Here is a 523,418-nt window from a genome sequence, read left to right as displayed (position 1 = left end):
TGATGACAATTTTTTAGGGTATGTATTGCATCCTATGTATATATTGCACCCTATGTGCTGTTCCATCAGGACCTTAATGGAGCATCAGGTGAAAGCTGTTCCCTTTAAGTTAGGATTTAAAAATTTTAACACCTTGAAGCTATGTTTTCTTTGTTTGTTTATACTTTTATTTAACCGAGTTGGAAACTTTTTATAGAAAAAGTAAAAGGTTATATTAACAGTCCAACATGATGGAACCTTTTGGCAGGACCAAGTAGAGCACAGACAGCAGCAGTGACTTAGGGTCATTATTTCCATTTGAAATGTGCTTTCATCTATTGAAGGTGGTATTTCATATGGGAAGTTTCTTTTCAGGAATTTCATAAAATGGAGTGCCATCCTAGAAGAGACAAGCAGCAGCTAATAGGAGACTGATACTCATGGTCCCAATCAACAATTTTTGAAATAGGGATTTAAATCTGGATCACTTAATCAGAATGCTTAGGAGTAAAGGTGCACTTTCATCTTCATCACAAAGAATCATTTAAGCTATAGACGGGGAAAAAAAAAGACTCTATATAGGAAAATGGGTTTCATTGTCTGAGTGTATTCCAGTGAGAAGGGCAGAGATCCAAGATTTATATCTTTCCTTAAGGTATTCAGGGAACTACATGTATTCCAAGCATAATCAAGCCAACAACTCAAATTGCTATTGCTCTTTGCTTTGTGGTCACTTCTACTCTCAGTCTCAGGTACCCATTGCTTTTAGAAGTTTATGGGTGAAACCTATGAGTGGTATGGTCTAGATGCCAGATTTCAAAATACAGCTCTTGTCATCTAATAGGAAAGGTAATGCTTTTTCCCACTTTGCAATGCAAGGAAAATTGTTTTAAAGAGAGCTCTAAAACTAAGCACATAAAAGCAGCCCTTGCAGACAATAAAGCCTACATGATGAATGTTTATTCCCAGTGCTACTAATGATAAAGGTTCTTGGCTTGAATGATAAGTGGGTTTGGTATCTATCACTAGAATGTCAGCACCTTAGAGGGCAGATTTTAGCTGTAAGAACATGAGTTTCTGAAAGACCTTCACTTATTAGTTACTGCTTGTTCACAAGGTTAAATCCCATTATGGACAGTCATTCCCTGTTCAGAGTTAATCAAAATGATAGTCAACGTCAATACTAGAAATAAAGCTTACGTGCAACTGCGACAAGCACTTAACAGAATGAGGAGGGCATAAAGGGCTGATGCTATTGGAACAATCACTAGGAGAATGTAAATTTCATACCCAGTGGCTGACTCTTGAGAAACACCATGATTTGTGAAGTAGTTTTAGTTTTTCTGTAGAAAAAAGATATACAGGTCACTTTAAATTTAGAGGAATACAAGCAAACTTATCTGATTGGGATTCTAGAGCCGATGCCAGCAATGGTGCATATCTTCACTGCTGCTCCTTTGAGATAGGGAGAATTTCCAGAATCCAAGAATTTGGTTCACCAAATCTGAGGTATTAGTAAATTGAAGGACACAATGGAGGTTAAGGAAAAGCAGTAATAAGAGAAAAGTGTACTGTATGATCTCACCATGCTGCACTGCAAATGAAAGTTCTGACTCATCATTTTGTAATGACTGCTGTAACATCATGCTAAATTAATTGGTTTTAGAAATCAGCTGGGGAAGAGTCAACAGGAGTTCAAGCAACTGGCATAAGTAATGATGAGAGGTTTTGTATGGAAGCAAAACAGTATTCTAAGAAGAAAGGTCTACTATTGGTAAGAGATGACAGAGAATACAAACATCATACTACTTTACATTTAGGAATTTGGCTTTAGAGGCATTTAGTGATATGTTATACAGTTGCCTTTTTTTGATTAATATTCAAAAAATGGCCTAGGTACCAAGTTTTCAGCTGATATAAATTAGTATAACACTAAACTTTAGTAGATTGATATGAGTTCTTACTGGCTCTTTCCAGCATATAAAAATTGGTCTATAAAGGCAAGAATATAATCCCAATCACAAGGCTGGAGATATCCTACATTTTCATTATTACCATCGAGGAGAATGGGCCTCACTGTGATTTCTAGAAATATTTTCTTGTTTTAGTTTTATCTTTCATGGATAGCAATAATACTTGAATTCTAGTTTTGTTACATTTTGACACCAGACAACCAGTTCATATATACAGAACGAACAAAATGAGCTTCACCTCTGTTTCATGGCAGGAAGGAGGGGAATGTTAAACAAAAGAATTTTATACATGGCTTTTACAACTGTAGAGACAATTTACAAGATGGCTTTTACACTTTCTTTGTCGTGTGGCCTCTACCAAAGTAAAATCTACAGTTTCCTTGGAAACAAAATTTCATGCCATTCAAGACTTGGAAGATAAAATGGATTCTTACTCCTTAGTCATGCAGCATTTTGGTTCTGGAGTCAAACATTATCTCTTTGATATGACATGAAAAATCCAAATGGAACAGAAAATTGGATAACGAAAATGAAATCTGACATCTGTGAGAATCTGAATTAAGTGAAGCTTCGTGAAAGTGCAAAATTTTTTTGTGATATGCCACATTTAATTTATTTTTTTAAGTTATCTTCCACATATTTTCTTCCTTCAATTCAGAAATCATGGACAAGAGATATGGACTAGAGCACAGAAACACATGCTTCATATCTATTCATACTTATATTCATGTGTCTACTAGAAGTTTTATTTGTTATTTGAGCAAATTACCTTACTTCTCATAAAAGATTTTGAATCCTTTTAACCAAAAGTTTCATTTGGAGGAGGTTGAATGGTTTAAAATTTTTGGAAACATCAAAATAGCTTGTGCTGGCAACCCTGAAAACTTTTTTATGGCAATAAGAAAAAGTAAAGTCTACATTCTCTAATCCATTAGTATGCAAACCCCATCAGTTATTTAATACAAAATTTTCTGGAAATTAATAGAACCTCTCTGAATTCTCGCCTCATCCTGGAGGATTTTGAACACTTTTTTTATCCTTTAAAGGTATTGCATAACATCTTGATGTAGATTGCTTTCACTGCTTTCCACCGAAGTCATTCCATCTTACATGGAATACTTATATATGCATTGAAAAAGAGAGATAACAACTCCAATAATGACCAGAAACAGCAGATTTTTATGTCTTAGATATTTGTATAAAATAGAATTTAAGTCAACATGAAAAAATGAAAATTTTCTCATTTCATTCTCCCTTACTAGAGGGAGGGAGTATTCCACAGGCTACTGTGATTAGGAACTTGATTTGTAAGACAGAGCTAAGATAAAAGATAAAATTCCTTCTAGGAGAACTCTATAACTAAGATGAAGTGTAGAAAGGAGCAAGACATATTCCTTAGAAATGGAGAGACATCCTTTAAATTTAGTGTTTCTTTCCATGGTTTTCCTCAAAAAAAAAATTTTTTTTGTGTTGAACAAAACATACTTTTCAACACAAAATAAAAACTTTTAAATTTTTGATGAAAAAGAAGTTTGTTTTAAGTCCATGCAGCTGTGGGGTTTTTTTTCTTCAGTCCTTCCTCAGAAAATATTATTCACACTTTTCCTGACTCTGTGCCTCAGCTGCTCATCTTTAATAAGTACTTAACAATACTTCTTTCTTCTGCTGTTTTCCCATCTATTCTATTTATATGATAACCTTCCAAGAGCAGAAGCTATTCCTCATTTAATTAGAAGCATTTATAGCATTCTAGTCTCAGACATGGCAACTAGACACTATTGTAGCAAATAATGAAAGTTTATCTATGAATAGTGGATTCACACAGAAATTTCACTGGAACAATTGATAACACACAGCAGTACATCAAAATTGCACTGAGTAAGTTGAAATGAGGAGACCATTGGTAGGCAGTGTAATTCCTGTATGGCTGCATCAGGCTTTAGATGCTCTTCCAAATTATTAAAACTTTTAGGGAACGGAAGGACGGGTGTTGAAAGATAATGCTGTAGCAACTATTCCAAGGTGTTTTCTTGGGAGGAGACTATTACAGCCAGGACGATAGTTTTCTGATTATTAATAACAAGCCAAGAATCTAAAACTAATTATTTATTAATTATCTGTTTTCCTATTAAATTCATGAGAATGCTCAATCATAGGGACTCCTTTTTGCATATTTTTCAGATTTACGGTTGGCTGTTGTTTCTGTCAGTTGTTTGTTACCTTTAATAAAGATTTGCTTAATCATTATGACTATTACTCATGGTGTATTCCAGGAGAGACACAAACAGCAAAACCTTAAAATATGACTCCTCTCACACCTGTGAGGACTTGCAGAGACAATAGGAAGCTTAATTCAGTTTTCTGAGCTTCTTAAAGGTTGTTCTATACTCTGAGAGTTCTTAGGCCTCTTGAAAAGAAGCATATATTCAGAAGCATTAATAAAATGTACGTAATTTTTTGCTTGAAATTGATGAATTAAGTACATCAAAGAGGAAATGGAAATGTAACGATTCATATTTTAACCTATTCTAAATTAAACCTAGAGCATGAACTCTTAAGTTTATGAATTGTTTTGTAGCAATGAATCTGGATACATATGATCAGTATTGAAGAACTCAGCACATCAAGTTCTAAAGTTACAGTTCCTGTGATATTAGTGGGTACAGTATTTAATCAAGGCAGTAAGCACATGCATCCATCCATACATGGGTGAACATGTCCAGAGTCACTCTCTGTGGGATGATACATGGATCTGCAGTCCTTTATTCTTAAACACAAACTTAAGAAACTGGGCCTGCTCATGTCATAAATGAACAAAGAGAAAGCTTCTAACAGAATTTAGGAAAAAAGTAAATGAAAAATTAAATGGAACTCGATTAACGATATGAGATAAACTTATTAACATGTTTCTTTAAAGGCTAAGCAGAAATATATATAATCATGACAAAATAATTACAATGTAGGTTGATATCTGGCCTGCTTTAATATCCAGCTTTTAGCATTAAAAAGAGACATCCCAGCAATTCCAGAATTACAAATGGATGAAAATGAACATTCAAAATAAGAAACTTCAATTTCTGCGTGGGCTATGCATGAAAGAGTAAAATGGTGGAAAGAATTTACTAGCCAAACACCTAGCATATATCTTGAAATACTTCAAACATTAAGATTGCATTCAAGTCTGCAGTCAACCACTATCTTTATAAAAGCCTTCAACCACAGAAGCTCAGCTAAAAAGCATCAGGATCAAACAGGGAACTCAATCCTTCAGACAGGCCCAAACTTTATTTCCATTATAATGAGAAAAGCTGTCACAAACATACTCAGCACATTTGAAATTCAGTGTTTCTGCCTTAATGCCATGATGTAAGGTATATAGACCAAACATGGTTTTAGAAGGCTGTACAAGACACATGCTTCTTGAACCCCAGCGCAGAACCACCTGAGATGTTAGGAAGAGCTCACTTTTTTTTTTTTTGCTCCTGTGCCTCAAGACACACCCTATGATTTTAAGGTTAGGCCTTCAGGACCTAGCCTGATTCTTCTTCCTCCTGCTTCGGCCAACCTGTCTTGCTTTACAAACAGTTTTTAACACCTTGGTATTTCAGTCATGTCCACCAAAAGCCTGGTGTACTTTCTCTCTAAACCTTCTTAGTTGTTGCTTGGGAGAAAGGTGAAGACATAAATAAGGTTCTGATTGATCAAAGTAGTTGTTCACAAAAAAAGCCCTACCAGGCAGAAAACAAAAGCTTCGAGGGAGAAATCTAGTTTAAAACATATTTAATTACCACCAGTTAGATGAAGAACAAACTAATATATCCCTAATTTGAAAGGCTGCCAAGAAATGAGAAATCAAAATGGAGTGTAATTGAAACAGCACAAAGGGAAATTTAATATTTGCTGATCAGACTTTCTCAGTGGATGGGGAAAAAAATGTGTTATTGCAACCACAGCCTTTTATAATAATCTCACAAATCATGTTGTTTATATCTAATAGAGATTATTAAATAATGAATCTGGGTTTGTATCATATCAGAGACCTTTTGTTGAAGAACACACTCAGAGCTGGTAGCTCGGTGAGCAGCTGCGGTGCCACCTCCAGGCTGAGCTCTGGGTGGTGAGAGCCCCAGACAAGAGGCCATGAACTGGAACCAACCCTTGCACAGCAAAGGGCACGGGGGCCTGTGGTGCCAGCCAGGGACCGGACACTCAGAGACACGGCAGGAGCTGAGGACTCAGCTCAAAGACCCCAGACTTCTCTGCACTTTGACTGTGAGGGTATAAAAGCCCAGGGGTTCCTTTGCTCAGGGTTCCTCCCCAGAGGCACCAGCTTGAGCTGTTATTCTATTGTTGCACCAGGATTAAATTATTGAAAGTTACACCAGGATTAAATTATTGAAAGGATCCAGAGGTCTGAGACTCTGCTATGGAAAGCCTGGGGTTGAGCTGGTAAGGAAACCTGGTGTGACTGTGTGAGTGAGGGGTGTGTAGGGAGCCAAGTGGGGCACCCATAGGGTCACTGGAGCCACCTGATGTGAAGGGGCCTCAGTCCCAGCTCAGGTGTTGCACATGTGACTCCCAGAGTGTGACTGCCTGAGTGGCTCATGGATGGTCAGACAGGAAGCTTTCCGTAACACTTTCCTGGTTGCCACTAGGAGGTACCTCTTAGTGTCCTGTTCTTTTCAGTGCTGGTTATAAAAGGTGCTTGCAGATATTTTCTAGATGTTATTGCTATGTAATATGCACATGAGAAAAAAAAAGAGTGATTTCCCATCTGATATATCAAGATTTGCCAATACCATACAGTTGTTTTTATCCTTTTCCTACAGAAGCATGTTGCATTTCATAAATATTTAGTTGTATGTAGGCCTCCAAGGCTTTTATGTAGATTAAACACTTTTTCCCTTCTACATCCCTAAAACCAGTATTTCGCTTGCCATCATCATTCATGTTCCTATTCAGTTTATTTTATATCTTTCTGTGCACTGATTGATTTACCTCATACAAAAATCTAAGGAGAATATGTTTATGCAGTTCATTACTTCACTGAGATCAGAACAAAGTGAGCAAAAATTTTGGATGGGAATGGTTTTAGATTAGACCTCCAAAATTTATATTCTTTAAAACAAACTGGAGAGGATCAAAAAGCAAAAATTAGTGTTTTGATTTTTGCAAGAAGTAGGCCATGAAATAAGCAGAAAAGGGCAGTTTTTGTAACTTTGTTAGATGAGAGCGACCTGTAGAGTTGACTGTAGAGTTGACAGTTCAGGTGTGTCTTAGGCATGTTTGGTGTGACCTCATCTATGAAGACAGGAGTGCATATGGATTGTTTGCCACATTTGCCTTTATCCTTAGGCAAGTACAGAACTTGAGGTGATAGACCAATTTCTGTATCAGCCTAAAAACAGCACCAACAATATTTGGATTGTTTTAGACTGTGAAATCACAGTGGGTCAGAGAGTCACATAAACAAACTCTAGAGTACCAGCAATAATAGATCTGAATTTCAATGAGACATTTGACAAGGCATGAAGTGCTTAAATCCCACATTTGAATAGGAAAAGGCTTGTATGAACTTTGTGCAGTAGTTGAAGCAGGCTGCCAACACGGCAATTCTCAATTTGTGTACTAGACACTTGAAATACTGCATGCCCAGCGCAAGACATGGCAAGGAGTAATGCTTTTTACTTCAGTGCAACATTAGTCATTAATGTTAACAGCCCATCCCAAATCTAGAAAGTATCTACCAAAACCGGAAAGAAAGCAGATATTCTGACTGCTGAATGGGGCAAATGTATGTCCATTTGGGACAGGAGAATTCCAAGGGCTGACAGTGGGCACCACCACAGATACACAGAATCAGCTGGTCCAAGATCGCCAGCTCAAGAATACTATGTCAATACCAGGAACGTGCCAGTCAGAACCTATCCAAATGTATCTGTGCAAGGAGGCTAGAAATCAAGAAATCACTGACAATCTTTCTTGCCATGACTGTACATCACTTTACAAGAGCATTATTTCAGATCAGGTTCTTGTTAAAGATAGTTATATTTAATATTGCTGAATAAAGCAAGGTCAGAGAACAAGCCAAACCATGGAAGCACTGGCTATTCTCTCTTTTTAGTTGTTAACGTACTTCCTGACTTCAAGACAATAATTTCCAAAAGAAATTATGGTCAAGGCAGAGGAAGGTTTATTTCCTGTTAGAGAATCTTCTGTGCTATCCCAGAAGACCCTGCAGCCTCAAGTCTCCCACATAACCTCCCACTGTACTCCACAAAATTGATGGGATAGGTAAACATCACTCTGTCGTGCTGCAACCCAGCTGTCACATTTATATCAGGCACTCTGGACTGAAAATATCCACCCCAGACTCAACAGATGGTAATTCTCCTTTAGGAGCATATGAGCATCACACAGAGCCTTTGGAAGGACAGGCAAAATATACCATAAATTCAATATACCATTAATTCAGCCATTCAAGACCACTTGCACACAAGACCTGAAGACCTGACAACAGTCCATGGTCCTCTTTTATTTAAAAGGGCAATTTTATCTTAAAATTTTCAAGATTAACTCCAGCAATGTGCCACAGTGAAACAAAATAGGAAACAGCAATAAGGAAGTATAGCCTCAAAACAAAATAGAAACCAAACTCCCAATCAAAAAACAGCAAAACATACAAATATGTAGAATGGGATCAAGGTAGTTCTAATGAATATATAAGCAGGTGAAAAATCAACAGATATTAAAAATAAAAACAGGAGGCATGTAAAGTTTTAAATAATATGAACTTAGATTAATTTAATTGTCCTTTAAATAAAATAGAACAAACTAAGAATTTGCTCTAAATGCAAATGTGAGTGAAGTAGAAGTCATTAGCTTAATGCTTGGAATTATTTTATTGGAGTAGTAATCTTTCTTTTAACATATGCTTCTTCTTCTGCACATACAGGAAGAACAAATTCTTTGGTTAAGTTTCCAGCTAATTCAGTTCAATAACAACTTCATTCAAAGCTGGAAAATCAAATAAGATCAAGAAAAGCTTTTTTTTTTTCTCAGTTTCAGTCTGAGACTAAAATAAGTTATGTGGTACTGTGATTTCAGACACTTCTGAAACCTTGAAGGAACTCAGTGACATTTGCCTTAAATGGTTTGAATCAATTTTTTGTGTGTGAGAGTGTGTGGTCAAAATATAATTTGACATGGTGTTGGGAACCTATTCCTGTCAGATATTATCCTTCTTGTGATTTTTCACTGGATGAATCGATGGTTTTTCTGAAGTTCTTCGGGGCCTCTTGAACTCATGCTCACTGAGTAATTGAGAATTTTTGGGTCTGATTTTACATCTGGATGGAAAATTTTGGAAGCATGTGCAATGTAAAACATATAGGGAGCAGCAACAGGGCTTTCCTGACCAAAAGGACTGCTGGATTCTCTCTTTCTTTGCTTCCAAACAACACTGGCAGACTGTTGAGTTCTATTTCATCAGGTAACAATACTCGCTGATATCACCTCAAACTCATGATGCCTTTTTCCATTTCCTTTGTCTTCTCCACAAGATGGAAAAGTGGAGATGAGTAGCAGTAGCTGCCCCAAGTTTAAAAAAGAAATATGTCCAGGACCACCACGGCAGCTTCTGAGAGCTCTTGGTTCATCTAAGACACAAAAGTAAAAGGAGAATGAGTAGCGTTATTATTGTGAAATACTTTAAAGTAGCAAAAATCTGAAAAAAAAAAACAACCTCCTTGAGATCTATGAAACCAGAAAGATTATCAGGAAGTTTTGCAGCTTGAGTTCTGGTAGCAAAAGGAAAGGAAGGATCATGATTGATTTTGTGTGAGGCACTCAATTTCTTTGATGACAAATTATAAATACATTTTACCACTTCACGCAGAGAAGCTGTTAATAATAATGGTGAGATGGGAATGAGAGCTCCTCCGTGTAGTACAATACTATTACTCTTCTGGAGCTATGACAGCATTGTGTATACAAAAGTGTGAATTCTCAGGCTGTACTCATCTTTCTCCATACTGGCAAGGATGTTACTGTGTGCTCATGTGAGCAGGATGTGGCAAAAGATTTCTCCTAAACTAGACATAGCACAGGTGACAAAAAGAGGCTGTGTCTCATCCTCACTGACCAACTTCATAGTTCTATTTCATAAAATGGTCAGGTTATTAAGGAAACTTTCCTGTTTGTCCCTCGAGGAGCCACTCCATCAGTCACTCACACCACCTGAGCTGGGACTGAGGCAATGGGAGGCTCTGCCACTGAAATCATTGGGAAGAAATGAAACCCTCCAACACCATCTTTTAAGTGTTAGTGAGCCAGGCATTACTTTATTCAGAACAGGGTACGTAGTGAATCATTCCAGTTCACACACACCTTTTAAGACTTTTCACTCATTAATACACTTTTAGCAAACAAAGAAATTAATATTCATTGGTTCTAAGTTATATAATTCTCTTCATTAATTTGTATTCTATCCCCTATTGGTTATTGACTTCTTGCACTTCATGCTAATTTGGTCCACATTCTTTAGTGCTCTTATTGTCCTTTCTCAGACAGGGAGTCTTCAACTGTCATGCTGTATTGTCTTTATTAATGTCCTCTGTATCTTCTTGTTACTCCAACATCTCCTTGAAGGGCAATAAATTTAAGATCCCAGACACCCAAACTTCAGCTCCTTCAGGCTTTGTTTATTGCAGTTTATCAGGTCTAGTCCAGTGAAACTCAAAGCCTCGATGATTTAAAGATCAAATCAATGACAAAAGTCTATGAAAAGAAACCCAGCCACTTGCTGGCAAAGTGGACACTGTCTATGACCAACAATCAGTTAAAAAGTTACTAAAAAACATTAATTAGAAAAAACATTTAGGAAAGCTATATCATTTCCAATAGCTCCAGTGACCCTATGGGTGCCCCACTTGGCTCCCTACACACCCCTCACTCACACAGTCACACCAGGTTTCCTTACCAGCTCAACCCCAGGCTTTCCATAGCAGAGTCTCAGACCTCTGGATCCTTTCAATAATTTAATCCTGGTGTAACTTTCAATAATTTAATCCTGGTGCAACAATAGAATAACAGCTCAAGCTGGTGCCTCTGGGGAGGAACCTTGAGCAAAGGAACCTCTGGGCTTTTATACCCTCACAGTCAAAGTGCAGAGAAGTCTGGGGTCTTTGAGCTGAGTCCTCAGCTCCTGCCGTGTCTCTGAGTGTCCGGTCCCTGGCTGGCACCACAGGCCCCCGTGCCCTTTGCTGTGCAAGGGTTGGTTCCAGTTCATGGCCTCTTGTCTGGGGCTCTCACCACCCAGAGCTCAGCCTGGAGGTGGCACCGCAGCTGCTCACCGAGCTACCAGCTCTGAGTGTATTCCTCGATGGGATTCTCCATATACTTTCCCAGTATCTGCTCTGTCTGTACCTATCTGTGCCTGTGTGGACACACTGATGTAAAATGCCTGTTGTCACCATTTGTACAGAAGACATGTCACATAAAAAATGTAATTATGCCTGATTCTTTAATTCTGAGGTTGTTTGTCCTGCAGGTTTGTAATGCACTGGAGCTGGAATGACCAGTCCTTTGTCAGCATTTGTTGTATCTCTGCAGCACGGCTCCTCCTGATGAGTAATTCTTTTTATAGAGTTATTTTACAGCACCTTCTGATATCTTTAATAGTAATAAGGTGCCTAGATACCAGCTGTCTAAAAATACCTAAGATGGTCTGATAGACTGAATAGGCACAAAGAGTGAAGTCACGAAGACAGAACTGAAAAACAAAGTAAAAGATTTGGAAAGTGCTAAAGCAAATCAAGTATTCCAGAAACTGCAGTTTGATATAAAATCTTGAGGAAAAAAATCTAGAAACTACATGGAAAAATGAAGAAAACTTATTGAAATAAGAAACTATGTTAAATAATGAAGAGTTCAGAATGTAAATAGAGATGTGGGAAAGTGTTAAAATATGAAGCATTGGATGTACATTATAAATGCAGTATGGAGACACTAGAAACATAACAACTGTAATCTTTTATTTCCGTCTTCTTTAGCAATGTTTAACTCTTTACTGAAATAGAGGCCCAGAACTGGTTGTTTTCTGGAATTTTTGCATTCCTGCATTTGATATGCTGATGCCTGTGGTTCTTATATTCATCAAAGATTGACTATCATGTTCTTTTTGATCAATAATAAAGTAATAGCAAGAAACAGAACAGAACTGCATACAGTTTATTTTCAGTCTTCTTTAAAGAGTTGCCATTAGTAGATTAATTGTCATTTGTCATAACATCTACTGTACCTTGTTGTTCTTTATAATAAATGTTTCCACTAGAATGTAGAATATACAGTTTACATATATGTATATTTGTTCTTTTGATCTGTATTCAAATCTTGTTCTCTAAGACTCCGTAGCTTGATCCTAACATGCCGTATGCTATCCACACTCTTGGCAGATTGAAATGTATGACTTAATCATATTCATTTTTAAAATGCTCAGGGGCTTGCCACTGAGCAGACTGCCTGTGATCTCTACAGCTGGTAGAACATCTCTTTGGTCAGTAGCTGACTGCTTCTTATCTGCTTGTGGTAAAACTGGCAGCCCCACCTCCATTAGCAGGCAAATCTCTAAATGCTGCTTTGCTCATTCGTTAGTTTTACATTGTAATCTTTGACCACATTTATAACCTTTCTTCTTAACTGTATCTGAATATTTTCATTGTACTGATCCTGCTTGCAAACTCCAGAAAAAAAGTCCCATTCCCTTCCCTTCTTTTCCTTTGGGTTGTACAAAATCAAAAAACTGGTGTGTAAAGGACATGAGCCATCATTTGACAGTTTAGCTAAGGGGAAAGAGAATGAGGAAATTAAGTATACCAGTTTGTGTTCTACCCAGAGTCTTTCAAGGATACTATGAAAAGAAACTAAGTAGTTCCTTGATGGAAGAAAATATTGTGCAAAAGCACTGAAAATTGAGATTATCATGTGATGATAAGAAACCTTCTGACAATTTTGCATCAGTCAGATAGAATTCCAGTGTTACAGCATTTAACCAGAAATCTTTTCCTTTCTTGATATTTTTGCAGATAAGAGAAGACCTCAGAATGTGATCAAATATAAAAAAATTTGCTTGTAGAAGATAAATAAAATAGGCAAGTGTAATTGCACCTATTTACATGCAGAAGCCTGTAGGATAACTTTAAATGCCTTTATGTAATCCCATTATATAACTTCATATAATAAACTTCTTAGGGGTCTTGGAAGGTTATAAATCATTCAGGGACAAATTGCAAGCAATGTTTCTCTAAATCAGGGTGCATTTGTCAGCTAATATGGGAAGCTTCACTCTGTTGGCAGCTCTTTAAAGTGAGTCTTTGTTTACTGTACACCTAGAGATCTTCTAAGAAAAGTGAAAACCTGTAGGTGCAATTTACCATCTACAAGGAACTACATATTCCAGGATTCCCCACAGAAACTCAATTTCAGAATGTGCTGTAAAGGTTTCTCCTAGTGAGACATTGGTATCCCACTGAACTTTAATGATTGCTTGTGGGTTAAAACTAGAGGGGTATATCAACTCTCAAAAAAAAAATTTGAATCAACTTATCAAGACTCCTGCAGATAAAAGGCCTCCTACTTATCTCTGATAGACATGATTGTGCCTTATTGTTTCACAGCTTTAAATATTCCCCTCGTTAATGGTAAGATAATTATCATTCCACCAACTCTGACAAAGCCACCATTTTTCAAAGTAACATTCCATACAAGATGTGGAGAAAAAAAGAAAACATTTAGACAAGACTATTAATAAGATGAACTTGCACGTGAATTTTGAGAGCACGAGTCTTACTCACTTTCAGTTCTAGTTTAATTTAGCACCACTACACTTCAACAGAAGTTTAATGCATCTTAATCAGACCAGAAAAATGCACAATTATTTTTTAAATACTATGTACAGGTATGCCTGATAGACTGGTGGGTAAACTATAACTTGAGTAAGTATAAATATATTTATGTATGTATACATCTACACACAAATATAAGCACATTGGGAGGTATTTAAAAGACCTGTAGATGTGGCAGCTGGGGACATGGTTTAGTGGTGGACTTGGCAGCATTAAATTTCTATTTAGACTTGATGATCGTAAAGGTCTTTTCCACCTTAAACTATTTTATGATTCTAAGACATGCAGATGACACCATGCTGGGGACACCAGCTAGTATGCTCATGTGCAGGACTGCCATCCAGAGGGACCCAGACAGGCTGGAGGAATGGGCCAATGGGACCCTTAAAAAATTCAGTGAAGGCAAAGTCCTGAAGTCCTGCACCTGTAAAGAAACCAACCCCTCCAACAACACAGCCTGGGGACTGCCAGGCTGGAGCAGCTCTCTGGAAGAGGTTCTGGAGATGCTGGTGGGCAGTACCCAAGCAGCAAAGAGGGCCACCACCCCCCTCATGTGCATTAGCAGGGGCACAGTCAGTCAGTTAAAGGAAAGCATTATCTCCCTCTGTAGAGCACTGGGATCACCTTCAGGACATTTTTCCCAGCTTTGGGCCACCCTGTACAATAAAAGTGCAAATCTAGAGGAGATTGACCAAGCTGGGAGGGACAGGATCACGAAGCCTCTAAGCAGAGGCTGCATGACCAGAGCTTGCTCAGCCTGGAGAATTTTTTCCTATGTGGGACTTAAGAGTAGTCCCCAGGACATTCAGGGATGTCGTTGAGAAGATGGAGCCAGGGTCTTTGTGGTGGTGCATGGATGGGAGACAATGGGTATAAACTGAAACACCATGAGATGTTCAGACTGGATGTAAAGAGGACTGTTTTCCCCATGAGAAAAGTCTGTCAGGTCACCCAGAGAGGTGTGGAGTGTTTCAAGACCAGACTAGGTAAACCACTGAGCAACCTGGACTGATCTCCCATCTGAGTTATGCCATGATACTATAATGTACTATATATTTAAGCTCTATATTAGTATCTGTATTATTACTAAATATGTTAGAGAAACTAATTGACTAGACTAGATGGGCTATACTAGTAGAATACAATAAGTTATATAGAGAATTTGATTGCAAAGGCAATGTAGGAAAAGTTCTTAAACCAGATGCTTCCCCTAGATCACGGTTTCTACAGGGTTGGGACTGAGAAGAATTCTATATATCCATATCATTTACTGAAATCAATAGGGCTACTCAAAAAGTGAAACTAGGCACTTGAGGGCATATTGCTGGGACTGTTTTTGCGCTCAATTCCACAGAAACTCTTTCTGAGCAGCAGGATGGAGTTTAAAGTTTGCCTACTAAAAATTGAGCAAAAAATACTAACAAATGCTGTGAAGAGGACTCACTTCATCAAATGGAGATATTTTAAGTATACAGAAACAGAATTTTTCTACTTGGACTTTTTCATAAACTGATAAAACACATATGAAGAGTATTGTATTTGAAATTTTACATGTGGTGTTTTAAAACATCTCTGATAGAAAATGAAAACTGATTTGCTTTGTCTGCATAAGCAAGAGATAATTTCCATTTTCTTCCAAAAACAATGTCAATATATAGTCAGACAAGCTATATTTAGTAGGAAATGGCATAACTTTTTAAATATCCATGCAGATAGAATAGAATAGAATAAATTATGTATTCTCTCAGCTTTCACTAAAACATTATGAACAAGTCTAATAAATAAAAAATTTACTTCAGTACAAAAAAACCCCCAAAAAACCTCCAGGTAATTTTATAAGGCAGAATGCTGTTCTGTTCACCTCTGTATTGTCCTTTTCTTTACTTTTCTGTGATCGAGTTTATATTCCTTACAGTTTATGCCCAATGGCTGAGATAATGAAGCTAGCCAGAAGGCAATTGGAAAAAGTGTTTAAATTAACATATATGGGTATGTGTATAAAATCAGTGGCAAAAATTATTGTCAGAAGGTATTTTAAAGCAACCAAAAACAGAGTATATAGAGTAAATCCAGATTTGGGGGGAAAAACACCCCAATTTGTAAAACATATTTATATAACTATGGATATAGTCTTATGACAACAGGACAAAGTCTTGCTCATAGAGTGTTGCATCATTTAATTGGGGTCGCTGAGAACCAATATGAGCAAGAAGCTGGTGGATTATGCTTTTGGTCTACAAAAAGAAAAATGTTTCTTATACATCATATAGATTTTTGTTATGAAAATAAAGAGAACATTTGTTCAGAAATTCAATGACGTTTTATGTTCTATCTTATACCAATCTTATTGATTTAAAAATAGTCTAATTTACTCATCGCTAAATGGAAACAAAACTTCCTAGATGAATAGACGATATTAGATTGTGCCTCATGAAGGCACTGCCACCTTTGCCACAGGAATCTCTTATGACATTAATGTAAATACTAAAACCACAGTTGGTCAGAAATCATTCTTAGAAGTCTGGTCCTATTCTGTTATCTCTGGTTCAGAGAATATATTTAATCTTGAAAATATGAACATAGGCATCACTTTCAGAAATTATCATCTTTTTTAAAGACTTCTTCCTTCAAGCTTTTAGGTATAGGTTGGCATACTTCTCTTTTTCAAAAGGGAATAGACAATCCATTTACTTGAAACAAGAATTTAATCAAAGTTAGATTTGGAATGTCACCTAGACATCTGTGTGTTATCCCTTCTAAACTGTACTAAACAGTACATACTTTAAAGATTCCTGTGCTTGGGTTTTTTCATGTTAGCTTGTCCCTTGGGATATTGCACTTGGGTTCAGTTCCACAGAACACTTAAATTGTTGATTTAACTGATCTTCAACTGAAGAGTAGACTCAGTGTAGATAATGTTTTTTCAGTCCCACAACACTTTGAAAAATCTGAACATTTTAAAACTCAAATTTAAATTAATCTTTATTTTTTTTTTTTAAGGAATCTGTCAGAGACCACATGTAAAAGAAATGAAAAGGCAGGATCCAGCAAAGCTAGTAGTTTCATGACTGAAGAAGACACCAAGGACAGAAAGAATCAATCCCCCTAACTGGGATGGGAAGCATGGATAGTCTGCCTTAGCATAATCAGTAATTTGATTTCCCATGGCAGGAGTGAAATCTGAACATCCCCTGCCCTTTGAGCAAAGCGCAGAGGAGGGGAGCAGAGCTGCTCCAACTGAGCCAGTAATCAATTCATAACACCAGGAAATTCAGTTCTATACTACGAACTTGTCAAAGCTGACAAAAATTGACATCCTGAACAAACATTTTTTGATAGTTTTGCATAAGTATGTGCTTTCTGCTGGAAAATGATAATTAAAGGATTTTTTTTCTGCTATGTTGCAGCACTAATTGTGCTGCTGGGAAAACAGACGTCCATGAGGCATCATCATGACAACGTGTGTTCTTAGGACTTCCTTGCACTTACAGGGTTTTTGGATGTCCAATATCCTTTACTCTGGTGTGCTTACTTTGTCTGTAGATGATGTCAGAGAGATATCACATTTGTGGGGACCACTGGCTGTGCTGCAGCTGCAACATGCAACTACAGCCAAATGTAACTGATATATAAGCATCATGCTGTAGCACTACTGATTTTCATCAGTGGTAGTCTTAATCTCCAATAGTCTCAACACATCCACTGAGTATGTACAATGTGACTTCTCAGTCAGCAGCAATGTTCCACTCATGCTCTCTATTCCTCTATTGAGAACGGTTAGGAAAAGGGAATGTTAGTGTTTAAGGAGTTTCTCATGTAAAGCTTTTGTTTCAGGTTCCAGTGATGTAGAGGTCCCATCCATTTCTCCACCACTCTTACTACAAAGTATTTTTTAGGTTGTCTACCTTTGAATTTTTACCTGACACGCATGATGAAACCCAGCTGCCAGGGGAATTTTAGAGTGTGTGTAAAATAATGGATATAGGCACCTCCAAAATTCCTGTTTATTTGAAATAATATTTCTTTTTCCAGACTCACCTAAGTGTACTGCTAAGTGCTTGAACACTACAAAGTAATCATCTGTCACCTATCTGACATGCTCTAGTACACAGTGTAAGACAAGAAGCCACTCTCTCTCAAGAGTTGTAAAAGAGCTGCTTGTACTCTGATTGGTTAGCTAATATTTAAAATCTGTTTCAAATCAGAGGTGAAATTGATTTATACATTCAATAATATATTTTGGGTATTTTTTTTTCCAAGATATTTCCTCTGTCCCTGGATAGAGATGGAATAAACAACAAAAGACAGATTTCATTCTTCAGAAGTTCATGCAGCGTTTTTAGCTAAATATTTGTCAAAAAGAGTCTTTCTCATTGTTTTCTCCTTCAGCTAAACTCACTTTGCCTGTCTTTTCAATCCTTTACCCCTGAGACATTCCATACAGCTTGGAAATTCCTTTGCCATAGCATTTGTTATCTGTTCCAGAAACAGCTTTGCTTTTCCAGAATCTTGTTTCAGCCTCTTTATGAAAGGACTGACTCTAGCAGAAGCTTCTATTCTCTCAGCTAACTCCAAATAGGAAGATTTAATTATTCCTTCATTTAACCTGAAAGAGAGTTGATCTAGCATGCTATCATCTTCAGTGAAATGTGATTGTTGATAGATTAAATATGTTATTATCAACAAACAATACCCCTAAATGCAGTGAGTGAAGAGTATGAAGGGCTCCAATTTTTTGAATTATAAAGCAGAATAAAATGCTTGGGGCTTTATTATTATTATTTTTATTCTTTTATCGTCTTCTCGTAACAGAAACTGTGTAGGTAAGATACTGGCCTTTTGGTACATTTGGTTAAATGGGTACTTATTTTATATTATAATAATATCAATAAATAACACTATGCAATCCCTATGTGGATCATAAAATATCACTTTAATTAAAGAACTCATTAAATAACTACAAGATTGATTACATTATCCAAGTGTGTTTTCACCAGCAATTTTACCAGGAAGACAAAGGAGGAGAAGACAGATAAAAATATAAATAATCACATTATCCCAGAAGGAGTGTTTTCTCTTCCTGTTCGGGTCACAGAGCAAGATATATCTGCTTCTCAATGTATGTGCGAGGATCTACTCATTTGACAAGGTTATTACTGGTAGACAAGGTTAGATGTTCCCTGTGTGTCAGGGAGCTAGTTCACAGCAATTTCTTTGTGCTTAATAGTAGGTGTCTGTTCTTGAGAAATTATTTTTCTTTGTCTTTCATGTGACTGATGACCACATATTTATTCATAGTTTAATACCACGAGTTTAAAACTCAGACCAGATAGCTCCACTGGCCACATACTACTGATTCAATCAGGAGAGCATCATTGTTCTGGCTATCACTGTTAGCATGTAAAATAAACTTCTGGGAAAAATTTTCTCAAAAACCTGTGTAAATGTGCACCAAAGAATAGCAGGATACAAACACCGTGGTTTCTCATGTGTGTAAACCTCCTGTACATACAATCCACAAAATTTGATTGTCAGGGCCTGTGTCAACACAATGTATCATTTACTTGTCTCTCCACAATGACTGTAAGGTATTTGGACTGGTTATGTCTTTCACAGAATACAACAATTATCTTGGATTTTTTCAAAGTACAGATAAATGTCTACAGTTATTCTGGATTTTTTTATCCTCATAATGTTTTTTCTGACAAAATATTTGATTTCCTTTCCTTTCTTTTTTAATGCTGAGAATGTTTGAGAATTTTTACTTTTCAGCTAAAAAATTTGATATTTTATGTGAAAATTTACAAGATGGCATTCTGAAATGTAAACACAGTGACATTTTAAAAATGTTTTATTGGAATCAATTTTTAGAAACAAAGCATTTCACTATCTTCAATGCACTCCTAGCATAATTTTTTGGCATGTCAAAATTATTATATTTCAAGATAAATCAAGTATTTCCAAAGAACGCTTTATGGAGCATGAACCCTGTTTTTCACACGGCTCTATCTTTTCTCTTTAGACATCTTTGTGACAAGTTATCCCTCCTGAAAGTTTTCCATCTTTTTCTTCCCTATCTCAGTGTTTCTCCATTGAGCAGCAGTTTGCTAAGTTATGGCCAGAATTGCTGCTTTAGTTTCTGACCATAAAACCTCTAACCTCTGTGAAAGTCTGAAAAATCATTCTCTTACAGGGGTAAGAAGACTGAACATCCTCAAATATACTTTTTTATATAGGCAGGTAATTTCATGCTCTCAGTGAGTTCCATCATAGTAGAGTGGTTTACTTATCTCAGTAAAGTTGTATGTTATGTATATTTCCAAGATTTTAGTTGTTGCACAGTTAAAAAGTCCACCTTGTAGCTGAGAAATGTGAAGAACACAAGCTGTTTCAATGGTGTCTATAAAGTTTGAAATTCACCACTGTATTGTATTATCTTTGTTTATATATTTTACATATTTTTATGTATATATATGTTCTGTATTTTTATATACTTTAATTGCATTTGCATAACAGTCTGCTAGCAAATGCTTCATGAAGACAGAAATAACCCAAACCAGCACCACCTCCACCAAAAATCTCACTACCAATAGAAAAACACCTGGCCTTTTCAGGACTTACTCCCACATGAGTTTAACAAGTCTTCACCACTTATCAGAGTGAAAAGTATTATTTAGTCACTTCAGAGTAAGTGAGGTTGTTATTTGAGCTAATATGCTATATAACACACCTCTAAACTAGAAATAGTGACTGTTTAGGCTGTAAGTTTGTCCTAGTCAGGATGTAATATTATTTGGAATAGAAGGAGGATGATATTTTAAGAACTAGCAAGGTTCAATGAACACTAAGATATATAATTTTTAAATTGGTATGTAAACAAAACCTTCTATTGAAACAACAGGAGATAGAAATTTTTCAATTATATTATGTGAACCATATTTTTAAACACAGATTTTCCTTTAGCTCAAGATATTATTAAGCACCAAAATATTGTTTATATCAAAATAAGGGTTATAAGACATAAAACATTTTTATTAGTAGATCCTATGGGCATATTATTAGCATAAGGCATATTATCAAAGTAAAGGAGCATTTGAAAGAAAAAGTGTGACCAAAAAATTATATTTGCCACATATTTAGATCTCTTCAGTGTTGACTGTGATGCTTAGGATGAATTACTGCACGTAATGTATTAATGTCTGGCTTGAATATGGTTTAAAGTCGTGGGTTTTGTCGTTTTTCTTTCCTTATCTCTGATTTTTTAAAGGAATTTATATTATCATGTCATTGTGGTTTAGTTGTTTAAAAGAAGCAAAAGCTCAGGAGCAATCTTAAGTTTTAAACTTAGTGGACTCTAAGCTGTGCAATTAAAATTCAAACAGCCAAAGAAACCCCCAAAAACAAAAATCAAAGTTTATTTCAATTCCTCTTCTGAAAAATATTGGGGTATTTTCTATTCTGTAGAAACAGAGGAAGTTAGAGTTTCTTAGAAATACTGATTATTTACATATGTAGTGATCCACATCTTTGAACCCTTGTGATCACAAATGGCAGAGAGGCTTAAGTATCCTCAATTCTAGACCAAAGTCACCTCCATAAAACCATGTTGCCTGTCACTCTAATTAGAAAAGGCAAGACAGAAAGGAGTATTTTGCTGTTCACAGTAATTTGCCTAATAACATTCACTTCACTGAAGCAAGCAAAAAGACAAGGGTCTTAAAGTAATAAACATTAATATCATGCTAAGATAAATTCTTCAGAGGCCTCTCCTAGCATTTAATGTCTTTCTTAAAAAAAAAAAAAATTGAATAACAGTGAACTTTGAGCATATTCTGTATATTCAAGCCCACATAATTTACTTGAGTTCTCTGTAATACAGTGATTTCCTTAGAGAGGAGTCATACACGACTTTACTGATAGAGCACTACTTCAGTACATGCTGTCACCTGCCTCTTTTGAATCCAATCCTCTTGTCAAAAGATAAATGAATAAAGCAAATGATAGTAAAAGAAACAAAACCCCAAACCAAACCAAAATAAAATCCCATCTGCTCTTACCGTGGAAGAAAACAGCTGCTTCCAAACTTCTGCAAGTTTTCCCACCTGGGCTGGCTTGGAACTGTGAGCAGATGTATCTTTCATGGGTATCCTAGGTGATGCTGACATGAGTAGGGCTGTGAGAAAATTAAATAGATTTAAAAAGCATGCTTGTTTATTCTGTGCTTTCTCATTGTTTGAATTAATTCAACATTCTTGAAAATGCTTTGTATCTTTCAATATAAAGCAGATTCTATTTTCATGCCTTGCACTGCAACCTCTTTGACACATGCTAGGTATCTGTGTCCAGAATGGGCAAAGTCAGTGACCCATACTCCTTAGTAACTGATGTTCAAGCTTTCTATTACATTCTTAAAAATGAATGTATTTCAGTCCTGACTTTCATCACTTGTTCTGATCCCAGCTCTGAACCTTTTCTAACCAGAGACTGGCAGTCATAAATAATGTGCTACATTTTGTAATAGTTTTTCACTGTGAAAAGAACATCACATAGAAGTTGAATGAGATCACTGGCTGTATTTCTACTTGTGCTGACAGAAACATGGCTTTCAAATTTGAAAGTGCTTTACATGCTTTACACCTAGCCCACCCATGTCAAGCACTAACACAGCTGTTACAAATAAAGATTCTGCACATGTAAAGAAAATGAGTAATGGAAAAGTTAAATATAACAACCTTTGTTAGGATAATTCATAAAGAAAAGTTCAAAAGAAAGTACCTGGGTAAGCCCTATGTATGATGATTCTTCTCTACAGTGAGTAGTCTTAAAGAGACTTGTATTATCTTTATGACGATTCTTAAGAAACTAGAATAACATTCTCTGTTTCCTATGACAACACAAGATGGTGTTACATGTTTGTGATCTTATAATCAATCAGAATGTTCTAGAGCATACTGTTGTATGAATCATTTAACCTTGATCCAGTAATTACATAAGTAAGTACATAAAGTAATATCTGTATTCTTATACCTGTACACATACATAAGCATGTGCAGAAATGTGAGCGTGTTCATGCATGCACATGCATTTCACAAAGGTGAAATACTGAGTTAATAAAAAACATAGAGATGTTCAACAAATGAGTTTGTATATATTTCCCCAGTATCTACATCTACTTCAAATTCAGATATACTCAGATAACTTTAAAAAAGTTTAATAACTGTACCTTTATTCTTAATGAGTTCAAGACCTTTGTCGTTCTTTAACATCAGACTAATTAGAAGCCTAGGAAATACACTCTTCAGATAACATTCTGACTTTTGAATTGAGATTAAGGAAAAAAAAGCTTGGAATTTTTTATAGCTATGGAAATTATGGAATGTATTGTAATCAAGTGGTTTTATCTTATATGAATCAATGGTGTTGGATGCTCTAAGGATGAAGAGGTATATTAAAACTGACTGGCTTCCACAAACTAACTGTACAGTTGAAGTATTAGAAAACCATATAATTCAGAAGGTCCAGATCAGAGTTTGCATAAATTAGAGCTAGAGAAGTTTCATTACTGCTGATTTATTGTGGCCTCAGGTAGGCCTTATGTGAAACACAGGCAAGACAATGGCTTTACAATAGCTCCATTCATGGAGCTGAGCTCTGCTCAAGAGAGAGATGCTGTAAATCAGCAGCTTTTGAAGTACTTAACCCGTTACAAAAACACATGAATAAATCTAAAAATTTTCTAGATTCATAGAATTATAGAATCATAGGGTTGTTTGGGCTGGAAGGGACCTTAAAAATTGTCTAGTTTCAACTCCCCTTCCATGGGACAGCAGGGACACCTTTCACTAGACCATTCATAATATATAAAAATATTGAAGTTTATAAACTGCTATTGATAACTTTCTCTATTTTAAGCTAGATTTATCTTCCTGGCAAATCTTACTTTCTGGCCCAATATTACACCGAGCCCAAGAAGAACATCTTCTTTGATGTCACAAGCTCCAGTTTATGAACACTTCAATACCTGAGAACTACAGGCATCTCTACAGCCAAGTTTTTTCCTAATTTTTTGTAAAATCAGCATGATTATCTTTCAAGAAACACAAATTAAATAGATTTTGAGGGTACAAACCTGCTGAGTAAAGAGGAGTTTATTATTTAGGACTTTGATTTAAATAGAAAAGAAAGACCCAGCTTTGTTGCATTAAGTTTAATCTGAAAATGCAGCTGATAGGGATTCCTTACTTTGCAGCCAGTAACTACTCCTTCAGATCATCTAGGTACTGCTGGTAACACAAGGTTGTACCCTGTAAAAGGTTCTCAATGCTCTCCTCTAATTATTTGCAAAGACTTGCCATTTTTCACAGAACTTCTCTGTAACAATCCATAAAAGCTAGTCACTCCTCACGTTCTGTCCTTTTTTTCAGGTTCTCCCTTTGTTATTTGTTATATCCAACAATTTCTGTTCTGTAGTTTCTCATTTTCTGCTCAGTAAACCTCAGGCCAGGATCCCCTGCCTGCATACTTTAACAATGTTCCCCCATGAAGAGGAAAAATTATTAAGCCAAAGCACTGCCTGTGGTTATCTAAGCTCCCTTAGAAATTTTCCAAAGAGCAATTAAGTCCAGTCTTCTTCTAAACTTAGCTTTAGGTGACAACATTTCACTTAGGTAATAACATTTTGTATATGCTTTTTATTCTCCCTCAAAAGAAGGAAAAAACCCTAGCCTCTTATCCCCTCAGTTCCTAACATATCGAATCTACTGGTAGAAAATCTGACCTCAAGAAACTCTCCAGCCCCTTCATGTTTTCCTCTGTCTGATGCAAAATATCTTTATTAGCAAGTGAGCAGAGGGAATTGATTGGAGGCTCCTTCACTACAGCATTTATTTTATCTTTCACACCTTATATTTAACTTTGTGTGAAGGCACTCTGTGCTATGGCTTTCTTCAGCTGTGACTCAAGATGAGGGTATATGCTCAAGACATGCAAGAATTCATGGTTTCCAGGGGTAGAAGGGGAGCAAGGTCAGGTCCCCAGTTCCAGCTGATCAGGGACAGGCCCTTCTTCCACTGTCTATTCATCATCATTAAGTAGAATTGATTCAACTAACCTTAAATACAACTCTCTACTATTTCTACACTCATGACACATCACCTAATGGTAAATCACAAGAGGTCACAATTCCCCAAGATAAAACCAAATTATAACAAGTAGGCACAGCTTCAGAGAATGAGGGGGAAGATTAATATGGGAAAAAAGTAAATATATGAAAATATATGAAAAGAAAAGGAATGGAGAAGTAAATCCAATAAGATATTAAAAATGTGTGAAATAAAAAATTCAGAAGCCTAGAGTAAAGGAGAAAGACACCAGAAACCTTTCCAGTGAGAAAAGAGGAAGAGAAAGCTCATAATATGGGAAATGAAAAGGAAAATCTTACCAAAATATGACAAAAATATACAGAGTGATAGTTGATCAGTAAAGAAGGAAACATCTTGAGAGAAATTATTTTCAGTGAAAAAACAAGCAGAAAGGCCTATTTCCATGGAGAAGAGATTATAGTTTTCCTCCTAGTAATAAGGATTTCAATAACGTCTCTTAAAATCTTAACAGAAAATATAGCAGGAAATTAAGCCCTAATTAAGGGAGGGAGGTTTGCTTTAATTTACCAGGAAAAATTTTACAAAGCTTTCTTCTGAACTGAGAGTGTGCTCAGCAATTTTTAAATCCAGATTATAAATGTTGCTGTTTAAGAAGAATTTTGAAACTGAACATTCATTATCCAATTTTCAGAAATCCTTTAAGACCTTTTAGTTCACTGAATCTTGAAAATGTTTTTTTCTATCAACTTGTTTCAAACTTTCCAGTCAAGTCAGGTGTCATGATGAAGAGCACAGCAGTCAGTCATGCTTAAACAGTTCTGCTTCTCATAGGCAAAATGAAAATTTGTCAGACCATATAGTTCTAAAATAAAATAAAATAATAAGGTAGATTAGGCCTGAGGGACTTAAAATATTAATTTTTTTAAAGGACCTGTTGATTAATTCTATAAAAAAATGTAACAGCAAAACTTATTTATCTTGCTTTCGTGTGAACTTTTTTTTTGCAAGACAGGTTTTTTTGTTGTTTTTTTAATGAGAAAATCATAAATGTATAAATGTTTTTAATTTCTGTCTTAGGTCAAATAACCTCTTTTTAGCCTTGAAAAGTATCTTCTTCACTGCTACATTTGCTGACCATTTATGGACAAAATACCCAAAAGCACCATCCAATTTGAACAGTTAGTTCCTGCAATAGATTTATCTACTGCAGCCAGAAGAAGGGAAGTGTGGGAGATGGTACTATTTGCTCTTATACGAGTCAGAGCTCAAACCTAGAGACTTAGGTGTGCTTTAATCCTGCAAGTTGTGTAGCTCCACAATAGTTTTGAAAGGCCTTGTGTACCTTGGTGTGTGTGCTGGAGGCAGGAATGTGTGGGTGGACCAGGCTGACCAAGCCTGTGGCACTTGATCCTGGAGTGGCACTCAATGCACAGGTGCCTGCCCCAGACTGCAACTCAGACAGGACCTAGGGCAAAATAGTAGCCTACAGTTGTGCATCAAAATTAATTTCTACCTTCCTTTCCATCAGCACCTTACATGTGAAAAGGGAGATAAGCCAGAGACGGACTTTTTTTATGCTGTGCCACTTAAAAGGCTTACCTGAAGAGGTGTACAGACCTCAGAGGGATTTTGACCAAATCACTGCCCAGCTCATCTGAGCTACCTTCCAGTGTGCTTGTCTGGAGGCATCTGCACTTTCCCATGTAAACTATTTGTTGACTATAGAGCTAAATAATTAACATTATAGGTTTAAAATCTTACTTTAAAGCTAAGAATCAATGTGGCTCCAGTCCATGATTTGAATTATAAACTGCTCTTGGAACTCAGTAATATTTACTAAGTAAATATATTCTTTAAAAAGCACGTTAGAGTAGTGTATAAACAACCTTATACCATCAGAACAGAGAGTGCATTTAATTTTCAAAATATCAGAGAAAATAGGAAGAGATTTTTTCATAGATGTGACCCACTACTTTCAATATCTCTAGAAAGCTGAGGAAATATTTTTTATTGGACTGTCTGTCATCATCCTAGGAAACACTACGAATTTTTTCATAATATTAGGTAGCCAGAGGTTTCATATTGAAATCTGAATGTCCAAAAACACAACTGAGCTTTAGCTCTCACTAAAGTTGATTGAATTTGCAAATGACTAAGTAAACAAAAATATAGCACAGTTTATAAAATATTACCTTTTTATATATCCCATGAATATAATTTATGATAATAAATAAATAGTTCCATTTTAAAATTAAGAAAGTGGAGGTATTAAAAATTCCAGCTGTGTTTGTGTTTCATGATTAAAGGTAATAAGGCAAGGTGGACATGGTTTACTGAGAAGGGAAGCCATATTTTATTTATATTAATTCTGTTTCTTTAATAAATCATGATTTAAAAACACACGTACAAACACAACTTTATTTATATTTAGGCCTCGCTTCCAGTCTAATTTCTCTGACAGTGGTGGCAAATTAATCTGAAAGCCATTCTGAAGAGTTGAAACACTGTAGGTAGAGACTCTTTCAGGTTAACTTGACTCCTCCAGGTGGCAGTGAACCTCAGGCATCACGCCTCCTCGGGGCATCATTGAAAACCTAGTCACAAATGTAGGGGTCGTGTGACAGTGCGCAAAAAACAACATTTTTTTTCCCTTGGCACACAGCCTGGCTGCCTACTGAGCAAAGAAAGTTTAACATTCAAGGAGGACAAGTCTTTAAGGCTGGGACTCTGCAAGGAGATTATGATGACCTGTCAGTGACCCCATTTTTATTGCCCCAACTGAAAAAATCGTCTAATGGCTTCTTGAAACCTCTTGCACTGAAACAGAGACAAGTGTGCAAAGTCTTCTGCTGAAGAATTAGACAGGTATCGGAGGCTGCCGCCACGGCAGCAGCCTGCATCAGCATTGCTGCCGCATCGTGGCCCCAGTGGTGCTGGCAGCCCCGGCACTGCAGCTGCCTGCCGAGCCTGCCAAGGAGCCAGCAGCTGCTGCTGCTGCTGCTGCTGGAGAAAATGTTTTCTACAGCTGAGCAGCTGGGGCCCGCCACTGCCATGCAAAGGTTTGAAATAATAGTTTGAAATGGCGAGGGATGTGGCACTGGGAATTGAGCATTAAAAATTTCTGTTACAAAACACAACAAAAGTGTTTAAACAAAGACAAATGGCCCTGAAAACACTAAGTGCTGATTTGTTTGAAATAATCGAAGTTATAAAAAATTGAGTACATTAAGCAGTTTCCTTAGCTACTTGCAGCAGTAAAGGGTGGGGGGAGAGGTTTGCTCAGTTCAATCCTAATTATTTTGGCTGTAATCTGCCAATAAAAAAAAGGCATCTGAAACAGATACTAAATCTTAACTAGTCTTACCTAGTGATAAACTGAAGCAACTTCCATGATGCACTTATAAATCACCCCAAAACATCTAAACAAATTCATAGCTAAACAAAAGTTCTGAGGAAGGACGCTCACGCCCAAATTTGGATGCCTGAAGGATTATTCTGAGTTACAAAAGTATAATATTTCCACCAACTCAAAGTTTCAAACTACCCCCCCAAGTGGCTCATTATTAGGGTCTAAAATGTGAATTTAAGAACGGAACTCTAGATTTAGTTTTACAGGTTTCCTGCTTTTGGCTTGGAGGTGCAGCTGCACTCAGGAAATGAAGATGTAAAAATAGCATTGTCTTAGTCAAGGATTTGGCCCATATAAGTAGATATCTCTTCCAGCTCATAATGATGTATTTAATTGATTAAAAAAAAAATCACACAAAAAGCTTCCCATTTATTCCCATCAAACATGTTCCAGGAAAAATGTGCTATAAGGACATGCATTTGTTTCTATTCTGCATGAGCATGTACTAACTCAGAGCTGTCTGAGGTACTACCTCCAGACATGCTAGTAAGGACAGTTTTATTTGTCTTACTGGTTTTGGGGCTATTGGTATTTTTTGCAACAAAGCTATGCCCTGACAGCTACTTTCCTTAGGACCGATGAAGTTGTCAATCATGAGAGTGAAGTCTGTAGGAGCTGAGGGTGCCTCACTCAGCAGCAGCACCCAAGCTTGGCAACTCATTACCAAGGGTGATTAGGGTGAACACAAACCTCCCTGGCTTCAGAGCAAAGCAAAACATTCACTTCCTTAGCTTATTTCTCCTGTCACTTCTTCAAATGAAGGTGAGAAAAAGGAAGAGGAGAATAAGGAAACAAAGGGAGTAACGAAAACAAAGAGAATGAAGAGATGGGGGGAAGGTAGTGAATGCTCCACTTCTCCTTAAAACTATCCTCACTGAGAAATTAAAACCATGAAATACTACACACAAACCATTATCAGCTAGGACATTCCATACTTGTTAGAAGTTGTCCAGAAATCATAATTTTAGGCAAACTAGGGTATGAAAAGAGACAGATTCCCACACTTTTGTTTTCAACTGTGACATGACAAATGATTCATGGGTTTCAGGACCAGAAGTGACCATTATAACCATTTCATTTATCTGCAGTTTAAAACAGACTCATATCACTTGAAAGTCCACCCTGATCAGGTCCATGACTTTGGTTTGATTGGCAGAGCGACCATCAGAAAGACCATGAGGAATGTATCACACACTGCAACTAGAAGCGTGAGATCTGATGCGCTCTCATCTTCTGAGCACCTGTGGTTTGGACCATTTTTTGTGGTCTAGAGGGTGTACTTTTATTTGCGTGATTTAATTTTGTTTCCCATTGGTTTTCATCAGTTATGCGCAGTTCAACATCTCTTACCTTCTAAGCAGTTTCACAGACTTCAGCCAAGCACTGCATCTTATTAAGAGAGAAGTATTTTCATTTTTTTGAAACATTCAAGATATTTCAAATTCTCTCTTACCTCAGGTGCATGGAGTAATTATCAGATTGGTGCATAAGCAGAAAACCACTTATATTTTCCAGCTGTTGGATATTACACTTTACTCCATTAGTTGATAGAGGGTTTTTCTGGATGTAAAATATAATACAGTAATTAACTAGGTCTCTATCACTTGGACTTCCCTGGCGTTGAACAAATGAAATGGCAGTGTTTTCTGTCTTCTCTCCTTTACATGTCCCAATTGTTATAATAATAAAATAGCTGATGAAAATATTACTGCCTTGTTACATAATTATTTTAACCGGCATTTAATTTAGAGGATGTTGAAGGGGATGGTCAGGGAGGCTTCAGCTACAAGAAAAATCAGTATTTCTGATTTAGAGGGCATCCGTAACTTCACTGAACTCTACACATTCATTCAGAATAATTTGATCAGTCACTCTTTTCTTGTCATGATCTAAAAAAGGGGTTTTCCTTGAAAATGCTAAATTCAGTTGAAAGTCTCACATTTTCAGTTGTTTACTTCATTGGACAAAGTGACAGTATGTCTCTCACTGACTTTTATGAAGATTAAATGTTTAATAATTTAATACGTGCAACCATATATTACAAGCAAATGTAGATACATATGTATAAATACCTACTTTTAAGGCTGGAACTGAAGACTCAGACAGGATAAAAGCTTTTACCTAAGAGATGGCAGTGCTGAGAATGATTCTGCATGTCAGAAAGCAATCCCAGAAGTGACTCTTTTATTCTGTCAAGTAGACTGTAGCAAGGAAGTTTACAGTATGCTGGCTTGGTCAGCCATGGAGACTACATACAAGCTGGATGTCGATAACATCAGTTAATGTCAATTTACTTTTGGAAAGCAAGGCATCAAACAGGAAGAGTTCCTGCCATTCCTACTTCAGCTGGATTATCCTTTTCAAGGCAGACTGATCTGATCCTCCTCCTCTTGCAGGACTATAAGTAGAATGGTTTGATACAATATTTTAATTATTAATACTCATTACTCTCACCCACTTACCGCAGTTGTATGACTATGCAAGTAATATTTGACCCAGTGCTATGAAATGCACAGTGATTAGATGTTACAATTGCTGTATCAGAACTTCATTATTCCTATCACCATAAAGATGCAAGAGCAGTCTGGATGAAATATTGATTCATCAATTAATCATCAGTTAAATGTAAGCAATAACTCTGTACTGCAGAGAGTAAACAGCAAAAGAACTTTTATACCTATGTCTGTGATTTTTCAATCTATTTTTCACTGATCTGACTGTAATTAAATCAAAAAGCCATTCTGAATGGTAGTATTTTCTTAATGCAGAAAGATGATGTGAATCAAGTTTTTACTTTTTTCCATCAGTGAAAAGAAACATTTCTTGGGTGCTGGGAGCTTACACAACAGCGCGTAAGTTTAGCAGATTGACGTGTGTATCTGCCCTATTTCTTATCCATCATATTTTTTTTTTCCAATTTCCTCTTTATGATTATCTATAACCTCTATTAAATGACTTATTCTGCATATTTTATTTCAGTATTTTTCACTGAGACAGGTCAGGGCAAGTAAGTTCCATGATGAAGACAATGGTCTGAGAAATTATTATCTCCTTAAAAGCACAATATAGAGATGATTCTCCCACTGTATTCATCACTGGTGCAGCCTTACCTTGAGTGCTGTGTGCAGCTCTGGGCCCCACAACTTAAGAAGGATGGGATGGTCCAGAGGAGGTCTGTGGGGTATGCCCAGCCCCTGCCCTGGAGGGATCTCTGCTGAGATAAGAGATTTTGAAATCGCCCAGCAGGACTCCCTGGAAAGGCAACTACTTTGGTCACAGCGAGAAAAGACAGACCCACAATCCTTTAGGAGAAGCTATGCAGATCCTTCGTAACCCATTGGCCTGTACCCATCCCAGATCCTCTGTAACCCATTGGTCCTTTACCAATCCCCTGTATCCCTATAAAAGCAAGCCCTATGGGGCCCTGTGGCTCAGAGAGCGTTCTCGTCCCTGGCTTTCCCCTTCCCCGGAGGGGGCCAACAATAAAGCTACCTCTGTGTGGAACCAGCCACACGAGTCTCTCGTCTCTCTCTGGTCTGGTTTGGCCTGGAGGCTGCCCTGCAGAGCTGAGCTGGAATCATGAGCTGATATCACTAAAGAGCTGACAGCTTCTGCAAGGGCCCTCCTGCCAGCAGCTGAGAGGAAGACACCGGACCTCGGGAAGGCGATTCCTTTCGGGACCATCTCCCCAGACCGGTCACCTCTTCCTCTGACCCCAATCTCCAGCTGTAATAGAGGGCAACAAAGTTGGTGCAATGGCTGAAAGGCCTATGATGTGAGGAAAGGCTGAGGACTTTGAGTATGTTTAGTTCAGAGAAAAGGAGGCTGAGGGGTGATCTCATTGCTCTCTTACAGCTTCCTAAGGAAGGGATGTGGTTGAGAGGAAAGGACTGAGCTCTTCTCTCTGGTATCCACTGATATCCAATATGGGAATTGTTCAAAGTTGCACCAGTGGAGGTTGAGACTGGACATAAGGAAGTATTTCTTTACCAAGAAGGTGTTCGAACACTGGAACAGGCTTCCTAGAGAGGTGATCTATCTCTCAAGGATGTCAGTGTTTAAGAGGCACTTGGACAGCACACTTAACAATATGCTTTAGCTTCTGGTCAGCCCTGATGGTCAGGCTGTTGGACTAGATGATATTTGTAGATCCCTTTCAACTGAAACAGTCCATCCTGTTCTGTTCTGTTCTGTTCTGTTCTGTTCTGTTCTACTCTATTCTATTCAATGAAATCACAAAGTATTCTATTCTGGCGTGAAGAAAGGTCTTACTCATATTTTATATTTTGCCTCTCCTAATTATGTTTTACATTTAGAAAGGGATACTCCAGATTCCAAAGAAGAGAAAATTTGAAAAAAATCCAAACTATTCTGCTGCATCGGAAATTAAATACTATCTCTGCACATTCCTGAAAATAATCTATATTATAGTCTTATGTAAATGCTTCTTATGATCACCCCAAGACCATTGCAACAACCTTAATACTGGTTTGTCTTTTATTGTATTTAATAACTATCTCAATCTTAAGAGACATTTTTGGAGATATTAATTCTGTTATTGTTTATCTGAAACAAAGAGAGCTCAAACAATACAAAACAGTATGCACATGAAAGTCCAAGAGCATGACAGTTTCAGTTTCTGCTGGAACAGAAAGTGTTCAGAAGTTAACACACACTCTGAAGTAAAATTGATACTATAAAACCAGACAATTCTCTTAGAAAGGAATGGGTACTCAGATCACAGCCTCATTTGAAGTACACTAAGCATTACCTTATAGACTTGTGTGCACGTGCGTGGATGTCTCCAGTAAAATAAGTTCTCGGTTCTTCACTGTGACACTAAACAATTTCAGGTCATGTGCAGTGAGGTGCCTGCCAACTTCTCAGGCTACAGCTGCACTATGTAGTACAGCCCAGCAGCAGGAGGTGGGAACAGTGCTGAGGACTGATGTGCACAGTACATGCTTTTCAGAATTTTATTTCAGGCTAGCTATAGCCTGGCCCTGAAGGACTGAATGCCCATCAGTAATTGGAGGGAAGAAAGGTACTCTTGGAATATATTTTCTAGCTTCTCACCACCCAAAGGGGCAAGAGAAAAAACACATCAGGACTTTCAAAGGAGCCAACTGGAATGACAGTGTTGTTACCATTGTCCACAGGGCACTATATGGAGACACAAGGAAAGGTTCTTCAAAAGCACACCCCCAATCCAAAATGAAAAAGTAATGAAGAAGCACCTGTAGAAGTGTTATTAGGTGCAAACTTTAATCCCTCCTGACAGTTGAAGGGAACGAATTGTGGTCTTCACAGCTTGGGTTAGTGATGTAATTAGATAAAACAGTGGTAGTATCAGTGGTGCTCTGTCTGGCTGCCATTTCCTGAGAGAAAACCCGCTGTGCACCTTAATGAAGTCTTCTGTACAACCACTTTGTGTGTTATTTGGTGCCTGCTGTACTTACACGTCAGAATACCTGCCAAATCTGGCTGTTCGCAGAATTTAGGCATGTGTTTTGTGATCAGATCCTGAGAATCAGGCCCTGCAAATTTCCTGTGAAATTGGTTTGAGAGGTTTTCCAGTTGGTGGGAAGGTTCTTCCTGTGGCCTTTAGCAAACCACTGCCCCATGCAGACAGAAGGTGTTGTGCCACCTCCTAACCTATGGTTAAACAGCCTTTATGTGGTGCATATACTCCCAATAAAGAATGGGAATGGGGAATTTGTGGGGTTTTTTCCTGAAAAGATAATTTTCTTGAACCATTGCAATGGGAGTTGGAATTAGGTCACTTCAACTGCACCAGGAACGCGCATTGAATCTGTCATATACCTTCATCAAAACTTTGAAATGAGATAGGTGAGTGTGTAACAGGAACTTTTAAAGCATTTGAGGCTAAGCTTTACTGACTGTGAATAAAAAGAGACAAGGAGGAAGAAAAATGAATAAAAGTAGCATTGAAAAGGAAGCAAATCTTCCATTATCTTTAAGCCTGGATCTACTGGAGGTAAGCAGGGGCATGCTTGTGTGACTAATATTTCAAAAATGAAACATATAATTTCTTTATTTTTTTCCTAATAATCTGAAACCCATTGGATCATCACTGAGAAAAATCACAGTGTATCCAGGCAACCCAGAAATCTCATCTTTTGTACTTAACATTGGATAAATATTCAATGGGTTATCAACATACAAAATGCAAATATTTCCTTACTTTAGCTATATTGAAACACAATAGCTTCAGCCAGCTTCTTACTTTTTCACTGCTTGCTGACATTGTAATTGTATTTAAAAGTGCTTCGTAATGTTTTCTTTTTATATATATATATTTAACAATGAATTGAGAGTGGTAATCCAAGCATTATCATTGTTGTTATTATTCTTATTATTTACATTTATGTCAAATCTGTCATGGAAATATCCACAAAGAACCACAAAGGCATCACCTTCACTGGTTCAATTACTCAGGGAAAGCCTCAGAATCAGTTCTGGCAACTGCATGACACAAAGGGTCTGTCTAACTATTTTCATATGCTTGTAGCTTTAAAGTTATGCTAGCAAACATTGAAGATCTCAGAATGAGATCTTGGTTTGTTCTTAGAACTTAAAATTTTTTTGGAAATATATTCAACATAATGAGTAAAATAAGATTAATTTCTAGGTATGGAAAGTCTTTTAGGCTTCTGATGTGTTATGTATTCCAGAATTTCATTTTAATTAGTAAGAGCCATGGAGTGGGCACAGGGGAATAAATGAGAACAGAGCAGCTATTAGGCAGATATAGATCAGCATATAGACCTCAGCTGCTAGTAGATCATCTTTTCCAGAGACCTAAAAAGCAATAACATAAGCGAGAGTCTGACTCAGCATTGCTGCCTTAGTGGAGAGCAGCAAGCAAAAATGCACATGATTTTGGTAAATAACATCTAGTAATACAAACTGGAGATCACATGTTTTACCTTTTTTTTCAACTCTTCCTTTTTATCAAACCAAGAAGGTAGTTCATTTAGTACCAGTCGAGCTTGTGACGGTGAACATATACGTAAAAATGATAATGAACAGATATTTTCCTGCACTACAGATGATTATCCTATGAATCTCTTTATTGTCCATTTTACCTAGCTCGGCAGAATGAGCTCTACTCAGAGCTTCAGCAAATAAAGTCTCAAACACACTGATCAGGTACACCTTAAGTAGCTATGATTTATGATATTCAGTAGCTAAATTCAGACATTGTACATTATGTTGTCATTTTGGAGACTCGGGGATCTAAAGTGATACCAATAACTTAAGGAGTTCATTTTTTCACACAATTGGAGATTTCATATCTGGAAGCTTTCATTATCCAAAGGCAATGAGGAGATGAGGCTGGTTTAGAAGACTGCATTCAAATTGGTTGAATTGCTAGTTTTGTTCCAGATTAAATTGAAATCTTCACAGGTAAGGTAAGAAAAATGGTTTGAAGAGCAGCTGAACTCAAGAAAAAAGCAAAATAAAGGAAACATGGTTATGTGATACTGCTGGGATAGTCACAGCATGCATTTCTGAATCAACATCTGTCACTGATGGGACTCCCTCAGAGGAAAGTTTACAGCAGAGTATTTACTTCATCAATATCATTGAGTTTTAGTGATGGCTGATGCTGAGAAGACAAAATACATAGACATGTAAGGCAGTGCAATAGCAAAAAAAAAGGAAACTAGGAAAAATTCATGCTCTCATGCTATCAAATTAATAAATAATTTTTAATAGCATAAATTTACTTTTTCAATATTCATATTCCCAGAGATATATGTATTTATATTTCAGTAATATTTTATTATTTCATAGCATGATAAAAACAATCTAAAAAATAAATACGTATCATAAAAACAAAAGGAGATAATGTATTTTTAAAATTCTGTATAAATACCCATGTCAGCCTAACCTGTTTAGAACGGTTCTATGAATATTATCTCTATAAATTATGAAATATATATAAATATATGTAAAGTATGAATTTACCTAAAGAAACAATTATTCCTGCCCATAATTTGTTTCTGGCTGAGACTGCACAGTTCTACATCATCCAGTCTCAATAATTATCTCCACAAAGATTAAAAAATGTGAACCTTTGTTTACCATTAAAGATGTTACTAAAATATACTGTGAATGTTTCCAATAAATGTTACAGTAGCATAGAAGTCTCTCTAGTCTGGAAACTCTCCTATTTCTATATCAAAAATCACATCGACATTTGTAGGGAGTGTAAGCATGAACGGTTACTTCATATGTAAGAAAATGTAAGAAATATTATCTCCCCCTCCTTCTTGCTATATTCCAAAACTTTTTCTTTTCCTGCTTACTAGGTTACAGTCACTGCTCTGCAAAGAACTATTGTGCTCCTCTGTCTCTGATATGCAACAACATGCTTGATGGAATTAACATACATTTTGTTTGCTTGTATCCTGAGAGCAAACAATCAAGTTACTTTCTGCAATTTCTTGTCATCATCAATGAAACTTATTGCTCCCCAATTTTCATGTGAGACCTTTAAGTTGCACTTGCTATATTTTTATGTTTCCTTGAAATTATTGACAATTTAAACATGGAGATAACAAGAACTGATTTCATAAGAACCTCCCTCTCTTCCAATGTGCAGACATACATCTGTGCTTTGGAAGGCGTAATCCAACTCAAAAACTCCCTTCTCATCACTTAAATAAAGCTATTTCTAAGGCAGATTGTTACAGCTGTTTAGTTACTCAATTTAATACCAGTCAAAAGATCTGGGGAAAGAAAATCCCAAACATATACAAAAAATTTTTCCTCTCATTAATGTGGACGTTGCTTTCTAACCTCTAATATTTATTTTTTTTAAGTGAATGGAATCTTACCTGGTTAGTTAAATTCATATTATTTCAATATATTCTTATTTATTTAGTAAGTTCAATAGGACAAATACAGGATGTGCTTTTTCAATGGCTTATTTCTCCCCATACTTAGAACAAGACTCAGTGAGGAATAGGATAGGCTTTTGATAATGTGATCAGTAAATAATCTATCAAAACAGATTCTATTTCAGATGCTTCATAAAAACCTTACTTAAAGGAATTACAAAGATTTCTGTCTTAAATATTTATTTTAAAAAAATCGTAGTCCGAAGTGGATGCTTTGTACAGTAGGAAAACTTGCAACTCAGAGTCTCCTGACTAGTTCTAGAAAAGACACTGGTGATTCTTAAATTTTAAGGCAGAGAGAAGCTTTGGGGTTAATTACCACAGGCCTTTTGAAATTTCCTGTCTATTGACACATCTTCAATATGATGATTTATTTACAGGAGTGAACTCACCAAAGAGGTAAGGTTTGGACAAAGGTCAGTAAAAGAGAATGCAAATTGCCAGCAAGAATCTCTCTTGTATGAAAGCCAGCAAACCTCACCAGGTCTCAGAAGTGATGTACAGTGGATGATTCAAGTGAAAGGTTAAAAGGAGTGTAAGTACAAAAAAGTTGCACCTCTCTTGGTACAGTTACTGAGTTGTTGGTAACCAGCAGGTAAGGACTTTTTGGTCTTGAGATTGTTCTCCGGACACTTCCTTTTACTGATGTTTGATTAGCCTATCATACATTAATTTCCCGATTCTTCTAGCCCTTATATTAAACTCTATCATTCCATGAAAACTGTGACTATATTGTATTTATTAATAATAAGACCTTCTCTTTAATTTCTTTTAAGTGTGTTCCGTAACAATTTTGCTGTGAGGTAAACTTCACTTGGTTATAGTATTTGCACTGTTCGAGATTTTACATAATCCTGTTATACACTCCTCCTATCAGCCATCTCGTTTCTAAAGTGAAGAGTATTTTTGATCTCCATATTTCTGATCTGATTTATCTTCTACCTCTAAAACTGCCCTACTTCTGCTGCTTTTTTTTAACAGGGATGATCAGAATTACATCCACAAGACGTAGACTCACCAGACATATATGGTGTCATAACAACAATTTCTATTCTTTATTACTTTCATAATATTTCCTAAATTCTATTTACCACTCTAACTGCCTCTGAACATTCAGCTGATGCTTTCAAAAATCTACTTATAATGACTACAAGATCTTTTAGAGCTCATTATTGTGCATCTGTAGTAGGGTTATTGTGTTTCTCCCACCAAATGCATTTTTTTGCATTCATTGGCACTGAATTTTATCTGCCATTTCATTCCCATTTGCAGAGTTAATATCACAAGATATTCCTGCAGGTCTTCACAGTCAGCTGTAGATTTTAGCTCACTATTCTAAATGTATCTTTTACCCACACCACTGACTGTCAAAGGACTCCAGCAGATTTGAGAAGCAAAAATTATGTTGCAAATCACATTCCCTTTACATAAAGCATATTGACCTTTTTCAATGCATTATAGTTACTTCACTATCTAATAAGCCTATCTTTCTCATAGCATTTATTTACAAGTCTCAGTTTTGAAATCAAGCACCTAGAAATATCCAGATACCTCCTGCTGCCCTTCAGAGAGGCTAATTTGACTGACAGATTGGTTACCATAGTCAGTATTTCAGCAATTTGATATTTGAATTTCCTTAGTTCTCCTAGTTAAGAAATTGTATTGATATCTTGCTACAAGGTATTCTATTGAACTTTTCTGACATCCGACACTTTAATATGAGACAGTTGCTCCCTCCTCCTCCTCCTTCTTTGTGTATTAGTGAAAAGAATGAATTTAAATTTTATGCTATGGCCTTGTCTTTGTCAACATCAGTCAATATATTTCAGTTGTCTATTAAACTTTATTTCTGGTTGGATTCCTGCTTCTGATATGTTTGAATGAAACCAGGGATTTTCATTTTTATGCAACTAACAACTTGTTCCTTGAAATCTCTTTTTGCTTTTATTGCTCGGGGTTTATACTTAGAAAAATAAATTCATACTAATGGTTTAAAGTTTCTATGTTATTTCATATTTTTCTTCTTCTAGGCTTTAATTTCTGTGAAAATTCCTTTTTTTGTCTAAGAGTTTCTTTTACTTTGATGTTTTAGTAAAATAAGTGCCTTACTTGATTGCTTACTTCAATTTTTAAGGGGAATTTTGATAAGCAAAGTGCAGGAGAGTATGTAGTGCTAAGTAGTCTTCACTCTGTCGTTAGCATTTTACTCTTCTAGCTGTTCCTTCTCATACCTCTAGTTTCCAAACTGCTGCAGATACTAATGCTTCATACATGGAGAAAAACCCCAAAAGAACAGGGGCAACATGTAGTGATACCTCCCTGGACTCCAACTATTGTGGGTCTTGGATTTCCTGAACAAAGGTCTTGGTATTTATCTTTCGATTTTCTCCACATATTTGTCAAGTACATTTTTAACTCATGTATTGCCTCCTTTTCTATGCTTCAGACCCTCAGGTACTAGCTTCTACTTACAACGCATTTCACTAACAAGTATACAGATGTCTACACAGTTCTATCTTTTATGAACAGCAATTTTTTCAAAAACCAGTGAGAGAAATGTTCTGAAGTTTCTGCTAAGGCAATAAGGCTGGGTGATTTGGTAGGATTAAATTTCTATTTGTTTATTTATTTGCATAATCCTGGGTAAATGATCGGTATTAAATGAAAGATGTTTGATCTAATGATTGTGGCATATTCAGTTGAGACTGTAATTTACCCCGTACATGTAGATGAATGGAGTTTAAGACCATGTAAAATTAAGATAGTTTAATAGGATTGCTGAAAGACCTCTTAACACATCTTTTATTAACTTCAAAATATGTGATTATTTTGACCATTGCAATTTTGGGTCCATTAGGAATGTCCTAGAAAGATTATGCAAATGAGGACTGCTTTTTAAGCTCTTGCCTTCTCTCTGAGTGAGCTCATCAGGTTTTTGAGGCTAGTGACATTCAATCTTTTGGTCACAGTACATTTTATTTTTTTGAGGAACTGAAGAAGGGAAAATGTTTCCAAATTCAGAAGTTTATGAAATTTGCTTTCCTCACCGCAATGACGAATGGGTTAAAAGACACGAATTTTTCAGCTTTGAAAATTAGTTTTTTTATATCTGCGCCCTGGCACCACTAGGCAGTGTGGGCAGCAGCCAACAGGTGTGGCTCCCAGGGTTACACTGGAGAGAGGGACTCTTCAGAGGTTTTGTGCACCCCTTTTCTGGGAAGAGGAGGCCAGAAGGAAAACCAGAAGGAATTCTGGAAATATGTGTTATTCCTGCTTTGCATTTGGGTCGTTGGAATTGTTTTGATCTGATTTACTTCTCAGCTTGCAGCATTTGGTTTGCAAGCTGCCAAAGCAGAGTAATTAGTAGAGCATTAGAAACTCAGACTTCTTCACCTTTGGGTTTAAAATCATACATTCTGCTGCTGGGATTCAACTTGCATCAGGAAACAATGGTGTAGAGTTTCATCACTAAAAGACAGTAAAAACAGTTTTGTGGAGTCTTACCAGAATGTTTGAAATGTCTAAAGAACTTCTGTGGGGATCCACAGGCAGAATTAGAGATCCTCTGAGAGCCAGGTTTAAATATTTTATCATCAGAACTATCATTTTATGTAAAGATGATGTGCTCAAAAACTACACAGACGTTGTTTTAATGGCATCTTAAGTGAAAGATTGTTTCCATTCTTTCCATACTGTGACTGATCCCACATCTGGGATAAATCCAATGCTTTTTCCAAGAGAAATCCTCACAGTTGTTTCCTAATTCCAGCAAATGCAGTGTAAGAAGGCAGGCACTGCTACTAGGAGGCATCAGAAAGCACCAGACAGGGGAAGCACGGAGAGAAGAGAGGCTGAATTTCCACCTGTAAACTTGAAGTGGCTGACTGAGCTTGATTATAATTTATCTGAGAAGGGGGGGAATATTTATCTTTCTGCAAAGCTCCTGGGTTTATTCTATTTTGTGTTGACTTTGCATGCTTTAAAAGACTTTCTTTGGACTTCTGGGGCTGTCACCTAAACTGTGGGAAAAACAAAAACTTTCCAACAACACTTTTAATGTTAGAGGATTAAGGCATTACTTTATTCTGGCCAGGATGTTGTTGACTAAAGTTATATAAAAAAATTTTAAACTTATTATTTTTTCTAACAGGGCCTTGATGGTTTTGTTTTGTATTGGTTGATTTGGGTCTCTTTTTGCAGATGAAAATGCTTCCTTCAATCTGTTAGACCACTGCCAAGGGCCTCTGGTTTATTTATTCTCCATTGCAGCGGCTTCTGTTTAGCACACTGAATGGCAGCCTGATTCCTGGCAGCTGCTTTAAATCTGCATGACCAGAAAGGTTGGGAGGATAAGAGGGAGTGAAGAGCCCCATGTGCTCTTTCAGAGGTAAAATCTATTCAAATTTTATAGATGTTTTAGGCATGAATGCATTTGGAATATAACTAATTAATCTATTAATATACTTCTGCAACGAACCAAGAAGTGCTTATTTTCTACAAGCTATCAGAGCAGTTACTACTTGTGGTCTATTTTGCATATTACAGGAAAAAGATTATACTAAAAGTTTTTACAATTCTGCATTTAACACCTTTTACATTTTTCTTTTCATATTTTAAATGAAAAAAAAGGGTATTTAAATGAAAAAAGGGTATTTAAATAACTTCCACACAGCATTTTATAGTTTAAATGAAAGAAAAAAAATCTAGTTTTAAAGTACAGAGCCTATACTCAGAGAAGCTTGTGACACTTTGTGATAGATTCACTTGCTCCTTGCATCAGGTCCTTTCATACAAGCACCAAGTCTGTGACGCTGCACAAACTCCTAGAGCTCTGCTTTGAAGAGAAAAACCCCTTCAGAGGAAGTGCAAAAGAAATCCTCTGTGCTTTTGCCCAGAACAATGAATTTGAAGCCCTAATACAGCGCATCCTGATGTCTGTTAGGCCTCCTCATCGTGACAATTCCTCTGGTTGTCCTGGGAAAAGAGCCTGATAATTTTGCTCTTTTGAACCGGTAAGCATAATAGGTGCCTAAATATCTATTAAGTACCTATTATGTACCCATTAGGCAGAATAATAGCCTATCTGAATGTGGCCTTAATTGCTTCTGTGTAAATGTTCCAGAAATTTGTGTGCTAACAACAGTAAAGACTTCCACTGCTGAAAGAAAACCCATAGCAAAGTCACAGCTTCTTGATAATGGGCCATTATCCATTAACTGTACTCACATAAAAAGACATCTCTTTCGTAAAATGCCCTTACAATGGGACTGCAGCTGAGAGATGATATTTCCTCTAACAAGTGTTGTCTAATCAAACAGAGGCAGCAATTTGCAAAGGCCAGAAGGGCAGCACAGAAATTATTCTGAAGGCCCAAAAGGTGAGTTGGGTGCTGGGAGGATGCCTGTAAAATAATGTAGGAAAAGCTGATGGATTCTTTGGGCAGGGAAACCTGCAGGAATTGGCCAAGGCAACATAAGAGTCTCCTAGGAAAACACAGTCTGAAAAAAGCCTGAAGAAGAAATTGAGAAAAGAGTAGCTGTAACATAGGGGAGTGTCCATCTTCAGGCCTTTTCTTGCAATAGGGACTACGTATAGTCTGTGTTTTCTCATTATTTTCCTGCTTAATGAGAGCAAAGTGGAGCCTTTTTACTGGATATGAAGGAAATGCATTTTGTTTTTATGTGACCAGCATTTTTCAAGTCCAAGTCCATCGAGCCTTTTCTTTACAGTATCCAAATTCTCTTGTAATATTTTGCATGCAGAAGTTGAACTCTTAACTTCTGTACCAACAGAGGAATGGCAGTCAGAAGACTCCAAGCAGGAGCTGAAGGCAAAAGCCAAGGAAACAGAGCCCAAATTTTGCACGTGCTTTCCTACACAGAGATGCTGCAGCATTTCTGTATGAGTTTGACACGTACTGTAGGTAAAAGAGGTTTCCCTTCTTCTCTCAGAGATATGGGGGACCAAAGAAAAAGTGCTACTATACTTGAGGAACAGAGGAGTTATCACAAGACCTGTGATCTAGTATTCCATGGAGTCTTCATGCATTTCTATTGTTTGGCGTGAACAGAAAGCCATAAGAACATTTGAATGAGATAAAGAGCATTCTGAAATTTCTTGTGTTCAGGTGATAAGGAGTTCTCTGTATCATCACACACGTATCCTCAAGTAGTTTACTTATCATGGCAAATCCCAGTATTGTATCTTGGCTAGGAAAGTGATTATTCTCATTTTTCATCTAGGGACTCCAAACAACAAGAACTAATTAAGCATAAGAGTGATGTGAGACTGACAAGAACAATTTCTTTTTTGTTTCTGACAATTATCTAATGTGATTTTTTTCTCTTTCTGAAAAAATAGAATGATCTTTAATTAAAAATGCCACCATTTGAATGTCTCTTGATGACAGTGAGGTAAAAGAAAATAATTTCTGGCACCTTTAATCAGAAAGCCATGAGACCATTTTACATGAATAATACAGTCAAAATAACAGACTATGTGCTAGTAAGGATGATTTAATGTTTGACACTTGTTTGCTTAATTTTGTTTGCATTTATGCAGAAAGAACTACTACATCTTTTGCTAACGGCATAAATAAGTACATCAGCTTCCAGCTCTCATTCACATGGTATCTGCAATATAATGGAGCCCTCAATGCATTACACTGCTGCTGCCCAACTCCTGGCATGCAGGTTGAATCTATTCCCCAGGTGATTCATCATGCCATAAAGTTTGTTTGTTCTCTGGTCCATGAGCAGCACACTGTAATAAAATCTGGCTATAGTTGTCAAAGAAGTTGAAGAGTCCTGTTTTATAACACCCTTAGGCAAGCTAAGTTACAGAGAGCATCACTAAGAATGCAGAGTTACCTAGTCATCACAGGGATTGAGAAAAAAATTCCTAAAGTAGTCAAATGGTTTTCTGAGATTTTTGATTCAAACATTATTACATAAAAAGCTAAAACTGAAATTAAAAAAATTCCTTTCCGTATGTAAAGAAATTTTTCTGTTTTGGTAATTTAGGACGCTGACTTGCACAGCAGTGCATAAGGAACATGCATGGGAGCTTTTTCTTGACAACATTCCTCTAAGAGGTGAGGAATAACCAGCCAGGGTAGGTAAAGGATGTATTCTATTGAGCCATCACTTCTGGCTTTTTTTTTACTAGGGAAATAAAATCCAGAAAAATACCAAGATATTAATGCACATATTTTCATCATCAGGATCTCTTTTAAATTAATTTATTCCAGCTGAGGAAAGTTTGCATTAATTTTTTTAAAGTTTCCATTTTTATTTAAAAAAATTCATAATTGAATACCTGCTTGTAGTCTAACACATCTTACTCCTGACTAAAAATAAAGGGGTGCAAACCAGAATTATTTTCTTTATTCAATAGCTCGTCTAATGAAATGCTGTACTGAAAATTAATTATACAGAACTGAATGCAACAAAGATACAAAATAATCTATGTATTTACAAAGCTTGTTATCTTTAAGAAATTTTTATCAAAGTTATGAGAAACCAGACTTACATCTGATTATTGTCTTGTTGTCTTTCTATAAATGTTCTACTCTATTTTGAGATAAAAACTGGTATAGATTTTATACAGAACAGATTTTATAGGTTCTTTTTTTCTCATATGGACTGTTATAGCTCAGACTGAATAAATGATGGGTGAAGCTAGTGAGTAAAGTAGTTGCAGGGAGTTCAAGACAAATTTTAAAAACAGTTAAAGTCAAATTTCTATCAGGCATTTCAAACCCAGATCTTAGTTTGGGTAATGCTGTGAAAGACTGCTCGGAGACAGAGTAATGGAAGTGAAAACTGAGGGAAGATCTTGAACATAGCAGCAGTGAATACAGTTTGCATCAATAGGCAAAATCCTTTCAGAATATCACAAACTGAGAGAGGAGACAGTGCCCTTTGGAAAGGAGACTTAGGAACTCTAAGCAGACAAACTGTCCTAAGCTCCCTGTGTTCAGAAAAACAAATCATATCTATCAGTTGATGGTAATGACAATAATGGGTAAAAATATCTTAAACCCAAGCAATTCCATCATCTTATTTCTTTGATATCAGCAGATATTTTTTCATTATTTCGGGAAAAGACCCTAAGGCTTTGTAACTCAGAAACAGAGATTATCTCAGGGAATTGGCTTTTTTCCCACATCCAAAACTTTATCAGAACAAACAACTTTGAGTCCTGGAAGCCACTTTGCCTCCTAGCAAGACCAAGGTGGCCAGTATTTCCCATTTCCAAGAACCACACTGCTTCTGCTCACTCTGCCTGGTTTCCATTGCTCTGGGCAATGCTGCAGGACAGTGAGGATACATTCAGCACATGCTGCCACTGCCACTGCTGCCAGGGGTTCCCAGGCCAGGGAATGTCCTCTGCTGCCAACTGTTTTGGGAGCTGGAAGCATATGAATAGGGAACATCACCTACAGGTGAAGGAAGTGGCAGCTTTAATTGCACAATGGGTGCAGTAGGGAGTGTTTGCCACACTGCCCAGCACTAAGCTGGAGCTGCAGGTCGGGGAGAGCACAGCAGCTCTTGGCACAGATCCAGCCAGTCCTGGTTGTGTGAGGAGGAGACGAAGCCTGGGAGATATTTTTATTGAATAAAAGGGAAAGTTTCCATAGAAACTTCTTTTTTATTTTAAATTATTTTAAATTTAAAAGAGAAATTTAGCAAACTATAAAATCAAGCTTCCAGAGCCCAATTTCAGCTATTCCTTATTGATTGCAATACAAATGAACATAAAAGCCTGCAGCCTGGAACTGACAGCGAGAGACAGGCTTCTGCCAGCTCCCTTCTTCCTTCCATCAGTGCATAACCTCTATTAGTTGATAGTGGCAGTGACACACACTTTCTAGCACCCTCCATTTTATAAAAGGAGCTTTCTTTAGAGCATCTCATCTAAAGGCTCTTTGTTCATTAATGAAAACACATTTCTTGGACTTAACATGCAATGCAGGCCTCTCCTTTATTCTGAACATCTCTTACTTTAAATTCAGTTATTTACAAACAAGCAGAGCAGATGCAAAGTGGCCATTTCAGTGCTACACTACATTTCCTGGAATACCAAAATGCAGCACTGAGGGTCCACACCCCTCTACCAGCTGGAGGTACGGGAGATGGTATCCCTCTTAGCAAGTATCTGCTGCAGTGGAGAAGGTATCCAGAGGAAGCTATTAAATAAGCATCTTGGACTCAGCCACACATATGGCTTATTGAAACAAAAGCATGCTAAGGTATGCTTTGACAATCATTAAGTTTTGCACATACCATTTTAAAGCCAGACCCAATTGCCCTCCCCCTCACAGTTCTTTCAGCAAATTCTTTAATCAACATACACTACTAATGGAGCCCTTTGAAATATCCTTATTTTCTTAACACTTAATATTTACTTAATTCTTAATTGTCAGGCTTTTAATCAATGTTTACTGCAATGATAATGATACAAGTTTGTTGGTGAGGTGTAACTACAAAACCTTCCATGTTGTTTTAGAGAAGTCTTATACACTGGCAGTGCACTGTGTACTCCAGTAAATGCAATGCTATCATTCCACGCCACCCCATTCAAGTCCATCATGAATGAGTGGTTTGGCTGCTTAAGGAAACATTGTCAAAAGTACTGGCAGAAACAGGGTTTAATACTAATTTGGGAAAATGTGACTTTACCGAGTTTGATGGCAAGGTTCACTCCATTACGTACTACACAGATCAAGGCATACAAAGGATGATCAAATTAGAAGCAGTTTGGAATGATTTGCATGGAACCTGGAAATGCAAAAGGGGATAACTGTGAAAAAAATATAGATGTAACGATAAGGGTGCAAAAGGGCTTAGCGGCTCTTAATCATTTAGAAAGCAATTTGATAGGGTTCACCACAATTATAACAATGACTTAACTACAGATTTGAGATAGTAACTTTCAAATCATAATCAAATCACATTCATACAATTAAAGCAATATGTCCACCTATTTTTTTTTTTGGTGTAAAGGTACCTATAATATATTCCCCCTCAGGTTCAATGAAATACTCACATCCTTTGCATTTCCCAACAGGCAATGGGTTGCAGCTCAAGGAGCATGCAGATGTGGCATGCAGATGTGGCAAACTTAATCAGTAAGTTTCCATCCTGGTGACAACCCAAGGTGGTAACTACTGCACTTTTTTTTTCCCCAAAGTGCAGTGACAATGGTACAGTTCCTCTCAAACTGCAATTCCCAATAGTGCTGCTCCATTCAGGCCATGATTCAGGAAAATGGTTTACCAAAGCTACAAATGATAATTACTTATCCTTTGTTTCCCACCTAGGTTGGGGAGCTGATATTTCTGATTGTTCCCACCTTTAGCATGCGAGAGCTCCTGGTACATCAGGGAATGCCTCTCAGACCAACTAGTATGGCCAAGGGATGATGTGCTGCTCAGCTGGTTTGGCCAGGGCTTATCAGGGAGCTTCTCAGATCATAGAGGAGGCTTGAGGATGAGGAGGGATTCAGATGCAGCACCACAAAGGCACTGCTCTCTTTACTGGCTTCATATAAAAATGGTTAAGTTTTCATTAAACACATGATGGACATTTGGCATGACAGTCATGGTCACACAATCCTCCAGTGACCTAGCAAAAAGGTTGTTCTGCATTTTAGTTTCTCAGAGAAAATTAAAAAAAAACACATGCTCCATAAAAGACAGGCTGCTTTTGATCCTGGAATGACCCAAATATTGGAGGTTAGCACATTTTCCCCTATAGCAGATTTTCTCCTGTATATAGGAGCTGCTTTACATCTGCTCTGACAAAAGAGGAGTCCAAATTTGCGTCTTCATGAGTGACACAGCGCTGAGTAGGCTGAAAGGGCAGATGGCACAACCTCTCAGTTGCAGAGAGGGAATGAAGGATGGGATCACCTGTACAGCCAGTTCTTTGTAATTTGGCACTGCTATGCTTCTGCTGCTCTTGTCCCTTCATCTTGTGAAAGGATCCTGAAAATTGGAAATATTCCTGCTTTTTGCAAGGATAAAACAAGATACTAGTCGGAACATTTCTTTTTATTTCACTTAATTTTAAAGCTGGACTTCTACCCTGAAGTCTGCTGCCAGGTTTCTGATGTGAGAATAGCTAGAAATAATGAAAGATGGGGTAGCAACAGTGTAAAGGGTGTTCTGGTGGTACATGCTACTTGTGTTAAGGAGGAATCATCTTACCTGTGTATCATGAAAACAGCCAAATAGATTTAACATCTCAGAAAAGAGAAGTGCAGTTCAGTCTGCTGTTATTCCACTTTTTGTCCTGCGTGAGCTTAAATCTTAATTCCAAGTTATAAAAGATAGAACAGGTTGGAAATCACATATGCTGACTCACTGTGAATTGTTATGAGTAACTTAATAGCTTAGTCATCAAACATAGAGATATATTTGCAAAAATATTGAAATCTGGGAAGAGGAATGAAGTGTAACAGAGCATAAATAAAATGCTCTTGTGTTTTTCTGAGATGAAGGTTTTGATTCTCATCTGTTACATGACAATTGTAAGAAAAGTACTGCCTCAAATATTGAAAAATAGTAGTTTTACAAAATAATATTTTCTATTTTATTTCCACCTAGAAATGAAAAAAGATACCCTGGAAAAGAAATGTTCTCCAACATTTCAGTTACATCTCACATAATAACAATTTAAACCTATTGAAAGAGATAATATTTTTGCAAAAAGTTAAAATTAAATTAATCAGAATTTCAATATTTTTAGCCATTTGTTTTAAAGTTAAGAATCAATAGAATGGGGGCATACAGTTATGAGCAAAGATCATGTTTTCACTATCAATTTGTGCCCAGGCTATGTGTGAGATCATGTGTTCATAGGCATTGCTTCAGAAGACATACGCGTATTACACATAAAAATAACTTCTTTCTACATTTTTGCTCCATCTGTAGTTACATGAAAAAAACATAAGCAAATGGTCTTCATATGGGTTATCTTTAGATGATTAACATTTATTTTCAACTGGACTTACCAAATAGCATGTTCTACTGGTGCAAACAGGAAAAGCCACACATTAGGCCACTCAGGCACTGCTGGCTGGACACTGGGTGGGGGGCAGATAAAGGCTGGATGCTGCTCTCACAGCCACCTAAGAAGGCCAGTGTTTCAGAGCAAACCAGCTACAACCACTGACCACCATGACAGAAACACTCAAAGTGGTTCCATTTAGCGTTTCAGATGGAGGAACTCCTGAAGGTGCTACGTATTTGTGGTATATAAATATCAAAGAGGATAATTTCATCTTTGTTCATAACACATTTCAGTATGTAGATTTGCATGAAGTCAGAGAGTACTTCAGAACACTTATGTATTACTATTATTATTATTATGAGTTTAGTTCTTCTTAAAAAATGGGAAAGTATATTCCTTGGATTTAGAGCACTAAATTTAAATAAGATGCAATGAAAAGAAGTAGCAAAAAAAGAGGAAAGAGTAGAGAAGGATGTAAAAAATTTCTAAACAGGTCATTAAAATACATAGTTTAGACAAATGCACATCTTGCATTGGATTTTCTTTGGTGGTTGGTTTTTTTTAAGTTTTGTTCCTTAGCACAAAATTTTACTTTGAAAATGTCTCACAGCTTTGTTCCCTGCAACTCCTAACTCTTGCCAATATTCCTCATACAAGGCAGGATTAATCCCTTGGAAAAGAAGTGAGAAAAAAATAGGCTAGGATTATGGAAAAATATTAGCAGTAGTATAGAAGTTAGTAGCACAGTTAATACTCTGTCATTTCCGGATTTAACTTTTCGGATCAAGCTTTGTGCTGTTTTCTTTTAAAAATGGATGACTACTACGATCAATCTTTGCTGTCAGAGATAACCCCATGCACACTATATATTAGGATCTGAATGAATGACTCATAAAAATCAGATAAAAGAACAGATGCTAATAATTTATTTAAATATAGCCTTCTTGAAAAGGTTAACTTGTCACATTTCATCTTCAGTCATAAACTCCCTATTTTTATAATCAGCAATATTGACTATCTGCTCTCCTTTTATTGGATGGGAAAGAACACATAATAAGTATTAAAAATAGCCTAAAAATTGAGCCTTTCTCCATTTGTGGAAAATGGTGTCCCGGCAACTATGGTAAAGGTTCTTAACATGTACAAAGGTGCTGTAGTTAAGCTCTTTCTGCCACCTAAAATTCCTTTATTTCTACCTCTTAGTTCAACCCATTCAAACACTGTCCCTCTAAAATTACTGTGTGCTATGAAAAAATTTCATACTGTTATTAGAGCTGCTACACATGAAGTGCTCTTGAACTGTCCTGGCATCTTATTTACTTTTAGTTTATCTCTAAGAAAGATCTTTTCATCATTAGATTTTATATCATTTAAGTAAAAAAGGGGGAAAGTCTGAAATAAACTCTTCTACTCAATCCTAACTTACATATGTTGCTTTGCTGGCAGAGCATCCTCTCCCATGCAGTTAGATGTTTGGTACTAGTAGGTGGTAATGTTCAGTTTTGCAGCTGCTATGTGCTTATTAGCCCAGAGGTATGCGCCACATACCTCTCTCAGCAGTCATCAATAGTCATTTATTAGGACTGGGTTTGAAACAGAGCCCACAGTGAACTATAAAAACCCCTTAGAACAACCCATACTATAAAAAACAACCTTAGAACATTTTTTATTGCAGGTTTACTAAACATTAGGTAGCAATGGAGATGGGTATGGCAGCCTTCATCTGTCTTAAGGAGTTCAAGAAATTCTCAGTGTGTGGATGAGCTTGGGAGGAATGGTGAGACTGCAGAGCATTTCCTCATGAAACTGAAGAGTAATGCCTCACAGAGATTAAGCAAAATGGCTTCTTTCCAGACTTCATTTCTTAGAACAAAAAGTATCTCCCTCCAGGACTAAGACCTGATTATGCCGTCAGATAGGCACAGCACTGAAAAGAGGAATAATTTATGCATTGGAAGGGCTAGCTGCAACCCCCATGATGAGCTGCTGTTTGTTAGAGATACTGTCTTCCAAGAAGCCATGCATTGTGCCAGTTACGCATGGTTGCTTCTGCACTTAAATATTTCCCCAAATGCAGGATAAGTTTGACTAGATGTAATGTTGTGTTTCTACATTTAATTTTTTTTAATGCTGTCTTAGATGAATAGAACACTTTTTTGTTGTTGTTGTGCACCTTATTTTGCTCTTAAAGAGGTAAAAAATACCCACGATTACTGGATGTAGTTCTCTGACTGCACCATTTCAGCAAACTCAAAATTCAAGCACTAAGTTTCATCAGTATGCTGGAATACACATCCAATGCTAACTTAGACCAATAGCTTAATATATTGAAAAGATAAATGATATGTATACTTTTTATATTGCCTTGAAGGACATATATGGAAACTCCAGACGGTGTTTGCCCTCTGACAGGACTACAGGATATGGCCAGCTGCATTCAGTCCAGCACTAGAGATGACTTTTTTTTTTTTGTAATAAGAAACAGAACCAGATTCATATATTCCCTAATACAATTAACATGCTATTGTTTACATGCTGTATTGTTGGTTGAAAATAGATGTAATAGCACATATGTGCATAAAGATTATATAACAAGAATGTAACAGATAAATGTAGTAATTATAGCAATATAATATCAAAATTGTGTAGCAAGAAGTTATCTGACTACTGCACCTAACAAAGCCTGTTTTCCATTGGATTTGTCTTATGGTTGACAGACATTTTAACTGAATTAATCAAAGGTTGCAAGATGATCTCACCCTTAACTAGACAGCAAAGGATCCAATGAGGAGATAAAGGTAACTGCAAAAAAGAAGGTTTTTGTCACATTGTTCCTTGTTACATAGAGAGGATCAATAAGGGGCTCTAAGCTTGGTGTCTGATAGCTGCATGTTTATGCATAGAGCTCCTTACTGTTTTCCTGCAGATTTCTGGATACCTACTAAAGTACACTGACTTTACCCTGCAGTTGTCCTTTTTTTTAGTGAAGGTATCAGCACAGTCTTTGTTCTCTCCCGTTTCAAGTTGTTTGTTTTTACGAATAGGTGGGAGGATCTACTTCAGACTTCATAATGCAGTTTGAAGCTGGTCATTACGTTCAAAAGTTGCTAATGGGCTCAGAGAGGTGTCCATGCACACGTATAAACATGCAGTACCTCAAACCACACAAATCCCTTACCCTCCAAAATCTGACTTACAAATATGTGCAGATTACCAACACACAGCACCCGGGTCTTTCTCGGTATTACTTTGAGATAGCTCTAGTTTACATCGTAACACTGTTATGTTTACATTCAGAGCTGTAAAGTAACATGGTTTTCTGAAAGTATGCTCCTCACTCAGAAATATTATTAATATTTGTGTATTAAATATTAATGTATACATGTATCTTTGCATGGCACTTTCCAGATATTAAAAAGAAAAGGTCTCTGTCCTCAAGAGCTTACAGTATAAATACCATTGTTGTAAAAAGCACTTGCCTCCTGATGAAACTGAACCTACTCTGAAACTATTTTTTTCCTATGGAAATGTCCAGCTTCTCTAAGCAGTGCTCTGGAATATAAATGTTTTTTGCTACTTGAAGTGGGAATTTTTTTCCTGATTCATAACATTTATTTTCATTATAGCTACAGGTTTATAGATTTTTCAATCTGATTATATATTTGAGTATTTACTCATTAAAGTGCTCACTTTGCTTGCTAGAGGTCAGCGAATAATTTTGCTAAGAAGTTTTGCTTTTCAGGAATCTGTATGGTTAAAAATATGCATATGGATTATACATTATTGGAATACCTTAAATTATTTGAGATGCAGAAATATTGTGCTTTGTTGTTCTGGAAGTGTGAACAGTGTTTCTTTTTTGAATACCCAAACTGTTGGGCTGCAATTTGGATTACTATGTGATAATACTTTGCAGACTCTTTAATTCATAAACTTACACAGATGGTTAAATATAAATTCCTTCATCTTACAATTGTGGAAATGGATGCAGAAAGGAACATGAGTTATTGAATTACATAAGGTCACAAAGCAGGTCATTTGCAGAGCAAAAGCAGTCTCCCTAACTATGTCATCCCTTGGTTGGATCATTCTATGCATAAATTTGATCTCTTGGAGCAATTTGGTAGAAAATGCACTTTTTCATGAAAAAGATTACCTCATTTTTGTCCCTAGTAAAAAATAATTCTTAATGTCATCGTCTTACATTTTTTCTGAACATCATATTGCTTATTTTAATAAAATAATTTAATTTAATTGGCAAACTAGGCATTATAATGAATCGTTCCAACAAGTACTATCTTTCCTGTACAATTTCTAACACATCAGGGAACTGTAAGTTTGATAGGTAGTATTGGAATCTCAGCTCCTAAGAGGGAACATAATCTAAAATAGTTGTATTAAAAAGTTAAGTTCCTCTGTATCAGCTTTTAAACAGGCCTTGTACTGGAATCTTCACATGTAACTTTTTTTAACATGTGAAGTTAGTGGTGGAGACTTTGGAAAATGAGAAAGAAACAGCACAGGGATGGAGAAAAAGGAGAAGAGTTGTTTGGATTGGGTGGAATGATGAGAAAGGCAAGCACAAAAGTTTTGGGAAGGAAACACCTGATCTTTCCCAGCCTAATACAAGTCAAACTACTTCATTTCCCAAGGCTTTCTTACTATTAATGCGATCCAAATATTGCCTTTACTTCTCCATCTTTCCTATTTGCCTTCAGATTTCATTCATACTTTTCAAAGATCTGTAAAGTATTCTAGGATGATGAAGGGTGGTCTTGAAAAAGTTACATAACCCTCAAGTTAGAGAGCAACATACGGTATAGTGCTGCCACTATATTTGTTTGGATCCAAGGTCATAATAAATCCAAATCAATGCAAACTCAGACCATCAATAACAATATATCTTTAAACATACCATTTTTTGCTCATTTTAAAAGTACTTCTGCATTTAAGGGAAGAATGGGATGAGTGTTAGACCTTTTTGTTACCAACACATTTATTTTCTCACACAATAATCCTAAACATAACAGCTAATGGGAAACATGTATTTGCTCTCTGCTCTGTTTTACTTATTCTAGTGTTAGGGTTCTTCTTCATTCTTATCTCTCTTAAGCCCCAGGGCATAGCAATGGTTTACAGGCCCCTCTGCAGCCTTTGCTAAGCCAAGGATAGTTATTTCTTCTGGCTTGAGATGAGTTCTGAAGCATGGAAGACAGTTTGGTACCTTCAGCCCAATTGTTTTATGTTACTCCAAATACTCTTCCTGAGAGGGAACTACAATGTGCCATATATGTACCTGTGTTAGCCTGACATTTGCTATTAAAAAAAAAAAAAAAAGAAAAGTTATATGTTGTGGAGCAGCATAAAAAAGCATTTTCAGGTATACAGACTTCCCTTACAACTTGGGAAAAATTAAGTCATTATGTTTAAGAACTATATTATTATTCATCTGTTCTCATATTTTATGCTGAATCTGTATCCCTAGCCTGAAATACTGGGTTTGTGGGTTTAGGAGTTTTGGTGGGTTGGGGTTTCTTTAGAATGGAAAATACCTATGAAATTTATCAAAAGAGTTGTATTAGGTTTTGAATTAATCTTCCATTCTTACTAATAGTACATTAGGAAAATTTTCCTCTACTTTGAAAGGATGAGAAATGAGAAAGAGCAACACCTGTGTCTTCACTCTGATATATTCCATATTTTTCCATGGTTTCATAATGATTTACAACCTTTTTTTCAGATGCATATGTGTAACTCTGGCTTGAGTTCAGTCGTGTCTGTATTAAGCTATTGAGTATGCAGTCCCAGATTCAGTCATCTAAGGAACTCCATGCAGTCAGAAGGAAACAGTCACTCCCAAGATGATCCACACCTTTGTGAAAGAAGTGGTGTTTATCTTCCTGCATGGGCTATCTGAGAGCTTAAAGGAACTCAGTAAGATATTTGTACCTAGAAAAGACAAACCCACACAAGATGATCTTCTAGGTGACCCTGTCTTGGAAAATCCTCTGAGAAAAAGTGTCTTCCAACAATGAGACAGACGTGCTGATGAGAAGACAAAGCACTCTGTGCCATGTTGTTTGGGACATCATGGGGCTCATCTCTCCATGTCTGGAAAGAGAAAGAAATCATTATAGCTATCTAGCACTGAAACTACTGTGCCTATTTAAAAAAGCATGAGTCCTTTCTAAAAAGCTGTACCTTCTCACTGCTCCCTGCACAGATTCAAACTGCACTTGCTCAGTATTTGGATGTATCATAGGGAGAGTTGGCTGCAATTTCTACATTAGCTTGCTAATATCTTATGATTATAAAAATGTTTTTGCAGACTTTATTTAGGAAAATATGCTACCCTGTTGTTTGCATGCAGTCTTAAATGACTGCAGAATTTAATTCTTTTAAGTTCAGGAGGTAACTTTTCCTTATTGGGTAAAATGCTGCTCTGATCTGACCACTGTGAAGCACTGCATATGTTCTCTATCCTGCTCTTGTATTTCAGAATCCGCTCTGCTAAAAAATGTACAACATAGATCAGGAGAAAGCAAGTCTTTCTAGCCCAATAAAAAGAAAAAAATACCAGTCTAGATGACTAATACCAAAAAATAATCTACACTTTACCTTAACCTAAGTCTAGTACTTCAAAGTTAAGAACTCAGTTTTCAAGGATGCTTATTCTTCAAGGATTCTCCTGCCATACAGCCCTTAATTATATCCAGACAACACAATCTTTAATTATATTGGATTTATAATACTTAATTATGCTTCCCATGAATGCCTTCCTTACCAGGAAGACTGGGGGACAGAAAAGACATAGGACTAGGCAGTGACCGACATTTTCACAGTGGCTTATTAGTGGGAAAAAAAAAAACAACTGAAAAAATTACCAGATGAATGCAGGAATATAAGTGAAATAGTACCTAAAGTAGCTGAATTTACACAAACTAACATAATTCCTTCATTGGTCTACCACATGTTGACCTGTTGAATCAAGGGCCTAGGTCAAAGTCATTGCTAGGTGAGTTTGCAGACTGTTGCTTTCTTCGAGTTTTTTATTTCCAGACACTCATCTGCACCAGGTTCAGGCATCATTTTCAGAGCTCAAGCTCTAATTTGCTTAAAGATTTGCTGGTTCTTTTTGGCTCTAGCCTTTTGGCTTGGTTTCAGTTTCTCCCTATATTAAGTTTGCAAAATTTTGTGTTGACACTTATGCAGAACACAGTTGTTAACAGTGTTGAATGAAACAGAAAGCAATCTTTAATGAAAATAATAATTCCACACCATGTGCAACAACTAAGACATAGGACCATACTTGAATAATGAGGATGAAAATGCCAGCCCTGTCTTGTGAATTAGAGCTCTGCCACGAGAAAAGAGATGCCTTACAGATTATACACAAGATAAAAACTAAGATATCTGAAGCAACTAGAAGTTTGGTATTAATCAAGTTCGGCATGCCTTCCTCAGCAACAATAAACCCCCCACTTTCAAAGTCACTTGTTAGGCTGTATTAACTATGAGGAGTGAAACATATTTTAAAGTATTATTCAAGGGACTGTCAAAATCAATTTCTTTTGTCTTGTTTACTAAGGAAGTTAGGCTTATATGAGTGTCCTGTCAATTTTCCTTGTCTCTTCCCTGAGCTCCTGACCAACATCAGCCAAATTCAGCAGAGGATTCTCAAATGCATCACATTGCCACAGATTTTGTGCTAATATGAAAACAAATTGAGGAGTGCCAAATCCAAGAAATTCTGTAGTGTAGTAGCAACAAGTCAGCAGAAGATCAGGCTGCTGCATGTCTTTGGTCTTCTGTTTTTATGAAGTTGCATTTTGGGCAGCTACTTGTTGATCTATTAAGCACCATGCAAACAGGCATGGATTTAGGGAGAGGCTCAGGAGTCTTCTGGTTACCCAGTGGCACCAGCCAGGGCACCACGGTGCTCTCATGCTGTGTCCCCTGGTTGGTTTCACACACTGGGGCAGTCCTTTCCTCTACCCGTCCTGCTTATTGACACATTTTGGGAGACTTTGGAGTGCCTTCTGAGAGATGTCTTTCTCTAGCATGGTCTCTTACAGAGGCCTCTCTCCAGCTTTCTTATTTGGGGAGGTGGGTGGGGTAGGGTGGTATTTTTATTTTAGGTGAAAACACTCTCTTAAATTTATATAGGTCCTACAGTGGCTTTAGTGTCCTCTCTGGCAGTCTTTTATTTGTACATGAGCATTTAGGTTTACATGGGAACGCCAGACCAAGAGTTCAATCCTTACAAACTGCAGTTCTAGATTAACGATAATAACATTTACAATGCATTCACAATGAACCTGGAAGTCATGCACCATTTGTGCAAACAGGAGAAATGTCATTCGCCTGCGTCTGCCTCGCATCTGTGGTTGTCCAGAAGATGAGGGCTATATCCAGTCTTCAGAAATAGCTATCACTGGCCATCTTTCAGGGCTTAAGCTTCTACTAACCTTGAAGTGGTGGAAGCTGCAAACAAATCTATACTGAACTGGGAATAGAGTGTATACTTTGAGCTATGAGGTCTGTCTACTTAAGTCAAATTATCAGGAGTATCAACCCTGTTAAAACCAGTGCATAAGACAGGTGATAGTACTTGAAAGTGGTAATCCTGAATTTGCCGTTGATGGAGTTCATAAATAAGGTCCCCAAAAAGCCAATATCAGGAAGCCAAAAATCACAAAAATCTTCTCCAAAACTGCAAGTGACAGATTTATGAAAAAAACTGGTAAAATCTTGGTGGGGAGGAATATGAATTTTTAAATCTAATTTTGGTTCTCTTTGGAGTGATCTGAGAACTAGAACACAGTGGATCCTTTGAAAAAGGGGATTAGTAAAAGTAACACCCTGAGAGAGTCTCAGACTTAATCCACATGCCATCAGAAACACTGCCCCATCACAGCTGCAGCCCATCAATGATACACTCAACAGCTGCACAAAACTGTGCACTACAAGCCAAAGACTGAGAAGTTCCACATCACCTTATTAATTTAGACACACCTGAAGATATAAATACATATATTCATTTTTATACAGAAATATACATGAGTATCATACAAAGCAGTTACAAAACAGATGAAAAGCAGTACCGGCTTTTAAACTGGCCACTGTGCCTGCTATTCAAACCCCTTGGGACCGGCGAGAGGAGCCCTCGGGATCGTGTGGCAGGGGCCGGGGGAGGCGGAGGGGTCGCGGGGAGCTGGGAGGGCGGCGCTGGGAGCCGGGGCTGCTCGGGGAGGAAACGCTGCTGTTTGAGAGCTGGAGAAATCCCCCCGCGCGAGCCGAGAGGAGGGAAGTCAGTCACCTGGCGGTGAAGGACAGTAAAACACGGACGGAGAGGGAAATCTCTGCCTCTCTCTCCCTTCTCCTCTGCAAGAGATCCAGCTCCTGTTTTCCTCCCAACTCTTTCAGCATAACCTTCAAAGAAGACTATACCTTACAGACTTTATTTTATTATATATATATATGTGTGTATATATACAGTACTATTATTATTATTACTGAAAGACTATCTTTAGCTGCAAAACAATTTTTGAGCCTATGCAGGACTTGGGGGATTTTTTTGTCTTGCCAGCGAAATTGTTCATCGCTAATGTCTTGCGCTCACAGGGTGCTAAATTAGCTACCAGACTACTCTGGTAGCATGACGGAGAAAGGCTTTTATCACAGACTGTTCTCTTCAGTTTGAACACATTTGCTTGAAATTTGCTGCATGATGCTGTCCAGGGAAGCAGAATTTTTTTTTCTCGGGATACAGCGATTCGCCGCTTTCTGAGCTTATTGCAGAAGAAAAAAAAAATCTTTAAACTGAGTGGATTTGGGTTTGTTTTCTTTTTTTTTTTTTTCTCTGCTGTCTTCTCCTTTCACTGCCAGAGGATGCGAATCTATTTCACCAGGGAAGGATCACCTGTCGCTTTAATCCTTAAGGGAGTTATTTAAAAAAAAAAAAAAGTGAAATATTTTATTTATTTATTTATTTATTTATTTTAACCGGTGGAGGCGTGATCGCGGAGAATGAGACTGAGGGGAGCTGCCAGGGTTTGGAGGACAAGGCTGAGTTTAGGCTGGAAACTGAGAGACTAGATTCCCCCCCTCCCTTTTTTTATTTTCTCCCCCCCTCTTGTTCTTTTTTATTTTTTGGCACAACTTCCGTAGTTTCCAGTCCGCTCCGTTCAGTTTCGCTCTATGGACAGATCAGCAAACCTGGACACGGAGGAGCTCAAGGTAGGCGACCCGCCGGGCGCAGTCGCTGTGGTTGGGGTTGGCTCCCCTCCTGCCCTGTCCGCCGCTCGGCCGCGGGGGCCGCACGGGCGCTGCGCGGGGCTCCCGCAGCCCGGGCTGGGGGCGCGGAGCCGGGCGCAGCCGCCCCGCGGCGGGGGGAGCGCGGGAGGGCGGCTGCCCCAGCCGAGCGCGGCTTCCCTTCTGCCTGCGCGGCCCACAGCATCGTCATGACAGTATTAATAATAATAGTGGAGGTGATGATGGTAGTGGTGATGGCACTGCCCGTGTGCTCTCGACGTTGCATGAGCACTGGGGGCAGCGCCGGGGACAGCTGGGAGGAAGCGGCAACTGACCCCCGGCGTTCCCGGCAGAAGTTGCCTCTGAAGCCATTCTCGCCTGGGCATCTCCTCTTCTTCCTCTTTCTCCTCCCCTTGCCGCCGGGAGCGACGGGGAAACCCTTCTCCACCCCTCCACCCCCCCCTCGGCTCGCCCCCAGCGCGGCGTCCGGTTCCCCCAGCCGAGGGAAACTGATGGGTAGCCGGCCCGCTGGGCCCCGGTTCGGGGGCCGCTGGAACAATCAAACTTTGCATTAGGACGATGCGAGCTGGGAGGATTCTGCTCCCCCCCGCCCCCCGGCCCAGCTCTGGCTCCCTCCCCGCTGAAGGAGCATGCCTGAGAGCGCTGAGCATGCTCCTTTGCGGAGATAGCCTTCCTACACCTGCTGCCAACTCCCCTCGGCCCTGAGCGGAATTGGGCTCAAGTCATCATCATCATCATCATCATCATCATCATCATCATCATCATCATATAAATCTCTCTATCAATCTATACGCGGTAAAGAGGGTGGCTGGTTCAGGGAGGCAGCGGAGAGGGAGCGGGCGCACAGGGCGAGCTCCGCGGAGCCGCCGGGCCGGAGTGAAACGACGGCCAAGCCGGAGGGGCGGGACACACGTACACCTCGCCGCGGTGGCGGCGAAGGTAGCGCTAAAGAAGCGATGAGAGAGGCAGGGGAAGACAGCCTTCCTTCATCCACAGCCATCCGCGGGACACCCTCTCAGGGCGCCGGCTTCCCCGCGGCCGTGGAGAAGGGCTCGCCTCTGGGAAGGTAAATTGGCGAGCGCTGAAGTGCTGCTGGGGGCTCCTTTCCTTTTCCTATAAACCAGATGTGAAAGTACTGAATAAATATATTCACCCCCCAGTCTTGCTCGGAACTCTTACTAATCTCCCCAGGGAAAGGCACCCCAGGACTGTAGCGCTGTTTGAGTATTTGAGGTGACGGAAGCGCAGGAGAGGAAAGACGATAAAACGATTTGCTTGAGATCCACGGATCCTCACAGCGCTTCCAGGGCTTCCCCGCCGCAAGCGCTGCTTGCCTGAGCTTCCGGGGAGCCCTCTCCCTCCTGCCTCTGCCTTCACAGGATTCACAGGAGACAGCTGGTGCGGGAAAGGCAAAAGACGAGTCTTCCCATTAAGGGGGGAAAAAGTTTTATTGTACCGGATTATTTTTAAAGGGTCTTTAAAGGAGATATGTTTATGCTACAAGAGGGCAGCATTTAGCGTGAATTGTCCGTAAAGCCTGAGGCACGTCCCGCTATGAGCAAGGCATCGAGCCTAGGCTGAAGAGCAGGGGCTTTCTAGTAATCCCGTAGTTATTTGCGCTGCAATTAGAACTCGTGCTGCAGCGTGTAGAGGCTGAGCGACCTCGAGCAAAGAAGCAGCTGAGAAGTAAGCATTGGCACTTTCACCGTCTCCTCCCTACCCCTTCCGCTCGTAAGGATAAGAAGAGCTTCCAAAGGAGGCATTTCTGCAGATGCTGATAGGGTCTGGGCAGCTCTCTGGGACCATCCGCTTTGGCACGATGCACTTTCTGGCTTTCCCGGGTGTTTTATTGATGTGCGGCTGCTGGGAGAGATCCCAGGTGCCGTCAGGACGCCGCCGGAGCGGGAGCCGGCCCCTCCGGCCGGCAGGGGGTGGTGCGGGCCCGGCCGCCAGCCCCGCGCCAGCCGGGAGCGGCTTCCCCGCCTGCAGCGCTGGGTGCGCCGGGCCGCGCGGAGAAGCGGCTCCGCACCTCGCTCCATCCAGCACGGTGGGGTTTCCTCGCAGTGCGAGCCGTCCAGACACTCTCCCACCAGCAGAAATACAAGGTGGGGGCAAAGCTCTTGGGGGTCTCGGAAGTTCCCAGCTGATGACCTTGCCGTAATTGGGCACAGTAAAGAGCATCTCCCGTATTGCTCCAAGTCGTGAAAGCTTTCATTAGTTTCTGGGTAGTTTCAGGAGAGGTGAAGTGCGCCACTCCTTTTCCCCTGGGCCGACACAGCTCCTTACCAGACCAAAGAGACAGGGCACACCGATAGCAGGCAGCCAGAGGTCCTGAGGTGTTGAGTGGACTCTACCACACCAGACTGCATGGAGGGCTCATGTCAAGAATGTCAAATATGGTTGTGCCTTACCGCAGCAGAGCTTGCCAAGAATTTTGGAAACATGCTGGACACTTTCTTGATACTGGGTTTCCTCCATTATGACACATATATGCCAGTAAACATCAGAAAGAATAGTGACAGCTTCCCTACTAATAAAAATCAAATGTGTTGTCTCTAAAGATGATAGTAATAATGACACTGAAAACGTATACTATGTTATATATAAAACTTCTATACACCTCAAATCAGGCATTATATACAAATTCAAAATCTCTATATTATTTATTGCATTGATTGTAATGAATTCTGAATTATTTATCTTGATAATAGACATTTTGAAAGGTGATTTTGTGAAAAGCTCAACAGGTATCATGTGTGCAACACCTGCTAATGAAGGTAGGTGTGCTTCCCCTTACTAGTCCATGCATGAAACCCCGAGGAAAATAATCAGTATGGAAAACAGAGACTGCTCGTCCAGAGGTTTTGAGCTGTTCTGGTTTCCCTTTGATCTCTCTCATCTCTCTCCTCTGACTTTTTAATTCACAAGCCTATGGGGTTTTTGTTTTAAAGGAATAGTACTGAAAACACAAGCTAAATAATTCTGTCATAGTTGCACTGTCGTCTTGGGTTTAAGTGTTGTGAAGGGCTTTCTGTTACCTAAAGCATATGCAAGTCTATACCTACATTTTGAACCTACATGAAACTGGTTGGTTTGTATGAGTATTATGCATTTTACAGGGCTCTGTAGTTTGTATATGTATATAAAAGATGAGAAATTAACTTATTTTGCATTTAGTGTATTTAAGAACTATGTGGAGGCGTGTAATTGCTTGAAATTGTCTGAGCGTCATTTGCAAAGAAGAGTTGGGAGGCATTTGTGTTTGCTGGACATTGTTGTCTTGTTATTTGCACTGACAGTGGATAGATTATTACAGATTTTTTCCTTCACATTTGCGCATTCATTTGACAATATAATTCCTCTAATGTGTATCATGACCATTTCTCTTACATGCGTTTAGCAACCACAATTTGTGTACAGTCTTAGAGGAAGATAGTATTCCTTGTAGTGTGTAAACCACTGATACTTCTCTGGTGGAAAGTTGGTTTGTAATTGAATGTATGATAACAGTAAAATTATTAATATGATGGATTAAAAAACATCCTGGAAGCTATTTATTACTTGAAGGCACTGGTTCAGTGAGAATTCTTCATTACAATCCCAAGATGTTTGATTAATAGTGTGCTTAAGTGTCTTGAAATTACCACTTTTAATATGCAAAAGAATTAAACACTTTATTTCTGAATCATCTTGTAAATATTAGCTGATTTTTTTTTATTCAGCTTGTGAGAGAATATATATAGTGTGTTTATAGTTTTATATTTCCTGGTGATATAAAACTAGTGACTTAACAGAGCATGAAACTGGTCACAAAAGAGGTTTTTGTGACAATTCCAGTGCAATTTATGTAATTTGTAAAATATCTGATAAAGAAATTTAAACAAGGAAACCACAAAAGTTTAAACAAGGGTAGTTTTGTGGTCTTAAACATGTAAATCACTTCAGTATTTAAAAACAGGAGGACTAATACCCTGAGGAATTCTGTAATTTTTTATTTGTTTGTTTTAAAAGAAGGAGCCAGGGAAATTCATGTGCTTTGTGTGGTGTGGGAGGACCTTTTGATGAGATTAAGTAGGTGTTTTTATCTCTATTTAAAGTCAGTCACTCCATAATGGAAAGTGTAGTACTCTATAACACTCAACATACTCTTATGAAAGTCTGTTTCATTTATTCAAGTCTTCTGCTTGGGACATGGACATCTTTGTGTGGATATTAAAGGATTTGTCTTTTTAGTGCAAAACCTTCTCTCTCTCCTGTCTTTCTTTAGTATGTCCCTCCAAGAAACCTTCGTGGTTTACTAGGGTTCTTTCAGCAATATTCAATCAAGACAATTAACCTTTGCATTCACAGTCAAAGCATTCATCTTTTAAAGCATTCTTCATGGAAGGTCAAGCTGAAATGGTTTTAAAGTAATATGCATGCAAATTTCTTTTCTCTGTGTTCCTATTGTGGGATTTCTTCTCCATCTCTCAATATGTGTAAAGACTAGACAGAGTCCAGGCGGCTGGAGAGAATTCTATGCGTAAGATACAGTTGTTCAGCAGACACAGAAAAAAGGTCAAGACAATGGCAGTGCTCTCACTTTAGAGTATTCCTGTACTATCACTGCAGAGAATCTGTATAACCTGTGGCTGAGCTTTTTGACATTGTACATTACAGCTTTGCTAAGCTCAACACTCTTTAAATGGAAAATGCATCAAAATCTGAAGGCTTGGTTAAAGGGAAAAAACCACTTCGTCTTCCTGTTCTTCACGGTTTTGGGAAAAATACTGTTTTCCTCTGCTACTTATTTTGCACTTAAAAAAAAAAGATGAACGAGATTAGCAAGGCATTTCTTTCTTTCTGAAAGAAAGTGTGTGATGCTACTGTAATTTGGGTTGTTTCTATAAGTCTGAATGTAAGATTTGGAGACAATGTAAAACTCATGCTAGAACCTTTCAAAGATAAATCTCTAATGTGAAGACATATTTGTGAGTCCCAGTCATGCTTTCCTACTACATTCCTTAACCTTTTGGAGGTTGATACTGTTTTCCCATCTTCCTGATAAGGCCAGGAATAAGATTGCTTGTAAATCAATCTTTACTTAAAGTGTTATGGTAAAAATGTCACAAGAGACGTTTCCTATGAAATCAACCTTGTGGTATTTAATATAAATTTTGTAAATCAGTATCTAGCATAGTTGTTTCTATGTCCTCATACAGCATTCCAAAGGACAAGGATAAGGATTACAAATAACAGTAATAAAAAAGGCTCTCTGAGTTACGAGTAGACGCTTTTTTTACTTTGACATGGAAGTTCCCCACAGGGAAAGTACTGTCATTTTCTTTCCTCCTTCAAAAGAAACCTGGAGAACATGGCTTAGAAATGGTACCATTTCCTTTATTTTGAAACACTTTGTACATTCAAAGAGCTTACAGAAATGTTCTTAATGCACTGTAGTACTTTTGACTGCAGCCATGTGTAATGCCCTGTAAAGCCAGAATTACTTAACAGTCCAAGAAAGAAGACACATTTATCTACTAAGCCATCTGATCCTTTGCTAATTCTTAGATACGACATATTAACTCTTTGATCCACAACAAACCCCTTCTTTGTGAAAAAAGATGTTGTGAGGTTGCTATCCACAAGCACTGGGTTTTGTTCCTTGTCACAGGAAGGAATGACTGTTGGCTAAGCCACAACAGTGAGAGACACAAAATGTGAGGCTTTATTCTCAGCAGTATTACTGCAGCTAATGACACAAGGCCAGATTTACAGAGGTACTGAGTAAGTCAAAGCAAGCTTCTGGTGTTCAGCAACTTTATTAAAAAAAGTGTTCTTTCTGTACCTACCTTCTTATACCTCTAGCTAACACATTAAGGAGGATTGTGTGATATAAACCCTGTGTATTTGCACTGCTTGAAAAGTAATAAATGAGGACAGAGTATCTTTCTGCAATTTAAAATTAGCAGTACTTTGTTGAATCACTGCAGTTACATCAGCAAAAGCACATCAGTGATATGCCTATAAATCGGTGCCATAAGCAGTAGAAAGCCTCAGGCATAAAAATCTGGCCTTCAGCCATATTTCTCTGTTGTAGCAGTTCTCTTCAGTTCATGTGGGCAGCATGGTCTGGAATTTATAGGTTCTGCCTTCCTGCTCCTACAACTCTTGAACAAATTATGTTAGTAAACAGAGGCTGCCACTTCTGAAAAATCACATCCTTTCCAGTTTGTATTAAGGTAATTGTGTACATTTAATGGTAGCACATAAAGTGAAAACAGAATTAATTTTAATTTGTGCTTTTTTAAATGCACTGTTCTTTGTACCATGATCAGGGTGGAGAGTACAGATTGTTGGATCAGGTCGGCAAAAGCATTTTTGTTATTTTTGCTCTTCAAGATCGGGGTTGATGATACTTCTGCTTCTCAGTTATGGAGGTCTTCTTCTACACAAAATTGTTCATAAGTTATTTTGAGTGGGATTCAAGAAAGGGGAAGAACTTATGTTCATATTGAACACAAGCAGCGCAATTGCCCGGATATGCTGGGACCTCTAGTTGAGCAAATAATGCTGTAAGCCACTGTAATTACAGAAAGCATTCTTTCCAAATGAAGTTAATTATTAATACTAAATTTTATTAATTCTAGGTAAATATAGTCCACATGCACAAAGCACTCTGTAAAGAGCTCTGCCCTTTAACTGATTGAAGACAAGTGTATGAACTTTGATAGAGGAAGGTTTCATCTTTGCTTAACTTAGACTTGCATTTAACGAATTTCCAATGTGTGAAACAAAACCAAAAGTAAAAAATCAATAGAGCCTTTGCTACTTTATGAGCTAGTAAGTTTCTGAACATAGATCAACAAATACAACAAAGGTTGAAAGGCAATATAAAACTTCATGAGCTACCTATAATAAAGGGGAAGAGAGTTAGTTGAATTAAGCCTCAGAATCTGGGTTTTACATTGCCTTCAATTTAAAGCCTAATGTCGGGAAAGGTGTTAAATCTGAACTCAGAAAGGTGCTTGGCTGCCACACATCCAGCCTACCTGCTCTGTGCTGAGGGGGGTCAGGGCTGGGCAGCCCCACTCTCCACTTTGTCTTTCCTGATTGCACTTGAGGCTTGGGCAAAAACATGATTTGCTTGTAAGTAGCTTTGGAAGTAGTCAAGCCATTACCTAGTTCACTTTGAGAGTTCCAAGTTCTGTTTTGCAGGAACATTCATTGTTTCCCTTAGGAACTGCTACAGGGAAGGTGCCTACAATGCAGCAGAGACTTTGTCCTGTAAAGGAATCCACAAAGACCCCACTTCACCCACAAGGCACAAAGTGCTTCAGTTTTCCCTGCTCATGCTCCTTAGGCGCATGAAACTAATTACACATTCGTTTCCATATTTCCCATCTGGACTAAGAGGAGTACCTTATGATTTATCCTGCTTTAGGGCCGTTGATATCCATCCCCCAGATATACTGAATTCTCCTGGGCATCCCAATGAGGGTGCTCAAAGATGATTTATTTGCAAACATGAGTTTAGCACATAATAGTGACCCCAATGGCTTTCACTGGGTAAGTGGCCAAATGAGGTAAAAAATGCCTGGGTCTTCCTTTTAATGTGATTTTTTTTTTTACTGTTAGCTTAAACCACATATATTTTAAACAATGAAAGAAGACTGTAACTCAACTTGGAGGGTTTGTTTCTATTTAGAAAAAAAGATTGAGCCAGTTTTATGTATTCAAAGTGATTGCTTGGTCATCACAGTCCTGTAGAACTTCTAAAGATGTGAATTGCAGTCTGTACAGAAAATTCTTCTGTTGTAAGGCTTCAGGAGATAAGTAAGAATTCAGTCTGTGCTTTTTTTTTAATTTTTTTTTTTTTTTTTTTTTTGTAATTTGTCTTTGCTAATTCAGGAGTCTCCCTGCTGAGCAGGCCGGCCGTTGTAAACCCCATTCACCACATAATAGATGTGTGATGAAGGAAGTTGAATGATCTATGCCTCAATAAATGGCAGAGAGAATTTCAGCATGCATTACAAAAAGTCTGGAAGTTTTTCCAAGAAGATTACTTAGCCTTAAAGCTGAAACTCATGGCATCATTTATTACTTGAAATAGTTTGAAAATTAGCTCTGAATAAGTACAAACTAGGAGACATTCACTATAAAAATCCATTCCTCCAAAATGACACAAAATCTTGATCCTCTCAGAAGTTTAGAACAGTTCAGGCAAAAAGAAGAAGACAAAAATTGTGATCAAGATCCATCTGTAATTTTTTTTGGCTTGAGTCATCACCAACAGATGGTAAATACTCCATAGAAATCACTCAGCTGAATTACTCCAGTTTATGGGGTTCATAAGGCATCTACCCTTAGTCCTAGCCTCTAATACTTTTTGTCAGAACCTCAGTTCCTTCTGAAAGTTCTGACAGGTACCAGCACACAGGCTTGTGTGTAATTATGCATTTAGGTACAGTGCTTGATACGTAAATATTGGTAGTAATTGTCTTCCCTTTTATTTCTTCTGAAACAATAGGACTTAGTCCTAGCACAAAACTGCCTAGCTGTGTCAAGCTTTATAGGTTGTTGCAGAAATAGCTAGCAACAAGCTGGTATTGACTGTCACTTCCTGTAGGACTTGAGTTGACATCTACTATTTCAGATACACATCAGCTTAGAAATACTGTGTGTGACATTTCCCAATGATTCCTGCAGTTGAGCAGACATGAGATGAATGCAAAAACTGCCCATTGTATAGACTCATGTTCCCACTTAATCTTCATGCAGAGAAACTTATTCTTCCATTTCATCAATGTTTTATTAGATTTTCCTGAAAAAGCTGGCAGAAGAATATAATTCTTCAGAGGACTAACAGGTTACTTAGTGTGTGCTGTTTCCCCAAGACTGGCATTGACATTGTCATTTCTGTAAGTATATCTTGTTTTCAAGGGAGTGAGCTACCATTTTTAGAATTGATTTCATACCTTTCTTTGTTTCTACCCTAACTCACTAGGTGCGAGTATGTGATTTGAAAATGATCTTTGTTCAGAAGAGACCTCTCTCTAGTTAAGCTCCCTGTTTTGTTCAGTGCTACTTTAGATGAGGTAAATAACATTCACTGTTCATGCAAAGATGTCTACTCAGTCTAGTGAGACCACCTGCACTATTGCTTAGTAAAATTATGAGATTGTGAGTAGTGTCTCTGTGTCTCATGATAAAATTTCCATCATACTGCTGACAGGCATAAAACAGAAGTCATCCTTTGCTGAGGTGCTGTCTATCCTACTGAACTCGGACTTTGCAAGCCTTGATCAATGAATGAATATACCTAGTAGGCAGAAAATTGCAGCATGATGAGCAGGGCAAAAAGGGAGCACTAGGAGAGCTGTGCTGAAGCCTAGCACCTGATATGTCAAGAATTATAGATTATATTGAGTAAAAGTTATTTTGGTTTTGGGCATATGCTGCTGCATCAGATGACAATACTTTATTTTGTAATATTAATGCAGAGCTTGCCAAAGCAGTTTTATAATAGCCAAGTGGAATGTGAAGATTTGGAGCTGAAAGGGAAGCCTGAGGGGTGCAATAACAAATGACAGCACAGTGATGGTGTGCTGAGGTGGTGACAAACTGAATCAAAAGGTCTGTATGGCTCTCTGCACTGTTGCTGGTGCCTCGTGGATGTATCTTAATTATTCACAGGTTTTTACTATACTTTGCAATTTTTAAGACATAGCATAACCCTGTGTTTTGTGCTAGTATTACTATTTAGTAAGTAATGTATCTGTGGCATATGCAACATTTAAAGCATATGGAAAAAAAAAGAGTGAAATTTATTTGTTGAGGTGATAGAAAACTTAATGACTTACTCAGAAAATTTGTAGGAAGCCCATGTCTAGGGGACATGGGCCTGCAAGGAGGTGACTGGGCCAGAAAATCTCAGAACCTATGAAAGCAGATGAAATTACTGTCCCAATGGAATATTACCACTGAACTGGTATGCAATGTGTTTTATAGTTTACTTGCAGTTGACAAGGCATCTTTGTGTATGGACTCTTTTACATTTTAAATTACAGATTTCTTTAATAATTGATAAAATGCCAAAATATCCTTTAGCATTGATAGGCACTTCACGCCTCTTGTGACTCCTCCCAAATAAAGCCAGTAGCATGAAGAAGGGAAAAGGAGAGATAACAAGATGCAAATCTACTGGAAGAAGCCAATAGCAGAGTGTGAGCCAAATGAGGGTGCCTTCCACTGTCTTACCCAAGCCAGTTCAACACAGTACTGTGCTCTTCTCTCACCCTCATTTGACCTGCTAGCCAGTTGCACAGATTGACTGGACAATTCTTCTAGCAGCGGCAAATTTTAATTTTAGGGGACCCAAGCACTTTCAAACGAGATCCAAAGTACAATGCAGCTGACTCAGCAGTGGTGCAGAGGTTGTAAGCTCTGTTGGAGGGGCTGGCAGTGGCAGCTGGCAGCTGTAGCATCTTAAGCTGGATCATCCCTCACAAAACAGAATGTTTGTAACAGTGCTAAGTGCCCATTCTGCATATGATATTTTCCGGATATGTGTATGCTGAGTTGCCACTATTGATATTATTCCAGAATTTGGCCCAAGAATCATGGTGTAAGGTCAGATGTTTGGATCACAATACATAAATTGCCTGCTTGCTGTAGACAGTTATGATGGCAGTTCTATTTCTTGCTTTTTTTTATTATTTACCTTAATTTTTTTCTTCTAATCTTGTAAATGGAAAAAAAAAATGTGAAATTTTTACTATGAAAATACTGTTTTCTACACGAGGAAGTTAAATACTTATTTCCAGTTTAAATAAACCCTACTTTATCTTATCTTGCAATGATTTAGTGTTTACTCATATGTATTTTTACCCCACTAACAAAAAAAAATTGTTTTTTATGAAATGAATTATCTGAAACAGATTTAAATGTAACCTTAAAGCACAAAACGAGAAACAGGAAAACAGAGTTAAACTTTTAAACCAATCAATTTTATTCTGAACACAGCAATTGCTTATGCTGTCAGCAGGAATAAAGTTTACTGCTGTTGGAAACTTGTAAAAAGTCAGATGTGTTCCTGTAAAATGCCTTGTCAACTGCAAGTAAACAAGACCACACATTTCAAGAACCAAACATCTCCTAATTTTAGTGTCTATAAGGTTTGTGTTCTAAACACCTGCTCATAAATAGTTACAAGAATGTGAATTGAACAAAGAGAAGGAAATGCTATATTGCTAAATGGCAAAGAAATCCTGCTTATTGACCTTCTGAACTGCCTCAGCCAGAATACACAGGATTCAGCTGTTTATCTAAGGGGTAGCCAAGACATGCCTATATTCAATGCTGAACTAAGATTAGTATGGATGTCTTTGTAATTATTACGTCCAAATAAAACTAATCCTTATATCAGTACAAGTTGTATCACAATTAAATCTTAATGACGGATACAATCCCAGCTTTTTATTGAAAAAATACCTTCTGTGTACCTTTCAAGGGAAGAGAAGACAGGAGGAGGAATAATTATTTGTCTGCTCAGTTTAGTCTATTTTAATCTAGAGCCAATTAAAATAACTAATTAAAAAAAATCTACCTTTAAAAAACATACCTTTGAAAGGAGAGATAAAATTGTAATGCATCCCTCACGTAACTGTCTGTATCAGTATCAGTTTGATGGGTAGTTTGCTTCTATTGGCACCTTCTGAAAAAACAATACAAATTAAAACCTCAAAGCTGTAAGCTTTAACAATCCAGGGCTAAGAATGAGATGGTAGTGCTGTTTACTGGGATAAATCAGGTGCTACTAAACAAAATTTCAATACCAAAATGTAATAATATCATCATCAGTTGCTCTTGAAAGAGACCTGGCTGCCTAAAGGCAACTTAATTTTAAACACTGAGACAAGTCAATCAGTATACACCTAAAAATATACATTGAGGGATGCAGTTTGCATTCATTAGAGGCTAGTTTTTTCTTTCTAACCTGTGAGATCTTGAATTCTTTTGTTTGCTTATTCAGGAACATAGGCACAGGTGCATTACTTTGCAGGGTATGGGTCTGCTTGCTGCTGGTTACTGGGTGGAGAAAGAGAGTTTCTATGGGAAGTACAGGACACAGAGAAATAGCCTTCTACTCAAAATTCTGTGCTTTCTGTCCTAGTATTAAAACATCTTTCTCACAAGACTGTTTATCTGGAGGTAGGGGTATGTCGATGATCTGGAAATGTAAGTGTTAGCTCAGCCAATGTCCATTGACTATGGCCCAAGAGGTTAGAAGGTGGGCCCATTTCCTGTTTTTACATTTTTCAGTATCAGAACAGATAGCCTGTAGCATTTTAAGTGGCTAAGGGCACAGTGGAAAGCAAAATACTGAGATGTCAGTAAAGCTATCTCAGTGCTTTTGAGAACAGTATCCTGGATCATGACTAAATGGTTGTTTCTGATTCTGACCAAATGCCAACAATTTTGGCAAGGCTGTATGAAGGATAAAAAAAATCTATGGAATTTAACTTTTTATTTTTTAATTAAAATGTCTTTTATGAGCTCCAAGTGTATTTTTGTGTTTCATGGTGCAGGGAGGAACCCATTTTCACCTGACAATCTGTTACACCTTGTGCTTTGAATATGCTCTGATTAGATTTGTTATGTAAATATCCACATAGGCTGGTAGAGAAGGTATATCCGCTCATGATCACAGGGTAAATTATGAAAAGTATTATATCCTAGACATCTATTTTGACTGTCAACCTCAGAAAGAAAATAACTCTTGTCCTTTTAAGTCACATGGAAGTATATGATTTATGGATGATAGTATAGTTACCTGTTGACTCCTGGAAAGAAATACAGCAAAACTTGATTTTAGATGTATTTAAGAACATAATGAATACAGGAAAGTTACAGTTTTATCAAGGGCATTGGTCTCAAAACTTTTCAGAGCAGTTGTTTTGAAATGTTGTCACTAGCTAGGCCAAATAATTAATACTGCAGCAAAGTATCAGTGAAAAAGAATAGCTGGTGACAAAATACCATATCACAGCATCATAGAGTAGTTTGGATTGGAAGGGCTCTTTAAAAGTCATCCAGTCCAACCCCTCTGCAAAGAACAAGAACATCTTCAACTGGACTAGGCTGCTCCGGGCCCCATTGAACCTGACCTTGACTATTTCCAGGGATGGGGCAACTACCACCTCTCTGGGCAACCTGTTCCCTTGTTTCACCATCCTCTTTGTAAAAGACTTTTTCCTCATATATTGCATCACATTTTTAAGAGATTTAAAATTTGCTTCTGGGAAAGACTTTTGTATCCTCTCTTCTCTAGAAAGGCAAGATCTGCTTGAGACATTTGCTTTATCTGTGCAGTTAAAGAGAATAGCATGTTCTGTTTTCCAAATACATAACCAGGAAAATACTTATCTTCAATAGCTTGCAGTTGATATGGATAAAGAGGACAAAACATAATTAGTATACTACAGGTTTTTGATTCTGGTTTTTTTATTTTTCCATTGCTTTTTTGTACCTTGCCTCTTCTGATTTAGCTTTGTGGCCCTTCAGCAGTTTTCTGAAAAACTTCTCTATATAAAAGACTTTTGCTGGGCAATCTGCTGATTTAAGGTACTATATTAGCTGAACCAAAGCCATCTTTCTCTCTGAACTCTGCTTTCCTCTAAGTATAATCATTCAGTCCTCTTCTAAGTAGTAAAAGTATTAAAAAGTGTCAATATGTACGTATAGGGCCATATGTGTGTACAGCTTTTATAGGACTGTATTTTTCACTTCTCATTTCAAGTTTTTAAACTTCTTTTTGACAACAGTGCTATAAGAGATGTGCTATTCTTGGTTGGCATCTGATTCATAAGTGTTCATCAGAACACTCTCATTAACTTCAGTAAAAAGAGGGAATATTTGCTGAGATTTTCAAGACTTAAAAAGATGTGGCCTGTATTGTGATATGTTTTTAATAGAAGAAATAGTCAGAGAAACAGGTGGGAAAATTTTTCCTATGTCATGATCAGTGAGATCAGTACCAGATTTATGCTCATGGACCTTGTTGCTGTCTAGAGGCTTTCTTATGTACTCCTTCATTGATGGCAGCAGAAGTTCAATCAACACACAGAACCAGGCCAGTGTGTGGGTCTAATTCCTGCAGCACTGTGTGTGTATGTGACAGTGGGCATTTTGTAGCCAAGAGGAAAACAACAAAGATAGTAGGCATCTAAATTCAAAGGTCTCAAAAATAATGGGCAAGGACCACCTCAGTTTTTAGTAGCTGCCATAGCCAATAATCACAGTGAGCATATTTTGATTTAATCTTTTCTCTGCCATTATCTTCCTGAACAGGCAGGGGCTGTGCTACCTACCCACCTCCTGTTCTGCAGCAGGGACAGACCAACCCATGCTCCAGCGTGGTGTTGGAGCACAGTCCCGGCTCTGCTGCAGCCATCTCTCCCAGTGCTGCAGTGCCAGAGTTTCTTCAGCTGGGTCTGCTGGGAGGGCAGTTCCTTTCTCCATTGTAAAAGTAGCCATGCTGAAAAGACAGTGAGGTCTCAGGCCATATTAGTTTCCCTTATGATATCTGTAAAGAAAGGCAGTCCCTGTTGCTGTGTTACATTTGGCTTGAGCCCCATGAACATTTTCCTTCTCAAAAGACTAAGCTTCAGCTCAGCTTCAGCTCAGAAAATCAAGCCCAGGCATATATTTTACAGCTCATAAGTAGTTATAGTGATGGAAGAACATGTAGACTAGTCATCAAAATAAGGGGCAATGTTACAGCTTTTGCAGCCATGTAATAAAAAATATTCTTTCCTTTTTTGCACTGAGCCACTTGCAGTCTGTAATATACTGAAAAGAGATTTTATGTTTCCTTTTTCCCCCTCAGTTTCCAGCATGGAAAACAAATGCTCTGCTTCAGCAAGTGAATCCACCCATGCTTGTGATAACATACTGGCTGTGTGTGAGAATTATACCAATAATTACTGTTTAGAAGTGCTCTGCATGCAGATGCCACAATAGGGCATTGAGAATATATCAATCACACAGTTATGGGAAACACAATAGGAATCTTTCTATGAGTGAAATAATTATATTTTAGCCACGTTGGAACCAAATAATCTAGCTAGCTCTAAGTCTTTATTGATGTGTAAAATGATTATTTATGCATTGTAATGCACCCTTGTTCAAATAATTGTGCTGGAATATTCTATGAAAGTTTTTGAACAGCTCTGGAATAGCTATACTGTTGGGTGACAGCAGTATCATTAGTAACCTGCATGAGTATTTCTAACCATGTGCAAATTCATCTTTTATTTCACTGTAATTTTTCCCAGTGTTTTCACCTTCTATATATTTCAAGATAAATTATCTTTCTTGAAATGCTTCCCCAGTGCAAGTAGCTCCAGTGCATAGGTTAGATGATCCTGTGTTGGTGTAGGAGAGAAGTGGCACCCTGTGCTGTTCAAGGCCCACCTCTGCAGGAAGACAGAGGGGTTCAGAGGAGAGCCACAACACAGGGAGGATTGCTCTTTAAGGTCTGTCTGTCTGGAGAGGCACAGTAACGGGGTAAGGCAACCGGAGGCAGCTCTCAAAGATCTCTTGTGCCCATTCAAAATATTTTTAATGAAGTCCTTTAGCAAAGGTTCTTAAAACCTTTAAGCATAAAGATCCTCTCATAAACAGTAACTGAACAAAAGAGAGGACATATATTCTCCAGGAATGGAAATTGATGGAAATATCCCTGAATACTTATCCTGTCTTTATAGGGTGTCTCCAAGTATTCTCCTACAATGACCCATTATATGTCTGATATGCTGCAGCTGTTTTTGCGGTCATAAATAAACAAACAACATTGCTTCTAGTGCCTGCGTGTCTTGAAACAGGAACATCATCAAAAATACCCCCCAGTGAAAATCTCAATAAGCTTGGCCTGTTTAATTTAACAAACAAACAAACAAAAAAGAGACCTGATAGAATGCAGGGCAACTTCAGCATATTAAAGGACTTCATTGTAGTGGAGAAGGGCATAATAATAGGTGCACAGGACATGTACATATCCCCATCAGGCAAACAAAGTTATAAAAGGGAGCATGATTAGCTGCTGGAGTAAACTTACCAGGAAAGAGATGAATTGGCAGTCCCTTGATGTTTACGGGTTGAGACTGAGTGCCTTTCAAGATGATATGCCTAAGGCAATCATAAATTATGCTTTAGTCTAATTTATGTTACCAGCTTAATGTGAGTAAATAAGGTAAATGAGTGAAATAAACCTGTGACATTGAGAATAATCCAATTGTTCCGTAAGACATTAAATATCTGGAAAAATGGAGTAATCTCAAAGTCTCTGACTAAATCTTTAACAAAATGAAGCAATGTTTGCAAGTGCCATGAGCGCATTTTCAAATGAGCTGCAGAGTTTTTAGCATGTACATGCAGAGATTAATTTTATCACTTTTTATTTTGACCCAGGGTTTGTGGAAAAGATGTACTGCATTTCTGAAGGTAGTGTAACCGTGCCAAAATGAGTTGCATGTATGTGCTATAGCACCTTTGAGAGGTGCATATGTATAGTATCCAAATGGCAGTCATGGCTTGAATTTGATTGCATTTGTTGTGAGGATCAACTTCTTCCTGACTGTTTCAGAAAAATTTAGTTGCACTAAGATTTAAAAAATAGATTTGTAGGATATATTCCTTAGTTGAAAAGGCCTAGCATCTTTTGTTTGGAAAATCAACCCTCCTGTCCTTCTAGAAGCTAATAGAAAGTATTTTCAAATGGTAATAGTATTCTAGGCAGAAATCCAGAGCCTTATATTTGCTGCCTGAGACTATAATGTAGGAGTTGTAATATATTCCCTAATTAAAAATATCATGCACAGTAGTGATTTTATTATTCATTTATTATCTGGACCATTGAACTAAACTGAAGAAAAGCAGCATTCTCAGGGACACAAGTGAAGAGGTTCTTTTCTATTTTTCCGGCAAAAGGGACAATATTTTTTGTTTGAAAAATAAGGACTTTCCATAACTTTCTACACTATTATTGTTAGACTTTAGCTAAATAAAGGTTTTCTTGTCTGAAGGAACATTCAGGATTACTTTTGTGACCTTTATGTTTTGTGGTATATGGATAATACTTCATAAATATAAATAAATAGGAGACTGAGAAGTAATAAAAAATAGGAGATTGGAAAATAATGTAAAAAATCTTACAGTCCTTAACTGTGAGACTAAAGCTAATTTTCAATCATTTGAAGGAAATTGGAAGACATAAAGCTTAAAAATCAGAAGCAGTTTCTCTCGAGTTATTTTCTTGTTGCACCAAGCTTACAAGTATAGGCTTTTAGCTCACATATATTGCAAGTTTCTGTCCATGTCAGTGACAAATGGAGTCAAGCTGTTACAGATTCTGGCTGCAGAGATTTGGCTGTGAAGCAGTAGACCCAGATGAAGTCTGCAGGTCCCCAATTCAGTCCCAAAGTCATAAATTGACACAATCTCCTAATGACAGAATACACTTCTGAATACTATACTGTATAGAATATATAGTGTTTAAAATCCACTATATACTTTATACAATTTGTCCTCCTTTTCATTGTATTGTGGGGTTTGATGCATGATGCTGGTCAGTTCTTTCCTTAGGCATCTTTGCCTACCAATGCTACTGCTTTTGCTCTTCTGAACTTTCAGATGCTATCTTTAATTCAATAACACTAAACTATAAAGAACAAAGCTTTATTTCTTCTAAATTTTTTTAGACCCACTTTACCTTTTTCAGCCTTCAACCAGATCATGGGTTTTGAATTTTTGTGGCTTTTTGACTACATATCTTTTAAACCTTTCCTACCTTTGCTCTCCAAAACCTTGAAATCAAGAAGTCAAAAATCTGTTTACATAGTAAAACATGCAATCCATTTTTAGTTTCTTAGTAAACTTGTAAAGAGTAATACTGGACATTCAGGGCAAATAGTTTGGAAAACTGAAGCCTGAACCCTACAACTGAGCAATGCTACAGTGACAACCTAGTGGTCACCTTTTCTTCTTTAGATTTCCAGATGCTGAACCTCCTTTACTGGAATTAAAATAAAACATCAAGCATGTATATGTTCTCAGACCTTTTTCTTTTGGAAAATCACATTATTTGTATTGCAAAAATTTCTGCTCAGTTCATTTTACTGAATGTTTTTGTTGTACCACGGGTAATGTTCTTTACGTTATACTACTACTTCATTGGTCTATGCTACAAAAATAAATATAATTATTTAATAATAACCAGATTAATAACAATGTGTATGTAGCTGAGTTCTAATTTTGATTTTGTCTATCTGAAACAAATTCATGCTCCAGACTAATTCTTCCAGACTGTTTAACTCATGGCATGGTGTTTTATTTGACAAATGCAGCATTAAATGTAAGGATTATGTAGACAAAGCTCAAAGGTCAACTCAGTGTTCCACTCTGATGACAAAACTTACTTATTTATCTTAAAATTCTGAGCTGTTATATTTCAATAATTCTCTTTTACACCACAGAATATATCTAGAGTATTACACAGCATTTCTAAATTTTCTATGGAACACAACACAGAAATTGCATTTCCTTTTTATTTGCTGAGTGCTGTCTCACCAAGAAGTAATATGATACAGAGAGAAGATAGCCTGAAGCCCAGTGTATGGTTATGGCCTATAAGCACTTTGGTTTTTCTCAGCATGAGTTTGTTAATTCACATATTGATTGGTGTTCACATATCATCACTCTGCCATTAGGAATCCAGTTACTTTATTCAAGCACAATTTTAGGAAGATTATCTCACCATACTTTTGGTTGGCACAGGGTACTTTTCCTTTCCTTGAAGGAAGTAAGCCCATGCAATACTGGAATAGAAATGCTCGTTGTAAAAGGTTACACAGATACATGTGTACCAAAACTTTTTAGTTTGTGTGCTAATAAATTTAAGTAAGAAACTTATGTACATATCCCTTAAATCCATTACTACGTACAGCTTTACCTTCAGAGAAAACCAGATTAAGCCATTTATTGTTTAACGCTAGGTCATAAACAGCAATTTTTCCCTTCATGATAAAGCAGCTTAATCCATTGATCCTTATGAAAAATGTAAATGTTTATATTAGTCAATTAGAACAAGGCTTTGTTGTGCTCTTGTTCTCTTTCTCTTTCAATATATACCTGATCTATTATTCAATAAATTTTGTCTTTTACAGTTTTTCTTTCTACACCGTGACTTCACTTCTTGAAAATCCAGATGTATTTTCTAAATGTTGCTAGGGAAAATCAAGTTTTATTTTGGCTGTAAATTTTAAGCAAGTGTTATTACTTTCAAATCTGAATTTATGTCTATTTTTTATTTTTCTAATGGAATAGCTAATAGTTATTGATCGAAGGTTTGATGTTGTTCCTTACCCCAGCAGCCAAAATACACAAGCAATTGCAATGTCACCTGCATTAAGCTCCCTAAAATGCAAAACTGTGGTGGAAACTAATACCTTGGTGTGGTGAAGTGAAAAATTCTTGCATAATTCTTATTAAACCAAGGGAAGCCAGGAAGAATCATCTCAAAATGGTTTAAGATGATGTATTCTTTTATATCAAGTGAAAATGGAGGGAGGCATATCTGCAACTACTTTGGAGGAGAGGTTTAAGATCTAAAACAATCTTGTTAATTGGTGATTTGGTCTAAAAAGCAGGATGCAGTTCAAGCAGGACAAATGGAAATTATTGCACTTCAGTAAGAATACTCAGCTGAGCAATGAAAGATAGAAACTGCCTAGCTAGCCAAAAGTTGCAGAAAAAAAAATTGAGATGGCAATACCAGTTGTCAAATTCGTATTGTTGTAAGGGGAAAAAACCCCAACCAAACCCAGCAGCTGATATCCTGGTTTGGTTATTGCACTTGAAATAAAACATTGGCCAGCTGAAGAGATTGCAGAGAAAAGTATGGAGAATGATCAGAGATCCAGAAAACATGACCTGAGGAGGAGGGAAATAATTGGCTTCCTTCATCCAGCGACATGAAGGAATGAGCTAATGTTGGAACAAGGGGCATACAGACATTAAGACATATTTTCAAAGATCTGGGGCAGAGTGAAGAGAGCTGTTGTAGAGTATTCAACAATAGATGTTTTTATTGAATGGTCTACACAAAAGCCTGTAGGTGTGGGTGATTTTGGCGCTGTTGATTCTGACTTAGGAGGAAGAAACAGACAAGATCTTATGAGATACTTCCAGTTCAATTTTGTGTGGTTAGTAAATGTGGGTATTCCAGCATGGAATTACATAAAAGAAAGAGTAATATTTAAAAAAAAAAAAAAGGGAGCAAAGAAAACCTGCTACTTTTAATTATTTACATGTTTTTTAGTTTAGGAAGTTTTAATTTTTCTTTTTTTTAATTATGACCCTCCTTGAATAGCTTCACCTTTCATACACTTTAATTCAGCCTGTGCTTTGCCAGTTAAACTGACATAAAAAGTTGCTGCAAGTTTTTCCTACACATCCCCTTCTGCATGATAGGAACTAACCAAAGAAATCTATAAAGGACTTACTTGATCTTTCCCTGCATCTTTGCTTAAAACTTATCCAGGCTCTGAAACTTACCCAGTCTTCAGTAAGTTACATCCTTGAATTTTGTTAGAAAAATTGTTATTTTGTTGTTTCCATGGAGAGAACCCTTCCCCCCACCCTTTCTGCATTTATTACTTGCAGCTCAACAATATGTCTTTAGATGCATCAAGAATCTGAAAAATCTTTCAAAATACTCTCTCAGGCCAAATGCCAATGTTCTGGCAGGAATGCCCACTAGCTTTTATCAATATTGCTATAAAATCCAAGTCTCAGCTCACTTGAGTTTGTTTCTGTCAGCTGATTTATGTCTCTAGTCAAAATGTATTGAAAGCATAAAATGGAGCTGAATGGCCTTCAAAAAAAGAGGCGTAAAACTGCAGTGCTGAACATAGGAAAACATTTCTAATCTTACAGTCTTTTTCAGACTGCATTATTTCTACATTTTATTCTTCACTGGCCATGTTTTTATCTTCCTTAGGTCTTCTTGCCACTTTAGAAAAATAACTGTTTCCTTTGCAAGATTACCTTGGGAAATTAAATTTTCATGTACTTTACTACAATTGACTCAAATAGTGCTTAGATTTTAGATTACCTATAATTTTCTATTGGGAAAATTCTAGAGAAATGAAACAAATGAAGGGAATTTCCATTTGTCAACCTCTCTGATTCAGTACTGGCATCTAAATAACCCTCTCTGGTTCTTTACCTTACTCTGTTCTCCCAAGGTCATTTTAGTTCTTTCCTTAACTGTACCCCAGCATCTTTGGAACTGGAATTGCAGCCCAGTTCTGGGTCTGTCATTCAAAGCCACACCCACTTCACATTTTCCCTATTTTGTACATCATCTGTGTCCCCATGTTCTCAGACAGGAAAGGAGGTCCTAGAACTAAGTCCAAAAACTGTCTCTCATGCATCTCAGCATCTTCCATGCTTGCTCTTCACTTATTTTGTCTCTGGTACAACTCCTACTCGGCTGTGATAAATCTCTAGGCAGAGGAAATATACTTGTCCAGTGAGCCCATGTAGAACATGAGTTTTAGAAACACATTTCTGGAAGAAAAGGGGGAGAGGAGTAATGAAAAAAATGGGTCACAGCACTGCTGATGCAGAGTAGGACTTCTGTATTATATCACACATGCTTAATGACTTTAGCTGGAAGCCAGAAACATTTTGCTTCCCAAGACAGTGGGAGTAAGATATCAAGGAAAGAAAGGGAGAGGACACTTTCTATAACACAGTTCCGTTTTTATGGACGTCATGAATAAAAATATTCCAGAAGACTGAATTTCTCATTCATGGCCTCTGTTTTCCAGATGGATGAAAAGTGGATAATTATAAGTGAGGAAGACAGAAGGCCTGGTGCTGTAAGAACCATTGCTGTGAGTCATGAGCCTGGAGCACATTCCTTTATGACAACTTTGTATATCTTACCCTATCCATGAGGTTATTCATTCCACAGCAGTAATCACCAGCACATTGGGTCAGTGGTGTTCTGAATATATTCTTTCCTAGTACAGAAGAAGATGATGTCATCATGGACATGCCTTTCTTTGACTTTGGAGACTGCTTTAACTGATGATAAATATTGGACTTCTGTTTCAGACGTACAGAAAGAATGAGAGATTGGAGAATGTTTCTGATAGAGCATCAACCTGTACTTACTAAGTTCTTTCTGGAAAAGGGAACTAATCAGCAGGCCCGTTATCACAAGCACCCTTTCCCCTTTTGCTACCTAAGTGTAATTTGCCAGCTGGTTGAAAACTTGATCGTCTGCTCGAAATCTATTTTTTTTTATGTTGCTGGGCTTTTAAAATTTTCTTTTAAACAGACTGACATATTTCTTTCCACAGTCACAGATATTGAACTAGATTTTTGGGGCATGTACCCAAGTTAAAAAAATACCCAATTGCCAGCCCATGAAAAATATTTTTCTCTACTGGAAAAGGTCCTGCTGCTCTCAGTTTATGATCTCTTTATAATTTTATCTCCAAGCTTGTCTGAGTCAAAAGCATCACCCTGGCTTCTGGCCCCATGTATTGGCTTTGTGTGGCAAGGTTTTAGTAGCAGGGGATATAGAGGTGTGGCTTCTGCGAGAAGCTGGTAGAAACTTCCTCTGTGTCTGGTGGAGCCAATTGCAGCTGGCTCCAAGATGGACCCACTGCTGGCCAAGGCCAAGCCCAGCAGTCACAGCAGCAGCACCTCTGGGATAACGCATTTAAGAAGAGGGAGAAAAGCTGTGTAACAGCAGGCAGAGAGAGGAGTGAGGATATGTGACAGCAACAGCTCTGCAGACAGCAAGGTCAGTACAGAAAGAGAGAGAGAGAAGGTGCTCCAGGAACTGAGGTTCCCCTGCAGCCCATGGTGAGGCAGCTGTGCTTCTGCAGCCCATGGAGGGGCACAGTGGAGCAGAGACCCATGTCCAGCCCATGGAGGACCCCATGATGGAGCATGTGATTGCCTGAAGGAGGCTATGAGCTCTTGGAATATCTGTGCCGGAGCACGTTTCCTGTCAGGACTTGTGACCTCACGGAGGACCCACATTAGAGTAGTCAGTGCCTGAAGGATTGAAGCCTGTGGAGAAGTTTGTGGAGGTCTGTATCCTATGGGAGAGACGTTTGGAGAAGGGGGGGTGTGAGGAGCCCTCCCTGTGAGGGGGAAGGAGCAACAGGGGTGTGTGATGAACTAACTCTAGCTCCCATTTCCCACCCCTCTGCCCTGCTGGGGAGAAAAAGATTGAAAATTTGGGAGTGAAGTTAAGCCCAGGAAGAAGGAAGGGGTGGGGGAAGGTGTTTTAAAATTTAGTTTTTATTTCTCATTACCCTACTCTTGTTTTGGTTGGTGATAAATTAAACTAATTTCCCTAAGTCAAGTTTGTTTTGCCCATGATGGTAGCTGCTGAGTGAACTCTCCCTGCCCTTATCTTGACCCATGAGCCTTTCATTATATTTTCTCTCCACTGCCCAGCTGAGGAGGGGAGTGATAGAACAGCTTTGATGGGCACCTGGCATGCAGGTGACCCACCACACCCCAAACACCCATGAACTTGTTGAGTTTGATTGAGGCATCAGTAGTGACTCTGGAATACTAATCAATAGAACAACTCTCTTAAAGAAATAATGAGCTTTTGTTTCACTCTGTTCAATCTATATTATTCAGTTGTGGATTCAAAAATAACTTGCAAGATACAATTTTGCTAAATATAATATTTGTAAAATCTTTATTGAAACAATTTAAAAATCAGAATGTTTGATAATGTTGCTGTTTCTGCTGAGATTTTGGAACAAGATGAATCAAAAGAAAGCAAACTCTAGAGTCCACTGCATTCTTCCACCAAGGATTTTTAAAACCCAAGTATAATTCCTTGCATGCAACACACCCATTTCTCACAATGAACCTATGTCAAAGTTTTTGAAATTATTCTCACAGTTTACCGTGTTTTTATGTTTTTTCTTGAGTATTTTCATGTAATTCAGTAACACTAGACAAAAGACAGTGACAAAGATTATTTCACAAATAGTGCACCTTGCTTCTCTTGCTATTTTTTGTTTTGCTATTTTCCCCATATTTAGACCCTAGACTTGTCATTGAGAAAGACACATTGGAAGAGCTCCACTTTTGAAGTTCTTTTTCTCTGTGGAAGAATATATACATCTTTTTGCTAAGGCAGATCTTGACTGGCATTCACTCTTGGCTTATTGGTCTATATGGAGCAGCAGAATCTCCACACGACCAGGCAGCTGCAGGGCAGGCACACTTGAGCAACAGTGAACAGTCTGACTTTAGTGTCAAACAGTTCATTGACTCTATAACTCAAGAAAGTGAGTGGAATATATGCCTGAATAACCACGGAGTCAAAACTTTGCAAAAATGTAAAATTCACATTTATTGGGATAAATGGGAAAAGACAGCAAATTTTAGAGTTAAAATAACTTCCAGAAATAACTTCTAGAGATTACACATTGCACTTGAAGAAATTTATTTTCCCTAATTTAGGAAAAAAAGCACTTTTTTTAAAGTTGTGTAGTCAAATATGATTTAACTTAATGTATAATTTACAGGAAAAAGAAGAAAAGAGGTAAAATTAAATAGGTTGAAATAAATACATAATATGCTTCTTGTGGAAAGAAATGAAAAAGGCTGTTTTCCCCACTATTGGGGGGTAGAATAAGATTATCTTATCCAGGAAGAAAAATTTAGTCGATGATATTTGCATTAAAATTAGCAAAGAAAGATTTGCAACAAATAAAATGGTTCAACCAGCTTGCTCTGCATTAGATTCTTCAATGATAAAATAAAATTAGGAAGCTGCAGAATAGTGTGAATTCCTTTGTATCCATCTTTTCATGCTTAGCGTTTATTAAATGGCCAGTTAATCAAAATTGTCTACTCTCCTGTTCTTTAAAGGAGGTGCTTTTAGTTCATCAGCTTATTTTAAGCCTGCAAGTGTACTTGGAAAAATGACAAGACACATTTTAGCTAGACTACTTGCATGTTTTACATTACTGTTGATTTGGCAATTGACTTCAATTATTATTCTTGTTACAATTTTCAGTGTAGAATGTAATCTGTTAATGTTGCCTGCCTAATGTTACTGAAAGCTCAACTGTATTTTTTTCAGTTTGTTCAGTCACTGGTGAGACATTTCATTATGGTGTCTTTTGTTAGATTCAGAACTGAAAATGACTGACATAAAATGGCAGAATTTTTTTATAAAAGATGTTAAGAGCTTGTACTTCTGTTTTTGAAAATGAGTCAAAAAAGTATCAAAACACTGGGTGTTCACTTAGAACTAAAAAGTCTATGACTGCAATACCCCAAGTCCTAAGGAGCTCAATATTTAAGGTTTAACTTGTTCTCAGTGAACTTCTTTCTATGGGAACAATACTGATAAATCGGTTGACTCCTTTGAACTATAGTATGTGTGGTGAAACTTATGTTTTATTTTACCAAGTTCTAGTTCTTCTGTCACAGGGAGGAAAAAAGGACATTCCTCCTCCCTGTCCCTTTTATCCTAGCTGGCAATTCGTTTTATATAATCAGTTGTTACATTTTAATCTGAAGAGAAGCAGCAGGAAGTGTGATCAAAACTTCCCATAAAGTTGTTTCTTTTCAGATTACAAAAGAGCTCTTCAAAATGCTTCAATAGGAGAAGAATGTACAAATGTACTTGTTAATTGGTTGTGGTAGAAGTGAGTGCCTAATTTCTAATTTTAATATGTGTCACTTTAGCTTCTAATCTTTGCTTCTTGTTTCATTTTCTCAGATAGATTAAAGAGCTCTGTACTACCTATCTTTTTCTCTCTGTGAAGATACTTTCATAGAATAATCAAGTTATTCCTCATACTTTTTGTTAAAAGAAGCAGCTTGAGCTCTTTAAATCTTTGACTCTGAAATAGGTTCTTAGGTATTTAAATTTTATTTGTGTTTTTCTTTCAACATACTTCCTAATCCTTCAGAATCTATTTTGAGAAAGGAGCACTAGACTATTGAGATCGCTCTGATGAGCTGAAAAGATACACTGCAAGGTCTATCTCAGAGTATATATTAATATGAAAATATATTTTATATATGTGTGTGTGTGTGTTTGTGTGTATAGGTGTGTTTATGTGTCTAGTCAAAGGTTTTATTAGTCCTTTTTGTGCTGGCATTTTACGGATGACTTGACTTCTTGAGCATATTTTCATTATTGGCCAGAGCACTAGTCCATTTTTTTTCTCTGTTTAGTCTGTATTTAATTCGTATCTCTTGTTCCTAGGTATGTATGTGAATTCTGTATTAGTTAAACTCACACAGTCCACAGAGGCTCTGTCCCAGGATGGCAGCTCTGGAGGTGACACACCACAGCTGTGTGGTACAATGTACACCATTTATCGCTGGGCACCATTTGTTTTCTTGGTCGTGTAGACCAGAAGGTTCACATGGCATCTTCTAGTGGGATACCAAGTCTTGATGACAAGGAAGATGGAAAGTATCAATGACTTGACTTCTCTAATAATTATTGTAAACCTATGGTTTTTTTCAGTTTTTACTTCCACGGGGAGCTTCTGAATCCATAATTTTAGTGAATTGTCTCTTTTTGGATTGTTACTAGCAGATGGTACAAAAGACCTTTGAGAATCCAAACTTTTATGAGTGCTTCAGTAAAATGACAAAAGCGTGAACCTCAGCAGCAAGAAAACTGGATTGCTACTATTTTGGAATCTGGCCCTCAGCAAAGTAATGCACAAAAGCACATGGAAACGCACAGTAAATATGAGTTTCAACTACTCAGTGATGCACATATCATTGATCTGATTTTTGAAGTGCCTCTATATTTTTCGTAGTATACCTAAAATTATGAATAAATTATGAAAAACTGTCACTGTGCATAATGTATTCACATAATGACTGTAAATCCTTAAACCATAACACCACAGTTATCATCTACCTTGTCACATTTACTGTAATATATTCAACTTGGGTTGTGATTATATGTAGGTTCTAGCTATGGAGACCTTTTGGATTTATGAAGAGAAAATGTAGCTACTGAAATACTGTATAATATTTAAAGTTCAAATATTGAGTATTCTCTGTTTTCTTGCCTTGTACACATTTCACCAATAATATGACATATTTAATAATAGCATTTAATAACTGTACAGTATGCTCTCTGCAGTACTGTGTAGCTCTTTATGAGCCAATATGTAAGGCTCATGGGCGAATCTTTCCTAACTGAATACCATTGCTATAGGGCTAACATATTAAAACACACTAAACACATTGAAATTAATGAAATACTGTCTTTCTGTGTCCAGTGGGTGCTGTATTAAGATTTTGGTTTGGGGCATATACAGGTAGATTTACAGAAACTGTGAAAGAACAATCAGTTTAGATTAGTTAGGATTAAGTACCAGATTGATAGCCACAGGAATAATTCCTGTCCTTTTTACCATGCCAGAAAAACTCTATGTTCCTGCTAGTTTAACTTCAATATTACAGTCTGCCTCCTGATTTTTGGCATAAAGCAGATAAACAGATTTCCTCCAAAGAAATTGGTCTAATTTTGTGAGGACAACACAGGAACTGTAGAATACGTTGCATACTCTAGTATCTGTGCTGATGATACCTTTGGCTGAACTGTAAGCAGTGTTTCCCTTCACTCCTAAGAGGGCTGAAAAAAAGATAAACAAACTTTATATTGAAGATTTGGTGGAAATGCAACAAGTAGAGAAGATCCTCAAAAGAAAAGCAGTATTTTCATCCTTTTTTTTTTTCCTTTGGCTACACTTTTTTTACATAGAGTATAGGGCAAAAGAGGTTGGAAAGGACCTCAGGAGTTGTGCAGCCCAAATTTATGAAAGGAGGTTAGACAAGGTTAGTCAGGTCTTTACTCTGAGTCAGGTTGTGCTCAATCTCCTTGGGAAACCAGCTCTACTTCTAGACTGTCCTCGCAGTGCAAAAGTTTTTTTAATATCCAATTAGATAGGCTTTGGGTGTTGTTTTGTTGTTTCTTAGTGTGTTTTACTCAGTCCATATACTTAAAACTTTTTTTTTTCACGCATTTTTTTTCAGGAAAAGGTAGGTAAGAATACAGTTAATGTCAGAGTTCAGAGTCCTAGGGCTTCAATATATAGGACACTCTTCTGCAAATCTTTGTGTTTAAATTTCACAAGTTTGCTGAGTAATCAGGTTTCCCCATGGCAGAAATAGCAGAAGTAAAGCTCTTAGTGTGTTGCAAATAACTATTTTTAGACTTTGCCAGGATTTGGAAGTGGTTTTTGACACAAATGGGTACATTTAAAGAATTTCTTCTTTTATGTCGCATGTAGAAAAGGTTCAGACAAAAACCCCCGGATCTTCTGTAAGGAGATTGCCCAACTGCGCTGGAGATAGAGTTGTGTGTTTGTTGTGAAAGAGCAATTGCATAGGTGAGCTTTGTTGATCATTGAACTTAAAAACTATTCCTGAAGCAAGGAAGCACACAAAAGAAACTGGAACACGGAACTAAAATGAACCATCGCTAAGGATATAAAAAGACAATTCACTACAACAAACACTCAGGACATTCAAAACATTAATACATAGTAGACCATATGCACTATCTGGCTGTGTTTTAGTGAACTTGGGCTATCTATTTTCTATTTTATTCAAAAGGCTACTGGCCTGGTCACTGTGCTATGCTATCTTTGCAGTGCACTGCTACAGTACATGGAACATGGCAGGTGATATTCTTAAGTCAGTGTAGGAGCTAAGTAAGTGTGGTTCCCTACAAAATGCCTGAAACTGTGTGTATGAGCTGCAATTCACCTATGGACCTCTGAAACCATGTACAAACAACTTAGTGAGTAGGTGCAGTGCCCATCTGATTTTAACATTGACTGATTTAATGGTTCTGCTTGTTTCAGCTTTCATAGGCCTAATTATGGGCATTATGCATAGTTGCATTTTCATCCTAATTATATGCTGGCTCAGTGATTTCTGATGCTTTAACTGCCAATTGCTAACCAGTGGCATAGGACTGCTCATTAAAGAAAGTATTCTCAAATGGCTTGTTCTTTTAATTTTTCACTCGAAGTTTAGAAATTCCAGAATCAAATAATATCATCCCTGTTTTTCTCTCTATTATCTGATATCTGGATCTTTTTAAAATAAAAAATAAAGCTAAAGAAAATTTCCTTAGTGTGGTGTACTGGTGTGAAATAGTGCAATTTTCAATGTTAAGCTTGGTGACAGAACCTGTTTTTCTAGAAATTTTCTGACTCAACCTAATTTCAATTAGTATTTAACATGTGGTTGTATGTCTGTGATACAGTGCAATTACTACACATTAGAATTCACGACCTACAGAATTTGTCAGGATATCTGAGTGATTGAAGTAAAATCTCCTATGTACACACAACCAGAATTCATGAATTTAAGGTCCTACCTTCACTTATGAATGGATGAATATTTAATGGACCTTTCTTAGCTTTAATTTCATATCAAACCACAAAGTTTTGGGCTTTGTTCTTTTAGGCTTCCTAGGCTTCTTCTTAGAAGACATAACATCACATGGCTTTTTTGACTTTAGCACTCCTTCTTTGTGTACTCTGACTTTCCAAGGATCTGACTGCAAGAGTTTAGTTTTACCAGCTTAAAAAGTGCACTTGAACTTGAATATTTCTACCAGACATCTGGACCTGAACTTCTACTATATTTAGTACTTAGAACTAAAAATAGTTTAATGAGTTGAAATATGTATAGACCCCAGTAAAAGTGAATAAAACTGTTTGCAATAGAGAACACCGTATCAGCCAACAATCTGCAGGATTGGGTGCTGACACAGAGTTTACTGTTTTCCACTTCTAATGACTTCAGATGGAAACAGATAGGAGAAAAGAGTTTGAACAGTGATTTTGTACTCTGTAGTTCCAGCAGTCAAAAGCCACTGGTACTGAAGAGGATTCAACCTAATATCTATAAGCAAAAATACTTTCTAAGAGATTGACCATCACAGATAAGAAGTCAAAAGTTTACCATCAAATATTTAACCCTTTAATAGAGCATTGTTGTTTTCTTGTTTGGTTGGCTTTAACAGAAGAACCAAAAGAGAATACCCTTGGCAAGAGGTGAGTGTTGGGAGAATTTCCATAGTACTGGGCCACCATCTGCCTTTCTGTGGTTAGAACTGCAGGGCTGCTCTTTGGTTTTAGCTAGCTGTCCTCTTCAGTTACACCTTTTGTAGGTGGTACTTTCATATTATCACTGTAGACATAGATGCATGTTGAAGACTGCAGTATACAGTGCACAACAGAAAACAGTAAAGGACATATTTGTGACCTGAAAAATTGGGATATATTGATGACTTTGACAAAATTTGATTGATTGTGATTATTTACCCCAGATAAGAGACCAGAATTTTTATGTGAATATAATTTTTCTATTTTGCTCTTCACTAGGTTGGCAGTTGTTATTCCTTTGAAAAAGCTTCTTTCTGAGAAAGCACTGCAGTTCAATATCACAAGTATATGCACTGATTTTCTTTCTTTTGAAAGAGAAACCTCTCCAGCTTCGGTTACTTCACAGTCCTTAACATGATGCTCCTAAAAGTCAGGAATAGCTGTGACTGACTTTTTTTTAGGTGTATAGTCATGTCAGGGTATACTCATTCCTGCAATCCTTCCAGGTTATTTTGTGAAAAATGCTTTGGGAGATGGGATGTTTTCTGTCAGTTTTTATGCCTTGTAGTAAGTAAATTCTGACATTTAATTTTGAAGTACTGTGTATTATCTTAATTAACATGCTGCCCGATAAGCATGTGTTTGCTTTATTAATAATTGCATTTTCATACTTGTAACAAAAGAACAGAATTTCTCAGCATAAAAGGTAAAGGAAATTACAACATAAGAAGACCCAGCTGAGTCACAGCAATTGACCATCCAGCTTAGTGCTCTCCAGCTGAGAATAAGGAGAAGTGCTATTTGGGGAATAGCATTCTTCCTTTTTTTTTTTTTTTTTTTTTTTTTTGGTGTGTCCCAGAACAGATTTTTCAGGGACATTGGCAAGTAAGATCTTTCTTGTCTTTTAACTTCTCTTCATGTGCCCTGTGATGGTTGGTCTTTTTTTGTTTTAATATGTGTTATTTTGGGGTTGGTTTGTTTTATTTTGGTGGTTTTTTTGGTTTTTTTTTTTTTTTGTAGTGTATTTTTTAATTTACTGTTACACAAGTAAACAGTTATACAAGTTTACAAGTTATAAAGAGTACTATTGTCTCTTTATGGTATTTTTTTTACCTGCTTTAATGTAGTCTCTCGCTACCTTTACTAAGTGGCTACCTTTGCTAAGTGGTTCTTAATTCTAGTGTTATTCATTTAGTGAGTAATAGTTTTGCAGTCATTCACTGCATTCAGAAAATTTTGAAGTATAATGATGTTCTTTTCGTGTTGTTCTCTCCAAATTAAGGAGTCTCATCCCTCTTAATCTTTCATTGTAGGGCAGCTGCTGAAAGCCTTTAATCTTTGTAGTTGCTGTTATTTGTACATCATTGAGGCCCCTGTACTTTGGAGTCTAACTCAATTGATATGTGGAGTAGCATGGGCTGCTCTGGATAAGATGTTGTTAAGGTAGTGGGGTTTTTCTTGTGGGGTGGGGTGACTTGTTCTTGATACCTTTCCTGAGGGATAGCCAGTGCTGAAGTTTTTTCACTTTGAGTCCAGCTGTATGTGGAGCTGGTGACATCAGAGAAATATCAGTGATGACTCTAGGAAGTGTTCGTTATGTTGTCACTTTCAGTTCTGGGTTTTTGATAGAGGTTTTAGATTATTGTTTCTATGCATTTAGGCACTTGAAAATTTATCTGTTGTCTTTTAGCATGCTCAGTTTCACAGAATTCCTTAGCTTGTTTTTGACTGCAAGTTTTAGGTCTTTTGATGTAGTCTTTTGTTTGAAATCTTATATCTGTGAATACAGGTGACTGCTTTTATGTGATACTGATTTTCCTGGCCGAAAACCTTATTGAGTGTGAGAAATGCTTCTAGGCTGATGATGACGCATATATTGAGGCTCTATGTCTGTGTATAAATAAAATGCACATAGGCAGCATACAGCTTGCTTTCCAGTTTTTTAATACTTCAATGTGTGTGCAGCCAAGACATGTCTGTCAGTTTTTAAGTTAAATATTTTGGCAGATCATTGGTGGATGATTGTGAAGTGCTAATGTTATGAACTGATTTATAAGTGAACTGATTCTGATAGAGCACATAAAATGGTCTAACTTACTGCTCTTGTCATTATTAGTGCTTACTTTGGTAGCTCCCAGAATACTCCTGGTGCTGCTTGTAAAGATGGGAATTCTTGTTCATTGCTCCAAAGAGATCACAAGAACAGATGAAATATAACAGATGAAAGTTGGGGGTATACTCCAAACAGCTTAAAATTAAAATCAGCAGAGTGTTAAATTGTGATCATAAGGAAAGCAAAACATGGAGAAAAAGAATTTAATAAAAAGATAAGAAAAAGGAATTTGGAAATGTAAATAGATAAAATTTATATTCCATCAATCTAATGGTAATTACTCATGTATAAGCTTCTCTCAAGAGAAAAAGGTCTTTAATAAAAATGTGCATTCAAAGAGGTAATTTTCTTTTAATAGTTTAAAATTATCACTAAATTCAAGCTAAATTTCTAAATCTAAACTGGCCTCAAAGGACTGGAGGAAACTTCTAGAATTAGACCCGACTTTTATTCAAGGTAGTTTGTACTATTTCAGTACTTTGAAGCATGTTGTCAATGGGTAGTTCTCAATCTTCTTTTAAGCACCCTAAAAACAGACTTCCATCCAACAATACCCTACACTTTATGCAAGTCTCCACAGACCTTCACGTTGAAAATTACATTCCCACTATTTCTGCATTTGTTTTCAAACTTGTGTTAAATTCCTCTTCTGTTATGCTTATATGAAGTAAAATACATGGAATTAAATTACTTTCACTTGTCTGTAGCCATCTAAAGCAAAGGCATCTAGTTTGATCTCGCCCTGCTTTATCTTTATGTATCTTTTGTTACATAAAGGTCTATTTATGTATCTTTTGATACATAAAGGTCTATTGCCATTCTAATGTCCTGGAGCTCCTAGAGTGGCTCCATACAGGAGAATGAAGACTTTTGTGGTGTCCCCTGTCTTATGTGACAGCTTTTAACAAAGAGCTGAAAAAGCAGGTGTTTGGATACCTGTCATAATTCCCTTCCCCAGACAGCTAAGAATTAATTGCATTTGAACATAAAGTTAACCAAATAAAACTATTTCGAAAATAAGTCTCGTAGTTTCAGGCTTTTTCTTCTTTTTGCTATATACAGGAAACAAAATATATTTGTGCTTTTTGTCTTGTGTAGTTACAATACATATCATCAGTGAATATTTTTGTATGGATGTGTTTTAAATCCTACAGTTAGTAGCATTTTAGGAATTACTAGATGATGATTATAATCCATAAAAAGATACACTGATACCTGTTCTTTTTGACATTATGTGTGCTGGATACCTATATATATAAAAGACATACCTTTTTCCTGAGTTCTGCTTTTCAAAGGCATATTTACTACAAGTTTGCTTGCATATTATCTGATGAATCAGTTCTATGGTGTCAGGAACTTAATATTATTCCCTGAAAGCTCATAAATAAAATTAGACCTAGATATAATTAATTTTTACTTAAGGAAGTACATGTTCTTTGTTGCACAAAAATTGCTTTTCCCACATACCAAAAATTTAATTTCTCTGACCAATTCCAAAATAATAAATAATGTAATCTTGATATCAAAGTATTGGTCATCTATTTAATGATTATTATATAGTTAAATAAAAGCAATATATCTTTCCTCAGATATTCAATTAAGATTTCTTAAAAGATTTATAAAATATCTCTAGTTAATCAGAAAATTTTTTGGAAGTATTGGTAGCCTTTGTTTTAAAAAATGGACCAGACAAAAGCCTTGTCTCAGAATTGTGCCGGATGATTTGTTCTGGGTATCAGTGGATTTTAAAATGATATTTAAGCACCCATATATAAATCCGGTATTTTTTTGGTTATTTCTGTAGAAAGGAAGGAAATGTGTTACAATTCCTATTAACTGCAGCACAAAAACAGTGGGGGAAAAAAAAAAGCAGAAATGAAAGGGCTTAACACATTCCAGTGTAAGTAAAGGCTATTGCCTTTTTGTCTAAGGAAGGTTGTAGAAAGAAAGCAAATCAGAACTGATAAAAATTATTGTGGGGATGGGACAGGAAGGTTGGAAGGAAAAGCACAGATTGGCTATTCTGAGCATATGCATCCCAGGGTCTAAAGGATGGTGACCACACCACTTGTAATGATTTATGAAAGGCTTGGAGAACTGAGAAGCTGCCACTGAGATGGGATAAATATATTGCTGATAGAAGGCATGATCCTGAAAATTACAGCACTGTGCAAGATTCCTAACTTTAAGTTGTGGGGAAACATAAAAGATGGAAAAGCTCTTAGGTATGAGAAAAAAGCAGGTTTAAGAAATAAAGCAAAAAGAATTTAGGAATCAGCTTTAGCTGCGAAAACCTGAAGGAAGAAGAAGATACTATTAATAGCAAGCAAGGACATTAAAACAATGTTGGAGTTTCTAGGTTTGGCTGAAATAGGTTTTGAAGTTGCAAAAAATATGCTTAGCAGGATCTATAAGTTTAAGCTTAATAATGGAATATTGTGCATTGTTCTAGAAAGGTGTAACAAGCGAGTGTTGTGTACAACAGAAGTACGTGCGCTGTTGAGGACTGGTTAAAACAGTTGTGTGTAAATTTTAGAAGCATGCTAATTGGCTAAGAAGCTTTTAAGAATGGTCTGTAACCAGGAAGTCTCTGGATGCCTGTGCCAGAGTGAGCTTTGTACCGTCTCTGTCTCAACTCAGTATGTGAGACTGATAATGGAATAAAATAATAAAAGGCTCCTGGAACACCTTTCCAGGCTTCCCGTCCCATTTGTCGCTGAAAATGCCAACATAAGTCTTGATAGTATATGGAAACATGTTGCTTTTCATGCTCTCAAATCTTACTGAGTGATAGAATAGGGAAAGAATGAAGAATATCAGGCAGATGTAACTTCTAAATCATCTAATAACAGACAAAGGGAAAGTAAGAATACAGGAAGCTTAATGTATGCAAAATCTAATGAAGTATTTTGATAGTAAAAATTAATAATATAGTCGTTTGAAAAATCTCATTGAAAAATTAATGGGAATTGACTTGAATAACACAGAATCTGAAAACTTTCCAAAAGACTGAACGTAAATAAAAGATAGTGATAAGCAGCAGTATATTGAGCTGGAATGTGAAGGGCAAGAAGTGTGTAGTGAGATGTTACAGAGATCAATTTTATGTCTGATCTAATTTAACATATTCATTAGTGATTAGCAAATGATATAGCCAGCATGTGAATGAGTTTCTTCAGATAAAGATGTACTAAAAAGCAGCAGAGACCAATAAAGTTAGTTCAGAGATCTAGAGAGGTTAAAAAATATGAGGAAGCTATTTAATCCAAGAGGCCACAAACTTGAATACATTGTGAAAAATCTTTAAGACATAGATAATTGAGGACTTTTTTTGCATTATAAGCGCACCTATTGTTGGGATAACAAGAAAATAACTGTGTGCAGATCCTGATCAATAGATGCCTTGCATCTGCAAATAGAACTTTGTGCCAGGCAAGAGGAAGATGGCAAATGCCTTCATTTCCTCTCTTTAGTGTTTGCACAAGATGGAGGTTGGCATTTCCACAGTTGCTACCATTTCCACAATGGTTAGTTCTTCTTTGCTTTCTGGCATCATCTATACTTCATATTTTCCAGTCACCTACAGACAGCAACATAAACTGGTATAACCAATATGAGCAGAGGAAAATAAAATAAAAGAATAATCTATTATTTTTACCCATTTAAGTGGACTTTCAGGCTCAGACAGGAAATACTTATCCGAAGACTGAATTAGAAATTCACATTTATCAGCAATTTTTCATAGGGAAAAAGAAAATTGTAATGTGTACCTGGGATGTAGAGTTTGAATGCTGCTTTGAAATTTTTGCTTTAATATTTAGTTCCTTTGCTGGTTATCTGATTAATTTTGATTAATATTCCAAGTCCAGCCTGCAACAAATGACCAGGCTTTCATGTGACTTCTGTTGCAACTTCTGTTTGCTTTTTGCATGGCATGACTGCTTAATGCCATGTTTTGTACTGGGGGCCAGGATTTTCTAGAACAATTTTCAGTACAAACTGAACGTTACCTTTTGGGTGACTGAATCTTTCCTTTTCTCCTGACTTAGTTTCCCACCTATGAACCCATAGTGACTTGGATTGACAGTGGATCTGAGAGCTACAGAAGGTGCTATGAAGAAAGTGAGGAAATAAAATTTAGTTGGATGTATTAAAAAATAGATATATTTTTACTTAGGACTTTAAGTGCTTATCTTACTGTGCAATGGAGTTTCAACATTTGAAATCTCAAGGCAGTGAAGTATGAGCTCAAGCACTGTTGAGCTGGGTGGCTTCCTTACATCGCTCAGTGGTCATGATGGAAAGAACTTTTTTGTTCGTACATTGATTTCCAGACTCACCTTGAAGAATGACATGATGATATTAGCTGAGAAGAAAAATTGCAAAACAATTGATGACAATAACCCCACTTGTCTGGAGTGCTCAAAAATTCAACATTTGATTTCCACTCTTCTTTTTGACTCTGAATATTCCATTCTTAAACTGAGACGGTTAAAGTTCGCCTTTATTCTATATGTTGGAAACATGATAGGTCTTTCTAACATGAATGGATCTCAGAAGGGTTGCTGCACTGTATGTGCTGGATCTCAGTAATATGTACTTATGCTGCACAAAATATAGTACAGAATTACTGGGTCTCATGACCTGTTTTCCCCCATATCCTTTAGACACAAGTCAGATGGAGTATGAGAGGTAACTTGGACACAGCTTACATGATCCTCCTGGTTGTTCTTATATGTCAAAATTATAACTTTCTTAGAGAGCTGAAGTGAAATACAATAAATCCTTTAATTAAAACTTTCTCAATTTGGTTCAATTTTGTGCATAACTTTCCAGATGCTGCTGGTTATAGAATAAACCTGTGTCTACAGTGTTCCTTTCAGTAGCTGTGTAATCATTTAATGTGTAAATTGTGTTGTCATGCACAACATTCATTTTAATCTTTAATGTATGTGAATGTATATGCCTGGATTGTCAAATGCAGATACCTAAACCTATAGGAAATATATTAAATCTCTGTTTAGGCACATACTGATTTACAGATGTGGTTTGGTGCATTTCAGAACTGTGAACGCTCCCAGCACAGATGGGAATTAAGAAACTTTATCTACCTCATTGATGATTGGTAGGTAGGTATAAGATACACTAATGTTTGGGTTTTGACATTTTAATGTTTTCCTTCATATAAAGATTATCTTTATTGATATTATAAGACAAAAAAATTGAATAAAAAGTCAGACTTGGAGGAAAAAGAAGGAAGAGCATTCTTAATCTAAATAATCCATGAAAATTATAGGATTAAAGATCCATTTTCTGTACTCAGTTAAGAAACATATTCACAGAGACATTGCCCATAAACGATGGGAAAATAATCTTTCCAAAATTACACAGCTAGGTACTTTGTTATTAAGCTATTTTGCTGATTCTCTTTAGTCTGTGCAGCTTGCGCTAAAAAGTTTACAATTCAAGAAATATTTTCATTTTCAGACAAGGGGTATAGAATGCAGAACACTTCACCAGAGAGTGTTTGAGACACCTGGTCACGAATCAATCCTCAGCGCTGTTCCACGGATAAATTGGAGTAGCATCGGATATCCAGAAGAGGGCACTTGTGGCTCTCCAGTCTGTCTGCTCAACCCAAAGAGTGTCTGCACTACAAACTTCTTGTGATTGGGGGGGAAAGGCTTGAGAGACTCTTATCTGAAATGATCCGAAGTGCTAATAAGCAATTATGGGTTACGAATGGCATCAGTTGGAAGATTTGCTTGCAGGTTTCTGCTATCAATGCGCGTGTTTATCACACAAGCTGCTCTCAGAAAAGAACGACACCTTTCAAATGCTTTCAGAACTGCAGCTGGTAGCTGCAGAAAGGCACCCTTGTACCACAAGAACTAAAGGAATTTTCTGCTAAAAGTTCAGTCCAACCTATTAGACTTGATAAGTATTTAGACAGTGACACTGGGCATAAAGGGGCAAGAAAAGTTCTATTTCTGTATTTGTTGTAGAGGAAAGAAAAAGAAATAAAGGTTGATGGAATGGTGTACTTGATGCAATATAATTCAGTATTTGAGGTCTCACATGGAAAATAAGCCACAAAAATTTTATTTGACTGTTAAGGTTTTTAAACTCCAGGTAATTATGCCTTTGAAACCAAAGTAGGTGTTTGATAGATTGTTGATAATGTAGCATTGAAACCATGACACCTAAGTTCTAGTATATGAACAGAGCAGTCAAATTTGCTTTTGAAGAGCCGAGTTAGGAAGACTGAGACACTTTAACTTCTGTGCCTAATAGATGAAACATAAAATATAACTTCTGAGGGAGGTTATCAATGTCTATGAAGTTAGAGAAATAAAACCTAATCTGAGCTTTTTCATCATAGAAGCACATTTGGTAGCAGAACAAATATTTTGAAAGTGCTTATGTTGCAAAAAATGATAGTATTAAATTGTTTTAAAAGTTATTTCCAGTTAAATAGATTTGGGTTTTTTTGAGAAAATCTCCATGAAAACTTACAACTGAACTGACTGAAACCCTGTGTTATTGTGCAAAAACCTGACCTCCGGTAAACTCCTCTTCCAAATGAAGCTTTCTAACCATATTTTCCTCCACTGTTTTGCTGAAACTAATAGGACTGACTTCTGAGATACATAAACTTATGTCATGTGGCACATTCTGAAGGCTAGAGTTTAATGGTCTCCTGGGCTCGAGAAAAGCATTTTTTAAAACTTAATTGCAATGCCAAAAATGTGTTTGTTTTAAATACTGTGTTAAACTTTAATGGAGTAGATGTAGTGACAAATATTGAGAGGTAGAAAACAATCATTCCAACATCTACTGACACCATTTAGTTTCCAAGAAATGAATGTCTTTTACAACTACATCAGTTAAAACTTCTCTATTTTGCTTGTTGAAGAGTGCTGGGTGTGTGTGTGTGTGTGAGCTCTCTCTGTTGGGAGGATGTGGAGGGGTGTGAGGCAGTGGCATCTTTGCTTTTTTTTCTATTAGCTACTTTTTGCAAATTAGTCTTGCTGAATGATTGAATTGTATACATTTTTAGCAGCTCTCCCTCCAGTTGCTATAGCAATGCTGTGGCTATCGTGATGTGTGAGTAAAGCATTGGCTTTTGGGAAAAGATTGCTAGAACAGCTGATGTGGTTTGAAGGAAAGGGAGAAGCTATCTGACATAATTCTTTTGACCTGAAAGTTTGTTTTTTTGTATTGAGCAGTATTAGTTGACAGAAGTCTCTTTTTCCTATAAATCTTGCCTTGTTTGGTTTTTCCTCTGAGATTTCAACACATCATACTAATTGAATAATACAAGATACAATTTGTAAAGCAGTATCATCAAATTCATTCCAGTTATCCCTCTATACTATATTTCTCACCAGTGTCCTCTTGAGTTCTTATTAAGTAAAATTTGATAAGCTATGATGATTGCAGTGTCACCTTCCTGATTTACAAAGAAGCTGCTGAGCAACAATATTCTACAAAGGATTACGGAACTAATCCCCTAATTTCTTGTCCCTCCAAAGACTGTGTTGCTTATCTGTTCAGGGTGGCACGAATAAAAAAAGAAAAATGGCTTTTTTTATTAATGTATCTGTACAGTACCTGTGGCGGAGATGATCCTAAATTTAGAGTGTCATGTTCTTACCTCTGACTGAAAAATAGGTAATGAAAAGAAAATATCTGCGTGCATCATCAGGAAATGAGAAACCTGGAAGGTACAAGACTGATGTAAATGTCTACTCCATTTAAGGGAGCAGAACTGTCCTGTACTACATCAGATGAGGTTTGTCATTCCAAAATTCATATTTGTGTATTGAAGAGTACACACCAAAATGGCAGAAAAAAAGGCTGTATGGAAAATCTTGAGTGCACCTCTTCTGTGAGATGGTAAGGATGAGGAATCAAGGAGTGTGAGGGGCAGGGGAGGATGTCCATGCATATCAGTAATGTCTTACAGTTGTGAAAACCCATGAAGGCCCAGACTTGTACCTTCCTTAAAAAAAAATCTCATGCATTTACAAGTGCCAGGTAGATGCCCATTATCATGAATGTAGTTAATTTTCTTGTGTTAAAACCAACAGGATTGCTCATGTTTAGTGTCTATAGATCTGGTAACACTTTATAAAGAACAGTCACAGGACTATTGCAATACTGGTTATGCATTCTTTCTTGATATAGGCAGAAAGGTATCAAATGGTTTCACTACATGTCAAATACAACGACTGTGGTTGTAACTGGTATAAATGTTTCAAATTCTTCTGTCATTACAAGGAAGAAAACAAGAAAAATAGAAAGTGTTAGCATACTTTTGGATAGGAAGTATGGTTCTAAGCAAAGCATCATTTATTTTTTTCCATTTTTTCAGAGACATTCATTATTGGTGGACTCCTGACTGAATCTGGAATAAGCATGAATCTGTCCTTGGTCTACAATGTATATGATGAACAGAGGTGGTACTAATTAATATGTCCCACAGCTATGAATTCTTTGGCTTGCTAGAACTGTTTTTTCTGCTGGAATGTTGTCTGAATTTTTTTCAGCACAGACACTTGTAATGGTTGTTGCTAAAGATAGCAAAATGAAGTATTTGGATTTTTTTGAGAGCTTTGCATTTTTAAGAGAGACAACAGAAAAATAATGAAGGGTCCAATGTGCAACACATGACATTCCTTTGAAGTCACATGTAGTGCTAAGGAACTCAGAACACTACTTCAGGCTATAGGAGCCTGATGAAAGAACAGATAATTTCACTAATTAAACCCTATTATTGGTAGGAGTGAATAAGGAATGTTGAGGAAGTATACCTCATGATTATAAGGAGACTAGACAGAGGCTGCCATAAGCACTGATACCACGCATCTGACTTCTGTTACCCAAAACATGCACACACAACATATCACCTAGATCATTGTCAATTGCTCAAAAATTTCAATTATCATTTTTGGTATAATGACCTGCCTCATTCTCTAAAACTTTTTCCAATTCTTCTGTCAACTAATAGGCATTTAATTCTACTTGAGAGTTCTGGAAGATATAGGATGGCTTGAAGAATTTTTGTAGCCAGCTGGGTCCTTATCTCTAAAGTATGCAGAAAATGCTTCATTTGCAAAACAAGTATCAAGGCACTCTGAAATGCAGAGAAACAATTTTATCATACAGCAATAATAACATACTATAACCTATCCAGTTAAGTAAATGTTTTCTTAACTGGTGCAAACCGTATCCTCTCAACTCTAACAGATTTTATTTATTCTTTAGTATCCCTTTGGCGTATTGATTCAATGAATATGATCTACTTAACAGCAAAACTGATGCGCATAAGGAGGTCTTTGTTGGTTTTACCTCTTTTGCAGTCTGTCCCTGTTCACTGCCATATACAATAAATTTATTCTTCCATCACATATGCACCCCAGGCACTCACTGTAGGTTTCCTTCTTCCACCAGTACCATCCTGCTTCCTGTCTTAATTTGACTTCAGTCTCTTTCCACTAGGTTTGTTCTCTCTGCTTGTCTCTCTTAATACAAAACACATCATGATTTCCTATAATCTGAGAACTTTGAATCTTAATTACTCCATATGTCTCTCCCTGTATTTATTCCCTTTCAATGCTTCCTGCTTTGCTTCTGTGAATTTCATTATTTGCCTTTCAATCTGGCTTTAGACTTAATTCTAACAAGAGCATGGTAGTAAGTGCTCACTAGAAATACTACTGAATAAACAGCCCAATTTACCGTCAGTGCTTCTTATCTGGTGGTTCTGGTTCTGATAATAATTCAGCAATTACCTCTGAGCAACCAGTTCACACCTCCTGTGCTTCTCTTCTCAATTCTTCAATTATTTTGTCTATCTTCTATTAATAGAGTGATTTGGAGAAAATTACTTGCATAGAGTTAGTGAGAATAGAATCATACAAGTGCAGAATGTTAGGAGTTGCAAGGGGCTTCTGAAGCTCTCTTATGCCCATGCACTGCTTAAAGCTGGTCCAATCATCTCAGTTTGTTCAGCTGAGTTTTATATGTATCTAAGGACACAAATTGTACAGCCTCTCTGGGCAATCAGTCTCACTGTTTCACTGTTTCTCTAAGTGTTTTTACCTCTGAGGATTTGGTATTGTTGCTGGCAGTTTGTGCTGTTCTATTGTCCAGGAGTCTTCTCTTTGGAATCTAATATTCTTCATTGCTAGAAAGAAACTTAATACTTTAACTGAAGTTTGGCACTCAAAAAAAATTATTTTTGTCCGAGAAATTAAATAAAAATTATTCTTAAGTTTATAAAGAAGTTTCCATACGGAAAATTTCTAAGGCCATCATTAATAAATTAAAAGAAAAATAATATAAAACTCTCCTGATTGTTTTGTCCACTGGATAATAATTCAATGTGTTTTTTCACAAACACACGAGGAAAGCTGAACCACATTATTGCTATTGTATCAAGTATGTGTGTTGTTTTGGGCATTCAGCAATTGTTTTTCTTGATACCAAAGTGAATAAAATGACAGCTGCATTTTCATATGTTGAATCACAAATTCTCTGATTTCTAAAGGCATATTACAGGTAACTCTCGAAATCAATACTGATTTAAGTGCAAGTGCCTCTCAGTATAAAATCAAGACCCCAAAACAATATGGGAGAATACTGTATGCTTGAATATGACAGCATTTTATCATAGCTGGTAAAATTACCTGTAAATTAACCAGTCATAACTAAATCAATATATGCAATCTATAACTGCAACCATTCACAATGGGATTGCTCAGTCCAAGTGCTGTTGTAACTACTACTGTACAACTCCCAGTTCTTTAACCCTGGGGAAATAGAGGGGTACTGCCATTGCATTATTATTGTTGTATGACTAAGATTCTGTTTCCTACCTGTGCCTGTTTAAATACACCCTTCAGAACTGAAAACTGAGTTCTAATCAAGAGTTTCTTAGGGCTGATTAGTATACCTATGCAGTTTCGAAATATTAAGGAGCAAAGATAATCTGCTTGAATAGTCAAATTATATAGGCCAGGATATCTCCATATCTCCTCCTTTCAGTCTGAAATGGTATTAGTTTCCTTTGCTTTTAAACTCAAAATAAAGCTAGAAATTTCCTTTCAATTAATTATTTTCTTTCCAATATCTCTTAATCCTACTTAGTCTTTCTCTTTGATCAAGTTTTAAAGATTGAGTGATTAATCCTACCTGTCCCAAGAACAGAGCTAAGTAGTGAAACTTTATTTTTCATAGTTGCCACACTTCCCAGAGTAGGTAAACCTGTGACAGAAGCAAGACAATTTTGAAGCAATTTGTGAAGCGGTAGTGGTTTTCTCCACTTCAAGTTTTTTTTGTTTTATTTATGTCTTGAGACAAATCTGAGCATTAACAGAGTTACTTCCATGCCTTCATTTGTCTGTTCTGTGCTTCTCTTTTTGATTTGAGTGATGATCTTTGTAAATGTTCAGAGCATTCAGCTGTATGTCTGCCATCTGCTTCTTGCCAGAGTTGCTTCTCTGTGCCTGCCACACAGGAAAGGCTTTTCCTCAAAACCTGTCACTTGATGCTGACATTTGAAGTTTAAAAGAGGCTTACCCCAATATCTTGGTCTTTCAAATCTGTCTCAGGTTCATGTACACACAGTTTAATGAAATTTACAAAGTTATAAAAAAAAATTCCTCTCTATTGTTATCAGTTAGCTTTTTCTGGAGTCACTTTTAAGATTAGGCAAAATTAATGTTACAGCTCAACAAGTTTCTAACAAAATAAAAGAAATCTTTGATTACAGAGGTGGCAGGTGGAAAATATTGTCAACAAAAGTAATCATAAAGAGCATAACAACTCCAAATTATATTTAATAGTGGTTCATTTTCATCTTAGCACTTCTCGAAGAATCTCAAGGAAGGTTTTTGCCTTGAAAGCTACAGAAAATAACATTCCCATTGCTCTTAGACTGTCTGACACTGTTATATCAAAGTAGTCTGAATGTCTAGCATGTTACCTCTGTTTCACAGTTCTGAGTATCTTTTATCCCTTTTTGCTCCAGATAAAATGTGCTCTGCCTTTTCTTCTGAAGCTTAAGAAACGTAATTGACTTATTCTTACAAAAGTTCTTAATTTATATACCTTTATTAAAATTTTTTTGGCAGCTCCTGTTTTCACCAGTTTTCTTCTGACTTACTTCTGTTACCAATAAAGGCCCTTTGCCTTTAGGAAATAGCTGTGGAATAACTGAAGACCACTGACGTTTTTATAAAGAATGAAGATAGCACCTCAGTCAGTATTTAAATTTGGTTTTGGGTTTCCCCAGAGGAAATAATAAATTTTAATAAATCCCCTTCAGGCCAAATAAATATGCTTAATAAATTACTTCCAGGCCATACCCTGGGCTTTGGAGATCTTCCAAAGGAGATCTTCTGGTCTCCCTTGACTCTCCCCATTTGATGTGCCTGAGCTGTTGAGGCACCATGTTCATATAGCTGCAGGCAGCTCCTGCAGGAGTGGAGTAAAACTTGTCCATAGATAAATGCTTTGGATGTGCTTATAGTAGTGTTCATACTAATAAATACATGGTAATATGTTATGCCGTGTCTTCAGCTTTACTGTATATTTCGTACTGTGATCTTCTGTATTCTTGCTCCTTTGGAAAACAAAGGAGACCATGCTGCTGATTAAATCAATACCAAAGCTGAAAAATCTTAAACTGTCAGTAGAGCATTTTGGTTTTAATAGCCCATGCCTCTTTTTCTGTATACAGTTTATAGGCATAAATATTCAGAATTTCTAACCTGATTGTGTCAAAGATACTTTAACTAACATAAAAACGGGAAAAAGATGAGATGCAGTTGAGTCAGGAGAAAACTTAAACCCATAAAAAACCACTCCACCAGCTCCATTAAAATGACACCTGCCTCCTTAAAACGGTCTTCTAAAATAATAACAGAAACCCTTCTACATTCACTTGCACATCAGATGGAATGGAAGGAAGGGCAGCTTTAGGCAGGGTTAGGACCCCAAATCTTGCAGATTTCTCATTCTGAACAAGTGCTGCAATATGCAGTTGACAGCCTGGCTTACCACTGCAGAACAAAGAAGCAAAATATAATTAATTTTTCTTATGCTCATCCTTGTCCAAGAAACAGAACTGGGAAAAAAGGATCCCAAAAGAACATATTCCTATAGATGTGAGCTGTGTATATAATAAATTTGAAGTAGCATTTTTATGCCTTGCCTAATTACTTACTTGAGTTATGCTTCAGTAAGTTTAGAACAGCTATTTAACTGTTTTTAGTTTAATTGCTGAGAGTAGCATTTAAGTCTCACTCACTTCAGTACCAGCATTCATCACAGTCAATTTATACAGAACTATTATTTGTGAAAGAACAAGAATCTTTTTTTTTCTCTCTTTTTTCCCCATGTAGTTCATTTAGGTACCTTGGATAGCACTGATCTGGAGTTCCTTGGTAAACTGTTAATTATCTCAGTTTTATTATCCTATTACCTATCTTAATTTTAATGTAATAAGATTTAAAAACGAAGTACATTTACAAATAGTTAACTATTCCTTTGACTCTAAAGTACTGGAAGGTATAAGTTCTATTGTATCTGTATGGGACTACAAAGAGCAATGCTGAGATAGTCACGACTATGAACCTAAAAGTTTAGCCTTTGCTTTGCTCTGCCTCCTGACTCTTGAATGTGAAGTTATATTTAAGTACTTCTCAGTGGTTGGTTGTTTTAAGTGTATGGGAGAAGTGTGGGAATGAAGGTGTGAGTGTGTGTATGTGTATATGTGAGTATATATATGTATATGTAGAAAGTACAAAGTAACTGAGCAGCAGTGAAGCATCCTCTTTCAAAACCTTCTGGAGGTCTGAGTGATATGTTTTATCACCAAAATTTAGAGAAAAATGTGGGGTTTGTACCCTGGTAGGCTCTCATCCAACATTTTTCTCACCTTTCCACAGCAATCTGCAATGGAAGAATGGGCTGAGCAACGCTTTGATAGCTGCATCTAGTTTTGACCTTTTTTTTTCGTTTGGTTGGGTTTTTTTCAGGTGGTGGAGTTTGTTTGTTTGTTTTTTCCCATTTGAACTCATTTTACTTGGTTCTCAAAAAATTCGTTGAATTGACAAGTAGTCCAAATGTCAAAATAGGAAATGGATATTTTTCTTTTTATTATTCTCTGAAAAATATAGAAATAAATGTTCTAGCCTTTACAAAATGTGCAAATAAAGCATGTTCCTAATTTTCCATGAAAATTAGCAGAATCATTAGCTGAAAATTATATTTCTACAGCACAGGATGAAAGGGCCTCTTCTTCTTTATAGGTGTTGCAAGTTGACATAAACATCTCTTCCCAACTTCTAGCTTCCTGGGAGTCCATAGTGTGTATGTAATGCATTATTTGTTTAATTACACAGATATAAAAAAAAAAGTAGGAAAAGGCCACATGTATTGGAGAAAATCAGTACAATTTTCAGATTTTCTTCTTGAAAACACAAGTATTTTGGATCAATGTGACATAGGCATATAACCACTGTATGTCTTAAGATATGATGGACAGATCATTCAGGTATGTAAGTCCATTCATGTACTTCTGGAGAATTGTTGATTTTCAGGAGAAAAATGTGTATTTAGTAAATAAAATACAGCATCGATCTTATTTCACTCTTATTAGTCTTGGAATCCAAACATTTTGAACAATCACTGCTGTTATTTGGAATATAAAATGCAAAGCCTTACAGATATCTGAGCATATCAGGCTTCAAATTATACACATATCGTATGGTATATGAAAATTACAATCCAGGCTTTCTCAAAACTTTACCTGTGAACATCTCCCATGATGTAGGGAGGGAAGGATGTGAGATTTGTGTTTTCTTTATTATAAATTTGCTTAAACATAACAGTCAGAGAGAACTGTGGTAACCTCCTTTATCTATAATGTGTTTATTTTCCTTCATAATCTTTTATTGAGGAACTTGCATAGGAAAGGAAAGAACAGTGTTGCTGTGGAGTTATGAAGGCTACTGGAGAGTGAGCAAGGGGATTGCAGTAGACAGGGAGGAAAAACTGACTGAAGAGTGGGAAAAGAGGTTTTGTTGTTGTTGTTGTTGGTTGGTTGGTTGGTTTTTGTGGGTTTTATTTCTATAAGGCTGAAATGGGAAAGGTCTGACAGGGACACAAAAGGAGACACATTACCAGTGACAAATATTTAAGAATGAAATTGAGCTGGAATCATAAGCTAATACTGACCTACTTTTTTATGTATATAAATATCCTATGAGCAAATACAATGGAATTTTCTCTGTATGTCACTTTAAAAAACATTTACTGTTTTTTATTTAAATAATTCGTTACCTTAGACCTGTTTCCCACATAAAAAGTCTCATGAAGTCACAACTGGTATCTTTCTCAGGCAGTTCTCAACTTTGGGAGTAGCAAACATCTTACTGTGCTTCTGAGAAATAAAAAAACCCCATAGAACAAATAGTAAAATGCATTTCAAAAAAGAATGCAATAGGACATAATTTCAGTGTAACTTGCTGGTGGTATGCTCTCTAGTCAAAACCACTTCAAGGTAAATTATTGCTTTACATTATAGAAAACCCAAGTGAAGAGAAGATTACAGATTTCACCTCAGGAGATACCTGACTTAATTTGGAATCACATACTTGCTTCAGCAGTGAAATTAGATATGAAATGTGCAAAAAACATGGACTTTCAGGTCTGAGTCTGCTTTCCCATGCAGACATAACTTCAAGGAACTGAGGCAGTCAAGGGCAAAGAAAAGCCTTGTGAGACAAATTTGGATGATGGTAAGAAGAAATAATATGACAGAACTAGAGACAGAGATGAGCTGAGGTAGAGAAATGGTGGCAGTCTTGCTTAGAAAAGCTGAAGCACATTGAGAGAACTGTGAGGAGGTCTTGTAAACACTGAGAGAGCTGTGAGATCTTGAGCTGAGCCTGGGAAAAAATTAGGATGAAATGGGGAGACTGATTCTGACTGCTCTGGGGAGGACTACCAATAGAAATTTGAAAGCTAATATTTTTCTGTTCTTTGGAGGCTATCTTTGAAGGCTGTCAATGAATGTTTCTTGTTCTACCTCCTGTGCTAGTCTGTAATGATATCTTGCCGTTTCTAGAGAATCCTCTCTATACTCATGCAACAGCTTTCAAATAGATTTTAATGCTTCAGTTTTGGTGCCAAGCTCTGCAGGCATCTCAAAAAATCCTATAGATGGAATGTTATTTTAATTTCTGAATTGCAAACTGGGCAAATTTTGCTCTGATGATTTTATTTATGGCATCTTTCACATCTTAAGCAGCTGGTGTTGCAGGCTTACTCTTTGTCCAAGGTTTTGTGCGTTAGCCTAAGTCAGTATGAATGTGTGAAACTCCTGCTTGGTTGAAGTTAATGATAGTTTGCTGGAATTTCATTTGGATTCTCATGCTGCTCCAAATGTGCTGTGCCTTTTAAAAATAAATACATTTTTAAAAAAATCCAAGGCTTCATATCTACCCAGTAAGTAGCTTCATGTTTTTGGGTTTGTTCACTGCCATAGCCTCTCACCAAAGTGACAAGTTATATGAAAATTTTAATCTAGTAGCTCAGGAAACTTCCAAATGAGGCCTCTGGCACTTTAAGAACACACCTGAGCATGAATCTGGCCAGCATGTGTCTACATTGCACATTAAAACCTATTTAAATGGCAAACAGAGACACTTAATAGGGTTTTAGATAATCTCCACCTGTTACAGTGGAATCATTCTGCAACCATTGAAACTTTTTAGCCATCAAAAAAGGAATATGTGTAATTTTCTTCTCTCTGGGGTCTTCTCTGTGACAGCAATTAAAGACTTTCTATTAACTACATGTTAAGTATATCTGCTTTTCTATCTAACTGATATGGATGTTAGCCAGACTGTTACACTAATAGCTCTGCAGAAGTATTCAGGTTCAGGTCTTGAGTTTTCAGGTTAAACTTTCTGCAGTTGTACTTTTTAACTACCTTTGCCTTGCTTTTTGATACAAATATTAATTGCATATTAGTTACATATTTCCAAATTTATTTAGCTCTGGAAACAGAGCAAGCAAACATTGACTTCCACCCCCAAGACTGAAAATCTAACCTAAGACTAAGATGCTTAAAGCAAGTCCAGAATCATGAAAACTTATTCTGCATAATGTTTCTTCTAGCAGTTTATCATGGCTTTAGCATGACTTTAACTGCAGAAAAAAAATACACCTGTATGTTGTATTTTCCATCTTAAATGTCAATATTTTAGTTTACATTCAAATGTATTTTCTCTGAATATATACATGTATAAATGGATTTATAGACTCCATCATTACAGCATCTTCTATTATATTAAATTAAAAGTAAAAGATTTTTCTTTAGCTTTTAATTGCATAGCGGCTGGTTTTTGAGATCAGTTAGGAGAGAGTCACCTGGCAGCAGAATAAATAATATTCTCCTGGGACATTATGAGACTGTTCATTCCTATTTTCAGGTTCAAGTTTTCAGACCCAGAGACTGGAAGTTCAGTTTACTCTGTGGCTGGAAAGAAGCCCTACTCTGTCCTGTGAGTAGACAAGTGTTTCATCTTTCTGTGGGACACTTTCATTATAAGAGAGAGCTTGTATCTTTTTAAAGAGCTGTAGCAGTTATGAGGTCACTTGATTTGTAAAGGTCATGCTCTCTCCTTTGTGTTGCACCTGGGAGAAGTGGAGAAGGGGAAAAAAAAAAGGAAATTTTGCAGAGACTTAAGCTCTTATCAGCTCAGGTAGTTTTTTTTATGTGGATCATCCCATGTTTCCCCTGCTTCCTTTTTAGTCTTCTCAGTGTATGTGTTACCATCTTTTTTGTTGAGGAAAGAGAAAGATGAGACCATAAAGATAACACTTAAAAGTAACATCAATCAATTAAAGAGAGAAACTTCATTACAGTCCTTTTTAAGAAGAGAAGTGAATATATTCTGTTTGAATTCATTATTCTTTTGTAATGCTTTCTAAGCTATACTGTTTATATAGGCAGAATCTGGACACAGTAGAAACCTGAAAATATTTCCTCCAATGGCTGTCCATGATATCTTCATATTTTGACATAATTGTGTGCAGGCTTATACATGCAGGTTGAATAAATGTGACAGTTTCTGCTTCTTGAAATAAATAATCTATCAGCTTTGTATAATTGCATTTTTCACAGTTCTGTCAACTGGGAAAAGTCTTTGACTAATAAGTAGTGCTCAGATTTAACTCAAGATGCATACACCACTAAAACTAGCAACTCTTATCTGAAGAAGGAAAATAAACAGATTAAGCAAGAAGACACTGTGGTTCTTTAATTCATTAATGAGTTATAAGAAAGCTGTCCTGGTTTTGGCTGGGATGGAGTTAATTTCTTCATAGTAGCTGCTACAGTGCTGCATTTTGGATTCATTATGAGAATAATGTTGACAACACACGGATGTTTTGGTTGTAGCTAAGTAGTATTTGCCCTAAACCAAGGACTGTACTTTGTTTTTCAGTCTCATGCTCTGCCATTGAGGACATGCACAAAAAAGCTGGGGGGGAAGCATAGCAAGGGAGTAGCAAGGACCTGAACTGGCCAAAGGGAAATTCCATAACATACGACATCATGCCCAGTATTTAAACAGGGGAGTTACCTGAAAGATGGGATGGGCTCTGGCATTGGTCAGTGAGTGATTAGCAATTGTATTGTGCATCACTTTTTTTCTTGGGTTTTTATTCATTATAATTGTTATTACTATTACTGTTATGTAATATTATTATTATATTTTACTTTGTTGCAGTTATTAAACTTTTCCTAACGTACAGGTTTTTACTTCTGGTTCTCCTCCCCATTCCACTTGATGGGGAGGCCAGTGAGGGCTGCATGCTTAGTTGACAGTTGGGCTTAAATCATGACATAAACAAAGAAACATGGTCCTTGCATTTGCAGTGACCAGTCTGACAGCGTTGCAACAACTTTAAATTTTTGGCTTCTGCTTATTCCATTGTTATTGCTGGAAGACAGATTTATAGCTTGCATTTTGCTGGAATAATATTCCTTTCTTTGCAGAAGAGAAAAATGAAAATACAAATTCCATCTATAAATTGACTATGAAAACTGGAAAATCTTCTCTCCAATGTATGCCTGTGGGAGAACGAAAGATTATTCTTTCAAGAAATCACCATTATATATACCAAAAGAGTAAATGTCTGATTATCATTTCTATATGGCTGCAACAGCATATTAAAGTTTTTTCTCTAATTAAACTTGAACAATAGATGCTTCCTGGAGGTTAAAGATGAAAATTAGTTTTTATGCAACAAATACTGATACTTGCATCTGACTGAAGTCAGAGGCAAGTTCCTAGGAGTGTAAGGTCTCAAGTTTGCTTTCCCTGTGTTACTTTTTTTTAACCTGAGGGTCATAATCCAAACTTCTTAAGGAGAAATTCCCTATACACTTTTAGGTCACATACCAGTGTGCATGATGCTCTCTAAATGACTGTTGCTATGACTTCTGGTCAGAGGCAATATAATTGCTGGTGATGTAGATGCCAGTTATAGCCCTCCTCAGAGAGATGCTTAGACTTATTTACTGAGAAAAAGATAACATGGATGTTTCTGAATACACTGGGCTCAGTTACCTAATACATAGAAATATACCATATAGCTCACAATTAAAACTATTCCATTAAATTGCCACTGAAATGCACTTGATTATGATTCTCAGAAGTCTAGAAATGGACCATGCCTTTAAACATATGCCATTATAAGCAATTTTCTATTTTATTTCATTTATGAAATATGTTGGAGTTTGTTTATTAAAATCATAGAATGGTTTGGGTTGGAAGGCACCTTTAAAGGTCATCAAGTCCAATCCCCCTGCAATGAGCAGGGACATCTTGAGCTAGATCATGTAGCTAAGAACCCCGTCCAACCTGAGCTTGAATGTTTCCACAGATCAGGCACCTACTACCTCTCTGGGCAACCTGCTCCAGTGTCTCACCGCCCTGACAGTAAACAATTTCTTCCTTACAGTCTGATTCTACCTTCTTTTAGTTTAAAGCCATTACCCCTAGTCGTACTGCAACAAGGCGTCTTGAAAAGTCTCTTTCCATGTTTTATATAAGCCCCTTTTAAGTCCTGAAAAGCCTCAGTAAGGTCTCCCTAGAGCCTTCTCTTCTCCAGACTGGACAAACCCAAGTCAATCAGGCTTTCTCATAGCAGAGGTGCTCCATCCCTCTGATCGTCTTTGTGGCCTCCTCTGGAATTGTTTCAACAGGTCAGTGTCCTTCCTTGGGTTGGGGTCTCAGAGCTGGATGCAACACTCCAAGTGGCACCTCAGGAGAGCAAAGGGGTAGAATCCCCTCCCTCACCCTGCTGGCCACAGGGCTTTTTGGATGCAGCCCGGGACACGTTTGGCTTTCTAGGCTGCGAGTGCACATGGCTGGGTCATGTCCAGCCTCTCATCCACCAACATTCCCAAGTCCTTCTTGACAGGGTTGCTCTGGATCTATTCATTTCCAGCCTGTGTTGATACCAAGGTTTGCCCTAACTCAGGTGCAGCAGCTTGTACTTGGTCTTGTTAAATATTATGAGTTCCCATGGACCCATTTCTCGAGCTTGTCCACATCCCTCTGGATGGTATCCTGTCTCTCAGCTCAGAAATACAGAGATGAAAATGGAATTTGATTATTTTATAAATATCTTAAGGTTCAAATATCTTCTGTGAAATAGAACAGAAAACATTTCCTGTATTTATCTCCTTTGGAATGACTTTTTCGCTATTTCTGAATTTCACAGAGAAACTTTATATGTAAAATGGTTATTCCACAGCTCCCATAGACCTTACTGAATACTGAAATACCAGCATTAAGAACTCTTTAAAATTATAATTATCTTGTCATGTTAAAGTGCATGAAATTCATATCCTTTTCCAGGGTACAGAAAAATAATCCTGTTCAAAATAGTGCATGATTTTACATTTCTCCAAGTATGTATTTATACTGAATTGTATAAGCAATAAGTGTTTATACACTTGGAAACTTAAATGTCAATGTTGCTTGAAAATAGTTTCAAGCTGTTAAATTAGGATATGCTAAAGATACTGTACTTTTCCTGACTTTATTTCATGTCCAGAGACTTTTTTCATCTAAGTGCTCTATCCTCCATTGAGGGCAGAAACTCCTTTCTGTCTGATAATGCAGTGCATATGCAAAAGGGATTCCAGCATTTTTCAAAACTGCTGGGTATTAAGAACAATACAACTATTAAAAATAAACTTTTGAAAATATTTGCTGCTTGATTTTCTCAGAATTACTTTTTCTTATGAAGCTGAGAGGTTATGTTGAAAGCAGAGCTTTGGAGTAGATAAAGGGGACATTCATTTGTTTTTTTAATATTATCCAAACTGGAATTACATATTTCTGCACTTGTAACATTCTGAACCTATCTTTTGATGTGAAGTTGGTCTAAGAAAACTTTTTCTATAACAAAATGTTTTTATTTTAAACTGTGTAATACATAAAAGTCAGAGCATGTAATAAATTAATGATAACATATAATATCTCCTGAAACTTCGTCCTACTTTTTATAGGTAGTATTTCTACTACAATGTTTTGTCACTGCTATAGTCCAACATGCAACTAATAGATGTAAGTGGTGATCAAGAAGAATTTACCAACTTTTTGCATTTATGTGTATGTCCTTTGGAACTTGCAACTCTGAGAAGCAATAAGAATATGCACCCAAGAAAGAATAAAAAAAATCTTTAACAAGCCAGAGGTAGTCTCTGTATGCCAGTTATAAACCAGAGATTGCCATAAATTACAATTTCAATATCACTTTCACAAATGTAGCCACCATAATTGTGCTGCCTGACTGAATTATTTCTAAAGCACATTACTGCTTAAATGGCAGATAGATGCAACTTTTCCCTGTTAAACTAGTGAATGTCAGGAAGTCATTTCTTCAAGTGTTTTCACTTGAAAAAGCCACAGATTCATTAGGGAAGACTGAGAAAAAACATTGTTCTTTTCCGTACAGCTCTCTCCCTGTGTGAGATGGTTTTGGTTTCTTGCTGAGCCCAAATGATGGTTGAAAAAGGCACAGGAGCAAAGTAACTAAAAATAGTAGGAAAGAACAGTGCAGCAAGAAATAAGAGAAAAGACTGAGGGAAGAAAGAGGTAACTAAAGAAAGACAAAAAGACAGAAGGACGATACTGAAAACATAAATGTCAAGAGGAAAAGAGAAAACAAACTAATACAGGAAAGAGTAAAAGCAAATGATGCTTTATTTGCTTTCTTTAATTGCTGTTACATTTTGTTTGAAATATTTTCTCGTAACATTACTTCTCTTATAGGTCTTAATTTTGTGTAACACACAACACAAATAAATGTAAAACACTAAACAATTAGAAAAATATTATTAAATACATACAGCATTTATAAAAACTGTTCCACTTTTCAGGTAAAGTAATTTATTTAAACATGATGTTATTGTATCACTGGGAATGGTTTAGATATGTATGATGGTTATGTGTCCACAGAAAACCAAAGATTGAAATAATGTTGTTTTATCAGTTAAATTATATTTCAAGTTAAATGAAAAATTCCACCTTTTAAAAGGAAGAGGATATGTCTAATCTGGCTACATATATTTCCATTATGCATCAGGTGGCTGGGACTGTCTTTTTTCCCAGACCCTGATAAATTTATGTCTGCAAAATTATACTGATGAGCTACTTCTGTTTTTCACAAAATGGTATGGGCTCAGGACCTTGTTCTTTTTGTTGGACTGAAAGTCACTTTCTGATTTGTGGCTGCTCTGTTTACCTTGTATGTGTGCTGTTAAATACTCACTCTACAAATATTTGCTCTGCAAATCTTTTCCTTCATTGTGAATTTATTTGTGATGTCCTGGTTTAACCCCAGCCTGCAACTGAGCCCCACAGAGCCACTTGCTCAATCCCCTGATGGGATACGGGTGAAGAACTAGAAGGGAAACATGAGAAAACTCATAGGTTGAGATAAAAACAGTCTAATAGGGAAAGCAAAAGCTGAGTACACAAGCAAAGCAGAACAAGGAATTCAATCAGCCCTTCCAATGGGCAGTCAGGTGTTCAGCCATCCCCATGGAAGCAGGGCTCCGTCACACGTAACAGTGACTTGGGAAGACAAATGACATGGCTCCAAATGCCCTCCCCCCCTTCCTTCTTCTTCCCTCCCCATTATATACTCAGCATGATATCATATGGTCTAGAATATCCCTTGGATCAGCTACGGTCAGCTGTCCTGGATGTTTCCCCTCCCAACTCGTTGTGCACCCCCAGGCCCCTCGGAGGTGGGGTGGGGTGAGGAACAGAAAAGGCATTGACTCTGTGTAAGCACTGCTCAGAAATAACAGAAATATCCCAGAAATATCAACACTGTTTTAGTCACAAAACCAAAAATATCACTGCATACCAGCTACTGTAAAAAAAAATTAACTACGCTCGCCAAAACTAGCAGAGATGTAGAACATAAAATCAAGAAAATCAATTCAGCAGCTTTCCCTGACTGTACTCCCTGCTACAGACTGACTATGTACTGAGGGTAAACAAAATGGAAGGTCATCAGCTGATATGAAAATACACAAATGTATTTTTTAATTTTTAATTTATGAAGATGCAATCTATGCTATAAATTCTGAAATATCTAGTAAAACTGACAGGCTTATCAGTTGGCAAGGAAATCAGTCTGGTTGTCATTGGCTCCAGCACACTTTCTTGTGAGCTGAGACACTGATGAGATTTTCTCCAAGGACATGAAAGGCAAGTTCAAAAGTGGGAAAGTAGAGCATTATAGTTAAAATATGTAGAGTTATAGATAAGTATTTAAAGGGTGAAAAGAAAGCCACCAGTATGACATATTTCTACAACTCAACCTATTATTTTTCTTCTTTTCTTTTTCTTTCTTCATTTCCAGAAAGGGAAACTTATTGGTTAAGAGCAGTAGTTTCTAAAAGGCTGATTAAACAACTTTCTTTGGATTGTGTAAACTAACAATTTTTCTCAAACTAACTGATTTTTCTCACAAAAGTTTTCCATTTGCTAAGTAAGTAGAGTGGGAGAGGAGGATACTCTATGTACTGATATATTGCATTGACTCCACTTACATCATACCATGTTTTAACATGAAATCTGACTGCACCTGCCCTTTTGGAATATTGTTTTGGTGTGCCTAGTTATAGGAATATGATTCAAATTGACAAGCTGTGCAGTGAAGATACCAGCTGTTCCATCCATTCATGCTGCACCAAGTGGGTAAAAGGTAAAATCTTTTCTGCATGAGAAGTTGTGAGATGGCTCCTGGGGCACAGCTGAACTGGCTGCTGATTCTTTTACAAGTTGGCTCCAAGACACTCCAGTAACTGCTTCTGAAGGAACTGCTTTGGTCACAGCTCAACTTGGCCCACAACCACCTTTCCTCCCTCTTTGATTGAACAGAAGAGGAAATGCAACTCAAAAGCATTATGCAATTTATCCTGCAGGTATTACTGAAATGCAAGGTTGTCTTTATGAGGACATGAGAAATGGAGGCTACAGAAGGAAGGGGAATTTTCAAAAGTATTAGAAGTCCTACATAGAGATCCCATCTTTTTTGGGCATTGAGGCTCAGGAGAACTGCGGGAAGCCTGCTTGAAGGAAGGAAAAGTGAGAGAGGCAAATGCAGCCTTTTACTCCAGCAGCTCTAAGAGCTGTACTGCACAGAGAGCAGAACTGTGGGCTTGCTATAAACAGCTGTAAGTCTTACTTAAAAACTAAAATGCTTCCCATTTGCTTCCATTTTTGGGGTATTTTTTTCTTCTCTGTTTTGTACCTGCCTGTTTACTACCAAGAGGGCTTCTTGCTCCTCTTCTAACTGTGCTAAAACTGTGTGAATCAAATAAGAAGCTGACAGAGAAGACCTGGCACAAGTGTACCCAGCATTGTGGCCTTTGCATGTATTGGAACAGCTTAACACTTAGATGCATAATTGGAAAATGCTTATGCAACGATTTTGGCAGAGATGCTTAAGAGAAACAAAGATTGCTAGAACTGCACAATTTGCAGAAAATAACTTTATGCCGTTGTTACTGCCTGGAAACATGCATTTTCAAAGCAAAAGCTACCAGGATGAAAGAGAATAGAAAATGAAAGGAGCATGCATTCCTCTAGCAGAAAACATCCCTTAAATTTCTGTAGTGATTATTTACACACTTTGGCGTTTGAAAACTTGAATATTTTTTACTCATGTTTTCCAAAAATTGATTTTGCATTTAAATTAGGATAGAAGGCAATGATAATGTTATAAGATGAAAGCAATAAAACAAAGAAAACCATCAAAGGTCAGCTATGCTTGGCATGAAATAATTGTCTCTAGTGGCAAGAGAAATAACATGTACAGCTAGTAGAAGCCATAAAATCTCTAGAGTATTATTGAAAAGACAGGAATTATATATTAATCAAGTCATGCCTTCTAAAAATAAAAAAGTACCATGCTAATGCTTAAGTGCTAAGTACATTACTTAGTGGTAGCTGTACAACTTTATTTAAGATAAATAACAAATATTATGCCTTCATGATTCCATATTTTTGATGAAAAATAAAAGTAATCAATTCTCTAAAAAGCAGAACAGTCAGTTTTATAAGGAAGGTAACCTTAACTTAAATCTTGTGTGATTTTACTACTTTTCAGAAAGTACAAATGTTATAATTGCCTTTCAAGACTTTAAAGTAAGTACAATAGCCCTGTCAGAGAATACTTTGAAATAATTTATAGAAAAGAGTCCTCACTGGTGTATTTGAATATAAAATAAGAATTACTTCTGGAAATTTTTCGCTTGATCTCACAATAAGGAACCATAAGTAAGGTGAAAAATCTGCGTTTTTGCAAAAATGTAGTGATCAAGAAACATTTTTAGAAGCAGGCTTTCTTCCTTTACTCCATTTATTTCAAGTCTTGAAATAAAGCTTATGAAATAATGAAAGAACCAAACAATTATGAGCTTAAATAATTAAACTAGAATTCTGTCAATTTCATTTTCTTATATTGCCAAAAGAAAGAGATCATGGTGGTTTTTTTTAAAGAAGTGTTAAGAAAATGTATTATAAAAAGTTGCTTTTTTAGGAAAGTCACATAATATAGAATCAAATTCTTCCTTAGCATCTTTTATCTTTAATCAATCTGGATCTATGTGCTTAAATTAATCTGGATCATAGCAGTGTAAATTAGACCAAAAGCTAAACCACTTTTACTTTCAATTGTCTACAAATACTATGAAAAATGTGGATATATGTAGATTTTGGAGATTACTTTATATTGCATTATATTGCAATTAAGAATATGGATGTGACAGTTTATTTTTAACTGTCAATTGATGCACGTTACAATCACTTCTTTTCAGAATTCAAATTTATTATTGTCATGAATTAGTTTACAGTTATGATCTTCCTGCATTTCATTCAGTAGCATGAGGTGTGCTTATTTGAAAATATTGCATAGAGAGTACTTGGTACATAATTAATGTTGGCCTCAAAAATTAATACTGATCCTTTAAAATAGGCAAGTTTCTGATCAGATCAGGCTGTAAGGAGTTGATTTAATTCTGATGAGCTAATGTCTGAAACTGCAAGCCCTAGGAGAAACACTGACTTGCTCTCAAACTGGATCCTTAACCCTTTTAGGCTTTTGCATCTAAGTGTGGTTTCAGTGAACAAATAAGGAAAGAAGTTGTACTTGCTGAATTCTGTCATCTGACAAGTTACACTGAGCAAATTTTCTGTGTGGGGTTGAGGACAGCTGGTAACCAGAGAATATTTTCTTTCAATTTTGGGGACATATAATTTTGATAACACTGAATGCTTATGCCTCTGGGCATATATGATGTACCCTCCACATGTACCTTCTGCTCCAATCCAATGCCTGCTACTGGCACTCATTCAGAGTTTAGGAGTTTGTGTCTGAGTAGTTATAACAAACATTCCACTTTTCCTGACTTTGTGCTGAAAAAACCACAGTGGAATAAATGGATGAGTAGTAACATCCTTGCATGCCTCAAGAGGCTGTCACTGCAGTAAGCCTTTAGGTGCTTGCAGAGCAGGGCCGCCGTCTCTTTGGGCTGGGCACATCTCCACTCGCTGCAGAGAAACAAAGAAAAGGTATCTGGCTGATGTGGAGATTATGTTTTTTCTCATTTGCCATTTCAAACTAATAATGAGTCACAGTTCTGTCTCCTAAAACCTAGGCTGAATGAGTCCAACTTCTTTTCTATTGTGCCATGTTTTCAAGACAATCATAGGAACAATGTTGAAAGTTTATGAAGGTTCAAGTTAACAGTATAAGCCTTTTTATAAAGAAATTGATTCCATCAAAGCAAAAATAGGGTTTCAAAGTATGGCAGAAAATTTCTAAAAATTGTGTACTGAAATTCATTGATTTTGTGTATAAAGACACTCAAAGGATTTGAGTTATTTGAATTGTAACAGAAAGAGGTCTATGGAATAGGTAAAGGTATCACCAATTTGTAATAAAATCTTGGCGGTTACGGAGGTTATGGAGCAAATGCACACAACCGCAAGAAAAGAATAACAATATCTCCTATGTTTATATAGGAAATGTTCACCAAGGGAAAGCAGCTTTTGACTCCATTACTCTTGTTCCACTCTCTGGAGCTATCCCTCTAGCTTGTGTGCCTCTCATGCAGAAGAATAGGAATTCCTACCTTGAAGGACCCTGTAAACCTCTCTGCTCCTCACCCTGCCTCCTTATTTCCTCCCCATTTAACAAGAATAGTGTGGTTGTTAACAGCAAACAACAGGTCTTATCTACAGCCCATTATTTAGAAGAAAATCTCTAGAAATATACTCTGGGCTGCAGAAATGTCTAAAGACACCTTCCATACTTGACTATTATGTTGTATTGATATGAAACAGGAGTTAATTGAAAAAGGAAATTATTTTTGCTATGGTATTTTCTTCAAAGATGCCATGTCCATCTTTTAGGACTTTCTATAAAAAGGCAGTGAGACTGGTATATTTACTTCTGTTGCTGTTTTCACAACAACAATAATAACAAAATAATGTGACCACTTGTCACATCAAGTAATCGATTTCTATAGAGAATTAAATAGAGTAATGACATATATTATGACATATTAGCATTTCCACCAATCCATGTGGCTTTGGAGAAATAATGTGCAGTTTTATTAATGACTTTTGAGCGTATAAATTTATTCAATTAATTTCAAAGGTTGTCCTCAAAGCAAAGAACCAGGCTGAGGGAAGAAGAATAATGAAATATAGTTTTCAGTAATGGTTCTGTTTCTTGTGAATTTTTTTTGCAATACTTCTAAGAGAAAAGATTAGGATAAATGTAATGCTGTTCTCACTTTGCTGGTTTTTGAAACTGGTCTGTGTGTTAGTTGTTGCTCACAGATAAAAAGTAATCAAAAATAATTCAGGATGAGTTGCCAAATTAATAAAGGCATTAGGTCTACATTCACTTAAATTTTTGGAAGGAATGCAATATTCTTTTCCTTACTGCTTCAAATAAAACTGTAGAGCAGATAATTAGTGATACAAATTCTTATGTTCAATGGAACTAACAAGCAGAAACATATTTGCACAACAATGACAATAATTTTTTTGCAAAAGGAATATTTATTAACACAAAATATTTATCAAATTTGTGTTTGTTTCAGTAAGTTGTTTGGTTTCATATAGACTCTTCCAGAACTTTGGAAACAAAATATTTTGCCTTCTAGATGTCTTGAAAATTTCCTTTGTTTGGAAAGTCTGCTTTTCATACAAGCAGTTTAAAGGGGTGAAATGAAACTAAGTAGTTCAGATTTAAAAAATGTTTTTGACCCAACTTAGTGAATCTTTCTTTTCAAACTTTGTTTTCAATATGCAATGACCATATTCTTGGTTCTTTCAGTCACCAATTGTTTAAAATCTTTTCTAAATGCCCCCCAAGCCATTAAGGGAGCATAATGCATTCCTGCATATCTCTGTGAAATTAATTAAATTTCTAATGCTTTATCAGATAGTAAATAAAGGGATTTTGGGCATTTTAATTTAACAGAAAATCTTTGACATTTCAATATGCTGATAAATTGTTGAGAATGAAGCTAAATTTCATAAGTTACAAGGAATGTAATAACAATAACAAAAAAATAGTTTTGAAAGCTTGAATAAAATCTTTTGCCTTTCAATTCTCTGACAGTTTCTTGCACGAGCTTCATTCTGTCATAAGCAAAACAAAAGTTGCTAAAAGGAGGAATGAAATAAAGAGGTCAGGGGGGAAAGGAAAGAAATTAAGACTTGGAAAATCATACCATGATGTATTTTCATAGCAATCTAAAGATTTAAAACAGATATATGAACATCGTGAAGAAGATTGTCTTAAAATTTAGCTTGAATTTTCTAACTTCAGGACTTAAAAAAATGCAAAATAAGGTAGCTAGAAAAAAACCCCCACCTTCTTCACAGTTCAGTTTTTGCACTAACAGATATAATTACTACATCTATTTAATGCTAATGCATGCTAATCTTATAAACATTCCTGTTAGAATTCTGGTCTAGTGCTGTCTTCTACCAGGTATAAATGATGCTTACGAACACGTCAAATATAAACTGCAGTAAACATAAATCAACTATTTTCTATTAAATTGTCTCTTACTCTTGTTCAGTACATCTACCCAAAGCAAATAACCAATTGTTCATTAAGTAAGTTTCACAGAACCTTAAGATATTTTAAAAACTGGAATTTAAAAAGTGTAACAGGCCTCAAATTATCTTTTTTTTTTATATGGAACATGCAAATTTGGAAGTAACTGACCTTTAAGTGGTAAGACAATTTCTGCTTTAGATGATATTGTTAATGAGATTCCATTGTAATGAGGATAACATAACAACTATAGTAATTGCATTGCAAGAAGGAAATTTTAGCCTTGAAAGATTTAAAAGCTAATTACCAAGTGCCATAGTGAAACAAATGAAACTTTTTATTTCTATTGTGGTAATATCTGAATTGCTACTAAGCATTTCCTCAGCAAAGATACTTTCTAAGTGATGATAGGCTTAAATATTCCTATTTAAGCTCCAAAATAGTTTTTGCTCAGCAGCCACATTTAATCATACTGGCACAGTTGCTGGTGCCCATCTGTAGAGAAACTGCCCTGAAGAAAAGGTGAAGTGTTTCTTGGTCAGGATGGCTGATGAAGAGCTCACCCTCTTTTACACTGCTGATAGGAGTTAGCTGGAGACCTGCCCTGACTGATGTCTGCCTTGCACAGGTACAACCTTCTGGTTGAGCCTGCAACATCATCACAGATCTCTTGTAGGGGTCTCTCTTGATTGTGGTCATCCCTTTTCCCCCCCACTTAAATACCTTTTAGAAAGCTTTCAAGAGTAAAACCTTCATAGAATAATACTTCCAAGAAGTGCACGAGTAATTTTGATGCTGATGTGATATATAACACAGGAAAGAACCTGATGTACATGTGCAGTTTTAAAATTTTTTGATTGACCCTCCATATTTGAACCCTACATAAGAGAAAAAAAAAAGGAAACAAATAGCAGAGTCTTGGATTTTGTTTATCCCTTAGTAATTTAAATTTTAAAATAAACTCAAATTATCTTCAGGGATATTAACTCACTACTTGAAATTCTATGTTTTCTCAAATCAAACAAGCAAACAGTTTATGCCCTCCTTTAAATTGTAGGTATAAGTATTTACCGGAGTACTTTCAGAAGCTGGTATGTGTAGGCTTTCATTGGCATTTCCACATAGACTGATGTGGAAAGCAGTATAAAACTCTACAGCACGTCTGCTTCTGTTGTAAATGCCTTATAGCAGTTTATGATGCTGGCATTGTATCAGGCTCCTAGATTTTCTGAAGCTGTTGGGCTAATGGCACTAGAAGGAAGCATTTTATCCTCCTGCATAGGACCAAAAATCAGAAATGTTAGTGGGACACAGGCTTCACAGCTTTCCAAAAGAACAAACTGCACTGCCTCAGCCTCGGTAACTGTAAAACCAGGATTGCAATTAGTTGAGCCACTGTCTGCTTTCTCACCATGCACAGCAATGTTTTTGGGAGAGTGGCTGTAGGAAGGTAATGCACACAACATCATGGCAACAGGGTTACTGTGAAGCATGAATTAGATTAGAGGCCAAATGCAAGCTATTTATTAGGATATGGCTAATTTCTTTTGAAAAGGGAAAGAAGAAAGACATCAGACACCTCAAAATATTTGAATCTTGGATTGTGTGCCTGTGAAGTATTGTTCAGGCTTTGAAGAAGACTGGCTTCCATGGAAAAGGGACAGTGAACAGCACAGGGTTCCAGAGAGAAAGAACACCAAAGCGTCTCGCTGTGTGTTCTTGATGCAACTCCTTTGGTCTTTTTGCACAGTGATCCACATTGCTTTATTGTTATGAATCACTCTCATCCTCAGAGACCCACAGTGACAGTCCCTCCCTTCACTGAAGGTAATGGGAAATTTGCCAGTAACCTCAACAGAGACAGGAATAAGTCATTTATCCTCTGCTGCTGAAACACATGAAAGCCTGACAAGTCTATGAATAGGTAGTTTCATCCTCTTCTTATTTTAGAGTTTATTTTCAAATGTTCAGACTGTATCTTCAATGAGAAAAATTAACTAGCCTCTGCTACTTAGAGTCTTGGACACTATGGATTGCTCTCTCCTGAAGTAAACTATTTTTTCAGACATCAATATTCAACAGCAGTAGTAGTACAGGGGGATTATTTATATATTTCTGAAAAGACACAGCTTCCCAAGATGGTTCTACATTTAATGGATATCATGAAGTGAAAACCAGAATAACTTCAATCACATCTCATAATCTTACAATCTAGCTGTAGCATTTAACATGTTTGTTTCTTCAAGTCTTTTCTTTTTCTCTGGTTAAACATGAGACTGGCTGTTATTTTACCTTCTGTATTTAATAGAGTTGGGTTATACAGGATATAGGACACAGGAGAGAGTGGAACCCAACCACAGAAATACCTTGAGAGAGCCTTTCAGAGGAATATTTAAGAATATTTGCATTGCAAGTTTAAATGCATTTTCACACTGAATAATCCTTGCAGAGTGGAATTTTATGAAAGAGTGAACTTGGTTTGCAACACTCAAAGAAGATTATTTGTTACACAGCTTTTTTCATTATATGACTGCAAATTTAATATTCCCTTACAAGCTTGAAAATAGACATTTTTCTGTCATTTCCTTTAAAATCATGCTTGTTTGACTTCTCTACCTTAAAAGGTACAAAAATACTTCAAAGAGCAGTTCTCTGTATGCAGAAACATTTTTTTTCTGGAAACTATAAAGATTTGTTATATTTGGAATATTTCGCCTTTATTATGTTTTTGCAGAAGGAGTTTTTTCAAAGTTACCATACCACATTACAGAGTTATCACAAAACAGGGGAGGTCAGCCAGGACCTCATGATATCATCTAGTTTATCTTCTCCTGCTCAAAGCAGGGTCAGCTAGAGTAGGTTAGGAGCCATGCCTAGTTAGGGTTTGAATATCTGTGAGGTTGGAGACTCCACTAGTTCTCGGGGTAACCTGTGCTGGTATTTGACCACCCTAACAAGAAAAATATTTTATTATATTTAAAATAAACTTTCTGCATTTTAATTTGTGCCTATTACCTCTTGCCCTGTCACTGGGGAATGCTAAAAAGAGTGCAGCTTTATCTTTTTTTACCTTTCCTTATCAGATTTTCATATACATGATGAGATCCCCCCGAGCCTTCTCTTCTCCAGGCTGAGCACTCCAAGCTCCCTCAACCTGAGCCTCATATGAGAGATCCTTCAATCCCTTAATCATCTTCATGGCCCTTTGTTGGATTTTTCTCCAGTATGTCCAATTACTTCTTGCATCAGGGAGTCCAGCACTAGACCCAGCACTCCAGATGTGTCTTTCCAGGGCTGAGTAGAGGGGAAGGATCCCCATTTTGACCTGTTAGCAATATTCAGCAGCCCAGGAGGCTGTTGGCCACATTTGCCAGAGGGGTATGTTGCTGGCTCATGGCCAACCTGTTGTTCAGCAGGACCATTTTTTTCCAAGCTTTTTTATTTTCAAGCTTTCCATGCTTTAGTTATATATGGGTAGAGGAAACATTAGAGATACTGATCAGGCCAAATTTTCTTTACAAATATGACCTCACTCTTACATTGCTGTGATGGCAGAAACAAGCCCAAAGAGGAAATTTTAGCATCTAATTAACCTCCTCGAGTCTAATTAATTTCACCAGTTTCAAATGAAAGTGAAATTGTGAGTTGGTGTGTTATTTAGAAGCTGTTTAGGGGAGAGAACTTCCTGGAAAGTGTAAGAGAGCAAAGTAAGGAGCTAATTTAATAGGAAAGATGAAGTTACTGCATTAAAAAGAACTAAGGTTTTTGTGGTTTGGAGTTTTGTTTATTAGTTTTTTTTAATGAGAGGTAGTTCAAGGACTAACTGTCAACAGTTTCACAAGCTATGAAATTCAAGGTTCTGGTAAGTAAGTTAAAGTACTCTTAATTTGTGGATGAGGTCTAAATATGTTAAGTGATACGAGGACTGCTAGTAACCTGTCCTCTTTCTTAACCTAAATCTATGTTATAGCTATGTCCCTGAAATTAGTGTTCATTTACCAACATAATCCTGGACTTTTTTGTACCTGAGATAGTTTTCTTCTCAGTATTACACGTGTATGTTCCCCCTTCCCCCAGCCAGCTCTGTGGCACTCAGCCACTGTGAAGCTAAGCAGCACTTGTGAAGCCTGCTGTCTGTACAGCTCGTGTATAATTGAGCTATGCAGATGCAGCAGCTGAGTCTTTCTTAGAATTGTTGCCTGTGTGATTGAGCTGAAATACTGGACTTGTAGTGATTATGCAGATGAATTATGCTTGTTGATGCAGGACTCTCCAGTACAAGTGAGGTTGTAAATACCCAAAAATCTCTTTACATCCCCATTGCAAGAAACATGTCGGCTTTAGACTCCTGCCCAAAGCAGCTGCAGTGATAGTTACGTCTTTCTCTCTAGTGATCTTCAGAGTATCTGACTGTACCTTACAGCTGCCGTCAGCCTTTTGAAGATTAAACACCTGGGTAAGATATGGGCATCAGACTTCTACTGAGAGCTGTGAAAGACTTAGTGTTTGTAACTTCTGGTATTTTAGCAGTGTTTGAATCTGCTTGAAGGTAAAGCTTTAGTGTATGGGGAGAATACTAGGTTGTTTGCTGTCAATACTAAAACGCAAAGCTTCTGTTAGAGCATCTGCTATGTACAGGCTATATTTGGTAAGCTGTCAGCTACTGGTCTTTAAGCAAGCCAAAGTTCCCTATTAAGCCTCAGTTGGTGCTTTTGATTTTTCCATAATTGTGTCAGTACTTGATAGTGAAGAAAATGCCAATTTTTACTAATAGTGGAGAAGGTTTGTGTTTTCTCACTTGTTTTACTTTCTCTCTCTGAGGACGACTTTTCTGGGTCACTCTGAATAATTTTGTGGATTTAGGTCTACTACTGGATTTAGGTCTTAATTTTTAGGGGAAAGGTCAGTATATCAAAGAGCCTTGAACAACACAAAGAAAATGCACAGTCCTCTCTGTTGGCTTCCTTATGTAAATGCTTGTATTTAAAGAAAGGCATGACCCGGCTTAATCAGCAAAACTCACAAAGAGGTGAGTAACATCCCTAACTTGAAGTTCTTGTCTGCTGGAATGATTTCTTTGACGCCCAGGTGGTCTAGAGTGGCTGCTCAATGCTATTGATGGGGGCATTTGTTCTCTGTTGTAAGATTATTCAGGTAGCTGTTATACAAACAGTGCTCTCCTTTTTGTTTTGCCTCCTCTCTGTGACCTTATGGTGTACTAGGAAATTGGGGTGGGGGGGGGGGGGGGGGGGGGGAGGAATTCATTAACATGATAAACTGCTCTTTTTTTAAGCTTAGGTGCTGACAAAACAGTGTCAGTTTTCTCTGATGTGTCTTACTTCTGCTTTTATTCAGTGTCTTTAGAAAAAAAAAAAGCAGTAGCTAGATAAGGTTATATGGGAATTGCAGCAGTCAGTGGAATCCAAACTCTACCTATCTGGGTGGGTTTTCTTCCTGTTGTTTCTGGGTTAAGGAGTGTGTGTGAGAGGTGGTTTTTTGTTGTTTAAGATTTTACTTCAGTAGCTTTAGATGCAAGCAGTCGTTCAGGAGAAATCTTTTATCTTCAGAGTGTTTTAGCAGTTCTGTGAAAAACAGACATAACTGTCAAACCAGATTTTATTTTTATTGTACTACTCAAGAGTAAGTATCTTCACCCATGAACATCCCCTCTAATTCACTGTGACCACGGGTGTTTCACTGTTATCTTGATTTGATAAGGGCTGTCTGCACTCTTGTGTGGCACTTATTACAGCAGTTTCTGAAAAGCTGATGTTTATTTTTTAAGTGTTGGATCAGAGGGTGTCAGCATACTTAAAGCAAGGAAGCACTTTACTCTCACTTTCTTTGCTCCCAGGACTGCCATGGCTCTGTCGAACTGGGCACTCCCGGAGGAGTAGCAACAGGAGGGGAGAGCAGTGGGGAGGAGGTGTGTTAAGAAAGAGAAGCAGGAAAAAGCACAAATGGCCCCTTAGTGGTCAAAATAAAATAGCTCTAATCCTAAAGTGCTGCGGGCACTTTCCATTCATTCAGCAATGTGTGACAGAAAAAAGTGGATTCTTATTTGATGTTCATGTAAGACTTGACATGTACGCTTTACAGGGTGTTTAGTAAATTGTAGCTAAATGTGTGATCTTGAAAGAAAAAATATGGGATTTTTGTGTGAAATAGTAACAAGGGCTATTAAAGAAAAAAAAAAAAAAAGGAAGTGGCTATTTGGCAAACTTTCTTCCCTAGAATAGTAATTTCCAGCATAAAGGGCTGGTGACATGACAGGAGGCACTAAATGAATTCTAAGTGCTATATTTAGAGACTGTTTTCTGGATCTAGCTAGCAGCAGTACTTGACTCCTGGCCTTCTGACTTTATGCTTTTTAGACACCCTTATCTGAAATAATTATAGTTAGACATTGGAAACTCAGTCTGAAATACTAATTCAAACAGTGTCTTTGTAAGTAAGGTTCTTTTTCTTACTTAGTGTAAGATTGCAACTTTCTGAGCTGTGGAGTACTTGTTTTTGAAATAACAAAATACTTAACTGCTTATTGCCAAATGGTAGGGATAAGGAAGTCACCAAGACATGCATTAGAATGCAGGATGGTTAGGATGATATTTCAGTTAAACTTTGTAATTTTTGATATAACCATTATGAGCTGTGTGGTGTTATTAATTTCAACCATCTAAGAGGAAAAAAATGTTTTGACTAGTCACTTTTTAAAGAGCTGTTCATGAACTGTTATATTTTTAAAAAATCAGTGTAATCTTATAAGAATGAGATTTCACAACATGCTGGTAATTGTAACATGGATTATTAGAGCGATTTAACTGTTCTTTTCACAATGAAAGCTTGAATCAAATGTGCTAAAATCTGTGGTTTCCCTGGTAAACCCAGAATCAAATAAAGGTGACAAAATCTAGGGCACCAGGGCAAACCTACCTGTAATGGCAAGGTAACAAGGGAGTCTTAAGGAACAGCTTTTCTTGATACTTGCCTGGTATATTTCTCCCCCTGGTAGGCACAGGAAGAAAATTTCTGGCAAGCGTTTGAGTCATAAAAATAGCTACTTGTTTAGTTTGTCACAGTGATGATATTAGACCTTCATATAAGGACAAACAGATTAGCTGCTCTTTACTGAAATCTGAAAGAAAATAAAGGTTTGCAAAAAGGATTAACTTGGGGAAATCCTCTGTGACATAGGACACCGGGATAGCAGCAGATGCTGATGATCTGTGCAGCAGGCCATACTGGTGCCCAGGCAGCTTTGGTGCCCAGGCTCATCAGCTTCTTGGAAGAAAATAAAAATGACACCTTATACCATATTTGAATAGTAACAAACTATAATGACAGTGCTTTATGCCAAACACAATGACAAGTTAGAGCACTCCAGCAAGTTTTGCATGATCAGTGTGCTGCAACGTGACAATTAAAGATCATTTGGATCAAGTGGTAACTGTCATATCCAGCCAGTAGGGAGTGTTTGACTACCAATTTGGCATATGAGCACATGGCTGGAGTCCATAATGGCTGATGCAGTGGTAGATCCCCCTGAATTTGCAGCTGTACCTCGTCTGATGATAAAGCAATTCGAGAACCATGAGCTAAAAATGTCAAAACATTTCAGGTTGCCACAACAAACTGTTTAAGCATGCAAAAGTGCTGTATTTCTTTCAACTTGTATTGACAATCCATTCAGCAGAATTAGATAGACTGCTTTTTATTTCTGTAGGATCTGTACTCCTCTAAAATGAATCCCAGACCATTTGAAGGCTGCTTTTTGATTATCTACAAGAAATTTTTTCTACACGTACATTACTCTTCTTGGCAGTGGTATCAATATGTCTAATATAGGCACTAATTCAGTAATGTATGTAATCACTTCTAGATGCTATTGGGGTTTTTTTAGGAGAACTGCAGATAAGCTTCTTTTATGGTAGGAATATTGTCTTGAAGAAAGTGGACTAATATAGCATAAAGGCTTCTCTGCACAAATATTCCAAACAATTTAATTTGAGAACTATATCCTAGAGTAAAATTTTTTTGGCAGAGAGTCCAAACTTGGTAAAATTATTTGGTGCATAAAGAGAACGTGTTCCAGGAAAACAAGACAATACTGATCCAGAATTTAGAGGCTGACTAAATCACACAGGTTGTACTACTTTAACTTACACTCTGTTTCCAGAGTAGGAGGGAAGGGACAGGTGGATGTTTTAGTCCAGATGCAAAATGTCTATGTAAAACATGTTTACCAAAATGTGCAAATGGTACCTTTACAAAGAAAAAGAAACGGTGAGATACTTTCACTGAAGTAATGTCTTCTCTGCTGAATTAAATCAACAATTACCACCAATGCTAAACACAGCTGAGTGAAGATAACATATGCAGCTCATTCTGCTGAGAATTTTACTTAGACACCTACTATCCGAGATATTTAATTAACTCATTCAGTTTCTGAGACAATAGACATGATTCTAAATGTTCTTGAGTTTTCCCTTCTTAAGAAAGACTTCATAAGAAGGAACCTTGTTTTATTTCATAAATGTTATGCTTGTCTTTTAAAAAAAGTTTAGTCCACTGCTGAATTTCAAAAGATGCCACTTTGCTGAATTGCCTGCCTTGGTTTGACATTACCTTGTGTCTTTTGGAGCTAAGTTATCAAGGGCCTTTCTGGTTTAACTGGTATTTGGGCTTGTGTTGCAATTAATTCTCTTTCATTAAGTTTTGCCACCCCTTTTAAGAGTTCAGGTATCTCCATTTCAGTTCTGACAGGTTTTCTTACAGCCTGTTCACAAGCCAAAGGTTTGTTTAATGAAACATATACCAGCAACCAATACTATGATTATCCAAATAATTGCACTACATATAGCCAGCATCTGTGATCAGATGGCCAGTGTGTGCTTGGATAATCAAGGCTCCCTTTTCGCAGGCTCCTCCTTGCTGTAGTTAATTTTGTCTTCCTTGGAGGCCAGTGGGTGGTTTCTATACTTGAATTGTACCTATTCAATTGCTGTTCTGTTAATACTATTGTAAAATTTATTCTTAATCTTACAATCTTATTTAAAACCCAGCTATCTCATTGCAAAACTCAAGTGTAATTACTATGCAGTGTTAGTTTACATTTTAATGGAAAAAGTTACACCTATTCTACTTCCTTATTTTATGGATGAAGGTATCTTATAGCAGTAGCTTCCCCTTCCCCCCCCCAGTCGTTAAAGCAGCATCTTTTTGCTAATGGGATGAAAGTCCTTTATCCTACAGCTACTAGTTTCATTGCCCACTTGAGCAAATAAACCATTCACTTCAGGGAAGAAATTTATCAGCAGAATTTTAAGAAGGTACTTGAAAAGTACTACCAAACTGCTGTTTTTTAAAATCGTTGGCAAATCAACATTTTGAACAAAAGATGCAGATTATCTAATCATGAAATACCTTCATATCAGGATCATCAAAGAAAGAGTGAGCACAAAATTCTCTCATAAATATTTTGTATCAAAGTATAAGCTTCAAGGTGCTTTTATATATATGCATACTACACAGCACACATGCTCTGCATACCAAGTATTTTAAATTAATACGGCTGTCTTAGACTCTGGTTATCTACAGTGAGGGAAATCTTAGTTCTTCTAGCTGTCAGTATAACCTTAAATCTGCCTCCAGTTGTGCATTCTCTACACATTTACTACACACTGTACGTAGAAGGAAATACTGCTGTTATGGATACTACTGTGATGTCTACTCCAGACCTGATTTGTGTAATGATATATACATGAAGGTTATGATGAAGCCAGCTCTTTTGTTCTAGCTGGTTTGTTTACTTAGGTATATTCTAGGCTATAAACCACTGTGATGCAGTTTGGCCAGTGATTTCGCTGTATTTCTTCTCAGATAAAACATCTTATGCCGTTAGTGAAATGTGACTTAATATGTGGAATACAGCTGGTATTGAGCCAATTGAGTTCTTGCCTGTGCAGTGAACCAACAATCATCGTGTGCGTGATGTGCAAAATGCCTGATGCAGGGTAATTTTTGTTTTAACCAAATGTAAGGCCTCCAGGTGTGGCAGTGCATATAGGTCAGAACATCCACCTGGCACCCAGCACTAGGTCTATAATGCAAACTGCTCTTGGAACCTGAAAGGAAGAATTTCATCCCAGCAACCACCTGGATTTGTTTGTACTTTTACCTGTTACACGCAATAATTCTATAGTAATATTAGTAACTTCCCAGATTTCATAATGATTGCTTTGATGCCCTGGGGCCTTGTCAGAAAGAGTCCTGTAGTTGCATGTAGTAGAGTATCATGGGGGGTCATTAAAATGGATGGTTCATTGTCTCAGGCTGCTGGGACTTGAGCTAACAAAACCAGCCTATGCAACTGACAGGCAACACTTCTCATTTGAAAATACCTTATTTGGTGGTACAACCATGTACAAAAACTGTGAACTGACACTTCATACAAGCACTTGAGAGTGTTACCGAGAAGAAAGCTTTATGATTATCCTCTGAAAAGTATTTGGAAAGGCTTTCAAAACTGCAGTTTTGTTAAAAATCATGTGATAATGGATCTATTAATATGATATTGGAAGCATTACTAAATTTTTCTTCTAGGAACAGATGGAGAAATAGAGAACTCATATGCACTTTGGCTTAGAATGGGTTCTTTATCAATCACCTATTTCTCATTTGAAAATAAACATTGAATGCAACAAAGCCAGCACTTTCTACAGGAGCTATCATTATTGGGAAAAAAACTCCCAAAAACCTAGCAACAACAAACAACCCTCCCCCTTCCCCCCCCACCAAAAAAAACCCACCAAAAACAAACAAACAAAAAAAAAACCAACCAAAAACTGAGCCAAACAAAACACAAACCAAAATGTGTTGAGAGTTTCATTACATCTGCCAAACAAAATTTGCCCAATTTCATCGTCTGTTGTGGAGATAAGGAGCCAGCTAACTGGAGCATGCTAGTGAGCTTGCATTGACTCTGAGTGAGTGCACAAAATATTTTTGTTATTGATTCCTAAGATGGGCCTTTCTTGAATGTCACCATGCAAATAGTGCAATATAACTAAAACTCTTAAGTTAGAGAATGCAAAAACTTTTAACCCTCTAAAATGAAAGGAGAAGTTCTCTTTGCTCAGTGTACATAAATATGCATATGTGTATGCATAAATATGTATATACATAGATATTTATGTATGTATTTATGTCTCTACATATGTGCATCTGGAATGGATGTATGGAAATATACCACTAGTGATTAAAAGAGAAGGGGGATTTTTTTGATGAAGGTCTCACCTGTTGTTTTATCCTGAGGATGTAATTTACAGTGGGTTAATGGAACAGATGCTAGTTTCTGTCAGACTGGATGCCACAGTGTCTTCACAATCAAGTGTATCCTCATGTTAATTGCCATAATTAACTTATATCATAATTAAATGAGTTCTAAGACTTCTGCTTTTTTAGGTGTAGAAAGAGGAGTAAAGGAGACTCATAAAGCTGACAGTCAGCAAATGATAGGTGGGACTGATGGCGCTGTGCTTCTCTCAGATGAGTGATTTACAGATTTTTAACAATGCTTTGATGTTAAACATTGAGGTTCAGAAAACACAAAATGCCACACCTGAACAAAGAAATACTGAAAATCTATATGTTGTATCTACTACTGATGCTCAATCCATGTTCATTATTGATCCTCTCCAATAAGCTGCATGTATTCAAGTGCATAATGGGAAATGAGTTAATTTTAGGGCTGGTTGTCTGCTCCTCTTTCTGTATACTCTTCCTTCTGTCTCCCTCATTCAGAAAGAAAATTTACACTGAATTTTGAAATGTACATCTTGTAATTTCATTCAAAGCCATTTAATTTTCATTCATTCAAAGTTGGTTTATATTTTAACTTGAAACTTTATTTTTCTTTACTCTTTATTTCTTTGTTCATCTTTTAATTTCTTTTCCTTATGATATTTTCTGTCATTATTTAGTTGTCTTATAAGGAAGATGGGGACAAATATTTCTCTGAGTGTGGTACACAATAATATCTTCCCTTTAATTACTAAAAAAATTAGCTGTTGTTTGATACTGAACAATAATTGGATTCACATCAAACTGAAGCTCTGGGGTAATTTCCAAGGAAATATTCTCTCCCCCAGTCATTTTCCTCCCACCCCTGTGATCTCCCACATATCCCAGGAGATTAGTTTGTCAGGAGCTTTGAATCCTTTTAGACATTAAGGAAGTATAGATGTTTGCCATAACAATCACACTCATTGGATAGTTCATAATTTAAAAAAAGTGATTAAACCAAAGACATATTCAACATGATTTGAAGAAAACACTTTCAAACTTGTTTCCTCGGTGTTTTTTCCCACTAAGTGAAACTTTAGCTTTGTGTAACTAGGTCAAAGAATAGGGAAAGGTGTCCTTTCAGATAAGGTATCTTTTCCAAAAGGTGTTCATTGAAAGCAAATGCAAACACTTCTTTAAAATACTATTGCAATATCTACTCTGGCTTCTTCTTTTTTTTTTCCACTTATCAAGTTACTTTCTATGCCACACAATCTACGTACAGGACCATGTGCATTCAGATGTCATGCTTGTCATTAAATGTTCCTTTGCTACTGACTTTCTTCTGACTGATACAGTCTATGGCATCACAGAATAATTAGCAAGAGAAAAAAGGAAATGCTTTTTCTTTCTCAAGTTGTAAACCAAAAATGAAACCTTGTAACTCTTAAAAAGCAAGCAGTAAGGAAGAGTAAAGAAGAGTGCTTTAAAAGTCCTTGTTTAAGTCCTTATAATACAAGTAGTGTTTTCTGAACACCTGGCTCATGAATGCTTTTTTCAGGGATGTAACTCATTAACAACCTCTGTCATGCACTGTAGATGCTATTCCATCTCTAACCAGTAATTGGCTGTTAAGTCATCTTGAGTCAACTCATCTATCAGCAGTTCATCTATCTAGAATTAATAAAAGAATATTCTCTTTTCTAAGTACAATCAAGCTTTCAATAAAGAACAAGGAATTTTTCTTTGAGTCGTACTTCTTTAAGGAATACCTTTTGCACATTCAAGCAATGTGAAGGTGAAAAAGGATAAGGACCACCTTGTCTTGACATCTGCACCTTTAATTACATAATGCCATTTGGGTGAATCCTTCTGGCTGGAAAACCTTTCTGCAGCAGTGCTTGAATGACAGGGCCTGCTAAGATACACATTTATTTCAACATTTTTTATTTTTTTTTTTAATGTCAGTAGCTTTGCCTCAAACCTGAGGGTACCAAATAATGGCATATTTTTTATGAAAATTTTTTTACCTGACATTCTTACCCTTCTCTGAGCATCTGGAGAGCCTTACTGTTGTGTGTACTGTTTCAGGATACCAGCCTCACTGCCATTCATACTGAAAATCTACTGACCTTTCACATGCTGCCTGTACTGTCCAGAGCAGGGTTTCTGTGACTGTAACTCCATGGGAATGCCAAAACCAGCTTAAAAGCCTTCTAATGAAACACAAATGATTTGAGTGTCTCAGCATGTGTAGACTGGTTGGAGCCTCACTCTGCCAAACTGCATTTACTTAATAGCTGTGTTTTATACCACAGGGAAGTGTGCAGCAGCTGGTCACCTGTAAAGAGGGGCATTTTCAACTGAACACTGAACTGAGACTCTGTGGTTTTGGGAGGCTTTTCACTTCCTTACAGTTATGAGTTTCATACCTTGCTGTTTTCCTCTATTTCAACTTATTTCTCAGTGTGATGGCAGGAACATGGCTCAACTGTTTTGTATCAGTAACACTTAATATGACAACCCAGATGAAATGTTTTCCTGCCCACACAGCTGGTGATATTCTGGGGGTTCCAATGTGCTGCTTGAGGAGGGTTATGCACTTTCTTAAACTCTTTTCACAGTCTTATGGGTACTAGCTATAGAGGAGATCAAATTTAGTAATCAAGTACCTCTGCCCCTTTGAGTAGGTCCCTATTCTACTATAGCTTCGCATCAGGTCAAAGAGGAAGCAAATTTAAACTAATCTGCATTATCATTAAAACTTGATATTGTACTTTAGTCATAAAGTATTAGTCAGAAAAACAAAAGCTGAAATAACTAAAGAAATTAGATGAAGTAATTGAGACTTCCCTGGCCTTTCTTTAATTTTACTGGACACAACATGTCCACTCTACACATTTCTTTTTGTTTTTCCGAAGCAGCAATGGACATTCAAGGACAATCTCTTTAAAATTTGCTGAGGAAAGTGAATGCTATCTAGTTGCTTATTATAGTTGCTATAGATGTTTGTCTCTCTAATGAATGACCACTTTGGCTGCTCCATGTAAAAGGCCCCAGTTATGGATCTCTGTTGTCACATTTTTACCTACAGATGATATGCTAGCAAAAGCTTTTATACAGCAGTACATATTAGTAGACTTAAACTAAAAGCAATTCTACCAAAACAAAAACTCTGAATAATGTTGTCATTCAGACTTGTGCACTGTTTTAGGAAAACAATTACTTGGGAATGTTGAAAGAAACAAAGGAGGAAGAAGGCTTCCAGTTAGAAGTGTCTGTAGGAACAGACTCATGTATCTGAAATTTGTCTGTGTTGTATGCTATGGTGCAATTTGTCAAACAGCAGTAAAATGTATGTGACAGGTTCAGGAATGGGGAAAAAACACAGCTGAAAGAACATCTTGTTGCATTTGTTCAAATGAGTTCCTCTGCTGCTCATACCTGAGGACTGCTGTGAAAATTAATTTTTGTTAAAAGAAAGTGCTTTTTTGTAATAGGCTTTAGTTTTTATTGGAAAGATGAAGGTAACATAAAAAACCCCTCATCTATGGAAGACAGGATACTAAGTCCCCCATCATTATTTTGCTCAGGAGCTAGAAAACTTTTCAAGCAGCATAAATTAGTTGTATGCCACTATAATGTATATGTTTGACTTTCTCCTGATGCTGTATGTTGTACTGCTGTGGTAGTTCACCAGTTTGGCAATGGCCTGTATCCTGAAACTACAGTTTTAAGTTGATCTAGCAAAAAAAATTATACAAAAGTAAATTTAAAAAATATATTTGAAATATATTAGTGTGACCATTCTTGTGCTGAGTATCTCATAGCTGAGAAAATAATATAGACCTGATTTTGTTGACTAGAAGTTCTCTATTAATGATACAAGTAATTTTAACTGGAAACCTTTCAACTGGCTTCTGTAATCTTTGTATAAACGTCTGCATTGTACAACACCTCTAGCATCTTAATGTACTCTTTACTCTGTCAGCAGTAGCACATTGGCCGAGATGCATGCTCACTTTCTATAATATTCTGATAATATAATGCAAGCAATGTTAACAGATGTTTTAACAGTAAAATAGCTGGAGGTCAGGTCTGTAATATTTTGAGGCTAAAGGTTCATATAGACCAATGAAATGTTCAAAATACCTGCAGTAGAATGGGCTTTGTCTTTTTTTTAATCTGACATTGAATCTAAATTTTCTGAAAACAAGACTGAAAAATCTAGTATTCTGTATAGTTTCATTACATAGCACCCTCAGCTAAATGACCCATCACATTCTGCCTCTTATTTAGCAGTCTCTTGCTGTAAAACACTAATTTTAGCAGAACAACTCGGCTATTTAGGAGTTATGCTGCAGATTTAGGAAACAGTATTGATTGTGTATGATTTGTTTCCCATTCCTTGGCACATAAGAGCCATAAACAGTCTTGGTTTTTGATATTTTTGTAATTTTTGTAGTGTGTTCTGAAGATGTTTCTGCCAGATAATGTGTCTTATGAAATAACTGGGACACTGTACAAGTGAATGTGCTCACTGAGTGCTTGTGAGCTGTAGTTGTAATAGAAATTGTTACAGATAGAACTGCTAGCACAGTGTATAGCAAACCAATCTTTCAAACTCCACCCTGAAACTTCTTGGTATGTTAAAAATAGTGGGTTTGGAATTGGATCTCATTTGTCTTGATGGAAGTAATTCCTTTTTTTTTTTTTTAATAATTTCAATTTGGATTTTTTCTCAATCTTTTAGGGATAAAATGAAAAACCTTATGTTGGCAAGAATAGAACTGTGTTGTTGATGGAATATTTTAGGATGTTTTTTTCATTCTTGTGATTTTTAAATTTTTTTCTCCTAAGGTTTTAAAGATGGTCAAATCAATCATTGCAACATAGTACCATTTTACTATAGAAACATGGCATTTGAGTTCTTATAGGGAGCATTTTAAAGATAAAGAAAAGCATAGAATAGATTATGAAATTTTCAAAAAGTAAGAATTAGAAAGGGTATGTGGGGGAGGAAAGGTCACCCTCCAGAGATTTTTCTGAGGAAAAAATGACAGGAAAAAATATACAATCTATCTCAGACTCTAAACTAATAAAACTATAACCTTTTATCTGTGCAGTAGATGAAAAAGTCAACATGTTTCTTCCCCTACCTGCCACAACATGTAGGTCAGGATTCAGTTGCTACTCAGGCAGCCATTGCTACTCTTGTGTAGAGTAACTCAAATACAGTTTCATGCATTTTTTTGCTTTGTTACTTAACAGATTTGTCTGAGGTTAGGTGGGTACTGGGATTATTGTGTTCTTAATGTACATTAGAATTAGTTTTGCTGTTTATAGCTATACCAAGGAATCACCCTTCCTGGAGCAGAGGGAACCCTAAATTTGTTGTCTTAACTGGTACCAAGTTCACTCGCAATAGACTGCTTGATGACAGTAGTGTTTGCCAGGCTCATCTATAAGTCCTGTCTCTAGTACTGGAAGTTTGTGGAAGTCCAAATGGCATAAACATGGAGCTGTTGGTTTGTACAGGCAGTGCCCAGAATATGTAGGAGAATGGCAGGAGTGCAGTCGTGACCTACACTTGCAGGCAAGACATGGTTAGTTGGTTAGAAGGAGCCCTAGTGGGGAACTGCAGGGCTCCGTCTTAGAACTTGTGCTCTTCAATATCTCCATTAATGATTTGGACACAGGAGTGAAATGCATACAGAGCAAGTTTGCAGATGATATAAAACTGGGTAGAGTTGCTGATTCCTTTGAAGGCAGAGAGATGGAGACAAATTAGACATATAGGCAGTCACCACCCATATGAAGTTCAACATGGGAAAGTGCCAGATTCTGCACCTGGGATGGGGCAATCCTGGATGTACAGACAAACTGGGGAAGGAGAGGCTGGAAAGCAGAGCTGCAGAAAGGGACCTGGTCAATGGCAAGTTGAACATGAGTCAGCAGTGCCCTGGCAGAGCCAAGAGGGCCTGTGTGTCCTGGGGTGCATCAGGCACAGCATCACCAGCTGGGCAAAGGAGGGGGTTGACCCGCTTTGCTCCGCACTGGGGAAGCTTCACCTCAAATGCTGGGGGCAGTTTTGGGTGCCATAATATAAAAAAGACATTAAGCTATTGGAGAGTGTCCAAAGGAGGGCCACCAGGATGGTGAAGGGCCTTGAGGGGAAGCCATATGAAGAGTGGCTGAGGTAATTTGATTTGTTCAGCCTGGAGAAGAGGAGACTGAGGGGTGACCTCACTGCATCCTCATAAGGAGAAGTGAGAGGGCCAGGTACCGATCTCTTCACCCTGACCAGTGACAGGACTCATGGAAATGCCATGAAGATGAGTCAGGGGAGGTTTAGGGTAGATATCTGGAAAAGGTTTCCACCTAGGGGGTGGCTGAGCCCTGGAACAGGCTCCCCAGGGAAGTGGTCACAGCACAAGCCTGACAGAGTTCAAGAAGCATTTGGACAATGGTCTCAGGCACATGGTGTCATTCTTTGGGTGTCCTGTGCAGAGTCAGGACTTGACCTCAATGATCCATATGGGTCCCTTTCAACTTAGCATATTCTATCAAATTAATTTTTGAAAACCCATATTAAGACATTTGCATTCCTGAAATTCTTAACTAATGTATGATAACTATGTAATAATAATGGATATAACTGTAGTAATTTTTCAATTGCACTCTCTTTATCAACTGTAAAATGTCCTTGAGATGTAGCTGATTTTTAACAAGGCTCTTATAAAGACAAACAAGGCAAAGTACTCCAGCACTATTCCAATTTTATCAGTGTTAATTCATGCTCTATATTTAATTTATTTTACCTGATAACTCTATACTTTAATAGTACATTTAATTTAATTAGAGATTCTATGTGAGTAAGGTAATTCTATTCTCAATACGAAAAAAATAATTAGAATCAAAATTAATGTTTGCTTTCATAATTATTGATGAACATAGGCTCTTTGACAAAATAATCCATGAGTATTCTGTGTTCATTGATATCTTAATTCATTTCAACACCTTCCCTTCATTATGTTTCATTTGGAAATTTCAATGGACAAGCATAAGAAGTTGGGGCATCAGGAGATACATTTAGGTAGGCTCAAAAAGAGCACTGTGATAACATTCATCTTTGAGCAAACATTGGGACTATAAACATTGTATGAGCAGTTAGACTTGCCTGCCTACAGCTGTGTAACCACTAGTGGATAACACCAGGAATTTTGTGTGTAACTGAGCAGAGGAAAACTCTCAAGATCAGAGTAAAGGTACAAACTATAAAACAGTGTAGGGGGTTGTTTATGTAAACCTGCATACTCCGTTTTTACTATTTCTGTGTTAGATTTCTCTCCTGCTATTGGGTGGGATAGTTAAATCTCTTCCTAAGAGACAATGTAGTGCTGTGTTTTAGATTTAGGATAAGAATAATGTTGATAATATGGTGGGTTTAGAATCATAAAATCATTAAGGTTGGAAAAGACCTCCAATGTCATTGAGTCCAACATTTGACCTTTTGGCTATTGCTCAGCAGTGCTTATACTAAGTCATGGACTTTGCTGGTGCTCACCCCACTTGTGTGGAGGCTGGGTGTACACAAGGAGTTGGGAGGGGACACAGCCAGGACCCCAACTGGCCCAAGAGATATTCCACACCATGTGACATATGCTCAGTGTATAGGAGGAAAACTGACTGGGGGCCGCTGCTCAGGAACTGAATGGGCATCCACTGGGGGGTAATGAGCAATTGCATTGTGCATCACTGTTTTTTTATATTCTAATTCTTTTATCTTTATTATTATTTTCTCTTCAGTTTCTATCTTATTAAACTGTCTTTATCTCAACCCATACATTTGAATTCATTTTTTTCCAATTTCCTCCGACATCCTGATGGCGGTGGAGTGAGCAAAGGGCTATTTGGTTTTTATCTACCTGCTGGGTTAAACCATGACATTTTCACAGGCATATTAATTACTCTGAGAGTAGCTAGGTAGGCTTTTTTTTTTTTTATGGTTTCTGTGTGCCACATAAAACATTAGCATATAGTAATTTGACATATTTAGATAAAGAAAAATATTAAACAGATAGTATTGTTCAATAATATATTTGATATAAATTTCTATTAACTATTTTTCAAGTTTGAAGAAAGGCCCGAAGGACTTAAAATATGTGCTACTTTCAAGATTTTTCAAATAATGTTTCTGATTTTGCATTATTCTGTACTGATCACTGCAGCAAATATTTAGGCAGTTTTTTTCTGGACTTGTTAGCAGACTTCAGATTAAATGATCAGCTTACATTAATGAAACTGCTGATTTTGTCAGTAAAGTGGTTTCTTAACTGGAATATTTTTATGGAGACATGACTGAGTTTGATTTACTAAACAAACTAAAAGGATTCATTATGCTCTTCTCCCCATATAATGAGTTTCTGTAAAATAGGTTATTTATGCTGATTGGTACTCTTACTGAAAAATTTGTTTCCTGTGGCTTTGCATAAAAGTGTGACAAAGGGGAACTCGAGTTTTGCTAATGCTCAAAAATGTAATAAAAATCGTACTCTAGTCATCCTAAATTAAAGAAAAAAATCATTAATTCGGTCATTATAAGCACCAATAATATCAAGAACTTTTGTTTTATACATAAACTGCTGTTATGTTATTAATATCCATATTCTTAATACATATTTATTTGATTTTTTGCCTAATTTATTTCTCAAAATTGTCTTGCAGTAATCTCAAAACCATTTTGAAGGCTTGAAAAATATCAAACTAGCTGAAGTACTTACTGCAAATAATGGAAGGACTGATCATTTTTGTTAGTAGCTGTCACAATACTTCATCTGGGATTGTTTTAGACTGTGAGTTGTACACATCAAGTAGCATGCTCTAATTTAATCAATGGGCACATTGAACTCTATCTCAATGCTCATAAGTCTTGTGCAAATTGAAGAGTAAAAATGTTTTCGGTCCTTATAATTGAAAGAGAACTAATGTACACAAAGGAGAGATAGCAGGTGCCACTTTTTAAAATGGAAGTGCTAGAGAATCAATTTACTGCAGACATTTGCACATACAGTCTGAACTTGTTGCTTTAATTTCATAAATATTATAAATAACAAATGCAGTTTCTACATCTCCCGGTGGAATGTAAATAGCAACTGTTGTTTACATGCTTACTGCCTGGAGACTCAACATGGAGCTAGAGAAAGAAAAATCACTGCTGAATAATATCCATCCTATGGTGAGAGTTCTCCTTTCTAATGTAAGTTTTATGCACAGACTATTTATGTCTCCCAGGTTCAGAATGAATGAAAAATCTTACTATTACAGAAAGGTTGAACCGCTTGCTTTCTGGAATAATCATTCAACCAAACAAATCTAGAAGTGTGTAGATCTGCTTATCAATGGAAATGGCAACATGTTTGCTGGCTTTTGAACTGCATGAATATTTGAATCCTGTTGCACAAAACTAAATGCTGATTTCCACCATCGCCTACACACACACACACACATATACACTCACTCTCTCTCTCCCCTCTCTCTGATTTTATATGGTGCTGTACTATGAATACTGTGTGTACAAACAAAGCTTACTTTGATTTATTTAAAAAAAATATTATCCATGAGTCCTTTCCACGGGACTCCTGGTTTGATATATGCGTGTTGCAGGATCCCCACTGCAACACATGAGGGTGCTATATTATCTGTGCTGTCCAAGTTTACACAATTGTATCAGGTTGGTAGATGTCTGTAGAAGAAGAGAGACTGGAGGTAGAGAACCTGGGGAATTCATGCCCTAAATATTGCTTTTTTATCTGAGTAAACAACAAAAAGAATTTGGGGTTGGAGGCAGCAAATTGGAATTCGATTCTGGGACAAACTTTGAGTATGACCCTCCTGTTTATTACCAAAAATGTTTTAAAATTTGGTTTTAACGGAAGGAATTCCACCTATAATATAAAAATCCTGACCCCCCCCCCAAAACTATAACAAAAAACCTCACACCAAAAGCAACCAAACAAAAAACCCAAGCTTTTAAAATAAGCAAACGAAAATTTTTTAGTCTATTCATGAGGTTAACTATGTTATGTACTCAGTGTTCTAAGCTTGAAATATATTGTGCATAAAGTCTTAGTGTAAGACCTTTCTCTTAAGTTGACACATTTGTAGTTTTTAAAAAACAAAAATATAACAATCCCCAAGTAATTTTTCCAATTAATTTTCAAGGATTGTTTGTAAATATCAAGAAGATGGATTTATGTGAATGAACTCATGAATATTCCAAGTATGAAACATTCTATCCTCTACAGCATTTGAACTTGTTTGACTTGTGGATATCAATGTAGTCTGTTGGGAAGCCACTCTTCTGTGACATGTTTTCATAACTAGCTTTCACTGGGGCTGCTTTTCATACTTTTTCTTGTCTGACTATTTAAACATAGTTATACAGAGACAGCCAATAAAGCTTTAAAACAAAAATGCATAAATCTTTGTTCTCATTCATTAACATTTTAGAGAATGCAAAATACTTAAACTCAAAGGAAGTCAGATCTTTATCTAAATCCTCCTTGCAATCAGTAGCAAAGACCCCACAGCATTTCCAGTAGGCCTATTAATCTTGGGTAGATGGACTTCAGTGTTTGGTCTCCTAAGTGCGTTGTATCCAATGCTTTAGCACAGCATGAGTTTTGTTTAGGCTTTCAGTTCTAAGCAGGTATCTCTGTGCATACTTCTGCAATCCTCCAAAAACATCTTGTCCATAAACACCCTTACCCTAAAAATTGTGTATCCTAAGGAATGTATTTCCTGCTTGTAATTAAAAAGGAATGTCTCAGTTCTGGGTGTGACTGGTATAATTGAAACAGACTTTCCCTTTTTATGCTCTTAACTCAGTAGTGGAAAAAAATATTGGTAGATATGCGTAGTACACTTGCCATATGCAAGTAAACTTCTTTAAGAATGGATGCTTTAAGATTGATTGGAAACTGACCATCCTTATCAATAAGCATCTCCTGCTGTGAGGAGATTAGTAGAAAAAGAAATCAACAGTAGTGGGGAAGCCAGCAAGCCAAACCTTAGTATAAAGAAACTGTGAAGGTGAAGGAGTTGCACTCTGCAACGTTGTCTGAATGAGAGGCATGTACTGAAAACTGATGAAAAGCAGAGCATAGCATCTAAACAAGGTTTAGGAAAAACTTAGAATATGAAGATTAATAATGTTTATTTAAGATGTAGTCTTTAGGAGCTGATGGTCAGACGGAACAACTGTCACTTGAAGCTATTGATATACAGATTGATGTACAAAATAAGTATTTCTTTCATGTTGTCATCTAGTGGTTATTGGAATGGAAAGAGACAAATGCTGTGATCAAGCAATTGAAATAGTAGAGATTTTTCATTTAAGTTTGATTTTGACTCCTACTAGGATTGAACTGTTTATTTTCTATTGCAATACTAGACCACATAGTTCCCGTTGTATCAAAGTGAAAAATAATACTGGGAGGGGATGGGAAAGGAAACTGAAAAAATGGTGAATTTATGTATTATGTATATATATGTATTTGTGTGTTACTCATAATTATTTAAAATAAATAAAGCAAAGCAGAGCAGTAGGAAGAGTGAAGGGTAGGGGGAACATAATATAAAACACAGTAGGCACAGATATCTATACAATTATATTGCAGGTGTCAGTGAGAACACTAGTCAGATAAAAGATCTTTCTCGGTTTTGTTGTGCTAAACATGAAATAGAATTTTTTATTGCTGATGCTGTGTATCCATCAATTCTACATTCCATCTGCTGTGTACTTCCACTAAAAAGGAGCTTGTTTATTGCTTGTGTATTTACTTTCATATCTGTTTGGTGGTAAGTGGAAATAAAAGCTTTGACATGTTTCGTATAGAACACTGAATAGAAAGCTTCAAAATGCAGATCCAATCATAGCTCATTTAAAAAAAAAAAATCAAGCACACAAAAACCATCCAAGGAAACAAAAAAACCAACCAAAAACTAAAGAAACTGAAGGATGTTTGAGAGGCTTGGGTGAAATGTGACTGGTGAAAGCTTGTCAAAAGATGAAAGAAAGGGCATTCTGGGTGCTTGAGCTATAGAAATTGAAAACAGGAGCTAGATGCAAAGGTTTTTTCTAAACATCAATGGCCTTACTTGCACTGGATTCCATTGGTAAAAAACAGTAACTTCTCCTCAGAGCAGAAGATGTGCAGAGGGAGCTTTACCTCCTATAGTAGAACTAGACAAGTAGCAGCTTCCCCATCCCTTCTTTTCTTTTTTTTTTTTTTCAGCTTTGTAAAACTTGTTTCTTTCTGATATGAAGCCTTTTGAATTTATTTGCACATAAGACACCTTAGATTACATTTTGTTAAATATCTTGGTGACAGTCAACACACATTCAAGACTGAGGAGAAAAAAGAAAAAAATAATTGCTATTTTATTGAAATAAAGGACATGGATTCAGTCTCCCCTATCCTGTGAAACATAAGAGCAGTCTTTTCGGAATGTCTGCTCATGATTTTGTGAAATTTGGTCATTATAGAAGAGCAAAGCCCAGTGTGTTCCACATTACTTGAACATTAACAAGGGATGGAGGTGGTGTGGGATAGTTTAGGCACAAATACGACTTTTCTATGATTCCCACAGTCTAGACAAAATGGCTACAGAGGGATATGAATATGATCGGAAATCTACTATGCAAAGAAGCAAACTTGTCCAGTAGGATCTTCACTGGACATGGTGCCTTTTGTTGGAAAATCTTTAGTGATGAATGGCTATTCTTTAATTTTGATAATGAACATCACAGAATGTGACACTCATGTCCATGTCTGTCTGTAAATCCAGTGGAGGATGGATGTAATGAACCTGAGACATTATTTTTCCTTGGCTCTAATCATTACTTTTTATTTCATTAAATGTCGTTACTTGAGAGGTCAGCGAGATAGTAAAGATATATGAATAGATTCTAAAGAGCAGCCAATTAATCAAATGAATATTTGGTAAAAGGGGTAAAATATGTGAAATGATCAAACTACTGAAAGATAAATAGCTCTGTTAGGAGTACACCTGAAATTTCCTACTTTCTGAATGAAGCTGAGGAAAAGTTACTTTAGGTGAAGCTATCAAGGTGACTCAATAGGGATGTTCAACAAAACTTTTTCTTGGTTAAAGACTTATTTGAGCTTTGTGATCACATATGTTAATAATTGTAAGTCTGGTTTTCCTCTTAGGTCCCGAAAGCAGTATGAATAAATTATTTTATAATTGAAAATTGCATATTTAAAAATATTATTTATGTGTTTTCTGAACCTGCTGTGATCTTGTCCAAAATCATCTGGAAAGTGACTTAGAAACTGGAGCTCACTGTGCTGGATTACTACCTTCATGTTACCCCAAGCAACCATAGGAAGGATCTGAAAACACTGTTCAAGTACTGCAAACAACTATGTAATGATGCATACCCAGGAACATGATGTCAGTGTGTGGAACACCATGTTAACTAAATAATTTGTGCAATTATCGTTTCAAAAGCACTTTAGCATAGCAAAAAGTTTACTGATGGGTTTTCTGTGGGACAGGAGTGTTCTCCTTACAGTCCTTGTTTAGCACTCTTACTGCCACATTGATGAAGTGTTTTGAAACAAAAATCAGAAACCAGATTTCTGATAATCAAGACTTTTTGTCATGTACCCCAGCTGGGAGGTGTTGAAATCATTAAATCAATGGCAAATCAATATGAAAAATTGTTGATTTTTAAATAACTTTATCATAAAAACAAACCAACCCTACTCTACATTTCTATATCACAATATGACAAAAAAGTATGTCAGATGAGTCACACTGGGAAGACTCCTCACTATCACTTTGGTCACCATATAATGTTTCTGTCCAACTCCATGTAGTGGCTGTAATTGGCTTGTGGTTCATGGTCAAGTTAGTCTTCAATTTTGCCTTCCACAACAGCAGAGACAAGTCTGTTCACCAGTAGTTTATAAACATGACTATGAAAGGAAGGACTTGTCCAATTTATACTTGATGAACTCAATACGTAATGACTTTTTTAACGAAAGCCAAAGCACACAGTCACTGAGTTTGATACTCACTGGTCATTGTGATGGTACCTCATGAAATTTTTTAGTTAGAATGTAGTAGTTCACAGGGGACAATTTTTTCTTGTCTCTGTCTCTTGCAAGGATTTAATATATTGAAGATAAATAAGGCCAAAATAAGATAATGTAGTGTGCAAAGACTATTGTAAAATAATACCATTCATTATAAAACAGTCTTTCTTCCACTATGTTCAGTATTTTTCAACAGTGGTTAAATAGTTGCTAAATGAGATAAATATGGAAGAAATACATTTAGATTCTGCAAGGAGGTAAGAAGCTGATGGAACTTATGAAGCTTTTTTTTTTTTTCCCTTCTTGAAGTAGCATATTTTCCTCTGGTCAGAATATAAAACAAATCACTCCATTTTGCTTGTAATTCCACACTGAATGACCTTTGAATTGATGACTCAGAGCCTCATTTCTTCTAGCCTATACAACAAAATAGTATTCCTATGAAGCCCTCCAAGAAAATGTTTTAGTAACAGGCTCCAGACTCTTTCCACAGTTATGAGACTTTGGTTTGGTGGCTCAGAATGACACATTGGTGTGTTTCAGTATATTAATTCAAGCTTCTATGAAATGCTGGTGCTAATGAGAACTTAAATGAGCCAGTAGCTTTTTCCCCACTATGCCTAGAATGGTAGCGATATATTTCTGCCTAGCCAGTCGAACTGCAAGTATGCTGTAGCATTCATTTCAGGGCAGTTTGTTAGCTCAATAGCATACCCTGTTTACATATTTCTATATCACTTGAAGCCTTATTCCTGCACAGCAGGGGAACATGCCATTCAAGGCACCCTAAATTGGGAGAAACTGCCACATAAACACCCAGTGTCACATCAGGCTGGCTACTGGTGGGTACAGGCTGGCTAGTGGGGCTCTGCAGGGCTCCATATTCAGCCCAGTTCTCCTCAACACCTTCCTAAATGGATGCAGGACTCTAAGTTATACTAAGTAACTTTGTTGATGATTCCCTCAAGGGCAGAGAGGCCCTGCAGAGACTTAGACAAATTAGGGTCTTGGGTAGCCACCAACCATGAGATGTTTAACAGGGTTAAGTGCTGCATTCTGCACCTGGGACAGAGCGACCCTGGTTGTGCGTATAGATCAGGGAATGAGAGGCTGCAGAGCAGAGCTGTGGAAAGGGATCTGGGGGTCCTGCTCAACAGCAAGCTGGACATGAGTCAGCAGTGCCCTGGCAAGCAGGAGGGTCAGTGTGTCCTGGGGTGCATCAGGCACAGCATCACCAGTCAGGCAAGAGAGGGGATTGTCTTGCTCTGCTCTGCCCTGGGGCAGCCTCACCTGGAGTCCTGTGTACAGTTTTGGTCACCATAATACCAGAAAGATATTAAGGTATTGGAGAGTGTCCCAAGGAGGGCCACAAAGATGGTGAAGGGTTTGGAGTGGAAGCCATATGATGAGTGGCTGAGGTTGCTTGTTCTTTTCAAACTGGGGAAAAGGAGAGTGAGGGGAGACCTCGTTGCAGTCTGCAACTTCCTCGTGAAGGGAGGAGGAGAGGCAGGCATTGATCTCTTCACTCTTGTGACCAGTGACAGACTCATGGAAATGGCCTGAAGCTGTCAGGGGAGGTTTAGGGTAGATATCCAGGAAAGATTCTTCACCCAGAGGGTGGTTGGATACTGAACGGGCTCCCCAGGAAAGTGGTCACAGCACCAAGCCTGTCTGAGTTCAAGAAGCATTGGGACAATGGTCTCAGGCAGATGGTGTGATTCTAGGGCTGTCCTGCTCAGGGCCAGTATTGTACTCAATGATCCATATGGGTCCCTTTCAACTCAACTTATTTTCTATGATTTTATTATGACTGAAATCACAGATGCATGTAGGTAATCCAAACCAGAGCTCCATAACCCAAGTCATTCAGGGCACGAGTAATCAGCACGTTACTCTTATCAACTACTCAAATTTAATAGTTGACTACTTCTAATGCACAGGCATTATCATCCAGAAATCTTGCAGGTGGGTATCTTTGGATCTGAATCAGCATATCTAAGCAAATTTATTTTAACCTTGATTGTTGCTTAGCTAATCTTGCCTTTTATTTTTTTTTTTTTTTTTTTTTTGGTACTTCTCCAACAGAAAAAATAGAATATATTTTTCTCAGAAAGCCTTGGTTCCTCCCCAAAATACCAGATAATGAGTATAATTATATTACCCTATTTATAGGAGCAAAATAAAAGTCATTCTGGTAGCAAGAACATCAAATCACTTGAGGAAATATTAATGGAACTTGCTGTAGGGGAAGCAACACGTGAGTGTAATTGAATCCTTTAGTGTGAGCACAGACACTAGCTTTATAGTAAAAAAGTATACAGAACATCATATTTCTGTGTCAGCTTCCTGAAAATACTGATAAATCATCCTCTTAAGATTCATGGTTTCTTATATTGAATAGTACACTTTCACACATGAGATGCACTTAATATTAGCCAGCGCCTTGGAAGACAGAGAACTCTGACCCACCAGCATTTTTCACTGTTCTTGTCTGATCTGGTTATGGATCTGTATGTCAGCTGTGTTAGCCAAATATTCACTGGTCTTTCTGTTGAGGTTAAAAGTCTGTGCACTCTGTTACCAATACCAGTGATCTGATGTGGGTAACAGAGTAAATCTTAGCAGCAAAAAGACTCTGCTTTGTGCTCCCCTCCAGATAACACATGGAAACTAACAGCAGTGTGCTACTACATTATAGAGGGGCTTTGGAGAAATCTTAAGAGTGTTACACAGCTGCTGAGCACCACTACTCTTGACACTAAGTGAAAGTAGAGGTTTATTTGCAGCCAGGGTAAACTGATGTAGATGTGCTGTCAGAGCTGCAAATGAAAGCAAGGTGCAGTGAAAACCCTTAAGATTTTTTTTTCCAAGCACTGAAGCACAACATATGATGTGTTGTTCTCAGAGTGGCAAATCCAAAAAGCTGTCTTGGCTGCACTCATACTCATCCTGTCTGAGTAGACTCCCTATTGTGGCTCCTTGATATTTGTTCCTGTAGTTTTGCATATAAAGAGGCAGTATAGACATGGGAAACAAGAAAAGAGGGGAACCACTCAACCACTAAAGAGCAACTTTTATTTCTCAAGGCAGAATATGGATAGGAGTTCTGATGAAAAAAAGAATTCTTTAATTAAAACAATTTTTTAAATAGCTTATCGGCATATAAGAAAATAGTTTTCAAAAAATGCTGAAACAGTTGTGTGCTAATCAGAGTGTTTATTAATTTAATGCATAGAACTATAATGTATCTCTAGCAGAGACTACTGCAGGGTCCAGACATGAGTAATATCATATTAAGAAGCTTCAGACAAGTTCAGAAATATTTTACAACCTGGTAGCAAACTCAGTTGTTTGCTGCATGCTTTGTTGAGCTTGTAGGTCTGATATTTGAACTGAGGCTAAGGCATTCAAGCTGCAATGTGTCTGTGATGAAGTACCACTTTTTGTAAATGACATGGAAATATACAAACACTGACAACAAACATTTAAGCCAAAAACTACTTTGGACTTCTACCTTTCTGTGTCCAGACTTGAAGGAATTTGACATGTCTTTTTTGAGAAAGGCCAATTTTGAAACTTCTTGTCAGGACATTTTTCTGGTGCATCTCTCCATCTTTGGCTTGGAGACAAGTTTGGTTTTCAGTAATCAGTGCAGAACAAAGACAGCACCTGGGATCAGTCAGACATTCTCAGTGGTTGTCTAAACATGTTTGACCAGAGACAAGAGATCTAGTGAACTAGATCTCTAAGAAACTTGTAAATGTTGGCTTGGAGTAAGTTACTTGTATATTGATGCATGAAGCTGCTGAAGGAAGCTGATCCCAGGTGGACTCTTTTGCTCCAAGAAGTAGTAAAATAATCAGGATTTGCCACTGTGCTGGACAATCTTGGGAGGGGGCAGAGAAAAGTAGGCTGTAAATAGAGGACTTTTCTTCAACATATCTGAGGCCAGAATGACAATGAGCCATACTAATAGATATAACTTACATTCTGCTTGATCTAATCATATGCTCATCTCTTGGGTCTTCAGCAGCTGCTCAATAGATATTTGCAGGGACTTTGAATAGTATGAGTTTTTTCAATTTCTTCACGCTGTAATCCACCACTAACTTGTAACCTCTGGATAAGACAGTTTCACAATTCAAGGTAAGTATTAATTTTCTGAATAGACAACAAGTAATCGAACACATTTGTATTTGAAAAGTAGTCTAGAGTCTGTTGTAGAAGAAAACTTTTCAGAAGCCTGAAGACTTGCTTACAGTTTCTACATAGTGGGATTTAAGGGCTTGCAAAGCTGTAATTTTTGATCTTTGTAACAAAAATTAAAACTGTTGCATTTGACAACTAATAAATTAAATTAATCAAATTAGTGACATGAGTTCTATACTTTCCAGTCTGGGTTGTTTCACGGCTACAATTTTGTTAATCAGTTGGTTATAGGCAATGTCTCCTTGAAGGAATATGGGGCAATCAATTGCTGTCCTGCTATGAGCTCCATTTTTTCCTGTCTATAACCATTCTATTATGGAATTGTGTGCCATTCTATTATAGAATAACAGTGCTGTGACAGATGAAAACTTCAAAGTCCTGCTGCTAGTGGAAGGGGGTAGAAGGGAACAAAGGGAGAGTTGTGTTTTATGACTGTGAAATGACAGCCTGTGTCTGAGGTGAGAATGATGAGGAGCAGTGGGTGTGTATGGAGTCCTCCTGGTATGAGTCAGAGTGCCCTCATGGGTATGTGGTTGGGAACTCTGTGTGATATTTCAGAAATTTCTGCATATCTAGACTTTAAAAAATAATATCTTTTAACAGCTCCAGAAATTCTATTAAAGAAATGAGGTATCCTCTAAAACACTACTGCATGTGTCTAATTTTGATGCTACTGCATTTGAATATCTACTTTATCATTGTCCAGACCTTGTGCATAAGTATTCAAAATAATCAAAGTTGGGTGTTAAACACAATTCATATTTCATCATACTCTGTTTGGTATTTGTTTTAAATTGATATAAATAACCTCAGAAAATGGCAGAAATTACAAACTAGGCTTTGAATTCTCGTGTTTCCTAAAAGGTAGTGCTCAAAATTTGGTTGTCCTCTATCAGTGAAAACACTCTATAGCCATTTTCTCCTATGGGAAAATAGGCAATGTATTCATTCTTACTTATTAGTAAGTTTTTGATAAAGTGTTAATGGTGATCATCACACCCCAAAAAACCACTACCCAACTCAAAAAAACCAAAAAAACAAAAAAAAACAAAAAAAAAAAAAAAACCCAAAAAAAAAAAATCAGATGACATGACCATTAAACCAAGGAAATAAAAACGGTGCACTGACCTAAAAAAGAGACATATAAAGTCACTATTTTTCTTTTCAAAATATAGCTTCTTATTTCATGGAGGAGGTAGTGAAGAACAAATAAAGATCCTCACAGCTTGTCAACTCCACAGCTTAGACTTAAAACCAGGATAATACAAATGAGTAAGAAATGTCTTTTGTTGTTGATCCAGGCAGGGGAGAAAAAACTTCCCAAGAAACTATAGGCCTTGTAGCTGTACTCAGTTTAGATGTAAATAGTGTCTCTAATGAGCATTCTAATCATTAGAGATTTTTTTTCTTTTCATGGATGTGCTTTTACTTCTAGGACAAAACATTTACATCGCTGTATTTGAGTTTCTACAGACTGTTTTTAGTACAGATAAGATGAAATTATTTATCATGGGAAATATTGGCAATTTTTTTGTTTTTCTTATCAAATCATTCTCACAAGTCCCTGTTTCTATAAGCACTCTGGTACTATGATGTATTTAGGTGGTATCTCTGTCTTCTTGAGAAAGTCCCTGATAGCTGGGACAGGTCAGCCCTCTGGCAATTCTAGGTTGCAGTTCTGAGTTCAGGTATGACATATCACGTACCTATACCCTTCTGAAGTGGGAAGTGGGCACTGGGTGATATTTAAAATGTCAGGTACCTGCTTTACATCATCTGGGATCTTGGAACAGGGTACTCAAGACCTCCTAAGGAAGATGAGGCACAGCTCAAACTGCCTTCCCTCCCTGGAGGAGTGTACTTGCTGGAGAAATCCAGCTCCCAACTGGAAAGGTTACTGTTCATCTCACTTGCATTTTCTTGCCATTTATAAGGAAGTGGAGTATGTTGGAATGGATAACAGTTTAATGTGTGCATTTTTTAACTCAAGTACTTCTTGAAGTTTAGTTCATATATGAAAAGGAATTAACTACCATCGGCAAATTTAATTTTTCTCTAGGCATTTGAAAAATCACCATCTGCAATATTTGATACAGTCAAAACTGGCCACACTTGGTAGCGTGTGATGGTCTATGGAATCCCTACTGCATCAACTGCAAAAAAAAAAAAGGAAAGTAAAATTGCTTATCAAACTATGCAGAGTATAAAAATGATGCCTACTTATACTGCGAGAAGGAAAAGATGTTTTTAAGGAAACTGCAGTTCTAAGCAGAAAAAAGGGACATACACAAATTGTTAATCCATCTTGCAGCTTGGCAGACTTACAAGACAGTTTTCTTCTCAACGGAAAATATAGCAAAAAAGCAAATAAGGTTTAAATTATTCAAAATCAAGTACAAAACTGGACATTAATCTCTTAAATGTAGAAGTTTCAAACACATTTGCCATTCTAAGGAACCACGATGCCTTTTTACATCTATTAAAATTTATTTCAAAATAGGCAATGATTTTGACAGAAGTTGAAGAAACTGTATGTAATTTTTTCTTATGAAGTTTGAGCAGACTCTTTAACTAGATGGATTCCTATTAGAAGATGGATGCTTAAAGTTTAAGATTCTTACAGTCTTCATTTCCTAACAGGAATTACATAAAATGGCATTCATGTATTTTACCTGAAATTACTTGAAGATCAAAGAGGTATGTAAAAGATTTTCCCATTAAGGACAAGAAACTCATTAAAGAGCTATAAGTAGATCTGGAATGGAATATATATTATCTTGTGAGAAGGCTAATAAATACTTCTCAAGGCCACTCAACAGAATACTATTTTTTTCTTGACATTTATCAGCTTAATAAAGGCTTCTTGATCAGAAGTTTTATACCTTTTTTAAGGTTTTTGAGGATCCTCACATGGAGATCTGACAGTAAATATATTTGCAGAGTAGAATCATGTACCTTTTTCTGCATTTTATTATTGCTTGGAAGAGCAGCAGTGCTTGAGCAGATAAGAGGAGATAATTAGTTGCTCAGGCAGTATTTAATTTCCAAAGTTTAGAAGCGCTCTTTTTTTTTCTTATGAAAGATGATTTTTCAAAATAATTTTCTCTGAGTATAATCAGTAGAAACTCCATCACATATACCAGAATACCCCTAGAAAATCTTACAGCCCTATTGACTGTGCCAGATGTATTCTAAGTGTGAATTCAGGAATTGCTTTTTGGATCAAAATGTGAGCTGGGGATATGTCCCCAGTATGCAAATTCTTACTGCAGTTTTGGGGGATGATTACCTGCCTTAGCAAGCTCTGTGTGTTTCTGTGCTGGAAGGACAAGAAATTTGGCAAACGGAATGGCACACATATCCACACCCCACCTCCACTCTTGGCTAAGGTTCAAGTTGTGTTTTTTTCTGTTTTGGTTTGATTTTGGTTGGTTGCTTTGGGGGGTTTTAGTCTTGGATTTTTTTGTGTTTTTTCAGAGACACCAGTGAACCAGCTAATTCTGTCATATGGTGCAGGCTAATCTATTGCAGGTGAAGGACTTTCTGTCTTTGAACTCAATAAAGTTCATGTTTTTTCCACTCTCTTCCTTGTTGCCCATCCTCGATTGCATCAGTCAATAAGTTAGATAAGGCAAAAAGAGGGAGGAGACATTAGTGACAGCCCTGATGTTTCCCCCTCTCTCTGTCAAGAGTATGAAAACCAGTAATGAAAGCTGACAAAAACTTAAACCCTTTCTCTTTATCCTTTCAGAAGCTTTTCATCTATTCCTTAAGGTATATCCTACTATCCAAATTCCTTTCTCTTGTCCCTTCAATGAAATGTTGCCTCCCAATTTCTACCACAAAGCACCCTGTGTCTCTTATGAGGCAGAGTCAGTCATTGGTAGATATAAAACTCATTTGAGAACGTCAGTGTTGTTTATTTCAAAGATAATTTGCTGTATTTGCAAAGTCAAATGAGTCTAGAACTTGGATTTTTCAGTAACAACTGATATTGGAAGGAAATCTAATTCAGATTCTGAAAAAAGAGAGGTAAAACTCTTGAATTTGCACACCAGCTTAATCTCTAATTCCAGTCTAAGAATATCACATGATGCCTTATTTCTCTTAAAAGGTGTTGTCTTTCATGCTTATCTTTCTGTTTGTCAATAAATATTTTTCCTTTCAATTGCCACTACATATATTTTCACACTACACATTTTTACACACTACATATTTTCTCTTTGCCACTATTCCTTATGCTATTACACTGAGGAACGAGCTTAGTCTTTTTTTTGGTTGAGGGTTCTAAGCTTTTCTTTTGCCTCATATCTCAGAGGACTATATATTTTGGCAGCAGAAAGCAACACAGAAAGCACATGCTACAGGAAGCATAAATTCAGATTCTCTGCAAACTTCTTACCTTTAATCTCTGCCACATCAACGTATGTTCCCAGTCTTTTTTTCCTTAATGAAAACCAGTCTCTTGATTTCTCTGATTGGAAACATAATCAAGAAGAGGATCTGGCCACTATACACATTATACTCAGTTTGATTTCATATTCAATTACAACCACTGAGTTTCTGCCACCAGCCAATATCTCTACTCTTATTATAAGCAAATGAATTTAATCAATAATTATTTTTCTGTTAAAGATAAACCAAATGCTGCTATTTGCTTTACACCTCTGTCAAAATCTTTGGATGATGCCTCACTGCTTCAGTTTATTGTCCTGTGTTACTTCCAGAGGTAGTACTTTTCTTGTTTCTAGCAATAATGCAGTGTGTTATTCCCGCTGCACACTTAAAAATTTCTTCTCCTCATGTGATCCTTCCATGTAATATGATGCAAATATTCAATAATTTTTCAAATCACTATAAAAATCTGATAGCAGGCTCTTCACGGGCCTTCACGGGTTTGCTTCTTTAGGAATGCATTATTTTACATCTTGTCTCTTTTCTGTAACTGAGGTAGTTTCACATATAGTAAAATCACAAAACTATTTTCTTTGAGAACATGGCATTCTATTACTGATTTATTCTCTTGCTACTTTAAGGTAAAATGTAAAACACTGGCTTGATTTATTTTGGAGCGCATATTAGAGATTTTTGAAGAAAATGCAACAGGTTTTATTACCTGTCGTCTTTTAATTTCCAGTTATTTCTTTCTTATGTCACTTTCAACTATAATCTTAGATGTTGTTTCTGTGAAGAAGAGATCAAATTTTATATTCACAGAGTCTTTTCAATTATTGTTTTATCCCTACTTCATACCCCTTTGTTCAATATTGTCCTTTTTACGTTTGCAAAGAAGTAGCTCTTAATTATATTTTTTGAACACATTTCTTTTGTCATATTTCTCAAGTCATAGGAAATATAGATATGTAGGTGTTTGATGTCTTTAATTTGTTTCCAAATGATTGCTATTATTGTAATCAGCTGAATGACTAATCATCATTCCACTTGAAGACAAATCCAGACAATTCACCTAATTGCTCCAATTCTAACTGATTTCTAAGCAAGGTAAGATGGATACATATTTTGTAGACAAACACTTATCGGGTAAATCAATTCAAATCATAACAACTAAACAACTTATGAAGTTTACTACAATATCAGAACTGTTATTATTAATATTATCATCTTCTTGCATTTTCATGTTTCTTACTAAATGGAATGATGAAAAACAAGAATTAAAAAACATTCATGGAACTTTTAATGGTCCATTTTTTGTAGATTGAGAGAAATATTTGTGATCATGCCTACTTAATGCAAGTAGCTATCATGTTATTCTTCAAAACAATGTAAAGGAATTCTCAGTGGAAAGATTTTCCAGTGGATGGAAAAGTATCCAGGTCATTACCTAGTATTAGTTGCAAGTGCATAGCTCCCTGGTTTTTTGTTCATTCTGGGAAACTGAGCTTACTGAGCAAAATATCCACAGCTGCACATATGCCCTGTAACTGAAAATGTGTAAATGTAGTGATTTTGCTGCAGATGGAATTCATCAAAAATATGTGTTGGGTCAACTTGATAATTATCTTGGAACTATTCTGAGATGCGGTGAATGAGCTAGCAAATTATACTAATTAAAAAAAAAAGTGAACATGAATACCTTTACCAAGAAGGATTAATTGAATCCATAAGGAAACTATCATTCCACAATCTCTTCTCCCTTAATTTTTATATATATATATATCATATCTATATATCATGTTCCATATGATATGAAATGAGCAACTGTACAGACAGGATGGCAGTAATTGCTGGTTATTACTGCAGTATTACCTAATTATGAAGTGAGTCAATCTGTGCTTTAATAAAATCCTAACTTCTCTGTTAAGAGGGATCCATGAAAGAATAATACTATTCTGAGAACTTGTAAAGTTATCACTTTGCCTGCATATGCTTAATGATAGATGTTTTAAAGTCTTCCAAGAATACTCTGGGGGACATGAAACTTCATATTCTTTGTTTTATGGCAGAAGAAACCAAATACAAACTTTCTGATTCTGCTAGAAAATGTGTCATTTGAAAGATGTCATCTTGAGTCAAAGCTGTCATGAGATTTGCTGGTATTGTAGAGTATTCATTTTATTTCCTTTTTTTTGGCTTTTTTTGAGATTTTTTTTTTTTTAATTAAGTCAAGCAGTGTTTCAATAATAATTTCCATTAAATATTTCAAAAAGATTTTAAAGTGTAGCAATGGTACATAGTGGCAGGACTTGTAACAAATGGTGCATATTGACAGGCACTATATGTTACTGTCATAGGCAGGAGTGTGTAAATAATTCCACTTTTGATACTAATGGAAGGTGAGGGAAGGAGATTTATTAGTTTTTCGTGTTGGATACAAAATGTTTTTACTAAGGAAAACAAAACAAAAGTCTATTTAACATCTCCAAACAATATGGGACAGCCTTAATTAGATGGAAAATATGTCCTGAGATATAAAGCTTGATTCAGTCTTTTTCACACTTCAAAAACTACCCACACAACAAATACCTGTCACTAAAAATTATTGTTATTATTGTCATATATTATTACTGCTGCTCAAAAATGCCTAAGTCAAAAGTCTTAATTTTAACATTCCCTTCCCTTAGTCTTGATTGACAAGTTTTGCCAAACTAGTGATCCTGAAATTCCTAACCTTTCGCACTAATTTCTCCGTCCAAACCAAATAATTATTACTACCAGGTAGTCCAAGGAAGGGGCTCCATGCGTTCATCCATTCTTCTTTTTCCTGATTTGTTTTTGGAGGGCTAATGGAAAGAATTTATCATAAGTGGACACCAGGTCCTGGTTCTTGAAAATTCCAGAACAAATGAAACTGGGTGGCGCATGGAAAGAGCAAGCAGTTAATTTAGTGTGGCAGTGGCATCAGCTGAGGAGAAAGCCGGGAATGTCTTTCATGTGGAAGGGTTTGCTCAAGGAAGAATGTAGGTAAACCTGGCCACCCCTTTTTACAGGTACTGACTGGAATAATTTCCTGGTTTCCTCAACATCCTTCTCCCCCCACCTCACCTGTGTGCAGTGCAGTTCTCCCTCCTCTAGTCTGTTTTGTGACTGGGAAAACAATTACTGTACATCTGAGACAAGCTAAGCTTTATCCTGACTCTCTTGTGGTAAAGAGATTATGGGTGGTAATAAGCCTCATGGTATTTTAGTTTTCTTGGAGTACTTAATTTTATAAATTTATGATACTGCTGTTAATGAATGCATGTCATTCTGGTGAACTGGTTATCACTCAGGAATAGCAATCACAAATTTGAAGGTGTCTCTTTATTTAATGTTGTATGCCTGCTCCGTCTCTCTTCTGGGAGGGTGACTGTCCTGTCTGGGGGGTAGCTGGAAAGGGAGAAGCTGGAAGTGGAGGTACTTGGCATCCCTGGGGACCTGTAGCCATCAAAAATGGGGGTCCCAGGTGACAGGTGTGCCACAAACTCCACTTTCCGGATGGTTTTCTAAATAGGAAATTTTCTATTTAGGGCAGGGGCTCAGGAAGGCAATTTTTTCCCCCTACTTTACATTAAAGAGAGTGAAGGTCTTAAAGCTTGATTCTCTGCACCTAAACTACTTTTAAAACCTCCAGGTCCTTCTCCAAGTGAGGTATTAGAATATACCTCAATTTAAAAACTGGTCTTAAAAGCCATTTCAGTTATAACATATGTATGTATATATTTATGAATGAATTTGAATGTATTAATCCATAGTTTAGACTAATATTTATTCATATTAGAAATGTAACTGAATTTAAATATATCTTCAGGTTAATATCTAAATGTCTTGGCACCGTACCCGGATTAGTCTCAAGTAGTCAATTAACTTTTTTTTTCCTGTGGAAAAACTAAATAAAAGCAAAAAGCTCATCTATTTTTAGAAATAATCACTGTAAATTAATTAGAGGATGGAAGAATATAAACACTAGTTTAAAACCTCAGAGGGATGTCCTGATTTTCTCTGCCATTAAAAAAGTTCTTTTTTTGTGAATGCTTGTGAGGATCTATAATGTATTTTCATACCAAGCAGCGTTATAGCTAAAATACTCTAATTTCTAATTCTGCCCTGACATTCCCTTCTACTTCAGGAGTAGGTCAATGCAGTGATCACAGAGATTATTATAGAATGATTTGATAACAGAGAAAGTTTCTCAATACACGGTATTTTAAGATTTTCTCATTCCCCCTAGGTTTTTGGAACTTCTGTAGCCAATATCCTCAGTTATTTAGTTTTTGTGTGCTTGCTTTTTTTAATCTCTTAAAGTATTGGCGGTCTGATAGATTTCTTTCTTGTAAAACTTGCATTTAACAGCTTAAATATTACTGTTAAGCCAGCTACAGTATACTACATATTCTGAACTCCACCCTAAACTCTCCTGTTGAAACCTACGCAAAAGTTGTTTTATCATTTTTTAAGTCCTGGTCTATGACATTACGGTATTTTTTTTGTGGTAGCTGATATTTGTGATTCCCAGTCTTGAAGCCCAGCTCGTGATGAGAACTGGGAGGGGTTTATCTCTTTGCAATTTTTTAAAATGACAAATGGAAATTTAATGAGAAAAGTCCCATACCTCATTCACATATATCTGTCTTCATTGATAAACTGGAATTGGCAAAAAATCCAAGCCCAAGGATTGTAGTAATGCTAGCAGTGGAATGGAGGGTAGGAAGCAAGTTTTCCCTTTTGGAGAGAATATAGGCAATGTATATGTAAATGTAATCACTTACATTTTCATTTGCAGCTCTTACTTCATACACTTTAGTTGCATACTGGTGTGCAAAAATCGTAGTTGGTTTAAGTGGATACTGATTTATTCCTAGAAACTTTCTTCAGATAAGTTCCAAGTTGCATTTGTTGTTTCTAAAAATATCATACAAAATATACAGATCTGTATTAGAAGTTGGTTTTGATTTACTCAGTTTCTCTTTCTTTGTTCAGGAGAGCATGGTCAAGATCATTATATAAGTAATTTCTTGCTGTTTTCTGGAAAGCTCTGTTCTCCATTACCTCATGCTTAATAACTCTGACCTCAGCATGAAAGACAAGAGGAAGATCTTAAGATGAGTGAACAACAATAGCTAGTCAAGCACAATAATGATGCAGAGCTTATTTTCTTCTTTATGTAATCTGTCTGTGCCAAACCAGAGCCTGATTCAACCTCTCTAACTTAGTGGCTGGCAGTTTAATGCAGTATCCAACTCAAAATTTTCTTACACAATTAAGCTGAGGAATTACTTAGCCTTTACCAATAACTTAGAGACAGAATTATTTAGTTCACAACATTTTGCTCTGTTCCATTTTCATGTCTGTGGTAGAATATTTTGATCCTTTTAATCAAACAGCCTCCCCTCAAATAATTAGTCCTTACCAGATCTATCAGATAAATATCTGCATACATTTGATAGGCATTAATGAGAAAATTGTGTCCTTTTCTGTTAGATAGTGTTATATGCTTGTAATAAATCCAGCTAAAATATGCATTGATATGATGTAAAAATGGTTTATTTCTATAGCTGTAAGATATAAAAGTTAAAAATATCATTAGGGAAGTAATAGAATTCATGACAACAGTTAGAAATATTAAATTTTTATCTAAGAGCTTAATTGTTTCCTCTGGCAGAACATTGCTTTAAAAAGTGGAAGTTTAGAGAGAGCTTTTCCCCCATTCCACTTTGTTGTGTTGGAATCAAGTCCCTGCAGGGGTACTCAGGTTTGGAGTTTTGATGGATTTTTCGGTACTGCATTGTGCACCCCTCACTCACCACTCATCTCTTTGGCACCCCATCTTGATTTCAAGAGCTTTCATTGCTCTCGCCTTATGCTAGTCTGTACCTTTCCTGACAAAGTCTCTGGCACTGCCTGTGGAACTTATTAATCTGCTATTGCCTTCTGTGTCTGTTTCCTATAACCATTATCAGAATTATCTACTCTAACTGTAAACTTGTAGAGATAAGTGCTGTTTTTCCTCAGGGCACTATCGCAGTCTTGGTTTGGTCCACAGCACTGCTGCAGGGCTGTGTGATAATGATGATTAATGACTCCACAAAAATCCCATTACTACAGCAGGCTTGAAATGTTCTGGTGAACATTTCATCTGTAGATGCTGATTCATAGAGCTCAAAATGTGCCACCAGAACCATCTTCAAAATGGAACCGCTGAGCTGCTGTCTGGACTCTGAGAGTCTGCCCCATCTCTTTCCCTGCCAGCTTCCCAAACCTCAGTTTCCTTTCACCACCAGTGTGATGCTGCCATGCACTCAGCTATTCAGTTCTTACAGTGGCATATGTCACCTCAGATACTTCCCAGATGCAACCACTGAACCCTTGCAGTTTTCCTCCAGAGGTAATGCAATTTTTTCTATCTGCAGTATTGAGTAGAGGGTACATCTTTCAGTGTAAAATATCTTCTCTGATGCTTTCTGCTTTGTATCAGCCTGTATACAATAAACATACTTGGTTCAAACTTCTGCCTGGGATAAATATGTAATGTTTGCTTCCGAAGGGACAAGTGAGTTTGTGCTGATTCCAGCGTGCTACAAATCTGCTGTTGAATCATTCATCGACATTCATAGAAACAGGTCAAGAACTAGCTTAGGACAGACTCCAGAGCATTCCCAGGAGCCTGGGCTGGAGGCTGAATTAATCCAGACTCAAGTTCCCAGAAATTTAGTTGGGCCAAATGGGGTGGGGAAGGTAAAGAATTTCGTAGTGTGATGCAGTGGTCCATAAATGTTAGTGTATATTGAACTCTTACCTACAGGCAGTGTGAACACTTTGATCCTAAGCAAAAAACTGTGGTACAGATGAAAGACATGGAAGTCCCAGGGCTCTTGGGTGAAAATTTGCTTTTGGACATTCTCTTCACCACAAAAGATAGTTAACATAGCCTGAGGAGGTCTGGCAGACCTGAAGTGACATGCTTTGAAACCCATGGCAGAAGCTCTGAACTTGTAGGTGATACATATATAAAAAACATGAGAAGAATTTCTGTGACTTCCCCATGACTTTTATTCTAGAATGAAAGTTTTGAATTATTCCAGGACTAACCTTTCGTTTTCTTGGAAAGGCAGTATTTCCAGATTACAGGACATTCTGAGTTGAAAGGCACCCACAAGGATGATGGAGGTAATGCAATTAAGAGTCCAACTCTTAAGTTGGATGGGCCTATCCAGGGGTTGAACCAATGACCTTGGTGTTACCAGCTCCATGTTCCAACCAACTGAGCCAATCTCAGTGTCCACAAGGATGATTTTCGGATGACATTTTGTGTTGTACCTGACATCTGAGTGCTGAAATATGCTCCACAGTCACTTGTCTTCAAAGTTAAATTTATGCATGAAATATCTGCTATGAGTAGTGAGTTCAGCATGGAGTTTCTATTGGTAAAAGTGTTTTGAGAGGTGAAACACATTATTTATGCCTGGTACTTAAAACTCTCTCTGAGTTAAGGTTAGGAATCAGATTTCAAAGCTAACTTCTGCTGTGAATACTTGTGCAATTAAATTTTAAATATATGTTTGCTCATATGGATTCGTTCATTCATTCAGTTACAAAGGAGAAATATTATCAAAGCTTTCAGCTGAATAAAATATTCCTCTAAAATCTCCTGTAGGGAATCACTAGAAGAGAAATACTGCCTGCTGTATCACAAATCATTTCTGAAATACAAAAGCTAATAACATATTGAATAATTTCAGATTTATATGTTAAACAAAACATCTTTGATATTTAAAGAGTAGGAGAAACTCTGAATATGACAAGTTTTTCTTATAATCTTTCCTTTGTAAATATGCTTTAACATAGATTCATTCAGAAATCAGTTCCTCTTTGTTCCGAAGGATTAAATTTATGTGGACAGAATTATGTCAGAATTTAAAAAGAAACTTATGAAGACACACGAATTACACTAAGAATGGCAGTACTGTACCCAGTTTACGTTCTGATTGATCTCTGGTCAGGAAGGCATCAATATATTAAGATATTTATTATATGTATAATTCATAACGTGATGTTTGCTGGTTAGTTAAAGATATCTACAACTTAGATGCTGAAGGAAACCTATAGGAGAGACCTTCTTAGAGAGTGATCTGCTTGATGACTCTTTGGGTTCCACTTGATATGAAAGTGTCCTCTGTGATAAATAAACCTCTTCCAGAGTAATGGAATAGATTTTCAAGGAGAGTTTAGATCCATGGGAAACTTATATCAATACTAAGATCAATGAGGCCCTGCAAAACTTTTTAGAAAAATCTTGTTCAAGCTCTTCCTTAAGGAATAGTAAATCAGATAAAAGGTGTTAAATGCACCTGAGAGGGGACAAGATATTTTTTCAGGTAAGATACTGTTGTGTTTTAACCTGGCAGGCAGTTGAACAGCACACAGCCATTCACTCACTCCCTCCCCAGTGGGATGGGTGAAAGACTTGGACTGAGATAAAGACAATTTAAAAGGACAGAAAAGGAAGACAAAATAATAATAATGATAATGATAGAAGAGTATTCAAAGCAAGTGATGCACATTGCAATTGGTCACTATCTGCTGACCAGTCCCTAGCCTGTCCTTGAGCAGCAGGCTAACATCCCTTGGCCAGCTCCTCCCAGTTGTATTGTTCAGCACAATGACATAGGGTATGGAATTTTCCTTGGGTCTGTGAGGGCCAGCTGTCCCAGCTGTGTGCCCTTCCAACTTCTTGTGCACACCCAGCCTCCTCACCAGTGGGGTGGGGTTGGTTGAGGAGCTGAAATGTCCTTGACTTAGCAGTAACTAAAACATCAGTGTGTTATCGACACTGTTCTCATCCTAAATCCAAAACACAGTAACAGCTAGTATGAAGAATATTAACTCTACCACAGACAAAAGCAGGAAAGACATCTAAGAAGGTAGTTTTGTTCTCAGCACTTCTGAATTTAATATTTAAAGAATGAAAATCAAAGTAATATTTTGCAGTTCAGCAGTAATTCAGACTTTTTCCTCATCTGAAATGCTAGTGAATATGTGATCTCTTACTAGTACTGTTTCCCTCAGACATGTATGATATATTCAGAAGCAGTAGCAAAAGATATCAGAACTTCCTGGATAAAAAAGGAGCTTTTTATTATTATGGTTTAGGTATTGTATTTTTAAATTAATGCAGAGTTTTAGTCCAATTCCTCACATGTTTTCTACAACAACTATTTCTTTAATTTTTATTCTTTATAACAATGCTGATTTGACATTGGTTTTGTTTTCTTTGATATAAAGCAATCCTGTAGGAAAGAGTTTCTGCTGTTGAAGTGCAAAAATTGCAACATGGCCATTGCCCAATTTAAAAGAATCTCAATCCTTAATGATTTTAAAGTCTGGTTATACTAGGAAAAGAAGATTAAAATGACATTTTAAATTAAAAATTTGTTTACTTAAGCAAGGACCATAACATTTTCTAGACCATATATCATTAATTAATGTGAAGTGGGTCCAATTTTCTGAAAACAGTCACATTTCTTTTAAAAGATGCTACACAAAAATCATGCACATACGCAAGTATGGATTAGAAATAGTTTTAATGGAGTAGGCATATCTTATTGCTATTTTCCATATGACTAAATTTGTTCCTTATTTACAGATTACCGTGATAACCTTTGGCACACATAGTTTTAATGTATCAACAAAACCTAGATATATTTGGCATATAATTGCATTTCTATTTTTGCACAAATCCCTATCACAGTTGCCTCTTTTGGTTTCAATGCAAATGTCTTTGAGAAGTTACAGCTTATTATTCAGGAAGCATCCTTAACTGTACCAAAAGGCAAAACAGATAACTACAGTATATAGGAACAAGGTGGCCTTTATTTGCAGCAATTAGCTAGAAGGCCTTTATGAATTAAGAATTGTGCATCAATACTGAATAAAGAATTCAGAGTTAAGAATCATTGCAGGCCCAAAGACTCTGTCCTCAGTAGTTGCTTAAGGTAGCTTAAATTGAATAATTGGGAAAATCTACTTTTTAAAATAAAAATAAAACAAAAGTTTATTTTCTTGTTACTATTTACTGCAGTGCTATTATAATTTTTTGTGTAAAATGTTTAATTAAAGACTAATGTAAGCATCTAAGAAACATGCATGTAAGAAACATTATACCAGGCCATAAGAAGCTGAACAGTTTTCTTCTGTTACATCAAATCTGTTTTGTGTGGTGCATGCATGCACAGGCACACCTAAAAGAAATAGTTCAGACGACAGATAAAGGAGAGGAGCTTTGGGGGATTGGAAGTGACACTTAGGGATTAGCTGCAATATGAGTTAGATGAAGTGACTATACACTATAACACTTGAAAAGTAAGAATAAATCGGGACTGATTAAATGAAAATTTCTTTAAGGAGAAAAATATCCCTTATCTTCCTATAGGTTCTACTATGACATGCAGTTAAGGAGCTTGTCCTTTTTCAAATTTTTACTATGTTTAATTTAGTATTCTTTGTTGTGCTCTACTTCTGACAATGTATTTTAAACATACTTCTTAGGAATATGGGAGACAGGTCTAAAGTGAAAGAATTATTAACCTGCTAATTAATGGACTTGACAGCTGAAAGTTGCAAAGGTTATGAGATATTTGCATAGAAAACATAAATGTAGTACTGGTGAAAAGTACAGAGGGAAGAGAGGGAGACATCTTTTCACTATCCACAATACTATTATGAAAAGAGTTGTTCCCCTGTTTCTCTGGAATTATTAATTCTGATTGGACTAAAATGTAGCTATGCACATTTTATTACTAGCTATTACCAGCAAAAGAACACTCCTGGGAAAAGGTTTGGATCAATTTACCCATATTAAATGCTTCAAATTATGAACAAGAAGTACATTAGCTTTCTCTTGTACAAATTATCACCGTATTTTCTCCTGCCTTAAGGGACAGGATATAGCAGTTCCTCTTGATTGTTGCAAGTAGCCTGGTACTATGTGGTCTTCTTTCTATTACACTCTTCCTGATGTTCTATATTGTTTCTTTGGGGTCTATCTAGTTCTGCTGTTTATGAGAGTTGGCCTGAAACAGAAAATTTCTTCTCTATGACTGAGCCTGTACAATACCAACTTTACTGTGAAGTATTGATACAAACTGAACTTTTCTTCTTTTTGCAAGACATGCAGAAGGCTGTAGGTAATGATGGTCTTGTCATTTTGCTGCCCAACTGTGACAGCCACGGTTTAGCTATAAGCTAAATCAGAGCCTAGAGAAACACAAGTTCTTTGTCTTCAGAAATTCTCTAATCTTGCTGTGTCTGTTATTGATAACTTGGTTGTTTCAGCAATTTCTGGTTTCTGTCAAATCCCCAACAAGTTATTGAACTTTTGAATGTGTCATATCCTTGATAAAAGGGGCAAAGTTCTTCTGCAGCATGTGTTGCCTTCTGGGATGTCATGGAACGGTTTTGGTCAAACTAATTGTCGAAGCCTGTGAGGCTTTGCCTGCAGAATCGAAGTACCAAAAGAAAAATAGAAAGGAAAAAAGAAAGAAGGGAAAAACAACCTTCTGCTCAAAACTTTTCCCTTTGTTCTGTTTTTGGAAGTGTGGAGGATTTAACAGAACATTTAAATAGCCCATATTGCTTTCCGCTATGATCCGTGTCACATAGTTTTCACAATTAATAAATTGTCCACATTACAACAGTAAAGTCTGCTGGAAAAAAAGCATCTGAATCAGAGCATAAAATTTAAACTTTTTGAAGTTGAATATGTAGCTAGACTAGTTAATGGATTGTTTGATGATCTAGCCATGGTTCCTAAGAAAGGTTAAAAGATATTAGAAAAATTGCAGGCCTGTGTAAGTGTTTAACATCTGTATGACTAAGATTTAAAGAAAAAAGGGATGAAAAGCCTCTGGGAATAGCCTGGTTCATATTTGTTTCTGTGATTAAGGCATACTGAAGGAAATACAAAAACTGGTCCTAAAGTTGGACATATCCATAGCTCAAAGAAGATGATATGATACATCTGAAGCTTTGATCAGGCTCCACTTTCTCGAAGTGTTGTCCTTAATTTGAAAGGTGTATGTTGGTTTCAGAAAAGGAATCACATATCTACTGCAAACCTCTTGGGAATATTGGTAGCCAAATAAGTTGTAAACTGACTTTCTCTCAGGTCTAAATCTACAGACTGAATGCTAACTAGTTACTTATTACTCTAAGTACATACATATCTTTTGAGGACTTAATCATATATATCATAGTTTTAGTGATGGACATGAATCCTAAGAATAGGCAGGTATTAAAGAATGCCAAATTTATTACCTTTTTTTTTTCAGTAGGTGAAACTGTAACCCGTCATTATCAGTCTTACATTTTAGTGCTGGACAACAAAAGATCTCTTTGAAAACTCCATAGGAATTACCTGTATGACTAAAAGTGTTCTTTTGAGAAATTATATAGTAGTCTACATTTCTTTAGAATACATAGGGAACGTCTTCATTCCAACAGATTTGTCTAGCCAAAGATATACATTATAAAGCTATACAATTAAGATTTGTGAATGCTCCACAGATCTTGTCTCTTTTTGCATTTTTCATGGTGAATTTCAAGTACAGCATATCTTCTGATTTTGTAAACATTTAATAATTGCACTTGAATAACATCATTAAGCAAATTCATGGTAGGAAGAGAATGAGTAGCGTTCAGTGCAAGATGTATAAATTGGCATGGACCTGTTAGACTAGTTTCTGTTGCTGAATTTACAAAAGACTGGATTGCTCACACTGTTCTGTCTGCTAATGTTCATCCACCTGTATTTCATATAGGAATCATTACAGAAATGCCCTGCAAATTAAATTTTTATATTTGTTCATTCTCAATAAGCCATCTATTTTGGTTGGCTTTTATTTTCAGTTGAAAATGTCAATTAGGATCTAAAGCACAATTTTGCTTTACAATTTTAAAATATGAAAATAACTGTTTTAATGGTAATAGTACATGGAATCAGTGGATGTTCTATGAGCTACATATACAAAACTAATAGTCTTGGTTTATTCTGCTAAAGGGGAATATGTTGAAGGAATACCAGCCCTTTAATTCCATTGGTGTTCTCTAGTGAGGATCTGCTTATTTATAGCTTAGCCAGTTCCCAAAAGATTGAAGACAAGCAGAGTTCTATTTGAATGAAAGCTGGGAAAAGAGAGATTAAGAAGACTGAAGTATTTTTCTTTTTAGCTTAGTTTCATGTTGTAATGACGAGCTCATTGGTAAAAGGAGCCAGATAAAAACCAAGCCTATAGATACAAACACCAGTTTAGTAAATACAAATGTAAATATTAGAAAGTCACATCAAACTGATAGCTTTAAACAAAATGTATGTTTCTGGGATGTTACTGGGTAGATTTATGTGCTGTAGCACGCAAACACTGTAGGGATGTTTATACATTTTTATGAAGAGTGCTGTAAACGTCCTTTACTTGGGAGGAAATTATCTAATTAGACCTTGCAGGACATGGAGAAGTCAGATGGACAAACATAGTTTTGGAGAAGCAAGCAGATTCAATGAAGGGAGAGTCAACACAAGGTTCAACACAAGGATTTGGAATTCTTCTGCTTTTACCTCTGATTCATCTTTCACATCTTCTAAGACCTCTATATCCAGGATACACACAATTCTCTCATGAAATGTGCACCCTTCCACTGACACAGAGCTAATGCATCTCTGCAGATCAAGTTTTTGTGCTTTGGGAGAGCACAGAAAATGGTACTTGGCAAGAAAATGAAAAATCTGGAGAAAAGCTAACTTTGTGAGATACCAATCTTTAATTTTACAATTGTTTCTCTAGAGGAAAAAAGAAAAGATAAAACCAGTGTACTGTAAAAATAGACTATATCTTTCACACTATTTCCCTGTTGTTTAATCCTGACCATGAATACAGAGAACCAGAAGTGTAAAATATTGCTCATCAGTTTTTGGAAATTGGATGACCCCATTTTGTATGCTAAAACACAGACCCTTTCTAATTTACTACTAGGAAAAACTCACTGAAATCCAAATAGTTCTAATCACATTGACTACAAAGACAAGGGTGTGATGGGTTATAATGTAGCATAGATGATATATTCAAGAGAAATTGCTTTTGATAGGAAATTTTATTATATTTTGGGTTAGTTCTAGGCTTTAATCCAAACACTCTGTGGTCTACTACAAGCTACCAGATGTTTTTATGCTCTCCCCTTTCTGTGCATTCTTAAGGTCCTTGCGTGTGTTAACTTTGCTTCTGAACTACCCAGATCTCCTAACTCTAATTGTCACCTATTGATGATGAAGGAAATTGATAACCTAATAGTGGCCACTTGTAAAGGGACTGACAGAGTGAAGGAAGTTAACCTAATACAAAAAGCATTTGTTTTTTCTTGAATATCTCAGTGAATCACACCTGTCAGCAAGAATTGCACCCCAAAGATAAAACCCTCTGCTGTGGGCTGGCTGCTTGTTTCTTGGCTGTTGCACTTGCTGTAATTCTAAGATGATAGCTAGAAAATGAAGCAAGCAAGTTCTACTTTCTGCCTAATCTGAGAGACAGCTGATCTCTAAGATGGTGTTTTAGAAATCAGAAAAATATGGTATGTTCCCGTTAAACTGTTACATAATTGCTAATTTGCATTTCATGTCTTTTGTCTCTTCGCTGGCTGTAGTAGATGCTGTTGGTTTTTTTACCTGAGTATGAGGATGTGCACCATGGTGAGGAAACACAAACGCTGCTCTTTGACTATTCCTTTTCCTTTTGATGTCCTTTGATTTCAAGAAACAAACTAAGAAGCTGTCGAGTTTTTCTTTGATTTTCTGTAGTTTCTCCAGCTGGCTTGCTGTTTTTCAGGGTATATTTCAAGACAGATGGGTTTGGAAAAATACTGGTGTGGAGAGAAAGTTGTCAGAGATGTCTATGTTTTAAATTATAGTGATTTTTTTCTTTTTTTTTTTTAATTTCTAGGGATGGGATTTGCATCACATGACTAGATTATGGCAGCTGAAGTATCTAGTTGTTTTTTGTGGTTGTTACCCAAGCCTATACAGCACATATAGAAAGAATTGTATGTAGTGATGAAGGTTCCTTAAAGTCAACGATTCAGTCAGGGTCCCTCTGCTGTTTTTTTAGTGACAGGGTGTAGTGCCTGGCCAGCACACCAAGAACACCTGGGCAGATCTGTAGCCTACTGGCTGTTGCTTAAGCAACTTATTCCTGTTGCTTAACCTTGAGAACCCATATGCATATTGTGTTTAAGTATTTCTGTCTTGGAAATCAGATGGATACTTCTGCTTGTTTTTAAGTTAAAATATGAGGACCTAAATCTTCTTATAAGATGAACCAAACAAAACCAGGTATATTTAGAAAGCAAAACAATATGTTAAATATATAATAATTTTTTTTTTTTCTGGAAAAGCATCTTGATGTCCAACCAAAATCAAACTTTGTATTTTAATTTCTTAATAATAATAATAATCTAGTCATGCACTGAGGAATCTTGGATAAAAGACTACTTGTTCTCCTAACACTATATTAATATAAGATGTTCAGAATGAGAAAATATTGAAGAGTATTCCTAGTGAAATGTGCTAACCTCATCTTTAGTGGCTCATATCAGCACTAAAGAAATTTTAACTGGTGTCATTGACTCACTTTCAGACTGGAAAAGGAAAAAAGCAGCAGTGATTCTGTGGAGACACTGCTGACACAGAAGAACTATATTTTTTATTTATTTCTTTGCTTTCCCAAAGAGAATTTCTTTGTATATTTCTTCTTATATACTCCTTTCATTTTTCATCTTTCATTTCTTGCCCTGAGATAATATCTGTTAGTTACAAGCAATCATACTGACACAGTTGCAACTGATTTTATTAGATCACTTATTTCACTGACACCGGTTGTCACTTTTTATGGTAAATCTGTCTGTCATTAAAGGTAAAAAAAAATGGTTCCAGTACTCTTAGTGATAAATAGTTTCAGAGGAAAAAATAGAAAAACCCATGCAGTGGTTAGCTCTCAAATTTTTGTCTTGAGATAGAAAAGTTTAATTAATCCTTATCAGCTGCACATTGTGTCAGCAAATACATTTTGTCTTGTGGTGATGTGGAAAAATGTGCTATCCTAAGTAGTCTCAGAGCTAAGTCTCATAAATCAAAATAGAGAATATCTTTTGGGATAACAACACAATGATCAAAATTGAGTGTTGGCACACAGCAACATTGCTGTTGCATCGTAGTTGTAGCCACATAGGTCTACAACATGTGGCCAGACCTTGGTACTTCTCTGATTCTCTGCAACAAAGAATCACAAGACACAGTGGGGGCAGGGAGCAAGCTAAATAAGATTCTAGTGAGAATAACCAAGCCACAGCAGAGAAAATCAAATTGGGCAAGTCCATAGGTCGTGTGAGTGGATGATAACCGTACCTCCAAACAGTAACATTGCAGACAATTTCTAAGTAATCTTGTTTTGTAGTTTGCCTATACATCTTTTTGCTTTTCCCATGAAGCTGATGAATGACAGTTTGGAAGAAGTGACATTTGCTTGGTAGCATTCTTGATTGGCCAATTTTTTCTGCTGTCACTCTGGAATAAACCAGCACATCTCTTAACTAATGGATCTGATAGACATTCTGATAGTCCAGTCAAGGAAGATCAACTGCTAAGATGAATTCACAATACAACTCAATAACTACTGGTTCAAATACAAAACTTATCAGAGAATGTTTTTTTTTTTTATTGGAACTAACAGCTAGTTAATAATTGTGAACTTCTGTATGAAATAATAATACAGAAACTTGGAAATTCACATATTTAAGTGACATATCGTTCATTCCTTAAACTGTTCCAATTTGCCCGAGTTGGAGTTACTCAACCACCAGCTTGTATCTGCAGATAATCTTGCACCAATCTAAACTTCCATGGTCTTCAGACCCCGAAACTTCATTATACTATAGAAATAGTCTATTTTCAGAATATAGGCTAATGAGATGTTGCATGTTTGTAGCACTCCTTCCAGATGATGGCAGCTCAGAATTGGAAGCTTGTAGCAGTCAGGAAGCCCATGCAGTCTTGGATGCCTTCAGTGTTTCTTACGTATTTTACCTCTAATGCTTTTGTCTTTCTCATCCTTGTTTCAACAGCTCTAGCTGCCTTTCTCTTCTCCTTTTCAACCTGGTCATTTTTGTTGTCTAACTTGCATCAGTCTTCTTTCTGATCTGTTCCTTCTCTCTAACTGAGCTCAGTACACCAGCATTACTACTTTTGAGGATAGAAACAGATATTCTTCTAAGGGCTGTAACACCTACAAGTCTGACTTTTCAAAAATCCGTATTATGTTCTGTTTCTTGCCTCTTCACACCCGTGCTGAAAAATTCAAGAGTTGCTTTCTTTCTGTATGCTCTCTGTGGCAAGTACAACAGTGCAGAAAAATTGAATGATAGCTGTGTATAGGTCTGTAAGTGGTTTATTTGTTTATAAAACCAAAAGTGCAATATATGTATATACTTTGAACAATATATTATTTACCTATGTGCAAACTTTTTTTACACTTGTATGTGTTACCATTTCATCTGATAAATATACATTTGCTGTGGGATTTGCAGTGGTAGAAAAAAAAAGCTAAATTACAATATATTGTGAACTGCTTGCATGTAATGTGTTATACAGAATATGTTTGTCTGACACTGCAGCAAAGATGACTGAAAAGAAGAATAGAGAAGTTGTGTACACATGTTCACATAAAGATTTTGCTTTCATTTAAAGCTTTTGGCTGATTTTTTTCTTTTTCACTTAGAAATGCTTTCTAAGTACTCGGTTCAGGCCTTTTCTAGTGCAATATAATACCTCATTCAGTGACTGTGCCTGCAAAAGCTTGTAAGGACTTGAAAATTTAGTAATATATCTCCATAGATAAACCTTCTATTGTGAGCATTTTTGTAAAGCTTTTCCTTTATGTACTTCTCTCTTGGACTACTTCATAGCAGAAACTGATTAAGATTTTTATCATTCTATACCTAGAGATAGATGTTAGTATGTTTCAATAAATACTTTTAGGGTTTTTCTTGGGTATGAAACTGTGCATCTTTAAAAGTATGTGTACTTGTGGTTCCCTATTATCCTTCATAAATGGCTGTGGAAAAGTGCAGTGACAAATATGGAAAAGTATCAACATTTTCCTAGTTTACTGAAGATAAATATCTCATTAGTGAAGAACAATACTTTTAGCTGTCATGTTCTTGGCTGGTGTAATTTGCGTACAGTTTCAGTCTCCAGTTTTCTCTCTGGAGTTTATTAATTTCATTTTAAGTCACTTATAGTTTTATTTTTTTTACGTTGTAGCCAGGGAAATTTGTGTTTCAGTCCCATGCCACTTGGATCCCCTTCTGTAGGGATTTAAATACCTCCAAGCAACAGGATGATGTTGGTTCTTGAAATCTCAGTTACGCTGTCAGAACAGCGTAACTTTTCAGCCTTTGCTCAAAATATATTTAATAGGTTAGTAGAAACTAAGCCTAGTAGTACAATTTTAAACAAGAAGGTTTTTTTTTCCTTCCTAACTTATCCTAGTTCAGAAAAATAATGCCTTTTTGCATATAGACTTCATTTACCACCTCCAGCCCAACTTTTCTCACAATGTATATCATTTTTCTAGATTTTTTTTCTTAGCTTTTGCTCACAGCTCATAGTAGACCTTTTCTTGTTTTCTTTTCGTTCCTGCTGGAAACTTGATCTTGCAGCTGACACAGTTTATAGTGAGTCAAAATGCTATGTGCAAACTTGTGAATCCTGAATTCAGATTGTGATCACTGTACTCTAGTTTATATAATTGTAAGTGCCTGAGGAGCCAAGGTGTCCCACCACGATTTGCATATGTTCTGACATCCCTGTGGTGGATGTTGCTGTTTAGATTTATAGGTAGTGAAGCTGGCTTTATCTGCTTTTATTCTGAGGTCAAGATAAATAAATATAAAAAAACACCAATTAATTTTGATTAAGAACTGGATGCATGGTACAAGTTTTCCCCTAGTTCTTATCTCAGTAATGATGATGATAAACAGCTTTCACATTGCAAAATATTTACAAACAGAAAAGAAATTTGAGTAAAACACTATTTAAAAAAAAAAAAGGAAAAAAAGACGAAAAAAGAGGCCTGCCATGTAATCCAAACAACAAAAACTCCCCCACTCTAAACAAATTTTTGCAATAATAAAATAAAGCTGTATGGAAAGGGCCACTCTGAAGTCCTTGCCCCTTACTGCTTTTTTTGTGGTCACAAGTTTTAAAACTAATTTCCATTATCATCTGTTTTTGAAAAGCTCATAGCGGGTAAATTTGTCCCATGAGTTAAAAGGCAAATGTAGAGGAAGTGAACAGGTTCTTATCTAGAGTGAAAACCATGACAGTGTTTCCTGGGGTTTTTTATAGAGACAACTTACTCAGTTCTTCTCTGACTTTTATTTTCAGTTTCTCACAACCTACTGTGTCAAGTATTCATGGAGATATCAGCTAAAACAATATTAGTTTAAAAATGGCTAAAGTTAAGACCATAAACTTTAGAATTGTGTGTGCAATTTTGGTTAAACTACCATGATAAAAGCTTCTGCCATGGTCCTAGTTTCTGAGGAGGCTAACAAAAAGTGAGAGTAGGTTTATCTATTTTTTTACTCTTTTTTGCTCTCTATGTAAGATGAAAGTATTAAAATAACAGAAACATGGGGGAGCACGTTTTTAATGTAAAAATAGTTTGCTCTTTCATTTTACATGTTATTCTTAAAAAGGTTACAAATGGAGTTTTGACTGTTTCTAAACATATTTCTATTAGTTAAAAGTAATTTTACTCTTTCAATACAGAAAGATATATTCAGATCCCTTAGGATCCTAAATAACTTATTTCATCATAGTAAATTCTAACACCATGTGCAGAATTTTTACACAGGAATTATAAATATTCTTTTTTTCCCCTGCCACTGCATTCACTTGTTTGTCTAGTTCAAGTTTCCTTTTTAATGTTATATTGATGCTTGATTTCATCTTGCAGAGATTTCAGTAAATTAAAGAATTTGAAAAAAAAGTGCCTTAGACATCACTGAAGTACTTTCATTGTAATTTCCATGGCAAATCTGCTGAATGATTTTCAGCAAGTATGAGTTTACTCCACAGCTAGACAGTAAGTACTGGAATCTGAATAAGAAACAATAGCATTTAAAACAGTGATGTATTAAATTAATTTCACTTACTGAAGCTGCTACCCAACATGGTAACAGGATTTTAAAAAATTATGAATTGAATTACTGAAAGAAAGAGCATGCTGACTCTAACTTTTTTTATTTCTTCTGACTCTCAGCATGGTCTTGGTATCTGTTTGGAAAGATGCAGTCTGAAACTCCCTGTGAAACAGAACTGTCTGCCTGAGATATCTTAAATCCATTAAAAATATTCAAGCAGACAACTGGTTTTGCTCAGCAGGATTTAAAGGACATCACCAAGAAAATAGAAATTTCTAAATTTATCCAATTTTCTGTTGAAGTGAAGCCATATCTCACAAAGAGGATAACATGCCACAGTTGCCAATGTGAGAGCTTTTCCTTTTGCCCTGAGTTAGCTTAATACAGGGAATTTAATCAATGAATCTGCAGAGATGATAATTCACCTGTTATCCTTTATTTAAATTTGGAGCAGGATGATCTCCATAGGTACAAAATATCCACTGATCCTAATAAAGTCAGCACAAGTTTTAGGTGTTTCCTAGTGCTGAAAATGGAGCCACAACAGTTTAGGGAAAAATATATAGCAAGCCTGTTTAAAAAAAATACAGCATAAGGCAGTGTTGTCAGATTCTGTCAAAGACAGCTAGACAAAAGTCTTATGTAGGCTAGCAGCACAATGAAAGTTATTTCCATCTATCATAATTCTGAGGTCCAGAAAAATTGCTACATAAATTACTTTGGTTTGGTTGCTTTGCATCTTTGCAAAAAGTATTTTAAAAATCAAGGAAAAAGTATATTCCACAGCTAAGAATTTAGAAACAAATAGCTTAAGAAATTATTCTGGCTGCTTGCCAAGAAAAATCTTTAAACCTTCCTATTCCATGTCTGTTGTTAGCAGATGAGGTTCAGTTCTTGTTTGAATTGTGTTCTCTGCTCTGAAATTCTTGGCACCTCCAAAAATAGTACTTCCTAGTCTTTTCTGAGCTGTAAATCCTCTGTTGCCTGCAATTCTGATGATGTACTTCACTCTTGGATATTTCTGTGACTGTGGAAAGCTGACAATCCCTTTCAAAGTGAGATCATCTCTGGTTACGTACAAAGTACAAACCATTGCCAGGGGTGGGAAAAACCAAAGTTAGATTACATTTATCTTCTATCTCTGTATTCAGTTGAAGGCAGTAATTCTGTTCTTTGTAAGATGTGTCAGAAAGAAGGAAACAGAGCTTCATATTGGGGCCTTTTCCAAAGAGATTAATACCATTTCATAGAGTTGCACAATACCGTGTGTGTCGAGAGGAATAATCAATACCATTAAACAGTGACAAATATTTTTACAGTACCTTTTATAGTTAGAATTTTTAGTTCTAAAAATTTAATGAAGCACTGCTAAGCTCTTGCTATGAGCTTGCTCTCTTGCTGTAACTATATATTTCGAATATTCAGCATTGATATAGTAACTGCATAGGTGGATTTAGAGATGTAAGTTCAGCATTTGAAAATCAGACAAGGAAGTTAATAATATTTTTAGTTGAACACCTGCCCAAGTAAGGACCAGCTTTGTATTTTTCTGAGATAGCTACCCTTTATTTAAGAAACAAAACACCAAAAAACAACTAAAGACAAACCCTGCAGAGATTCCACAATCCATCTGTGCAATCTATTCTCTTAGTTCTTTATCTCTTCTTTAAATATTTCCCTAATGCCTAACCTAAGATCAAGTATGATCCCTTTTACTGTCTGATCTGAGCATTGACAAGAACTGGTTTCTCCTTGTAGGTTTCTCTGTATTTGAGGACTCTTGTGTGATCCCTTGTTGGATTTCCCTTCAAGCTGTCCTTTCCATTCCAAGCTGTCCAGACAAGGTCTCTCATCATAGCCCAGTCCTCATAGCCCAGTCAGTTCTTGATTCCTGTGAGCTGTAACAAGGTACAAAAGGAACACTCAATATACTGTTGTTCCATCCTCCTGGATTTCTAATGCCCTACTAGGTAGAATCTGAGCTAAATATGTTAGTGCTGCTGTTAATAATAAAGAGCAGTGGAGTGAAAATTGAAGATGAGAATCTTGCTTTTTCTCATAAATATCACCTTCTTTTATTCCATGTATTTATTGAACCATAAGGTTTGCACAGAAGTTCTGAGTTAGTTACAAGCTGACAGCAAGCTGTTATGCTGCATTTCTTCTACAGCCTGATTCTCAGATTGTTACCTAGAGACATTTTGAAAATCCTCCGTGGTCGTGCCTTAAGACAGGACAAAAATATCTTCAATTTCCTGGTATAAACCAATCTGATGGGAATGTTATTGCAAATAACGGTATCATAACAGAACATGTGCTGATGTTTCTGCAGAAGCCGTACCTTTCCATCAAGCACAACCTCCTTACTTTGTTTGCAAGATAAAAGTTATATTAACAGACTTATGTATGCTGGTCAGAGTCTGGCAATAATACTATTTGTGAATTTGCGCTTGGAGGGAATTTAACAATTTCATGGAAATATATACTTATCATGGTGGAAAGAGTTCCTTTTAGTGGGAAGGGAAAAAGGAAAAAATACTTTGGAATTTTCTGTGATATTATATTAACAGGTTTTTCTCTGATTTTTATTTGTAGTTATTATTTTGCAGTGCTTGAGTATAAATTTAAGGCTCCTTCATCTTCTTATATGGGTAGAAACTTAATATTCTTGACACTTCTCTGGAAATCTATTTCTGTGTGCATTTGTAATTTGACTCAGTACTTATTTGAAAAGGCCCTTACGTCAATTGGATATCTGTGGATGGTTACTAAAAAAATGCACACCCAAACAAGAGACAAAGATCAGCTTGTGTTTGACCAGGTTATTTTGTTCCTCGCTAGCTATCTCTAAGTGCACTGATAACTGCTGCACAACTGTCTAGCAGATGCAACAACCATTTGGTTAATTAGCTGAAAGTAAACAAAGAAGGAAAGCTGTTACTTGCCTTTTTCCAGAATGGACAATATACCTCTTCCTATATCTGTCTGACTTAACAGCAGTTCTCTAAATGTATGTTTGTAGTAAAAAGAAGGGGCTTGCCTCAGGAAGATACAATTTCCCTAGTGGCTTCTTCTCCTACGTTTTCATTGTGCTCTTTGGTATGATTTTAGTCTTCAGGGTTCTGGTTGCTTCTATCTTCTGATTTACTTATTTTTAAATAAAAATAAAAGTGCACTGCTACCACAGTAATTGAAAGCAAAGTGACCTGACTAGTGTGTGGTATGAAAGGGAAATGCTGGAAATACCACTTGCACTCTCTCATTTTCTGTTTCCTGAATCACATTTTCTGTGCTGCATCCTCTCAGATCTGCCATGATAAACTGTTGCGGTGCTGAGAAAAGCCATATATTAGCAAAACAATGATCAGAAAAAGAGGAAAGTGCTGCTTTGATGGAGTACTCTCTGAAAGTTGGCTTGTGCCCTGTTATCTCACTGTGGTAGGTTGACCCTGGCTGGATGCCAGGTGCCCACCAAAGCCACTGTAAGACTCCACTCCTCAGCTGGACAGGGAGAGAATATAGAACAAAAGAAAGATGGGAGTGGGGATTGCAGTTAGTTGTCTTTGTTACTGCTTCTTCCTCAGGGGAAGTCTTGCTCCTCTCTCCTCTTGCTGCTGCTGTGCAGGCTGGATGTTCTTTTTTTTTCCCCTGATTAAATATGTTGTCCCAGAAGTGCTACCACCATTGCTGATGGACTTGGCGTGTCCAGAGCAGGTCCATCTTGAAGCTGGCTGGCATTGACTGTTGGACATGGAGGAAGCTTGTCACAGAAGCCACCCTTGTAGTTTCTGTTCCACCCTTACCCCTTTAAAAACCTTGCCACACAAGCCAGTACCATATACCTGTGCCTGGGTTTTCCATGGTCTTTGCAGCTGTGAGGCTGGAGGAGGTTTAGCAGGCTGCCTAGGGTGGCAGCTGTGCTAATGCCAAACAGAATCAAATGCTGTTATCTCCTTCTGCGTTGTTACCAGGGGCACTGGTACAGCCCCAAATCTCTTTCAAATGAAATTGAGTGGAGGCTTCTTGTTTAGGAGCTATGATATTTCTTCCATTTCCATGTAACAAATTTCCCTTTTGACTGGAACAAATTATGTAGTTCTCACAGCAAAGAGAAATGAAAGATATGTCAGGGCTATCATCCAAGGTGGAATCCAATTCTTACCTATTTCTATTACAGAAATGTGAGGCAGAACTATTGTCTCTTCTATGGAGGCTCTGCTTACTGAACATAAAGTAATACAGTCCAAGTGAAATTGCTAATGATTTTATATGGAAAGACTGGTAGGGAAAATAACGTTTTTGGGAAAATATGACTTACTAAGAGATGATTCTTCTTTAGTCAGAAGTAGTTACTCTTATTCCATACTAAAATAAATACATTTATATCCTTTTTCCTCAGAGCATTCAGTGTTAAACTCAATTGTTCACATTATCTAGGAGATCTGCATCTGTCCTGTAGACTATTTCTTGAAAAGCTGAAGCTGCATATATGTATGAATGGTTTGCTCTAACACAAGGACTTTTTAGAGGGAAGTCACAGGTAGTTAAATATATTTCCTATTGTTTTTATTATTATTTGGATTTTCCGTGCTCCTAACTGTAGCAATGTAACTTATGCACTTTAAAACATTCACTATATGTACCGAAATATTCACAAGCAGAAAAAAATCCCAGACTAAATCTGTACCAAATCTACTCATTTGTATTTGTCAGGAATAAAATGTTAAATTTAAAAAATGTCTTAATCAATTTTGAATGCTCACACCATTTTTCTTATTAGGGGAGTGGGTGTGGAATGAAGAGGTATTTTCTAATACTTAACTCTATTCCAATATTTCCCCTGTATTCTGACATAATCTTAGCACTGAGCAAGCAGGGTGAGTCTGTTCTGAACTTGACTGGCAGGTTATTCTGTTTAATCAACTGTCACAAGTTAGGCATTTCATTTTCTGTAAACCTGAGAGGTTTTTTTATATCAAGCTCTTGTTATCTTTTTCGTATCTATCTAACTAGCTATATATATATATCTCTATATATATGTATCTTGCTCTGAGAAGGTTAAGAAACATACTAGTACAAACAGCAATGGGCATCAATTGATCCTGGAAAGGGATGGAATTAGTTTATTTGGGACAGACCCTTGTGATGGAAAGCAACTAAAAAGAAATTTATATACCCCTCCCAACAGTACCTCTTCTGTTGACTACATTGCTTTGTAAATTCTGGTTTTTCATTAATCTACCCATTTGCATGAATAATTAAGAAAATACGCATTTTGTCCACAGCCTAAACCACATTAACAATAAATATGTCAGTGCACAAATAGCATGGAAGGTTAGATAACACTGATGTATCTCAGATCTTCTGCTTTATCCTTCTCCAAATCTACTCATTGATTCATTCACATCCACATATGGTTCTCCAGTCTGACCTGAAGGTAAGGCTCTGGGTGAGTGCACCTTCACAAATCACTACCCATTTTATTCTGACACTAACTAGAAGGACAAAATTTGTTGTTGTGGGTTTTTTTTCTTTTCTGTGTAATGAAAAATGAGACCCTGATTCTTCCTTTGAGGCAATAACATTGACAGTCAATATTTTCTTTTCAGAATAGGAATTAATTTTAAGAAAATGAAAGCATTTATTTAAATACGTGCTTCAAAAGATGTCTAATGAAAGTGATGAGAGGAATTAACTTCACTGTAGTGGTCAATACTTTTTTAATGAATAAACTCCTGCAGTTATTTCCCTTTGAAACTAAAGTCTATCTGAACTTTTTGAGGAGTGGAGGAAGAAGGTTGAAACAAAATCATGGATATGTGTTGAACAGTGTGAATTTCTCACATCTCATTTTTATAGGCATGAATGACTCCTTTCTTCAAATAACTTTGATTCTATTCATTTAGGAAATTTTCACTACCTCAAAGCGAACTTCATTCCTTTTCAAATTACTTCTCTTTAAAAAAACCCCAACCCAACAAACTCGTATGTCCCTAATTTTGTTAGTTTCCCTTTGGAAATATTTATTTTTCTAAAATGTTATATACATAATAACCCCCAAATTTATTTGATTTTTACCTCATGCACAGAGATCCACACCTATCCAAGGTATGCTATTGCTCCCTGGTTTATTTGAAGCTATGCATGATACTGTCTTCACAAGTACAGCACCTTAGAGATACAGAACTAAAATAAAAGACATAGCCTGTAGTCACAGACAGATAAGCCCACACTGGGTGCCAAAAAGCACAGTGCAGGGTTGACCTTGGTGGAATGCCAGGTGCCCACCAAGCTGCTCTATTGCTCCCCTTCCCAGCTAGACAGGGGTCAGAAAATAATATGGAAAATGACAATTTACTAGAGCAAAACTTGCATGTGCACAAGCAAATAGAAAAAAAATAGGTTTTTTCTCACTTCCCATCAGTGAGTGACATTCAGCCACCTCCCAAGAAGCAGGGCTTCAGCATGCATGGTGGTTGCTCCAGAAGGCATTGAGAATAACAAGTGCTCACATTTTCTACCCCTGAAGTTAGGTCCTGCCTCAATGCAGCAGCATAGATGGTTTACTCCTGTGTTGCCAATTGCTGTTTTTCCATTGCTGTAGCCACCCCCTTAGGGCATTAGCCACCATCCAGGAGCTACTTTTCTCCTTCAGCAATCTCTAGGGCCAGTTAGATGGCTTTCTGTTCTGCAGATTGGCTTGACTCACCTTCTGCTTTAGCAGTCTCGGTGACTTGTCTTGTGGGACTCCACACAGCAGCTTTCCACCTCCAATGGCTTCCTACCACAGCAGGATCCATCAGTAAATAGAGCATAGCCTCTTTCATCTTCTGATCATTCAGTATATGGTGGTGCATTTTGGGCACGAATCACATTCTCAGGCAATGCTCCAAGATCCCTGCCTTCTGGCCAGTCCATAATCTCTTCTAGGTTTCCTGGACAATTGAGTTTCCCTAGTCAGGCTCTTTGTGTAATCAAGGTTACCCACTTTCTCCATGTAGCACTGGTTGTGTGATGTGTTGAGGGGGTGTTTCCTTTGAACATCCAGTGTAGCACAGGCAATTGCAGTGCCAGGTTCCCTCCCTCGCCCCTGTGAATCATATATTTAAGAATTATCATTGAAATATACATTCATGACACAGATATTGCAGTATAACACGATTTATTAATAAACATACTAATGATAGAAAAATTGTGACAGGTTAAATTTTGAAGATTGCTGATGATAGTAACTGACTGCAAAAGCAAATCTGAGGCAGTATACAGGCAAACTCTAATCACCGATGAAAACCAGCTTGAGTTAATCATTTAGTGCTCACAGAGGAAGGTTCTTACCCAATAGATATCATTATGGAAGAGAAGAGAGGTTCAGCCAGCCAACTGATCCCAGAAGCTACTATGGAGTCTTTCCTAACTTCTCCCCATCCTTAATTCACTTTCATACTATTTCTTTATATTTAGGTGGAGCCTGAGTGACTCTAGTCATATACACCTTTGTAGGTGATTGGTGTAAAATTCTCTTGCTTTGCTCTTAAAAGATATAGCTGATAAAATATAGAGTGGTGAGATATAGAGTTGGTGAGAGGAGGTCATACTGGGGGGGCAGGCAACTTTGGGATGGAGGTGTGAGTTAGTATTACAATTAGATAATAATGAGCTGAGTTCATCTGAAGAGAGTGATACTCCCACAGTCGCTGGTTCAGCAGCAAGACATCCCCTTGGCTGACAGCTGCTGTGTGGTCTATCAGATACATGGCACCATCACGGTCCCATCCCTGCAAGGACTACAACAGAGCCTGGCTCCAGCGTTTCCACTCTGCTGCACCCTCTGTTTCATCCCTCAGCGTGTGCTGAAGGTTGCAAGCTGTGGGAAATGTATGTGAGGAATCATCATGGAATAGATTTTGTGCATCCCATTCAGGAAGTAGCAGCTGTATTTCACCTTATAATTTCCATACTATTATAACTTCTGTTAGAATGGGAATATAATTTCCCAATTTTCTGGTTTTACCTGCAGTCATCTTCCCACAGACACAGTGTATGCACTCAAAAAAGGCTCTGTAACAATATCCTTATACTGTAGCATTACATAGGACCTTTTAAAGTCTGTGTGCACTAAAGTATGTGATTGTTTATTTGGTAATATGGAAGAGAGTATGAAAAATACTGGACCTGGAGGAAAAAAATGAATGAGATTAAGGGAATTTACTTAAGTGAAAACTAAATATATTCAGATGTTTTTACTCTTGTTCTGGGAATATAATGTCTGGTTTATCTAACCCACTTCTAATGCATGTGATCTACTGAAAAATTTACTGATGGAAAGAATGCATGAGCATCAGATGGTCAGTTCATCTATGTGTACCATTTTAACAGTGATTTGGGAACTGCTAGTGGAGAGAAAAGGATTACAGAAACATGAGAACAAATATAGACAGAATCACTGAAAAACTCCTGATCAGTATTTCTGCTCAAACTTGTTCTTCTTTTATTCAGTAATTACTTATTCAAGGTAAACTCATGCCTGTTTGGAATAGAATATATGAAGATGAATTGTTGTCATCCTAATTTATCCTTTGCTTTAATCTTGAGTGGCAAAACCATGTGCTCCCATTTGCCTGCAGCACTGTAACATTTTAGTGTTCCATATCTCTGTGGTGCATGTAATAGAAAAACTTAATTAAACTGCATCTGGCTTTAGGTGGTCACACAGACTACAGCTAAGAGGCTTGGCATTTCAGCTTAGTTAAATGTCTCCAAGTACCGATTTCTGTTTTATGTTGATAGATACAAGGTAGCATAGCCTTTGAGAGCCATCCAGCATGACTGAAAAATGCATGACAATGAGTGTCTTTGTATGTTGAGTGAGTAGGGCATTCATGAGGTATGTTCATCAGATAACTTCGGCTTGGCTTAAGTAATTAAATCGGGTTTGGAATTTCTCCTTCAAGTACATGACTACTCTCCTGTCAAGTACTGTTGTAGGAATTAACACCTTATGTATTTCTGGAGAAACAGTTGAGAGAGTTGTAAATCTAATCAGCACGCCTGCTGCAAGAATGTTATCTTGTTAACTCTGTAGCATCCTTCTGGTTGTGTGTTCATACAGGAGATTGGATGTTAAGAAATTTCCATGTGTGTTCAGAAAATGTGGCAGCATTGTTATAACATCAAAGCTCTGAAATTGTTCTATATTTTTAAAAATAATATTTGAACTTGCAATGAAAGTCAATTACTGCATTATTAATTGCTTTTCTACTTAAAAAACATTGTCTGCAAACAAATCACAGAATATTTTGATTTTCATTTAGTATAGAACTTATGTGCTGATTTCTTATGTAGGATTTTGCTTTGGCAAAAGTATTTTAGGGAAAAAACCCCATGTTTTGCAAAGCTTGTTTGATTTTCTTGTATGAAAAAGCCAGTTTTTGTAAATGAGGTGTTGCTGGGTCTGTGAACTGCCGCATAGTCTCTTTTAGGTAGAAGGGGGATTACAGACTAGGCAGCCGAATCCCAGAGAAACTTCTTACTGCTTGATTCTCCTCTTTTCCTTCTCTGTTTACTTTTGGTTTTAATTTCTTCTAAGCAAACCTAGACAGATTTGATCTCTTGATTCCTTTGTACTTTTCACCTAAATGAGCAAGCAGAAGCTTACCAGTGCACATTTTGATTTGTCAAGGTTGTTCACATCACTTCTTTTAAGAGTTTGAAATTTCCTATGCGTTCAGTCACCATTTAATTTCAAGTGGTGTTATATTTAATTCTACCTCTGAAGTAAGAGGAAATATTTGCTACTATATTACATGTGGGAGGGAGCAAGAAGAAATTTTCTTTTCATCTGCAAGTTCACAGGAAGACTAGAGAAACATGAAACGAACAGTGTATTTTCCTCCCAGAGATCCCTTGCAGTTTAAAGCACCTGTGTTTGACAGCACATATAAATAGGAACTCTCATCTGTCATGAGATTCACAGAAATTATTTCATTTCAAAATTTTACTAAATCTCAAGTGTTTTTACTTTGTTTCCACCTAGTTTTTCAAAATGTGACCTTGGTAGCAGAGGAAACCAGGAATCCTATCATTTGACGGACACTATTCCCTTACAGCCTCTTGGCCCAGCCAGCAAAGACAACCCAGAGGCCTTGCATATGAATGTTTTAAGAATTGAGGAAACCAATTTATTCTGTGTGATGAAGAACATGATATTTTTCCTGTATGTGCAGTACACAGATACTGTGTTTATGTACATTTGCAGCTCCCCAAGGGAACTGTGGTGAAATAGCAAAGCAAATGATCTGCTTTGATTAACTGACAAGTTTCAATAAAATGTTTAATTTCAAATTTGTGTGTCTCTAACCAAACCAATAAGAGGAAATGCTAATTTTAGACACTGCTGTAAAAATGCATTTTACAATGAACATCTTAGCAGATATTCTACTGATCACAGAAATCTAGTAAGAATAAATCTTTTCTGCAACACAAAAAATATTTCTTAAGATTTAGGAGCCACAAAATATGACCATGGGAAAAAAATAACACCAACTTTCTTGTGTTCATTTTTTAAGTAAAAACAGATGAAGTAAGAAAATGCAGGAAAAACCCCAAACAGTGTGGACCCAAAGATATTGTCAGAATTGGGTAAAAATAAATGACCAGTAATAGGAAAAATAACTGCTAAGGGAGGATATCATCATGCATTTATATGCATGTTTCCATATGTACATTTTTGGGTCTAATAACAAAAATACTGGATTGTAAAGCGAAAGTTTGGCACAGTCTGTCTTAAAAATTGCTATGGCTTTTCAAGAACCTTTGAATTCAAACTCTTCAGTTTTTCTCAACATCTTCAGTTCAAGGGAATCAGACTCCTCAATATATACTACAGAAGAATATGAAATAATAAATTATTTGTGCCTTAAATATGATAATGTATTTCATTTTGGTGTCATAAAAGTCATGCTACATCAGTTCCATACCCTTTTACAACAAGAACATGCAATGAGAAAATACTAATAAATTGCAATTTAGAGAGCTAGAATTAATCCAAATATCCAAATTGGAAAGAATTTTGGTTTTCTTTTTGAGTTTTTTTGTGTATTATATTTATTAACAAGTTAAACATATCAAACATTTACCATTAAAGCATATCTCATTTTTTCACCTATAAAATTAATGTGATTTTTTTTAGCCCAATTTTCTGTTCAAAATCATAATCTATCATCTATAAAAAGTGCTATAAATATACAGACATTCATACAGATAATACAGAGGTATCAGGTACCAGTTGTATGAAATTATCTATCCTCAGTAGGCTGATTTGCTGATGTTTTCATAATTTACTTCTTAAATACTCAGCTGCTGTTATGTCTGTATATTGACTCCTATAAAGGAAGGAGGGGTTTTTTTATTACTTTTTAAAAGATATTATTATTATTATTGTGTGATATGTTTTGGTTAAGGTGAAATATAACATTTACTTTGTGTTTGTTTACTTCTTGGTTTTATTCTACTTAAGTGTGGAAATTCCAATTTTACAATGCAAAAGCAGCTTAGTCTAGAAAACCTGCACTAATGAAACTTTCAAGCTTTATTGCTATCATCTGCTATTTTGGTTGGTACAAAGCCACATTTTCAGCAAGGAACTACTTAAAATAGTCATATATTAGTAAAAATTAAAGCTAAAATTTTGGCAACTCAGCTCATTAATAAACCACACTTCAATGGTGAGCTTGTTAAATAGCTTAAATGGGTCAATATTAGTTTGAGTCTTCACTCTCTATCAGAACTGAAGTGGACATTGCTTGTGCTTTGTGATCTTCAACCTTCCATTGAAAATTGGGGTTTTGGATTTGGCTTTTAATTATGGGGTTTTGGATTTGGTTTTGTTTAAGGAGAGATTATTGCAGTTCTGATGTATGAGGTTGTTCTAAAGCCACTTCAATACATTAATATTAATATTTTCTATCATACTGTGCTAAGTGTGCTGTAGTGCTCCAAATCTGTTCCATCAGAATTTATTTAATCTCTTTCCCTGAATTACACTCTTCCAGAGTATTTCCTTTCTTGATCAATACATACAATCATAGTTTCATTATTTACCTGTCCTTTGGAGAAATAAATTCTAGTCTGTGAAAGATACTGGGAACAGAAGATTAAGAATATAAACACGAACACTGGTTTTTGCTAATTATTTTTGTCTGTACATTGAATGAGTTCACTAGAGTGTGAAAAAGTCCACAGGTACTTCTATGAAATCTTTCTGTTATAGGGCAAAATATATTTGGTGAAGTAGCTTCTGAACTTACAGGACCAAGTAAATCTTGGCATTCAGTTAAACAATAACATATGGCAACAGGGATACTGCTTTGAGACTGTCTTCACAGCTGGGGTGCAGAGCTATGCAGGTAAGCATTTCTATAGCAACTGATTAAAAATTCCACAGAAAACTCTGGTTTCAGCCACTAAAGAAAATTAACTTGAAAGTTTGAAGGGTTAGACTACATACTTCAACTGAAGCTTAGAGTTTTCACACTGAGCCTACCAATTGGCTTTCAGAAAGCTTAGTCATATTGCTCTCATTTTTACCAAGTTGTTCTCCGCAACAATTTTGTTAAATACATCAGACAACTACATGACTATGTTCTGTGATCAAGCACAGATATTTGAAGCTCTCTTGTCTCTCCATCAAAGTCCGTTTTCCATGCCATGGATTTATAGATAATGAAATAATTAGTTTCTATGACCTTCTCATGACCTGGAGCTTTCAAAGAATTAGAGGTGTTAGGGAGACGGGGTATTCCAGAGAGCAGGGAGAAGAACTAGAGCCTGGTTCTCCTGGTTCCTAAAACAGTGGGCTAACAGCTAGATTGCAATCACATTTCTCTCTTGTTTAGAGACAGGATTGCTTTTCTTTTTCATCAAAGTAGCCTACAGGCCTATTGTGCCAAAAAAGGGTTCTTTCTCCTGGCGTCCAAGAAGCTGAGCCACATAATGAGTAGAGACATTTGTTTATTTTTTTATGTCTGTGCAGAGATGGGTGCTAGGAGGTAAATGCACAAGGCTAACACACCGAGTTACAGCCAAGCAGCATATTTATAGTTTAAAAATGCATCAGTACGTACTTATCTAATTTCTAAATATATGCCTACTTAACAGCCATTGGACAAGCTCACTTTGATTTAAAGGTACAATGCATTTTAAATTTAGTGTTCATGTTGAGTGGGTAGAGACCTTCGTTTGGAGGTGGGTAGCCTAAGATTTAGGGGTGTGTTTTTCACATTATAATGAGCAAAGTTCATCTAAAGGACAAGTTTTTACCTGATTTAGCCAACTTGAATAAAACTTATGGTGCATTGCTAAATGCAGTGTCTAGTATCTAATTCAAGGTCCCTCTCTTCATGTTATATCTTCACTTGTTTTAAAACTATTCTGCCATTTCCCATTTAATTGGTTCTCTATAGTATTTATTGTTCTCTATGATTCACTCTGCAAAATCTTTTCTTAAACCACTCATCTTTCATGCCTATGACTAGGGTTGTTTGAGGTGAAGGAAAAGTAGATTGGAGTTTCTTCAGAAGAGCAGGACAAACTGGTCTCCCACTCACTGAATAATTTAACCACTTGATTTCAAAGCAAAAGGGAGTGGTGACTTCTTCATTCGCCCTGCATCTTCAGAAGTAATGGTTGTGCTGGAATTAAGAAACAATTAGACATATAAGTGATTAATTCATTTTGTCACAGGTGTCTAACTTTTGAGTCAGGTGCTTAAGCAGGGTGGAATGAATTTCAGGAACAGCAGTGGTTATTCCCAAATGGTATGTAGAGGATGTGCCCCCTGTGAGGCTTTCCCTGAGAGGCATGTATTTTGCCATTCAGTAACAGTGAAAACAAGGGCTTGGCTTTGAATTTAACTCCAGCAGCTAACTTCTAGGCACTTCAATACCATTTGTGTCAGCATCCATCTACTTTTTGGAAACAACAGCACATTACTGCCAGTTAAATGTTTAACACTGTATATAACTCAGCAGAAATGTAATTTATATGCTACAAAAGTGATCATGGTGTAAATTCCAAGCGTCCAGTTCTGTATTCATTTTCAGCTTGTATTTGGACAAATTAATGTTCAGTAAATGCACATTTTGCCTTGAGAAATGTGCGTCTAATTACAGTAGCACAGGAATGGTGGCACTAAAATACTTCCATCAGATTTATATTCTTTTTGTGATGATGCAGGTTATATTTATTATTTATTTAGTAATATAGTAATTAGTGGCAAATTTCTTCTTGATAGATGGCCACCTGTGCCTGTCTCCATCCCCTAGCCTCAGTGAAGACAGTGAATCTTACTCATTTGAATTGTTGCATAGGGAGTAATGTAGCAAAGCTTTGCATTCAATTAAAGTTCATAATTCAACCTGAAAAAAGCTAGATTTTGAAGGAAAAGTTAAAAATAAAACAAAACATTAAAAACTCCTACTTTTTAAAAACAAATTATATATTTTGAATTGTTTGGATATTTTTTAAGCTTTTCTGCATCTTACTTTGTTTTGATGGCCTGCTGTTAATTCAAGGGTTTTTTTCCCCACAAATGCTCTGTTACCATAATTATTTTCACACATGGTAATTGTCCAGCACTGTAAATTGCTATGAAGGGATAGATTGCTGTTATACATTCAACGTGGTTGCATATATTTCTGCATTTCATATTGCTACCACCCCATAGAATTTGGCATCCTTGTCATGTATATCAAGGACTTTGTTTCTGACCAGTCTCTTTATCTGAGTAATTTCATATTCAGCATTCTATTACTGGTTCTATCTATCTATCTATCTATCTATCTTTTCTGATCTCAGAAACTGAGAAAAGTTCCTGAGCTGCCACTATAACCTCAACCATGCATTTCCTTTTAGTATTTCTTATAATTTTTCAGCACCAGGTAGTTTTTCTGCACTGATAAAAAGACTTTCAGTTTACCAAGTTTGTCTTGGGATTGATAGGCCAGGAGATACCTTTATTGTGAGGGTTTATTTTAATTCAAACCATGATTAGAAAATGCTTGTACTCCTAGGAGGAAGAGAAATGTGTACTGATGAAAATATTAATTAATTAATCTCAGAAGAACGTAATTATTCCTTAGTTTGATTACATCAATCTGGAATATGGTCTTACAATGTGGACTCATTTAAAAAAAAAAAAAAAGCAGCTAAATTTAGTCAGTATTTCTGTCAATATTTTTATAGCAGATGCTAAACAGAGCATAATGATATCTATTCTTTTTTTTTAAAGAGTATATAAGCCAGTATCTTGTGTCTTAGAACAGATACAAAGCTGACATTCTTTGATATTTTAATCTAATGTTATTAGAAAAATCGTAACTTTGTAGTTTGGTTCTGCATGTTGGAGAATAAAGAAGTCACTTTTATAGAAGTATGCAAATGTAAGATTGCACCTTATTAATTTTTAAACATACACTGAAATGCTTGACCAAAATGTGAATTTTTGTCTGTTAACTTTATTTCAGCAGCAGGAAATGCCTATATATATTTGAAACAGACATTTGCACAATATCCCTTTGTTGGTCTGCTCTTAGTAGCTCAGGACAGATGTTTCATACTCTGAAGCCCAAGATTAATTTACACTGTTGGACTTTGAGGCTTGGGTGCCTATTAGGAAAGGAAAACAGCCCTTTACCACTGACTACAATTACTCCAAGTATTTCTGCAGATTTATCTTTCTTATTTAGCACTGGAGTAGAGATAAACTTAAAGATCCAGCACTATGATATTTTAATCCATTTATGATAGATGATGATGCATTGGACCAATTCTCAAAAGTAAATTGTCTGGGTTACTAGAATCTGCTTAATCTTTTATACTCTACCTTTTCATGGCTGCCTCTGCATAGCAATCAGGATGGAAGAGAATTGCCAAGTCACCTGCTCCTCAGATCAGAAGGTGATTGTGGCTTTGAGTAAATATTAAGCAGCCACAGCACTGCCTGGTCAGAAAGAGCAAGTGTACTAGCCTTTTACATCTTGAAGATCCTGGTCCTCATGAAGGTGCAAATGTTTGACACCTGGAAGAGAATGCTGCTGCTTCCCTGTGGACACCACATCATGAACTGCCTTTCTATATAATCTATATCATTTATCATACCCTCTCTTCAGAAGAATCTTGGAGCAGAGTATCAATAATACCGGTGAGGGATAGAATGTCAGCCTCTGTGACAGCTGGCATTTCTTGTACTATGCCCTATGACACAAAATTATTTCCTTGAACTTATACCTCTAATCACTTTTGCAAATATAAACAAAGATATGCTCAGTAGGGAATACTATAATGTAGTTTCTTCTTAAGTGTGAACAAATTAAGCTTTTATGGAGCTGAAATCTATTTAATTTCTCTTACAGAAATAAAGAGTTATGTGGATGCTTTGAAACACTAAGAATGAATGTAGTGCTTTGGAAGAGCAATGCTATAGTCTTTATGGAATAAAACCGTGTATCATGTTTGCTTCAGATGGTAATTAGAGCCTAAAGATCATTGTGGTCGTACAGAATGAAAATACTCTGTTCTTCAAGGGTATCTGAGGGCAGTAAGACTGTAAATTACTAGATTTAGAAAAATGATGAAATTATGTGGCCTGCCTAGGCCATAGGGCTATTGTTTGGATCATCAGCCAACAATGCTTCAGAAAAAGTAGTCTTAATTAAACATCTCACTAAGTACTGCCTAGTCCATTGATTCACTTTCTTTTGTGATGCAAACGTGTCACTCTGCTGTTAAGCAGCAGTGAAACAGCATACTTAATAAAGGAAGTAAGTTCAGTTCATTAGTAACACTTCGAATATGTTCAAATACTTGCCTATTTTGCTTGATGAAGCTACATGTCTCAATACTGTGAAGCACAGACGTTCTGGAGAAAATAGAGCTCCCTCTGAATATGCAAACAGAAAAATGAAGCATTAAGATCCCACCATGGTTAACATATTGGTTCTTCTCTGCAAGGATGATCTCATGTCCAGTAACTGTTGTCTGTACTTTAGACGTTCCTTCAGTGGGGCAATAACAGAGTCACTTGAATCTGTCTTACTGCTGTTCTAATTAAATAAGTGAAAATTCAGTGAGTCTAGAGTTTCTTACCAATGTCAAATTTGGTTGGATATGGACAATTAATTTAAAAATGGTAGGATTTCCTTTTACCTTGAAAGCGCTGAAGTACAGCTAGAGAAAGGTCTCAGCACGTCACTTGCTTAAGAAACCAAGCTAAGAAATATACTTGTTTGTTCTAAATACAAGCAGTAGCAAGATACAGGAAAAAGTGAAGACAAGTTCTTAATCAGTAGTATTTCTTGTATTATTAGTATCAGTAGTATTTTGGCTAGTATTTCTTGGAGAAAACGCAGCATATGTGTGCAGAAAGAGACCAACCAGGAAGAGAATTCTTTTCAATTAACTTCAGTAAGAGAGAAAATCTGAATAAAATAAAATGTAGCCCTAAATATGCATGTACTCTGTGTCTGCTGTGTTTGATTATGCACCTATGCTATATTTATTTAACTGTGGTAAGCTACGCTCACACACTAACTCCAAGTGTAGCAAGTAGCTGAATTCTTAAATATTATATTTCTTTTTGTATAAGTGTTTTGGAAGGGTTGTTCATGACAATACATGGTATGAATTTATATTTATAAAGTGTTTAGCTTAACTGAACATACCATAATCATTTGGGTGTTCTTTAAAATACAAGGCAAGCAAAGAAGAGTTCTATTATTTCTACATTCTATTGCATCAATTTTTGCTTGCTAACTAATATTGATTTATATTTATGTTCACTTCTTCTACAATATCAATCCATAATTTGTACTAGATTTCTGTAGTTATGATAGTAATGTTTTAGAGATCATCTTACATATTTGACTAGGTTTACAGTACTAACTTCAGTGTGCTCACATGTAAGCCAAAACTTGTTTAGCATGAAGCTGTATGTGGAAATATATAACAACAACCTGATTTCAGAGTCATTAATTGGACAAAATAGGTTTAAAAGAAACATCAGTGGGTTTGATTTTTGAATAATTTTGTAATTATTACGTGCTATAAGGTTGGGGTTTTCACTGGCTCTTTCAAAGTCTTAGAAAGCCATAAGAATTATTATAAATGGTAGTTAAGGTAGTGTTGGAAAGATGAGAAATATTTTGTGAAAATAACTATTCAAAATTTTGGTTAATGTGCTTGGAGAATTCAGCTTATATGTCTATCAAGATACTAAAAATATTGTAATATTTGATTTAAAGTATTTTAATTGTTTAGAATGATGTTTTAAATCCCCTTTTCACTAACATAAGCATATGACCTAGATACACGTTTGTCTGTGACAAGTACCTTCTGCTTGCTCATACAAATATTTTAAAGATATTTAAGAGCAATGTTAAAGAATACAGAAATAGGAAAGACAAAAAAAAAAAATTCCAAACACACACTTTATTATTTGAAAGTCCTTTATATGTATCTAGAAATATGGGTAGGTGTGTTAGTTTCATAGAAGACAACTAAAAAGGTACTGACCTACAAAATCATTCATACAGTGTTTGGAAATTCTAAATATTAGAACAGAAAAAGTGGGAGCTACTCATTATAACTTCCCTTTGGTTTTCGTTAATATTGCCTTCACCCAAAAAAGCTGTGACACAACTGTAACCTCAGGCTTTTAGTCCTCAAAAAAGCTCCTTGTTAAAACAGAGTAGTCTCAAACTTCTGAAGCTGCATTTGTTATAGTTTGTCCTGGCAAAATTTATTCAAATGTGACTCAAACAGACACATTTTCACGTCCAATTTCTTCTCCTAAATCAAGACCTTGGAATATTTTGCACAAAGTACATACTGTGATTAACAGAAATCTCTACTTTAATCCTTATTTGGGAATGCATTTGCTCTCAAGACATTATCAGTGCATGTTTGCATGAGTAACTGAAACTGGTCTGGAGATGAAGTGATACTTTTATTACTTTGTAATTTTATTCTGAAGAATGTGGATACATTGCTGTACTTTTGCGGACTTACCTTTACCTAGCTCAGATTCCACCAATCTAATGGGTTATTAATGAACGAGCTCTGTCTACTGAGTACTACTTTAGATTTTACAGCCCATGCTAAAATTACTGTTTGTTGCCACAAGGATCTGAGCCAAGAAATTAGAGGTAGCCTGAATATGTGTGTTGGATTCACCCCATTAATCTTTTATTTGTCATATTTGTTGCAGGATAGCCTTGGTATCCAAGATAATTTAATTTTTACAGGTGGGATGTTTTTGATAACAGAAATCTTCAGTATCATCCTTGGTAATTACAGAATTTACTTTTGTACTTTTTCTATTGTTTACAAAAAATAGACTTCTCTTGTCTTATTTAGAAAGATCAAATATACATATTTAATATCTGAACAAAGAAAGGGGAAGACGAGTTCTGATCACAATGCTTTGGGGGAAAAGTGGCTACCTCATTTATGTTCTTATGCTTCAGTTTAAGTAACATGTTTTTCATTGTTTCTTACATTTTCTTATTCACATTATAATAGTGCACTTTTCAAAGTACACTTTTCTGTTATACTGAATATAGAATAATAGCCCATTTGGTCATTTTTAGGGCTTCCAAATACTTTTGTATGTCATATATTACTGGTTCTATCCATTTGCCAGTGCCAAGGATTCTCTCAGACAGAGTGTGATACAGATTTTAGAAAGATTCAGAACGTATTCAGTGACCATCTGTCACTACATGCACAGCAAGCTTGACTTCAGTGCAGTTGAGATTCTGCCCAGGAGTACTGGAAATTGTGGTCTGGCAGTAAAACTAAACTGTCTTTCTAGTGCAGAAGATGGGGAAGTGAATGGGCACCAAACTGTTCAAAGCTCAGGCTCTGATGACTCGTGGTAGAGACGGTGTTTTGTGCATGACCATGACCAGATAAAAGTGGGGGGGTGGGGGGAGGGTTGCATGGTTGTTGTTTCTTCTTTTTCCTCTGACCTGTTGATATGAAAAACTATGTGAAATGAGGGAAACTAACCTTTTGATGGTTCTGTGTCCAATCTGTGTGCTTCTTCATTAGTAGAACTACAGCAGGGATACATACACTGAAGCCTATTTTAAGATTTAAATATGCACCTAGTCTCAAATTAAAATAAAATGCATGATTGTTCCATGTGGGAATTCTATGAAAAGAACCAAAACGCCTAAAATAGCCAAACACCATCTCCTAAAAATTAGTGGGTTTTTTATATTTTAAGCTGCATAGTAAGGACAATTTGACGTAAACTTGTTTATGGTGGGCAACTTTCATCTCTTCCTCAGAATTGCATTCTGAGGGGTTTTGTTTTTGTTTTTTAAAATAAACCAAGACAGTACTGTAAGTTCAGCTGTTAGAACAAGGAAGGGAGGTCCATTCTTATTTTACTCAGGTCAGCTATTCATAGCAAATAATTGATCAAATATATTTTCAAGTTATTTGATCTCATAATTTAGAGACTAGAATTTTATGAAAACATAAATCTATGTCAGTTTCTGTGACATGAGGACTTTGATATAGGATGTTAAAGCAGAATTTTACTAATATTCTGATAGATGTATGTGGCCCTGGAGATTCCATATGGGTAACCTTCTTCCTAGCTAGTTCTAAAATTAATATCTTAAGAGTAGTGGTGTGACAAACTGTGGGGTACATATGAAAAATATGTAAAAAGTTGTGCATCACCTTCTGGAACACAAGAGCTTGTGTGCATCAGTCATACCTCTGACTGGAAAGGACTGTGCATGCAAATTATGCACTCATTTGGTGTCTTAGCCCATTTGTATTCAGCTGAATTGCATTTGAACAGAGTTTAAAACCAAGAATGGAACTGAAAGTTTAGGAAGCAAGTGAGAGTCAAATGAAGGATCGATCCCCCTCATTCCCATCTGCCAGTCTTTCAGAACTGGCCATATGTCTTTCATGGCATAGGTATCAACTGTTGTATACCATGGTTTTTAAGCCATGAAAACAATCCTACTGATGGTTGCGCTACTCTCCAAGGACATTAGTCTACTACTGTCACGTCTGTTTGAAGATCTTTACTCTGGAATTTAAATAGCAATTAAAAGGATTTTATTTTTTTAAAAATTATTATTGTTTAGTACATGCATTGTTTTAAATACTGCTGTAGTGTTTCCAATTCTCTGCACACACATTAATTACAAATGTAAGGGAAACACAGAATGACACTACTGAATATTTAAAAAAAACCCAAAAAGCCAAAACCAGTTTAGCTTGAGTTCATGTTATTCTGATTTTCTAGAAAGCTGGGACCCAAGTTTTGATTGTGCTCAACAGATTGTGTCTTAGGTTGAAAAAATACTCTCTAACTGCAGAATTGAAGACCATTCTTTTCAAGCATGAAGAGTGTGTTCTCCCCTGTAATCAGCAAAAAATGTGTGTAGAAATTGAGATCTCACCAGTGGTGATAAATCAAATAGAGAAAAAACATGACTGTTATCTTTTTCCAAGTTTCAACACTGTTTTACCAAAATTTTAAAAGAATATGTACTTAAGAGCATGACATACTGACTAAAAGATGGCTAGAAGGACCCTCGTTTTTATGCCAAGGCCATTTCTCTGTGCCGACTACAGATTACTTACAAGTTACTAAACAGAGAGAAATAGAGTGTTGAAATAAAGAAATCTAGGCAATACACTGCCTGAATCGGGAAACTGGGAAGAAAACCCAATGCTTTGAATGTCTATAATACGTAACAGTGTAGATCACAGGATTAATTCTAACATTAAACAAAATATTTCAGTGTGTTTCTTAGAAAAAACCAGAAATTCTGTACAAAATTCAGCTATGCATTTTTGGAAATGGAAACACTTAGCCACATCTAAGCATCTGGCATCCACACCTCCTTGGAAGAGAAAGGAAACTGAATATGTCTGTTGAATGTGAGAACAAAATATCTTTTTTGCCAAACCCAGTACAGATCATCTGTGCCAAGGCAAAGTGCTTTCAAAAGCTTGGCTGGAGTCCACTAACTTATTTTAATCAAATTTAAGGAGAAAGAAACAATATCAGGCTGTTATTTCATGTTAATATTTGCTCTTATTAGCTAAAACCCACCAAACAAAACCCCCACATACTTAAAAAAAAGTTTAATTGATTAAACTGTGTTGCAATTTGCCACATTTGTTTCATTTCATTCTAGTTTTGATAGGAACTCTTGGAAACCATTGTTGAAACTGATTACCAACAGATAATGATTTGCATTATCATGATTATAATGATCAGTTGTACTCTCTAGTAACCTGAGGAAGTCTTTCACCTGTAACTAACTCTGTTTACAGCAGTTTTTAAGGTAAGCAGGAGCTAAGTGTTCTGAAAGCTACTGAAATTTATTATGGCTGAAATGCAAGAAACCAAATCTAACAGCACACTATCCATGCCTCAACAAACACATTTAGGTATAGATACAGAGTATCAGTTTCTAGCAGGATGGCACATTTTAATGCTCTTTCGCTGTGTTCGAACCTACAAAGACAAAAAGCTGTTGCAGAATAGACAAAAAGAACCAAGTTGTGGGACACAGCAACATTCATATGAGGAGCCTAAGGCTCAGGAGCTTAGAGCATTAGTAAGAAAGGAGGAGGGGAATAGTTAAGTGCTTCCAAAATAAAATATTACTATGCTAAAAATCTGAATCTTTCTCTTGTCAGCTGCTTCTAAACAAGCTGAGAAAGACATGCCCAGGAAAGCAACTATTGCACCCCACTGAAAATCATAAAATTTGTCTGTACTACATCTTCCTGCTTCCAGTGCCCTCCTCTGAAAAAAGCCAAGACTGATAACAAAATTTTCATCAAAAGTTATAATATTTCTGACCATACTTCATTTCTCATTTTCTAGACCAGTTCTGGAAATATCACTGGGTCAGTACTGAAGTAGTTCCCTTATCCCTCTGGATAAGGAATAAGGAAACCTTTATTTTAGCATTGATTCCAAATACTTTTGAAGTGTGTTGAAAAACAAACAAAAACCCGCAAAGAAACACAAAAATAATCAACCCACTCACCTCTCCCTGCCCCCTTATAACATTGTGGTATTTCACAGCTTCAGTATTAGCAGTTCTAATGAGTTATTTACATAAAGAGAAAAAGTGTTCTCTTTTAATTATTTTTCATTCATTTCAAAGCAGTCTTCCTTTCACTCACTACAGTTTTTTTTCTCTGTCCCATACCTGTAGGGAAATACAATTATACTTTGACATGCTTCTCTCAACCCTTCCCTTCCTTAAATGATGTTGGCAATTCCTTAGGCTGTCACTCTCTTGTGAGGCTTCCCTGCTGTCAATTTGCCTTTTTTTTTTATTTAGTAAAACATAGTGGATTTGCTGCCTTTTTCATTATAAAAGTAATCTTGTCCAAGAGGTGTCCTTTAATTTAAATAATAATTTTTTTCTTTTTTGCTTTCTCTGTGATCCATTTAAAAATCAGTCTTCGTTAATGGGTCTATAGCCTCTGAACATATTTTCTAGCCTCTCTCTGATAGTACTCTGATCGCCTTCTCCTTTCAGGCATGATAAAAGGAGTACAGGATACAATCAGAATTAGTGGGACTGGAACAAAATGTTGAGATTTCTGTGATGATGAGAACTCTGGGACCATTCTCCAAAGGCTTCTCTCCTCTGGGTGTTTTGCATTTGCATACAGACACCATCTAAGCTTCCAAAAAACTCACCTGCTCTTTAATGTAGTCCTAGGAAGAAAGCCATTAAGAGCCAAGACTGCTAGCAGAGAGCATGTCAGGTTTCTGCAAGCAGCACCAGTGCATTCCACCTAGTCAAACGTCTGACTCATGGTAGTCTGAAGGCTTCGTGATGGCATGACTGATGGTGTGGTTTCCTTGTGTGTTGTTTCACCCTCTCCTTAAAAAGTGAATTACGTGCAAGGTGCCTTTGCCTGCAATGTATTTTTCTAACATTTTGTTTTGCCTTCATCTTCTCTCTTCTCCACAAAAAGAAAATTGCTTTACAAATCATAAAGTCAGCCCAAGACACTTCTATATCAAAAAAATCAGGAGATTTGTGACACTCATTTGCTGAGAATGCTAATGCTGTTGTATCAAACTGGTTCCCACAAAAGGTTTAACAAATAAAGTAGTTAAAATTTCCAATGTAGTGTCTATGTTATATTTCTGATTACTTTTAAAGTAGGAACTGATATGAAGAGATCTGGTGTTACATTAAAAAGCACCTCAGTTTTACCCTAACCATCGTATGCAATTTGAAGGCTTGCTACAACATAGAGAGTGCATCAGTTAGTCCATGGTTCTAAAGTGCAGATCATAATGATTTCTCTGCACCTTCATGAAAGGATGCAGAACATCCAGATGTGCGAAAGAAGGCGGTGTGGCAGGAGTGTGACATATCTCACAAGAGAGGGACACTTGCCTGACTTTAATTTGCTGCAGTTACATGATGCACTAAATCTCTCACTGCCACCAGAAAAGAGCCACCTTGCAGAATGGGAACAACAGGAAAAATGGCAAAATTGTCCTGCTGTCTTTGTACCTTCAGCAGGGTGAGCAAGGAGACTTCCTATAGCAGATCTGCCTTTTCATGTAACCAGCCCTGTGGCTGCATAGCAAATTTTCCTTTGAGTCTTCCAAAGCTGCAGACATGTTGAGAGAGTCCAACTGTCGGAAATACGGTCTCTATAAATTTCTTCCCATTTCAGCTCCAGGGGGTGAACTTATCCTCAAAACTTGGTAGTATCTTGGGGAGCATTATTCTGTGCAGGACTCAGCAGAAAAATGCTCATACTCTATTTGTATTCCTGCTGGGTAGTATCTGTAAAGTGAAGCAACAATCTACAGCAATAAACAGCAAACTTTCTAGACCACCAGCTCCAAATGCTTTGAACTGACCAATCTGCTATGAAAACAGTAGCATTTGCCACAAATATTTGCACATATTTGATACTACAAAATTACATGTGGCTAAAAGACTATTGATTTTCTTTTTTCTATGCTTGTTTTGATTCCCTAGAACAATACATTGCACATAATGCTTCAGGGCTTGTCCCTTCTGGGAGTCCATGCTTTTTCAGATCAGACTGAGTAATTTTGAAAGTTGTTGCTGCTTTATTGATTTTCTGCCCAAATCCATTTTGGTAAGTAAACTGATACAGGAAGTAGGGGTTGTGATTATCTCACAGACACAATAGCCAAGCCATATTCCTTTCCAAAACTCCAAGGCTTTATAAATTTTAAATCTGATTTTTATTAGACCTAGGTGACCTGTAAAATAGGAGAACCTCAGATCTGCTGGGTAAGATGGAATAAAAATAAACAAGTTTGCAAACCCATTTTCCCTTGCTCCCCGTGTCCTTGCAGGGGCAAGTCCTTTGCTGTGAGCTTCCACTCCATCAACTCTAACACTCACCAACCACAACATTTCTCCAGTCCCTTCATATTTTGTGAGGAAAGGCCTTTATCCATTTCCAGAAAGACCCAGCCTGCCCACACCTCTTCCCATAGGGGGCAAACCAGCCTACTGTCCACTTCTGGGGACCTGCTGCTTCTCTGGCTCTTGAAGGTTCTGCTAAGCTGGGGGACTATGGTCCCTCATGGCACAGGTGCAGCCAATGCAGCTTGCCCTCCTCTCCCCTCCCACCTCATCAGCCCCAGTGAAACCCTCCCTATTGCTCTGGCTGCTCTCCCTTGCACTCCAAGGACAGAAGTTTTTCGTGGCAGGATGGTCAGTCAGAGAAGTGAAGTGGGGGAGCTGTACTTTTCACAGCCAGTGAGTTAGCATGGTCTGGTGACTGGATGTGCAAATGGCTGCCAGGGCACACCAAGCCCCTGTTTTCCAAGGCTGGTCATACTCCTGAACCTTTTTCTGCTGTTGTGCTTTCTGCCCTGCCTGCTGGCACTGGTGGAGCTGCTGGTGCTTCAGTGCATGGGTGGAAAAGGGCACTAGGCTGCATAGCCCTCTGTGGGCAGCAGGCAAGGCATCCTTGAAAGCAGGGGAGCAGCTGAGACCAGGGCTCAGTAAGTGACAGGATTTAGGTGTTTTTTTAAAATGTATATCTATTTTATTTATTTTAATAATAGTGAGAGAAAGAGCAGTTACCATTCAATTTGCAGTAACTAAGGTCCCATTGTTCTGATGTCCCTGACTTCTGTTCCTTGCAGAAGAGAAGCATCTCGCAGAGTTTAGTGCTCTCTGGGGCAGCTGTTCTAGGGGCTGCCCCACTGAACCACCTTCACAGACAAGTAGTGTTCCCTTACCAAGTGCTGTGTAGTGGTGATTGAGCCTCTTTTTATACTTGTGTGGAATACTTAAGAAGTAAACAAACCGTTCATAGAGACTGGGGGGAATAAATATTCGCTCTCTGAAGAGTGGTTAGCTCAAATGAGTTTGGATGGTTTATTTCCTTATGCTTACAAGGATATGGTGTATTGCATTTCTTTTCCTATGATGCCAGGTGCCAGCTCAGTACTTTAAATGCACTGCATCATTTTAAAGATAAACTCTGTAATACTTCTGTATGAAAGTTTTGTAATAATGCTGGATATCGATTTCTACATTTTATATGGTCAGTATAAACAGCTGTGTGCATTAAAATACTAAAAATATCCCACACTACTGAGGAATAGTATTTTGCGTGGTTACTGTATTTTCCTGGTTTACTTGGTAGAGAATATCTCAAACTTCTGAGATGTTTATTTGCATTCCATGAGTAGTGGTTTAGGAATTTCATGCAATTTAATTAATTTTGGTTTTACCTACAAGGAGGTTGAATTAGTTTTGTAAGCCTTCACTCATTTCAGATCTCCTGAATATAGGGATGACACTGCTGTTTTAAAATTCAAATTGTATCAGGACAATTCTTAAAATTTATAGTAATTTTTTTTGGTTTTGAATGGTAAAATATATCACTAGGGATCCATTTGATTTTTTGACCTGATCTCTTATATAAAAGACTGTAGATATCTCAGAGATATTTTGTTTAAATTAGTATGTTAAAGAGACCTTGATTTAGAAATTATTTGAATTGATGTTTTTTAATTAATTAAAAACTTAAAAAGCTACTAATCATCAGTTTATTTAACTTTAGCTAACTAAAAGCATCAATAATGATGTGTGTATTAGAAAAGTATAAGGTTACAATTTTTTCAAACCATGAATAAGTTCAGTGGAGTGAATAGGCAGTGGGGGTGATAGGAATAAATAACTTATTTTCAGACCTAAAGCAATTTCTGCAATATACTGTAGTAAGTCCCTTGTCTCATGGCATATATTTGAGTTTTTACTAAATAATTATAGCTTCTGCAAAAATATGTTATTTTTTGGAGATATAAAAAACCTTTCTATGTACTGTTGCTATCCATCATTAATGGTAAAGGACATTCCAGCTTCTTTCATCAGCTTGCTTTTTGAAGTACTGATTTTCTGTAGGTTCATGATTGAGATCTTGCCAGCCAAGTTTTGAGAAACAGGTTTTAAAATCAGTAATATTATGCAATTACATATGCAGAGTTGAAACAAATAATAAAATTTCTCTACATTGCAAACTAATTCCATAAAATCAATTTCCTGAATGATCTGTCATGCAGAATGTACAGAAGTGCATACTAGGGAAAAAGAGGTTTCTGAGAATGCACCAATTGCTTCTCTCAGTAGGTTTCCAATTGGCACACTGTTCATCTTTCTTTTAAAACAGCTGTTTAGAAAGCTGCTTGCTGCTTCAAAAGTTTTAAGTGAAGACATTTTTAAGGCCAGCTCCATGGTTATTTAAAAAAAAAAAAAAGGAAACAAACCATCAAACTGTAACCTGAGAGAGTATAGTGACTTTGTTTAAAGGATGGAGAAATCTGACTGGAGATATTTGATGGCACCACTACTGTGTGGCATCTGAAAAGAGCAGGTGAATATAGGTTACAGTCAGAAAGGATATATTTTACTTGCTGTCATGGGTGACATCTGTAGTTACAGGTATTTTTCTTTCAAACATGTTTGCTTTTTTTTGTAAGCTATAAAGAAATAAAATAGACACAAGAACAGATTCTGAAGTAGAAATAATGGAGACCAGGAAAGGAGAGCATGGATTCCTAACACTATTTTTAAAGTGTGAGTGGACACAGAGAAGTATAGAGGAGTTGACTTTTGTGAGTGGTTTCAATTTAGGTGATGCCATAATTTCTTAGAGCAGTTCTTTAGGGAATAGCTTACAGTAGGGTGGGAGGAGAACTAGTTTTTGCATTGCTATGATACTCCTCTGTAACATATCTTCTGTGTATGGTCACAGTGAAGATTTTGCCCAGCTTCAGTGAACTGGGGAGGAAGAAGCCCTAACTGTTTGCAGGCTAGAGGCAGAAAAGTTATTTTTTCATCCACTGAAGGAAAAAGTGATATTACCTCTCAATATTCTTAGCTAAGGCTTCACAGCTTATCATTTTAATGAAAGCCTAAGCTTATCATCAGTGGGAAGTTTCAGTCAAATGAATGACATGGGTCTTTGCTTTGATGAAAGTCTGTTTATAAAGACTGCTTTTAGGGAGAAGGAAGATGGACTTGAGGTGGCCAGGGTCCAGCATCAGGTAGATTTTTCCTTATTGGCTGGGGAAAAGAAAATGACTGTGAAGCAGGTGACTAGCTGGCACCTACGGGTTGGCCACAAGACTGTGATGTTTATTTTGTTGTATGAGGAGAAGGTGGACTGTGGTCATTCTAACATTTAAACATTTTGATCTGTGGATTTCAGAAGCCACTCGCTATTCTAATTATTACATATGTGGTTTTTTTAATATGATTATTTGAGAGGGGGTATAATGCCATGACATATTTAAGCATTTACACTGCTTTTAAGTGTAATTCTTTTAGTGAAATATGCTATATTTTGATTTTTCTATGAATAAAATAAACTTTTGTAATTTTGTTTGCTTATGTGTAAGGCTTAGATTTTTATTAGTCTTCTTCCTATTTCTTTGTGTCCTGGCTGGCCGGCAAACGTAAAATTTCTCTCTCACTCTTCCTCCTCTCCCACTTTAAATGCAGTGACAAAACTATTCCTCCAAATCCAAGGGCTGTGTAGAACAACCATCTGCCCGTTCAAAACAGCTTTATTTTTCTATTGATTGCCAACTTCACTCTTTTATAGCACAAAGAATATTTCAATATTTTCTTTTCCAGACTGAAATTGCATTATTTATGGTTTTTTTTCTGTTTTTTCAAAAAGTCATGAGTACAAAGCTGCGTTGTAATACCATTGGTAGAACTCATTTAGCCAACCCATTTGCATTTCTGAAATAAAACCCATGTCTTTGCATTCATTATTGCTTAATTTTGATAGAAAGTATCCCAGAGAGCTAATTTTCTGGTAGTTCAGCACAGTTCATTCTAACTTACCACTGCAGCATCACAGATTAGTGATGTTGGACCTCAAAACCAGAGTGAGTAGTATCTGTAATATTCTGCTAGTCTGTAGTGAACTACAAACAATGTCCTATGTGATGACTCTTAATAAGAGCTAGTGTTTGTCCTGAGCTGTTTAAGGATCAACAGTATAGTATGTTAAAAGGGAGAGAAGCTGTAATACAAAAGGTCATTTCTATATTTCTAATGAAAATGGCCACTAAAACCTGAATTTCCCCACTTCTTAAAGACTTCATTTCTATATTCTGTTGCAGCTCTGTGTAGAGAAGTTAGAGAGTATCTTAGAGTACCAGGCTGTGCTGCTGCAGCCCCTGTGAGTGAAATTCTTTCTCTAGGCCAGGAGTACAAACCAAGCCAGGGTTAGGTAAACAGCCATTTTGGCTTGGTGCATTTTCAGGTAGAAAACTTTTAAGTCCTGTCATGACCCTTGTCTGCCCCTACTACCAGCACCATGTCTTAGTTCTCAAAGTTTTTGGGTTCTGAAGCTCCACGGAAACCCAAATGCTCTTAGTGCTCTGGGAACTGTGGGGATTTGTGCTGCAAGATGCTCTACTGTGCCAGGTAAATCTGTACTAGCATGTCTGTTGTCAGGGAATGCCTGACATATAGAAACAAACACCAGTTTGCCATGAATTGGCAAGAAAAAAATCATTAAATATCATTAAATGAAAAATCTAATTTCTTTTGTCTAAAAAGTATAGTATATATTGATATTTAATACAGCATTTAAATGAGACAAATCATTTTTTGTATTTTGTATCTTGCATATTTCATAGCCTTTATTAACTTGAAGAATTGAAAATTCTTGTGGTGTTAAGAATTTTGGGCTTCTTTACATTTATCTGTAATCAGTTACAAGGCCTTTCTTTTCTTCTTTCACCTGCCACATCCCTCTCTTTCCATCCTCACTGGTTTTATCAATTCCTTGGGTTTGTTTTATTCATCTTCACCATACCTCCTCTAGTCCAAGGATACTATTTTTGCTTTCTGAAGTTTGTGGAGATATATAGCCAGCAAATGAGGGTATGTTGGACATTTTAGCAGTTAGTAATAGTAGTAAGATAAAGTGTTATGTAATTCAAGACACGCTAACAACCCAAATAGGGCAGAATGCTTTTTAGCTAGCTAGCCAGCTGAAGACCATATCACCATTATATCTTTTGTACTATTATTTCTGTTAGTAGTGTGGTAATAGCATTTCTCATGATAAGATAAAGCTTATATTATACATGTATGTTTTGAAAGATTATAATACAGTTGGTCTGTGGATTTCTTGCATCTAAGACTGAGGACTTGATCACTGGACAATATCGTTTCCTTACTAACACATAGTGCATGGTGTTTCATTTATAACATGCAATATTCCTCGCCATCTTGAGTTATTTATCCCTAACTGATAAGAAATTACAAACAATTATTGATGACAAAAAAAAAAAAAAAAACAAGTGAAAGACAGTCCAGAAAAAAGTAGGATGGAGAATAAAAGTCCTGCAAACCCATTTTGTATATTCAGTTCTTAAATTTAGGATCTTGTAACACTAGACTGTAGACTCTGCTTTAGCTTTAATTCTCTCTATGATGTATTTATATATCTTTTGATTAAAATTTAGTTCACCAAAAACTGTTATTTATGTCCAACCTGATCTTTATCTAAGTTATTGTTGTATTTCTTATCAACTACTAATATTCAAGGGAATATTTTAGTAACTTAATGCCATTATGAGTTTCCATTGTCATAACTGAAAAATATCCAAAGGTTGACTAACTGAGAATAATAGAGACAAAAGAAATAGTAGCAAGTTAGCAGCATTTTGCCCAGACATCTTTTGCCACAGATCTTAAAGAACCTGTGGACCTTGTAATGAGTTTTATCCAGAGCAATGTTCTTTGCTTCATAAAAGAAGCTTTAATCTTGACTTGTGAGACTTCATGACAGATATTTTTCACTTTGTACTTTTCTCTGCAGCCAAAGCTATGTGCTGTATTGACACACATGAATGTACACCTGGATTGAAAGCAAAATCTGTTTTGTTTTTTTATGTTTCTCCTTTCATAGTTCTACCAGAAAAGTAAAAGTTTATGCCTAATATTCCTCAAATAACTTTTTCTAGCTTTGTTTCTATGTGACTGTAAGAACTGAGTCAACCATCCATATTTTATCAGTTTTCTACTAACTTGTAAAGCTGAATGTTATTGTGGAAACCCAAGAAGTCTATCTGTGTGTGTTTGATTGTTTACATACACATCTCTAGTTTACAATGACATGCATATTTGTGTGTCTTGAAATAGTTACACAAAAATATATATGCATTTTTTGTATTATATATGCATACCCTTCTCTAATACCTTCTCATTTATACTGCTCGACTCTGTAAAATCATGTTAAAATCATATAGTCCTTTTGATCAATCATATTTTATCTCCTGGCTCTATTAGTAGTTTGTAGTTTGACATGTACATCTGCCTTTTTTATTAATTGAAAACTTAAAATGTGCATAAGGCAGAATGTTTTTCCTAACATGTACTGAAAAAAATAGAGCATAAAATAATGCCAGTGTCTTAACCAGAACTCTGCATTATGGTCACATAAACATAACACTATATGTATGTCCTTACAGTAGGTTTGTTAGTTTTGTTTTTTCTACTAAGTGTACTTCAGTGTTTATGAATTATTTCATTAATATGTGCAGCTTATAACTGCCTTTTGCTATTGCTTTCATCTAATGGTGAAAAAAATTTTACTTAATTTCATCAAGTAAAGCCATCGGTTTTCAGCAAATGCCAAAAGCTAGGCATTTCAGATTCGGGTAATCTTGAATCTCTGAATATGTTGATGTTTGTATATAAAAACTGACACATAAAAAGACCAAAACTGTTTAATGGCAGATTGAAGGTGGAGTGTTAAATTTCATTTGGTAGGTTATCAATAGCTTGAGTACAAAAATATGATAGAAGGATGTAAAAGACAGCTTTTGCAAAGCAGGATGGCACAGAAAAGGGGATGACAGACAGGTTTACAGGGTTTATAAAGAACATCAAAAGCTGTATTTGTGACTTTTATTTAAAATTTTCTTAAAGTTATGCAGAGAATCTTTACTTGCTTATAGTTTTTCAGAATCTAATCTTTTAATGTTCTATTTAAATTCTGGGCTGATACATTTTTGGTTTTGACTGGGATGTATTGTGTGAACCGAATATATCCAGGTAACACCAAGATGGCCATCATCCACAGCTGAAGTGTGAAGAAAAGATTTATCCCATTATGGATAATTTTGCTGGCAAAGCAGGGACACATACACTGCTAAGCTTATGTCATCTTAGCAGGGGCAAAAAGTGCTCAGGCTGTTTCCTGGCTCACATATTGAAAAGGTCTGGCACAGGCACAGTTCTTCACAAAGCTGTGTTTTATGATCTCCATGCTTCTTATCTCCCTTCCCCCTTACTAGACCTGTGAGGAAGGCTTCTTAGGTCTTTTACAGCATTCTGTCACGTGACTTCTCAAGATAGACAGAAACAGTGAATTTTCCCAGACTGAAAATTCTTAGCACTCCTCCAGCTGCAAGGCCATCTTGAGGGAAAACAATTATAAAAACAACTCTTTCTCCTCCCCAGTTTTAACTCTGTCCTCCCCACATGTGTTAACAATAACCAGGAAAATATGCTGTCGAGAACTTTTTGTTGAACTGGACGGAATATGTTAGTAACCAATTATTTGGTATAAGGTACCTAAATGGAAGTATAATCAATTTGTACTTAAATGAAGAAACTGGATTCTCTATCATAGTCTGTATAATACAAGCCATTCTTTTATTCCCAAGAAGATGTAGTTTTATATGTTAATTCTTTCTTCAAATTCAGGCTGACAATGTATAATCTAGTTATGAATTGTCTGAAAGACTGGCTCTTTTCCAACCTAAATGATTCTATGATTCGATGACTATACCATGTTACTGAAGCAAAACTACTCAGTATTAATTTAAATGTGGGGAAACTGTTTTATACATACCAATATTACTATTTTTTTCTTTCAGAATTGCTGAAATGTAGGTAACTATGCATATAACTACACTTGAGTGATGCAATACAAGGAAAACTCACTCTTTGGTTGTTCTGGGAAGGAATGGATTACACAAAACCATTAGGAACAATTAGAATTGTCTGTCTCCAGATTATTATTGAGAATTTGTCTTGATTTAGGACTGAAAAATATGACAATTTGATGGCTTTTTGACAGTCACAAAACCAAGAACCAGAAAAGTGATTGGATGGAGTTGTAAATGGTGCAAGCAGAAGAACATTTAAATATAAATGAAAGTTGGAAAGTAGAAAAATGTGATTGATTTTGAGTCTAGCAAGCGAAATAGTTAGTTGTGTCATTGTTTTGAAAGCTTTTCAAACAAGGTGGACTAGTCTAATTATGAGAAAAGGCTTCTTTTTTAAGGTGGGGAAAAAAAATCAGTGGCACTGCGTACTGTACTTAGTCATTCCAGCTTACATGAGCTAATCTTCAGTCAAAGATAAGCTCATGTCACGTAATAGCAACAATACATATGTATAAGAAATCTGATCTTCCACAGATTTATTTTTGTCTTGTAGAGGGGCAGTACATAATGAAATGAAGCACTGTGACTTAATGCTCAGAAATCAGTTCATTCTTCAGAAATGTCTGAGTCTTTAGAGATTACTGCACTCAAATTTCTCTTGATATTCAAAGCCCACAGTGAATAACATACATAAAGAATAATGTTCCTCAGCTCTCAGCATTGTACTTTTAGGGGTGAAAATGCAACTTCTCTACTGTGTCTTTTTGTAGGAAAACTCTACGGAGGGCATAAAAATTACATTCATGCTTTTATTAAAGCAATGATAAAGCTTAAAATGGAATATGCCTCATGCATGGCATGTACTTGTTTCTCATTCAATATATTTAGGATTTTATAGAGGGTTTTCTTTTGGTTTTGGTGTTTATTTTGTTGTTTGGTTTAGTTTGTTTGTTTATTTTTTGAAATTTTGTTTTGGTTTTGTTTTATTTTAAATCTGTTTAGGCAGTTTATTTCACAGAAGTCTATACAGACAGTAGAGAGAAAGGTGTCCATGTCTCCTGTCTTGTACATCTCCCTAATTTCTGTTGCAGAAACCTATTGCCTTTCTACATCTTCACTACTACTTCACTACTACCATATTGTCAGACATCCTACTTTCAGACAAGAAAATGCATTTGTCAGATGTGTTCCAAACTGTTAAGGAAAATGTCTGAGACTGAATGGGGGCTATGTAGAGAGTCAAGTGGAGCCCCCCTTGCTTCACTGGAGCTGCCCTGCTGTGAAGGGGCTACAGTCTCAGTAGTTAAATTTTCAGCTGTTGGGAACATGACTCCTGGAGTGGCTTCTGGATGGTCAGACAGGAAAGTTTCCTTAATAAGATACATTGCTGAGCCTATTTCTCATCTAGAGTCTGTCGTGCTTTGTAACACAATAAATCATAGATAATGAAATATTCTCATTTATTGGCTACTTGAATTCACGCTGATTAGGAAATTAGATGTAATGACACAAACCATTGTACAAAAATGGTCAATAATCTAAAGATAAGGAAAAGTCCACAAACATTTACAAGATAATGTATAGACATATATTATTAGGCTGTGGGATGAACTGTCCCTCATTGCTTTATTTTGCATTTTCTTGGTATTATGTACTTCAGTAAAAAAACCCCAACCTTCTGTTAAGAATCTGTATGTCAGATGTCATAGAAATATTCAGAAAAGCAAAAATACTGTAGAAAAATAGACGTAAGATTGTCCCAGTGATATTCCCCATTAGGAAGAACTGTATGAAAATTTCTCTTTTGGTTACTAATTGCAAGTAAGAATCTTGAGCATATAAAAGTCTTTTGATCTCTGGCTGCTGGGTCACTCTTCTTCAAATTTCAGGTTATGACCACACTTACAAAGAGCTGTAGAAGATCACAGTGCCCCTATATTGTCAATGTCTTTCATACACTTTTATAATTCTTACATTTTGGGTTTTAACAATAGCTTTTTATTTCATCTTTGATCTACAGGTTAGGTCTTCCTACAACTGAGTGTAAATGAGCAATAGTGAGAGGTTCTGTGCTGGTCTCATTTGCTAATACAAAGTTTATTTTTAAAATTTATGAAATTAAATCCTTCTCTAGTCAATAAGCATTATTCATAACTTTATCAACTCTGCAGAGTACTTTCTTTGATAATTTTGCATTGAAATTGTAATGTTTTCCAATGTATGCTGGATGTATAATGTTTGTCACTGTGTGAAGTCTATCTCACATAAAATTTTTTTGTGTGGTTTAGAGTTTTTAAAATGGTCAGATGCTTAAAAGATAGTCAGTAGAAGATGCTGCTCTAGCTGGAAGAATAACCATAAAAGATAAGGTGGTGTTTTTCTCCCCTCATCCTCGTTTTCTCAAGAACCCTTTATTGTGCTAACGCTAATGTCTAGAAGAAAGGATTTTTAAATCCTATGCACCTCTTTCAGACACCCATCCTTCCTCTATCACACTCTTTAAGGACAATGAGTCATGAATTGTTTAGTATATAATGCCACGTAATGTTTTCCTGATTTGTCTCCTTTGAAGAAGGAGAATTGGTTCCCAAATCAGTTCTTACTGCTCTGCTCTGGCTTTTGCATGAAGCCTAAAAACCAAACCTTGCTGGTGTTTTCATATTAAGAGGTCATGGATTTTTCTGAGAATTACTCCTTCATGGCAAGATGCAGTGATTTGTTTCTTTTATGTTGAATGTTAAATTTTACTATGGATTATAGCCAGAGTTAAATTTAGTCAGTCTCACAGTTTGAAATACATTTTAACCTTCAGCATTCATATTAGCTGAATAACAAGAGTTCAAGAGTCCAGTGTTTCTTCAAGACATGCTTGGAGTGCTAGGCACTGAAGATAAAGCAACACTGATTATGCTATTGAAGCTGTGAAGCTTTCTACTGGGGTACACCAAATTGAACATAACATCAAAACAGTTATATAACTAAATTTTTGACATGAAAAAAGTTTGCATAGGAAGAAGAGAGATTTATCCTTAGAGACAGATTTATATTTGTAATATTTTGGGATACTTTCTTGGCTTTATGTAGAATTTAGTCAAAATTAATGTAATTTTAATGTAATAAAATATGGTGCTGAAATATTTTGGTTTGGATTTAGGTGCTATCGTGGTAGGAAGTACTTACAATATATTGTGACAGATTATTGTTGCATAATGTTTTAGATATGTAGCTCATCCTGAGATATTTTCTTTTCCTAATTATGGGAAATTGTAATGTCTCTGTTTCAACCTGTTTTATGAAATGTGAAATGGACATGAAGTATAATTTTTATCTTTGTGGGAAAGTAAGGGTTTTTTGCATGATGCTTGTATGAAGAACCTTAAATTCAATACAAATTACTTCATTCAAATAGTAGCTATTAGTTTCCCCTCAGTGAAAATACACTTCTAGAGAACAGAGGAACCCCTTTTAGTACTTTTTTCTCTCAGGTTTGTATTCATGATTTAATGAGGGAAATAAAAGTTATAACAATAATAGATCTCAAATGTATGCTTTAGATCTGATATGTATGTGTCCAGACATCTGCAAATAACCACATTTAAGCTGACTTTTATTTCTTTTTCCTAAACCCATTTGAGGAACAATTCACATGGACTAACAACAGCAGATTTCATATTTAGGAAAAATGCACTTTCAATTTAGTTTATAATGATGCTTTAGGAAAAGCTCATGTTATTAAATGAGTGAGTTTGATTTCTTTTCTGACTGCAGTTTTCAATTAAGAATAAAGTGTTCTATTCATATGTCAAAGGAGAGGGAAGTAAGGGAAGATTTTTACATTAGCAAATAATAAATGCAAGTAAGCACTTACAAGAAAACAGTGTATTATACCTGTATGCAAGTTATTTTCTAGATTGAAATAAACATAGCTACCTTGATTAAAGATGCACTTGAAATGCCGCCTGTCACAAAAATTTTTGAGTTCTGTTTTTCTTAAATAGTTTGAAAGTGTGCGTATGATAACAAAGTAATAAACATTTTGACTGGACTTACACTAGTCAGTAAAAAGATTGTATCTTTTATACAGAAGAAACTGTCTGAACACTTTATTATTTTTCAGATAGCTGTATTCCTGCTTTTGAATGTTTTGGTCTATTGATAGGTCATAAAACAAAAATTCATTCTAGTATTAAAAAGTTAAGTTGCATTGTATCCATTATAGTATCTGTATCATAGTATTTGCCCCTTTTCTGAACCTCTCCTGTGCCTTCACAGACAGGTAGAAAGATTGTAATGTGGGAAAGTAAGAGAAGGACCTCTGTTCAGAGTCCCTGGATGTGTGTATATCTCAGTATAAAGGAAATCTGTATGAATTCTAAGTGTGAATTTAATGAATGTAGAAAGAAAGTTGTATTGTAAGTGCTCTCACCTCCAAACTGTAGAGTTTGTTGGAGTTTTCTTTTTTGGTTGGTTTTGGTTTTGTTTGTGTTCTTTTGGTTTTTCTCCTGGATCAGGCTTATTGTAGAGGCTAGAGGATTAAATTTTAATTCCTGGCTGGAGTCTAGGAACAAAAATACAGACAGAACATCACGGGCAGAAAGACCTAAAGAAGCAACCTTACAAAAGTGATGTATTGTCTTCTCAATTACAATCATTTAAATATTAACAATTAAAGTTCATTGAAAAGCTGAGTATGAAAGCATAAGTAAATCCTTAGTTGAATTGAAAGGTATATTCTCCTACTCCTTCAGAAGGCGGAAAATTTTGGATGGATTATTTTTGCAGAATTTCTGCTTTAAAAATCACTTTTTGCTTTAATCAGCACTTGTCCCTGACAAGCTATTCACTGTGACCAGTATCAGCTGAGAGCAAGCACTTTTTACTTCCTCTCCTAACGTGCCAAGCTGTCCAAACAACTATGATCTGTAGATGTAAGACTTACACTGTTTGTAAGTTTCCATTTTAAATCCAAACCAGTAAACTGTGAATACTCCCACAAAAGTTCTTAAAACTGAGAACTGAAATACTCACTCAGAAATGCACTGTGTTGAATCAGGAGTAGTAGGATTCCTCAGAATAAGAATGGAAGAAAAAAATTGCACATAATTTGTAAGACAGCCTCTGAAAAATACTGTTAATCTATCCTGCTTAGCAGAAAAGTGATTAAAATCCCATAATATGTGATCTTACCTCTTTTTGTAAATTGCTCTTGTAAAATATCTTCTATTTGCTTCCTATGAAGGCATGTTTCACGGACTTGCATCAGGCAGAGGCACCCTGCCTGTCTATCCAAACATCACAATATTCTACTCAAACCTCTTTCACAACATGCAGTGACCTATTGTTCGTTTTATGGCTTTCAGCTCCTGGGAGGAGTAGGTTAGAGTTCATCACAGAGGGATGTTCTGTGAAAGTGGTAACATTGATTTAGATAATTGCAATTTATTGCTTTTAAGGCTACCGTTCAGACTTTTATGCACTTTGCTAGATCAGAAACAACTAGTGACAAAAGCTGTAACTTTTCCTCTGATTGCAGTGCACAAGAGCTGTTCCTCTTCAGTTTTTGTAGAGAAGTCTTGTCATCTTCCAGATATGCTTTGCTAGGACAGTAGGTAAAACTTGAAAGGATTCATTACAGAGGGTAGAATCTTGTTATCTTTATTATAGTTCTGTTTAAATGATGCATGGTAATTAAATAGAAGGAATGATAAATTAATAAGACTAGATATCATTTGCAAACAAATCTTATATGGAAATGGGACTTCCTGTTCTACAAAACATGGAAATTGTTGTTTGAACATGTCAGTGAGCTTGTTTCAATCCTAAACAGTATTCTCCAGAAGCAGATATCAATGGACTATTTCAGCATTCCTCTGTAAATCACATGTACGAACATGGAGCCAGAAGGTTTAAGCAGTGCTGAAAATTAGCTGAATCTACATCTTATTCTTTTCAACATGTACAGTAAAAAACTACAGAGATTTATCTTCCTGAACTACTTCATTACAATTTTGTTTCATTAACTTGAAAATATAAATTAGAAAATATTTTCTTGGCCAGGAAATCCCAAAAATTAATGAATTTACTTACTCAGAAATGATAATCATATCTTCCCACTATGTAAGTAAAAACCTGTTTCATGTGTGACTTTAAGAAATGTTGCTATGCTTAAGTGGATAAAATAGATAAAGGTGTTGGTTTTTATGTTATTATACAGGAATTGTAAGAACATAGTGTAAACTGGTTTTTTTTGCTTAAGAGTAGAATCTATTTTAAGGATTTTGTACTTGATCTAAAAATAAGCTGTCATGAATAGAAAATCGTACCTGCTTTATCATGTGTGAGAATTGGAATCCAGCTACTTCATTATTTCTTTTACAAGATTTTCTTTCAATTTTGAAGCTCTGTGGTCACCTCTTTCTTCAGGGAATGCATACTAAATATTTTTCTACAAGATTTACATAAATAACAGATTTCATTCAGTGGTTAATAAATTAACTAATTGGTTTTTGTTTTTATAGAGTTCTGTGTGCTTTTGGTAAAACAAATGATCTTTTAGGAATAATTTAGTCAACATAGTAAAGGCTTTAGATATTTTGAAAGAAAGCACACCACTGAGGAGAGGGTCTATAAATCTAATATGGCAGAATCCTAAATCTTTGCATTGCCTTGTAATTTTTATTTCTCATGCATCTCTTGGCAAAAAGACTATCTTTTTGGAACCTTAATAATGGAAACAAAAAGTGATTGTGCATATGTATGATACTCAAAAAAATTTATAACTTCTAAATACATTCTTCGGACAAATGTTTTATCTATATACTCCCTGTCAAATATTCCTACAGTAGGATCATGTATTCAGATAACTTATTATATTATTCTACATATAACTAATTATCATGCATGGACTTTTTTTTGTGCTTGACAATCCCTAGAGTATCTGTGCAGAGGCTGTGTTTTCTAGCCAGCCCCTCATGGCACTTTGGCCCTTATTTACTATTTTGAATAAAGAGATATTTTAAGCTATATTTATTTGCACACAGTATTGTATGAACTGCAAGGGAATTTTCCCCAAACTTTACTGGGATTGCCTACCACTTGTTTGCAGTTTGCAACTCCCAGTACACATGTAGGCTATTTATTTTCCTGTCAAGATGTATCTTTCTCTTCTCTCTCCACCTTCTTTCTCCCTTCTCCCCACACACTTGATCCCAGCGTTTTGGAACCAAGATTTGAGTGGTAATAGTAAATTGTCACAGTTAAAAAAAAAGATCATTTTGTCTAGAACTTAAAAAAATTAATTGAAATTTGAAGAGGAAAACCTCTGAAAATAATTGGGATTGCATAAAATAAAGTTTGGTGTTTGGGTATTTGTACCATTAATCTGAATCTTACATTTGTGAGTGAATATTTGTGGATTTGTATATATTCAAAATATTACACTGTATGAACATGAAAGACGAGTTGATATGGTATTAGTAATACAGGATAAAGAGGTTTTAGAGAGATGTCAAGCCAACTATTAAGGAAGATTAACTGTTATGATTAAATGTGACATTCGAATATATATTTAGATGAAGTCATTATTAAGATAGTCAAATAACCTTAATTCTGATCTTTTTTTAGTACTATTCACTAGCACCATAATCACAGTTGTGAGATTGCAGTATTTCTGTAGGTTAGATTAAAACAATTTCATAAAGTGTCTTTGTTTCCTTATATGCTTCTTACCTATTTTGGCAGATATTTCTGGTGTGATATTTTATTAATTTTCTGTATCCACTGTAGAGATGTTTTTGAAGCTTATAGCCTTCTTTTGCTCAAACTCCTGGTGTTTCTAAAGGCTTTTAAAATATATATATATGACAGAGTGGTAATCTGCTTTATAAGAATTATATTTTTTTTCTAATTAAGTTGTCCATGATAGAGAATTCATTTTAAGTTATAACTGTCTATCCTAAATATTTATTTTAGAAGCATAATCTTTTAAAGCATTATTGAAAGCTATATTTTTTGTATATACGGTTTGTATTCTAATGCATGTTATGGTTAATTTATAAAAAATCACTTAGAATTGAAAACAGATTGTAGATTTTTATAAAAACAATTTACTCAAAAGTGATTTTATAGAAGATATAAATATTTTGGTTAATCTAAAAGTTTTAACAAGTTCATTTAGAAAGCAAGGTCATATTTTGGAGACATCAGAATTTAAATCTATTCCTAAATGCTTAGTTGACCCATGTCTAGATTATTCCTTAGTTAAGTTATAAGAAAATAATATAGGAAAGAGTAAAGGATGCTGTCAACTGGCTGCAGGTTTGTAGAAGATATTGCAGAGGATTACTGAATTTTTCATCTGTGAGAATTCAAGGCTTGGATCTGAGTCCTTAAATATTTGTGAATAAAGCGTGGGCCAGTTTGTAATTAGTATTAATTCCAGCTGTGAGGATTGAAAAGCAGAAGGATAATATTAGTCAGCAATTGTAAGAAAATGAGAAGCAGTATTAACATGAGTTTTGCCTACTGTCTACATATAAATTATTTTGGAGTTCTTGCAATAAATATAATCCCAGGTAGTAGAGAATCAGTGCTAAAAGTTAAGCAAAATAGGTGGTGCTGAAATGTCTTGTTATGGAAGATATTTTTCCAGATAAATGGTATTAGTGAAATAAAGTAATAAAATCTTTTTAACCATTCTGATAACAAAATAATACGTTTAAGGATTTAAGAGTTAGGAAATATTAGAAATAATTCTAGTTGTATATAACTTATATCACATCTTTTCCCCTTGTATTTATGTTTATTACGTTATTCTGTAAGTACGTAGTATTTCCATGGAAACCTGTTTGGTTTTTTGTTTTTTTGAAACTCTCACTTTATGGGATGTGTAAAGTTCAGAGAGTAAGCGCTAATTATGTTTTTTTTCTTTTGATTACTCTGTACTTGACTGATTCCTCATTTATTTGTAAGTATTGTGTTATGCTCTAAATATAGAATTCTTATTTTTCCTTACCTTTCTTTAATAACAATTATCTTTATGGTTCCCAAAAGATTCACAATCCTAAGTTTATTTTTGTAGCATCATGAAAGGGGAAATTCCCATTTCCATCCTTACTCTTATAGTGAGAGTATGAGTGGTGGATTTTAAGTCTGAAGTATTAACTAAAGATGAATATTCGTTCAGGAACAGTGAATATTTACAAACAGTTATCAGCATGTAATTTCAGTATGTTCAAGCACAGCTCCCTTGACTTTAGTTCCAGGTAGAGCATTTCCCCACATTAGATCCTTCGGTCTAATTCAAATTCTCTTGGCTTTTTTGTGGAAAGATACCAGTATTAGTGTCTGACATCCCAAAAGTTTTGCTTGAACATTCACTAAAGTATTTTGGTTTGTTTCTTCTGCTGAAATGCAGAAATAAAAGAAAGTATAGAAACAAAAAATTCAGTACTTGCTGCAGTACAGAAAGGGTTATAAACTGACTCGGTGGTAACTAAAGTGACCAATTCTTCCAAGACACTGAATTTAACAGTGTTCAGCATGTGGTTTTATGTGCGTATGTTTTACATGTTAATTTGAAAAATTCCATTTTAAAAGTAGGCTAATGAAGAGACTTGAGCTTTTTCAGTGCTTGATATAGGTGACATGACATACACATATCAGTCGTAGATGAGTCATCTGACTTGAAAGAAAATAACACGACACTTGGAAAGAAACAGTCGCAGAACTACTTAATATTCCTTGATCTTTGTTTTGAAGTTTTGCTTTGATGTATATTCAGGCCTGTGAGAAATGTTGCCAGCTAATGCTTGTACTAGCTTTTCCTGTAATTTGCATCGCAAATTGAATCATAGACTTACTCGGAGTGGGAGGGAGGTCCTCTTGTCCAACCCCTTTCTCACAGAAGGTCCAGTTAGATCTGACTCTGTAGGTCCTAGCCCCCATCAAATTTCAAATGTTTATAAGGACTCTAATTCTCCATTATTTGACCATTCTCCTGTCAAATTTTTTCTCCTTGTAACTAGTCAGATTTTCCTGTCTTGTATTTTATATCTATAGTCCATTGACTTTGCTCTGTGAACATCTGAAAACTAGTGAGCTTGACACTTACTTGAATTCAGCAAAGGGAAACAGGAAATTGTAGAATCATAGAATCCTTTAGGATAGAGATGACAGCTAAGGTCATAGGCTCCAACTGTCCACCATTAATCATGTCCCTCAGTGCTATATATACATGCTTCATCTGAACTGCTTCACACATCCACTACAGATGAACTCTACCTCCTCTTTAATAACTTGACTGTCTTTCTTTTACTGTAAGGTTAGCTTAGAGTAGTTTACACATACATGTTGATGCAATAGGTCGTTTCATCAGTTAAAGATATCTCTTGCTCCAAGAAAGATATCAAGCATTAACAAGAGAAGCTAAAACTCTATAGTGAAAGTGTTTTTATTGAGAAAACTATATCAGTTCAACAAGCTTGGCTCATCATTATCATCACATGAGTAACAGATAAAAGATAGTCAGCATAGGATGGATAAAACTTAGGTCAAAAATAACAGTTCAGAGGGATAGAACACCTCTCCTGTGAGGAAAGATTAACAGAGTTGGAGTTCTTCTTCCTGGAGAAGAGAATGCGGCAGAAAGATTTAATTTCAGCTTTTCAGTACTAAAGAGTTCTTATAAGAAAGATGGAGACCCTGTAGAGGTAAGACCAGGGATAATGGTCTTGAACTACAAGAGGGTTGATTTAGGTTGAACTTAAGGAAGACATTTTTTACTGTAATGGTATTGAGGCACTGGAACAGGTTGTCCAGAGAAATTGGGGGTGTCCTATCCCTGGAAGTGTTCAAAGTTCAAAGTGAGTGGGACTTTGATCAATGTGGTCTAGTGAAGAATATCCCAGTCTGTGGCAGGGCCGGGTGGACTAGATGATTGTTAAAAGTCCCTTCCAGCCCAAACCATTCTATAATTTTTTTTGTTGTTGTTGCACTTTGCAGTGTTCTTTCTATTGAAGACACCTGGTAATGCTAAAAGCCTCTAGTTTTGATTGAAAGCTGGAATCCCTCTTTTTGGCACAGGGTATGAAACACCACTTGAGTATTACTCTATTCAGAAGAGAATCTTAAGATCTGCATTTATTTGCTATCATCAAAAGAAAGATATAGAGGTAAAAAAAGTAAAATTCTTATGAAATTTCATGTTATTTCTAACCCATTGAAAAAATTGGAAACCATTCTAAAGGGTATGGCCTGTCTGTTACTTTTATATAATACAAATATGTATATTTTTTTATGTTTATAATTGAAATCTTAAGCTAATTATTGACATAGCAGTCAGTCACTGGAATAGATCAATGAGAAGACAGTTTTCATTCACTGTACTCTTGCTGTGGGGTTTTGTTTCAGTTTTAAAAAGTGCTGTGTGAATGGAGAGACTGTATTTTCTGCTCTGTTTTGACCAGAGTATTAGCTGGTCCCTGGATTTTTTTTTCCTTCTTTAGGCATGCCCTGTACATTTTCTCTAAAGTGACTGCTTCTGAGATTGAAAAAGTTACCGGTATTAGTCATAAAAGACCTCCCTGGTGGTAAGAAAATGAGGAAAGATTAAGCACAACCTTGACTGCATTGCTCATCACTTCATCCTTCTGCTTAATAAAACACAAACGAAATAGAAGAGCAAAGATCCCATAATAATTTAGAAGTAGAGCACTGGTTGAATTCTTTGCCAAATATGCCAAACCTTTAGCTTTTATATAATTCCCTGTGATTGATATTAGATCCTTTTGTGTATTACCTGCCAGCTGGAATGAAATCTGGCATACAAAAAGTGGTGGTTTGACATTAATGCAGCTTCAGAGAAATTAGATTTTCTGTAGAGTTTTAGTAGCACTGAAGATAAGTACAAAGGGTTATAAGCAGTGTAATGATCTTTGAATCTGCAGCTTCATCCTATCCTGTATCCCAGAAGGCTAATATAATTTCACAGGAAAAGGTACCAAGATACATCACTTATCTTTCTCCTCCATGCATATGCTATCAACTCTGATGTAATACATTAACATTATAATGAAAAGAATTTGTCAATCAGGAAGTAGATAGAAGCAGATTTTGGAGGCAGAAAGGAAGGAAGAGAAGGAGAAATACAATCATGTTGATGCAGAGATTTTTTACAAATTCTGACATGCATTTAATTTATTAAAATCTCTGCTTTGAAGTATAAATAAAAAGCACATATTCTGTCATTGATGTTATCATATTGATTTTGTTAGCCTTTATTTATGCATTACTATTGTGAAGACTTTTCTGTAAAGTAATTGCGGAATTTTGAGTTAATCAAGGTATTTCAATACAAATGTAAAAGGAAAAAAAATCTCAATGGTTTTAAAAGCTGTGAATAGATTACAGCACTGGTATGAATTAATTGAAATGTAAATTTTCACTATGACAGAAATAACTTCAAAGTCACAGCAGCTATTCTCATCCTCTTTATTCTACCATGTTTACTTTCTTTACTGGCCATGTTTAGGTTATTTAAGGAAATCTGTAGAGGTTCTAACTAGCTAAATATTATAATTAACAAAATTTTTCTCATTATTTTGTATTTTCAGGTAACATGCATTTGGAACAGGAATGAATACAGGTCAGGCAAAAAAATCTTTAATATCCCATCTAGGCAGTTTTTTATGTAATTGAAAGTTTAATATCAATGTGCCTATTTTCTCAATACAATACCTAAAAAATACCTATTTTGTCATCAATGTATCTGATCCAGAATCTGTTTCTTTGGTTTCACAGTTACTGGCTGTTTTTCATATTCAGTGTCTCTTTCACTGTCTAGTCACTTTGACTTCTAATTTTTTTTGCTTTAATGGCCAACAAAAGAAAACCCCTTTTTTTTGTCCCTAATGGTAGAAATCAGAACATGAAATCTTACTACTCTTTTTTTCTTGTGATTGTTTATAGATTTCTGTTTTAAATTTTGTTCTGTATTATGTGAAATTCCAGTGAGCACTGGCTGCACAAAACCTAGAAAGTACTCCTTGTTCTGAACTTGCAAACATCATAAAACTGTTAAGGGGGTTTTTTTCCATAAATTCTGACTGAAATCCATGATTTCTTAGGAGCTATCAGAAAGAGGTAAATTCGAGGATATTTGCTTGAATTTGGGCTGTGCGAGTTCTGCCCATCCATATAAAAATTTGTTCTCTCTACAGAACTAATTTTGATAAAGTGCCAAGAATCTGTATCTTCTCAGTGATTAGTAGAAATATTCAGTAAAAGAAGTCTCTAAAACTGAGAAACAGTTTTCTTGGAAGAAGGTTATTGAATGATTTCCTTCTGCTTGTTAGGTAGATTTTTAGTTCCATTTTAATATGAAGGTACAGATAGAATATAAATAAACCAGTTTGGTTTATAAATTTAAAAAGGAATGATTACATTTGATTTTGCATAATGGAAACGGGAGCATTTGTATCACGCTTTGGTACTAGCCACTTTGAGAGCCCCTGTGTATGCCAGTTATTTTCTTGGTGGTAAAATGGAAGTTCTGCCATAATTATTTTTCTTTCATTTATGGAATTACATATACTGAAGTATAATTTAACTGTGATAAATTATTGTTATTGTTATCTCAGAGACTCTTTGGAAGCTAAAGACCAGAGTCCTATGTCAGTATTTAAAATAAACAAGAAACTTTAAGTAAGTCTGCTTACTTTGATGTATGTAAAATACGGTCAGTGCTTATTGACTGTGACATTTTGAGTCAGATTTTGTTTTCAGAATAAGAAATATTTATAATCCATGATTTGTAGGATATGAGGTCAATGAGAATCTGCAATGATTTCTGTTGTCTTTGGGTCAGGCTCCCTAGATCTTGGAAATCATTACTTAGAATCTTTGCCAGATATATTTCTGAGTAGTTGAAAGCAATATCTGTACCTAGATCAACAAACTTTGCATAAACATAAAGCTTTAATTTTGAAATTTTACGGTTAGGATGATTAATGAATTGCAAAAATGCCTTCAGGGAAAAGATGTCCTACATTAGTGGAGAGAGAGTCAGACAAGATGTCTGTTTAGCTTAAAGCACTACCTGTCTCGAAAGGCAAGACTGTTACTTTTCGAGTACTATTCTACATGTCAAAACCATTGAAGTCTACAAACTAACTGTAGCCAAGTGAGGCTGTCAACTGATTTTGAAATTATATTTTAAGTAAAATTACATCTAATTGTGTGCACATATATCTGTGAAACTGCAGCTTTTTGAAGCGACAATAGATCCTTATTTCTGAAAATTAATCATAGGGATCTTTTTCATCAGTCCATGAACATGATGCTTTTAAGTTTCTCTGATTCATTTTCATACACATACAGTCTTATAAATAATAGAAAACATGTAATAAAAATAATCCTCTACAGAAATTGCTTTCCACTTACCATATTTTTGTTGTGTTTCTAGATTGTTTCTGCCCCTATTTACTTATTCTTGTAATTACACACAAATAACTTTTTGTTATTTAGAAATTATTTGGATTAAAATATTTGTTTAGCACTTATTACAAAATTACTGAGGCCAATTGCATTGCTCCGAGTTCTAGTGGATTGCTTGGAAATGTGCCAATATGAATAAATATCCTTTAAGTAAAATTTATGGAGGTTAATGAGATGAACTACCCTTCTTTAATGCTCTGGCCTGAATTCCTTAATGTCTTTCACAAGCCTCAGTTTCAAGACAATGAATTTTAGAAATGTTACAGTTATTTCAATTAATAAAACATAGTATTGATCCTGAGAGAACAGTTTTGCTTTAGGTATGCTTCTGAAATACCAACTAGTCATACATAGCTTAAATATTTTGGGAAGCAGAGCATTCTGTTAGCTGTGGAAGCTGTCTAAATGTTTAGTTCATGAACTGGTAGATTTTAACTTATTTATTGTTTGAAAATACATGTTTCACTTTTTAATTCATATCCTAATAAATGTATCTGCAAATAATCACCGTTTTAAAATAAAGATACTCATTATACAAGCCATATATTAGGTATTTTGTTTAAAAAATGTTTGCTCCTAACAAGTATTTTCATGTTTTGGTGGTTTTGAAAGCATTTAAACATTTTTTTTCTACTAACACCAAAGATTATTTTTGTACTGTTTGTTAGATGGATTATACCTTTAATTTGGTAAGTGCAAAACTTTTAGGAACACATTTGTAGATATTATTATCTGAAGAGCTGTTGTGCAAGACTGTACTACCTGACTTTGTGTGTACACTACAAAGATAAGCTATTTTTAATCTATTAATGACTGAGTGAATTTTTCAGCAACAACAATTTCAAGGCTGACCGTGTAAATGACTTGAATTAATATTGTAATTCAAAGACACAATGGTCATAATTTTCATGCAAACAATTATGATTGTCTAGACAATATTTCTTTTACAAGATTGTTTAGTACTTTATCATAATCATACAATCATTAAGATTTGAAAAGGCCTGTAAGATCATCAAGTCTGACTGTCAACCTAGCACCATCACCATGTTCACGACTTAAGCATGTCCTTAAGTACTATATCCATGTGGTTATTTAACACTACCAGGGATGGTCACTCTACCACTTCCCGGGGCAGTCTGTTCCAATGCTTTTAAACACTTTCCAAATTTTTGTTTCCCCTAATATCTAATCTAAATCTCCCCTGGAAGAACCTGAGGCTATTTACTGTCATCCTGCCACTTGTTACCTGGGAGAAGAGACTGACACCCTCTCACTCCAACCTCCTTTTAGGTAGCTGTAGAGAGTGATAAAGTCCCTCCTGATCCTCCTTTTCTCCAGACTAAGAAACCCCAGCTGATAAACAAACCTCAGTTACTCCTCATAGTGTAAGGTGGAAGATTTGGTATCTATCTTACTGCTTTTTTGCTGGAGAGTGATGGTTTTCATTATGCAGGGATCATGTACAAGCACTCTTTTTAACTATGTGTTCTGTGAAGTTAAATTTTTCAATTTTTAATTTTAGCTACTTGGAACATTCTAAAGCTTGTGGGTTTATTAGTGGTAACATAACTTATTGATGGCGAGGAAAACTTCATTATCACTGTACAGAGCCTTTTATTGGTGTTTTGCAAATAAAAATGGTGACCTTAGTTATATTTGAGAGCTGGAAACAAAACTTGTCTTTTTTACTTGGTTAGACTGATTCTTTGGGTATAACATAAACTATGGCTCTCGAGCAAGACCTTCTATGTGAACTGTCATAATATTCCAAGAGGGAGTTGTTGGTTCTTTTTTCGTTCTTGTAGTTGAAACCAAATACACAACTTCAAAAATACCAAAAGAAATTATTTTCTTAGAACTTCAGCACTTAGGAATTACCATGTTTCCTTTAACTACCAGCTGTAATGTCACATATCTGCATATGAAAGCAATGAGTTAACACTGCTGCTTTGAAATGTTTCCTTTTGGGACTATGAAATCCCTAGAGCTTTCTACAGACTGTTAAACTACAGCATTACTCTGAAGATGTTTTGCATCATTTCGCAGAATATAAAATGTGTGTCTACTCCATGTTCTCTAGAGTAGGTACCTCTCTGGTTTGACATATTATGGGCTTTTCTGCCACTGATGAATGACAGTTATACAGGAACTCCTTTTCATAGAAGTTGTAAAATAAAATGTCTGCCCTTAAATTTATAGAGAAAAAAAAATATCAAGGAAAGGGGGAGTAATGTGAAGTCATGTAACAAAGAGATAATTGCAAAAATGTGAGGATTTTTTTCTTCTGTTGATTTTCTTCTTCTAAAAGAAGCACGCTAACAAATGCTGTAAGGATAAGGTTTCCTCTAGACAGGATCTCTTTCCTTCTGAAAGAGACCTTGAAACTACATTAATTAGGTGATCTATTGGTAACTGATGAATGGATACTGAGTACGCTTGAATTCTGTTTGGGTTTAATTGTCCATTTCTTTGTTTAATTGGTTTTGTTTGGTTTTTTTTTTTTTTTTTGTGGTCAAAGGAGAATTGTGGAATTAGTGGCTATCACATTGCTTAAAATGTCACCTTTTTTTAGTAATCCCTGAACATAAATAGTGGGTGGCCAAATTGCTGGGGTTTGAATGTTACAGTCCTTTTTTTCCTCAGTTTGCTCAAGGGCTTTATTTGCTCTTTTAGGCTTTCACAGGCAAACTTAAAGTCTGTTCTATTGCTTTGAAAGGACTGTCTTATAATTTAGAAATCTATTTTTGTGACTAAACCATTGAGGAACAAAAATATAGACTTCAGCTGAAGAAATGTAAGTGCATCTGGAGGTCTGTGAAGATGCTTTTTATTTCTCCTTTTCCATTGTATGTTTTTTTCACGTTTGTTTGATTGCCATATTTATATCAAAATCACTATTAATCTTAGGATATTTTAATTAAGCATTTTTTTTAGTAGTGACTGGTATCCTGAGAGGATTAATAATTATGGATTAGATTTTGTATACTCTTTAAAAGTGCTGCATTAAAAAAGGACCAGTGGGGATTTTGAACAAGCTGTCACTTAGATAGAACCACTGAGTAAGAAAATAAAACAAGTCAACTGAAGAAAAAAAGCCATCATAATGTTTCTGAACATTTTGAAAGGTTTGTTTGTTTTGCTTGCATTTCTTGATAGTTTTTTCCTCCTGCTACCTTAATCACGTGTGAACTGCTGAACCAATTTTGAAATAATCTTTGTATACAAGAGCAACTCTGATAAGAAAACAGTGGAAACAGTGGTGATTCTACAGAAAAAATTACACAGCTGTGGTGTAGAAATTGTTTTCACTGTGTATCAAAAAACCCAGAATAAAATTTCTTGGATCTGCTGACTTCTAACTCCTGTCCTTTAACTAATATCTTTCTTTGTCTTGAAACTACAAAAAGATAGTTCTTCTTTATCAGTGTTATGGTCCCTCTCAATCTTTTTAAACCTAGTCTGCTTGGGCTTTTCTTCTAATCAGTGAAAAACAGGTCCTTTATAGTGTTAAAGGTAAACATCTATTCAGAATCGCCTGCTATTTGTGATCCACCAGTGGGTGCTAAAGATGGGGGTAAGCAGCCACTGTGCCCCACTGCAACAGAACCCTCTTCAGCTTTTCCTGGTTTATTTTACACTTAAAAATATTATGTACTATTTCTAGCAAATTAAAATAGTCCTTTTTTGTACTAAAAAATCATATATGACAAACATGATGGGGTGGATAAAATCTGTTGACAATGTCTGACTGCACAAAATAATGAAGTGAAATTTATGATAAGCAAAATAGTTTTCAAGACATTCAGCATAGTTGTGCTGATCCTCCTCACTATGATCAGTGGTCTGAAATGTTTTGTCACAAAGATGATTGAGCAACCTGCCTATTTGTAATGTAACAAAGCAGTGACACGCTGAATATATTTAAACAGCCTTTCCAGAGCAGGAGGCTTTCTCATATGGGAGAAACTTCTGATGAGGATGCTAATAGGAAGATGGGTTTAGTAAAGTGTAAACAGTACCCAGAACAGTACTCCCAGAAAGGGAGTAGTCTTTCCAAGAAAGGAAAAAGTGAATTTAGGCTTACAGCCATTTACCAAGAGTTGACTGTGCTAATCATTCAATGGACATTCTCAGCTGAGGTACAACACAAGTGGTCCTGAGTAGCAGTTGTGATAATGATAAATAGTAAGAAAGTGATTGGATTGACAAATAAGATGAGCTATACCTACTCAGATAAGAAATATAATAACAGTGAAATTTTTTCCCAAACTGAAATCTGTTTTAAATTCTCTCTGGCTGAATGGTTAATAAGACATCAATAATACAATATTTATGGACTGTTGTCCATAAAGAGCTGAAATCCAGGAAGAGACTATAGACTCTCAAGCAGTACTACATGTGCTGTTTTTGGAACATCTGAGAGGCAATAGAATTGGGGATTGTAAGGACTGAGAGTAAGAAGAGTAAGATCTCTGAAACTAGAAAAGGAACAGGAAGAGAGAAAAAAGGATGAAGTTTTTATTATTGTCTCCCGTTTTTTAACACATTAAGCCTGAGTACTTAAGTGAACAAAAACCAAAAGAAACAAAGGTACTAGGAACTTCAGAATGAAAGAAAAGACTTTATGTGCTTCTGTTTTGTTATTACTACAACAAATAGTAACTGCAGTCATGGAGAGATCTGTTACTTTTCTAGGAGCTCTAGAATCTTTTAAGAGTGAGTCCTGGTGGTGTCTTTTGATATAAGATGGAGTTTTTATTCTAAATGTGAAAAAGGCAAGTTTCCTTGCCTTGTTCTTCTGTCTTTTTGGAGGTGCTCACTTTATCAAAAATGCTGGTTGTCTTCTGATTGTATTCTTACTGCAAGCAAGGCTTTTCATTTATTTCTGCATTTCTTGTATATATAAGTACTGAACCTCTTAGAAGTACTGCAAAAAGATCTGTTGATTTAATTTTCCAGTCTCTCTAGGAGTTCAACTTAAATGATAATTTCTTGAACCTATTATCCTCTTCTTTTCTCCAACAATTAATATTACAATCCTTTTTGTCTCAATATTTTTACTTAGTTTTGATCTTTTTGTTACACATTTTAATAACATATAAGAACAATGGATGATAAGAGAAAATAAATATTGAACTTTCTTTTAGATCTTTATGTTAATTTGAGAGCTCACATGTAAAGGATGTTTTGAATGTATTCTGATACTGTAGTAGTCACAGGCAATAGAATAATTTCTGTAGTTAAACCCAGCACTCTTAGGGGTTTCATTAGATCTAATTATAACTAATTTATTTATATTCCCATGAAAATGACTTAATAGGCTAAAACTCATTTAATTGTACTTAGTTAATTACTTTTTGGTAAAAAGAAGCAACTGAGGGCCTGCAAAGAAGAATACCAGAGACATCAGTGACTGAGACTTTCTGAAATCATTAGTTGAAATCTTAACCTGACTTTTCCACTTATGAGTTAGTTCTTTTAACATGTTTTGGAGCTCTATGTGTGCTATCTCCCCTCAGAAAACGAGCTGATATACCAGTCAAAGTTGTCTGTGTTTAAAAAGGCCGTGCTGACAGTATTTCTGGGAAGAGATTTTACAAAGTTTTATTCATTGTCAACTTAGCAAAGTCAATGAAGCTGCTGAACTTGGAACATGCCAAAGTTATACTTACTACTGCTACAACAGCCGTACCCATCAGTATGACTTTTCTGGTAAAAATTGAGAAAACATTTTTTCCCCACAACATTCATTTGCTAGAGAAAGATTAATAGGCCTATTGGTGTAATAGTTATTGGTCATAAGGAGGATTTGTGTAATATTTGTTTAATGATACCCTCTGGTCACCACTCCTCCCACCCCCAAAAAAGAAAAAAAAAATAAAAGAGAAATTGTAGTGACTTTTCATACAGTGAAAGATGCCTTTCTTGAGAGTTTTGAGTGTATTATTTGTCTTTCAACCTTTCCATGCCTAAAAGAATAGATAGCTATTTTCATGTAGTCTTCAGTTGCAACTATGTTGAAGAAAATGGCATTTAAGTTTTGTGGGGTTTTTTGCTTTAATTTTTTTAAAGAAATGGCTAGAACTGTTATTCTTCCTAATTCTATATACTTGCCACATAAATGAGTCTAAGAAAAGGTTACTTACAGAATTCTTTGCAGACTTGGTCAGGAAAAAATAGAACAAAAAGTATCTGTGTCTACTGCACAGTTCTTCCTTGAAAAGCCTCTTTTCACAACAAAGTTCAAAACTAGTAAAAATCTGTTCAGAATTTTGGATATAGCAAGACTTTCTCAGCTGCACTTAACCAAAAGCAAGAGTATCAGCCTACAAAATACTAATTGTATGAAAACCATCTTGGTGTTTCCTTTTGTTCTAATGACCTGCAATTCTAATGACAAATATTTTTTGTAAAGTGTCTGGGCAGTATTCCTAAGGGCACACCTCTGTTTCTACTTTGTTTTTACAAAAATGAGGCTAAAAACCCGCTTGAAAATATTCCAAAGAAAGATGCAAATATGACCAAGATTTGTAAAAACCAAAAAAGAAAAGGGGTGAAGTTCCCCACATTTCACACTCAGGAGGATGCTTCATATACTTAAGGTATGGAAAGTTGGCACCCAGTGTTAAAAGGAAATTGTTTGATGACATGGAAAATTCAAACTGGCAAATTTGGAGTTAAACTGCCTGATAATGCAGCTAAAATTACAATAGAGCTTCTTTTGAGCAAAGATTGAATTGTTGGTGAGAACTAGGACTGTAATTCATGCTGTGCATTGAAATTTAAGACCTATTTTATTAAGGATAGTACAGTCGTGCAGGTGAGAAAGGGAAGACAGGAATTAAATCTAAATTACTATGGTCAGATTCTATAGAATTCTGCCTGTCTTTCTCTGAATAGGAAATAGCATTTTCAGCTAATGAAATAGAAAAGCATGTTAGTTAATTAAGTTCACTTTACACTCTTTTAAAAAGAAATATGGAAATTTTCCTTTATCAGGATTGCAGTAGAACAAAATGACTTTTTTTTTTAAATGTCAAATATATCAGGAACCAGCTACTTTAAAAATGGATGCAATATTCAGCAGTAGATTATCAGACTGACTTCTCTATCTTTTTTTGCTTCATACTATCTGAAGGTAAGAAAGTAAACAGTGACTTATCTAGCTGTTGTACTCTTTCGTTTCAGAAAAATAGATGTTTCCTTGGCATGTTTGATGGTAGTGTTCCCTAAAATACTTAAACAAAAGGTTAAAACTATACGCTTGAATCTTGTGGGTTTATATTCTCATCAGTTGTAATAAAATGAAAGTTTCCTTAATAAATGCTGAGTTCCTTTTTTGTTTTTGTCTTCTCAATTTTTGTCATGTGTTGACATGCATTAATTTGTATAAATTAGTGAAGGTCTTGAGCTGTTAGAAATGAATGGCCACAAAGCCAAGAGGTGTCTTGTCATCTTTACAAATGTGCTTTAAGCTTTTAAGGTCAAAGGGTGTGCTCTTCACTCTAATTTTAAGGATTACACACCATAAATTAAAGGAATAGATAGCATGCTTTCAGGACTTCCACATTCCCTTTCCTTCTCCTCTTTATTAAGCTGATAAAGGTGTATGTGTTTCCTGCTGCTAAAGCTGTTGAGTTTGTCTGTATTGTTGCACATGTGTGTGATTTTTGAATTTCTGATGAAAGGCCAGCTGTGGTCTGATCTCAGGACTATTTCTTGGAAGGTTTGGATCCTGCTTTAGCCATGAATCTTGGGTGAATGCTTTAGCCATAGATCTCCTATAATAAAGTACTTCAGTCTTGTTTTGATTTTGCTTATCACAGGATGATGTTCTTGAGGAGTGATTTAAAATACAGTTCCAGGACAGAGCAAGGGCTCTTCCAGCAGGTTATCAAGGAACAATGTTTAATATTTTTTATCAGTTAAGAATACGCTTCTTATCAGGAGAAAAAAATATTTTTTTAAAAAAACTAAATAAAAGCATTTCTGTTTTAGGCATATGACCATAATATAAGTGTTTGGGGACCTACCAGCATAAGATGTAGCCATCCTATGTGCTCTTTACATGGTCCTGTTAATTAATAAAGACTTTTGCATCCATTGCACTGTGCTCTTACGCGTATTTTAAGAACAATAGGGAGGACTGATCTGTGGTACTTTGTACTATTCTGAATGTGTCCTCTAATGGCACAATTTCTGAGCACATTCCATAGTAATATCTCTGTGCCTAAGACAGCAGTTAAATTTATTAACCCACTAAGGCTGTTCTGTAGGACTATACCAGGCAAGGGGAGGCAGATAGCCTGAAGAGTTTCAGGTGTCATTGTAGAGATTATGGGGAGAAAATAAAGGGTAGTAAGATATCAACTCTTCTCTTATATATAATAAATGCCTTGTATGAATAGAAGTCCTAAGAGCATCTTCTCTTTGGGTGGTTGAGGATTAGTTTTGGTTGGTTGGTTTAGTTTTTTCCTCTTTGTCAGATGTTAGCACTTCCACTAGTTCAGGTGTCATATTTTACCATTTGTAATGCTGTTCTCTCTGCAGTCTCTTTTCACTGATATGAGATCTAAGAATAAAGCAACTGACACTTATGTGCTCTTCCAGCTTTTGTATCATAGATCGGTTGTAGATTTTTTGTGGGGGTGACAGACATACTCTCTTCATGTTTCCTGCTTCTACTATAGTTTCTCTTTGTGTTGTTTTCAGTTGCAGAGAAGCAAAACATCATTTTCATGAAGTAACAGCACTTTTCCAGGTTTCAGATTGATTTTTTCTGTTTCTGAAAGTCCCCAGCATCATCAGTGTCAGTTTTGAACATCACCGGCTTTTTTTTTTTCACTTTTATGTTGAAGAAAATATCAATAGATGAAACCATGTGCTTCATTGATGCTATTCCAGAACGTGAACTGCTAAATACATTTCTGAGCATTGCTCTGTCAAATTACATTTATTGTTCAACACAATTCTTTAATGCGAGTTCAACTATGGCTAACTGACTAGTTAAAACACTTGTAGTAACATGGATGCCTGTACACAATAATAAGTGAGTCTAGCTAATTTGTAATACTACTTCTTAGGGATATGTGATTACTATGGAGCAGCTAACCCTTGAAGGACCTCCTTTCCCACGTAGTCAGCATTTTTACATAGTTGCAATTTCATCCTTTATGGAAAATGTGTTGATCTTGGTATACAACTCATCTGTCACATGAGTATTTTTGAAAGATTGAGTCAAGCATTACTCTGTTTTAGACAAAATTAACCTGAACTGTAGTGTGACTGAGACCACTTTTAGAAGAAACTTCTTCTATCTATTAAACTAAAGTTACAGTGACCAGAAAGATAGTTTGCAGCACCTAATTCCATGCCCTAATGGAATTCAGGTAGTCCTCACCATTTCACATCATGGGGGTGGAGTTCAGAAAGAGCTGGACATGGGGACTTATGATGATAAAGACATAAAAATGTGATATTTTCTGCTAGATTGCCTTTCCAGTATCCACTGCATTTTGGGGCTGATAGGATATAAGGAAAGGAAGATTTTAGGTTCTAGTCATCTCAGGATTGTTTATGCCATTTAGTTCAAATGTTTTCAGATCAGATAAGTCAGCAGCATAAATTTCAGACTGAGATTTTGTACTAGTTTGAAAACAAACCAGTGGGAGGCACCAATTCAGAATAACAATTTAATGGGGAAATTAAAGAAAAGGAAAAAAAATAAAAGAAAACACTGGTTCAAACTGACAGAGTCAAGGTACAACCTGACTCCCTGTTAATCAGGGTGGTGGTAGCAGTCTGGTAGAATGGTGGCTGCAGTCCTCCTGAAGTAGTGATCATGTAGAAAGGATCAGCTCTTCCTCAGAAAGTCCAGTGGTGGCTGTGTAGCTCCTGTCCTCTGGAAATCCAGTGGAAAGGGTGTCTCTGGTGTTCAGAGTCTCAGATTATATCCACGATGGGATGCTTGGTTCCTCCCTCTGGGTGGAGCATCTCACAACGGGGTAATGAGTCATGAGGCCAAGTGTTGATTAGGCTCATTAACAGAAGATAGTCCGGAGGGAGTTATCTCTGAGTCATGTGGCAGGGCAATGATGGGCCATTAACAGAAAGATAGTCTGGGGGGAGGAGGCAAGGAAACACTGCCCCACCTGATTTCAACAGCTCATGAAGATGATAATAGAATACACTGCAACCCAGGACAGATTTAGACAAAGAAAAGGTAGCTATTATGATGGTGTTTGTTTTGAGGTTGGTTTTTTTTCAATTTGATTTCATTGTTTTTAATTTGACCATTTAACAAATTTCCAGTAGTCTTTAACTATGTGGCCATTCTGACTTCTTTAATGCTTCATTCAGTATTTTAAACAAGAGTTGGCATTGTTCAGCCTGGAGAAGAGAAGGTTCCAGGGAGACCTTGCAGCAGCCTTCCAGTACCTGCTGGCTACAAGGCTTTGTAGTCTTTAAGAATTTTTTGTGAGGGTATGTAGTAATAGGACAGTGAGAAATGGCTTTAAACTGAAAGAAATTGGGATTAGACTAGATAGTAGGAAAAAGTTTTTTGCTGCAAGGGTGGTGAGGCACTGGAATAGGTTGCCCAGAGAAGCTGGGGATGCCACATACCTGGAAGTGTTGGATAGGGCAGCCTGGTCTAATGGGAGGGGTCCCTGTCTGTGGACAGGGATTGTAACTAAATAATTTTTAAGATCCCTTCCCCTTCCAACACAAACCATTCCATGATTTTATGACTTCAGTAGAAGATTAATTATTCAAGAGCTTTATGGTCAAGTAGATTGTGACATTTGTTTCCTCATAGTCAGTGTCAAAAATTCTCTTAGTAGAGATTTTTGTTTAAATAAATAATTGGGATTTTGACATAATCTGAGAGAATCTTAAATTTCTGATTACTTTCAGGGAAGATTCAGACTTGACATTAGGAAGCTTTTCTTTATCAAGTGGTTGGGCAAATACTAGAACAGGCTTCCTAGAAAAGTGGTTGATACCCCAATCCTGTCACTGTTATAAAAGCATTTGGAAAATGCTCTCAATAACAAACTTTTCATCATTGCTGAAGCAGCCAAGCAGTTGAACCAGATGATCATTAGAGGTCTGCTCCAACAGAAATATTCTGTTCTATTTATGCATTATTTGGGGGATTCTTACTTTCATTTAGATTTTTAGATCTAGCCTTCTTTTTTTAATATCAGCCACTCTCTTTTTCAGCTTTTTTACTCAAATATTCACCACAAGATATATTAATGAACCACTGTTGTTTATGGTAGCAGTGTCAGGAATAGAAGTATTGACATAGAACCACTGGTTTAGCCTTTCTATTTTTTTTTTTTTTTTTACATTTTTTCCTTTTTTCTTTTTCTTTTCCCATAAAGGGCTTTAAAGAGTCTTATGATTCTACTGAAGTAATTTATCCTATGTGCTTAGTGTTGTCATGATCCTTTTGATTCTATCCTTAGAAGTTTCTTTCTAATGCAGTCTTATGGTATTATTCATTCTTAGTTGGTCTGCTTATTCTGAACAAAAACACCAGGACAGAACACCCAGCCTTGTAAAGAGTGATGCAAGGCATGAATTTATAGCAAGTGAAACAAAAGAAAAGAAAACAAAGCACAGCCTTTAATTTATCACACATGATCCAGTAAGTGCGTCAAAGAAAAAGGAGGAGATTTTGTTTTCCTTTTTTTCAAATAGACTCCTTGAGAGAACCCAGGGACTCAATCTATTTGAATGAGGTGGTTTATGGGGTAGCAAAATCATAATTTTGGAGGAAGCCTTGTATCAATAGGTATTTATGAGAGAAAAAAAATTGGTTTGGCAGTTAATAGGTTACTATCTTACAAAGATGGGAGGAAAGAAGGGGCAGTTACTACAAGAGTGGTATAAGAGGGTATCTTAATTTTGCATACTGTCAAGGGATACTAATGAGCCAGCAGCTGAGGTACCCTCTGTCATGGTTTCACCCCAGCTGACAACTCAGTCCCAGGGAACCACTGGTTCACTCTTCCAAAAGTGGGATGAGGAAGAATCAGAAGATTAAAAGAAAGAGAAAACTCATGAGTTGAAATAAAGATAGTTTAATAGATAAAGCAAAATTGTGCACATATGCAAAGCAAAACAAGACATTCATTCACCAATTCCCATGGGCAGGCAGGCGTTCAGCCATCTCCAGGAGAGGAGGGCCTCATCATGCATAATGATGACCTGGGGACACAAACGCCATCATTCCAAACATCCCCTCACCCCGCTTCCTCCTTCTTTCCCCAGCTGTATGTGCTGAGCATGATGCCAAATGTTGTGGAATATCCCTTCAGTTAGTGACAGTCAACAGTTCTGGCTGTGTCCCCTCACAAGTCCTTGTACACTCCCAGTGTCCTCACTGGTAGGGTGAGGTGGCGAGCAGAAATGGCCTCGACTCTAAGTGCTGCTCAGTAATAATGAAAATGTCTATGCTATCAGCAGCAAAAATCTGAAATGCAACCCCACACCAGTGAGTATGAAGAACATTAACTCTACCCCAGACATAATGAGCAGCATCTCACCTGACCTGCTGCAGTTTTCTGGCAGTGCAAGTGGAAGGGCAGACGCTTGTTTAGCCCACATTATTATCCATAAGGACAAATTCTGTTTAGTAGGATACACGCATGGTACACAATTACTGGGATGGCAGATAAGATAGTAAAAGTTCTTATTTCCTTTAGGGAAGTGTATATAACCAAAAATAGCATGTTTGTCACAAAATGAAGCGACTTGTCTTCCTACCTCGATCTGTGTAAAGTGCCAATCTCTGAAATAGGGTCTTGTAGTGCCAAGTGTTCATATATAAGCATTCATAACATTTATCAAATATCATAGTGGTTATAAGAGACACTGGAGGATTTTATGTATAGTTCTTTGGTTTAGGCTCGTTTGTTTGGGGTTTTGTTGGGGTTTTTTGTTATGCTTTGGAGAGACTTCTATCCATGGAACAGGTTTCCTGTGCCTGCAAAAAGAAAACAGAATATGCTAAGAAAGCTGTCAGCACTTCTGTCTGCAGTGGGTTTCTTGGTAAATTGTCATTTCTTTTAGTTTTTATAATGAAACTGTGGACCTTTAGTGTGCTTGGAAGTGAACTCTAAAGGTCAAATTTCATCTTCTGTTCTGATGAGTTACAAGTGCAGTGGAGTTCTGGAGTGTTGCCTCCTTTAGATTAAATTTGGCCCAAAGTATGATGGAAGATAAGTTTGAATACCATATAACCAACAGCTGAGACTCAGCCTTTTCTGATTAAAATATAAAAGCATAGGTTTGGTTTTCATCAAAGCCCACTGCAATGTGTTCCACTCTAGATCAATTCAGACTAGCAAGAATGCCAAATGAAAATAGCCACAAAATATCTGTCAAGTAGAGTGACGAATGAAAAGCACAGAATGTGTTTTCAAAAGGTGAAAGCTTATTGACTGTGGATATGGTATCTGAATAAAAGCATAGAAATGCTTATATGGGAGCACATTTCCCCACAGTTCTGTGTGAAGTCATGATGTATGCTTGAACAGAGAAACTGTTTGAGCTTGTTTGTCTTGCATTTACTGCAGTCTACCCTTGTCCTCTGACTAGACTTTCCAAGTGCTGTGCCAACAGTGTTCAGGTAATACTTGGAATTCTTAAAATAAATTTTAATTTTCCCAAAGTTGTGCCTAGATATTTTGATAAACCACATTATTTTCCCTAATGTTAAGCTGACAGGCAAAGAAGCAACAGGTAAAATTTGAATTGAGTAGGGATCCAAAAGAAAGCCAAAGGATGCTCAGTCTTGGCAATATGTAATTGTACACAGATAGATGAGAGCCCACACAGTTTGAATTTGGCTAATGGTCAGGAGACAAGAAAGTCTAACACAAGAGCAGACATCATTGCTGCTGATTCAGTCATGGGCCATCAAGCTCCTTGTGTAAGTCAGTTTGCATCAATTATTAGGTGAGGTCAAAACGAATATGTTTCTAGTACTCTACCTTTCCTGTCAGATGGTGTTTCTAGTTTTTTCAGATTAACTTTTTTACTTTAAACATTGTAAAAGGACCATTTCTTTTTTACTAAGATCTAAAATATCTAGACAATATTACATTATCCATCCATGTGTCTGCATTTTCAGTATGCATTTGGGTTCAGAAGACGTTACTGTCTTATAGTGAATATTTTGTGTATCATTTGCATAGAAATTTTTATAAGTCCTGTTTAATACATGCTACAGGAAAAAATACATGCAGTTAACAAAAAAAAAATTAGATTTCTTTTCCTTTTTTTATATAAACAGAAGTGAGTTGGTCATTAGACCTTATATCTGTGTCCTTTAAAAATGCCATGTTAGAAGCTGCAGAATAAATACAGAATAAGGAATACAGGTATTTGTTTCCTCATTTTAGATGACAGGTTCAGGTTATTGTAGAAGCTTTTCTCTAGTACTTAACATATAAACACTGAATTTATGAGTAATAAGATATATATATATATATGGGGATACAGAGAAAAAAATATCTTTAAATGCAAAAATTAGAAACTATCTGGATTATCATGAGTACCACCAAATAAAAGCAGAGATGAAAAATAAATCACACTTCCAGAGAGGGACATTGGTGATATGTGCATTTTACCCTGCAAATCCAAAGCAGGCTTTTATTTGCATCCTAGTTATTTAAGGTGTGAATAACATATATTCACATTTCTTGGGTTGAGAGCAGTGCTGTGCAGCTTGTTATCAAGCAGTATTCATTTTGCCTTAAATTGGTATTCCCAGTCCCTTCAGTGAGCTGAGAATCTTTTATTATTGATAAAGCAATCTTTTTGTGTATCTTGGAAGTTCCCAGCTTTGCTATTTAATTATCTTCTAATTAAAAAAGTTTATTAGCTTACACAGAGACAGTTAGTAAAAGGTGTATGTTGTAGATTAAAAAAATGAGTCAGATGTGAGTAGCATTTAACCTGGGTTTTTTTCTTTTTTTTTTTTTTTTTTTTGGAAGTCACTAATCAAAAGAAAGGGCTCTGAAGTGTAGCATAACTTCAATAATGATGGCCCAAATGTGTATCAAACTTACAAGGCAATCACTATTTTTCAAGCTTACCTCTGAGATTGCTTCAGGAATAGGAAAACTTAATTAGTAAGCCCAAGTTCTACAAAATTCTGGTGATGGACTGTCACTGGAGAATACAGACATTTTTAATCATAATGTATATAAACATATTTTCAGGTTGTTTGTGTCCCTACCTTCCCATTCCTCCTGTTGCAACTGAATGTCCGGCAGGACCTGGGATACCAGAAGAAATGTTTTGTTTGTTTGTTTGTTTGTTGGTTTGGGGTTTGTTTTGTTTTGTTTTTTTGCTTCACTCTGGTTGCCACCAACCAGGAGAAAGACATATATCGAATTTATCCTTTATCTTAGAGAGTATTGCAACTGCAGTACTAGTGAGATTAATATTTTCTATATTAATTAAAGATTAGTACTTCCTAGTACATTTGGCACTAAAAAGTAATTAAATGTGCTGTTGGATCTTTTCACCAATTTGTTTGACTTTTTTTTACTGTGGAGTCACCCTCGCTTTCTTGCTGTCTATGTTGAGAAGCTGATCTACATCTGTGTACACATCGGGGGGCAATCATTATTTGAGAACACAAAGGAGGTAGGTGTCAGGTTTTGCCAGATACTATTATGATGTTGCACATCCTGATGAGCCCAAAGAACTAATAAATAAGACAGGAAAGAATCTCAAAAGTCAATGTTGTTAAGATATGCAAAATAGTTTTTATTTATTAATGGGGAGTAAATAGGGTACCTGTGTCCTGGTTGAATCTCTGCAGTAATCTAAGAATACATATTGAAAACTCTTGAAGTATAAAAGGCTTGACTGTGACAAGAGATCAAGTGATAATCATGCTTTCACTTGTGGGTGGAATTGGTTAGTGCTGCTTACCTGTGCTAAGGTGAGTAAAATGAATCTTCATTGGTGACTTCAATGACACCACAAAGAGGGTGGATGTCTGAAGAGGTGGCATATAAAATTTAATAGATCTAGTGTTTTATGATGGCATCTTTTTCCCAACTGATGCACTGGTAGATGGCCTAAAAACACTTTTATCTGACAACATTATTTTTTTTTATCTGACTTGACTATGAATGGATGTAATAATACTTTCTATTGAATAAAAAACACATTTCATTCAGTTAGAATGTAAGTTGGAGGTCTTTTTCCTTTTAACGTTGACATACCACAAAAAGAAGATCCCATTTTCTCTGCAAAATAACACATTTTAAAGACATGCAGCCCATCTCTGTATGGAAAAAACAGAAATGGAAGAGTTCAGTGAGGTGAGCTTACTTTAAGGCATATATTTAGAGATGGAAATAAGGGGAAAAGCTGACGCTGCTACAGTGTGCATAAGGCTTTTTTTAGGCATCTAGTGCAAAAAGAAGTCTAATTATGGTATCCCAAAATACAAGCTTACCAAAGAAGCAGAACTAGAGTAGTTGCACAGTTTGTTTTGATTTGAGCTATTTGGTGTCACAGAGAGAATGCTAACAGCTATTTTAGATTTATCTGTAGTCTGGCATAGTCACAGTGTGATGATGACAGACACATGCTATTTGAGATTAAAATCAATTAACATGGTACAAATGAAGAAATTGCTGTCCATGACTGATTTCAGCTTTAACTTATCAAAAGACAAAATCTCTTCTGGTAGGATTTTGTGTCTCTATACTGCGGTTGGGTTAAAGAAAAAGGAAACACATAAGTAAAATGAAAGCCTTTTACATGCTCTTTTTCATTTTTCTGTCTTCTTTCAAAATTATATCTTTGCTTTTTCGGTCTGCTTTTATGTGCATTCTAGTGAAAATTGTGGTTGTTTAGTCATCTGTGTGTTTACTTTTCCTTCAGTCTGAAATTGTAAATTGACAATAAAATTATTGTAAGCCAATTTTAAACAGGATTTATGCAGCAATTGGTGTTTGGAGATGGCAAGGAAAATTGAGGTGTAATCTTGGAGGAGACAGTGGAACGTGAAGGGAATTATGTTTACATGGATCACAAGGGGAGAGCTAACTGCGGTTGTTGCAACAGAGGTATAGTATGTCTACTCAGGACAGCTGAAAAAAAGCTAGAGAACCAAATCTAAGGTAGTCCAAGTCTAAGGTCTTCCCTTGTCTCCAAATAAGATAGAAATAAAAATACGTTTTCATGATGTGTGGTACTATGACTTACCTGCAGATTAAGATTACCAGTAGACAGTGAAATACCATAGTTTATGAAATGATAGCACAGAAAGCTTTTGAGCATGGCTCTTTGGGGAAATATTTCCCAGAGGAGATTCTGGCTGCAGTGAAATGGAAAGAGTGGCTCATTTGGGACTGATTTCTGGAAAACTATAGTCTTTAAAAGTATTAATTAGTGACATTATTGCAGAAGTAGAAGCTCAAGAAAACCTGAGTTAATGTCTATAAAGACATTTTCTTTCTCAATCTGGTATGGTTTCTGATTGCCTGTTGTACAAGAATATTTGCTTCATTTTTTCAAATAACTTTTTTTCATTCATTGTTTTCTATATTATCTTCTAACATTGCTCTGTCCCGACCTTTGATTAACATTGATCCAGTGTGCTGCTGCACCACAGGTAACAATAAAAATGTTACCCTTTCAGTAAATTACAAAGCCTTTTTTTTTAAATTTACATTTTGTTTTTCATTGTTTTACAATTGTAGGCAATTCTATACCACTACAGTCAGCTTCACTGTCATATTTAGTACCCTTAATAACGTTTGGTGAAGTGATTGTAAAACATTCTGTAATAGTTTGCAGTATGCAGGCTATTTGAAGAAATACTGTTTTTCAATCTGCATCAAATCTCAGCAAAGGAGTGGAAACATCATTAATAACCAAGATAAGAGTATATGCTAAGTAATGAAAAACATGTCAACTAGCAATTCATATTATCCAGGAAAACTAGAAATTTTGGAACATGCTGCTTCTAGTTAGAAATTAACCTTCTCTTCCAGTCTAAATTAATTGTTTTTCTTATGGAAAAGTTGAGCCATTCTTTGTTTTGACCGTTTTGTTTAGGAGTCTTCAGCTGAAATTTTGAGTTTAATTACGGACTTAATTAAAAAATGAGAGATTTACTATGTGTAATTTCAGTCAAACTCTAGAAAATCATATTGTATTGTGGTTTCAGTGTCTAATGTCTGTGAATCAAAACTGTCAAAATTTTTCTCCTAAGACTGAGGAAACTAAACTCTATTTTTTTAATATATATTTGAGTTTTTAAGTAAGTTAAGGCATTACTTTATGATAATATAATTGAGTTATAAAAAAAATATTCAGACAATTTGCTGCACTAAAAATTTTGTCAGTCATTAGCCAGTCCTTCTTCTGAGAAAATCAGCAGTAAGTTTAGAAATTTAAAAGGTTAATGGAATCATAAGTCGGAAGACTAAAGGAAGGAAGGAAATTAAAAGTGACCAAAAAGTTTACAAAGGGATTGGTTCCAGGAAAGGGAGACTACTTCTGCAGTTCTCATATGCATTTGTGTTGTGTGTATACATTCATGCACACTTATGCTTGTAGTCTTGTCTTAAAATTTGTGATCACTTGCAGATTTATATTTGGTTAAATCTTTTTTTTTTGGCTAAATCTGTTTTGCTTCAGATTTTTCTGTGGGTAGAGGGAGTATTTTTGTATGACTAGGTAATGCTAGCTGAGTGATTCTGTGATGAAATGTGAGTTCTTAAACCCATTTTGAAATATAAACTTCATCTTAGACCATAAGTGCTAGAGGGAAAGAAAAAAAAAAAAGTACTTTTCATATAAGTTAAGATTACTCCTGTTTAGGATAGACAAAATAATTTCTAGAGAAGGGAAATTAGACTCGTCAGATAAGCTTCAGGAACAACACACATTTTAAAAATACTGGTTTTATCTAATAAATTCTGATGCCTTGCCCTGTGTAATGTGACTTGTCTCAATGCCTTTACCAGCTATCTCTCAATATTTTTGGATGATTTTTTTTAGTTTTTAAAAAAAAAGTAATTGCTGATACACTTTTTGAAGTATTGCAGTTGCTGTTTAGGGAAATCTACTGTTACAGCTGTTTTAGCTACTCCTTTGTGTCCTCCTGAGGAGCAGCAAAGTGGATTGACACAACCTGCATGCCTTCTCATTTCAGCATATCCTGTCTTGGCATTCATCCCAATGTCATTAATCTTAAAAACTTTGTAAGTTTCTATTTCTGTAGAAATGTAAATCACTATAGTTTAATATGAATCTTAATTAAGCCATTGGAGGATTAGAAACTTCTAAGAGGTAATGCATAGATTGGACCAGCTCAATTTATTAAGCAAGTGGCACTCTGAAATTATAAGCACAGTTTTAATAAAATGACCACTCTAATGTATGAAATTCATAGTGGGAACATAAATATACTCATTGTATTTGAGAGACAAGAATGTTCTTAATTTTTTTGGTTTTAGTTACAACCTTATATTTTCATAAGAAACTTGTCATGGAAGGAAGAACATTGAAAATATAAATTAGGATGGCCATGAGATATTAATAATTAATATTGGATCTCAGAAGATATGGCTCAAATAATACATTTACATTACATTATTGCTTTTTCTGTGTTCATGCCACTGCTTTGAATGTACTACACAGCTTACTGGAAACTAAAAGCATTAGATTTTATAAATACACTTATAAACTTGAAAATGGCTTGCAGGTATATCTGAGCCAACCTCAAATATAAGTGAACATGGATAAAAACTTACATTAGTTATGAAGCAACCTAAATGGAACATATTTTGACAATTCCTATAATTCTTAAGTTATCACACTTGCACAAATGAATGAACTGTGAAAACACTAAATCTTTGCTATATACTTAGAAGACATTTCTATCAAAAAGAGTTACATATGGTTTGAGTGCAGATGTTATCTGAGATGTCTATGAGTAAAAGTTAAGAAGCCATTAGAACTTTTTTCCAAGTTGTCTCTTCCATTTGACAGCAATTTGTGTATAATGTTTTATAATTTTTGTATAATCATTATCATTTGTTCTTTACTGAAATTTGCCTTCTTCTAGTTATGTAATGAGTATATGATTACCTAGCGTCTGAAGCCTAGAATTCTTATTCAGAAAGAGAATTAATCTGAAGTAATTCTAAGTTTAGAGGAACTGAAGTTCTTAGCATGACCAAATTTTAATTGCTCATATTAATGTGCGTTAGCAAAGGTGCAATTAAGGTTTCTTAAACCTCTTTGGAAAAAATCTGCTTGGCTATAGTGATAAACTGCTGCAGCTTTTGGTAGGATATTAATGTCTTGTTCAGGTGAAGATTTGAGAGAGTTGTTTGTCCCAGAAATAGATGCCATGTAAGTCAAAGTTCCCTTTTTAAAGTGTAGGAGCCTTGTTTAAGTAGTGTGGAGAGCAACAAAGAACTACATTAATAAAGCTATTCAGAACCATGTATCTCTGCCCTGCAGACTAAACGTTTCTAAATCCTGCTACATTTAATGGTTTTTCTCCCATCTTTTCTCCCCCAAAAAGTTTTACAAAAATTTCATCTTGTCTTTTAGTGTTTTAACAACCTCACTAGCAGTCATGATTTCACCCTTGAGTTATGCTGTCCTCCTTTCCATGTAGCAGCAGGCTGCTACCTTTTTCTTCACAGTAAATAGTTAATTTTTATTCATTCTACAGATTTCTCTACCCAACAGCCTTTCATTTTGTGTCATTCATTGAAATCAGCATAAGTTTCTACAGGTTATACAGTTTTAAATTTTCACACCTTTATCCAATTTAGTATTCAAATTTCTGTTGGAAACAGACATGGGATACTATAACAGTATCTTTCATCTGGATGAAAACATATTTGATTCTGTAAATAACACTGCAAGTCCTAGTTAGCAGGTTATAAGTAGATTTTGTATCTTTTTTTTTAAGGAGGTAAATATTTCCTGAATGGAAAAATTGAAAGATTGATGTGAAGATATGTTTAAAATTATTTGACTAACCTCTTGAACTTTGTCTAACTCCAGATAACTGGACTGCGAGTACACCTGGAAAACATACAAGTAGTTTTGTATATTTGTGCATTGTTAATTGGATAAAGATATGCCTGACATTTTAAAATAAGTTGCAATGAGATGTTATTTATTGTTGCAAATTTAGCTGGAATACTCCTTAATAATATTAAAAATAAAGCATTTGGTGCAATGATCTAAAATTTCTAAACAATACTTAAGCAAGGAGAATGCACTAATATTTGGCCCAGCAGAAGAGTGAGGTTTCCAGAATTTGAAGAGAGATGATGTTTTTCATGTCCTTCAAGTGCTATGTTGTTGAAATAGTTTAGTGATATAATGAAACACAGAGAAAGGAATATTTTTGCAAACTGTTAGTCCTCTGAGAATAAAGACCCAGCTCTCTGACTGTGCAAGCCTTTGCATGAGCAGTGCCAAAGTGTGAACAGGAAGATATCCAATAAAAGTACTTTCCAAAAGGAAAATTGAAAAAAGGAAAAAAGGTGCAAATATGTTTTATATCCTCCAGTTCATTTATTTAACCTTACCTTATTACCTTTTTGCTCATTAGTACCAGTCTGGTAGCTTCTGATAGCCTTTTCATTTAAACAGTCACAGATTTTAAAGCTCCAATAAAGCCAGTGGTATGTGATGACACCTAGCTGCTACTGTCCCTGAATTTATAATGTTCACCTAACTACACTGGCAAGGATTAGTTTTCTAAAACTTTTGATATGTCTGAAATATGCCTTTTTAGTTTCTTACCTCAGTGACCTGGAGTTTCAAAAAAATATTGTCAAACATATTTTTTTTAATTTTTTCAGGAATTGGAATTCAGAAATCTTTTAAAGCAAGTATTTTCTTTTATTTTGCTATCACTTTTTAACTAAACTGTTTTGAAAATGCCTTTGAAAATTGTGAGCAAAATTTTATGATTAGTACTCTTCCACCAAATATCTGTCACCAAAACCAGTTTATTTATGTCATATAACTTATTTGTAAAAATCTGGAATATAATCGGAGGGGTTTTTTTGGATTTGGTGGGATCGGTTTGTCACTTATGCAATAAAATTCTTTATAAATTAAATGCTAGTAATAGAAGAAGAAATTCAAAATATATGGAAGAGTTAAATGCAAGAGTCAAATAATACCAAGAATTAGACATTCCAGCATGCAGCTTTTTTGTTTTCTTGTTGTTTGTTGCTTGACTTTGTTTTCAGCAATAAAAAACCCCCTTAGATATGTGGAATTAAAACGAAAACCTCAGAATCTGCAACATAAATGTCATCCACCATTTGATCACACTGTCCAGGCTTTTCAGAGAAGTCTTATGATTGTGATTTTGCAGGTAATAAGAAGGAAAAATATGGAACCAAACACCGTAAAAAAAGAAGTAGAAACTTCAGTAGAAACTGTGTTTGTTATGTAATCCTTCTATCTTATCTGTCTGAAGATGGTCAAAAAATGGCATGGAAGTAGTAAAAACTTCATGCAAAAGATTAATGTTTTTCCCATTGGTTTGTACCTTTTTTCCTTGTAAATTTTGGAGCAGAATTTTAGCTGAGTTCCAGGAAGATATTTTTCTTACTATGGTTCATATTTTTACCAGTTTCTTAAGAGCACATGGGAAGGCAAATTCTAGCTATTTCAAGAAATATGTATGAAAAGTACACGAAGTTAATATCTGTGTATGATTTCTCTTTGGCTACCATTAAGCTACAACATGATATTGTCATCTGCTAAAGTCTTCACTTGTTTTATAAGTGAATAATGCAGTAAAAATGCATTATTTAAAAAAAAATACTTGGAGGAAGAGACTTAATTTTTCCAATCAGTTAGGCCAGTAAATACATTACAGTGTAATATAGAAATTATCATTTGAAGCCTTATGTGTTAATGACCTATTGAAATATGTGGAATGATTCATTCAAAAATTAGGGGTAGTAATGAAACTAACTTCTCAAATATATCACTCCCTAACTTTCTGTAGCTTAAGCATGTTTAGTTCATCTTATATGTTAATGTAACCATCAAGTGTATGGTTCTACTTTCCTATGGCCTAAGTCACATCAAGACTTCTAACATCCTTTAAAAATTTTTAACCTACTAAGTAGGAGACTTGCCTTTTTTTTTTTTTTTTAACACTTACATGGATGCCTTTTAAAGTAGATTACTCAAAATCAATTATTTTCTAAAATGATGCAGGAATTTTGTGATCATAACTGAGTATGTTAAGCAATGCAGACTGGAACACACAGAGCATCACATTTGTAATCAAAACTCCAGATGGTATATCAAAACTGTAAAAATTCCTCTGCTTGAAATTAAGGCTTCAGATTTGGTTACATCCTGAAGAGTGACTTTCACCATAGGGAAGAATGGATGGTACATCCTTAAAAATCAAAAATTGGAACAAGTCTGTTGAGCTCAACAGAGGAATGGCCATTCGCAACCTCACAAGGCTAAAAGCAGCTGCTCTCACTTCATGATGCTGCCAAAAATTTGCAAGACAATTATATTTGGTCCATACAGGCATCTGTATTATGTTGAAAAAGACATTAGAAGAGGTTCTTTTTACTGTAAAATAAGGGAAGACAGAAATGTGCTAGTGGCTGGACAATATGTTTCACTTAAAACCAACCAACCTTTGAGAAAGGTTGTAGAAATCTATGGAGACTTTGAACACCTGAAAAAGTTTAAGCAAGTAGAATAACTGCCTGTTTTGGGAAAAAAGTTCTCTAAGACAGTATTTTACCCTCAATTTTTATATAGTGTTTTGGTATTTTCCATTTTTCCTACTTCATATGTGTTTCTAGGAACTTGCACATTCTTCCTCTTGCTGGAATTTAGTAAAGGAAATATAGGTCTATCTTTTATTTTGTGCACTGAAATAAACTAATTCAGTTTCTACACTGTGGCATATTCTTTTTGTTACTGTGTGACCTGAGCCTCAACATGAGCCTAACACTGTACGAGTTTCCACAATGTTGTCTTGTTGAATATCTTTTTTTTTTTTTTTTTTTTTTAACATGTGAAATTAGTCAGAGCAGGAGCTGTACAGAATGTCTTGGAAGAGCCCAAATGAGGAAGTTGAGGGTTAGTGAAAACATGCAGGATCCTGATAATAATTTCAGTAGAATGCTCAGGTGGGCATAGAAAAAGCAAACAAATAAAAAAGATAGACCATGTTCTTTTATATTTTTTATATTGTAATCAGGACAATATAGGGAATGTTGACATATTTGAACTGACAATTTTTATTCTTTATAACTCTAATATATCTTGTTAAGGTCTTCCACCAGATTTTTCTGTTGAATTATTATCCATACTGTGAATCTCATATAATTTTTATACAAAACATGGGAGTTATCAGCAAATAATTCCCGACACAATTGCTACCATACAATCAACTAATTCTGGCAGCATACCCGCTTAGGTTTGAAGAGTGTTCCTAGTTTATACCCTGTATAACAATTTTAGAATTGCTTAGGCTACTGAGAGTTATTGCTGATTACTTCTGCTTTTATGATTTACCATTAAAAGCTTCATTATCATGATTTACTATTTACTTTTACTTGTGAATTTAACTCTGATATAACTCATTTGAGTAACGAAAAAATTAATCCAGGATTTGACTTCTAATTTTCTGCATAGGATTTATTGTTCAGCTCATTCTAGGGTGACTTGAAGTAATATCTGACACTGGATTCTGTAATCAAAAAACCTGCCTTTTGAGGTACTAGGTAAAGACAAAGTGAAGCAAGGGCATTTGTGGTCAAAAAAATGGCAGAATCTTCATTCAAGTTTTGTAGCTTTACTTTTTTATTATAAAAGTTTCAGAGACAGCCTATGTTATTAATTTTTTAAGTTTTAAGATATTTTTGTTTGGAAGAATATACACTAATATTCATGGGTATGATTAATGAAGGCTGTTGAATGTTTTGCATAGAAGCAAATCTCTAGACATAAATTTAGTTATGCTTCATACTTGCCTTAGTAACTAATGTCTAAGATTAAATAATCCATTTCAATACAGTTTTGTGAATTTTGAGCTTTACTTAAAGTTTCATCAGTTGTGAAACCTATTTCTATCCTTGGATTTATATGCAGTTTTTCTTCAAAGTTTTAATCTTAGAGGAGGTTTCATATTAAGTAGTTTTGTGCAACTCAGTGTTTTGTTAGTCTAGCCCAAAAGTTAGTATCTGACACTTGGATTTCCTAACATGCAGTAAAGTTCATAATGTATTTTTTCTTTCTTTATCTGAACTTTACAAGAATTTCCATGCAGTGAAGTGTAGCCTAATCACAGACTGACTAAAACAGATAAAATTAAGTTGCTGAATGCCACTTCAGTACTTCAGTTTTCTTGGTGGAAATCTATGCATGATTAAAGGCAAATCAATAAGACTCTTACAGTACTTTGAATAGAGAATTTTATCATCAAAACATGGGAGAGAAAGAGAATGATTCTTACACAGAAATGGTATACTTCATGTCCTCTCTGGATTACCCACAGAAATTTTTTATTGGCAAGTCAGAGGAATATAACAATTGTATGGTAATTTGTTTCTATGGTTCTCAGTTTATTTCTGGGGTTGGTAGTCACTGTAAATGTCTTAATTTTGTTCATCAGACTGTAAATTCAGCCTACTGTTTGCTCATTCTTTAGAAAATGAACATGAAAAGCAGAAGGGAGATTTGTGCTCAGTGCAGGTGATGTAAATATGATACTAGTTTTGAAATCAATGGATCTACTGCCGGAATATACTGGCGTTTCCTTTAATTGCAATGCTATGTGTGACATATTTGCCCTCCAGTTAGGTGCTATAATGCAAATAGTTTTCCCACTGACCTTGGAAATCAAAGCCAGGGTTTACCTGCTGTTTCCCCGCAGCAAGAGGAGAGGAAGGAACCTCGGGCTGGAATCAAGGCATGGGTAATGTGTGATCTGGGGCAGTTCACTGCAAGGCACTGAGCGTGTTGTGGGATAGTCATACAAGCTACATTTCTAAGTTTTTGTGGGAGTGCCAAGTAAGTAGCTGTGGGACAGCCTAGATATATTTAATTTTAATTCAGTTTATATGATGAATTAAATTTCATCAGAATAAAATATCAGCTGTTTGTTGTAACAAATTACATGTTTGTTATATTACACTTTAATGATTTCATGATTACTCTGACAGCTGCTTTCCAACAATTAGTCTCATAAATGTCAATGCAATCTGCTCATACCATTTGCTCTTTTATTTTTTTTTTTTTAAATCTTTAGGCTTTTTTCCCCCATTCTTCAAAAATAGACAATCTTTCACATCTGAATTATCAGAATTATTCAGAATCGGTATTAAAGTTTTGAAGTTTCTTGCAATTTTTTTGATTACACTTCCCTTAATTTTTACATTAACTTTTACATTTTACTTAACAGTAAAATGTCAATAATTTGCAATAAGTTTGCAAAAACTCCTGAGATTAATGTCCTTTTACCATTGCAATATTTATGTCATGTTGCTATTTCTTAAATACTTTGTCTCTTCCATATCATAATTAATGATTTCATGCTTCCAGTGTCATTTCAGACAAGATGGCTATAATTTTTTTAAGTTATGTTTGTAAAAATTTTAGCTTATGTGATCAAGGCTTTAAAATTGAGTGTCTATGTGGTTCTCTCTATAATGACATATGAATATATAAAAGTTAATTCCTTGGACTAGAAAATCTTTCTCTTCACTTATGCTTAGGCAGGAGATATAAGATATGATTGCTTGCATCTAGAAAGCAGATTGCAGTTTATATTTCCCTGAACACTTCCACCTTTCCTCCATCTTTATCTAATTAAGGAAATTATAAAATAGTTACAAAAGTTTGAATTTATATTCTGAATTGAGTTCTGGGCAATGACATCATGTACACAAGGGATGAATCATGAAATACCTGTAGAAAAAGTTACGGAAAATGTAGTAGATATTACAACAACATTGTCTGACTTCTATGAATCATATTTCATTTTATGATCCTCATTCTTTTATTTGATGAACAATATATATGTAGCTTACAATGAAGGGTAGGTGGTTTTGATTTAGTTTCCTACTTAGTTTTCTTTTGTTCAGATGTTATTCTTTAGCTTTATAAAGACGAAACAGGAGTACTCCATATCAGCAGAATAACAAATTACAGCTCATCCCTGCTTTTTCCAATTGCAACAAAATAATTCTGTTCTCATTGCTCAAAGTCTAGGAACGAAGTATTTATCACCTTATCAGGAAAACCTCAGCATTTCAGGTTCTATTCAGATGTCTAATTAAAATCTTCCAGAAGTTAATAGAAAATCTTTTGGATAAACCTCTGTTTTAAGAGCTTCATTTGCTTATGCACTTAAGGATGCTTTTACCAGTAAAATGCCTCATCTAGAACTGATTTTTTTCTTTTGTTTTTTAATCCCTTTAAGCTGTCAAATTTCTGTTGGTGAATTACAGTGCTGCATTTCTGTTGGCTTTCACCTGTTTTTGGAAAGTAGAATTGTTGACCTGGAAAGGCCTATCAGTTTCCACCAAGTACACTCTTGCTAGAAGAACTTGGCAAGAGTTATTGATTTTAATCATGCTGCCATTTGTAAGAAACCGATAAGGTCACATCACTCCAAACAGAAACATTTACCATGTACTTGGGGTGCCAAAAGCATTCAGTGTTCAATTAATATGGCTTGATTGATAGGTGATTCAAAATGAGTGTGTTTTCAAGAAAATGTTTGAATGAGGCATAACTGCAAGATACCTTTGGTCAGTGAGAGCTGCAAATAATAAAAATGGAAACTTAAAGCAGGGGTTGAAAAGTTTGCATGGAATGAAGAAAATGAAGCTTACAGGTGGAGGAATACTCAAAATGGTATTTGAAGGGAAAGCAAAAGATGGTCATGGTAGGAAGACGTCCATTACAAAGATCTGATAAAGACCATGTGATAATGTCTTAGTGAATAACGACAGTTCATTAGAGATTTCTAGAAAAGTGTGAAAAAAAATAGGTTTAGATAGGTTTAGAAAAAAATCAAGAAAATTCCCAAACTTATAAGAGCATATGGGAACCTGTTCTGGTGTTGTGACTGAGTCTTGTAGCCTGCATTGATGACAGCTGCAAAGATGTGGGACAGCAATGGGAAAGAACTTCTCTTTTTGCTTTGCCTTAAGTTATTTTATCCCTCTATAAAAGGCTTGTAAAATATGAAAACGTAAAGATCTCAGATATGATTCAAATGAAAAGCAGCTGGTAAATATGAATTCAAAGTTATAACCACATTGCAGTGGTTATTTATTCCTATATTCTCTATATTGTTTCTATACCTTTACTGTTTAAAGTATATTGTGCATGCAGTATATTTATATGTAAACTGACATTTTAGTCCAAATTATGTCGGTATTTTCCTTCAGAACTGAGGAAATTATATTTTACTAGACATATTTTGAGGTGTATTAGGGCTACTAATATCTTTTTCCTGCTGTTTTGGTTTTCTCCAGTAGTCAACTTCATTAGTACAATTGTATTTGCACTAATGCATATAGGCATTTGTTGCAGAATGATGTACTGAGAGAAGCTTAATTTTTTCCTGGACATTGAGTGACACTGCCAGAGCAGAATGCATCCCAACTTAGAGCTGATTTACCATGTCAAGGTACTTATCTTTTGCTACTGTAATAGAGAAAGTTTTCAATATACAGGCTGAGAACTCATTGAAATGATTGAATTGCAGTGCTGAGCTAGATGTGAGTACAGCTGATGTGTGTGCATGTGTGGGTCTGGAGTGCTTTTTCTCTCTTGGTGGAATTGTCTTTTTACCCCTAGGAGAGATACTGTAAAGGTCTGGGTCATTGTGCAGTGGTCTGCTTATGGTATATTGTACATATTGTTCAGTATACTTACACTGGCTGACTAGCAAAAATCAGGAGCAGAACTACTTTAGATTTGTGTCATGGGCAGCAGGGACATATAGACCCTTCATCTCACAGAACTTTGAACTTTGCTTGTTGCTTCTGTGTGGATGGGAATGCAGCTAACTCTGCAATACAAAGCAACAGAAAATTCAGTAGTAATTGATGTATTTTAAATTAGATAGTTGGTGGTTAGTATTTCTTATTTATAAGTAGTAAATTTGCCTTTTAATTATGTACACTGAGAAACCTGAATATTACAAGTAGGTAAAGGAAATGAATGAAGAGTTGCCAGCTTTTAATTATGCAAATGAGCACCACTGCAGAAGAATTATTTAGTCATCTTTTTGTGCTTAGAATTGCAAATCTATCTCCACAATTGTGTTTGAAACAAATGAAACTGGATTTTCATAACTTCTGATATTTGCAGTTAATGAGATTGAACAGAAGTATTAGTAGTCTTAAGAGACACTATATAATGTGCAGTGGATCAGGGTAGTAGAACTGAAATATTACTGCCAATATTCTTCTTCTAGGGGATCCTATTATATTGTAAAATATTACTTGAGAAACAGCAATTATCTATTTTTCATGATTTTTTAATATTATGTTTTTATTAAATGTTTTATTAACTTTTTATGGCTGAATATTTTTTTTTATTCCCATTCTGCTGAAGAGTGCAGTTGAATATCTAAGCTAGGACTCTTCCCAAGTGGTCTACTTTTCATTGCCTCTCTCTAGCTCTTGGAATACCTTTTTTTTCTGTCTCATATTATTTTTACAGCCTAGTGCCACTCTTACTGGTAAAATACTTAGTGCTCTGGCACTGGCTCAATGAGTAAATAGTGGTGAAAGAGCAGGCTAATGTATACGCTCTTCACATCAGCCTAAAAATGTATCTGAGGTTCAGTAGTGCTAGTAGGCAGTAAGAAGTGTATTTTTAAAATTCATTGGGGAAAAAAAGAAGGAATTAAAAGCCCTGAAAAACAGTATTGTGACAGAAGGATAAATGATGAATAAAATGCATTTAGAAGATTGTACAGTAACAGTGAATATCCTTTCCTGACCAGGGAAAGAGCTGTGATTTAGGTGAGGGAACATTGTCCACCACTCCCCATCTTGATTGAGATTTTCTTTTCTGAGTGAGAGAGAACTCTTGACTTTCCAAGTCTAAAAGTCAAATTATGCTATACCAAACACTACACAGAAGCACACTACATGTGTTCCCCAATACTGAAGATCTGGCAGGTATAGATAAATAGTGGCCATCAACACAACCCAGTAGTCAAATTCATGCTTGCATGTAGATCTGCAATGAAATTGAGTCTTGTGATTGGAAAAAGGATGTGGTGCTAGTTCTTGCACCCATGAAGAAATAAACATTCTTCCCTGTCCCAAATGCTGATCATTTTTCAGTTTCAGCTTTGATTGTCATTATCATTTATTCTCATAAATTACAAGGAATGAAATTCCAGCAGGGTTGGAAAAAAAAACTCACTGTAAAATTATTTCTTCTACATTAATATTTAAAAAACAACATGGGTATAGTCACACCAGATATTGAGATTTTTCCTTGCTCTTGCTATAGGATTAATCAGCGTGCTTATTCTCCTTATTCATTGGTGCTGTTTAGAGGAAAGCTGACAAAGCACTGATATATTCTGCTCATTATCTGTTGATGTATAGGATAAAGAAATGTAAGTGGAAAAGGTTGTAAATGTGATAGTTCTTTACTGAATTGAGAAAAAATGCTCAGTCACAAGAAATAAATTTAGAACTATAGATGGGTGTAATTCAATCTCTTTTCTTAATTCACTTCTAGCTAGAGATTTACTGAGACTGGACAATGAGGGACTTTAGTCATCCTTTGCAATGTAGAAAGACTTTGGGAAGATAGAAAATGTTTCTTCTAGCAATTGTGTGTTTTACAAAGTAAAAGCAAAGATAGGAAACTGGAATAATTAGTGGGTAAAAGAAGTTTCTAGGTTAAAGGGGTAGAATATAAGAAATACAATATGTAATTATTTTACAGTTGAAGGGTATTATTACAGGATATTTCATGTGCTGCCTATCAAAGCTGTGGGTGGTTGAAGATAGCTTAAACAGTTTCTCTTTGCCTCTCTTCATTGAGGATTCATGAATTTCGCCTTTAAGCAGAAGTGCACCCTTTTTTTATGAAAAGGAAGAGAAATAATGTAATTTTTAGAATCTCCTTAGCTCGAAGACCAAAACCCAATTAAAAGTATCTGTGAATGACATTAAAAAAAAAAAAAAATCACACACAGAAACCAGTGGAAAAAAATCCTCACATTTCCCACAGGACTTTCAATTACGCATAATCTTATCATCACAACTTTACTGTTTCTGTCAATATACATATGCAGCTTGGCTTTAGGGAATTTTTTTCATATATGCAAAATAAAAGTCACAACTGCATCTAGAAAGAATGTTGTTTATTTAAGGTTAACTGTTCTTTTGAAAGGCTTATGGTGGAGAAATGTAAAAACTAATAAATGCTAGTTTTTGTAGTTGGTTGGTGAGAAGATTGAAAAAATCCTTTTTCTCCACTGCATAGTTTTTATGTCAAATTTTTATTAGTTTACTTTACAGTATGGTAAAATCTCCTGCTAGTTACCAGCTCCATATATAAACAAGTAAACATGTTTCTTAATTTAAAAATCCTAGGTAGCTTGTATGTTTTGCTGTGTTAGGGTGGGTTTTTTAGTATTTTGGGGGGGTGGGGTTTTTGTTAGGTTTGTGGGGGTTTTTTGCTTGTATGTTTGGTTGGTTGGAGTTTTTTTTGGTAATTCCTGTAACTAGCATGAACTATCTTGATATTTCAACATAACCCAGACCTCAGAATTCAGGCAATCCTTCTCTTTCATTGATGTTTCTCTCACAGTTCAAAGATAAAAGTAACGCTAAGGAGCACGACTATAAGATCAAAACTGAGTGTGTGGTTCATTATTGTGTCCCAGAGTGCTGATTAATTTGTCTTGAATGTCTCCCAAATTCACTGTCAGAGTAGAGCTTTATTTCATGGTTGTGGATTAATTACTCGCCACTGCTTTATGAGTAACATATTCCTGAAATTTGCTAGCACCCTTTTTTTCTGTTTCATGTTCAACTCTTCATCACATATTTGAGGAGCCTTAAAATATTTTCATAACTTTGGAATTGTTAAACTGATGTTCTACTTTCTTTTTTTTTTTTTCTTTTTTTTTTAGTATCTTGGAAATATTCACCATGTAATTGGAATAAAGCTAAAATGTTCTAGAATATGTTGCTGTTTAAAAGATTGAAATAAAATTGTCACCAAATTATTTAAGTCAAAATATTTTCATACTGCATAAGTTAAGTTTTTATTGACAAAAATAAACATGGACTCTTTTTATTGTTATAAGCACTTATGCTTTTATAACCTCTTGGAGACATCTCAAGAAGTTGTTATTGACAGAGCTGAATCCTTTGTTCTCCATTAGTCAGCCAAGACTGATTCATGACTGAGAAACTCCATAAGTGGTTGTGCTGTTTTGAAAAATTCAAAAATTTATGTTTTATTTTATTTATTTTCTTTTGGTTTGGCTAAACAGGTTATAAAATACAGGGAAGTTAAAAGCACAGAGATTTCTTGAATTTACCTTAGTTGTTGGCTTCTTTTTCCTGTATTACTTGAGGATGAGGATGATGATTACTATTATTGTTATTATTTCAGCATCATTCACATAATGAAGTGGTATATAAGTTTGTAGGCTTTTTTTCCCATTTCATTTTGAACTTTTGAGGGTTAATAGCTCCAGATATAATGTGCTTTGAGGTAAAACTTGACACTGACAGTGAAGAACCTACTTCAAACATAATTTTTAAAATTTTGGGATTTTGTGATTTGAAGGATTGTGTGTATCCTTAGTTAAGAAAAAAAAATCTTTATTTTGGACATATTTGCCTGCAAAGCAAACATGCCTGAAATATATTAAATGAAATGTAACAGATAATTTATTTGTTACCTCTCTCCATTCCATCCAAGAAGGAGGGGAAAGTAAAAATTAAGAAAAAAAAAAAAAAAATATATATATAGATTATAGTGTTTGCTGATTCAAGAGAGAAGCCCAAGATCAGCCTATGAATCAATTTAATCCTATAAAAGTTTAATGATTGCTACACAGGCCATTTCATTTCAGGCCATTGTGAAAATTGTTGATGCTGGGAGATATATTGCTATTCAACTACAAGTATCTTCATAGATGTTGTTTCAGAAGTGGACTTTTATTAGGGTAAGATTCTACATAAATCTTGAGGTCTGCATTGTATTTTCTGGAATATGAGAGGCTGCAATAAGAATGCTCTGGAGGTCTTACTGGTAATAATAAATGAATAGTACAAAGACTTTTTCTGGAAAAGAAAGAGTCTGAAAAGTTACTTCTGAAATCTGGGAAGTTCCAAAATTTTGTTGATTCTGGGGAGACTTTACTAACTTCTTGAAAAGATACATTCTTTTAAGATCTTTCATGTGTCATATTTTATGGTGTTATTTTAGTAAATGTTGAATTTAGAACTGCATTGTACATATTGTATTGGGTTGAAATATTAACTTTCTTGGCAATCTAAACTGTAATACTTTTATAGCATTTAATTTGTTCATTTTGAATTTGCTAAACAGTTCAGAAAAATATTGCTACATACAGAATGGGATGAAACTGCTTACGCTGTTATGTGTCTGGCTTCACAAGGTTTCTTAAAAGCTACCTGTTACAAAATGATGTGGGGGATTAAAGGGCCATGTCTGGACCAAAGAAAGGGTGAGGAGCAGCTCTAGAGGAAGAGTCTGAGAATGAAGTGGGCAGATGAAGACAGACTGTTGGTTGTCTGAAAATATTCATAATACCAGATTGAGTGGCAAAGCCTTTGTGTGTGGCTGGCAGGGAAATGCAGGATCGAGAAGTTCACATCCAATAAATATTGATGTAATTTCTGAAATGGCAGGAGCTCCCAAAGTGATGAGAATCATCATCAAAAGCCAAAGGAAAGGGGTTCATTTCTTAAGTAAATGGAACTAAATTACATTCAGGTTAATTTACATGGTTATTTATAGGGCTTATTAACAAATGCAGTAGGAAATAATATATATATATACATATGAAACAACAAGAGGCTGAGGATAATACGTTTTAGGAATGAAATCATATATAATCATATATCTTCAACCAATTAATAGGCAGTGACAAAATTCAACTTTAAAATGACAAGGAACAGCCAGGAGAGTGAAAGTCCCAATCAGGCTGGTGACAGAGATAAAAGAGACAAAACTGTTTCAGTTGAATTGACAAAACCGGAGGGAAGAGGAATACTGTCTTTTTCTGAGGATAATGACTGAACTGATAGAAGTTGAGTGGAAGGAAGAGTGGAACGAATTACAGTGCCAAAGCACAGAGAATATAGGAAAGTTTAGTGTAGGGGAACTGGTGGTGATGGTACATATTTTAGAAAGAGAAATTTAAAAAATTAATGATAAATCCCTTTGGTTTTTCTGATGGTTTCAGAAGTAAAAAAATTTTCAGACCCTGTAGGAGCAATGTACAGTCAAGAAGGCAAAGGCCCTGAAAGATAAGACTGTGCAAGAAAGATGCAGCAATATTTTTGCATCCATCTTCTCTGCCAATCCACCTTTAATCACATCATGCTAGAAAATCTGTTTCAATTGTTGACAGAAGACAAAATTGACAAAATCAACTGTAGCAAGCTACTTACTCTTTACTTAAGAATTCTTAAGCAACATAACAATGTATACAGGATACTTTGCAGCATATATAACTTCTGCTTTGAAGTTGTCTTTGCATTGGGGATGAGAAAGGGGCAGATGTTATGCAGATCTTTTAAATGGATGCAGAGTTCTAACCCTCAGCAAGAACTGAGGTAGGAAACAACAAAGTTCTGGGACTCTGCTTTCAGGAATCTATGCCTATTAAAGTAACAGATTTTAAATGGTTTTCTTTAGAACCTTAAATGTGTTAGAAGACATTACAATAAAGAATAATATAAGCAGCGTGAGGGAAAAAAATAGATCAGGGAAAAGTCTAGTATTTGTAAAAGGAGGTCTGTGGATACAGTCCACTAGAATTTTCGAAGAATTCTCTGAGTGCATGAATAACGGAGAATTTCTAGTTCTAAGTTGACTTGGATTTCCATAATTCATGCAACAATAACTCTTGTCTGATGGAGAAATGGAAGTAAATGATTACCCATAGAATGAGAAGGAACTCATACTCTGATGTATATTAAGACTAGAAAACACAAAACGAAGAGATATATTAATGGTAAACTTTAGAATTTAACTAGTTCTGGTGATATGAGCACTGGCTCTCTACACATGCATTGATATGAAAGTACAGAAAACAAATGCAATTTAAGGTTGTTTGCAAATATTTGCACGAGTCTGTTTATTTAGATACTACTGTGTTCTGTAAAGAGTATGGGACTGTTATATGAGTGGTGTGCTGGAATACAATAAAAGTAAAGTAAGTGTCAGGCTGAGTTAATATTAAATGAAGTGAGCAATTTTTAATTGGAGATGGAGTGGCCTAACTTTGGATATTAACTGAAAAAAATCTTCCCATAAAATACTTTAGTATTAATGTGATATCTAAGTTTGTATCTATCTCTTATACCTTTTTCCTCTCCAAATTTGTCTCCTCATCATTAATTTTGTACATTGTTTTTAATATTTACCTCTATAAATCAGTGTAAAATTAAATAAGATGGGTGTAACATAAAATTAAAGAATGTTAGTTATTCTTATATTGATTGTTAGGGAGAGTTGCTTTTTAACTTCTTTCATCTGGTAAAACTTATCCACTATTTTCAATAGTCTTATTCCATTTGCACAGGTTTTTTATCTCTTTCTCCTTGGAATAGCACCATTCGTCTCACTTATCACAGTAGTTCTTTCCTTAAATGACTTCTTAGATATTTCAGAAAATTGGATAGCAGTTATGATATTTGACTTCATCTTTTTACTAATGGAAATTATTTCATTGGGCATGTTAAATCAAGTCACAGTTATTTTCCCCTGAAGATATCTGTCACTGTAATACTTGCAATTTTGTATTAGTTAAAATATCCATTATCAAAAATTGGACAATTTCCCCCTTATTTTTTTAAAAAATGTAAAACTGAGTAATATTAATAACAAGAAGAAAGTTACTTTGAAGGAAGCAATAGAGATATTCTTCAGACTAGCTGAGTGTTTGAGAGCTGACTTTTTTTTTCTGGTGTGATGAATGTGGATTTTTGAACTTACTATTCCATTTGTGGAGTCAGCCTATAGAACCTAATGTGGACATGTCTCATGATTGCTTTAAAACAGCTGTTGTTTTAACTTTATGCAGCAAATCCTAGGCAAACAGGAGAGAAACATTAAGGAAGGTTTTCTGCCATGTCAAGATGACACTACATTTTCAATGTCCTTCCTCAGCAATTCCCAGCATTTTATTGGCTTATTATGTCTATTTTTATTCATTGAGCTGATAATTTCAGAGAGAGGTTTCTAATGACCCCTAGATCCCTTTCCTTCATTTTGCTCCTAAATCTGAGTTCATGGTTATGTAGGCATGGCTTAGATTAATTTCTACAGATACATTACCTTATAATTATCAACTCTGAAGGTCATCACACTCATTTGATTTGGCTGAGTCCACTCTGCAGAAGTTGTGGTGGCTCTTTCCAGCAGACCATGTTTGTCAGTGTACCCAGTGACATTGTGCTGCATTACAGAGTCTTAAGTGATTGCCAGAAATGGAAGTCAGGATCGGTGGTCTGTAGTTCCTCGAATCACTTTGGAAAGAAATGAGTCCTCTTTATAGATGGATGCTGCACTGAAAACCTAAGGCTGTTCTGCTGCCTCAGTTTTTTGCAGAGACAGTGCAGAGCTTTGCCAGCAGTTCTGCAGTTCCCGTTGGTAGTTTGGGGTGAATGCCACACAGGCCAAGTGATTTACTAACACCTAACTTACCTATTGATCTAATAATCTGCATAGACACTGTTAAACACCCCTTTTCGGAGGGGAGGTGATAGAGAACAGACTGATTCCTTATTTTCCCTATTTTTTTTTTTTATTTGATTGCTAAGAGTCTGGCCAGTTACTGACTGGGTTTTTTTTTTTTTGGTTTTGTTTTATTCAAAATGACAATTGCACCCTTAGATATTTTCACAAAGAAAATTAATTAAGAAAAATCAGATAAAACTGAGGACATAACCTTATATAAGATGGAAAAGTTATAGGAAAAATGCTAACAATTAGATACAAGACCCAATCTTAAATATATAAAATATACGAGCTGGAAAATAGTATAACTTGAACTGTGAAGAATTTTATGAGAGTGCATCCTTTGAATCTCTGATAGCCTCCTTTTTTTCCCCACCAAAGTTTTCTTCTGTGTTAGGACTACATGTGCTTTATTGTCTTCCACACCACTGATTAAGCATCGTTAATCTGAAAACAATTCCATATGAGATGTGTTAGGATAAAATATGTATGATTCTGCACAAATATGAATGTGCTAGAGTGAATTTTCTATCCACTGTTTTATGATAGGCCCAGAATTCTCCTATAGCCAATTATGCTCCTGTCTTATTAATCATTTTGTCATTGTTAAACTCGCCTTTTTCAGATTGACAACTTAGGTTGATGAAATAAGTTATTTTGAGTGATGCTGCAGTACTCATTAACTTCAAATTGAACTACTGCTCAGAGAATTTTTTTGTCATATTTGACATCTTAAAGCTGGAAATGGAGCTGTTTTATGTACTTTCTTCTTGGATGAATGTGTCAATCTACATACAGCATCCTGCCTTTTTTCATAAGTAAAAGGTTTGTATGTTAACATATTTAATTCCATTTTTTTATTTGTGTGTTTCTAATTCATGGAGTGAATGTCAATGAGTATTGGTCATTTGGAAAGTAAAAGAAAATGACTGATTTGTTAATAGAAAGTGCTTAGCCACTTCAGTGATCTTAAATGAAAATTGAACTGCAGATGTTAAATTTTAAATTTGGTTTCCTTAAAGTAGTTGTTTAATCATGGGAAAAAATGCAGTTAACATTTTTTCATTGTGGTCATTAATTCATTGTAACTCTACATGGCATTTAAGTTTCAAAACTTTTTAAGATTAGTCGTTAGTAATTAGATCATGGAAATTAATACATGTTTAATAAAGAGGATTTTAATCTTTGATAGCTTTCAGAAGCTCTTTGAATAGATGCAGTTTTTTCAGATATTTTAAAGCTTGTCATGTAAGCCTAATGTTTAAAGGGATACCCTGCACGAGATCTGTGGTTCTGCCTATGGCAAGTTTGTGATTTTGCAAGGAGGAGTAATGTTTAATATGTTTTTTCTAAGCATTTAATATTTTGATATATGTGCTAATTGGTTAGACACTCCCATTGATGAATACAGTTTCAGGGGACTGTAAAGATCTCTTGAAGAAAACCAGAGCCATGTGATGGTTATTTTTCAAACTAGGATCATAATAAGGAGAAAGTAAGCATAGGGCATTGTGGGGTAAAATGTTTCTAAATACCATTTCATATTTCTGTGTGGAGCTACAAGTTATACAAAGGAAAAGATGGAAGAAAAAAAAAAATTTCTTCCTTTTCATTTATGCAACACCTGATGTATAGCGTCTTAAAATCTCGTACATCTGTCTGAAATATTTGCAGAATGAAAATGGAGCATAAATTAAAAGAGTTTGTCATAACTAATGACAGGTAATTTGGCTGTCAAATACAAAGCAACACAATAATTCAAGTAAAGAAATAGTAATATGGCTAGAAAGAAATGCACCAGCTTTCAAGTCTCTCTTTGAAGTTTTCTTGTGGAGACTTAGATGGGAAGGAGAGACATTTGGAATGCAATGAATACTGCATAACAGGAAAATGAGTAGTGCTCTTCATGAAAGTACTGCTTGAAATTCTGAAGTTCCTTAGTCAGACCATCATATGAAAAACAATCTCATTCTGGGTAATGTTTCAGTTGAAAATAAGCACCTATTTCTTAATTAACTTTATTACATTTCCAAGTAATTATTAAACAAACCAAAAAAAAACAACCCAAAAAACCCATGGCATCAGCAATCTGTATGGCTAAAAGCAGCTCTCCATTCTTTAGTGTCTTCAGGCACTAGGTGCCTGTTTTCACATTTATTTAAGAAAATTAATTCACACTGCAGTTTAATTTGAAAGCAAACAAACTTCCTGCTTTGGAATCTTCCAGAGTTGAACTGCAGATGTTAAATTGCAAACTTGGCCTCCTTAAAGAAGGTATTTAATGAAAGAAATCTGTTCCAGATATTCCAAAATTACTTTCAAAATATGTGGCAATGTCTTGCATTGAGCTTTATAGGGATGATTGTGCTGCTGTTGAAGGGTTTACCCAAACAACAAAAAGCTGTCAACAAATTTCTCCTTTGAAGTAAGGAGCAGAGGCTATTATTGCAACAACACGTACAGAATTAATGTCAAATTCCTTTATTTTTCTCCTCTACCCTCCTCCTCCTTTCACTTTTTTCTGACAGTATAAAGCACTCGTTTCCTTTTCAGCAAGGTGTTATCAAAACCTCTGTAGACCAGAATACTGCATGAACTAAAGTTGGTTTAATGAATTGCTTTTTAAAAACTTGTCCCCTAGTATTCAAGTTTTTATCCATTTTTTCTACAATGGATTGGTGGTGTATCTTTTAATATTGAAGAGTAGATAATTTAAAGTGAAAACTACAATGCTATTGTGCTTTTTTTAAATGAAAAATTTATATTCAGGACAATTCTGACATAATGTGCGTTTTGGAGACAGATCAAGTAACAATGGGATTACTTTTGTCTTAGTACAGATTTGATCAGGTTTTAGCTCTGTATAGGAAGGTAAATGTATTCTCTAGTGAGTACATTCCTATATGACAAAAATAGTTTTATTTAATTAACTAGTACTTGTTCCTGAAGCACTTTTTTTGTTGTTTGTTTGTTTTGGGTAAGTTTTATTTATTAAGGATTTATTAAAGCACGTGCACGTACTCTGGAGAGGTCTGGTCACTAAATTTGGAAGTTTTCATGCAAAACCACATTTAAAAAACCTTAAACCCAGTGATGCTGATATCTCTGAAATAAGGCTGCAGATGGAGATTAGATTTTCATTTCCAGACCATTTTAGACTATACTCATGGTTGGCAGACCTTATTAGGGTTAGATATATCCTAAATGAAATGTGACAGCTAATTAATTAATTTTGGGCAGTTCTCTCCTATTCTTGTCCTTGCCTCCTAGTTTTCACTGCCTCCTTGTTTTTCTGAAAATAAGTGGAAATTTTTGTTCAAATTACAAGTGATCAGAACAATTATACAAGGAGGAATCGGAGTGGGCATGATGTGTTTAGGACCTTAAGGATACTTCTGTCCTTCTGCTAGTAAAATGTATTGAGACTGATCTTGGGCTTGTCCAGCTAAATTATTTCTAATTATTCCTGGATCAGCAGGAAATTTTTAGTTTTACCTGGCAGCTGTTGCACCAATCTTAGACAGTGCAGAGAATTACAGCTTTTATCAATGTAAGCCATACTTTCAGGTGGCTCATTTAGAAACTTAAAATTTATTTTAAGGTCATATATATTAAAAGACAAAGCTAAATACTTCTTGCAACACTGTGGTTATATTTTAAAGTGTTATAATACTTAATTATTTTATTAAATATTGATAATTTTTCTACTTTTCAGACAGCAAAAATTCATTAGCTCTAAGCTCAGAAAAAATCCCTACAAGGAGCAGTTTTCAAAAACTGTAGGATGGTGATTTATCCTCAGTTACACTACTGTAGTCATGCTTTTGAGATACTTGTGTCAATTTGGAATTTGTATGAAGAGAAAAATCAATAGATTTTAAGCTAACTAACCTCAGAAATTTTGATTTGAATGCAGTTCTTGTTTAAACCAACTGATCTCACATGAAAACTGACTTTTATACTTACTAAAACTGTGATAATAAACTAATAACAGTTTTAACAGCTCCCTTGTGAATACATCTATTCATATTATTATCCTCCTGGATCATAAACACACAAAAGCTATATTTTGTAGTGAAATACTGTTATTAGAGGCTTCTGAATTAATACCATATTTGTGCTTCTTAAATGTTTCTACAGAAAGGTATATAAAAGTATATTTTACTGAAATGTACTGACACAAGGGAAAAAAAGCAGGAACCCCAACAGCACACAAACAGGTCAAAAAACAATTGTCAGTGTGTCATAAGTACACTATTGACTGAAGAGAATATTACCAGAACACTCTTGCATATTGATTTTAAATTCAGGCTACTCTTCCATAGAAAGAGCTTGCTTCTTTTCTTGTAAATTTTCCTATTTGTTGTAAATCATGTTCCTTGCTATGATTTGGGGTTTTTCCCCTTCCTTTCTCTTTCTTTTTGTTCAGTATTTTAACTTTCATAGCATGTGTAATTCGTTTGATGCACAATAACTGAAATAGAGCTGAAGTGTGTGTTTACATTGTGGAGTGTAGAAAATACATTGATAAGAGTTTTCCTATGTGTGATGCTATAGGTAGAATTAGACAGTTTGGCAGAAGCCAATCGTGGTTTCTCTCTTTTCTACTCAGAAGCATTGTTTTTTTTTCTTTCTCTCTTTCTCTCCTTTGGATTGGCAGGGAGCACATAAACGGCCTACAAGGGTTGTGTCAGTAGTGGTGTCTGACCACGTCATTTCATTCTCTTAATTGTTGTTCATGTCACTGAACTTGCAACTTGAATGACTAAGTGAAATATGCCATTTCTCTAGGACTTCACAGTGGCTTTCTGCTTTCAGTATTAGCTGAGTTTGTGTGCGTATTTTAGGATGTATCCTCAATACCCTTTGTCATCTAGACCTTTTTCTCCCTGGTTTTGAAACAACTTTTAGAAAAGGGTCAGGACATAAAGACCTTTGTTTAAATGAAATAATGATATGGTGGGAAACTTGATTCTTCTGTTTATTCCAAATCGTCATAAGCTGTAGATACCTTTCAATTCTTTCCCATTGCAAGGTTCTATTATCAGTCTTGAGAAAGTAATAAATTATTGAGAAAGTGATAAACTATTCAGATGAACAGCATAGTGAATAAAGTTGCACCAGGAAATCTTTATCAACAAATATAAAGCAACTCTAAATATATTTTTGTAGATAATAATTTTTACATCTGGAAGAATCTGCGTCATTATGAAAAGAGTAGAAAATTCTCACTCAAAAAGGGAATTTCTCAGGTAAAAATTTTGCCTTTACACAGAACCGAGTTTCCAAGGAGTCTAATAATCAGTATGCTGATACACCTGACCTAGAAATTTAAACTGCAATATTAAATTCATTCCCTTTCTAGGGCAGAGGCCCCACTTTTAGCTGTATATGTGCTAGATTGCCTTGGAAACATTTTCTGTGGATCTCATGAGACGATGTCCCAGAAACTTGACTTTTAAGGCAAAAATGACTCACTCTCTATGGGGTGAATGCATAAGACACAAAGTAGGGATAAAAGTTACTTCCTAACCAATTTTGTCAGTGCTTCAGAAATAATCTTTCAGTAGTATTTTCTAATAAGGTAAAGTAGAACTCTATTTCATTTTCCTTTGGCAATAGACACCTCATAATCCAAGCTATTCAAAATCAAAGGATGCAATAAATGTCTCATTTAAGCACAAAAATTTTAAACTTTTTTTCTTTTAAATTTTTATCCATATTAATTCAGAGCAGTTAGTCTTGCTCAGGAAAAATGCTCCTCATCAGTAAATGGATATAAGCTTAAATTGCAGTACTTCCCTTTCTCCTACACTAAGTATAATGCAGAGACTTCACCACTGTAATGGTTTAACCCCAGCCAGCAACTAAGCTCCACACAGCCTCTTGCTCACTCTTCCACCCACCAGAAGGGGGTGAGACTCAGAAGGGTAAAAGCACCAGATAAAAAGAGTTTAATAGGTAAAGCAAAAGCTGCACACACAAGCAAAGCAAAGCAAGGAATTCACTCACTGCCTTCCCATGGGCAGGGGTCTCCAGGAGAGCAGGGCCCCATCCTGCATAACAGTGACTTGGAAAGACAATTGCCATCACTCTGAACATCTCTCCTCTTCCTTCTTCTTGCCCCCCACTTTATATTCTGAGCATGATGCCATATGGTGTGGAATATCCCTTGGGTCAGTGGAGGTCAACTGACCTGGCTGTGTTCCCTCCCAGTGCCTTTTTCAGCCCCAGCCTCCTCACTGGTGGGGTGGTATGAAAAGCAGAAAAGGCCTTGGCTCTGTACAAGTGCTGCTCAGAAATGAAAAAAACATCTCTCTATTATCAACACTGTTTTTGGCACAAATCTGAAACATAGCCCCATACAAGCTACTCTTGAGAAAATTAACTCTACCCCAGCAAAAACCAGCAAATAATGAAGAGCCAGCTGAAAAATTTTGTATTCACTAGGTGAAATATCTTCCTGTTCAGAGGGCTCAGGGTAATACAGCAGTTTCAATTTTTTTTGGTCTGCCTGAAATTTAAAAGCCTGTATGATAAAATGAGATGTTTCGTACATAAACAAGAAGATCAATCTAAGGCCTCTAAGGGAAACTTATTATGAATGATAGTGGTTACTCTGATTTTTTTTGTCTGCCACATTGATTTATCCACTATAAATGTTTGATTTCAATCTAGATATATCAAAATGGGACTAGCGTAACACAGTATTCATAGACTTTATTTAATTTAGAAGGCCATAACATCACTAAAATTTTGGGTTGAAATATTTACTGACTACAAAAGCCATGCCTGTTCTAAAACAAACAAGTAATTCTATCCTTGAAAAAAAAAAAACAAAACCAAAGTTATTATCTTTAGATCATGTAGACAAATTAATCGCATTTTAGGACTTATAATTCCAAAAAGGGTATGATTACCCATCCTTTTTTAGTAATTTCAATAAATAAATGAAATCTCTTACCCAGTCATAGAATCCCGAGGACGTGGCCATTTCCATCCTAGTTGTACACATAAGTTTACACATTTACAGTACAGTATTGCCTTTCTTAAAATGAATGGCATTGTAGGCTCAGGTTAAAAACGGTACTTTGGATCTGACATTTCTCTTTGTCCTACGTACGTTTGTGGTGCTTATTGTAAATGCTTGCATTTTCCCGAGATAGCCTAGTGAAAACAAAAGGAGGGTACTGTTGGTGATGAATATGTGCTTGGTGTACGAATGTGGAAGTGGTCAGTTTGCTCCTGAGCTTGTGTCTGCTTACAGGGGTTGAGGCTTCAAAGGGGAAAGCTCAAAGAAAGCTTTACATACATGGGGAAGGTTTGATGAGGAATTGTGCTTCCTCAGACAGCCTAACAAGTAGCTATGCAATGCCTTGCTACTCCAATAGCAGTTTCTAGTGATGAGCATGTAAGGTGAAGTCCTTCTAGGGAATTTAAAAAGAGAGTAGGTCAATTGCTAGAATCACTAGCTAGAATCTGTAAGCATGAGTGGTTGAGTCTTAATACCCATTTAAAAAAGCCAGAGATAACTAGTTTTTATGTCTGCCCAGTAGTATTTCTTTTTTTTTCTCCTTCTCTGTGAAGTATTAGAAATGCTGTGTTTGAATTTCTGTCTTCCCTGAGGTGTAGAAATAGTGTTATTACCCTCCTTTGCAATATGATACTTCTGACTATGAATTCTGAAAATGGTACCTATTCTTGTGTGAGCCAGACACTCTTGGCTTTACTTACCTTTTTTTCCTATCCATCACCAGACTCGTGTTTCTTTGAAGATTCCTAAAATAGTTTTTCCCACTTAACAATAGACTTTTTATTCTCAGTTTCTTTCTATTCTCAGTTTCAGCTTGCGTATTTTGAAATAAAAAATTGCTGTATGATTATTTTAGTATTCATAATACCAGGAATTTTAAAATTCTGTGAATAACATTTCTTAATCTTCAGTGGTGTTTTGGTGAATAAATGATGCTGTGTAGCAATTCGCTGAAGTTGTTAATGAAAATATTGAACAAAAAGAGGCTCATAATTACTGCATTCAATCAGATAATACATTAATCAGTTCAGAAAAATATCATTATATGATATGATAGTTAATCCACTAGAAATTCATTTTGCAAAATGTTTAGGTGCACTAGTACAAATGTCTTATGAAATCAAGTTTTATTTTCCATTTTGCATTTCATTACAAAGTAATTATTCTTTGAGACAGAATTGAAACAGGTGTGTGAAGTTTTTACATTAAACCTCTTTTTCCTCTGTTAATAAATACTTTGTGAAAGGATCCTGATTTGTTGACCAACTTCTACTAAACAATGCCCCCTAAATTAATGAAGTATTTAGTTGCTGCTGCTTATTTTCATAGGTCTACTCCACTGTTGGTCATCAAAAGCTCAGTATATAGGATAGATAATTCCCAATATGTGTATTTCCTATGCTTGATTTGTATTTCCTCTATTTTAGATGACTAAGGAAGTTGATTCAAGAAAATGATTGTAAGCATTTATTATTTTCAATGTACTAATTATGTTTCAAGGAATGAAAAGCTTTGAAACCCTTTTTAAAATGCCAGGTTGCCTGTTGCTTTAGCAGACTGGGGAGGGATTAACAGGGAATAGTAGGAATGGGTAGTCTTAGTGCAATGATGAGGTCATTTTCTATAAAGGAATATCTGTATAGCTTTATAGCTATACCTCAATAATAGGCTGAAGCTAGTGAGGAATTAGCTTTCCACAGAGATGGAGCTCAGCATGGAATGGCCTTAGAATCTTAAATCAAGATCCTAAGTCCATTGATGTCTGGAAGGCAAAAGTCTGCAAAGGCTGCATCACCAGAAGTTGCCATAAAGAAGAAAAAATGTACCAAGATATAGGATATGTCCACCAAAAATTACTGTTGCTGAAGAAAAATGCAATGATGCATGAGGAATTTTCTGTAAGTGTTAAAAACTATTTTCAGGCTTTAATGTAATCTATCAGTAAGTTGGTTGATCAGAAATAAGAAATCTAGGGATTCTTTGTAGAAAATATGCCTTATGAGAAATGTAAAGGATTGTGATTTCGATGTTTGCAAACTCTAACTTTGGACAGGATCTAGTCTGAAAATTTCTGATCAGAGGGTTTGATTCATTGATCCAAAAGTGAGTGGGTAGTTGGTCAAATGGGAGATTCTGATTCCACCATACTTCCTGAAATTTGTCACAAAACTTATCATTCATGTTGAGATTCTGGTGAGAGTGGTTATGAATTACTTCATTACTGGTGAGCTTACAGTAGCCAAATTAACGCTGAAGAATAATAAACATGGTACATTAATCTGACAGATTTTACCTAAATGAAACTCTGGAGCCTCTTATTTGTTCATTAGACAAGTGGGATAGCATGGTAAAAGCAAACTGTTGAAGAAATAATATTTTCGCCTTTTTTGTTGTTTTTGTGTTGCTGAGGAGCTTTGCTGACTCTGGAAATTTCATTAATTTCCTGGATTGTTCTCAGTAAGAGTTGCTTCTTGCTTTTTGACAGTCACAGATAGTTTCTAGGATATGCAAAGGTGTTTTCTGCTGATGCGGTAGCTGCCTTCCCAAAATACGCAGAGAATTAGCTTACTTTTGCCAATTTGAAGAGTGAATGCTTGGCTTCTTTCCCAGTTCTTTGTTAACTGCAAAATTTGTTGTTTCTTCAGCCACAGCTATGTCATTTTTACTGGTTTTTTGGGGGGATATTTTGGTGTTTTTCTTCTTTTCTTTACACATATTTTTTTACAACCATACTGATTGAATCACGCCAATCTTTCTCACAGCTCATTTATTAGGCTTTCCCCTTACCCACAGATATACAACCAGTTATAAATCCGAGTCTGAATCACTTGTAGGGTTAAAATGGACTTCTGGAGGATATCTGCTAATTTTTCTCTGTTTTTATAGCTGTCTTCACACTAGCATTTTCAAAGATTGTTTTCCAGTCTTTTTTCTTCTTCCAGATCATTTGTCTGTCTCTCTTTTCTTTACTTGATCTACTTTGAATATCCTGTTCCCAAGAATTAGACTGAGTAATGACTTTTGAGTAAGAGTCTCCAACAAATCAGTCGTTTGATATTTGTAGGTTTTCCATTTTGCTGACCATGGCTTCTTGCAGGGACAGGCAGCTGCACGCTGTCTATTGATAAAGCTGGCTCAGTAGAGTTCCAGTGAAGAGCAGTTATTTTTTTCTTCCGTTCTTCCAACTGTGCTTACGTGTATCTTAGAAGATAAAATGGCATTGGCACTGGCTCCTCCTTCAGTCTCTTCTTAGTGTGAAAAGAAGACTTCATTTGTTCTATTCCAATCAGTCATCTCTTCATCAAGCTATATTGATTCTTTTTTCTTTTCACAGCAGGGAGAGCACATTTTATGTAGGGTGAGTCTCATTTAATTTCCATTAATCATGTGAGGAAAGTCAGGAAAAAACTGAGCCTGCATTAGACTATCAAAGGATTTAGCCCAGTTCCTTCCAGTAAAGAACTGAAGGTAGTTGAATGCAGTAAAGATGAGATATAGATGACCACCTGAATCTCTCTCGATTTCCCACAGTACTTGAAAGGATTGGATATTTTTCGCCTAGAAGTTATTTGAGTTCACTTCTATTTAACCCATGATGTGGTACCATCCTATTAATTTCTTAAAGAAAAAAAAAAGTAAAAAACAGTCTCAGTACTGCTAACTTATATAGTTAATTTGGAAGAAATATGTCATTGAATCTTTACATATTAAATGTCTTCATTATTTGTGAGTACTTGAAACCCCTCTTCAGTAAGGAAACAACTCCTGTATGGTTGACCGTCCTTCCTGAGTGCTTTGTATCCTGCTAAATCGGAACAAGTTGACTGTTCCTCAATGAATGTACTTCTCCATGCATTTTCTGGAAGAAGCAAATGCAAACAGAAGTAGAATGGAGGAAGTGAAAATGTGGAAATTATTCTAATAAAGTGTGTGGTTCCATTTTTGATGAAAAATATTGCCAGACTGATTCAAGAGTTTAGATCTCCTTTTTGTAATTAGTACTATGCCTTTAATACTGTTAACCATGTTTCAAATAGGTTTGGAAAATATTGTTAAAATCTTTTTCATCTTGGGATCTTAAGTGATCTGAGAGCTAGCAACCAAAACTGTTATGTTTCTTTCCAAAATATCAACTAATATTTGAAAAGAAAGTTAAAGTTCTTTTGCACTTTAAAATACAGAACTGTTTAGTTATTGAATATAGTTTTAAAGGTATAGTGAGCAATAATTTCATGTAATGAAAAAAACCAGTTATTGCTCCACTGATGTATTTTTAATGCTGCTTTTAGATCATTGATGAAAATGATTCTGAAGGTTCTTTCCACTGGAAAGTTTTACAAATTGCACTTCATGTTCAGCATCCCTTGGTATTGGATTCTTTTTCTGTGAGATGTCATTGGTCATGTGGGTGCTAGAAAGATGAGTAGTCTTTTGTTACAGTATTGGGACGCCATGAAGACAGTTTATAAAGAGGCAGGCAGAGATAGGAAGCATCACTGTGAAACCACATTTATAAATTATAAGACTGCTGATCGGGGGAACAGTTGCATCCATTAGTAATAAGGAAGATGAAGAAGTTAATTAAAGGGAGGAAATGCTGAAGGCAAAAAAGGAAACAAATTAGAGTGCTAGTCATATATATTATACAAAATTAAAAACATGTAAACTTAAGAAATGGAGGTGTAATTTCATTTTACATTCCTGATCTCTGCACAGACTTCTTAGGTGTTCTCCATAGCTTTATGGTATAATCTGAAATACATGGTAAAATTATAGATTAATAATTTAAATCTGTATTCTGAGAGTATTTTAAGAATTGATTGTTCATGAGTGTTATCTTTGTAAAATAGCAGTGACCAGAATGTTAATATTTATGCCCTGCTAAAACATCTCTTTTGTTATAATTTAAAAATGTTTTTCTTTTAGACTGGAGCAGGAACCCATATGCTAGGTGTTATAAAATTAGAGATTACTGTACGTGTGTCTGTATATATATATATATATTTACACACACCTATGTATTTTTAAACTTGATTCTGACAGTGAGCTCTATCTTCTTCCATTAAGATGAATTCAGCTCTTTTCTGCCTGTAATGTTATCAGGCAGACAGGTGAAATATAGTTTATATTTTTAGAGATTTGGATAGTAGTAAGATTTGATCCATGATTGTGTTCCTGTAACACCAATACTTTATTTTGCACATTGATATCATTATGATTACTTATCGATTGATTGTGATTACTATTGATTAAAAAATCTTGAAGGGATGGAGAATCTATTAATACTGGATATGAGGACATTAAATTTACATTAAGATAAAAATGATGAAAAAAAGAATCAATGTAGCTTTGCCTATGTACCTTACTGAAGAAGCTCAACAAATACAGGTAAAACCCAAAACGTTGTTGGAATTGTAAAAAGGACGAGACCCAGCTCTGGCGGGGGGAGAACCTTGCAGACCAGCCAATATGGTTGATAAAAGCAAAACTCCGTTTATTAGCAATCCAAAGGCACTTACATAGTACACCAGCTTGTTAACTCCTAAGTGGCTTAAAGCTTATCAAAGCGCATTTCTACTTCTACATATTGGACTTACATTGGCAAGCTTCTACAGTTATGTTATGATTAAAAGAATTCAGTGTTCACCCTCCTCCCTCCGGGTCTTATCTCCACAGCTGTACCTTTTCAAAACTCCCTCTTTGTTCCCAGCCCTGCTTGTTTTCTTCACACAAGAACTTTCTCATGGAGAGTTTTTTCTCACACACAGGCCTTTTGCTTTCAGGCCTATTGCTTGTACAGTTCTTCTATTGATCCCATAATTCTATCAATGATCCATGCCCCGGATCCTTTAATAATTGCAACAAAACGTAATCATTCTCTTTTTAAGTAATACTCCTGTTCTTCATATCATAGCACTTAGCGCATCTTTTTCTGTACTCTGATATCTGGTCCATGTTATTTTTAATATTAATTAAGAGAGTTATGTGTTTTAGTCCAGAAGAGCCATGTGTGTGGATTCAGATCTACAAGTATTGGTTTTCTAGCCATATGGCAGAGTTGTGCTACACATATATGCAAATAAAAGGAAAAGGAACAGTATTTAAAAGCTTATTTTCCATCTTTCTAGAAATTCAGGTTTTCATTCATATTCCCAATAGCTTTCTTCTTTTTTGGTTGTGGACTACATGATTACCCCACCACATGAATTTTAGACTCAAACTACCTGCAGGAATGAACTATTTAAAGAAGGTATTTCCTCATAAAATGTTCACTCCACCTGCTACTTCCAGTCCAGCTGAGTTTGGTGAATCTGCCACTCCTAAATTTTCTTTCCTGACTCTTGAAGGTTACAGTTTTGCCACCATCTACTGAAACTGATTTAATGAAATGTATAATTCACAGAGGAAAATTAGTGCCAGTTTTTGTGAAGATACTGAAATACTGGTCCTGCCATCTTCCATTGATGTGGTTGCCAAGTTTTCTTCTGACGAAATATCCTTAACAAAGACATTCTTCATCTTACCTTCTCGGCGGCCTTAAGAGAAGGAGCTGAGCAACGGAAAGTGCTGATCGTAGGTGCTTGTGGATGTGCTGTGCCTTACTGAGATATGAAGAGCAACAGAGATGAGGGCCCAGGTTTAATAGAAAAGTGGTGGGTTTTTCAAACCGAGATCCAATGGTTTTTTGTATTTTTCCTGACTTTGTTGCTATTTTGATAGTCTTTTAGAATCTATTCAGTAAGACAAATTTTATCTCTTTATCTAGCAGAAGGATTATTTGACATAAAGTCCAGAGACCTATCAGAGGTGGTAGGGCAGAAAGAATGCTAGTGTGTCTTTCAGCAGTCTGCTTGTCTCCTTAGGCATCTGCTTTTCTCTAAGATAACTCAGCTATGCAGAATCTTGTATTGCTGTTGCTAGACTTCTATGATCCCACCTAGTTTGATTAAGGTTATCCTTAACAGTCAGTGTAGCTAGATAGACCACCTCAAAAAGTTATTACCAAGCACCACATACAAATTTAGATGATTATAAAGCAAAATAACGTGAAATAATGAGTAAATTTTTGAAACCAAAGTTTCTTTTAAAAATACACTGAAAGTGTACTGAAATTGTTGTGGTTGGGTTTTGAAAATGTAGCTTAAAAAGGTCTATTTTTGAGAAACATCAAGCCTGAGGTAGATTTAAATCCAGCTTCCTTGAAAATTCAGTACAGCACATTATTATTTAGCAACATTTCAAGTCACAGAACAGTGGGAAAAATATGTTTCTTTTCATTACATGATTATTTATTCTTTTAACATGCTGTGAACTTCATTGTGCAGAGAACATTACAGTTAAATATGTTAAACAGACCAGCATTAAATGCTCGCACTAAGTAATAATGGTAATAGTATCAGGTCACTGATATCCATTTCTGTAAAGTGATAATTCCATTGGAGAACGATATTCAAGATCCAAACATTTATTGTCTTTTTATAGACAGTTGTTACAATAAGGGTTTAGTGAGCACTGGCATCACAGGGAGAAAATTGTGTACCTCAGCTGCTGTCCTGCCTGTGGCTGTAATGAAGTCTCTGTAGTAATCTAATTGTATTGACTTAGGGAAAAAATGAAATTCTAATTGTCAACATAAAGCCCGGCAAATTGTCAGTAAAAACATAGTGACTTAAGCTTTGTTGACATTGATGACAAAACTGTACTTTGTGGCCAAGAAAAAAACAGATTCTTTTGAATTATTAAACTTCAAATCACATAAATTATGTAATAAACTGACATTTTTTACAGCTTGATAGTGAAATTACTTGCATGTGTTCTTTCCTTTAGATTTTCAAGGGTGCAAAGGGATTTCCAGATGTGTTCATTAGAAAACACAGTTTTGGAGTGTTGCGTACAAAACTACCTTAATTTGTGAAAATTACAAGAAGAAAAATCCAGAGCGGAACAAAAAAGCCTCAAACCCTCAGATTAGAATCTTGAAATCCCTCTGATTTGACACCTACATGACAAAAGTAGTCTATGAGGAATAATTTTTTTTATTTTATCATGAGGTACAGTTTGTGTAGTCTCCATCTTTGGGGTTGGACCAGATCACCTCTTTGAACTCCATTCTGCAATTCCAGGACATATCCTAGTACAGGTGTCAGAAAAACCACACTCCCCAAATGCTTTTGACCTACTGAAGCTGTTTTAGTAGTGATCAAAATTATACTAAAAAGAAAAATAAGTAAAATCCAACAAATACAAAACTGCCCATCAGGGCAATAAGGATTTATGCTGTTTTGCATGTAATGTAAAATAGAGTGATTTTGCATGTAAAATAGAGTGATGGCAAACAAGTTGCGGCCCAATGACTGTGCTAGGGTCAGTTGCTGGCACAGTTTTGATTGCCTTTGAAAGGTTTGAATGGCTAATATCATAAGGAGAAGACTCAGAAGGTGTCAGGTGTAGCCCATATAAAAATGATTTCAGAGGAAGCTGCTCTCTTCATCCAATATTTAATTCTTTAAGAATGCTGCTCTACTACCTTGTCAATCTACACATAGTTGATATAATCCCAAACAATTCAAGATAATACAATATTTTTCTGTTAATTTTGGAAGCATTCTAGATTACCAAACACTTGCAAAAGAGAAGGAACAATTAATCTACTTCAACATGTACTGGAAGTGACAGCAAGAGCTTTGTGTATAGGTGCTTGGCATTTTAAATGCTTTCCAAGAAAATGGATCTGTTTATGCATCAGGCTTTTTCAAAAGATACAACCCAATTGCTTGCCATCTTCATATTTGTTTTTATAATGAGCTTCTTGATTTCACGCCAAGTCTTGATTTTAGGGCCAAGGTTGGGATGTAACATGCTAAGCATTTGTGTATTTGCTACACAAGCAGTGTTATGGTTCTTACAGTACTTCCCGCTCTGTGTGATGCATTTTTCACTATGTATGGTAAACTTTCAGCTATAGTCTATAAAGAAAACAGTAACATTATTTTCTGCTGTAAGCTTAATGCCACATACTGTATGAGTGGAAGCAAAATGAATGACCTGCTGTAGTGTCATACAAAAAGAGAGCTCTCCACAGCAGTAACTGTTGGCCAGGGTGAGTGGGGAGAGCTAGCCGGTTCAGATAAGTCATCTATATGATGTTTTCAGCTATGGCTAGTTATGACCAGACTGCTTTTTGATTTTTTTTTTTTCCTCTAAATGCCGGTATGAAGAATTTTCCCTGCTAGCTATAGTTCTTCTTCTTTATCTGAAAATCTACAGCTCATCCAATTCCAGTATGTTCCTTACCGATCCAAATGATGATTGGGCCTAGATGCTGCCATAGTGTGAATTTATATTTTAAAGTTCCTTTATGTCTTTCATTCTTTCTATGAATTAAGAAAATAATGCACAGAGAATCAATAAGTAATGAAAATGTCTAGGACCAGCATTATGTTCCAGGTGACAGTTTCGACAGGAGGTGTGGAGCCCCTTCCATGGGTTCACAGGTCTAGACAGGCTCCTGCTTCAGCATGGGCTCTCCATGGGGTCACAAACTCTGGCACCTCTGGCTATTCCAGCATGGGATCTTCCATGGGCTGTAGTGTGGATATCTCCTCCTCCATAGCCCTCCACGAGCTGCAGGGGGACAGCTTGCTCCACCAAACCTCACAGAGTTGAACAGTATACAGTGAGGGAACTGAGTGATGCCTGGCTGTGGTGGTGGAATAAAATGTCGTTGTATTTAATGCCTGTGTTGCAAAGGGTCTATTCCATGGGACTGTATTCACAGTTTTAGGACCAGTGCTACTTCTGACATCCTCATGATCTAAAAGTTGGCTTTTCAACTATTTTTAATGAAAATAATTTTTTCATGGATAATACATAAAGTTGTCACAAGAAAATGGTGTAAAAATAACCAGTTACTTAAAATCTCAAAATTTAATCATACATTGCATTTTTGTTACAATGGCTGGCTAAATAATGTGTAGAAACTCATTATAAGGAGAAAGTTGATTAACCTATTCATGTCCTCAGTTTCTGGATTCATAAGGCATTTACACATAACTAGGATGAAAACTGTCAGGATATGATAAGAAGATGATCTAAGGTCTTAAAACCTGGTCATGCTTTGTTTTGGGAGGATTGAGAAAAGTCATTGAAAATTTTGTTTGTAAAATTTACTACATAAATAAATTGCTAAACATTGCATTTAGTTAAAATTGAGGGCAAAGAGAAGCAATCATGATTGAAAAAAATAAAAATTACAAAATGCCTGTTTGCTAATTTATTTAAAACCTGCTTATTAAGTTCTTTATTTCTGTTTTGACTAATTTCAGTGATATATGTATTGTCATAATATCGGTGTGAGTTCTATGACTTATGGCTCTAATTATTCACTGTGAGTTAATTTATACTATTAATATCTCATTCACTAGAAGAATGGTAAAACCTAGAGAGTGTTGATTTTGATAAATATCTAGCAACACAGACAATTACATGACTTTTTTTGAGATTCACATTTTAAAAATCTTATGAAAACAACATTTCTTTGATCCTTCAAATGAATGTAATCTGGTTTTTATTTCTCATTGAATCAACTGACTCATTTTTGTGCATTTTTTACCTTCTTTTAGTGAAAAGAAAGGCAGCTCTTAAGTGCAAAATTGATTGTTTTATCTGGTTTATAAGTCTGTTGAGTTTGTTTGTTTGTTTTGGATTTTTTTGTTCTGTTTTGTGTTTTCTTCTTCCTCCTGAGAAGGAACATTTTTAATGGGTATATTGCAGAAAGAACTCTTCCATAAACAGAATGAGACTGCTTTAATTTAATTTTTAAGTCACAGAGAAAATTTAATATCTTCCAGTCTAAAGGCAATGTGACAGCTGAATATGAATATAAATATCTGTAAAAGAACGTTAAGGAGGAAAAAAAAATTAAACAGTTTCTTCTTAAATGGCATAAGCACTTTTATTCTGAAGAAATATTAGCAGTAAGTTCTTTAAGCAGTTTGCAAACAGTTACTGCTTGCTTGTGTGTGAGAAGAACTTAAACTAGTTCGGGAGTTCAACAGATCATAATTGTATCCATCTCCTAAAGGGCAAATGAATTTTTGTTTTTCTAAAATAAGGATGTGCATATAGTAGGATCAGTTATTAATTTAATTTGCTAAGTATAATAAAAGAGTGCAAACTTCATTTATTAAAGATATATTTTAGAAAGGTGAGATTTTTCTTCTATGGCTGCAAGCTATATGAAGAAAATTACTTTTACCTCAGCCAAAACCAATACCAAAAAAAAGGTACATGACTCTCTTTCTCCAGAATCAAATTTTCCTGAAGGATCTCATAAAGGACAATAAAACAATATTCAGAAATAGAGTGTAAGATACTCTGGATGGATTACTTTTATATTTTTAATAGTTTCTTACTGATAAATTTGAAATGCAAATCCAATTTAAAATAGAAACCAAAGATTTACTTTAAATTCATGAAAACTACCAAATTCTTAATAGATGCCTAGTAAAAACAGCATTGATGTGGTTAATGCTAGACGAATGCATCTCTTCTATACCCATAGAACCTGATTTTCTATACATTCTCAGATAATCTTCGTGTAATATTATATGTGAAATACAGGCCTCTCATTTACTTACTTATACTTGCATCTTTCTTTTCCAGATGACACGAGAGCAGTATATATTAGCAACACAACAGAACAGCCTTCCAAGGACTGAACATCCTCAGTTTTACCCAGTAGGGATTTATGGATGGAGAAAGAGGTGCTTATACTTCTTTGTCCTTCTGCTGTTGGTTACCATGATTGTTAATTTAGCAATGACAATATGGATTTTGAAGGTCATGAATTTCACAGTGGTAAGTATTACAGTAACTTTATGTACCTCATTTCTTCAAGTACTAACTTCTAGTTTTTTCTTCTTCCTTTACCGTATTATATAGAACTCTGATAATTTTGGATGAAAAAATCATATGTACCTCTTTGGATGTTAGTTCAGATATTTATGCTTTCTATATATATTTTGCAATGAGTGGACTGGTGCCATATCCTGATATTTTTGGTTAATCATATCTTCTGTAATTATATCTAGATCTTAGGGTTTTTTGTTTGTTTGTTTGCCCAATCGAAAGTGTCATGATGCATGAAGCATCTTTTGTTTTCTTGTCACCACTGGACAATAAGCAAGAGGAGCTTACTATATCTCTTCTGTATAGTATCTCTCTTAGGAGGGAACTGCGTTGGTCAGGTCAGTTTATGATTCCTTTTATAGGTGTTTTTTGTTCTTTGTATTTTTTTAGAGTTTACTGACAATTCGGACTGTGTTTCACCTAGAACCTAGAGTAGCTGTTTTGGTGTTGATAGGGGGGAGGTGAGTCTGAAAGACACGTGCTTTAATGAGTCAGTCTCTAGCTGGAATCTTTTATATCAGCAAAGTATCTCAGATGTACTCTGGAAAGAACATCTACATTCAATGGAAACTGTGGTAGGAGTGTGTACTAGCTGGCAGTGGAGTAGTGACTTTTTGTATATGGAAAGAAAAGATAGAACTATACACAGTTTAAAATAGCAGTGTTTCTGTTAAGATCAGTGCAGTCTTTCTCTCTGGATTTTAACCTTCATAATCCATATTTTGATGTAGTTAGTTACAAATTTCTAATTCCTAGGGTATAGCACATTTCTGTTCTCCATTAGTTTATCAGAAATAAAAGAATAGCCAGCAAAACCAGCATAAAACATGTCTAAAATTGTTCTATATCTGTTGATGATCTGTAATGCATTGGGTTATCTGAGACTGTTGTCTGGTGAGACATATTGTGCAAATAAATTGATTCTTCTGAGTTTTCCGCTAGTGGATATGTTGAATTCATATTTTGACAACTGTGTTACTTTAATATTCATGTACAGAAACATTTGTGAGAATCATTGGGGGGGTTGCCTTTTTTCAGAGGTGGAATTATTTTTTTTTTCTGTTTTTTCTTTTTTTTTTTAGAGCAATGTGCTTTCAAAATAGGACACCCATATATGTTTTCGCTTATTGGAATAACTGTTCATTTGTACTGGAAAAATATTTAGGCATAACTGTTTTAAACAATTTTAAAATATAGGTGTTTTAAAAAGCACAGAATTTTTCTCTGTGCAGAAGATTGCATTCCGATAGAATATTTGAAAGTACTGTTTCCATATCTAGGGATTTTTTGACCTTCCACATTACAAGCTATTATAACACTATCCAGTTTAAATCTTTTCGAATTTGATCATGCAATTTTTTAAGACAAAACCAAAAGAGAAATTTAGAAATATTTTTCTTTCCCTGATGTCAAAGTTTGTTGGAAAGTTAAAAGTGTGTGGTGAATTACTAAATCAGTGCAGGAATCTAGTGCAGAAAACAAAAAAATTGTTGCAGCTCTTATAAACACCTTTTCCTTGATCATATTCAAATACAATTTTTAAATTATATGCTGAAGTATGACTTTACTTCTGCAGATTCATGGAATAGTAGTCTTCTATTTTGAGTAGTTAGTATTCACATTGGAATCTCTGTACGCATTCAAAAATTGATTGCTAGAAAATTGTCATGTTAAAAGCTGAGTAACATCTTCATGCATATGTCCTCACATGCACATCTGAGCATGAGTGGGAAATTTGTATTAAGTCTGAAAGAGTCACATTCTTAGGGGCAGATGTTTGAGAGTAAAATAATTCAGTTTATGAACCTAAAGATCATGTATTTAAAAAGGCAATCGCTTTGAAATATATATGCATTTCTTCCATGTGCGTGTGTATATTTACAGATGGATATAAACTAAGAAATTTTGTTTGTATAACTGGACGGTGATAGGAAATCAGAAGTGCAGCTAGAAACCTAAAGAGTGTTTGCTCAAAAGAGGAATATAACCATGATAAAAATAATTGCCGAAATTGGACTGCTTTGACATTTTGACATTATTTTAAATTATTTCCCGTTTTAGCATAAGCCAATGTTGAGCTTTCTATAAAGACAATAGTAATGGCAGCACTTCAAGGGGTCATGAAGAGCCAGGTCATGGTTTGTTTGTCATTGCTGTCTGACAATTGCAACACTGTTAATTTGTATTAGCTGTTGACTTTCTATTTTTAACTGTAAAGCTACAGCCACTGACAATTTGGCATAATAAAAGCCTTTCTGCAATCAAGTTTCTAGTTGGAAAAGTTTTCTGAATATGCTGACCTTGCACATAAAAGTCACATTCTGAATCTGAGCTAGTTTTCCCATGCTCCCTTATACTCAGAGAGGAGAAATGGGTCTCCTGTAAGGCACTCATCTCAGTAAGATAGGCAACTAATGTGAATTTTTCTTTTGGACAAATGTTGAATAGCTTATCAAAGAAGTACTTTTTTAAAAAATGGTTTATTTGCAGTTGTGTAAAAACATAGTACAGGCAAGCTGTGCAAATGTCCTCTTACCAGGTTATGTAGTATGACTAGGAAACATGGAGAAATATTCAGGGATACAATCTCTTCTGGCGTACAAGGTAAGAAACTTGAAAGGTAAATACAAGTTACAAATAACTGCCCTGATATATAATATGTATCAGATGAGCAAAACTAAAATTAATATCTGTGTAGCAGAAATATTAGATGGAGGAATCATAGATGTAGTAATAATTTTTGAAAGATATTTTCGCACTGGTAGTTTAGTCTTACTGCCCTTTAATATCTAGTCAAGCTCTGTTACCTCACTGTTCAATTATCTTTTTAGAAAGATGTGGCCAAGAAGGCCAATGGCATCTTGGCCTGTATCAAGAACAGTGTGGCCAGCAGGACTTGGGATATGATTATCCCTCTGTACTTGTCACTGGTGAGGTCACACCTCAAGTACTGTGTTCAATTTTGGGCCCCTCACTTCTAAAAGGACTGAGGTGTTGGAGCATGTCCAGAGACAGGCAACAGAATTGGCAAATGGTCTAGAAAACATGTCTTATGTGGAGTGGCTGAGGGAGCTGTGGATGTTTAGCCTGGAGAAGAGGAGGCTTGTTGCTCTCTACAACTGCCTGAAAGGAGGTTGTAGTGAGGTGGGGGTTGTTTTCTTCTGCCATGTCTCAAATGAAAGGATGACAAGAAATGGCCTTAAGCTGTGACAGGTGAGGTTCAGATTAGATATTAGATTTTTTTTTTTTTTTATTTTCACTGAGAAAGTAGTTAAGCATTGAAATAAGTTGCCCAGGCAAGGTGTGACATCATCATCCCTGGAGGTGTTCAAAGAGCATCTGTATGTGGCACTTGGGGATATGGTTTAGGGGTGGTTGTGGTGGCACTGGGTTTATGTTTAGACTGGATGACCTTGAAGGTCTGATTTTTAAAGGAGACATGCAAAATATCTTGGAAAAATCTGTAAGTTTCATGAGTATATAAAATAATTGTCTTAGGGTACTTGAGTTTCATGGAATATTTATAATTTCCTTTCCTTGTACTAACCTTGGCATGGTTCACAGGCTACCCCATGGAAACTGTCTTTCACCTTCCATCAGGATGTAGTTACCTCTCTCTTAGTCTGTGTTATACGTGCTCAATGAAGCTCAAAGCTGTTAGTTACTTTTTTTCTACCAGTACAATTACTATCCTAGGGATTTCAGGAAGGATGGGAAACTCAAGTCATGACTTGGTACCAGAGCCACAGGTTAAAATATTAATTGCTTTGTGTTTATAACATCCTGGTTATTTCACATATGTAATATATGGGAATTTTAAAGGCTTGTGAGGAAAGAAATATTTTTTTATTGGGCCTACGTTCTTATCATCCTGTGTTTACATAGACTACAGTGTAGGTAATTAGCTGATTTTTATTTAAAGATCTAATCACTTGAGCATTATTGTCTGATACAATTTTTTTTGTGTGTCATCTTTTAGTTATTCTAACCTCAACAGAGCTATAATTTTATATAATTTATTCTTATAGCTGTTAATGAATAGAGTATGTTGACACTGTCAATCTGATTAATTACTTTATAAAAGAGATATGTGTAGCAATATGTGACTGAAAATTTTCCTTATGTATTTCAAATTAGCTTTAAAAAAGGAAATTGAAAGTATTGCTCTTATTGTTGTGGCATGACATGTGGCATTGTGAAATAACATGGAGCAATCAGCACAGAAACATAAGTCCAGCTCTTGGTGGGGGAAGCATTTAATAACAGTTCATTTATACATGCTTATTACATTACATCAAAGTCTGGAGTTTACTAAAGCTGAAAAAATGGTAATGTTAGAAAAAAATGCTCATGTAAACCCCTTTAATTCTTAGATCTCTTTTTGTGCCCTGTGACAGCCACATACCACCAAGCTGTTTTACTGGTTTTGGTTGTACATCTGGTTTTGTGTGTCTTCATATTCTAATTACCCCTAGGAACCCATATATGAAAAGACATTTTGTGGCCCCCTGTAAGAATGCAGACACCTACTTCAGATGTTTTCTCTTGCTGTAGTCACTTGAAGTGTTGCAAGCTGTTTTGACTGCTGTCATCACACAATGTTGTCTGTATTGATCCATGTTAAACTCCTCTTGCCAGTACTACCATGGGAATTACTTTTAAGATCAGGAACCAGACAACTTATCATCTGGGTAGAGACACATTTCTCCAGGGAATTTGAACAGTGCTTTAGCTTCAGACATAAGCAGAGTGTAAAGAGCATCTCCTGGTGTAAAGAATCTCCTGGCTAGAACACATGTGCTTCATGTCCCCAGCTGAGCATACTCTCATTGCTGGCTGCCTAGCTCTGGATTCACATTGTATGGAGAGCAGGTACTTTGCACGTGGAATGTCTGCCTGAATATACACAAGCCAAGTGAACATGATGTAGATACAAAAATGCTGCTAGCAAGGACTTTCTTGCTATTTTCTAAGTCCGTGAGAGACTTTTCTCTCTCACAGAAGAGGTAGCAGAGTTCTGTAAACAACCAAACATGTGCAGCCTTGAAAAGTCTTGTTTATGGTACAGTAGAAAAATATTTTGACAATGGATGCTTTAGGATTTTAGCCAATCACCCCCAAGGGGTGGCTGATCCTTGTTCAATTAGACTCTGAAGGAAAAAGTCTATAAAAGAGTTTGTAAAATAATTAAATGAATCAATCTTGCTGCACAATTCCTGCCTGCTGGATCTTCTCTCCTCCTCCCTATGGCTGCGGGACACGGTGATGTACCCTAGGGCTGTGGTAATAATATGATTTCTTTGTTATGTGACAGCATAATAAGGCAGAAATATGCAACCATTAATTTCTCCCTGTTTGCATCATTACAGATTATCCCTATATTCCTTTACAAGTTTCAATTTTTTTTACAATTGGAAACTCTCAGATCTCCAAAAATTTAAATCTGAATTATAACATTATATTAAATTTACTTATAGAGACCAGTAAACACAATATATTGTCCCGGGTTTTGGTTGATGGGCAAGAAAGTGGAAATCTTCCAAATATTTGACTTTCTGTGTTGGGACACACACATATTTCTGATCTTAATATCCAAGATAGTGGCAACACACATCATTTCTTTAAAAGTACAATTTTTCCATTAAATTTATAATTTGATACCTAATGTTTTAGTGGTACAGAAATAAAGCAGCTGTGTTCAATGCTTTAATCTAGATGCAGACCAAACTGTCTTGGTATACTGAAGAAAAACAAAATTTATTTGTGAAACTATTCTGTAACACTCATTTTCCATTTCTCAACAAGCATGATAGTGATATGAACAGTTAGGTTTCTAAGATTCTTTGGCCACACGTATGTCTTCATTTGATGGTCAAAACAGTATTTGGTTATCATTTCAGCTGGTTCTGCTGATCTAGGTGATGATGATAGCGTTTTCCCATAACAACTAATACAATTTCAACTAGAACTAAGGCAAGGATCTTTCCCATTTCTTAGATAATCTTTGAAACACATCCAATTTGTAGCAGATTGGCATTTCAAATTTATGAAGTTCTGTAATGTTCTTATCTCATAAATAATTTTGCTGTTTGGCAAACAGAAAACTTCTTTCATTTGACAAAGTCAGTAGTTTTTTATTAGGTTTTGAATAAATATGAATAGCAGCAGTTGTACATTTAATAAATTCTGTCACATCTGCAGATTTAATTTACTTCAATGGCAATAATTTATTGTCAATAATTTATTTAAAACTGTAAATTTTCTCATTTTTAAAACTTTTTATCTATTAACTAGGTAGAAAACTATTTCTCTAGATCCATCAGTGTTTTAGCTTTCAAGGACATGATGTTCGGTTTTGGGATGAATGAAAGAAAGCTCTTGTTTCCTTTTTGTTTGATTTTTGTAGTGACAAAGTTCCAGTCCAGAGCAGGCAATATCATTACTTATTAGTGATTAAGAGACTTAGTCAAGATATGAGAGACCAAGGTTCAAATTGTCTCCAACGTACATTGTGTTCCAGATAAGTGTTTTACCAATAGGTTGTTAGTCCTTCTGATTTCTGACATTTCTTTTTAATAGATACGTGACATCTGTCTTACTATTTCTTAACCTCGAATATTACATACCATCCTTGTACCAAATTTTATTGAAAATTCCAATGAAATAGCTGTGTATTCCTCAGGAATATTTTCTGCATTGATTTATAATTCTTTTCAAGATTTGACTTATACATGATTTGAAAAAATGTTTAGAAAATCTTCAGCCAGCTAAAATGAGTATTAGAAGCCAACTGACTGCACATACACATGTATTCATGTATGCACAAAGTTTTATTTATTTAACTATGTTCTCATATCATTATGGTGCACTGGAAATCAGAAATTTCAGTTTCTTGAATGAGCCTGTCAGCTCCATGAATAATTCAAAAACTTACTCATAGAATGTCAGCAAATTAATTTTGCTATGTGTTAATTTTGCTTGGACTTTTATATCCCATTTTTTAACATTCATGTAAAAGCACAACTTTATAGAGCTGGAGAGTATTTTGTAAAACTTGTATCCGCTTTCATTTTCAGTACAGTAGGTAGGAATGAACTAATTCATTCTTATTTATACTCTCTTTTGAGCATTTCACATATTTGCTGTCCTGGGCACAGTGAAGAACTCATTTTAAGTATTTCTAGTACCATTCCTCTAAATCACTTTTTTATCTCATCTTGTATATGTCCCTCCTGTATTTTATACTGCCTTTCCTAGCCTTTGTGGGGAGGAAAAAAATCAGTGTCAGTGCAAGTATGGTGTAAGTTTACTTGATTGTACAGTAATTAATATAAAATCTGTTGTGTCACAGTGGAAAGGTGACTAATCTGATAAGTTTAGTCAGGTGACTAATTTGATAAGTCGATTTTGTGATACGTAAGGCAACAGCTTGCATGAACATTCAAGCCACTGTTAATCATATTTGGTTAGGTATTTTACAGTACTGGGCACCTCATGGAAAGATATCTTTCAGTAAAAAGTAAGAAGGTGTGTTTAAAACCTATTTAGTAGCACTTCTCAGCAAACATTAACTCCCTTGCTTTAATGTTCAGGTTACATTATTGATTCCGTGTGGCTGAATGCAGATCTTAAATTATTTATTTTGTTTCTGAGACATACATCTGTACATTTGGGGGTTTGTTTTTACAGATGATCTCTGAAGAAGAAAGAATGGGATAAAATTAATTTTTCCTTTTTAAATTTGTTTGGTCATTCAGATTTAATGGCATAGTACCAGTAAAGTTCCCAATAGAAAAATTAAATAAATGTGTTGCACCCTATACAGTCTTGTAAAAATGTGATTTAATTAGCTGTAAAAAAAATTAATCTATTTGTACAATTGTTTAAGCAACTTCAACCTGACCTTACAGTGGCTTTGGAAAATTGTACTGTAGTATCCAGGTTTTGACTTCCTAGGGAAAACTGCCTATAAAAAATGTTTTCTTTGTAGACATGCATTGAGAACATAAAGAGGCATTTGCCTTTCCAAGGTCACTTCTTGCTTGTTTGTCTCATTGCTTTAGATTTGTTTCATTAAGTGTCAGGACTGACTTAGAATCAGCTTAAGGGACACAGACATCACTTGTACCTTTATGCCATGTGAGCTGACCAGTATTTCAAAGGTAGCTTGCCTCGTGTTTCAACATGTGGATGAATACATCTTCTACCATTCACTGGAGTGATTCTGATTGTGCATTAAACCATGACTGGTGCAACCTCTTATAAGGGTCCTAAAATTCAAAAAAAAGACCCAGACCATGGCTATAGAATGTACAGAAGAGAGCAACAACAGCTTAAATTCATGTGACAGGTTAGATAAATATGTGTATATACATATGTGTGTGTGTGTATATATATATATATATATATATATATATTCAGTTTGGGGATGTTTGCCTTCTATTAAATAATCATGTGTTTAAGCTGAGTGAACAGTGTTTACTAGATAGCTTATTCTTAATCATTCACTGTGTAAATAGGCTGGAACAAGTGTCTCAGAATTTTTTTCAAATATTTGCTTTGATGAAAATGGAATTAACTTAATTTCCATTATAGGTTCTCTGTTTGCTTTCCATGTGTATTCTAGCATGACATTGGTGTTTGTAGAAAATGAGATTTTCAAGATAATATTATATAAATTTAACTTTGAATTCTTAAAGGTTTATTGAGTGAGATAGTTCTGATACTTATATTTGTCCAAGTGCATAGCTTGAATAGCAGATATTTGAAGAATGTTTTTGATGTGCAGTCATTTTTAATGAGGGGGAAAAAGAAGGGAAAAATTAATTTTGTATACTAGAGTTCATTAAAATAATCAACAGAAAGTCATGGAAAGAAAAGAAGGCTAATGCATCAGCATGTTTGTCTCAAGTGGAGTGACTAAATCAGACTGAGTTAATTTTATAGTTCAGGCCAAGAAGTAATATTTTGTAAGTTTATTTAGCAGTGATTAGAGAGATACAAACCACTTGAACAAACTTTAGTTGCTTAAAAGCACCAACAGTCTGTATGAATAATGAAATGTGTCATTCTTATTTCCTTTCTGTTATTGGGATGACTTATCCGAGTATAGAGTGCAATAAAAAATTACATTCTCTGCTTGGAATCCTGCTTTTATTTGTACGAATCTTCCATCTTGAAATAAATACAAGTCTTTGTAAAGGAGCAGAATGTATTTATGTAAATCTAGCCTAAATTAGACCTACCTTATTTAGGAATTATAATAAAAAAGAAACAGGAAGATAAGACAGAATACATAGTGATAAATGTCTTACATGGCAGAGTATTTCCTCTTATTTCTTATAAGAAGGGTATTAAATGTTTGGTTGGAATCCCAGACAGGATTAAATGATGAATCAAATGTTTCACTGATGCAGAAGCAAGGACATTTTTTTTTTAATAAAAAGTGTGAATAAGGTGTTTGTCTGTCCTGTGGCAAATGAGAAGAAAAATTTTCAAGACTTTTACCTAAAAGATGCAACACTGATGGGGGTATCTTATTTATGCCTGACAAACATATTTTACTATTGTACTGCTAGGTGCCAATCAAGGAATAAAAAACTAGAAATCCAATAAAAGCAGATTATAAATGATATTGCCAGAGGCAATGTAGAAGTAGTGGAAATACCACAAAAAGTTAATACACAGTCCTAAACCTCTTAATCATAATATAAATTTGGCTGCCTTTTCTCGGAAAGCCTGGTCTATTGGAGCTTGTCCAATGATTTGTTATTCAGGCATCACTTTGCATACCCTCTCTGTCACACCAGTGTCCATCAGACAATAATGTAGTCCTCACCATTTTACTGTGACATTCAGTTAAGTACACCAAATTGTGAACAGCCTTATGCAGGATCTTAAGAGTTTTGAACTTATTGCACCTTACCAAAAAAAAAAAAACCAAAAAAGCCCAGATCCATATTTTTATGTCTCTAATAATGAAATGCGCATTTTTGTGAAGCAAAATCACAATCTGTACAATTTTTTTAATTATAGATCTTCCTTTCCTCTCACCTCATTGACATCTGTTTATACAGTAGAGTAACATCAAGAAATGTTTTCCCAAAGAGAAATTTCTAATTACTGTGTTTACTTTTCATATTATCGTCATGGCTCAGGTTTATAAAAGCAAGGATGTGCAAGCAGGTAACAGATTTCTGTCTACATCAACAAAAAACAAAAAGTGAAATAAGTATAATAAAAATACAATAGGAATTAATACATATTAACATTGACTAGTTCAAATTTCAACACATCCTTCTTGTCATATACTGGGATGGCACAAGTCAAAAATTTAAAAGCAATTCTTTTTATAGAATGAAAAACAAAATTGGTATCCTACTCTGCTCAGTTGAGATGCTATTTTAATACTAAAGGTGGATGAAAGATGGAAAGATAGAAATTAAAAATATATATACTTGGTTGTCTTCAAATAATTCTCCTATGACATCTTTTAGAGACTGAGCTCTTTCACATTTCCTTCTTTGTGTTCAGGAATATACAACTCATATAAGTCATCTTTCTGGGTCTGGTCATACTACATGGAAGTAACAGAGGAGACAAATATCTGTGTTAGCTTTATTGGATGAACAAGCAATCTGAAACACACTTATTTTAAATAGTTTCTGTCACATACTCTAGCACTTTTATTTATTTACCAAAAGATGATAATCACTATTAAAAAATGTGTGCATTTTTTTTACAGCAGTCAAATTAAAATAAAAATGTATGATGCAAACAATAATAAAAGGAAATTTGACTGTAGATTTGGTCTCACTGATTGAGATAAACTTATGTATGTATAAACACCCAAAATTATTTTTTCTCAAGAGGAATGCAAACTATTTACATTTGAATTTCCTGATGGTTTTAATGGTTTCTTTGGTTCTTGAATAATTAAAATGCTAACTATAAAGGGAGAGGGTTGATTTTTAAGCTTAGTTCTATGTTATCTTGCTCTTACTTTTAAATTTCATAAATGATTTGCAAAATGATTTAAATTAAACCCTATCTTCAGGATGCTATTGTGGAAATCCTTTTGTCATGATTGTAAAAAGTTCACACTCTTGTGGTGCCTAAGCAGGCCCTGTTGGACAGGAGAAAAGGCCAAAGAGTATGGCAACATGAAGTCTGTGGCAGATATAAAACTTTGGGGGAATATGCTTTCTATAAACTCTCACGTCACTTTTGATATTAAGCAGGAGTGTTCTGGCCTGCAGTTCTTAATATCAACTGTGGAAAAATAAATATCCTGTTATGAATTGTTATCTCTCCTTTCGTCTAACTGTCAAAGGACTGTTATATTTCTGGTTTAAGATTCAATAAAGCTGTAACCTGGAGCTTGCTGAAGGTTAACAAAGCATTTACTTTCAAGAAAATAAAATTCAGCGGCAGATAAAGGCATTTATTACTGTACAAATAAAAATATAGTTTTTGTAGTCTGAAGGGAAACATTAAAGGATTTTGGATTCATGGTGTGTGTGTGAATAAAATTACTTCAGATATCCTAAGGTTCCGGTGAAACCTGAGTCACATGTAAAGTCAAAATACAATAAAACACCTGATAATTCTTAAACATTCTTAAAAATTTTGAACACACTTAAACCACTGCTTCAATCAAAATGAAAATAAGTATAGTAGGATATAGTATAATCACAGGTTCTCAAAGGTATAAGCTCAGCTGAATTATTCTGCAGACTACTACTATTTGTTGACAGAAGATCTCAGGAGCTGATCTAACTATTCCAGTCATATAAATAAATATGTCACGATACTCTTTTCTAGTTAACTGAAATTTATTAGTAGAGTATTACTGAATATTCCGTAAGCTCACAGTGTATAAACTTACACACACACACAAAGATATTCCTAAATAATTATTTTACATCAAGTAATCTTTCTGTATTTCAGAGAACATTTCCAGAATCTTACTTGGCAACTTTGTAGTTTACTGGGTATTAAAACCTCTCACTACCTGGTAGTGTACTCTGTTGAATGTGATTAGAAATATTTCTATAAACTTTTTCACAGTTCTGTGTGGTATTTTTGTATGCTTTAACACTTGGTATTATTTTTATACATGCAATCTAAAATATTCAAGTGTCAGGTGAGCAGTTAATGGCTGGGTTTTCAAAAGTAATTTGAAGTCAACCTTGACAGCATGTATGTTATTTGAAAAATACCATCCTACACAGCTTTATGCCTGTTGGTGTTGTAAGACACCCTCTGGATCCATTCTATGTGAAATATTTCCTTACTGAGCACAGTATTTTTTGTGTGTCGTACCTACTCATAGTATGCTGGGTGGACTCTGGAAAATAACAACTAAATAAATAAATACTCTGCTATAAGGGGTGTTGAAGAACAGTATGCTCATGCAGGCTCTAAAACCTCAAAGCATGGTGCTGGAAGTATTGATTCTCACGAAGGTGGAGCAGTGAAGTATACAAACAGAGAATTCCTGTGACTGGGCTGGATAGTGAACATCAGTAATTGTACAATAGAGGTGTATGTGAGGCACCCAAGTCTTTTACCTGCCTTTTCATTTAGTGACAATTAGAAGTACCAATTCCAGAGCAAGCCCAGGAAAATAAGGCAGTTAGGAAAAGGTGTCTGTATAGTGGAGAAGCCAGCTGAGCATGAGCTACAGAGAAGAGACAGCTGTTCAGGCCACAGAAGGAACATTCTACGGTGGGTTGCCACTTGGATGGAGAGGAGTTGTGAGAAGTTAGAGAAAAGTGTTACTCTGACAGCATCATCTGTAGTTAATCTGTGGAGAACTTCACCACATGTTGTGGAAGGTAAAAAAAATTGTTGCATGTTTGAGAAATGAATGGGTAAACACATGGAAGGAAAATGTACAAAAAAAAAAAATCCTGTCTCTATATTCTAAAATATAGAGAATATATTCTAAAATATAGATACTATATCTCTAAAATATTCTATTTTAATATTTGTGTGTCTGGTGCTATTGGAAATGAGATATTTGGGTTGATTTTTGGTCTCACCTAGAAGGGCCATTCTTATGATTTTATGAAAGCAGGGCTGAGGACATGATTCTCAGTTTACGCATCATATTGATAAGCCAGTGGCTTGTATTCTGTATTTCAATACATCACAGTGTGCACTCAAACTAGGAATTTAAGGATCATATTTAGTCAATAGATTTAAGTGGTTTAGTCTTAATCCCAGGAAATTAGAAATGATTTAAAATCTTTACTTCGTCCTATAAATGGGTAAGAAAATAAAGGGGTAGGCTGAGTAGAAGTGTTGTAGCACAGCAGAACAAAACTAAACTGGTATCTTGGCAAACTAAATTCTGGATTTGGATCTGTAAATTATTGCTCTCTGTCATAAAAGTGTGACTTAGTTTACTAAACTATTTCCAAGCAATGTCTGCTTTCATATAATTTTGTAAACAGTTTAAGATAAATTCTGAAGAGATTGTAAAAAGAACTATGCAAGCTATTGAAATAACTATGAATATATTTAGGATATTTTCTAAGTTAGAATTTCAAAAAGTTTTTTTTCCATCACATTTAAAATTTTAACTATGTTTGTATTGGTTGTATAAATTCTGAGAAAAACCCCAGCAGAATGTCTTGAATAGAACACATTGATCAGTTGTTTCAGTTTTTGCCCTTGGCTTCAGATAATACCTTAGGCAAAGCAGTGTTATACTTCTATAAATTTGTCAAGAAAATGTTATAGATGTTATTTTATAAATGCTTTTTTCAGTTTAATAGAATGGATAAAACTCACTTCAAATTACTGAAAAATTAATCCATATACCTAGAGTAATTTCTGTGCTTATTCTGAGATCTCTCTCTCTGTCCCTTTGCAAAATCTATAAGGAAGAGGCCACTATAGCTGAGATCATGCAGATTTCCTTTTTTAAAATTTCTTAATTGCTGCTTACGACAACAATTTAGAGAAGCAAAAGCATGTTTCAGCTGTCTCTATCTTCCTAGAATTCATTCGGGGTCTATTCCATTCTGGTGTATGCATGCAAGGCCTTGTGTTTCCATGTGTGTATGAAACACACACGTGTGTCGCGGTAAACCGCCACCACGTGTGTACAGGTACCCCTGCGAATCACAGACAGCCCTTCTTATGCTGGCTGCCTTTTGCTATTCATCTGTTGTTTGCCCTCTGACCCTTGATCAAATCAATGTACAAGCAAGGATACCCAGAAGCTTCTCCATACATTCAGATTTGAATATATTTTGGATCTAGCTACAGGAAGATGATATAATGAGTGTTTTAATTGACTTTGCCCACGTGATTGGAGATTATTAATCTCTTTGAAATGGAGTATCATCACAGAATGCTAGAATATTTTCCACAGTTAGTTTTGAAACTAACAATATTTGAAGAAAAGCACACCTCCAATATTTTTTAAATAGAATGGCAGTTTTTACTTGACTATCAGCTGAAAATAATGAAAAATGCCATAATCTCTGATCGACACACAGCAGGTTAGAGGTATGGTGGCAGTATTACTAATATCTGAGGTGGTTGTTTTCCAAAACTACCTAGAAACTAAAAAACACTCAATGTAAGAAAAAAAACAACCTTTCCAATTCAAATTTAATGTAAAGTGAAAGCAGAAAATCCTTGCATATTTTCAGTCAGTCTTTTTTTATTTGACAAAAATTGTCTTTATATTGAGTGCTCCAACATTCTCCTGTTTTTCATTAGATTTCCTTGGAAAGCAAAACAAACCTATATGCCAGTATAAAAGCAGACTTCTGAGGTCTGTCAAACTCTTAAAAGTACACAAGTTAGCAAAAACTTCATGAATCTTCAGGTAATGACATAACAAAAAAACGGTTTCCTTTTTTCACTTTTATAAATGAATAATCATAGAATTATCATACATAGAATGGTTTGGGTTGGAAGGGGACACTGATTATCTAGTTCCAACCCCACTGCCATGGGGAGGGGCACATTCAACTAGATCAGGTTGCTCAAAGCCCCATCCAACCCGGCCTTGAACAGGGATGAGGCATTCACAGCTTCTCTTGGCAACCTGTTCCAGTGCCTCACAACCCTCACAGGAAAGAGTTTTCCCTAATACTTAATCTAAACCTACTCCCCTTCAATTTGAACCCATTTCCCTTTGTTCTTTCACTACATACTCCTGTAAATAGTTTCTCTCCATCTTTCCTAAAGGTTCTGTTCAGATACCGGAAGGATGCAATTAGGTCATCCAGAAGCCTTCTCTTTTCCAGGCTGTACAATTCCAGTTCTCTCAGCTTTTCCTCGTAGGGGAGGTGTTCCCTCCCTCTGATCAACTTGGTGCCCCTCCTTTGGACTGAGGGTTAACTCTGTTCCTTTTTTTCCCCCAATCCATTGTCTTTATCACTATCACTCATGGTTATCAAATCACCCCGTGTGGTTATCACCATGTAACTGATATTACTTGCATGTTACTGCAACATAGTCATATTGCAGTGATGAGCATGAGGACAGAAACTCCAAGAAATAAAATGCTTTAACTAATGTAGTTTTATGTGAGTGGAATTATTCATATAGCTACACTTCAGAATTGGTTGTATATATTTGAATTTCCTCATGCTGCAAAGTGAAAGCTTAAGGGTGTACAGGAGAGGATGTATAGTCAAGGGAAGAAGAAATAGGAGGCAGAAGAAAGGCCTAATCAAATATGCTAAAATTATGAGATTAAAAAAGGATTATGAGATGGAAAAACTGAAAAAAAGAAAAAAGCCATTTATGTTTCATGTAAAAGAGTTTTCTTAGCTAATAGATGTATTAGATGCAGGCAGCAATAAGTTTTAAAAATGAAAAACAATACATCGTTTTTAGATCACTAAAATTAAAATGGTGACAGCACTAGCAGGTATGATACGTTGCAAAGAAGTATTCTAGTCTTCTGAATAAATCATTGAACAAGGACTCTGAAAATCAGAGTTTGTTTTTTAGTACTCTTTGCAGTTGCCTAGCTGTAAATATTAATGATTTATTAGTTCTAAATGAAAGTTGTTAGAAAACCAGCTTGAATGAGAGCAGCCCTGAGAAGGATGTGGGGATTCTGGTGGATGAGAAGTTTGACATGACCCATCAGGATGCAGCTCAGAGAGCCAACATTATCCTGAGCTGCATGAAAAGAAACGAGGCCAACAGGTAAAGGGAGGTGATTCTCCTCCCCTACTCTGCTCTTTTGAGACCTCACCTGGATAATTGGTACAAGTATCTAATTTTTTTTTTTTTATTTCCTGGATTTTGTTATTCTTTCCAGTAATACATTATCTTTAAATAAACATTGTCATTAAGAAAAGCTTTTCTGATAGTAACCACCTTAATTATGGAAACCAGCTTTTTTAATATATAGCTTTGGAAAGGAAAGGAAAAGGAAATGAAAGTCAAGAAAAAATTGTGGATAGAGGAAGCAACAGAAAAAGGAAAGAAAAGAAAAAAAAAAGATATGAAAATCAGGACAAAACAAACACCTCTACTCATTTTTTAAAGTATACAGGACTATGCAAATTTTACAGAGACAGAGGTGTACTCTGAAATATATGTAAAACTAGGTTCTTAGAGTGATTTTGGCATTTTATTCATGCGGAACTATACTGAATATACTTTATTACCTTTCAGTGGAAATAGGCACTTGGTTTATTTTCTCTGAAAATCCTTGCTAGAGGAACTATAAATCTATTCTTAAAAATTATGATTACCTTTCACATCACTGGAAGATAAATTCTAGCATATTTAGCAATACCAACAAGGTGTTATTTATGCAGGTGTGAGTTTTAACAGTGTCACTACAGATGCAGCATGTATGTGTTAGCAGAGAGGCACAAAGTACATGGTACATTCATTTTTATGTTATTTATAGTTTTAAATGTATCTTGAAATATTTAAGTATGCTAAAAGTGCTTGGAATATCTAGTAGGTACTCATTAGTTGTCCCTTTATTACTTTGTTCAATTAATGGAGGGCTATAAATTTCATATTAATTTAGAAATGCTTTTGGCCTCTAACGATTATGATCTTTTGTGATGTAATAGTGACATTAAATAAGCACAATTGCTGGATGCTGGAATTCTTTTAGAAATATTTCTTACTTACAGTAAAACTGTCTCTAAACTCTATAACGATACTATAAAAATTACAGTACCAGGAGAGAGAGGTCTTTAGGAAGAAATGGTTTCAGGGTCATACTAAGGCAGAGCAATACAGGCCAAGTCTTGAAAATGAGAGAAGATGAAAGAAGAAAAGGAAGAAAAGAGAGAAAAAGGAAAAAAACCCATCTCTTCAATGCAAATTACATTGGCAGTTTCTAGTTGTTGATCTGAGACTCATTAGCTGGGTATAGGTAGCTAAATAAGCTCTAAGGAGTATAATTGGTGAGACAAAATATAGGTAAAAGTTGATGGATTAGCACAGAATTATTGATGCTGACAGCCCTCTGTTTTCCAGGGAAAAGTTAGGAACAAATGCTGAACAATGTGGCACATCTGATTTCATGCTGTTTGTGCAAGATGACCCCTGGCATTCCGTATGAGGTCAAAAGATTTCTGAAATTATGGTGAACAGGGACTGTGGACATGGAGGTCAACAGCTTAAATCAGGTGTGTGTTTTGCCTTTCAGCAAATATCTGATGATAATGGGCTTAAATAAAATCTAAGGCTCACGAGAGAATGCCCGAAATGTTAGTTGTTGTAGAATTTTGCAGCTGTTAAAGATCTATTATATCATCTGTCATAATTTATTCCTCATCTATTTTTATTTTCTTCATTTGAAGGGTAGAAACTCTTATTGAAAGTTATTCTCTCTACTGAGAATTGATTTCAATGAAGCAATTTGTAATGCACAATTTAGAAAAGGGTAAAGAGAGCTAAACTATTAGTTAGCTAGAATTACATTTATTATTTGAAATACTATATTTATTTTTTTTTAATTGCATAGGAAAAATAATCATTCATCCAAATAAAGATCCAATTTTCGTTTAAAATTTAAATAACTGTTCTCTCTATCCCAATAATCTACCTGCTGATTTTTAACATTTGAATACTGTTACTTAACCAAACTCTTGCTTTTTAGAATTGAGCTATTAACAGACATTTGTCTCTAGCTACTTTCTTTCATGCACTTTTGCTACAGAATAATTAGTCAGTAGATGATGATTTCAGCATCATATCAGTTAAGAATTATGGGAGATTATGAGAAACTGCAGGTGAATTAAACATACTAAAGTGTGGAGTATCACAACTTTAGATATGATTTCATATGCAACAAACGTACCAACTGAGCTGCTCAGACTCAGCAATAGGGTTTTTCTTGATCCTTAGAGAAATAATCTGTTGAAAATATGTTTCAGCTGAGTCAATAAACCTGTCTTCTGAATATGTTTATAACATAAGTAAAATTTAATAAACAAAAAAGATTAAAATATTAATAGATCAATGCAATCTGAATAGACCTGATAGTGATTTTATGATTGATTTTCTTGTAACAAGCTATAGGAATGCCTGACATGAGTGGAACCAAAATTTTTTTCTGGTCTGGGAACATCAGCATCTAGGAAATGACTGTTACCTTTTGCAAAGGATTCAGTCAGCCTGTCTGTCTCAGAAAGGTTAAAAATCTGGATGTGGTGACAAATATTAATTGTTTCAGAGGTTTATTTGTTTACACAGACAGATTTACAAATAAAAAAGCTAATTAGGTAATAAAAAGGATTCACATAGAACAACAAAAAATTTACTATTTTGTATACAATCCAGGGCAATAAATATAATGGAATGGCACAAAACTCCTTTTAGTATTAATTTTTTATCATAGATGGCTAATTTCATGCCTGATGATTTAGCTTATGATAATTATTTTTAAAATTGTGATGCAGTATTACTGCTTTGGACATACATTAAGTATTTGCTGGAAAAGGTAAAACTACTTTCTCAAAATCAGCAATATTTATTTCAATAGCCTTCACAATGATCCAAATAAGAACAATATGCATGTTCAAGAAAGGACTATAGCTCTCTTCTTGTGAAATTTCCAGCATCTTAGGAGAGCGTCTTGTTAATGGAAGTAGTTTCACACTTTTGACTGTGTACTTCATTAACACATTACGGGAATGCATGAGCATGGTGATGAAAAATCCTTTGTAGTTATGGGAAAATTGATGCATATTAAGCACTTTACACAGGACCATTTTTTTTTATTTTACTTTTTGCCCAAATGGTTATGTCTGGGATTTGAGGACACTGAAAATCAGGCAATTTGAGGCATTCTGTTGTGGTTTTAAAATCTACTAGCACATCCTCTTTTGGAATAGCTGTTCTTATCAACATATTAAGACAAAAACAATGTATATAAGTAATCAAAAAAACCTCTTCTTAATTCAAATCACTCAGCGTCTGCTCTTTATATGCTCCACCTTCTTAATGCTGAAGTGAGACAAGAACAGGTACTTTCAGCAGCTCAATCTTAATTTAACTTTATAGACTATGGCTTATGACGTACCTTGTCCTTCAACAGTCAGTTGGCTAAATTTATACTGCAAAATATTTTGTCATTAAAAAATGAATTTTTTCAGTAAGAAAAATATATTCTCCCATTGTGCAGTGAGAATATTGTATCTATTTTATAATTAGTATCATTCTTACATATGTGCTAGAGAGTGTAAAATGCATTGTATAGTTATCAAAGGGAAATTTTTTTCGTCAGATCAGATACTCAGACACTCCATATTTCAAAATAAATTTGTATGGACAATAAAGAACAGAAAATCTCAGTGAACAATGGGAAAACGTTTTTTCCAAAATGGTTATTCTATTTCTGACCTTTTTTCTGCTCCCTAATTTTCAATGGAAACTTGCAAAATATCTTCAGCAAATAAGTCTTGGAAGTAAAGCTAGAAGCAATAAAAACATGGAAAGATTAACTCAGTGAAAATACCAGGTTCATGACATATTATAATTTTCCTTGCATCTCCATGTCAGATGACCCTTAATTTTCTGTAGGTAATAACCAGCTTTCTCTCTCTATTACTGTTTCTCTAAAGGTTATTCCTTTGCTAGTAACTTCTCCCCTGCATGGGTGCCAACCACACTTATCTTTCACATTACCTAGCCAATTAATGTAATTAAGTTAGAGTCAAAACAGTGGTATTCAATTTGGACTTGCTTTTGTTTCAGTTTGAGTTTGTTTCAATATGTGAGTTTATCTCTTTAACTATACCAGCTGGGCTAATAAGTGATATTATTTTGTCTCTTTTCTTTTCCTTCTAATTTCCAGATAGTTACTTCTCATATTTTACATATGTCATGGAGGAAAGGTGGTGAGAAGATGATCAACTCTTGTACATGATCTCTGTATATCTTCATTGATCCTGCCAAATTATCAGAATGTTAGACACGGGGGAGAGCCACAAGATCAGAGATATAGCAGCAACACTGGCTTGTGAAATTCCTGTCCATCACCATTTTAATATTACAGTTGAATTTTTGCACCACTACATGACTGAAATAACCCATTAAATAAAAACACAGTTTGCTGGGGAGTACAGCTGATAGAGGTGAGCTGTGACTGGGGAGTCAGGAAAGTTACTCCCTCAGGCTGCCTGTGTTGCTGTGAACCTGGTTCTTACCAGGTTACAACCAACCAGGTGTCCTCTGGGCATTTCTTACAGTAACATCTAGGAAAACCAAATCTATAAAAAGTAACATGAGTTTTAAAAGAACAGATTTATGCTTTTTATTTGGATTTCACATCATGTTGGTCACAGAAGTTCTGCTGTGCCATTGCTACTCTATCTCACTCTTTGAAAAACTTAGCCTTATATTGCATCACATAAAAAAAACTTATTTAATTCCCAGACTTATTATATGAAAAATAATTCAATCAAATTAATTTTTGATTTTATATTTTTCTATTTGTGTGTATTGTTTTTCACACTGTACTGTAACTTGACGTTCTTTTCTGATTCCTCGGGACCAAGACTATCCAACTTCATTTAGCAAGCGTTAAGTTTAAAGCAAATAAAAACAAAGAGTAATGAGATTATAGTAAAAGAATGGAAAGCTGAGGTTGTCAGAAGACTAGAAGAGCATTTGGAAGGTGTCAGCAAGGAATGCAGGAATAAAGATCCATCACATAATCATATTGAATAGAAACTTCACCAAGTCATGGGCACATTTCTGCTGCTATGGAAACTGTTTTCTGGGTAGACATAGAATCAGTGCACTGCAGTGATTACAATCAGGGAAATACATGTGAAATACAATATGAAACTTCCTTTGAAATACTGGAAATATCTAGAGAAAAAAGGAATTTCAGTAAGTGAGGAAAACTGGGTAAAATATTTTGTGATTTTATAAACTTTTCTTGTTTCCCACTGAAACAAACACAAACTTTTCACCATTTTTAAGAACTATCCAGTAGTCTGGCACTAAAACTGCAATTATGGGATGTAGGAGACAAAGTTCAAAGGAGGTAATACAGCAGCTTTAAAGTGTTTGATCATGCATTCCAATACATCTGAAGAAATCTTTCTAAATTAGAAGTCAGCATATTTCTAATGTATTCTGCAGTAATCTTATAAATTATTATTTTCACTGGAAAAGTTTATCACTTGAAAACTTTGAAGTTACCTGAATAATGACAAAAAATATATCTGAGTTAATGGGGTATACTTGGGTTTACACCAATGGAACATATAATTCCATTTCACAATTTTCTTTGTGAGAATTTTTCATTATCGAGTTTCATGAACAGAGAAGCTTACTATAAGGAATTCTCAGATTTGAAATGATCTCTAGTTTGTTGTTTTTTTTAAATGAGATATTCTTCATATAGTATTGCTTACAAATTTTACTTGCTGCTTTGTGAGTTGTCTATGTGTAGTCTATTCTGGTAGTGGCCGTGGCTCTCAGCTCATGAGCTGCTAATAGCTGTAGGCACTCAAAAAAAACCCACTGTCCCCCAAATACCTCTTAAAACACAACCCACCATTTCTTTCACAGTAACAAGCTACAGGCAAAGCTAAAATAATTTCTCTGTTGCTGGGAAGGCACATGCAGACTTAATGGTTTTGAACAGGTATATAGGTGAAGAGACCGCGCTGATCACAATTATTTACTCCTAAGGTGTTTGCTTGGATATATGAACACAGTCCTGTAAAAAAAACCAACCACTTCAGCTCTTATCTCATATTCTCTTACCACTTTAATGAGTCCATTGTGCTTGTCATAATATCTGGATAGCACTTGCAGTTGGGATGGGAGACAGTGTCAGAACTGCCTTTCCGCTGTCGTGGACTGTTTTATCAGGTCACTTTTCCTTCAGGACTGCAGTCTGAAGCTAGTGGAGTCATAACTTCTTAGACATTTGTAAACCTCTGTTCCCTTGATTTTATTGAAAAGAGTAATGTAGCTTCTGCATTGTACCCTGGTGCCAAGACAGGAAATCTTAAGCAGGCCTTTTCACATATTCTCTCCCTTCTTCCACAACACATTCCTCTTCCTTCAACACAGTAGACTAGCTGTAGTTCTGATGTTAACATTTTGTTCCTTGTTTGTTTTGGGTTTGTTTGTTTGTTTGTTGGGTTTTATTTTGGTTTTTTTGTTGGTTTTTTTCTTTGGGGTGCAGAATCAGGAAGAGTAAGAAACTATCAGGAAATTTTACTGTTTTCATTTTTGTGTATGTATAATTTTTTTTCTTTTAGCCCTTCTCGGTTCATTTTCCCAATGGTAAAGGTCTGGGAGAGAAAAAGAAAGAAACAGAACAGCAACTGCTGCTGCAGATTTCATTTTGTGAGACCACATCTTGAGCCAGTGTAAGTCAGTGCTGCATGCAGCCACCGTTGCCCAGGCTGGCTGCTACTGCAAGTGTCTCATGCCTTCCTCTTCCATTCTCTGCCATTTGATTTGGGAGAGTCTGACAGACACCTTGATATGTGCCTTGTGCTCCCTGATTTAAGTGAAAATACAGAATTGTGGATAATGACAGGGTTTGTCCATGGCTATCACAAAAAAATTCTCATTGATTACAGTCAGTGGCAATTGCAGTCACTATGGTTGGCAATTTATGCCTTTCTTTACTGGACATATATTTTTAAAGTTTTGCAAGATATTGCAAACTTAATAGAAGCTTTACAGCAAAGAGAGGAGAACAGATAGCTTACTGTTCTCTACTAGGAGTAAGGTTTCAAAGCTGCCACCTTACAACACTGTAGTTTCCTCTTTTTTTGGGCTATTTTATGAAGTTAGAATGCTCACTTGCAACTCTGAAAACTGCTTTGGGACACCAATTCTGCTTCAGAACGAGCAGTAGTCTCTTTCATGGGACTTAGGATGAAAAAGTCTCTTCATTCTGCTCTATTTGAATCCTTCTATCCACCCAGGCCTAGTGATGCACTTGAGATCAACCCTTTATGAAGAGACTGAGTGCTCCCTATGAACAGCAAGGAATTCTGAGACTGCAGAGGGAGCAAGTGGGGTGGATCTGTGTCTCTCTTCAGAGGTGTTGCTTTAGTTTGGCACTACCCAGGAATGGAATATCTGAAGTGGGGTCTGTAACTTTGTATAAAAGAGTATGCTTGTATTCAAAAGTCTGTACAAGTTCAGCAGTATAAGAAATGTATTCTGTGCAATGCAATGGAATATGCATTTTTCAGTCAATAATTGATAGAGATAGAACACGACCAGGAAATTTCTTCAGAAGCTAAAAATAATTCAATGCTGTAACATTGGTTGAAATTTATTTACTTCAGAATTTTTGATGAAGCATTGCATTCCCCTGTGGCAAAATAAATTTTTCCCCATAGACATAATTTGTAATATTGAATAACAGATTCAACTGATTTCTTTATACATGGTTGTAATAGGATGTATTTCTTTGGCTGCTCCAATGTTACCTTCAGGGAGACTTATGGAACTGTGCTCTTATGTTTTCCATGAACTCTACAAAAATCTACACTGAATTAATGAACAGATTTTAAAACTTTCTGTGATATCTGTAATTTACTCCAAGGTCTTCCATCAAATTTTTCAGCTTTTATAATATTAGAATTCAGTACTATAAGTTCTAAATTTCAATGATGTTGGAAGATCAGAAAGGACTTTAACCTAAATGTTTTAATAGAAATTCTTTTATTATATGCAGTGTCAACTTTGCTTCATTAAACAGTAAAAAGGATGACATGACTTGATCCTAAAATTTTTGAATAACTTAATATAATGAAAGAGGATACCCTAAGATCTGAGAGTTTCATATTTTTAATGATTTTGCTGTAAAAATTTTTCAGCATATGCAATTTATGCAGCAATTACCTAATAAAGTTGGAGAATTACTTCCAATTAAACAATCATAAATAGTGATGCACAAGGCATCACTGTTACGGAGAGGTAGTACTGCCCTTTTTATGGCAATGCTGTGTGATTTTTACTTTTGAAACAAAAACATCTGCTTTCAAAAAGCACATTTTCACACATTGTGATTTTTCACAATTTGACAGACCATTTCCACATCCACTTAGATGTGTTTACCTTGATTCATTGAAAACTGTACACCTAAAATCCCTAAAAATTATCATCCTGTTTAAATTGGAAGAATTTGCAATTAGACTGTTATGCTGTGCCTGAACAGCAGCTGATCCAAAAATATTAAGTGTTATTTGCTAAGTGATTATATGATGTGTATTTGATATATTTATTTTTCTTTACTGTGGTTGATGCTTTCTCTGCTTACATTTAAACCCGGATATGAAAGAAAGGATTACATTTAAAAACTAGGAAGTGTTTGTTGTCACTTGCAGGCCATTGAAATTTTTCAAGTTTATGAACCTCTCTGTGAGCTCTTTACAGACTTCCTCCATCAACATCCTCAATGATCTAATGATTAACTTTTCTGAACATTCACAAAGTACTCAAGAATATTAATCAAACTCTAGCAGGATGTAAATTCCAACTAGGTAAGGTGGCCTCTATTATACCACTGAAATCCAAGTATTATTTTTATTTGCTGTATGTTTGAAAAAGGTGCTTTTTTTGTCAAAGAAAATTTTCATCTGTATTTTACTTTCAGAAGTATATGCCACTACTTTATATACATTCAGACACTTATTTACATAGATTTAAATTACTAACATAGAAGGCTTGATTATACTGTCCAAATTAATAGCCTCCCTGCACAACTCCGAAAGTACATTAGCACACTCTAGATCTAATGAAAGAACAAGTGCAAAATCTCCTCATACTGTTCACAGAGTCCAGTTTATTACTGACACATCATTCTATGTGAAGAATAGCAGAATATTAGACTTTCAGATTTTCAGTGTCATGGCTACTAGAAAAAAATCTGGGGATTGATTGATTTTAATGCCCTTTGGATATGCTGCTTAGTCATATGAGATTGCTTATCAGTGTTGCTTCTCTTAAGTTTCGCTTTTAACTGTTCTGATTGTTCTGATAGTTTGGCCAATTTTCCACTAATTTTACAGTTCACTAATCCAGTCCACATATACTTTTTTGGCTACTAAGATCTAAAAGTTGTTAAAATCAAGATAAGTTACATCATGTACTCTCCCTTCCATCTACAGAACTGTTCCTTTGATTATAGAAACAATTACTTTAATCAAGTGTGATTTGCTAAATCACCTCTTTGTTCTGTAGTTGGAATATTAAATAGTGTCAGCTACAAGTTAGTTTAATACAATATATTTGAAATATTCATGGTGGAATCTGAGAACAGTTTGAGTTGGAAGGGACCTTAAAGGCCAGGTTGGTGCGGGGGCTTTGAGCAACCTGTTATAGTGGAAGGTGTCCCTGCCCACAGCAGGAGAGTTAGAACATAGATTTATTTTCTAACTAGAACTGGAAAATCATGTTGCACTTCTAGCTAGTAGTGTTATAAAAACACATGACTCTGTAAAAATGTATGAGAAGAAAAATTCTAAAGTAGAAATGAATGATATTTTCTGGCTTGATTCATCCTTATTCTTACAGAAATATATAGAATTCGTCCTGTCCCTTCTTTACCTTGTCAAATGATACTCTTGCACACGATTCTACTGCAAATGGTAGAAGAGAAGGGGAAAGGAAAAAAAAAAAAGGGACACTTGCAGACTAACTGGAAGTATCAAATCCTAAATAAGAACCTTTTCTTTTCCTTTTAGGTTTGTCAGTCTCAGGTTAAACTCAGGTTAAACTGCAGTGCTATTTGAATGATGAGTCAATCCTGCAGTAAGTGCCAGTCACCCTGACCAGAAGACAGAAAGTGTGATCCACCACTAGAAGCCAACCTCGCATATAATCTATGCGTAATAGAAGTTTTATGATAGTTACTCAGATGACATCAGTACAAATAGGTAAATTGGGAACATAAATGGGTTATAAAACAGTGTTTTTTCTGTAGTGGTGTAAGTTATTATTATCCAGATTGCCAATCAAGGAATTTAGTAGAGATTGTGCAACATGAAAGTGTTGATATTAAGGTTGCTTTAGCAGGAAACAGATGGTCCAGGTTTTTATCAGCTCTGAGGTTTAGATCATTAGTTTTAACTGCAGTAAAAAAGGGTCTTTGTAATGCCAGTACAATTTACCTCATTACTCCTGGGTAAGTCACTCTTGTTAAAATCATGAAAGAAATAATCTTGTATGTGTGTGTGTTTTTGTATGGGTGACTTTATTTGTGGCTGATGCAATTACGACATCAAACACTAAGAGGAATATTAAAAACAAATTGCAGAAAAAGATCTGGTTTGGATTTTAGGTAGAATAAAAACATCTTGTGGTCAGATCATAGGAAAACAAATTAACATAAAAAATACTCAGTCTTGAGTGAATGAACCTTATTTTTTTTGCTACCAAACAAATCTTGAATACATCAAACAATTTGCAGTATCACCCTACAGAGATGCATGTGGCTATTAAATGATTATGAAAGATAAGACAAAATATTTGGTGCCCATATGATACTAGGCATTTAATTGAACAAATCCAGCAAGATGATATCATATACAAGTTATGGCAAAAACTACTTCCTATGGCATGTTATAGGAATGAATGGAAACAATATAAATTTTTCGGTCCCTATGCATACTTAGAAGGAACTAAAGTATCATATAGGAGGAATGTTTTTTATATCACTACAAAATAAATATATTAAGATAGTCTCAGACATTGAAATCATGCAAATGTATCAGTTAATTAGAAATTCTCTTCAAATGCTGATGATTCAGTATTCATAAGAGAGACTATACATTCTGCTGTTGCCTTAAGTAGAAATTCTCAATAGCATTTCAAGGCAGCATTGGTGGTTTTTGACTGGTTGAAAAATTCTGAATGAAGATTTCTTAGAATATTAAGTTTCTGTATCTTCTAGATTTCATCAAGACTTTTTCCTTCTAATTTTTTTTTTTTTTGTGTATGTGAAATGTTTCTGAAGAAATGCATAAATTCTAGCAATTTCTTGCTTGAATTCATAGCAACAATTCTGGCTTGAATTTCTAAGTTCTAAATTTCTAGATGGAATCAAGGGGTCCTAAGTTGGCCAATTAAAGTTGCTCATTAAAGCAGTTAGAGAGAACTCATCTGGGACTTCTGAACAATCCATCTAGAGTTTCCAGGTGCTAGGATGTGGAGCATGGATCTGTGTTGCCCAGCCACCAGCACTGCTACCATGTCAAACAGCTAACAAGCAGTGTGCAGAAATTCCTGATCATGTCGGTGATATCAGACAGTGCAGCTTAATAGTTTTTACGCAATGCCTCTGCATAATATTGACTTATATTTCACCTGATTCTGTAACAAATTTGGTTGCTGCTTGTGGATGGATCTGTGTTCAGTGTTGAATAGATAAAATTTGCAAAACTTAGGTTTCCATTTAGTCTGTTTCACAACACTTGTACACAGTTCAATTTTATTCTCATGTAGAATATTCACAGAACCTGCTTTCTGGTAGTTTATTACATACAGAGCTGGAAATAAAAATTAATTTGGTGCAGTCTTTCATATTTGTTCATTTTAGTACTGTGAATTGGAAATGCACTGCATGCTGAAATTATTTATAACTAATATTATATTTCTTATCAAAATGGATGCCATAGAACCATGTAAATCCTAGGAAGAAAGATATATATTTAACCTAGTCTACAAATTGCAAGGATAAATTTACACTGGAAGGATTAACACAAAATTGTTCTTTGTCATTAAGATTTTCTTTAGACTCTGCAGTCAGATTTGGTATTCTAAATAAGTGAATAAAAATCTTACTTCATTAAGTGCTGGCTATTATCTTTAAAGGCAACATCTTTCAAGGTAACTTGAAATTAGTTAAGGTAATGGCTAGGCAGGGAAAGGTAATAGAAAAAAAACCTCAAAAGATAGTCACCTACACCTATACCTAGATCCTCAGTTTAGTAGATTGCATTGCTTGTGGGTTTTTTGACTTTTTTCCCTCATTTGCGGCACTCATCAGCCACAGTATAATTGACTGATTTTAATTACGTATAATTGCTTTCCTTTTATGTAGCTGTTGATGAGTTCACACCAATGCCTGCAGTGTGCGTAACAAGCAGGAGGAGTTGGAAAACATAATGCAATTGGAAATCTATGACCTAATTGCTCTCACAGAAACATGGCAGGATGAGTTACAGAACTGGAACGCTGCCAGTGAGGGCTACAAGCTTTTCAGAGGAATAGGCCGGGAAGGAGGGGCAGAGCTCTTGCTGTTTATGTTAAGGAATGGATATGTTGTGAAGAGCTGTCTCTGAGTAACCGCTGTGAGCAGGTTAAGGGCCTGCGCGTGAAAGGGAAGGCCAGGAGCACCGAGGGACACCCTTCTCTCGGGGTCTGCTATGGGTGCCTGAGCAGGGAAAGCCTGTTGATGAGGCTTCTTGCATCAGACACAACAAACATCACGCTCATAAGCTCTCATCCTGATGGGGGTTTTGACCACCTGGATGTCTGCTGGGAAAGCAATACAGCAGGATGCAAGGAATCCAGGAGACTCCTGGAGTGCATAGAGGCCACCTTTCTGGTCCAGGTATTAGACAAATCAGCCAGAAGTGAGGTGCTACTTGACCTGGTACTCACCAATGTCCTGGATGAGCTCATAAAAAGGAGTTAAGACTGGTGGAAGCCTGAGTTGTAGCAACCATGTCCCGGTTGAGTTTGTGATCTCAAGGAGTCTGAGCCCAGCAAGGGGCAAACTCAAGACCCTGAACTTTAGAAGAGCAACATTCCAGCTCTTTAAGTAGTTGGTGAGCAAGATCCCATGAGTAATAGTCCTTAAGGACATGTTTCCATACTTTCCCTACTTTTTCCATACTTCTGTAATTACTTTGACTGTCAGATTGTTTCATTCTTTTCTGATATTCCTACAGTAAAGCAGTGTTGAACCATTGAAAGATGTGAATATTTAAATATATTCCTTAAAATAATATTAGACAGTAGTAAGAAATAGTGGAAAATGTAAATATGTAAAATGGACTAAACCATTATAAATATTGTTTTCCTAGAGAGCATAAAGGTGCCATTGTCAAGTATAACACAGCTGAGAACTCTAGATCTGACTGATAATTGTTTCATCTCCTAGTGTAATATAGAAATAAAGAGATTGACAAATTATCCCTGTTAACCTCTATATGATAGTTAGAAATACCCACCAACTGTAGCAAAAGGCAGGACTGATTGAAAGAGCTAAGTTTGGGGGTGTCATCATTTTTAAATGCATAGACATCACGTTTTATTAAGTGGAAAGAAGTTTTCAAAGCTGAAATTTTTCTTTCATTTCCAGACAGCATTTGAACTTTGAAACATTTGAATTTTTGAAATAATATCAGGACACTTTGGAAGGGAAATGTAAATTTAATTTCTGCTGACCTTGGTGATACTTCTGGTTTTTATTTCTAAAAAATATCACAGCAATAGCAGCAGGTAGAAGAATGTGGGATATGACAAAATTTGAGATAAATTTCACAAAACAGAGATTGCATGTCTTGGTTTAGGTTTACAGCATGAAGACATTGTGTTTTCTCAGATTTACTGCACATAATTAATGGAATTATGAAAAAGATTGCAGAGTAAATAACCAAATCTAGAATCTAAAATGTTTATTTCGGAGCAATGCTTTTCTTTCTTTACCAAGTGGATACACAGGAGTATGGAAACTAAAATCCTTCAGCTACAATAAGGTCATCTTACTTCATTCCCTTCAGTCTTTCCTTACTTTTCTTCCTTATATAAAAATGAAGACAAAGAAAGCTAATTATGGCAATGCTGGAAGAATACACCACTGTCTCCTTAAATCAGACAGTACATAGCAAGAAAAATACAAAATCTTGCTTAATAATCAGAAGTTCAAGCTCAGTGCTTCTCTCCATGCTTTTTCTGCTGCACTGCTGCTATCCAAATGTGGAGAGAGCTCAGCAAAGGTTAAATAAAAATTTCTTCAGTGAAATCCTCCACACTTACACTTCTGGTATGAAAGCCCCTGAAACATCTGGATTTACTATTTTTCTCCCTGTGGGAAGTCTCAACACCGCACTTCCAAACTGTAGTCTGAAACCACTATCTGTCCGTTGTGGGGTTTTTTTTGCAAGACCTTTTTTTTTAATATTTTCTTTATTCATCCTAGAGAGTCTGGCAGTGTGTGGGTGAATTTTTACCTTATGGTGTACTCTTGACAGAATTATACTGCAGTCTTATCTCATGTTCCTCCATAGGGAATCCCAGAAGTCCACCTATATCAGCCAATGCATCCATTTTCTTTCAAATTATATGTAACAAGATACATATGAAGAATGGATACGGTCAGTTCTATTCTGTTACTTTAGTGAAATGGAAGTTTATCAGGTTCTATGGCTGCACTTACTATAATTATGTCATGAATCCCAAAATACTTTTAGCTGAATGTGAATCTTTAATGTGAACTCACCTTAATATGCCATGGCATTGATTCTGTTCCCTACTGCTACCAGGTCATTCCTTAATTCTATCAATAGAAAAAAAAGCCAAATCTACTATGTCTGCCTGTCTGTGGTCATATATGACCCTTTAGAATGGAGCTTATTTAAGAGCAAAGAATCTAAACTGAGCAGTCTATTTGGTTTTAAATGTAAATTACTTGCCTCAAAAATTCTAAGCTTTTTGCAATTGAGTGCAGCATCCTCTGCCCTTTAGTAACATGCTGATACGCACTGCTGCCTTGCAGACTGAGTTCAAATAATTTATTTTGGCTCTTTGTTAGATATTTTCCTTTGACTACTGAGTTGAAACCAGCACCTCACCAAGATTATTTCTTAGCTGTCACCTAAATTGGAATTAACAATGACATATCAGGGAAAAAAGCGGATATTCTGAAAGATGTAATTTCTGAGTATCTTAGCATAAAGCCTATGACTATTTTCCTGAATTTATCCTCTTCATAATCCTCACCATCAACATGCTTGTAATTGTGAAGCCATGAAGACAAAGAAACCTTTTTATGCCTTCTTTTAGGGTGCTCACAAAAGCCAAGAAAATTCTGGTATTCAGTGACTCAGAGTGTGGATTCACATATACAGTTGGACTTTCCTACATTTTCTGTATAAAACTTACTAGAAGTCATGTCAGTAGAAAGCAGCCTAAACAATGAACTATCAAAAAATCAATTTCCCCCCAACTTGCAGTGTACAAATGCATTATAATGAGCTGTGAAGCATTCATTAGAAGATCTTTTCCTGAAGAAATACAATATAGATTTTCACAGCTAGGAAGAAAACTGTTTGAATAAAGTAAACCTTTCATTTTTGTATTCTTTGAAATGAATAATGATGCTTATTTTAAGAGGTCTGGAAAATAGCAGAAAACTTGCTCAGGTTCTAGTCTAATAAACTTCATATAATGCTGTGTCCTTTCCTTCTTGAATGGTACCAGTAATTGATACTGACATACTAGAAAAAGCCAAGTTCCATCCTTCCTAGCACAGACAAATTTTATGACAGAGTATAATGATCTTTGGCTTCACAGCTTTATTTGCAACAGAACTCTGCCAATCTTATTGAAATAAAGAAGTGTGTTCAAATCATTGCATGTTAATCTGGTGTAAAACTATCTTTGACAAAAAGGTAGAAGATGTGAATATTCAAGTCATTTTGAAATCATGTTATGATAGTAGAGTATGGAAATACACATTTTCATTTAATCTGGGAATACTGAATGCCTTAGAAAATGTTGATTATGTTTTCTAAATTCACTACTGAAAGTTTTGCATAATTGGTTAATTGTCTAGTAGATTACATCAGTAACAATATCTTACCAAGTCCTTCTCAGTGGAAGCATGCTCTAGTGTCATCACTGATGGTGCTGACCCTTCCTTCCCTCATGATACATGAGAACATCCATAAAATTCTGAATCATTGGTAGACCAGTCACAAGTATCCATGCTGGGTTCAGGAAAAAAAATCTTAACTGGATATAAAAAGCTTAGCTGAGATTCAAAATGTAAGAAATAAAGGATGATGTAATTTTTCATTAATATATAGCTGATGAATCTCTTTGGTCCTTAGAAATTTTTGAAAACTTTTCAAACCAATGTCTCACCTTCCTCTTCAAGCATTTATGTAAAAAAGATAATTATTTATAGTTATTTGGTAGTTTTTTGGACAGAAGTGTCTTTCCATTTTGTTTCTTTACAGAGATTTATACTTCTTTTCTGGATAAGGTTGATAATGCTACAACTTAGAGGGAAACATTTACTTAAAAACATTCTACAACCTACTATGTTACATCGCTAGTGATTCACAGACAGAATATGCACAGAAAGTTCAGTGAAGAACCATTACTGGGATCTATTTAAAGGAGAAATCAGCTATTATCAGCTATTTTGGATCAGACATACATTTCAGAATATATATCTATCTATACATCTATATCTTTCTAAGATATATATATATCAGAAAGAAAGGGGAAGTGAAGCTGCAGAGCGTTAGCTGCAAGGCAGATCTCAAATCTTCAAGACGTTAGAAACCACATTCAAGCATTATAACAATTTAAATACAGTAGCCATGTGACACCAAGGCATAGACCTGCACTGTCGGAAAGCCTTTATTGTTTGGCAAGGGCTTAAGTGCAGATCACCATACATGAGAGGTATTAAAGGAATCTGAGGCTGGAGACTCACAAGATTATCTGTATCTGTTTCTTTCACGTGATCAGACAGGAACTGGGGAAGAGGGTGAGTGGAGGCTTGGCATTCACCCACTGACAACATCTGACAAGACATGGTGATGCAATCAGGAATTGTCCAGGACCAGCAGAATGTGAGCCAACCACAATATAAAAATGGGTTATTTCTATTATGTCCCATAACCTGTGCATTGCAGTCCATATTATACTGGAGAAGAAGCCTTGATTCTAAATAGAATCTAGCAATCAATTCCTCTCTAAATCAAAGTCTGTCTGCCCTCAGAGGGAATAAACACACACTGCCCCTTATGACAAGGATCTTGTCATTTACAGTTTAGAAAAATATTAACAGTTTTTGTTGCCAAGAACAATATTTATTTATTTACTTTCTTACTTGCTAACTGCACTCTTGTGTAGATGTGATTTTCCACAATGCCTTTCTATCAATATTCCAGCAGCATGTGTGTGAATATTCATGATGCTACACTTTTATGGCTGTTCTTGGATAAAGCCAGTGCCTGCAACTGAGAGGATGATAAAATCCGAGATTTTACTGAAGGAATGTTACTGCTTAGTGAAGGTCAAGGGACTGGGCTTTATGAGTAGGGATATCTCTTCTAGTTGTATAATCCTGTTTTAAGTCAGCAACTAGAAAAGTATACAGTGCAAGAAAATAAAATAGAATTGAAACAGAATCCTACTGTTTGCACGTCTGCAGATGATGTCTTAAGGCTTACAAAGCAGCCTTTTTCAGTCCTCTGATTGTCACATCTGAATTATTTTCATACTGATTATACTTGAGAATTCCAAGATTTTTATGAATATGATCTTGAGCTTAGTAGAATTAGAAGTAATGGAATAATCTGGTATCTGCATGAATTATGTGTTATTTAAATTGCTTTTGATGATTGACTCAATTCATACAGATTAGTGCTCATGTAAACTAGAATTGCAACAGTGAAAGAGAATCGAATATAAACACTATGGTATAATTTTCCTCTGTTGTTTTATTTGTATCCCTTTACAGTTTAAAATATTTGCATCTGGTATGTGACCACATGTCAAAGCTGTGTATTGATAATATACATAGACCATACTTGAAAAGAAAGAAAATATTCCAAAAGAAAAAGATACAAAACAATGCTGAAAAAAATATTCCATTGTTCACCCAAGTAATATTTCATTTTTTAAAAGCTTTGCCCAAACTTTAAAGCTGCAATTTTGCATATGGAAAGATCTTTTCTGACTGATTTCTCCAGACTGGATTGACACATGTAATTTCAGTTAGTCTTTCTTCCTGATACTGGAGAAGTATCTTTGTGTAATCCTGTGCCATCTTGGGTAATGTGCCTCAGCAATAGATTTAGTACAACTGACTACTCACAAGATGTGCTTGGCAGCAGTAGACTCCAGATGGTGAACTAAAAATCCCTGCTTTTCTGCAGCAGCAGTAGCATCTGGGTATGTGGCTGCCTTTCTTGTTGTTTTCTGTTCAACCTACTTGGCTCATTTCCCTGGTTTATATCACCATAGATATCAAACTACTTGTGAGAAGGGCTCTTTTTAGGATGCATTTTCTTGTAAATAAAAAGTGATTAATCCTTCTGATATGCTTCAGAAAGTTAAAAGTTTTGGGGTGAAGCTGGTAAAATAGGAAGCATGATTTTATTGTCCTGAGTTGTATTTCCCATGGACGGAATACCCTTGAATGATTTAAAGCCCATCTAGTTTCATTAGAAAATACTCTGGTTTTCATGTGTTTTGAGAATTAAGCAGCATAAATGGTAATGATCTGGAGATAATTTCAGCAGATTCACACCTCAATTAAAACTATAAGTTTAATTTCACTCTCAGAGTTGTTCCCAAGGCTTGTGCAGGCCTTCAAGAAGTTCAGAAAATGAGGATCAAGCTAGATAAGGGCAGTAAAGTACAAGTGTTTTGCAGTAAAATTTGAAGTGAAATAATTTAGAATGAAGAACACTTATCAAGTTTATCCTGCTCTATCAAGAGCTTGATCTAGATGAAAACAAAGATAGTTTTTCTGTGTTAACAAGGGGAAGCTGTTAGTCACCTTTTCACATCAGATTGAAAACTTGATCTGCCATTCATTTTTTTTGTGATTATAGGGAAACAAACAGAGAATCTATTTGTTGTTATTTGACAGTGTTAAAAATAGTTGAAAAACAATATTACCCAGTCCTTGCACTTCAGTTGTTGGTTATTGGATGTTTTGAATATGCTAAGAACATCCATTCTAGCAACCCAAGCAAAGGCTGCCTACAGCTGCCTGTATGCACCACATCAGATCTCTTCTAGGACAAATCATGTAATTAATGCTATTTAGATAAAAGTGTAGGGTGAGAATAGATGGGATACAGCCTGACAGGTGGGTCATATAACTTGCAGAGGTGTATGCAAGCCTATGCAAATAGGCAATGAAGATCTGTATTTTCCACCTCTGAAGACTTTCATTGGTAGACTCCATTTGCCCATGCTTGAAGAAACATTGTCATGGGCAAAAGAGAAGTCATATATGCAGGAAATGCAAACTTCTTTAGTTGTTAAAGCAAGTATGATATCTTATTATCAAGTTAAGCAATAATCTACCCTTGTGCTTGCAGATGAAATTCTTAAATCATAGAATCACAGAACGAGATTAAAGACTTGCTATTAACCTTAACGGAATGACATTTTTACTTATGATATTTTTTCTGACTACTTAAAAATCCCAAAAGCAGTTTGACAAATCAGAGTACTCAGCTCCCAGTTGTAGAACTCCCAAGTCAAAGATCAAATTCTGCTTCAGAGTAGGATTTCTTATGACTTCATTTCACAGGAAGAACTGTTTGGTTGCAATAGATATTTTAGATGCTACTCTATAATAACTCATAGAAAATATCCAAACATAAATGTCGTTATTTGTAATACATCCAAAGTGATATCAACTTTTACAGCTTCATTTTTCCAGCAAAATCTCACACATTTTATCTGTGATTGGTTTGAAAAATCCTTTCTCTCATTATTGCTCTCTGAAAACTTGTACGCCTTTTCTGTTAATAAACATGTTAAATTGCCTTGGTCTTATCCAAATATTTGCTTATTCTAAGTATGTAATTATACAATTACATACTTAGAATAAGCAATACAAAAATAATTCATAGAAGTATTTGACTTCACAGTACATTTATCTGTCTCTCATTTATTCTGTGTGTTGCCCTGGCTCTAGAAGTTCTGTTTTAAAAAAGTTTGGGGTTTTTTTATTTTTTTTTAATTTTTTTAAATTTTTCTGTTATATCTTGCACTGTACTGCAGAGCAGAGGAAGTTTTCTAACTGTATTGAAAATTAATACATATGGCTTGCATACATTGATATTGAAAAAAGACTAAACGCTTCAAAGGCTCTGAAACTTAGAATATAATTACAGTTATGTAAAAGTAAGCTAGATTGTGATTTATGGCCACTAGTATTTTAAAATATTCACTTGCATTAAAAACTGTTTACACAGTAATAAATACATGATTTTGAATAATGAAGGCAAGAGTATTTAAGATATTGTTCTCCAAATGACCACAACAAAGGAGATAGACTTCCACAGATAGCTCTGATCCCATCCATATCCCATTCCTTTCATGCATCAGGTGCTTGTCATTTCTCTGGCCATAATGGGATCGAGGCTAAACTGAGGAGACCAGACTGCATCTAAATATGCTAACTTACTCAGAGGATTTGACAACCAATAGGGAGCAAATACTACAGGCTGTAGAGGAATGCAAGAAATAGCAGTCTGTGACTCTGCACTACTTGACCTTCTACTTTAGGACAGCTCTTCCACTGGAATGGAGTTGTTGTTTTCTCTCATTTCACCCAAATTGATTTGCTTTGTATGATTCTTCCTTGTACACCTTTTGTAAGCTGATAATTCAATTTGCATTCCAATTGTCCAGTTTAACTGTGGTAAGAGGAGATTTGGCAAAAAACATTGTGCAGTGCAAAAATGCAATTAGTCATGACGGTCTTAGTGCTTCATTTTTCTGGATAATGAGTAGATTATCATAAGTACCATGTTACTACTGATTTTGGTTTTCAACTAATGTCTGTAGTCTTCAGGGAGTTTTTTTGATAATTGAATAATGCATATCCAAACAAAACTCCACTGCTTAAAATTTTTGGGTTTTCATGGAATCCTTTTCAAAGGAGTAGCCACGGCCACTGGTACTTAAAATCCCTTCCAAAGGAATTCTTCTTGTGAATTACAGTAGGATTCATCTAGTACTGTTTAAATTAAATCCATCTTCATAAAAATTCAAGTACAATAAGCTGTCATACTAGTTTCTGACAACATAGACTTTTCTGTTAGGACCACTAGCTGTGCTTTTTTGGGGATGTTATCTTAGGAATTCAGAGTATCAGAGTATTACATCTGGGATTTACAAAAGTATCATTTGTAAAACAGCAAACTATATTAGTGTATGTACATTGGATGGATATTGTGAATTTGTATTTTGTAAGTTTAGGTGCTGCTTGTTAAATTACCTATGATGCCTTTTCAGGATGCCCTGAACTTAGAGGAGAGTATGCTAACTGAAGCTGATTTTCATAGAACAGTAGAAAGGCTTGGGTTGGAAGGGACCTTAAAGATCATCTAATTCCAACCTCTTCACCAATGGCGAGGATATTGCTCACTAGATCTGTTTGCTCAGGGCCCTATCCAACCTGGCCTTGAATACTTCCAAGAATGGGACATCCACAACTTCTTGTTACAATGTTTTCCACTGCCTCACCATCCTCACAGTAAGATTTTTTTCTTCCTAGCATCTAATCTAAATCTCTCCTCTTTTAGTTTAAAACTGTTCCTTACTGTCTTATCACTATCTGCACATGTAAAAGTCACTCTCCTTCCTTTTCATAAGCTCCCTTTAATTGCTGGAAGACTATAAGACACTTTTGCCAGAGCATCATTTCTATAGAAATGGTGTTCATTAAACAAGTGTCCAGAATAAGGAGTTTCAGTTTAAGCAGTGAGCATAGGGAAGGAGTTACATATATTCCCCTTCTCTGTAAGTGTTATGATCTGGTTATTGAAATCTTTAGATAACATTACAGTCTCTAACAATAAGTGACAGAATTACTGTATTTCTTTTACAGTGTCTTATCTGTGTTCTATTTGTTAAAAGATCAGAATTGCTAAGTTCAAACCACAGAGAACTTCCATTCTGGTCAACAAGATCTAATAAACAGTGCCTCTTTTGTTCACATACTCTTCAACATATCTGTTGGAGATTTTTAATTATACAGACTATTCTGTGATTCTGGCTATGTTATAGCACTCTTTCCATAAACCTACACAGAATGGTGTTATTGCTTAGAAAGGTATGGTTGTTTTCAGCTCCCTAAAGTGGCGACCAGCCACATATCTTTGTTTAACCACTTGGTAGAGAGATATTTCATTGTAATCTCTTTTTTCTGTTGTGTTAATTTGCAAACATCAAAAATAGTGTTTTTTATGTCTGCATAGCAGCTATCATAATTGCTCTAATGTGATTAGCTTCTCTAAGCAGTACTGCAATTTAATTAAAAAAATAAAGAAGAGAGGAGAGGGAATTAATTTATAACATAGCTGGTGAAAGATCTACTGTGGTCATTTCATCAAACTTGCTATGTAATATTAACAAGAAAGTACATTCATTTGATAGTGCAGTATGTATGGTACCTTGCTTTTATATTTAGTTCCTAGGTACTGTACCAAGATCCTTATAGAATTTTTCTTTCACATAATGAGTGGGGTTTTTGATTGTACTTCCTTGCCTTTGACTCCTGTCCATTACTTTAAAGATGGAGCTCCATGAATCTTTTAAAATAAAGTATAAGGCTTTGCAATATTTTTCCTGGTCCCTTAACAGTTCGTCTCAGTCCTAAACTTTCTCTTCAATTTATCAATGTACTTCTTGAGTTTCTGTTGACCTTTACACTTTGAATTTCATGTAAAGATGAAAGAGCCAATATTTAAACTCCTAAAATTTGGCAGGTGCCTATCTGTCAGTTCCACCATGAAGATTCAGAAGAAAGTTTTCACTTTTTAGATGAATTTTTTTCAGAAACTAGTCTCTCATTGTAAAGTATTTTTAACTCTGTGTTGGGTTTGTGTGGCAAGGTTTTGGTAATGGGGTAGAGGAGGTGACTGGTCTATCGGGGTGGCTTCTCTGCAAAGATGCACACTGAAACAGAGTAGTAAGAGTGTGAGTAGGGGTAGCAGAGACAAGATCTGATGAACTGACCATAACCCCCATTCCCTGTCTCCCTGCACCACTGCAGGGGGAAAGGGTAGAGAATTCAGGAGTAAATTTAAGTCTCAGAAGAAAGACTTCATTTACTTTAATATTTATTGCTTCTTGGCCTATTATTTGATGCAGGAAATAATGTGTCTAATTGTCCTAAACTGTTAAAAGAGTAAAGGTTGTAGTTAAAGGTGGATACAGAGCCTAGGTGCCCATCTGATAGTATGCATATTTTATATAAAGTGTATATTTTTTTACCAAGCAAAACAAGAATAATTATTTCTAGAAAACACTTCATTCAATCATATCTCTTTTTTTTCCTTTTTTATTTTTAAATGAATAGATAAATTTTCAGAAGTATTTTAATGCTGTATCATTCATCTTGTGTTTTGCTTATTTAATGTTCAAGACATTTTAATGACTAGAGAAGTGTATACCAAATACGCAGATGAGATTGTAACACTAGATATTAAAACCAGATTTATTAGTATTGATCAATCAGAAATGCTGCATGAGACATTTATGTTCACTGAGTGAACGGTTCCTACACTTAGAAGAGGTAAAAAAAGGAGAAGAGGGTATGATTTGTAAAAACAAAAATAGAAGGGAAGAGTATGTTCATATATGACCTATAGAAATGTGCAAGAACTTCTATAAAAAGACTGCAATAAATACCTTTTAATGAGTTTTTTCTTTATGTAACAACAGTGATATTCTACCAGTTTATGGGTTTATTATTATAGAGTTGTTTGTATTAAAGAGCTTTCTTACATTTTCCAGCTCCTTGGTAGAAGGTGTACAAGTCCAATGGTGTTTCATCAGAGCTGAATTCAACATGATTAAGCTTTTCATTAGGTAGTTTGCTCTTGGGGTAACTACTATTTATGTGAGTATGTACACAGAAAGACACATACATATCTACATACAGATTATAATCAGAAAATTTCAGAATTTGTCAAAATTTATGACTGTATCAGTCTAGTATTAACCTCAGTAAAATATCTCGATAGCCCACCTTTATTGACTCCTCCAAGTCATTGATAAAGACACTGAAACAAGAGGCCCCTGTTTTACACCAGTTGTCACCAGTTTCAGATAGGGGATGAGCATTAATCACTATCCTGTGCATCTAATTATGCAGCCCACTTTTACTCTCACACTTATCCACAACCTTGGATCATCCCTTTGCCCTCATTTCAAGGTGGGTGCAACCCCTATCTTTCTCCAGCTGCTGTGGACTTTCCCTGATCTCCATGACTTTTCAAAAATGATATTGACAGGTCTTGCAGGTATATCAGCCAGTTTTCTCAGCACCCTCATTCAGCCCACTAGGTTCTACTGATTTGTATGAGATGAATTCTCCCAATCAGTCCTTGCTTCAGTATCATCCACTGCTGGAAGCTCACCTCTTTGAATTGTTTTTCTAAGCAGAGAGGCCTGGAAGACTCAGGCGGTGAGGATGGGGTCCCCACTTTGTGCAAGAGTTACTTGAAGGGCTATGCCACATCACGTTATATGTAACGATTATTATCTCATATGTAATATTTAATATATCTCTATGTTTTCAGGAAAAATGAATCATCTCCTGTGTTTTTTCCCCCTTCTGTCTCTGTGTTATCAGTATTTGTAAAAACCCCATAAATCTGCTGTTTAAAATTTAACATTTACTATTAAAATTCAGCATTTTGCAACTATGAAAAATCCCTGTTTAATGGCTTAGGTCTTTGAATTTTTCATGTAACTGACTGATAAAATAGCTCACCTAGTAGAATCTAAGCTAAATTGGAATTCATTACCATTGTTTGTAGGATTAGGCTTAGATAAATAAAATAAATAAACAGATTTCTCTTCTTTTCTTTTTGTTTGGTTTTTTCTTTTTTTTTTATATTTTAACAAAGTAAATCCTCATCAGAACCCTGCTGTTAGTGATTGCCAATTACCTGCAACTGCAGGAACACTGGTAAAGCATTGCCTTAATTAGGGAGGCCTAAAAATGCCCTTGGGATCTAAGCAAGCATAAATGTAGCTGAAAGGTTCTGTTTCCCCCTGACAAGCACAAAATTTTGTGCAGAAACCAGTGATAGGCATTCTTGAAAATACCTTCATTGAGCTGTGCTGAATATTGTGTTAGTCAAATAAGGTAAATTCACCGTCTTGATATTAAGATTGTTTTAATGGTATTTTCTTAAAATACTACATTTGCAGTCATAGGCAGGTATACAGTGCCCCATTGTTCAGATTTATTTGCTAACTTTCATGAATGGGAAAAGATTATTTCATCTGATATACTGTAAAAGAGAAAAGAGCAGTCAACTTCAAGTTAAAAAGAATGAAACTAATTTGGGTAGTATAAAAATCTGAAACCATTAACATTTGTGTTGGTTTTAACACCTGCAGGGAAATTAAACTCCAAGTAAGGCACTCCCTTTCCTCTGCTCCCTTTGGTAAGGAAGGGACCATAAATGAGATTATAAGTTGAAATAATTTACTAAAAACATGCTAATAACAGCAGTACTAATAGCAAAAGTACACAAAAGAGAAGGTTGGGAGCTGGTGGGCAGCAGGGGTTTTAAGGGGACTGTCCACTCTGCTCTGGTGAGCCAGGCAAGATGACAAACTTCTGGTTTCCAGTGCTCAGCGTTTCCTGCTGAAACCATTACCCCAGCGATGGTGTTGGTGATATTGAATAAACTTGGCAGTGACACCCAGACAGTGCCAAGAAACTCCACTGCCTCTCTTTGTTACTAGGACAACATTGCAGACCTAGCTGGTTTTGATGTCCACTTTTCATGGTGTTAGAAATCTTAAGATGATTCAATCTTTGATATTTCTTTTTGCTATTTACTTCATCTTTAGTTGATGGTTGGCGGTGAAGTTACCATTACATGTGACTACTAATCCTTTTAATGTTCTGTTTGCTACATTATAATTGTGTTGCAAAATTACCATTAAGGAAGGTTTTAGCATAGTTGCATTTATAGGTAGGAAACTTCCTTTGTTCTAGTTTATCCAGAGACTAAATTATGAAACTTGTTTGTTTACCAAATTGAAAACACCCTTCAAATTCATCTTTTACTTTACTGTAAGATATACAGTGAAAACCCATTTAATAGTGTTAGTAACAGGTTTTGTAATGGTCATTTGCAACAGAAATTAATTTATTTGTTCCTCAGTTACTCTCTAAATTTAGTTTTCTGGCTGATAGAACATTTATATAAGGTCGTTTCTTTCAATTGAGATGTGAAATGCATTCTTTTCCTATACTCCCCCTTATAATGTACAGCTCTGCTTGTATTATTTAGGTAGAACAATGATCACGTAAGAGCAACAAGAGTTTTGGGGTCTTTTTACTTTCTTTGGGTTTGATTCTTTTTGTCTGTTTGTAGATTCTTGCTTTTTTTTTTTTATAACTTTCAAGACTATTTTTTCAAAACTCAATCAAGCATTCCCAAATCATAAACTAACATCTTTTCAATGTAAAGATATCTAAATGCGATGCTGTGTTCAGACATTAATTTCTCTTTTATGTCAACAAAATTATGCTGGAGCTGAAGATTGTTTCAGGATGTTTAAGGATCCTGTGGCCCTAGGAGGAGCAGTGTGAACTGAATTTGGGAGAAAGGTTGTGAAGGTGTAGGATGCTGGCTTGATTCTAGAGAAAGCAATGTCTTACTTGCTAGGTCCTAAAATAAGTGTCTCTGACTCTAAAGCCAGGAACTAAAAACAACCAAAACAGCAGAAGAGAAATAGCTCCACAAAGCAATTTAATTTCACTAAAACATTATATGTTACTGTAATCTTACTTGTTTAGAACTGCAAAAAAAAAGCTACCTGGCTCCTTTTCTGAATACTTCTGTGGCTTTTCTGTATGAATTGTATGAACTGTGAGCTTTCTAGCCTTTATTTTTCTTCGTGATTTTAGATCTTTTTGTCTCTACAGTACCCTGTCCTTTTCAAAACATTGTATCTGCATATTTCACGCGGACATTGCTGTGACACAGTTCACTGGGACAGTATCTCCAAATTTCAAAGTTTCTTATTTTCTGAATAGAGGATTTAATTTGGGTACAAAAAAATCAGTGGGTTTTTTTCTTTTATATTAATTCAACTGTGTGGAGTATCAATTTATGCAGTAGACTGTGCTTTGCAAGTAGTTGAGAGTGACAGTCTGGTGTCCCTCTGAGTAGGAGGGAAATCTGCAAGTGATCCTCCTAAGCCTCACTGATTTTGGAGGAGGGAGTGTTCTCATGTTCAGCTGTTATTCTCTCTTATTTGTTATTTTACCCTGCAGAAGGATAGCATTTCTATATTTTATGTATTAGAGTTATGAAAAACAGTAATAGTTTTATAATTAAAAACTTGAAAACTGAATCTGGGATGAAATAAACTTATAAAAGAGAGTACTGCTGGCATGGATTCCTCAAGTGAAGAATAGGTGTCTGGGCTTGGTGTTAATTTTGCATAATGCAATTGAATTTAATCAGGAAATGTTCACACTGAGTATTTAATTAGACTCGAGGTGATCAATCTTGGTAGGGACTTTGCTAATTATCAAGTGGCTGAGTCACTGAAGAAAGTCAGAGTAATGCTTCAGAGGACTGTACTTCACTGAGGGGTTTGGATGTGTGAGCAGGAGTTTTTAAGGTGATAAATGTTAAAGAAGGTTAATAAATAGTTTAAAGTTAATAACGAAGTTGCAGGAATAATAGATGGAGGTACAGATGTATGAGAGACTGGAACTGTAGCCTACAGTAATCTGTATAAATTATAATTGATCCTCTAAGAAGTATGTACAGGTTAAAATTCTGAGCAGAAACAGTTAAGAGAAAAGTTGTACCTCTCCTGACAAGGCCATGTTAGCTCTAAATTGCAACAGCAGGGATGATTCTGTTCTCCCTTCATGTCTCTCTGATGTATTAAGTGGGAATTGCATAGACCTAGATATGCTTTTGCAGAATAAGTCAAGTGCATGAAGACTTTCTCCCAAAATGAGGTAACAGTTCCACTGACTCCAAGAAAGGGTAGAAAGACTGCAAAATCAGCATCTTTCTCAACCTTTCCCTGTTTATCTAAAAATCTGTGACATTCCCTTAAACTGTGCTCTGTTTCTGTATGGCTTCTGTTAATGCTTTGCATTTCCCTAACATTCCAGCATTTTCTGAAGTTTGTTATTGTCATGGCTTAGGAATGGTATTCTTGAATTTAGTGTTCCCTCTAAAACCACAGGCAGATTCCCGTCCCCCTTCTCCCACTGGAGGCAAAAAAGGCAAAGATCATGGGTTGAGATAAGAACAATCTACTGGAAACAGCAACCAGTTAAGAGAAAGGACAGTAACAGCAAAAATATTAATAACAAAATATATAAGGAAAGAAACGATTCACAAGGAAAACACACGACAATAAATAATACTGGATATCTCCCCCTGCCACATTTTCTCAGCCTTCAGGAACCTTCTCCTCTGAAGCGAGTCCCTTTCCTCCTACCCTCAGCAAGGACCTGAGGAGGTAGAGCAACACCTCTGTGTCCTGGTAGCCACACCCCCTCCTGGCTACTGCAAAAAACTAACCCTGTCCTGGCCCAAACCAGGACAGTTCTTCTGTACCACTGAAGACACACATAAAATGCTGGGTTGGAACACATCTCATTTCTCAAATTTGGAGTTACATGCTCTGCAATACGTTATATGCGTCTACGAAAAAGCTTCATATCCATTGAAATCTGTAACTGAGCAACTACTGGGATCTTGGGATCTTGACACCCCACCTAGGCTTTTTTGTTTTTGGTTCCTTCTTCATCTGTCAAATACACAGTTCTAGGCCTTCTGTAGTCCTGCATAAATCGCCCTTGTATAAGTGCTCTCAGTTTATCACCTTGCTTCCAGTTACTGTGCCTGGCTGTGAGTCTAGGAATAGTGGTAACTTGATTTCAGCAGCAGTGACGCTAGCTTTCAGGTAATTAATTTAAATTTTATTTGGAACATTATCACATTTTAAATGAAGCTGTGCATGAATAGCTGCCAGGGTTTTCAGCACTGATAACACAAATCTGTGTGCATTTTCCACTTCTCTGGGGTTGTCTTCCTGCAAGACCCTGTGTCAGGGCCTTCTTTCTGCATAGAAGACACCTGGCTGATGTCAAATAGCATAGAAGTTTCAGGGGTTGTTGTTAAAGTATGCTTAGTAATTATGTTTATTTCAATATTTAAATTTGTGTACTTAAAGCTGTGTATGAATAATTCTACTGTATATGTAAATTCAAGTTCTTACTAAAACTCACCTAATTTTCCATTAGTTGTTTCTTGCAGTCACATTCATTCGTCAATGCTTATGACTTATTAGATTATGACTTTTGTGTTATAGATAGCAGCAAGTTTTATCTTCTCTTTGTACAATGCTAAGCACAGTTGGATTTTTACCAGGTAAATTGTAACACAAGTAATAAATCAAATGTATTATATTAGTGCAGTCAAGGGATAAGTACAATTAGTTTTGATGCATTTATGCAAATAATCTGTTTTCAACAGTCCATGCTTAGACATATATTCTTCTACTCTCAGAGTACTCATACAATTACTCAAAGTATTTTAATGGATATTTGAAAAAAAAAAAAAAAAAAAAAGTATTTATTTTTAAAGCCATAAATATTAAATAATTTCTTGGGAAATATAACAATTTCTGTAAGAATAGCAAAAATCAATACAGTGATAGTTTATGTGCAATGTGGAGTTTGACTTCATGGGCTCCTTTCAGAAGATGGGAGTCCATATTTTTAGCTCTGCACAGTTGAGACAGTTGGGTGCTCTGCAGAGTGAGAATAAATCCATAGGCATGATGAAACTATACTGTCTCTTTCGAACACAAAAGAAAAATATTTTTGTAAAGCCACAAGCGGGACTGCTAATATTTTTAGGGGTTTTTTCTCTGAATTATATCTGCATGATTTAATCTCCTTACTGTCTTGCCTCATCAGTTATCTTTTTACAATGATTATTCTAATCCTTAGTTGCTTTGGTGGTCCCAGTGCCCAGGAATGTTTTATGGAGAGTTCTGGTGGGGATGGACTTCACAATTCCAAAGCCAAAAACTGCCTATAGGTGGAGTGTGGTGCATTTTAGCTGACAATATAGACAAGTATCTTCTGTGGATTTTGGTTTGATGGTTTAGGGTTTTAGTAGGTTATTTTTATTTGCTTGATTTATTTTTTTTTTTTATTTGGGCTTTTTGTTTTGGTTTTCCTTTTTTTTTTTTGCTTTTACCATAACTCTAGTATGTCAGGTACAGATTTGAAAAAAACTACAAGGAATTCATAGAAGAAAACTTTGTCAAGGATCATTTAACAGAACAATATATTCTGTAGCTCAGAAAATACCATTATCTCATTGTCTGTTGTTTCACTCTCTGCCATCTTAACCATTTTAGTACTCACACAAATTATTCTCATATTTGCCTGTATTTTTTTATGTTTTCTGTGAAGGTAATGTGAAAATAGATGCTAAGTGTTACTGGGACAAAACTCCAGTTGTGTTTTGTGAGGTTGTGTTGGATAATGACATAGATGACTGTTACCTTTCCCTCACCTTGGTTTCTGACTGTGCCTACCTGTGGCATTCAGGAGCTCAAGGATATTAGCCTGGAGTCAGTTTCTCTTTCTTTTTTTTTAAGATAATTTTCCCTATCTACACACACTTAATAATAAATCAGCTAAAGAAGGTAATTTAATTTTAAATAATGAGAAAAGAGAGGTAACCTGTTTTAAGTGTTAGTGTCATACAAGAGTATACAATCATACATCAAAGTCACACATTATTTCTTTCTTTTTAAATATGCGTAATCAGAAGTAGGAAATATTTCCTCTTTGAAGTATTTTATAAATAGGAATACCAGTCTTTGTCCCTGTCTGTGAAAACAATTTAACTATGCTCTGCAGAGGTCTGTCCCCTGCTAGGGAAACTGTAGTTTTTAATTATTTTTAATATGTTATTTATTGAGAAAATTAAGCAGAATATGATGAATTAGTTTTTTAATTGTAAGCACAGTTATTGATGTGAAATTTATTTTAATTTCTTGACTAAGTTTTTGGTTTTGTTGTTATTATATTATTTTGCTGTCATGAAGTGTCCCCAGTGTCATGATATATTTGAAAACTAAACACTGTATTTATGGGGTCAGAATATTTATTTACAGGACAGAGGATGTTATATAGGTACACTTAAAGTTTCAAACTTTTCAAAATATGTTCTTCAACATCAGATGAAGGAAAAAAGATCCACAAGCTCCATGTAAGCAGAACGAGGAAGGTATTTAAGTCCTTCAGACCTTTAAACTTTTTTTACTATATCAAGGAGATGGAAAAGATCCAAACCCATCTTTATATGTCCTAAAGTTTTGGATTTTCTAACTGCAGAAATTAACAGTAAATCGTAAAATAATCCTCCATAACACTACTTCCATTATCTGATTAAATTTATTTTTGTTAAGAGCAAATACAATCCAGTTTTCATCTACAATGGATGGTCTTTTGTTTTCCACTCACGGTTATTTTGACAAAGGTATTATACTGTCTACATTTATAGTAAAGCACATGTTTAGAACTTCTGAAAATTTGAGGCCAGTGGCTTAGTCAGATACCAAACTATGGGTTTGGAATTTATCAGAAAAGTCCTGAACACCTGAAGTATGCTATTATCCTATTCCATCCATCTGCACCTAATTTCCCACTTCAAATACACCATGAAACTCTCTCACTGCATCTTGAGAATAAAATATTGGAGAAACAGGATCATAGAATGGAAAGCTATGGCTTATAAAGAAGGGCTCTCAAACATGGAAGAATAGATAAGGAACTATAAAATTAGGAGTGGAAACATGAAACACATTATTTCAAATTAGCTCTAAGCACATTTGAACTGTGAAGATTGCAGCTGGGCAAATGTATAAATAGATTTTTTTAAAAAAGCTTAAAGCCACTAATAGCAGATATATTCATCAGTGTTCATTAAACACAGTAGTCAAGGTCTCACCTCAGAGCCTTTATAGCTGGGCAAGTATCATTCTGCACTGGTCCTATTTTATTATTTTTCTAATCAAATCCTGCTGACAGCTGTCAGAACAGGGTGTGCTGCTGGACAGACCTTGGGTCTGAGCCAGTATGGCAATTCTTGAGATCTTGAAATTTCTTTTAAGAATATTAAAATGTTAATTCTATCATTATGCATTGGAATATTTAGAGCAGTTTTGGAACTCTTGGAGGGATTTTTTTTAGTTTGTTTTGATAAATACATATTTTTGAACAAAACCCTCTTACACCCATAACTGAATGAGTTGGTTTTGATATTATTATTCAGAAATGTTTCTAATTTTGGATTGTTGGTATATTTGTTTTCACTTTCTGATAAAAGCTTGTTGACTCTGATATGTTAGGATTTGATCAGAACAGGATTTGATGTAGCCTGTAGGGCTTGCTAGTGACCAGTTTGTTCATGGGCATTTCAGAATGAAGTGGTGAGCTGGACAAATTACTCTGCTCACATTAGTCCACTCCTAATGGGTACAATTTCTGGGGATTTCCACAAAACAAGGTTTAAACAATTTCTAAAACGCACTCCCCTCTGCTTTGTCAGGGGGAGAGTGGATATCCTGTTCCTTTTGAGTTTGTTGCACTGTGTGTGCACAGTATCTGTATGATGTGAGCAAAGGAGTTCTTGTGTTCAACCCTTCTCTGCACTTGTAACAAGTTGTATGGGCTATTCAGCTGTAAGGATTGGAGATCAGTGGACCACACAGAGATTACATTTTTAGCTTAGCTGTTATGAAGTATTTTTATCTATTGGGGTCTGAGATAATGTTAGAACATCATCATCTAGGATATCTCATATCAAATGTTGCTGATAGGTCCCTCAAATACAGAAATATAAGATATTTGAGAGTGATGTGATCTTTCGTTTTAGTCCCTGGTGTGAGAAAATAAAACTAACACTTATAACAATAATAACATGGAAAAAATGTTAGAAGGACCTTTAAAATATCTTATTTTTTTTCTTAAATGGTTGCAACCCAAAATATCACACTTCTGTTAGGTAGGGATGCCTGGTTTACACCCAAATCTCTCTCTCTTCTTCCCATCTATATACGTGTGTGTGTGTATATATATATAATTTTGTGGTTTTATATGTATGTATATCATACTTTCTGGAGTTTTTTTCCTTCATTTTGTTATGAAATAACATATCTATAAAAAAGAAAATGTTGGAATCTAGTGTAAGTGATCGGTGTTCACATCTTCCATGCTTCAGGCAAGTTACATTGATACCATATAAACAAAACATAATGTAATTGGTTTCCAGCTCAAGAATAATTAATCTAGTGTTCTACAGGATATCATTTTCTCAAAGTACTGGAAGAGAACAGCAAAATTTTTCATTAAAAATCCTTTTTATATCTCAAATTCTTCCTGTAGCAAATGTTGTTGGTTTTTTTTTCTCATTTTGAGAAGAAAAAACCAAAAGTATAAATACTGTGTTAGTCTCTTAAAGGTACGTAAGTACATAAATACAGACTTGTATTTTTCTTTTCTATGAGACTCATGCTATGCACATACTCAGATACGTGTTATAAAGTGGATGGTTTCTATCTTGTTAGCGTCATCCTAATCATCCCTGCACTCAGTAAAGCAAAGAATTCCTCTTTAATGGTGGGTCTGGTGATGTAAGAAAAACCCAAAAGGGACTTGAGAAAAGCATTACTGCAGTTATTCTTGGGCCTGGCATGCACCATTCATAACAGAGACTATGCAAAATGTAGTACTGAATACTGTTTGATAAAATAGTTGTGATCAACACAATTTAAGGCTTTTGATATAATTCTATAATTCTTTCTTATTCAATACAAAATGAAATAATAAGAGATGTATTTACCAGTTTAAAAACTGTCTAGTCAGTCTTGGAGCATAAATGGATGCCATAATCTCTTCAGTGATTTTATTATCAGTATTTTTCTTGATGACCTGTAGTTGATGCCAGAGATTATTATTAAAAGGAGATAGCTGCATATAGGGCACAACATATACATTGGATGTGTGAACATTTTTGAGGAAGAAAAATTGCTAACAGTACATTGTTATCATGTAGATCAAACATTCATACACATACCATGTTAAAACACACAAACAAAACTCAAAACCCAAACCCAGACAAAAACTTGAATGGAAGTTACTTAGCTAGGGACAAGAATCATTGACTTTGCAACAGGCTGAGGGAAGTTAACTTGAAGGAAAATCTTTAGAAAAGAGTTAAAAGTCATAATGGATGATGTAGCATGGCAAGAGACTTGTGTTAGTGTAAAACATATTTAAAGACAAAGAAACAAAAACCTAAACCTAATAAAACCCCTAAACACACCAACTCTCCAAAACCCAACATCAACAAAAAACCCTTCAAAATGAACAAATGAAGAACTTTAGCACTCATCTACTCATGCCCCTGCACCTCCAATGACTGAATTTGATTCGGAGTTGATGTCCCAATGGAAATACTGGGGTATTTCTTGTATTTTTGTATTTTTATCCCCAAAAGAATAACAACAAGACAAAAAGAACTTTAAAGCTCAACTGTGTACATATGCAGTGGTTTGAAAATAAGTTTTAAAGTAAAACACTTAAGGGGCTCAATTTATTTCTCATAAAGGGGGCAGTTATTTGTTCTTTAGATGCACTGTCTCACTTTTTGAAGGCTATGAGGTAACTCACCATCTCATCAAAATGCTGAATAATATTAGAGATCTTTATGCAAGGCTGCTATGTGTTCATTTGGCAAGGAAACAGCTGTACCTCTGCAGACACACTGACTATGCAATCTCTGAAAATTGTACTTTTTACCCCAGGATTTAGCAGTTTGAATTCCATGAGCTCTCAGTGCTGTATTGAAATCTTTTCTTGTGAAAACCTTTATTGTCTTTAATTGTTTTTTGTTGCCTCAGTTGTCTCATAACTGTGGCCCTATTAAAAAAACAAACAAACAAAAAAACCAATCAACCAGAAAAACCCACACAAAACACCCCACATCTTGCAGCTTTACTCTGGAAAAATTTTATTCTCTGCCTTCAGGTACAAAGGAGTACATTTCTTCCAAACTCAACTGCTGGTGTCACTTTTCAGCTGAAGTCATATCTACAAACTCCTTACATTGTTGTTGTCATCTGTTAAATGACATAATTTAAGGATCTATTTTGTATAACTTCACTATGTAAAATGCCTAATACAGAAGAATCAGACACGTTACAAAGGGAATATACAGTCATCACGTTGTAATGACTGCACAGTTGAAGTCCTGCACTATTCTTTCTACCTCTAACTAAATCCCTGAAATAACATTCTTCATAGGAAAAGGTAGTTCATGAGCAACCTATTTACTGATATGTTTATTCCCGTGAAACCTGCTGAGTTGCTTTATGCAGTGCTACCACTAGATTTTGTTAGGATTCTTGGGTACTATTATTCACCCCTGATCAAGAGTCTATTCACATTTTTTTGACTCTGTAGTTAAAATACTAACCAGAAAATAAAAGAGCATTTGAAAGTTAATTTTAAAAAATCATCTAAACTTACAGAAGTATAATATATTAATATATATGATATACAAATATAAGATAATAATGTAATCATTTTCCTAGCCTTTGCATAAATTTAGGGTTCTTCCCTGACTCCTCTTCCTCCCTCCTCAGCTTCTAGTTTTAAAAATGTTATTCTAGATTATAACTGCTGCTAAAGCTAAATATTGATGTCTAGAAAGAATTTTTTGCCTGATTATACTTCTGCTTATTTGAAGAGGAGAAAATCAGCTATAATTATTTAAACTTTAACAAGACACCTGCCTTAATGTACAAGCCAGACTGACTCTCACTTTTTATAGTTCACATCATGGTTTAGAATATCAAATACTTTATGAAACCAGGAATTTCTAATTAAAGCAATGCCATTCCTCTGTCTATGAAGAAAACTTCGATGCTTTGTCATCTTGATGGAAAATGCTTTTTTGTCTATGTGTGTCTACTATACTTGCAAGTACAGGGTGTTCTTCCCTGCAAAAGCTTTTACCTCAGTTGGCATTTATTCCTATCTGCTGCAAAGTGAGCTCTGAGACTAGGACTTTGAAGTCTGCTCATAGAAGATGCTTTCTGTGAATTGCAACTATCTAATCTTGTTGCAAAGCACGTTGTATTACCTAGTGAATAGGTGGCTTACTTAGACTGAACAGCACAAAGCATTTCTGATAAGTTCATATAACTTGATGGGCTTAAACTGGAAAAATACCCAACTGGAAGATTTATGACACTTTTATATTTCAAAGGATATCCATCAAAGGACACTTTGCATCCTTATTTTACATTTTAATAGTTGAGTTGGCTTTGTCCTATAAATAATTAATACCACTAAGAATTTAACATCTGAAATGATAAATAGCACTTGGCAGTAATAAAATATTGTTTTTATGCTAACAGGGCATAATTCTACCAGCTGGAATTCAAAAGGCATAGTGGAATAAATTGTATTACCACTTGATTTATTGTTATAGAAAAATGGAAAGATCAAACTCCAGGGTCTTGTCACATGGGTACTTCAGTGCTGTCAACCTTTTAAAAGGCAGAGGCTGCATTGAACCTGTCTTTTGTGTATGTGAGGATTTGTACCCTTCAAAGCCTTTTCCAGGAACACCAGTGAACTGTCTTGCCATGCATTCTGCAGTGGCCAGTACAGATTGCAGGAAATATTTCAGAAAGCCTGTTAGTGAATGCTTGGTTACTGAAATCCTAACAGGGTGGCTTTCTTTCCAGCTTCAAATTTCTATTGCTTAATCCTGGGCTTATATTTTGAATTGTGGGGATTTAGTGCTGAATTGTGGCATGGAGTTCTATAATTTAGTTGCATAGCTAGATTCTTTTTCTTTTTTTCCAAGTTTTAATTTATATTTTCTCCTCTCTTTCATTTTCATATGACAGTTATCTATGGCACTCACTTTTTCTCTGCTCTACCTCTAGCTGTGTTTTATCTTTCTGCTGTGTACCACCTTCACACCATCTCTAAATTAAATAATTTTCTTTTTTGAATCTTAATTTTTGTATGCTAAGCTTTAATTTCTTTAGTCATCTTTTTGCTCCATTTCTACACAGCTTTATCTTACAGGAAGCAACATTTTTCAAAACCATATACCTCTTTTGTAGCAGTAAATCTGTAGAGATTTTTCCAATTATTTTTGAACAGAAATATTCACGGGAAAACTGCTAGATGTAACCTCTGGAAGTCCTCTGTCCCAGCCTCCTGTTTCAAGTTCCATGAACACCAGAGTAAGTTCAGCTGGTGTCCTGAAAACCTGCAAGTATTGAGCTTCTATGGTATTTCCCAACATCGTGCTCACACACTGTCCTCCTCTCCTAGAAAAATGGATTTTCCTAATGTTCAGCCTCAGACTAGTAGTGTGCAATTCGTGGTCATGCACCTTTGTTATATTGTCATAACTGAGGCTCCACATCTTTGTAACTGCTGCCCATGTAGTTAAAATTTGTGTTCTATCTCCCCTCATCCACATCTTCACCAGAATAAAAAGCTCCGGTTTCCCCAACATCATCTTGTAAGTCATGTTCTCTGGGATCCTGACCATCTTAGCAGCCTTGCATAGAACTTTCTCTGAATTTAATAGTCACTCTTGAGCTGGGGTTGGGTGAATGAAGAACTGGCCATGTATTCCAGATGTGACATCATCAGGACCAAGTAGAGGGAAATAGAAGTTTCCTTCAGTCTCATATTTAACTTGCTGTAAGCCTTGAATGTATTTCAGCAGGATTGGTACTCAGATAATTGTTTACATGCATGCCGTTATTCTTCCCATGTGTGTCTTGGGGGAAATTGTTAGATTTTTTTTGCCCGTCTCTGAAGCTCTGCTATTCAACATTATCAGCTCCTTACTTATCTTTCCCATTAAGCATCATCTACAGATTTTTTATTGAGGGGTTCTGTCTCCTCACCCAAGTCTTAAAAAAAATTTTATAGTGTAGGACTTATTATAGAGTAGTTGGAGTTAGAAGAGACTTTTAAAAGTTAGTTAGTTAGTTCAACTTTACTGCAATGAGCAGGGACACCTTCACCTAGGCAAGGCTCAAAGACCCATGATGCCTGACCTCCTTTAATGTTTCCAGGGATGGAGCGTTCACCACCTCTCTGGGCAATGTGACTTTTCAAATGTCATGATGAGTGGCTTGGCAACTACATTAGCCAATTCCCTCAGGACCCAGGGATGCATGTCATCAAATCCCATAGACTTAACTGTATTCACAACTGTGTTTGTATGGTCACAAACTGGATTTTTTGTCACAATGGGAGGAATTTTCCTACCTCAGTCCCAAATCTGCTGTCCACCCACTGGAGAGACATGGGAAGAGAGGTTACCAGTGAAGACTGAAGGGGAGAAAAGGCGTGGAGTATGTCAGCCTTCTCCTCATCCATTGTTACTGAGTTGTCAGTCTTGATCATCATGGGTGCACACCTTCTTTGCCCTGCCTCTTCTGGTTGACATACCTGTAGAAGCCCTTATTCTTCGCTTCCCTTGCCCAGTTAAACTCCAGCAGCACCTTGGCCCTCCTGACCACATTCCTACACAGACAGGCAGCATTCCTTGACTCTTCTCAAGATATCTGTCCCTGCTTCCACTGCCTGTGCATTTGCTTCTTGTCCATTAGTTTGATCAGCAGGTCTCAATTATGTTGGTCTCTTTCTTTCCTTTTTTACTCAACTAGTGGTTTGTTTTTGCAAACAATTCCCTGAAGGACATGGCTGGCTGTGTTAAAAGCCTTTTCTAAAATAGTGTTTGTCATTGTCTGCATACATATAAATTTCCATACAGAAATATCTTGCTGACTACGCAGAGCATGGGGACATTTTACATGCAGGCTGTTGAATTTACTGAGCCATTTCTTCAAGCATGTGTGACTCAGAGTGTCATTAGTCACACTGAAATTATTGTCTCCATAAAGTGACTGAAGTGTTTTGAAAATTGAATATATCTCAGTGCTCTTGTTAACTGTTGTAGAATACTCTGTAAGTTATATAATTGTTCTAGAATGGTCTATATTTTAGGCTGCTATTAAGCATCAATCAAAAATAATCTACCTTTAACAAAATTTTCAAAACATGCAATAATATTGAAGAAAATGTTATGATAGAGGTAAGGAAGAACTACTGTGGAATGTGTAGAGGTTTTTAATTACTATATTTGAAAAGAACATAATCTAGTACATGTAGAAATAAATGTGATTTCACATGAAAAAAATGAAAACAAAACCAACCAAACAACAAACAAAAAAACCCCACCAAAAACCACACAAAGGGCCTTGAATATAGCCAAAGTCAACCCACTGAGAGCTTTTTGCACCCAGCAAGTTTAGTCTATACCAAGTTCGTTGCTAAATAAGAATGAGGAATGAAAAGCAGGTCAACTATGCAGTGACAAGTAGCAAGTCACAAGCAATGGGTGTCCTAAATCACAACTCAATGGAAAGAAGGTTAAGGAGGCATGGAGTAGCAGCAAAAAATCATAAAGATAAATGAGGTAAATAAGGGTGGGAAATTAACAATTAACACATCAAAATCCACATTTTTTTACTAGTTTTGAGGATCTAAGGATTTACAGAGGTTTTGTTTGTTTGGGGGTTTTTTTGTATCAGCCATTTCATGATCATATTTATTACAGGGCAGTGGAGAAATGCTGTATTTAAACTGGTGAAACAATATCATTACTACATAACATTAAACATTTGTATATAAGTAAAATATATATTACTCATTTTAGACATTGGCAGAGGTCTGGGAAAAATTCCTTTGAATCTCATTGTTCTAAGTATCTTTAAAGACACTGTCCTTTTTTCCTCCCTGAATGGTTTTATCTCAATACATTTTCACCCAAATTCATTTTTGTAACTCCTGAATAAAATGGCTTGAGGACTTCCCTTTTAAAAATATTTTTACTGTTTTTTAAAATTGTTTCTAACTCTTATTCTTTTTAGTTTTTTAACTGGATGTGTGCAGGGGAATGTAATATGCTTTTTTTTGGTTTGCAACTAGAATTTAGTAAAAGTATCCTGGCTTACTAAACTTGTATCAGAATGACAATTGCATTGTGATTTTTTAATTTTTGTAGATAAATTATCGTACTGATGTGGTATTCACTCTTTTTATACAGTCTTTATTTCATTTTCAGGGAAAAACACTTGGAAAGAAGGGGGGTAAGGGAGAATACGGACAGCATCCATATAAGCAAATATTATTTCTGTTCTCCTTTTATGCCCAGAATGGAAGGAAGAGGGAAGCTAGTTTAAGTTTTCTTTTCTTTTTTTTTTTTTTAACATGTTATCAGTTTTATGTATAGTAATATTGAAAAATTTGTCATATTAATCAATTTTAAAGCCAGGCCTTCACCCCTTCTCAGTACTTCTAATTAATCATTAGTATGTACTGTCATTAAAAAGCCATTAATTTTGACTCATACTAATGTCAATACAAGATAAAATTAACCTAATAAAACAACTTATAATGTATTCCAGACTTCTTGTTATATTTAGCCTGTGCCAAAGGGAATAAGAAAACAGATGGACCTGCCAACAATTTTAAGTTATTTAAAACTGGAATCTGTATAATATACCTATGCAGAAGGAAAAAAAAAATCACATATAACTTGTATCCATTAACATTCTACTTTATTACTCTTGATTCAATCTAATTTTTTACATGTGTAAACTTAGGCTCTAATCTCAGAATGGTAATGCATATATTTTATCTCAGAATCTGTAGAGATAAGACACCAGATTTTTTTGAGAAATGTGGTAACACACAGTGCATGTTAGAGATTAAAAGGCAAAAGATCATTTAGGGTTCTCGTACCATGTTGCTTGTTTTAATCTAGTTTACTGGATGTTTAATCTAGTTTACTCCATTTTCATATTTGTTTTGCTGGTTAGTTTGTATTTTTTTTCCTCCTTCTAGTATCATTCAGCAGCAGCTTTAATTCATCATACAATTGTTAAATATGTTCTTGAAATATACTGGGGAGTCTTAGATATGAAGAAAACTTGTTTTTAACGTAGGATACTTCAGCCAATGCAATCTCTCTTCCTAGACTGAGTGCTACATAACAGTGCAGAGGCTCAGCATTATGTGACCATATCTGTCAGTATGAGGCTCATGAATTAGCAATGAAAAAGGCAATTAAAATCTGAAAATACATTCTGGAGAAGGTGTCTTTCTGAAAATGTCTAAGTTCTTGATATAATTGAGTTCTTTAAGCTCTTTATGGCGTTGACAACCAGGAGCTTGGAGGCAGAATACTACGATTGTGGGACTTGAGGTTAACAACATGTATTTCCTTATCCTTTTTTCATTATTATGGAAATTTCTTATGGTGAAGACAGGAACTAACATGTCTCTAAATGCTTGCAAACTTTGGATTTATAAAGTTAGAAATATAGAGTTAGGATGCTTTTCAGTCTGCATATAGCATTTATCAGCCCTGTTAAATATAACTTCTTGAACATTTGTAGAAAAGTGTGCATTATGCAGTGGAAGGTAGTACCATACTAAATTATGACATCTATATCTTTGTATGATGGCATCAAAATCAGTACCTATCTGAGAGAAAAACTTCAAAGCTCTGGGCAACTGCAGTGGAAGTATAACTAAGTAAAATGGGATTGATGAAGGAATCAACTCAGGTTGCTTATGGTCTCCATTTCTGTGTGAATATTATGATAACTCTTGGGTTTCAATTATAAGAATTTGAAATAAACTTCACATTTGACCAGGTTGTCATTATAGGGTTGTTTTTCAGTAGGGAGAAAAATAAAAAGACAAAGCACTAGATCTCAACTTTTGTCATATTTCTTTTATTTTAAAAAACTTTGTTATGATATTAAAACTCAGATATTGAAAATTTTACTGCATATATTTCCTGAAATACTGACTAAAAATGGATGGCAGAAACCTCAGTGCCTTCATTTGACCCATGATTTCCCCTGCAGCAGGCACTAGGAACCTCTTCATTTCACTGTGTGAGCTTCATGTTAGTTCTGCAGAGTCCAGGTCTGAGCCTTGACAATATGTTCTGTTCTCTTTCTATTTTTGTAATGCAAAAAAATTGAGATAAACTCTTTAGCTTTCAAATTTAAGTAAAGTGCACCCAAAGGACCTGTTTTTCTGTGAGATTGATCAGGCACTGAAAGAGGTTGCTCAAGGAGGTAGTCCTTGGAGGCAAAGCGACAGTGTCCTGAGCAAGCTGCTGTAGCTGCTGTGAGCACCCAGTAGGCTGGATAAGTCAAACACCACAGGTGCAGTCCAGTTGCAATGATTCTGCATTTCTATTCATGTTTTAATTGACTGAAGGAATACATGCAACACTACTGATACTGCATGAAAATATTTTCTGTAATCCAAGACACATTTCTAAGTTCCCATGTTTTTTAGACCTCTTTTTCAGGTGTGTATGAGGTACGTTCATAAGTTTGAATACCAGGCAAATCAAATATTATATATTATGTCTTTGAAAGCTTGATGCCCTTTTCTGTGTTTGAGTAATTCTTGCTTTGTTATTTGACAGCTGCATTATGTCTGACTGTGGTGATGCCATGATGATTTTTTTGCCTTTTCTTTTATACCCCTTTTATACCTTTTTACAACTTCTGTATTCTTAATGCTTTTTGCCTACGTTCTTGGACTTGGTTGTTCAGCTAAGAGACTAAACATTTTAGAAGCTTTGTAGGTAGAGGATAGTGTGCCCCAGACCCCAAGGTCCTCTCCAGAACACATTCTGTAAACTAAGATAGAACCATCCAGGGGAAGGTTCCTTGGGGAGGGGGGCTCATTCGAGCCTCTCACTGGGGAACCTTTGATAGATCAGCTAATTAGTAAGACCTATAATGTTAGACCAGATCTTTTGGGGGTGTGCATTGTGGTGTGCATTTCGGTGCATTTGACCTGGATGTAGTGCACCTAAGGATCCTTAAAATAAATACCAAGGGCAAACCCCCTTTTCCCTTCTAACCGTGTTTGACTCTTGATTTTAAGAGCAGGAAAAGGCATCAGTGGTGTATGGCTATCTTTATTTTGCACTGTGTGCAGTGGTACGCTACTCAAAACTGGATTTGTGCTTTCTGGGGCTTTGTTTCAATTTTCTGTTAAAAAAACATAATCAAACAGATTGTTCTCAGTCTGTTGTCAGCCCACTTCTCAGGGTCTTTCTTCTTTTGTCTTCCATCCTGTATCTAAAAAAGGACCCTGCTCACCCTTCTCCTGTGAGTGTTGAGGAATATAAGTAAATGAGGTATGTGAATAATTTGCTGCATATTTAATTGCACTACAGAACAACTTACATAGGTATTCTTGAAACTGTCTTACTGTCTGCACAGAAAGAAATTGTGCTTGTTCCATTGTTCTACTAATTCTTCCACAAAAAACACTCCACACATATAGATTGTCAGTTATTTAGACTAGAAAGAGGTACTTTGTTTTCTTGAAATCCAATAAAACTTTGACAGTGCCTATTGGTGATCACTACAGTAATTTTATCATAATCCTGAAAAGTCAAGGCAAAACACTTGTATAGTTCTTAAACTAAGTGTACATACATTTTGCTCATTAATGAAGTCAGCAATAAGTGTTGAAACTTACATGTTAAATATGTTTCTGTTTGGATTCAAGGTCAATACTAGAACAAATTATAATTCCTATTAAAACCAAAAAGGAAATCACTGAAAATTCAGATATACTTCATTTTTCTTCTCTTATAATCTTCTTTCTTTTTCTTTTTTTTTTTTAATATTAAAAACTGTTTGGAAAAATATGCAGGTGTGCTGCATTTGGACATCTGTAAGATGTTGTATGGAAACAACATTCTTATTTCCATTTGACTACAGATAGACTCAGCAAAATACTGTAGATACAGTAAACATGGCAAAAAATATTATGCAAAAAATAATAAAGTATAAATTTTAATGTATTCTACCATCTTTTGATTTTTTCTTTAGTTGTGTGGCTTAGATATTTGCAGGGTTATAGAGCTGGCTTAAAGAGATTTAAATGCATTTTATACAAGGATTTCCTCAACAAAGATGAAGCATCTTGTGAAGATACATACGGTGTGTAATAGTTTCTGCATGGAAATCTAAAAACAATCATAGGGAGAATGTCAGGAAAAGGTTTCCAAAAGTCAGATGCTTCACCCTCTGCTGCAACATAGCTTAAACAGTGCATCATTCTTGATATGTCTGTCCAAAAATTTATTTAAAATCTTTCCAAATGGATATTGCACAACCTTGTAAGATCTTTCTTGTCTAGTTTCTAGAGTCTAAATATTCTACTGACATCTGCTTGATTCTCAGTTCCTTCATTATAAGTTCACTGTTTATTGTTCAATTATCAGAAGGCATGAAGAATGTGTTTCTGTATTTTATTATCATGCACTTACTTAATTTCTCTTCACCAGTTTGAACATTGTAATCAATTTTAGCCCTTCTTTGTACGTCTCTCTATTTTTTCTCCCTCTTATTATTTCATGTTTATTTGCATTACCCCTTGTGTCATCCTTATCCTGTTTTGGTTTTTCATTGCTTTTGCATCTAATAGATCTCATGGGCATCTTCCATCTTACTAGAAATACTGTTTGATTATCTCTTCTGGCAGAGTTCATGATATTTTTCAAAGGATTCAAGGTAAGTTGATCTTTACTGCCACTGTTTTGCCTTTTAAAAGATAAATGCCAATTCTGCCTTCTAGTTTTCACCTTTACAGTTTGCTCTCATCTGTCCTTTATGAGCCCTCACAGACTTTGTACTCATAGGCTGTGTAATTATGAGCCACACAGCAAAAACTATTGTGGTGCAATATGAATAGATCAGTAGAAAAAACAGTTTGTACCAAGGACCCAAAAGTTAGACTATAGGTATGCATATTTATTTACTTTATGATTACTCTGGTGCCCTGGAGAAAACATCCCTATTATACATGTTGTTCAAAGACAGCCAGAGGAAAGTTATTTTTCAAACTCTTGCTTTCAGGTGTCCAGGCTTCTTGGTGTGCTTCAGCAAGTGCCAGATCATATCATCTGTTTAGTGAAGGTGACAGGAACACCTGGGTCTTCTCATGCCCTTTTCCATCGAAGCAAATCTTATTTTAGTTGTTGTTCTCCTAAATGTAACACATAGTGCCCGTTGCTTCCTGACTTTGTGTTTGGGTATTGGCTAGAATGGAAGAGATTGTATCTTCAGTCTTGTGGCAGAGGCAAATGATCAAGTTGACACCATGAAATTATGACTTTCAATGTCTCAGTTCTTCCTTTGTATGAGGAAGAGGCAGGATAAATGAGGGAGGATGTGCAGTTTTGCATTTGGACAGATGGAACTTCAAAATCTTGGGGATGACTGACAGTAGATAGAGAACTTGTGGATGCAAGGCAACATAGCTGAGACCCTTGACCATGAACTGGTATTATGTCTGCAATGTATTGCATCTTCTATGACACTGAAGAAGTTGATTGGAAAGGAAGGATGGAAAATTAAATCATTGTTAATTAAAAAAAAAAAAAAAAAGGCAGGCAGGTGAGACAAGCAAATCAGAAAAGTGTTGAAGAGGGATATGGCAGCAGAAGCAAGACGATAGTATATTCAACCATAGAAGGTCTTGGTATAATATAAAAGAATACCCTTAGCTGAGGTCATCTGTGTGTACTGGTTACTGACCCCTTGAGACCTTTAGGCTTGTAAGTGGTACAAGAACCAGAAGGACACAGGAGGTCTCTATGGTTTGAGAGCATTCTGTCGGTGCATGTGCACTTGGTACTTACTGTGGAACTTGCTTGTGCTGCAGATCACACATTGATTCAGACCTTTCTGTTCCTTTTAGAGACTGTTGCTGCACTTTGAACAGATCTTCTGATTTAATTTCATCCAAAAGGAATCTCCTTCACATGCAGAAAAACTGCCCCACAGTGTGAGCCAACATGGAGTAAGTGGGGAAATGAGGGATTGCTGCACTCTACTGCTCTGAGCTATGTCACTGTTGTAGACAACTTTTAGCTAATATTTTATCATTTGCTGATTTTGTATACCTCAAGATGAAGTTTGTTTCACTCAGTTGGCTTGAAAATACTGAGGTTATACAAGAATTCATAAATGCATTCATCCTTTCCTTGCAGGATCTTAATCCTTTATCACTGGTGCACCAATCAAAACAGAAAACCAGTTTATGTTGGCCTTTTGACTAAAGAAGGAATTTTAAAAGCAGAAAAAAAATGCATAAGAAATGGCAATATTCTTCAGTATCTATCAGAAGCCTTTCTTCTCCTTTGGGTAAATTAGTTTTTTAAAGAGCTACCACTTCACTCTAATTTCTTTTCTCACCTTTGGCAAGTCTCCCAGGAAATTTTTGCTAAGAGTCCTTTTACTGGAGTTTGCCTTCTTGAAACACACTGCTTTTAGTTTGAATTATTTTCCTTCTAATCTAACTTTCAAGAATTTTGTCCTTTTGTGACCAATCTCAACTATATTACCACTTAATCTTCCCATTCACTCTTCATTCTCTGTTAATTGGAGGCAAATGGGAAGCAGTGCCTAGTCCCCCCCCTTATTACTCCTCACTAAAACATTTCAGAAGCTTCCTCTTCATCATGGCTCCTGCTGTATTCATAAAGAATGCTAGGCAGTAACCTATATTATCATTGAGGTCTGTGCTCTGGTTTACTCTTCACAAATACATCATCTAATCTGTCCTTCTGGTCTTTGAGGAAAATCCCAGAGTGGTAATGTTGTATGGGGTTTGTTTTGGTTTTTTTCTTTAAGTTTGTACATGTCCTTTTCAGTCACTTAGCAGTTCTTTCTCCCTTTTGGTCTGAACCTCAGAACAAGTGGATTCATTCATGTTCCCTTACTGTTCTTCTTCAACAAGATGTACTATATGAATTATAAATCTTCAACCTCCTTCTCTCCTTAGATTGTTATATTATTACTATCATTACAAATCAGCTGTATGAGCTAATAATCAGGTGGCTGGTGAATTTCAAATCCAGTCTAACTCATGATTCTTGGGTTAGTGATGTATAGCTTCTGTTCCACTAGCACTGAGATGGGTTCTGTATTTGCTGTTGGGGATTGGACCATTTGCTTCCTTAATCAGCTACTTCAGAGGGAGTCCATTTCAGCCTCCATATGTGGTACTCCTGCATTCCTTTCCAGATGGTCAATTACTTTTTCACTGGAACTCCTTGTGCCTAATGTTACTGATATACTTTTCATCATACGGGCTTCTCTGTTTCACCACTTTCTTTATAGGTCTTCTACCAGTTTCCTAAAGGATGTGTGCAGGGACTCTTTCATTCCTGGTTCCTGCTTTTGGAAGATATAGGTCTGTGTTCCCTGGTTTCAGCACAGAATCTGAACTGAATAATTTCCCTCCACAGTTCCTTTGTGGGTGCAACAGCAGGTAGCTTCTCTGTGTCCAGCCTGCATCCTCAGAGCTGTAGACTGAAAATTATCTGATGACAAAGGTGATTCTGATGCTGTGCTTTTAAAAGGGTGAATTGTGATACCAAACTTCTTTCTAAATTCCTTTCTCCAATCTGTGTCTAAAGTTGTCCTGTTATGAAAGTCAGTGAGCCATTGAAATGTTGATTCACAAGTACATATCTTTCATTGCTTCTGTGATCAGTTTAGTCACACTAAAGGAAATTTATGATACCTGAGAACATGCTATCATCCCTCGAAATGATGCAGTAATTCTTTTTTTTGTTTTCTTGTGAAATTATCCCCTTTACAAGACTTCTCCATTTGCCAACATAACTGATAACTTCTCAGTTACTTTTACCATGCTGAGCTATATGCAAAGAGATTAGGTAGGTCCCTTTTCCACTGTGGTTTTAACACTCCTCAAAAAACTGAAGGTATTTTTACTCCCTTCAGACTGCAGAGAAGGAACTGGAAGCTATCATTTAGGAGATGAGTTTTCTATTGAACAGGCTGTTAGATAAAAGAGGAGTTATTTTCAAGCAACTTTGTGGCATTTCTTACACTTTCATTTTCTTTGCCCTGATAGCATGAGATGGATCTCTGCAGTGAGCTACTTTGCTCTTTGTCTCATTTATTTTATTGAGTGTATCAATGGAGCAAGGTATTGCTTATTGAAAGATGTGTAGAAGTTCTTTTGAAAAGCATGCGGTGTTTGTACTGTAATACTAAATAACTGTCTAAACTTAGATGATATAAAGACTGCAATGTTATATAGTCACACTTCTTGAATAGTAAAATTCTTCAGCTCCCTAGTTTGATACAATACTTTGTCCTCACATGAAAATAATAATTTTTGGTTTTGACAGCAATAGGTTCCTTAGACTGGACTGCTTTGTAAATTGATTTCTTTAATGCTATGGTGTGATCAAGGAAGCAGTGTAATAGGTCCTACTTAATGATATTTGTTTTGTTATAAGAAAAGCACACTTTGCTGAATATAGATGCTAATCCAGGGAGCTACTGAAGGATGCGCTTGGCTGTGGGTACTTCAGTACCTCCATGGTATGACTCATGAGGTTATTGTAAGTTAAGCCTTTATAATGAATACAGAGTCACAATACAGCAAAATATTTAGGAAGGTACATGTGCCTTAATATAAGAAAGTAAAAATTAAGACTTGAATTCCTTTGGATGCTGAAATCTAAATCAGCAATTATTTTAAATCTAGGACTCAAATCTGCAGATGAGAGTCTTAGATTGTGAAGCTTGTCTTAAAATGGCTCTCAGTCTTTTCTGAGGGGGCAACATGGATTTTCTGGTAATATTGAAAAAGTTTTCTGGGATGAAGAATGTTGGTATTAAGGATTTTATGGGCAAATTACTTCATTGTTTTCAAAAAAGTTTTTTATTACTTGTATGAACTGGATTGTTACCTAGAAAAAAGCAATCATTAGAGTAATGGGGTTCTATTATATCAATAGACTAGCTATCATGTACCAAGGAGGTAAAAAAAAAGGTTTTCCCTTTAATATACAGAGGAAGTACCTAATAAGTACATAAAAGAGAAGCTATTCTCTGGCCAATTTGTGGAGTCAAATTTTTAAATTCATTTGTTCTGATGACCATATCTGATTTTTAGAAAATTTTAAATTTATTTGTTCTGATGACAATATCTGATTTTTACCATATCGTCAATCAGAATCAGAACAATATTGCAGAAATACCAGACATGCTGAAATAAACAAGTGAGATAATTTTTCTCTGCTTAGCCATGGCAAGTGTTCACAAGTTGTGCTTGTTCTGGGTTTTTTTATTCTTCTTAGAGAGATCTGGGTGATAATGGCCGACTAGGAGCCACATGAAGCATTAAGATGCAAAATTACATACAAAGAAAATGAACTGTGATTATTTAGTCTAAGCAATAATGTACCTGAACGACAAACAAAAGTAAAGTAATTGCATTACAGCTCTGGAGTTTCAGGCTATGTATGAAAAAATACTTTTAACTGTAAAGATAGTAGAGGCAATATAGTAAATTGCAGAAAGAAGGTATAGAATCTGCCTTTAAGGAAAAGAACAAGAGAAAACCAAATCGTTATGTCAGTAGTAGCTAAGGTAGAGCTGACTTTGCAATAGTGTAAGAGAACTGCAGTCTTTACAGAACCTCTTCACTAAGGCCACCTCTCAATTCAAGACATGCTTTATCATTTTTGAGTAGATATAAATGCTGCCAGAATGGTTTCTAATGCTTGTTTAGCACTTTTTTTTTTTTTCTGCTGCCCCGATAAGAGATTAGTCACAAGAGCCAAAATTTTGGTTGTGTCAAGCTGATTGAAAGGGTGAGGTGCAAACATGAAAAGCACAAAACATGATTGCATTAACACAACCTATTTCATGCATATGACTGAATGAATTTCAAGGCATCTCCACCCAAATAATCTTTATATTTCTCAAAATCTAGACAATACTGCATCAGTTCAGTGTAGTTCACTGTAATATGCAATAAGGGTAGGCCCTAAAAATTGTTTGTAGAAATTCCTAGAAAAATATCAGGACCTCTTCCCCAACATTTTAATTAAGTCATATGTGTACACAACAAACCAGTGGGGCTGTACAATTTTTATTTTCTTTTTCTTATAGGTAAATATTTTTTACAGGTTTATCAACAACGTGGACTGTTTCTGTATAGAGCATATTTGCTTATTGTGCTCTTATATTAGTTCTTAATTGTTCTTTCTGAAGTCAGGCAACCACTTATTTGAAAAATAATAAAAAAAGTATGATTAAATTTTCAGCATGACTATATTATCTTCAGGATTTTGTGCTGAAATTACAACCAGGACTCAAACACAGGGAAGTGGATTAAATAAACTGTGAAATTTATGTGGACAAAATAAACTCATCCACACCCAATACTGCTGGCTCATGGACAGCTAGTCTCCACCAGGACCCCCAGGTCCCTCTCCACAGAGCTGCTTCCCAGCAGGTCAATCCCCAGCCTGTGCTGGTGGACAGGGTTACTCCTCCCTGGGTGCAGGACCCTGCACTTGCCTTCACTGAATTTCCTTTCTGCCCATCTCTCCAGCCTGTCGAGGCCCTTCTGAAGGGCTGCACAGCACTCTGGGGTATGGACTGCTCCTCCCAGCTTTGTGTCATCAGCAAACTTGCTGAGGAGGCATCTGCCCCTTCATCCAAGTCATTGATGAATAAGTTAAACAATTCCAGTATTGAATCTTAGGGGACACCACTAGTGTCAGGCCTCCAGCTAGACCCTGAGGCCACTGATTGTGACTCTAGCATCTGCCATTCAGCCAGTTCTCAATCAACCTTGGTGTCCACTCAATCAGTCCACAGTTCCTGAGTTTGCCTGTGAGGATCTTGTGAGACAGCCAGTGTCAAAAGCCTTGCTGAAGTCGAGGTAAGTCGAGATAATATGCACACTCTCTCAGCATCCCTCCAGGTAGTTGTTTCTTTGTAGAAGACATCAGGCAATGATTTACCCTTAGTGATCGCCTTCTTGTCACCCACATCAATAGAAATGGTCTCCAGACTGAGGCACTCCATCACCTTTCCAGGGATTGGGATGAGGTTGACTGGCCAGTAGTTTTTAGGTCCTTCTTCTTGCTCTTTCTGAAGACCTGGGTGACATTTGATTTCTCCAGTTTTTAGGCATCTCTTCTGACTGCCACAACCTAACAAAGATGATTGTGACCAGCCTCACAATGGTGACATTAAAAGACACGTATATGTTTGAATGAAAAATAGCATAAATCCACTTATCAGGGAACAAAATCAAAATTTTAAACATGAAATAGGGATTCTGTCTTATTGTCTTGATAGGTATATATTTTATATTAATATAGGTATTTTATAACTGAGGAACCAGGTCATGCTCCACAATTTCAAAAACTGTTCTAAGGTAACATATATTCAGGTTATTCTAATTCCAGTTAGTTTAGATGGTAGTCTGACTTTTCATTCTTTTAACTGTTTTGCATGTTTTTTCCCTAGTCTGTGTCCCTTTAAACATTGCTGCACCGTACTACAGTAATTTCTTCCCCAGCTTTTTCCTGACATCTACAAAGTGTCTGCTATTATTTTCAGGAGATAGATGAAAGCAGGTGTTTCCATCAATCCAGACTTTTGCCATTCCAATGAGTAGCTTGCTATCATTTTACCTTTATTTTTGGCTATTGAAGTTCAGTTATCTTTCCTAGTAATCCAGGAAAATACAGTCTGGTTTTGTTGCTTATACCACTTTTTGCTTATACTACCCATTTTGTTTATGCAGGACTTTTGCTGCCTATAGATTTTTCCTTCAATTGTACATCCATAATCACCTTCAAGCACCATTTTTCTCCAGTTGGAATTATGTTCCAGCTCAGTTTATTAAATCCTGGTTTTTGCATGTGTGAATACAATACAAATAATTTCCTTTGTCATCTTCCTTCCAACCTTTTGTGTACATCTTCCATTTTATCAACAACATAGCTGCTAACATATTTCATCTTCCTAATCATCCCCATCACTGTCCCATTACATTACCTGCTTTTTATGCCATCATATCAAATTCAGTGTTCTTTTCCATCTTCAGTATAATTCACTAATGCTACATTGGCTCAATCACCTTTCTTCTGATATCATACCCTCTTTTTTTTCCTTTGGCATGGCATGTGTGCATGCTTAGATGTTTCATCTGTGCTTTTTCATACCAGTGCAGCCACATCATCCACATCCTATGTCATGTTTAGCTTATGCTATGATTCCTACAAGGCAACAGACATTGAATGCTTATTAATTTATAGGACATCAGATTTAGGCACTTTGTTTAAACCCTGCTTCTCTATTATTATTATTTTCCCCATCCCTGTTTTGTGCAATGATTCCTTCTTCAGACTGTGAGCTTTTGGGCTTAAATATATACTCAGAAAACATGCAGGATTTCACATCTAACATCAGAACTTTTGAACACCTTGAATATTATTGATAACAATGAATTTCCTGACCCACCAACTACTTGCCTGTACCTGCTGTAAAGTATTGAAACACATTTTGTGTACGTTATTATTAAGGAAAACAGAAAAAACACCATGCAAACTCAAAAACAGAGTATTGTTTATTCATGTTTTAGTCAATTCAGAATAACCAGCACTTCAGTTTGCTTTTCACTGTGCTTCTGCATGTAAGTTCATGATCCCAAGAAAAAAGCCTGCATTTTAGTTAGCAGAGTCCTTTATTGCCTTCTTGCTGCCCACTTTGTGAGATAGATGACAAATTATTGGAGGATCTATCAGAACTCTGTTCTCACCCCACATAATGAGAGTTTGCATTCCTGACCTGAAGCATCATGCCTTCCAACTTGTTTTCTCCTGACCAAGAAATTTTGAATTCTGTGGTCTGAAGCACGAATTGCAGGTGTTTTCTCCACTTTCATGTCTTTCATAGAGCAATGTTACCCATAGATTTGCAGAATTTTTAAATATTAAAGGTCTGGATTTGATCTCATGCAAGGAGGTGTTATTTCATCTAGGTGGAGTGAGTTTGTAAGATGTAGTTACTGTCTTCCAAAATATTATTTCTAACTGAAATGGTCCACAGCTTGGCTTCAAAACTGTCCTTTCTGTAGCTTAAAGATCTTCTAAACCAGTGTAGTGAATCCTGTCCTAGGCCTCCAGTTGTTGTCATCTATGATGTTACAGAGGACTGGCTCTACTGTGTAGACAGCTAAGCTTGTTCTTGCACACACCACCACATATTTCATTAGATAGCAATATGTGTAGTCCAGGACTAGTTGTAGTAGTTTAGATTGTAGATAGGCTACAGCAGATCGCAATTTTAGCCAACTTCCTGACTTGTTGAGAAGCATTCATAGTTCTAGCATATATTTTATATTTGTAGTTATCATAAAACATCCTGCTGTAATAGTTTATTGGGAAGAAATAATACAGGTTGCATAAGTAATACACCCTTGTAGATTTCTCAGCACATTGTGAAGAAATAACTTAATCTTTTAAAAGATCATCCTGCCTGTTTAAAGACAGTGTGAATTAATTTCTGATTTTCTTATATACCATTTACAGGACTATCCAAGAACATTAATCTCTGCCCATTTACAAACAGGTCACAGCTTGAAAAAGCTCTGAATGTCAGTATTGTTTGCCTCCCAGAATATTTTTCTGAGGAGTTCTTTTATGCTTTGATTCAAAGTTATACTCTTATTATCACAGATTTATAGTAAGTATAGTTTAGGACTTCACTGACTTTAACATAGTGTTCAAAGTCAGTAAAACTCTTCCTTAGGTTGCTGCAGTTGTAAAACAAACAACTGCATAAAATAAATGCTTGGTTTTCCTATTTTAATTGCTGCTTATCTGAATTTCTGGGTTTAATAACTGATGTACTCTAAGAATAACATAAAATATTGATAGTGATGGTTTGGGTTTTTTTACAATCTCTGTAAGACTTATTTACGGATGTAAAAGTTAAGGGGTTGTTTTTCATAGTGTCTTAGGTAGGGAAAAGAGCAATGTAAGTGAGGCAGGATCACAGTTTGTTTCATGTTCTTAAATGAGAAAAATGGAAAGTTGTACATGGTATAATAAACAGAATAATAATAAATATTGAATAATAACAAAGAGGATTATTATTGAATAATGATAAAGTGATGCAAAGACAATCACTCACAACCTAGCACAGACTGATGCCCAGTCTGTCTCCAGTGGCCACTTTGAAAAACAATCTTTGTTCTCTCCCGCCCTCCACACCTCCAGTCCCCTTCTTCTTCTACCACCACTTTTTCTTGCTGAGCACAATGTTACAGGTATGGAATATGCCTTTGGCCGCTTGGGGTCATTTGGCTTAGCTGTGTTACCTCTCAACTTCATGGCCATCCCTACTCTACTTATTGGGGGCAGAGAGGGGGGGAAAAATTAGGTAGGCTTGACACTGTGGAAGTGCAGTTCAGCAATAGCCAAAGCATTGGTGTGTTAAGAGCATTGTTTTAGCCAAAACTCCACAATATCATACCAGCTGCTATGAGGAAAGAAAACCTCCATCCCAGTCAGTCCCAGTACCTGAACTTGACATTTACTGATTTTAAGTACTTGGCATAGTTCTTTCAAGTCTATTTTTGCACTTGAATAAAATCAAATCACACCAAAAGGATAAACTGAGTATCAGTTGCCTGGAAAGCCTAAACTTTATAGAGTTTATTTGTGAAATAAGCAGAAGGATCTTCCTCTGATTAATCTTTTTGATATTAACAATTTTTTAATCAAGTTGTCTTAGTTCTGAAAACTGTTGTCTTTTTCTCTGTAACAGCATAGTTCTAACTCAATGAAACAAGGAACTCTTCTTATTCCAACCCCTGTTTAAACTTGATGGGGAGTTATTGATGAAAAAAACATACTGGCAAGTAATTCTTTGAATGGGGTGATCTTCATTAAGCAGGTCTGGCTGTGTTCTTTATTTTACTATTCAGCCTTATTTCGTGTCAGTCATTACAGACTTCAGGAAATTATTGTCTGTAAGATTATTGCATTTATGAAGCAATTGAGGTTACAGTCACCCTATTCCAGTTTTATAACACCTTTTGTGACTTAGGGTCCAGAATGTAGTGTCTGTCTTCTTGTGTTGAATCATGTAATTTTACTGAAGCTAGAATGCTTCTGTCTGTGCAGAGTCTGTCTGCATTCAACCTGCTAAATTCAACCTGCATTCAATCTGCTAAAAGGATTTCTCACTGCTGAAGGACTAAAGAATGAGTACTTAGAAATGTCACTCAGAAAAGTGAAAACCCTTATGGATACAGTAGAGTCTATCTTTACTTTGTTTCTGGGGCTCTGACAGTTTAATCTTGCTACACAAATTAACTTCCCAATGCTGAAAATAAACAGAAAAGATGATAAGTATCAAAAAGTAGGTAACAAATTGATTTTTTTGCTGTAGGTCTCTGTCAGTAACATAAGAACAGTACCACTATATAAAGTTAACTGAAAGCATTTTGAAAATTAATTAATAGTTGTGAAGAACTGTATAACTTCAGTAATAAACACTTGTGAGAACAGAAATCAAGAAGAAAACTGATAATACTGTCTTCAAAACAGAGTTTTAACGCAGTACAATAAACGAGGAGCAAAGAGAATACTGAGGTGAAAGCATAATAGTGAGTAGCTGCTGATTGAGGTTAGTGCCAACCTTGTGTGGAATTAGCTGAGACTCAGGAGTATAAATATCATATATAAATATAGAATTTTATCCTAAACCTACTTGAAAGACAGAGCAGATGAAATTTTCCTAGGCAACTTTAATTTCAGCACTTCTAGTTTTCTGAAAGTTTGACTTGACATTTTTGTATACTTCGTGGTTTTTTCACTTCCTCCTTTTCTCTCCTTCTGTATTTTTATTGTGAATATATTTTGTGTGTATTGGTTACAAACATTCCACAGAAGCAGATAAAACAAAATATTGAATTTGCCCTTTCAGTCAGAAAACATGTTTACATCGAAATCAATAAATCAGTACCTAATTCTTGTTGAGTATTTATTCTTTGCCAAAAACTACAGCATGGTTGTATTTTCTCAGGCTATCCTTTCTTACTAAAATTTTATATTCTATTACTATAGGATTGGTCAAATTGTGAATTAATTTTTGTTAATGCAGACTGCACATTCCATAGCAAACTCTAATTTCTTTATCTTATTTCCTTTTCAAAAACAGGCATCACTGTTTCATATTGCACTTTTTGTTAGAAAGCCTACAAATACCTGAAGTTTTCTATGTGAAAATACTTGTATAAACAATACTTGATTTAAGATAAATACTTTAACATATATCATCACTTTTTTAAGAAGCATTATTTGACAATTCAGCTATAGCAGTCAAGGACTGTTACCCAGCTGTTTACCCAGTAGGCAGAGGTTACTTGCTTCACAGCTCAGCCAGCAGAGCAGAAGTGCAAGCTCTCATTGTTCCAGTACACTAAAGTCAACAATGGCTTTGAAATATGTAATTAGCAATTAGATTAAATTTTCTTATTTTGCACTTAAATGGATCAACTTGAATTCCACTGGCTGCACAGTGAAGAATTATTTTTCTGTCAGGAATATAGTAACAAGATTCTTAGAAGAAAACATCTTGAATTTCTATTGCTGTGCAAAATAACTTTGTCTCCTGAGTATCGAGCGTGTTTCATTGTTTTTTTTCCTGTAAGAATACAGCTGAAGCCTTATTATGCCACTTTTGTGTGCTTATATTTTATTGAACATTGTATTATGTGGTTTGTTTTATCCAGACTTTTAAAATGGTGTCTTTCCTTTTTCTATTCTGATAAATAATCAAAAATAGCATTTTTGAAGTTGTTTGCCAGCAACATGCTCCTAGTAGTGACAAGCAACAACTAAAAACCATTTTCTTTATTCCTACATGATATTTTCCTATGTATTTTAATTACTGGGAAAAGAAAAAACAGTGGATTCAAGATGTAACAATTAATAAATTGCTTTACCAAATGTTACATATACAGTGAGAAAGTTAACTAGTTTTTTTACTGAACAATTGTAAAATTCAGGATCTAGTTTTACCTCTACACAGGGAATAGTGATGATCTACACTTGTACCCTGGCATTAGGTGCAGCCAAGAAATAGCCTGTGCAGGTCACCATCAGGTTGCACTTTTAAATACCTCAGTCCTAGGTGAAGCTCTGGCTATAAAGTTCCCATCTACCTCCTGCCCAAGATTATGAGGAGAGCTGGGGACGACACTCATTATTTTTAGGGGTTAAGCCAACTACTGTCTTCTTTTTAGCTTGTTCTGGATAAGGTTATTTCCTGAAGTGAATATATATATATATTATTGATTGTAGGATGGAATGGGAAATTTGAGAGTCACTAAAAAAGGAATACGACTTGAAGGAATATCTGAATTTCTACTTCCACTATATGTGAAAGAAATCCATTCCCGAAAGGTAGGTGTTTTTCATCTTTATTTCTTAATTTGCAGGTAATATAAATTGATCTCCTCATTCTCAAACTACAAAGTTTAGTTCTTACACCTCCTAGATTAGCAATCAGCAGAAATTTGCTTTGAGAATACCTTAACAATGAAAGCTTCCTTCATGTCACAAATTATTTTTTTTCTGAAACCTTTCTTGGCTCTTAAAAGAAATGTTTTATCCTAAAGAAAGGAGATTCAAAGCATGTATATTTTATACTTCAAATGACCTCAGCACTGGGAATGGAGCATTTGACTCTAATTTGATGTGAAGTCCAGAAAACAAGAGTGGTGATAAGTGCAAAATACAGTGAAATAAGGAATGCTCTTGTTCTTCCTGTCATTAGCTATAATGATTTCCTTTTCTTTTTCATTCTTTTTTTAATTTTAATTTTTGTTTGGGTTTGTTTTGCTCATTAGGTAGAGGAAATCCTGCTATACTGTGTCTCCAGGATTTAATTTTTCAAAGCAAAACCTTTCTAATGTTATTTAAATGTAATTATCATATGCCATCAGGTTATTACAGAGGAAAAAAGAAAAACAAGAAATTTTGTACTAAGGAATTCAGTGTAGTTCATTTTAACCCTTTCATTTTGATCCAGTTATGCTGTTTATATTAACATTGTCAATGAATTAAAAAAAAATTGAAATACTAGAAAAATTTTCTTTTTACCATGCAAGTGATTACCTATGATCAGAATAGAATGTTACATTGGTTTTCAGTCAATCATCTGCAAAGAATTTTAATCTGCGTACTGCAACAGTTGATAGGAATCACAACTATGTTGACCCTAAATGCCTTTGTGGAAAATTTTGTCTGTTGAAATCTGTCTTCTATGTACATAAGAAAAGTCTTGAGTACATTCATAAATGAGATCATGACAGTTTTCCCATTTCTCTTAATTAGTTCACTCTTGTGTTAATAAATCCTTGAGGCAGTCTCTTCATCCTCTTTTTCTGTAAAGCTAAGATCTTTCAATGTTTAATAAAGTAGCAGTATTGTCCGAGGTAATGAAAACTTTTATAATATTTAAGCAACCTTGGAGGGAGCATACTTTTCCTTCAAGGCTGCAGAACATTAGTCATGATGTGTGTATTTTTCCTGTTTCTTTTTTGTGAGTGGACAGTGTCTATTATTGCTCCGTGTCCTGTTAGTGTTCGTGAAAGTTATGATTCGGAATATTTTCTTGCCCAGTGCTTCATATTGTAGAACACTGGTTCTATTAAAGTGAAGATGGAAACTTTTGTTTCAAGTGATAATAATGAGACGAGTAGGGTCCTAATTTCATTTAGCTGCTAACAAATCTCAGAAAAAAAATGCACACAGATGCATTTTATACATATTTAGTGTATAATTATTGCAAAAGAAAAGGATGCAAAATCTACCAGATGCCTAACATAAGGTCCCACTAGTCCTGTGAGGCTCATGAAAACCTGACACTTGCCAGTAAGTATTCTCAAGCCAGCAGAAAATAGAGTTGATCATTAACTGGGCAAAATAATTCAAGTAAAATATTTTTGGTGTTCCAGGTCTACTTACACATACTAACTTCAAGACACTTGTCACCTAGATAAAAAAGTGGTATTTACACAGGCTTTATTCTCATCTTGCAGTACCTGTGAACTAGGTTCACTTTCTAGTCTTTTGCCAACTTGCTCAGTATTGTTGTGCTAAAGTTCAGTAACTTCTGTATGCAAATGTGGATGCCACAAGGGAATGATGAAAGAAACCTCTGGAGCTGTATTCAGCTTAGCAGCAGGGTTTTGTAATGTCTCTGCAGGATATTTCTACAGCTGTATGGCATCTGCATGTGACATTAGCTGTTTTGGCACTTACAAAAGTGACCACAGTGCTGTTGAAATCTAAAAGTAAGCTAGGTTTTCTGAGTTCTCATCACAGTCAGTAGACACCTAGTCAATACTGACAGCAGATTCTGATCAGCTGTCCTTCCTGCTCACCAGCTACTAGTGTTTACTTTAGGTAACACAGATGGGAATGCTTTTTGTCTGCCTTTTCCATGGAAGTAATAATGACTTAATTTTGATGTATATTGGAGTTAAAATATTCAGTGAAAACAACTCATTGCTTATTTTCTAAAAGGAGAGCTAGCTCTTCAAGCCATTTTACTCATTCCCCTATAAAAGAACACATCCATTATAGTGACATTTTTTGATTAACTCTTGGGATGACTTTAACATATTCAGTAGTAGCTTTGCAGGAGAGGTATATTTCCTCTGCACTGGGGAACATGGTTTGTGGAATGGCCTCTGAGGGACTTCCATGGAGGGCTCTCAGCTGAGGAGGTCAGGCCTTCCCTGTTCTCCCATTGCAGCACATGGCAGAGTGAGGTGGGAAGGCCAGTGCTATTAGCAGTGAGGTACAGCAGCGGGTGTGGTGCGCTGTGACTGAGGCATGACTGAAATTCTTGCATGTTTGCTGGTGCTATCTTTTAGTAAGCTGGATCTGAAGGTGATAAAAAATGTTAACTGAGAGGGCAGCATTCACCTCTAATTCTGACAGTGAATTATTGCTGACAAGAGTGCCCAGCAGTCTGTTCAGTAGGTAGGCTGAGCTGAGCTCTCTGCTGCTACAATTTAAGTGTGAGACTAGCTAGATTTGCTCGTGTAAAGCTCACATATGCTTACTGATGACCACTTGCCTGCTGCATACCTGGATGCCCAAATAAAATCATTTATGCAGTGTTAAATGCAGACCTTAAACTGTCTTTACCAGGAGAATGGTATTGAACTTTGTATATAGATTGAAATACTGCCTTTTATCTTGTGACTGCTTCATTGAAACCCTGAATATTCAAAATAAATGCTAAAATACTTAGATTTAAGTCAGTTGGAAAACAAATGTATGTGAATTGTTAAAACTTCTAGGGATATTTTCTTCTGATAGTATGAAATTTTCCTTCCAAAAGTAGTAGTGAAATTCCAGGTCTTGACTAAAATGAATATTCTCTTTTCTGTAGAAGTTGTGTAAATGAGAAGGCTACTCAGAGTGTGCTGTTTCCCTAGCCTTGCTCCTCTTACATTGCCCTTTTTATCCTATCCAGTTAGTGGTGTCCACAGTACTACAGGTTCCTACCCCAGTTCTATGTTTATGCAGGGAAGAAACTTCTGCATTTTCATCAAATGGCTTCACTGCATGCCAGAAATTAAAATGATGCATCAGAACCTGAGCAGATAAGGGCTCATTTGATCCTGAACTGACATCTTTATATTCTCCAAACCAGGGCATGTGTACTCTATGAAAGGAATTTTACAGAGAATTACATTTTGACTGTGAATGGCCTAGCTGTATACTTTTGATCAAATTGCTAGCCTGAAACCATTAAGTTTCACCCAGACCATATTATAGTTCCCATGTTTATATCATTTGCATTGATATAATGCAAACTTCATTCTTTATAGTGTACCATTAATGGGGTGTATGAAATCAAATAACACATAATGCAACATCCTCAATTATTTCATTATTTCAGTTCTTCTGAATTAAATTTTTTTATTATGCTACTGCATACATACTACTGCACTTTTGAATGGAAACAATCAAGGTACAGTCTTATTAGCTTGTCATATAACAATAAAAGGAGTTTGTGGTGTTTTCTTGAGAATGGGTTTATTAATCTTTTCATTTGCACATACAGTTCTTAAGGGCTGAAGAAAATACAGTTTTCTCTTTGTTAAATTCTTTCTATTACAAAAAAAGAAGTAATCCATTGTCCCTTAAAGTAGAGGGGAATTCTGTTGGGGGTTTTTTTTCACAGTTAATAAGGTTTAAAATGTATTCTCTTAAATTAGCATGTGTTTTCCAGAGATATCCTTAGAGAACACAAAATTTAATAATTGAGTTAAAAGTCTTTGGGAAAATGTCAAAAAAAAAAAGAAAGAGTGAATATATGTGATTTTCTAACTGAACATGGGAAACTCTGAAAACTCTCTGTATAGCTTGTCCATATAAATTATAATAATTTAAATATAAATTATAATAATTTATATTTAGTTTAAATATAAATTATTTAGTTAATTTACATTTAGTTAAAATATAAATTATAATAATTTCTATATAAATTAAGAAATTGTAGGTGGAATTCAAAGCAGGACTTCTTTCACATATTTTTTCCTCCAGATTTTTACTTGAGAGACTGAATATCCTTGTAAGCATTTAGAGAGCTTTATTTTACATTGGTTTATTTCCAAACCTGGATCAATCTTGACATAAGCAAACCTACAATATATTTCTTTCATCACTGTTTCTCTGAGTGTATATAATCATCGAAACAAATTAACCTTTGCTAATTTCAGCTAGATGATTGAATATATACTAAGGTTTATGTTTGGGCCTCAGGTGCCTTTGCAAGAACCTCAAATTCTTTTCCTGAGACAATGTCTTTGTTGAGCTTCTGTCTCTGATCAAGTTATAAAGATGCAGCATAGGAGATCACATGAAAAACCTTTATGAATTTGAGGAAGAACATACACTCTTCTTGTGCATTGAGACAGTCTTCTTTTTTTTTGCAAGACCATAAATCAGATGCTCCTTGCCTTTACTAACCCCATGCTCATTTTGTCCCAACTGCCTTCTTTTCATGTCTACATTATGATTTTCAGGGCCTCTCCCACATAATCTTACAAGGAACTGATCTGAGACTGACTGGGCTGTAGATTCCAAAGTCTTCCCTCCTTGCAAGATGCTCATTCTCTCTTAGAAGGGCCTGCCAGGATGGGGGTTTTGTTGATTTTGGGGTTGGGTAGGAGGAGCATATTCCCCCACATTCCACTCAGACATGTTCTCCCAAAATTTCAAGGCCAGATTTGTTATATCTACTCTCTTTTCTGCTCTATGAGGTACCCCATTGCCATGCAGTCAAACTAGTTCAAGAATCTGCCAAGTTCTACCACTTCTGAAGTGTATAGGTATCAGAGAAACTCCGTTTAGGAGATGTCATTGCACACTTTTTTGTCAAAAAAATCACAAAGGTACCTAAAGAATCTGCCACTGTTATTACACAGGAGGAAATGCAATACTTGTTTCTGTAGCTGCATGTCACAATCCACTCAGATAAAACTTGAAATGCTTCCCAGTTCATTTTTATGATACCTTCTCTTCGAGCCTTGCCCTTTGGGATCACTCACCTGTCACTAAGGATAAAGTCACTATTATGGCATTGTCCTGGTTTTGAGAACTAGGACAGTCATAAAGGACTCCTTAAGTCATTTTGGCTCTCAACACAATGTCATTCCAATAGTGTCACTTTTATTGGTATGAACAAGATATAAGGTTTTCTTAATCACAAGCTTTGCAAAGGACAAGTCACTTCTATATTTGTTGGTGGTCTCTGGAGGGACTACCACTCTGAAATTGAGTTGGCTTTGCTCCCTCTTTGCTGACAGCTGATAGAAACTTCCACGATTCATGATTTTGTCCTTGATTTGCTATACTTCAGTGGAATCTGTCTGGGGATCATCCAGTTGAACTACTTTGAGTGTTGCTTTTTCATGTCATCCTCTACTCTTATTATTGGTATGACTTGTTGCTCAGTCAAGGAGGATCTCAGCTTTTTACACTGAAAAATCTGAGTTAATATTACCCAAGCCTTTTTCTTTGGTTGCTTATTGTTCATGAATAAAGTCACGAGAGGCCTGTATCCACCCAATTTTATACAAGCCTGAGGAACTGAATTTGTTTGGGAGCACTCCTTCAGATGCATGTGGGAAAGTTATTGAAGTTGTAGCTGTTTTTCTGGGGGTTGGTTGTTGTTGTTTTTGGCATCAATTGCATTTCCAGTTTTCCAAGTACTTCCTTCATGTAACACATCTGTCTCCTCCTGGGGAAAATTTCAGTGAAACCATGTGACGTCTCCGTTTGATGTTCATAATGTCTTGTATCTGATTCTTATGTAAAGTATATTTAGATTGATGTTTTAACTGCGTGGGCATCTTAGGCTGAGGAATGACCTTTTCTTTCCTGAACAACTTTGAAATAATTTAGTTGCAGTTTACACAAGCTAAGCAATTAAAGAAATTCTGTATGTTTAAAAAAAAAGTTATTAATATTTCCATAGAAAGTCTGATCCAACACAATAAAGTAAAAGCAAATGACTTGTAAGTGACTTGAGAAGGGGAATAATCTCTGTCTGACTTTCTCTCTTTGTGTATGAATTTGCTTCTGTTTCTTCTTGGAGAACATTTATCCTTTCCATGCTATTTTGTAACCTTAAGGAACACCTTAGTTTTTGTTCCTCTGTATAAACTTTAGGACTATGGATGCACAGGTAATACTAAGAGGCAAAAATGGGAGTCATTGTGACAGAAAAATATCCGTAAAAGCCATTAAGCACAAACAAAATACATTAACATAATTTTATCTCCCCAAAATACTGATAGTTTTTTAGCCCTGACTTGAAGGCTGCTGAGATAATTTTAAATGCATTTCTTACAAGTTTGGCAGTGCAATATCCTCGCTCTTAGCCCTTTGGTAGGGAAAAGACATATTTTCACAAAAACCATTTTAAACCATGTGTCTTAAGTCAGAAGGAGATACTTCATATCCAAAGATTCAGTGTATTAAAAGATAAGAATATTCATGTAATATAATTATAAGTCTAATGATGTTGGAAGTTGCCAGAATGGATTTCTGAAGGGGAAATCAGGCCTGCCCAAGACGACTGTCTTCTACAACAAAAGTATCATGCTTGGTGGATGAGGACAACTAATATTTTTAATCTTGTCTTTAGTCTCCCGTCACATATTGATTGATGATGTGCAGTACAAAAGAGTGAAAACTGGCCTGAAAACTGGTTAAACTGCTGGGTTTCAAGAGTTGTGAGCAGTGGAGGCCAGTGTCTCCTGGTGTAGTCATGGGATCAGTACTGAGGACAGTGTTGTTTAATTTCTTCATCAATGACCTGGACAATTGCAGTGCATTCTCAGCAAGATTACATATGAGACATAATTAGGAGGAGGAATGTACTAACAAATAATTTTTAGAAGCAAAAGAGAACAAGAAAAATAATGAAAGCATTGCACTTCTAACTGTTCAAAAGTTTATTATTCCCAACTCATTAGTAATAACATTCTTTTTTCTTTTCCTGTTTCATATCATGTGAATCTCAAAAGTATTGAGGGTAACTATCAATCACAACTTCAAAGATAGCCCTTTGAAAATGAATATAAGAAAGATTCTCAAGGTATTTATTCTGAAACAGAAGTTGATGTCCTAAAGTTTGAATGTGTAAATTCCAGAAATGCAAGTTAGCTTACAAAATTAATTTTGCCCATTATACATATAAAAATTATTTTTTATATTTAAATAAAACAGAATTATTACAATCTTCTTTTACTTAGTTTTGCTTTCAGAATACTTTTTGTCTTGATGTTTCTCACTTTAAAAATATTTGTAATGAAATTATATAAAGTAGTCAAGTCATTCATAATCTACAAAAATAAATATCAATAAAATTCCCAGAATTCCCCAAACCTAAAGACTTCTTGTTACAGATCAGAGTTGTGAAGTTCTTAACCAATTTTTGTTTTGATGACATCTGTGACAAAGTTATAGAAGCTTACTCCCAGAGTTTCATGAGACAGTTTGGAAAAAATTATTCTTCTACCTATTTATGTAATTTGTCAGACCTGTATTGTGTTAGAACAAGGGTTGATGGGTGGAGGGGTTTTTTTTCCTATTAGTATTCTCAATATTTCTCTACTCTCTCAGGAAGAATAAAAGTCCTGAGCAAGGAAAGAAAATTGCCTTCTAACCATTAATAAATACTCTACATTTTTGGACACTGCACACAATATTGTGTCCAACATCCTAATAGAGAAAATTAATGAATATTTCAAAGTTTACAAGGAAAAAAAAAAGAACGAATCTCATCTCAACTATCTGGAGTGAAATTCATAGGATAAGTTATAGCATAATCATTATGACAGTGTCTTATTAGGACACCATTGCTCTCTTAAAGGGAAAAATTGCTTGTTCCTTCACAGCTTCTGATAGCCACTACAAGCAAATATAATGATTTCATTTAAAATACTGTCCCTCTCCCATTTGAAATGAGTATTGTATTTTCTTGGTTTCAGAAAGAACTAATTTGAATTTTACTGCTTCATAATAAGCAACATTTTTTGTATGAAGACATATACATGACCTGCTTGGTCAGTCTCAAGAGCTGGAGTGTTTTATTCCAGATAGCAAGCATGCTTTTTGATTTTGTACTTTACAGCATTTGTTGTCATAAGAAATACATCATGCTATAACCTCTAGTTACAGAAACAACTTGTCTCCAGCAATGAAATTTTCTCCTTTGAAAATGCCTTTACAGAGCAATTTTTGGGGGTTTTTTACCATCCCTGAAGGAGTTTCCTGTCCATCTGGTTCCATCTCTTTTATATAGTTCTAAAATCCCTCCCTCAGTGACTAAAACTTCACGGGTTTTTGTACTGTCAGATCAATTTTTCAGGAAATCTGCTGAACTTCCATCAATTTTAGGAAGCAATATGGCCACAGCATTACCTGTAATGGGGAAGCATCAAGCTAAAATAAGGTAGAGAAGGTAAAGAGATGCAAGAAAAGTACTAAAAGCATTTTAAAGAAATAGTGCAAATTACTAAAACATTTTAGAATAAAAAGTATCCTTTTTCTCTTTCCCTTTTTAGGCAGTGCAAGAAATACATCAGTTATACTTTTTTTGCTTATAGGTCTTCAATACATGGTTAATTCATCTTTAAAAATAGACAGGTAGAACAATCATTCTCCTTTTTAGATGCAAAATTAGTACCACATTTCATCATCTTATGGATTATATTCTTGAATCTTTGCTAACAGGTTTACTCCAAAGTAGCTGGCAATTTGTTATTTGAGGAAATGAAATGGAAGCATTGATTATACCACAACAAGGACTGTGTTTTGACACTGGCCTCCATCCAAGAGTGATAAGTAACGCTAACGTTAGTTGAAAGCCTTGTTGGCTTGAAGAACATCCTCAGGAAATAACTGCACAAAGCCAAACAATTTCTATTCTTTCTATTACCAAGTGTATGATGAATGACTTCATTTAATCTGAAGCTATTATGATATGTTAAAATTTCAAATTAAAAAATTACTTCTCATCTTTAACAAGTTATATGACGTTAATTTTTAAAACTCAGTTTTGATTAGACTCTACTAATTCACTAAAATGTGATATTTTTTTTTTAAAGTCTTAGAATTAAATTTCAAGAAAATTTTTTGAGGTAGTAACTAAGCGTGTAGGTTTTCAAAGCTAAATCTCCAAACTATATGAAGACTTCACATTAGAGAAGGAAAGCCTTAAAACAGAAAACTAGTGCACTGTTGTGTGGTGTATTATTTGTGTCTCATAAACAAAAAGTGAGGGAAAGATTTTTTTCTTGTTAGAAATTCAACGGGAAGTAAACACTAGCAAAAACTTCAAACTACATGTAGTGAAATCCATGGGTGAGATTAGGACAAAGAAAACTCACAAGTAGAAATCTTAAAATGGAAGAAGCTGAACAAGTTAGCATCCTGTACTGGAATTGGTAATTATGGGTTCAGCATTATGATTGTACAATAACAGCTGGGGATTTACAGTAAAGTTGGCTCTTGAGCTTCAGCCAGAGGCTCATTTGTATCTTGCTGAATTTAAATCAGTTGTTCTGCAAAGGAAGTAACTATAGTTCACAAAGTTTGTTAATTTAGAGTGGCAATCTGTCATACATAATTCTACAACAGCTACTACAGTACATAACTCTTACTGAACTCTTTGCAAGTGTAAGTGGTAATTGCAGTAGTTGGCTGAAGGCTTACACTGAATTGTCTTTTGGCCTGAAGTTGAAATTATTTTTAAAAATAGAAAGTTATACATAATTCTGATTAGTAAAAGTGAAACTGCTATTGATACTAAACTTGGCACTCCAGTTATGATTTGCATGAAGGCAGTTACAATCATTTTTAATAAAAAGGAATATTGATGTTTACAGCAAAAATATAGAATGGCTAGAATTTCTTTTTTTCGCTTGCTAGATCAGTATATAAACTACAAGGTTTGGACGAAGTTTACTTTTGCCTCTGAGCTTCTCCATTGGCATCCACCAGCTTAGAATCTTCCTATAAATCTCCAGTGTCTCTTTCTGGGTATAGTACAAAATCCCAGAAGGAAAGTGTTCCATACTTGTGTTGTTGTTTTGATAAAGTACAGGCATTTTGGAATGTCAATTAACTCTCCTGACAAGCTGAGCCAAAATGCTGCCACAGAAAATGCAGATAGTAGATTGGCTTTTTGCAGCAGAAACTACTTTACATTCCACAAGCAACAAACTAGTTTTAAAAATATTGCAGTAAAAATATTATTATGACTATTTAGATCAGAGATACTACTGAATGTTCTTTTAAGATGCAAATGTTGCTTCTCTTATAAAATATTCTCTACTAGGAGGCAGTTGTTTTTTGAAACAGTGTGGATCATATTGAACAGTACACAAATTCTGGAGTAGCTTCATTGGTTATTCAGCATGAATAAGAGCAATAAAATTTTGTTATTCTGAAAGTGAGGAGAATTATACTTTGGCATAATAATTGGTGGGACTCATAATGCTCAGATAAGTGTTGGGATTACTTGAAGCAGCCAATGCAAGAATAGTGTCTCTTTACCATTTATAAGTGGTGGTGATTGAATACTTGGGAAAATACAGTCAAGTTTATGGAAAAGACAGATATACTTTGGCAAGGGAAGGGAATAATCCTTATACTTAGCTGTGGCTCTTACTGTTCCTTTAGGTTAGGACATAGAGGGTAATGGTTTTAAACAGAAAGAGTGTAGATTTAGATCATATATTAGAAAGAAATTCTTTACTGTGAGGGTGGTAAGGCACCAGAACAGGTTGCCCAAAGAAGCTGTGGATGCCCCAGCCCTGGAAGTGTTCAGGGCTAGGTTGGATGGGGCTTTGAGCAACCTGGTCTAGTGGAAGGTGCTCCTGCCCATGGGGGTTGGAAACCAGATGGTCTTTAAGGTCCCTTCTGACATAAACCATTTGATGATTCTTTGATTTTTGTTTCCTCAATTTTTTTGTCCTATTAGGTGAAAAATAATATCTTGAGATGTTTCTAAAGTTGTCACACACAAACCACAGAAATTATTAGCTGAAATATTGTCAGTAGTGTTTGCAAGAAGTCAAGCTTATATTCTCCTGACTGAAGACCGCATTTTTTCTTAACTCCATATTTTGCTCTTTGCATTTTAAATCATTTATCAATTTCTCTTTGGAATCAGAAGAGCATTAAAAACACTGTTTTTAACTAAAAATAGAATTGGTGTTAGGATTTGTGTATTTATGGCTATTCTGTACCTTTCTAAGGTTTGCAGGTATTTATTGTTCTGAAATCTGTGGATTTCAGCAATTAGAGGTAATTGCCAATCAAAATATTGGAAGAAGCATCTGATGAGCATGACACAAATGCTTTATATGTGATTCCAGCAGTATAAATCAGTATTTATGAGGCATTCTACTAAGAAATCTGTTGCATGTGTGTATTTTTGTAAGAGTGACAGGCATAAATCTGATTTTGACCTTAAGTTCGACATTCAGAAGATGGAGTCTATGTACACCCATATTATTTAGTCTCTCCACCCAGTGCCCAGTTCAGGAACATGTATTTCACACATGTTCCTGAATTTTAGTGCAATGAGAAACAGGTGGGTACCAATTACCCCTTTATACCCCAGGTATCTCAGTTTCTACATAGGAACCACCTAAGCACACACAGACTACAGATACCTGGTGTGCACGACAGTTAAGCTGAGATTACAAGGTGTGCTGCATAATTGAAAAGGAGTCACAGATGCAACCAGCATAATATAACCTTCCTGCTTAATTCCCTTCCCTTGAATAAACCAAGTTCAGGCTTGGAGCATAAGCAAGTAAAGTAAATAAACATAATTTAAACCTTAACTGTGGATACTAGAATCGAACACATGCCTCAGCTTTAGGCTGAAATGACCCCCCTGCCCAGGCAAAAGAGTCCAAAGGCCTTCAGTTCTCCTAACACAGTAATGAAGTCTTTTATGAGGTACATAGAGACACTTTCTTCACAACATCTAGGTTTTCTATGTGAGTTTCAGTGTGAATTGAGGAAACACATTTAATTGCATGTTTGGGTCAAATTCCACTTCATGTACAAAATTTTGTTGTTGAATCACTTATCCCTTAAAACAAATTACTGCTAGATCAAAGAATTAAAAATATTAAGCCTAGGAGTGCTTCCTTTAATTGTAGAAAAGCCCATAGGCACTTTTATTATTATTTTGATGTTCTGCACATTTTTGATTTTGATAGTTTTTGAATAGTAATTTAATAATAATTTTAAAATTTAAACAAGCCCAACATTTTAATTACTCATTTGGGTTTTTTTAATAGATCAGTTTAACATTTGTTCTTGAAGACAAATTGCAGGTGAAGGACTTACTTTCCAATTGCTGGGAATAAGTCCCTCAGAATTTCATCTTGTAGTCCTTTTCAAATGAGATTCTCGCTCTTTAAAACAAAATCTCCTCTGATCCATATCATAATATTTAGCATTTCAGTTTTCATCAAAAGACCACTTCTGTAATGCCTGTCCTAATCCTCTCCAAATACTGTTCTTTGATATGTGTTATGGCTTGGTCTTGCAGCATGCAAACTGGATTTCTTTCTGCAAAGCTAAGATGGAATATGCAGAAGTATAACCTCCAAAAGCACAAATAGTATCAACACTATTTCCTAATGCTATGTCCTCAACACTTCAAGTTTCATTGTAAAAGTCTGTTGTAATTGGATCACACTGCTGCAGGTATAAACAATTTCTCACTTCTGCTAATCAAGTTATTCACTTTCTTTTGTTTCCCTTCCTTAAAATGAAGCCAAGGGCCCTGCTCTTTTGTCAGCCTGCCTGGGGGTTTAGACAGAAGGCTTAATTAATGTCTTCAGCTGTGATCTGGAAAATGCACTCTCTCACAGACAATTTGGATAGATCCCTATGATTCAAATAAAGTAAAACTGAGAAATCTCTAAAGGCTGAAAGTTCCAAGTCAGAAATGTAACTGAGAAATCATTATCCTGAGAATGAACAAAACTCCTTTTTTGTTGTTTTCATCAGAAGTTCATTAGTTTCTTAAATATCTTAATTATATTAGACCTTGAATATCTAGTCTTCTTGCTTGTGATCCTACTATGCTTTCCTGTACAAATAAGAAACTATTTTAACTAAATTTTACTGGGAAGGGAATCTTTATAGAATTAGAATCTACATTTCTCTGTACATATGCATATGGTTTTTCAGAAATTTTACAAGTACCTATGCAGTACATTGTTGGGGAAGATGAAACAGGAAAGCCTTATAAATATGATTGCCTGACAAAAGATTTTGGGAATATGAAAACTATAAGCGACATCGAAATGAAGGCCACCTTTGAGATACCAAGTCTTAGTTACTGAACAACTGGAAAACAATGGTATGGCCGACTGAAGGTAATCCCCTCTTGATGGAACAATACCCTCTGCTTGCAGGCAGGTCCAAGGGTCAGAGCAGACCCTACTAGCTCAGCAGAAGGGGTCCAAAGAGTAGTTTTTAGGAGTTAAGATGTAACACTCTATGGTAATATAACAATTCTTATAGGCTGTATGTAAATGCCATAGGATTTGTATCTTGTATTAGATTGGTTAGTGACAATTAGAATATTCAGTACAGAAGATGATTTATTGTATTGTAACCAGGACTTCACCATCCACTCTACTTACTCCCTTACCCGCTTACTCTCTTACTTACCTCCTCTCCACTCTACTTACTCCACTCTTACCTACTTGCTCTTACTTTTACACTCTTGCTCTCCTGGGCCTGCTCTGAGCTGTGGCTGGCAGCTCTAAGCAGTGCCCCTGTACCCATGCCCTTTGCAATAAACCGCATGTTCCAAGATCTGACTTCAGAGATCTCTCGTCTCCATCAGTCCCGACCGTCTGACCCACCCAAGCTCCTACAGTTCATCTTTTCCTTGCTAAAAGATTTTATCTTTTTTTTTTTTTTAATTTTTTTTATTCAGTCACTTTTGAATCTTCAAGTATCTAGTGTATGTTTAGGAAATGTGTTTAAAATTTTATTTTACAAATCACTGTAATGTCTTAGGATCACAGTGTCTTGAGAATTTGCTATATGTGCCTACTTACATGTTTATTAGGCTCTACCTTTATTTAGTCTTCTTTCTGCGTCTTGGAGTAATCTTTGGTGATTAAATGTTTTACTTCTTTTCTTATTTTTTACAAAAATATATGCTATTCTAAACTGGTTGTGATATTATTGTCAAAATAGTTAATGGAAATGTGTTATTAAAAAACCAAATCATTATTGTAGAAAGATGGAAAACGGAACAACTATCTGCTTCACTTTTTATATGTTTTGGTTTCCCACTTCTTTAACAAAAGAATGAAGGGTAAATTTGGTAAGACTTTAACAGTAAATAAATTAACCTTTTTTAGACTGAGATAAGCCTTTAAAGATAAAAGATATCTACAAAGAATGTCTTGCCCTCCAGTACCTTCATGTTTCATATTGTTTTTGAGACCAGAAGGAACTATTTCTAGGCAATACATGAATGCTTAGAATTTAGTTTTATTACCTTTATGCAATTTGTGTTTTGTATGATGATGGAGTACAACTGTTAGGAGAAGCAGAACTTGACCAGTATTTATTCCTATAGGTTCATAGCTCTCTCCAGAATTTCAGACAAGATGGTCTCTGCACCTCAATTTCTTGTCTGCAAAACAGGGCTAACAGCACATCCCTATCTCACAGAAGGTCATCAGCTACATACTTAAATGATTGTGTGTGCTGTTAGATGACGTAAGCAAATAAGAACATCAGTCAATGAAGGTATTAATAAAAAGCACAGAAGTATTCTAATTTGCATGGAGTATTCTATGTGAATCATACTGAGATCACCAATTAATATTCAGTGCCCTCTGTTATTATTACAAATATTATTTTGTTTCCTCTCTTGAAGATTGGGCTTGTAGGCATCATTCTAAGCTCATCCTTCTCTTATAATTTATTTCCTTTGTGTTTTGAGATGGATGAGCTATAAATTGCTCATGAGATGTAATGGGTTTTCTAATTAGAACCTGTGAAGAGTGGAGCCTGGCATTATTTTATTGCTTTACTAAACAGTTTTACTAATGAGGCTACTAATACAATGTCGCTATTAAAAGATGAAACTCATAATGATATTTCTCCTGATTGGGAAAGAAGAATAAGCAGTTTTATTGTGAATTGTTTCTAGCAAATATCTTCATCCTTTGAGATGTTTTGGAGGCAGGATCACCAACGCTAGAAATATGAAGGCAAGCAGTAGCTCTGTCAAAGTAAGATGGAAAACTAGGAAAGATTTAATTAATCCTTCTTTTCTCAAACAACTCCTTCCAAAATAGTACAAGTAAGCTCTGACTCTTAGCAAATGTATTTATAGCATCATAATATCATATTTCTTACAAAAATGCATTAGGAATACAGCATCACAATCTATAACACTTTCACAGGGCTTGCTTTTTTTCCTTTGAAAAGTGAATAAAGTTTGATCATAAAGACAGTATGCAAAGTGTACCATGTTCTGAGGAACTGAAGGTGTCACTGACTTTCTGGAGCCAGGCACCCTATGACTTGCCTCCCTCTATGAAATATTTGGTTTGGTTTTGGTTTGTTTTTTTCTCCATGAGAATAAATCATTATCCTCTGCAAGAATTAATCTAAATATTTTTGATTCTCTTGTGCATATGTGTGAAAAAGTGGGAGAATGTGATCCTCACCACAGGCATAGAGTTGTACAAGATTAATATTCAAGACTCTGATCTTGGTCAAGGTGACTTAAGAGAACTGTGGTCTCCAAGGTGACGGGGTTTTTTTTTTCCTGGTTTTGATTTGAAAAAAAAACCTCCCACTTCAAAAAGTTATCTTGTTTTATGTAACATTCATAACTAGTTTGATTCCAGGCACCTCTTGAATTTCCAGAGTAAGTGGGGAAGTACTACCTGATTCTCATGCTTTTAAAGCATAGCAAGAAATGAAAATAACTTTCCCAACCAGTTTGGATGGCTAAGAAATAGTGATTACAGAGTGTTAGAACTTTAACTGGCTTGCCTCACAGTGGATGAATTATGTACAGTGGAAAAGACTTTGAGTTTTATTTTGCCTTTTGTAATTGTGGAAGTTGACTAATATTGCTTTCTGATGTAGTTTCAAGTCTTGGTTTGAAAGGTAAAGAAGTGTGTTAAATGAGCATTTGCCTCTCATCCTTTAGAGGAGTGTAGAATGGAGAATGGACCACCACCATTAGAATTTTTTTAAGTGCTGGAAAATTTTCATGTTTTTTGAAAATGATCCAATTTTTAGTGCAGGTTTGCATATTGCTCCTTAACCAGAAGAAAAGGTAGGGTCTGAGAAATTTTCTCTTCCCATTATTCTTCTCAGCAAAAAGCATAATTTATTGGTATGCAGATCAGTGTGACTGAAGTAACAGCTGCATCATTTCCATCAGATACGATGTTGGACACAAAATTTCCAATATCATTTGTATTTTGAAATGTGAAGACTCATTCCTGACAGAAGTGTAAGTCTGATTCCTCAGAGTGTGTGCAGTGTAATTGAAATGAAATTATCAATCTAAATTTATTATAGGTTTGTGAGTTACCCTTATGGTACAGATTAGGAAGTTAAGTGGTTACTTCATAGAAAAAAATCACAGATTTTCCATAAGGGTTAATATGATAAGTTGAGATATTTAATTATGATATAAGTGTGTTGTTTTTTTCATGAAAAAATAATTGTCTGTGCCTTGTCTCTCATCTCTTTCAACAGCCACAGTACTGAGTTTCTCGTAATTCAGGTATCTCTCAGCCCAATTGTCCTCTTGTGTAAATTATATCTTTTCAGAAGCTCCTGTCTTTGCAGTCTTACAGGAATTCTAGTGATTGTTCGTGTCTCCCTTACCTACCCCATTAGGACACACTGAAAAGGCAATTAAAAGAAAAGGAAATCATACGCCAACCTTGAGATATTAGTTTTACACCAGCTGAGAGCCATTAATTGAATTGAAATAGCCCAGCAAATGGACCTAATTTGAATAACAATGACTTAGAAAATGTGTACCAAGGCTGAGGTGTTACTGTCAGTGGGGCAGAGAAGTGCACTGAAAATCTTGTCAAATAAAAACTTGCTTTCTTTTTATTTGACTAAAATAACTAATCATGCTTTTATTAAAATCTCTGGAAGCTTGATTTGACTTGAACAAAATCAGGATTCAGTTTAAATATATAAAGTGAAAATATTTCAGTGTTTTTCAGTCTCAATACAGATCCTGACATATATAAATACTATCATTTTAAGACTTCTTAGAAGTACATTTATTGCTAATGTTTCCTTTTGCTAGCAAGATCAGCTGAATTTTCTAACTTGTAAGAACTTGCAGAAGTTAACTGTGACTATATTTGCATGCCCAAGTAGAAAGGAATTAAAAAATATTATTTCCAGTTTATCTTCAAAGTATTTGATTTTTGTTCAGTCATATCTGTTTTGTAGTTTACAATGAAAAATAGAAAAATCTTGAAAAAAAACCAAACCAAAAACCAAACTGCCTTGTATTCAAGAGGCATTTGTGATGGTTTTATGGTTGGTTATAGGGCTGTATTTTTTTTGGAAGTAGTGGTATACAGCTAAAGAATTCTTTTTTTCATGTTTGCTGACTCATTTCTCATGGATTTTAGAATAAGGAAACCTCTGTGGAAGATAAAAGAAATAATGGATAAGACTCAGATTTTGGCCAAAATACAAATGGTATTAACAACTAAAATTTTAACGTAATTCCATAATAGATCAAGATTGTTTCTTAATATCATTTTGTAAATAAAAATTAATAGTTTTCTGTAAATGTAAGACTAGGTTAAATTATTTTTAAAATTAATTAGTTTTAATTTAAATAAATTATTTTTAAAAAACCTTTTTCAGACTTAAAATATTAGAGAGAAGATGACCCAAAAAATGGCATGTCCTTGAGCACAACAATTACCATTCTAGTTTATCATAGTAACTGATTTGCTGTTCTAGTTTTGTTTCTCTGGAATTGTCCAGAGAACTTCGAGAACAGATCACGGAAGCGTGTGTGATGTTTATTATGTTCCTTCAGCCTTCCCGGTTTCTGTCACTTAGTGACTGATTTAGACCTTGCAACATGAAGATTTAGGTATCTTGTTTTCTTCTTTTCTTGCAGCCATATCTATTGTAGCAGTAGGTGTTCTGCTTCCTTGTGATAATCTCTAATCCTTTCTTAAACTATGTAGACTGCTGTGTATCCCTATTAACACTCTTAGGTCAGTTATTTGCTTTATGAACCCCTTCCCCAAAAAACAACTTGAAACATTCTTCCCACCCACCCACATATCCTCCCACCCCCTGCCAAAAAAAGAACAGAATGACACAACAACTTAATAGTTTTCAATCTGTTGACCTTGTGCTTTCTTAGCTACCTCATGTTAGTGTATTAGAACAGACGGGAAAGAGAAGCCCTAAATTTCTTTATGTATGATATGTATTTTAGTCTTGATTATATTTCCACTTCAATCAACAACAAAAGCAGTCTATTTAATTTAGCTCCTGTGAGAAAGAGGTACTTTCAAATCACTGGTTTAATTTTAAAATGTTTTTAGTTAATGTCATTATTTAAAAATCTTTAAAATGGAATTCCTCTGTAAGTTGGGTCCTCATCAAAACTTTGACACAGTGCAACCAATGCAGTGCAGAAGATATGAATTAATTCTAAAGACTGTGGAAAGTAAGACTAACACTTTTAATTATCAATTATTATTTCTGGTGATAACTTATTTTAAATAGATGCTTCTGTTGATGTATTTCAGATGTGTCTCTATGAGTGGAGATTAAAAATTCAGTTATCAGGTAGCTGAGAGCTCAAATATCCAACGCTTTGACAGCCTCTGTGATGTAACTGATTTATTTAGAAAAAGGTTTAAAAATGGAAAAGCTGAAAGCCCACTGTTATCTCAAAATGCTTTGTATTCATCAGCCTAATATTTTAAAAGACCAGTAGTTGTGGTTTTAATTTATATTTTCACATTTAATTCCACAAAGGTAATTGTTAACTTGAAAATAAGCTGCAATGAAATTTCACCTGCTGCAATTGTAACCAGGAGCCTTTGCCTAATGATATAGGTTCGTATGAGTCACTACAGATGTTTGTAGTAACAACCTTTAAATCGTACACCTACTATGGCAACCAAGTTTATGGTTGGTGATTGCCTGTGGCCATGACTTTCAAAGGGACTTTTCAGCCTTTGCTATTGTCAAATCAATATCAGCATTGCAGTTAATAGGCTTACTAATTGATATTTAAGGCTGAGAGATCTGAGATCTGGGTTGTTCAGCATGGAGAAAAAAAGGCTCCAGGGAGACCTTATTGCACCTTTTCAATATTAAACAGGGCTTATAAGAAAGATGGGAACAAACATTTTAGTAGGGCCTGTAATGATAGGACAAGGGATTTTAAAATAAAGAGGGTAGATTAAGACTAAATATAAGGAAGAAATTGTTTTACAACGAGGGTGGTGAAATGTTGCAACAGATTACCCAGAAAGATGATAGATGCCCCTCAATTTTGGTTCTTTCCTTTATGATAATTCTCGGTGGTTTATCACTTCATGTAAATCAGCAGCACGTGAATAAGGTAATAAGAGACAAACAATTTCCTTGCCAGATGCAGGGTAGTGGATTTACCTTAAAAAAAACCCAGTTAGAAAATCTGAACACAGACAGTCTTTCAGGCCTTGTTACCTTTCCTTACTCTTCTTGATATGTTTTGGCTCCAGTCTTTTCGCCTCTTTCCTTTCTTGTATATAAAAATCATAGACTTCTCAGAAAGAGTAACAGCCCATACAAATATCTGTTGCAGATTACCCACTGGAAATGTAATTTCATCAAATGCCTGTATAAGCTTTTTTGCAAACACAAAGTTTATGTAATATGGCTTGGATTTCATATGTTATAATAGCAGGGTATGTTTAAATAAGGACAGTGCATTTTTGTTATTCTAATTCTAAAATATCTTTTGAAAAATATATATAAGGCACAATCCTATGTTTTATATCTGCACTGAAAATATATAGTAGTACAAATGTGCTGGCGTTATCTTAGTGCAACACCAATTTGAATAACAGCCTGTAAAGATCTAATCACTTAGTACTGATTTAGAGACTCTTGTTTACTCAATTTTCCTGTTTAGACTTGCTGCCAGGACTAATTTGGCATGGTTTTATCCATGGACTTTTACTTCAGAAATGTCTCTCTATCTGTACCATACTGAAATTTATGCAAAAAATTACACAGCGGGTTGCCTTAGTGTATAGAAGTTTCCATGCCACTGGATGATTGTTTATAGAAGTTTCTTTTGGTACTTGTTGGTGATGCACTTAGTGAGAGCAGTAATGTATTTCCTCAGTCAGTGTGTAAAACTATTTGATTTGAAGCAAAACTGTAGCCTGCAGGAAGAAAGGAACTAAGTGACAAAGGCATTTTGAAAAATCAAGGAAGGATTGATTTACAGGGCAATATCTTCTAAGTATTTTCTGGTGACAAAATATAAGTATTAACTGTCTCAGAGGGGTCTTTGATAAATAAATAAACTTCTCCGGGAAGAACCAGATATAGCCTTATGGTACACATTTACAAACCAGAAACTTTGTACCAAATGGTTGTTACTGTAAACTAATATTTTTAATATTAGTTAATTTCTTATCATTAATAAATACCATACAGTTGTAAATTGATTTAGATGACAGCATGATGGTATAGAAGATAGAATTCTGAAATATCAAGCTGCTGTATTCTTCAGAAAAGGAAACTTAAGTTTTGTCAAAGGACTTTTTTACCCTACAATGTTTTTTAGTAATACACATGCTAAATAAGATACTGACTGTTTCTGTGAAGCTTAAAAAGTTTAAGAACAACCTGAATGTTATTTTTGGGTGCTGTTGTAAATGTCAGTCTAATCCATAGACATTTTTTTCACTGATAAGTACCACCCAAGAGTCTCTAATGCAGTTCTGGAACAAAGCTTATCTTCACGTTTCCTCTCCTGGAGATCACAAAGGTTTCTGAGGATATGCTTTGAAAGGGCTTCTACTGAGGCGTGGTGAGATATCAGGTTTCAAGAAAAGGGAGGTCTTTATACAAGAACAAATACATGAAAAAAAACATTAATTCACCTTGATCAAGATTGATTTCATCACCATGTTTATCAATATACTACTGACAAAACAAAGTGCTGTCAGCTTTTTTGTGGGGGGACTCCACAGTCAGGTGAGGAACCTAAGGAACAAGACTTAATACCACCCCATACTTGTTTCTATTAATACAATCACTGCAGTTGAATATTTACTCCAGGTGGAATGTACCTCTGCTGGTCATCTGGTCCAATTCCCCTGCTCAAAACAGGGCCAGCTAGAGCAGGTTGCTCCGTCAGGTTTTGAATATTTCTAAGGATGGAGACAACAAAAGATCTCTGGGCAACCTCTTGCAGTGATTTAACACACTCAGACTATTTTTTTTTTTCTTATATTTAGATGGAATTTCTTATATCTTATTTTGCACCAATTGCCTCTTTTCGTGTCACCAGGCATCACAAAGAGGGCTCTGGCTCAGTCTTCCTCCCACCTTTTATCGAGTATTTATAGACATTATTAAGACCCTTTGCTTTGAGGCTTCTGTTCTCCAGGCTGAACAGTACAGGTCTTGCAGCACCTTTTCCTGTGACACATGCTCCAATTCTTTCATAATTTTTGAGGCTCTCTGCTTCAGTAGGTTGGTGTCTCTCTCATACTGGAGAGCCCAGGACTTGTCCTAGAAGTCCGGATGGTTCTTGCAAGGCTAGGTAGACCCGTTGGTGATGCTCTTCCTAATGAAGCTCAGGAGAATTTTGACCTTAACCTGTTGAGGTCCCTCTGAATGGCAGCATAACCATTAGGTGTATCAACCACTCGTCCCTGTATTATGTCATATGAAGTTTCTGAGGATGCACTCTATGCTAGTGTCCAGGTCAACAATGAAGGAATTAAACACTATTGGTCCCAGTATAGATTGCTAAGGTACACTCCTAGTGATTGGCTTCCAGCTGGGCTTTGTGCCACTGATCACAACACTTTGAATGCAGCTGTTTAACAGGCAGTTTTTAGTCCACTTAATTGTCATTTTATGTAGACCATCATTTTGTCTATGAGGATATCATGGGAGACAGGGTCAAAACCTTAGGATAAACAGCATCTACTGCTCTCTCCTCATCCACTGAGTTAGTCATTTCACTGTAGAAGTCTGTCAGTTTGGTCAGACATTTCTTCTTCATAAATCCATTCTGACTACTCTGATCACCTTCATCAATTTGCAGTTGCTACAACCATTTTGAGAGTGCATGTTTTAGCAGCATCTAAGTATTTGTGATGGCAGTGTTTATTCTAAGTGAACTAAATTGAAGAAAATAGTTTAAGAAGTGTCTATAAAATACTGTTCCTCTAGGTTCTTTACTTTGGTAGATAGTTGCATGCTATTTTTTCCCCACAAAAAGAGAAACATAAAACATTCTGTATCGATAAAATTACATTGACCAGTAATATAATATGTATTAATGAACTTTACCACATTATATAATATTTCAAAATAAATTATGCAAAAATATGACTCAGGGAAGTTGACAGAATTTCCCTCCAAGCAGAATTCTAGTGTAGCATCAGCAGGGAAGAATGCCATCTGTCCATGTGTTTTTCTGAAAAGATATTCAGGTTTCTTTGGAAAACAACCAGACCCTGTCCTTGTAGAGTTTGGCAAATCTGTGATACAAAATGGAATCATTTAACAGATAGAAGGTTTTTGTGCATTTCAAGAGACTAGAATGACAGGGAAGGCAACTGCCTTAGCAGTAAAAATCAGTGTATGCCCTGTCCTCATGAAATAATAATAATGGCAATACTTAGAGCTTGATAGCTCTTTAAATGTTAATACATATAATAAAGCCTAAGCTAAGGCAATATCATCTGCTGCACGTACTTTTAAAGCTCTTTATAAGTATATTCCCTGTAAGTATCTTCCCTATGCCAGGAAAGGATACAGATTATTCTTCCTCTCTGCAGTACTTTAAGTCCTATAATTCCTGAAATGTGTTCTCTTCCAAAAGACATTGGAAATTATGCTCATATGTGGTACCTGCAATTATTGAAACTTGAAGTTTTATCAAGAATTAATTTGAACTGTAGAACTGAACTTTCTCTGAATACAGCAATCTTGTTAAATGCAAAATTCTCATTTGAGAATTTTACTGTCAAGCTATTTATGGTAGAGATACTCAACACCCATGGATTTTCTTGCCAGTTTGCCTCGCTAACTTACAAATCCTTGAAGATGTGCAGGAATGTCACCTGTTGCAACTCATGTGACTAAAGCTGTTCTTCACGAAGAAATCTTCTGGATTTCAGCTCTGTCTATATTTTGTTTTTCTACACTTGAAATTAGTTCTTTTACAAATCTTGGCCTGCAATGATGTTTTGATACATATAATTCATTTTGGTTAGTTGGGAAAGAACATGGTTTGTCTAAGGGATGTGGGAAAGAGACCATTGCAGAAGTTATTGGCTTCAGGCTCTGTGATCTAGATTGTAATGAAAGCTAGATTAATTAATTGTTCTGACTTGAAAATACATGTATATAGCAACTTAACTTTTTTGTCTTTTGTCAAAGAAGTGAGAAAATAATTTCATAAAATACATTGGACTCAGACTGTTGAGAGAAATTACTTTCCTGGCATAGCTGCTTTTGACTTACAGATGCACCATTGTTCTTGGATATCCTTGGTTTGATGTGCTGCTGTTGTGACAAACAGGAAGAGATTACACTATGTAATATTTAATTTTGCACTCCAGATTATATAGAACTTCATAGGTTTACAACAATGTCATTTATTGTGCTCAGAAGATGAAAGTCAACCAATTTTAAATTAATGCAATGTGATCCTCAAGGAAAAAAGTAAGGGAAGCTGCAATCTGTTCTTGTGGTTTCGGCACCCTGTAGAGCAAATTCAATTCAGTAAGGATATCATAAATGCCAGAAATATTTTGTGAAAGCTACATTTAGCTAGCTATACTTATGAGATTTGAGCACCAAGCAAAACTCCAAGAATCCCTCTGAAAAGGGAACACAGGTGAAAAATGAACAAGATTTTTCAGGTACTGAAATTTTAAGAAAATTTTTCAAATTTGGGTTTTTTTAGTCTCTCTGGAACAGTCTCACACCTTATTTAAAAAAAAAGAAGTTGACTACACATTAGGAATTCATAACATTTAGTTTATATATTTATAACTCTGAGAGAACCCAAAGAAGCATTCAAATTATGGTACATGCAAGATACAGGAGCATTAAACCCCCTTGAAATGGTTTTGACATATTAGGCAGTTATGACTTTTAAGCTCAGTGATTCAAAAATTTAGTGACACAGCAGGCAGTGTGGATTCAATATACCCATTAGTGCACAGAAAGTCAGTTTATTTTTCTTAGAGGGTTTATGGTCTTTTTTTAAGGGAAGAGAACTGAGGCAGGAGAATCAGGAAATAACCTTTAAAAGAAATTTCTGAACAGATAAGCCATAGAGAAAACTGCTTCCACTCTTTAGCTGAGCAAGAGATTGATGTTTTAATTAATCTGTTGTTTCTGATAATACTTCATTATGTAGAAATATCAATTTTGACTCACAAATTAGACAGTCCTGTGTTACAGATGTGGAACATATCTATTGCTTCATTTCAGTAGGTATAAAATGAAATGAGTTCTTGAAAGAGAAAACAGATAAAAATCATAGTTCATAGAATCACAGAATATTAAGGGTTGGAGGACACCATAAAAATCATCTAGTCCCAACCCTGCTGCCATGAGTTAAAGCATTCAGTATTATTTTTGTTTTCTGTGTTTGACAGATCAACTCATCTTACTCTTCTAGAAGACTCACACTGAAATTCAGGTCTTCACACATCCAAAGTTTGTGACTTTAAAGAACAAACAGCTGGCCTTGTGAAAAAGGCAGGCTTCGTTTCGAGAGAGAATACTTGAAAGTGATGTACTGGCTAAAGTGTTTTTCTACTATAATGTAGCAATTAGAACAAATATGAATTGTCATTTTGCCATGCAATTTTGTCTTAATCTTTTGAAATCCATGTACAAGTAGGCATACAGAGCAGGTAGAGCAGTGTCCGCTCAGGGACACTGGTCTGAAATACAATTCTTTGTTATATCACTCTTAGGGAAATGATTTTAATAATCCAGAGACATTTCTGCAAGCCCTGACACTTTTGCAAAATGCCAGCAATTGTAAACAATCTTCAGTATGCCAGGAGTGAGGTAGAGTTCCTTGTATTTGACCATGATGTTTTACATGCTGCTAGACAAATGGAGGAAGGGCTTGCCTCAGAGAGGTCCAAAGGGAGTCCTTTGCACTATGAAGCCTATAGGAATTGTAAGAGCCTAAACATTGACAGAATAGATGGACACTTTTATGTGCCCTTTTTGGAATGACTCTTAAAGACAACATAGATGTGGCCAAAAAGGCTATGGAAGAAGTTGCCAGGAATTCTGGGATTGGTCTTGATTTCACTTAAATCCATGTATGTGAGTCTACAGCCTTATTCACCCTGCCATTTTTCTAAAATTCAAGACGACTCTGTTTTAAACACAAATACTTATTCTCTCCCTATTGTTGCCTGAAAGTTGTAAATGGGGTGAAATATGGTCATGGGCTAGATTGCTAAAGTGTTGGTCATTCACTGAGTTAATATTTGGTTTCAGTTTTAACTCTTTTGTTATTTAAAATGTTTATGAATCTAGGTTTCTTACCCCCAAATCACTGTTTCACAGATTGGTTCCGAATGATAAACCAGTATTCCTGCTGGTTTTTACTTATTATTATTTAAAACAAACCTGTTTTGCTTTTTTTATCTCAGTAATAAACTAAAAATTATATTGCCACTTTTCTGAACTAGAGAATGAAGAAGTTTAAGGTAATTTTGTGTGTTCAGGCAGTAAATGATACAGAACACCTATTTATATTGTAAATTCCAGCCTTTTCCAAAAAACAGTTAGTAGTGTGGGAGAGTCACAGAGATCCAGCACACAGTTAACTAGACAAGTTTCACAAGTTTCTCTCCAGCAGTGTGAGAGCACTAGGCTTTGGTTCTTTGATGCTATTGCAACAAGGTAGAAAAGATTGCTTAAAAAAATACTGCTGGTTTTTCTGTTTTGCTTTACTTTGTTTCGGAAAGTTTGAAAGATTCAGATTTTACCATCTATCTTGTACTTGCAGTTTTATATAAAAAAATATTTCCTCATTGTAGGTGGCAGCAAAGTATAGACAGTACAGATATATCATTGCCATATACAGATACTGAAATGCCATTTTATAGTGAGCAGAGACCATCAGAAATAAATGGCACAGTGAACCCTGTGTACACACAAGGCCACTGTATCTGAAGCAGCATAAAGAAACTTATGTCAATTCTAGCACCTCTCTTTCTACAACTGTTATTAGCTATTTACACCTCCTAGAATTCCTATGTAGCACTTGAGCCCAAAGGAACCTTTGGTTTGGTAAAGCATCTACATCAGAAATTCGACTAGTGACTGACTTATGTGTGTGCCTTTATTCCCTAACAACAGCAAAGCAAAGCCAGCATTTCTTCTTCCTCTTCTAGAGATAATAAAATACATTGTGATCTAATCTATGCCAAAGAACTGAATGAAAGGCTTTCAAAAACACTCTTTGCTATTAGCAGTCTACCACTTGTGACTGGACTTGTCATTCAAACAATCTAAATTAAACTTCAGTAATCCATTGTAATTAACACTAAGAAACTGATTTTCTGGAGGGGGAACTCAAAATTAATCACACTGTGCAGAACTTGATTTTGCTTTTAAATTCTGTGAAATTTCCATTGTGTTTATAATTCTACTACAACACTTGAAGAAAGTTTATCCCTAATTCAATCAGTCCTCTCACTTAGGGCTTTAAAAGAGCCTCTAGATATCATTAATCCCTGGTAACATGGTAGAATTGAATGACACCAAATGAATCTATAGTAATAGAAAAGAACTGGTAGATGTATTACACAGTACACTAGGGAAAAGAAGACATGACACAATAAAACATATATTTCAACCTTAAAAGGTGGCTGTAATATTTATTGCATCTTCTTAGACAGCTAAAGCAAAGGCTGAAACTGTTGATGCAAGACTGTTGTACCGAAGAAGGTAAATTGCCCACAGGGATGAATATCAATAGTCTTCTCATGTAGAAATCTGTTTTAAAATCGTCTCAGATTAAGCCTGTTGCATTAGTATCTGCTAAAATCTGTGTTAGGTCTTGACAATACTGGGAGTGGCTTCTTTTAAGTGTAGCACCTCAGATAGTGAAAAATCATGAAAATTATGTCTGAAAGGTGTAAATCATGGGGAAACAAAAAAGTTCAATCTTCTGTGTAAAAAAATAAAAAGAAAAAAACCTGGAAAATATATTTGTGTTGTGGATAGCATTTGAGATTCCATACTCCGTTCTCTTGCTGTGAACATCATCAGGTGAATGAATTCATTTTTCTTTCTTTAAGTTTAATTAGAATAACATTTCTAAAGTGTAAATACTGAACTGGGAGTATTGAACATTGTTTTAAAAACTGAATGAACTAGAGAAAATAATATTATGCAGTAAATCTTTTTCGGCTAAGTAAAAGGGGGCTTCCAAGACTATGAAGTACTTCCCTAAAGAAGTTCTTTGGCAAGACTTTTGTCAACCTTGTCGGAACAGGTAGCTTAGTCTCATGAAAGAATGATTAAGGGTGTAAAAATTATTATTTGACATAAGTAGTCTTTTTAGAACCCCTGTGGAAAAGATGCCAAGTTTTATAAATCATATGCTTCCACAGGAGTCAAATTGGGAAGAAATTCCATGGGAACCTGGAACAAATTTGAGAACCTGTCCTTGAAACATGCGGTACAACCTTGCAGCTCAGCTTGTCAGGAGAAAAAGATGATGGAGAATTGCACTGTGATACTTGGAGTGCTTCCCAGGTCTTGGGTTTTGGTCTTCTCTGTTTTTGACTTCACCCTGGCATGAAAGTCAGATGAACTGCATCTGTCCCTTCTTACCCTTCAGCGATAGGAAATCCAGTTGCCTGAGCACAGGAAGAAGTGGTTACTTTAAATGATTCCTTGGAAAAGGAGCCAGGGCTGTAAGGCCTGCCAGGCAGAGCACCTGCCTTAGTGTGTACACACGACATAAAAAGGAGACGTACTCGCAAAGGAAAGCAAGTGTAAAAGCTGTAACTCTGTCCCTGACTGCTTGTTGAGGAATTAGCTAGGGCATTTAAAAGGAGCATCATATCAAAGCAACATGGGAGACAATTACACGGAAGAGTGTTCTATTAATTTGCTTTTTATTAAGTTACTTTTTATTTTTACTGCTGGGAATTTTATATTTGAAATTTGTTTCCATTTTGTTGGCAAAATGCTGTTTTGAAAATACAGCCTTCCTGATTTTGAAAAGGATACTCCATATTTTTTATCAATTTGGCATATAAAAGATACATCCAGATAAAGGTAATGAAACTGAATGTCTCCTTCCTGATTTTGTATTAAAATGAAACTAGTATAGAACTTTGTCCCTGTGACTCAGTGGGAATATAATAGATTTTGACAATCTTCATTTCCCTTTTATATAAATTTGGGTTAGTGTTCTTCTATTGCTAGAATTCCTTCTGTATAACTTATGAGACATAAAAAAATGGATCATAATATAAGTTATGGCTATGTTTTTCCTTGCCTTTTGCATTCTCTTATAAAAATTTTGCCTGAGCTTTTCACACTATAAACTACACAGACGCTGACTCAGGGTAGATTTTTTCCCAACTAGAATTCTTCCTTTTCCCTCAGGATCTTTGACACTTCAGAAGTGCTGACCTAGAAAGAGCACACTGTTAAAATACTGTTTTATGCTAGAGTCTCAAAAAAGAAACTGATAGATGACTAGCATTCACAGCCTTTAGCTGACATGGGTCTATTTGCTGATGGTTGTGCAGGAAAAAAAATTATGAAATTCAAGCTCAGGAAATTGGGAAATGCAACTGTGTTTCATCATGGCTTTTTTAATTTTTATGGTTGAAAAAAATCCTCTAGCTAATATTAGTATAATGAAGCAAAACTAATTCTGGTATTATTTCCCTTATTTGATGTATAGTTCTACTTTTGGGGGGATTTATTATTATAGGAAGATGAAAGCATTGAATTTCATAATTGTTACCACTATTAATCACAGAATGACAGAATATGCTGAGTTGGAAGGGACCCACAAGGAACATCAAGTCCAACTCCTGGCCCTGCACAGGACCGTTCCCAAGATCACACCACATGTCCAAAAGTATTTTCTAAACACTTCTTGAACTCTGTCAGGTTTGGTGCTGTGACTACTTCCCTAGGGAGCCTGTTCCAGTGCCCAAACACCCTCTGGGTGAAAAACCTTTTTCTGATATCCAACCTAAACCTTCCCTGACACAGCTTCAGGCCATTCCCCCAGGTCCTGTCACTGGACACCACAGAGAAGAGATCAGTGCTTGCCCCTTCTCTTTCCTCAAGAGGAAGTTGAAGGAATATCTCCCTTCAGTCTCCTCTTCTCCAGGCTGAACAGAACAAATAACCTCAGCTGCTCCTCATATGGCTTCCCATCAAGGCCCTTCACCATTCTTGTGGCCCTCCTTTGGACTCTCTCCAACAGCTTAATGTCTTTCTTATATCGCGGCCCCCAAAACTACAAAAAGCACTTGAGGTGAAGCCACCCCAGTGCAGAGCAGAGTGGGACAATCCCCTCCCTTTCCCAGCTGGCAATGCTGTGCCTGATGCACCCCAGGTCACTGTTGCCCTCCTGGCTGCCAGGGCACTGCTGACTCATGTTCAACTTGCCATCAACCAGGACCCCCAGGTCTCTTTTCACAGCTCTGCTCTCCAGCAGCTCATTCGCCAGTCTGTCCATCCATCCAGGATTACACAACCCAGGTGCAGGATCCTGTCTTTGTTGAACTTCATATGGTCAGTGACTGCCCAGTCCTCTAATTTGTTGAGGTCTCTGCAGGGCCTCTCTGCCCTCAAGGGAGTCAACAGCTTCTCCCAGTTTTACATCATCTGCAAACTTGCTTAGAATCCATTCAAGTCCTGTGTCCAAGTAATTTATGAAGACGTTGAAGAGCACAGGGCCATAGAAGGGTGAACAGCCATGCAAACTGCTGTGCCATGCCCTTACCAATGTGCCAAATCCCTGTTTGCCTGCTCCTGTTTGCTCTGCTCTGGGTTGCTTGCCTGCCCTGGAGATATTTAAATCTTCCTTGGTTGTTCACAGCACTGGCCCTCCTCGCCTGGTTGGATACCAAGGATCATGATGAGGCTCCTGAACCTTGGGGAGTCCCTGTACAGCTCAATCTCACCCCTGATCTTTCCTTCAGTTACAGCAGTTTATTTCAGTCAGCTTTGCCGACTGAAATAAAAATTCACAAAGTGTTTGATCAAATTTGATTTTTGATGAAACGAACAAGAGAAATGAAGAGAAAGTAGTTTTTTCAAGTTGATATTGGAGTAGATTTATTGCCAGATTATTAGAGGAACCAAAAAAATGTTCAAGATACATGCATGATTATACATTCATTATTGCATTCAAAGGTCTCCTGGTGGAAGTTGATTCATCCATTATATAATCTATATATACAAGAATATCTTCCATTACTTGCTGAAAAGCTACCACCATGGGTTAAAAGTTAATAAATTCAAAATATAAATATAACATATTCAGATGACAAAAATTTAATAATTCAGATTTTCTTATCTAAAGGTTATAGGTTAGCACAAATACATCTAAAATTAGCTTTTTTTTTTTGGTTAGATTGACATTTCATTAGATAATATTTTTTTGTATTCTTGAAAAAATGTACTTAACCTTCCTTCCCCACCCCCATGGCATTGAAAAATGGAAGAGCAAGAATTATTAATGGAAAAAAAATTAAATACTGTATTGAAATACTGCATAAGCTAGTGTCCTGATTTGACACAAATTCAGACAAATGTCCAAAATGAACATCCTCTGATAGAAAGCAGGTTACAGCGAACCCTCCCCCAGCAGGTTTGGAAAGAATTTTCCTTGGAGGAAAGTAAAAGGGAAAAAAACTATTTATTTAATAAGTAAAATGCATGCAAGCACAGGAAAAGAATAATGCTAAATAATAAAACCTCTTGATGTGGAGAGAACCTGGTAAATTTCAGAGTCCTTCCTGTGGGTGTGGTCTCCCTCTTTGAAGCTGGCCGAAGCTGGCCCTTCAGCATAACTGCTGTGGGATCTCCCTGTGTGTTCTGGTACTGTTGAACAGTCCTGAAGAGAAGAAGAAGAAGAAACCAAAGTTCCAGGAAAACTCCTTGCTTTATCTAACGAAAAAAAAGCTAGCTAGAAAGCAAAAATAGCATAACTCTCCTTCCTGCTGCAGAAGCAGAGCAGCCGGGCAGGAGAAGCCAGTGAGTTTATCTGTGTTGTGAATGCAGGGCCAAAGGAATTCCACCAGCTCTCCCCCCTCTCTCTAAGCTAGCTTTAAAGCTACAGAAAAGGCACAGGATTCATGTCTGGGCATAGAGAAGGCGATAGGGGATACACATCAAAAAGTGACCCCAAGACAGTTAGCTAAGATTCTCTTTAAAAGATTTTAAGTTTGCCAGTGATGGCAAACCAGTTCTTCCAAAGAGATGTTTCATAATTTTTTTACAGGGAAGGATATTTAACAGTAGAGTGAGAATTAGTTACAAAACTTGACTTGAAATGACTTTCCACTTTTTTTGGCTGGCAATCTATTGTAATCGGTGCCAATCATCTGTGTAATCCCCATGGCAAAATGGAGAAAGTAAAAACAAAAGAAATGCCCTCTTCAGAGGAGGAATCATCACACAGTCAGTTACCAGTTAAGGGCATTTACAAACATATTAAAATCCCAGAGGACTCAGTTTGACTGATGGGACAGTTTGTCTTATAAAGAATGTGCTGCAGTTTAGACAGCACAAAAATCATTGCAGTTCATTAGTTAAAATTTATTTTTGAGAAAAATTGGTTTTTTTAAAGTCTCTAAGGACTTGACTATAAATGTCAATCCTATATAAAAGCAAGGAATTATCAGTGGGTTAAATTAATGTTGTATGTTTTTATCTGAAGGGAAACTAAAACCCTTCAAATCAATTCTTGTTGGTCTCTTCAACTTTAAATACCTACTGTCTGAAGCAGTTTTAATCCTCAATGAATGAGACAATGAATGCATGGTCACATTCTGCAAAAGTTCTGATGTAGTTTTTCTCACTTGGCCATAAATCATTTGGACAGAGATTATGTGAATATTGGAAGACTACAGCACAGTTACACATTAGGTTCTTTGGCAGAGAATTAGGCCTCTATGCTCAAATGTAGTTTAAGAAGTCTCTGTTTTTGCTACTCTGAGTTGGCCAACCCTATCCTCTACTGCAGAACTTCCCTCTTACCTCTATCAGTTCAATGGTTTTAGTTGAGCTGTGTTTTTAAATTGTCTTAACAAACAATCTAAATTCTACTTTTTGCTATTGTCTATTACCATTATTTGGTAAGCCAGCTCATTTGAGTGATGGGATGAATGCTTTTTCTTAGCCGAGAAGGAAAAGATAACACAAAACTATATACTGAGAGAGGGTAAACCACTATTTCTTTCAATATTCTTATTTGGTCAGGAAGAATCTGAAAATTCAGTCTTATGTCATTAAAAGCAGGGAAATGTTCAGTATATGTCTTTAATTATCTTTAATTATATTCTGAGGACTTCTCCAATCTTTATTATTATCTCTATAGCACCTTCCTTTAAGTATACATTGTCCTTAAAATTCTGTAGAAGGACTGGTCATTTGCATCAGTAATCTTTGTTGAAAGGAGTCACTAATGCACCTCCCTACACCAAATATTCTATTAAAATTTGTTACTCACAGGCAAGATTTTGTCTGAGGAAACTTGGTATAATTAGCTCTGAAAATATAGGTCAGCTGATAGACATGTTTGTTTGTTTTAGTGCTAAAAGGAGCTTAACAAAATTAAACCTGAGAAGATGATGAACTAGTAAATTTTTTTCATTGCCACTTAGAATAAAATAGGAAGATATATTGATTTAATTATAATACTAAGTGTAGGAATTTTATAAATTTTAATATTTATTAAAATGTTAATTAGTAACTGAACAATGTCTTTGCTTAGTTCAGTATAAACTACATTGTTATGACAAATTTTCTTAATTTTATTTGAATTGCAGGACTGAGTTTAAGGGTAAATATTTAAAGTCACAGTGGTTTTAAATGCTCATAAAGCTCCAGAATCCCAGAAGGGCTGACAAAATTCAAGGAAGAAAGAAATTGTTAGACAGATTTCTTAAGGTCCTCAAGAATTTCCCTAAAAAGTTCACTGTTAATTTTTAAAAAATTTATTATAAAAATGTTACATATACAACTTTTAGAGTATATTTGGACAACTTGGACATAATTTTCATATTTTGAAACACTTTGACAGTTTTAAACCAAAGGCTTTATGCTTTACAAGAACCATTCTGTGAGGAGTACTAACCAAGTTAAAATTTTGTTCATTATCTTTGTTCAAAAGCCAGAGCTTAAAACACAGGCCAGAACTTTTTTCACTGCCTCTTATGATGAATGTGGGGAAAAACAAATTTGAATCTAAAGTTGCACTGAAAATAACTAAGGTGCACTGGAAATACTTTACAAAAGTTTTAATAAGATTATAGAATAATATTAATAAGATTACAATGGAAAGTTAAGTAGAACGGTTTGTATTGACGATTACTGTAAAAGTCTGATACAGAATCACCTGGAACTGTTTGATCTCTTTACATCAGGAGAGCTTGACTAGCTGCCTGAAGCTCAACATAAAATATTAAAACTACTGTCATGCCAGTAATGAAGAAAAAAAAGCAGAAAGCATTCTTAATTTTTTGGTGTGCCATGTGCACTGCTTTGCTTATGCAGAAGCATGAGAAATACTCAAACACTAATGCAAGCCAGAATGAGTTCTTTTTGGGAGTTTAACGCTGTTGCTAAGGAAATACAACCATTTTTAATTTCTGATATTGCTCTGTGATCTTGAATTTAAAAGGAATTCAGTCTTTAGGACTCTACTGATTAATTCTGCAGGTTGCAGAAGTGATCCAGGTCCATGGCATTTCTCACATTGTTTCAATCTAAATGTTATCTGTGAAAAACTGCAGTAATGGAACCCTATTTGATGTAGTCTTTGTCACTGGAGAGAAGTTTTCTTCAGTATTTTTAATCTGCAGTGAAAAGTGTTTGGTGTGGAAAAATTACCCAGTTACTGAAACAGAAATAAATTCTGAATAGCTACAGAGTTTAAATGAAAGTCAGATTGTTAATTATATCCTTTGGAAAAGATCTGTGTTATTAAAAGGTGGCAATTATCTCAACAGCAAAGTTGACAATAGTGCAGTTCCCACTGGGAAATAATATGCTTCCCTGAAGGAGCATGTGCCATGTCCTTCCCTGAACCATAATCCTTTCTACAGAATTTTATTTCCTCAATTTTGACCTTCAGAACAGGTCTGGTGACTTGTTTTAGTCTGTGATTGGCAAGTCTCAAAGCAAATTTCCTAACAGAAAGACAATTTATTGAACCACCAAGATATGTCCTACAATAAAGGTGGGGATGAATATCTCCTTTCCAAAGATAACAATTTTTAGAGGAGACATGGAACAACTTCTGAGTCTAAATATTCGCCAAGTTTGTGTCATACTAATGTCAAACCTACTTATTAAATATTTTGCAAGGTTAAAGAATATTGAACAGCAAAACCTGAGATAATACTTTTCAAGGTCACTTTCTAGATGTTGATATGTCAGGATTAAGGGTGACATTAAGGGTGATATGTAGGAGATATTTGGGGGTTTTAATCTTAAAATACTCTCTTCTACTTGTGTTCAAGATAATGTAGCATTTTCTATTGATTCTTCATACCCTATGGTGATAAAAAATGCATACTTTGTTGTAAAATAATAAATCAGATTAAGATCTTTTCATGGGTCTGCCTGGAGGATTGGAAAGCAAAGACTGTTCTGACTTACTTATTAGCTGTTTTCTTACTTATTCAAAAACTGAGGATGCTGTACCAACCAAATAGGTATGAAATATCTTCATTCCTTTTTATATCAGCAATGTTTGTTAATGGAGAATTTAATGGTTGTCTTTCAATATGAGAAAACCACACTCTCCTCCCTCAGGTGGGAAGGGAACTTGCCACCAGATGTCATTTGCCCTGGGAAATTCAAAGCAGCCCTAATCACAGAATCGGGAATGGTGTGTAGTAAAGAGAGGAGGAAAAAGAGGTTTTATAGTGCATTATCACCTAGGGAAGCTTAATGATCAAGAAGAGAAAATGATAAGAAATAATGAGATGGATCCTTTCTTATGAGAAGATAGGATATATCTGGGATACAAGTACTGGTGGCCCTGAAAAGAAGACTGTGACTGTCTGCAGGGAATATGGAAAGGAGGTGTAAGTCATCGTTCCATAATTAAAACAGTTAAAAATTAACTTCTGTTCTTTTAAAGCCAGACCATGTGGAAAGTTATCTGATTCTTCTTACCGGACACTCAAAATTGAATTTTCTCAGTAACACCACAGAAGTTTCTTTCATGAAAAAAATGCTGCGCAGACAAGTTTGGACTGAATTTCTTGCTTAGGCGCTGGTAAAATAGATGCAGACACCTTTGCAATAATGCTGAAGTTCTCAGTCCTGGCACCTTAAAGAGCATCTAGTTGCAACCCCCCTGCCATGGGCAGGGGCACCTTCCACTAGACCAAGTTACTTAAAGCCTCATTCAACCTGGCCTTGAACACTTAGAGGGATGGGACATCTACAACTTCTCTGGGCAGCCTGTACCCCTGCTGCACCACTCACAGTAAAGAATTTCTTCCTAATATCTAAAGTTACACTCTCTCGGTTTGAATCCATTCCCCCTTATCCTGTCACTACATGCCCTTGTAGGAAGTCCCTCTCCATCTTTCCTGTAGGCTGTCTTCAGGTACTGGAAGGCTGCAACCTTCCAAGGTCACCCCAAAGCCTTCTCTTCTCCAGGCTGAAAAACCCCAATTCTTTTGGCCTTTCTTCTCACCGTGGGAGAGGTGCTTCATGCCTCTAATCATCTTGGTGGCCTCCTCTCAAGTCATTCCAAGAGGTCAATGTCCTTCCTGTGCTGGGACCCCAGAGCTGGATGCAGGGTTCCAGGTGGGGTCTCACCAGAGCAGAGCAGAGGGGCAGCATCTCCTCCCTCACCCTGCTGCCCACGGTGCTCTGGATGCAGCCCAGGACACGTTTGGCTTTCTGGGCTGTGAGTGCACATGGCTGGGTCATGTCCAGCCTCTCACCCACCAGCTCCCCAAGTCCCTCTTGGCAGGACTTCTTTTGGTCTGTACCTGGCCTGTGTTGATACCTGGGGGTTATGCTGACCCAGATGCAGCACCTTGCACTTGGGCTTGTTAAATTGCATGAGCTTTCCTTGGGCCCCCTTCTCAGGCATGTTCAGGTCCCTCTGGATGGCTTCCCATCCTCCACATGTGTCAGCTACACCACTCAGCTTGGGGTCATCTGCAAATTTGCTGAGGCTACACTCAATCCCTTTGACATTGATGAAGACATTAAACAATGCTCGTCCCAAGATAGACCCTAAAATGACACAACTTATGACTGATGTCCATCAGGAGCTGTTGACCACCACCCTTTGGATGTGATTGTCCAACTAATTCCTTATCCACTGAACAGTCTGCCCATCAAATCCATCTTTCTCCAATTTAGAAAGAAAGATGTTATGAAGGGACCGTGTCAAAGGCTTTACAGAATTCCAGATAAACGACATCTGTGGCCCTTCCCTTGTCACTCTTGACCCTTGTAATCACTCCATCAGAGAAGGCCACTAGTTTGGTCAAGCAAGACTTGCCCTTTGTGAAGCTGTGCTGGTTGTATCTCATCACCTCCCTGTTCTCCATGAGCCTTAGCACAGCTTCTAGGAGAATCTGTTCCATGATCTTCCCAGGCACAGATGTGTGGCTGACAGGTCAGTAGTTCCCAGGGTCCTCATTTCTACCCTTTTCAAAAATGAGTACATTTACTTTTTTACAGCTACCTGTAACTTCACCTGACTGCCTTGACTTTTTAAACATCAGTGGGAGTGGTTTGGCAACTACACAAGCCAGTTCCCTCAGGACTTGTCAGCCTTCTTCTCATCCATTGTTACCAGTTGCTACATTCTTTATTAGGGGCGGTTACACTTTCTTTGACCTTCCTTTTCTGGTTAGAAACAGAAAATCAGTGAATTATCTGTAATTCCTGTAATTGCCATTCTTACTCTCATTCCTTTTGATGCCTTGATCAAAGCCTTGTTGTACCTCATGCTAAAAATCCATGTAACTGATAGTTCTTGTCTCAACAAAGTGCAATAATGCAGCCTGAAAGCACCTAATGATTGTAATAGGCAGTGGGTGTGTGCAGGGGAAGACCCAGTAAGTAACAATAACAACATCCCCTCTGTTCGCTGTTTCAAAGTTCATTTGAGATGTGTTTGCTTCTGATTATTTAACACAGGAACAGTAGAGAGGACTAGCAATGCAGAAAGTTTTGCCAAGGTAATTAGGATCCAGCCATGAGTGATTCTGCTTGAAGGAAGGCTTATTGGGAAATATAACCATTGTAGAAACTAGGATAGCTACATGAAGAAATAAAAATTACAAGTAAATCTGATTTTTGCTTTTAAAGCTGCTGCTAATACTAGTGGTATCACTTAGTCATATAGGTTGCCACTTCTATAAAATAATAGGTTTAATATGCACCTAAAATAAACCTTCTAACTAAAAGTTTTAAATTAATGACTCATATTGCCTTACTTTTGTGTCTTACATTTTTAACATATTCATTTTAATGTGCATTAAACAGACATTTTATTACTTTTTGTTAACAGTGAGTCTTTTTTTCTGCCTTGAGCTACGAGGTTCATTCCAGATTTCTGCTACAATTTACTCATTTCTAAAATTCTACTTCCATTCCCTAAACTTTATTTAGAATTTGTTTATTCTTCTTCAGCTTTAGAATTTGAAAAGATCTGTCAAAGAAATCATAGTGAAATAAAAACTGCTGACGGAAATATTATTTCTATGTAATCCTTTGCTTATGTCTGCAAGGCACCACAAAAGTGGAACCAGAACCTATTGATGTGCTGAAGATTTCACAGTTTTCAGAACTTTTATTTCAGATTTTCCATAGACATTGATAAATATAATGAACAAAATCTTGTTTTGACTGTTTCTTACAATTATATCTGTTTTTCCATTTATTGCCAAGTAAAACTAATGTATTTTTCCTGACATGCATCAAGTGAACAGGTGTTGACACACTTTCCTCTGTCGTAAATATCTCAGAAGCAAGAAATCTTTTAAAATATTTACAAATATCCAGGTTATCAGACCACTCGCCACAACATGTTATTGGGTTTTATTTTTTGTGGTTTGTTTTTTCTTCTCTCAGCTACTTAATCTAAAATAAATGTAATCAAATTTTGTAGAGAAATTCTCCCTCAATAGGGACTGGTGGGCAATAGTTTTTAAAAGTATGAATATACTTTGATTTATATAAATTTTCCTGTAATATCTTCAATCTCTTCCTGGTGTTAATTGTTGCTATATTTCATCTTCTAGCACTTTAAGTTAAAACAGCATGGGAAAGACAGTCCTGTTTCACTGTGGTGATATAGCATGGTCAACACTTGCATACAAACAAGAACTGAAAGACTGCTTTCCAAAATTAAAAATAGCATAATGGATTGTTGATTACCATTCAGCATAACTTAAATGACAAAAATCCTTTTGATAACTTATACACCCACACCACAAGAACTTTGAAAGGTTTCAAAGGAGTGAAGTACGGTGATTCCACACTTAATGTTTTTGCTTCAGATTTTAAGACTTGCATTGGTTTTCTTCATTTGTCTCCATTAAGGTTTTGGGAGGCTTTTCAGTTCAGTAATATACAGTTTTATTTGTTGTGTCACAAGCTTAATGACTAAGGAGTGAGCTTTGGGCATTTAACAAGCTTCCTCCAAGTATATTTGTAGTGTTGCTTTATTTTTAGTTTGGATGTTTATATCTAAATCCCATTTTAAATTTTATTTGAAGTTTAAATCAATTCCACAAAAGTCATGTCTTTTGTCTGCTATTTAAATACCTGCTTCTGCTTTATCATTAAGTTTTTCTATGCATGATCGAATTCCCTCATAATAAAAATTTCATGGTGCATTATACAAGGAAGTAAAACAAGTAGGTTATTTCTGTCTGGAGGTTATAGCCATGATCATTATTCATGTGGCTCTCTGGAACTCTGTGTATAATTCTTGTTGGGTACACCTATATTACTTTGGTAGGTGTAGATGTGTTAGGGTTCAGATTTGGTGTGTCAGGAATCTGGTTGATATCTGTGATTGCCTTTAGTGTATAACAAGGCTGACATGGACACAGACCAGAGGCTGGGAATCAAGATAACATCCTTTGATGAAAAAGAATTATCTAGAAAGTATGCTTCTTGAAAATTTATCAATAACCTCAAACATCAACTAGGGTGTTCTGTTTGTTTGTTTCAAACTATTTGCTTGTGCTTTGTTTGCCTTTCTTCCACACCTTTCATTTCTTTGGTGAGTCAATTACATGAGGTATATTGCCCTTTTCTCAATGGTGATGTGGCTCTATGTCATTATTCGGGGTATTTTTACCAAATCAGTTTTGACATAAAGTCAAAGCTGCTACACATTTTGCCTGTGTGTTACATGAAAGATCTGTTTCGTTGCTTTTTCTGCTTGCATTTTATGACAATTATATGCAAATCAGTCTGGCAACAGATGAATGAAATGCATTGACCTATTTATTTACCTGAATACTTTTCCAAACTTTATCAGTGTGTAAGTGTCATGTGGAGAAATGCAGACTTTTAATAACATTTGGTCAAACTTTTCAGATATTTGGAATGCTTCCTTAAAGCAGAAGTCCAAACGTGTTTACTGAAATTTTTCAATCAGATTTGTGATGTTAAGTATAGGTACTAGCAATTAAATTGGGACTTTCAGGTTTGAAAGGGCAATTAGACAGGAAGAATACTAAAACATTATGTGAAACTTTGTTTTGGGAAAGTGGGGATATAGAAAATAGGTAGAAGCATCCAATTAAATTGGACCAAAACTCATATTAACTCTTCAGCTCAGAATTGCACAGGAATAACTTGGACAAAAAATTATATTAATTTCTCCCTATTTGAAACACCTGTGTTAGGGTCCCTGCTGTCCTGACACCTTGAGAAGATTCTTGGGAATTTTTGAGAATATTCTTGGAAATACTGAATGTTGGTAAATATTGATATAAAGGAATATTGGAAATATTGGAAAAAATATTGTGGGAATATTTTGTGGAATAATAGTTTAATTTGTGTTTTAAGAGTTCCAAACCTGTACAAACTTCCAACAGTTTCAATGGAATCTTCAATTTTTTAAGTACTCAAGAACTCAGCAACTGCTTTCATTTGTAGGACTTTTTCTTTCAAACCTTTCCTAATGCAAATTTCTTCATGTTTTTTTAGGGCTAGTAATAACCTTAATGATAGAAAGTCTGTCTCTGAGACTCCAAGCCCTACAGATGTGTTGTTTTTTAGTCTCTGGGGCTTTATCTTCCATCTCTACTATTACCTCCCCATTTGCAGGGGATGTTGCTAAAACATGCTGATGTTCTGGTTCTGGACAATGGATAACCTCTAAGGAATGCTTTTTCCATCCCCTCACTTTGCTCTGCTTTCTACCCTTCTTGACTGATACTCTCTTTAATATCCTTCTTCTAAACTTTTTGCACTTAATTCCTCCAAGGTATTCTTCACATTTGTTATCCCTCATGTGCCTTAACTGCAGTTGCCCCTGTAGTTATTGCACATCTACTCATCTGTTCTTTGACTCCTGTGGTCTGATGCACTGACCAGAGTACTAAGACTTTCTATTTCTTTCAGTTCTCATTTTGTTCCTATGGAGTGGTCAAATAACTCATACATATTTCATTCTTCTGTTGAGGTCATTGACCAGATGCAATCAACTTGTCCAGTGGCACCCCCAGCACAAATCCCTAAAGCAACAGAAAACTGTAGTGCTCCGCAGCAGTGGGGAAACATTTTCTCTGTGTTTCTTAAAATCTGGTAACGGTGAAATTCTTAGCAAACCAAAGTCTAATACTGATTCTGTTTTCTGTTTTCTGTAAAGGTGCCTTGGCAATGTAATGGTCATTCTGAGTCACTAGGGTATCAGGGTATGTTTGGGAAGAGTCCTGGTTCTGCCAGGAAAGGTTCTGTCACAATTATTTTAGCTGCCCATACTGGGAATAGGCTCAAATAAAATAACAATATATAACCTTGCATCATCTTACAAACTGCCAGCAGATGGTGTGGCAGACGTCAAGTCCTACCTACTTATTACATTACTTTTTACATCTGTATGACACCATGTAGAAGTCCAGAGACCTGAAGTGATGCACTTGCCTGAGCACAGAAATCAAATCATAAAAGAGCCAGTGCTTGCACTATAACAATGTAGACATATTGGTACTGTGCCTGAGTGTCAAAGTTGGTGGTATTATCATAATTAGCTGTGTTCTGAGCATGTCTGGGATTATATTTAATTATACAGTGTACCATTTTACCTAAAGTAAACCAATGTTTTATTAAACTAACTGGAATTAGATTTCTCCATTTAAAGTGTTTCTAATTTAAAAGGTTCATTTTGGAAAGACTCTTCAAAACTGAGCTAATTAGCTGGGATTGCCTATTTGAATGCTGAACAAAATGCATGAAATTTGTCCAAAATAAGTTAAAAATAATTGAACCAGCTGTAAAAAAATATTGGTTTTTCTATGATTGCTCATGCAGAATATTTTTTGGTAAAATTATTTTATAAAGCAGTCTATCAGTTTTTCATATACTTACAATAATATGCTCATCTAATTCTAAAAGCAAATGTTGATATTTATTACTGAACTGACTCACTCAAAAGAAAACCCCAAAGCAAACAAACACAAAAATCAGAACCCAGACCCTTTTTCCCCAAAATTTTCAATGTATGAATGGATTATACAATTTATAAATGGATTACAATTTGAGAAAGCTTTCTGAAAATATCCTCTAAATTACTTAGATTTTCTTTCCCTTTATGAATCCTATCTGTAAACCTGTTTCTGATGAGAAGTAACTATAGTAACATGTTCATCTGATTTACCTCTAATCATGAAGTTGTAACACTTTGGGGCTCATAAGAGTCAACTCATACATTATCATGAACAGCAGCTAGTTCTTCAGGTCCTCATATTTGTCAGGAGGCACTGAGGGATGAATGCTCCTTAAACAGTGAGGGGAGACAAGGAGTACACCCCAACCAGAAGGCCTTTGAGTGGGACTGGACTGAAATACATCACCCCAGAGAGGCTGGGTAGGGCCAGTAAGGGCTGGTAGAGCCCTCATGGCCCTGACAGTATTCCTCTATAATATTTTAGTTGTTAGCATATTGACATTATTAAAACTCTATGTAACTGTAAGAATGTTCTTATATTGTTGGTTTTTGTTATCTACAGTATAATTTTTAAAATGGCATCAAAAATCACTGTAAACTGAAGTTTGCATCAAGAGAGTAACAGATCTGGTCATCCAGAAAGAAAATTACCCAGTGTTTTTATGCTTTAGGTATATTTGTATTCCTATGACTGATATTCATTGCCCTTTATACTCTTACAGATCAATAATTCCACTGATTTCAGCTAAGTCTTCCCTGAATGTCTAGATCCTCTGAGTAGACTATATTTGAACTCCTTGAACCTCTGTCTTTAGGCACTGCCTGTGTAAAATAAAGTGCAGGTAAACCATGTAGATGAAATGCTGGACTGCTTAAATTGATAGGAGTTTTGCCACTGTGTTTTCTTTGGTCCAGAATTTAGGCTTGCTGCTCTGTATTTTTCATCCAGAAACTGAGGAATATAGATTTAAGTTCTTAACTGCTTCATCCCTCTTTTTTATCTTTTATATAAGACAAGGAAAGAAGAAGAAGGAAGGCTTGGCTCACCTATCTTTTCATTATCCTGTATTTCAGAATTTGATATTCAACGTTCTTTTTTAAAAATTAGAACCTGAGACGCATATTTTAGCCTGAGATTTGTGTTAAGTATTTTCCTATGGTGAAAGGAAAGAAACCTTCAGATCAGATTGGGATAAGTTTTTGTGAGTGTAAGTTCCCAAACTTTTGCTAAACTGGCAAAAATAGGCATGGCAGTATCCTCCCTTGCTAAGGGTGAGACTATTCTAACTGAGAAGACTTTTCACCAAGTAGTGACTAAGCAAAAGTGAAAAAGGCTCCTTAACAGCCTTTGGCCTTGCAGATGCCTATTAGGACACCTGCCTTTCCCAGAGCAGCAGTTACCTGGACTAAAGATTTTCAAAGGAGCGTAAGGAAAGTGGAAATCAAGTGTTGAGAAAAAGGTCCTTAGCAGCTGCTTTTGTTGCCAGAAGCTCCCTTGATTGCATCACATGTTTAGCTCAAACTAGTAAAATTGAACACTGTGTCTCACTGATAATTATAGCTTTTTATCTAGAAGATGGACAAGCCAAACAGTGACTTTCATCTGCCAGACTCTGTGATGCAGAGCTAATTGGCAGGATGTTAGAGAGGTCATAGCATAGTCCAGTGAGAGATTAAATACACCTGAACTCTTTGAAATTAACTCAGAATCATTTCAGACTTCCCAGGGAACCGATTATCATTTAAAGTTAATAATCATAGTGAAAACAACCGGGAAGAGTGTTTCTCTTTCTACAAGAAAGCCCTGGATTCAAAGGAAAGGACTGTAAGGTCTGGAAAATTTTAATGAAAACCTAAAGCATCATTCAGGTTAAAATTAAATCTTTATCTATAAAGATAGATATAGTGATATAGTCTCTTTAAGTCCTTTCCTTCTCATCTAAAAAACTTTCAAGAAGAGCAAGAACCAATATATTAAGAGACATACACAAGAGGTTTATTTAAAATTATATGCTCAGTCCAGGGATGACCAATAATGGATGCCCGGGGAAGAATCTAAGAACATAACAAGTATATAATAAATTTCCCAAATATCTTCCTAGCCCTTAGTCATTCCTACCTAAGACACATCCCCAGGTGTTTCTGTCAGATGACTTACTGCTGTTGGATAAACATACATAGGCATACTGAGTGCTAGCAAACTGCCTGAAGCGTGGGGTTTTACGTGATTCCAGGGAGAAAAGTGCCTCTCTGCAGCAGCAGTCGCAATCCTACTTTTTCTGTTCTCTCATGCACTCACCCCACTCCAGTGAGAGCATGACTAGTGAGCTTGCTCTTTTTTTCTTAGGCTATTTCTCTTGGCTCTCTGTTGAAGCTCTTCCCCTTTCCTGCGCATCTGTGCTTCCCCTGGAGGAGTGCATCTGGCTCCTCATTCTTCAAGAAGCAAAATTCAATTATTTCTGAGATTTTTTTATGCTGGCTTTGGACACAGGATAAGCGTCAAATGCTTAAACCTAGCTGGATGCTGAGAGCCGTGTAGTCATCCTGCAAATTGACTCCAAAATTGTTAAAACTGTATTTAACATCGTAAAGTGTTTGTCTCCTTGCTGTATGTTTGATCCCTAATAGTACCTCTAAGGAACTACTGGCAGTGGATCAGGGTTCTCTGTTAGATCTCACCTTCCAGTGCTCTCTTTCATTGTTGTTTTGGGAGTAAAAATTCTCTTTATCGTCAAAGGAATTCATTTCTGTGTTTGTAAGGTTTCAGTAAGTGAAATGCAAATATTATAGATTGTGCAGATTAATAGAATAATGCAATATACTGTTGGTTAGGTAGTTAGAAAAGTAAAGGTTAACAATATAAGGGAAAGGCTAGTGAAACAGATTGGTGTTAAGGTTTTTTGAATTTGGAACTTAATAATATTGACAGGAAATTAAATCCAAATTAAATAAATCAAGTTCAAATCTGATTTCTAAAGCAAGGATTGTATGCACAAAGATTTCAAGTTTAAAATAGTATTCTTGGTATTCTTTAATATAAAATTTTGACTTTTAAAATATTAATGAAATTGTAAGAAAGGCCTATTATACTTGACACAACTTCCCTCTCAGCATGCATGTTTATATTAAGTTCTAACTTAATTTTACCTCAATTTTTTGTTCTCTCATTTATTGTCTCATACATGTTTCCCAGGATAGCCCACTGGTCTTACAGTCTGACAGAAATGTAACAGTGAATGCAAGAAATCACATGGGACAGTTAACTGGACAACTGACAGTAGGTGAGTGTTCTTTATTGACTGTTATATTTATCAGTTTAGCTTTATTAATAGGTTTCATTAATTAACATCACATATAAAATATTCCCTGAAAAGCCATGGAATAAAATCTCATCACCATATTCAAGCAAAACCCACTGCATACAATGGATCATAAGAGCATGATTCAGCATTAGCTCAAGGAAGAAAAAGTAGAAATGCCTCAAAATAGCTAAAACAGCTTAATGAAAAGTTATTATTTTTGAGACTACTGTAACAAAACAAACTGAAAAAGCCTCGGCAAAATATGTTTCAACAACACTTTCAGTGGGAAAATAACCATAATTTTCTTACAATTTCTGTCAGTCTTCCATTACTTCAGTGGTAATTGCTTTGTCCCTGTCACTTTTGTAAGGCATTTGTATCAGTACAAATTCAAAGTAGTTGGAGTAACAGAACGTAAAAAAACAGAAAAAAATCCCAAATATCGAAATGCTTTCCTAGTCACTGCAAAATTTAAATGAAAAGTTAACATACTGGCAGTCATTCATTAGAACGGATATTTCACAAAGTATAAAATACAGCTGTTCCAAATGAAATAGAAATAAAAAATCCTTTCCTTATCTTACTTATCTGTTTCAATTACCATATACTTTCCCCTGCTTTTATGAAGTTTACTGTGTTATCTTTGGTTTTAGTACAAATCATACTTCTTGCGTTAATAAATATGAAGTAATATTTTTTATATTTTCTGAAATAGGAGAGTACTGATATTAATTTATTTTTAAGAATATTAGGCAAAAAATTCACTGAAAAGTAACATATTCATTCTGATACAAAACAATATTTATTGACTGGGAATGAGATAAAAAATGTAACAACATACATGTGTAAGACATTAGTGTATAAAATTCAAGGAGACACCCCTTAGACTCTATGTGTTTTCATTTTTTTCACTTTACTTCTGGATTAAGATGTGTTTTATTCATTGTTTTTTTCTCATGTGCTGGGGGTATGCCCACAAACAATTTTAAGTTAAACTCTAGTTGTAATCTATACTAAGTTTTCATACTGACTGGAGACAGTGGCTTCTAGTTGTAAAAATCTTTGGCAAGTGCACACAATGACACACCATCTGCACTGATTTCCCTGAATGACCACATCGAATGGGTGTGCAAGGGTAACCAGACTTGCTAGCAGGTACAGATGAAGAAAATTAAGCTAACACCTGTTCTGGCCGTATTGTACTTGCCCAGTGCAATTACGGAACACCATTCTCTATCATCTGGTAATTCTATTGTTAAAACCTCTACTTCAGCTGGTAATTGCTAAAAGGTGAGTTGCCCATGGCAGACATTCACATTGGATGACATAGATACAATATTTTTATCACTGACATTATTCTGGCTGAGTGAACCCAGCACAGAAGATAAGTGTGAATGTATTGAGACTGACCTACTTAAAGGCATCACACTAGAGGTTAATATTCTAAAAACATGAAGGCCTGAAAAAAACCCTGTGTTTTTATGTTACCATTCTTAGGGTGAACACCTTAAACTTCTTGGTGTGCAGCTGATGCAGTCTCTGGAGAGTAGAAGCTTGTTAAACTGCAATATGTATTTACATTATTTCTTAATCTATCTTCCTCTATATTTCATATATGGCCTTCACTATTTCTTATATCAGTATAAAAATCTTATTTATTATTTTGCAAACCTCCTGTACAGCATTGGATGCATGTTAAAATATTCCTCATCTCTTATTAAATATTTTTTACTTAGTAAAGACAGTCACAACTGCCAGTAGAATCAGTAAAACCTGGACCTTCTACTATTAGAAATCAAAGAAGTTAACAGGAACCTAAAAATAAAAATATATATTTTAATGCACTCCCTTCTAAACTTTTTGTTGTGTAAGACAGAACAGAGAAAGACAAGTTTTTACTTTTGCCTAGGTAAAAGCATGGCCATATTTGCTGAAAGAAAGGGAGAGGACTTTTCTGTGCGGGGTTTGCTGACATAAGAAAATATACTTTTCTATTAGTTGTAAATGCGCCCCAGAAAGTCCCTGTCTTTAAAAATGCTCTCTGTCCATTCACTAGTGCTGTGTGCTGAAGCAGCTGTTTGTGTGGCTGCCCAATGAAAGGAATGAAAGTAAACAGTGAGGAGAAATGTTTTAAACAACAACAAAAAAGCAAATTATTATGTCTTAGGGGAAAAATTTTTCTTGTTAACAACTTTGCAATGTCATTATCTGTTCAGCCTTTAAAGAGTTGAATAATAATCATGAAAAAAAATATAGACTACAAGTTTATATGCATGGCAGGAGCATTCTACAAAGAAGGATGCCAGTGCATTCAGAAGCATGATAATGCACTTTTAATACATGTGATATCATTGGCATTTTATCCACATTTCACAGGACTGAAGTGATGTTACAAGCCAGCAAATAGGCTGGTCTCGTCTTTGGTAACCAAATTGCTGCTCATGTCAAATTTTAGGACAACTAAAAATTCTTTCTGTGGTGTTTGTGCCATGTAAGACTAAGAAAGACTTAAGAGCTTATAATTAGAACTGTAATGGGAAGATAGATTAATGTAAAAAAGTTGTATTGTGGCTAGGAGGAAGAAGGCTATATGTTCACTCAGGGAGATGGAAAAATCCAGTGAAACTATTAACAGGTATTCAATTCTGTGGGAACTATGGAAGACAAAATGCGTCATTAAACTGCATCATTAAGACATCTTGGGAAACATCCTAACCTAGGAGGAGTGAAGAGAAAATATATTAAATAAATTTTAACAAAAGTAACTAAGTGTATCGGATAATTGAGTAGTTTCATATTTAAATGGTATAAATTCAAGTTATGCTCCAGGTCATACCAAAACAAGGGTACACCCATTATTGCAGTACAATATTTTTATACTGGCACTAAAAACTACACAGAGAGAAAGTACAGAGAGAAAGTCACAGCTGTAGCAATGCTTTCTGTTGGGATCTGTACCAACTGAGCAAGAAATGTTGGTTTGTATTCCAGTCTATTCATGACATATGCTCTGGAAACTGTCAAGTTTGTGTCTGCATCTCCAAAAGGACTCCACAGACTTCAGTTTTTAGACATGCCATTTAAGACCAATGGAGCAGATGTACCACAGACATGAATTGTATCTACAAAATACAGATGAAAAAATGCCAATCCATTGAATTTTGTATATAAGCTGGATAGTGATCACATCTCTCCCCTCCCAAGCCTTACTTAGTAATACCTTTTGCATTATGCATTCTACTGAATTACCTTTATACAACCTTTTTTCTCTGTTTAATCAATGTTTGCATTGTTTATATGGAAAAATATCTATTTCTTTTTTCTACCAATCTTAGAAATGCACATTAGTTGCTCACCTTGAGCCACAAGTCTTTTGTCTCCATGCTGTCTGCACATATCATGTATAATTTTGCCTGCTTTTCAGTGGAGTACATTAGTCTCGCAAGCACTAAAAAAAGTTAATGTGACATTTGAAAGGCACATTTGTATTTAATGTAAATTCATCCTCAGACTGGATTTTTAGTTCAGCAATTTTTTTTTTTTTTTTTTTTTTTTTTTTTTTTTTTTTTTTTTTTGGTGAGAGGTTTTTTCCACTTTTTTCCTTACTGCAACAATTGCTTCTGACAGCAATTTTGACCTTTATCTCTTCATAAAGAACTCTGGGGATATCTGAAATGTGCAAAAAAGTGCATTTCATTTCTGCTAAGCTTTGAGCCCTCAGACAGAATCATAAGTCTTACAGAGGTCCAGATCTGTACAAGTCACAGCTTTAGAGAACTCCTGAACCTGTCGCTCTACACACTGAGATCTTCAGAGCCATGCAAATTCAGAAAAAATATTTGAATACCAAAGTTATATCACATTCTTGCAGTTACTTTTTGAAAATAGCAGGCAGATGTATGATTTTCAATTACAGCACTGCTAAAGACTGATAACATTGCTAAAAATATATTCAAATAGCTTGTCAAATTTGGAGATCCTTTCCATACATTTACGACAAAACTCGTCTTGTGCATTCGATATCTTTTTCTTTAAAAAGTGCTTGCTTACTTGCTGTGTTCCATCAAGAGCACATGGGTTATTGTGCAGAAACTATTGGACATTAGAAACTGCAGCTATGTAACTTTGTGGGAGTGGGAGTCTCCATTATTCATACCTATATCGCCCATGGCAATTGCATATGCTTATATCAAGTGATACCTCACCAGGTGACACATCCTGCTACCCCTTCACTTCTGAGGCGCTCAAAGTAACCCACCACCTAAATGTCGCCTCTGATGTTCCCTATGCAACCTTTAGATATCAATGAAGATCTGAAGCAAGGTACAACATTTTAAGCATTCTTGCTTTTAGAATCTGCGAGAGTAGCAAAATATTGTAATATATTCTTACTCTGTGGGGTTGTAACAATAATAATAAGGTACATGTAAAAATAGGCGTACATGTTGCTCTAAATCTTTGATATTGTCAGACATTTACTTAAGATTTTTATGAACGTGAACTAAGTATCCATTAATAACATGCTGAATTAGACAAGAAATGTTTCTGTATTTTTTAATCTTGTTCGCATACACAGTAGCCTCAAATGTAAGGTCTTTTCTCCTAAGCATTGCAAGAAGAGGGTGGTTTTAGACTGATCATACATATATACCCTTTCCTCACTGTAGGAAAAGGGAAAAAATGGTCTCAACTCTTTCTTATCTGCACAGTTGTGCTTGTATCATCTGTAGTAGGGTGCTGGGAGGGAAGGGGTGGAGTTGGTTTACAATACCTCATTAGCTCTTTCTGCCCTTCAACTGAGAAAACATGGATTAGAACTTGTCAGGAATACGTGAAATAAAGACTTTCTCCTTCCGCTTACAAAGAGGTTTGCCTACCTGTTGTTCCAAATTTCAGTAAGATTTTCAAAATTTGAAATAGAGTAAGCATTCTGCTAGTCTAATTTTCATATTAAAGCACTTGCTCTTGTAACCACTGTGGTACAGTAGGATAATTATTATTGCCAAGAAGATATGTTGCTAAAACAAAGCCAAATAAATGAGTTATCCATTTCTCAGCATTCTCTTGATTTCTATTCCTTAACTAAAATACAGACTGAATAAACACAAATTTTGGTCCTTAATACCACTTTACCATACCTAGATGAATTAGTAGTCCAATTTTTGCAGTTATATACGAAGAAGAGTATTTCACATTGAAATTCAGACTGAATATGTAATAGCTTAAAATCTTCGTTTGGCACATTTTGTCATTTATCAAGTTATTCTCATTGTAGCAAAGGTTTTTAACTTATACTTACTTCACTTCCTCTTAATTTTCTAATACAAAAAATAAATGAACACAGAATCTGTAATTTTTGGGCAAAATAACTTGCATTGCTTATATTTTTTCAGATGTTTTTGCATCTTAAATAGAATTTTCTGTTGACAATTGTCTGATGTTTTCCCTGGTTTTAGATTAGGTATTTGTCATTCAGAGAATATTTGGATAATTTACCCAGCAAAATCTTATACATTCTGAGTGTACTAATTTAAAGTATAATGGTTCTTAAACCTTTATAGCCAGTTAAGTACTCTTTCCAAGTATAGGAATATAAACAATTTATCAGGAGGTGAAAATACAACCGATGTGCTAGTTTGTGGTACAAATCCATTGTCAGGTCTTTTAAATGGAGGTAAATGGGAGATACTTGCTCTTTTTTATACAGGTCCGTTTGCCTTGTACTTAACTGCAGGGTTAAAGGATTTCTTTCAGCTTCAGGACTCACTGCAGAAGGAATGATGGAGCAGTGCCTGGAAGGCCATATGGCTTTATATCTCCTCCTGGCAAAGCATGCAAGATGAGCCAAGAGGCAGTCAAAAAGTGAGCCATGTTGCTCATAACAATTGAAATGTCCAGCTGGAATCTCAGTCTCATCTCTTCTCACAATTTACAGGGCAACGTGATGTTGCCTCCATTTCTGTCTGTCTAATCCATGGAAAAGTCTTTTTACAAACCATCTGTGCTGTAACAGGTTTTATGATAGGAGTTCACCTAATATATATACCCTTAATGACTTTGGCTAAACTATCTTGAGAATCCATTCCCATTAATTAATTATCTTGAAGTGCAGAATTAGGAAAATGTGAAGCTCTCTGAAAACTGGTCAAAAAAATAGGTCAAAACTTTGACCTATTTGCCAGCACTTTGATGGGTCTGCCAAACTAATCCTGAAAAAATTAACATTGTAATTTATTTGAAATTCATCCATATTTCTCTTGCAATTCTCTGTTCAAGTAATTTAGAAATAATAAAAAGCATCAGGATTTGTTTGTTTTGATTCAGCATCAAGAGGCAGGCAATTTTTTTCTAATTTTTGTTACTATTTCACTTGTAAACTGGTTGCATCATTTTCTGTGTTAATCTTCATATGTGCATTTGAAATTCAGCTATGGCAAACATGCCCTGGTGACAAAGCCCTTGCATTAACTGGATTGAAAAATAGTATTATTTTTTACACATCCATTACAGAACTCATAAAATTATTAAATATACTATGTCAACAATTTTCAATCCAGTTTGTGCTTGGTTAACAAGATCTCTTTGAAAGAGAGAGATGCTTTACACAGTACTTCTGATAAATTAGGTACATTTTTCAATTTTTAAGCAATATCTTTCATATCGTTATGATGATCTTATTGTATGTTATATGCAGACATAACACTAAATTGCTGTTTAATATTTGAAATACTCTTTGTGTAAAATATATCTTAAGTCTCCCTCATTGCCACATGAATTGCCACATGAATTGCTACATGAAAACTGCTGTAAAAATAGAGTAGTAAGATATTTCTCTGTCAGTTATTAGGACCAAGTGGTAATTCTTTCTGGTAGGTATGGCCATTATTTAGCCTGATACCTTCTTCCTAAAATACAAGAGCATATCACATCAGTTGATATGCCCAGAATTAAAAGTTCTTTATGAATAAGCACAACTGCAAGCAGCAGTAGGACAGTAATTGAATTCTGTGCAATTTCCGCATGGTTATTTCAGTGGAGAGAGAGTGCTTGTGCATTGTTGGTATTAAAGAGCTTATCCAAAAAGGTCGATGCAGTGGATATGATTCCTTGCTTCAAGTTTTATCATCCTCAGTAGTGTGTTATATGTAGTCTTCTTTGAATCTTAAAACTAATAACTTCAGTACTTCCAGAGCTGGGGTCTTAAGACCTCTTCCCCTTATTTCTGCACTCAGTGTATTTTTTTCTACTTTCTACCTTCTTCAGACTCTAAAAGTTTTTTCCATTTGAGTCTTGATCCAGCTTTTCTTCTTTTCTTTTTCTTTCCCTCAGTCTGAGCTCAGGAAGACTATTTCTACCTCAGATACAAGGTACAGCTCATGTTAGTTCATATCTGAAGTTGTTTTGATCTAACGTGGAAAGCATCATTTCTGTCTGTAACTGACAGACAAAAAGAAAAACCTACTTTGTACTTTAATAAATAGTCTGATTTTTTTTTGGTACCATAGATAAAATACATGCAGCTAATTTCCTTTCCTTGTTTGTTCATGATCTAAATTTGGAGGGAATTTTAAGGTCCAGTACCTTATTTTTGATGTGGTGCTGGCAGGAACACCTGGACTGGTGACGTGCTGGCTTCTTCCAGGGCGGCCTTCAAAAAGAAGCCACCACAAGTCTCTTTTTCTCATGAAAGCACAATGGTCTCTAGCCACTGTCACTTTAGAGGTGATATGAAAAGGATGAAAGGGAGCACTAAATCAGTGTTTTCCAGGCAGGAGTTATGGAGGGGGAGCAGGATTACAGCAGTGACTATGCAGAGCAGTGTCCAATCCACTTGGTATGAGCCTCAGCTCGCTGCCTTAGTATTTCATCTCAATGCTAACTTTTACCCCAGAGCATCTGTAGTGATTCTGGACACATAATGAAATAGGTTTCAATTATCAATAGCTATTTGGCAGTGGTACTGCAGTCCTCTGCTTACTTTGGTGCTTATAGGCTCTTTATTTTACCTTATATGTAGTTTAAATACAAGTCTGGACCTTTCCACTCTTTCTAGAAAATTGGCACTGAAAAATAGGAGAAAAAGATATTCTGTTTTAATTCTCAAATATTTTATCCCCTTCCCATCCCACCCAACCCAACCTCATGACATATCAGAGGACCTGGAACTACAAGCAGTTGATTGATTTAACTGTTGAGGTAGAGTCTGAGTGGGAAGAGGTAATTAGTGTTTTCATGGTGGTGTGCAGAAGTGTTAGTGTTTAAACATTAATCCAGTGCCATCTGTCCTGCTGCTGTTACCCACATGCTGTTGGCCAGTACAGGCAACGTAGCTACTACCCAAATGTTCAGAGCAGGGAAGGAGAAGTGATTTCCTTTTGTAGGAGAGACATCCCAAGAGTCAAAGAAATGGTGTTATTCAGAGGTATATAAGTAGGTTTTAGAGGTATAGGAGTGGGTTTGAAGGATGCAGCATAAATCTTCAAAAGATGGTTCTAATTCTTTGTCTTTAGCTCTATCTAAAGCTAATACTTCATTTAATTTCAAAAACAGCTGCTGTGCATGCACTGTGACATTCACAAGGCTGCTGCTGGGCGCTAAGCATTATTAAATTACCCACAACATCTGGACTTGTAGCAAGTCTCTGACAGGACATTAAGATTTTATTTTTACCCCTCTTTTCCCTGATGTTCAGACAGCTCACTAATATTGTCAGGAATATATTGTTCTAAGGGGTGAAGGAGAAAATAGGGGCAAAAAGTGAGAAACCTATTTTAACTTGATTAAATACAAAAACATAGTTTAAAAGAAAGAGAAGAGCAGTGAGATCTTTCTTGTGTTCTTCTTTATTTCAGAGTTGCAGAGAACACTTAGATGTAGAAATTCAACAGCATGCGGATGTTTTAAAGGTGTTGAAATAACAGCAAAGAGATTTGTAAAACCTAGGGATAAGAAGTAATTTGATTGTAGACTTAGATTCTCTCTTCAGCTAAGTTATCTTTAAAAAGTCTGAGTTCTATCAGTTTCGTTATTGAGGCATCTATGGGAAATTAGCCTGTTTCTGTTTGTGAAAGAGATTCTTTCAAGTGAATAGTCAGGCTTGGAAACATTTGTGTTTGCCCATGAAAATTATTTGTTCATATGAAATTGTGAACCTCTTAGATAGTAATTTCTGGTTCATATCTATTAGATGACTAGTATTAAAAAAAAAAAAAAAAAAAAAAAAAAAAATCAGTTTTATGGAATATCCCCTCACATATCTTTAGAATATCAGAAATTGCATCTCAGTGTTATGTTGCAACTAATATTGTTTTCTAAAAACATTAATATTGAAGTTAAATTTCTATTTTTTGCGCTGCTCCAAGTCCTATAAAAATAGACATTTCCAAAACCAACTTCAGTGTAACACTGTAACTTTAAAAATACATTGGAAAATAGCAATTAATAACCACAGCTAGAACACTGCTGCTTTTTTGTGCTTGTTTCTAAATGAATTAGTTTATTTGCCTTTTTTTTACCTCCATTTAGAACATGAGTTTCAAGTTCCATATTATGCCAATACTAGATATGTTTAATTGTGCCATTTGTAGATGGGCGAAGCTGTCTTGATGTAATTTGTCTCAAGCACGTACAGGATATTTAAAGGTATATTCATTATGGATTTTAAAAATTTCTTTAATACATAAATATATGTCTGAAAATAACTTCTTTTTCCTTAGGCTATTCTTAGAGTGATAAATATTGCAGCTGTAACTGAATTATGAACAGATGGCATTGAATTAATGACTAGCTGAATATTTTTAAATTTTGACTAGATTTCTTCCTGTGAAGAAAAGCACTCCATAAATCTGAAATTAATTAGTCACTGGGAATAGTTATCACTCACTGAATCTCTAACATGAGTTAGAGATCAAAATATACAGAGTGAGCATTTTTTTCCAAATAAAAATTAAGGACTACCTTGCCTTTAAAATAAGTTATTACAACATTAGAGTTCCAAAACTTCATGATTTTGCCTTTGTGTTATTCTAAACATGTATTTTGGTTGTAGAAGTTGTTTTGTTGCTCTTTTATCATACATATTACCAAGGCGCCTCCTATCCATTTTGTTTCCTGTACCGAATAAGAAGCCAGGTGCTAATTTAGCACACCTATTTTTCTCTAGCTGAGCGATTCTGGTTGGCTTGCCATACTTCCGATGCGAAGGCTTTCGGCTGGTCCAGATGAAAATTCCACCTATGCTGCAGGTCTTGTCTCTGAATTTGTACATCCATCTGCATCTAGATTGTACTTCTTTCCAGATACAGAATCATACGTTCTTTTAGGGTCACTTCAGATTTCCCAAGGGTATCAATATAGCCCCCATAAGTAGGGTATTTCAAAGGTAGACAATCTGGCAGTGGTTCAAATCACAAAGATACAGAATTTCAGTGTCAGCTGGGTAACCAGCTGAGGTAGATGTCTTCATCAGTGAATTGAATTACATCTTATGTGTTACAAGTCAACAATGAACTCCACTGAGAACCTTAATCAAAAGAGACACTTCCAGAAGCTAAGAGACCAAATATGCTTTTATCCTGCTTCTGCAGCTTTCTGGCCCTTGTCCCACTGTCAAGGGCAAGGAGACAAGTAATTCCCTAAATGGATAATGCAGAAATCCTGAGAGCTGGGTTAAGCCCTCATCATCTTGTGCCATCATCATAGTGGAGGCTAGTTGCTCAGAAATCTGGAAATGCATTTCACTGATCTGCCAAGCAGCAGAATGGTTTAAAACTATCATTTTCTGGTCATCACGCTATATTTTTTTCTCTTGTTTTTCTACCCATTAGTACCAAGTGGTAGCCTTGTAAATGAGTCGTGTATCTTTTAGTATTTTGTACATTCTTTCATTAAATCTTTCTCGGTTAAAGTGTAGTTATATGAAATGGTAAGACCTTTTGCATAGATAGCTTCAGGATATTTTTACTCTCTAGCTAAAGCAGATAATTAGAGAAACAGTTTGTAAAAAATAGACTTTTTTAGTCTTCCTTATAGAGTAGCTAGCAGTATTGAATGAATATAAAAATGCAAAATAGGGGTTCTTTAACATTTCTTTTTCAAGAAAGCTTCTAAGTACTCTGGTAGTTCATATCGTTTGTTTCAGTCTTCTCTCTCAAAGTGTGATTAATTAAATTCTTTATCTCAAAAATTTTGATTTGCATGCAGAAACATTATAATGGTCTAATTCACTACATTGTGAGCAATATTATAAAATATTTTTGAGTCACAACACATTTTATTTGAAGTCCATGGGAAACTGCCAAAAGCATTTGGAAGAACAATTTTTTTAATAAAGTTGGGGGGAAAAAAAAGGAAGATGCAAAGCTAACCTCTTAATAACAAGGGTACATAAAGAATATATTGGCAAGGTGGAGATTGGTCAAAGGTTGGACTCCATGATTTTGGAGGTCTTTCCAACCTGAATGATTCTGTGATTCTGTGAATATGAGCAAAAATATTTGCTAGCTTTTAATTTATATTAATAAAACAAAAAAAAATGTTCAATATGTCTGGAGGGTAGAAAAAAATCTCAGAATAACTGTCTAATGCTTACAGAGAATATTACAAGCAAGAAAGACAAAACTGAAATGCTTTAGTTTCTAAATCTTAACAAAGTAAGATCCACAACAGTTGCTTAAAAAGGTCACAGGATAAAATGAGTAAGAGGAAAGGTAAGGAACCATTGGATTACATGAATGTATTTCACTTCATCCAATTTCATTTTCAGTCCAGTTACCTCAGAATGATAAAGCAGGATGCATAAAGGTCCTTGCAGTACTAGCACGTATTTCAGACAGCATGCAGATGAGAGATGAGGCGTCAAAAGATGCAGATAGGTCAAACATCAGATCTGTTTTTAAGAACAAAGCAGAGATGTAGAGATTTATACATCAGTCACTTTTCAGTAGAATTTCTGGTAAATTGGTAGAACATTCAATGGAGGAGTCTGGCTAAAAGTCTGACCTAAAGGAAATATATAATGATAAACAGTAACAGGTTTAGCAAGGAATGATTGACCTTATGATCTGCGAGATGTTCTATTTCCCAAGGAGAAATTCAACAGTCCTGTTTTGTCTTTGAGTTTCCTCTATCTAATGAAGACGTTTCATACTCCCCTTACTATTTCCACATGCTCTTGCTGTTTGATTTAAATGTGGTGTTCATCAAGTACAGCAGGTAGTCATGTGTCTCACTATGAACTGTTCTGTCTTTTTTTAACTCATTTCTCACCAGTTGAATGTGCAGTTACTTAGAAGCAACTGTATTTTCATAAAACATGTAGTGACCAAACAGCGTAACTATAGACTTACAGCCTAGCTCAGCTAACAGAGACAGTGGAAATATTCCCACTAATTTTGTATGGAAAAGTAGTGCCCAGACTGCTTCAATAAGACTCAGATTCCAAAAGGTGTAGGATCAGCTTTGTAAATTATTTATGTTGTAAAAACCAATCACATCACAGAAAGCTAGAAATGACAAGGTTAAGGATAAGGCTGAAAACTTGTAAAATTCTCTTAGGATTTAGTAATATTCAGATTGCATTCATCATGAGTAAGAAAAATTGATAAGCTTTCTACTCCCATTCACATCTTGTAGTACACAAAATATGTTAGAGTTATAAATAATACAGCTGCTTGAGCTGGACTTTTGAGCTTGTCAATGAAAGCTAAGTTGATAAATGCAACTACAAGAAAAATTTAACATATTGTGGCTATTTATTGATCTCACAAAGAAAGATTCCTGGACAATAAAGGAAAACATGCATAGGAAAGATAATGTAATAGATCTGGTAATAAAAAATATATATTTATTTATAATTTAACCTACTATTTACTTTATATTTTAAAATACTTTATTTAATAATCTAGTTTAAATGTAAAATATCTGTTTACATATAGCCACATATATTATTAATATGTTTATTATATATTATTTGTTTATGCTTATAATGTGTCTATAGTATTATGAGAAAAATTAGTCCAATAGAAAAGTCATCTTGCCACAAGCCTCAGTTCAAGAATCTAGATCATGTTTTGAGTAAATTAAACTTAATGGGATTATAAGTAGAGCAAAACATACAGTGTGAATTCCTACAGATACATTTTGGTGCCTGACATATCTTCCTGTGTCTTGCTTGGCTTTCTTATCTAGGGACCCATATAAGCAATTAAAATGTTGTAGCTAAAATTACAGACAATGCACATCCTTTTAACCATTACAGAAGCAAAATAAATGTGTTGACTTAAAGCTCAAACAACCTTCAAGAAGTAAAGAATCACATTTTACTTTCATTCACCCATGTGTATTGCTCATAGCTGATGAAATTATGAACAGCTGTATCTGATCAGACCAAAGGTCTGTTCAGCCATGTAGTTTCTGAGTCTCATGGAAAATACCATATGTTAGGAATAGTAGGAGGAAAAGCGCAGAATTGCTCTTGAGCTGTTGTGGCCTCATGCAGAAGTAGCATGGAGAGTGCTGTCTGCTGCAATTTTTATCCAACTTCTACGTACTATTTTCATAGTTCCACTGTCAAGATGCACCAGGAAGACAGACTGCAGGAAGGAGGTATTGTATCCATTGCAGAGGTGACAGGCAATATTTCAGATGTGTTTTTCAGTGAAAATGATATACCATATAAATGGTGGACTCGACAGTGTCAGGTTAAGGCTGGACTTGATGATCTTAGAGGTCTTTTATAACCATAATGATTCTATGATTCTATGAAGTTCCTAGAAGTGAAATCTGCCTGAGAGGGGAGAATTTTCTGTCAGATTTCATTTGACAAAGTCTTAAACCTGTAACACCACTAATCTTTCTTGGATATTAGTGGGTCTGTAGATTATGATGAAGGAAGTGTCCTGCCTGATTCAGATGGTTCTACTGAGTTTCCTCTTATTATAATGTGTGGCTTATTCCTATGCTAATAATTTTTGTCGACAGCTGTTATTGTTTGCTCTCAAAAAGGGTAACAAATGTGTGCTTTGCTTCTTCTGGCCTAGCACTTGCTCCAGCTTCCCTTGTCTGAGTAGAGAATCATTCAGACTAGGAAACCTTAAAGACCAACCTCTCCTAGAAGCAGTAGCTTTCTGACATCTCTACAGCATGGCCATCAACTATTGACAAACTAAGCTAAGGGGTTTTTTACCTTCTACTTTCATGCTTTTTAGATATAATGAAGGTGGTCCCTTCCCTTCCTCAGCAAACGAAACACAGAATATGTTCTGATTGCTGTGAATCTTTGATTCCTCAATGCTTCTATTCAGCTGGTATGAATCCTTCATTTGCATTATTGCTCTTGCATTCACTGAAATTTTTTTGAGATCTCTGGTAGTAAAAAAACCCATAATGTCTAACATTCCTATGAATATTAAAAAAAAATTATCTAGGTATACACTTCACAAATATTGATTTTAGACACAGATGAGTGTTGAATCTTCATTAAAAATGCTTTATCTCTTTTATCTCCAATCTCAGAAGCATCAACACATTCTCATAAAAGTAACTTTGTCATCCAGATAAACTCAGCATGTAATAAATTTTAAATAACCCATCTTTCATTGAAGAACCAGAAGAAAATATATTGAACTTTATTATGTTTACTATTTACAAGGATCAATCTGTAGTAATTTCATTTGAATTCTAATCCCTATATTTAATTTAAGGTTGTTGATTTTTTATCTTTTTCTGTGTCTGAATTTTTTGTGTGGTGGGTGGGCATGGAAGGTGATGGAGAAATCAGACATAGCTGCTAGTGTTTGTAGTCATGTCTAAACCTTGTAAGATGGCGAGTTCTTGTTACTATTTATTATCATACCTAATAGTGGTTCTAGTTAGTATTTCTGAATCAAAATGACTGTAAGTCATCATTGACTTTAAAATGCAAAATGTTAGAACACACATTCTTCATGTTGTTACTATGACATTTCTTAATGAGTAAGTCAAAATCTCTACAAATTCAAAACAGTACAGTTCTTGTTTTGAAATTTATTCTCTAGTACTGTTAATCCAGATTAAAGAACCATTATTTTCTGTATTTTTATTGTGTGTACTGCCCAACATTTTCATTTAATGCAACTTCACTATAGTTAAAATGAACAATTTTAGGCTTTGAACCATTTTAAATGTAGCTGGTTTAATGACAGTTTCAATTATACAACTGCTGTGCAACAAGCATGTGTTATAAACCATCATTACATGCCATGTATGTATGAACATGAAACATATATTTTTCATCCATATACTTTAAATGAAAGGAATTTCACAGAAACATAATAATTTAATTGAGAATTATACAACTGAATTTACAAATAAATAGTTTTCCTGAACACAAGATGAGAAAAGAGTTTGTCATGGACATCCCTTGAACCTGATTAAAACTGTTAGCAGAGACAACTCCATGTCTAGTATGAAGTAGATCAGTAGTACAGTAAGGAGTAGCAGTGCTAAACAGCTTTTCTTATAGTCATGTGTTTGATAGAAATTACCTTTCCAAACAGAATTTAGAAGATAGATTTTCTTCTGTGATTCTCTGGACTGAAGTATGCATTATTCAAGCAGATATGATTTGCTGAAAATAGTGATTGCTCTACAAGTTTGAGATTAGAAATTCAAAATATTTCCTTTGTTCATGCATGATATTCTAAGACTTGATGCATTGTTTTTGTTAGTAGTGCTGTTAAAGATTCAGACATTTTATGAGATGTGCGTGTTTGTGGAGTGTTTTTGGAACAGAGCAATTTGCTTTACAGCTAAGAAGATAATACCCAAATACATTGTAAATGCAACTGCTTGCTCCTATTTCAACTGGGAAATGAAAATGCAATGAAACAGAATTCCATTTTGATAGCATTGATTACTCTGTAGGCAGCTTAACTTTTCAAAACCTGTTTTATAACATTCTCACCTGGTTCTATGTCAAAGAGACAGATTTAACATGTGTTATGTTTTTTAGTACTCTCTCAGGTACCTTGAATACACTAGCTACCATTTCAGCAGTAAGCAAGGAACACCAATTACTAAGTCCTGATTGCAACATGAAGTAAAAGCCCATTTATTTTAGCATTAAAATTTATTTACTTCCTGTGATGATACTTTGGACTAGCTGAATTCTATGTGTGCTTTTATGCAATGTGATTTTGAAGCAGCACACATGCTGAACATCTAAAATACATGCATTTCTTAGTCAAAGTTCCAGATCATTGTTAAGTAATTTTTCATAAAAACCTATATTATACTAAATGCATCATAAGTTTTAAAAAGCAGTTATTGAAACATGATATGTCACTTACAGTGATATATAATGAGTAAGAATGTGTCAGGTCTTTTCTCTTTTTGATTTCTGACACATTTTCTGTTAATTTCTCTTCCTTACAGAGCTAACAACTTTGATGGGTGTAAATTATCAACGTCACAGTATTTACAATGCCACTTACTTTTAGGTGGCTAAGCTATCATCAGCTCTTATATAAAGATGAAACTATTTAGTATTAAGTTATTTGCAATTATCCTTTGGTTTTCTGAACCATAAGTATGGTTGCAGGATAAGGGCATCCCCAACTTCCTGCATTTGGTTTGCATGGGAAGGTTCAGGTAGTTTGGGGAGGATACAGTTACACGGGTGGCTTCTCTGAGAAGCTGCCAGAAGCGTCATCCATGTCCCACAGACTGACTACAGTGCAAAAGAATAGAGCATCCTATGCAATTGTATTGGTAACATGCATCACTAGGTAATGGCATTTTGCACAAATAATTCACGTATGTCTGCAGGGCACCACTGTCAAGGACATCACCCACCTTTGGAAAGTATTTAGGGGTAATGGATGAATTGCATTAGAGAGATATTTATGAATATATATTGTGATTACAATTACCTGATGGACTGTTAGACTTGTTATACCTTTTTTCAGTGAGTATTCTGAAATGTTTGAGAGATAGAGCATTTATCCCATGGCTAACATTAGATTACCTGAAATCTGCGCCTGTGTGTTTTTACAATGATTTTGTATTTTTTCAAAACAAAGCCTAATTAACATATTTTTAAAAAATTTCAGCTGTGGAGAAACATTTACAGAATCGACATGTCTAAATTCAACAAAATGCATCATCACAAGTATTTTGATAATTCCTTTTCGTATTTTTTTCCTTTGTGAATTAAAACAGCCAGAAGTTTTTTACATTACAAACATAAGTTCATTCGAAAGTAGGAGGAGTGGTTTTGATTACACAAAGGAATTTCACAGAAACATAATAATTTAATTGAGAATTATACAACTGAATTTACAAATAAATAGTTTTCCTGAACACAAGATGAGAAAAGAGTTTGTCATGGACATCCCTTGAACCTGATTAAAACTGTTAACAGAGACAACTCCATGTCTAGTATGAAGTAGATCAGTAGTACAGTAAGGAGTAGCAGTGCTAAACAGCTTTTCTTATAGTCATGTGTTTGATAGAAATTACCTTTCCAAACAGAATTTAGAAGATAGATTTTCTTCTGTGATTCTCTGGACTGAAGTATGCATTATTCAAGCAGATATGATTTGCTGAAATTGATTCTGCAAATTATGGGCTGCTAAGGCAATGCCTTGACCAAAATTCATTATCACAGTTTTTATATTCCTTATTATATATTTTGATACTATGAATTTGCATATTGAACTAAAATCTTTCATATTATGGAGGCAGAAGTTTTGCACAACCTTATAAACCAGGCTGTTAAACTGAGATAACATACATTAATTTCTTTGTCCACAATGCCCTCCCCATAATTTTTACCCATATAGATTGATTCCAGTAATGCATTACAAAACTAATCAGAGATCAAAGAGAAAATTTCAGATAATTATTCCCTGAAATAGTGCACCTTGCCTTATATCTGGTTGTGCCATATGCAGTTCCTTGCTTTTCAAAACCATTTTCAGAAGTGATGTTTGCTTTCACTTGTTAATAAAATAAAAGTTTTGGAAACAATTTAGTAGACAAAACACTGAAGAGTAAGGATAAGACCTGTAAATTGAAAAGCATAGTAAATTTAAAAGTCTCAATATCTGCAGACTTTCTTTATTGCAGTTAGATCAATTCCATCTATCTGTACAATTTCAGAATTATTTTAGGGTTTTTGAGCTTTGGGACATTTGGGAATATTGTTTCATAAAATACAACAAATTGTGATATTTTAGTTCATGTTTTTTGTTTGTTTTGGTGCTTTGTTGTGGTTTTTTTTTGTTATTCTGTTGTCTAAGTTTGTAGTAGAACTGAATTAAAACAACCCTTTTCTGCTGTGTTGATTTGTATGTCTTAATGGAATAAGGTCATGTGTTATCTTTATTTTTTCATTGGCAAGAAACTGCAATTTAAACTGAAGAAAACCCAGAAAGCTCTGTCTGAATTGGCATTTCAAGATCTCAGTGCTTAAGTACATTCTAAAGTTTACTGTTGATTTCCACGTAATGTTGAAATAGATGTTTTCAAAGTTATTTCTGTAAATTATTTTAACAGTATTTTATAAAGCATATTATCTATCAGGCTTACAGAAAGCCAAATATTTTAGTAAAGCATCATGTATTCAATATGTTTTGGATATTCCATGAATGCCAATGATTAATTCTTACAAAATATCTTAGATGTAACAATCACTTCCTTGGTTTCAGGAGCTGATGCTGTGGAAGCTCAGTGTAAGAGATTTGAAGTGAGAGCAAGTGGCAGTGGAAAAGTATTGTTTTCTGCAGATGAAGATGAGATTGTCATCGGAGCTGACAGACTGAAAGTAACAGGTATGGTAATATTAAAGTTTCTAAATTGATGTAAACATATATATTTTAATATCTTTAGTAGTAATTAAACTATCAATCTTCTAAAAATTTTAATCCACTGGAGAAAAAAAAGTCTTCTCATTATCAGTGATTGATTGATCAACCAAAAGATACTGCATAATCTAAATATCAATTCCTCTAAAGTTAGAATTGAATTTGAACTCTGCAGGATCAACTGTGGTACAAATCACACTTACCACTGTTTTGGCTTTTATATGTCACCATTAAGCATTGTTTTGTGGTGTGTGTGCCATTTGTTTAGGTAATGCTCCTTCAAAATGATAAAAACTATTGTTACATATGGTGACTTTTGTTTTTTCTGTATACAAAATATCAAGTCTACTTTCCACATGAATTAAGGGTATGTATTCTGCTTTATTTCATGAGGCTCAGCTGAAAAACCATGCCTTGACTTGGCTATATTAGCTTATAATGAATTATAGGTTACTGTTATGGTTTCACCACAGCCAGCAATAAAGCTTTACACTACCGCTGGTTCCCTTCTCCACCAGTGTGGGTGGGGGAGAGAATTGGAAGGGTGAAAACAAAAAAAAAACCTCATGGGTGGCGATAAAGACAGTTCATTAGGTAAAGCAAAAGTTACACACAGAAGGAAAGCAAAACAAAGAAGTAATTCATTGCTTTCCATGGGCAGTGTGGTGTTTAGCAATCTTCAGGAAAGCAGGGCCCCATCATACATAATATGGAAAAAGAGAATCATACTGAATCCTGCTAAGGCTCAAACTTGGTCATAATACTAAATGCTGAGAAAATTAATCTTAAACGTATAATTGACACAGAAGATTTCAAAGCATCTATCATAAGTTAAAAAATAAAACATCGTGCAAATGGCACGAAGAATTAGATTCCCCGCCACTGAAAAATGCAATCATAAGTTTTAGATATAATGATCATTATTTTTTAATCAAACATTCGGCACCATAAGAATTAATTTTATCCAAAGGTTGTGTGATATCTTTAAATTCTTCAGCAAACAGATGAAAAGTGATGAGTCCCTGTGAGAAGCACCAATCAGACTGTATTACTCCACATGGCATGATATGACTGATGAAACCTGGCAGGAAATCATAATGTCAAACATCAACCAGAATTTTTTTCTTTAGTTTATTTTTCTCAAGCTTGTGTTTTTATTATCATGGTGCCTTGGGGTGAATATAGGAAAGGAATTATAGAAGAAGAAATAAAACAAAAGTTGAATATAAAACAAGAAAAATAAGATGTGCTTATTTGGAGATAAAGCTCTCACATGTATTTTTTTAAGGATGGTACTAGAAAGAAATGATTTTATTTTCTTCTGTAGCAATCAATAATGTCTATTTGGAAACACTTCACTGTGAATGGGTCCAATAAATGATTTATTTTGGTAATTAATTTTCAAAGTATGTCCATGGGCATTGATAGACTACCATGGTAATATGGGATTTTTTTGTATATGATTTTTTCTCCATTCAGAAGAATGTTTTTTAATGCTCAGCTTTTAAAAGCAATCTATCATAAGTCAGTCTATGAAATTGTTGATTAATAAAAACTTGAAAGATTAAGTTGACAGCTTCTCACTGATTATTTTTTGTAACATTTTTATTTGTAAATTTTTTTATAGGCAGCCTATTCCAAGGAAAAGGGTATAGTAGAGACAGGGTAGTAATCCAGGCATCAGTTTATTTCCCAGATAAGAAAAATATGGGATCAGAAGTAGTACTTTTTGGTTTAGCGATATTGCAGTTATATATTTCTATATTAAGAGTGTCTCACTTTAAAACTAGGCAATTGGCTGGTTTCGTTTAAACTTCTTATTCTTCCATTGCTAGTTTTGCTTTTTCTTTTAACTGTATCAGCTCTTTTCTACTTTATTACTCAAGGAAAGAAGAAAAAGTGTTCAGATTTTGCTTTGTATCAGAGAGCTTTGGAGGGAGGAAAGAGAAAGGCTTGATGAAGTGAACATATTGCTAAAGAACTGGGGAAACAAGTAGCGATAAACTCATTTTCTGGTGGGTTCACAGGCGCCTTTCTCCATCTCTTATATTCACCCTGATATTCCAATGGACAGCATCTATAGCATCACAGAGTCTTCTTCTCTCTCTCTCTGCAGCTACAGAACTAGAGTATCTATTTGATTTTGACTTCTCTTACTTAAATCGTAATTCAAAGTTTGCTTCCCTTTGCTTTTATTTCATTTTTCTTTTGACTGGAATATGATCTCTGTAAGATACTCTTGTAGCAGAACTGTACTGGTCAACCTTGTTCATGACAGTACAAGCACATATCATGAGGCAGCTTTATCCTGCCAGAGAACTTTTGAGAAAGATTAAGAATCCCTAGGTCAGCGTATATTTTTCTGAGACAATGCTATGAAAGAAAGTTGTATAAAAACCTTCAATGGATGGCTGTTAGTATTGTTTGTCTTTCTCTTTTTTCTTAAACCGAACTCATAATTAGCAGCTGTATAAGAAGGACAAAGGAATGTGTAACTCACCTAGTTTTAGTCAAACTACACCTACTTTTTTTGACAAAGTAAATGGTTTTTTTTCTCCCTTGTCTTCTGAGGTGGCTTTCTTAGTTAAGGCTAAATTCTCATTACCAGAAACTCTCTTTTTCCCATTCAACTCAAAATTTTCTATCCAAATTATACAATCATTTTGCTTTTTGAAAAGCATATTTCTCTCCCTATGATTTTGAAGGAGAAAAGACAGCAATTTAACTCTCATGTTGTCTCCTACATGTTCTTTTGGTCTATATAACTCCCTCACTTTTCTATAACGTTCTTTAGTATGATTAATATAATATCATGATTATATCTCTGACCCTTCCAAGACCCATAAAAATTATAGTGTAATTTGTTTTGTTCCAGGTTTACATAGCTTCTATATAAGTTATACTTGCACATATGGCATTTTATGTTTATTAATCATGATTAAAAAAGGCAAAGCAAAAAGACATTTGCCAATTAAATGAGATAGGTCTTCCATCAGAAGCCATTGCTGTTCTGCAGTCACATCCAATTATGTTTTCTGGATGTAGCAAATCAGTTGTATCATTTTTTTCTAAATAACCCAGTCTAAATTGTTCGGAAAATATTTCTTACCTCTAAGGAAATCTAATTAATTTTGTTTCCTACTATTTTCTTAATTGCTGGATTATTTTCTTTCATCTCTTATTGCTGCATATCTGGGTGGTATGGTCTGTTTTAGCACAGGACCTGAAGTCCTTTCTGGATATAAATGAATTTTTTTATTACGATCATTAACATGTCATCAGTAATACTTTTCCCCTAAAAAGAAATAAGGAGTTGCTTAAAAACTCACGAGTTGTAGTTTTACCAAGATTTTAGTTCTGTAGAGTTCAACTGCTTCATAAATTTTGGAACCACAAATTTTTAAGATACATTAAGTTTCATGTCTGTATTGTATGAGCTGATGTAATTAGTTGAAGATCACTTTTTTCCCATATGTCAAACATAAAAATAGTTCTCATTGGGGGAATTGCAGTGGTACAAAGGTTTGCACTTTGTTGCTAGCAGTCCTAGGAGAAACAAAAGAGGCATAAAAAATTTGCAGATCATTATGACTTCCTAAGAGCCTTCTTCCTTGTCAAATAGCACAATTATGTAGAAAAATGGAAGTCAGAAAAGAACGATAGAGTACATACTTTGGTAACTTTCTCAGATTAATAGCAGAATATACACAGGTCAAATCTACTTTGACAGCAAAACAGTGTCAGGGAAACGTATGTGAAGGGCTGCAAGTGTCTTTTTCATTACACTGAAGTAAATGAAGTAAGTGCATTCAGCATGGCTTTTGATCAGCCATTGATTTCACTACAGGAAAGATCAGAGCCTTGATGTGTCAAGAAAGCTTCAGAAGGTTCCAGCATACTTATATTCTGATAATATTCTAATAATAATCAGAATTAATATGCAGAGGAGTGCATCAATCCTTCAGTTTTGATTTTAAGATTATGTTGCAGAACTGGGAGTCTGCAGGTAATTGAAATATAGAAAGGTCTTCCAGGGTAGTTAAAAGAAAATGATAAAATAGAAATATGGCTTATGGCTATAAAAAGGAAATATGACAGAATTATGAGAAAATATATGTGAATTGCAAATTAGGTTGGAGAAGTAGAAATAAAATATTTATAACAAGTACTGAAATGCAGAAAAATAACTTATTATTTGATGTATGTGGTTATTACAGTAGGCTTATATCTAGTGCCTTGAGAGACTGAAGGGGAATTTCAGTATGAATGGGAAAGAAGATCTTGGATTTGCCACATTCAGTGGGTGGATTGTCATTCCAGACAGGAGTTTGGAGAGTGAAGTGGCATAAGATGAGGGGAAGCATTAAATCACTTAAAGGTGGCTTATGGAGCCAAGTTATCTGACCGCAGTAAAACTACTATATTTGATGTTGTACTAAAGTTTAATCCTTTAAGCAGATATGACAAATTCTTGGAATCCTGAACACTGAACCAGAATTCTTTTACCATCATCGGTCAGTAACAAAAATGCATCACATATATAGGATTTCTGTGTTTCCTGAAGATGAGTACATTAATATGTACTCCAGTGATGAATAAGGTTTCTGATAAGTTTATTTAGATCTCAAGAAAGCACTTAATGTCCAGGTTTGTCTTTATGGGAGCTCTGACTGAAAGATAATATTATTGTGGTAGTCTAAGAACTTGGCAAAAGAACAACCTGTCAGGGCATTACTCTGGTGGTACAACTACAGAGCTGATTACAATCACATATATACCTGACTCCAAGCTGTCTATGAAGTGAAAGCTTTATAGATAGGCTACAAATTGTGAGAATAAATAAATAAATAAATAAATAAATAAATTTCTTATCCAGGAGATTGCTTAAATATATTTATATCTCCTATTTAAGGGTAGAATGCATCCAGACAGCTCATATTCCAAGCAGTGTGTACTTACACCAGCCTGCAGGCGACTGTGTAGATTGTTGGAGGAATATATCAACATAAGGATAATAACAGTTTATTGGCAAAGGAAAGATTTTGATTTTTGGCACTTAAAAATGTGTCAAGGAAAATAAGAACTGGTCTCAGAAGCATGTGTAAAGTGAAATAAGTCTTGGTAAAATAAATTTTTCTGAAAAGGGAATAAACCAGAAAGCAGACAAATGTGCAAACAGCTCTGTCAGAGCAGGAAAACATGTTCAATTCCTCTACAGCCATTTCACTGGAAAATACCCATCTAGGCTGTTCTGTAGACTGAGATATAGAAGAAGCCAGCATATAGTCAGGCAGAAGAAAGGAAAAGAAAGGGGAAAAAAAAAAATCCAAACAGCTAAATAACACTCTTTTGAAATAGAGGTAGAAAAAAATAATCTCCTGCCTAGATAGTCAACCTTTCTATAATCCATACTTTTTGAATACTCTCCTTAAATAATCAACTTTTTTTTTCATGATAGCATCAGTTACAAGAGAAGACACATTTTAATCCTTTCCTCTCCTTCTGGGCTGTAATCTATTTAATTCTATTAAATAGGGTTTGTTTGGGTTTTTTTTAAAGCTGATTCTGTTCTTGTCTGAGCTATTCCTTTGTAGAATGCAGCCAGCAATTTCTCAAGGCTAGTGGAGACCATTTTCCCTGTTCTGGTACAGAGCAGTATCAATCCAGAGCCTGGTTCAAACTTACAGAGTGAATCTGATTTTCAGGATAAACCTTTGACACCAAGATATTTGTGGCCAATGTAAGAATTAATATTTTTAGGAAAACCTGCCAATGTCTGCATTATATTCCCAGTCATATTCCACATTACCTGTTGAAGGACTGTGCAAAGTCCACAGATGCAATTTAAAATAGTTCCACTTCGAAGTACCTGAATTGCATGGTACCAGGCAAATCCACACGATATATGGAAGGGTCAAAGCTCAGTGGAAAATTGCCCCACTATTAAGTAAGCTAGCTCTTAAGTCAAATGAAAACAGCTTGTTTGGAAAACATACACTAAATATTCAGAAGGTTTTGATGCACGAATCAGGTATTAATTGGGTTCAGATTTTGTAGCAACACTCTAACTCTTAAACCTGGGCTAAGCCTGACACTCACATGCCCTCAGGCATTGTAGTTTTGAAAATGCACATTTAAATTGCAGCAGCCAGACCCATCTCTATTTTTAAAATATAGCTACTCACAGGAGGGAAAGGTGAATCATAAAAGAGTGCCAACATTCCTATTTTCCTTTTTTGTGCCTTAAAGAACGTGCTTGTGGTTTACTGATACCTGGAAAAAAATTCTGTTGTTGGAGATAAGGGTCAGTCTGCAGAATGATATAGGATTTCAGTTCATTAAAAAAGAGTATTTGGTTCCAAATACTCACCATATAATGATGACACTACCGGCCAAATATATTTTGCTTTGTCCTGGAGCAGTATTCTCATTAGGTGCTAGAAAATGAAATCATTTGGATTTCAATTTGTAAAGCTTTCAGAATAGGAGAAATACTGTTACATTTTCAGGAGATATTGCAGGCATCTGACTTTTCACTAAGAATATACTGATGTACCTCTTACTGTGAGACACATAATACATGTCGAGACTGCACTTCATTTTCTCTGAATTCTATTAGAAACCACTACAAACTGGCTTTTTTATTTTTATCTGACCGTAAACAACCTTTTATCCCAACTTTAAGCACAAGCTAATGTATTTAGTTACCACAAACTGCATGGTGGGATTATACAAGCATTTGTCATGACATACATCATACTTTACAAACTTACATGAATGAACAGGAAGATCTTGACTCTAAATTTAGGTGGAAAGTAGCAGAAATCCTCACATGAATGTACTGTTTGAGTCCATGGCAGTCACAGTTTGATACAAAGCCTTACTCAGAGGAAGAGTCAGATCGCCCTCAGTAACATCTTGTACTTCACTGTTTTCCCTAGGTCTGTTTATAAAGCAGGTATGCAGGTATGCAGGCAAAGCTGAGAAAAACGTAGATTCCAATAATGTCTGCTCTGCAATACACTTCAAAGCTTATTCATAGCAGACTCCTATAGGCTAGAAATAATTTCGCACACAAGAAGCAACTCCAGAAAAAAAAATTATTTCACCCACAAAAATATGGCCTGCAGCTTTCAGCCTACATTGTGAATTTAAATTCCTATTCTCATTGTGGCTAATGATGAGTTTAAATTTCACAGTGTCTGACAGCATTAAATTCAGCACACTAAGACACAAACATAATAAGGCGTCATTTTGGCTTCAGAAAAATACCATCCATATATATATAAGCCTTTGTATTTGAATTAAGAGTGTATAACAATGTAGCTTTGCTCAAGGTTCAGATAGTACAGAAGTATGTACGTGTTACAAAGTTGAAGAAGTATAGATAGAAATGCTTAAAAATTCAGAATAAGTAATTTACTTCTGGTAAATTCCAGGAGTGGTAAAAAATCAACACATATTCTATGAAAGACATGAAATTATGTGTGACAAAAATTATCTCACAAAAATAGAATGAAGAAAAAACCTCAGTATCCAGGCAGAAATGGATGCATCTGAAATCTGTATAACTGCTCTGAGATTTAAAATAAATTATTATTTATTCATGGGTATTGAAGAAAGGGCAAATAACCTATGTAGTAATGTTGACCACCAAACCAAAAAAATGAAACAGATTAGGCTTTTGATAAAGAAAAAGAATCATCTAATGCATGGGGCCTAGTGACAACATTTTGAAATATTTGGGGGCCTCTTGTTTAACTTTGAAAGACTTTTAACTACAGAGATAAACATCTATGAAGAAAAAAAAAAAAGAAAATATCAAGATTGTACAAAAGATATATAGACTGTAAGGATGACAGTGCTGAAAAAGTAATGTGAGAAATGTTGGTGATTAGTGGAGAAGAACTGAGAATGTGAAGGTGAAAAGAAAGCTTAAAATTATATCAAATGAAAACATCCCCTGCTCCAAAGTTACAGGGAAAGACAACAGCAACACAAAATCAAATTGACTTCTAGGGGTCAATTTTCAAATCTCAAAGAAATCATAAGTAATACTTAAAAGCATCCCCAGAAAAAGAGCTAGAAAACATTTTTATCACAAGGTCAAGAGCATCATGTGATACAAGAAAGTGAAATATGAAGCTGGAATGTCTAAACAGGAGTAGGTCCTACAGATCTTCTCACCTATTCCACACTGGCAAGGTCCTCTTCAAAGAGTTTAGTCCTGTTTGGTGTACCATTGCTCAGTAAACAACTGGATAGAACCTACATCCATGAGACTGATTAGTTGTCCAGAATAATTATTTCTGAGGAAGAGAGAGGTTGGTGCTGTGTAGCTTGAAGAAAAAATCTCAAAGAGAATACCATATCAGTCTTGAGAACCAACCAGCCCTGAGAAACAACCTGCTTAAAAACAAGGAATGCTATCTATCAGTTAAAAAAGCCCAAAACCAAAAATAATACCCAAACAAAACAAATAAAAAAAACACCCCCAACCAACCAAAAAAAACCCTAAAAGCCCCACAAAACACCCCACACCAACTAATCAACAAAAAATACACAAAACTTTGACATGAAAGAACAGGGAAATTTTTTAACTGCAGAGAATGTAGAATTTCCTTCATTTTCTACTTCGGAGTTAATTACATCATCTGTAGAAGATGAAGTGGTTAATCTTGATTTGGTTTTGAACTTAATGATCACAGAAAGGAATAAGGCTTAGCAGTTATGAGATATTTCCTTTTTATGTCTGGTCACAAGCTATCTAATATAAATTCAATAAATTTTTTTCTTTCTAATCTTAGTTCTTATTAACATATTAGATATAGTCCTCTTCATTGTAGTTTTATTTTTATTCTTTAAGGGTTTTTTTTAAGCTATAACACATTGGTTAGAATGAAAAAACATGTGGGTAGCATGACCAAAAAACTAGCCATCAGTACATGCATTTGCACCATTTTGATCTCTTACTAACCGCTCATTAAATCTATCAATTACAAAACACTCATTTTGACTTTAACATAAAAGTGTTTTTGTTCAAGCTAAATTGAAGATTCCTTTTTTTCTCTTTAACAAAATAAAGGAAAAATTATAGCAATTTTCTTTTTCTTGAAATTTTTCCTTTCCGTTTTGCAGAGGTCTGCATTGAAGTCTGCCCATAAATAGTGAGCAAGTCACAGCATGATGGGACATTAGGAAAGAGGTAGAATATCCCTCTGCTATAGAAGGAAGGGCATGCATTTTCAAACAGGATCCAGCAAGAAGTGTTTGTACAGCAATAGAACTAGCACCTACTTTCTTGGATTTCTCTTCACCTTTCAGCGTGTGCTTTCAGAGGCAGGCTGAAACGTGACAGACATTTACCAGCTTTGCTGTCTGCACTTCTTCACATACACTTAATACTTTTGCTCTGGCTTGCTCCAGGGAAGTCCTTGAGAGTCCTTATCCCTTCCACATGGCAGTTCACCAGTCACAGCTTGACCGGTAGTAGGTTAGTAGCTTTATTCCTTTACTCCACGAATACTTTTTTTTTCTTGCAAAATATGTCATTAAGATAAGCACAAGTCTTTTGGACTCAGTGGAACTTCCTTATGTATTACCACTTCAATTTAAAATTCTCCCATCTACCAGCCAAACCAGTTTTTTCCAGCAGGCATTTCTCTGGGGGGAACGTTCTTTTTTTCTGAGATCTGATCATAAGACAAGAATCTCAAGGTAAATCTTCATAATATATTTTGTGTGGATGCAAACAAGCTTTCCTCTTACTTGAAATCTAACTAGAAACAATCTAGCAACGATGATCTTGAAACTGATGATCACATTGGTTTTGACCCTAGTCTGATTGAATTTGCCTTGACCCTCAGGAGCTATGTGATCCTGGGTTTATGCCGTATCATAATTCCAGGCTTAGAAACATAGACTCTATGGCCCTTCATTCCTGCTTTTTCCTCTGTTGTAAACAATCCCTGCAGATTTTCAAGTGGGTTTGCCCAATAAGAGTGAGGATCCTTCTTGGTAAATCCCTTTCAGTTTCTTCAGACTTCAGCTAGTCTCTTTCTGTAAAGAATTAATTTCTTTCTTCCTCTTACATCTTTCTTAGAACTTGATTCCTAAATTTGGTGGTCACTTGGTTAGTTAAGTCCAAATGATTTGAACACAAATTGCTCAGACATGTTTCTAAGAATAGGAATAAATATTTTTAAAAAGTTTGTTAAGCAGTAGATGTGGGTGACTTTCCAGTTCTGAAACACCCATGAAGAAATAGTATTTCTCTTCTATTTAATTGTTTGAATTTCAGTGAATAATTTATGACAGTGATTTGATCAAGATTAATTTTTTTGTGACTTGATAGGATTTGAAATGCAAGTTTTTTGACTTACATCAGAAGTAAGTTTGTTTCATAAATAGATAAAGTTAATCCTTGGAATTTAGTTGACAGTGCAAGTAATTAAAATGCCAGGATTTGTTTTCACAGAATGACAGAATATTCTGAGTTGCCAGCAATCCATCACGACCATTAAGTCCAACTCCTGAACCAGTACAGGGCAGCCCCATGAATCACACCATGCTCCTGAGATGCTTCTTGAACTATGTCAGGCTTGGTGCTGTGACAACTTCCCTGGGGAGCTGGTTCCAGTGTCCAACCACCTGCTGGGTGAAAAACCTTTTTTTGATATCCAACCTAAACATCCCCTGACACAACTTCATGCCATTTCCATGAGTCCTGTCACTGGTCACAAGAGTGAAGAGATCAGTGTCTACCCCTCCTCTTACCTTCACAAGGAAGTTGTAACTGCAATGAGGTCTCCCCTCAGTCTCCTCTTCTCCAGGCTGAACAGACCAGGTGACCTCAGCCACTGCTCATATGGCTTCCCCTCAAAGCCCTTTACAATCCTTGTGGCACTCCATTAGATGTTCTCTAATAGTTTAATGTCTGTCTTATATTGTGGCACCCAAAAACTGCCCCCAGCACTCGAGGTGAGGCTGCCCCAGTGCAGTGCAGAGCAGAGCAGGACAATCCCCTCCCTTGCCTGGCTGGCAATGCTGTGCCTGATGCACTCCAGGCACTGTTGCCCTCCTGGCTGCCAGGGCACTGCTGACTCATATTCAACTTGCCATCAACCAGGCCCCCCAGGTCCCTTTCTGCAGCTCTGCTCTGCAGCATCTCCTTCCCCAGTTTGTCTGTACATCCAGGACTGCCCCAACCCAGGTGCAGAATCTGGCACTTTTCCTTGTTGAACTTCATATGATAGGTGTTTGCCCAGTCCTCTAATTTAAGGTCTCTCTGCAGGTCCTCTCTACCCTCAGGGGAGTCAACAGCTCCTCCCAGTTTTGTATCATCTGAATTTTTTTTCCATACTTATTTTCAAAAGATGGTGATAGCATATATTCTTATTAGTAAATTTATTTTATAGCAACATTATTAAAATATGAAAGAGACAGTGCTTCTTCTCCATTCCTGCCAGCCCACATCAACTGGAACTAGTGGTGTGGAGCTTGAAATCAGTGTAAGGTTTGCCTTTTATTTGTATAGAAGCAAGAATGAGCCCTAAACTAATAAACTAAATTGATACTTAAATTCACTAGTTTTCTAAAATTAATAATGACTTACTGGACTTAAAATATTCATTTTCTCACCCACGGTTCGTTATTTTATTTGTCTCATTGATTTGAGCACTTTTTCATTTTTCAGAGGTTCACTGCCTTTCATTAGGGTTTGAATTTGCAAGGCCAATAGCTAAACACTCCAGCAGTAATCCTACAAAGCAATTTAAATATGTGCTTGAATTTGGGTCCTGTGAGTTGTAACATTGAAGCTAAAACATACAGTGAGGAACTTTGTAAAACTCAGGAAATAAATAACTCTCAAGATCTTGATCTGACAGTAGAACTGTATGAACAAAAGAACACACAACGTATGTAGCTGGTTTTGATCATATTTTGGCAAACTAGAGCATCCACATTTAACCACACTGATATTCTACAATAATGTTTGAGATCAATCCCTTCATCTTACTGAATAGAAAAGAGAAAGAATGTGGGTTTGACCATAAAAAAGAACCATTCTCTTGTCCTTCATTTCCTTCTGCATACAGTTCCTTTTGGACAGTATATTTCCCATACTTCAGTTTTAGAGGTTAATTGCTTTTGGGATGTATTGTCAACTTCACTTTTGAGTAAAATTTGGTACAGTGAGGGGAAGATGAGAAAGCTGCATAAATAAGCACAATTTGCTACAAGAAGGGATAGAATGAATGAGCTTAGCAAGGTAAAGCAACCAGAGACCTCTCCTTTCAGAAACCCATCATACTGCAGCTGTAGCTGGTACCCACACTAAGACCTACATGCCCATGCTTCCTGATCATTTACATTCATAGTTAACTGAACTGAATATGAATAACACAAATTTTACTGGTTTAATGTGTGAAGAACACTTGCACTGATCCTAACATTAATATCAGTAATGGTTATAGTGGGATATGTTAATCTGATTATTCCTACTTAGAAAGCATTAGAATTCAGTTTAATGGTAACTGTTCTTTAGCATATATCTTTGTTGTCATTGAAGCTATCGGATTTGTAAAACGTTTGGACCTTATTTTGTGAGCATGTTAGAAAAACACTACTAGAGAGTAGATCTGAGCACACAATTACACAGACACACATGCACGATCATGTACAGACAAATGCCTTCCAGTTTTTCCAGGCAGCCTTATTACTTTACAAATGCCAAAATGTCATTTAGCTCAAGTAGAGACTTTTCCCTTAAGTATCATCATTCTAAACAAATCTGATTCATAAAGTGTGATAGAAATGACAGCAAGTGCTACAGCTTACACCACTTACAATGGATTAGTGTATTTTCCTGTCCTTTATCTACATCACTGTCTGCAAAGTGGGTTGTGTTGGTCAGAGGTCTAGATACAGCAGCATGGAAAATTTTAAAAGTACTTGGATGTTGTGCTATGACCCCAGATGGTTCCAAGTTAAGCAAAGCAAGATACTGGAAGTAGCCAAATGCTAGGTTCACTTGAAAAATTCATGTCCCAATTTATGGTTTAAAGCATGAGGTGAGATTGGTAGTTGCATCTGAAAGTCTTTTGTCATTAAACATCAAAAGGAGATAGCTTTTTAAAAAGCATTTATTTTTGTATCAAGCAAGCCAATTGTATTATTTTTGGTATTTTTATCTTAGCAGCATTACCGAATGATGGACTACTTTTTAAATCTGTTTTTACACTCTCAGTGTGAAGCAGGGAAAATGCAATAGATAAAGCATACTGTGCAGAAAGAGTATCTATCAACAAGTTTGTTTCATGTTTTAGCTGTCAGAACTGTTTTCAGGCTTTTTATAGTTGCAATCTTTTTTCTTCTCACTGTCATTCTTGGCCTTTCCTCCCTGTTTTATATTTAGATTTACAATGAAAGAGAAGACCAATTAGAATTTCTGAACTTGAAGTTTTAATGAAAACACCCTTTTTTTTTTTTCCCCCTTCTTGACAGCTAACCTCACAGTAACTCAGAACAATTTCATTTAGGCAAAAAAAGAATGTAAAAAAGTTGTATACATACTAAATGGAATTTTAATGCAAAACAAGAAAAGGAGCAGAGGGAGTATCCTGCTGAAAAAAACCAGAATATATTACTTATAGTGATAAGATGTCTGGAGGCCAGAGGGAGACTAAAAGACAAGGAAGATTAAATCTAAAAGAAGTATATTCCTTTGGAAGGTTTAAGAATAAAAGAATAGAGGTCTTCCCAGTCACATTCTCTTCAGTGTAAGCTGAAAGGCTGGAGTGGTAAGCATCATGACAGTTTATTAAGTGGATAATATAGAGAAATACCTCTTAGAGCTGATCTGAAAAAAAGGCAAAATAAAAACTATTTTCTTTTTTGTCTCTTAACCTATCTCTGAAACTAAAAATGGTTTTTGTTGATAGTTGGACAAAGGAAATATATTTTTTCTGTGTTTTTAACTTAAAAATGATAAAGCAAAAGAATTAATTTCATTACGACTGTCAAATCATATGACATTCTGTTTCCTAGGCATGACTATCTTGGTGCCCAGGATTCAGTCTTCTGTTCTGAAAAGGCCTGAACATAATGTACTTTAAGAGGATGTGAATAACAGGTTTCTCTGGCAGCTGACCATACTGAATTTTCATGTAGCGTTAAAGCCTGCTTTTCTAGTTTTAGCTAGACATGCCTTGGTATGTAACAAGGCAATGGAAAGCACTTAAATCCTAAAAGTCTGAATTTATGATAGGTATGTGAAAGGTGAATTTATGATAGTTGTATTGCAGCAGTGATGACTGTGATTTTTGAGTCTCTCCTGACTCACAAACAGTAAAAGAGCAAAGACTAGACGAAGGTTTTGCCACAAGACTCATGGCAGAGCCGGGCTGTTGCAAGATTTGCCAAGTAATCTGAATTGTGGTCGTAGTCTGAGTCCAGGATACTGCTCCTTGGTGACATAGAAGTAACTATTGAGACTGGCACTGATAAATTACTCTGTGCCCAGCTCAGTCCCATCTTGAAAATGGAGTGGTAAATTACTGCCATAAACCCTCTTCCTACAGCATCTGCAAGGTATGTGGCACGTCTCTTGTGGTTCTTGCCTGAAAAAAATATATGGGTCTTTGGCAAAAGATGTATATTTCAGCCAGCTTCCACTTTGCTTTAGTATCTTGTCCTTTCCTGCAGAAAAGGCTGTCTTTCCTGTGATTAGTACAGATAACAAATAGGCACGTGTTTGCTAACACAACCATTGGTGGTTTACAGTCATTGCAGTTAATCGGTTTGAAATACATCTGCTTCCATTTTGTTGCTAAATTAAAAGGCTTGCTTCATGGCTATACAGACTTGAAGGTGAGAATATTAAGTGACAAAATTACTGTTGCACATTCACACTCCCTCTCACAGCTGCAGAATTTCCATTTAAAGCTGCAGTAAAGACTTACCTAATGCCAGGTTTAAATGTGCTGTATTCATCTGTGTAATTTACTTCTAGAGAGAAAACCAGAACATAATAAAGAGCAGGAATAGAAACTCATAATAGGTTATAATCACTAGTGGTAATATCAAAAGGAAACCTTTTAACAACCTTGTAAGGATTTGATATAATAGCTTCATTTTATTTCTTGTATCTGAAAAAAAGAAAAAGACTTTCAATAATTCGAGATACTAGTATTTTTGTTAAATTTTGGTCTAATAGGCACCAAAATGTATTATGTACACATATCTCCATTTTAGCATTGTGGAAATACATGTGAGGATTTGTCACAGATTTTCATTTTTGCATTTATTTAGAAGTGTTTGGAAGCATTTGAAGACTTTTTAAATACATACTATATATTCGCATATGATGAACTATAGGGTGCCTGAATGCACTTATCTAAATATTTTATTATAGTTTATCAATGGTGTGCATATTCCAATACAGTAAAAATATTATAGTAGAGCTATTTTAAAAATCTGGATAATTGTCCTGCTGCTTTGTGGCCTCCTTTGCATAAATAAAACAATTTACTAAAATTTATGCATGCAGCAGTAATTATCACATATTCATAACAATTTTTCAGTACGTTTCAGTAATGGCAAAATAGAGAACAGAAATTAATGCACATTTCCATATGGCACAGAGAACTCAGCTTTAAAATGTAAATATGGTACCCTATGAAGCAGTTAAAATGCTAAGGGTAAGTAACTTAGATGACTTCTGATATGGTTAAAGTGATATTTCCAAACAAGATTTTACCAATTTAGATAAAATTCGTATCATCAACTGCTGGTCAGATGTTGAAAGCAAAAGTATCAAGGTGCTTGGGTTGTCTGCACTGTTACTCTAGTCTCAGTCCATTAGAGTTGGTAACTATTCTCTAGAGATGCCAATTTCTCCATTTTGGCTAGAGATAAAATATAAGTAATCTGTGTTCCTAACTTAGACAACTAATGTGATGGCTAGACTTAATGTAGACATTCCTGAAATATTCCTCTGAGCTTTTAACTTTTCAAAATCAAACTATTTATTTATGGAATGTCATCACTGGAGGGCAAATGCCCTTTACTTTTATCAAAAGATAATGATAAATTATTTTGGTTTAGAGTTTTTGAAGCAGATGCATCCTTGCCTGTATCAAAAATAGTGTGGCCAGCAGGACCACAGCAGTGATGGTCCCCTGGTGCACTGGTGAGGCCACACCTCAAGTCCTGTGTCCAGTTCTGGGCCCTTCATTTCAAGAAGATACTGAGAGTGTCCAGAGAAGGGCAACAGAGATGGTGCAGGGTCTAGAGAATGAGTACTATGAGGAGCAGCTGAGAGAACTGGGATTGTTTAGCCTGGCGTAAAGGAGGCTTGGGAAAGACCTCATCACTCTCTACAACTTCCAGAAAGTGGGTTGTAGCAAGGGGCGGGTCGGTCTCTTCTCTCCAGTGACTAGTGACAGGACAAGAGGAAATGTTCTCAAGTTATACCAGAGGAGGTTCAGATTGGACATCAGGAAGAATTTGTCCACTGAAAGGGTGGTCAAGCATTGAATGGGCTGCCCAGGGAAGTGATGGAGGCACCATCGCTGGAAGCATTCGAGAAATGACTGGACATGACAATTAGTGCTATGGTTAATTGTCAAAGTAGCAATCAGTTAAGGGCTGGACTTGATGATCCTGGAGGTCTTTTCCAAACTTAGTGATTCTGTGATTCTGTGAAGTTGGATAGGCATTCCTGGCTAGGTTTCGTGGGTAGGCAGTTGTACATTATATTTTTCAGAAAGCTTCAAAATGGGAAATTATTGCTGTTTGTTCTCGAAACTGTGTGAGAAACAATTTTCTCATTCTCTCATTTTGTACTTGGGATATCCAAGTTTATGTACCCTTCTTTTACAATCCAGGTGAGTCCCCTGGTTATGAAGCTACTGACTTGTTTGATAGTCTTCTTATTCATTGATTAATTCATTTTTCATCAGGGAAACAACTCTGCTTTGAAAGTCATTAACAATTCATTGGAGCATAAGCCTGAGTGTTCCAAAAGCTAGGGTTATCTACTACAACAAAGTGAAAATATTATCTTTTTGATTTATTAAATATGAAAATAATCAATTAAAATTCTATATTTGGAATGTAGACATGTACACTTTTTGTGCTGGATGAACTATTATTAACCCAAAATCATTTACACAACTTTAAGAAAAGTGCAAGTCCAGATTATCATCTATATGAAAAGATGAAGAATTTTGAGAGGGAGTATTAGAAATTATTTACTGTGAAATCTCAATGTAAGCTTTAAGTCTATCCATATATTTAGCTGTTGTAAAGTTTCAAGGAGGCTGTATCAATTCAAGCAGAAAATTATTGTATTTCATCATTTTTACTGTCATGTGTACCTCCATCTGTTATACATAATAGGGAAAAAAGTAAAAGATATTACAGAAATTATTATTTTTTTTAAATCTCTTTGCTCTAAACCCTTTATCTATATTTCAATTCCATTCATGTTTTGAGGAACTATTCAAATTTAATGTGACTTCTCAGCAGTTTCATTTACATTTATTGGCTTTTTCATCTCAGAGGGAGCATTTAGAATAGCCATTTCCAATTATTAATTGAATGATGTTACTGCTATTCTCAGTCCAGATTTTATTCAAATAGATTTACTTTTTCAGAAAAGTAAATCAAGTGGTGGCCAAACATAGATTTTAGAAGTGAACCCTCAAACAATTAGATGGATAAGAAACTGAACAGATAGGCACAATCCAGTTTCATTTGCAAGACAAGAGGTATCTCAACTGCCCACCAGTAGGAAGTTATGTTTCAAATGTTTTTACTTAATAAGCTAAAATGCTGTTTAAGAAGATACTGACTGTTGCAATTTTGCAAGTATTTCCAGGAGATGCAATTTGCTTTGATCAAAATTTAGCACACTGAAAGTGCTGAATTTTGATTTATTGGGGAACTTGTTCTTCTTATTTAAATAAAAGGCTTAGTAGAAGTCTTGTTTTAGTAAAGCTACCATACAGAAAATATGCATCACATTAGTCATAGTCAAGGACTTTGAGTAATAAATCTAAATCACTTCCTTTAGAATTTACTTTTTAATAACAGCTTACCTCTGAAGATTTCAATACACATGCTTTAGTTTATAAGTAAACGACTGCATCTAGTCAGGCTGTACTACAGCTTTCTATCTAAAATATACCTCATATATATGGCCGCATCAGTGTCATATCCGAAACCTTCACCACTTAACATTAGTCAGTTTTGCTGCTGAGGGACTCTGCAAGATTGAAATGCCAGCAATCATATCAATCATGTTTTCATAAAATAACTCACTTACTTTCATTTTAGTCATGTACACCTCCATAGCAAAAATCCAGTTGAATCCTACCTTTTTAATACAAGTACCTAGTTAAATTACACTTCAAGTAACTTATAAAATTGGAAGTCTTGAAGAGATGCACAACCAACATGAAGGCCAGAAGCTGCATTCCTACTCATCCCAAAATAAACTGTAATAACCGGGCTTTTATAAAAGGAGGAACAAGTATTTTATGCAATCTTTTTATGATTGTTGGTTTGTGTAGTTGAATGTTTCTGGGGTTTTTTTCCAGTTTGTCAGTGATTAGCTCTTCCAAGGACTTAGTGCTGAACAACAGCTATCGAAGCTCACAAAAGCCCTTTTAAATTTTATCTATGTACCCATGGTAAAATAATTAAGAATTTTATTTTTTATTGCAATTAAATTTTTAAAACGTAAAAGTTCCAAACATCAAACATGTAGTCTGTGTTTTTAAGGTTTCTTCAATGGTAAAAAAATATTGATTATTTATTCCTCTTTCTGAAATCTGTCAGTGCTTTAACTTAACTCATTAGTGTGCAACAAGTAAAATTGCAAGCTTCAAAAATAATGAATATTTTACAAACCCTTCTTTAAAGTCTGTAACTTGGAGGACAAACTCGTATCCCAAACTAGTACTTGCATAATCTTAGTAACTGTTTCTTGATGTTTCTGAAAAACCTAGTGAAAGACCAAGGTGGTAAAACTGAGCTGTGTCTGTGATGCTGCAATGCCATGTAGTTGTTACACATCACATTGGTTCACAATTCCATCGTGAGGTGATTTGCTTACACAAATGAAGTGAAGGAGTGGGATAAGGGTAATATGTGGGTCATTTCCCACAGCAAAATACTTCATTAGCTTTTAGTTCTTGCCTTATCAACTCAGCTAGCATTCCTTTCACAAAACAAAATATACCCCACACTCCAACAAGCCCCACCAAAAAAACCAATCAAAAAAAAAACCCAACCAACCAACCAACCAAAACCCCAGCTCAATCTTGTCATCCTAGTCGCTTAAAAAGCCACTGAACGGTACCATTTTGTTATGTAAGCTCATAAAGTATGAAAGGATTATTTGCTGGTTGAATAAATGAAAAAAACTTCCTCAGCATACACATACAGAAGCAAATATAATGCAGAACCAAGTGCACTTCCATTTTTTTTATGACATTTCTCATTTCCCAAAGGCTGAATTTCAGGAACCAGTAAGTTGAGCAGAAATTAGTAGTTTGCACTGGTCTCTCTGAATTCAGATTGTTCAGTTTCAGCAGGAATGTGTGACTGTTTTTGCTTGTACCAAAAGGGTAATTTTGATTTTCTCTGTGTCAAAGAAGTGTCTTAAACGTCTGGTGCTTATAAATCAGCTATGCATAAAAAGGTTTCTCTATAAATACCAAACTGAACTTTTGGCCTTTTACCTGACTCATGTTGTTTACTGAGTTTTCTCCAGCAACCTCTATAACAACTGGTATTCTTTGATCAGTAATTTGGCTGCAGAGATGCTTCTTTCTTAGTGAAGTCGTTACTTAACTCATTCTCTTCCACTGGAAGCTGAAGGTGTGAGTAATTTTGTTCAGTTACACTTAACAGTTTTGATTTTAGATCCTTTGCACTTGTGATTTTATTTCCTCTAAAAGGATCACTTTTTATAGTTATCCATTCTAACTCTTGTTCCTTTGAATTCAGTTCCCTAACTACTTCCTTTGAGCTGTACTGGAAAGGGCCTTAAGGTTCGAGCCTTTTCTTTTTATACCTTTTTTTGTATTTATTCATCTCTCACTAGAATTTCACTCATGGCAAAGTAGGTCTTGGCTATGATTCTGTAAGTCTGGGAATACAGTTATTAGAAGCTCCTCTTATTTCTGTAAAAAATAAGTGTTTTAACACAGTAACTTATCAAATACCTAAAGTATATTTCATTAATTAAAAAAATAATGCTATGGATTTTGAATTTGGATTTATAGTTCTATTTATTTAGTTATATCATTAGAAGATATGTTCGTAGTAACATTTCTTAAGAGTACTAAGCTACATGGTCTAAACTTTCCATCAAATTACTACAGATATGCATATAGTAAATTGAAAAAAAAAATTCAGTTTTTTCTTCTGTATTTTTTAGTAACACTGATCAATTTCTTTTATTTCCTGTACAACCACTTTTCTTTTTTCTTGATCCAGCTGTTTAACTGCTTGAAACATGTCAGTAAATTCTGGTTGGCTGATCTTTTTCACCTTTCTTACTAAAACCAAGATAACTGAAAGTGCCTGCTTTTATTCCACAACATAATAAAGGGAATTGGAGATATTATTGAACTTGTTGAAAGCTTTTTTTTTAAGGTTAAAGCATTTACCACAAGAACTGTTATGCTTCTGCTTTTGAGGCTGTATGAGAAGAAGAAAACTTACCAAGATTGCATCTTCAAATAGCAAAAGGAGCATATTTGTTGCAGTGGGGATCCTGCAACACGCATATATCAAACCAGGAGTCCCGTGGAAAGGAAATCTATACGGACAGACAGATTCTTGCTAGCTGTTTCAGAGATGTTTATTTCTCCAGCCGCATGGCCGGAGCTCTGCCGAGGAACTGTTTCAGTCACGGGACCAAGGGTCCTTCTGCCCCCGCAGGGAACACAAACCAACCAATGGGAACGAGGCTGAGCAGGGGCAGGGGAACCCCGTGTCTGTGCCCTCAGGGCCCCTCTCCCAGGGCTACACGGCAGGGGAGGGACCCCAACACCTCACCCGTTCCACCTTAATAAAAGGAGAATGAAAACAACTGGATAAACATAACAAGAACAGATTCAAAACAAAACAAGCCACCCTCCTGAGTCTTTAAATGTCCAAACAGATTCTCTGGAACATCTTAGGGCTGACAGAAGGGAGACAGAACTCTGAGCATGCTTTGTGGGGAAACTGAGGCAGGAGAGGGTTTAACTTCTTCCCTCCCCCTTTTCATCCCCCACTCGGCATTGGAAAGGGATTTTTGGGGAAACAATTGGCAAAAGCATGGTTTTGTGAGGGAAACCATGGATGAAAAAACGGATTGGGAATACACTGGGGGTAACAGGACATAGGGTAAAAGGGAAAGGTGGGATTAGGAAAGGGAAACTGTAGGGGGGGCTTACAATGGAGATACTGTCTAACATGACTACGATTTTTTGCATATATACTGCCTTTTACAGGAACACCATCAGGCCCAGTGACCTGCGATGCTTGTAACCCTTTTCTCCCTAGTACAATATTAAATTCCACCACCTCTCCATCTCCCAAGCTTGGGATGCATTTTTCAGGGTTATTCTTTTTAATAGCAGTTCTATGCACGAATATGTCTTGTTGGTTGTCACACCTTGTTATAAAACCATAATTTTGCTTAACATTATACCATTTTACTATCCCTAAGGTCTTAGTTGCTATGATCTTTTCCTTTTTCCGAGTGGCTGCTGTTTTCTGTCTCGCTGCGTCTTTGCTGTCTCTTTCGGTCGCTCCCGTGTTGGAATTGTCGGGGCTGCTGGTGCCTGCGCGCTCTTCCCGGGGTCGCGTTCGGGGCTGCGCGGGCCGGGCCGGGCCACGCCGCTCAGTTCTCCGTGCGTCGCCTCCTCTGGTCGCAGCTTCGCTGCCGCTGCCGGGCGCTGCACCCACGTCTCGGCCGGGCCCCCGAGCGAGGACTCCCCCGCGCCCTGCTCCAGCGCGCGTCTCGGCTGGGCGCGGCTCCGCTCCACCGCCATCGCCGCCAGCCGCCGCCCGCGTGCCGCCCCTCTCGGTCGGGCGTTCACGGGGCTCGCTCCACCACGCGCTGTGCTGCGCCGTGCGGGTCCCGCCGGGTCCCGCCGCTCCCCGCTCCGCCGCCGACACTGCGGCTCGCGTGGCTCCGCCCGCGCGCGGGAACTGCCTCGCTGCTGCTCGGAGAGCGCTCGGTGCACGTGGCCTGGGCCGCACGGTCCCTGCGCCACGCTTCCCTTCACCAGGACACAGCTGACATTGCTCAACAGTCTCAGTAACTAAATAATATTCACGAAAATATTCTTCCATCGGCATATATTTTGACTCTAGTATTAACTGTGTCCAAACGGTTTTCCAAAAGCCCTTGGTAATAATTAAATCCCAAGAAACATAGAAAAAGTTCTTAAACAACCATGCCAGGAAGTGTTTCAGTTCTTTCTGAGCTTGAATCAAGCTAAAATTCACAAATCGTTGTTCAAGAATCATTTTAAGTTTAAGATAAATGTCCATATGCGGCTCTGAGAGCCAAGAGTCTTCCCACGGTTCCTCCATAGTTTAGATGCGGAATAGCAAAGCAAAACCAAGAAGAGGAATCCAAAGTTTCCAGGGTTTACTCACACAAATCAGTCGCTTAGGGATCGGGGATCGTTCTGCTCTCAAATCTCCACCATTTGTTGCAGTGGGGATCCTGCAACACGCATATATCAAACCAGGAGTCCCGTGGAAAGGAAATATATACGGACAGACAGATTCTTGCTAGCTGTTTCAGAGATGTTTATTTCTCCAGCCGCATGGCCGGAGCTCTGCCGAGGAACTGTTTCAGTCACGGGACCAAGGGTCCTTCTGCCCGCGCAGGGAACACAAACCAACCAATGGGAACGAGGCTGAGCAGGGGCAGGGGAACCCCGTGTCTGTGCCCTCAGGGCCCCTCTCCCAGGGCTACACGGCAGGGGAGGGACCCCAACACATATTTGGTTTGGTTTAACTTTAACTATATTTTATTTAATTATATCAGTTTGTCCTTAATTCTATGTGCCTGGATTTCCAGTCTGATTGAAAAACCTGGTCTTTCTTTGCAAAATTCTATTTTCTTAGGGAAAAAATGCCTTGTCTTTTAAAAAAAATGATGTTAAAAGTGAGGAAATACTAAAGCTGGGTTATAACCAGCTGTCATTTAACTTCTATTATCAGTCTTTGCCTTTGGCACTTCTGATTGATTTAATGTCTGACTCATACTAAAATGAAGTTTTGTGCATCTTTGCATTGATAATGCTCTTTCAAATACTTCTCATAAGGGTTAAGGCTGGGGGCAACTCTGCATTCTGCTCGGTTATTTACATCTTCATAGCCCATTGCCACCTTCAAAAATATAAAGGGCCCTTAGTTGTAGAAAGCATTTCATTTTACTGATGAAAGAGATGAGTGGAATCTGGAAACACATTCTTTGATTTTGGATATTCAGCTCCCAGAGGGTTTCATTATAGATGGGGATGAGCTTTATTTTGAGTGACACAAGGCCTGGCTATACAGACATGCTATTCCAGTCTTTTAAAGGAAAGAGAACAACAAGTCATTGCCAAATTTAAAAAACAGATTCTGCACAGCACATTTAGGAATAATACTTGGAAAAAAAGAAATTCTGGGTTTTTTCCTCCTGTGGTTTTCCATAACACTCAGCAAAGCTTGATGTTGAGGTTTTTTGGGAGATCTTCAAAGTAGCATTGTAATAAAGTTGTTTTCGATGTTCTTTTCCAGAATATTTGTAAAGGTTATAGATTTCTGGAGATGAAAAAGTAGGATTTTAATTCATTATGCTCAGAAATCTTCTCTTCCTGTCTTCAATACTCCATACTAGTTGACCATTTTACAATGAAGGTTTTGAGGAGGTGTTTGGGGTTTTTTTTGTTTTGGTTGGTTGGTTGGTTGTTTGGTTTGGTTTGGTTTTTTTTTTCTTTTAATGAAGGTGGAGTTTAGAAAATTATAACCAGTTTAAAAAACAATTTTATCAATTTAACATTTATAACCTCATTGTGCTTTCCAATTCTGGTAAGGATTGGAAACTAAATATCATTGGTCAACTGCAAAAATATTTAATAGCTACCTTCCTTGACATTCGCAGTTTATGAAAAAGTTTGCAAAATATTTAAATATTTAAAAAATTGAAAACATTTTATTGTATTTAAAATATTGTAGCAATTAGAGTGGTGCCTCTGTTGAGCACTTCTTACAGATCTACTGTGAGATATTGTAGGTATATTTTTTGGTTTACTCAGAATTCAAGTCTCAGAACAAAAGAAACCTTCTGCTGTTGAAATATGGCAATTAATTCAAGAATATTTTGTAATCAGCTATAGTTATCCCAGACAGTTTCCTTGACTTTATTTTGATAGAAGATAAATGCATTATCTGTTTTACACATTTTTATTCAGTTATTTCACCTTTGCTGGAGGTTCTCTGTCGGTAAGACTTTCACTCCGTAGTTCTAGGCTATTTGCATTACACGATGACCAGTAAACCATCTTCAGAGAAGGAAAGTAAAATTTATGTAAGTGGATGACAAAAATACTGGCATTGAATAAATCAGTAAACAAGGATGATTGTTCAGGGAGTGAAAGAAAGAAGGCTGATTTCAAACGCCTAAGAACACAGGGAGGCTATTTCTGCCTATTAAATGTGAATTGAGTGGTATAAATAACTTTTATGTGTTCAGTCCTTGTAGGTGAGAGTTAAGAGAAATGCTGATTTTATAGTGCTGTTCCCTACATATAAATTTCTTGAGTTTTCTATTACTTTAACAAAGAACAAAAATCCCAATTATTTATTTTTTTGTGGTTTTCTCCCCCCTCATTTTCTTTCAAGAAATGCATTTTAAATTGATTATGTAAAGAACTGTCTTTTTTTTCAGATAACTTCAGTGAATGTTTACCAGAATTCTATTTTTTTAATTGAAGAGGAGTTTGTCATGAAAAATCTTGGTCATCTAACGAAAACTGTGGAATTATCAAATTCAACTTGGACCTAGTAATATAAATCAAAATTCAATAGAGAAGCAATTCTGTTTTGGAACATTGTTACCCATTTTCTTTGCCTGGATTTTAAATGCCTAGTAGGAGATACCTTAGCGTCCACTACTAACACTCAAACCAAAGCGCATTCCATGAGAATAAAATTATTCAATGAGAAAGATCTGATGGAAGGAAACTCTGAAACTGTCAGATATCTAGATTGAGCTAGCAACTTGAGGCAATTGACTGTTATTTCAAAACTTCTAACAGCTTGGCATGTCAATTTAAGTAATCAAAATAACCACAGTGTAAAATACAGCATATATTTCTCTACCGTGTTTTTGTCACACAAATTTATGATATTATTTCCATTCTCTGTAAAATAACTGTTCTCCAAAATATGGAGATAAACATTCAGGCAAACCATTGCTGAAAAATTTGGATCTGTAAGTGTTTCAGATTTGTATGTGAAATTCTTCTACTGGTAAGCAGAAATCCAGAGTTTCACAGGATGTTCGTCCAGATTTTGATATAGAAATGAAAATGTAAACATGAAGAAACATCTGTACTCATTAATAATGGATTTGATAAGAGGTTTTGGCCTAAAAGTGTCAATTTGTGGTTATATATGTCAATGTGTTTTTATTTTCCAAAGTAATTGTACTGTATTTTATTTATGTATTTTAGGCACAGAAGGGGCAGTGTTTGGGCACTCTGTGGAGACACCCCATATCAGAGCAGAACCTTCCCAAGACCTCAAGTAGGTGTTCAAAGAATTGTTTTAAAATCAAACATTCTCAACAAAAGTTGTCTGGATTAAAAGAAGAATATCTGTGTAGTAATATATATACTGCCTATTTAATGACTCATAGATATCCAAAACACTGGAAGACTCCAGTTTGCTCTAGCTAGTCAAAAAAACCCCACAAAGTTCTATCACATGAAATGTAAAATACAGTGCTTTTTTATATATGATCTGTCTCCCCTAGTAGAACTCTTGAGAAATATGTTTTCCCTAGAGACTGGAATATTCAGGTGATTTTAAGGTCCAATGTGTACAGTATTGTTCAATAGCATCAGACCAGGTGTTTGATTTTTTATGAGCTGTTACAGAATATATAAAAGTCAAGTTAAAGTAAACAGTCCCAGATTTTTACATTTAGTGGTGTTTCTGGGTTGTTGGTTTTTTTTTTGAATACTACGCACACATTTTTCAAAAATTCATTACCAAGTGAGGCTCCATTTCTAAATGAAAAAAATCCAAAGTTTTCTGTACATAGTGGAAAAAGTGGAGAAATCAGTAGATAGTAGAAGATCAAGTTTAAAATTTACTAAGGCATCTGTAGATTGAGAAAGAAAACTTAGAAAAGTTTAAAGTGAAAGCTTTTCTTTGAAGTGCATGTATGTTCGCTGCTAAGTACTAATCTGTGATTTATATGGATGAGTAATGAGAATCACAAAAAATCAAAGGTCCTTCCTTGTATTCCTCCCAGCAGAACTGGTGAGAAACAGCACAGACTTTGATTCAGTTCTACTATGATTTTTTGAACATTATATAACTATCCCTTTACCTGCCCAGAAGTGTTTATGATTAATTGCTACAGAATAGCATAGTTAAATGCTCTTCCTTACACTTGCAAAGGCATTTAGGATCATTGGCCAATAATGATGTTGTGGAAACCATTTGCAGGAAGCTGTCCATGTGGACAAGTTTGACCATTGTATGTGGAGTGTGCGAAGTAAATGATTGTGTTTGATTATTTACACTAAACATTTTAAAGTAATGTATAGCTCTGGGGTCTTCCAGAGGATCATGATCACTGGATTTCTGTCTTAAAAATCTCTATCCACTTCCATGACTCCTGTCAGTCCTTTGTGAAAAATAATTATAAAGGCATTTATTAGCAACAATCACCAAGGTCATATCGTCTCTAATCAGAGGAGGTTCAGCAGAAATCAAAGTAGAAGCATAACAAGCTTTTCTTTTTCCAGGGGACCAAATATTTGGGTTAAAGGCTGGAATTTGTTCCACTCAAAAGAACATGGAAACACTGCTTTCTCTACTTCTTTTTAATCATTAAATAATATCAACAGAGTGAAAATGTGTGTAAAACAGATTATCCTGTGCCTTCAGGATTAATTTAAGTAAGGTTAAAATCATCTCATGTTGCTTCTGAAATTTACACATGGGACATTTACCCCTCCAGTCTTTTGTCTTAATTCATTGCCATGATTCCTATTGTTGCTTAATGTTTTCAACTCCACTGTTCCTTCAGTTCATTTTTCCAAGATGGGCTTAAAGTAGTAAGCATTTGGCATTCAACTTTCTGCCCTCTCATTAATAATTAATTTAACTCATACTTTTTATTAATAAAATTGAAGAAATAGAAAACCTTGGAGTTTGGTCAAGCAACCTTAGCTTACCTGTAAGTGATTTATTCTTAATATATTCAGTCCATATTTTGTTTTGCAAGTTTTTGTATTCACGTGCTCCACTCTATTATTTGGGATTCTACCATATTCTTTTTTAAAACTCTCAAGTCAATTTAACAACTGAAATTTCCTTATAGTAATTGTCATTATTACTTTTTAATGTTTTCAAATAAACTTACCCAATGTGTTCAATAATGGCAGTCCAAAAAGTATTTTTCCAAGTGTTGCATCCCTGTGTCTTTGGATGGTTAAAGTTGATGGTAAGTAAGGGGAGAGTAGAAAATTTGTTGAATTAACATTTTTCATTTTTTTCAGTGGACAGACTTGAATGCAATTTGACAGCAAGTTGCAGTGCTTAAGTGCAAATATATTAGGCTATGATAGTTATTGTATACAGGGCTGAAAGATAATAGAATATACATTAGATCATTAATTAAAGCATAAATTATCCCATATTTTTCATGTTGGAATATGTATTTGTGGTCAATCAATAAACCTCAGGCATGATACTTTTTTTTCTTTTTCCCCAAAATAAAATATGCCGGACACCTATTCATAGCCTTGTATATGTAAAACGACTGACTACTGAATTTAAAAAATGGAGCAATGACCTCCTTGATTACTCTGAGTGAAACATAACTAGAAAATTTTGTCTAAGAATTTGATAACCACAAGGATCATATTACTGCCTGGGATTTTAGTTTAATCTATTGTAGACAGGGAGACAAAAAGGGAAAGTCAGATTCACATTACCTCCACATATCTAAACCTTGCCTCAGACACTCTTAGTTCTATAGCCAGATTTTGAGGTTTTCATATAGAGAAGCTCCCCTGATATTTACTATTAAAATTTTGTTGTGCAAAAATAAACCTTAGTTGAGTTCTTATGTAATTCATTCCTATGTGTCCAACCACTTTGGTCATATCTTTCTCCTCTTGTGCATTTTCAAATAATAGCTAGAAAGGTTTTGCTTTCAGACAGTGTTGTTATATGTCCTTTGTGAAAGCTTTTGTATCAAATCCCAAAAACTAATTAAAGATGGCTTTCATTAGTTGGGATAAGTAGCATAAAAGAATCATGCATTAGAATCAGGAAAATGAATTATATCTTAATAATTTAATCTTCCTATTTGTCTCGCTACTGTTTCTCACAGGAACACAGTTAGGAAAACTAAACTGCCAATATATTCCCCAATTACTGGTTTTAGGCCAACAGTGCATTAAAACATGGTGCACTAATAGGCAATATCCATGCACAAAATAGACAGTAGTTAGATGCAGATAAATTTGCTCTCAATAACCTTCATCCTGTATAAGGGGATGAATTAATTTTTTGTTGTCCTCTGGAGATAAATGCAAGATAAATTTAATTTTTTTTTTCTCTTCTATGTCATGCCTTGCACACCACTACCAGTTAATCCTGCAAGCTAATGCTGGGCATAATGACATGAAAATTGCTCAAGTGGCAAGGAACCACACAAGATAGTTGGATCCTACTTTATCTCTAATAAGAATTCAAAATACATGTATCTTACACAGGAGGTCTGGTTCACTCAGAGTTGTCTGATGGTTTGTAAGAGACACCTTTTGTGACATTTAAGGGGTGGTTTACTAATAGGCAAAAATATCTATTCTGTAAAAGCCTGGAGCCAGAGAACACATCAGAAATTTTGACCTTAGCCTGTTAGTCAACTGAGCAGGGTGAGAGTGACAAAATCACCTTGACTCTGTTCATCTATTTTTAGCCAGAAATCAAATAATAAACAAAACCTCATCAAAAGGTAGAAGATGCAGCAGAGTAAATAAACTCCTCTTCCTTACTATAATGTTTTAATGATACCAGATTCTAGTTACTTTCAGTGTCCTTTTTTAATAAAATAGAAATAATCATTATTTTTGTTTTTCATAATTTGGGTTAGTTATTTCATTGTTTGGGCATGTGTATTGACCAAAACTTGTTTGCTTAGTCTTATGACTAGCTGTTGAAAATACTATTTTTTTTTAACATGTTCATACAAAAATATGTATGAGTATAGTAAAATTCAAAAAATTTCCAAAAGTTAAGCTTCTCTTTTTAAATATATATGTGCTTATATATATATGTATACACACACATATATATGTATATAAAACAATTTAAAAATACATTGATGTAAACAGAGAAGAAAGCCAGTAATGAAAGGTTGTAGTTGCTGTGCAGATAGGACAGAGTAGAAACAAAAGGTAGATGTGTATGCCTCTTAAACAGAAAGAATAATTTGCTTTAGTGTTCAGTGATGATGATTATATTTGACATTGGAAAGGGAAAAGGTAGGAACCAAGATATGAAGGATAAAAATATTACTATCGCAAGAGATAGAAAAATCTCTGGAGCCTCTCTTTAGCCTCCAGGCTAAACTACCCCAGCTCCCTCAGCCACTCCTATGTCTTACACTGTAGACCCTTCCCAGCTCTGTTGCCCTTCTCTGGACACGCTCCAGCACCTCAATGTCTTTCTTACAGTGAGGGGCCCGGAACTGGACACAGGATTCAAACTGTGGCCTCACCAGTGCTGAGTACAGGTGACAATCACTGCCCTGGTCACACTATTGCTGATCCAGGCCAGGATGCCACTGGCCTTCTTGGCCACCTGGGCACACACACTGGCTCATGTTCAGCTGCTGTCAACCAGCACCCGCAGGTCCTTTTCTGTTGGGCTTTATGATGATGCCATGTCATGGCTCCAGGAACCCACAGATGGGCTCCAAGCATAGCTGTGTCAGGCTACACAGGATTATGAGAGTAAATATATTACTCTATCAACCTCATCTGAAAACCCATATAAAGCTCATAGGAGTAGAAAGCATTTGCACAGTGCTGAATTAATGAAAGGCATGGCAACTTTACACTGCAATTAGTGTGAAGGCAGCCGAGGATCTTTGCTTACATGAAGCTCCCTCAGGTCTAACAGCAGGCATGACCAGTGCTCAGAGTACCACAGGAAGATATTCAAGGTTTCAGGAGGTGCCCTCGGCTCCTGCAAGGCTTGTTTCTACTGTGGTTGCTCTTCAACTGCTTCCAGATCCAAGCTGCTACTTAAATAATTGTAATTTCACATAGGTCCAGCCTAGGACTAGGTACAACAGCCCACAATTTGTTCAAGCTCTTTGTTTTCACAGATACTGCAGGTAGAAGTGTTTCACTCTCTTTTTAAATGGAAGTTGAGCAACAGTCCTCAATGCTCAGGAGATGACATTAGAGATACTAGAACTCATTTCTGATGTGCTTTGGACTCTAAACCAAACACAGTCTTGTTTCACCATACCTGCGTACTCCATTTTGCTGTAGATTTTCTGATGAAACATGATTTGATATACTACTTAGAGTCCATAAAATTTGTACTGTACGACATTAAGTAATGTTGCTGTAACACAGTATTTTCATTTCATGTCTTTCTTTTGATTCTAAGTGAACAGGCTTACTAACGCATTACTAAAAAGGGCTACTTTTATTTTTTTTTCCATCTGAGAAATATTTAGTTTTTTTAGTCTTTCCTTATACTAAATTTCTCCACGGAGATTTTTTCCTCACTCCACTGTTCCTTTTCTGCGAGTATCTTCATTTTCAGTGACACTGTTTAGCCACTTCCACAAGGAAACAAGGCTTCTTAATTTTGCTGTGTGTCTGTCTATTCTCTCATGTCCCTCATAGTTTGTGAAGCAGTTAGGCAGTTTCGTACATATTTAATAGAAAGGCAAAAGATCTTTATGTTTCTCTGTGTTTTCTGAAAGCCAGTGTCCATCTAGAAACATGTCTTGGGGTGACTTTATGATATGTGTCCCATATCACTGCCCTATGCCCAGAAATTAATTCTTGCTCCTTTCTATGCCTCTAAACTGAGCCTGAGAGGGGGAAGGAAAAACTGAGCAAAACTTTTTCAAAGCAGTTTGCAGCTTGTTCAAGGTCACACAGAGATAGCAACTTTTTCTCCCAGCTGCGGCAGGGGAGGGAGGAGGCACCTGGCTTGCTGCTCCCGGGTCAGTTTTTGGCCAGTTTCAGTTTCTTTTTCCTCCGGAGAGAGACTGAGAGTTGAACTTTTTTCCTTCCCTGGAATTTCGGATTTTCTCCCGTTTCTACTGGACTGCTTCAACATCAGAGCACATCGGGAGGACTTTCCACTGAGTGCAGAGGGCCTGGCCCTGGGCCAAGTCCCAGCTCCAAGGAGACCAAAGGGAGGACTCCAACACTTTCCCAGGTTTTTCCTCCACAGCGAGAGATTGTATTATTTAGCATTATTTTCCTTTTCCCATGTGTTTGTTAAATAAATAGTTTTCATCTCCTTCACTTTCCTTCGAGGAAAATTTATTTTTCCCGAACCTGGTGGGGGAGGGGTGGTTGTGCCTTCCCTCAGAGGATATATTTCTAAATTTGGCCAAACCAGCACAAAACAGTAACTGAAAAGCAGCTCACAGTACTAGTATTTCCTGCTGTAACTTTACCCATTTGTATACACCTGGCTTCAGAATACCCTCAGCTTCTGAAACATCTTGCTTCATGGTCAGGTGAAGGTTGTACTCCACCAGCATGTGGAGTACACAGAATTTGTAGCAGTGTTGTGGTTGTGAGTGCAGAAGTATGGTTTGGGTTCTAAGCACCATGTCAGTGTCAGACAAAGGATCTGGAGCTCATAGAGACTGGATATAAGAACAAGGAGGCTCAGAAGTTACAGGGAGTACAAGAGTTTCTAAAACTATTAGTTCTGCAGTCCACCAAACTGCTCCCACTGCTTATAGCTATAATTATACAGAGAACTCCAAAGATAGCCTTTAGCCCTAGAGAAGAATGCATGATTTTACATGTCTTATCCTCAATTCATATTTTATCATTTGTTGTATCTCAAGATGGAATTCACTTCCAAAAGAATTAGCAAACCTTTTTGACTTCTTCACTATCTACAACTCAATTTTGTATTGCAGAAAGTAAAAATAGCTCTCTAGTTTTTTTGGACATGGTGGTTGCCCTAAAAAAGTGACTGAAAGTAAACTCACCAAACCTTTTCTGATTTGTTTTTATAATTGGCTGATTTTTTGATTTTCTTCTTGGAATGTTTCAGTACAGTCCAAATATGGGACATTGGAAAGTATATTCCAAGCTCTCTGCTATGTTTAATCTGCAGAGTTTGAAGTAGACCTGTCAAAGGAATTTCAGGAGAATAATTTTGCATGAGATGGAGTTTTATCAAAATGTGGATCAAGCCATGTGACAGTTTGTCTCAGCTAAAATACATCTGTTTATATCAGCTTAAGACTTCTTAGAGGAACAATGTAGAAACTATCATTAGACTATTGCATGTGGTCTGGACTGTAACTTCCTAATCACAGGAAGCTAATGGTTTTCAAAACTGAGACCCTTCAGACTCCCCCTGGCACTTTATCTTCAGATCTAACTCTTGACAAGCACTCGAGCATTTGCTGTGGGCATGTTGCGTCAATCTCTTTCTGACAAAACAGATTTCTATTTCAAGGAAATATATTCTGAAAGGCAACTCAGGTAATGGAGCTATTTCTGGAAAGAAGATAAACTTCATGTAAGAATGTGTAGCAGAAAGGCAGGGCATGTGTAGGAAGGGATTCAAGCCAGAATAAAAATCAGGAAGATAATGGAAAGGGAAACATTTAGGGTAGAATGGGGTAGGTCTTAATTTGTCAGGACTGTGACAAATCCTTTTCCCATACCTTCTCTTAAACAGCTGTTTTGGATTGTCTCATATCCAGAAGTTTTACTCACAGCCTGGAAGTTTAGACTTTCAAGCATGTTTTGGTGTTTCTCCAAGAAATAAAAGCTCATGTTCTAAACCTTATATTTTTACTAATTTTCTTGATTTTCAAAGGTTTGAGTTTTAGTTAACAACTGCATGATTTTTTACTACCTGAGATGCCACTTACGGTTTTGGTTTGTTTTCTTCTTAATATTACTTCTGGTTTTGACAGCTTCCTTGTCTTTAGCTTTTCTGGCTATGCCTTCACCCATGCTAAGAAACAATCATGCAGTATGTTCTCTTTAACCTTCCTCATATCACCTGCTTATTTAGTCAAGCTCTTGTGTCAAATTGCTTTCTCCAGCCTTTCTCACTTTTTCTTGATGCTTCTTCATTCTTTCTATTCATTTAATAACAGTTCTGAAAAACTCTTTAATGATCTTTTATTCCTTACTTTTCCTCCTCAGTAAGAACTATTTTTTTAATGTTCTCAGAAGAGATCCTTTATTTCCTTATGTGGGAACTTGTTTTTCTGATTTATCATCTATGCCAAATAACATTAAAATATTCAGTTGTTTCAAATGTTGCTATGACAATGCAGACCTATTGGATTTAAACCTGTGGCATGTACAGGGCAATTAGAACTCATCTTTGAGGCCAGTGAAGTGATTTCTAGGTTAGTGAGAATTTTAGGAGTTATAATAAGGGCATGCTGACACATGCCAAAGTCAGTGACATGCAGAACATGGACATAACATGAAATGCAGTACTGAATGCCATTCTACTATTCTTATTTAAGTCATGAAAGTTTCCTCTTTGCTTAAGTTTATCATCCATGAGCTGAACAATTGGAAATTGGGAAAAAAAAAGGTTAATATTTTCTGGTTCAGGCCAACACTAATTTCATAAAACACTGATTTAACTCTCTGTTACTTAAGAGCTGTGTGTGCTGTCACAAAACTGAGAGACAAATCATGCTCAAGATTAGGTTTTCACATAAATGAAAGTAAGTTTCATATGAACATATGAGAATTTTTCTTCTTAAAAAAGAAAAGCTGATGATCAGTAAACAATATTAAGAATGCTGAGTCCTCCAAATTTACCCCTGCTTTTCAATAATAATATTAAAAAAAATAAGCATTTTGTTAAAAGCATCAGAATACAACAAGCTTCAGGAAATAAAATTATTCTGGCATTGATTCGTATGCATCTTGAAGAGGTGCATATTTTGACACATGTAAATGTATCAAAATATTTTTTGCCACTTTTATATATATATGGTAAAATGTCCATGTATAAACTTGTAAATATTATAGGTAATAAGATTGGAATGATTGAATAATCATGTTATTTTCATATCATTCCCACTGTGATGTCAAATGTAGCTATTCAAGAATCCAATGTTTGAATAGTTACAATATCTTAATAAAAAGCTTTAAGATTTTTTTTCACCATGATCATAAAAGTCGCTGGCTATTCCTTATGGTGCAACCTGACTTCCAAGAAATTGACTTAATGGAAAGCCTAATTCCATCTATCATCATGAGTGTTCATTGGACTTCTTTAAGGACCCTTGGTCTCACTGGAGGACTCTTGAAAATTCTTTTTTTTTTGAGCATCAGGACAGCTAACTGTTCCTTTCATAATAATAGAAATTGAAAGAATATATATTTCAAATTGTTTGAGGTTTCTGGAAAACAACATTTTCAAAATTATTTTGAAAAAAAATTTTTAATTCTAATTTGGAACAAAATCATTTCACTCGTGGGAGAGGAAAGTCCTGCATCCTCTGAGGTTTTGGGGTTGAGGGTACTTGTTTACAATCAAAAAGTAGGAAGAGGAATAGAGAGAGATTTGGCACACCCATTTGCCTTCCTTCTCTTTGTGTCTTACCCACCCACAGTCGCAGTCTGCCACAACTCTTGACCTACAGGTGGCAAGATCAATGTCACAATGATTTTAATTTATGGAAATCTACAAAAGGCTTACCAAGTAAATGTGTGGACTTTCTGTTGGTTTTATATTTGCAAAACGTTTTTTCCTAACAGGGTTCCCATGCTCACTGAAAAAAAGGCACAACAATATGTGTTGGCAAGACTATAATATATAAAAGTTAAATACTGGGAAGTGTGGAATTATTACTTGACCCCCAAATATAAAGATGTCAATAAAGAAGAAATTAGTGCCTGTTTTACTTGTGAGATCTCTAGCTGACATATTTTTAATCCACTGTTTCTAATACAAATTCTAAATCAGTAGAGGTATATATCAATTGTTTTACTAAGTAGCATGGGTTGGATATAGGGCTTAAATAGAAATGAAGCAAATAAATTGTTCACTTCTGCACAGGGGAATCTTCTATTTCCTTCTATTTTAAGAAATACTTTCCACTAGCCAACAGAAAAAAATTAACATAGATAAATTATATCCCATGTGAATATAAGGGATATGAAGGAGGTAAATCTAAAATATTGCTAAAAACCCAAAAGGAAACCTTTTCTTTTTGGTTCATATTTTAAATTATTTTTCTCTAATACTATCTAGGTCAGCTTGTAAACAGAAAATACCAAATGAAGTAATAATATTTCTGCATTCCTGACGATAAATATTTTAATACCTTCAAAGGAACATATTCAATATATTTTAAAAGTTTCTCTTTTCTAGCCATAATTCTTTCATTATTTCAGCTCAAATTCATATGGCTTTGATCTTATGAAATTTATCTTTTTTCACAAATTAACTACTGATAATTAAAAAGAAAAAGCCCTTCTCTGCTGCGGATAGATCATCTTGCTTCATCACATACAACAAATTGACCAATTATATTATTTAAAAACTCTTTTTAAAAGTCTCTTTGTCTTTCCTACAGTTCTGTAGTTTCTGTCTAATAATAGCAGTAGTTACCATCTCCATCAGAGCAGTGTGTTGTTTGGGAAAGAAAAATTAATTCTATTAATAGGATTCACTCATAGATGTAAATGCCACTGTGACAGGCCATCAGTAAATCTGAAAGGAAAGCAGATTCTCCACATGCTATTATAATAATGCACTTTTCCTTAGAGGGATGAGCATTACAGTGTGGGGTGTTACAATGAGTTTATAGTAGAGATTAAAGGTATCAGAAACATGGTAAAGAAAAGATACTATAAAGAAGCTGCATATCAAACCTAATTTATCTCAAAACATTGAGGTAATAATCTATTTGTATAGACTTTTGCATTTGCAGTAGCATGCTGCAGTCACTTTTCAGATGCAGATCAGCCAAAGAATAACAGTAAGAAAAGTAAATGAGAACTGTAAAACAGATTTAAGCATTCAGTTTTACTAATAGATGGGTGGTGTTTTAAAACCTGCCCTGATGATCATCAGTTATTCCTTGACATTTCTACCACTTTATTTGATTTCAGAAGACTGCTAAGAAACTCTATTGTCTAAAAAAAAACCACCAAAAAATTAATCTCCATGGTGTGGAGAACTCTGATATCATCAACTTTTCAAGTTGAGAAATTAATTGCCCAAATATCTTGTTTTTAGACAAATTTAAAGCAATTTATGCTAATGTACTTCTTGAAAAACTGTGATGAAGCTATACTAAACAACTCTAAGCTATACACTGTCAAAACTTTAATCTTCAAAGAAAACCATAGTTTCTTGATGGATGTTCCTAAACAGATTTTAATTGTCCACCTGCTGAAAAGTTTTAGTTAGCACTGAGGCATTTTGATGTGATGACATCAGAACTATTTGTGACTTTGCTAAGACACATGAATTCAATGCAATAAATGTAGCTAAGAACACTTTCAGCTTTATCATTATGAAATGGCAGCTGAAACCACAGAGTAATGTTAATATTCTTGGAAAGTAGGTTATAAATCAAAATGATATGCTGCTTCAAAATATGGAATCAAAGTATAAAATCATTTAACATTTATACCATTCAGTTTCCTTTTAAGATCAAGGTAAAGCCTCATTAAGGCTATGGAGTACTTTCAGAAACCTGATTTCTAAACTTTATAATTTACATCATTTATAAAATATTTTGGAAGTCCTTTTTCTGCTGTCCTGTAGCCATCAGAGGTTCACAAAGCGCTACCTGAAAACCACTTGTGTATGTTATTAAATAATTCATGATATTTAGATTCTTCCCCAGTACAAAGAACTGCAGAACCTCCTATCAACTTCTCCCTACAAAGCACCAAAAAAAGAGAAAGAAAATGGCCTAGCTGCAGCAGAGATATATATTTTTCTATTGCTCCTATCTATATGTATCCCATGTAGTTTTTTTTTTTTTCTTTATATCAGTATCTACAAATAGTGTTTCCTCTATCTGGACACCTGCTTTTAATAGCTTTATTTTGTGTTGCTGAATAAATGCTTTGCTTCTTTTTTTTTTTTTTCATTTCTTTTCTTCCTTTCCCTATTGAGTGTCAGTGACGTGCAACAAACAGAAATGTTTCACAGACACCATCTCAGTGACTTTCTTTGCATGCAAATGTGGTACTTTGCTTTTAAAATGATAATCCAGTACTATTCTGTGTACTTAAAAAATGCAATAGTTGAAATATTTTGAAATTCTCTTGTTCCATTGTTTGAAAGATTTCATCTGGCTTTTTTGCACCAAATTCTTTGTCAAACTACTCTCTCCTTTATACATCTAGTACCTCATTATATTTTTGGATAGATATGACCCTAATACTTATAATTTGCTTAAGAGGGAAATACAGTGTTTTCTTCAAGCTACTCAGTCTAGACATTTTTATCATTAGCATATTTCATATTACAAAAAGCCTTTGTTCAGATAAAGTGGAACTGTGTCCTGCCATTATATTACTAAGTTATAAGTAGATAAAAAATTTTGTCTCCCTCCATTATAGTACTATGCAATATGTTTACAACTGAACACAATCAGAACCTGAGTTACTGTTTCCAGTGTTCATCCTGTCATTTTCCCTATTCAGCATGTGAGCATGTTTTCTACAAATCTTTGCATTAGTATTTCCCCTTCAAGACAAATCTCTACAGTACTATGAGAAGGCACAGCTAAGAAATTATCATAGTTCTGCATCAAGGCTGATGGAGCTTGAGTATAAGGAAGAGAGAAGTGGAAAGACTGACAGTAGAACAAGGATTGGTTTGAATAGAGATACCAAGGAGCAGTGATGTGTGTCTTAACCCCGCTATAACAGGGTTATATGAGCATGATGGGTATTTTGGAGAACAGAAAAACCATACAATGCCCCAAATAATAGCAACATAACAGATTTTCTTATCCTCTCTTCATACATGAAGCTGCTAAACATACCGAAAACATGAATGAGTCTTTCAAGGCAAAGTCATTCTACCCAGTTTCACATAATTGAAAATATTTAAAGGTTTTGTTTTCTCTTTATTTAGTTAAACATTTGTCATCAGTCACTAAGAAGACTTTAGTACTAAATTGTCATTACAGAAGCGTTAACGGAGATTTGCAGATTCTTAAGCACCTATATTTCAGTATTAGTACAGTTGGATGCATTAAGTGCTAGTGCCAGAAAGCATCACTAAGCAGATAAGTTTATATCAATATATTCTTAAAAGCTTAACTTTTTTCTTTCTCTGTGCCATAAAAGTCAGTCATGGAATCACACTTATAATCCAGTTTTCCTTTGTTACCTCTCACAGTATGTTAATATCTACCTGCATCATGGGTTTTGAGGCCGGGAAGATTTTGGTGGTTGGATTCAGTGCATTTTTCCTCAGTGATTGTTTTTGTCTTTCAGACTTGAATCTCCTACTAGATCTTTGGTGATGGAAGCACCCAGGGGAGTGCAAGTCAATGCAGCTGCAGGAGACTTAAAGGCTACCTGTAGGAAAGAGCTGCACTTACAGTCCACAGAAGGGGAGGTAAGTTCAGCCAGCAGAGAAATGTTATACAGCTCTGCCCAGCATAACACAAACAGTGTGAGGAAGATTTATTCGACAGCAAGGTAAACAACACAAAAACTGTTCTGCATTTGCCTTTGTTAAAGTAATTTTGGTTTAGTTTCTTCAGTTATTAATACTTATTTACTTTTTTACAAATATTTGAATCCATAAGTATCATTCACACTGAAAATAAACTTAGTTAAATTAATACAGATCAGAATTACTTGTAAATTAAGAGTCAAGGAAAAAGCTTCCATGGAACAGAGTCGGTTAAGTGATACTCATAAAAAATTGATTTGGATTAATCTGTAAAAATAAGACAGAGAAGTTTGGATTAATTTGGATTAATGTATCATTAAACCATGATTAAGAGGTTTAACACATTTGCTCTACCTGTGGTTTGAGTCCTTAAACTTTTACTATCTCTGTAAGAGAGACAGAGTACTTCAATTGTGTGTTCATTCTCCTGTTTCATTAGTGTCTTGTTTCAGAGATCGGTGATCAGTGATTGGCATAAAACGACTTTGGTATAGATTCTTCACATGTAAACCTGTGTGAACTCATGAAAATGATTCAAAATTGGGTCACTTGTTGGGATGACAATCTATGTATTGCAAAAATGCATGAAAGAGTACTGGCAAAGGAGTCCTCTCATCTTCAGACCATAAAATGATATAACATTAAAAAAAAAGCAAAAAACTTGTTGAAGGCTACCAAGAGCTCTCAGATTTGTATTAGGCACTTTGGAGAAATTGACAGATTTTCAAATTGTTCTCAGAGGGACTTGCTACATTACAGCACTTTTGAAAATCCATAAGGTAAATATCTCATTGTGAATTGAGCTCTTTAGAAATTTTTTGCCTTTTGTGTTTGTATTTTGTATTTTCTACCAAATGTTTCCAGATATTTTACATACTATCCAAAATAAGCAAAACCAAATAAAACCAACATTCAGATCTGTGACAGATAGTCCCCTGCAATGCACACTCTGCATTACAATGCAGACAGGAACATTTTGGCCAATATACTGCATCAAAAGCCTACTTTGATAACATTTTTCTATTGATGCAAGTATCTGTCCAGCATAATTAAAGCACTATGTTTTCCTGATTCAGAGCCTCAAATATTTATATACCACATGCCCCACCTTATTTTTGAGCTTCTCCAAAAGTTATCTCTTCCCCCAGTGTCTCACCTTTACTTACCACCTGTTACTGTTTCCTAACATTACTGAGATAGAAGTAAAAAATCTAATCCTCTTTTAATAGTAAATATTGTCCTGCCTCACCACTGTCCACTGTCCTTTCTGTGGGTATTTTTGGGTCTAGAGCTTCTTGTATCCTGTCTTGTTTTCCCTTCATAAATCCCTACCTGGCCAAATCTATCATCCTACATTTATTAACCTAAATTTTGCAAATAGAATGTATTCCTTTGTTCTTTCCCTTCATGGTATTGCCAGAGGGTAAAAGTAAAACTTAAATTAAAATTAAAGTTTAAAAAAAAAAAAAAGAAGCCAACAGAAAGACTGTTACCTTTCCTCAGCCTTCCACTATTCTTTAAGCAATGCTTCTTTCTATATTCTCTTTGTTTTGTATCATACACCTCTATGGGGATTCGTAAAATATTTTGTCTGTGGATCCATCAGGTTTTTTTCGCTATATCAACACTGTGAGTTCATTGCATGACTTCTCATTTTTCTTAAGTATTTATCTTATTGAAAAGGTAGTTTTGGGAATAATGTCCTTTGACCTCAGCTGGACTTTCAGAATGGGAACCCAAGAAAAGGTATAATGCCTATATTATGTATTATTCAGAATGGGAATTCAATTTTGTATTAAATGTTTTGTAGGAAAAAAAATGCCAGTGAAAAGCTGACTTTTCTGAACTTATTAAAAATCAGTATTTTCTCTATGTGCTAAGACTTTGCACATCTGTGATTTACTACAACGATGTTAGATTGATAATTATCAGAAAACTAACTACCAACCTTTGCCCACTCTTTCCCAATGAACTGTTCTATAAATATACATCTGACAAAGTTCAAAGTCTTGAATACTTGCAATTTCAGTACAATCTGAAATGAACTGTAGCTTAAATCCACAGAGAAATTATATCTTGACCAATTCTATCCTGAGGTCTGACCAATGCCTTTATAGTCTACTTTTTAATCTCTTACACTGGAGAGGGTTAGAGGAAAATGCAGAAACAATTTGGAAGGTATATGATAGGCTCCACAGCATTAGCTGTTGTGCAAAGTTCTGTGGCCACATTAGGGAATTGCTGGACTAATTACAGCCTGGTGTGAGGAACCAGGGTAAACATCTGATGGATTAAATATCTACACAACAAAATATTGATTGGTTTTCTTGCTTACAGACCAACAGATAAACCAGAAATTAGCAGACAGCATAAAAAACCCCCCATGTTTAAAGGGTTTATCATTATTCATTTTTAAGAAAACACATTCTAAAATGACAAAGTATCTGTATTAAAAATAATCTTCATTTTAGCCTAAGAATTATATGCCTTATCAGTCAGGTTTCTTCCACAAATAAATTGGTATTGTCTTTGTGAATTGGATCTGTGAACCATTTTCATGACAAGACAGTTTGAACTAGAAAGAAATGCAGGTTTTTTTGTATTACATTTATTCTGGTTAACTAAATTTAATTTTTTAATGTTTGTAAGCTTTTCCAAAAACTCATCAAAGATATGTGAATTAGTATTTTCTTTCTCTAGCAAAGTTGTTGCCCTATTATGACAGAAAATAGCACTGTGGCACCTGGAATCAACCAGTTATAGCCATGTTATATAGAGTTATGCATTTACTGACTATGAAAAATAGATTTTCCTTTTATTTAAGAATAACTTCAGAATATTTTTAAGAACATTAATGCGTTTATGAAATACTTTTCCTCTAGCTTTATTTCTACGCAGTATAATCTTTAGCCTCCCACATCACAAACCGAATGCCACTGCAAGCATCCTGAATTCTGCTGTTTGATATATTTTCTTTTTATTTACTGCAGTATTATAATAATCCTTTTAGCCCTATTGCACATTATAATGTGTGATCCCAGACGGAATACTGGGGGCTGTAATTTAGATTCAGATTCTGCTGCCCTTTCTAAAGCTCTTGAGCTGCACCCTTGTGAGTCGAGGCATCGGCAGAATCCTTTGATTCAATTAAAACTTGGCATTTAATTGTGAACTATGTATTCTACTATAAATAAACCATAGCCAATGGTTTAAAGCAGCAATCATTTACAAGGAATGTGAAATGTGAAGCTCCAGGCTTCAGCTGAATCCACTGGTTCACATAAGAAGAAAAAGAACACTTCTTGTCTCAAAATTCAGCACAATGACTGCTAGTTGACTACTGCTTTTTCACATAAAAGTGTAATGCAAAAGTATAGATCAATTTTGAATTCTGTAGATATTTTATTTTCCTAGATATAAAAATATTTGAATTGAACCTGGAACACATTATTATATAAAGACAGCAAGCTGAAAGGACTATTTGATGGTGTCCACTCTTTGGCCTAACAACTAATTGCAATAATTTTGACCATACAGAATCACAGAATGGGTCAGGTTGGAAGGGAACCACAATGGGTCATCTGGTCCCACTTCCCTGCTTAAGCAGGGTCATTCTAGAGCACAGGATTTTGTCCAGACGGTTCATGGATATCTCCAGTAAGGCAGACTCCACAACTTTTCTGGGCAATCCGTTCCTGTGCTCAGTCACCCACACAGTAAAAAAGCTCCTTCTCATATTTAGGTTGGAACTTCCTGTGAAAGAGTTTCTGCCCACTGCCTCTTCTGCTATTGCTTGGCACCACTGAGAAGAGCCTGGATCCATCCTCTGACATCCTCCCTGCAGATACTTACAGACATTGATGAGGTCCCTTCTCAGCTGTCTCTTCTTGAGGCTGAACAGCCCCAGCTCCCTCAGCCTTTCCTCATAAGAGAGATGCTTCAATCCCTTAATCATCTTTGTTGCCCCCCACTGGACCTGCTCCAAGATCTCCATGTCCCTCTTGTCCAGAAGAGCCCAGAACTGGACACAGCACTCCTGATGTGCCTCACCAGGGCTGAGCAGTGGGGCAGGATCACCTCCTTTGACCTGCTGGCAATGCTCTTCCTAATGCAGCCTAAGGTCCCATTGGCCTTCTTGGCCACAATGACACTCTGCTGGCTCATGGACAGCGTGCTGTCCACAAGGACTCCCAGGTCCTTCCCTGTACAGCTGCTTTTCAGCAGGTCAATCCCCAGCCTGTGCTGGTGCATGGGATTACTCCTCCCCGGGTACAGGACCCTGTACTTGCCTTTGTTGAATTTCAGAATGTTTCTCTCTGCCTAACTCTTCAGCCTGTTGAGGCCCCTCTGAAGGGCTGCACAGCACTCTGGGGTACTGACTGCATCACTCTGAAATAGAAGGCTGCTAAGTAGGCTCAGCTCTTAGGAATCTTGATCAGCTGCTACGTCTCTTTGCAAGGAGCTTCTATGTAGGTTAGGCTCTGCACTTTCATTGCATCCTGTTGACTGTCAAAAATGAAGTCAATAAAAGGAGAAAGATGTACAGAGGCTTCTCATTTTTACAAATGTATTTATATTAATCACCCTGTCTATGACCTTTTTCCTATTTACTTCTTTATGCCCTTGTATTTCCCTGTCAAATTACACTCTATCATGGCATCCTTTGTAGAGTATATTTTGTTGTTTCTGGCATAATATGGCTGATCTCTCATTATGGTAAGGCTTATAGCTGTCACACTAAAAATGAGCAATATTCTTTAACAGACAAAGTTTACTCAAAATCAGTGTGGCAGACAAGAGGTCAAGTTGATATTTACCATTTTAGCACACCAGATTTAATGAAGCATGCAGACAATGTTATTTTGTAGAGGCTAACAAATGCATATAGTACTAACATTTGATCTATAATCCTATCCAGTTCTAAATCCAGGAGATGCATTTAACACAGAGATTAATAATTAAGGGTTAAATATTAATATTTAATAAATCTGCAGAAATCTTCACTTGTAAGATCAAGTAACAGTACTATTTTAAAGCATTTGGTGGCATTTTTGTGCATGGTTTTTATGTTCTGAAACAGAAAACAAAAAAAGAAACAGGACATTTTAAATTAAGTAGGTATACTGAAATTGAATTACCTTGTTCTACAGGCTGCTTGCCATAACTAGGAGGAATGGCAGATCAAAGACAACAACATTTCATAGATTAGTTCAATTCAACCAAGTTGTGTTTGTCTGAGATTAAATGTATGCAAAAAAAAATTAAATGTTTGCATGCGTTAATTAAGTTCAACAGACAATAAGCAATGGCAGGCTATAGAGCTCAAAGATCCACAGTTTTTTCACCAAAAATTATCTAATACATGTGCTGCATTTTGTTTTCAAAGCCTTTTTTATGGTATTAAGCAGTTGACTTGTTACTGTTGTCTGTGAAAAAAGAGATTAGTGAAAATGAAGGGAATTTTTTCTGTATTCTTTTAAATTATAGGTTTAAAAAATTCTATTAGTATGTTTTGACAGATACTTAAAATTGAATGCATATTATTTAAAAAAGAAAAAAAACCTTTCATTTTCAAACCAGTTATTCACATGTAATTTAATTTATAGAAAAAACCAGTGTTCTGTACCAGTCTACAATTAAAAATACAAAACTACAAAAGCAAAGCAGTTTAACTGAAAACACCCATATTTAAAATGTTTTTTTCATGGCCAAATGTTCAAGACCCACACCATAAGGAATTTTATTAGAATGGTAAAAATGGCAATGAATAATTTATTATATAATTTTTTTTTAATTAGTATTGCCTTTTAATCTAATGATTATTTGAATGGTAATTAAGTTTTTTTACTCTGTAGTTTTAGCACAAATATTCCAAGTACATTTTCTTTTCTGGACTGTGTACATAAATCACAAAGAACTCACATCTTTCCAAGACTGAATGAATTTGCAAAGACTGAAAATTATTTCCATAATAGAAAGAATAAATACATCAGAAAGTTTTTTGCTTCAGTAGACACCCATATACTGTAGTGTGGTTATAACTCAGAAGTTCCAAGATGTACTCTTGTGTATTAAATTTACAAAAATTCCTACTTAAGATGAAACCTTACCCTCACAAAGACCTCTTTGGTACTGACAAGTCAAAACATAAATTCTTCCATTCAAGAACGAACTGTACACTTCACTAATGTACAGTGTTATTTTCAACGTATAGATATGTTATTTTTCAAATCTTTCTCAGATGTCAGTAGTTGCAGTCATAAAATGAAGATGAGAATGGAAGCAATACTGCCAGGGTGGCTCTGCTCAGGTGTACCAGGTATAATCTTTAGAAAGAGAGCATTCACCACACCAGGCCACTCTTAGGCCTGCAGGTCTCATTTGTCTTGTGGTCAGTTGATCCTAGTACTGTAGAGAATACATTTTCAATATGCAGTTTGGACCAGGTATGTTGGTCTTCTCTGAATATTTAGTATATTCAGTTTCATCTCAGTCATTGCATTAATTTCACTCTTAACTGTTCCTCAAAACTATTAATCATTATGACCAATATGGTTCCAGATATTGTGCCACCATATGTTTAAATTTTCCAGTATATACACTATCAAGTTAATATTTTAATTTTTCATTATAACTTTTTGTTCCTTTTTCTCAGAACTATCATATAGATTTAATGAAAGCCACAGATAAGTGTTAGAACAAATGGTCCATGAAAACTAAAGTACTTCAATTTATCCTATAGATCATCTCAACCTTGAATATTGAAACATATCTGCATATGAAAATTGTATAGCTGACTCTAATGACCTAACCTATATAATCCTCTTTGTAGGATGCTTCTGATAGCATATGCAGAAGAGCAAAAAGCCTAAGAAAAATCCTTGCATTCCTGTAATTCAGATTAATTGAATATTTAAGGGAATCCAAAAGGTTTATTTAGTGAGACATCACTACAATGTCATCTCAAACTGGTTAACACCCACCTATCAGATTGCCTTCTTTTCTTTCACATTTCCTCCAGTTTCCTGCCCTTTCTTATCTACATTAGACTTGAAATATGCCTTTGCAGCTGTATAGAATTGCCTGTTTAATCAAAGAGTACATGGATACAGAAAATTCTTCAATGTCTATAAATCCTAACTTTTTCATTTAGCTGTATCAACTTAAACTGTCATTTGCTCTCTTGAGAGGACTTAGTCAAAGACTCATTGGAGAATTTTATACATGACAGGTTCATATCTCTGCATTAAAGGCCTTGTACAAATATTTGATTTTTTACCTCATGCCTGTATCTTTCCCACTGAAAGTTTGCTCCTTCAATTTAGTTCATTGTTTTGTAGGTAATCGATATATTCTGGCTTGCCTTCCTCTCCCTTTCCCTCTCAATGTTCAGATTAGTAATACAGTCTGATGAGCAGGTGAATGAGAGATCTTCATTAGCAAAAAATGTATGTAAAAAGAGTACCATTTTTCCATTCCTATCACATGCACTACAGGCTGATTCAGCTTGATACTTTAATTAGTCAGAAATCAGATCTACTTTTAAACATTGTAGAACTAATTTATTTTTCTCTGTACTAAGATGCATGAGACCAAGCAATGATCTGGGATTTCCAAACCTTAAGTATTTAGAGAGAATGATGCTGCTCAGGACTCTGCTCTCCATGAAATAACATTTCTTTGAGTAGCTGCTGCCTTTTCCATTTTGCAATCTGTCAATCAGTCTCCTACAGTGTTTCAAGAATGGATGAAGGCTTTGGTTTTATTTGTGCCTATTTATCTGCTGAGGTGCGAGGCTCTCAGAAAGGGTATGACTGGCCAGCATTGCCTTGATGCATGTGAAGTATTAAATGGCTTCTCTCATACCTCTCACAGCAAAACAGATTAGAGAAAGACTGTGTACACAGGCACTTCCATTAACTACTGTCATCTAGCAACAGTGTTCCCTAGAATCATCATACTGTTTAATTTTTTGTTTTGTCACTTCTTCCCTTCTCTTTAAACAAACACCTGATATCATCAGGCATAAAACAGTAAGTAGTTTAAGTTTTGCTGGTGTTGGAGGAGTTTTAGCCATGAATTTCACTTTTTAGCAGATCAGAGGACAGGAAAGGGATATCCTCAAATATGCATTATGTTCTCTGAAATTCCTAATTAATTGGGCTACTCTGGTGGTATATTTGGATTCCTGCTTAACTAAGAGATAGCAATGTTGCATCTCTAAATTTCGTCTTTCATTTATAACCTTGACAGCATATGTTCAAAGTAGGTTTTAATTCTGGCTTTAAACCAGCTTTATTAATCCTCTTCATCTCAGGCTTCACCAGGGAATAGCTATAGGAACGTGATTAAATTGGACTCACCACAGCAGATATCACCCTCTCAAGAAACCAGTTCAATTTTCTCAGACACCATACCCTAGTATCCACACTGCTCACCAGATGTTCTAGAATGCATGCTGGGACAGGACTTGATAGCTAACACTCAGGATTAGGATACCAGCTAAACCTGGATTGTTCTACATCACAGTGTGAAGTTTGTAAGTATCAGTGGAAAAGTCTGCACAGCTATGCTTATAAAGATCATTTCATTTAGTGAGCAAAATAACTGAGCTACATTGTATTGTAATGCACATCAGAGTAAGGTGCTCTGAATTAAAGTCTTGGAGCAGTATGAGGAGATATACTTACAGCTTTTTACCGGCTAGGCTCATAGTTCAATGCCTTAGAAAGCCTCGGGCAGCCTAGAGAGGCAGCACGGGCAATCCAGCATTTCAGTAGCTCTAAAAGCAGTAAATCGCAGCTGCAAAACTGATATCACCAGCAGAAGCAAAGAGGGAGAAATATAGCTTTTGGTTTGCCTAATTCTTGCAATTAGAAGCTTTCAAATAGACACAGACAACAAGATGTTCGCAGAAAGGGTTGCAAAGCCAAAGAGGGCGGGCCCCCTCTTGGTCCTTTCTTTTATTCGGAGAAGGGGAAAGGGGAGGACTGGGAGGTGGACCCGGGGTGACCGGCCAATCAGACACTGCTAAAGAGTTGGAGTTACATTTGGTTTTGCCTGCACTTGGAACAAAGTGGTTCAGAGCACATGGCAGAGACAAGTGTCGTGGGGAGGAGGAAGGGAAGCTCGGAACAGGCAGCAACAGCAGTACACTACAGAACATCTGCAAAAAGGTTGCAGAAGTGTAGCTCTCCTGATGTAAACAAACAGAAAAAATTTGTAAGCTCATAGAAAATAATATAATAAAATTTATGAGATTTAACTCCAGCAGATCTCTGACACATAGGCCCTCTTAATTTTTGAGTTAATTCTTGTTTGAATTGAAACATGTCTTTTAGAACCCATTTAATTTTGTTTTACAGATTTCTCATGATCCTTCCCCATCATCACTGCAATTAAGCTGTTAAAATGGCCAGTCACACAATCTATCAATAGTATAAAGAGCTCATCTTGTATTTTTTTGCATTGCCTTACACGTATGTCTTCTACATTGAAGTGCATTTTATTATTGCATATATAATATTCTAATGTATCCAGCTTCCTTTTTTTTTTTTTTTAATAAAAGCAAAGAAATAGTCTTTTTCTTATCTTCTATGGTATTCCAAGTATATCAAGGTGTGCTGGTTTTGGCTGGGATAGTTTTTATTTTCTTCACAGTGGCTGGCATGGGGCTGTATATTAGATTTGTGCTGAACACAAGGTTGATAATATAGAGATGATTTTGTTATTGCTGAGCAGGGCTTTGTTGCAGCGGGGATTTCTGCAATATGTATAGACAGCGAGACCTGTGGAAAGAAATAGGGACCGATTCATGATAGATATTTCAGAGATCTTTATTCTTCAGCCACGTGGCCGGGGGACTGCCGAAGAACTGAGCAATCACTGGACAACCAGGGTACTCCCCGGGCAGGGGAACACCAAACAACCAATGGGGAACGGGATTCACCAGGGAGTAGGGAAACCCCATAGGCCATGCCTCTACTCCAGGGTCCCCTCCCCCCAGACCCCAGGCCATGGGGGAGGAACCCCAACAGGGCTTAACACAGACCCAAGGACTTTTGCTCTTCCTGCTGCCATGCTGGGGAGGAGACTGGGCATGCATGGGAAGCTGGGAGGTGACACAGTCAGGACGGGTGACCTCAACTGACCAAAGGGATATTCCATACTGTATGACATCAGGCTCAGTATGTAAAGCTCCTGGGGAAAGAAGGAATAAGGGGAAGGGCCTTTGGAGTGATGGCGTTCGTCTTCCCAAGTCACCATCATATGTGATGGGGCCCTACTCTCCTGGGTTTGGCTGAACACCTGCCTGCCCATGGGAAGCAGTGAATTAATTCCTTAGTTTGCTTTGCTTGTGTGCATGGCTTTCCCTATTAAGCTGTCTTTATCCCAACCCATGAGTTTTCCAGCTTATACCCTTCCAATCCTCTCCCTGATCTTTCTGGTGGGGGAGAGAATGAATGGCTGTGTGGTATATGGCTGCTGCCTGGGGTTAAACCATGACACCATGATTACCGAAAGTCAGCATTAAAAGTCCAAAAGGCCACTCAGATATTTTTTTTTAGCTCTATTTGTTAAAAGTTATCGAGAACTGCTGATTAAAAGTATATGACATTACTGGCTCCAGTTTAATATCCTGTTGAATTACTGTTGAAATTGAAAGTATTTTATCACAGTCATGTTCTGACATCAATTTTTGATCTTTCTCCAAGTACAGAACTATGCTGAGCACTATTTAGTACAAAAGATATACTTACACAGACCTTGCATTGTAAAATGCTACTGGATTTTTATTCAATGCTACTGATAAATCTACTGTTACTAATTTAATAATGGACCTGTTACCCTTTGTTTTTTCTTGATATGAGAAATGAAAGAATACTTTTAATTACTTGTCACTCCATTCATTATTATATCCTTTGTTTCCTTCCCACATTTTACCAGTTCCTCGTTTCTAGTTTGTTATTAAACTCTTTTTCCCCATCTGTTATTTTGTTTTCTTTTTATATTTGCCATAGTTACTTTCACATTTACTCCTAGCTGAGCATTTTAATATATATAATCTTTTTTTTTTTCCAGTTGTAATTCTAGCAGAACATTATTAAATTGTTCCCAACACCATCCACATTTCTTGCATAAAAACTATTTCTTCAGGGGTTATGACTACTAATTTTCTCAGGTCTGCGATACTGGACTTTCCAAGCAACACTGTGGGTTTGTGTGTCTAAATACATCATTCCTTTGTCATAGAAGTTACAGAACAAAGATACTAATTTGCTGCATTTTAGTTTTGTGATCACTTCTTCTTTCAGTCACAATGTAAACTAAAGCAGGCATTGTGACCTGCAGAAGCCACCTTTGCCTCTGAGATTCTCCCTTTCTGCCCTTTTTAGTGAATATTTCCTCCCATAACAGTAATTGCTGTGGAAGCTGGAGAACTTAGAGTGATGGGGAGTTGTAGTGTTTGGGGCTACCTTCAGACTATAATTACCTTCAATAATTCCAGTCATTTACAATGCTTCTGCTGTGGATGGAAACATGATTATGCATCAATCCTTGTATGAAATTTTATCCAGCCACTTTATTTTTTTCCCAGCCTGCTATTCCTCACATCTCTACAGCAGGAGCTCAGTAGTGCTTCTCCACTGCTTGGCTGCCATATACCACTGATTTTATCGTAAAATAATACTTGCCTCCTGTAGAAAAAAACCCAGTACTTTCCATATGTCTTCAGGTTCTTTACATATATTGTGAACATTGTGGTATAGCAATGTCAAGTTGGCGTCGTTGATTTTAGATGCCATACAAAAAGCATTAGCAAGTATTTAAGGAACTCACCTTCTCCTAAGCTTCATACTGTTACCTCCAGAGCTTAAAGCCATTTTGATTTGTAACCTGTCTTCTAGAAATTCTTAGTCTGCTCCTGAGATAATGACTGATCTTACTTTGGCTCTTATTTACTCTTTCTATAAATAAAAAATACATTCTAAGCAGCTGGACACTCATCTGTTTGTGTCAGTGGAAGACATGCTGTTTTCTGCCAATGTAAGAGTAAATATCGCAGAACTCAACAGAAATTCATTAATGTTACTGGTATCTACAGTTTCATACTGACTCATGTTATTTCCAGTGGAAGATTAAAAAAAAACACAATATTTTTTAATCATATTCAATGTTCAAAAACAAATGGGAATATTTTGATAACCTTCTTAATAAGACTAACCTGAAATCTTTCCTCCTCTTAATTTAGGTCAAAGAAGCTCTTTATTTTGTGCATATGACTTTGTAACCTTATTTAATTATTCTCTGGAAGTAGCTATTGTTAAGCCCCAATAATTTAGCACAGTTCAGCACATATTTTCAACTGCTTACCGGAACACACTGGGGAATATGCTTTAATATCACTTCACACTCATTAAAATACAAATTCTGCTAGAGCAAGTATATGCTGCTGCTATGAGTGAATAAATTTTAATCATAAAGTGTCCAAGTAAAAATTCAACCTATTGAAGAACATCGTCAAAATGTTTTTGTATAATAATCTTTGTACCTGAATAAACATGTTGGTGAAGTAATTGCATGTACTGTAATATGATTATTAATGCAGAAACGACTGCACAGAGATGAAAAAAATAAATGATGACAGCTTTTTTATTTCTAAAAAGAGTAATTTATAATATATATTTATAATACTTCTAATGAAATATTTCTAAAAATTTAAATATATTTCTAAAACGTCACAGCTGCCTCAAAGCACTTCTTTAAAATATGTCTCAATGCTGAAAGAAATTTATGTACTTCTTTTTTTTCTCCCTCTTTTAGATATTTTTAAACGCAGATACAATCCGCCTGGGAAACCTACCAATGGGCTCCTTTTCATCCTCTTCCTCCTTCTCCTCCTCCTCCTCACCCAGCTCTTCAGCTCCTCGCCAGACTATCTATGAGCTCTGCGCCTGTCCCAATGGTAAACTTTACCTGTCCCCAGCAGGAGCAGGCTCCACATGTCAATCCAGTAGCAACATCTGCTTGTGGAGCTAGAATGACTCCGTTTTATCCTCACACCAGAATAGCCTTTTGTTACTATCCCTCTGCTTCACAGTTCTGTTCGGTTTCCCTTGTGACCAGTTCGATGCTTCAAACAGCCTGCAGAGCAACTTCTTCCACTGTAAGCAGGAATACAGCGCTGCCTTCTCTTGTGGTTTGTGCTGCCACTCAACACAGAGATGGGAGAGAGATCAATGTATTCTTCATCAGGAAACCTAGAACACAAATCACCTTTTTTTCCAAAAAGGGACAATAACACAGGTGCCTTTGCTACTTGAAGTGAAGCACATAGTTTTAGATTTTTGCGGGACCTGGATATGAACTGCACATAAATATATATCTAGACAGAGAGAGAGAGTACAAGAATTTGCCCAGAATCTGATAGTGAGATGAATTTGTTCCCCCTGTATGATAACTTCACTGTCTGAAAGCACAATTTTCCATTCATCTTTTTGATGTAAACTTTTATCCCTGAATTTTAAAATTTTAAAGCATTGTGTGATGCTTGCTTTACTAAACAAATTCAGTAAATGGTTTTTAATACAAAAAGAGACAGAATTCCTCCCTGACTTTGGTTTCTTTAAAAATGTGTTGTTACTATTTGTCTACTAAGTCTAGGGTTTTGTACACTAGGAAAATTTTGGAAGTGCTCAGCAATATTACTTTCAAAGTTAAAAAGACATATGCTCTTGTTTGTCAGATCTGAATGACCTTATATAATATTTTCTTGGCCACTGCATGTGAAGCGATTGCTTTGAGTAAAACATACAGCTTCTGGAAAAGAAGAACAGGGTAAAGAACAAAATTCTGATGATATGTTTGTTGATCAGTGTATTGCTCTTCACAAGGTCCTCATAATTGGCAAACCAAGAGAGAAATTTTCAAAGGTACATTTTGTCCATTTTCGGACCATGTCTAACTGCTGCCACTTGAACACAAATGTTGGTACTAATGTAACGTATGATGCTGAGAAGCAGTGCACTAACAACCTGTATGACATTCACATTTATTATTCTCTTTTGTTTACCATCTGCTGCTGAGGTTTCAAAGTAATAGTAGTATATAAAAAACTACACATTAAATGACATTCAGTATTAAAAAGTACGTCAATATTACATTGAATTTACCAGGTCTGTGTTTAAATTATGCAGCCTCATTTACACTCAGATCTCACCCAGTTTCATGTGGGATTTGTTTCTTGTATCAGTGTTTGTACTCATTTGGTTTGATTGGTAATTGAAATCTTATAAAAAAATGCTTTGGTATGCTGCTGGTAAATTTGTCACAGCATTAATTAACAAGAATATCTTGAAACTTGCAGAACCCAGGAAAGTAAAACAGTATAAAAATGTTTCCTATTGTGGAAGATGGCTTGATTATGTGAGGTAAGTGTGCTCTTTAATTCTATTCTTTAAATTACATCACCTAGCTAGTATTTTTAGAGGCTTGAATCTAAGATTGCCAATGAAATGAGAGCTTTTATGAAGTAATTCTAAAGCCAGGGGAGATGGTGCAAGGTGGGTATTTCTACACAATTTTGCTTTTAGAGAAAAAAAAAGAGAATGAACAAACTAGTACTGTGATTGCCTTTGCATTTTATTACCACCTAATAAGCCTGATTTTGTTTTCACTTCAGGTGAAATTCACTCCTATGCAGAAGACCAGCCCAAGACGTGTCAATGGCTTGACTGGTGCTTGCCTTACCATTGGCCCTCTTCAGAGGTGTGAATTTCACCCCATAGCAAGAATTCTGTATTTTCTGGTTTTAACAGTTAAATGAAGATTTTAAATTGATTATTTTATGTCTTCAAAAGAAGGCTGTTAAAAGCTGACTTGTTGTCTATTTGAGATTTTTCTTCTTTGAAAGAACATATACTAGAAAATATTGCAAGAAAATATATTAGAAATGAGGATTTTAGTAAGAGGGACAAAAATAGAGATGACAAAGAAGACGACAATAAAACGTTAGAAAGTGTAGCCATACAATAAACCCTTAAAACTATAGGGATATAGATGTCTTTTTCTTATGCACACAAGTAATAGAATGGTAGTGTGACAGTCATGAACAAATAGCATTTCAGGAGGAAAAGTATATGTATGAGGGCACATCTACGCATAGTCACTATCTGTGCACACCTACATACATTTGTTGCTTAAAAGATGAACAAATATAGTGACTAATCTACTTGATGAATTAAAATGTGGCTTCCTACAAATTGCATACAAAAAGGCTAAGGAGCTTTTTTCTCCTCAAACAAACCTGCAGGATGGCTTGCAGATACTTTGTAATGAATTTTCCACAAAAAAAATTCTTGTTGGTTTGTTCTTCACCTTCTGAGATTATTTACCTGTTATTTGTTTAACAAAGGTCTCTGTTCACTGGATGGAAGGACCCAACCTTAATAAATTCTACACCAACTTGGTTGGGAATGGGCAGGTAGGAAAAAAAATCTGTTACGAGATTAATTTTAACAGCAAGACTGAAATAATTTGCCACTTTATATGAAGAGAACTCAGAGGAGATATGTGGGTAGTACATTGGACTCCAAAAAACCAAGCCAGTAAGTTCACATACCTCTGCACTGTCAGGATATTCATTATTGGAGTCCCATCAATATGAAGTAGAGCATATTTAAGAGCTTCAACAGCCTATGAGATAGAAAAAAGTTCTCATGATGTTTTAATGTTCTGGTGAATTTCATAATATTGATGTTTTACTTTAAATCCATTGAAAACTGTAAGAAAGGAAGAAAACAGTTTTTATTTGTAAAAGTATTTCTAGTCCACATGATTTCAGGGAGTATTGGAAAAGTGATCTCAATGCATTAATCATACTAAAAATTTAAAATGCCATCCTTATGACAACAATGAAATATTTGAAAATACCTTATTGGCTACATGTATTTAATATATGATAGATTTATCTCCTGTAAAAATATTTGTGTCATATTATAGGGTACTGTCTCTTTCTTGTTTTAAAAAAAAAAAAAAAAAAAAGAAGAGAAGAGAAGAGAAGAGAAAAATAAAAGCATCAGCCAACCTCTCTGAGCACTGTTAGCTGTATGGTTTGTATTGCAGTTCATTCATTGGTTAAGTGTTAAGACCAAAGACAGACACTCCTATTATATCCAACACTATGACACTGCTGTTTCTACTAATTCTGTTGGAATGAAGAGATGAGAAGTTGTAATTACAACATGAAATGTAACATAGTTTAGATTTGTGCAGCATTTTGAGCTGTAGATTTTCACTTTTTTCCAGGGTTTAAATTTTTGTCAGTGTCTTGTGATTACACTACTATTCATGTGTATAGGGGTCTTTTGGTGTTCCTAAGAAAACATGCCAGGACATTGCTTCTTTGAACTGAAGTTATACTGGTTTGCTTGCAAAGTTTGCTTGACTGGGTAAAAGAATTCACTTTCAACCATTTTAGATGCAGAGGGTTATTAAATCTGGAAGATACAGCCATAAATGTCTAGAAGGATTTAATGAAGGATGTTTAAGATATTTGGTTGCTAACATAATGTACCTTTTAGGGGTTTTTTGTTTTATTTGTTTGTTTTGATTTGTTTTTAGATTCTAAATAATTGCTAAATAAAAAAAAATTAAAACTTTACACTATGGAATTGTTATCAGCTGATTCACTGTAATGCATGTGAAAGTTGGATCAAAATCTGAGTGTCATATTGTTTCAATCCCTACTCAGTAAAGGTCTTCTAACCCTTTTTGTTTTGTAACCTTCATGTTAATGGTTTTCTTGTGTATAGAAGTATATATAAAAGATGGGAACTATTTTCTTACACATACTATGCAATATGTTTGTAGAACTGCAATATTACCAAAATTACAAAAGCTGTGCTTTTGTACTCTCTTGCTTTATGTAAAAACAAATCTTTTTTCTATTTAATGGACTGTCTGTCTTAAAATTTTGGATAACATTATTCAAAAGCAGTACACTGAAACTTTTAAGATTTTTATTTTATTTTCCTTGGACTTTTTTTTTTAATGAAAATAATAGCAAGGTTTTGGAAGTTGGAAATTTCTTTTCTTGGAAAGCTAGAACTTTTTCAGCATGTAATTAACACTCTCAGTTTGAAATGTTTCCTGTACTTCTTTAATTTGTCTTAGCATTTCCATCTGGTGCTACTATATAACCATAAATAAATGTGATACATTAAACAGGAAACATATCAGAACTAATTTCAAGAATAATCAAACAGGAATCCTGCTAAGGGTGAGAAGAACATGTAGAATAGCTGATGAGAAACTTTTGGATTTTCTGTATATTTTTGATAAATATTATTTGTTAGTTTGCATTTCCTTACTTCTGTCTACATTAGCAGCATGGTAAGAGCTTTTATTTGTTTTTCAATTGTTTTGTCCTCGCACACAGAATATGGTACCGTTTTATTTCAAACTTTTTTTTTAAAACAACAGACACTGCATTTAAATGCAGTGCTTATGTTAAGAAAACCAGTTTTAAAGAAGTGTAGGCTTTATTTCTACATCAGCATTAGTAAAGTTAAAATTACAGTGCTGCTTTTTCATCTACCATTAGAGCATATTACACTGCTCAAGTTCCTTTGTGTCTTGCCAGAATAAACTTAAACTGTATGTTTGTTTGAACAGCACTTTTTTACAAGCCACTTGAGAATTACACAGTCATGTAAAAAGTGATGTAACCAACTCAAACAAATGCTCTCTGTGTTTAACTTGGGCAGTGTCAGTGCTGGTGACAGCACAGCCTTGCACAGAACTCTGGAAAAAAGTAAGGTGAGCATTTAGGGGGTTTGTTCACACTGAGCTCCTTGATGCCATATTACGATTTCATCAATATCCAGAGTAGCTAGACAGCAGCTACTTTCACAATGCCTAAAAAAATCAGTGATTTCTGTACAAGAGCAACAGTTGTATAGAAATATCAGTAATATAGGAGAGTATATCAGTAATATATACTGATAAGTCTCAAGTGACTAAAACATGATAGGTGATACAGCAAGAAAAATTATTCGTAGCTATTTTACTCAGTGTTGGACAGGTTCCCCAGTCCAATCTGGAGAAACTACTGACAGTAAAAGAAAAATAGAAGATAAGTGAAAAAAAATCCACCATAAGCATTGTGTTGATTCAACACAGTCCACACTGAGACTAGAATTTAATACAAGTTCTCTGTGTAAAATATAGATATTTCTCCTCTGAAACTTTGAACTGAGCTTCAGATTACGTTGTTTGAATTTGAAAGTAGTATTTGAGCTTTAACCAACACATTTCTTATACAGGCCAGGATCAGGAGAGCTCAGGTAAAATCTTCTACTGTATATCCGGTCTGATTAGAGTCAATTAGCCAGAAAAGAAACTAGTCCACTTAACTAAAGAAAAAAAAAATTAAAAATTGAAATCTGAAAGTTTTGCTGAGTTTTGGAAAAATTTTAAGTGGATTTCACATTTTCAAGGAGTGCCCAGCTCTACCAGTGTCTGCAATTCTGACATGTTTAAGCAGTGACAGCAATGTATATTAAAACATTTGGCCTTATGGCTTATCAGATTCACTTAATGCATGACTTGATCTGAGAAGTAAAATGGCTTTTGTTCATATGTATACCTCCTGGTTTGTGAGACCTGCGAGGGAGAAGTTCAGCTTTCAGCATCATCTAGAGCACAATGAAAAGTAGGATTTAAGCATTAGAGAAGCATTACTGAAGGCAAGATGTATTGTTTTCTGTGCTTTATAATATTTTGAGAGCTTGCATACAGTCATTCTTTACCGCTGAGAGATCTGCATTCTAGCACAATAACTTATTTCTAAGTACATATTTCAGAACTATTCTGAAAAAAATACATAATTGTTTTCTTTCTAGGTGATGTTTACTCAGTTTTCTTGTCCCAAACACTGCAACAGTTAGTAGGTCAAATCCTCCTTCTTAATTCCCACCCACTCTTAACTCTTCTTCAGCTGAGCTTCAGTTGTCCCCTTAAGCATCCTCCTTTCTTCACAAATAACAAAAGAATAGGCAACAAAAAGAATTTTGCCGTCTCTTTATCAGGATGCTTCCTCTGTGACTTACTTAAACTGTGTCAAAGGGGAGATTATTTGCTTTGTGACAACAGAAGTTATATAAGGAAAACACACATAGGTAAATATCAGTTTTAGTCTGTCTTACTAGAATGAAACTTCTGGAGTGAAAGATTTTAGACTATAGGCTTCTTAATAACTTTTAATTTCTCAGAAGTTTTGTCATTCAATGAATGTATTTAAAATACCATAAAATAAAAATGCAAACTATCCTATCCTGTTACATCTTTTTTAAAATAGAAAAGGAATCACTGAGCTCATTATTTGTCCCTCTCTACTTATGTGCTTATTTACTTTTACAAATTTGAAAGGAAAAACAGAGCTAAAATGTTAAATAGTATAACGATAACTATTTAAAACCCCTATTAATAACAGAATATTGTTCCTTTTAGTCCATGACTGACATTCTTATTTATCTTTGGAGAATTAATGCTCTAATTTCTTATACAGTGGCAAGTCTTTTTGCTGTTTTGTGTGATCTTTGGGAGATAGGAAACCTCTGATGATAAAGGAAAGAGGATAACTACACAGTATTAAAAGAAGCATCTGTGACAGTATTCCCCATGCTACCGTGGAACCAGACAAGATCTGGGGGCACTTACTCATGAGGAGAGAGGGTCTTCTACAGCATTTAAATATTGTGAAGAAAACAGTCAGGATGCTTTCCAGCTCCATGCTCCCCAGGATGACTGAGACATGGTGTTGCAATAATATTCGAGAGACAGACAGAAAGAAAGTGGTTTTCTTGATCTGCATAGGGATGTGTAGGACAGTGGTGCATAGGCAGTAAATCCAAATCATGTTGGAACAGTAAAATACATAAATATAGCTGAAAGATGGATTTTTTTTTTTTTTTAAGTGCAAAAACAGTCACGAAACTTCTCCCTAAGCCTCAGAGAAACAGAAAGAAAGTCAGGTGAAGATGTGTCATAGATTCCTAGAACGGTTTGAGTTGAAAGGAACCTTAAAGCACATCTAGATCCAGCTCCCCTGCCCTGGGCAGGGAGGGCCACCTTCCACTAGACCAGCTTTCTCAAAGCCCCATCCAACCTGACCTTGAACACTTCCATGGATGGGACATCCACAGCTTCTCTGTGTAATCTCTGCCAGTGCCTCACCAATCTAAACCTAACCTCATTCAATTTAAAGCCATTAACCCTTGTGCTGTCACTACATGCCCTTGTAAAAGGCCTCACTCCAGTTTTCTTGTAGGCCACTTTTAGGTACTGGATGACAGCTCTGAGGTCTCCCTGGAGCCTTCTCTTCTCCAGGCTGAACAACTCCAATTGTCTCAGCCTTTCCTCATAGAAGAGGTGTTCCATCCCTGTAATCATTTTTGTGGCACTCCTTTGGAACTCACTCCAACAGCTCTATGAGTAGTTTTTGTATCTTTATATCCTTGAAAATTTCCTTTCTTTTCTTGGCTCTTTTAAAAGCCAGCATCAGGAAGGAGAAAAGCAGTAAGCTAAGTATAAATTTTGTGCTTCTCAAATAGAAGGTGACAATGAACTCTCTGTTTGAACATGTACTCTGTTTATGGCAGATAGAGGTGAAAATAAGCCAGTACAGTAGGGTGGATTCAAACCCTGGTAAAGTCAATAGGAAATACTGACAAATTTTGTGTCTATGCATTAGGCTTATATGCTCATTAAAGGTTTGTGCCAAAAAAAAAAAAAATTGTCATAGTCCATGACTTTTTATACTGCATTTCTAAAACGCATCATTAACATTAATGCAATTTTCCCTCTGCAAATTATTCCCACTTCTAACTGCAGGTACCACTTTAGCTCCCCCACAAGGAGAACTCTAAATAATTGTGCAGTCTTCAGTCATTTGTCAAAACCAAATTAAAAAATTACAAGATGTACAAAGTGAGTCATAAAAAAAAAAAAGGTGAAAAAAATCTACTGCCACTGCCTTTTTGTATTTTGGTCCAGTGTTTTCCTCACAGTAGAGGAGTTGCACTGTTTCTGGAAGCAATAAGGTTGATATTTCTGGCCTTCTCACTCACTTTTAAAGAGGCTCTGCAGACCATGCTGCTTCCCCTCCCTTTTGCACAGGAGAGGAAAATTAGGGAAATTAATTCTTTCCCTTGGGTTTGGGCTTGATTTTTGTTGCATGGTCTATCTTTAGATGTACTTTAATCCCTAAGTGTAAAGGGAAGGGAAAAATCTGATGGCAGCTACTAAGGCTGACAATATTAATTGCAGCATGGAGTGGGTTATTGCTCGAGATAATAATTACTGCTATGGTGAAGCAAAATGCAGGATGAGAAGGGAGCATACAAAGAAAAAGCATGGAAAGAGAATAAAGGCATGGGAAAAAGAGACAAAGAGTGATATTAGAACAGGTTTACTGTTTAAAGGGGAAGAAAGTGCTATATAATTACTAAAAATTCTCTTTACCTCTCTGACCTTGTCAAATATATCATTCCAAAGTGCAGAAAGAAGGGGAAGGCTTCAGGATTACATTGATTCAGAATTCCTTTTCAAGACCAGAAAAGTACTATTCCTAGGAACAAGACAGTACAAACAACATCAGAAAATTTCTGTTGCTTCTCTGACCTCTCTGTGACAAGTGGAACAGTTATGAAAGCTGTAAGCTATGGAAACTGTATAGAAGACAGAAAGTTTTATGTACAAAAGTACAGTTCTGGAAGAAGAAGTCACTGAGGCTTACATTAGACTACAGCAGTGTAAATGGAAAATAGCTGGAGCAAGAATTAGCAAATGGAGAATAGTCTATATGTTGGTGAGGTTTTGTTTGGTTGGTTGGTTTTTTTGAGGGTTTTTTTATGAGGAAAGAATCTGGACTGTAAGGTATTTTCTTCTTTCTTTCTTTCTCTTTCCTTTTGTTCTATTTTATTTTCCAAACAGCATCTGAGAGCAAACAGACTTCAGCTGTGATTTGTTTCACAGCAGGAAACAAATATATATATATATGAATATATATGTGTGTATATGTGTGTACATATGTATACATATGTATATATGTGTGTATGTATATATATATATATGAAAGAATAAAGAAAGCTGAGCTACTTACAAGCATTTTGGAAACAGCAGTTTTCTTGTTTTATGAAAGGTTGATCCATCAGCTAAAGAATGGGACTGATGAAAGCACATATTTGTGTTCAGAGTTTTTAAACATATTTATCTCTTCTCACATCACATTACACAGTTTTCAAGCCCAGATGAGTCCTCTTATATTACCATGTAAAGACATATTTTATATCTCTACATATGAATTAGTTCATATGCAGTGCAAATTTTCCATAAAGGTATTTATTCTCTACAATGACTATTGCCGCCTCATCTTCAAGTTTCTTAGTATAAACTGCTGGACTCTAGTAGACCTACTAAAATTCTGATCTTAAAATCTTGGTACTTCAGTTTTTACTTTGGGAAAGTCTAGGACACTGTACCAGTCCTTTCTACGGTGCTGTGATAATAAATGTCTCTTCTCATGCATGTTAGCATACATTTGTGAGCAAGCCACCACAGGCTTAACCAGATTCCTGGAGCTGCTTCTAAAATTATTTATTTACCTCCAGTTTCCAAAATCTTGCATGGCTTTAATATAATGTGGGTTTTTATCTTTTTAATTAACTATAGTACATTATGTACTTTTTAAGAGATTTAAATTATATACTTAAACCACAAAACTTTATTAATGGCCATATGTTCCTGAGAACTGAAAGGGAAAAATACATTTAAATCATATTGTGTCACACTTTACAGAACAGTATAATTTCTGTTGTTTTAGATAATTTTCCTATCTATTTTTAGGAAAGCTAACAAGCAAATGTTTAATTAAATTTGAGATTGTACTGTACTCCCAGGAAATATCAGTTCAGTTAGACTATTGCATGACAAAGTATCAACATTCCAAAGAAACAATTCTAAATGGTGTATTATTCCCTTTTAGAAGTAAATAATGTATTCTCATGTTGTGAAGTATCACAAATTAAGTTATATCAATTTTTAAATAAATGTAAATAAAATACTTTAGTAGAAACTTCTGTGAAATGTGCACCTTCAATTTATTGATTTTTTTTCTGGTAACATAATTAATTGGGAAAATATGTTAAGCTACATGCTAATCCTTTTCATATTTTATTGTGTTTTGCATTGTCTCACACATCTTTTTTGTCAGTGGGATATACTTTTCTATGGTTTTTATGCAGAATTCATATGTTTTTGTTCTATTATTTAATTAATATCAACTTATCCTTTGGATTTATTTATTCTGAATGCAGTTTTGTCACTACACTTAACATTTAGGTCAAGCTCATCCGAAGCTCTGGATATGTATTTAGCTATGTGAGTCATTCCAGTAAACTTAATGAAACTTCTGAAGTTTCAAGTTAGGAGCATGATAAAATATTTTGCTGGATCAGTCTTCATAAATCAAGCAAATTAAGGCAATACCATGCTGGTCTAAAAATTATTTACTCTAAAATAATGAAGGTGAAAGACTATTCTGACTATTCCACAGTGCTTCACTTTGCTTAGTTTAGTTGAGTAAAGCTGCTCTTGAGAAGACTCATTGATCACTATTTCCCTTTTCAGATCTGTGTGTAGCTTCTATACACCACTGGCTCTCTGCATCATAACCATTTTTATTCCTGATTTGAATTATATCAGCATCTATTATGTTGAAAGTGTTTTGTGCAACTCCTAAAAAGCCCTGCTGACTTTATATGAACATACTCTGTTGTGTCTTTGAGGATAAATGCCATCAATCAGCAAAGTGAATCAGTGGCATTGGGCTATATTTCACATATACAGCTCTAGAAATTATCTAAATTTGAAGCCTTGGAACATGGATAAAACATTTACCCTGCACATAAAGGGCAAAAGCAGCTTGATTCCATACTTCATCTTCCATAGTGCAGTTTTCTCATCCTGATGTTCTCTTACTAACAATGTCTTTCCAGATGTATTGGATGGTGTGAACACACATCATCAGGCATGAATTCCACAGGATGAAGAAAATCAATTTGAATTGTCAAAAAATGAAGGTGGTCACTGTATATTGCCAGTTGTTCTGCAACTCTGGAGTCTTTGAGAGGGATTTAAAAAACAAACAAGAAATCAGTTTGTAAATTGTAAAAAGCTTCTGAGCTTCATGACTGCCCTACTTGTTACCATGGGACACAGAAGAGCTCAAACAAAAGGAGAATGAAACTTTCTTCACACCTGCAATAATCAGTAATCACTGTATAGCGGAAGAAAGAGAAGGAGGAAAATTACAGGTTTTAGTTTTGCCCCCATGAAAATATCAGCTCTGTAATATCAGATTTTGTATAGGGAGGACCTGGCTATCAGCTGTATAAGAATTGACTGCTCTGTCAGCTTTACTCTGTGGAAAATAATTATCTGCAAAAATTTTTAGTTATGTATTTTCAATCATTATGATTATTCTTCTTCTGCTCTCTCTTTTTTTATCCATTAACTTTATAACGCCTTAGGACTTGTTCTGTAAGAATCTGTAGCAAATACTCGTATTAGGAAAGTTTTCTAGGTTAATGGCCTTACCTTCTCAAGATTAAAGAATAACACATAGAAGTAATGCTTCATTTTATAAGACAAGCTTAAAAATCTTGTCATAGTTACAAATTAAACTATCCTAATAACTCTCTGAATAAAACACATTGGATATCACTCTGCATAGTATTCCTGTTATAGTTCCCCTTGGACTTCTGTGAACTCTGGAAAAAAAACCTCATCAATGCACTTATCCCAACCGATGTCCAAGTCTAGACCAGACTGGCAGTGGCAGTAGAGGATGGTATTTAAGGAAAGCATGGGTGTCTGGCCAATTTACACAGTCCCTTCCCCAGAGATTCCCCAAGTACCCACACTTATATTCCCTACTTTGTACCTTTGGTACTGGATTATGAAGCTGTTGTGCTTGGGTTTCTGTAATCCTTTTTTAAAACAGTTGACAGTTGCTTTCTCTAGTTCACTTGTTGCTCAAGAACATTTTTTCATCTTTTTTAAACACATCTTCAAGTAATTTCACTGACTATCCCTAGTTCTTTTATTTTGGGATTTAGAATATAACAGAATAGACTGTTTCAGTTGGAAGGGACCTACAGAGATCATCTAGTCCAACTTCTTGACCACTTCATTGCTGACCAAAAAGTTGAAATGTGCTCTTAAACACTGACAGGCTTCAGGTATCAACCACCTCTCTAGGGAGTCTATTCCAGAGTTTGACCACCCTTTTCATAAAGAAATTTTTCCTAATGTCCAGTCTGAACCTCCCCTAACTGGATGAATAATAGCTCTGTAACCACCTTATTCACCACCATAAAAGTTAAACATATCTCCTTCAGCCTTCAAGAGACCCCATCTTCTCTTCAGTTTCTTCTTATAATTCTCCAGAACTCTCAGATAAATCCTGCTCAGTCCTGGCCACTAACTAACACCTAATTTATTTGGTCTGGTAGTTCTTCTGGCTATATGCTCTAGTGATTTAGCCTCACTGAGCTATCTGCTACACAGAATATGCTAAGTGTGGGAATATCCTCAGTACCATCAGCACCCTCTGCATTAGGCTTGCAGTTCTGGCACAGAAAATAAATTTTGCCTTTGCTCTACTTTGATTTCACAGAAAGGGTGATTAGATATTGGAATGGGCTGCTGAAGAAGGTTGTAGAGCCACCATCCCTGGAGGTTTTCAAGGAATGACTGGATGTGGCACTTAGTCCCATGGTCTAACTTCCATGGTGGTATTGGATCATAGGTTGGACTTGATGACCTCAGAGGTTTTTATTTCTGGACTGATTATTTCCATGTGAGTCTGTGATTCTGCATTTGACATTGTACATGCCAGGCTGAGAGCCTGGCTAGCAGTCTGGTTTGTCTGCCCTATTTACAGTGATTGCAATATTTATTCCCTCCTGGCCCTTCAGAAACACACTGAATATTAACCACATCCTCTCAGGGGATTCCTCATTCTGAACCAGGTGCTCCTATGTGCCTGTTGGCTTTCACCTAGTCCCTATCATAAATACTCCTCTACAACCTTTTTAATTCAGTGCCAATAGACTGATTCCATTTCTGTTAAAGTGCAGTATTAACAGGATGACTGAGGGCTTTAAATCTATAATTCTCAAAGTGCTGCTGCAAAGGGTACGTCTGTTCCTCTGGCACTATTCACCTCTTGTGACAGCAAGGGTCATGCACACTTCTAAAGTTACAGAGACCTGTAACCACCCTTCCCAAAGTACATGAATCAAGCTATGCTAGAAAGCAAGAAAAATCTGTTCCTAGACCATTGCTTGGACATTTAGCTCTTGTTTTCCAAACCTGTATTAAAAACATACCAACAAAGCAGCATTTTTAGTTTTGATTGACTATTTTATTGTTCAATGAAATAACTTCTGAATAATTTCTGGTCGTATTTCCTCCTTTCCTAGCAATATGTTTTTTCCTAGTAATTTTAGTTTGCTTTTCCTCATATTCCCAAAATGTTTATTGCAATAAAATTTGTCCCACATATTCATCTGGCATATAAATTAGGTTGCTCTCTGAACATCCAGCAAGACAAAATGAGGTTTTTTTGCTGAGGGAGAATTGGATTTTTAAAAAGTATCTAAGACTCCAGGCCTGCTGGGTGTTTGCTTGGTAATCAGTGCTTGGAGTTGTTGCAGATGGTGGCTTCTTCCTCCTGCAAGGATTCTGTCTTCCGGAGTAGATTTGGCTCTAGCTCCTGATCAGATCCCAGTCCTTGCTCTTGTGCTGTCTTTACTGCTGACTTCTGAGGTAGTTGTCATGTTCGGCATCCTGTCACATTTCATGCCCTCCGTCTGACGTGTGAAGCAGAATGGTAAGTACTGCTGGAGGGAAAGGAATTGTCTGGGTGCACTGTGGCTGGTGCCTTCTCAGACTTAGAGCTCTCCAGACAGCTGAATAATCATCACAATACATTGTTTAGTGTTTTCTGCATGGAAAAAAATAACTAAGCTAGTTTCAAATGTTTGATTTTTCTCCATTGTTGGAGACTATCTTAAGTGCTTCACCTTCTCTTAGCCTGTTGCTAAGGTTCCAGTCTTAGAGAGAAGTATGTAAGGCTTTCACTGCTGGTAGGCAACAATCTTCGTAAAGTTTTATGAGGCTGCTCACAGGGTTAAAATCTAAGTTATCAGTATGAGCATCAGTAAATGACTTTGTACCGCGTACTCTATGGGCTTTACCCAAATTCAGAGAACTAAAATAATGTGCAGTGATAAAGACCAGATTCTTTTTAATACCTTAGATCCAGTTAAAGGGCCATTCAGGATTATATAAAAAAAAAAAAAAAAATCAAGAAAACTAGATGAAGCTAAGAAAAAAATCTTGAGAAGCAAACAAGCTTTAAAGGGAAGAATGTTGTTTTTCTAATGCTGTCAAACTGATGCTTCCCACTGTGTTTGAAAAATAAAAAAATCAAGTGATAATAGATTTTCAATTAGCAAATAAACAGCTCTTACAGTTATTAAAATAAGGCATTAATTGTTTATAATGTCTTGAGAGCCATATTTTTAATATTCTATGCAATTAGATTTTATACAAAAGCTCTTCTTTCTGTTTTACTCTTTGCAAGAAAAATTATCAGAAAGAGAGGGAGAAAAACCTAGACAGAAACTTTTGTTATGATTTTTAAGGGTATGTAAGTGTGTGTGCTTTATCCATGTCTGCTTTATCATTTTGTATGAGAACAATTGTCATTGTTTTCAATCAATAATGAACAAACTTTGAGTTTAAGAATTTACATACAGTGTGTAAACCCCTGGCATTCAGGGGTTTTCGTGATTAATCCTGTTTTGCCCAGGCATGATAATTTTCTAGGTTGAGGAAGAGTTAATTAGGGAACACATTTTTAATAACTTTGTGTGATTGGTGTTTTTTAAGGACATCTGCAGCAGTCCATATTTCTTGTAGATATATGTAATAATTTGATAAAACTCTGGATTATTTCCTCACTACAAGAAAAATTTGTCATCCAGAGAAAGTCAGAAGGATAATCAAAATTATCCTGAATCAAAATTATCACCTAATCTAGTGATATGAAGAAAAATTCAGAGCTATTCAAATAAAGCAAAATCCAATAAAAATCTCAGCTCACTCCGTGTGTAAATATTTATGCCAAAGGCAATGATTTATGCTCAGTTTCTTTGTAACCTTACATACAGGGATTTTTTTCTCTGATTCTTCTGTTCACATAGTTAATACTTCTTCTTGCAATATTACTTATTACTACTTCAGTAATTATATATAAAAAATTACACTGCATCACATATTAAATTACATGTCAATACATTTGGTGCTTGGCATTTATGACTTTGGTAAGAGGCTTATAATTTTAGTAAGCCTGACCATTTGTGAACTATTTAAAGAGCTTTTCCTAAAGTCCAAAAATACATGAAGTATTGCTGCTATTCTCACTGTTATTTATGTAATCTCATGTCTTTAGATATCTTAAATTGTATTTTCAGTAATTATCATGGGTAAATATAAAATGTGTGGGGATTACAACTTAACAGGTGTCAGTTAATACCATGCTTGAGTGCAGCAAATAGCCCACAGAGTATATTCATGTCTAATTGTCTACACTCCAGAGCACAACAGCTGCCACTTGTAGCAGATGCATCATCTGACTGATGATATTCTGCAATGTGTCGACAGGGATTTCTGGTGCAGCTGATTATATATGATTGTATTTGGCATAGCTGCATACCCTTAATAGACACTATCATTGTTCACTGAACATTGGAATACTTTAGTCAGCTGTTTGTTATGCCAGCTATAAGTAACTATCAGCCAAAAAGTTTCATTAAGTTGAGGGTTTGCTGGGCCATATAAAATGAATCATTGACCTTAATGAACTAGTGTCCTCATGTCAAAAATACACTACAGTGGGTGGAAACAACAGCCTTGGCAAGAAGTCTTTATACAGAGGATGGATACTCTTCTAATATTGATGGGTAATTGCACTAGTATTGGGCTAGAAAATAATTAGGTGATAGTTCTAGGAATCTGCACTGCTGCTACTGTGTGGGTTTCCAAATAAAGGTCTCATTCCTATGAAGATCTTTGCAGCATGACTGTGGTTGACAAGCTCTCATTTCCCAAGTCTTTTGCATGCCATTATTTAGAGAGAGAGATGGAGAGAGGAAAGAAGGAAAAAAAAAAAAGAGAAAAAGAAAAACATCATTTTTAGCATCAAGACTAAATTTGTTACCTGGTTATACACTTTAAAATTTTATCTTATACCCAAGGAAACAAAGCCCTTGAGGGTATACAAAGCATTGACTGATTTAAAAGAAAAAAAAAGACGGGTAGAATCCAAAGTTTTCTAAAGTATGGAAAAGCTTGGAAAAAGCAGGTAGAAAAAAGTAAAATTATTAACAGTTTTGAGATTTGTGAGAGAGTAAACTCATATATTTTTCTCCTATGTCTTCATCCAGTTTCTTGATTTTCATGAAAACTTAATCACCCATCATTGCCTGGAAGAATGACTAGAAAACATTTAATGACTTACCCAACACTAGTCTGACAGTTTTTTCCCCCTTCTCCTATTCCCACCCCCCCGCCCCCATGGTTTTTTTCAAATCAGTGGCTTCTCTTGGAACTAATGTAAAGAGTTCATAAACTCAGACTAGGGTTTTCTTGATTTCTTCTTTTTATGGCAGAACTCTGTCTTTAAAACCAATATAAAAGTGAGGGTCTACAATATTAACCTCTACTAACTCAATAAGGAAGGACTTCCATTCATAGAAGCTGCTATAAAACAAAATTCCGGAAGTGGACTGGGAAGTTAGATGAAACACTCTCAAACTATTCAACACCTCTCTGGTACATCTCCTAGATGGAGCTTTCAGATGTTATTATTTTTCACCACATGTAAACTCTTTGGATTTATTTACTTCTATTAACTTAATGAGTGGAAGAAAAAAATTAAATAGATCTAGGACATTTTTTTCCCTGTAAAACTCCTGCAGTAAAAGTTTTGGAAGAGAAAATATTAAATCATTTTAAGCTGATGAGGTGAAAACAGTCTGAATTGCAAAATAATTGAATTATCATATTTCATACCAGAGTAATTTGGGGAAAATTTATTTTGAAACACATGGTAGATAAAAGTAAGGGAATCGTTTGCAGCTTCTTCTGATAGGATAGGTCTCATGCCATGCAGAGTCTGGTTTTCTGATTCCCAGAGACAGATTTCAACAATCTCTTAAAATAAATAAAAACTACTTTTATGGAACTTGTAATGTCAGCTACTAAGGAGGTAAAAATAGTGGTGGATTTTTAGAAGTAAGCCACTGAAGATTGATAAAAGGTCTTTCAAATGAAAAGGGTGATCAATTCTAGGATTATGGCGATTATGGCCTGCATTGTGCAAATTCTCAGTTGATCTAAGTTAATAAAGTTGAAGTCTTATTAAGTCATAGGTCTCTACATTTTGTTTGTCATAAAAGGCAGGAAGTCCTCTGTGGAACAGATGTAACTCTAAGCAGTCAAAATTATGTTGGCATCTGGAGCACACAATGGTAGGTTACACCATGGTGTTTTAATAGAATTAATTAGGGAAAGCTACCTTATACAAAAATAAGTTTGATAAGTCAAAGCAAGATCTCATAAAAAAAAGATACCTTTTGCATCTCTTGAGGTTAGTGATGCAAACCAAGCATGTTTAGTACTTCAGATTTCAATAATCCAGTTTTGTGGAGGTATGGAAAACTTTCAAAATGATGCAAATGTCATTTTTTTACAAAGACTGTCAATTTTTTACAAGGTTAGGAAGAAGATCTCGGAGGAGTCATTGACAAAGCCCATATTCTGTATGAATTTTGCCTGAATTCTGAACAGAAGACAAGTTTACATGCAGAAGATGAGTCTGTCATCTGGGAAGCACTGGCTGGTAATTTACAGGGAATTTCATGGTTTAGGTACAACAAGGCAAAGGAAAATTTTCTCTTTAAGGATGAGTTTAATTATGTTGGCTTTTCAAAAATTTCCTATAATTTAATAAGCATCAAAATACTGAATTAATCAAAAATGGGCTAAGCACACATGCTTACATTACAATTCATAGACATTGCACCAACGCATGGCATATAGATGTGTGTGTATGTATATGTATGTTTGTGTGCATGTGTGTGTGTATATATATATACACATATATATATTGTATACTTCAAAAAATCTGTCAGTGATATATCAGATTTCAAAAAGGTGAACTGTCAATTCCTTGTCTTAAACTTGTTCTTATCATTCTTTCTACCATGATTAAAATTTTACAGAATGTTCTTTATGCTTAATATAAGTTTCCTCAGCACACAGAAAGACTGAAGTTGGAACTGCATTGTTCTTAGACATTTTGATTTGCTCTCATTGTGTTTTATCTTAATGACAAGCACGTGAAAAATTCAGATTCTATGTTCTAATTATTATGTCATAGAATAAACCCTTCAGTTTTATCTTAACAGAGCTAAATAAAGAGAGTTAGCAGCTATGTACAGAGCTGGCTGCAGTTTGACATTCTTAGCTGCAATGGGACTTCAAGACATATCAATCAAATCAACCTGTCACTCAGGGCCTTAGACAAAAGAGTGTGTGATATCTGACATGCCTTGGTATCTTCAATTCCCATAGCTAGAAACTCTTGTTATGTTTTAATAGCCTTTTCAGCCTGAACTGATAACTCTGAACAGGGTAGTCTATTGAAAAGAGTTGGTTTTTTAAGGTCAGACTCAACTACTATAGAAACATGCTGGATGCAATGCAGTCGTGGTAAAGTTTGCGTGCCTTGTACGTCATCTGCTCTGCCAGGAAGGCACTACAATGTGCATCTAACCCTGTGAATAGAGAGTCTGAGCATTGGTATTGCCCATTGTGACTCTGAATTTGATTTTCTCCCACAGTCAATACAGCATAAATACTCAGAGCAAATACAAATTAGCTCTGCATCCAAATGTGTGGAATTCAAGTCCTGCATCAATATGCACATTTTGGTGATATAAATCTATCATGGACATTGCTTGACAATGAGTAGCACTGAAACTCTCTTTTTTTAATGGGCCAGTGTTCTTTTCCTACTGTTTACATTATCTTCTGTGAAAGCTTTGATGATAACCTCTTTATTAATGATTCCTCAAACTCCAGTTTTGCCTCAGGCCTTTACCATGTTTATAGAGTTAAAGAATTTACCTACCCATCTCTTTGCTAATGATGACTCTGATTTGGGGAAATGGAATTTCTTTACATGAGAGTCCACTTTACTATTTGTCTTTTCCAGACATTATTTAGCCTAACTGTGAATACATTCTGGATGTAGATTATAGGAAAAAAAGCAGAGATGTCTCATTTTTTATTTCAGTATTTAGCTTCCTGCTAAATCTCCTATGTCTTGAAAGAAAAAAAAAATCTATGCTCTAAACTTATCTCTTCAAATCTCTCTAAAATGTAATATTTTCTTATGAGTGTCTTCCTCAGGAACATTTCTCATTTCTTCACTAAGACTACCTAGTTTCTCAAAATCGTTTTTTAGAGCTTTTTGCCTCTGAAGGTCTTGATCCACCATTTTTATATGGTTTTTAGTGTCACTTTTTCCATTGCATCCCTATTCCAGGATGCTCTACAAATAACGATTTGGTCCCTTTTTAGTAACTTTGCACTGGTATCTATTTTTTTCTCATTCCCAATAGTTTTTGGGGTTTTTTTCCCTCCATCTCATATCTTATTATGTCCCTGCTTTTGTGATATTTGAGCTTTCCCAAAGGCAGTAATCGCAGTCATCAGAGATTAGTAACTAACTTCTGTTATTACTTCTCTCAGGGAAATTTCAGATGCAATCCTGACATGATGTGTAAGGATTATCTGCTGTTTAACTTCACTCAGACTCTTCAGTAGTCACTGTTTTTATCACACACTACTCCTCTAATTCTGAAATAAAATTTTCAAGGAAAAAGTTAAATGCTTATTAAGGACATTAACAAGGAGAACAGAAATATGTGTAAATATCTTTGTTTTTTTTTTTTTTTTGACAATTCTCATTCTTCATGCAATGAATGGATATTTCAGCGTCTTTTAGGAAGCATTTTTGATTTTTATGTTCTCTGAAGCTTAACACAAGACACTTAGTACCAAATGTTATAAAGAGATAAAAGCGACCTTTAGATTTTTCAACTGAAATTTCAATTTAACGTTTGCCACTTACATAGGCAGAAGAAATAGCCGTTGTCTGCAGAAGGGCATCTGACTAGATTTTGCCCAAGTTGTCTCTTTTTTCCAGTAGGTTATACTGGGGGGAAAGCCACCCTGATTTCCATCTCCACTGCCATCACCATACCTAGACAATTTCACAAGTTCTCAATGAATGTTTCCATTTCACAAGTTCTCAATGAATGTTTCCATTCAGTGTGCCTTATTTCTATTCTGAATTTTAGTGTCATAAATTTTATTTAAATCTTGACCACTGATAAAAATTATTATTTTAATCAATTTTAATTTTCAATAAATGTATTTGTCACATCGTGTTCAGTAATTGTTTCACCTTCTTTTTTGTCCAAACAATGTAAGTTTATTAAGGCTTTTCTTTTTTCCCACCAATTCTATATTTATACCCATCTTTCTTCTCTAAAGCTCCCTCTATCATTTTCATTTTGGAAACTTGGTGTTCCCTCATGAACAAAAAAGGTGACTTAAGATTCTTGGTTTTCACACAGGATGGTTGAGACCTTTCTAGAGGTTCCAAGGTGTCTTTAGGTCTCGCCTCAGGAGACGTGTACGTACCTGGATTCTTTATACAACAGCAAAACAGCTTTTTGGCTGTATTTAGCACTTCTCTGATTTTTACAGCTAAGGATATTCACTACTACAATTATAAAAGCGAATCTCCATATCCTGCTCATATTCACGACTCCTTTCCCCCTTTTTTGGCCTTAAAGGTATTACTTTGCATTTTATGACTTAAATATGTATGGTGGTTGCCTGGCTCTACCTTACCAAATGATTTAGGTAGCACTGAAATTGACTCCTGAGAGAAAAGCTTCAGATGGCAGAGCTGTGCTGTCATGTGTTCAGAGACAAATTTGTTCTTCTGCTTTTAGGCATGTTCCCATAAGGGAGAAGTTTAGAATCATTTGCACAGAATAAGCATTGAAGGCAAATTTTTCCACCTCTCTCCCTTGTGGATATTTTTATTTTATTCTGCAAATACCTTCACGTTATTTACACTACAGTAGGAGGAAAGATTCAAGACTGTACTATCGCAAAGAAGATAAATCTTCTATAGGCTATGGAAAAATACTTTTTGTCTCTCTTAGTGTATGTGTTGCCTCTGCAAACATGTTGTCTCATGCTTCTCACACAACTTTCTCTTGAACTAGAATTTTTTCAAACCTGTTTTGTAGAGTTGCAATTGTTCTGGTTTCTGGTTTACAGAAATGTATAATAAAGAGGCTGAGCCATAATTCTCTCAGCCAATGATTCTGAATTTGTCCTTTAATGTTTCTTAAATTATTGATTTTTTTATCCCACCTGTTTCACAGACAGTGGAAGTATCTCAATGTATTCACGTTGTAAACAACAAAAAGTACTTATAACTCAATTCAGAGTGGCTCAGCATGATAGATAAACCTTTTCTCGGAGGGAGATGCTGTCACCAGCAAGATATCCTTTTGAGATAAGCAGGTCAGATTACAGGCATACTTGTGTAGAACCATCATTACTAAGTTATTTTTTACTCATAGTCCATTTTATATGCTCAACTCCAATCTTTGTACCCAGCCTTTATACTTGGTCTATTATATTCATTAAAAATTAATGTGCAGTTTAAATGTATGTTTCAAAGAGAAGATTATATTTTAATTTTCTTCTTCTCTTTAAGAGAAGATTATATATTATATTTTAATTTATGTTTAAAGCCTTATGTCTGCCTTTATTATTGTATGAATAACAAAGGGGTGTAAGTTTTACCTTAAATTTTTCATTCATAGGGTAATGGTCTCCTCTTTGCTTGAGATATGCCAAGTTGTAAGGGCAGACATAGAGGAAATTAAAGGCTTTTCTGTGGCAGCCAGTAAATTTCAATTTATGGAAGATTTTAGCTAAACTGCCAACACCTCTAACATGGAAGAGGAAACCAGCAAAATGTCTCTTGAAAACTGCCAGGGGGGTTTACTGGTGTATTCAAAAGGTCCATTTTCTGTGAAGTGGGACACGTGGAATAAAATAATCAGTCTATATTACCCCACGTTTGTGCTTCGTACTGCATGGACAATGAGAGAGAGAGAATGCCTGCTGGACAAAGCAAGCAGTAGAAATACTTGTTAAGTATCAGCAAAGATGGAAAACTTCTGGCTCTATCAAATTTGTAAAGTGTTTATACACTGATTAAACTTTTGAAGGAAACAAAAATTAATTAGAAAGTTCAGAAAAGGATTTCTGATGAGGCCAGATTGATTGAAATATGAAGAGGGCTGCATTCAGCTCTTCTGGGAATGCTGAAGTCAGAAAGCTACCACATGAACTAACAGAATAGGCCAAGTAAGTCACTGTAATAGTTTGGATATTTTTTAAGGGAAGGCACAGGAATGCAATACAACCTTTGGCACCTATTGCAGTAATTTTTCTAGACTGAAGACTTTGAGATTCTTGACATTCTACCCACAAAACAAAAATCTGCAGCAAGCAGTACTTAGAGGGTTTTTATATATTCAACACTTCTGCACTTTATCTTTTTCAATAACATAGTCTTGAAGGGGTATTGTGCATGTGGTAATATCTCTACCTTTAATATCAACACCACATGCAACCATCCCTGGAGTGCTTGTGAACACTTTGGTCACATTTCTATATGTGGGAGCTCAGGAATCACTAGAACTGGAAATCAATTTGATTTAAAATTCTGTTTTCATCTCTACAGGTAAGGTCTATCAAGCTAAAGTAATATCCCAAGCTGTAGTATTATTCAGGGAAAAAGTTCTAGCTTTCCTTGAAATAGTCTCGTGCATGTAAAGAATGGAGAAGTCTCTGAAGAAGTTCATCACATATTTTCAAAGATCAGGAAAAATCTGATGTTGGCAAGACTAGTACCTGCGTGAAGCAGAAAGAAAGGGTTGCTGCAGAACAACCAGAACAAAAATAGAGCAAATTCTAACCCCAGATCTCTCAGTGGATTTAACTCCAAGCCACAATTAATTAGGTTCCCATCACTATCTTGAAGGCAACAGAAGATGTTTTTTCAAAAACAAGGACTGATGATAACTTAAGAGTCAAGATCCTGGCCATAGTGAACCATAAAAAAACCAAAGCTATAAAGACCTACCAAGTCAAATTATCAGTACATAAGGGAATGCCACAATTAAATGGATGGCATAAAAGGAAGAATTTCTAAAATACTGGTTTTGAACAATTTTCTGTTACCTGCACAAAAAGAGGGCAATTTGTGGGCTCTCAAAGAGACAATTGTCTGCAGAAGGGTATCTGACTGGATATCTGAAAGACATTGGTGATGTGTTTAAGCATTTAGAGAAGCCTCTTTAAGTATTAAAAAGAAAAATGTTAGCCTTATGTAGAATCATAGAATAGCCTGAGTTGGAAGAGACATTAAGAATCACCTGGTTCCTACCCTGCTGCCATGCTCAGGGACACCTTTCACTGAACCTGCTTGTTCACAGCCCCATCAAACCTGGTCTTGAACACTTCCAGGGATGGGGCATCCACAACTTCTCTGGGCAACCTATGCCAGGGCCTCAGAACCCTCACAACAAAGAATTTCTTCCTAATATTTAATCTAAACCTACCATATTTCAGTTTGAAGCCACTCCCCTTTGTCCTGTCAGTACATGATCTTGTAAAAAGTCTCTGCCCAAAATTAATTGATGTGAAAGCTTGGGCATAAGATTTGAGATCCTAGAAAAGAATAAAGTACTTAGTATTTTGTTGGAAGCCAGGAAAACTGTGTGTGACACTGTGTATTTTGACTATCTGAAATAATAAACAAGGAGTTATAGACTGAAGCACCCACCCTTCTTCTGCCTAGAAATACTCAATTCACCTCTAAATAGGAAGTAGCATGGGCTCATATATTTGCATCTAAGACAAGTATGGCAAAACAGCAGTGCAAATCCCCAGAGCAGTAGCACCTCTTTGTGGAAGTTATGAATTGATGACGGCTTGCTGCATAACAATGACTTTTAAAATTTCCATTAGTGGTGTGCTGTCTGCACTAGCTTTATGCAGGATATTCGAAAATATCCCATCCGTTTCATCAAGGCAAGAACATTTCAGCAGAGTTTTCATTGTGCAATCCATTGCATGTAGTAATATCCACAAAAACATTTTTCCTGCTGAGAGCATGAGCATTCACTTCACACTGCTCAACCAACCAATTCTCTGCTGTCGGGCCAGCTTACATCTCAGGGAATACCTGCTGAGTTGCTGGAGGGAGTTTGTCATGCAACTCTAGGAAAATGTGGGGGGTGTTTTTTAAGATTCTGAAGCAATGGCTGCGTGTCACAGATTGACATTGCAGATCTGTGCTCATAGAGAGGCATTAAGCTGCTGGTTCACTGTGACGGGTTTCTTGGAAATCATTTACAGGACTGTTGATCTTCAGACACTGTCATCCTGCTCCTTGCTGTCCCCAGCTATTTGTCTTGCTGTTAGAATGGGCCTTCAAAATGCCAAGTATTTTGTCTGAGCATGCTGGGAAGTACTCAAGAGTTTTTTTTCTCCAGAGTCCAGTGTTTCAAAAGTTAGCTTAGGACGCAAGAAAAAAATCCTCAAAGAGATTGGGGTGGAGGAAAAGGAATATGGCACCGCAATTCTGCTGTCACAGATGTCCCACGTATGGAGAGACTACCACTTTGTGCTGACCAGTGCAAATGGATCACTGGGCCTTCACTGAGCTGGTCACAGTACCTCACGTTGCATTGAAATTTTAGGGAGCAATGTTTAGGCACAGGCATATGGATGTGGATGCAGAGTAGCTCATTAAATCTCCTTCAGGGCAGTTTGCCGGCAGGGTATTTTCTGGTAGAACTTTGTGGCTTATTTAAGGTTTTAATCTTGTGATCTTCCAGTGTCGTATCCCTTGCCTTGGTCTGGTCAAACTTTGTGGATATTTTTAGCTGTGCAGAATTCCAATAATATTTGTAAGTCAGGGGCCTCCTTTCTGACCTTGCCAATTTGCAAAAGGATTAGTTTTGTTCTCATGATCAGTGATGTGAGGGAGTTGATACCCATCTCCCCTCCAAAGCGGACAGTGGTAGTATCATCAGACCGAATGAATGTCTCTGGCATGCCTGGCTTCTCAGCTGGTAGGAGTACTGGTAACCATCTCATGGAATCACTGACACGCAATCACTGCTCCCTGTGCAGTCCAAATGATGAGTTTTGCAAAGTGGGTCTGATGATGAGCTTCAGGTCAGACTGCTTCTTTCTGAGCTCTTCTGAGCTCTCTCTGCTGTTGCTCGCTGCAGGTTCCCCACTGCCTCAGGCTCTGTACTGGCTGGCTCCCTCAGCTGTGGGAAGGTTGGCGCGGTTTCCCAGCTGCTGGGTTCCCGGACCTGACTGCCAGGGGTCGGTGACGGACTGTCTTTGCTGGCTCCATTGGTGGCAACTTCTCTTGGGATACGCCAGAAGCCAGGAACTCCAGCTGGTAGTCACCCAGCTGGTGGGCTTGATGCCCAAACTGCTGGTGTTAAAGACTTGGCTGAAGATCTTGAGTTTATATAACAAATGCAGTGCCTGCTTAGTGCATGAGATCTCTGGGCATGCCAGTCTCTGGTTTCAATGATATTTTTCTGGGCTTATTCTCTTGTATATCATGAGTAAAGATTCAAATTACTTCTGCTCTCTGTTGATCTGATAAAATGGTAATTGTTTTGCTGAGGTATCTTATTAAGTTCTGTACATTTTATATTTCAAGAGTGCTATAAATAACTTGGAAGTGATACTGAAGGCTGTGTATTTTAGCTTTGGCCTTCAATGCCAGTTGCAAATGAAGGAAAGGACCACAGCGCAGGTGGAAAACAGGTATGTTATTGCTCTGCTCGTGGCAAGATTATGGGAGCCAACTTGGCTGATCCAGATAAAAGGAAATTTTCTAGCAGCAAAAATGATACAAAGGTTTATTTTACCTTTTTGCCCTCTTCTGATGCATTTTCGAGTGGTATTATGTGCTATTTCTCTGTGTTTATGATGAGCAAATAAAAAAGTGATTATAAAATGTTGTACACTTTTTGATATTAATAATAAATCTTAAAGTATTTGAAGCAAATGCACTTTTTATTAACTTATAATTTCATCCATACCATTACTTTGTCTCTAATGTCATATTCAGGAAAATAAGAAATTAAAAAGCTGCTGTAACTCTTATTTCCTAACTATCTGGGTAGAGGCAATATAGAGATATGCATTGTAAATGTGCACAAATAATCAGGTTTTCACCTGCTACAAGTCATATAGCATATGATGTTTTAAAATGGAAAAGTTTTCTAGTATACACAAATATCTACATTGACTAAATAGAGATGAAAGTCATGGGGGTTTTGTCTGCTATTTGATATTTTCTTCATTATTTTCTCACCTGATGTTTTAATCCACAATATTTTGAACAATTTAAGTTTAGGGAAGAAAACTATCAACACATGGTTACCAAATATTCTTGGACTGTGACTGTAGGCAAAATAAATAGTGGATGAAGTTGGTTGGTTTCTAATGATAAGGTTTAATGGCTTTACTTTTTTCCCTATCCTAACTGTACAAAAAAATTCAAAATTGAGAATATCAGGTTCTGAGTAGAAAATATGCTGCTGGATGCTAGAGGATCACAGTTTCAATATGTTCTGGATGCAAATGAAAAATGAAAATTTGATGGCAAATCTCATCAATACTTTTTAGCCAGCTCTGTTCTGAGTTAGGCAGCAGGAACATGGAGGCTCAAAAGCCCTAAAAAGCAGATTTGTGCAACAGATTTGTGCAGCACTGATGGAGAAGTGCTTGAGTCCTTCAGTAGTAGTAGACTTGTTTTTTAAACTGTCTTTTAAACTGTTGCCTTGTACCTTCCTTTTCCTGCTTTTATGGTTCATTTAATAGGAGGGGAAGCTGCTCAATGACTGCCTACAGTTATGACCTTCCTTCTTAAATGAATAATACACCACATTACGACCTATTTTTCACTTATTTCTATTTGCAGGGTTAGCTAAGTATCCTGAATGAGACTGGAACCTCTTTTCTCGAAATAGGAAACTGGTATGAGAGATCTGGGGCCACACCTGCAGAATTCCTAAATCATGGGCTCTGAGACTTGCTTATGCCCCATTATTAGTGAGATCTGATATTTCTTAAACTTCTATTATGAGAAAGAAATTAATTTAGAAGGTAGACAAAAATATAACTAATTTAAAACTAGCCATATTTCTTCAAATGACCTAATTTTCTGCTTTCGATATTTGCCAGAGAACTTTTCTGCCCTGAATAAGGGAAATGCATTTAAACACCTGACCTTAAACATAGTTAACTTTGTTTCATCTGCATGTCAAAAAAATGCCTTACCCACCAAATCATTCTTTTTCCACGTTAACTCTGTGCTGTTATCTTGTAAATTACTTTTGAATGTCTGACATTTTGATTTACTTTTATCAGAACATGTAGACTTTTTTATTTTGCATATTGTTAAGAGATTTTTTTGAAGTTAGGAGAAGATTCTATATTTCAGGTATTAAAACACTAACTTTTGTGTTGGAATATTTTGTTGAATGTTCCAGTTTATGTACATTTACCCTTGTCAAAGCACACAGTATGATCAACTACATTCATACCAATCTATACCGGGGATAATTCCATTTCAGCAGAATCGTTTTCTTGGGCACATCTAAGTTTAGTATGCAGCCTGTAATGCCTAATCCTTAAACTGTACATTTCACAAATGAGAAACACAAACATTAAAGTATCAAATGCTATTATTCCATAATACAGAATTTGAAAATATTGCATGATTATCAAATACTTTAATTACCTATTAAACCTATCCATGAAGTAGTCACTTCATTAACCCTCAGAATCAGTTAAATGTACTGAGTGCCTTATTGTTCAGGTCACATGTGATTCAAATGAAATGATTTATTAAATATTTTAAGTTAAATTCCTCAAACTATTTTTCAATATTTTTTTGCCCCTTAGTTTGTTGGCTGGGCCATTTTTATACATATGTTCAGCGCTGACAAAGCATCAGTATTCAGTATTTTGTATTCAGGTTTCAGTGTTGCATTTAAAGAAAAAATGGTACTTGGAATGAATCAACAAGAGTGGAAGAAAATGAGCAGAGAGCTACAATACAGCACTTATGAGGATATTATGGAAGCTTTTTAGATGTGGGCTCTACACAAGTTAGGGAGTATCTATGGCTGGTGGTGTTTCAAACAACTTCATAACCAGGGCTTAGACTGAATAATTTCTTTTGCTCCTCTTCAGCTCAGTGATCCTGTATTAAGTTTCTTAGTTACTGATAAAAAATGATTCAATAAAGCAGGCATTTTTTTAAGTTCTAGAAGTAGTATTTGTGAAATATTTCTCAGAGACACAATGGATTCTTTGGAAATGCATCTCAACAAGCTCTTCTATGTGAATTTTCCCTTATCCAGTTAGAACACTTCAGTATCCTTTACTATTAGTCATCCAATTTGTGAGTATTTGTCTAGAGAGCTATTACCAGGTTTGGTGAGTTTTTTCCTGGAGGAAATGACACTACATTATCTAATCAGCATTTGGAAGAGTGTTTGAAAACTCAGAGGTATGGAGCCATCTGAGCAGCTCCTGGGAAGGGCTTACCTTCCTGTTGCTAGTCTAAGGAGCATAATACAAAGTGTTGTGACAGACAGGATATAAGTTGTGGCACTTCGCATGCTCAGTGAGGAGACTGGGTGTTGAGATGCCGAGAATGAAGGAAAAGAAAGGTAACATTTACATACACACACACCTTGAGTTGTCTCATTCTCCTCATCCATAGCTGAGAACCTGAGATGACAGTTAAGACACAACAAAAGAGAGTAAATGCTTTTGGCTCACTGCCTGGACTCCCCAGGGTTTGGGAAACAGAACCTGGATCTTGGCCTTACTGGTATGCAAAAGAATAATGACTCCAAAGTTCATAAGCAAAGAATATAACATGGAAGTATGTGCATTCAAAACATATGAGGTCCAGTTTCAGTGCATATCTTCGAGAATTATTAGAGATCAGTGACTGACAAAAATCCCTGCAACCTTTCTTTACGGAAATTTTCAGATCAGTCTTTGATTGTTGTGTTAATACATATGTAAAAATGCTCTGTTCCTCATGCTGTATCTAGTCCTTTTTCCATAGAGCTTCTGGATTCTAATATCCTCAGAGACAATCTTGAGAGCTAATCTCAGCATAGTCGAGCAGTTATGATGTAATGACGAGGGTACAGGCAGGGAATCTGAGATGTTTATTCAAAGAAACAAGCTGGTTTTATGCACTACTTCAAGACCCAGTATTTCCTTATATGCTATTTTTTCACTAAGCAACCTACCACTCATTGCCATGTCAGTAACAAACTTTCTTAATGTCCTTACATGGGGGTGATCACACGCTGCCCACCCGTCCGGCAGCTTCCGGCAGGCTCCTCTCCGCATGGCTCTGCCGTGTGGCATCTCCTCCCCCCAAGGTCAGGTGGAGACAAGATTCTCTGTCCTGTCACAGCATTCTGCAGGCACATCCGCAGCCCACAGTTCAATTCATTCCTATCTCTACCCACATAGTTATTTATTCCTGACAAATAATAAAAAAATTGTGTTGTTGACGGAATTCTGTAGGCAACCAAGAGAAACTAAAAGGGAAGAGGGAAGGTACAAAACACCTCAAAATTTTAAAGCATTCAGGGAAAGTTAGCTATCCACAGGGAAGTAGATTTTTGTGTGCAAGGCTTGCTTTACTAAGATTTTCTAATTAGACAGATAGCTTAGCTCAGTGCAGTGAACCTAAAACAGTAATATATGACAGTTCATCTTTTCAGATACATTAGCCCTTTAGAAGCCTACCATAATACTTCTGGTCCCTCTGGATTAAGGAAAAAATATCTAGAACAAGAGATGTATCTTCTTATCTGCACTGTTCTTCTGCAAACTAAGGTTGTTAAAACTTTGGGAAAATAAAAAAAGGTTAGGGTTGGTTCAGCAGTTCCAATTAATTCACTGTTTCATTAACTGCTTAAAAATTAAAGGTGACACAGAAATAGCTTCATCTATTTCAGAAGTTCTCGGATATTTGTTTTCGTACTTCTACAGGACCAAAAAGAATACAATTGAAATGGGTGAATTTTGCATTGAATTTGCGTGGCAATGTTTGGTAGCAGAGTGGAGTGGCTTCTGTGAGAAGCTGACAGAAGTTTCCCTCATGTTCAACACAGCCAACACCAGATGGCTCCCAGACAGACCCAGCTGTGGTCAAGGCTGAGCCCAACAGCCGTGGTGGTAGCACCTCTGGGATAATGTACTTAAGATGGGAAAAGAAAGCCGGTGCAACAGCAGGCAGAGAAGACAGGGGTGAGAATATGAGAGAAACAGCCCTGCAGACACCAAGGTCAGTGAAGGAGGGAGAGGAGGTGGTCCAGGTGCCAGAGCTGAGATTCCCATGCAGTCTCTGTTCTTGAAGGACTGCATCCCATGGGAGGGACCCACACTGGAGCAGGGGAGGAGTGAGAAGTCCTTCCACTAGAACTATCCAAAGCTCCCATTTCCTGCCCCTCTGCACCTCTGGGCAGGAGAAGGTGGAGATTTTGGGAGTGAAATTTAGCCTGTGAAGAGGGAAGGAGTGGGGGAAAGGTGTTCTAAGATCTGGTTTTATTTCTCATTATCCTACTCTGATTTTGATTGGTAATAAATTCCATTTTTTTTCTCCAAGTTGATTCTATTTTGTCTGTGACAGTGACTGCTGAGTTATCTCTTCCTGCCTTTATCTTAACCCATGACCCTTTTTTTTCTTTCCCCAATCCAGCTGAGGAGGGGAGTGACAGAATGTCTTTGGTGGGCACCTGGTATTCATACAAGGTCAGTCCTTCACAGTTGAAATTTGTTTCTTAGATTGAATAAAAATTTCATACATCTTGAATTTTCCTGCTAAATTTTAAAATATTGTTTCATTAAGAATATAATAGTAATCACATCTTCTTTAGATCTGTTTTGTTACACAGATTAAAACAGATGTTCATGCCCTTTGTACCTCATTGAAACAAATTTTGTCATGGAGTCACTTGCACCTATCTTGGGCATTGGTTAGCTAACCATAAAAAGTGTCTATATTGTGAAGATAATTAAGAAAAAAAGGAAAAATAAAAAACCCCAATTTTTCTCACTGGGGTACTCTGTTACTGGTTGCTTACACGAGCTGAGGTGCTTTTATGTGATTGTTCCCATCTTTTATTACTGCAAAAACTGGAGAAAAATAATATCATGTTATTTGTTTTAAATGTGGATTAATACTTAGTTTTACTATTTTGTAAGTAAAGCACAAATGTGGCTACTACCTACAAGTATCTTTTCTTTCTGTTGCCTCCAGGCTCTCTATTTCTTTGAAAAGTTAAATGCTGGTGATACGGGCCTTCTTGGAAAGAACAGGCAATATGAAAATTCCTATTTTAGACAACAAATATTGTGGAAAATCGTTGGCAAGAAGAGCTGTTGATCTTAACCTTAATGGTTATTTTTAATAGACTAGGATGAAATCCAACCAAAATTATTATTTATTTAATTTGAATTACATTATAATTCCATAAATTATAATTTTGGTTAATTTTTTTAAAATGGAATTGTATTTATAAATCTTTTACTTGAAGATCTAAAGGGAAAAAAAGTCATGTGAGAAGGAAGACTGTGTGTCCTCTAATGTCCTAAAATGCCCTTCAGTTCAGTGAATTTCCAGAGATTATAAACTGGAGCAGTAAAATCTGAGTTTAATCAGAGAATTTTCAATATTTCTCTTACATTCTTTAAATGTTCAGGGATAAAACAAAAGAGTGAAAGCAATATATGTTATTATCTTCACTTTTTTCTTTCATCACTGCATGTGTAGCCAATGAAGGCAGTTAGTTTCTAAACTCCTGAAGGAAAGTCAAGAGAGACTTGAAAGAACTTAACTTTTGTACAAAGATTAATATTTTTCTGTTTTAATATTGGCAGGGGAAATGTTGTGTATTTATCCATGCTTACAAAAATAAGTAGTTAAAAGACTATTTAACAGTAGAATTGATCTCATTTTCTTCATATTTTATATTCTATTTAAAATTGGTAACAGTCAATCCATATCTCCAGGGTTTTTTTAATCCTTTTCAGCATCCATAAGGAATATAGTCAGAAATTTTTTGCATAGAATCCTGGATAAGGATATAGTAGACAATACCTGTAAAATGTTGGTCGAGGTTTCCTTGCTACCACTGTCAACCTGAAGTGGTATCTTTAATAGAGATTGTCTAGACCTATCTTTGTAGACTCATTAATCCACCTGTGTAGGGTCAGCTGTGCTCTGCCACTGCCAGGTCCTTTGGCCTTTCTCCAGCTTTTCTTCCTTCTCAGCTGTTCAGCTGACAAACCCTGGGTAGGTAGTGCTGCCTGATAAACTAGTGCTCAGATTGGTTGCCAATCAAACAAGAAACAAATAGCAGAAGTCTTTGGCCTTTGAAATAAGTAAATATTGTCTGCCAAGAGGATCAGGTTCCCAGTTTTGCTGTCCTGTCCTCTATCCATTTCCAGTTGGCTTCACAGAAGTAACTAGGTCTGAATTAAGGCTCACAGTTTTAGACAGCAATAAATTTTTTAAATGCATTTTTTGAGGCATTTATACAGAAACACAAGAGCTCCCAGTATGCAACAGTTTTTTGTCTCTATGTATGTATTTTTGTACGGCCTTGGCATTAATTAGAGCAGGGGTACTTTTGCAGAAGACTGGTGTCAGATGGTAAATTTTATTTGAATGTGATACTGCATTCTGTCCTTTAGATTTTATATTTCTGCATGTCTGCCACAGCTGATTGAAAGGAAGGGAGCATGTAGCATCTGGTAGGCTGAGGAGCATGGAAGCTAAATACTAAATAATAAATATTTCTTCCTGGTTACTAAATGTTACTAAATTGTCTGGCTTAAAAAAAAGTTTGCCAAATGAATTAGTTGAGTAACCTTATTCTGAAGGCTATAATCTATGACAGTGAATGTGGTACATAGAAACATGTATTGATAAAATGTTCTTGGCTCCAGTTGTTTTATTCTGGCAGAACTACAATTCTTTAATCTAACTTAAGAAAAGGGAAAAAAAAAAAAGGAAGCAAAGTTTATTAAGTTCTTTTTGCCAAAAGAAGGAAGAAAGCCAAACCTCTTTCCTCTGTGACAGTAAAGAGAAAGACAGGAACAGAAGGTATCACTAGTCATTTCACACTCTCCTGTAGAGCTATACGGAAGGGAAAATATCACTGAACAGCAGGAAAAGTATAGAATTCATGAGCAAAGGAATATTAGTTATAATCTTTTCTTCCTAGTGAAATTCTCAAAGCAGAAATCATGAGTGCTGCATTATGACTGTAGAGACTTAAAGAAGAAAATATCTGAAGTGCATTAACATGTTCTAGTCTCTGCCATTTCCATTCCTATGCAAGCATCAGTTCTTCAATAGAGAACTAACCCTTTTCTGACACTGTAGCAACTCATGGGAATACAGTGGAAAGTCAAAACTGGTTTAAGGAGGCCCTGCAGTTGCTCAGGTGTGTTTTCCTTATACCTACAGATATTTAAGTAATATCGTTTTGAAAAACAACTCCTTAGGTAGAGTCAGTGTGGCTTGTCATTTGCTGCTAAATCACCTAATATATAGTAATATTGGCTCTGATCCAACAGGCATTACTGTGATTACAAACTAAATTAGTTTCCTGTAAATATTTTCTTCAGGCTTCCCCTAGGCCACAGGCTTCCTCTTATTTTGCTGGGTAATGAAAATTCCATCAGCATCTCTCTTTATTTTGTTCAACAAGTGAAAAGAGAGAGCATCTTGTGCCTCTTTCCACTGACCACAGCACACTCACTTCCTAAGCAGTTTTGGTTCAGCTCTACAAAACTGAGTACGAATTGCACAAAAGGCTGTTCTTGATTTTACAAAGCTAAATGTTTGCATTCTCAACGTGGACACTAGTAGACTTTTATAACACTACTGTATGTGGTGTGCTGGATCAGCACAGTACAGTTACCATTTTTCCCATTATACAGAATGCAAGTTGGTGCTTTTTGTTAATGGTTGCAATTTCAAGGAGAAATTATGCTGATCTTTAGGTGCTTTTTTTTTTCATTGACGAGCTATCTTTAGCTTCTTGTTAAGAAGAGGCGGTTTTGTTTTGCAAAGGAAGAAGTTTTCTTCCTCTATGGCAGTGTATTGGATATTATGGGCTTTCCTACATATGGAACTTCTCTCAGATGCCTTAACACTTAATGATACTTCCTGAAGTTTGGTTATATGTATGCATTTTTGCATATTTTTACATATTTTTGCATATATTTACCCATAAATATATACATAGCTAATATACACCAGAGCTTTTTGTATGTGATAATGGATACTGGATTTCCACTTCCCTTCTATGTTTAAACTTTTGAAGGTAAATATTAGCCAAGCAAGGAAAGACAGAACAATCTTTCCAAAAACTCATGCATCTGTCCTCATGATAAACATAATGAAGTGACCTGAATTTCCCAGCCTACATGGCCTGAACTCTAAAATTATACTCAATCTGAGAAGTCCATAGGACAGATATTTCTGTAATAAGAAAAAAAAAAAACTGTTCTGTAAGGATTGTTTTTTATAGGAGAGAAAAAATAGGGCATGCTGATCTGGCTGTTCTGCACACTCATTTCACAGGAAATAGATACAAAAAATAAGAGCCACATTAGGGGAAGGAGTTAGGGTGATAATAGCTGGCAGGAAATGGAACTCCAGTGGGAGAAGAACAGCCGCAACAAAAAAGTGTGCAAATGAGAAATAACAAAGTCTGTTGCCTTTGCTATATAGTAGATACCTCGAGATGATCTTAATTTGGTGCTGCCTATGAAGTGCACAGAGCTTGCCAACCTACTCGGGTTTATTCCCAACTCAGTATTGCTGATTTCAGAGTTTGCATGTAGTCTGGAACTGTGCCAAAAATGGATATACACTCTCTTTTGGTTTTTTTTTTTTTTCAAATATGTAAATCAATACTTAGTGTCATTCAGTTAACAGGTATCTAAATTGTTGCGAAAACGCTTAGGGGGAGGAACTGTCATTTAAAATTTTCCTTGTCTGTAATTAGAGTGCAGTAGTTAATCATTCTTGGTAACACTGTATTTTAAACCAGTGTTGTGACATGACCTTGAAGTGTTATAGCAAGCTCTTTCTAACTTTACTAATATATCAGCTATATGCACCCTAAGCATTTAGTATGGCTGGACCTAATCTACAGAAGCTTGATCTGTTCTTATCAAGGAAAAAAATATATAAAAAAACTCAGTTTAATTTTGTGACAATAGAGGTATAAGCACCTGATGAACATGGTCTTTTTGTACTGCTTTTTTATATTGTTTTATTAATGTAAGAATAATTGTGCTATGGAAATTGCTATAAATAATGCATTGCCTTTCTGCATATAGAGAAAACTGAGCCTGCCAGGTGAGGTGCTTGAAGCAGCATATTTACTAAGTTGTTCTGGCTGCTGGAATTTCATCTTATTTTATCTCCCTTGCCACTCAACTACAGAAATGGACAAATAGAATCTGATGTATAAAAGAGGGATCTAAAAAGAGAAAGAAAGTGTCAAGGTTAATCAATAAGAATATTAGAGTAATGTGCTGTCAGCTGAGAACATAACACAGTTTATATCACTACTTCTAGTGTTATTATTAAAGGTATGTGTGACAAATTCATATGAACCTGACGAGATTAATATGATCAGCATATGATATTAAGAAATACTATAATTTATTATTCATTTAATAAAAAGTTTTCTTCATCCAGTATAGTGGAAAATAGTATAAAAGCCAGAGCATATAAGCAGTCTGTCACTCCAGAGTATCACATTTTGTAACTGATGAGATTACTCTGAAATATGACTGACATAAACTAAAAAGCTCCAAGGTAGGTAACTCTTAACAGAAAGCCATTGTCATGGTTAAATTTAACATTCTTTTGGGAGAGAAAAGTTTCTAGGGTGATAGCCATGATAGTATCAATCATAAGGGAAACACTTCTTTAATTAGGCACATATCCTAAAACAGGGATGCACAGAGATTTTATACAATTGAGCTATTGAGTAGCTCTGCCTTTCAATCTGAAACATATACTCATTTTAACTTGGGTCAGCAATTGTCTGTCAAACCTTTCAATACTTCTCTGCAGGAATGGTCTGTATCTTTCTAATTCTGGGAAGATTCGATTTAGTTATTGGCAGAAGTTTCCAGTATTGAAATTCATCCAATTAAATGAATTCTACATTTCTGGGTGTGAATGCAGACAGCCAAGAGCAGTGCCAACAATAATTTACCACATTATATATGAGCATAATGTCATGGAAGGCCAATTTACTCAGTCTATCTCCCAGACAGCACACAATTGTTACTGTATTTCTGGCAGGATCTTTTCCTAGTCTAGTTTGAGATTATATTCTACTTTATGTGAGTATGTGACAGGAAGGGAAGGGATGGCAGGGGCATATCTAAGACTTTCCTTAATTTGCTTTATTTTGAATCAGCAACCACAAAGCAGGTTAATTGATGCTTTATTTGCATAGAACTCCTCTGTTACTACTGAAGCAACTGAATGTAAATCCCAGATTTGAAAGCAAACTTGGCAAAACGGTCCCCTACAAATAGTTCAGAAGAAAATTGGTGTGAACTAAAAATCCTTGTTTATCATCATTGTTCCAGTGCTCTTGAGGTCTTATCAACATTCTCTCAGAGAACAAAATAGAAGATTTAAGAGCTCTAAAAATAAAACTACTCACTATGTTCAGCATGTAGCGGCATTGAATTGATTTATATTTTCCCTTTCCAAATTTTTATTCCTCTTTTAGTCAGGTCCACTAGGTCGCTTGGAACACTCAAACAAATCACACTGTTTGGAATTTTTCTTCTAAATGAATTGGGTTTTTATATTTAGCCCATTTTTCACTGCCTTTCTTATCTTAGTCAGACTGCATATACACTTTTTTAAAAGTTTTTATTTGCTGTGTAGTAGAATATGAAGTTACATAGTCTTAGAAATACAATTACCATAGTAATTGCAAGATTTGCATTAAAGTAGCCCTTAAAGGGCTATCAGTAAAATCTTTAAATTACTATGACAAGTCACCTACTCCCAGTAAACACCTCAATGAGACATCATATCTTCAGCCTAGTTGTTTTTATTGAAGTGGATAAGAGAGGGAGATATACCACATGAAATGCATAAATAAATAAACAAATGTGATGTCAAGTGCCTATTAAAATGATCTTTTATAAGATAAAGGCTTGGTATTTTTATATGAAATCAAGTTAGAAATATTTTTTCGTTAAAATTAGATTTCAAAGATAATTATGGTGTTGTTAAGTAATACTTTAATGATATGGTTTTAGCACTGTGTATGTCGCCATCTGGACTATTCTCAAATTGAGACTAGAAGCATCCTGGTGAATTTTCCCGGCATCAGTAGAGAACACCTCAGATACAAGACAGCTTTTTCTTTGTCAGTGTTAAAAGTGCAAGGATAACATAACAGAACATTATTTTATATCATATTAAGAAAGCTACCTAAGATGCCAAAAGCATCAAATTTGATAAAATTATATTAGACAAGCATAAGCCCTCGTGTTCCCACTAAAAAAGGGCAGGAAATGATACTCTGATAATGCAGTGGTTATAAGTGCAGGCTGATATTGAAGATACTGCATGTCAGTACTGTCACTGTGGGCCTTAAGTTTGATTTTCTGTTCCTCTCCTGTGCTCCCAGGGTCGTGCCTCTCTTCCCTTGCCATCTATATCTCCTTCCATTCCCTGCCCCCCTCCTGTGCTCACTTTGGTAGAGTTGGGGTGGTATTTCTAGCATGGCTTCTCAGCTCAGGAGCAAAGACACACTGAGCACCTCTTACTCTCTGTCTCTGCATTGCTGTCCTCCCCTTGCTTTGCAAAGTGCAGAATAAGCTGTTCACATATTAAGTCAGTAGGTGTGGGCTTCAGCTCCTAATTAAAGCACTTGAACTACCATGTGTGTGAATCAGGATGTGGGCTGCTCCCACTACTGTCAATAGCAATCAACAGTCAGTGGAGGTTGGAGTGCTTGTGGCTAGGATTTCCCTAAAGGACATCCTTACTTGATGCTGAGAAAAATTGGCCAATACTGAATTCTGGTCTCCATTGATTGCGCTGTCTGTATCACCATTGCCTGTATCGACCACAGCTTCCTTGACAATTATGGGAAATTAGATATGCTCAAATGTGTAAATCTCTCTCTAATAGTCTTTGATCCCAAAACAGTGGTTAAGGAATAAGACTGTGGAAGGAGGAGGTGGAATGCAAGGGTTTTGGTATCAAAAGACTGAGAAAGAGTGGGGATGCCAGCATTTTCCTGAGCTGCTGCCTCTGCCATGGAATACACTTCCAAAGAGAGATCCCATCAAAGCAGCTGCATTAGATTGGGTGAGTATTTGGGAGATTCACAGATATTCCCAGGTTCTTCCCCTGTTATCCATGAACTCCTAATGATTCTTTAAAATAGTCTTAAGAGTAGGAAAGCATGTAATAATATCTGTTGGTAAGAAAGGGTCAAAGCCTTCAGATTTCGCAAGGAGGGAATAGTTTTGCTCAAAGTGACCTTGCAGCTGGGAATGCTGATTTTCAGTGTGGGTAACTCCATTTATTATGGCTAGTGTTGTTCATCCTCTGCCTGTGTTCAGAAGTAGAATTACTGTGTAGCAATAACACACTCTCACAGACATGCTTGAGCCTCCTGCTGGGAGAGAGAGAGATCATAAAAGCACAGACTCTGCGTCTCTGCCACCCAGAATTGTTAGCAAGGTAATGAAATAAATCTACTCTTTGCATTTCAGCTCTGGTTTGGGGTTGGCCTGGTTACTCATATGTGTCAATTCACACAATATCACAACTTGTTCTCTACAACATTGTGGGATATGGAGCATGGTGGATTCAAGGATTCAAAGAACACATCTTGTAAACAACAGTTCAGCAATTCCATGAGTGAACCACATTGTTGGGGGGGATGACACAGGGGATTTTCTTTCGTTTAAACCAGTGCTTCATAGGTTTGCTTGGTTATCATTGAGGTGGAAAAGTACATTGGGAGGTCCCACCTTAATCCGAGCAAAACCAGCTTCAAAGACAAAATTGATCTGTAAACTGTCAACAGCAAACTCAGACATGCAGGGTCATATTTCCTATGTTTAGCCCAAGTTAATTCAAGTTATACTGCTTGCAGGCAGTTAAAAGCAAAGTCAGGAAGAGTATAGTACTAACTGTGTGCCTTCAATGACTTCTTGCTGAGTTCCTTTGAGAAATTCCAATAGCAAGCAGAGCTCTGTTGTGAGACGAATTCCTGCTTTGCTTTGCACTTGCATCCTGGGGCTATAAGTTCCTGTTACAAAACAAGTGTAATACTCATGTGCCTTAATTTTTTTTTTTTTTTTTTAACAGGACCTGATTTTTATAACTTGTTTTGTTTCCAGAGGAAAAATATAAGTGCTCAAAACAATGATGATGAAAGTGTAAGGTGTATGTGTGTGTATATATATACCACAAATATGTGGAATAAGTGTAAGAGTTGATAATCTATCATAGTAGCTATTACAACTTTTTGCATTTTTTTCACACAATTAATGTATAAATTCTTTTTAAAGGACAATAGTGTTTCAAAGTTCTGGATGAGAAAATTGATTAAACTTTTCCCCCCCTTTTATTTATGCCATCATGTATTTTGGTGTTCTAATACAGAAAATTTTATGTCCTGTTTCCTGTCTTTCCTCCAACTCTCTCATTAATGGATTATTCCATACCATTTTAAATAATAAATGGAAATAATCTCATAATGAGATATATAGATGTACAAAGCTTTCAAAAATCTCAAAAGAATAAAAGCCAATTTGTTGTCAAGAGTATTGATACAGTCTGGTTCCATTTTGTAATAAATGTAGAGAAGCAATAGAAATTCTACCTGTATTATTCTAAGACAACCCACATTAAAAAAGTTTTAATATTTTGGAAGAAATTTATACTTCTTAATTCCTGTAACCTAAGAATCACAATATTTCTTTTTAACCAGCTAAAAACTATTCATGTTTGTTGTGCAATTAGTCTAATTCACTGAAATTTAGCTATTAAGACAAGCATTATTTGACATCACAAAATATTGGTTGTGCTGCTTCATTCCTATGGTTTCATATCACTTTGCTATATAATCTTTGTTTTTAATATTGCTGTCATTTCTGATCAATTTCAGCATATACTTTTGAGTGCTTTTCTAAGTAAACCTTGACTGCTTTATATATCACCACTTATATATCATCTCCCTATTAAAACTCCATTGAGTCCTTTTTACTGCACATAATGTTTTTATATGCTCTATAATCTAGTATATGCCATTTTGCCAGGCTGTAAAATTGTTTAAATTTGCATATCTTTTTCAGTCATTAATATGTTGACCTTTTTAATTTGTTTAAAAATATGCTCAGTCTATTGTTACATTATTCTCTCAGTAGGAATAGAATAACTTAATTACAGGCCCTTGACCTAAGGCAGTTAAGGGGAACCCAGTATTACATTCCTGTGCATAAAAGTCTAGAGCTGTCATTTTCATGCTTTAAGAACTCTCTTTTCTTTCTAATGAGCAATTCCAGCACATTACATACCGCCACATTTTTAAGACATGCAGCTTGCTGTTTTGATCTGGATACCACATTGTGTCTGGAATCTGTGCTTTTGAACAGCTGTGTTAATCTGTTCTCCCATAGACAGTAGTGGTGAGAATTTGTAAAAAAATGCGCAAATTCCATCCTGCCCACAGTAAACAAAAGCCAAACTAAAAAAACAAAGAACCCCCCCCACCTCCAGCCCACAAAAAGGAACCCCAAACCAACCAAACAAAAAAACCCAGTATCACAACCAACTCCAAGGTTCAATTAATTCCGGCTTGAAACAGACTGTGATGCAGAGAAGTGCAGCCCAGTTAACTGACCATGTATATGTTTCAGTTCTTTAAGATTTTCGTCCTTGGTAGATTTATAATGAGTTTATTCAACTGTCATGTGTATTATGTCTTAGGACCCTGGAAAACTTACTTCATTACTGATGAGCAAATTACATTTTTATGAAGTTTTGAAGAGAGAGGGAAGTTTGCAAAGCAGCGTTTGCAATATGTTGCTGGTCATGAAGCCGTTGCTAGGAAACTATGGTGATTTTACTTTCATGAATGTATTTTTCATGAAGTCTGAGCAAGAAGTCTGATAACTTTGGATTTATCTAATGGTTTTGAAACTGAGTTTAAAATGTTGTTCCTTCATGGTGGTGTTCTGCTCCCTTCAGAACCATGAGGGATTAACAAATGAATTTGATTCCACTGAAATGGTGTTCCTGTGTCCCATAGGGGGCAATTGGATAAAACAAAAGCCTCAACAACTGATGGGGACAAAGAAAACCCAACAGGAGCTATATTTAAGGGATGCACATATTTTTCCTTAAGTGGTATTCTATTTTTTATTACCATCAGTTTCAATTAGAAACCAACTGATAAGTCCTTTCACTTATTCTTCTTGTATGGAAGACCTCTGAAATAGCTAATTTCTCCTTTTCTTATTGCTTTTGAAAGTCTAATTTCCCTTGACAATAATCAGTTCTGTCAAGTTACAGAAAAAATAATTTAAAATATTCAGTTAACTCATCTCTCTGTCAACAAACTAAATAGCTGAACTGTTGAAGAATGCAAACAAAAACTAGCCTTTATGAATAATGGAAAACTGATCTTATATTATTTATGCCAGTAGACACGGTGGTTGTAGGATTGATTTCCATACAATCAAAGTGCAATGATTTAGAATTATAGGCATTTTTCTATTAAATACTTATAAAAGCATAAATATAGCCATCAAGACCGCAACAAGATCGCACCATCTTCCTGAAACTGCTCTGAAAGTGAAGAATCTGCTGGACTGAAAGTGAAGAGTTAATCCAGGCAGTCATAAAGTATGTTGACCTTAAGAAAAACCTTATTTGTTGATCTTATTTTTTAAAAGTAAATGAGTACCAGTTTCTTTCTTGTGAAAAGAAGAGCTGGATATTGTGACGCTCTAAAAGACACTGAGGTCTATACATATTTCTTCATTCTTCTAGATGGATGTACAAAGCTAAGATAACTGATTTCTTGATCTCAAAGCTTAATCATTGGGCCAGCCTCTCTTTTGAATATTACTGTGTTTCAGAGATGATACTTCGCAAAAATTGTTATGCGAAATATTTTCTAACATCATTAGGGAATGCAATACAGTCTAAATCAAATTAAAATCTTAGTCATTCTCAAGACTGGGTGAGAATAGTTATGTTAAAGAAAGAATGCTTCTTTACATGTTAAAGTAGACAATGTTAGTAGTAATATTTTAGATTTGCAACCATCATAGTAAACAGAACTTTTGAGTGTCTCAAATATTTGTATTATATATGTTATGAAAAAAAAAGGTAAATGTACTTCTTAAAATCTTGACATATACCAATGTAATTGCACTTACCATGTTATCTGAATTAGCCTGCCTGAATTACTTTTCTCAAAACTCTCAAAATATTTGCTCAGAACTTCAATGGAATTTGGCAGACCTATTTTTTTTTCTACCATGCTATGAGAATTTCTATGTGTACAACACAAACAACATACCTTCAGTTTGTTGGTTTCTAAAAAAAAGTCCCAAATGTATCAGTGAACACTTGTTACTCTGTCTCAAAATTGATTTACTTGTCCTTACCAAATGTTCATTTTATTTGTTTTGTGTTCAGCAAGTTTATTTTCTTAGGACTAATTTCTGCTTTAACTCACAGATGTTATCTATATGTGTAATTACACACATATATATACGTATGTGTATGTCTATATATATATAGATAGATACACATATACATATGGGGTGTGGCCACTAGGGTGGAATAGATGTACTATGGGCTGGTTAAGCAAGTCAAGTAAAATGTTCTCTAGCCCCAAAATCTGAAGGAAGATGAAGTAACAGCAAAAAAGAAAGAAGAGGAATGGAAAAAAATATTTTCTTAGTAACTATTATACCTACTACAAACTAACTTTTAATCTGCTTGAAGATAGGGACTTGAGGACGGCTGAATAGTCACAGGAAGACGTTAATTGTACTTTATGTCTTTCTAAAGCCATGTATATTTCTGTAGTCTTCCATGCAATTGGTTTTGAAGTATGTGTTCCAAGCCTATATAATAATAAGCAAAACAAATTAAAGGAGAAAACCTCTGCCAGAGCACCATACTTTATACGAGACTAGAGGTGGGGCAAAGCTTGGTGCCCTCTGTGTGAAGACAGATTGTATATTAGAACACAGGAAGAAGCAGACAGGGGAAATTTGAAAGAAAATGATATAGTAAGAAAAAGGTTTTCTTTCCCCTTTCATCTTTCCCCCCCTTCCTCAATTTCAAACTTCACGCAGCATAGATAATATCAAAGCTCTGGAATACAACAGGGGGTAGATAGAATTTCTTTATATTTCCTGAGTGCTCTATTGCTAAGACTATAGAAGGTTCATGTAAAACAGTAGAAACACTGAACAAGGTAAAAGTACAGGGTGTTGTACTGAAGATCTGCCTTGACTGGAGAAATTTATTATACCATCCTCTTTAGGAAAAAAAACCAAAACCATAAAAAAACAACCAAACAAACAAACAAACCAGAACAGACTTTCTTTGGGGTGTGTAATTTTCCTAATTCTTCCAACTTTCAAATTGGTGCTTCAGTTTTGGTTCCATATTTTACTTCTTCCTCCCTGGCTAGTCAGCACTATAGTTGGCAGACCTCAGTGGCTCTGAAACTCTTCACACCTCCTACTGCTAGTTTCTGACCCTGGTTTAGAAGCACCCAAAATGGGTGAATGGGTCCCATGTGTAGGTGCTACCTACCTCAGGAAAATTGCATCAAACCATAAATACAGTTTTCATCCCTTATCAAAAATGTAAGGGAAAAGACATGCTCTCCTTCATGCTAAGAATATTTTTGGAAGACTCTGTTTTTCATTGAACATTTGTAATATATTTTACAACAAAGCAGCAGGTCACAGATGAAGCCTTTTTATACCAGGAAATTATCTGACAGAACAGCTTGTGTGGGTAAAAGAGTAGATCTCACTGAGGGAAATCTCTAGGCAGGAATCAAACACCTCTTTGTTTTTCTTGTGTTTGGGTTTGGTTTGAGTTTTAAATTATGAATCTGATGTATCTGTTGGGACACATTTCCGAAGTTCTAATAATTTTTAAAAAGACGAAGAAATTTTTAACAGGCAGTGGAGAGAATCAGGAAGGTGTCAAAAGGAGAGGACATCAGAGTCCTATGTTTGCCACACATTTATGTGCCTCTCCATGGAATAAATCAGGGTTTGTAATAAGTAACGTATTTTTTAGCATGTTAAATAGTAGACAAGGGTGTAATTTATCCCATATCATCTTTTCCATGTTTTCTAGTCCCCTACTAATATATTCCAAGATATTTTATAGCCTCTAGTATAATCTGAAGTCAAACTTAATATTTTTACTGCAACAACACTGAAACAAAGCTGGTTTTCCTTCCTCTCATTCAAAAAAGTAGAGGTGCTATTAATGTAATACAACAAATGTAGGCATCAGTTTCTGCTAACACTAAGAAGACCTAACTCCTTTGCTGGGCAGAGAATTCTGCTTTCTCAAATTTCTCAGACTGCTCTGAATTTCTTCTTGAAAGTTGTCTCATACTCATTACTGTACTCTGTAACATTTCTTCTGCAAGTTTCGTGTGATAATTCAAGGATCAGCAAAGTGCTGGAATTCTGATGTATTAATGGCACAGGAAAAAATAAAAGAACCTCTGGTATTATTTTTCAGTATCTGATGAGATAAAGGGAAAATAAAATATCTATCAAGCAGGAGAGGGCTAAAAGCATAGGACAGAAGAAGAACAGAATAGAATTTTGAGTTATGAAAAAAAATAGTGTAACTCAGCAATGGGGAGTACAATTCACATAGGATTATGGCAATTAGATTTCTAGTATGCAAAACCCATTAAGAGAAGGCTTAAAGAAATAAGGTTACTGAGTCTAGAAGTTTTCGTACAAGAATGAGGGGATATCAGATAATGGCCTCAATGAAAATCATCTAAAGAGGGATGGATGGATGGATGGATGGATGGATGGATAGATAGATAGATAGATAGATAGATAGATAGATAGATAGATAGTTTCTCTGTCCTTTGTGGAAAAGTTCAGTAATGACAGGTTAGCCACATAGGAAATCCACCTAGAAAGTTTGGTAAGTCTGGAAATAGACTGAGTGGGTATATTGTCAACATAGTCGCTGGAACTGCTTAAAAAGAAGTTAAGCAAAGTAGAAGTAGCATAGATGCATGCAGTTGTTTATATGTGACAGATTTACTTTAAAAGACACATGGTGGGGAGGATAAATTTACTCTGTGAACCAATTCTTTTTCATGTTTGACCCTTCTATTGTTGGTCTGAGTTTGCCTGCTGTTAATGCTGAAATATTGCAATACAAATAAAACAGATACTCTGACCTTCCAGTGAGCTACACAATGTTCAAACAAGGTGTGTTTTTTACCACTGTGTAAGTAGGAAAAAAACTTCACTACAGTCAGTAAAGCAGACTGAAAATCAGTTTTGTGTGGTGCCCAAAGGGCTTAGCCTTTGACAGTATAGCACATTAAATCTGCTTGGAAAAAAAATTGTCTGCTTCTTTTCTTTTGTTTCACAACATAGTGAAAAATTATTTCTTTTTCAGTGGAACACAAGGACAATAATATTGGCTGCCAATATCCAGCTTTTTTACCTTTCTTTCTCTACATAATGTTGAACTTTCAAAAAAATGGCAAAGCTCTTGAAATTTTATTTCTTTGGTCTGCTGAAGTAGCATGTTATTCACGGCAGCAGGTCAAATGATATAAGAGTTTGAAACTTGCAGCTAGAGAAGTTGTGCTGTACAGTCACCCACTGTTTGTTATTTATGAATAGTTTGTAATTTAAACATAGCTGGAGAAGTTCACTGGAACAAAACATACATAAAACCAACAAATTATTATAGAGTTCTTTCTTCTCTCCCTGCCATCAGTCCAACTGGTCCTTATCTACTGACAGCTTTATAAGGAGAGGGACAGGAACTTCCCTAAAGGAAGTATCTCTATCCAAATAATAAGACCTTCATGCTGTTAAATATACTAATGTACAACCTTTCAAGGATTAACCTAAATCATACTTCCCTCCCTTTGCACTCCACCCCAAACTGCTATTACACTATGACTCTACCTCAGCATAGCACTGGTCTCTGTTGGTTCCTTGAAGTCCACTTGATCTTGGTATGCAACAATTTATTTTATTGACATGTAGAAAAGATTTTTATGATCTAAGAGAATAAATTATTCTGCATGATGCTCAAAAATGTGTAGAAAAATCTCTTTTCTGTTTTTTTCAAGCAAAATTATTGAGACTTCATAGAGGGCACCATGGATATTTTCAATTTCATATATATTATGAATAATTTATGAGCACACAGTGGAGTGGTTGACTACATATTAAGATAAACCCTAATCACTGACTTTTATTTCAGTTTTGCCTGACGTGTCTTTCAGAAAACTAAACTTTTATTCCAAGCATTGCAGTATACACTGAAAAATATAGCTTTTTTTGTTCTGCTTTTATTAGACATGCATTACCTATTTATCCAGTGGGCTCTTCATCATTATGTAGAAAGGTAACTTTTGCATTATCTAACATTTTCTTTTAAAGTCAATCCATATGTGATCTGTAACTGTGCCTGATTCAGTCAATTCATCAGTTATGCTGGACTAGCTTTTCAAGACTAGAAAATTAGCCAGTCTACCATTCACCTGATATGGCTATGAACAGAAGGTAAATTTTCTCTCAGTAAGTATTGATATTAGGCTTAGTGAAATCTGCTTTGAGGACCCAATTATATATCCTGGATTTCTTGGATCTGCCCTATACAAGATTGATCAGATTAATGAGTGGTGTGAGTCACAAAATATGCTATGTACATTGTAGGATAATGATTTTTTCCATTCCCTTTATCTCAGCTAATCCTTGTTCTACTCTACTCCTTGTGGGAACAGCTTCCTCTGCTTCCAGTATCAGCAGGAACTTCTGTGGGAAGCAGGGGAGAGGTTTCTACAAGTCCTACCAAGAGCTAAGATGTGCAGCACAGAGCTCCCTGAGGCTTGTGTAAGAAATCTTTGTGTTTCAGCTTGATTCAAGATTACTTTGAGATACATACTTGTTCAAAGCCTCCTGCAGAACAGCATCGTGTCTTTAACTAAGAGGTATTGAGAAGATTCAGAAATTTGAGTAGATATTAGTATCTCCTATTAAGATATCATATTGTCTTTTGCTAGAAAGAGAACCTTCCAAAAGAAGAAATTTCTTGATTTTTGTCTTTGACCTGTAAGTCCAGTGTTCAAGGCCAGAGGAGAATGAAGAGCATTTTCTGAAGCCTAAAATTGTGGCCTTGTTCTCAGGTTAAACTATATATATATATATATATATATATATATATATATATGTATATATAAACACACGTAAGTTTATTTTTTCTGTTTGGTAGGTTGTTATAAACATGGGAATGCAAAATTCAAGTATCTGCATATTTTGATTTTTCAGCCTTCTAAAATGGACGTTACTGCTTAGTTCAGTTCAAATCCAATAACTTCACTCTTCCTTTAAATCAAAGGAAAATTTTTAGGAACTGAGAGGGAAGGGGCATAGAAGTATTTTAATTATTTAAACTATTTGTGGGTGTGTTGATCCAATCTCTTATTTATTTATTTATTTAGTATTTATGAGAAGAACTCAGCTTTTTCTCCTTCATGAAGCAACCTTACTGTTTGGTTTCTGTTTCATTCTGGGGGTGGGTGGGTTATTTTTTGTCTGCACTAATGTGCAATAACTTTTTATGGTGGTCAGTACTTATTCATGAGGCAAAGGGCCGAGAGACAGCACTCTCAAAATATTTGTCATTCATTCTTTCCTGGAAATTACTTTTGACTGAGGTTATCAGGCATACCTGGCAGGGCCTGGGCAGCGAGGCCTTGGAGATGACAAGGCAAGGCAAGATGACAGCTCTCTCTCTCCCTGTTTTCCCCTTCCAGTGGCACACCACTGCACACTGCTTCTCTCTCAGCTCCTCCTGCTTGCTGTCCCTGCAGCTCCCCTTCTCTTGGACCTGCTTGTGCAGTGTACCTGTCAGTCTGCACTGGCACAGGTTTAGTACAGCAATATCCCATAAGTCGAGTTCAAGAGTGGCGTTATTACCAGGGGGTTGGATGAGTCACATGAGATAAACTAACAGATGTTACTGAAAGCAGAACCTTTTAATACAAAGTGCCCGTCCTTACACAGCTGTACAGAGAAAGCTTTGTATAAAACACTTCCACTTCCCACGTTCCTTCTATTCATTCCTTTAAACAATCCAGAGGCATGTCATGCAGAAGATTTTTTTTTAATGTTGCATGGTAAATAACATAACTTGAATGTTGCCAGATGATATGAATTTTTTTAAATGCTTGCTTTATAAAATAACATCAAATGGTTATGAACCTTCTGCTCATGCCCTGTATTTAGTTTGCAACAGGAAAAAATTCTAAATATTTTACCACCTTTGTGTGTATGTAATCATCCCTTCCTGTTGGCATTAAAACACATTTTTTCCTATGAATGTAACTCAGAGCTTCTGCTATGAAACCTCTCTTCTATTCATCTCTGTATTTCTGTGTACTAGAAATGCAGTGTCCTTATTTGGGATTGGACTAGATGGTCTTTAAAGGTTCCTTTCAACCCCAGTCCTTCAATGATACTTATTACTTTGTTTATTTTCATATTAGCTAAGCTGCTAAGAGTTTCTGTTAATTTTTAACACCATCTTTCTATCCTGGAACATCTTTATCATAATTAGAAAGTTATATTGCATTCTTTCCTCACCTAGCACCTCACAATAGCATAATCCTTCATTTTTTTTCTGGCTAGTAAAAATCTGCTATTCACTAGGACAGCATGCCTCTGACTTCTCTGCTCTAATACACAGAAACCTTTCATGTGAAATGTAACTTTTTCTTGTCTGTATTTATTGTGACAAGGTTCATTTTTTATCTTGATAAATTATGACATATTAACATGTTTTCTCACTGAATTAGGGTTAGTATACTGAAGAGCTCCCAGTCTGACAACCACTGTAGATTCTACATCAAATTCTACCACAGTTACTATGGCTGTAATACTACCATTGTGTATTTCTTGCTGTTACCAGGTATTTTGGGAAAAACTGTACAAGTTTTTTTAGCAGTTGTTAATAAATTAAACAAAAGCATTCTTCAAATGTACAAATACGTACATAACACCCGTGTGTTATGCATTATAGCTTGCTTGTGTTCTTCACTGTCTAATCTAAATCCATGTCATATATTGTAAATTTTACTCATGGGGAGCTGCAGTTTAAATTATGCTGTACCACACAGCAACAAAAGATTGAAAAAATCAGCTGAAAAATATCTATTCACTAATTGCTATATAGTTAAACCACAAAGAGCTGGAGTCCCTTGTTAAAGTTCTTTTTAAAGTGATCATTCTGCTCATTTGAAACCTCTAAAGAACAACCACAAGCAGACGAGTTCTTCCCACCTGGATTCCCAGATAACCAGAGGTAATCGTGTTTTCCTGTCCCAGATTTTTCTTTCTATTTCTTTTTTCTCACTGCTATTGGGAAATAAGTTGGAAGGACTCCAAGAATGTTTTGATCTTTCAGATTTTCAGGTTAGTAATGTTTACCATTCATTTTTAAATGATAATGTGTCATTCATTTTTTGCTCATTTTTGTCTGGCGTGCTTCTGAACAAACCAGGAATTTTGCAAAGAGAACATATGAAACAACTTTTTTCAAGAAGCTGATGTCTTAAAACACAAGATATTAGCAAATATGTAGTAAATTCTAAATTGAAGGTTTAATACAGGATGTAGTTACTCACCTAGATGCCTTGTCTATATTCTGATGCAATAGCATGTCTAATGTTTATTGATTGCACGCTATCTCTTCACTTCAAAATCCAAGACAAAATGGAGAGATTAGTAGATAAGTTAGGGTACATACATATAGGATGAGAAGTCTCTGGAATCTCAGATTTCAGCCCTAGAAAAGAAGAAGTGGCTGAACCTGTTATTTTGAAACCCACAGGACCTTCTGAAGCGAGAATTAGTAAGTGAATTCAACATTTTTAGTGCTGCACTGTGTTTGATTGGAATAGCTTAAGGCTACACTCCTTCAAATTCCCTACCTAGCATATTATTTTATCCTGGTATTCTGCTACTGCACATTGGCATTAAGATGACTGATTAGCCTGCTTAGTACTCAACTACCAGTTCACAAATTATAACATAATCATTACAAAAATGGTTCTCTGCAGAATTGTTATATAGTTATCAAATATTTTAAATTAGCCTACTAGTACCAGTGCAAATACCACAATTTGTTGTTAAATAGATTTGCAACATTATACAGCAAAATGTCAATAGTAATATTTTTTTTTAAATAAATATAGTGTATTTTATAAATATAATTAGCATTCTTTGAATATGGAAAGCCTGAGTTTTAGCTCCATTTCCAATCAAATTACCAAACCCAGAAGGTATATGGCAGAATGAAAAACTTCATTGCAGTAACAATTGAACCATAAGAGGAATTTCTCCAGTGTTTCCAGGGGTTATGGGATCAAGAGCAGCATGTGAATTTTTCTGATGAAAGTTTGCTCAACTTACTTATAAATTCTCACCTCCTTCCCACTGAGTTATTTTTTAAATCTACTCTTGAATTATTCTTGCTTATTGCATAAACAAACTGCCTGAACAAGATCACATTAAGTTCACATTTTTAACCCTTTTTATAGTTTTGAAATATTTGTCTAAAACATTTTGAATTACAAGAGCTACTCCACTGACCAGATTTATCAGGAACTAAAAGTCTAGTCTGAGACACCACACTTCGTTGGCTACTGTTGACTCTGTGATGTAATTTGACAGTAAAGACAGGTGAATGATCTCCTCCGAGATTTGTGCCACTACGTAAGGCAGCCTTGCTGAAAAGAAATGTGCAAAGGAAAAAACCAAACGAACTCGCTTTAAGACTATTAGAGCTGTCTGAAGTTTGGTGGGTTGGCTTGAAAGTCACTAAATAAAAACCCTTTTTTTTTCAGTTTATACTGTCTCACTCTATTCCTCTTCATTTTCCTTGTTGGTTTTAATGCAGATGAAAAATAATTCAGCCAAAACAAGTGTTTTCAATGTTCTCAGAGTGAAATCTTGAATCTATGAATAGAAATAGAGGTTAAAAGTCACCATTATGATTACCTTTGTGTCTTCTGTTAATAATTTTAATTCTGAAATTATATTTATATATATTTAATATATATTTATATATATTTAAAGATTTCTAAAGATATAAAGTGACTATAGGCTAGGTATTTTTCTTTAAGTAATGTCACGCTTTAAAAAATATTTATTCATTTTAACTAGTTTGGCTTTGGCTTGCAATGTGCACTCTTGTAGTTATAAGCTAAAATTCCGATTAATCTCTTTTATATTGCCTATAAAATCCCTGAAAGAAAGAACTAAATTACTTTTTAGCTTCCCTCTCAGTAGACTGATTTTATTGTTTCAGTCCTTCATTTTTTTCCTTGACTTTTCCTATTATTTTAGATTATGGTACTGAACAGAGGTCAGAAAAAGTCATTAAAACTACTCACAAAGAAAGTGATTATGAAAACCTGACTTAGGTGCTAGTTTTTCTTCACTAATATGGGCTTCTAGTGAGTTTGTTTAAAATGCTTAAAGCCAATGCTGTCACTGTTCCCAGCACCTTTCCACCTGTGATCTGATATGCAGTCTGAAACAACCTCAGAACAAAATCAAACATTACAGACAAGACTTCTTGGAATTTCTTGGAGTATCATCAAAACAGAAAGGATCCTGAAAGCTTTCAAGGTTGGAAACAGCAGTGATGCTGGATAAGCCTCTATTAAGCTTTACAGAAACCGCATATTTAAAGGACCAATGCAGTCTTCATGAAATCACTTGGAATATTAAAAAAAAACCAAAACAAACAAACGAATGAAAAGCTGTGACCTCTGGAGACATATAAGAGGGCAAAAGGATTTCATTAAGTCTTTTTAGCTAGCATATAGCAATGAAAAGAGAAATCTGAAGGAAACCTGAAGGAGATTGGATAGTTTACATTCTCCCTAGAGGATTTTGCAGCAGTAGAGTTGCTGTAAATAGTGATCTGTGCTTTATGGAAGCCTGATCTTTGTGGGAGTTGTTTGGGGAATTCATTAAATATTTGATTTCTATTCTGCTGCTCAGATTCCCATTCCTTTATTGCCAAATAAGTTTGCTATGGTGTTGAACCTCTCATGAGGAGATTGCCAAGGGAAGAATTGTAGCTGATTTTGTTTGCCAATTTAGATGGCAGGTATGAGCACACATGGAACCTGGCAAAGGTCCAGAACCAAATTTAATCTACTGATTTAAC

At 35.8% G+C, this 523,418-nt stretch overlaps 1 protein-coding gene across 4 annotated transcripts; it reads left to right on the top strand.

Moving 5' to 3' along the window:
- Positions 1 to 58,604: 58,604 nt before the first annotated feature.
- On the top strand, positions 58,605 to 477,586 carry SGCZ (sarcoglycan zeta). 4 transcript variants are annotated; one of them, XM_048304884.1, is made up of 9 exons: positions 58,605 to 59,552; positions 279,610 to 279,804; positions 353,703 to 353,804; positions 399,323 to 399,410; positions 418,121 to 418,243; positions 444,022 to 444,094; positions 457,264 to 457,387; positions 470,273 to 470,414; positions 470,550 to 477,586. In XM_048304884.1, the coding sequence occupies exons 1-9, from the start codon at positions 59,514 to 59,516 to the stop codon at positions 470,711 to 470,713; spliced, it is 1,050 nt and encodes a 349-aa protein (XP_048160841.1). In that variant the 5' UTR covers positions 58,605 to 59,513; the 3' UTR covers positions 470,714 to 477,586. The 4 variants fall into 4 exon arrangements, with proteins under 4 accessions (XP_048160841.1, XP_048160843.1, XP_048160842.1 ...); XM_048304886.1 differs by lacking the exon at positions 353,703 to 353,804; XM_048304885.1 differs by having other exon boundaries at positions 470,273 to 470,642.
- Positions 477,587 to 523,418: the final 45,832 nt, after the last annotated feature.

Source organism: Corvus hawaiiensis, chromosome 5, assembly GCF_020740725.1.
Source record: "Corvus hawaiiensis isolate bCorHaw1 chromosome 5, bCorHaw1.pri.cur, whole genome shotgun sequence".
Lineage (NCBI taxonomy): Eukaryota > Metazoa > Chordata > Aves > Passeriformes > Corvidae > Corvus > Corvus hawaiiensis.
Note: the sequence above shows the minus strand (reverse complement) of the source record. Positions and strands in the feature narration are given on the sequence as shown.

What these genes read in the sequence shown, in the direction of transcription:
- SGCZ (XM_048304884.1), top strand. Translation starts at nt 59,514, where the DNA reads ATGGACAGATCAGCAAACCTGGACACGGAGGAGCTCAAG. An exon ending in AAGAAATCCATTCCCGAAAG is followed by an intron (nt 353,805 to 399,322) that starts GTAGGTGTTTTT and finishes CATGTTTCCCAG; the next exon opens with GATAGCCCACTGGTCTTACA. An exon ending in GCTCTGCGCCTGTCCCAATG is followed by an intron (nt 470,415 to 470,549) that starts GTAAACTTTACC and finishes TCTGCTTCACAG; the next exon opens with TTCTGTTCGGTTTCCCTTGT.